The 576716-nt window shown below is 37.8% G+C and overlaps 6 protein-coding genes across 7 annotated transcripts; 5 read left to right on the top strand and 1 right to left on the bottom strand.

Moving 5' to 3' along the window:
• Positions 1 to 124525: 124525 nt before the first annotated feature.
• On the top strand, positions 124526 to 197954 carry LOC150088389 (calmodulin). The gene is made up of 5 exons (XM_090369479.1): positions 124526 to 124824; positions 143032 to 143062; positions 158624 to 158767; positions 185789 to 186031; positions 197448 to 197954. The coding sequence occupies exons 1-5, from the start codon at positions 124822 to 124824 to the stop codon at positions 197474 to 197476; spliced, it is 450 nt and encodes a 149-aa protein (XP_090225605.1). The 5' UTR covers positions 124526 to 124821; the 3' UTR covers positions 197477 to 197954.
• A 7993-nt stretch (positions 197955 to 205947) lies between these two features.
• Positions 205948 to 278052, bottom strand: l(3)87Df (cytochrome c oxidase assembly factor COX20 lethal (3) 87Df). Of its 2 annotated transcripts, XM_090370756.1 has the most exons (5): positions 277938 to 278052; positions 270182 to 270290; positions 244242 to 244305; positions 238570 to 238727; positions 205948 to 205974 (listed from the first exon to the last, which is right to left on the bottom strand). In XM_090370756.1, exons 1-4 carry the CDS (start codon positions 277959 to 277961, stop codon positions 238601 to 238603), a joined length of 324 nt encoding a protein of 107 aa, XP_090226882.1. In that variant the 5' UTR covers positions 277962 to 278052; the 3' UTR covers positions 205948 to 205974; positions 238570 to 238600. The 2 variants fall into 2 exon arrangements, with proteins under 2 accessions (XP_090226882.1, XP_090226881.1); XM_090370755.1 differs by lacking the exon at positions 205948 to 205974 and having other exon boundaries at positions 238302 to 238727.
• Positions 278053 to 301416: 23364 nt separating this feature from the next.
• LOC150088385 (alpha-(1,6)-fucosyltransferase-like) lies at positions 301417 to 419918 on the top strand. The gene is made up of 10 exons (XM_090370143.1): positions 301417 to 301501; positions 334055 to 334173; positions 349926 to 349975; positions 362716 to 362893; positions 369368 to 369482; positions 378092 to 378344; positions 380684 to 380870; positions 395238 to 395414; positions 402966 to 403119; positions 419580 to 419918. Exons 2-10 carry the CDS (start codon positions 334061 to 334063, stop codon positions 419916 to 419918), a joined length of 1566 nt encoding a protein of 521 aa, XP_090226269.1. The 5' UTR covers positions 301417 to 301501; positions 334055 to 334060.
• LOC150088387 (GPI alpha-1,6-mannosyltransferase 2-like) lies at positions 335151 to 336590 on the top strand. The gene is given in 3 exon segments (XM_090369820.1): positions 335151 to 335171; positions 335930 to 336069; positions 336071 to 336590. Coding segments are annotated over 3 exon segments (681 nt in total).
• LOC150088386 (GPI mannosyltransferase 2-like) lies at positions 337941 to 338638 on the top strand. The gene is given in 3 exon segments (XM_090369819.1): positions 337941 to 338209; positions 338286 to 338499; positions 338549 to 338638. Coding segments are annotated over 3 exon segments (573 nt in total).
• A 66411-nt stretch (positions 419919 to 486329) lies between the features above and the next one.
• LOC150088384 (uncharacterized) lies at positions 486330 to 561107 on the top strand. The gene is made up of 9 exons (XM_090370754.1): positions 486330 to 486418; positions 500490 to 500629; positions 505861 to 505953; positions 510780 to 510918; positions 524762 to 524802; positions 531783 to 531852; positions 546223 to 546259; positions 551988 to 552051; positions 560934 to 561107. The coding sequence occupies exons 1-9, from the start codon at positions 486382 to 486384 to the stop codon at positions 561096 to 561098; spliced, it is 786 nt and encodes a 261-aa protein (XP_090226880.1). The 5' UTR covers positions 486330 to 486381; the 3' UTR covers positions 561099 to 561107.
• Positions 561108 to 576716: the final 15609 nt, after the last annotated feature.

Genomic DNA, 576716 nt, shown 5'->3' with positions numbered 1-576716 from the left:
GAAATTTAATTCACTCCAAATGTTTACATTATGAGTTCCAAGATAAAGGCATGACCTCTCTTAAATAACAATGAACGGCGATCATGCTGATGGACAGGAAATGCCGAACAGCAGGCGTTGAAAACACAACTTCATATTCATTTTTTAAGCACCCAGCATCTCATCAGTGTTCCTCGTTCCTTCTTTATGAGAAAACTGCACCAAGAAATAAACCTTACTATTCTAGCAACCAACTCTATCATCTCGGAGAACTAGTTCTGTTAGTTCAACAGAATCTTAGATCTAGAATGGAAAATGAAAATTCGCTCCATAGCTCTTTTATCAACTTGGACTGCTAAGCAAGATTATTTTTTTTATTTAATAAAAAAATTGAAACAATCGTGCACAACAGTTTTCAGAGCAATCGGGTACGAGACATGATACTGCCATGGGGGATGTCTTTGTGTGTGCGCGATGCAAGGAGTGTATCGATATCAGGCAACAACTCAGCGTTCTTGTGGGCCTATATGAGAGCTTGAAGGACAGGGTGGATGCCCTCGAAGAAACTAAATTGAGGGGCCCATCAAGCTCTCAGCTGCCCACATCAACGCCAGAGCTTGCACTTGGGCATTACGTGACACAGAGACAACCCCAAAGGCAGAACGCTGGTCCCGAAGGAACTAGTAGTTGTTGTTGACTCTATTGTCAGGGAAACGGGGAACATGCTTTGTAAAAAAGGATAGGTGGAACAGGACCAGGGTATGTCTGCCAGGGGCAAAGGTTGATGACGTTGTAGAGCGAATATCATCTTTTAAGGGCACAAAAGGTGATATAGTTGTACACGTTGGCACTAATAATATTAAGAGTAGGAGACCGGCAGAATTACTTAACAAGTACAGGTCACTGTTGAACAAAAGCCGAGAATTAGGGTTGAATTTGAAAGTGTCTGCAATTCTGCCCAGACACGATAGGAGGGAGTATATGATGAGAGCCTTGTCGATCAATTCGGCCCTGGAAAGATTGTGCAAGGCTCAAGGGGTAGAATTTTTTTCAGCCTGGACTGTACTTGTTAACAGGAGAGATTGCTTCTACAGGGATGGGATACACTTAAATAGAAAGGGTGCAAGAATATTTGCTGATGCTATCGAGGCAGTGTTAGGTGGGTCGGAAAACTGCTAGCTTGGGGGGAGACAAAGAGCAATAGATTGACAGTAGCCACTGGCAGAGGTGAAAGAGATTCTTGCACTGCTTCTATTGGAATGAGCAGAAGCCTGAAAAACAAGATGCATGATATTTCAGAGACTGCTGGGAGCCATTGCAGTACAAGTAAACACATGGGTTGTGTTAGGGTAGCTAAGAATAGAAACAGGTGCAGGTATACTTGCGTGTACACCAATGCTAGGAGTTTAGTAAATAAATTTGATGAATTTGAGGTATTGCTCAAAACATCAAAGGCAGACATTGTTGGGATATCAGAGACGAGGTATCACACAGATATAAGGAATGCAGAACTGGAATTTGGGGAGTACAACATCTACAGAAGAGATAGACAGGATAGGAAGGGGGGGTTATGCTATTAGTTAAGAAACACATAAAAACCAAGGAAGTGAAGCCAGTCGACATCGCTGGACAGTGCAGTGTTGAGTCAGTTTGGTGTGACATAAGCATTGGGAGATCAAAATTGAGAGTAGGAGTGTGTTATAGGCCTAATGACTCTGATGAGTATAATAAGAAACTGTACAGGGAAATAGAGTGGGCCAGTAAATCAGAGAGTCTTATAATGGGAGATTTTAATTTCCCAGATATTGACTGGAATTTGGGGGCTGGTCACTCACGCACTAGCAGGGCTTTTGTGGATTTATTGGATGATTGTTTTCTACATCAGCATGTTCGGGAGGCAACTAAAGGGAGTAATACTCTTGATTTGATTATCAGCAGTGATTCTTCATGCATTAAGAATCTGCAGATAAATGAACCACTAGGTGGCAGTGATCACAGTGTGCTGAAGTGGGATTTACTCAAAGAGGTAACTACCATTATAAATAAATAAATAAATTTTCTGTTTATACTCCGGGACGACCAAACGGTCAGAGGAGTTCGCATGATAGATTGAATACAAGAAACAGCACCGTATTCAGTAGTCACGGGCTTGAACCCCGGTCACTCAAGGCACGTGTACTTAGGCACCCGCGCGCCTGACCACTAGGCTACGGTGGCCTACTAGGGGTAAAGGGAAGGGTTATTGCTTCCGTAAAGGCGACTACGATGGACTGATACAGTATTTAAATTCTATACAGTGGGACCAACTGATGATGTTACCAACAGCAAATTCAAAATGGGAAGCATTCAAAGAATTAATCTTGGAAGCTATAGGCTTTACATACCAACTAAGAAATATTGTTCAAGGTTTAGGCCAAAATGGATGTCAGATGAACTAATGAGGCATATGGCAGAGAAGAAAAATGCATGGGATACTTACAAATTAACACATGACACAGAAGCCTATGATAGATACAAGTTGATATGCAACCAAGTTACAAAGGAGGTTAGGCAGGCGAAGGAAGATTACGAGAAATCCTTGGCAAGGGATGCAAAGAAAAACAGCAAAGAGTTCTTTACTTATGTAAACTCTAGAAGGAAGGGGATGAATCAGATTGGTCCACTTGATATTGATGGGTCAACTGTTGATGCCCTGCTCATGTAGCTAACAAACTAAATGAATATTTTGCATCGACATTCACACATGAGGAGTTATTTAGCGAGGGGAATGCCAGAGGTGTATTCAAATCTAGCAGTAAGCTACAGAATCTTGAAATAACTGGGAGTAAAGTGGAGGAGAAACTGTTGAAGATAAACACAAGAAAGGCACCCGGGGTGGATGGGATCTATCCAGTTATATTAAAGGAGGCAGCAAAGGAAGTAAGCAAACCCTCAGCCATAATTATGAGAGCTTCCTTGGACTCAGGGGAGGTACCCATAGACTGGAAATGTACAAATGTGACCCCAATTCACAAAGGAGGATCAAAGGCTGACACAAGTAATTATAGACCTGTGAGCTTAACTTCTGTTCCAGGAAAATTAATGGAGGCAGTGGTTAAAGAAGCACTGCAGGATCATTTAGACAAGACTTCAGTTATAGCTCGGACACAGCATGGTTTTGTTAAGGGGAAGTCTTGCCTTACCAATTTGATTGGATATTATGATGCAGTCACAAAAGAACTGGATGCAGGGAATAGCTTTGATATTATATACTTGGATCTTAGAAAGGCTTTTGATACTGTTGCACATGGAAGACTGCTACACAAATTGGAGCAGTGTGACATTGGAGGCAAATTGCTGCTATGGATAAAGGGGTGGTTGAGGGGGAGAAGACAGAGAGTGGTAATCAATGGACACTGCTCATCGTGGACTAATGTTATAGGTGGAGTCCCTCAGGGCTCAGTGTTGGGTCCATTATTGTTTTCTGTATTTATAAATGATATTGATGATGGTATATCAAGCTTAATGTCCAAGTTTGCAGACGATACAAAGGTTGGCAGGGTTGTCAAGGACACTACTGACACTATGCTGCTGCAACAGGATCTGGAAAGGTTGAGCAGATGGGCTGAGAGGTGGCAAATGAAGTTTAACATTGACAAATGTAAAGTACTACACATGGGAAACAGCAACCCCAGAGCAACGTATCAACTCTGTGGTACTACACTGACAGTGGTAGAGAATGAAAGGGACTTGGGGGTGGTTGGGCAGGCAGATATGAAGTTCTCTGAGCAGTGCAGACGGGCTGCAAGAGTAGGTCATGGAGTATTGTCAATGATATACAGGAATTTTTCCAGCAGGGATAAGGAGGTGATTATTCCCTTGTATAAGGCAATGGTCAGGCCACACCTAGAGTACTGTATACAGGTCTGGAGGCCTCATTTCAAGACGGATGTAGAGCTGCTGGAACGAGTACAGAGAAGGGCAACAAGATTAGTGAATGGAACAAATGGGTGCTCTTACGAAGAAAGGCTTAAGTTTTGCAAATTATAGTGTCTGGAGACTAGGCACCAGCGAGGTGATCTGATAGAGGTGTATAAAGCCTTGAATGGTTTGAGCATGCTCAATGCTGATGGGATTCTTCCTCTAGCTCAGAATAATCACCTGAGAGGGCATAAATTCAAATTGAGGAAAGACAGATGTAGGATAGACGTGCGGAAATTTGCCTTTAGCCAGCGGGTGGTTGGTTGGTGGAACAGACTTCCATCCCTTGTAGTGGAGGTTGATAGCCTAAATAAGTTTAAGGCTCAGCTGGACAGGTATTTTGAACGAACAGAGGGGTGAAGTGGAAGTGGGTTTTTTTTTTTTTTTTTTTTTTTTGGCTGATGCTGCATAAGCTTGCTTTCTTGCATCAAATGCCTCTACTAATGCTAATGCTAAAAATAAATATTTCTTAACAACAGCAGCAAACCCAATTACAGGCATGAAGAATATCACTGAAACAATAATAACAGATAATACAGTATAATAAATAGATTCAAATGGTAAACTGTAGAGGACTTCAAGGAAAATAAAAAAACACAAGCCTTGCTTCCAACTAATAATACACTGGAATTTATAATACTCGCAAATTAAAAATTGATCCACAAAAGTACTGCTGAGAAAAATAGTATACAGTTTATTGACTGACTGACTGACTGATTGCAATATTAAAATGAACTTCAATGGTTGTAAACCCGTACATCTTTAGAGAGGTTTTGGGTTTTATTGGCGCATTGGCAACTAAGCATACTATTATCTTTAGAGAGATAAAGATAGTATCCATAGGATAAGATAGCAACTATCTTTAGAGAGGTAAATTTATAGTACGAATACGTATAATCAACAACATAAAATAATTAAATGTAATTCACACAAATAAATAATTCGTCATGCTTCTGGTTTATGTTGCTTTTAAATGGGATTTGTTGTTTTGCTTGTAAATTATTTTACCTTGCTTGTAAATTATTGATTTGTTTTACCAAGATCTCCTACGGCTAAAATGTAGCTCAATGGTTTTCAACCTTCTTTTAATAACGGCACTCCTAAGTAATTAATTTTATTTTGCGGCACCCCTACTCAATTTTCTGCCTATTAGATCCGATTCTCTCTCTGAATGTATATACACTTTGTATTATAGTTATTACAATAATATAATTATAAAAATTACATTTCATAATACAAATTATATATACTTTATAATAATTTTATTCTTTATATAGAGGTACTAAGTAAACATCGATTATAGATCACCACAAAATTAAAAAGATACTGTACACCTTTTTATAATGAAATAAACATATAAATTTTAAAAAAATAATAAGTTGATTAACTTAAACCCAAATTACGTGGCACCTCTGGAATGTTGTTGCGGCACCTCGGTTGAAAACCACTGCAGTCTAGCTTAATAGCTACATCTGGGTTTTGATGAATAAAATGATTTTAATAACGATGTGACTGCGAATTATTAAATGCTCACTAAACGCTCAAGTGCATCTTATTAGCAGCAATATTTTCTCTTAGGTGTAGCCGAGTGGTGAAGGGTCAGGGTACAACAGTACACGGGTTTTGAACGACTGTGGTTTTCGTAGGGGTTTTTTTCCCCTCTAATATTCTTTTTTTTTTCTTTTTTTTTGGCATTTTTTGAGTTAAAGCGTTAACTGCACTGTGCTTCACAGGTAACGTTTCTCTCCTGGTACAATCCTGGCCTAGATTCAAGCATCGCACGTAACGGCGACTCCTCTGAAATTACCAATTAATCTCTCTCTCTCTCTCTCTCTCTCTCTCCATTCCCCACTTCTATGCCTACGACTTTAAACTCCGCACCAGAAAATTATATTCAGACAGAAACGTTAAAATAACTTAACTGGACCCGTTGCCAGAATTCCTCAGGTACAACAGTACACGCGTTTTGAACGACCACAGTCGTTCAAAACGCGTGTACTGTTGTACCTGTTTTTCAACGCGTGTTGAAAAACTTGCACAATAATTGTGGTAGCAGAATTATTGTGTGATAACCGACATATAAATTTTAGGACCAATATAGCGGGAGGATGGTTAATTATCCCTAAGATTATTCCAAATGTGTGGTTTGCTTCTCCCCCCCCGCCAAAAAAAGATGGATCCGATCTGCACAGTTTAAAAACCATTTGAAAATTATTTTAACTTCTCTGTTTATAATTCTTAGTTTAAAGCAGTGGTTTTCAACCGGGATGCTGCAACAACATTCCAGGAGTGCCATGTAATTTTGGATTAAGTTACTTAAACTTATTATTATTATTATTTTTTTTTTTGAAATTTATATATTTATTTCATTATAAAAAGGCGTACCGTATCCACTGTACAGTAGTTTTTTAATTTTGTGGTGATCTATAATTGATGTTTATTTAGTACCTCTATATAAAAAATAAAAATTATTATATAAGTATATATATGAATTTTAATTTTGTTTATATTATAATAATAACTATCATATAATATATTTTTTTAATATCACACACACACACACACACACACACAGAATCAGATAATTAAATGGTCGAAAACCACTGTGTTAAGTATTTATTTTAGCCTAGGGGTGCAGTGAAAAAATTACTGGGACACTAAGGGTGCCGTGAACCGAGAAACTTTGGGAACCTCTGGTTTAAAATGTTAAGTCATTCTTCTTTTTATACACTATTTCATTTACCACGTAATGAACTTCAGCGGTTATATTACCAATTCTACACCTGCTGCCCATCCTACACTACAACATTCTCCATTTATTCATATCGCAGAATCAATTTTCCGGAATCAACGCCATCAGGTTAGAAACTAAGAAAGAATTTACGACTTCCTTTTCTTTTCTCGATGCAATTAAGCCTTTGTTGCTTGTAAGTTAAGACTTCGTTCGAAGTAGTGAGGTTATTTAACGATAGCGACTCTTCTTAGAGAACACTGTGTTAGTTCAAATGATCGGTGGAAACAGTTCCAATATCCGCTTCGCTACTGGCGTCGACGCAGAGACTCTAGGACACGACAGGAACTCCTCAATCGATTTTTCCTTAAGTTCCTTCGGATAACCCACTGCGTAAGACAGCCAGGTTAAAAATCTGCTGCAGTAGGCTACGGAAGTTGTACATGCGATAGTCGCACAACTATTTACGGATCGCTGTCCGAAACTGACGGTAATAACCACTCCCCTAATTTAACCGCATGGCTCGATTGTGTCTGAGAGAAGAAAAAACGGCAGCCTTTATGTCCCGCCTGCATTAAATACTAAAACACAGGTCAGGAGGAAGTTCACAATGAAAATGCACTGTTGGTTGGCGGGCAATAAAAATGAAGCCCCGACGACACGACTTTTCCGCCAGAGGAAGGTGCTTTGATTTAACGAAAAGTATTTGTGCCGAATAAAATTCCATCTTAACAAATGAATATTTATACGTACACTGTTTAAGCAGTTTCTCTCAAGCGGCTTTCAGTAATAAAATTTCGATTTTTGCAAAGAAAATCTAAATGAGAAATTTATTAATAACGTAACAAAGGTCTATGTAATATTAAATAACAAGAATGATATCAATGGACAAGACAGTCAACGTATTTAAAACTTAATTTTAGTAAATAAAACCTAGTTTTATTTAAAACTAAAATTAAAAACTGCCAGGTTCTAAAACCTCTGACAATTCTCGAAATAATTCGCACAGCTTTCATGGTTTATTCTACATTTTAGACATCGCATTTGCACATTTTAAAGTTTAGCGAAAGTCGAACTTTAACAGCTAGTTGCATTACACCAACAGAAGAAAAATGTCCACCCCAAAGCACATCGCTGCGATCACTTGTCCACGTTTAACTAGATGAGCACAAACATCATTTTCAATATTCTGCTCTCACTGATTTAAAAGTTCATAATCTCTATGGCAGAAATGTGGCCACACCACTGTCTACTTGTCCAGAAGGAATTTAAGGGTCTTTTCTCTCGATATGAATTAGCTAATTTCAGCAAATTAAAAGGTCATCATCGGAATTTTTATTTAAAAAAAAAGGGATAGAGCCGAAAATTTTTCATCATGTAGAAGGAGCGCGAACGAGGCAAATGAATGTCATTTCTGATCTTCAACTTGAATATCCCATGCGCTAAATTAAAAAGAATATTTTTTTTAATAAAATTATTTCATTTCATTATTATTTTATTACCAACCAACCAACAGTTTCAATTAGCTAATGATATCTACCCGTAGCATACGTCACTCGGGTTTGAAAACGAGTGGGCTTCCTACCCACATCCCCCCGACGATGCATTAAACATAAGACGAAAGATGTCTGATGTCCCATAACCCCTGGGTGTATCTGATTTCTACATTCGGTTCCTCAAACAGAGGCAACGCAACTGGCCAAGGACTTTCAAAGCTAAGAACTTTTTTGAAATTTTACTATAATAGATAAGCATAAGGCATCCCATGCGCTAAATAAACAGAAATATATACTGTATTACGATTTAACTTATAACGTTGTCTCTAGGGTCTGAAGTCGTAACGTGTGGGATACCTAATCCTTCCGTTTAAAAGGAAAATTTTAATTTTTGAATACAAATTTACAAACTGACCGCTAAATTTCAGCCCGAACGTGGCAGTAATGCGTTAAAAGATTTTCCATCAGTTACCAAGCAATATCTGCTAGACCATGCCTGACGGAAGCCCATGAGGTCCATTTTCCCCTTCCCGGAGTTTTGTCGATATCTTGTCGTCCAGCAACACCTGGCAAGCGGAAATAATTTTTGGACCCATACGGTATAAAAGTACACAATCATAACCGCTCCCTCCGCAACTTAAATTGGTATCTACGTTCTACACATTACAATAACTGTAATGTTGCCGTGTATGTCCGTTTACATCCCACTTTCAGAAAACATAAAAGAAGCTTTTTTTAATTAAATAAATACGTGGCAAACACAGCTGCCAACTTTTGCAAAGTAAAATTCGAAAAACTTCACTAGTGTGAATGTGAAGGGAGAGGGGGGGGTGTCAGCTTTTTTTCATTTGCAACTAAAGCTGACTTGTGTGTGTTACTGTTTATTATCATTATTATTTCCCACAAATGTTCTGGGCGCTAGATGGTGAAGCCAAACTTACTTTTCTTCGTGCATGTCTATCCTTCCTAGAAGAATACAATCAAAAATTTTTCTTACCAAGTTTGTAAATATATGTACATGCCGTTTTTTTCCCCTTTTGAAGTGTTTACTGCTTAGTGCAGCAGTTACAACTGCCGTTTTCATCAACAATAAATTTTTAAATACAGGGTGTGATTAAATGAGCTTTCAATACACCTTGATATTTTATTCTTCGCAGCTCATTTAAGGTACAGGCGAAATATACACCAGCTGGAAAGATCAACTCAAAGTTTCGATTTAGATATTTTTTCGTACACATCAATCGATCGAATCGATATCTATAATACCTCTGTCCCTTTCCCATTCTGTTACAAGTTCGGCAACTAAGTACCACCCACTCAAGGAAAGAACTCTGGATGAAGTCTTACTGTAACAAGATTTTGTTACAGCAAGTTTAACAAAATCTTTTAGCGTTTAGGATTACTATAAAAAATATACTATTCTTCCTACTGAATTTTTCAAATGACAGCTGGCCTCATGAGGGTCATTAGGAATTAGCGCCATCATAAGTGGTGAAACTACCATACCACCAGGGTCCGTCACCACAGGAAGACCCAAAGAGTTAGGGAATTCGATCGTTCGTTTGGTATGGTTGTTAAAGAACACATGGAATTCTGTTCAAGAACCGCACAGGGGGACACACTTTATAGTTTTACCTCGACCCATTATATAGAAACAACTTACAAATCGTACTTTTTTTCTTTCTAAACTTTTATAGATTCTTTGGTCACATAACATATGTAAAACTCAGATCGCAGATCTGCTTTCTCTCGATACCACAAATTCTTCCAATAACAAATGCTGCATTAAATAGTCGCAACACATCTTCACTTTTTTCCTTTAGAAACAGCGAAAGCTTAATAACTTTGATAATAATAAATAAGGCACAAGAATAAGTTACATCAACACATGGACCAATCGATTCGCCTGTTGGGGGCGGATATACACACTCACTTTTCAGATGCACCTATATAGACGCGTAGATATGCCGCAAACCATTAGATGATAATCGAAAGACCGTATCAGTCCGCGTGCAGGGAAAGTGTTTATAAATGATTAGAAAAGAAACGACATTCACATGGTCATTTCAAGGTGGCATATGTTGAAATGAATGACGTATCTGTTCTGCTGGATTGTGAATAAATTAATTATAAGTACGCTAAAATAATGTACTTCAATATGCAAAGCCTACACGTTATTGAATATGAACTCTGGGCTAGTTGCAGTAGCATAAGGGCACAGCCGGGCACCATGGTGTAGACTAAGGCACCTGTCTCGGGCGCAAGTTTGTTGAAGGGGCGTAACAGTTCATGATTTCATGGAGTAAGGTCATATGATACAGTTTGCTGAACAACCTTGTCCCAGGCCTTGATAAAAGGATAGAGTAAAAGGTATCGTAAGTGGTCTCTTTATGCAAGTTGCGCGATTAAATCCGCATTCACAAAGAATTTGCGGTCCATTTCTGAGCGCTATCAGTTTAGCTGCCTAACAATAAAGATATAAACTCCGCTGGCTGGGGTGGGCGGCTTTTCGAAGAGCATAAAAAAAGGAAGCAACAATATCGAAAGTAACTGCATACGTACCTACTTTCCAAAATGGGAATTAGTAAAATTTCTAATGAACATTCGCATCTTGCTCATTTCTAAGTGATAAGAATAACAGGATCGGCTATAGGAATTTTATAATACAGGAAGCTATACAGAACTTTACCAGCAGAGACAAAGATGTGATTATACCAATGTATAAGTAATAGTTAAGCCACATCTAGAACATTGAATACAGGTTGGGAAGCCTCGCTTTAGGAATGACGTCTGTTGTAAAGGACACAGAGACATATCCATCCCAGCTCTCATAGTCATTCTGCGGGACTACTTTCACATTACAGGAAATGCCCTCCATTTATTAAAGAGCACTTTTCGGCGCAGACAAATTGCGGTGACAAACGAAAACATGTGCGCAACGTATGAGGTTGATAAAGGTGTCCCGCAAGGCGGAGTCTTGTCTGCCACACTTTCCTGGTTTCATCGAGTTGGCTTGGTCAAGATGAGAAACAGATTGAGTTCCATCCAACGTACAATGCTACTGGCTACCCTGAGAGTCTGCAGAACAGTTTCTACAGCAGCCATCCAAGTCATAGCTGGAACTCTTCCTCTGGATTTGTATGCTGCTTACAGAGGACTAGTATTTAGAATCAAAAACAGCATCCCCACTAAGTTCCTTGACATCGAGCTTGATCTTGACACTGACCCAAAAGCTGAGAAAACCAGATGCTACAACGAGTTAGTGAACATCTGGCAGACCCGATGGGTCACATCCCAGGTTGGAGTGGTTACTAGAAGATTCCTTCCTGATGTAACCTTTACATCCTCTAATTTGGTCCAATCCTGGCTTTCCCTCACCATGGAGACTTCCTTCCTAGTTACTGGACATGGCTCTCTAAATGAAAAACTGCACCAACTAGGAATCTGCACGACTGACCTGTGCTACTGTGGAGCCAAGGAAAACTGGAGGCACCTCCTTTTTGACTGTATTCTGTACGAAGACTTGAGACAAGATTTGGTGACCACCATCCCAATATCAGAAAACCAATTAGACCAGTTACTCCAAACCCCTGAACGTTTATTTGCTCTTCACAACTTTGCTATGGAAGTTTTTTCTCGAAGGAGGAGATCATATAGAGTGGTCAACACCCCTGGCATTGGGCCTGAAGTGGATTAGACAATGGTGTTATTTTTTTCCCCTCTCCTGCTCCACCTTGCATTCTGTTTGGAGTCAGCCACTCCACACTTACTTTTATTATATATATATATATATATATATATATATATATATATTATTATTATTTTTTATTATTATTATTTTTCTTTATTTTATTTTATTTTATTTATTTATTATTTTTTTTTTTTTATTTTCTTTTCTTATTTTTTTTATTTGTTTGTTTTTTTTATTTTTTTTTATTTTTTTATTTATTTTTTATTTATTATTTTTTTTATTTTATTTTATTATTATTTTTTTTTTATTATTTTTTTCCCCATTACCAACACCACGGGTTTTTTTTTTTTTTTCTTTTCTTTCTTTTTGTTTGCCCCTCTGGAATGGGCCCCCAGAGGATCCTGACCTACCTGCTGGCAACATCATGTGGGTCAGAGTCTCTTTTGAGACAGTACGTGCATTACTGGGACTGGCCCACCTTCCCGTGGTGTGGACGAGTACCCAGAATCATCTGTCCAGGTGATTGATGCTTCTGGGTAGCCAAGTGGCCAGACATAACAACAGAACACACACATAATACACACAAACCTACGTCACACACATCTGGCCCAATTGTAGTGATACTGTTCTTCACAGAGATACGAGGCGGAGTTGAACAGATGTTCTAGGTGCCGCCCTTTACAAAAACACATGTCCACACACTTTTTGACATAGCCCTTGAACCCTTCTTAGCCCAGAATAAGAAGCACTTCATCACATACGCCGATGATATAAAATTTTTTATTACCTCAGGAGATCGGAAATCAGCTGACTACCACAACCAAGTGGCTAATACTAGAATAAAAGAACTTCAAGAGTATCTAGATTGTATCGGGCTGCAGTTGAATGAAAAAAAGACGGCACAAATGACTTTCACAAATAAAATAAAGCCAAACAAAATGGAAATATTTGTGAACGGCATCCTCGTCCAAAAGGCACAGTCACACGTTGATCTTGGATTCAAGTGGGACGAAGGCCTGACCTTCTGCCCGCACTTCGCATACATCCATAACAAAACATACGCGGCGCTTTGGGCAACCAGGCAGGAGCTCACCGGTATTAAAGACCCCGGTCTGATGAAGCAATACATCAACAGATGTGTTACTCCTATTTCCCCTATACGCGGCACAAATCTGGTCTTCAGCTCCCGAATGCAGTATCAGAGCCTTTCTAGGACTCGAATACTGGCTCTTGAGATGGCTGAAGAGAATTTCAGCTAAGCCTTTTACCATCTCAAGAGCTATACTATACTCCAATTTAGAGGTCACACCCTGGAGACAAATAATCACGTCAAGAAACATAATGACCCTCGCTCAGCTTTTAACGGGACGACTGGATGCACCGAAAGCCCGAGAGTGGATAATAATACCCGGCGAAAAACCAAGACGAGTTGCAGATAAGCAACCACAACTGAAATCGGCATTTACGCAGTTGGATAGCCTCGGAAGATTCTTTCCAGCAAACACCATCCAGCTATTTAACAACCTCAACATCAATGATGAAAAGCTCTGCAATTGCAAATCCTACAGAAAGGAAGTTCTCAGAAACTCTTACTTGCAAATACAGATATAAGGATACAGTTTCAACACCTTGTTCAGCCAGGCACAAGCCACTGGGCTTTAGGAAACCCGACCTCATCAAGAAATAGGTGTCAGGATTGTCCTACCTACACAACTCTAATCCCCACAGAAGAAGACGACTGCTGGAAAATTGTACTTTCAAATTTTTATTTTGCTGTATCGCGGTCATTCCTGTTTCGTATGCTATACGTTGTTCGGCTGTAAATATTTGTTTATGTAAATATGGCGAAACTCCCACTTGTGTGTGTTTAAGCAGAAGGTATGCTTCAATTGTAACGGTATTAAGTTCTTACCAGTAATTAATAACTCAAATATTCTATATTCCAGATAAAGTGTACTTGTAAATCAGATATTATGTATTTCATGTATTTTATAATTGTAACATAGATGTATATTTTGTAACATAGTTGTATATGTATGAATACCCTCTAGCCAGTGGCTGTGACCGGGTGTTCTCCTAAGAGAAATAAACTGATGATGATGATGATAATAATAATAATAATAAAGAAACAAGATTAGTCAAGAGGACGCAAAAGGGCATTCTTACCATGAAACACCGGTGTTCGGCAAACTGCAGCATATAGAAACTATGCAAATGCGAGATATAATTGAAATGCATAAAGTTTTAAAAGGGGTTGAGGCTGATGACACACGTAAGGGAACAAATTAAAATTGGAAAAGAATGATGTAAGGATAGATGTAGAGGAAATCTGCATTAGCTTTGGCTAATGCAGAGTAACTGATTGCTGGAATCAAGTCATCTCCAAGTGGGCAGTTCGAATCAATGTAAAGAAAGAAAGAATGGACAAATTATTAGATGAAATGAGCAAATGAAGCGGATAAAACTTTATTTTACTTATTTATTTTAATAAACACTTAATAAGTTTGCTTTCTATGCTACATCAAATTTTATACACTTGGTGGGGTCGAATTTCAAACAGTAGAGGAAGAAAGGGACCTTGGAGTTACGATACGGGTAGAAATTAAATTTTCTGAGTATTGTAAACAGGCAGCCAAGAGAGCCATGGTGTCCTATCGATGATTTATCGAACATTATCCTACAGAGATATGGAGGTCATAATCCCACTGTATAAGCCAATTTTTAAGACCGCATTTGGAATACTGTGTTCAAGTATCTACATACTTGAACACAGTATTGAACACAGACTACGAACTTCTTAAAAGAGTTCTAAGAAGGTAACTCGCCTGGTAAGATAGGCAAAAGGGCGATCGTACGAGAAAAGACTTCGATTATGTGGACTACAAAGCATGGCAACCAAGCACCTCAGAGGGAGACTTGATTGAGGTTTATAAGGCCCTGAGAATAGTTGGTAAAATGAATGAAAGCGGAATTTTCACTGTTATAAACTTTAGAATTCCAGAACTTGGGATCATAAATTCGGCTTACAGGGGTAGAGATTTAGGCTGGATTGCAGGAAATTTTCTTTCAGCCAGCAAGCAGGTTGATGGAAGGGGAGCGAGCATTAATACGTGTGAAAAGAGCATGATTAAATTAATTAATGGTACTTACAAAAATCAGGCATTAAAATCACAAGATATTAAAAGATGAATATTTATTACAATTCGCCAGTATAAAAAACGCACACAACGTACACGCCTGTCAAAAAAAAAAAAAAATGTGCAAATTATGAGATATGTTTATTCACTACTGTAGTGATGGGGAAACCTTTAGAGAAAGAGCAGCCTTCGCTTTCTTGATGACATCTACACTAAACGTTCATCGCCAAGACAATTTCTGCATTTTAAAATCAAAATGAATTCTAACACTTAAAAAATGTTTTTTTACTTTGGTCAGCCGCAGCCTTGTTGATAACCGAAGTAAAAAAGAAACTAATTTTATTTATTTACTTATTTTATTAATTCTGTTTTTTATTTAATGTAGAGCGTTCGTGCTCTACCGGGATTAAAACGCTGTTATTTTCAAAAATGTTGTACAAAGGATTAAAGTGCTGTTATTTAAGAAAGGCGGATTTGTGATCTGCCTTTCCTGAAAATAACAATCTTCAGTAATTCCAGCGCAGCATCATGACGTATCTTTTGCCTCAACCCTCAAATTAGAGTATTATAAGTTCCAATATCTTTTATAGTTGGGGTCACTATAAAGAAGAAAAGCTTCACTATTCTACAAGAAGAAAAACTAAAAACTAATACTGATGAAAAATTAGAACATGCGCTTTTTCGGCGTATCTAGAGAATCCATCTACTCACTATGAAGGAAAGCAAACAAAAACCAACTGCATAGGGCCTATGACATAAGCAATCATGCGTGCATGGCACAAAGTGACTGCTGGGTTTAATTTAGAATACCTTCGACTTCGACCTTCAAAGCGTCATTTCACGTTATTTCTGTTCAGGTTTTTGTTCACATTAAATTACTGTTTTAATGACATCACATTTCCTTCAAACTATTCGCCATTAAAAAAAAAAAAACATCAATACACGCAGATAATTTGTGGATTATTATCTTACTGCGGGTATAATTTATATTGATCACAAATTCAGTACAGGGGCGAATCTACAAAATCTAAAACCTTTGCAGATAGACAAGCGTGTGGGTAGTTACGACCACTATCCTTTCACCTTGCGTGGAAACGGCCTGAACTCAAGACCCTCGTCTTTGGATGGTAGATATTTTTTGGCCCCCTACCGTGGCCGAATTAGACAAGAGAGTTTCACGGGTTTTTTTTTTTCTTTTGTATTTTTTAATCCAAGAAACGCAGGCATTTCAACCAATAAAACAAGCAAAGCGACCACAGTATACACAATTTATAGCCAGAATAACACTGCCACCGCCTAGTCTTAGTTTGCTTTGGCACAAAAGAAACCAGAAAAAAAACGTCTGGGTCCTTTCGAGAGTTCCCAATGGCATCCGTCGTGCTCTTTAACAACCATACCAGATCTGTTTTGCTAACTGTTAGATTCTTTCCCACTACTGCGACTCTTCTGGACAAGCTACGGTGGCAGATCGGGCGGTATAACAGTTTCGCCACAGATTCTAAAAGTCTTTATCGAGAAGATATAATGGAAATGCATATTTGTCGAAAAACGCACGTACGCACACACACACACACACACAAGAGCGAAATTCGCCAGTCATAAAAGACCAAAATTTCTAGTAAATTTCAAGAAAAATTCTAAAAAGCTTAAAAGTATAGGTTGCTACATTCCCTCAAAACATTGTGGACACTATTTATCAGTAAACGCGCCCATTGGTTTTCACAAAACCGCGAAAAAGTGTCACCGTGAAGAAATAAATTCTGCCAAGGCCAGATTTAGGGTGTGAAGAATGTGGATATGGTAAACAAAGTGTTGTTCATCTGGCCACTTAGTTACTAGAAGGTCCCATCACCAGGAAGGGGCATTCCAGTATCCGTCTACGGCACAAGGCGCCGGGCCAGATCAGTACAGCGATGCCTGTAGGAAGAGGACCCATGAAAAGAAATGGGAAAGAGGATAGGGACAGTAAAGTGTAAGACAAGGTAAAGTTTAAGACCGTGTCGTGATCAATCTCCAGTGAGTGAGCGTGTTAAGTTAAGCGCTGAAGCAACTTAGGGGTGTCAGTAAAACAATGCAATCTCACCCGAGATCGACTAACTCAGACAAGTTGTGAAAAAAAAAAAAAAAAAAAAAGCCGGTAAAAATTCGAGTCATTGACGGGATTCGGACTGGGCTTTTTCCATTCCGTTTAGGGAGGACGGTGGTTATATCCACTGTGCTGCCCTTGCGGGTAACACATACCGCCCTTATATCCTGATCAAGCATTTCAGATAATCTTAAGCCAATTCGAGCAAATGTCATTCTTTGACGGAATGACGCAATGTAAATTGAACGGAATTGTCCAGTGTTTATGTAAGAAACGGCTCTGAAAATATTAGGCACTACCGTCCAGAGGGAACTGCACTTTACTAAGCTGTGCTGCTCGCAATAAACAGCGGAAATAACTTTTGTCCACTCCAGCTGATGCACCCTCCTCATTTTATTTTTCCTCTTTTCACAAAATCTTGGGCAAATGATTCGTAAGATTCAAATGATCTGCTCTAACACACCAAACGAAAATTTATTGACATGGCATCAGACAGCGCATTTTTTATGCTGCTACTTCGCTTACGGGCAGACTGGACCCTCCTACTACAATGAATATGAGAGTACAGCATATGTGATATAGCTAGAAAGAAATTCTTTAGGTTAAAAAAAAAAAAAATACTTAATGGTAGAAATCACCTTACTCAGAGCTTCTTTACCTTTACGAAACAGTGATTGCATGACATTATTATTTCTGTTATAGCGATCGTTGCTTTCTGATATATATAGTTGTTTTGTTTCTTCTGGAAATTCGAGGGTTTAGTATCAGACAACGTTAACTAACTGCCTTTTTGTTAAGAGACAACTTTAGTTTTATTTTATACAAATAATGCATATCATGTCATAAAACTCTCTCTCTCTCTCTCTGGTAGTTTACAAGTTAGCTTGGAGGACTATAAGCACATTTCCGGTAAAATAAGTAAATGCAAAATGACTTTTTCTTGGTTAATTTCAAAAATGTTTACTACAAAATGATTTTGTAGTTTACGTTGTCTAACACTAAACCTTCGAATTCACTATTTAGAAAGTTGAATGATATTTGATTTCTAGGAAACGGAATCCCGATATTAAACAGTAAAGAAAAATTGCGTTTTAGTTACGAAATTATGCAATATTGAATCAGAAGTAAGACAGGTACAACAAAAACTCTCCTAACTTCTATGACAGTTAGAAGAGTTTCTCAAGCAGTCGCCTCACTAATTATGGCGAAATAGACGGATGTTAAGTACGTATTATACTGTTATGAATATTCAAGGGAATGATCTACTCTAACACACTTAAGATGGGGAAACTCTTAAGAATAATTTATATAAATACTCATAAATAAGAAAAAAAATTTGTAAATAAATGCTACACTGGGAAACAATGTATTTATGTTTATTTATTTTTTTTTTGTGCAAGTCCACTTGTTTCTTGAACACCAAAATCTTAAGTATTGTGGTGTGTCTATGATGGATTTTATTCGCAGATCGGGGGGGGGGGGGGAAAGCTAGATTTAATCCTGGGCAGTACCACAGCCTTAGATGAACTGGCTAGAACCTTAATAAAAGTAGGAGCCTTCATTGAAGTCCAAGCTAAGTTTACATTTCTTTATATTAATACTTGTTCACTGGAATTAAACTTTCGCTGTTGCAGTGATTCACTGTGGCCACAATCTTCTTCTATGGCCACTAACAGGGCTGTTTTATAAAACAATGATGGACTCTGGGTGCATCAATCTTGCCCCACTACTTTACTCTTTTTTTTTTTTTTTTTTTTTTTTTTTTAAGTAACTCACAATTTCATACCAGTATTAACAAGAGCAAAGTGGACGATTTCCGTTTAAAATTATTTTTCCAAATACAACACGCAATATATACATTCAAACCAGAAATACAAACCAGTTCCCCTCTCCTCCTCCAGCAAATAATATTTTGTACATCTTGTGTATGACAACCGATCAGATACGCAGTGGGAACCATTAAAATCAGAAGGGCGGACGGAGGTGGCTCTGGGAAAGTTGCCATTTTGGCCACCGGATAAAGCAGCAGCAATGGTCATGAATGAAATTATTGCATTTTCTCGAGTAGCCCATGCTCTCCATTTTTTTTTTTTTTTTTTTAAGATATGAAAACGGAAAAATATATAAATTTATTTTCTACCAGCAGCGCATTGCTAGGACACAAGGATGATCATTTTCGAAAGAGAGAATCTAACGAGTAAACTCTAAATGGGAGGAAGCATTCAAGGAATTAATCGTGGAAGCTGTTGTTGTTATTTGTTTTTTTTTTTTTTTTTTTTTTGGGAGCATTAGCAACTAAGGCCATATTGCTCCGGGATATGCGGTGGTCATTCCCTGACCTTTCCGCATCCTCCGTATTTGGTGGTCACGGTCTCGAACCCCGGTCTAATCAAGAAGCGTGTATTACGCACTGCTGCTGCTCCTTCCCACCTGGCTACGGAGGCGCCGGAAGCTACTAGGCTTTTCATACCAATTAAGAAATACTATTCAAGGTTTAGGCCTAAATGGATGTCAGATGAACTAATAAGACTCGTGGCAGAGAAGAAAAACGCTTGCGGTGAATATAAATTATCAGGCGATACAGAAGCTTATGGCAGATATAAGCTAGTCTGTAATCAAGTCAGAAAGAAGGTTTAGGCAAGCAAAGGCAGATTACGAGAAATCTTTGGCAAAGGATGCAAAGAAAAACAGCAAAGACTTCTTTACTTATGTAAACTCTTGAAGGAAGGGGATGAATCAGATTGCTCCACTTGATATCGATGGTTCGATTGTTGATGATCCTGCTCAGACTGCTGACAATGAGTATTTTGTATCTACGTTCACACATGAGGAATTCTGTACGGTGGAGGACAGAAGCTTATTAAACTCTAACAGAGAGCTTAGTCATTTGTAATAACTGACAGCAAAGTGGAGGAGAAATTGTTGAAGTTAAACATAAGAAAGGCACTTTGGGTGGATGGGATCTATCCAGTTATATTAAAGGAAGCAGCAGAGGAAGTAAACAAACCCTTAGCCATAATTATGAGAGCTTCCTTGGACTCAGGGGAAGTACCCATGGACTGGAGATGAGCAATTGTGACCCCAATTCACAAAGGAGGATCAAAGGTCGACATAAGTAATTACAGACCTGTTAGTTTAACTTCTGTTCCAGGGAAATAATGGATTCACTGGTTAAACCCATGCAGTAGTTAAGGGGGATGTCTTGTCTGACCAATTTGTTAGTTTGTTATTTAGTTTTTAGGAGCATTAGCAACTAAGGCCATACTGCTCCGGGATAGAAGCCCGCCGTAGCCTAGTGGTCAGGCACGCGGGTGCATAAGTACACGTGCCTTGAGTGACCGGGATTCAAGCCCGTGACTACTGAATACGGTGCTGTTTCTTGTAATCTGTCTATCTTGTGAACTCCTCTGACCGTTTGGTCGTCCCGGAGTATAAACAGAAAATTTATTTATTTTTTTATATGCGTTGGTCATTCACTGACCTTTCCGCATCCTCCGTATTTGGTGGTCACGGGCTTGAACCCCGGTCTAATCAAGAAGCGTGTGCTACACACTGCTGCTGCTGCCCACCTGGCTACTGAGGAGCTGTGACCAATTTGATTGGATACTATGATGTGGTCACAAAGGAACTGGATGCAGGGAATAACTTTGATATCATATACTTGGATTTCAGGAAAGCTTTTGATACCTGTATGTGGAAGACTACTGTACAAATTGGAGCACTATGGCATTAAGGGCAAGTTGCTACAATGGACAAAAGGATGGTTGAGTGGGAGAAGAAAGAGTGGTGGTCAATGGGTACTGCTCTATGTGTGGAATCCCCCAGGATTCGGTACTGGTCACATTGTTGTTTTGTGAATTTATTAATGGTATCGATGAAGGTATATCAGGCTTAATGTCCAAGTTTGCAGATGATACAAAGGTAGGCAGGGTTGTTAATGATATTAAAAACAGTATGCTACAGCAACAGGATCTAGAAAAGTTAGGTAGGTGACTTGAGAAGTGGCAACTGAAATTTAATATTGACAAATGCAAAGTATTGCATATGCGTAGCAGAACCTAAGAGAACGTACAACTGTGTGGTACTACACTCAGGGAAGTGGAGAATAAAAAAGACCTGGGGTAATTGTGCAGTCGAATATGAAATTCTTTGAACAGTGCAGACGAGCTGCTAGAGCAGGTTATGGAGTTTTGTCATATGATATATAGGAATTTTACTAGCAGAGACAAGGAGGTGATTATCCTTTTGTATAAGGCAATGGTCAGGCCACACGTTGTGCTGCGCACAGATATGGATGCCTCATTTTAGGAAGAAGGGCAAAAAGATTGGTGAGGGGAACTAAGGAGTGCTCTTACAGAGAGGCTTAAGTTCTGAAAGTTGCAGCATCTGGAAACTAAGCACCTGCGAGGTGATCTGACTGACGTATATAAGCCTTGAATGGTTGAGCGCGCTGATTCTGATGGAATTCTTCTCGTCTGCTCATATACGACCTGAGGGGGCGTAAATGCAAATTGAGGAAAGACAGTTGTAGAATGGATGTGAGGAAATTTGCCTTAGCCAGCGCGAAGTGGATTCCTGGAACATAACTTCCATCTGTGGTTGCAGATGTTGATAGCTTATATTAATTCAAGGAGGAAGTGAACAAACTTTTAGAGGGAATGGATGTGTGAAATTATTTTTATTTTATTTATTTATTTTTTTTTTTTGGCTGATGCTAAGGCTGATGCTACATAAGCTTGCTTTCTTGCGTCACATGCCTCTACTATTACTACGTTTTATGCAGCGCAACCCCTTGGAATGTTGCGTTTTAATTAACACCGATAATAATTAAAAAAAAAAAAAAAAAAAAAACTTCTTTTAGGAAGAGGTTTGCGAATATGCCGCACACCCAAATTTCCAGTTATCTTAGGGAAAAAAAATGGCACGCAGTATTCGACAAAATAACAAAAACAGAAACTTTAAAATTCTGACGTAACCAGTACAGATAGAGCTGAGGAATACAAATACTTCCAAGAACACCGAATTTTTAACCTTAAAATGAATCAACTTTATGCAATCTGCATTCGTGACTGACAAATAGAATAGCTTTATCAGTGATGACTGCACTTTCTTAACTCTAATGTTCCGCTGTGTGCACAGCCAATACATTCAAAAAATACGAAGCGGTTAAATTAAATAAAATTATCCAGTCAAATGTCATGCGACGTTTCACTGTCTGGTTCGTTTATCCAATGGTCAGTAATGTAGGAGAAGGGCTAGTGAGATTGATTTAAATGCAGAAAACAATTCCTTAAAACGTTATAAATACTGCCTATCAATCATATTATAATGGCCTCCAATTGGCTCTGTTATTTGCGGTACCTAAATATTTTTTTCTTAAATATTTTTTTGCTAAGGCCGAATGATGTACAGAGAGGTATGTGTATTTTAAGACCCATTCAACCTGTACGAATTAAAGGAAGAGATAAATGTGTCTTAACAGACATATTCATCTCTTTCTTTAATTCTCAATATTTTTATAATTTAAAATCATTTCCGTGTTGCAGAAATGACAGTTTGTATGAAGAAGATATTCCTTTTCAGTTTATAAGGGAAAGGAGAGTACATATAAATTGGTAAACGGCGCTTTCTCATTATTAAAGATGCTCAAATCGCACCTTCATCTTCAGAAATATCGTATATCTGGAGTAACAAAAAAAAAAACAACGACGGGTGAAGGGACGTATTTCTTCAAGTTCGAACCAACTGTAGAAATGCAAACCCAGGAAAAAAGTAATTAAGCGCCAGCTGAAGTCGTCCTGATATAACTGCGGAATATGCACTAAAAAATAAAAACTGTTAGAAAAAGGCTAGCTGTGAGTGCCGATAGCAGAGTACGAAAGGGGAAATCAAACTGGTAATCTAATTACTTGAAGTTTTCGTTTCCTGTTTCCGTGTAAGAGGTACACACTAGTAATAAAACAAAACTGCCCTTCTAGAGCAGTTTTATTTCACATAAACTCATTTTGAAATAAGCTCGATGTGAAGCAAGTAAGCTTCTACCCAGCAGGAGGTGTACTTACCTTTGTCTTTTAGCACGCTAAAAGACAAAGATGAGAAATCTAACAGATACGAAAAAATGCAAAGATAGTAAAAACAGGACGAACGAAATGAAAAATAAGAAAGATGATGATGAAGTGAACAACGCACCCCAAAAGAGACAACGTGCCGAGCGAGCCACTGCGATCAATTAATGAGAAAATGACTTCAGCGCTTCAAACGATCAAACGTATCAAATGAGGAGAAACAAAGCCACAGAGGAATAAATATCGAAACTTACTACTTCTAGTCCGCACCAAAACGAAATGAATGATTACGCCAGTAAAGTGAGGTGAGGCGAAATGTATAAATTTAGCACGCATCATTCAGAAGATGAGCGCGAATTCCCTCTGTGTTGTGTGTGTGATCAAAGAGAGAAATCAAGTCACCTCCTCATATCCCTCATTTAACGAGAAGTTACAAATCCCTAAACCACGTGGCTTAGTGACGTTGCTTCTTTACACATCGTACTTCGGTTTCTGTTCTCAGCAGAAAGAAGTCAGATTGGTGGACTTGGCATGCGCAATAAGCAATGGACGTTAGTGCAGATATTGTGGGATCCTGAGTGCGCTGACAGCAAAACATTAAAATTAAAGCGTCACTGCAGCCATAAACATAAGAAATTCTGGTGCAGAGACAGAACGTGCAGCAATAACAGCCTAGCTATAGACTCCTGCAGACCGCAATGGCGTAACTACTAACACGTGCGGAAAAGTATACCTGGGGGCTTTCTGCACTTTATACTGCATTGCGCGCGCGTCTTTCATCCCCCTTTCCCCCACATCTCTCTCCCTTTCGCTTGCCGTGCTTTCTGCCAAAGCATTTCCTGAACGCATTCGCGTGCGACTATCGATTGCAAGAAGCCAACGAAAACACACTTCCAGTCGTGGCTTTGTAGGATTCCTTCCATTCTCTCTCCTCCCCACATCGCCCCCACCATCCGTACCAATCGTAGCATTTAATTGTACTCAGCCTGTTATGCTACAGATATTTAGCTTTCCTCGGTTCTAATCCTGTTCTCGACAGGCACGGATGTTTTCGCCGGTAACTAAGTATTTTGTAAGTTCTGCGATCGCTACAGCTCAAACAGGGATCGTGCAACGGTGGTCGACGTAAAATAAAACACCCGCAATTTTCTCTTACAATTATTAAGGCCGATCAGGAACGTCGGCACTAGTTGAGTGCCCCTGTAAACCAGCTTCTTTTCTTCCCTAACTTACCTCTAAGCCTCGCCAAGAATTAAAATGTTTTTATATACAGAAGATCGATTTCTTTAATCTATATACAGTATTATACCTTTTCAAGACGCCAATTCCCTTGCTCAAGTAAACTGGAAAACTTTAGACTCCCTTGTTGACCAAGCACAGAATTTAGGAAAACAGCCGATACCTACGGACGTAGAATAAAATTACGAGCAAAAACGAAAACATTAAATCTAAGGGCGAATTAAAAGTGGGGATGGGATAACCATATTTGTGTTGGACATAACGCCATAATCATCGATTATGGCATTTCCATAATCTATTTTGATTATGAAAATATACAGTGTGTGTAAACAGAGAGAAATTGGCATAATTCAAATAACATCAGTATTATCTAATTATGCCTATCAGTGTGTGTGTATATATATATATATATATATATATATATTACTCCTTAAGATTATTCCAAAATGTGCTGTTATGAAGACTCGTTCCGCTTGGAATACTGTGTTAATTAATATGTCCGGACACTTTGGGTTTGAATGCCATCGACAGCAATTAGTCGTGAATTAACGAGCATGACTTATTCGGTAATATAAAAGATAAGTAGCTGGCGGTATGAGAATTTTTGAAGAAAACCTGTCGACGGTGATTAACATACAGTAAAATTCCGCTGCAACGAACTTTGTGGGGGTGCATGAATCACTTCGTTGTGCTAAAACTTCATTGAATGAATTGCTCGAAATGATTTTAATTCGCTCGAAAGTTCTACTACGCTGTTCTAATATTTCCGCTTTATTTTACTTAATAAATAACGACTTTAAAATCACTATTAAACAAATGGCCAAGTACGTACTACAGAAGCATGTAAATATATTCGTACAGGATTACCGTTTGGAAATCATTTTATTTATAAGAAATACAGTACAGTAGATATAAACCATCGTCAGTTTTTAAGTATAAATGCGTTAATTTTTTAATTCTTACTAGGGGGCTTTGCACTCCCACCCCCGAGCATGCGTTTTTACATAAAATGTAGAGGACTGAGTAAGTCAAATCTTTTCTACGTAAAAGACACACCGTCAAAACGCACTGGTCGATATCTAATCAGGAAACGAACTATGTAATTATTTACCTGTGCATTTGTAGTGCGCGGCATTCTCAAGATCGACATTAATATAGAAAATGCAGTAATTCGTTGTACTGAATTTTTCATGAGAAAAAAAAAAAAAAAAAAAAACAGGTTGAAATAACAATCAGGAAGTCTGAAAGACAAATTGTTCTGTTTATACTGCCCCGCGATCCCTTAGTCAAATGATTACAATTAATCATTCCGCAATGCCTTCAAAGCAGGCTTGATCCATCCGCTCAAGCGCATGTGCCAATGCACACTTGATTTGAACACTCGGCTACGCATATTATTCAAAAAAAAAAAAAAAAAAAAAATTATTTTTTTTTATACTTATTTTTTTTTATACTTATTTTTTTTGCTTGCTTTTCATCTTAATTTCCTCCTCCCCAAAGCAAAGGTCTCTCATACCTAATGGGTAATCCGAGTCTCAAATGTTAATCAAAACATAAAAGAGAACTCTATTCTTGTAACTAATTTCTGTGTAACTATTTAGCATTAGTAGTGGCAACTGCAAAGAAGCAACCTTATGCAACATCAGCGAGAAAAGAAAAACTACCCACCTCATCTATCCATCCCGCTAATAATTTGTCTAATTCTTCCTTAAATTTATTCAAACTACTCACTTCCACGGAGATAGGGGAAACCCCTGGGGCAGTCTGACCCAAAAACACTTTACTTCCACCATACCAATCTCAAGATACCAAACTAAATCCAGAACACAGGCAGTGCCACCAACTGGGTTGTAGAGCTATCGCCAGCTGCTTGGAGGACCAGCGTAACAGGGTGTTTATAAATTGGGGCAGCCATCGCTACAACGAGCACGTGACTGTCCGTAAGTGTTTCCGGTGTGGCTGTTTTGGACACACCACTCACACATGTGCCCAAATCCAGCCAACGTGTGACCACTGTGCTGAGATAGGCCATAGAAAGAAGATCCACCAACGTGAGCAAATTGCAAAAACTTCACGCGGACCACTCAATCAGGGACAAGTGCCTGTATATAACAACGGTAAGTGTGCGTACCAACTACGACTTGATTATGGAAGTACACAGTTCAATCAACATAAGGTACAATTTGCCCAACTAAACGCACACAGATCCAAGGCAGTCGCTGCTCAGCTAGTGAAGAAAGCCAACGAAGAAAACATAGACGTCATGCTTATACACGACCCATATACTCACTGTAAGGAGGTCAGGGGATACCCCTGAAATACAAGATAGACCAGACTGTTGGCAAAACCATCCTGATCAGAAACTCTGATTACACAGCAACTAAGCTCTCAAACTACTGTCTCTCTTGGGCTACATGTGCCCAAACAGGTGGACAGACTCAACCAAAGGAGAGGTGACACGACGCTTCATACCTGATGTAGACAAGTTTTTCCCAAAACTACCTGTATGGTTCCACCCAGGCCTATATGCCACCTACTTATTGACGGGTCACGGCCCCTTCAACGAGAAACTAACATCTCTGGGCCTCCTCCAAGACCCCAACTGTTCATGTGGCGAACCGGAAAGCTGGACCCACCTCATGCACGAATGTATAAACTACGAGGACCTACGTGGAAATCTAATAACAAGATTGACCTACGTGCCGCGAGGCCAGGAGCATCATCTCTTGGACACAAACGAAGAATATAAGAACCTCACCAGATTTGCACAGGAACTCTTTGCCAGAAGAAGAACCTGTTCTGCGATCAGGAACTAAGGGCACTGTATGCCTTGTAGCAGACATTAAACTTCCACAACACCGGACTATAAGCAGCACTAGACCACCCTTCCTGATGATGGAAACAGGATCAACGGACCAGACCCATCCGGGATGCAAAAGAGACACTCCACGAGACTACCCTGGTTGTATATATAACCCATAAATGTGACTGACCTCAACCTACCTGGATGGATACATAGCCAATGAATGACATAGGGGAACTGGTTCTGACTGCTTCGTTGGACCCATATCTTTTTCCCCACCTTGAACAGCAGATTTGCTGCCAGTGCACCAATTGGCGACCGAGCTGGGCATTCTTTCCTGGCTTTCTTTCCACTCCACTTCCCTGGCAGGGGGGGAAGCGCCTGTCCTCTTGTCTCCTCCCTTCCTCGCCACCCCCATTTTTCCATCTGGTGGGGCATGGGCATGTCCCACTGACACCTATTGGGGTCGCCTTCCCTATTGACTCCATATTTCTGTCTCTCCCCCCCAATCTTCAGTCTCCCTCCCCTACTCTATCTGTACACAAGCGATTGCCCTACACGTCCAAATATAATCATGTCCAAATTACTGTTTGCCAATAGTTTCGGCCTTTCAAATCCTAGCACTCTTACCCCCCCCCCCACACGCGAAAGATCAAATTTTTTTTTTAGGTCCTAGCCACTGAAATCTCAGGAAATTAGGTGGCAGGACCTGCCAGAGTAATTAATTATAATGGTGATATACCTGGCCTGCCTCCACGGGGCTGAGTGTGGACAAAGTTGGGCCTCAGCAGGGGTCCAGAGGCTAAATGGCCAGAAGAACAACGGTATAGCACTATACATATACAATATCCACACACTTTTAAATCTCTGGCCTTTCCAGTGAACTGGCACACCTACAATGAAAGCAACGCGGAGATGGGGAAAACCCCCGGTGCCGCTTGATACTAAATACACTCTACACTCTTTAGTGCCCACATTGTCACAGCTCTAGGAGAATTTTATGCAGTCTCTCTCTATAGTCGTCCGGGAGAGGACATCCTCCCGACCATAACCTACCTACAAACCATCCGTACAGAGTTTCCTAATGCAAGAATCATTATAGGCGCAGATGTTAACTGCTGCTCTCCAGCATGGTACAGAGTGTAGAGTGTGTTTAGCGTCAAACGGCACCAGAGGTTTCCCCCATCTCCGCGTACTACACATTATGGGTATGAAACAAACAGCACATTGTCAATGCCAGAGGTTTAAAAGTGTATGGATTTTGTACATGTGTAGTGTCGTGTACCGTTGTTCCTCTGATCATTTAGCCGCTGTGCCCCTAATAGGACCCAACGTTGTCCACACTCCGCCCCGCGGAGGCAGACCAGGTACACCAGTGTAGTTATAGTTATTTACTCTGGCAGGTCCTGCCACCTAATTTCCTGAGATTTCAGTGGCTAGGATCTTAAAAAAAAAAAAAAAAAAAAAAAGCGTTATAGATAGAGGTCAGCCAAAAGGAGTACTAGTTATGCGATTTGATGTCAGGCTCAAGCAATTTAGAGATGATTCGGGCACTAGTAGTTGTAAGTTAAAGAGAGGGTGGGGAGACTGAAGGCTAGGGGGTGAAAGACAGAGATAAGGGGTCCATAGAGAAGATGACCCCCAAATCAGTGGAGCAGGCCCATGCCCCACAGAGGGAAAAGAGGGGGGGGGGGGAGAAGACCAAAATTCGAGAAAGAAAACAACATACATGGGAGCATCTAGTCTCCACGGCAGGAACTGACGATCCTTGGGGGAGTGGGCTATCGGGTGACCACGAACAAACTCCCAAGAGATGAAGTAACCCCCGCAACAAGAAAACCGGAAGGGGAATATACAAAGACGTGACAAGAATCAATTAACAATATCCTTGACGCCATCTTTCCGGAACACCTGGACCCAACCACCCAGGAACAAACACTGCTCTGCCAACAAAATATCTCCTACACAACAACATGGCAAGAGGAACCCTTCAACAGGATTGAGCTGGAGATTGCAGCTGCCAAGTTGCGGAACAAAAAAGTCCCCAAGGGAAGATCTCTTAGAACCACAGATCATCAAGAAGACAGTCGAGATTATCTCAGAGGAAATATTCAAGTCATACAAATGCCTAAAAGAAGGATACTTCCCCCGTTCTTGGAGGGTGGCAACGCTCTGGCTAATCCTCAAAAACCCCAACAAAGCGGCAAGACCTCCCGCGGTCCTACCGACCAATAGCACTCCTGAAAGTACTAAGCAAACTGCTTGAACACCTGCTAAGAAATAGATTTGAAAACCACTATTCAAATACAGGCCTAGTATTCCCTAACCAGTTTGGTTTCCGGAAAGGACACTCCACCACCAATGCCCTGAAAAACATTATAAACGCTGCCACAACAACACAGGAAATATTTCCTTGTCATTACAGTCGATTTTGCCGGGGCGTTTGACACCCTCTGGTGGCCAGGCGTTCTCGGCAGGCCAACCTTCCAATCAACCTCTATAACTACATCAGCACATACCTTTCCAACTTATCTGTCAAAGTCACCGCACCGTACTGCTCAATAACAAGGCCAATCTACAGAGGATGACCACAGGGCTCCGTTCTGGGTCCACTTCATTGGAACGTGGTCCTGATGGATTCCTAAACCTCAACCTCGGAAACGCCACATCTCAAGCCTACGCAGATGATCTCATTCTGATGCTGGTCGAGGACTCCAGAGCAAACCTGGAAACTACAGCAAACCGGGCGATTGCCACCCTAAAAAAATTGGCCAATAGAAATAACCTAACAATATCTTCAACAAAAAGAAGCTCGATCCTACTTCGGGGGAATCCTGGACATCAGGAGACCCCCAGATTAAAATACAGGGAACCCTATCAAGCTCACATCGGAACTAAAGCACCTTGGTGTATCATCATTGATAGGAACTTATCTTTCACTCCTCACAAACAACCCCCGGAACAAAATCAGAAGTTACACCTCTTTGCAAGGGTCACCCGTAAGGACTGGGGCCTGAGGAAAAAGACCCTAGCCCTCTTCCACAAAATCATCTTCCTGCCAGTTGTCCTGTATGCGTCGGGAGTATCGTACAAAAAAGCGACAACCGCAACAAATAGAAGAAAGCTTGAAACCGTCCAAAGATACATCCTGCTCACGATATCTAGAACATATACCACAGTCACACTCAAGCGCTTTAGGTCCTTATGGGTGCCCTTCCCCTGGACCTGGAGATAATTCGCTGTGGTCTCCTCTACAACCTCTCCAAAGGCAAAACTGACACTTGTCAAAATTTTACAATAGATCTAACCAATGACCCGAAAATAGAGAAAAAGAGACTTACCCTACATCTTCAACAAACCTGGCAGACACGCTGGGAGAACTCAATTAAAGGACAAGTAACACGAAAACTCGTGCCAACAGTACAGGCCATCTACCCGAAATATCCAAACTGGTTCTCTCCAGGACGTACCTGCTTACTGGACATGGCGCTATCAGATACAAACTGTCGAACTTCAGACTCAGCGACCCCCCCCCCCTTTGCCACTGTGGAATAATAGAGACGTGGGAACATCTTATGCATCACTGCCATCTTTATGACGACCTTCGATGCCGCCTTACGACTGAAATTCAATACGTATTAGAAAACCAGCAGGACCGTGTACTGGAAGAGAAGAACACTTACAAGGCCGTAACAAAATATGCACAGGACCTCTTTGACCGAAGACGGCCCTTTCCCGTGCCACAGCAATCATGATTAACGTAAACTTTTATTCCGCCTCTTCTTCCAATGAAACCACAACCTGACACCGTCAGGTACTACTGGAACCTACCAAGCCTGACCATGAAAATCACCACACAATGTCCATGGATGGACTCTCAACTGACTGAATCAAAACAACTTAGGACGGACCACATCCCAGGATGGATAACACCGACCGGACTGAACCGAACACCCGAATATGACAACCACATACAGGGGGTTCCCGGTATCTAAGTTCCCGCAGTTACCAGGATTTGAAAATTAAAGTTTTTTTCTCTTGAGAAAATTGACCAAGCACTTGATTATTTTTTGTAAGAATGATCTTCTTCATGATCGTGCAAGAAAAGTTAAGCGCAAAGTTAAAGATATAACTAAATGCTACAACACAATTTTATCTGAGAAAATAAGGCAAAAAAAAAAAAAAAAAAAACTCGAACAATTCCGGTTTCGTTCTTTATTCGTACAACTGAAAAACAGTGTAACTTCAATAAACTTTACTTAACCTTACATTGTGCAACATATAATAAAAAAAATATCTAATAAAATAATTTTCTCATTTTTCAGTTCCTACTCCCATTTTTTTTTTACTATGTACAAATACATAATAAACAGTCGGTGTAGATACACCATAGACAACTTTTAACCTAACCTATTGCACTATCCCGAATAAGTAACGCTTCGCGTAGTGAAGTACTATTGTTACATATTCTCGGTGGACACCGCTTGCAAAATGGTATGGAATAAGGTACTCTGTTATCCACATACTATCCCTATTAGACTTAGGAAAGCAAAAAAGGTATAGGAAAGTGATAGTAGGAGAGGAAGAAATACCGTCGAAAGAAGAGAAGAAAGGGACAGTTACTCCCACTCACTGACTGAACTAAATCACTCACCTCCCGAATAGGCAACGCTTCTCCATCCTTCACAACTAGTTACCAAGTATTGCACTACCTCGAATAAGTAACGCTTCACTAATAGAAAAGACTGTTGTTACTTATTCTCGGTGGGCTTTTCACTCACCGATGAAAAGCCAACTAGCTTTTAAACGGTGCCGTCTGGGTGGGTACCCACCGAGAATAAGTAACAAGTCTTCTCTATTAGTGAAGCGTTACTTATTCGAGGTAGTGCAATACATTAGTGAAACATTCTTTATTCGAGGTAGGGCAACTCGTTGTGAAGGATGAGCACACTATGGAGACACAGATGAAATGATGCCTTTCGCACTAATACCGTAGTTTTTCTTTAAGAGTTGTCTGTGGTGTATCTATACTGATATTATATAGATATGAAATCTTAAACTCTTAAAATATTATGTCTAGTTTCATTTAATTAAATAATAAACATTACGAAAATTTGGTCCCCGTTTTAAGTGGAATTTTCTAGAACCAATTATCCTCAGATAACGAGGTTCCCCCGTACTAAATTCACGAACTTGACCCAAGGACCAGACCAAAAAAGCAGACACACTGCTACAATCCGACAACCACTGACTGGACCAAACACCCAGTTCTGACAACCACAGACCTGTCCCACAGACTTGACCAAGAAGCAGCCACTGCTGCTGTGTGACACCACGAACTGGACCAAACACCTGGAAGTGACAACCATGGAACTGACCAAATTCGACCCAAGGATTTGACCAAACGGCAGACATACTGCTGCTAAGCCTTTTGGCGATCTGTGCCGGTTCTCTTGTCTGGCACGCTTTACTCCCTTCCACGGCGGGAGGGTGACAGTCCCCTGTGTCCTCGCCACCCTACTCTTTCCCTCTGGTGGGGCATGGGCATGCCCCATTGACACGTGCTAAGGTCGTCTCAATCCTCAGTCCTTCCTAACGATCCGCACCAGCCCTTAGTCTCCTTCCCCTCTCTCTCTATCTGTACGCTAGCGCACGACCTACACCAAAATTTTAACTTGTCTAAATTATTTCGCTCACTCCTCGGCCACTAAATCTCCAGCGCACCTCCACTAAACCGGGAAAATGCAATATGTATGTGTTAAACATACAAACCGGAGCGAATTTTTTTTTTTTTTTTTTTTTTAGGTCCTAGCCACTGAAATCTCAGGAAATTAGGTGGCAGGACCTGCCAGAGTACTTAATTAAAAATACTGGCGTACCTGGTCTGCCTCCACGGGGCGAAAGTGGGACAATGTCGGGCGTCAGCAGAGGTCTGGCGGTAAATAGTCAGAAGAACAACTGTGCACGATACCACACATCTTAAGATCCACACAATTTTAAATCTCTGGCCTTTACAGCGAAATGTATTACAACACACTGTAAACAACGCGGAGATGGGTGAAACCCTTCGTGTCGTTTGACTCTAAATACACATTTCTTTCACCATAACAGATAGAAGTTTGGTCTAACAATTAATCACTTTGGCTGAAATCATATTTTCGCACATCTGTCCTGAGATCATCCTTTTACAATTTAAATTTGTCTCATCATGTGCACTGTCCAAGAAACAGCAAGGATGTCATTATCATTTAGTTTACTCAATCCATTTAAAGCCTTAAAGGCTTCAATAAGGTCTCCTCGCATGTGTATAATTTCCAAGTGCTGCAATTTGTAGAACTGAAGTATTTCTTGGCAATGTACCCCTTTTGTGTCCTTGACTAATCTTGCTTCCCTTTTCTGTACTACCCGTATCAACAGATCCACATTCTTCCTAACAATGAGGCTTCCAAACCTGCATGAAGTACTCAAGGTGTGGCCTAACCATTGCCTTATACAATGTGAAAATGACATTGTCCCTGCTGGAAAAATTCCTGTATATCATTAATAGAACCCTCATCAGCTGTCCTAGCAACTTGTCTGCACTGCTCAAAGAATTTCGTGTTAGATTGTACAATTATCTCCAGATCTCTTTCGTACTCCACCACCTTGCAATACTTTTGTTATTCTGTGATTGTGGCACTTTTGTTATTCTTGAGTGTGTTTCTTTGTATATTATTCTGAGATTACTGCTACCCATACGCGGTACATTGCATTTGTCAATGTTAAACCTCAACTGCCACTTCTGAGCCCACCTATCCAATTTCTCGAGGTCTTGTTGCACTGGTAAGCCTTGATTCCTGTCATTAACAACTCTGCCAATTTTTGTATCATCTGCAAATCATAAGATAATACAAGGCAATAAGTTTGATATGCCTTCATCAACATTGTTAGTAAAAGCAGTAAGGGCCTAGAACTGAATCCTGAGGCCCCACTAATTATTATTAGTCCAATGTATTTTATTTAATGAGCACTCTCATAATCGTGGTCACTGTGCAGATCTATGTATAAAATTCGCACTGTATAAAATGTATAAGTCCCATAATGTACTACTTTGTGTAACCTTAGAATTATATATGACACATCTCCGTGACAATATAGTGTTTTCGCCACTCGTAACTCGTTTGTAAAGGTCTGGGTTCGATTCCCGTCTGGGGCTGAAGAATTATCTAAAGTCCTCTTCAAAAGAGGCTGCAGTTAGCCAATTTCAGGCGGAGGGAGTAAGGTTTCCCTGTGATTTATTCCAGGGTTTCAGCAGGCACAACGTTCAAATCGGACAGTGAACACACGCTTGAACAAACAATACACAATGGCGCAATATGGTCTATGTCGCTGATGCGCCTACAACTTTATGATACATGACTTTGACAATGTGATTATGATATTTTGTTTATTTAAGGTGACTAGATACTGACGGCCACAACAACCGGGACAAAACAAATTTTAAAGCCAAAAATTCAAGACAATAAAAAGAAAACGGGGAAAATGAGAACTTCGTCACGTTTGAGTAATAATCAGCCCTAAAATTAAACTTAAATGTTTATAAAAGAGAAAATATAGTTTAATATATCATGAAATAATTACATTAATATGAAACAGCATAGAACATCTTTTACGAACCCTCCTGACCATACGGAAAAATCATTGAGGCATTGGAAAAATTAAAAATACATGAAAGAACTAAAAAACTTAAGCTCCAAATTCCCTAGATAAAACATTTTCATAATACAGACTCAGGTTTCAGAGGCAGCAAAAATATTCCGAATATAGTCCCATCCTATATTGATAAACCTATCACTAGGCAGTGACTAGCAGCATAAGCTACATTGCATGAAGAGTTCACTTTTCTGATTGACAAATCTAGGGTACAAGTATATATGGATCAAATCTCAAAAAGTAGACAACACAAACTGATAAATACGTACCCCCTCCCAAAAAGCAGCAGCCGTGGGGGCGTTGCCGATGCTGCCATCGGAGAAGTTATAGACAGATTTTAAAATCTCAGACTAAAGAAACCAGAAGACAATTCTGGTTCCTCAAGAAATAACTAAACTAATCTGGGAAGAAAGCAATGAAATATTTTGTACAAGTGACAAATAATATTTATAAGATAAACCTTATGTAGTCTAAACGTGCTTAAGAAAAGCTTTAAAACGCTCATGAAGGCTCGATAAAACCATATACAAATTAGTTGAGTAAATAGTGGACATAGTATTATTGTTATGCGGTTCCCGTGTTTTCCAACAAATCCGCGTTAAGTACTCTGTTAACATTGCAAAGCCAGTCAGTGTGGGTTGTGTGAATAGTGTGTTGTTTGACTGGCCTCTTCGTTACTGGGAGGCGCGATCACCAGGAAGGAGCCTCCCAGCATCCGTCCACTGGCACGAGGAGCCGGACCAGGGAGTTAAAAGACATCTGACGGGCCGTCCACACTCCTGCAGGAGCGAGAGTGGGGAGGACCGAGGAAAGAGCAGAGAAGAGACAGGAAAGTGGACGACAGCGGGGGATGACAGAGCGTAGGCATCACCCCCCCCCCCAAGGCGAAAAGCAGGAAGAGTGCTAGGTACAGTTGTGGGAGTCCTGGAGAAGGACTGTGGGTAGGGAGAAGAGAACAGGTAAACTTCAAATTAAAGAGTCCAGGATCGTCACAATGGAGAATCACGGAGAGGTGTCGACAGGGCTGGCCGCAATTTGCAGTTTCATGTCTGGAAGTTTCCAGTGCTGGGTATCAGTTGCTGTCTAGAGGAGGTTATACAGGAGTAGTGTTAGGGAGTTGCAGGTGAGGCCAGCGACGACGAAAGACCTTGTTGGCATAACTGGTCAGTGCACGGAAGGCATCGTTAAATTCCAATAACTTGGTTTCTGGCCGAAGTGATGTAGTATGGAGGTCTAGGAGTAGTTGCGTTCTTAGGTCTAAATATACATTGCATGAGTGCATCACGTGGTCCCAGTCTTCAGGTTCTCCGCAGGTAGAGAGGGCATCCTCGACTAGGCCGAACTCTAGAAGGCGTCTCTTGAAGGACCCGTGGCCAGTTAGTAGGAAGGAAGCATAGACGTTAGGGAAGAACCAAGTGGAACGTTGTTTGTTGATGTAGGTTACATCAGGAAGGAAAAAGTTTAGTAGTTGCACCAGTTGTGGAGTTATTCCAGCGGGTTTGCCATAGGTTCTAGCCACAATTCTAGCCACACAAGTTTATGTTCCTGTTTGATATCGGTACGGGTTTGAATAGCGAGGAATTCAGCTTCCTTATTCTTCTTAATAGCATGAGAGAGTCCGATAAAAGCGACGAGGAGGTCCAAGGGGAGGCAGCCTGTTAGTACCTGTAGGGCGGCAGGTGATGTCGTTCTACATGCGCGGGTAATTTGTAGTAGCATAAGTCGTTGAATTTGATGAATTTGACGTTGTGCATGCGCTATAGTCATTCGGTGGTACCATTCAGCAGTATTCATGCCAATTTTCATATGTGAAAATTGGCATGAATACTGCTGAATATAGAAGGCGTTGAGTCCTTTAAGATCTCAGTCCTTGCGGGTAAAGCGTGCTAACATAGTTATGTAATTGTTTATCTTTTCTTTGATAGTTTGGATATGGGGAATGAAAGTTCTCCTATCGTCCAAAATTACTCCTAGGTACTTCACCGATCGGTAGTTTTTCAGTGGGCGACTATTAAAACGTATGGTAGGAGGTCTGGAGAAGTCCAGTTTGCCTTTCAATAGGAGGGGTTTGCTCTTCTCAGTGAAGACAGAGTTTTATTTTCCGTGGCCCATATGGGCAGGGCAGAGAGAACAACTGCAGCCTGGTTTTCTATGGTGGCGCGGGTGGAGCCCTCGACGATGATAACCATGTCGTCGGCATAAAAAACTGAGTAACTGTGGGTAGTCCCTCAGGAGCCAGTCATCGAGTATCATATTCCATACAGCTGGCCCCAGGATGGAGCCTTGGGGACAGCCTCGGGTTAGATGTCGGGTGATGCAGTGATATTTTGTTTTGATGCTGACCTTGCGGTTGCCAGCCGGGCTAGCCGGGTGAGTAAAGTACCTACCTAGCAACCCAAAGGTCGCGGGTTCGAATCCCGCCTCGGGCTTGGATCAAAGTACTGCAAAAACCTTGGGAGGTGCATTATGGCCACAGAAGCCGATACGCCAACAACTACAAAAAAAAAAAAAAAAAAAAAAACCTTGCGGTTAGAGAAGTAGCTTTTGAGGCAGTGGTAGAAATTCTAGGTACAGTTAGAGATGAGTAAATGTTGGCAGGGTTTATTGCAGACGGATGGACAGTACAGAAGGAGGCTGCCAGGTTATTGTATTCACACATCTATCAGTCGTCGAATTATGGCCATGAATGAATTCCATGTTATTATTATTATTAGCATTAGCCACATAGTGTAAGGAAGCCTGAGGCTTATGATGCACCAGCCAAAAATACAGAAAAATGATGATATCCAGCTCAGGACCCTGGGTGTGCCAAGCCCATACTCACCAGATGTCAGCCCCATCAGCAGCATACTTTGAAGTTCCAACTGGCATAGGTAAACAAACTGTAGTCTGGCCTGTTAGCCATTGATCAGTGAATCGTGACTAACTGCGAAAATGTATGCGAGTACTGCAGCACGAGGTCAGTAGTCCGAGACGTGGTCGTAACAGTTTAACGCTCCACAAACGAGAGTTCAAGGGTAGAAAAACATTCTTCCTCTGCACCAGCCAATGTGCATTTATAAAAGGGCAGTAGTTCCTGAACTGGCGAGAAGTAATGCAGAAACATTTCTGGAATTATTCAGGTTATTCACCGCAACAGCGCATCAGACGTCGCATGCAAACCGGAAATCTTTCAGAAGTAAGAATATCTATGAAATAAATACTGGGCGTTTGGCAATTATCCAGTCTCGCTCCGTCAACTCGGCGATATGTTATTTATTTATGAAAATATGCCAAAGTACACTGAGTAACAAAAGAAAAAAAATGTTACTGGAAGACGCAGTAATATTAAAAATGGACGCAGAGCATCATCGTATATGCAATTAAATATAGAAGTAAAATCAGGCGTGATCTAAGGACCAACGAAGTACTAAATTAATCAAAAAAGTATTAACAAGTAATATAAAATATACATAATCTGAAGCAATAAATTCAAAACATTAAACTATATACTCTAAGAATACTGAAAGTAAGTTAGCAAATACCAACGTATTATAAATTGTATGTGCTACTGTTTGAGAGTTGGTATATTCATATGTTATTCAAGAACAGAAAGTAGCATCAAAGCAATAAAAATGGTGAGAGAGCTGATTAAAAAAAAAAAAAAAAAGACATTTCTCATTGCACCATATAGAGGTAAATATAAATCAGAGCTTACAGTTCTGAAGAATTGAACAACCAGCAAAATGACAGCATGGAAAAATAGGAAACTATCGGCATCTTACCCGGACTTCCATACGATAGGTCAATAGCTTTACAATCTTATTGTAATGATATTCGTTTCTCATTAGTTTCTATTGATCATAACTGACAATTGTCAATCAAAGCGTCATTACCACCAACCATCGCAAATCAAATCCTCCGAACAAAATTTCAAATTTTTCTTTAACCCATTATAGGAAATCTAACCTTATTAACAACAGTACGTTTCTTAAGGCTTAACTACAAGCTAACAGTAACTGGGTTAAGTTACCCAAAATATTGGGTAACTTTATTTAATACAGTGGATTACCTTAATAAAGTTAGGTATTTAATTGGTCGTAATTTCCGTATGATATTCACTTTAAATCAGAGCGATGTCCATATAACATTATTTCCTAAATGATCAATTAAAAACTATTTATTATGTTTTAAGAAAACAATTTACAAGTTTGTGGCAAAGCTTGATTTGGGTTAGTTGTCAGTGTTGACGCTTTGATTGACAATAGTTGTCAGTCATGAGCAGAAACCAATGAGAGACGGCATCATACAGAGAGACTATCAAGCTACCGATCCATCGTTGGAAGTTATGGGAAAATTAGATGATATGGTCGCTCGTCAGTCTTAATTCCTTTATAGTATTATTGGTGCAGTCAACAACTAAAACTGGACGTCGAAATAGGCAAAACACGAAATATAACCGACACTGAGTTAGTATTAGTATTGGCCGCATGGTACAAGAAAGCCTACGGCTTATGCTGCACCAGACAAAAAAAAAAAACTAATAAAACAATGATAAAAAATAATAATAAATAAATAATAATAATTAATAAAAGAAAAGGAAATTAAAACTATCATCCTATGCGCTTCCCTGACCCGAAGGTACTATCCAGATGACCTTTGAATTTCCCCAAGCTGTCAGCCTCTACCACCCATGTAAGCAACTTATTCCAGTAATTTATAACTCGCTGGCTAAAATAAAACTTCCTGCAGTCCAATCTAAACGTTTCTCCCCGTAACTTGAATTTATGTCCCCTAGTTCTAGCATCATTTATAATCTTGAAAATTTTGTCCTCATTCATTTTACTGATGCCTCTCAGAGCCTTAAACACCTCAATCAAATCTCCTCTCAGGTGTCTAGTTTCCAAACTCTGCAACCCAAATATTCGAAGTCTTTCTTCATAAGGACGCCCTTTTGCCGATCTCACCAGGCGAGTTACCCTTCTTTGCACCCTTTCAAGAAGCTCGATGTCTTTCTTTAGGTGCGGTCTCCATACTTGAGCACAGTATTCCAAGTGTGGTCTAACAAAAGCATTATATAATGGGATTATCACGTCCCTATCTCTCCTTGCAAAAGTTCGATAGATCATTGATAGGACACTATGGGCCTTCCTTGCAACCTGTTTACAATGCTCAGAGAATTTCATGTCTGACCGTATCGTAACACCCAAGTCCCTTTCCTCCAGTACTGGGCTTAGTTGAACTCCACCAAGTGAATAAGTTATTTTTGGATTACTGTTTCTCAGGTATAATACCTTACACTTTGTTGGATTAAAGCATGGCTGCCATTTTTCTGACCATTCCTGAAGTCTATCCTGGTCTCTCTGAAGAAGCTCAGCTTGACAGTGATCATTAACTACTCTGCCAATTTTAACATCATCTGCAAATTTAGACATCACGCCCTCTATCCCTTCATCGATGTCGCTTATCAAAATTAAAAACAACAGTGGTCCTAATACTTCTTACATCAACCCAATCTGAGGAATAGCCATTTATCACAACCCTCTGTCTCCTGCCCTGAAGCCATCCTGCTATCCATCTAAGGATTTTCCCAGTGATTCCAACCTGTTTCAGCTTATAAAGCAACCGCTCATGTGGGACTGAGTAAAAAGCTTTGCTGAAATCTAAATAAACAATGTCGAAATAATTCCCTAAATCCAGCTCGTGAGTGACACTTTCAAAATAGTGAACCAGATTTGTTAAACATGATTTTCCCTTTACAAAACCATGCTGAGTATCCTTGAGAATTTCAATTCGATCCAAATGATCCTGAATTCCACCCTTGATCATTGCCTCCATGATTTTCCCTACTACTGAAGTCAGACTGACAGGTCGATAATTTCCCACTTCACTCTTGTTGTTGGTATGCAAGAAGCTGGGGTAGCAAAAACTATGGCAATCAAGGGATTATACAAGGAACTATGATACACTGAATTTATAAGAAGTGGTCGGAAGAGAAGGAACTCAATTCCGAAAGGAGTAATTGTGGCAGAAGGGAACTCTAGGAGAGGAAACAGTATAGCTTTACATAGGATTAAGGTTTTATGTGAGGTTTTAAACTACGCAATGCTTTCAATGTAGAATGACACCAATTCATATCCTCTCGAACAATGCACAGAGCCAAGAAATCTGTAGCTCTATTCGTTAATTACTCATTTCAGAAAAAATCGAAAATAAAGATCCCAGTGTTGTTCGAATTCATTTTTATTATTTCACTTTAACTTTTCACTAAAAGTTATTTCACTTTTCTGGCAGACTGGTTAAAATGGATTTAGCTAAATGTTAGTTGATAATAACTGGGAATTTCGATTATTATTAACAGTAAAACTTTTCCCACGAATGTTGCAGTTTACAAATTAGTATTATACCTTCGACATTTTTATTTTTCGTTTTCACTTTTCTTGATACGTATTATCTTTTCGACTGACAATTACACAGATATTGTGCATACATGGTGCCGCATTCACATTTAACAGTGTGAATTCCTTTGTTCTGTAAGCAATTGCCTATTTTTGTGACTGTTCTGTAAAAGATTTGACGATTACTCCTTGTTTGATTATCATTAATCTGGCTGTCTTTTTACGGAATTCTTATATATGGACTACATAAACTTGATCTATAGTATTATCATTTTCCTCTTTTAAACTTACTGGTTGCTTTCCAAATATTATACTCGCTATTGAGACATCTCTTCTGGATCACAGCACTGATTGATTCCTTTATCTGCACCTGTTCAATGGATTCTGTATAAGGCTCTTGATAAAACAGACCTAATTCGGCACTGAGCGGGTGGCTGGAGGAAAAAAGGCGTCAACCCCTACCTTTCCATTAAAGTTCCTGCCTACTGTACTTTCCTTTTTCAAGATTCGCATCTATGAACACTATCTTTCTTAAATTCTTTCTTCACGTAAATCACATCTAGATGCTGTCTTCAAATCAAGAAGGAATACCGTATATACCCGAGCTAGAACTCTTCTCATCCTAATGTATCCGTCACAGGATGCAAACAAATTTTTTCGTTCTTTTTTTTTGTAAAATTTATATTGACGGTTTTAATCCAACTTTCTCCAAACGTCTAACATTTTCACGAAAATATAAACTAGCAGAGATAACACTTATTTCAAACAAGTGTGTTCGGGAACAAGTCCAATCAGTTTAAGCTGGCTAAATCTTAAATACAGTACTCTCATGAATGTTTCATATTTCCATAAAATTGCCATTTTTCCCTTTTGAGTGTATAAGCAAAGTTTAATTTCAACTGTGGTCGTGTAGGATAACATAAGGGCACGCATCTGGGAAATTCACTCAGTAAGCTGGGGGGGGGAAAAAACTAGATATCCATATATACACACACAATATATACTTTTGATGCATATATATACAAATGTATACCTATTATACATTTATAATTCATCTGATATTTTATAATGGCAAACTTCCTTGTTCTTTTTTAGGCGCTTTACCATATATGCAGCACTACTGTATTTGCTTTCAAATAGGCACTTTACGCATATCCGTCCGCCCGAATGTAATAACTCAACCCCATACCAACTTATGGCAGTCCAGCTGGTCCTCCGGAAGTAAAGGCGATGCCACCAGAAAATTCCTACCTGACGTCAGCTTCTTAACCAAACACACCCCGACCTTGTTTATTCCGAACCTGGAAACAACATTCTTACTGACCGGCCACGGCTCCATCGAGGACCGCCTAAAACAGTTTGGATTGTTGAGGATGACGCCTGTATCTGCTGCAGGAAGGAAGAATGAGCTCATCTCCTACAGGACTGCGCGGCTTATCTTGATCTCAGGAAGCAGCTCCTCCTTTAAACCAACCTTCCTTAATTCGCTTCATTCCCTGGTAAACAAGGAAGCTTTCAGAGCCTTCCTACAATTTTGTACAGCTTTTATGAGGTTTTGTGGGAGACCACTGGTACACTAACAGATACACACTGCTACTAACTCAACTCCCAATGGATGTATTTTCATGTAGTTTTAAATATGCTCTTTTAATTTCATTACGTGGCTCTGAAGAAAGATTTGCCAAGCTTTACCAAATTTCATTAAAATCGGATCAACAGAAATTCAATTATTATTTCTCTTTTTTCATACATATCACACAGGCTATCCATATAGCGTATATTGAAGCGGAAGAACTGAATATTATGTTTGTTGCTATGTGCTGATTGGAGAAATGAATGGGCAATATGACGGATGCACAGAAACGAATGTTCTTAGTTTGCGCATAAAAGTTGTTTTTTATTATCAGTTTATTAAATACATTAATTCATGAATTTACTAGAATCGATGATTTAGCGGTACACTTCAACGCTGAAGTGAACCAAGTCCGTGGAAGTTCATTTTGAGATAATGAACTTTTCACTAGATTGCACAGTTAATTAGTAAAACAATTCAATAAGCAAAAGTTGAATTCATCAAACAACTCAATAAGCAAAACAAACTGAACAGCGGATGTAGTAGTAGTAGTAGTGTCATGTGATGCAATATTATTAGATATTATTTGGTTTTTAGGAGCATTAGCAACTAAGGCCATATTGCTCCGGGGATATTGCCCGTGACCACCAAATACGGAGGATGCGGAAAGGTCATTCCCTGACCTTTCAGCATCCTCCGTATTTGGTGGTCACGGGCTCGAACCCCGGTCTAATCAAGAAGCGTGTGCTACGCACTGCTGCTCCCGCCCACCTGGTTACGGAGGCGCCAGCATGTGATGCAAGAAAGCAAGTGTATGAACTTATGCAGCATCAGCCAAAAAAAAAAAAAAAAACACACCATTCCCTCCAAATGCCTGTCCAGTTCCTCCTTAAATTTATTCAACCTATCAACTTCCACAAAGACAGATGGAAGTTTGTTCCAGCAATTGACCACCCGCTGGCTAAAGGCAAATTTCCGCACATCTATTCTATATCTGTCTTTCCTCAATTTGGATTTATGCCCCCTTAGGTTCGTAATCTGAACAAGTGGAAGGATCCCATCAGAATTCAGCGTGCTCAACCCATTCAAGGCCCGTACTGATGTTACATCAGTACAGGGCAGGCAGAACACAGTAGGCCTGGTAAGCAGGGCACAGGGGTGCCAATGTCTGGTGGCGCCGAAATTCGAAATTTTTATTATAATTATATTTTAAAAAAGTATCTGAAGGGAACCAAATACATTTCTGCCTAGGGGAGTCAAAAACCCTAGCACCGCGTCTGCATCAGTTTATCGGGTAATTAATAGTTGACAGTTTTTTAAAGATTTAATCTTACTGATAATAACTAGGAAAATTAATAATAAAATTTGTGGACCTGGTTCACTTCATCCCTGAATTTGATGCTATAAATCTGGACTTGGTTCTTTCATATTTTAGGTTAAAGAAAAAGTATTTTCAGGTGTTAATTTATTTCAATAAGCTTAATTATCATACACACAGGCATCATTCATTTCATCGACTTCATTATTTACATGCTGTTCCTGGAACCTAGTAGGTAGCAATTCTTATAGTTTTAGGAGCATCAGCGACTAAGGTCATATTGCTGTCAGATTGTTGCAAGATTGCTGTCAGATTTACCAATTTCAGTAGAAATCGAGCGAGTTTTTGAATTTTTGTTTTGTCCAATATAAGCATCAGAATACAAGATGTGCTCACGGTGAAAGGAGTGGTGTGTCAGATGTTTACAAAGAATTGCCGTTATCTTCTGACAACCACTATCTCCATCTGTTTCATTTCATCCCACATATACATAATTTGGTTCTTGTTAAAAAAGTAGACACCGCAATTATAATTATCCATTTTCTCTTATAATATGCAACAGAAACAGCGAGCTTACGGAAGGGTAGAGCCTCCTGAAGATCAAAAGTCCAGATATACCTATTGTCTGAAACTGCTGCTTTATATTTCTTCAAAGACATCCTTACTGCTTCAGCCTTCGTGAGATGCAACTCTTTTTCAGTGTTTAGACGAACCGAGCAACACGTGGTGTGGACTTGGTTCACAACACTCCGACAGATGCTTGTCCGCCGAGAAGTGAACTACTGCAATTTACCGGAGTTTGGTGCAACTATGGACTTTTTCAACTCATTGGTTCACCTCAGCACTGAAATAACACTTGGATGTATGAGATCTTTTCTTACGAAAAATGAATCATGACCGATTTTGGACGTGGTTCACTTCAGTATTGAACCACTCACTTATTACATTTGCTTATTATATCAATCATAGCAGAAACGTTAAATACGTGTTGTATTGCATTGACTATTAAATTCAGAATGAATTAAATAAACGGCATTACGAAGATGTTAACAGTATACTAAGATTTAATTTATTAAATCACAGATCCTGAAATCCTGTTGCGTTTCAGTGCGCTGTGGATTATAGAGTACGTATTACAAAATATGAATATCATGTTCGGAGGTAGATAAATACAGTGAAGTGAAAACAATGACATATTATATTATTAGTTAAGATTATTATTATTATATTATTATTATGCAAGAAAGCAAGCTTATACAGAATCAGCAAAAAAAAAAAAAAAAAAATCCTTCCCATTTCACCCATCCTGTCACTCCAAATGTTTGTCTAGGTCAGCCTTAAATTTATTTAAGCTAGCAACTGCCACAACAACAGATGGAAGTCTGTTCCAGCAATAAACCGCCCGTTGGCTAAAGGCAAACTTTCACACATCTATTCTACAACTGTCTTTCCTCAATTTGAATCTATGTCCCCTCGGGTTCGTAATCTGAGCAAACAGACGTATCCCATCAGCATTTAGCCTGCTCAAACCATTCAAGGCGTTATACACCTCAATCAGATCACCTCGCAGGTGTCCAGTCTCCAGGCACTGCAATTTGCAGAACTTAAGCCTTTCTTGGTAAGAGCACCCCTTTTTTCTCCTTCTTTGTACTCGTTCTAGCAACCCTACATCCTTCCTAAAATGAGGCCTCCAGACCTGTACACAGTACTCTAGGTGTGGCCTGACCATTGCCTTATACAAAGGGATAATCACCTCCTTGTCTCTGCTAGCAAAATTCCTATATATCACTGACAAAACTCCATGATCTGCTCTGTCAGCTTGTCTGCACTGCTCAGAGAACTTCATATCTGACTGCACAATTACCCCCAGGTCTGTCTTTTTCGTTCTCCACCTCCCCGAGCGTAGTACCACACATTTGGTACATTTTCCTTGGGTTACTGCTCCCATATGCAGTACTCTGCATTTGTGAATATTAAACTTCAGCTGCCACTTCTCAGCATCCGTCTAATTTTTCTAGATCCTGTTGCAGTAGCATACTGTCTTTACTGTCATTAAGAACCCTGCCAACCTTTGTATCAACTTCAAAATTGGACATTAATTTGATTGTGTGCCCCTAAAGACGAAACTGAGAATCATTGATTCGTTAATTTTTCCAGTTGCCACTTATGGATGTGAAGGATGGAATCTGAAAAGAGTTGGTTGACAAGAAGAAAATTGAGGCATTTGAAATGTGGTGTTACAGGAGAATACTGCGTATTTCCTACTTGGATCGAAGAACAAATGAGTGTGTATTGAATAAAATTGGCAGGCCTAAAATTCTTATTCATAGCATCAACAAAAGAAAACTCAGGGTTTTTTGGTCATATAGTAAGAAGAGAAAACTTTCTGTTGAAGAATATAATGGAAGGAAAAACAGAGGGAAAGAGGAAGATCTGCAGCTAGGTGGAAGGATGGACTCAGTGGACTTCTGGGCATGACACTTTGCGATGCTGCTCGTATAACACACGATCGATGTAGTTGGAGAAATTTGTTGGTGGCCACAACAGCTCCTCAGGGAGCTATGTGACTGGAAGAAGACCTTCATCGATATCATTGATAAATACACAAAACAACAATGGGCGCAGCACCGAACCCTGGAGGAACTCCACTAATAACATTAGTCCACATAGAGCAGTGTTCATTTATTATCCCTCTCTGCATCCTCCCACTCAACCATCCCTTTATCCATTGCAGCAACTTGCCCTTAATGCCATACCGCTCCAATTTGTACAGAAGTATTCCATGCGCAACAGTATCAAAACCTTTCCTGAAATCCAAGTATATGATATCAACATTATTTTTTGCATCCAATTCCTTTATGACCACATCGTAGTATCCACTCAAATTTGTCAGACAAGACTTCCCCTTAACAAACCTGTGATGTCTGAATTATTACTGCAGTCTTGTCTAGATGATCCTGCATCGCTTCTTTAACCAGTTTGGTTTTTTTGGTTTTTGGTTTTTTTAGGAGCATTAGCAACTAAGGCCATATTGCTCTGGAATATGCCGTGGTCATTCTCTGACCTTTCCGCATCCTCCGTATTTGGTGGTGACGGGCTCGAACCCCGGTCTAATCAAGAAGCGTGTGCTACGCACTGCTGCTCCTTCCCACCTGGCTACGGAGACGCCTCTTTAACCAGTGACTCCATTATTTTCCACGGAACAGAAGTTAAACTAACAGGTCTATAATTATTTGTGTCACCCTTTGAACCCCCTATGTTAATTGGGGATACATTTTCACATCTCCAGTCCATGGGGACCTCCCCTAAATATAAGGATCCCCTCATAATTATGGCTAAAGGTTTGCTTACTTCCCTCGCTGCCTCCTTCAATATAATTGGATAGATTCCATCCACCCCAAGTGCCCTTTTTATGTTTAACTTCAACAATTTCTCCTCCACAATTAATTAAATGATAACAACATCATTAGTTATTAACTTTTCGCTTCTATTAATCACAAAAAAAAAATAAATAAATAAAATAAATGAAAATAAATAAAAGTAATTAATTTAAGAAATAAAAATCCAGTGGGCCAAAAATGTAACGTACTTCTACCATTAACTAACTTGTTTTATTGTATTTTCACAATATGTCTTACGATATTTTACGCAGCTATTTTACGAAACAGAACCTCCTAGTAAGCGTTTCACCAATGCGATTTACTTTTAGTCTTTTTTATGTTGTTGAGAGATGCCACCGATACAAAAACTGTCAAATATTGTAAGCTACTGAAACAAAAATAATCGGATGTCTATCGAATATGTGAGGAGTAATTTAAGTGTAGTAATTAATTCTGGAGAGGGAACGAGAATGGAGAAAATGCACACGGCTATTCCATCCCACAGAAACAAGGGTACACATCACGTATTTTTGAGGCAGAACAGCGCTTCATATTTACAGATCATCTATTTTCTGTTCAATCTGTTCATGCCTGCTATCTAAACTATCTAAACATAATTTAAAATTTTCCTAATCTTAGTATTATATACTGTCAGCGTGGCGGTTTTTTTTTTTTTTTTTTTTTGCAATATTCTTCGAAAACATGATGATTAGCTAATGGTAAGCCTACTAAAGAGAAGTCAAATGATTATATTACGGGATGTTCTTGGCCACTGAAGGGATTCGATTATTAAATTCCATGGCAAGAACATGTGCCAAACAGTTAAACAAATTAAGCATAATAGAAACATTTGCACACTGAACGCTTTTTTCGGCATTACGGCAGAGAAGAAAACCTTTCATCTAAAATATTAACAGCCATTTTCGTATTTTATTTTTGTACAAAAAATGTGCTGCAGCAGCTCATTCGCAACAAATTCGATTGAAGTGGAGAGTAGACAACTTACCTATTCAATCACTGTCATTCAATCGAGGCAATCACTGCCTTGGGAATTTTTTTTTGGCTGGTGCAGAATAAGCCTCAAGCTTCCTTGCACCATATGGCTAATAATAATAATAATTCCGCGGATTCCTAAGAGATACTTTTTTCTTTTTTGTACTTTCGATTTCATACATCACAGGCTTTAACAGCTGCTTATAAAATCATTATCGAATGAATAATCGGGGGAAAATCTTAAATATAATTAGTCTGGAGAAAGAAAAGCTTGACAAGTTCATTAAAACTGAAGAATAAAATAATTACCCATATGAAACCAATTCAGTCCAACACGTCGATAAAGCAGAAAATTTATTGCAACACACTTCAACTAACAGAGGCAGTCATTAAGAATGAAATAAACAAATATACTGTATACAGTCGAAGCTCCCAGCAATCTCGGGACATGACCTTTGCCAGGTATTGTGATTTTCGGGATTTCAAGTAGCCATATTTTGTCATCAAAAAGCAGCGAAAACATTTAGTTCTTATTTATTTTAATCAAATTGAAAGTTACAAATCTGTAAAATTCAAATTTACAAATTGACCCCTCTAACACTTGCTGTATCAGGGGTACAATTTGTAAATCCGGAACAGCCTACTAAAGAGATGCCATATAATAATTATTCAACAAACTCACTGCTGTATTTAAAATTTAAGGATACATAAGGTTACAAAGTCATGACAGATGTGCTGGACAAAGATTTCAGCCCATTTATGACTGCAGTGGAGTACATAATTTTTGAATATGCTGGTATATTGTGTTTCTATACTAAAACACATCGTACATAGTCCTACTGTACAAACATTTCTATTTGTCAAGAGAGACAGTAATGAACAGTAGACGGAAAGGTACAGCAAATGTTATGAATTACAGTAAAAATAAAATAATTTTCCTTTTTACAGAAGATAAATACTTATGAGTGGCTTATTTGGGAAGGGGAAGTTTCATACAATCATCCCACCGAAGTCCAATGTCTTCTTTCATAATATAACTGATTCCATATAAAGGAAAAAAAAAAAAAAAAAAAAAACTGTCTCCAAGACTGTTGCAAAAAAAAAAAAAAAATCCAACGAAATGCCACAAAACCAACGCAGCAAATCATTGGTACAATTAAGGTTATATTCAGCAAGATGCGAACAGTGCAAACTCACGAGTAGTATTGGTAGTGGCAAGTGAAACAAGAAAGTAAGCTAATAGCGCACCAGCAAAAAAAAAAAAAAAAAAACCTATCCATCCAGTCTTAATAATTTGTCTAATTCTTCCTTGAATTTATTAAAACTACTCGCCTCCACAACAACAGATGGAAGTTTGTTCCAGCAATCAACCACCCGCTGGCTGAAGGCAAACCTGTGCACATCTATTCCAACCATCTTTCCTCAAGTTGAATTGATGCCCCCCCCTCCCCCATATGCGTAGTTTGAGCAAGAGAAAGAGTCCCATCCCATTAACACTGAGCTTGCTCAATCCATTCAAAGCCTTAAACACCTCAATCAGATTACCTCTCAGGCGCCAAATCTCCACACGGGAGATTACTGACTAACTTTCATTAATTGTTGAATGCCAGACATGACCTCAACTCAGACAGTACTAAGTCGTCTTCGTGAATGAGGACTTTATTCCCGCTGATCAGCGGCTTTCAATGATCGCATATCACCATTACGCCGCCAGTGACTGGGCTCAAAACGTGGTTTGCCGAATGAAGCCAAGTTTTCTTCATGGATGAGCCCGGATTCAGCAGGTAGTCTAATCATCGATACGATTCCTTATTTAGCGCGAACGCATGCTACACAACAGACCTTCCTTTTGCAGGACATTAGTTTAGTAGTGGGTGGATGGTTGAGGAGGGTGAATTACCGGAGTAAGAAATTTTGTTTCACACGAACGAATCATTGACAGGTCAACGGTATCAATGACACAACAATGGCGGCAGACGAACGGATTTAATTGAATCATTCCAACGTCACACTGCTCTGAAAGTCTGAAAAACATGCTGTTCCTGCATTCCAATTTCATTTCAAAGTTCTAAATACATTTCTAAACCCCGTATTGATCCCATGCGCGCGTTTCGGGTGTAAATAATAGCAAGCAATTCCTTACACAGTTCCTCTGATTTTGCAAATTCACTACTGGCAAAAAAAAAAAAAAAAAACTACTGGCAAACGAGGCCCCAAACTAGCGTTTTTACTCTGGTTTGGGGCCTCGTTTAATGTCTCTTAAAACACGTGTAATGTCTGTTAAATGTCCTGAGACTTACCTCAGGATATTTTGACATTTATGCCGTAGTCCGATTAAATCGTGTCAACTTTTTTTTTGAAGTTAAAGTTTAAATTTAAGCACAACAGAAGCATTAACTTAATAGAGGATATCAGAATTGGAAGTGATCAGATTGACGTATACATAATGTTCTCAGTCGATCCTGGACTTGAATATCCGTGAGTTACAATTTTCACAAAATTCTTGCACAGGAAGAATGCAGTGTTCCAAAGTATGGAAGTGAGGAAGGACCGAATCAACAGGGGGGGGAAAAATAATAATAATAACATCAAAGGCTATTCTCCAGAGAGCGATACACGGCGACGAGAAGCGGGAGAAAGCAGTGATCGACAGGTTGTGACTCTGCCCACTCACTGCATCCCCCCTCTTCGTTTCATGCGGTCGTCACGTGACACAACGTCATTGCAGCGGTAAATGCAAATTCGTATCGTTTCATAGTCGCATTTGCTGGTTATGTTCGCTTGCTATGTGGTAGCTCGTGTCGTCCTGAGTTAAAGAAAAGTGAAACTCGGACATATTCATAAATTGTTCATATTTTTCCTTTAACGTCTTTTTAATTAACGTAAGTGTCCAAAAATTATTATTGGGTTAGTTTGCCACGTAGTTCCTCACATCGTCTGAGTTTGTCGTGTATCCTGTTCCATCCTGCAGGTAAACTGTTTCGTTGTTTTTTGCTGCCGCGAGCCTGCATGCCAGGGCTGATGAGGTGAGTTTTATTTTCTCATCTCATTAACCTAGAATTGTGTCAGTTGTTACATTCTTAAAAAAAAAAAATTCTATTGGCGTATTGTGCATATACAAAGAGAAATTTTATTGTTAATTGCACTGTTAGTGGGCTTTTCATTTGTGTTTAGTGAAAAAAGGTTGTTTTTACAAGACTTCGCGAGGGATTCAAGCAAAACCGGTCGTTGGCCACACGTGGTATTACTTTTTGTTTCTTGTTTTGAAAAAAGGTTGCTGTTTTCGTGTTAATTTTCTTCATTTTAACTCTGAGATGTTACGTTACGTGACATTTTGTCTTCCTCGAATAAACTGCATTTCTCTTACTTGCTCCTCCGAAAAAAATTGCAGTTTTCCCGTTAATTTTGTTTTTTTTCCAGCTCCGATATACTGTTATGTCACGTGACATCTACCACGTGCAGTCGTCGAGAAGAAGAGAGGGAACGCAGTGAGCGGGCGGAGTTACGAACCGTACGTCACTGCTTTCCCCTTCTTCTCGACGCCATTTTGTAAGGGATACCGCTCTCTGGAGTATTACCAAATCAAATTAAATGTGAAGTCGAATGACGAGTAGGTGATGGAGAGAGCAATAACAGATCATTTGTAAGAAGACCACCCTTACGTTTATATGATGGGAAAATAGAGTTGTCACTAATTGAATTGACCGCTCTCCTTTAAGCAAAAATTTTTTTTTTGTTTGTTTGCAGGAATTACATTTTACACTAGAGAGGTCTTAAAAGGATAATACTCATGCAGAAACAAAATGCTATTAAAAAAAATTACTTTTACTGATGTTCACGAAATCCTAGATACTTGAGTGTCAATAAAGATCGAAGGGCAGGTTATACCAAACAGAAATCTCATCATATTCTTTATTAGCTTTTATTTTTACTAGCGTTTATTAGCTTATATTATATACAGTATATTTCTTTCATTTGAAAATAATCCAGCACCAAGAGGGAGAAAAGTCTCCACTACAAACGTTAGGTTTCCATGCCTTTACATTGTATCCCGGTTGTACTCTCATGCAAAATCGTGATGATAAATAGCAATCATTGCGAAGCAATGCGCGGAGCTTGACCTGTCCATCACTTGGTGTCGCAAAGCGCCATGGGAAAGAGCCTTTTAATGAAGGCTAACCGATTGAAGACTAACTATTAATTGTTTCAATTTTTCATTTTTGTAAATTCCTTTAATTTGAAACAAGACATTTAAAAAATCGATTGCATGTTATACTGAATGCACCTTTATTAGTGTTCTGCAATAAAAGGAAATAAAAATATATTAAGATAATATTGGTTGAACTTTACTAAGAGATCCTTATCCATGGATCTTTGCGTCAGCAAATGATGCACAGATGTAGCTCAACCCACTGCTTCGCGCTGATTGGCTGCTGATCACCATGATTTTCAGTAGAGTGACTGCCGCGTTCTGCAAGAGAGTATAGCCGGCCGGAATACGATAGAAAACTCTTACGACAAGTAGAAGTTTTCATAACAGACTCATTTCCACTACTGAAAAAATGGTCAGGTTCTATTATTCCACAAAATTCTGGACGGATTCAACCAAACAGACTTTCGTTTCCACTAGTGAAAAAGGTCATGTTAGAATACGCCACTTCAGACCAATCTTTGTGGGCTGCTCTCTATTACAAGTGTTTGAGAAAACGATCTTATCAGCACCGATCGACCAATGCTTCTCTCACAGACCTAAACATCTTCATACTGTGATCCCCAAAAGATCTACCTACTGGACACCCTATTTAAAATTCAAACAGCTCTCAACAGTAAAACTCAGCTGGACGTCATCTGCTCTGATATATCATCTGCTTATGATAAGCTCTCAATTTCCGCTCTCATCTACATTCTGGAAAAATACTTCGGTATTACAGGAAGCTTGTTAAAAACCATCAACCTCATCCTTACACGAAGACAATTCATCATCAGCTATAAATCCTCCCAACAGGAGTGCGTTATTATAAAGCGAGGAGTACCGCAGGGAGGTGACCTGTTCGGTCTGTTGTTCGCAGCCGCCCTTGAACGCTGTCCTCGCAAGGTACGCTGATTTTTCATCATATGCGGACAACCTCAAATTAAATATCACATCAAAAGACGCTGAACAGACTTGCTTCATAAATCAGCGAGTCTCCGCCCTGATTAACAGCCCCGTGGCTATCTACTGCAAATAGGTCTGGAGCTAAACATATCTAAATCAGCTCAAACCACCTTTACGAAAAACAGAATCGAAAATGATATCGCAGCCTATCTCAGGTATGCAGATAAAGAAAGTGAGGTATCATACCGACCTCGGCTTGACTTGGGACGAGGGCCTCACGTTTCAGAACCACTTTTCAACCATGAAAATGACGACTTTCTCAGCGATGTGGGCAATTCGACAAGGTTACTGTCGATACTGTACATATCTCCCGACTACAATTTCGATGCAGTCGGGAGATACGTGCAGAGATGCCTACAACCAACTGCACTATACGCATCATCAATCTGGTGTTCTGTTCTGCCAACGTCTGTAAACAGATTCCTGGCAGTCGAATACTGGATAATGCGTTGGATGAATAGGGTCACGGACAACTCATTCACCATCTCCGGGGCTGTTTTATATCTTCTTCAAGAAGAAGATAAAAAAGGGCTGTTTTAGCATCCAGGAATATTCTTCTTATTTCTCAAATGCTTACCGGTGTGATTGACACCTCTAGTCTTCAAGGATTTATCTCTACTCCACGTGTTGGACGCAGTAATGGCAACCACTACCTACCTACCGTTTACATTTTATACTGTAGAAAAGAATAGAGTACTGTCTAAACAATTTCTTCCCAAACAACGCATTCAAGCGAAAAACAATGTTTTGTGTATATTCCTGTACACAGAGGCGGATTTAAGGCGGACGCACCGGGCGCGCGCCCTGGGCCCCGACTTCTGAAGGGCCCCTCAAAACCCCAACTTTACACTTTTTTCTAATGACACCAAGTTTGGTTTCATATGTGCAATTTTAATTACGTACAAGTTTACAATCGGCGGTAAAACCTGATAGTATGTTTATATTCGCTTATTTTCATTATTTCATTACTACGCTGCATAGCGAACTACACGGGGCCTATGCAGCGGGGAGGTTCTCCTGCAGTGCAGACTTATGATATACGCAAATACGCGTATATCGCATATTGTTGAAATTATATTAAGACAAAATTAATTCCTCTTGTTACATCATTTGGATTTTCGTAGTTTATGAATAATTTTTGAATTTTAATTAATCATTAATTTATTGCACTATAACGAAAAATCTCTTCTCTAGTATTCTAATCATCAGACTATTAAATTTTATATTTTTCTTTTCATTGATAGGCTACCAATGGTAGCTAGAAAAATGAAACGACATCTCCCAGGCTGAAAAAACACAAATTAAAAAAAGACGCGAATATAATACATATATTATATTCAATTTTTATTGAATATAATAAACCTCCCCGTGGCATGGTGTGGTAACGTCGGGTCCCACTAGGGTCTTCGCTACTAATAGACCGGAAGAACAAAGGGCACAACACAATATACTGCACATGACCCACACACCTTCAAATCTCTGACCCGATACAACGCACACTCGCGGAGATGGGAGAAATCCCAGAAGCCGTTAGACACCAACATACCTTACAACCAGAGGCGGATTAACGGCGGGCGCGCACCCTGGGCCCCGATTCTGAAGGGCCCCCAGAAGTCAAAACCCCAACTTTACACTTTTTTCTAATGACACCAAGTTTGGTTTCATATGTGCAATTTTAATTAGTACAAGTTTACAATCGGCGGTAAAACCTGATAATATGTTTATATTCGCTTATTTTCATTATTTCATTACTACGCTGCATACTATACACAAACTACGCTGCATAGGCCCCGCGCGGCTGCGCTACCGCTCATCAGAGGAATAGAATCGTATTTGCTCCTTTGTACTTACAAAGGTTCTCCTGCAGTGCAGACTTATGATATACGCAAATACGCGTATATCGCATATTGTTGAAATTATATTAAGACAAAATTAATTCCTCTTGTTACATCATTTGGATTTTCGTAGTTTATGAATAATTTTTGAATTTTAATTAATCATTAATTTATTGCACTATAACGAAAAATCTCTTCTCTAGTATTCTAATCATCAGACTATTAAATTTTATATTTTTCTTTTCATTGATAGGCTACCAATGGTAGCTAGAAAAATGAAACGACATCTCCCAGGCTGAAAAAACACAAATTAAAAAAAGACGCGAATATAATACATATATTATATTCAATTTTTATTGAATATAATAAACCTCCCCGTGGCATGGTGTGGTAACGTCGGGTCCCACTAGGGTCTTCGCTACTAATAGACCGGAAGAACAAAGGGCACAACACAATATACTGCACATGACCCACACACCTTCAAATCTCTGACCCGATACAACGCACACTCGCGGAGATGGGAGAAATCCCAGAAGCCGTTAGACACCAACATACCTTACAACCAGAGGCGGATTAACGGCGGGCGCGCACCCTGGGCCCCGATTCTGAAGGGCCCCCAGAAGTCAAAACCCCAACTTTACACTTTTTTCTAATGACACCAAGTTTGGTTTCATATGTGCAATTTTAATTAGTACAAGTTTACAATCGGCGGTAAAACCTGATAATATGTTTATATTCGCTTATTTTCATTATTTCATTACTACGCTGCATACTATACACAAACTACGCTGCATAGGCCCCGCGCGGCTGCGCTACCGCTCATCAGAGGAATAGAATCGTATTTGCTCCTTTGTACTTACAAAGGTTCTCCTGCAGTGCAGACTTATGATATACGCAAATACGCGTATATCGTATATTGTTGAAATTATATTAAGATAAAATTAATTCCTGTTGTTACATCAGCACCTGGATTTTCGTAGTTTATGAATAATTTTTGAATTTTAATTAATCATTAATTTATTACACTATAACGAAAAATCTCTTCTCTAGTATTCTAATCATTCAGACTATTAAATTTTACATTTTTTTTTTCATTGATAGGCAATGGTAGCTAGGAAAATGAAACGACATCTATCAGGGGCTGAAAAAAAGACGTGAATATAATACATATATTATATTCAAATTTTATTGGAAATAAAACATGAATAGTACATAATATTTTTTATTTATTTAAAAAATGGTTAACATTTATTTTTATTTTCCCTATCTCTCTTTTTTTTTAAGGGGCCCAATATTTTCTTCTGCGCCCGGGGCCTCAACCAACCTTAATCCGCTTCTGCCTGTACAGTGTTGTCTGTAATAAGAAAGGTTAGGTTATGTTAGTTAAAGCCATCAAATCCGGGCGGGATTCGAGTGAAAAAACGCTAACCGTAATGTTTAGTATCCACCTTTTTTCGCTTGAAAGAATTTAGTGGTGTAATGTAACCTGACCATTAAAGATTACTTATTAAATTTAATAACCACTCATATACCAGGTGATATTAATAATATAGTTTATTAAGCTAATCTCCTAAACTACTATACAGTACATTTAAAGTGACGTTTCAGGCATCTTGCCGATACCCTGAGGTAAAAAACAGAAAAAAAAAATTTATCCCTAACAGAATGGTCTGATGATGGTAATTAGTAAAATGCCTGAAACGTCACCTTAAATGTATAGTGGTTTGGGTGATTAGCTTAATAAACTATATTAATATCACGTGGTATACGAGTGTTTGGTTATAAATATAATAAGTAATCTTAATGGAAAACAACCACATAACGTCGTTCTGTAACTATATTAATAACCTGACCAGTTATACTTCAGTAAGAAAGATTAGGTTAGTTTACGCCACTAAATTCTGGACGGTTGAATCCGTTCCGAATTTGGTGGCGTAATATAACCAACCTTTTTTTCACTAGTGGAAATAAAAGTCTGTTAGATGAACGTAGTACGAGACCCCGTTTCAATCCGCTGTGGTTTACTAGCCTGTTTATCGTATTCCTGCAGAATGGCATTCACTCTAATTGAAAACCGTGATGATGAGCAGCCAATCTGCGCAAAGCAGTGGGTGGAGCTACATCTGTGCATCATTTGCTGTTGCAAATGATCCATGGGTAATATCTCTAATTAAAGATTAACCATACTTGACGTTTTATAATTTTGTGCCAAAGAAAGTTCCAAAACGCAATGAGGTACATTTTCTTCAAGTAATAACCGCGAATAAAAAAATACTGTAATAGTTGATCCTGTACCAGAATATAAATATGACAGTTACTAGAAAGTTCCGGTTGTTTTGACCTTTTTTTTTTTTTTTTTTCATTATTACTGTGAATTAGCAAAGCTTTTCCCACAATATCGACAATTCCGTATTAAAACGAATGACAAAGAATCAAAAATGTCAATCTCTTGAGTTAGTTACAAATCAGAAAAAAAAAATGTAGAAAACTCTCAATGCATTTCGAGAAGCAAAAAAAAAACGTCAAGGAAAAGATTTTTAGAAATCGAAAGCAAAAGATACAATTTGGTGGGAACGACTTGATCCTGATAGGTTGTTATTTTGCGTAACCTTCGCCCGACTTGTTCGCTCGCACATTTGAGTAAGCGTTATATTCTTTAGCTGATATTCATTAGTGTCACTGTAAATTAATTCAGAAAATGAGCCTATAGCGAAAAGCACCCACCACTGTTTGAAGCACACAACAGTGAATTGTTAAAAACAGCTGTAAAGAATCATGAAAAAAAAAAAAAATTAAAGCACTGTACTATCTGCCCACTTAATTCCTAAATAACGAAACAAACGCTTCTAATAGCAATACTGTACATGTACTGATTCGCAATGATCCTTTCTAACCAGTTTCGTATAATAAAAACAACCAATATACTTGTGTTACTTCAAATGCATTTAAAGTATACATATATTATCGAAAATATAACCTGGAATTGCATAATTATACATATAGACAAAAATAGGTGAACTAATGAAAATAATATATTAACTAAAATGTCTTTCTAATTACATATGTATTAACATGTGAATCATAAATATAAAAACCATGACTAGCAATCGGGAAAACATTAAAACTTGACTAATGAATGATTAATCGATCTCAAAACAGAAAGTGTTACCAATAAAAATCATTGCTGAGTATTGCCATTTAAACAACGACAGTAACAGCCCTCCCACTAGTCAAGCCAGTTCGTGCAGGTCCAAAATTCACTCATTTCGAATTTACAATAGTAGTCTAAGACAAAATGGTAGGAGCTATAATTACCAGCATAAGAATTGCTAATTACCTGAATTAAGTCTAATTGGACACTTCCACTAAAGGATAACTGTTAATCGCTACCAATCTGCAGACGAACAAATTATTATTATTATTCAGTCTTAAAAAAATACATATGTACGCATCTCGTTTACAACTTACAAATCACTTTGCGCCTCCTATCACCACATTACGTTTGGCAAAACTGCAACTGCGCTCCCTCTCTAGTACATTATTTCGAACGAATTATATTTCAAAAAATCCACTTAATACTAGTATTTGTTTAATAATTCAAGAGTAAAAAAATAACCTTATCACTTATTCCTTGTTCACTTTTTCAGTGATTAATAGAATATTTTTGTCATTCTACAATTGGACAGTGAAGAGCAAAAATAATAATAAATAAATAATATAGCGTAATAATAAATGAATTATTAAATTAAATAAATTAGTAGCAGTTTAATAACGAAATTGAATGTATCGAGTTCAAACAACAACAAAACTGGTAAGAGTGTTTATCCAGTTACTCAGAAATATGAATTGCTATGAGCTATTTGTTTTGAGCTAAAGAAACTAAGGCTATTAAGGTCGTGTGTATTGTAACTGTATTTATAGTAATTTTTCCTGTTTTTCTGGATGAAAGCTAGCATTTATGGGGGGGGGGAGGAGCAACCTTAACTCGAACACGATGTAAAAGAAAAGCCCATAAAAATTTCTCACATTTCGAAAGGATTCGAACTCAGGCATTTTCCAGACGGTGTAGAAATGTTGCTGTTGTGTTTTAGACTCATCGGCAACTTAGGCTATATTGCGACGTATATAACGTCTGTAAAAATTGTCTGTTCTGTGGTCGAGGTTCTCGTGTGTAACATAGTTGATATAATCACGGCCCTCCACGAACCGGATGGAAAAGACCTGAGCTCGAATACTGTGAATAATGGAAGAAATTTTTTGGGTATTTTCCACAAAATGGCTGTGTTATTCGGTTTCAGGCAAGGGTAGCATGGTTTTTTCCCACACCCCCTCCCTGAAACTTAGTTTTTCATCCAGCAACAGCAAATCGCTTACAGAACACACGCAATTTACAGATATATATATCTGTATATTGGACCCCATAACAAACCAACAAAGTTGTGGATGATTTCTCTCCCGAATTTCCATGAGAAAAAACGCTAACCTCGCCTGATTCCGACTAACTCAGCGTTGTGAAAAGACCCATAAAAATTCCTTGCATTGACGGAAGGAATATTTATGTGTATTTTGGCGGGATTCGAAGTCAATTCTTTTCCACCCCGTGTGGGGAACACATCGATTATACCATCTGTGCTACCCACGAAGACTACGGTGTGGAAAGACAGAGATCTTAACCACTATGCTACGCGCGGATGATTGATACAAGCCCTAGTTATTGTGAGCTCTTTGGCTACCACAACGATTCTAACTGCCATCTTTCCACATTACGTCGAAAAAACGTTGGGTTCAAATTCCATCTCGACGGGAGAAATTTTTGTATCTTTTTTTCATACCATGGCAGGGTCAGTTGGTCTCAGATGAGGGATGAATAAATTTTTTATTCAACAAAGAGAAAATTGACCATATCATTGAAACAGGTAAAATATATTGATGCCTCGTAGCCTATCAACGAAATTTGGTTATTGTGGGAATAATGGCCATGGGCGTTATAAGATTAGCAAAACCTCGTGATTTTAGCCATAAGTTATTTATTTGATCACATCACTTTACAAGTTCATCGAGACAGCCGGAAGGATGAATAAAAGCTCCATGATGTTGTTCCAACAATTAAGGATAACAATTTCACAAGTTATATAAATGGCGCTGTTGAATATCCGGTCATTTCGACAATCTAATTTATACTATGTATAAATTTGATAAATTTTTTTATTTATACAATTACCAGAAGCGAAACTGCAAATTCTGTCCCTCTCCTGCAAAATGCTCGAAAGGGCCCCTCCTATGCTCTTTAACAACCATACTGAACCTGCAGTTGGCTTCTCCCCGCTATGTCGATCCCGGATGTTTGATTTCAATAGTGCTGTTTACAAACATCAATTAGAAAACATACGCTTACACGATAAGCCAGCTAAAGTATTTCTTGAGAAATGCGTTCCTAATAGTGGCACAAAGTCAACAGACCAGCTGGAAATGATTGTATTTATGGTTATAATTGTTGCTCCAAAATAACTTCGACAGCATCCGTCCGTAGGAATAATCCTCTTCGGTAATGAAACCTTTAGACTATAGCATCAGAATCTTGAAGGATAATTTGAAGTGAAGCTGAAAGTAAGGAGGCGAAAAATTCCCTAAAAACCAAGCTCTGCAATTCTCCAAGTATTTGTTTCTTATAGAGCTTTTCCACAGAGAGCTGCTAGAGATCAAATGCTATTGTGTTAGACGGAAACATATTTAAGACCATCACATTATTAAGAAACAGATCAGCTGCAATTAAGAAGAACCTCGAAAGATCCCTAAAAAGGGGAAAACAATTCTACAGAACAAAGGCCAGTTCTTCCAGCAACATCGATCCAGTTGACTTCCTCGACTACGTTGCCAGATTTTCTAAGCAACCTCCAGCTCTATCTAACCTGCCACTCTTCAACCACTCTCATCCCACTGATAGTCTCGCTACGATCGGAATTTCCAAGAAACAACTGATGCAGGCCATTAATACTCTCCCTCTCACGGCAACCACCGGTGACGATGGCATCCCCCAGTTCATAATCAAATGCTTAAGCGTCTTCTTCATCGATTCACTCATCAATCTATATAACAGATGCCTCGAAGTCCATTTCTTTCCATCCCAGTGGAACAGGTACTCTGTCCGGTCCCTTCCTAAGCACCAACAATCGACGCTCCCAAGCCAATATAGGCCCATTGCTTGCGCCTCCGTATTGTTAAAAATTCTGGAGAAAGCACTGCTACCGTCTGTCACCCATCAAATTCTCTGTGACAGTCCTCAGTAAATACACTATGGGATATCAGGAAGATCAGCTATAACTAACCTTGCAACAACCACACTGCACGTCTTAGGAGCCTTTGAACAAAGAAAGGAACTGTCAGTTATACATCTTGACATTCATTTCGCTTTTGATGCCATCTATATACCTAATCTCCTACGTCTCTTATAAAACTACTTCAATTTTCCTGGCGATGTTCTCTGGTTCCTAGAATCTCTCCTATCCAAGAGGACCCTTGTTATAAAGATTGGAACAAAGACCTTCCAGCGTCATATAACTGCCGGTGTGCGTCAAGGGGGGGGGGTCCTGTCTGGTATTCTCTTCTCAGCAATCATGGTGCCGTTTGTGACCAACAAGTGCAATTGGATCACATATGCTGACTATGTCAAACTCCTTACTAGGATATCGCCATCCAACCCGACAGCCGAAACCACTCAGCAAATCAACAGCAAACTGCAGGACATGGCTGACTACCTAAATACTTTCAACCTCCTTATATATTGCATTTCTTTTGGTCTTAAAAATAAGGAATAACTTTTGTAGAAAAATTGGTTTATAAGTGGTTGCATCTAAAACATCTAAAACTGTTTAAGTAAAATCATCGATGTGAGCTTCGCACTTTGTCTGGACCTCAAATGTCCCAATTCGAATCTATCAGAGAAGGGAAGTACTTTTTTTTCTTGACCTGGCGCTTAGTTTGTCAATTCCAGTACAGTTTTCACAGAGACAATTCAGATTTTCGTCCGTGACGTAGACAAATAGACATTAATGAGATTACCCTCAGAAAGATCATATTCAGCGTACTCAATAGCCAGAAGCACCGTCCAGAAATCCAAGAAGTAGGCTACCAACTCATGGAGAGGGTAGCCTGCGGCCAGCGATCCTGGTCGGCCAATCGCATCGGATCAACAGAATCGTTAGACCTGGACAAATGGTGCGATCATGTGACCTGGTTATTAAAAACAGACAGTGGAGCTGCGGACTTCCCCTGGAACTACCGGCTGGAACAGTACCCACTACGACATAACTAATCTCACTAACATGACGCTTGGCTAAGAGGAGCTAATCAAGGCCATCAACGCCCTGTCCGATAAGAAAACGATGGGAAGTGATTCTATTCCCACCTTTTATCTTAAAGTCGCCTCCTACTTCATTGGCAATGAGCTGATGAAGTTGTATAACAGAATTTTACAACAAGGAGTTGTCCCAACCGCTTGGCTGAATTATAGAGTCATTCCAGTTCCAAAGGTGCAAAATCCGACTTCAACTGCTGACTATGGGCCTATTTCAATTTCTTCTGCTTTTCTCGAATGTCTAGAGAAGTCCATGTTCAAAGTGGTTGCCAATCAGATCCTTTCCCAGAGAGCTCAGCATACACATTACGCACTCTCACAAAATCACTAATAACATGCATACAGGCTCTGAATCTGAAAACCCTTCAAGCCCGAGAGCAAGGCTATGTTCTTCATGCTGTTTTTCTGGATCTGAAATCGGCCTTTGATTCAGTGCAAGTTTAGCCTCTTATGTGCCTCCTGGAGAACTACTACGGTTTCACAGGTAGTCTCGAAGCTCCTCGGAAATCTACTAACCAAGAGGTTTCTTACCTTCCAGGAAGGGAATAACTGCATCACAAAACAGGTGGAAGTTGATATATCCCAAGGTGGATCGTTATGGGCCCTGCTATTTTCAGCAATATTTATTCCGTTAACGAATGAGATACCTGCGTTTATGGCCTACGCCAACGATACAATGTGTTACCTCTCAAGCCCTGTTAACACCTCACCAGACCTGGAGTCACGTCATGCATGACTGCGACAACTATGAAGATATAAGAGCAAGTCTTATTGTAAGAATTCAGTATAACCCAATCCACCAAGAGTCCCGACTATTGGACACTCAGGAAGAGTACACAGCACTAACTAATTTCGCGCAATACAATTATTCACAAGAAGGAAAACAATTATCGCAATGCAACCTGATCCTCGGGAGGACAATAATACCCAATAGATATATCACAAACCAAATGTCATGGACGAAGTAAAAATAAAGGAGAGACACAGAAGAGTCAAAGCAAGAGCAAAAGACTAAAATCTCAGCATGAAGAAATAGACACGCCATTTGAAACTCAAGAGACCTGCGCAGGGCTACTCCTCCTGGGAGAGACCAAAGCAAGAATCCTGCGGCCGACCATCTCTGACTTGATACAAACGCGCCACAACGAAGTTCCTGAAAATGATGAAAACTGGAATGACATCAGAACTAGAGTGCCATCTGGCTATCAAATCTCGCACCTGCGAAATTTCTTTAAAACCCTAATCCCTGGTGGGGGGAGACACACCCTCCCTTCCCCCTTGCCAACCCTATTTCCCTCTGTGAGGCATGGGCATGCCCCACTGAAAAACGGGGGGTTATCTTCCCTATCGACCCCTCTGCTTCCTATTTCACCCCCAGCCTTTTGCCTCCCTACCCAAATCTGTCATCTCACACAGCGATTAGCTCTACATCAAAATTCTAAGCCACACCAAAATTCTTGCCCGACCCAATTAGGCTTTATCAAAAACTTCAGCGTAAAACCCCAAACAGTGCTCCTAAAGCAAAAACCCAAATTCGCAATAAACATCCTCGCGACTATTTATTTTTCTAATTTTTATTTTATTTATTTTGGTCCTAGCCACTGAAATCCTAGGAAAGTAGGTGGCAGGACCTGCCAGAGTACTGATTCAATCACTGGTAACACCCGGCCGGCCTCCCCGTGGATAGTATTGGTAACGTCGGGCCCACTAGGGGCCCGGCGGCTAACAGGCTGGATGTACATTGGGCACAACATACTACATAGTACATATCCCACACACTTTTAAATCTCTGGCTTGAATGATGCAGAGAACATACGCGGAGATGGGAGAAATCCCAGGAACCGTTAGACCCCCAACATACCAAATACCAAAAATACTTCACCCGACTAGGCAAAGGAATTATCGAATTCTGTTATCCTGAACGAATATCCTGAAAAATTCATTCTGTGAATATGCCTCCTATTTTGGGCTTAAACTAAATAAACCCTTAAAAATCTAAACATGTCATCTTCTCACCTAGAGCACAAGCAGACCTCAATCCAGCAGCCCTCCATTGCGGGGCATGTTCTCGTCGCCACTTATTCCGTAAAATTCTTATGGGTGGTAATGGACGAAAACCTAACGTATAAGGAACAAATCCAGCAACTGAGTTCGAGAGCATTACGGGCTTTCTGGGGTATGAAACTCGATCTCTGTAGATCGCACAACAAGGAAACAGTCAGAAAATTTCTCCTCTACTACTTTAGTTCTCTCATCAGTTATGGTATTGAAGTTTGGTCCGCTGCTCCTATGTCCAGACTGAAGATGTTCTGGGGTCTATAATTCTGGGTTCTAAAGTGGGCCAACAATTGGGCTCACCTACCCTATACATCAAAATCACATCTCTGCATATATCTGCCTATACACCCCAGTTCAGCACTTGGCATATGAAAGGAAGCTCACAATGGTGTTTAATTTGTGCTCCGCTGTTCTCGACTTCATCAACATCTGGGAAATCGGAGGCTGGAAAATTCCTGGTAGAGCCCTCAGAATCCCTCCAGTGCTCCGTTCTAACCTGCAGAAGCTCTCGACCTTCAAGCGGCACTTTCCGAACAGCATCATCGGCGCGCTGAACTCCGCTAACATTAATTTGGATCTGTGGTCTAAGGATTCGTCCTACAGAGGAGAAAAGCGCAAATCCATATTTATGTGCCGTCAACATTCCTGCAATTGTCAGTGGAACTAGTAATAACTCCCAGTGAAAGGTTTTCAGATTGTCTCAATGTGTTATATAATAACTATATAATACAATGAAAGCCCTGTATAATCACTATTTCAGAAGAACCAGCTCAAATTGTAAATTAGATTTAATTCAAATCTGATTATGTTAGCTTCTGTTGATGAAAACGAGGTATTAGCAGTTTCTATGTATTTGCTATGTACCTACGTAGTTTTGTATGTACTGAATGTAATGTGTCCAGTTAATTGTTTGATTCCTTTGGTTGCCTGTACCGGGAATCGTGTCCTACATTTCTATGAATAAAGAATTTTATTATTATTATTATTACGGAATTTACAGACATGATGCAATAGCACCTAATGAGACAGGGATTATCTTGGTGATAATAAAAGTAACCCAACCCTCGCTGGCCATGGTAATAATTGGTAAAAGTTCTTTTAAAAAATGTAGTACAGATATTTCATCCCATTAATATGATCAATAACACGAGAGAGACAGAGAAAGCTGTACCTTCGCGGTAGCACAGTGGATATAATCATCGTCCTTCCCACACTGGGTGGAAAATTCCCCTGTTCAAATCCTCTGGTTTTTTTTACAACGTGGCTAAGTTAGTCGGTCTCAGAAAAGGGTTGTATACCTCATTATTGTCAACCTCATTATTGTTAAGGGATTATTTTGCTGAAAGATGTCGTTAAGGTTGGGAAACCTAACAGTACTGAATCAGGTTTGTTAACACACTATCTGCTTGACACTACAAAAATTCAGTTCCTGATGGATGATATTCATTCCAGGCTGTGCCATAAGAAATGTGATATTGGCTGATGCCTTTTATTGTTATTCTAAGATTCTTTTTAATGATGGGTTCAGCTTTAGCATCATTAACAGAATTGATTGAAGTTTATGGGGGCCAAGCTGTTCTTCATCCTCAAATCGCTTCACCTTTTTTTAAACAACTAGGACGCTGGAGGATATTTATTTTTTCTGGACGGTTTGTAGTAGCATTTCTACCAACGTTGGAGAACTTTATTTTATTTTAATTATTATTATTGTTTTTTTATTAATTTTTTTACCCTCGTAAAACGTCAATGAAAAAGATAATTATGCTGGTATGCCGCACAAAACTATAAATTAAAAAAAAAAAAGTTTTTTTGAAAACTAAATGAAGAAAGAATTTTCATTTTCATGTTTTGCATTCAGCTTAAATAATCTGCATTTATTAATGATATTTAATTTTTTATTAGTTAACTTTCATTATTTATCAAATTTACTTCACCGTCTTCAAGGATATATGACGATATTCATACATCTTCACATACTCTCATACCTCCACCCCTTCCCAATACAAATATAACGTCAATCATTAAGAAGTCAAGTTTGAGACGAATATGCCACTTTTGGGGTAGTGTCAAAAATAGTTTGCGTACCACCTGTATGGCTGCGTCTAATCTGCATTTCGTACTGAAATGATCCAACAAAAGTTGAAAAGGGTGTGGAAGGAGGTACCAATTTTATTTTATTTTATTAATTTATTTATTTATTCTTTTTAGGAACAAAGGCAACAGTGTTACTGGAGCTTCTGATTATGTGGGCTAAAAGATGGATGCGCGGGCGTTTCCAGTGCTATTTGCATTCATTAATACTGTAGCTGCATTGGTCCATACCTTTAATGGGTGTGGCTGAAGAAAAGAGTGCAAATTCAAATACTCGCAACAAAGAGACGATGTTCATTTGAAGCACTTGACATGTCAAGTACTTCAAAATGCCACTGATGTCTTATCAACAGCAATCTTATTTTCGTTGTATTTTAAATGGTTTTAGACCAAAATAACTGTGCACAAATAAGAATTCAAATAAGTTTTAGTTACAGTGGGGAAGATCAAGAGCTTTTACAATGTCTATAAATTTAAGATTTCTTTCGCAGAAGATTGTTTGGTTGGTTAAGCAACATTCAGCAACTGTATGCAATCGGAGTTCAGATTTTGCTGTCTTTCTAAGGAAAATGTCATTACGAATTGCTAATGTTCCTCTCACATTTCGTAACGATATTTTCCTCGTAAATTTGAGAACGATAGATTGCTGAATGGGCATAGTCAGGTCTCACTGGCGCCGACTTCCAAAATTATCTTATAGATATAATTTGCATTCGGTACCCATTAAAATGTTTTTTTTTTTGTTGTTGTTAGTGAATCAGGTTCTGTGGCCATAATGCACCTCTCAAAGGTTTTGCATTTTACTGTGATCCAAGCCCGAGACGGGATTCGAACCGCGACCTTTAGGTTGCCAGGTCTGATTGATTTTTTTTTCACTTCGTGAAAAAAAAAAACAACAACAAAAAACCCTCAAAACTTTCATAAATGGCAGAATTAGTGGATGTTGTGAAAGTACTACATGGTTTACACTTTCTTACGAGTTTCTTGGAAGTAATTCGTGTTTTTCATCCAACAAAAATAGGCAAACCGACCACAGAATACATATCATTTACAGACAGCACATCGACGCCTCACAGCTTTAGTTGCTTTGGCCAAAATATTAAATAAATAAATAAAACAATTAAATTTAAATAACAAACAGTTCTGAGTGGTTGCATACAAATGATTCAAAGCTAATACTTACGTAAGGTACTGTGATTTTTTAATAGGCTTTTTTATTCATTTATTTCACAACAAATACAGTATAATGAAGAGCCCAAATTTAGATGAAAATGACAGTATGTTCCTTCAAAGTCCAAATTCCTTAACACGAGGCACACCCGTAGTAGAAGCCGACCGGGCTAGCCGAGTGGGTAAAGTACCTGCCCGGCAACCCAAGGTCGCGGGTTCGATTCTCGCCTCGGGCTTGGATCAAAGTACTGCAAAAACCTTGGGAGGTGCAATATGGCCATAGAAGCCGATGCGCCAACAACTACCAAATCAAACCCGTAGTAGAACGTTCGATTCCATATGTTGCTACAAATACGGTAAATGTTCCAGTAATATCTATGTTGTAAACGCTTCTGCCATACAAGGTTGTTAGGGAGAAAATATCAACAGAATATTTATTTATAATTATTTATTAAATATCAACGTTACCTTTTTTTTTTAAATGCTTACCTTTCAAAAACAAGAGAATCAGGGAAACACCCGGAAATGCAAATGCAGTACCTTAAAAAAACGCACAAAAGTATATTATTAATTATATTTGATGAATCAGATCCAATCGTCTGAGAGGAATAGGTTGAGTTATGTTTTGAGATTGTCACGATTCTCAGAAACGTTGTTCGTTTTGGGTTTTTCTGTGTAACAGCAGATAATCAGAATGACGTTATTGTGACAGAATGTGGTAAAGATGATGTAATTTCTCAATGTTAGGATTTACCCTTGTGAAAGACAAAAATTAAAACTTCATTAAGAACAGGATGCGGATCTTGACGATGTTTACATAACAAAATCTTTATTATTTATAAATTAGCAATTGCTTTCTTGGAATAAGAAAAGTTTTCGAATTTCTTTTATTCTGATGATTGACGCTTTAAGTTCCTATAGAAACGTTCCTCATAATGTTTTTGGATGAAGCTTCGCCGAAAACAAATTCATTTCAGGTGAATACACTTTTATACAACAAATATAACTAATAATTCTTTACTTTTTTGTAAAAAAGCGGTTTTATTTTTTTGAATAATCTTCTTTCAAAAAAATTTTGAAAAATTCAATGTATCGAGATATCTTAGGCAAGGAGCTTATTTAAATGATACTATAAAAATGGTTTATCTTAAAATATTTATCTGATGAAACATTTTATTAACTGTGTGGTCAGACTTTTATCAGTTTCAGTTAGAGCTACTTCTTGGAAACAATCCCTACTCTCTGTCTACATTTCTCTCCCTTTTATTTCACAAAACTAGCGCACGAATGATGCCAGTTTCTGGCTCATCCGTTTGCTCATTGATAAAGCCCCAATTAAAGCTGACCTAGTTTGTCAACGCAAAAAAAAAAAAAAAAAAAAAAAACTAGGTCAGGTAGTTAAACGGGCTTTTTCGTTTCACCTGGACTACATTTCGTGCTCACAATGGGCTGAATGACAAGGCTTTTTTACCGGAAAGACTAGGTTTGCATTCTTTAATTTTAGAACCATTAACAAGAAGGATGCATTACCTATTATCATGAGATTGTACATCCTTTAGTCTGATTGATAGGTTGAAACCCCCTTTTACTCGTGGTTATTGTGAAATATGTAGTACAACCAGAGCACAAATACCCGTACCTGTGCAACGTGGATTTCCTCCATTTAGTAAATTCAGAAGTCCGTGAGTCTGATCATCCATATACAGCAATAATCGGTTTTGTCAGATTAAGCTGGTGTAGGATTTACGTAAAGGTTTCGTGGGGGGGGGGGGCCAAGCGACCGTGTATGACCGCAGAATTTAGGAGCCCTCGAAATGACTAGTTCGCTCACCTATTGCATCTGTTAGGGTTTGTGCAAGTGTGTAGCAAAATATAGTATAACTCGTAATAAACATTGAAACGCACCAATTTAAAATTTTTTGGTACAGCGAATATCCATGCGGGAGCCATATTTTATGGACAAAGTCTCAAGGGTTGAAATGCGTGGGGCTTTTAAATAAAATCAGAATAGCGTTAAATTAAGATTTTCGAGTTTTGAGTAGACAAAATGCTATCTATCTGAGACATTTTAGACACATTTTTTTTAGACACATCACAATTTCATTCTCTCTCTCTTATTTTTTTAACGATGATCCACACGAAATGCCTTTCGTGTTTAGGATACCCTGTTTCTACATTTACTTGTAGATGCATAGAAACGTGTTTAAATCATACCTATACCATTTAGGATAACCATGTATTAGGATGCTCGTGTTTCGGGCATTTATCGTAATATATTCCATATGTACAACAGCGTTGTTTATTGGTCAGTCATCCTCCTACTACACACATCAGGTTTCCGGTCTCTACTCATAATTTACATAACACAAGCGAGAGGCTGCGCTGTAACATCGTGTATCTGATCGGTCAAATTTCTGTCATGCATTATTTATGGTAAACAATCGGAGTAATTAATGGTATGTTACCTGTTGATTAAATTGGACATTGAATACTTGTTTTCAACAGAATAGACCCTTAATAGGTTTGGTTGAAGACGCAGAGACGCGCAATTAATGGACATGGATACTCATGTAATGCAAATAGATATAAATGGATGGAATTTAACGACATATAGGCTGCCTGGGCCATATTGTTAGATACGTAAAGAAATAATATTTAAATCATATTATACTTTACTATACTATTATTAGCCATACGGTGCAAGGAAGCCTGAGGCTAATGCTGCACCAGCCAAAAAAAAAAAAAAAAAAATTTGAATTACCCCAAGAGAGAGAAGAATCACCAAGAAAAAGAAGAATGATGATATCCAGCTCAGGACCCTGGGTGTGCCAAGCCCATACTCACCAGATGTGAGCCCATGGGGTTCCAATGCAATGTACAAAACATTGATTTTCATCAAGTGGTCCTCAGACTAGTGTATATATAATTCCTTGAAGTCTGTTAGTCCGTCGCGTTGCTATTATCATTACAATGGTTCTTATTGGTCTCCATGATCACTGTTTCCCAATAATGAACACTGGATTACTTACTTAAATAATGCAAAACATGGCAAGAATAACGAGGATTAGTAACCGTGTTTTTTTTTTTTTTTTTTTTGCATCAAATGAACTCCAAAGAAGTATTTTTAGGACCCTCAAAAAAAGTGCTAATCTGCTACTGCTCTAAATTTCAATATTTACCTCGTCTAACAGCCTCTACTGCCGATTTCGGTCAAATTTACTATGCTTTCATATTCAGTACCGTATATTCCAGAATATAAGTCGACTTATACATTTTTTACCTCGAAAATTCATGCGGAATCATATATTCTCCGTAAAAGTTGACCTTTTACGGAGTTCTTAATGCAGGTTAGTACATTAAACCCCGCATTAAGAACTTTTTAATTCAATTATTTCGGTTTTTTAAAAGTTGTATTGGAGTTTGATTACACTGCACAGCAAAGTGTAAAGAAAGCGGGAAGTGTGTACAGTACTTCCTTATGGAGAAGGTCAAAAAACAAAACTTACAGGAATGTAGCAACGTGAACATCGCTTTTATCGATTCTGTGTATGTACCTGGGAGGTTTCTTTATGTAACTGAGCCACTTGTTGCCTGTTGAATACTGAATTGCAAATTGGTTTCTCTGTATGTAATTCCTCGATGTGGAAGAACCTTTGCTATAAAAAAGCGACAATCTCGACAGTTCGGTTTACGAAAACTCGACAGGTAAATCAGAAAATATAACTCCCTGAGAATTCCACGAACCGGTATTGGGTGATGAAGACGTTTTAAAAGGTGGGAAACAATGTATAGTTCTGTAAAAATATACATGTAATAAATTGTAAGTACATTGGTGTTAATTCTATCTTTCTAATATAGTTCGTGCCTTTAATTCAAGCTTAAGATTTTATACCCGACGTATAAGCTGACTTAAAATTTTGGCGAATTTTTTTGCTACTTCAAGGGTCGACTTATACGTCGGAACATACGGTAACTTTGTTCTTCTGTCCTTAGCAGTAATCTCATTCTCGTTTTGATATCGTGCCAAATGATAGTCCTTTTATTTCTTTCTCCCTTTCCTTTTTTTGTTTTCTTTCTCCGCTTGCTATTCGAACCTTTTGCTACGTCGTTCCAATGCTTTGCACACTTCATTACTCGTACTCTGCTCAGAAAACGCCGCGATTACTCACTTTCACTGAGCTGGTCGTACATGAATTATTTGTACCATTTTCTTTCCACGATTTCGTGCGCGTTTAGTTGGTCTTTCTCTCCATCGTGGCACACGTAACCGCCATTATTTTATAAGGGCTCTCTTTCCACTTTATGACTCTGTTTGTGTGTGTGAAAAGTAATCAACATTCACTTATACATTCCTCAGTGACCACAGGCAATGAACAAATATTCATTTACATGCAGCTCTCGTTGCAAGGTTTGAAACGTTTTATTTTCAGTAAGGCTAAGCTAAATCTACTTTCTGATTTCTTCTTCCACGGAATATGATATGCTAGTGATCAGGCCATTTAACTAATTAATTTCAAATTACAACGATGCTATTATACATACCTTATAAACAACAACTGTATATGTCAACGGAGTAAAGTGGATTGAAGTGGAATTATTCATAAAAAAAACTCTTTTATGCAAGACATAATTTCTCAGAATAAATCCAACATTCATTTACTTTTGTCATGGATTATTGTCAAATTCTGTGCTGATAAGAGAAAGAAGAAAAAACAAAATAAACGACATCTGGGTGGTGGCACTGTATTAAAAATAAATATCAATTATTTTACTCATACGAGAAGTTGTTTACTTATAGTACAACATCGGGGGAGGAGGGGGGGGGAACTTGTGGCGAGAGATCAAAAGCCGAATGCATTTGTTTACAAGCACTCCCGCTTACAAGCACTCCCTTGCATTATAATGAATTTGGATATTCATTTTTTGTTGGGAGGTACTAGTTTTTTCATCTCATTTATTTATATATCACATATGAATGCATATACTACTCGGCATTAATTGTCCCATCTATAAGGTGCGTTCGGATCTGTTCGCAAATTTTGCACCGCACGAATAAATTATTAGCTTTTCAAGGTAATCCACACAGTAACACTGGAGCTCCACAATTATCTTATTTGTGTGGTATGTGTTATTCTCTTGTTATAGACGTTTCAGTAGTGCTGTGTAGAAGAAATATTCCTATGAAAAGTGTCCTGCTAAGAGAATGCAATTCTGTTCGCTGCAACCAAACAGATCATTCGTGTTATCAATAAACTTCCATACAAAACAGCCTGGGTGGCATTCTCTTATTCATCATGAAAACGTGTACTCATTTTATCATCAGTACCCTCACTCAGCCTAGTACCTAAAATCAAAAAAGGAAGCCATCTAAATGAGTCAGACCAGCGGTTTTAGTGAAATAAGGACCATTTTTAGCTTGAAAAATTGTTTCCCAATCCCTTTTAGTTTGAAAACGTTTTCACGTACCTACCTTCCACGCTTAATAGTATTCTTTCTTTGCACTACATTTTTTCATTTTTTTAAATACTGGTACATAGCCGAGTGGTCAGGAGAGGGAGTGCAGTGAATAGACTGGGGTTCAAGCCGCTGACTGCTAAATACGTTAACGCATTACAGGCACTCTGAACAGCCAACTATCGTACTAGGTTAAATAGTCCGTTTTTCTTGCGATCACCGAAGTTAAGCAGCGCTAGGCTGCGTTGGTAGGGTAACCACCAGGGAATACCCGGTGTAGTTGACATTTTGCCTTCCTTCCTTTTTTTTTTCTTTTGTTAATCCATGGAAAATATTCTTTCGATTTTCACGTATCATTTAATTTTGTTAATTGGTAAGGTGTAAATCTGTGCTCCATATTTTTACTTTTATAGCCTGTTTCCTCTTATTTTCGCTTATTAGATCGCCGTTAATAGATTAAAATTCAATTCGCAAACGTGATCACAATGATTGGAGCTTACTACATATCGTATAGCGAATGGTATTTTGTTGTGGAGTGTCCGTCGTAAAGTGATTTGATCATACAGTGAACCAATCGTAAAGCGGAGAGGGGGAGTTCACAGTAGTGAGCGTTTCCCAGGACAACCCAAATGATGACACTAACTCTTCGCACTTTTTTTTTTTCTTTGCACCTGAATTCCTTTGGGTTTGTCGGGTGCAGCTCAAATCTGGCTTGCCAGATGTGCAAAGAGAGCAACATGGTGCTCTCCTTTGCAGACCTCCCTTGTTCTGCAAACTGTCTTCTTTACCCTGGCAATGGGTGGGCTCCCAATGCCAGGGGTGAGTCCCACTTCTTGTTCCCACTTTGATTCCACTTCTCGTACTAGGCGCCTCCGTAGCCAGGTGGGAAGGAGCAGCAGCAGTGCGTAGCACACGCTCCTTGATTAGACCGGGGTTCGAGCCCGTCACCACCAAATACGGAGGATGCGGAAAGGTCAGGGAATGATCACCACATATCCTGGAGCAATATGGCCTTAGTTGCTAATGCTTCTAAAAACCAAATAACTAACTTCTCGTACTGTCTCCCCCACTCAATCTCACCATTTTTTTATTTATTTATTATCATTTTTATTTTATTTTATTTATTTATTATTTATTTATTTTATTATTATTTATTTATTTATTTTTATTTATTTATTATTTATTTTTTTATTTTATTTATTTATTATTTATTTATTTTATTATTTTTTATTTTATTTTATTATTATAATTTTTTTTTTTGTTCTCCATCAGGAAGCTCTGGCTGCCCCTGACGGAGAGCAGCCAGAGTACTGTGGAAGTCTGGCTCAACTCCCAGTGATGGTGGTGGACAACGTGGAGTCCCACTAGGGGCCCTGCGGCTAAGAAGCCAGAACATTACAACAGAACCCAATACAAAACTCTTTACATACAACACACTACACTTTTTCTGGCTTTTACAGAGTTCTGTATACATCACAAGAGTACTGATGGCGCAGATGTGGGAAACCACAGGTGGCGCCTCACCCAAACACTATGTAATGAGCATTGTAAGGCGTATAGCGCATGTACACGTGCAATGCCTCCGTGGATTGACAAAAATGCGACACAAAATGATTCATTCCCCCACCATTGTACCGCTCCGTACCAGACACGCCGCATGACCCAATCAGTACCCCTATTGATTGCGTCATTCTGAACCGTATTTAACAAAAAATTTCGACAGAAAAATAATTTGTAATCAACATGTCGAAGACTGATAGTGAGCGTTGTAACGTGCAATACGACCACCAAACCACTTCCATTGAGTACAAAGGAAAGATTTAAGCTATTTGGACAATGGAAGAAATTAAAGCGTATGATGGAGTTAAAGAAGCAGGAGAAGATCCATCCGCATCTTCAGAGCCTTACATCTCCCCAGAAATGTTAGAAGTGAATTTGGAAGGAGGAGTCGTGGAAGTTGATACTGCAAATGAAAACGATGAAGAGTTCCCAGTCGTAAACGAAAAGCGAAGAAGCCAAAACCGACTGCCAGAAGTACTCCGCCAAATCGTTTAACACGTAATATACAGCAAGTGAAGCAACAAGATTTTAAGAAACACCCAAGCATCCACTCACAGTTTAAACGTACATTCGTGGATAATAATTTCGGTTCAGTCTGTTCTGTGTGATCGGCTTTGGTTCGAGAACGATATGCGATGTGAAGATTGTAGCAGCTCCAGATCATACTCCTCTTCAAACAGCATTTTAAAATGAGGATGTAAGTCATGTGTCGGCCTGTGACAGCTGTCGTGGCTCTCTCAAGAACAAAGTGATTCCGGCTCTACCGAAGTCAAATGGTTTTAAATATCAACCGATGCCACAGCACTTCCGAAACTAGATTTGGTAACGGAACGTCTCATATCTCCGAGGCTCCCATTCATGCCGATTCGTCGCCTGCGGTATTCATACAGTCAATACGGGATCCTCGATCAAGTGATAAATGTTCGCCTAAAGAAGTTTCACTTAACTTCCGCTCTGCGTGCTTCGCACACACACACACACACACACACACACACCATTTTTTAAAAATAGTACAGTATTGCATTTGTTGCAATCCTAAATCATTGTTCTGAATTGGATCCTTTGATAGAAGACAATAAGAATTACTTTGCCTTCTATACATATATCCATTCTTTTAGGATGTGTTCACAAGGAGAAGATTATATTGTATGGGAAGATTTTTCCACGCCACGTTGATGATTTTACACATGCATGTCCCAAAGGTTGTCGCTAAATTTTGTATCATATCAGCATCGTCTTCACTCTGATTTTCACTGCATGTACCAATGATGTAAATGATTGATTAAAATATGGTTATTGACTGATACGTTTATTTCATCACGTTGTTCAATCGACGGCCTGTAATCTCTGGACACATTCTTTTTCTCTGAAACTAATGACTAAAGCAATCGATTTAAATGGCGTCAGTCAAAATTGTGCTTAGAATCGGACATCTCCCCTTTCCCTTACTTTTGTTGACACGAATTTGGCGCGAAACAAAGGAAGTTGTGTATTACTGCATTTATCATCAGCTTAAAGATAAGGAAGTAAATGGGCGGGGGTGTCAATTAATTACAAAATTCTGGGGGTGTCGAATTATTTTTGACACGTGCGTGGTGTGGTGATATCAAGAAGTTGGGAAAGTATTGCGCTAAGCAGTGGGTGATGCAATACTACACTTTTAACGATAGCAAGGTGCATGAACTCGGAAAGAGCAAGACGAAAGCGCAGTTGCTGAAGGTTGCGCTTGCAGCTAGCTAGCGAGTAGCCCAAGGTCAAGGCCGCTTTGTTTACTGCGCAATGAAAGCCTTCAACTCTGCCGAGGAGGTATTTACTGTAGGTAGGGACTTCCGTAAAGAACGTAAAGATGATTGGAGACAGCGCTAAGCAACATGGCACTATTTATCGAATAACTGTAATTCGTTTTGCTCTAATTTGCTCGCTGGTGTTTGTTTTCTTTCAGAGAGATGGCAAGCAAATTTAATCGAGAACAAAAGAAGTTTTACTGGATAACCTAGAAATAAAACTGTCTGTTCGCGAAGGCACATTACTGTACACTCTCCATTTCCTGAATAATGTAATTTGAACAAATGCATACTGACAGTAGAATAGAGCACAGCAAAAACCATCAGAAAATATAGCGAAGACTGGAAAACTACGCTTATCGTTCTGCATTCTTGATAATAACGATTGCATGATTATGCGATATAAAACTGAGCGATCCTAATGCTGAATGAAAGTGCGAGTGTTTTCCTCTTCTCTTTAGAATTATCTTCTTTGTAAAGTGAGCGAGAAATCGAAAGTTCCAAAGACAATCATGGGAGCCTTCGATAAGTGATTGATGTTGGAAGTGTTTTGAATTAGTGCCAAGGTATTAATGCTATGAGACATCACTGTGATGTGGCTCACGTGTATCACGGGCGTTGGAAACCCACTTTGAGTTTTCGGGATGAAAACCTGCAACTTAACTTGAAACTGAATAACTCAACCCCGCTTGAGAAGTCCTCAACGCCTTTTTCACGACATCAACAGAATAAACACAACCTTTTCAAGTGGGTGGTGTTATAGGCACTTTCTTACCACAAAAGTGTTCTTTTAAAAATTTAAAATTTTCTATATCTACAAAATTTTTAAATTTTTATTTATTTTTAAAGATGATATGAAGTTTTTCATCGCATTTATAAAAAAATCAGTGTGGCAGCAATTGGTCGTGCTGTATGTACAGTACGTGAAAAAGTTCCTGTCAGAACTAGCTAAATAATTCTAAATTTTTTAGCCAGTCTGAACAGAATTTGGCATTGAAACACAATATACAGAAATCGACTAAAAAAAAAAAAAGCTAAACATTGATATTATGTAATGTAGAATATTAAAAAGACGAGTGTTTTGAATATTCTAAACTAGAAAACAACAGGCAATCACTTTACTGTGGTAGAGCTCTCTATAAATAAACTATTTAATTCCTGTCCATGCAGTACGTATGTATAATGCTAAAATCGTGGAATAAATTCATTTTAAGTGAAAACAGCCTACTCTGCAGTATGAGTTACTTTTCTTGACGATGTTCTTGGGATGCACGAAAGATGGCCATCGTGAATGAAGAAGCGGAATGTCCATGATCCTGTCAAGCATGTTCTGAATGAAATCCCTGATTTTCGAAAGAGCGTACCTAAATCGCTATTTGTAATACTTACCTCTTTTCCTCGAGGCACAATCCAGACGAAACTAATATTTGTAGCTTTGGTTTATTTTGATTTTGCGCTAAGGAGCTAAAGCCTCTAGGAGTCAATACAATCGTGTCTATAAATTGAGTATATCCTTTGGTCGGTTTGCTTCTTTTTTCGGGATGGTTCAAACTTCAGGGAACTCCCCCCCCTCCAGAAAATATCTCCAGAGACCGAAGTCATGGGCGCTGAGGCGATTCAGGCGCCTATGTCTGGGCATCAGATTAGATGTTGGTCTTTACCTCTTTAAATGGGTTAACTTTAAACCCAATTAAAGAGGTAAAGTTAAAATTTCAATTTATGTCATCAAAGAAAATCGTTGATAATTGCGGTTTTTATTGTCCCCTCTACTCTTATGAAACTGCATCTCTGAAAAAAAAAATAATAATAGTAATTTTCGCACCGAGTTTTTAATAGAGTAATGAAAGATCAGCTAGCCCAGGCGCTATGCTAGCTGTAAGGCATAATATTTGAACTCAATGTGTAAGGCATAATATTTGAACGGAATGAGTGGCTAAACTAACAATCGCTAAACATTTCATTTGATTATACTGTACATGTATTCTGCAAACCCCAGGGGCACACATCTGGTGAGTATGGGTTTGGCACACCCAGGGTCCTGAGCTGGATATCATCATTCTTCTCTTTCTTGGTGATTCCCTTCCATTTTTTGGCTGGTGCAGCATAAGCCTCAGGCTTCCTTGCACATATGGCTAATAATAAACTTCAGAAATGTAAAGGCGAGTACAGGCAGAACACCAACGATCACTCGCAGCTATTTATCGCTCAATTGTAGTCAGTACAATTGGACGAAAAGACATTAGACTCATTCGACTGTGATCCAGTTGTTCGCCATGCTGAGGATGTCATAAATAATGACATGTGGACATATATATATATATATATATGTAAAGGGCGGCACGTGGAACGTTTTTCAACTCCGCCTCATGTCGCTGTGAAGAACAGAATCAACTGTAAACGGCCAGAAATGCGATTGGTGTAGGTTTGTGTGAGAAGTGGGCATGTTCTGTTGTTGTTGTTGTGTTCTGGCCACTTGGCTACCCATAAGCATCAGTCACCTGAAGAGATGAGAAGGTGAGCCAGTCCCAATAAAGCACGTACCCGTCTCAAAGAGACTCTGCCCCACCTGATGTTGCCAGAAGGTGGGCCAGGATCCTCTGGGGCCCATTCCAGAGGGCGAGAAAAAAAAAAAAAAACATCCGTGGTGCAAGTAATGAAATAAAAAAAAAAAAATTCAAGTGGCGCTGCTAAAAAATAAATAAATAAAATTTCTGCACTAGAGTGGCTGACTCCAGACAGAACGCGAGGAGAGAAAAAAAAAGCAAGTGGCGATGGTAAAAAAAAGTACACTACAGACAGAGTGAGGGGAAAAAAATGCATAGGTACACTAGAGAGAGAGAGAGAGAGAGAAAAGAAAAAGTTCTATCTAATCCATATCGGGCCCAACGCCGGGAGCGTTGACCACGCTATATGATTTCCTCCTGCGAGCAAAGACTTCCGCAGCAAAGTTTTGAAGAGCAGATAAACGTTCAGGGGTTTGGAGTAACTGGTCTAATTGATTTTCAGATATTGGGATGATGTTCACTAAATCTTGCCCCAGATCTTCGTATAGGATGCAGTCAAAAATGTCGAGGTACGTTATAAAGAAAACAACAGCATCCACGCTTGAACAACGAACATCAACTAATCCCTTTGGGTGTATCCAAAATACTGCCAGTGATCGCGAGCAATCCAAGATTGATTGTTCAGTCCTTCGAATTTTTCACGTGGTAATCCAAACAACCCCTAATAGAAAATTTGAGTTGTTCGTGCTTATTCTTTTTTTTTTTTCGTTTAATTGTATACACGCCTTAACAAAGTGATGATTACCACCAATCCACGTTTACTGCGAATTAACCTGCAAATGAATGTACAGGGCAATAATTTTACGCTAGAGTAAAAGGCGTTCCCGCGAGATGTAACCGCCAAATAGTTACATCGAATATCCCATTGGCTGGCTGCATTAGCAGCTTTTGCTTCGCTTCATTTTCTCTTTCAAGGGTGTTCCAGTTACAATTCAAGAGAAATAAACTGTTTCAGTTGTAAATAAAGTCCAATGTACTGTACTTAGCTTGAGTTTTAAAATAAAGCGCATCTTACTTTCTCCATTTTATTATTTTGTATTCATTGGCACCGCAAAACGTACAAGCGTTCCCAACCCGAGAAACTAATTAAGCAGTTTATTATTACTCTCAGTAAAAGATTGCCTTATATCAAAAAGTATTTCCGTGTCTTTGGAAATACTAGTGCATATTCATTGACGCAATATCATAAACTGCACTCTGACGTTATCATTAGGTGAAAAACAAAAGTTGCTTAGAACGTATTTTCTGCAAATGACCAAATGTGAAACGCCAGTACAATTCTCCCTCAGCTGAAGGAACGATTGACACATGTTTCTTTAGTTTTGATGAGCGTGGCTCTCTGACGACATCGCTCGAAGGAATGTCATGTAAAACAGAGGTATCAGACCACAGGGGAAAGCATTTTATGAATGGAGCATTTAGTACTGATGAGTTAACGTGTTTACGACTAGCACGCCGACATTCAACAAACAATATCGATCTCTAATGCAGTTTCCTCTGATTTAATGAATGAAACATTCACGTTTGAATTTAATTTTGAAATAAATAATCATTTTTCTTAAATGCTTTTCTACTGACTTTAAAATAACAAAGTTTCTCTTAATTGCGTCATCTGTGTGTGTTTATGCTAATGCGGTGATTGTCATTCGAAACGTTTCTAAAGAGATGTGCCAAGTTTTGATAAACGAGTTCCAAAATCCCTCTATGAAAAGTGCTGCATTGCGCAGGCGCATTTAGCCTACCTGATCGATACTAGGTGGTCCGAATAGGCTTGCATAACGCACACACACACAAATAAAAACAAAACGCAATTTCCACGATAATAACCACTAAATAGTTTTGGATTTAGAGTTGCATTAGAGCAAAAGCGTCGATTTTTACGCAAACAAAAGCAAATGAACGCGAGAGGAAAAAAAGATGCGACGAAAAACGAAATTTCTTCTCGCTTTCCCTCTAATTTTCGGGAAAGCCCTTGAAGTTTGTATTAATTGAATGCCGCAGTTAGGGAGCGATCGGAGCAATTATTTTCCGAAGGAGCTTTTGTTATTCTTCTGTCTTTGAAGATAATGAATTAACGCTGTTTGTAAATCGTGCACGTGCTAGGCAGCCACTGTCATGACAACCGTTCTCTTCAGAACACGTCATAGGTTTTGTGCTGCAGGGTTGCTGCAGTGAAGCACCACAGGGGCTGTAGCTAGCGCAGCGCGGGGAGTAAGTTGTTCAGCGGAGGACGCAATGCGGTATCATCGCAAACCATCTCAGCCAGACCCTTGATGGAGCGTGCGCCGAGAAGCGATTGTTATCGTCTTTCTTGAACAGAAAACTCCTTTAAACTTTCGGCATACGAAAAGAATGAATTGCTAAAGTTTGTTGGAACAGTCGAATAAAATTACCTGCCACATGTTTTATTGCGAATCCATGCTTTTCCCTCTTTCAAGGCGCTGCATTCGTGTCGCGAGCTATTTAGAGGAGCCAAGCCAGTCTAATTTCGTACCTGTTAATTACGTAGATACTTTATTTAAGTAAGAAGGCTTATTTCTCTTTTTTAACTGCTCAGGAAATGAAGTTTGTTAAAGACATCGAAAGAAATGCAAAAACTGTTAGTACGCAATCATCAGGTGCATTTAGTTAAAATCTCCCTCTTCTTAACATTTCAACACTAATTTCATGCACTTTCACTTAAGCCTGCAGCTATCTAATCTTTAATTGTGGCTAATTGCCGCACTTCCTTATTAATTTCTGGAGTTTAGATTATATTTATATTTTTCTTTTCTGGAGCGAACAACAGAGAGAAATTACGAAGTAAATGTAACGAGATCACAACAATCCAGCGTTATTTGAATGTTCTTTTATCTGTTTTATTTTATCCTAAAATTTTTACATAAAATTTTAACTTTACACGCGTTAATATTTATGTTACTTTCTGATTAAATTTTCTTATGCAGAGACCATAACTGATATCCAGTTCGTAAAAGCGCATTTCGTTGTTGTGCGCATGTGCAGTGGCCAATTTTGATAGCTGACGCGATGTTATAGGAATACTATTATAATATAATAATTTGGTGTAGTCACAATATGAAAACGCATTTTCTCTTTCTGTTTTAAAATTTCCAATTCGAACGATGATCTCGAATAATTAGGGAAGCAAAATTCTTGACGAATGATAAAAATCCACAGTGACGTAGTTCGATGCATAACTTGCCAACTTTAGCAAATAAAGGCTAGATTGCGCAAGCATCATTGCTACAAAATTCCGTTATAATCTCCGCATTGCACCCGCTTTTGAGCAACGTAAGGAGACCTGAAGGCACACGAAGCCTTCCATGTGCAATTTACTAATTATACAAAGCGCCCCATTATAGTTATGGTAGAGATGCGTTATCCTGCGCAAACGCACAAGCTCGTTCCTGCTTAAGACGTTTTAGAATCTCCCAGGAGAGGTAAAGAGAAAGTTCTTAAAAAGTAACGCTTTGGATACTCACATGCGGAATCAGCAATATGCATGAGCTGCTAGTATTGATTGCGAAAGGTGGTTGATGTTGCAATGCTCGCGCTGCATACGGAGGAGGGGTGGATGCAACGTAAAACTGTACCAGTTTGTTACGTTTATAAAAAGCCACGTACTGATTACTTCAGATATTCGCGAAAAAAGGTATTAAAAATGATCAGCACAATAAAACAAACTCGTGCTTGACATTTTAAATATTAAAATTTCTGTTTATGCTCCGGAATGGTCATGGGGGGGTTAGATAAGTTGGCAACTACGAAGATTATTGTAGCATCGCGTAGAATCAGAGACAACGCGGAAATTTCCCTACCACCTCGTTGAACTGCTATGGATGGCTAAAGCTGGAAATGCACTGCCTTACCAAAAGTTCAGTGGACCTTTGTTCTAAGACTTTTCGTTGGGTGGTGTATTTTCTTAATGCAATAAATTGTTTTGTAAGTAGATGAACAAGTATAGAAAACATAATAAAGCAATTGTATTTCTAGAAGAGAATTTTTCAAACGCCATACAATACAGAATAGCTTTAATTGATCGTGGATACTGGAAGACTGTTTAAAGTAAAGACTTCAAAAGGAAGCTCCAAGGACGGGATTTTTCCTCAGGAAACAGATATATCAGTTACTTCCGACTAGCAAGAACAAACAATCTAAGATCCTAAGAAACACTACAACTCCACTTTTGCATGAAGAGTGGGGTAGTGGTTCGTTAATTTTTTTCTAAGATGTACATCCCAAGGCAAAGAAATAATATCACAAAGTGAAAGTTTATTAGCAAGCATTTTACATCTGCATATCGAATTTTTACAACTTTTTTAAATGCTGTAAGAACTTCTAAGTCTAAATTTTTGCCTTTCTTTCGACCTAAGTCAGTATTCCTACAGCTTGCAAATAATTCAAACCCTACGAAATACTTATGAGCTTATGCTTATAAACCTTACTCATAAGTATTTCATAGGGTTTTCGTAGGGTTAATTACAAGTTCCTTCGAACTGTTAGGGGCAGACCAACTACTCAGTCTCGAAAATAATATGTGTATGCTGCTTCGATTCCACCACAGTTCTAATCGTTTTATTTTTCAGAAAGCAAAGGACTGGATTATATTGGATAAGCTTCTTCTAAGTTGTCGAATCTCCAGATGAGATTTTCGAGGATCATAATCGCAAGATATTGAAAATCGAAGTGATGGAAGAGAGTGACCAGCCAGCCTTTCATCCACCTTACTCGAAAGTCACTATTTCATCCACGCTGAACATTCTACTATAGTAACATCTCATTATTATTATTATTTATTCAATAAATAAGTAAAGTACATTGACCCCGACACTGCATTCATATGCTAGGAGGGCAATAAAGATGTTTATAAAACAGCATACATGTACTTAAAATTGTACTTTATATTGTTAAACTTTGTAGTACGGGTTCCACGTAACGCTTACTATTTGGTTATCTATTAAACATTTCTTATTAGTAAATAAGAAATGTTTAATAGATTATTAATTTATTATTAATCCTCCTCTTATTAATTTACTAATATTATTATCAACGTAGAACATATTGAGTATTACAGCTCTGATTCATACTATCTAATTAAACATTTCTGAAACATTATATTATGGGCTGGAACTGAATACTAAGGTGGCTTAAACGCATAGCTGGAAACGCCCACATCATTTCGAGAAACATTGAGACTCCAGCTAACCCGGCTACCAGGGCCGTGCAAAGGTACTTGGGGGACCCGGATGTAAAAGGATTAAGGGGCCTAGTTTATTTACGTTGAGACTTTGATGGCTCCCTACTGGGTCCCCTAGATCGGGGGCCTGGGTTCGGCGCATCCAATGCATCTCCCATTTGCACGGCCTCTGCCGATTACCTACCAAGTGGGTGCATTCCCATCCCACAAAACATTTCTCCTCGGAAGAAAAGTCTACCAATAAAAAGTCTACCAGCCTTCGAAGTGGGGGAGTGATGTTATCCTGGTACCCATAAATTCATGATTGAGCCCTTATGTGATGCAATATCGCGCGAAAACCCTTTGGAGGTAAAGGAAACTTTTTTCTCTCAATGCAATACCAAAAGAGGAGAGAGAGAGAGCAATACCAAAAAGAGCTCTAAAACATGTAGTTCCCCATTAGTTAAATTGTATATGTGACAATGAACATTAAGCATTAGGATTTAAGAAGCAGCTTCCTCCACACATATGGGTAGATTCGGTCAACGATGAAGCGTATTCGGTATGTATGTGTGTTAAGCATAAAAGTAACTAAAGCTATGAAGCGCGCGGTGTCTGTAATTGCGTACATTCTTCGGTCTGTTTGATGGACGAAAAATCCAAGTTTCCGAGAAGAAATAACTCTCGTCTGAGACTGAAGAACTCAGTCACGTTGCGAAAAAGCTAGTAAAATTTTTCACATCATTGATGGGATTCGAACTCGGGTCGTTTCCACCCATCGTGAGAGGACGGTGTTTATACCCACTGCGCTACACGCGAGAGTTAACCGTGAATGGAGGAGAATTCTTTGAAAACAGCGATCACGTAGACGTTAATGAATACAGTAATTAACATAATAAAAAATTTCGTTTGCTGTACCCTTCTCCACTTCCTCGAGTAATTGCCTACTTTCAAATTCAAAAGCAATTATACAAGTAGCATTAACTGTCTTACAAGTAGCACGGATATGCTCTGCAGGATATTAGTGCATCGTACCTCCATGCTTTGAAAATTAAGGAGGGTTCTCAGCATGGCCTTCGCTTCTCTCTCAAATCTAATTGGACTCAATTACGAAGAAACCAATAAAAATCATTTTACAAGACCTTATGTGGGCCATACGAGAGTTTATAGTAAGTTGTTCAAATATGTATAGATTTTCATGCATGTCTGACTTCTCTACATTTTGGCAACCCCCTCTTGCGAATTTAGAAACAAGTTCGTTACTGTAGTTAAGTGCACCGCAGATAGGCACCTACCACACACCGAGAACATGGCGACAATCACCAAAACGGCCAATTAGATGGTGCAATCACAGAATTAATATGCGACAGAATTTTTTTATTTGAGAGGTTCTGTTTATTGGAAGATGGCATTAAAGACTTTTGTGAAGATAACATTGTGACATGTGAGGAGAGCCAATTGCCACTGACAGGATTTTGCCCTTTTTGGATCAGGCTTTATGTAGCACATTTTTCTCATACTAGTGACATTGGCTTAGGCTTTATACATATCGTATTAAATCGTAAAGTTAAAATCTTCATGAGTATCTTTGTACAGATAAGAGCCAATATTTTAATCCAGTATTTCTGATTTTTTGAAAATTTGTGTTATCTCTGAGTTTTTCAAATTACAAGTTAAATTTATTTCCAATTTGCTTTTGTTGCATATACCTAAAATAATTACCTTTAATTTGATGCTGCGGAACATGCTATTCTTCTCGGTTAGGTTTAAAAATTTTATCACCGCTATTGATATACATTATCCTAGTAAAACTTATGAGATACAGTTCTGTGCCCTACGTTCTGATTGCCGGAAATTCTGTGTGATACGAAATGTGAAAATATTTTGGCCTAAAAGGATGATCAGCGGTTAGTCTGAAATTTATTTCAAGCGTGTGCGTCGAAAAATGAACACACGGGGGGAGAGAGACAGAGAGAGAGAGAATGATACTGCAATGACATGTGGGGAAATATCTATGCTTGCCTTTACTCAGGAACAGAACATTCCTGAGGAGAAAATTGGCAATGTGCTAAAGAAATGATATCCAGTGACAGCGTAAGAAACGACCAGGTAGGCATAAAATATTAACTGACTGACTGACAAAACCGACACTCATTGAGGAGGCTGATTACCTCATTCTGCTGTCAGACTGGAGAATTTGATTTTGAAGCTGCGAGTGGCCGCAGACAAACGTGTTGCAACGCGAAGAATTTTCACGGAAGAATTGCAGCCCAACAATAACAAAAAAATTTACATTACATTGATCCACTGTCTTGATTCGTTACACTGAATCAAGATTGTGAATAAATGGAAATCGGTCCTGTTGAGCAACGAGCCAAGCTGTACTTCTAATTGAACATTTACTACGAGAAGTGTATTTTCCCAAGAGCGAAGTGTGCAAGCGAAGGAATGATTATTGGTGTAGTGTTTCTGGAAGTATGAACTAGGTCCACTAGTTGCAGTGGGTGAAATCGTGAGTGGTGCGTCCTACACAGTTCTGTGCCCTACGTTTTGATAGTTAGAAGCAGTTTTTGCACCTTCCAACACACAAATGGTCCGTGTCATAAAGCAAAGATTATGAACATGTGATTTGAAGAGAATGACATCGAAATATTTAAAAGTCCAGCACAGAGCTCGATCTCACTCAACTGATCATCTTCGATACGAATTAGACTGCAGAATTAAGGCGAGAACAAGATTCTTTATTAATGGAACTACGAGGGGAGCACAATAATATCAGCTCGTGACAGAAATTAGCAGAAAGCCTTCTAAAACAGCTAAAGGTGGACCAACATGTTTTTAATTTCATTAAACGAATGCATATTTTGTTAACAACTACAAGTGTCCAAGATTTTGGTGTGATATGGCATTTCCATGCCCATAAAAATGGAGACTGTTTTCATTTACTGTTCAAGAAAATAAATAAAAATAAATACTTTTTATTGTACATACACCAGGATGGGTATGCAATGCTTGCACAAAATCCAGTCACGGCAAAATTTCCAGGGATTAACAACAAATCAAAATACATAAATTGTATTTTGATAAATTGTTTATACAGGGTGATAAGGACGAGTATAAACTACGATTAATAAATTAAGCTTGAGACAAATGGGCTAAAACTTAAAAGTTTTAGCATTAAAAGTATTCAGTTCTGTCAGTCAAAATAATAGTAAGCTTGACCACTATTATTATAGTAGTACAGCACGACTTGACGTAAAGATGACACAAGATACGAACAGCAGGGCACAATTCAATAAGGGACACAATTTTTTTATGTCACAGCACAGATTACGAGTATATTGATAATCTGCATCGGTCAGCATCATGAAGAGACTACAAGTGATGGCCAAAGGACATAGTTGCCCCTGACAGAAGATGTGATTTCCCTGAAAACGATCTCTCGGAAGTTTTATCCCTAACAAATGTAAGAAGGCTCAACTCCTAGACGGAGGAGAGAAGGATTTCTTTTGGCAAAAATTGATCCCATGAGTGAAGTCTGTTGTTGCATATTAATGCTGGTTGTGGTCACATCAAACTAAGGAACTTGCTACAAGCATTTGTTCCAAATATTAGATTCTGTGATAAATTTGTAAGCATCTTTGCAGTGAAGAGAATTCGTTTTTCTGTTAGGAATTGTGGACAGACCGTCATATTAAGGCCTCCCAAGAGCTGTCTTATCAGTGCGTGTATAACATGTCAATAAATTGCGCGTGTTGTTTATTCCGTGGGTTCTTTCTCCGGGAAACAAGGTTGTTTCTGGGGCATATATTCTCTGAACATTTGCGATGACTCTAGATGTCCAGATTTTGCTCCATAGTACATAGTATACATAGTTTGGGGGCAGGCGCCACAAGTGGTTTTCCATATCTGCGCCGTAAGTACTCTTGTGAAGAAGTACAGTACTATTGTAAATCCTAGAAAAGTGTTGTGTTAATTGTGTATAGTATTGTGTTAATTGTGTATAGTATTGTGTTAGGTTCTGTTGTTTTGTTCTGGTCACAATCTACAGACAATATACATGAAGCAATATGTTTCATGCATATTTTCAATTAAGGCCTTAGTCGCTGATGCTCATAAAACCCAATTACAACAACAATAACAATTTGTTCTAGCCTTTGGCATGAGGGCCCCTAGTGGGACCCCACATTGCTCGTACACACCGCTAGGAGGTAAGCCAGGCTGCCCATTAGTCTCTGGATGGTCTCCGCCAGGGTTGCCTGAGCTTCCTGCACAGAAATCAACTGAAGAAAAGGGGGAGTGAGTGAGGGAGGGAGACAGTTTAGGTGGAGAGCTAAAGAGGGTAAGAAAAATGGAGGACGAGGAAGATAGGCGTCCTCCAGATGAGTGAGGTAGGGCGTAGTGAAGTGGTAAATCTCTGAGCTGGGGGCTCGCCCAGGCTCAGGGGAAGAGTAAAAGATTGCAGGGCGAGGGTGCCTTGCAATCTTTTACTTTTATTGGTGCCATTACGGCCTAGGACATCAAAAGATGTCGCTTTCACCTGGCCCACCGCAAGGTATATGAGATCCTGTATAAAGGTATACAGGTGAGATCCCACGTTGCTAACCTCTAAGGGTTAGTAGCGTGGGGCATCCGAAGACGTCAATGTCACTTGGCCCACTACAAAGGTGTGCAGGCGAATTCCTACCCTGTGAGGGTCAGCAGCGTGAACATCCAGGTGTCAGGTACACCTGTCTCACCGAAAGGTATGCGCGTCACGAAGCGATTTCGCTACAGCACAGGATGGATGAATAAAGCGAGAACAAATTTTTTCGCAATATGGAATATCTTTGACTTGAACTAGTTGAATTCTGGTATTCTGCCATGGTCTTTCAAATTTAAAATGGAAGGCATCTGCATTCATGAGAAAACTTGAGTAATGGCAGCTTTCTGTCAAAAATTCCCAGATTCCCAGATTTCTGTAAAGCTTGAATACTAGGAATACTGCTGAATGAGATTTGAACCTCAGTGGGGGATCACATTATTTAAGTGAGAAGACAAACCGGGCAGATTTTCGCGGGTTTATTGTGTGGCAAGGCATGTTTCCAGGTCAGCAAGCCTCTTTTTGCTTGTTGGTGGCGAACGCTGCTTTTCGATTCCGGTTACGACTTTCAGTTTGTTTGAATAAATAAATAATAAATCATTCTCTCTCTCTCTCTCTCTCTCTCTCTCTCTCTTTGGACTATGGACACGTCAATGTGGACAAATATTAATTACTATAAACACTGAAAGGGGACCTGTAACAGGGGTGTAATCCACCAGAAATGTAAGACTACTTGAAAAAACACTTTTTAATAACTATAAGCGGTGTATCATGGCTGTCAAAAGCAATAAATTATAAGACTTCCTTTCATCATTTGGCCTTACTAATACTAATAGATGTGAACAGAGAGTCCGAATTAGCCCCTCATTAGAGCATTTAATGTGATAGGTCTCATTCTAGTTTTTTAACTCGATTTGAGGATTGTTCTGTCTCGTAGAATGGCATTGAGAAATCATTGAAGGTCGCCATGAATTGAGAACTAATGCTCCAGAAGGTAGGTCAATGCCTGTATGTTAATGGTGTCAAAAAAAGTAGACTGATGTCAATGTGCGCATTCACAATTTCTGCTTTCTCTTCAAAATCTTGTTGTATGGAGGCTGTCGTGGAGGCCAGGTTAGCTACTGTTGACCGAACTTTAATTTTATCGCGAATCTGGGTGGCTGGCCATTGAGATCTGAGTAATTTAGAGCTGTTATTTTGAGTCACCTAAGCAAAAAAAAGTTTAATATTAAAGGAATAAAAACCAACTTTACATAAGAAATTAGCCCGATAAGCGAACGTCAAGAAGGGGTACGTAGAGCTTCAACCTGGTTCAATTTCATATGTTTTAAATTTAAGATTATGGTCAAACTTTATGGCCTCCCAACTCTTTATATATGCTCAAAAATACTGTTTCAAACTGCATTTATTTGTCAAATGCCAGCGGCATTTTTTATGGCAGTAAATTATTCAACTTCACATTTTTATTTTCATTCTTCAAACATCCTCTTTCATTCTAGAGCTGGCAGTGTACAAATATATATCTTTTTAACTAACTGAAACACAGGAAGCTGGAAAAACAAACTGCTTTTCAACTTCCTGTTTAAAGGGCGCTTGTTAGTTCTGGTAAAGTTTAACTAACCGGAATCAAAATGCCAACTTTTCTGTGCATTTCGAGTCACACCTTAAGCGTGTGTCTAATTATCTGGAGACGCAACACGCAAAATTGAAGAAAAATATTCATCAGCTTGCTCAGTGTGAGCTGTCAGGGAAAACGTACAGCGTTTCGTAACCTACTCCAGTCAGCTAGTTTAAAGGATGATAAAATGCAACGCCCTCGTGGAAAGAAATCACGTGGTTTCACCACCTACCACGACAACCTTGATTTTCATTGCAATCAGCAAGCCTCATTTAGTCACTTTCTCTCTTCACGTGCACACACACACGTAATCAAGTCTGATAACAAACCTCTAGAACCGTTGTTCTCTTTGTATTTTTATCATATTTCTTTTCTTTTTTTAATAAATTCATATTTTACATATTTCAGTTTTAATGCTCACGAATAAATTTAATTAATTATACATATCTGTTTTACTAATTATATCAAACAGCAGAAAACCGATTGCAATGAGATTGTTGTTGTTGTTGTTGTTGGGTTTTAGGTGCATCAGTGACTAAGGCCATATTGCTCCTTGTATACTGTCTGTAAATTGCATGCGTTCTCAGGTCGATTTTCTGTTTGCTGGACGAAACCCGAGTTACCCGGAATAAAAATTATGCTGCCCTAGCCTGAGATTGACTAACTGAGCCAGAAAAAGGCTCAGTTAAAATTCTTCGCGTCATCTACGGTACTCGAACTCAGGCCTTTTCCATCCCGAATGTGGACGGTTATTCTACCAATTGTGCTACTCACGAGGCTTGAAACGAGAAAAGTACTGATGGAAAGTACCCATTCTGATGGAAAGAGAATGAGTAAATTAAAGTTATGAATATGAACATAGAAAAAGGGAGTGAAAACCAAGGTGTTAACCCATTAGCTATTTTTATTTTGTATTATATTATTAAATACGCACGCAACAAGATTACTCACTGAAATAAGGTACTGTCGAGATCCTTGACTTTAAATGAATTAAATTTCGGTGAATAGACAAAAATTTAGCTTTATAAAATTTAAGGAATTCTGCTATTTTTATTATTTTAATAAATATTTATTAGTCTAATTACGAGGAAAATTGGCATCCATTTAAGTAATAAAATTCACCCTGACTTAATTGCTCCAATTTTATCATGTACAACTAAACTTTGGTGAAAAGTCTACATAAGAAGGTGTCGAAAATGCGTCAATACATTTCAAAGTATGGACAACTTCAGTGGACAAATGCATCACAAGCTACTCACCACCTGTACACTACTTTTGGTTAGGCTTCAGGATACTGCCCACAATTGCAATGTAAAGAATAAAATGTACAGTTCGGAAAGAACAAATCTTTATCGTCTGCAAACTAACTGCCACCTAATAAAGTTCATAAATCAAAGCAGCAATTAAATGGCTCGATACTGAGAATGGATCCACCTTAATGAACAAACAAAAAATCAACCATTTAAAAGGCGATGCACGAAACAGAGTAGAAGAGAAGAAGAATCCACTATCTCAGATAGCCGACAGGGCTAGCCGGGTGGGTAAAGTGCCTACCTGGCAACCCAAAGGTCGCGGGTTCGAATCCCACCTCGGGCTTGGATCAGAGAACTGCAAAAACTTTGGGAGGTGCATTATGGGCACAGAAGCCGATGCGCTAACAAAGGAAAAAAAAAAAACTATCTCAGATAGCTGCAGGCTCAAGCCCGAGAAATAAATCCGCTTGTGTCCGGTGGCAGACCAAAGTGGCTCAGAGCAGTTGAAGGGACGACTGGAAATGAACTAACTTTTTTGGTAAGTTCACTCGAACTATTGATATGTTAGAGAGCACAGCATAGTGAATGGTGGTAAAAAGGTAAAGGTAAACTGCAGCCATTATCACTTCACTGCAGGATAGAAGTCTCAACAATTCGTGTCGAATGAAATGGACCATAATCTACCATGCTGGTCTAGTGTGGGTTGGCAGATCGACCGTATTTAGCAGTCAGAGGCTTGAACCCCGGTCTACTCAAAGAACGTGTACTACTGCACTCCCGCTCCTGACCACTCGGCTACGGAGGCCGTGTGAATGGTGGCAATAATGCAAATAGGACAGTCAAGATGAACGCATACGGGGAGTCCCAGAATTATTATCTCCAAATCCTCAGGCATTAAGTCAGGTAGGTTTATTTAAAGCTGTCAGTGTTGTATATTATAGTCACTATGTGGCCGACCGGGCTAGCCGAGTGGGTAAAGTACCTGCCTGGCAACCCAAAGGTCGCGGGTTCGATTCCCGCCTCGGGCTTGGATCAAAGTACTGCAAAAACCTTGGGAGGTGCAATATGGCCACAGAAGCCGATGCACCAACAACTACCAAATCAAAAAAAAAAAAAAAAAAGTCACTATGTGATTCACACTGATGGGTGATTGATGCTGGAGGAGGGAGTTAACCGACCTTGCTCGTTAATCTTATATCGATAAATATCTCATAAATATCTTTATTATAATTGTTTAAATTAACTGAAGCAATCTTTAATGATTGGAACGAAATTTTTAAGCATGATATAATACAAAATCGCTACTAGTCAGTCTAAGATAACAGCTATATTCCCCACTTTGAGCGTCCTTGTTTCTCGCATCCATAGTGATGAAGAGAACAGGACTTACAAACAGGCCTTAGTTTAACTTTAAAAAAAAATTTCCTTTTAGGAAAGATCATAATTAAGACCAAAATACGTTACATATCATCCTTCCCGGGAAATAATAGTGGCAAATGTAATTCTGAATGGTTATGTTGTACATGAAGCTACAAGTACAACTGTCTCTGTGCAAGTTTTACAAAATTTGTATACAATTTTATCTTCATTAACCTGTGAATAAATATTGTTTGCTTAAATACTTGATCGTATCAACGTTCATCATCAGACCAGCAATGTATACTCCTTTATAAATAAATTAATCTTAGGATATGTAATTTACACTCTAGTTGTTTTAGGGAAAGGGTTAAATACAATTCAAATGTACATATGAAAACTTCGTCAAGCACTCATTTTTTTTTTTAATTTACAAACAGGCAGTGCAAAAGGAAAGTGCATTGGATACCACTGCACAGTTTTGCTTGGGATATGTCTAAAGCAAGAAATAAGTTTACAGATTTGATTAAAAGAGAAATTAATTGATAATGAATCAAAGTTAATATGAATATAGCCAAGAATGTTCAAGCAATTCAGAAAAACGCCATATGATCATGTCATCCAGACACTTATTCTAGTTCTTAAACAAACATTTCATTTACACAGCGTATTCTTTAATGTTGATCTAAATAAATATCAGTATTTATGACATCCTGTGTCATAAAGATTAAGTTTTCCAGGAGCTGAAAAAACTTTCGAAACTTCATTCGGTGTGATCGAAAGCGGAACAGTTTGTTCTAGAGATATCGATTATACGGGACATAAACAGAGGAAAAGATGAAGGGAAGTTTTCAGCAAAAACGTGTCTTCATCCAGAACGAACGGTTCGAGTCAATATGTGGTTCCAGCATTATCCTTATTTTCAGCTCAATTTCCATTATTACTAATCAGATCTCAGCAAAGGGACGATCTCTTTCATCACATCCTCTTGAAACAGTCAGTGTCACATAACCCTTCTCTAAATTCTATCCTCAAATAGGTCTGGGAGAGAACGTAATTCATAGCTAAATTTCCTAATTCAGCTAAGGGATAAAGCAAAACCAGCACTTAAGGAAAAATTAAGGCTATCAGTTCTATCATTTCTGGCCTCGTAATGGAACCAGTGTAAATAACATAAATTGAATATGGCCATCATAGCAATAATATTAAGATATTGTACTCCCAAAGCAGTATGGTTAATGGAGAGGGGTATTCGGGGCGGCACAAGAATGAAAAAGGAAGCCTACAATAAAAGGGGAAGCGATCGTTGAGAGCTGCAATGATGTGATGTTCAATACGGTATGATAATAACGATAAAACAGAATCTGCACTCATAATACAAGGCACGAAATGTCATCAAACATTCCCATTTAGGATCGCAATGGACCTTTAATTTGGTATCTCTAATAGCTCAAATCCAGTAAAAACGGTATGTTAATGTCATGTAAAAAAAAAAAAAAACTTTTAAAAATGATTTCATATAATAATATAATACTTACTTCTCTGATATTCGGTAAGTTTTGTAAAAAAACTGAGCTGCCAATAAATTAATAGTGGACTCGCGGTAGCACAGTGGATATAATCACCGCTCTCCCCATACCGGGTTAAAAAGACCCGAGTTCGAATCCCGTTAATGACCCAAAGAATTTTTATTGGCTTTTTTCACAACATGGCCGAGTTATTCGGTCTCAGAAGAGAGTCGCATGGTTTTTTACTTCTTCCGGAAGCTCGGGTTTTTCGTCCAGCAAACGCAAACTGACCAAACAATACAGGCAATTCAGCAGAATCGATATACCGACGCCTCGTAGCCTTTGCCTCACCCTTTGGTGCTTAACACACACACACACACACACACCTAAAATCGCTACATAAGAACGGATTTAATAACTGAGTGAATTACATCTAACTTATTGTCTCAACAACTGGTTCGTAGACCATCCAAAATTTAATAAAAAGCCTGCGACCCGTGGCAGCACACTCTGTATTAAATAAATAACTTCCTGCAAAAATTATCTTTGCACGAAGTTATTTAGTTAGCTTTTCATTCGCCGTTCCACTACTGCTGATTATTTATTTTCACAAAACTTACACAAGTTCTTGTTACAAAACATCGGGGTGAGGTGGTAGGAGTGCTAAGAGACTACTGACTCACAAAATCAAAGAAAGAAAAAAGTAAGGGACAGCCCATCGTCCAAGTATGTACTTGTCATTGCCACAGCTTTCACTTGCCAAATCAGTTAAAATCGCACGTGGGAGGGGAAATTACGAGTACTCTGCTATCTAATGTTAACATTATACAAACAATGTACTGTATAAGGAACCGGATGTGCCGTCACTTCCACTACACCTGTTGTGTGTGTGTATGTGTGTGTGTGGTATCGTAACTCCTCGTCAAGGACATCACTTCCCCAAAATTACTTTAAATGTAGCTACTTCCTGGTTTTTATAGGTAAATCAAGAAAGAAATCATTTGTATCTTCTGCAGGTATCATGTTTATCTTGCTATTTTATTATTACAAGCTTTGATAATAAATTATAAATTATGCTTACTAGATAATTAAATATCCAAAAAAATGAGTATGCATATAAATAGATATTAACACAATAACTTTAAATGACACTTAAAAAAGTTAGGATATCATAAAAGGAACATAAAAAAGTATCTGAGTGGTCAAACGCAAGGGTACTGTAGTATACTCGTTTGAGTTTACCATAGTTCAAGCTCTTGCGACCTAACTACGTGGTGTTCTTGTATTTTCTCCATCTTATGACCTCCTCTGACCCTATATGGTCGTTCCAGAGTATAAACAGAAAATTTACTTACATATATATTTTTTTTAATTTAAACGACAGCCAGCAGGAATTCCCACAGTGAAATTCGTTTAATGAAAAGATGTGAATACTTACAAGCCCTTTAATAAGTTTTCACTCGTTTTTGTAATTATATTATTCCAGAGATCAGTTCTGCTTGAACTTGAGGAAAGAATAGTAGATTTGTAGACTATTGACATGAATTTTGTGTGACAGTTTAAGATGGTGAAATAAACTGTGTAATTGACCTTGTAATGATCATCGTGTTCCTTTGTAAACAGGATAATCTTATTGGACAATTTATGTAGTCACTTGATCATACTGTTATTTGTATTTATCTCATGTTGACTTCGTAAGATCAGTGGCTCCTTATGTCACGTTTGGTCTTATTCATGTCATATGGCTCATTGTGCCATGTGCTTGTCCTTTGATTCCTTGTGCCACAATTTATATTTTTAACTAATTCTAATGTCATGTGATTTATTCTCTGGACATGTTATATGTTTATTGAGACTGATTAACTGAATTCTCCCGGCTCACTTTATGACATTGTAATTTATATGACTTTTAATCTTTACATACATACATATATAATATGTATGTATATAGTGGATTTGCCAGTTTCTGGCTAAGGGCCGTTTTTTAATAAAAATGTAATAAAAAATATATATATATAATGTAATTCTATAAGCAGTTATCGGTAATCATAGTTACAGTATGTGTGGATATAAAGAGGGGAGGAGCTATCTGTTTCCAATTATTGGTAACACATGGCTCCTTCCCTTCTTTGATACTGCAGGAGGTCATCAAAGCTTATCAAAGGGAACGGCTTTTCCCAGGATTTTCCCTGGGATTTTTTTTTTCCACCCGAACACAGGCTTTGATAAACAACAGTGCTCTTCTTTTCTGGGGAGCTGAGAGGGGTGGCTAGCCGACTGCACTATAAGGCCCATAATCTCTTCTCTACTTAAGGGAACGAAATTTTTCGTTCAGGAGATCAAACTGATGTCTGCGGCGATGGACAGAATTTGGATGAATAATAGATACGATATCATTGCAAGGATCTCAAATATGCACTAGATTCAATAAATCGCTCAAGGACAAGGCCCCAGCGATCCAAAATAACTTGTTGAAATGAAAGGTCTATCGTCTGCTGATCAAAACTAATCGATGTGACGGAACTCAAAACATTTTTTTTCAGTAATGCTCTTTATTTTTTCGTTTGAAAATTTCAAAATAGTTCCTATTACAGGGATTGTGTGTTTAGACACAATGTAATGTTCTAATCTATATTAAGGTACGCTCAACGTTCATATAAGTAGAGTTCGTACTTTGAGAAGTTTAGCAGAATGTCTAAAGATGTACGAGTTAATTGGAATAACTTTATTTTCTGCATCAGCACATTTTGAGACTGGTTTAATTAGCAGGACGCCGTCTAACCAACTTTCGTGCTGTATCTCCTTCGCGACCTCTGACACAGTTGAAATGAAAAACTGGCAGTTGCAGAGCACCACAACTGCATCGACAGCACTTGAGAGAGAGAGAGAGAGAGAGAGAGAGAGAGAGAGAGAGAGAGAGAGAGAGAGAGAGAAATAATTTCGGAAAAGGGAATAATTTCGAAGAACTCTAAGATCGGAATCATACTAAGTATTTTCAAGCATTTCTAAAAATTGTAGTGTACTCTAACGAATGTCACATGAATTTCGCTTTTGGAGTCCATTTTATAAAGAATATTATTTTAAAAATTAATGACTGATTTTTGCATCACAACAGCTTTTAATCCAGAGCTTCCTGGACTATCAAACTTATAAATTATTGATGCGCTGTGGTTGCTGGATTGCTTAACATCTTGGGCTGTATTGAGTCAGCGTATTGTGTCTGCAAGTATGTGTTTAAAAATAACTAAATGCACAAGGCATAATACGTTAAGAATAATAAGAGTTTAATATCTATATAATGTCGCTGTAAATACACCATAGATAACTCTTAAGAAACTACGATGGTAGTGTGGAAGGCATCATTTGCTCTGTATCTCATATTGTGCTCTTCCTTCACAACGAGTTGCCATGATATTGCACTACCTCGAATGAGTACCGCTTCACTGATAGAGAAGACTATTGTTACTTATTCTCAGTGTGTGTGTGTGTGTGTGTGTGTGTGTGCGTGCGTGTCATGGGACGATTTTTATTGCGGATTGCGAAACCATAAATAACTCCGGGGGAAAGGGATTGGTTACTCTGATTGATAAATGTTGAAGAAAACGGGAGTGGAAGGAGAAAACCTTCAGTGCGTATTAATTTACATTATTTACCCAACTACTTAAATACTAATCCAACAATGTATGTTCATTTAAAAGATACGGAAAAAGTAGATAGGAGGGTTGATCTTGTATGTTTCGAAAATCTTTGCTTCATCATCTTTTTTTTTTTTTTTTTTTTGTCTACAAGCCGAATAATTTTGACAACCGTTAAAGCAACGAAGCTCTTCTTGCAACCCAAGGATTTCTTAATGCACTCAGCATTTGTAAGGTATGCATTTAGGGATATTCAGACTGTCAACATGATTCTAAATTAAGGGCTAAGTTTCTCTTTACAGTGACCATTTATGCTTCTGACATTATTTTAAATTACGTGAGTCTCTCCTGCTTTCTTGAAATTTGCGCCATTATTACACGAATCAAAATATATGAGAACTGAACTCATGTATAAAACAATGAATTTCCATGCACAAGCCAACAAATAACTAAAAGCAGCTGTTGAGAGAGAAAGAGAGGGCAACACATTGTGTTTTTAAATTGTGTTTATTCATTCTGTGGTCGATTTGCCTGTTTGGTCGAATAAAAACTCGAACTTCTGGATGGAAAAACCATGCACCCTTGCCCGACTTACTTAGCTACATTGCAAAAAACGCTCATAAAAATTCCTGGTCTCGCTGGCAGAATTCGAACTCAGGCCCTCTCTGCTCGGTGTTAGGAGGATGGTGATTATACACTCGTTACTCCCGTTATATACACTCGTTACTCCCGAGGATCTACCTCCCGCAGGCATCGCACTTGAATGAGCTCCGTGATTTTACTGCCAAATTTTACTGGATATGAAATATCTGCTTGTGCATATTTCAATAATATGACATTGTTGTATTATAGCTATGCTTCAATTAAAAGAATACTCCACTTTCCTGATTAGCATCTAAATTAAAATTAGTTTTAATTAATGAAAACACAAATCACATCAGAAGCAGCCTCTCCTCTGGCATTCAAATAATTGGATATCTATTCGGTCCGGTGTCGTCTGATGCTTGATTCTACTTCTGAAAATTATCGTTCACACAACTCGTAAGTCTCGGCATGCTGTTCTTCGTCGTTTGTTCTCCGGATCAAAGTTATGAACCCATGGTGATAAACAGCGATAAAAGGTCCCCAGAGTTACTTTGAAACAACTGTAAACGTACTGTTCGTTGTTACAATGGAATGTTCTTTTGCTCATCTATCAGCATTTGTGGAATCCAACTTGCATACAACATCGCATAAAAGCCTTTATCAGTATTGATACTCCGACAATAAAATTTTAACACTTGAAAGATAATAGCAATGGGATTATTATTACTATTCTTACTGTGTTAATATTCTTTTTGGAGAGAGCAGAAGGCTCTTTCCAAAGCGTCAGTATATGAAGCGTCAGTGTATTCTGACTGTAAACTGCGTGTATTCTGTGGTCTATTTGAGGGGATGAAAACCCTTGATATAAAAACCCTGCAACTCAGCCGAGATCGAATAACTGGGCCATGGCGTGAATATAAAATAAAAAATATAAAAAAGCGCATAAAAATTCCTTCCGTCTCGACGGAATTCGAACCCAATCCTTTTCCACACGGTATGGAAGGTCAACGATCGTAACCACTGTGCTTGCCGCCGCGAGGGCTATGCTTCAGGATCGTACAATGAAAGGATATATGCTGCAATGTAAATACTTTCATGGACAAAGCTCGCTAAATGCTTCTTTCTGAGAGTGAATCAGATCAGAGAGTTAATCTGCTTTGTGAGTGAATCAGATCAGTGACAGTTTTTCGACCTATTGCTGGGCATGGCTCTTCTCGCAGGTTGGTTAAAATTGCTGTCCTTCCTCACCGTATGGAAAGGGTCTGGTTCTAATGAAGTCAAAGATGGAATGAATTTTTATGGATTTTTTTTCACATCGTGGCCAAGTTAGTGAATTTCTGGCGATGGTTGTGAGGTTTTCCTTTCCAGAAACTCTGGTTTTATATCAGGTAAACTGACTACAGAATACACGCAACTTACAGTCGTAATACACGGACGCCCCATGGCAGTTGCTTTTGAGAAAAAAACAAGAAAAGCAGCAACAACAGCAGCTGATAATAACAAGCTTATTTTCTTTCTTCGTTTGACACCATGTTTTTTGTTTATAGTTTTTATATTACGAAGCAACCTACCAGGATATTCTTCAAACCCCACCAGGAAGTCGCAACCCCCTGACTGAAAAACGCTAGTTTAACGAAATAAAAAGCCATATTCTCATCACGCAAGTGATTTTTTATAAGTTGTTGTTAAATACAAATGCCAAAACTCGACATCAGTTTTCCTTACAAAAAAAAGAAAAAAAAAAGAAAAGAAAAGAAAAAAAAAAAAAGCAATATAAATGATTCTTCTCGATCACGTTGATGGACCTTCACAAATTACATCTTCATTCTTCTAAATTCTTCTAAAAATAGCGCCTCGCGTTCTTGTGAAATGGCATTCAATGCAATTTGTCATGCCGTTGGTTAATTTTTATTGATCAGTGACAATCAGGTGCAAAGCAAGTTTCATGATACCATTTATAACAGAGAAAAAGCTGCCAGAGACAGCAGAGTCAGCCAAACTGTCTCCCAGGAGTTATTAAAGCATTCACCTACCAACTTTGTAGCAGGATGGCGTTTTTGGCGTCTTTATCATTGTGATGTGTGATGACCACCAGTTTGGAGAAAGAGCATTTATTTTCGTGGGTTTCTTTTTTTTCCCTTTTGGAATTGTGAATTATAAGAAAAAATATTTTAAAGTTTCTCTTAATAGCTTTTCTTGAAAAAAAAATTTTAATTCATTCTTTAGACTTTCAAAAAGCATCTCATTCCTCATCATGGCAATTATAGTTATGCTCCATCATGTATAGTCATTCTACAGTCGTAGGTGTCTCTGTGGGTGTTTAGTGAGGCGCGGGGATGCCAATCGCTGCTGTTGCCTTGACATACTAGTCCGTTGACGTTAACGGATATAATGATAACATTGGTAGCGGAAGGCTGTTAAAATGAACAAATTGTCCCTGTTTTTGATTCAGGTCGTCCAAATATCAAATATAACAAGATGGCAGTTTCTAATGAAAGTAATAGAGTCATAAAAATTCACTTTTAAAATATAAAATGAAACTAAAGTAACTTGAATATTTATGTGTGATAAAGATACAAAGGTCGAAGACCTTACCATTCTTAATTAAGTACAGTATCTAGAAATCTCCTGTATGAAAGCAGCAACGGTGGGTTAGAAAAGTGCACAGAACACATGCGCACGTATTGTGTTTGAGAGAGAGAGAGAGAGAGAGAGAGAGAGAGAGAGAGAGAGAGAGAGAGAATGATTTTTTTCTAACCCAACAGTTTTTGAAGTGGCACACTTTGAGAATATTAATTAGCAAAATATTGCATAGAATTGTAGGGCTAATTGGAGAAGTTGTGAAACAGAGGTCGCAAATAATTTAATAAGTGCACATCGTCAAGAGCCGGATTAACCGTGACCGAAATGATGCAGGTTCAGTAGAAGCTTATACAAAATATAATCTCAAAAATACCTATATTACAATGTTAATATTTATATCTGGGCTAAATATTACCCTTAAAAAAAAGGTTATCCAAACTCTTGAATACCGAAAAATAAGAATGTTGCATTGTTTATAAAGGATATTCAAGAAATTCTTTTCCATCGCGGTAACGAGATTAGTAGTCGTTCTCGGGAGAGGTTGCATGGTTTTCTCTATGGAAACTAGGGTTTTTCATCCAGCAAACAGAGAATCGACCACAGAACACACGCAATTTAGAGACAACCTATAAGGAGCAATATGGCCTTAGTCGCTGATGCTCCTAAAACCCTACAACAATAACGTAATTCAAAAATGGCGTCCAAATGTTAAAAAAAAAAAAAAAAAAAAACATTTTAACAGCAACCGCATAATGAGTAAAAAATCTTCATATGATAAAGGAAAAGATAAAAATACGTGAAATACCGTGTTAGTTTGTTCGAATTTAACTTTGAATTTAACATATTTCTTATTTAATATATACAGTAGTTAAAATAAATTTCAATTCCTGTTTCATAAGGAAAAAGCAAGTGTGCTGAATATAATGAATAACACAAGTTCCTTCAAACCTGCAACTTGAAGGACAGGTAATGATATATAAATTTTTCGAAAAGTTTCACCTTTGAAATGAATCTAAGTATAAATTGTACGTTTGAAATGAATCTAAGTATAAATTGTACGTTAATGTTTTATAAATATCAAGGCAACACTATTTAGATCAGGTATGTTAGAGGGGAACAGGTATTCTGTGTGTTATCAGACACTCAGTCTAAAACACTGATGGATCCAATATCTTTATATTACAGAAGATTTAGGAGAAGTCCGGTTGGCCTGCCTGCCTTAAAACCCACTCATGCACACCTTCTCGATGGTAAGCCCTGTTACGTCACTTAGGTGGCAACGAACGTGTAGAGTGGTTCTCTTCAAGACGCCTGGTCAGCGTGAAGAGGAAAAGACCAAACCCTCCAGCATATGACAGCACGACGAAACAAATGGCCCTCAGTCTCCAGCGGCTTTCACTCCCCCTCTTACGGCAGTGAGAGGATCAGAGTGGAAGCAGAGGGTGCTAAGAATCTTTGGGTACGACCAAGCTGCCATGCACGGAAACTGAACTTGGCCTGTTACAATGTAAGATCGCTCATCGGTGAAGACAGGATATTAGAGCTGGAAAAGGAATTAGAAAATGTGAATTCGAATATCATTGGTTTGGCTGAAACAAGAAGAAATGAATCACTTATAAGTTTATCAAGTGGAAATCTGCTGTACACCAATGGAAACAGTGAAAGGAGTGAATATGCAGTTGGGTTTCTGGTCCATAAGGATTTAAAAAACAACATTTTGGAATACAAAAGTACATCACCATGGGTGTCAAGAATAATACTCAAGATTTCTAAGAGGTACAAGCTAAAGGTTATAATGATTTATGCACCAACATCGAGCCATGATGATGATGAGGAGGTTGAAGAAATGTACACCGAAATTGAGAGAGTCTTCTAGATGAGCAGAAATCCCACCACACTATTATTATGGGGGACTTCAATGCTAAGGCTGGTAAAAGAAAAAAACAGCGCAGAAAAGGGAACTATAGGAAATTTCGGAATTGGTGAAAGAAATGAAAAAGGTGAAAGACTTGTGGAAATTGCAGAATCTCAAAGATTGTCAGTAATGAACACTTTTTTCAAGAAAAGGGTGAACAGAAAGTGGACATGTAAGAGTCCAAATGGATTAACAACTAATGAAATCGACTTCATTCTCACTAACAGAAGATATATCGTGAATGATGTTACCGTCCTGAATAAGGTAAATGTTGGAAGTGATCACAGAATGGTAAGATGTACACTTGATATATATATATAGAAAAGGAAAGGAAAAAACTGACTCAAGTAAATAATACAAAGGTCTTTCAGATAACAGAAGAGGAGAAAAAGTAGTATGTACTGGAAATTAAGAACAAGTTTGAGCTTCTGTAGACTGCTCAGAACCAAGATATCGACGAGGAATATTACAACTTTCTGAAAGTGATAAAAGCCCAAGAAACCTATAGATAAAAAGAAATCCAAAGAAGAAAAAATTAGTCAAGAAACACTTGTTATGATGAACCGAAGGCGACAAATGAAGAGCAAGATAAACACTGACAAGGAGAAAATTGAGTATACTGAGTTATGCAAAGCCATTAGAAAAAGAGACTCAGAGAGGACATAAGAAGATTTAACACAAGAAAAGTAGAACAAGCATTAAGAGAAAATAAAGGACTTAAATCAGCAGCCATGAGCAATAATACAGAAAGAAAAATGATAGTGAAACTGAAGAATAGCGATGGTGTACTTATAAATAGCAGAGAAGGCATAATTCAAATAGCAGAAGACTACTATAGAGAATTATACAAGGAGCGAGGGAATGATGCCAGCAGTGGGGAAGATTAATCGCAAATTAGCAACACATATGACATACCCGATATTCTTTCTGATAAAGTAGAACATGCATTGATGAAAATGAAGATTCAGAAAGCCCCGGGGGAAGATGAAGTTACTGTAGAGTTGTTAAAATTGGGAGGAAGAGAGGTGACACAAAAACTGGCAAGACTCTTCACAAAATGCATTAGAAAAGCTGTGACGCCTAAAGAGTGGAATAATGGAATCATAGTTTTGCTGCATAAGAAAGGAGATAAATCAGAAATCGGAAATTATAGACCAATTAGCTTGTTATCCCACATCTATAAGTTGTTCACAAGGGTCATTACTAACAGATTAGAAAGAATACTTGATGAGAATCAACCAAAAGAGCAAGCTGGCTTTAGGACAGGATTCTCAACTATGGATCACCTTCACGTAATATCACAGCTAATGGAGAAAGCAAATGAATATAAAACACCATTATGCATGGCATTTGTGGATTATGAAAAGGCATTTGACTTCATAAAACATAAGGCAATGTTTCGAGCACTGGAAAGACAAGGTAAGATACCCCATATATTATGATTTTGAAGAAAATATATGAGAACGCTATCTCCTTTATTAGACTAGACAAAGACAGTAGCAAATTTAAAATTGAGAAAGGAGTTCGATAAGGAGACACAATATATCTTCGAAGCTGTTTACTGCTGCCCTTGAGGAAGCTTTCAGAAGATTAGACTGGTCGCAAAAAGGAGTCAATGTGAATGGAGAGTATCTAAACCATTTACGATTTGCAGATGACATTGTGGTCATAAGCCACGATCTCAAAGAATTATAGGAAAATCTTAATCAGTTATGCAGAGTTAGTAAGGATTTTGGACTAAAGATGAATATGGCTAAAACAAAAGAAAGAAAAAAAAATAGAAAAGTAATGATGAACAAGTATGCCACAGAAATGGACATAATGATTGAAGGAGCAGTAATTGAAAAGGTGGAGTCATATACTTATATGGGACAAATTATTAGCTGTAATAATGATAAATGGCTGGAAGTCAAAGAGAAGAATTTTGGATGGATAGCATACTGAAGAGCAATATCCCAGTTTGTCTGAAACGTAAAATAATGAACCAATGTATACTCCCACCATGACTTACGGAAGTGAAACTTGGGCACTCACCAAAAGAATGGAAGAGAAGCTGAGAACTACACAGCGAAGAATGGAACGAATTATATTGGGAATCAGACTGTTAGATAAGAAGAGAAACACATGGATTAGGCAGCAAATTCAAGTAAAGGACATTCTTATCAAAACTAAAGAACTAAAATGGCCTTGGGCAGGACACATAGCTCGAAGACATGATGACAGATGGACTAAGAAAATAACAGAATGGTACCCAAGAGGAGCTAGAAGAAAACCTGGAAGACAACGGCGGAGATGGATAGATGAAATTCATGAGTTTGTGGGTAGTAAATGGATGGCCATTGCACAAAACAGAAGGAACTGGAAAGTTGCTGGAGAGGCCTTCATCCTGCAGTGAATTGAAAATGGCTGATGATGATGATGTAAATCTCCACATGCAACGCCTTGGAGGGCGTTATGAAAAAAAAAAAATCATTCTGTTGCAATATGATTGTGTAATTTATTTATCTATTGTATTAAGCGGTTCCTGCCAAAATTTGGCAACACCGCTGTGATTGTGTAATGTCTGAATACTGTGAAAACTCTCGATTTATGTTGATTGTTCTTAAGGAATCTCTCCTTTACGAAGATATATTTCAGTGATTTCGCTACTTCCGTCTTCAATAATTTTCAAGGCTCTCACTCAAGCATAGCGAACAATTGCTTCTTTTTGAAAAGGAAGCTATGCAAATTAGACAGCGAACTCTACTAAAATTCGAGAAATGTGATGTCACATATGTCTGCTTACACAGTGCCAAAACGTGTAGGTATGTATGTTTGGTCAGGGCACAAGTTTGTATTTCCCGTAAGTGATGTTACGAGTAAAACCGTTCATAATACTTCCGTCACAGTTCGGATAAGTTCGTTTTTTTTTTTTTTTTTTTTGTAATGCGTTAACACTGCCAAAAACTATATGCAAAATCAAAGTTAGTCTTCATTGTCTGCTCAACATCTGTTTCATGCTATTCTATTCTTAACGTCTTATAAGTAGATAAGGCAGATAACGTTCTATAGGTGGAAAAGCAATTATCCTGAATTGATTTTTTGTAACCATCAGGAGAACGTCATTGGATATTACAGAAGAATAAAGATACTTTATAATGAGAACGTTGTAAATATGCAATAACAAATATGATATCCTCCGAAATCGATTTTTTTTTTTAAAATTTAACTTCAGTATCTTTGCTTCCTTACCTTATGTGAATATTTTCAACGATATTTTCTATAACTAAGTATTAAATATTTCCATTCCATTCTTATAATTAATATACACTTGAGGAAAGTTTAGTATATTATCAAAGTGTCAAGCGATTTCCAACATATCGGTAAGAGAACTTTTAAGTTCCCTATGGTTATTTCCAATCAAGCTGCAATCACATTTACTCAGCTGTTTTATGAAAATTGCACAATTGCTGCCTAAGAGTTTATGCTGATCACGGACATCCTTGTGGAAAGTGAAAGTATTCGAATTTAGTAAAATTGACTCTTGCTCATTTCTCAATAGAATACTCGTACTTCAGAGAGAATAAAATGGTTGTAACCAGACATTAACAAACAGAGAATGAAACTGTTGATAAACAAACACTAACAGAGAATGAAATTGTTGTCCAACAAGCATTAATAGAGAATGAAACCGTTGGTAAACTAACATTAACAAACAGAATCGGATAGCCACCTTTTCTGGACAATACTATATAAATATATATAACAAATCGCCTTGAAATGATCAATCTCATTTTTTGTATCCTTCAACCGAACTTATTCTTTTGTCCTTTTATTATGGCTCTTCAACTTAAATCATGATAGAGAGTATCATTCCATCATTTGACCAAACAGCCACATTAAGAATAATACATAACAAATACTTTTTCAAAAGTATTATTCATTACTTTTGAAAAAGTTTTTGATAGCATAGATAAGAAATGGAAACTAATCAGATATTAGAGCAGGATACCAGCGAGTCCGAAAACATCCCGAGGAATTAATTTGATGGGAGTTAATTTTAAGGTAAATTTCATCGTGAATCCAAAAATCTATCATTATTCTTTATCAGCATAAAAGTAATTTTTTTCATAACGCCATACAGATTATGTCCTTCAGGTTTTATCACATATCCGTAATAGTTCGATGTTCTCCCTGCTTGAAAGAAAGCTTGATAGCAGTGAGAGCATAGACAGCATATTCCTCGCATAATTCATGTAATCCTCGATTTCTGGTAGTATATGACATTTTCTAGATAACAGAATTCGCACTTTTCATTTTTAACAAACACTGTCCTACCAAAAGTCATAGGACATAGCTAATTATGAACAGAACTGGTTTTATTGAGAGAAATTAATAGTATACGGGCCCATGTTTGAACCAACATACTAATGGGTTGAGAAAGACTTTCAACTAATTTCTGATAGAAAGCTGATGTAATATTCTCCACTCTTCCTTTAAATCATTTGCGAATTCTACAAACTAAGAGGACTCTGACCCTGCCCCAAGTTTGCGTTCCAATTTCCCTAAAAGATATTCAATTGATATGAGATGGCGCTCTGTCACTGCAATGTTGCGATAATCTCTTCGAACTATGCGTTTAGAATCCTTGCTTTGTGACACTGAACATTGTCATGTAAGGGTCAATTTACACAATGCAGCGCACAGAGAATGGTCTAGGATAACACTGTAAGATGAAGCATTTATGGTTCGATGCACTGGGACCAGTGGACCTAATCCATACCACGATAAATCCCCCCTCCAGAAAAATGCAAACACCTTTTGTCACATTTAGGACAATATATTCAGTCGCTAAGCATTCTCCAGACGTCCTCATACTCAAACACGTCCATCAGACTGGAAGAACGTCTTGTGTGATTTGTCGTCCACAGGGCCGATTTCCATTGACCTATGGTCGGGATTCGTTGCGCCTTGCACCGTACCAGTTGATAATATGCATTTGTTTTTGTTATCAAAGGTTGTTGAGCTGCGGTGATTCCATGAAAATTCAACGTCATCGAACTGTGACCTCGTCCAACTCTAAACTCAAGTTCTCTACGGTCTGATGGCGAGATGAGGTATAATCAGCGTCTCAACGCATGTCATCTCCTCATGACATCCAACGCATGTCAGTAAGTATTTCACTTCTACTTGTTCGGTTCAGGTTCACCTCTGAACTTATATTTCTTCAGAATTTTGCTAATTGCTGACTTGAGAATTTTTATTTCTAGGCTAAAATATTTCCACATTTCATAGTCGCACACAATTTGATAAGATCTGGGAGGAAGAGAAGTAATCTCATCGCTTTCGGTTGTATAGTGTATATATTATTCCATTAATTCATTATAACAAATTTTCTTCAAATATTAGATTGCTATGCCTACTCATACTTCAATATATTTGTATTATACAAAAGTCCCAGAAAGTTGCATATTTCCCTTTTATATATCAAATTTTGTATATAAACCTGTTGCACAAAGTGTTGTAATTTCTGCAATAGAACTTTATGTGTTTCTTGAAACAAAGGAAACAAATAAATTTATAGCGGGACTGGGTAAACCTTCAAACCGGTTTTAACAAGATTCTGCTGTGTTCATGTAGCTGAATACAGCTTTTCATAATTGTTGTGAGCAGTGGCATTTCTTCTGAAATGTTTGACTGTAGCTGTTTTTCATGATTAGCATCACAGTCGAAATATTTTTAATTACAATTTACTTATCATACATTAAATTAAAGTTTCTTCACAGGAAGGCTTGCTGCAATGCTTTGAAATGGAACTAATCGTAGGAATTCCCTACGATTGTAGGCATCTCTATGATGATTCTTCAATTAAAGGTTAACAAAAAGTGTTGCACTTAGTGGTGCAATCAATGAATAATTTATGTTGGCAGCTTCTAATGGCAAAGTTCTCAGGAGTGCAATTAAAAAAAGAACATATTGCATAATAAATATATTTCTGTGCTGCCAACTCAATAATATTATCTGAATTGTGAGTGTTGATGAGGTTATTCCTGCCCCTTGTATATTCAGTAAAATGCTGGTATAGATGACAATTATCTAATTGATTTTAAAATGGCATCTCCCCTAGTAATCTTTCACCCCAATTGCTATTAAATTTACATTGTCATTAAGTTGTCTTATTATTATAAATTTATTAATTTCTCATCGAATCGTTCATTACTGTGAAGAAGTAAGGAATCGTATAAATAAAACGATTCAGATGTTTGTTGCGCAACCTTTTCGAATGCAATATCGAAAATTTCTTGTATAACAAATACGATTGTTCAATATGAATTAAAAACTCAAAATATAAAATCAATTAATATATATATAAAAAACATTTTACTCGATTAATATGTAGAAAAAAAAATATTTTTTTTCATTTAATTTATCATACGTATTGGAGGACATAGTATTAGTAAGGTAAAATAATGCAAGCAAGCAAACGTTTTTGCATAAGCCAAAAAGTAAAGAAATAAATAATAATAATAATCATTATTATGAAATTGAAATGAAACAGAATATTCAAACTATTCATATTCCCAAAAGCGTAATCATCCAAGCCTCTACCACTATGGGAGACAACTTACTCCAATGTTAGACAACCCACTTCTTATAGATGAGTTTCATGAGATCTAATCAGTTTTTTGTCAGATTTATATTTATCACACCTGGTTTGCCTCAACTACGAGATAGAACAGACTTACCTCATTCGCTTATTCAGCCCCTTCAGTGTCTTATAATTTGATCTCAACTTAGTTGTCTAGTTGTTCAAATTTTGCTGTCCACACCATCTAAGCAGTTTTTCACGTATGCATTGATTTTCACTGATCCCTCATCTGGCGCCTCCGTTTCCAGAAGTTCTGTGTCTATTTTTAGGTGCGGTCTCCAGACCTGAATATAATACAGTAGTCTAAATGGGGTTTGAACGTCGCCTTGTCTGCGCCGCTAGCACAGTGGTATTGTCGCCGTCCTTCTCACACCGGGTGGAAAAGGCCCGGGTTCGAATCCAGTTGATGACGCGAGGAACTTTAATGGGCTTTTTTTCACTCCGTGGCTGAGTTAGTCAGTCTCAAGAGTAGATAGCAAGGTTCCCCCCCCCCCAGAAACTGGAGGTTTTCGACCATAGAACACACACAATTAACAGAAATAAGACACATAGCACTGCATATGAATTTAAATATTCGGGTGGCCTAATATAATAGTTTTTGAACATCGCCTTGTAACATGGGATAATGACGTCCTTCTCCTTACTAGCAAAAGCCCTAAAAATCATAGACATGATTTTCAGCATAGCATCAAATACCCTAAAATCTGTTCCACATAATGAAGACCTGCCAATACTAGATTTCCCAAAATAATGGTATAAAGGGAACAGCGTTGAATATAGTTAGGATTCTTGTGTTACAGACTTTACGACACTGTCCACTTCAACAAATTTGGATTACCAACTATAAAATTATAACGCGCTGCACTTAATTAGACAAGAATAGTTGAATGATTGTGTAATTTAAAATTGCTGGAAAGAACTTCCATCTGTCGTTGTGGAAGTTGACAGTTTAAATAAATCCAAGGGTGAACTAGACAGGCTTTTGGAGTGAATGGATGGGTGAAACGGGAAGTTTTTTTTTTTTTTTTTGTTGATGTTATGTAAGCTTGCTTTCTTGCATCATAGGCCTCTACTAATGCTAATGCTAATGTCATCTACAATAGGATCAGTTCCACATAATGAAGACCTGTCAATACTAGATCCCCCAAAATAATGGTATAAAGGGAACAGTGTTGAATATAGTTAGGGTTCTTGTTACAGATTTTCGACACTGCCACTTCAACAAATTTGGACTACCAAGTATAAGATTACAACGTGCTGCACTTAATTATACAAGAAGAGTTGAATGACTTAGTAATTTAAACTTACCTAAAGAGCAAGCAAAGTTCACAACAGTGGAAGTTCGTTGAAGCAGGAACTAAAATTACAGTATATCGAAAAGGCCACAAAGTGTTTTCAAAATATTTCTTTATAAAAGCGGTATGAATTTTTAAAGATATTAGCAGTCTTCTGAACGAAATAGGCATTCAACACAATTCTAATGAACAACAATGGAAATGCATTCCCATCAGTGTCTCTACTTCATGTAGATATAGGCTACCATCTTTGAAAATTCATATTCTTCATTCCCATCTCAGTTTTTATTTTCCTCAAAATTTGTTAGACGTAATGATTAGCTAGGGGAATGCTTTCATCAGGACAAAAGTCGCAGTATCAAATCATCGCTGGGATACTGCTGTTGGAAGGTTACTGCTGGCTTCTTTAGAGGGGAAAGCAAAATGGAATATAAGAAAAACTCTAGAGTGGCAAACGTTTCTAAGGAAACAGAACATATGCAGTACATATATGTGTGATTAAAGTATTTTAAAATAAACAAGACTCATTTTTAACGAAGAATATGTATTATTGCATGACTTGAAATTGGTTTTATTAAGTTAATAAATATATCAATAATATGATTTGATAGTACTACTTTCAGACTTGTATAATCGTAGTTATACGCGTATTTTATATTTTATATCACAGTATATATTTCAATGGAGACGTGATAGAGATGTAATTTTGGTATTTTTAGAATCAGCGGATCAGTTTCCTTTGGAACTTGCAACTTTTGCTCTGGAGGTGCGAAAAAAAAATTATTATTTATTTTTGTTGTTGCTGTTGTTGGTCAGTGTAATTAAATGTTTAATCATTAGTTAGGGGAATCTAAAGAGCATTTTATTGACTTTCTACCAATACGTGAGCATTCTTCTGAATATCTGACTTAGATCAGTGGTTGAAGTGCTTCAAAAATTGGGATTTAATATTTGGAATTGAGTTTAGCAGTTTTAAGACAACGCAAGCAGGAAAATAAAATGATCTGCAAGCCGGAATAGAAGAATTGAGTCCTATGAACTGTATCTTGAGCTGCTCGTAAGAGCAGTGCAAGATACAATTGCTCGTACCTGCATTCTTATTAGTAGTGACAAAAGATGCAAGGAAGCAAGCTTATACGTCAGCAAAAAAAAAAAAAAAAAAAAAAATCCACATCATTTGTCCATGCATTGGAATAACTAAGCATTTCCACAATATCAGATGCAAATTTGTTCCGACAACACAAAAGTAAATTTTCACACGCCTATCCCGCAACTCTCCTTTACAAATTTAAATTTAAGTCCCCCTATGTGTGTGTGTGTATATGAGTTTTCCGAGAAAGAGTAAGGTTTACTTCAAACTTGCCTTTTAAAGCTTTGGCATTTCTCTCAGTCTTTGCAGCACTCATACCACATCGAAACAATAGCGTATAACAAAACGTTGCCGTCTTCAAATCTTCCATCAAGCAGTTCACAAAACGGTTCACACTTCAGCACGTAACTTAAGGCCACTTTACAACTACTAAATAACGTGTCAGAACTTGCAACTGTGTCAGCTTACTCTTGAACATACACTCTTCTGTCAACTACAGACAGTTCGCCGAAACTTGAGTGGTTGTATAGTGGCGCTGTAATTCGCGAATTGAATGATGGTTTGTGTATTTGATTCTACCGTGTACAAATTGGTCGAGCGACCTTTTAAGGACGATTTTTTGTCCTTAAAAGGATAAAAAATAATCATCTGAGATAAAATGTCTTATAGGATAACTTACATCCGTTAATTTCATCTGAAATTGGCATCCGATATAGTTTTGAAGACGTTATTGTCGAATTTTCAAAATATCATTAAGATTTTTTTTTATTTTATTAGTTTTAATTTTAAAACTGAGTTATGTGTTTAATTTTAGTGCCAATTTATCAGTTGCGAAAACGAAATTAGCTCAAATTTGCTGACTTGTTTAAAAATCTCCGAATTTACCGTAGTTTTAACTTTTTTTTTTTTTTTTTTTTTTGTGAAAAAGACAGAGGCAAACCATGTTGAGCAACAGCTCTCATGGTATTTAACCAGTTCTTTGAAGAGAGCGTTTCGTTACACAACTCAGTACTCAACTAAATAGCGCAAAAATTTTTGTCCTAGAACATTCCATACGTGGATCGATAGATTCATGTGTGGAGAATCTGGTGACTGCTCCATTTGTAAATATTCTTAGAGTGAGGACTATGAGGAAAGGTGACCACCAGTTGTGCGCTATGGGGAGAATACTACGGGCGCCTACCGAAGTCTTAAAATGTGTGACATAGCATGAAAGGATTTCATCTCCGTATCTACCAGCCGCCACGCCATATTTGCTCCATTCAAAGATCTTGAGAAAAAAATGCACCAAGTTCCGTTCATGAAGAGTCGGTGTCGTAGAAATATTTTCAATGCGGTCATTAGGGGAAAGAGACCGCAATTTAAAAGAGATCCAAAACTAAACTATAGAGTCTCTTTCCTCTAATGGGGAAAGAGACTTCATAGTTTAGTGTTGGGTCTATACTGTCTTTCTCTTCAGACGAATTGGACTGTTTACTGAATTTCGAAGCTAATGCGCCAATAAAACCCAAACCAAACCAAACTGAATTTCGACGCATCTGTGAAGAACCAGTTGGTCTTCTTTAGGTAATGTTGACATATTCACGACAGCAGTTAAAGCATGCTCTTTTCTTCAATGAGGTGGGCGCTGCACAACTCATGGGTCATCTCCTCTATCAACCCCCTTTCGTATAACCTACGCCTAGGGGATACAGTTCAGTACATATATTCGATTTTGATCGAGGTGCGTATGTGTGTGTGTTTTGAAGAGAGCATTATTCTGTAATCTTCCTGCGGCGTCTAGTACAAATATCACTATGACTTTTTCTGAACCTGTAAAAAAAAAAAAAAAAAAAGATACGAACAGGTGCTTTTTTGCGATCTTGTCACGTTCCATTTATGTGGTAAAAATAAAAATGAACATTAATGAATCAAAAAGTATTTGTAGATTGGACGTCGGAAGACCCTTTTTCTACACCCATCGCTTATGTAGTGAGGGACCAATTTATTGAAAAAAAAAAAAAAGTCATATTAGGCCACCCAAGAACTAATTTATATACTCACGTGCAGGGCTTTTTTTTTTTTTTTTTTTTTTGCTGGAACACTCCGGAACGGCATTCTGGAAGTTAAAAAGAAACAAAAAAAAAAAAAAAAAAAAAAAATCATATATTTAAAAAAAAATGATCTTAAAACTGGTGCCTTATGCGTTGGCAGAGAGTTAATCTAGATGCACAGCTTGACTTGTCATCTATTGAAGAGTTCTCCCATCACAACGCTTAATTAATAAAATCGATTAATAAAACCATGGCATATTCAGGACCAATCATGCAGTCATAGACATAATTTGTAAAAGAATAACATGCTTTTACTATGGAAATCTTTATAAAATCGTTTTGAATAATAAATAAATATTACCCATTAAATTAATTTTATTAATTACTGTTGTCCAATTTACTATACGTTTGTAATATGAAATATAAAATTAGCGCTTATGACGCCATTATTTAAAACTAAGAGTATCACTGAGAAAGTGTGCTTTTTATTGTGTAAGTGAAGTATCAAATAAAGGACAAAGTGACTTTATTAAACACACTGCAACAAACAAGCGATAGTGCAGGGCGAGCGGCAAAAGTAACAGCCAAAATTAAAAAATAATATTTTGAAGATCTCAGAAAAATATCATTCAGACCGTAACCCGCCCCCCCACCATCCCAAATTCGAAAGTTTGGGTCATTTGGCACCATGATTTTCTAAAAAAATTCTGGGTGGATGGACCCCAGCTCCCTCAGCGTTCCGGAAGTTTATATTTTACAGAAAAAAAAAAAAAAAAAAAAAAAAACATCCTGCTCTTGTGTGTTATGCTCATAAATTGCATGTGCTCTGTGAGTTATTTGCTTGTTTTGCCCCAGGTGCTGAGCTGGATATCATCATTCTTCTCTTTCTTGGTGATTCCTTTCTACTTCTCTCTCTCTCTCGCAGGGTAACTCGGGAATTTTGGCGGTGCAGCATAAGCCTCAGGCTTCCTTGCACCGTATGGCTAATAATAATAATAATAATAATATATACTGTAGAAAATACATCGCCAAGGAGCCCGGAGTGTTCGATGACACATGTCGACGATGCCACCTGGCCTCAGAAAAGATCCAATACATCACCGCGGGATGCAAGGTGATCACCCAGACTGAGTACACTCATAGACACGACCAGGTAGCCAGAATAGTACATCAGAAGCTAGCAAGGAAATACCAGTTGATCGAAGAAAGTGTACCGTACTACAAGTACGAACCCCAGGCAGTAATAGAGACCCCAACCCACAAGCTGTTCTGGGACCGCGTCATAATAACGGATAGGACAATCCCGCACAACGGACCGGACATAACCCTTGTGGACAAGAAGAAAAGGCTACCTATCTGATTGACATAGCGGTACCCAACACTGGCAACCTGCAGAAAACCTATGAGGAAAAAATTAGGAAGTACACGAACCTAAGACAGGATTTCAAAGAGATGTGGCATATGCAACAAGTAACGACCATCCCGATCATCGTGTCAACCACAGGTATGGTGCCAAAGACCCTACATAACAGCCTAGCAGCAATAGGTCTCCCAGCGAACACCTACAAGGAACTCCAGAAAGTTGCAATCCTGAACACCTGTAGGATAGTTAGAGAGTTCCTCGACCAACAGTAACACTAGACATAACAACCACCCTGTGCTGTGTACTTGCTAGCAATACCCGTCACGAGGTGGAACTTCCAATCAGGGAGAAATAATATAAGAGAATAATAATAATAAAACTCAGCCTAGGAGTGAATGTGCAAGTTTATTATGTACACTTTTCCTTCTCATGAAATGCACTCTTCAGTGTCAGTATCCTTGCTAATCACTAAATCAACTACGGCTATGAGACACCAGTGCATTGTGTCTGTAAACTGTGTACTGTATTCTGTTCTCAATTTTCCCATTGGTCGGATGAAAAACCAGATCATTCGGCAGATGAAACCTGGCCTGCGACTGACTAACTCAACCACGTTATGAAAGAATAATTAAGATTTCCATAAAAATTCCTCGCATCATCACTGAAGAGATTCGAACACGGGCCTTTTCCATACAGAGTGGGGGAGGATGGTGATTATAACCTTTGCGTTACAGTGGTTATAATCACTGAATACCCTCTCATCAAGGTATAAGTCACGTTCAGGTTACGTCCAAGATAGAATCAGATCCTAGTAAAGATTTAAATCCATCAGAAGCAGAGCTGGATTTTGGTGTTCGTAGTCCCTAGGCACTTTTATTCCGAAATGTGCTAAAAAAAGGGGGGGGGGGTAAAATGTTTTTTCTATTTTAACACTTTGACTGCAAATCACGTCAATTAACGTGACTCAAGTTTCAACTATAATAATAAATAATAAACCACTTCAACTGACGGAGCGATCATTACTTCAATTTTTCTAGCTTCGAGAACAGTCGCTAGATAGCGTATGCGTATTGAATTGAAGCTCCTAGAGTCGATTGCGCACTAGTTTTCTCAGCTCGTTTTTGTTTAGTTACAGTGAAAAGAGTGAAGCGTTGTTGTTGTTTTTTTTTAATTTTTATCTTTCTTCGCAGCCCCTAGGCACTGTGCCTACAGTGTCTAATGGGAAATCCGGCCCTGATCAGAAGGAACATCCAACAAGAGATTGCAAATCAAGTTAAGATTTGTCGGAACCAGAGAACGACTTAGACGAATCCTCTTCTTAAAAAGAGTGACATAAAATTCATTGCAGCATATTACATTTTCTTTGGTTGTAACAAAGTAGTGTTCTTATCCTGGAGTCAAGGTCTTTGCCACACTATTCATTCATTTTGTTTGGTAAGAAGGATGGAAAAAAAGGGCTATGCGCCTCCGATCTTCCACTTTCCTACAATTATTATTATTAGCTATATGGTGAAAGGAAGCCTGAGGCTTATACTGCACCAGGAAAAAAAAAGTTCCCGAGTTACCCTGAGAGAGAGAGAGAGAGAGAGAGAGAGAGAGAGAGAGAGAGAGAGAGAGAGAGAGAGAGAGGAATCACCAAGAATGATGCTATTCTGCCCAGGATCCTGGGTGTGCCAAGCCCATACTCACCAGATGTGAGCCCCCGGGGTTAATGGCAACAATCAGTTGAAGATACATCCTTTTCCATAAGTTTCTGATTAAGGAAACTATTCTTCGTATAAAAAAAAAAGTAAATCCGATAGGAAATGTGTCAAAACTGAAAACTGTAACGTTCTTTGTTCTGGAGTTACATCTATTTTGTCAAACCGTCAAACCTCGATTAGAAATGTATGAATTATTTTCTTCGGTGACATGATATTAACATTTAAATATAACTCAAAAATCCAAAATATTCAGTGGAATATTCCTCCGTAGAAAATTAACAAGACCAATATAAACAACTTCCAAATTCAGCAATGATCTGCACTACAATTGTCGAAGTATGACATGCAGGCATTGACAAAAGCAATATAATCCTTTGAAAACCATCAAAATATCTTTGCATGACAGCCCCTAGTTTTAAAAAACCACCCAGAGGTCTCGTAGGTCAAAAGTGGTAAGAAAACTGCTTTGTAGAAGCAGTCAAAGCCTTTAGAAACCTCACACCGGTAATCCGAGCAATCACAGCAAGGAACTTTGTGGCCATTTTATTTATTGTACAATACACATATGTGTATATGTTTGGAGAAGGTTAACCTCAACTAGGAAAAGTACTAGATATTTTAATGGTTTTCATGTTCTGTACTGGTTTTCAATTTTCATAGACATATGATTCAAGAAAGCAAGCTTATACAGCATCAGCCAAAAAAAAAAAAAAAAACGCTCTCCATTTCACCCAATTCATTCGCTCCAAAAGTTTGTCCAGTTCCTTGAATTTATTTGAGGCTCTGTGCTACCCACAATTGTGCTATCCGCGATGGCTCCGATCAGGAACATTCCTTCATGGAGGCAGTGTACTCATCTGCAAATGGGTTCTTGCAACATGATATGAGCATATCACAGGGTCACAATTATACAGAACTGATTCCAGGAAGATGAGAGTGAATTCAGCCTACTGCAATGGCCTCACCACTCATCAATTCTCAGTCCTTAGCACCCATGGGATGAGGTGGAACAAGCTCTTTGAAATGGAAATGGGCAACCATCTAATTTTCAACAACTATGAGAAGCAATTGAGCCAACACAGACTAGCATGCATGTTATACGCTTTCGATACCTGGTTAGGTCCATGCTACGATGAATCCAAGCTGTTATGAGGGCTAAAGGGGAACTTACTCGCTATTAGATAGATATTTCTAATAAAGTGATCACTCAGCGTAAGAAATATATTTGAAGCAGATCAGTAGACTTGTTTCGAGTGTGTGCGTATTAAGCACTAAAGCTACAAAGCATTAGTGTATTGTTTATGTAAATTGCGTGGTTGATTTTTCTATTTGCTGGATGAAAAACCAACGTTTCCGGTTAAACGGCACAATTATTGCCCGAGACCGGGCAATCGACGCTGGGCAATCGACCGGGCAATTTATCGACGTTGTGAAAAAGAGCCCAGATAAAGTTTCTTGCGTCCTTGCCGGGATTCGAACCCAGGCTGCATCTACCCAGTGTGAAGAGCATTATAGACATAATATAGGATACTGATACCTCAATAGAATAGGTATCAGTAGCCTATATTGTGTTAAATAATTTTTCATTTCATTCGAGGAATTCACCTTCATTAGAAGAATTGACGACTGAATGCTGTTTATATGGAAAAATATTAGCTCGAAAGATGAATATTATTTGACAACATTATGACATGGAACCGTAAAGAATGCTAATGCTCATTGATTTATATCCTCGCGAATAATATAGTTGATATAATCACCATATTACACACACATTGGGTGAAAAAAAGACTTCACAACATCGACAAATCCGGCCAATGACGTGAGGAATTTTAATGGATCTTTTTCGCAATGTAGCAGCGTTTTTCACAGCTTTTGTTTCAGGCAATGGTTGCATGGTTTTATCACCCAGAAGCTCAGGTTTTGCGTCCAACAGACAGTCAAATATACCACAGAAATTTACAGACAAAATATATAAGGCGAAATATGGTTTAAGTCGCTGATGCGCCTAAAGCCCAACAAATAACGGTTATTTATAGCGTAAAAATAACCTTTATTAAGTTGAAGAAAGCACTTTCTCACATAATATATCTTGAGTACTGTATACATGTCTGGATGCCTCATTTTAATAAGGATGTGGATCTTTTGGAAGCGGGGTGCAGAGAAGGCCATGACATTAGTCGGGGAAACAAGGAGGAGGAGGACTCAGGCGAGGTCCCCACGGACTGGAGATGTGCAAATGTATCGCCAATTCAAAGGGGGATCACCAAAGTTTGACACGAGTAATTACAGACCTGTTAATTTAACTTCTGTCCCGGGGTAGATAATGGAGTCACTGGTTAAAGAAGCACTGCAGGATTATTTAGACAAGACCGCAGCTATAGTTTAGACACAGCTTGGGTTTGTTAAGAGGAAGTCTTGTCTGACAAATATGATAGGATATTATGATGTCGTTACAAAGAAACTGGATGCAAAAAATAATTTTGATATCATATACTTGGAGTTTAGGAAAGCTTTTGATACTGTTGCACATGGAAGACTACTGTACAAATCGGAACAGTTATGGCATTAAGGGTAAGTTGCTGCTATGGATAAAGGGATGGTTGTGGGAGAAGACAGAGAGTGGTAATCAGTGGACACTGCTCTTTATGGACTAATGTTATTAGTGAGTCCCCAAGGGTTCGGTGTTAGGCCCGTTGTTCTTTTCTGTATTTATCACTGATATTGATGAACGTATATAAGGCTTAATATAGGGTGGCAGGGTTGTTAATGACAGTACGCTACTGCAACAGGATCTAGAAAAGTTGAGCAGATGGCTGAGAGGTGGCAACTGAAGTTTAACATTGACAAATGCAAAGTACTGCATACGGGTATTAGTAACCAAAATAACGTACCAACTGTGCGATACTACATTCAGGGTAGTGGAGAATGAAAAAACCTGGAGTTAATTGTGCAGTCAGATATGAAGTTTTCTGAACAGTGCAGCCAGGCTGCAAGAGTAGCTTACGGGGTCTTGCCAATGATATACAGGAATTTTTCTAGCAGGGATAAGGAGGTGATTATCCCTTTGTATAAAGCAATGGTCAGGCCACGCCATGAGTATTGCATACGGAGACCTCATTTCGGAGATGGTAAATCTCAACTAGGAAAAGTATGTAGAGCTGTACAGGATGTAGAGCTGCTGGAACGAGTACAAAGATGGGCAACGAGATTAGTTAGTGGAACAAGGGGTTGCTCTTTCCAAGAAAGGCTTAAGTTCTGCAAATTGCAGTGTCTGAAGGCTAGGCGCCTGCGAGGTGATCTGATTGAGGTGTATAAGCTCTTGAATGGTTTGATCAAGCTCAATGCTGATGGGATTCTTACTCTTGCTCAGATTACGCATATGAGTAGACAAATTCAATTCAAATTTAGAAAAGACAACTGTAGAATAGATGTATGGAAATTTGCCTTTAGTCAGTGGGTGGCTAAAAACAAATTGCTGGAACAAACTTCCATCCGTCGTTATGGAAGTAGACAGCTTAAGTAAATTCAAGGCAGAACTAGACAAACTTTTGGAGTGACTGGATGGGTGAAATGGGAAGTTTTTTTTTTTTTTTTTTTGTTGATGCTGTATAAGCTTGCTTTCTTGCATATATGCCTCTATGAATGCTAATGCTGATAAAAGAGTAATCTTACTAAGAAAGCTTCAGTTCTGCAAGTTGCAGCATCTGGAAACTAGACTCTCCAGAGAAGTCTGAGTAAGGCTTTGAATGAATTTAGTGAGTTAAATGTTCAGATTACACACTCACATGACGGGGCATAAATTTAAATTGAGGATGGATGGTTGAAGGATAAATGTGCAAAATGATTTCAGCGGATTTAAATTAGAATTAGACAAATTATTAGACGGGTTAGACATGTGATGTGGAGGAAGTTTTTTTTTTTGGCTGACGCTGTATGTTTGCTTTCTTGTATCATTTGCACTACTAATACTAATAGAATCAAATTAGTTCATTGGTCAGTTAGGACAAAAATTTTATTGTGTTTCCTTAAACATTTTCCATTAATTAGAAGTAATTGCAATTAATTGGCAGAGTGGTTAATGACAGGAGTGAGTTTATACTAGTGGCACTGTCTTGTTGCAGTAGACTACTGCAACAAGACAGAAAAATTAGGTAGATAGACTGAGAAGTGGCAATTAAGGTTTAATATTGATATATATCAAATAGGTAACATAACATTGAAAAATGCAAGGTACTGCATACTGGCAGCAGTAATCCCAGAATATCTTTTAAGATATTCTGGGATTACTGCTGGTGCCACAATCATGATTGTGGAGAACGAAAAAGACCTAGGGATCATATTAGGCTGCACGATCTGATATGATCTTCGGACAGGGCAGACGGGCTGCTTGGACAGTTCAGTCAATGATATACAGGAATTTTCCATCAGGGACAAGGAGGTGATTATCCAGTTTTATAAGGCAATGTTTTATTAGGTCACAATTATGAATACTGCATACAACTCTGGAACGGGCGCAATGAAAAGCAACAGGTTAGTCTCGTGCACAAAATGGTTCTCCTCTCAAGAAAGAGTTTAGTTCTGTAAATTGCAGCGTCTAGAAAACTAGGCATCTGTGAGGAGACTTGATTGAAGCATGTAAGGCAGCATTAAATGGATAATCCTGATCAGTAAACTAAATACTGATGGCATCCTTATTCTTGTTCGGATAAAGAACATAAGGAGATATTAACTTGAGAGAGAGGACAGCTGCAGAACAGAATACAATCCTTTGCTTTCAGCCAGAAAATAATTGATTGTTGGAACAAACTTCCATCTGGTGTTGTAGACGCGAATCGTTTGAATAAATTCAATGGTTAGACAGATTATTAGAGATGGGCAGATGAATGTGCGTAGTTGTTTTATGGCTGATATTTAAACTTCTTTCATTATTTGCCATTATTAATACCAAGTGATTAATTAATTGATCTTAATTACATAATTAAGTGATGTCGCTGAATTGTTTAGAATTCTATTATCGGGGTAAAGGATCTTCAAGTTTATTGAAGATTGAATGTCTTTGATTGATTAAATGAAGATTAAAAAAAACAAAAAAAAAAAAAAAACTGAATGTTTTAAATTTATGTCAGGTAGGATTCAGTGCGGTCTAATATTCTTTTAAACTAGGGGTTCTTAACCTGTGAGGCTCGCCTCCCTAATGAAGATGATGTAGTGGTCCTGGAAAAGTGAGATAAGTAGAATAAGTGAGGTAGTAGTAGAGGCATGTGATGCAAGAAAGAAAGCGTAATCAATGTATGAGCTTATGTAGCATCAGCCAAAAAAAAAAAAAAAAAAATTTCACACTATTCCCACTAAAAGTTTGTCCAGTTCCTCCTTGAATTTATCAACTTGTTCCAGCAATCAACTACCCGCTGGCTGAAAACAAATCTATTCTACAACTGTCTTTGGTGAGGTGGTAGGATAAAACTGAAAGGGAGGTGACTGCAAGAAGGTTAAGACGCTATGTTTAATATGATTTAAAACCATATATATAAATATATATTGTTTTTTCATTGAAGATTCAAGGGGGAAAATACTTGTGGTTGGTCCCAGTTTGGAATTTAACTTTCAGATTGGCTTATATAAAATGCATACAAGAAAAGTCACTGAACTGAAGGTCCTGACCGATAATAACCTTTGCGAATGCGTAGTGTCATGCAATAATAACAATTCATCTGTTAAAACAATGTTTCTTGTATACGGTTTGCAGATGAGAACTGTTGCCTAAAGAGCAGCGGTGTGAAGTATTTTATAATGGATTTAATGGAATTGGTTGTTAAATTTAGCAAAACGGTCAGTGGCGTATCATCCAACGGTCCAGGTGGTGCAAAACAAGAACAAAAAGAGAAAAAAAAGAGTTAAATTACTGTGCACCGTATTGATACACAACTGAAAGCGCTGTTGATATTACATTTCACTGTCTAAAAGAATACTTGTAGCGAACTGATTTTTAAAAACTTGGAGTATTATCATTGTTGAATGATTATAAATATCAAAAGTTTCTCTGTACAACTAGGTACAAAAGACCACGTCCCGCAAGAATATAAACAAACGCAAAACCGTTTTGAGTATTTTAATATGGCTAAATGGTTTACCTTTGCAACGATAAATATCTAACATGTCTTAGTAACTTTAGTTCTCTTTCAACGAAAGTGTTTTAGGCAGAACGATTTGCATTTGTTACAAAAATATAAACACATTCTTTGAAAGAAAAGGGTTTTGTTAATATGTGTAATCAAAATCATATTTAAAATAACTCTCTATATGAATTGCCGAATTTATTTATTACGTACATACATACATACTGATATAGTTACATTATATTCCATTAAACTAACGTGATGCACGTAAACATATGAGAACCGCTGAAGAACATCCCGCAACAAATTCCAACCGCTCTTTTCCAGGAGCACAACTCATCTGACGTCTGCATCAAGCTACAGAGCAGTTGACGCAATGCAGGTGTTAGTGAACCAATGGCAACTGATTTTGTAAAGATTCGTTAGCATTGTATCCTGCGCGCCTAGAAAACACCGCGAACAGGAACACCCAAATACTACGGTATTGCTACGCACTAAAATTTAGATCCTGCTTACAAATAACATATATAACAGAACATCGATGTTCGGGTAGGTTTCGTGTAAGGTTGTGGTTGTAGTTAGAAGGTGAAAAAAAATAATAATTACTTTTGTGCTTTTTCTACAAGTTTTCTAATTCTGAAGATTTTTAGTCGACCGTTAGGTGGATTAATACAGTTTGTATCGGAAGACTGGTGTTTTGTGTGTTGTGGTGGCGATTCGTTAGTTTTTGAACCTACACTTTGAGCGTATATACTAAACGATCTTAGTGCTGTACTGTGCTTATTGGTAGTGTGACAGTGCCGGTAAAAGTTCTTCTCGCTTGCGGATTCTAAAATGGTAAGTAATCTAGTTGGAGAGAAAAAAAAAAAGGAAAGAAAAAAAAGAAACTCCGATGTTTAAAAATGCATAAGTTGGACTATACCTAAATTTTAAGTCTCCATACTTTGGTAAATGAATGTACCAACGTGTCAGCGGGACAATATATTTTTTTCTCTTCCCCTTAGTTTTTTTTTTTTCTCCCTTTATTTGCGTTAATATTATTGTATAGTCTTATTCTATACTAGTATTTCTATACTACTGTTGCCAATAGACAAATTCAGCTATTTGCTTCAGTGGTTTAATTTTTGCATAAGGAGGAGCCTTATCTTGAGAATAAAAATATACGATTTCAAGAATTTTCAAAAATCAGCGCTGTTTAAACAGTACATTCGTTTATCTTGTACGAAATGTCATTGAAAACAAAGTGCATTCGTTTTGCGATTTTGGAATGCAATCAGCGGTAACCTTGAATTACAGTTTAGAAATGTCATAAACGAATGAATGCTAGCATTACTTTCCTATTTCTCTAATGGGATGTATTAAAAATTTAAAAGAACGTTTCTCTCACCTGATCCCTAAAAGAAAATGCTTAAAGTGAGATATTGATCGTATTCCAAACTTTACAAATCTGAATCGGCAAGTTCTTCAGAGATTTTAAGCAACTTAATTTTTTCCAAGTTGTATGTCAAACTTCTCATCACTAAGTTAACCTGGTGGCCTATATTTAGCCAATAAGATTTCTGTGAACACTTCCTGTTTGCGTGGCGCGACATCTCAGAATTACATTGACTGCCTAAAAGATTTTAAGTAAATTTGCTTCTAAAAATTCATGTTCACTTTATTGGCGTTATGATTTCGAATTGTGTGCCGTAGTTGTTTTTTTCTCAAATCTTCTGTTTATTGATTTATAAAACAGTTCATTGTAAGAGTTGGTTAAAATTACTGAATAGTTAGTGTTGGTAAGGGTTTTTTTTTTTTTTTTTTTGATACCAGTACAAAGGAAACTTGCTTGATAGCAAGTTTTCACCGAAACATGCGTAAAACAAGCTGTTTTGTGGCCTGTAAGTGACTGCTTTTGAACTCCCAACTTAGATCGCAAAGCACGATGCAGTAAAATTCTCAATAGTGTGCCAACTCTCTTGGCTGCGTACTCTCCTCAATGCAATTAGACTTGCCGTGCTTTTGACTCGGTTTCTGAATCATTGCAATGCTGGTTTTTACGAACGTTTAAATTTTCTCTTTCAAACTATACTTTTTCAGAGTAATTTCTGCAATTCTGGGCACACGCCCACAGCTGTCTATTAATCTCTTCAATTAAATTGAAGGAAAGCTCCATTATAGTCTAACTTTCTAGAAATGCGCCTATTTAGTTTAATAAAAGCACTTGACAATCATGAAGTATTTAGCAAGATATTTGTCATGATTTGTTGGTGAAATATTAATGAATTGAATACTTGCTGTGAGAACAGTTGATCAATACTTGGAATGATCCTGTAGAACTTTGAATGTTTTATTTAAATGGGGAATTAAGTAAAGAAAGTATCTTATGGATGGAATATTTAACCAACTTAAAAGTTTGTAGAAAACTATGGTTTAACAACATCCACCTTTCTGAAAATACAACTATAACTCAGGTTGGAAATGGAGTTTTTCCAGATCTGACTTCTTAACAAGTTGAGCAAGGTGCTTATTAAAGCTTACTTGCATCTTCTTGATATGTAATATCTGCCACAAAATAACTGTGGCATTTAATGTGGAGGGCAAGAACAGTTGCAAGAGTTCTTTCATGATTTCAAAATTGGTTGTTTACTGTGGCTGTGAAAGTGCTGTCTTAACACTAGTTTCATAACACCATTTGGAAAATTCTGTGGAGAAAGCTAAATCAGGAAAAGCTGTTCTGGCATGTTCAGTTTTCATCATTAGTAGAGGCATTATGATGCAAGAAAGCAAGCTTATACAGCAGGCTCATCAGCCAAAAAAAAAAAATCCTCATTTCACCCATCCATTAGCTCTGTTTGCCTAGTTCTGCCTTGAATTTATTTAAGCTGTCCACTTCTACAATGACAGATGGAAGTTTGTTCCAGAAATCAACCACCCACTGGCTAAAGGCAAATTTCTGCATATCTATTCTACAACTGTCTTTCCTCAATTTGAATTTGTCCTCTCAGGCAATTAATCTGGGCAAGAGGAAGTATCCCATCAGCATTGAGCTTGCTCAAACCATTCAAGGCCTTATACACCTCAATCAGATCACCTCACAGGTGTCTAGTCTCCAGGCACTGTACTTAGCAAAACTTAAAACAGTTACTGTTTTATGTAAAGTAAAATGTGAAATAAGTTGTGTATTGGGAAACTTAAGCAGTACTTCTGCTCTTAATGTTCTGTAAAACTGAATTCTGATATATAGCAATAACTGAATGTTTGTAAGATTCTTGTCCTTAAATGAGGGCTTTTGAAACCCTATGATTCCCACAGTTTGCATTGCAAGGAAAGAGGATGGTAATTCATTTATCTACAGGAAAGACATAACATGAACAGAAGGGTAATATCCTTCTCCAACATGTTCTTCTGTCACCTGGAATAAGGAAATTGTAGAGGGTTGCATACTAAAATTTGTGAACCTGAAGGCAAGCAAGGACCCTGGCATTGTGTATACTTGCTTATTTTAAGCCAGACAGCTCATGCATGTCTTCATGAGCTTGCACAGTTTCATGTTATTGCACTATGTATACTAGTGTTCAAAGAAAGTGCATCACCCCTTAAAATTGTAATTGTCATCTGAATGATGTAAGTATATGACAATATTTCCTACTGATTGCATTAGATAAGATTGACACGCATAGGTGACAATGTGATATTGCATCAGCTGCTACTTTCAGCTATATATGCATGCTCTGCAAGAGTTGCAGTCATTTCTTGCTTGTGTCAGAATGGTGAGTTACATGCAGTTGATGCCACAAAGAAAGTGCTGTTGTTGCTTTAAGTAAACTCAAGAATACTGGTTCTGCTGATAGGAAAAAAGGAACCAGATGCAGATGAATCTATGCCAAAACAGGATGGCATTTTGAAGTGCTTATGCCTTAAAAACCATAAAGTTTCTTAGTCTGAGTTGAAAAGAGAATGGGAAGAACATAACGGAGTGGTAGCAAGTATAGTAACAGTCAGACGCCTCTTCAAAAATGGACTTGCAGCTGTCGTCCTAAGAAGCTCCCTCCTCGCACAAAAAATGAAAAAGGCCCAATTTGTTGTGAGGAGCATGTCTAATGGACCCCCCCATGCAGTGGAAGTTGGTTATTTTCTCAGGTGAGAAGAAATTCAACTTGCATGGCTGATTGGAGACAAATGATTTGCTGTAGACATGGTGAAGAATACCATCCAGACTGTATGGTGTCTATAGTGAAATTCCCTACCAGCCAAATGATATGGGGGTGCATTTCATATCACTGAGTAGATCACCTGCAACTTATAAAAAGGTTCTGTAAATGCCAATGGATACCTGGCTGTATTGGAAGGCAAATTGCTGCCACTTTTCAGGACAACTCTGCTCTTTGTCATTGGGCAAAAAGTATAAGTAGGCACTTCTGTAGTTACTTTAGCTTCATTTCTACATTAGAGGTTTGACAGTATGTGTTTACATTTGTTACAGGTGAAAAAATGGTTGAAAGAGCTGTCCATTACAGCTGTTGTCTGGCCAGGAAACAGCCCAGACCTGAATCCTGTAGAGAACTGTTGGTATTGTGTGGGATCTGCAGTTGCCAGAGAGAAACCCAGACTCTTCGTGAACTTCAGGAAGTGATAATTTGTGTTTGGAACCACAAACTATCAGTTGATTATCTCCAGAAATTGATCTTGTCAATGCTTTGACAATATGCTGCTGTCATCAGGGCCAAAGGCAGTTAAACTAAATATTAGTTTGCACCTGGTGAACTTTTCATTTTGCTTTCCATTTAACATGATAAAGCAAATTGAGGGCTTCTGATAACACTTCAGCCATAATTATCGTGTTTATCAAAACTGTTGTATATAGGTTGCAAATGCTCATTTTGGAATATTTTGCCTTAACTATTAATAAATATCTTTTGTTTATATTTCTATTTGTGATGCTAGTCATTAATGTAATGTACCATTGCAAAAAAGGGTTATAAAATGTGAAATTCCTAGGTGATGCCCTTTCTTTAAGCACCAGTTCTTTATATTCATAGTGTATATTCATATCTGAAACTCCCAGTTACTTTAACAAAGTGTTCTCCCACATTCTAGACTAATTATTGTGTAAACAGGAAACATTTGGTATTGAGTTAAGCCTGTTCTGAGTTATTTGCATGTGCCAAAAAACTTTAAATTAACAGCATCTGTTGTGTCCAATTAGCAGAGTGCATACTGGTAACCCTATGGTAGCACATGCAGTTCATGTTATGGAAGAGTCTGAGTGGCTGGTGTGCAGGCTTTGACATCTTTATTAGTCAAGATAAGATGAGAATATTCAAAACTATTTTGATAAGAGAGATTAAAATGTCTGAAGTGCTGCAGAGGGTATTTGATTAAAAAAATGTCTTTAAATATAAAGGAATTTTTTACAGTTTATAATATTTTGAGAACAAAGATGGTATCAGTGACTAACTTAAATGTTTCTTGCCAAGGTTATAATGGGATTACTTTTTATCCCATTTAACTGAGTTCACCTGCAAGGAACAAAACACTAGCATAATCAGTTCCCAGTTAAAGGAAATGGTGAGGGGAAAAATCAGTGTTTACCTCTGATCCAGTTATTGTAAGAAATCTGACACCTATTACTTTTAGCAATAGGTGTAAATTATGATGGATTAGAAGATGAGCATAATTTTTTATTGCTGACATAGAATAAGTAGTTTCTTCTCTGTATTGATTAATACTTGATTTTTGTTAGATTAGGGAGGTAGAGCTTTAACATATGGCCAATCTGTAAGTGGTTCCAAGAATGAAGTAGACAACTGCTCAGCCTTCACTGGTAAGAAAATGCTGCCACTGTTGTCAGAACAGCAGTACAGTTTGTAAGAGGAAATCTTGTTTAACTAATTAATCTGGTAAACTGTCAAGTGTGCACAAGTTTTAAGTAGGAAATAACTGGCATTATTGCTACATAAGCTGAAACATTGGGATCACAGACAGGATCCTTAGATTAATTATAAAATGGTTAGACAAAAGAAGCTAGATGGGTTTAATTGTCCATTTGGTGGATAAACCATAACTACAGGCATGAGATGCTTTTTAATTCATCAGTCCTCTTACGGGACATGCAAGAATTAGTTTAAAATGGGAAACTTAATTCTGACAATGATCTTGTATAAAATCAAAAAATTGTTTATCAAATTGTACAGCAGAACCTTTGTAGCAAACAAGTGAACAGAGGACCTGTATGGAAACTTACCATAGTAAGTTTCTTTTGATAAACATGGTGCCATAAAGTTTCCTCTCCCAATTAAAAAAATTAGTGACTGAAAGTGAATGTCATACTGGTGCAATACTAATTTTACACTGTTATTTTAATATAGTGGTTCCCAAACTATGGACCTTTTCAAAAATCAAAGTTCACATACCCCTTCAAATATAAAAAAAAGTTTGCGGACCCCTGTAAATAACACACACACAGCGGACTCCCTGGAACTGGTCTGTGAACCCCAGTTTGGGAAAAGCTGTTCTAATAGATAAGTTTGTTTTTGACATATAAAATGTGTAATAGCAGCTCTACAGGATGAATTTGAAAGTAGATCCCTTGGATCTGTGCTTGATAATCTCAAATTGGTCCTTGAGGTTGTCACAGACATTCTCTCAGATATGCCAGACAAGCTGTACTTGCTATCTGGGAGTCTAAAACGCTGATGGAACTGATATTCAGGTGACACTCAAGTCAAGTGGACCCAATTTCGGCAAAGTCCGGACGGTCTGTGACAGCCAAATCCTCTGCTTGCACCTTCACGATGGTGGGACTGTTAGTAATCCTGGGTATAACCTCCATGCGCAAGTACATGGTGGGTGACCACCCAGGTGTGAACCAACGTAAGTAGGGGTCAAGGTGTGGTGCCCACACCACATGGAGGAACGCCACCCCTCTATAATACCAGGCAGTACTAGGTGGTAGATGACTCATCAACCGGTGAAATACCACCACTTTGCTTATTGGAGGCTTGAAATGGTGGAACCCATGTTTAGTCTCTAGAGCTAAGTTCCGGTCAACCTTTCCCTATCTCTTCCATCATGCAGTATGATTGACTTTTGAGGTTATGATGAATGTCGTGGCAAGATCCAATATTCCTTACATTTCGAGGGAACAGCTCTAGAACGGTGTTCGCAGGCCGGCCGCTAATTAGTACACCGGACTGAACCTATTGGTAACTCTCTAGGAAGCTTCTGGATCAGCTAGTGTATAATCTTGCTGCCTCTACTCTGCCAGATAGTGACTGGAGGGAGTCAGAGTAGTGTGTATGCAGGGAGCATTGTCGAGGCCATGTTATGTCAAGGATCTGGGTATATTCTTACCACATGTACGCCATATCCAAAAATTTCATTACTTCATACAGCATGTCCCACCTACTTTTTCTTACTATTGAATACACCATGAATTGTCAAACTAATAGAGCAAGCTTATCTGCGAAAAGAACTAAACCTCCCAAGGACTTCCTAATTCATTTCACAAATATACGTGGTCTCAATTCTAATCTCAGTGATGTCCATTTCCACTTGCAGTCTGCCAAACCCCATGTACTTTTTCTGACAGAATCTCAGATATCAGTTGATTCATCTACTGCTCATCTCAGATGCCCAAATTATTCGCTGTATGATTCCTTTCGCCTCAAAGGTGGTACTTGTGCATATGTCCGTTCTGATATTCCCTGTCAGAGACTTGGCAATTTGGAATCTCCTCTCTGTGATCTTCTCTGGCTTAAAATCTCTCTACCTCATTGTGTCAAATTCATCTGTTGTCTCTACCGTTCTCCCAACTCCACTAATCACTTGGAGCTCTTTGACTTCCTCTCTTTGCAACTTGACTTTCTCCAGTCCAACTTTCCTAACAGTGAAGTAATTTTCCTTGGTGATTTTTAATGTTCACAACTCCAGCTGGCTTCGGTTTTCTAGTCACACCGACCCAGCAGGTCGAGATGCTGAGGCTTTTGCAATTACTAATGACCTAGCACAGATTGTCCATTTACCTACAAGAATACCGGACAATCCGAATCATACAGCCAATACGCTTGATCTTTTTCTCACAAACAACCCTTCTAAGTACATGGTCGAAGTGAGAGGTCCTTTAGGCACTTCAGATCACAACTTGGTGATTGTGTCTTCTCCAATGGAACCTTTATCTCATGGCTATTCCCAACCACGCGTTGTTTGGCATTACAAGAATGCAAAATGGGATGACCTGCGAGACTTTTCTTCTTTTCCTTGGTCGGATTACTGTTTCAAAACTTCTGATGTCAACGTTTGCTCAGATCGTGTCAGTAAAATTATTCTTGCAGGAATGGAATCCTTTATCCCACACTCCACTTTAAAATCTCGTCCTTTATCCTAAACCTTGGTTTTCCAATAAATGTGCTAAGGCTGTCCAAGAGAAGAATGTTGCATATTGTAATTGGCTTGTTTCTAATTCTTCAGTTTCATTTTCTGCCTACACCAAAGCTCGCAACAGTTGCAAAGCAGTTATTAACCAGTCCAAACTAGAGTTTGAACAGGCTAAGAGTAGAAAACTTGCTTCTTGCCCTAATGGTAGCCGAGCATTCTGGTCTCTTGCCAAAGCTATTGGCCGCAACTTTTGCCCATCTATTTATTGTGCCTAATGCAGCTTGTGAATGATTTCCCACTGATGTAGTATAAAAATCATCTGGTGGGCTGCAAACTATGCTGTGGTTTGGCCAGGCCTGGTTTAAACTGTACACCATGTTTATATACACTAAAATTCCAGATCAAGTCTCAATTCAAATTTCACAGCTGCCTATCATGAAATATGAAGGAAAGCCATGTGGTTGGTAGCAAGTAACTCTACATCTTGGTGTGGCATATCATATCCTAAAATTAGCAATTGTAGAGACATGATCTAAGAGAGCAAGCTTATTCAGCACAAAAAAATGCTTTCTATTTCACCCATACATTTGCTCCAAGAGTTTATCCAGTTCCTCAAACTTATTTAAGCTGTCAACTTCAACAACAGTAGATGGAAGTTTGTTCCACCAATCAACCACCCTCTGGCTATAGGTGAATTTTGGCACCATCTCTTTGAACTGTCTTTCCTCAGTTAGAATTTGTCCTCTCAGGTGTTTAATCTGAGCAAGAGGAAGAATCCCATCAGCATTGATCTTGCCCAAACCATTCAAGGCCTTATACACCTCAATCAGATTATTTTGCAGGTGCCTAGTCCCACACTGCTACTCACATGCAGTATTTTGACAAATGCAATGTTAAACTTCAGTTGCCACCTCTCAGCCCATCTGCCAAACTTTTCTAGATCCTGTTGCAGTGGTGTAATGTCATTAACAACCCTGCAAACTGTGACATTTAAGTCTGATATACCTTCATCAATATCATTGATAAATATAGAAAACAACAATGGGGCCCAACTGAACCCTAGTGGACTCCACTAATAACATTAGTCCATGAAGAGCAGTGTCCATTGATTACCACTCTGTCTTCTCCCTCTCAACCATCCCTTTATCCATAGCAGCAACTTGTCCTTAAGTACATACTGCTATAATTTGTACAACAGTGGATATCAAAAGCTTTCCTGAAATCCAAGTATATGATATCAAAACTTATTTTTTGCATCCAGTTCCTTTGTGACCAAATAGTATCCAATCAAATTAATCAGACAAGACTTCCCTTTAACAAACCCATGCTATGTCTGAGTTATAATTGCAGTCCTGTCCAAATGATTCTACAATGCTTCTTTAACCAGAGATTCCATTATTTTCTTTGGAACAGAAGTTAAACTAACAGATCTGTAATTACTTGTCATCCTTTGATCCCACTTTTGAATTGGGGATACATTTGCACATCTCCAGTTTGTGGGGAACTTCCCTGAATCCAAGGATGCTCTCATAATTATGGTTAAGGGTTTGCATACTTTCTTTGCTACCTCCATTAATGTAACTGGATAGATCCCATCCACCTCAGGTGCATTTCTTATGTTTAACTTCAAAATTTCTTCTCCACTTTGCTCTCAGTTATTACAAAATCATTTAGCTCCTTGTTAGTTTGATAAACTTCTGGCCTCCTCTTCTGTACAGAATTACATCATGTAAATGCAAAATGCTCATTGTCAGCTATTTGAGCAGGACCATCAGTAGTCAAATCATTGGTATCAAGTGGCCCAATCTGATTCATCCCCTTCCTTCTAGAGTTTATATTAATAAAGAAGTCTTAGCTGTTTTCCTTTGCCTGCCTACTTCCTTGATTACAGACTAGCTTATATTTACCATAGGCTTTTGTCTCCTGATAATTTATATGCATGCCATGCATTTTTCTTCACTGCCACAAGTTTCATTAGTTTATCTGACATCCATTTAGGCCTAAACCCTGAACAGTATTTCTTAGTTGGTATATAAAGCCTAGTAGCTTCTAATATTAATTCCTTGAATGCTTCCTATTTAGAATTTACTGTTGGTAACATTATCAGTCCCACAGCATAGAATTTAAAAATTGTCTGAGACCATAGTAGTCACTTTTATGAAAGCAAAAATCCTTCCCTTTACCCCTGATGTTAGTTGCATCTTTAAGGAAATCCCACATCAGTACAATGTGTTTGCTACCACCAAGTAGTTCCTTTATCTGCAGATTATTAATGCATGAATAGTCACTCCTTATGATCAGATCAAGAGTATTACTCCCTCTGGTGACATTCTTTAAAATGCTGTGATTAGAAAAATAGTTATGGTATGCCACAAATGATTAACAAATTATCTGGCTGCCTGATAACAGTTGTTTGAATTATATCACCAGTAATGTTGTTCTATTACTATCATGCTTTATTTTAAAATTAAGTTTTTTGTGCTTTTGTTTTTGCTCATGGTATGACTAATGTAGCTTTTGTTATTTCTCTCACCTGGGTGCCATTCATCCAGGGTAGACCCATAATTATTTTTACACAAAGGTTGTAACATGCAGATCAGCCTGTATCTGTTTAGAACCATGCAACAAACCTATGATGGGGTGTGTACAAGAAATTGCACAATATAGCCAGCAAGTAGTATGACAAATTGGCACACCCAGGATCCTGAGCTGGATATCATTCTTTTTCTTGGTGATTTCCTCTCTCTCATTCAAATTTTTTTTTTTGGCTGGTGCAGCATAAGCCTCAGGCTTCCTTGCATCATATGGCTAATAATAATTGCCAAGAACCAGTTAAATGTGAATAGCTTTCTTTAATTTTAGAGCAAGTTTTTTTTTCTTGCTTTTGCTATATTCTGATTTTCTTCCTCTTTACTGTTAGTACAAATGACATCTTCCAAATAAATAACCAGCTGGAGTGGTCAAACAAGAGTACAGCATTGCAAATGTATCTGAGTAGACCATGGTTCAAGCTTGCAAATATTCTAATTATGGTTGATGATTGTATTTGTTGTCAAAAAAATTGTAAACTAGTGATTGTGCCAAAGTATATAAACAGGTGAATTCTTTTTTGAATTTTTATTAGGTAATGTAACCAATTTATATAAACTTTGGAATTGGTTCTTTAAATTAATGGCTTGGAAATGACTGCTGCTTGTTGATTTAGAAGAGTTGAGTTGTGTTATTTCACCTTTGTAGCTGGCTGGCCTCCATAGCCGAGTGGGCAGGAGCGAGAGTGCAGTAGCATACGCTCCTTGAGTAGACCGGGGTTCAAGCCCCTGACTGCTGAATAAGGTCGATCTGCCAACCCGCACTGGACCAGCGTGGCAGATTATGGTCAATTTCCCTCAGCATGAATTGTTGAGGAGGCTTCCATCCTGCAGTGGGTTGATAATGGCTGCACTTTACTTTTTTTTTTATTTCACCTTTAATTTTCTAATAGGTTGGATTATTTGGATCTTTGTCATCTTAAATGTGTTGCAGCTCCGCCTGATAACTCAGATAAAGTACTTCAGTTTTAAACTCCTGATTGCCATCCTTTTTTTTAAGTAGCAAAATTTTCCAAAATGCTAACTAAATTAAAATCAGTCTTACAGCATATGTTCAGCAAAGCCATTTAACCCACTACTTAAATGGGTGAATTTGCTAGAGAAATGTATACAAGTACTTAATGGAAATGTTAGATAAACTTTTCAGCATGTTTTGTTGCTGATATTTTTCAGTTAATTTTAAATCAATAGCTTGAAGCTAACTGCTTATCTTTTGCATTGTCATTTCTGAGCAATGCTGTCATACATTGCTTACTGATCAATTTAGTGATATAATTGTTATGTCAGTCACATTTACCGTAGAATAACATACCAGGTCTCTTTTTTTGGCTGTTGCCATCAACTACATTTTCCTGCTCACATAGGTACCTATCAAACTGACCATTGAATTTCATCAAGCTTTTAGCTTCAGTTACTCATGGAGGTAATGTCTTCTAAGAAATTAAGATTTCTGGCTAAAAAAAAAATTGCTACAATCTAGTCTATTTTCCCCTATAAGTTCAATTCCATTGTTAGCACTCAGATCCCTGTAAGCTTCCTATTACCAAGTCCTGTAGTTTGAATTTTTTAAGTCTTAACTTATATTGGTGCCCTTTTTGTCTTCTGAAGTGGTTGCTTGGGCTATTTCATGAATCCCCCCCTCCCAGTGCAGTCTCTATACTTGAACCCATAGTGCAGTCTTATACAGTGATATTGTGACCCCTCTTCTGCAAAGTAACTTAGCAAAATCATTAATAGCACACAATTGTCTTCTGTACCATACAGAGAACTTTGTCTCAGCCAATACTGTAAACCCTTGCCCCAGATTGCTTTCATATATTTAAATTTAATATCACTGAGTATAAGATACTTCAAAATTGCTATTTCCCCCCAAAGTGAAGACCTTGTGTTTTGCTGTATTAAAGCACGGCTACTGTTGATCTTTGAAGCCCCTTTAAGTGCTCCTAAAGGAGCATTGCTTAGCTTTATTTGAAATTTGATCCTGTACATGCAGGCAATTTACATTTGGATATATACTCAGAGGTTATATGCTGTTTTCAGAGGCTTTCTAATTTAAACATTTCTTTGTTAGCATTATGGGGAAAGAGACCCAGGGAAAGAGACCCATGTGCTGCTCTATTTAGGTTGTACCTAAACATTTGTGCATTCTAATGGCTATGGAGGCTGCCATTTTAATTTTGTAATCTGTTTATGCAGTATTTAAGATCTAGAGTTATTGTGTTAAGTGTGCATCTGCATGTTAATTTTATTAACTAATTTGTTCAATGCAACTTCTTGCATATCTTCTGAGGCTCAAAATGCAAAAACATCTAAGCTATCTTCATTAGCATCAGTTTTGTTTTTTGATTTATCTGTAATTTATAGTATTTGGTGAAATGCATCACTTTCTCTACAACTTGTTGGCCAGGTTATGAAACCTGAGAAATGCTTACCATTTCTGCTCTAGTACTATTTGTTGAACAACCATGGCATTGTCTCTTGTGCTGGACAGATTGTACTTTCTTTTTGATAAAGAAAGTTTTTTAATGTTCATGAATTGATAATGGTTGAGCAGCCTTATGTATAGTGCAGAAGTCAACAGTTTGGTTTAGTATGAGCCCATGTGACCACTAAATGATTGACAATAATATTGCCAAACAATTGAAAATTGCTTACCTATATAGTTGTGATGGTGTGTAAACAGAACCTTGATTTTAAGCAGACTAAAATCATAAGCATATTTAGATATTCTACATTGGTAGCAGGTTAAGAACTGATTAGAAACTGCCCATGAGCTTGAAATCAGGCTGTGGATTCGATGTAGCACATTGACTTTGGTCTCCTCCCTCACTGAATGTGCTATAGCTCATGCTGGTTACCAACCCAAATTTACTTATCTAACTTTTTGTTAATTACTGATGTGGTATAACAAGGAAGGCTAGAACTGTAAATAATTCCTTGGATTTTAAGTCCTACATGTAAAATTAGACTTTAAAAATGTCTGCATAGTTTTATTGTAGGATAGTTTTTTTTTTCTTGTCTAGAAAAATTATGCAAATAATTACAACTGTAAACAGTGAAATCTAAACATCAAAATTTAACCTGCCTTATTGCAAAGTAGATAATATCCACTATATATTGATCATGTGGTTATATCTTATTTGCCACCAAAGAGTAAAATGTACTGATACATAAGACAAAATCAGTGACAATTATTCATTACTATTTTCTGTTGGTATGTAATAACTGTGCCAAGCAAGCAAATAATTATGTTAATTATTTAGACAAAAGTTCTATAGACTTAACCTAAAATTGGAGTAAGGATGTAATGTTTTTAGTCTGAAACTCTACTGAGTAGTTGAAATGGGAAAAAAACTGCCTGATATAATGCAGTTAAGTGGATACTTGTTCAAAAATTGAACTGAATGTTAATTACAACAGGCTTAAATCTTTATTCAGCTTAATTAAAAATTAAGCCAACTAAAATTGATTAATCATTATTTTTACCATGTGAGCATACTGTTAAAACTATAACATCTTGTTCATCAGAACACTAACTTTGCTTGCATACAGGTAGCAGTTTTAGCTTGTAAACAAAATATATTGATGAAACTACATCAATGTGGTAAAGTTTTTTTTTATTTTATGATAATATCATTTCTTTTTTTGATTAAATCTAAAATTGCTAGTCACTTGACTGTGGCTTGGTATAATATACTTTTTTTTATACAGCCTCTGTATTTACTAGCCCTGCTAAAACTCAGTTGTGTGGGGTTATGTTGATGTTTTCACAATGGAAGTTTTAATAGGGAAACCAATGAATGCCTTTACATGAAAGGTATTTAGTTTTTGGCTGTGTAGGTAATGAGTCCTTGTGTAAAAGGGCCAGTTGAAGTTGTTATACAAATCTATATAATAACTATAGTTAATATTTTGTAATTAAATTCCTCCACCCTAAAGTACTTATTTAATATTGTGAAATAAAAATTAAGAGTATTGATATGCTTGTGTAGTTTCTCAATATTCAAGAAAGTGGTTTAAATTCTACCATGTGAACAAAGGTAGAAAAGCTGACAAACATTTCTTACTCTATATTAAGCCACTTGCTAAAATAAAATTTGCTTTCACAGGTCTGCTAGTGTATTTAAAAAAACAAAGAAACCTGAGTTTAACTTGTTATATGATTGTTGAACTGAAAAGAATATGAAATAACTTTAATTCTCTAAGTTTCTTTACTAATTTAGTATTAAAGTGATTGATGTAAGGTTATATAACCTATGAAGTCTCCTTACATCTAATTATTTCAACTATTTATCTACTGTTTAAATCTAGAATTTGTTCTAATAATTGATGGTTCTTTTGATTAAAAACATTTTCTTACATCTTGTCTGCAATTCATTTTAAATCTTAATCTGTATCTTCCTTTTTTTATCAACATAAAAACAAAGATACACTTCTATTAAGTTTGCTCAACACTTATTGCCTTAAGACCCTCTTAACTAACTTATTGTTTGAAAAATTATTCAGGCGCCTCCGTAGCCAGGTGGGAAGGAGCAGCAGCAACACTGCGTAGCACACGCTTCTTGATTAGACTGGGGTTTGAGCCCGTCACCACCAAATAAGAGGATGCGGAAAGGTCAGGGAATGACCACCGCATATCCCGGAGCAATATGGCCTTAGTTGCTAATGCTCCTAAAAAAAAAATCCAAAAAACCAACCGAAAAATTATTCAGTAGTTGTCATATCAGCAGCATACTGTCATGGAGTAACTTCCAATTTTTTTCCCTTTCCCACAGATTGGGTCTCCTCCTCCTGATTGTATAGTGTGTATAATGATTTTCTAAGTTACACTGGAGTAGCCTGGCTTGTGGATTCAAATAAAATACCAATTCAACTTTATGAACTAAACAGTATAACCTGTATGATTTAAATTCTTGTGAATTAATGCTTTATGATCAAACAGTTATGGTATAATTTTAAAGCTGTCATTCAAAATTAGCATTTCTTCTGTTTTATAGATTACTTACACAAAGCATTGCCTCAAATTTTTTTTTTTTTTAGAAATTGTTGATCATGAAAACAGATTTTACCCATTTATATTTAAAGTTCAATTGTTTCCATTTTAATCTCTTACACTGGTCACAAGTTAAATTATCATTTTCATATTTAAAATGAAGATGTTTCAACATGAGGTATTTTTTGTGTCTTATTTGATTGGCCAGAATAATTCTAATATAGAAAACAAGTTTTATTGTTAAGGCAAAATGTTGCCTTTTACTTTAAGGATAATGCAATGCTTCATTTGTCATTATAGTACTTGTACTATTCAAACATTCTGCCTGATAAGACTTTCACCATATGCTTCAGTAATTTGTGTGATAGAGGTTGCCTTTGAAAATAAAATTTGCTAAAAAAAATTTTGTATATGTAAAATTATACAAATTACTTAACTGATAAATAAACCTTTTTTATATCTTTGAATAAAAGACCTGCTAAAAGTAGTCTAGGTTTTTTCCTTTCCTCCCATCTTAAGTCTTCAGATAAGAAATTCACTCCTAGAACTTCTTGATGCAATTATTATGATGTTGGCTGTTTAACTTAACTGCTTATGTTGTGCAAAGATCTGCATCCTTGCTGTCCTCCATAAATTTGAAGGTGGAGTACACCAAGGATTCTTTGAGCATAGTTATATACAGTACTACAGTTGGTAGGACGGATATGGCTGTACTGTTATTGATTTTCTTCTTTCATTTAGAAGATAATGGGATTCACTTTCCTTTTTGTGAGCAAGATTTAACTACTCATTAGTAATGGAAAACTTGGTTCTAAGTTCCTACACAGCATTAGATAATGTGCCTTCTTTAAGAATTAAACATTTTTTTTCTAAACAGCATTGGTACTTACATCTATTTTGTACTTGAGTGGGGAGGAATATGTAACATTTATCAGTGTTACACAAGCTTTTACGGTTGGTTTGGCATGAACTTCTTTTATGGACGGCTGAAGGACCAGCTTGTTTATTTCCATAAAGCAGAATTTGTGATTCTCTGGGACCAAATGTTTGAATTAAACTTTCAATTGTCTTCATTTGAGGTGGGAAGGAGGAGATGGTATTTCATATGATGTATGATTGGCTACATTTATTTCAAAGTTTTACTATATTTTCTGTAACATTTTTTACTTAAATGTTAACTGTGGAAGATTTTTTCCATTTATTGTTCATGATCAGTAGTTGAAACAATTACAAATTATTGCAATCTTAATTTTTAATGTCAGTTAGCATCAAGTTTAGGGTGGGTATATTATTCAGCACATTACAAACCAACCACCATAAAAGAGTAACCAGATAAAGAGATAGTCTAAGAATTATACTTTTAGTAATGACCACTCTTATACCACATAAATTTTAAGATAATTTATTCAATTAATAACTAAATTCCTATATGTTAAGGTGAGGTTTTAGGAACCTTGCTGGTACCTGTCATCCAACCATATTGGTTGACAGAGGGCAGAAAAACAAAATTATATATTTGTAGGCTAAATTACAAAATTTCTATAAATAACCGTTACTTATTATACTTTGTATTATAAATTATTATTAATTTATAATACAGATAAGAATTATCCATACAAATGGGAAGTAAAGTACCATGTTAATTGAACATAATTAAGGCTAAACAGAATTATAACATGTAGTCTTACCTGTTGTCAAGCCCCTGTTTGCTAAATGTCTTTACCCCTACCGTGCATTCTGGCAAGAGTTGCTGACAACAGGTTATTTATGAGAGGAATTTGATTGAACTGAACCTGAATAGAATTTTTAAATGAATGAACTCATAAAATTCATGTGGTATAAAAGTGGTCATTACTAAAGGCATTTTTTCCACCACAGTATCCTTCCTCAACTATATTAGAAATGGTCTTAGTTGAAATAAAAACAGTTTAAATTAAACTGTTTTAAGGCATCACTTTTGACTTGAAGGATAACAAAAAATATTGTTTCATGCCCTGACACCTGTGGTGTCATAGAAGCAATATAAGATGCACTTTGAAAGGTCATAAATCCTCTGGGCTGCTTAACCACCTTTTTAGGAGGAATATGCACAAATTCAAAGTTATCTAGGTTGAAGTTTACAAGTGACAACTTAGAAGTTCTAAGAGCATTCAGAATATTATGACAGTGGTGAAATACAAAGGTACAGTATCACTTGCATTTTCAATTGACCATTGTTCTAGCCAATGTTACTGCCAAATTCAGTGCTATTATTATATTCTCTATTGTATAAACTCCTATGCAACTGTCCTGAAGTATAAACAGAAAATAGTTTCTCTGGTGAACAGTAAATATATTTAGAGAATTATTGCCTCAGTTTAATGTTTCATGTACAAAATTGTGAAACAAAAAAAACTGATCCATTTCATATCATGAATCAGTTGCTAACCATGTTCATAAAGCAGTAATTATAAATGACTTGACAAATTTATGGATGTTAACAAGTTGTAAAACTTGTACAGGCTGCTTTGGCAAATCTCCAATGAGAATTAAATTTGCTGATTCCCAGGTGGTTTGAAGGATTTGCTTATTTCATAAACTTAGCCAGGAAATGGTAGTCCTGGTAATGGATCACCAGATTTGGAAGTGAACTGTACATGTTCAGAAATTCTGGATAGACTGGCTTCCAGATACTTTCTTAGTATAAGAGCTTGAAATGTTTTTGAATTTTGTCAGATTTTAAGCTTCCATGCTATACAGATTTTGTTGTGGTGATACCATTTTGAGAATTAAGCTTTTCATCCATAACATTTAGTGGTTTATCAAAGAAGATGAAGATAGGTTTTCTCTTTATCTGGTATATATTGCTATCCTTATAATTGTAATGCTGATATATCTACCCTTCATGAATGATATACCTACCCTTTATTTTAGTTCTGGTTACTAGCTCATGGGTTCTAAATCTTGTATAATGTTACTTTATGCTTGAACTAAATACACCCATGGCTGAGTTGCAAACTAATCTTAAATTGCATTCAGAATCCTTAATGCACAAAATTTTATATAAGTAGTATCTAACTTTTCTTTTTGTTTACTAAATGCAACCTACTTATTTTCTTGAAATAGGCAGACCAGTTGACAGAAGAGCAAATTGCTGGTGAGTAAAGACTGTTCTAAATTTTATTTAGGAAGTCTTAATTATGCATTAAATACTTACTTTATAAAGTACACTTACAGCTAGAGCTAGTCCATGAAAAATTTTCTGACTAAAACAGTGCAGTTGCTGTTTCTACTTAAAATTGTCTGCTGCTATATAATTTAAGTTAACTTTCATTAATATTGTCATTAAAAGCAAATATGTAACTTTTTGTCCAAGCACTGGACCCTACATCTAATCCTAGTCCATTTCTAAATTCTTTGCTTACTGTATAAATACAGTGACAGTGAATTCTCAATAGCTAAAGACTTCCCCTCTACAAAAACTGTTCCTTAAATATCATCTCTTGAATTTTTTTCTTGCTGCAGTTGGTTACCCACTTCATTCTTATTCTTTATGGATTGACAATTCCTTGGTGCTTTTCCAATCCAAGGGAAGACTATCTTGAGCCTAATGAAGCTTAATTTTAAGGTTGGAGAGTTTGATGGGTCTTAGAACACTTATTGAAATAGGAGTAAAAGTTAAGCTCAACTCCTATATGAAAAATGTCTGGGATTCTGTATTTACCTATAGCAATAAAACTAATGGTCTGATTATTTTATACCATTTGCAGATCACTTCATAGTGAAGTACACCATTTAGTAAGACCAAATGGTGTAAAGAAGCACTTTCTACTTCAGCCCAAATAGATACATCAGTTTTCCCCAAAAGTGTCCATTTTCTGAATGGATTTGATCACTGTTATTTGTATAACAATCAACAAGACAACACCCTATAGATAGGATGAACAATACTCCAATCTAAATACTACCTTCTGTTCAGTTAGCTCCAATAATGCTAGACCAAATGGAAAATGCAGATTATATTAGAAAGAAATCAACTGGTACCACAGCTTTGCATACTGCAGAGAATAATTGTTGTGATGAATCCATTCTGCATCTTTATGCAGAAGATGACATGGGACACATGTCGGCTTGGGTAAAGAAAGCCTGCACGAGAACGACGACAAACGTCGGATAACTTACGCAGTAAATTAGTTTGCCGATACGGCACTCTAGCGCTGCTCACTCGGTAAACAGACGGTAGGTGTTATTGGACTGGAGCAAAGTCGAGAATGATATACTGATTGACAGGTAGGCGTGGCAAACAATGAAATGATTGGTGGTGGGCGCGACAGACGACAAGCTACTGTGTAGTCATTGGTTGGCATTGTGTATTTACCAGTAAAGAACGGTGCATAATAGTTTTGTAATAAACAGTGAACAGGTAATAGTAGCGATGAATCTTTTAAAGATGGAAGAAATTTGTAAGGAAAATGAAACGTTGCTTGATTTTTTGATGAAAACTAAATTGATAAGACCGAAATTGTACTGTTTTAAGTGCAATGATTATTTTAAACTGATTGAATCACGAACAGAGTCATGTGGAAAGTTGTGGTTTTGCAAAAAATGTTCTTCACGAGTTTCTTTATTGAAACATAGTTTTATGGAAAATACAAAAGTTTCATTGAAAAAGATAATGTACATTATGTACTTTTGGTCAACGTGCACGCCAGTAACTAAGACAGCATTCCATCTGGAAATTTCGAAAGTGACAGCAATTAAGTTTTATAAGAAACTAAGAGATATTTGTGGATTGCAGTTAATAAAAAACCCATTAAGTTGGGTGGATCGGGGAAAATTGTAGAAGCAGACGAAACTGTACTGGTAAAACCAAAACATCACAGAGGACGAAATTTAACTGCTAAGAAGAAATGGGTGTTTGGTGTGTTCGAAAGAGAATCTAAATTCGTCTTCATGAAATTGATAAAAAATCGGAAAGCAAAAACTCTTTTGCGCATTATTAGAAAAGTAGTGAAGAAAAATACTACCATCATAACAGATGAATGGCGTGCATATAGCTGTATTACGGCCTTAGAAAAAAAGTACAAACATTTTAACGGTGAAACACAAGGAACATTTTGTAGATCCACATACAGGAGCACATACGAATAATATCGAAGCCCAGTGGAAGAAACTAAAAAGTGTAACTAAAGGAATAAATGGCAGCTGTAAACATATGTTGATGGGTCACATTAATGAATATATGTGGCGTCAAATTTATGGGAAAAATCATGAAGATACTTTTCACAATATTGTTACTCAAATTGCGAATAGCTATTCAGGTCCAACTGTATGATTTGTACTCATGAATTTTTTTTTCTGAGAAAGTTTTGTTCTGTTCATTTTATGTTCTTCATTGTGTTTTTTTTTTCTCATATTAAAAGCAGATTTTTGGAGTTGAGTGCTTTTACTGTATTATTGATTTAGGTTTGGTTACGAAAAAAGGAAAAGGTTTCTTTGTTTTTCGTTGTATTTCATAACCTGAGCTTAAATGGTAGGTTAGGAAATAAAAGAGAAGGTTTCCTTGTATTTCACAACCTAAACTTAAACGTTAGGTTGGGAAATAATAGAAAAAGAAAGAAAGATTCTTTATATATACAGTATACTGAATAGCTATTAAGGTGCTGATTGACGTTATGATACGTGTGTATCCGCATGAGTGTCTTTAAAAATAAAAGTACATTAATAAAAAAATTAATATTTTATTAATAAACAATTTATGTGCTAGTCCACTCATGATTCTAAAGAAAAAAGGTTAGGTTACCCCCTCCATTTCAGGAGAGGTTCAAGCTCCCATGGGATTCAAGTGGAGGTAACCTGACCTATTTTCACCATTAGGGCATATTATTGAACAAGAAAATAAAAATACGGTCATAAAAAAATTTATTTTTTTATGAATGTATTTCTAAATATGACTGATTCTAAAGAAAAGAGGTTAGGTTACCCCCTCCACTTCGGGAGGGGTTCAAGCTCCCATGGGATTCAAGTCGAGGTAACCTGATCTTTTTTCACCGTTACAGTAAATGTTAGGGCATGTACGATTAGGACAAGTTACCATTAGTGCTGCTACAGTGATACTAAACCGATGTTATCGTGTGTTGTGTTCGCGCACCAATCAGCACATCGTTTGCCACGCCTACCTGTCAATCAGTATATCGTTCTCGACTTTGCTCCAGACCGTTAACACCTACCGTCTGTTTACTGAGTGAGCAGCGCTAGAGTGCCGTATCGGCAAACTAATTTTCCGCGTAAGTTATCCGACGTTTCTCGTCGTTCTCGTGCAGGTTTTCTTTACCTTCGCCCACATGTCTATCCTGTCCAAAAAAAGTCAAAAATTGACTGTCTCAAGCAGAGCACCTCTAAAAAGCACACTTCTAATTCTAAACAATGAGTAATGTAGTCTAATGGAATTGCAACATAGATGACATCTAAGAGTTGACCAATGATTGGTCAGTTGATTGAACAGTCAATTGTTGAAATGATTTTGGCAAGATGGGTCTCTTACAAATAGTGCTCTTGGATGAGTGATTATCAGACTCAAGAATTCCTTATAAGCAAATTGCTCTTCAAACCTCCTTAGAAGCCTTTGTGGCATATATGATTGGCATTGCTTTGATGGTCATTTTGATTTGTCTTCCACCCAATCATCTATGTATAATTCAGGAACTAGAAAACCTTGTTTTGCAATTAGCATCTCCTGTATGCTTACCAGACAAATGGACAATATCCATTATAGGATTATCCTGTTGCAGATGGATGCAGAGCATTTCATTGAAATGCTTCCAGGCACTCAATTTGCCACTACTGAATACTGGTATACCCATTTTAATGTTTTCCTATTATGCAGCCTCTGCAGTAGATCTCTTGATCTGCTCTGTGATCCTTTTCCTAAGTATCAAGCAGACAGCTATTTGCAATTCTCTCAATAGTGATCATGATCTGCTAATATGCAGAATTAAAACTGCCCATTCCAAAACAGAAACACAAATGAATGGAAATTTTCCAGTGCAAACTAGACAAAATATACCAACCACATCCTCTTTTTGATTATGACATTTGAGTCTTCTCCTGGTGACTATATCTGAGCATATCATAATGTAAATACTAATAGCTGCCATTCTAGTTTCAATTACAAAACCATAGATGTACCAATTACTGGTGGAATGAAGATTGTAACAAGGAGAAAAGAGAAATTGCAGCATAGAACTTGTTCCACAAATACCCTATCCCTGCCAGCTTTAATTATAAGAGATTTGGAGTCAAAGCACTTTACATCTGTTGAAAAGCTAAAGGTTCCTGGATAAAACTTACTTCATCAATCAACAGATTCTGATGCCAGAATAATTTGGAAAAAAATAGGGCAGCTAAATGGTAAATACCTTCACCTATTCTTAACTGGAATTGGAAGGAGATCTATACTTTTGCAGTTGACTTAGGAACTGAATTCTGTGAATTGTCCACTTCATTTGCATAGCAGTTATCATTTCAAACTATTAAGCCAAAGATGAGAAATCCAAACTAAGCTTCAGAGCTACTTGTCCTTTATCCTATAACCAACCACTTGCACTATCTAAACTAAGAGAATACATAAATATCTCTAAACAAATGCTGCTGGCCCTGACTGAATTTACTATGTGATCTCTTCTGAATTTTCATTCCTCAATTCCTGGCACATTCCTATGTTAACAACTAACCCTAAACTGGGAAAACCTCACTCAGTTCCATACAAGCATAGACCAATTTCTCTAACCAGCCAAGTAAGTTAAGTGAAACATTTGGAAGAAATGGTGCACCATCAATCAACATTCTGTCCAGAAACATGATCAGTAATAATAAGTTTCTCTAGTCAGAAGAGATCATCCTTGGATTTTGTGGTAAAGGCTAAATAAAATGTAAAAAATGATTTCATCAGAGATAAGCTTCTTGTCATGTCATCTCTTTATATAGAGAAAGCTTTTGATGCCACATGATGCTATGGCATCCTAAGATATATTCTATTGATATGAGAGGCCAATTACCATGTTTTATTCAAAACCTCCTTTGTTGTAGGTCTTTCCAAGTTAGATTCTGGCAGGCTCTGTCTCAAACATGAGTTCCACAAGGCTTTGTTGTCAGTGCCACTTTATTTGCAATATAAATAAAAAAAATTGCACAGTATTCCAGATACAGACTTGACTTCTTTCTATGCTGATGATCTTACTTTATCCTGTCATTCCTAGAATGAGCTGTACAAAATGCATCCTGAACCAAAGTTAAACTTGGCCAGTCATCCTCTTCCAATCATAAACAGTATTTGTCTCCTCGGGCTAACTTTTCAAGAGCACATCAAACATCTACAAACTTTTCATTAAGAAAATGAACATACTTCTGGTCCTCTCTAGTACACTGTGGGGTTCAGATTGCTATATCCTGCTCCACTTTATATAGATCCATAATTATATTTCAGCTAACCAATGAGCACCTGTTTATCTCAGCTAGGGAGAGTACCTTAGCATGCCTTGCCTCCATCCAACACTACTCTTAGAATTTCCTAGCTGCATACATAACATCCCCAATTTAAGGTCTGTGATGCTCAAGAGCCTCCATGCAGTATCAGAAGGACAATGTTACATATGAACTACTCTGTGAAAGTTGTCTTCACACTTATCCTATTTGGCCATAACTACATGATCCACAGTAGGCAATCCACTACGTAAATAAACCCAGAACAATTCAGCATATCAGATTATAGAACCTAATAGGATGCTGGAATGTTCACTTTCATAATAGCCTTAGACTTAAGAGATCCTGATTTTGCTACCTTCACACTTTCTTGTGATGACTACTTTGAGAAATGGAAAAAGGATGCTATAGCAAGTATTAACATCCAACAATTACATTTTATTCATACAAAACTATTCCAGATCTACACTGATGGTTCAAAATCTGGCAGTGAAGTGGGTGCAACTGCTGTCTTCCCTAATACAACTAACACTTGTTTCACTTCTGGCAATCAATAAAAGCATAATATATGGATTCAAAGAGCATTCCCTTAGCTCTGAAAAACACATTGCCTTACAATCTTTTAAATCTCATAAGGACATGAGATTATACCTTCAAGTATTGGTGTCTTTTCTTGGATCCCAAGTCAGTGGTATTCCAGAAAATGAGGGTGGTTGATGCTGCAAAATATCCCCTCTAGTATAGCCTCAACAAATGATCTAGTCTAGTACCCTGATTAGATGCAGTAAACATGGAATATGTATGGAGCAATGGACACTTCTGTGGAAAAAGCAAACACATAAGCTGTTTTAACTGATATCTGAACCACAATTATGGACTCCTAGCTTCTATAAAAAAGGAACTCTAATAGTCATACTCATCTGCTCACAGGAAATGATCCTCCACAGTGTACACACTGCTTACAACCACTAATAGTAAAGCATATACTCATTGAATGTACCTTGTTTGACAATGCTCCACAGACTACATTAAGACAATTCAACAAGAATTGCTCAGCCACATCATAGGTAACAATACAACTTTTTTTTTTGTTTTTCCTACCTAAAACAAATGCCAAATGACAGATTCTGACTGTTACCACATGTAGCCATACTTTGGTTGTGCAGTGTGGCCTTTGTGCCAGAAACTCTAGACTTCAGTGAAGTCTAGATATTTAATTACTTTCATAGTAATTTACTAGACATCGACAAGGACAGCATCATGAATCTATTCAAGATGCTATCCTTGTCAAAGTGGTACTGAATTGCATCCTGAGCTACATACTTCAATCATTTCTACCACAGAAGTCAAACTCATCCTATAGTTACCTGATTCCTCATCACCTTTGATTTGGGGAGACATTAATACTAGTTGATATTGAATAGTTATCAACTGTTTGTTATATGTAGCTGTTCTAATTGATGAATAACATGCTTTTCTGGACATCCTCCTGAAAATACTCCAATCTGCACCCCTATATTGTGGGGTGGAGATTGGAGCAGTAGCATTTTAACAGATGCTATTATGAGTTTGAGATCATTGTCACTTATTTTATAGTAATCTGACTTAACATTCCCCATAGATTGGAACCACACACACTCATTAGCAATATGACACTGTCAAGAACTGATTTTGCTGGTGTAATATACAAATGACAATAACAAAAGCTAAACTCTGTAAAAATTGGATTCAGTTTTAGCTAAATTTGTTACAGACCTAATTCTGTACTGCTGATGTGGGGTTTCCTATTTTCTCTCATATGGCTTATCTTAATGAAACTGTTATTAGCCATATGGTGCAAGCAAGCCTGGTGCTTTTGCTGCTCCAGCCAAAAAAAATTGAGTTACCATGATATATAGAGAGAAAGCCAGAAAAAGAAGGGAATCACCAGGAGAAGAATCATATCCAGCTCAGGACCCTGAGTGTGCCAAGCCCATACTCCCCAGATGTGAGCTGCTGGGGTTTATAGGTAAGAAAATGGGGGTTGGTTAATAGATTTTATTTTTAATCTGCAGTTGGCACATTCCTCTATGATGTTATCAATGGAAATGATCTGACAAATGGCACACAACATCACAGTACAGTCTTTAAAAAACCTCTGTACAAGGGGAAAATTCTTTTCCTGCTGGAAAAGTTGTATATTGTTGACAGAACCTCTTGACTTATATGTACTGTTCAAAACTGTCAGATCTGACTGTACAATTTCGTGTCTTAGTTTAACTAACAATTATCTTTAGTCTGCTGCCCAGATAACTTATTTTTGGATTACTAGTACCCAAATACAGTATCTTGAATTTATCAGTGTTAAATATAATTTGTCATTTTTCAGCCCATGTGCCTAGTATATCTAGATTATTTTTCTAAGTAGCATAACCGGATCATTAATTATGGAGACATATCAAAAGCTTTGAAACTTCATATTTTGGATAGTTTTACTGAGAAGCTGAAAGAACTTTGTCTATACTGCAACTTATTGTGCATAGTCCTGTTCAAGTGTAGCCTCTTTCATAAAAGGGTAATGTATGGCACATAAAAATGCAGTAAATATTGACCAGTACAGGAAAAAGCATTTCCTTTAAAACATACTGAACTGTGTGTAGTACATCTTGGTGGGGGAATGAAAGTGTCAGCTCTCCTTAAAATAACCCAGTCTTGCTGACCATTCCACGTGGGTTATACTTTAAGCCAGTTCTCCAACTTTTTTTTCAGATAAAAACCATTTATATTTGAGGTATAAACCATGGACCAGAAAATATTGAACTATACTATATTTTTTTTAAAATAAAATTAGGTACTCATAGAACAATATTTTGTTAATATATATCTATTTCCCATCAGTGCTATTAAGGGATTGCCTACTGCAAAAAGATTTAGTCATAAGTCCTGTGGACTGGGTTGGGAAACACTAAGGTACTGGCTCGTTAGGAGAGTTCATCATGGTTATCAGCCTTAAAAGAAAGGCTGGACTTCAAGAAAGAGGAAGCTTCGATACTCCATACATTGACTTTGTCAGTGGTTTTTTTACAGTAAAACTTATCACAAGGCTTGTAGAAACTTAAGACTTTTAGTTTTTCAAAAAAGCTAAAATATTCTAGGTTACTTGCCTTTCTTTTATTTAGCACATAGACACAAATGGATGACTTGTCTGCAAATAACAAATGTAAAATTTGAAAATGTTTGGTAAATCATCTGTCTAATATTGAAAAGAACTGAGAGCACAAATAGTGAAACTCAAACTGAGTAACCTGTTACCAATGAGTTGTATAATTGTTCATAAATTGCAATTGACAGTTCTATGGCCTCAGATGTGCTATCTCTGCACAGTAAAAACCTTATAGATTTGAAGTGCAAGTCCACTCTGCACATTTAGCTCTGATGCACTTATAACTATGTAGTCTGTAAACTTAAATTTTTTCCTAAAACAGTTCAAAAATTGATTTGAAGTTTAACTATATATAAAATCAAATTACTTTCCATCTAGTGCCTGTTTTATTATAACTGGATAGATTTTTATCAGCCTAAATGCCTTTATTACTCTTGCAACAATTTCTCTTCCACCTTCCTCTCAATTTTTATTCATAATCAACATTGGACTTCTGGTATCCTTGTTTCTGAACTTTATGTATATAGATGCAAAATATTTGTTTGTTGGTAACCTGCACAGTATCATCAATAGTTATGTAATGCATATTAAGTGGACCAATGTGACTCTATTTCTGCTGTTAATATATTTTGCTGATTTAATAACTGGACAGTACTTATGTTAATTTAATACCTTTTTTAGTATTTAAAACAAATACTACGAAAAAGAGTAAAATGTATCATTTTCATCAAGAGTGGGAACTAGATTACATTTTTTGTAATGGTGAAAGAAAAATGTTGCTGTTTGATTTGCAATGCTTCTGTGGCTATACCCAAAAAAGGAAATTTAGAGAGGCACTCCATGGTAAATACCAATTGGATTTTCCACCGAATAGTGACCTTAGAAAGAAATAAATTAGAACTTAACTCCAGATTATTTGTGCAACAATTTCTTCATGACACCTAATTTACAATCGAAGCAGTAACTGTAGCATCATTTAAAGTGAGTCATCTTCTTGCAAAAAAATGCAAATCATTTTCTGATGGTCAATTCATCAAAGATGTATTTTTAGAAATAAGATTCTTTTTGAAAGTTAAGAACAAAAATGAAATAAGTGCCTTTCAAGATCTACAATTATCTCAATACTGTGAGTGAACAACTGCATGCTCTAATTTTGTGTACTTTTCTTTACAACTAGATAAATCTACAGATATCACTGATACAGCTCAGTTGCTTGTTTTTATTTGTATGGTTTTGATGATTCTGCCATTAGAGAACTGCTGGGTATAGTTTTTTGTTTAAAGAAAGAACTAGTTCTTGATATCTTTAAATCATTCAAACATTTTATTGAAAATTAAATTATCACTATTTAAGCTTGTATCAGTAACAACAGATGGAGCTGAAGCAATGATGGGCATCTTAACGGATTCATTGCATTGTGCCAAAAGAATGAATTCTCAGATTTTGAGTTACCACTGTATCATCCACCAACAAGTGTTAGGCAGCAAAAGATTAAATACTAAAAGTGTTATGGACATCGCTTTCAAATCGTTAATTCCACCAGAGGACAATCTCTTCAAAGGAGACTTCTCAAAATGCAACTTGAAAAAGAACCAGATCTTATATTTATATACAGATGTGAGGTGGCTGAGTTGGAGTAAGTTTCTACAGAGACTTTGAAGTTTGCTGAATGAAATTAAAAAAAATTGTTGATCAAAGGGAGATGATTATCAGCAGCTATAAGATAGTGATTGTGTAGGCTGGCTTTTTTGGCAGATTTTACCAGTAATTTAAGTGATCTGAATTTGGAATTACAAGGGAAAAAAGTGGGTGACACAATTAGTAGTATTTCTGCATATAAATCCATTTTTGGCAATGGCTAAGGATCTCAAAGAAAAATTCTACCATTTTGAAAATATGCAAGATCATTTGCAAAAATATCCTGTTTTTGAATTTAACAGTGAGAAATGTTTCTAAAATTAAGAAATTTGTGCAAGATTTTGAAACCAGATTCTTCGATTTTTAAAACAATTGAAGATGTTCAATATTTCTTACCCATTTAATGTCAAAAAATTGCTGCAATTTTTCACATGGAGAAAATATTACATGAAAATTTTATTACATTGCAAAACAATATCTTCCTAAAAGCCAGATCATCAGAAAGTTTTGGAAATATGTTTGCCAAGAAAAGTACCTAAATGTAAAAAATGCAGTGAACTTTTAAATTCCTGTTTTGGTTCCACATATCTATATGAATTGGCCTTTTCATATTTGAAACAAAGATGAAGAATCACTGTGCTCTACAGGAGATTCTTTACGGTTGGCCTTATCACAGTATATCCCAGATTTTGAAAGCTCAGCAGATGACACAAAGAGAAACTTCGCATAAATTGAAATTTTAAATACATACAAATTTAAAATAAATTTTGAATTTTAATTTATAAACAACATTTTTCAGTGTTTAACTTTTTAAACCATGTGCAATGAAATTCTTGAGATGGTAGATTGCGCCACATTTTGAATAAAAGATCACATCAGAAATTAAGTTGGCCACCCTTGATATATACAATTCTTTGTTGTGTTTCTCTTTGTAACATTAGTGAGATTTCCCATAATTTGCTGTAGCACATCTGAATGACTTGATTAGAGACCGCTTTATACTCATTGTATAATTCTGTCTCCTGATGATTTAAAATCATCCCATGCATTCTTCTGTCACTAAGTTCATCTAAAATCTATTTTGAGGCCTTATTTATTAATGCTCAATACATTATATAGGCATTTATCAAAGACTGTCCATCTGCATGGTGCTATACCAAACTGGAGTAGCTCTGCCATAATATACCTCTGGTACACAAGTATAGGAGCCATAGAAAATTTCCTTGAACAAGTGTTCAAGGAGTTCAGAAACTTCAAAGCAGTTTACTTTCCCAAGACTCGAGTGTTGATATGGTGACAGTGTTAGTTCATGTTCTACCCTTCAGATTTGTGCATGTTACAAGGCTTCAACTTAAATACATAATTTAGAAAGGCATGTCTAAAACTACAATAGCTATAAAGGAATAGCCCAATTCCATTTCTAAAATATATAGTTGAAAGAATGACACTCAAATTTGTATGAGTGAATGATAACATTTTTTGCTTGCAGACACTGTCAAATAGTGTCTGCAAGGCAAAATAGACAATAGTACAAAAGGTAAAATACATTTCAATACAGTTGAACCAGAAAATGTGGTTCTAGTAACCACAACCAAATCTTAATTTCCAATTTTCACAGCAAAAGGAAACTGAATTGAGTGACAGACATAAGGCCAACACCCTTTGATTTGCCAATTTTTTAGTCTTATAAGACTAGCATTTGGTAGTGCAGACTTCAAAACACTGTCACCTCATACTTCAGCAATTTTCTGCTAAATTGAAAAACAGCTACATCTGAAGGAACAGATTTTGCATATCCAGGCATTTTTAGAATTTACCCTTAGGTATCCTAAACCCTTTCTAAGGGGGGGAAAATGTGTGTGTGTGTGTGTGTGTCTGCTAGGCTTATGAAAACATTTTACATTAGCAATTTTTATACAAGAATTTTCTGGATACCTATTAACTTTTGATATTTGGTGAGATATAAGAATAATCTTTTAGCAGGGACAAGAAACTGTCAAATATCACTTCCATGTCTGACAACCAATTTGAATACAAATATTTGTGCTAGAACTTGACACGTTAAGTCCCAGCAGTCATTTCACAAATGAAGCAAAGACAAGAATAAAAATTAACCTTTCCACAATGAAAGGCTTCTGCAAATTTGTTTTTTTGTAAAGGGGAATCAGCAGGTATGATTGTGGAGAAACCTAGCATGGTTTAGAATAATTTTAGGGGAGATATGTTGCCCTCCATTTGCCTTGGGCCCTTCTGAGAAGGCTGCATAAAGGACTTTTTAAAAAAGCTCTGAAGTAGGGAAGATTAAAGGGCTTTTTTCCTCCCTGGAAACCAGACTGACAGGTAAAAGAAGAAAAGAATTCAAATATGAACTCAGCAAGTTATGCTGAAAGTGCACAAAACAGAAATAACAAAAATTATTTCCAAAAAAGAATAAAAACTTGCAAAAATGAGAATTTAAGACCAGCAAATATTTTTATTTGACTTTGTTCTTAATTTCCCTTCACTCAAGTTTCCTAAGAATCTTTTTCCATAGTGCAATCTCAGCTTTGTATTTCAGTATAACAAATGCAGAATGGATTGATGGCATGATTTCTATTTCCCTTTTTAGTGGTTGGACCATTTAGTCCTGATATCTTCTGAGATTGTCATTAAAATTGTGGAGATGAAGTCCTCCCTTATTCTTTATTCCACTCTAAACTCTTATCCTTTATCTAAATGTGATATGCTAAGGCTGTGAAACAGAGTATAGTATGTTGTAAACAGCTTGTTTCCAAATCCTAAGCTTCATTTTATACTGACACAAAAGCTCATCCACCATAAATTTTTTACTTTTTTGAAAAAGTAAGTAGATCCTCTTTAGGTTCTTGCCTCAGGTATTGATCAGAATGTCTTTTCATTTGTGTTTCTAGTATCTGTTACATGGACAATTAATCTTTAGCTAAAGATTAAAGCAGTCTTGTTGACATTCTTTCCTTTGCATCTTGCATTGATATTTTAAGCTTCTTGCTATATTTTTCACATCCATTGAAGGCTGCTGGTTTTCAAATATTACCAAAATCCAAATAAACATAAAATATCTGTTTATACTATAGGATAACCATATGGTCAGAGGAGTTTACAAGATAGAATAGAAAAAAAAAATCACTATTTAGAAATCATGTAGGCTCAAAGCATGTGTACTTAGGTACCCTTGTACCTGACCACTTGGCTACCATGGCAATTCTCAGAAGTTTCATGGCATTTCTCCACTGGCTGATTTCTGTTTTGTTAATGTTAATACTATTGTAGTGGTGGTTTCCTCTTATAGTAATTTTGTAGAAATAGACCACATTTTGAATAAGGGGGGTAAGGGTCTTCAACAATATTACTGCAGCCTTCAGCAAAACTAGTTCAGAGGGGATAGGGGTAATATTTTAATTTTTCTAATCTGAAAATCAAAGTGATTTGGCAAGTCTTAATTCTTTCATTTTACCACACACACACACACAGTACTGCCACTTTATTAGGTGGCAGCACTGTGTGCCTAGACATGCCTAGACAAATTCAGACTGTTTTGAAGGCTAAAGGAGGCTCAAGTAGGTACTTGAGCCTCCTTTAGCCTTTAAAACAGCCTGAATTTGTCTAGGCATGGATTGAACAAGATGCTGAAAATGTTGTGCAGGAATGGAGTACCAAACAGACATGAGTGTGTCATGCAGTTCCTTGAAATTCGACAGAGGTGTAGGCCTGCAGCAAACAGCCCTTTCCATCTCATCCCAAAGATGTTCAGTAGGATTGAGATTCAGGGACTGAGCAGACCACTGCAGCAAAGAAAAGTAATTGTCATGTTCCTGGAACCATTCCATAGTGATTTGAGCTTTGTGCACTGGTGCATTATCCTTCTGGAAGTAACCATATGACTGAGAATAAACTGTCAACATGAACGGATGCACTTGGTCAGCAACAATGTGGCATTCAGGCATGAATCTATGGGTGTCAATGGACCCAACGTGTGCCAAGAAAACATTCCCCACACCATAAAACTGCCCCTACCAACTACTACAGTAGTAGTCAGATGTGATGGGTCCATGAATTCATGTTGACTTGGCCAAATTCTGAGCCTTCCATGAACATGATGCACCAGGAACTTTGATTTGTCAGACAAAGCAACTGTTTTCCAATCCTCAATAGTCCAGTGGTGGTGTTGCATGTGCCCACAGGAGACATGCTCTCTTTTTCTTCATTGATAACCAAAGTACATGATGTGGCCATCGGCTGTTGTAGCCCATTTGTGACAAAGCACGGCTAGTGGTCAGTTGAGATATTTTGTTCTGTGCACTGAGGTTGTATTCTGGCGTGAATGTGTGACATTGTGGCCCATCTGTTTGCTTGCACAATTGTAGCCATCCTCCTATCTCCCATCAACAAGCACTTTTCTTCCACAGGAGTGCCACTGAGAGGATGTTTTCTGTTTGTTGCACCATTCTCGACACACCCTTGAAACTGGTGCGTGAAAAGTTCAGGAGAATTGCCATTTCAGCAATGCTTTGTCTAGCATGTCTTGCACCTACTACCATGCCACATTCAAAGTCTGTTAGATCACTCCTTTTCCCCATTCTTTCTACAGCTTGTATGCTTAATTGATACTAGAAAGGTTGTTCTGCTGCATTTATATCCACAACTGTGGTCATGTGATTGCAACGTTGTGGGAGACCATTTGTGTGCACAGCAGTGGTGTACCTAATAAAGTGGCAGCACAGTGTGTGTGAAAATTTTTACGCTAATGTTTTTAGGCATTTTACCACTGCCTTGAAAAGTACCACCAAATGATTTTGCCTGCATCCTGAAAGGCATTTCTACAAGTCTCCACACAAATAAGACTACCTAGATTCCAATTTTAAAGTCTTAAGTACATTTCAAAAACTATGCTTAACTTCTGTTTGCAAGAGTTTCTTAATGCACCCTGATTTCAACAACTTGCTACTATTCAGAGACTTGACCAGAGTGAGCTCTGCACACTGTCCCCAAAGAGTTGTAACCTTAATGTGAAGCAGCAGAAGTTGGATTCCTTCTCAATCTATTAAATTAATTATATATTGGGATCAGTTTTTTAATCTGATTTTTCCTCTTAACATAATTTGATAGCTTAATGGAAAACTATTAATAATCACTCCTAAAATCTTTTATTTAAGATGTAATGTGTTAAGTAAAATTAATCTTGTCTAATTTGTAGTATCATTTTTAACTCTTGCTTATTTTATTACATTGAATATTTGTTCTGTTCTTCTGACATAAAAATTAATTCTCCATTTTTATTGATATGGAGGGCCAGGGCTTTTTATGGCCATGTATAGAAGATTTCTTATATAGGATAAATTAAACTGCTGTTAGTAAATACTTTAATTTTTATTTATTCCTTGGATGTTTGGAAATTTATTTTCTTCACTGTCTTATAAATGTAGTATGGTTTTTTTTTAGAATTCAAAGAAGCTTTTTCCTTGTTTGACAAAGATGGTGATGGTACAATAACAACCAAAGAATTGGGAACTGTTATGAGGTCCCTTGGTCAAAATCCTACAGAAGCAGAACTACAAGATATGATAAATGAAGTAGATGCTGATGGTAAGATTAATTTATATATTAGTATTAAAACTACAAGAAACATGAATTCATTCAATGAAACAAGATTCATGAATACTTGAATAGCCTTTAAATATTCTACTTTAATTATTCTCAGATATTAGGCTATCTGGGAATAATTAAATTCTTAGTTTGTATTAATGATAACATTTAAATTTTTTTTTGTGAAAACTTAATTTTGGCACATGAATAGTATAAAATTTGCTTCTACTAATATATTTTCCATTAAACTTAGAAGCTGTAAATCTCTTTATGGGGTAGGAAGAGGTAGGCATTAAGACAAAAATAAACTGTATTTTGACTGACCATAATTGACAAATATTAAACTTGGTACATGCAATAAGCATTATAATTAAAAAAAATCCAATCAAACATGGATGTATTGTCTCTACAAAAAAGCAGCAACAAAATTGGTGTGGAAATTTTCTGGAGACATTCTTGTTAGAATGTGTCATCTCCACTATGAAGTTGAGGCAGTTTTCATATAATTGTCTAAAAGATTTGACATAATTGAATAATTATGAACTCTCTACACCATGACAGTGCTAAAGAAATAATCCCTGTCAGTACTAGCACAATGCCATTTTGAACTTAACTGTTTAGTGGATAATGTCAGACTGACTTATCAGCTCAGAGATTGGACTTTTTTTTTCCCTGAAAACCTATGGCCAAACTGCAGTGTTGGCTTTGGCTGAAATCAGTATCATCTTTCAAACGAGGAATGGAGGTGAATTTGGACTGCTACCTATTAGTTTCTAGGAAGTATGATCAAGAGGGTAGAGACAGTTGTACAACCTGTAGTGGGCGTGACTTTGTTTAACTTTTGTAAACAAGGTAAAGGGAATAAAATTTGTTTGGCTTTTGCCTGGCATCTGCATACAAATTCTGATAATTAAATGTTTACCTTTCATGATTCTTATTGATGCCAGCCAAAGCACACTGAAAATTTGTCTTTGTAGCTTCAGTGAAGTTGCTTAAACCTAGTTTAAACAACTTTACTGTTTGCATGTCTTTATTCATTACTTTTCCTTAGGAATTTGCTATTGTCTAAATTTTTTATTAGTTTTAACTGGACTAGTAAATCCTGTCTCAGTAGCACTTGAATTTCACTATTGGGAACAAATTGTGTTGTAAGGAGATGTGCTGCATGTATGGGGGGGAGGGTTCAAAATATTTGTATTCACCAGGAAGTAGTGATAAAAAATATATATACTTTTTTTTTGTTTGATACTTTGAAATCTATAGCAACCACACCAATTTTGGTTTCAGTCTGACAAGTCCCCCCCCCCCTTTCTTTGCAGCACTGAATGAAGTGATGTTGCAATGGATTTTTTTTGAGAACCCCAACCCAAACAAGAGAGGTATTAGAACCTAAAGTACTTAGTACCATGTTTGGGTTGGAGGTTGAGAAGACAAAAGATATTTGTTGTCATTGACTTGAACTTCTGTAGATGTAATTTTCAGGAAATATGTATGAAGGAAGGTTGTTCCAGAAAATGGCAGTTGAATGAATAAATGAGGATGAAAAGTTGGTTCTGTGAGTTTGAAGTTGGATAGTAAGTGGATATTGGCTGGTGGTGGCACACGTTTGGACTGTTTTGAAAGAGTGGGAATTATAAACCCAATTCAGAAGAACAGTGCCCATGGAAAAGGCATGTAGCAGAAACAGTACTGTCTGAGACAGTGGATGGAGGACTAGATTGTTAGTGGGTAATTAATTAACCCAACTGCCCTCTCTAGAATGGAATCTAGAAGCCTGAGAGGTTTTGGGGGCACCCACCCCAGATGTGGGAACAATATTCCATGGTAGGTGGATTTGCAATTTGTACAGAGTGAACAGCTGTTTGAAAGAAAAGTAATGCCGAGAGTGAAAGAAAACTAAGTTTTTTAGATGCAGAGGAAGCAATATTTGTAATGTGCTTGTGCCAAGAGTAGAAATCGGGGTGATCCCCAAAAGAGATATATATCATCTTGCCTAGTAATCAGTGTGTCACCAAAGATAAGCATAGGAGCAGAAGAATCCTTTTTGCGAGATCTAAGACAAGAGTCTTAGAAGGATTGAAATAAACAGTTGTCTTTGCATCACTGGAGAATTACCTGGAGATCAGCATTTAAGGAATTGGTAGCAGATATTCGACAAGTTGAAGCTGTTTGAGCAGGACAAGGCTTCTCGAACTGGAAAGTGGAATGCAATGTCCTATCATCGGCAAAACTATGGATAGGATTTCCAGTCAATGGAAGGTCATTAATATACAAGAGGAAAAGGAATCCTGGATACCAGCATTAGGGGAGAAATTAGAAAACAGGGCCATCTACCATTGCCCTCAGTGAGTGATCAGAGAGAACTGGATAACCAATTACAAAAAACAGTTGGCAAACCATAAAATGGAAGCTTGTTTAGAAGACCTTTAGGCCAAACATGATCAAAAGATGTCAAAGATCAAACAAGATGTCAAGAGCAACTGCTTGTGTTTTAACAAACTTTTCCATTGAATTTGTCCATAAATGGGTAACATAAGCAAGAATATAACTAGTGGATTGACACCGACAGAATCCATACTGGCAATAGTTGATCAGACGGAAGGTTTCTAGGTAGTTTGAGTTGGCAGTTAATTGATTTCTCCATTACTTTAGAAAGAGTAGAAGTAATGGCAATAGGACTATAACTGGATGGGAGGCATTTGTCACCCTTTTTAGGAACTGGTTGAATATGAGCAAATTTTTGAGCAGAAAAGTACCTTTTGGAATAAGAAAGTGAAAAAAGCAGCAAAGAAAAGGAGTAAGTTTGGGAGCACAGGTTTTGAGTACAAGTGGAGAAATAGCATCAGGACCTGGAGCTTTCTTAGCATCAAGATTTGTTGAAATCCTTCTGATTTTGACTAATTCAAACTTTCCAACAGCAAATTCTAAGTAGGAAGCATTCAAGGAATTAATCTTGAAAGCTACTAAAAGTTTAATACCTAATTAAGAAATATTGTTCAAGGTTTAGGCCTAAATAGTTGTCAAATGAACTAATGACTTGTGGCAGAGAAGAAAAATGCATGGGATGCATATAAATTATCAGGAGACACTAGCCTATGGCAGATATAAGTTAGTCTGTAATCAAGTCACAAAAGAGGTTAGGCAGGCAAAGGCAGATTACAAGAAATCTTTGACAAAGGATGCAAGAAAAACAGCAAGGATTTCTTTACTTATATAAACTCTAAAAGGAAGAGGATGAATCCAATTGGTCCACTTGATATTGATGGTTCAACTATTGATGATTCTGCTCAGATAGCAAACAAACTTGAGTATTTTGCATCTACTTTCACACATGAGGAGTTAGTAAGGATTGAAAATGTCAGAAGGTTATCAAATTGTAGCAGGGTGCTTAATGATTTTGTAATAACTGAGAGCAAAGTGGAAGAGAAATTGAAGATAAACAAACACACCTGGTGTGGATGACATCTATCCAGTTATATTAAAGGTGGCAGCAAAGGAAGTAAGCAAACCCTTGGCCATAATTATGAGAGCATCCTTGGACTCGGGGGAGGTCCTCACAGACTGGAGATGTGCAAATGTATCCCCAATTCACAAAGTGGGATCGAAGGGTGACAAGAGTAATTACAGACCAGTTTAACTTCTGTTCCAGGTAAAATGTGAGTCACTGATTAAAGATGCATCACAGGATCATCTAGGTGTGACTGCAGCAATAATTCAGACACAGCATGGGTTTGTTAAGGAAAGTCTTGTCTGACAAATTTGATTTGTATATTATGTGGTTACAAAGGAACTGGATGCAAAAATTATTTTGATAACATACTTGGATTTCAGGAAAGCTTTTGGCACTGTAGTGCATGGAAGACTACTGTACAAATTGGAGCAGAATGGTATTAAGGGTAAATTGCTACAATGGATAAAAGGATGGTTGAGTGGGAGAAGACAGGGTTGTAATCAATGGGCACTGCTCTTCATGGACTAATGTTATTAGTGGCATCCCATAGGGTTTGGTGTTGGGTCCACTGTTTTGTATAATTATCAGTGATATTGATGAAGGTATATCAGGCTTAGTGTTGAAGTTTGTGGTGATACCAAGGTTGGCAGGGTTGGTAATGGCAGTGTGCTACTTCAACAGGATCCAGAAAATTTTCAAAGAGAAGTGGCAACTGAAGTTTAACCTTGACAAATGCAAAGTACCAACTTTGTGGTACAACAGGCCCCTGTTATAACACGGTTTGCTTTATGCTGATTTGCTATAATGCTGTTCTTATATTATAACCCGTATCTGACTATAATGCTGTCACAGATCACTATAACGCTCTTTTACAGATTGCATTTTTGGCATATTTAACAAAATTGTTTAATTTGATGGAGTTGATAGCTTGAAAATGAATAGCAAAACAGCATTAAAACGTTTCCCACACTCAGTGAAATTTTCTCACACGCTAATTTCATTGCAGTAGTCACTTGTTACGTAGTTCAGAGATCAACATTTTAAAAAATGATCAAGTTTGTAATATTTGCATTATGCATTTATCCGAAGTCTAGTCATCACTCAGTACTGTATCATGCAAAATAGACAGTTTACTTGAACATTGTATCATAATTAATGCAACCAATGCAGTTATATTTTTGAAGAGTTATTAATGGCCAATAAGAATGAAAAGCAACAACATCTGAGCGCAGTACGAAGACTGAATTTGAAAATTAAATTAGACGTTTTGAAGCAGAATAGATTCTGGTCAAAGACAATCATAATTTAGGACTTAACAAATTTAACTGCATAAGAACATTTATAAAAAATAATTAAATTTAGCAGCAGGAAAGATAGCTGTTCCACTGCAAGCAACTAGGGCTAGGCTGGCTATTAGGATTGAAATGGAAAGACTTTAACTAATTTTATCGAAGATAATATCCAATGCAGAATTCAGTTAAGTTAAATGTTATTAAAAAGAGGGGGAGAGAGATGGAGATTAGCCAATATGATGATCTGAAGAAAACTTGCCTAAAAAAAGTGGAACCATTTAAAACTAGTAAGGGCTGGTTGAATAGATAATCCAGGGAGAAACTGCAAGTGCAGCAAAAAAGAACTTGTTAAAATTATTGAAGAGGGGTATTATGTGTTATACTTCTCAACAAGTTTTTAACATAGATGAAGCAGGAATTTTGTGGAAACTAATGCCTAAAAGAAGTTTCATATTGAAAGAAGAAAAAAGCATGCCAGGTTTCAAAGGATCGGTTGACTTTATTGTTGGGGGTAATGCTGCGGGGGATTTAAAATTAATATCCCTTTTAGTTTATTTGGAAGAGGGCCAAAGTTCAACCCAGAATCGACACATTTTTCATGATTAAATTCATCAATTAAATTCACTATTTTAATTGGAATTGCAAGTTCAATTTTGATACTTAAGTAGTTATCACATAATTATATACATATGTAATGCAGAATATTTTATATGTACAAATATTTGAATATTAAATATTTTGACAGACATTTGGGCATCTTTTCACTACTGTTCATTATTGATTAGGAAATATCCTATGGCACCAACTCACAAATACATACATTACCTTATGGGAATGTGGCACTCACTCAGCACTCTTTTTACAGAACGAATTATCAGCGTTAAGCAGGGGTCACCTGTACTACACTTAAGGTGGTAGAAAATGAAAAAGACCTGGGAGTAATTGTGCAGTCAGATATGAAATTTTCTGAGCAATGTAGACAGGCTGTTAGGGTAGGTCATGGGTTTTGTCAATGATATATAGGAACTTTGCTAACAGGGAAAAGCTGATTGTCCCTCTGTATAAGGCAATGGTTAGGCCACACCTTCAGTACTGTGTACAGGTCTGGAGGCCTGATTTTAGGAAAGATATAGATTTGCTTGAGAGTGTACAGAGAAGGGTAACAAGATTGGCAAGGGGAATGAAGGGATCCTCTTACGAAGAGGTTTAAGTTCTGCAAATTGCAGTGGCTGGAAACTAGGCACCTGTGAGGTGATCTGATTGAGGTGTATAAGGCCTTGAAGGGGTTGAACATGCTGAATTCTAATGGGATTCTTCCACTTCTTTAGATTAAGAACCTAAGGGGACATAAATTCAAATTGAGGAAAGACAGATGGGCAGTAGATTTGTGATAATGCTTTTAGCCAGTGGGTGGTTAATTGCTGGAACAAACTTCCATCTGTCATTATGGAAGTTGATAGGTTAAATAAATTTAAGGAGGAACTAGACAAACATTTAGAGGGAATGGTTGTGTAAAAAATTTTTTTTGGGTGATGCTGCATAAGCGCATACTTGCCTTCTTGCAAGCAAAATGCTGCTAAATATCAACCAATATGGTTTCCGAGAAAACAGATCCAGCTTGGACCTTATGGTAAGAGCTGAAACTAATATTCGGAATGCATATGTTAAAAATGAACATCTGGAAATGGTGAGTCTAGATATTGAAAAGGCATTTGATACCACATGGACGTATGGCATTCTTTGAGAGCTGTATACCCAGGGTTGAAAGGACACATACCTCAATTCATCCAGAACTTTTCAAGTTTGTCACCAGAATGTACTTTCACAATATTTTATTCAAGAAGGGGTGCCTCAAGGGTCCATACTTAGTCCTACCCTCTTTGCAATTAGACTAAATACCATGACGCAGAATATTCCCAAAACCATAGAAATATGTATGCCAACGATCTTGCTATATCATGCCATTAACAGCATAGAGAGACACTTACAACTTTCCATAAATAAGTTAGAGACATGGACTGTACAAAATTGTTATAGTCTGTCAAAGCAGTTCATTTCTGTAAAAAGTGCAGATTACACCCAGAGCCTGAACTTAAATTAAAGAACCAACCAATTCCTCTTGCCAGCAATATCTGCTTTTTAGGTTTAATATTAGATACTAAACTTAATTTTGCCATGCACATAACTTCTCAGAACTCTCTGCTTGAAAAAAACTCAATATACTCAGAGCCATCTCTGCCATGGCATGGGGTGCAGATAGATGCACTCTCCTGCATTTGTATCATTTGCTCATCAGGTCCTGTCTAAATTATGGTTCAATAGTATATGACTCAGCTAGGAAAACTGCACTTACAAGACACAGCACAGCAGTGCTCTTTGCACTGGTCTTGGAGCTTTTTGAACATCCCTGGTCCAAAGTCTATATAGAGGCAAACGAACCACCACTCCACCTCAGAAGGAAAATGTTACTCCTCACCTATGCAGTCAGGATTAAAAGCCTTCCAGATCATTCAAATCAACTACTACTTTTCAATCCTGAAAGGGTAACATTCTATAACAATAAACCCACTGAAAATAGACCAACTGGTATTAGACTACAATATTTGATGCATTGCTGGAATTTTCATTTTGAAAACATGCTCAAAGAAACCAAAATATCTGATCTGTCTTGGTCCTCAAATCCACCTTACTGTGACACCTTTTTCCAACATTGGGGAAAAAGTCCATGGAAAACTGTTATATCAAGCAACTGCACAAAGGACATGCCGCTAGCAGTGCACAGAGCTGCTTAATATATACTGATGGCTCAAAATCAGATGATGCCATAGGTGCTGCAGCAGTCTTTCCCACATTTACAGTATCTGTATCTTGCCTGGCTGACTATAGCAGTTATACTGCAGAACTTTATGCAATCCACCTAGCTATATACAATATCAATCTGTCTCAACACTAATAGTTTAATATATACGGACTCCATGAGTGCGCTTTCCGCAATAAGTAACAATTTCTCAACCCCCACACCCCGTAGTAAAAGAAATCCAGTCTCGTCTAAATCATTTGAGGAATCGGAATCATACCGTAAGTTTCTGTTGGATTCCAGGGCATGCTGGAATCACAGGTAACTAAACAGCAGACCAGGCAGCCATGCACCCAAAAAGCAATGCACCTACATCTTATCAAGTACCCTATATAGATTTCCTAAAACATATCAGACATATCTGTAGGAACCAATGGTTAAACATTTGGAAGACATTCAAACAATAAATTATTTGAAATTAAACAAGAACCACAAATATGGAGCTAGAGCTTGAGGAAAAACAGGCATGAAGAAGTAATACTCGCAAGATTGTGCATAGGGCACACACACCTGACCCACTTGTTCCTGCTCATGGGCGATGACCCTCCTGTATGCATGCATGCATTGTTCATCACAACTTACAGTTCAACATATTCTGTTAGATTGTTCATATTATTCCCATATCAGAAATACTACCTTCCTTTCTCTGACACAACTGCAGGAACCTTTATCACTAACCCACCTATTGGGAAACAATGCCAATCTGGATGAGCTTTTCGCTTATCTCAAACAAATTAAACTTTATGGCCATGGGGAATGAAAATGTGTCTGTTAGAGAGAAGTGACTGCTAACAAGACTGAGGGAGAAAAAAATGTTTAATGTAAAATTAAATTAAAATATATATACAGATTTTGAACAATATTTTTGTAAATAATATACATACAATTATGCTAGTCATATTATGACTTTATCTTATGAAAAATACATACAGTAATCACTTATTTTCTTCTGCTCCTTCTTCCAGCTGATAATTTTGTTTTCAACATTTGTTTGGAGTGAAGAAACCATCGAAAGTCCTTCAGTAAGATACTTCAGCGGCGAAAAACATCTTTAAACAACTCATTTGTATGAGCGCTTCTATTTTCATCGGTGGTTCGTCGTTAATGTTCTTCAACATAATGACCTTCCATTTCTTCATCCTCATGAGGAACTTCTTGAAAAATATCGATGATAATTTAGTTGATATCTATAGCACCATCTTCTGCAGTGAGGTTAGAGTCTATATCTTTGTAGCCAGGATCACTTGTAGCTGAAGTATCGTACATTATCAATAGATGAAGTTCTTGGTGCTCCACATTGCTGTTCACAACTTCAATTTTTGTGTTTGAGAAGCCATACTTTACAAAACAGTTCATGACAGTTTGTTTTCTAATTGCATTTACTGAAGAGGAAATCCATTGAATCAAATCTAGGATGCTGATTTTCTTTGCAAGGTCACTTGCACATGTTACATCATTCATGTTTGCAATGACATGTCTTAAAACACGTTTTCTGTAGTGAAGTTTAAAATTTTTTATTATCCCTTGATCCAAGGGCTGACACTCTGCAGATGTGTTTGGTGGCAGAAAAACAATTTGAATGTTGGACAATTCAATGTGCGGGTGAGATGCAGCATTATCCATGAAAAGAATAATTTTTAGAATCATGTTTTGGTTGAAGTGACTTATCCATTCGCTCATGATATCTCGTGTCATCCATGCTTTTTTATTAGACTTCCAATCAACATTCAAGATTCAACTTTATGCCCTTGAAACAACGAGGATTTTGTGGTTTTCCTATAACAAGAGGTTGTTCAAAGTCTACCAGCATATTTGTACACAATACTACAGTCAAGCGTTCCTTAGAAATTTTTCTACCCTGGCACTTTTCGTTATTTAAGACTCTGTTTTTTCAGGAAGAGCTTTAAAAAAACAACCCTGTTTTGTCACAGTTGTAAATATCCTTAGCTTCAAAATCATGACATATCTTCCAATTTGATGGTCCACTCTGTTACAACCCCAGTATCAACAGATCCACCTTCACCACTTACGGTTTTCCAAGAAATTTTATGCAGAGTTTTGAACTTGTCTAGTCATCCCACAGAAGCTTTGAACTCATTTACTCCCATAGATTTTGTAACATCCAAAGCCTTTTCCCTAATAATAGGCCCATTAATGAAATTTTTTTTAGCATGTTCACGACAAAACCACTCATACATAACATTGTCAATTTGAAGTCCAACAGTTTTCAGGAATGATTTTTGAACCTTATCATTTCTGTGTTGCCAAAATTGTTTGAGTAGTTCATTTTTTTCCTTTAAGATGTCGTTTACCTGCATCTTCCTGATTTTGAATTTTGCAGTGAGTGCGAACACTTTTTTTTTTTTGCCGATCATACGCTTTAATGAGTTAAATGTTTACGAGAAGACATTGTGCACTTCACACGACACTGAACAAAACTGGAAACTGAAAAGACGAAAGGCTGACCATATTCCCCCCCTGCACACACAGAATTCATCAGAAGTTTTACTTGTGCCTTAATTCTTGAAAAAGGGTTTAGAACCGCAACGTAAACCTTGATAAAATTCAGAGAATTGGAAATAGAAAATAAACACACGATTGAGGCAATATGAGGAAGAAAAGTTCCTAGAAAAAGGGCCGTAAGCTTGCCTGCTGTCCATTATGGGGAGATCAGATTAAGTGCTAATCTAAACGAAACAGTGCAGATTGCCTGTCCGCGTCCGTTACAGAGAATGTCCACTAGACAGAAGCTGCAAACACGTTAAAACCAATAGAGGCGAGTTGGAGAATTTGAAAATCTCCATTGTAGAGATGTCCATTAACGAGAGGTGTCTGTTAGAAGTTTCACCATATATCTAATAACAAATAAGGCAAACTCCGGTACCATTCCAAATATTTGAATAGGCACATTATGGCCTCAGTTGCCCTTGTGCTGAAAAACCTCTACACCAACAACTTGCTTTCTTGCATCACATGCCAATATTACTACTACATCCTTTTGACAGAAGACCACAGGAGGCATTAAATGGAGTGTGTTGGGAATAGTGGTAATGTGTTTTACCAAGGTCATTAATACAAGAGTTGGAAGAAATGGGATGCTAGCAGGTCAGTTTATCCTTGGCTGAGGCAACAACAGAACCATCTGGTTTTGACAGAGGTGGGAGCAGAGATGGGCCAAAGTTGCAGCTAATTGCTTTGGCAAGAGACCAGAATGCTCAACTACCATTAGGGCAAGAAGCAAGTTTTCTGCTCTTGGCCTGTTAAAATTCTAGTTTGAGCTGAGTAATAACTGCTTTACAATTGTTGCAAGCTTTGATATAGGCAGAAAATGAAACTGAACAATTGGAAACAAGCCAATTACAGTGTGCAACATTCTTCTCTTGTACAGCCTTAGCACATTTATTGGAAAACCAGGGTTTAGGTAAAGGAAGAGATTTTAAAGTGGAGTGTGGAATAAAGGATTCCATTCCTACAAGAATGATTTCACTGACATGATCGGAGCAAATCTTGACATGACAAGTTTAGAAATAGTAATCTGACCAAGGAAAAGAAATCTCGCAAGTCATCCCATTTGGCATTCTTGTAATGCCAAACAACAAGTTGGGAATAGCCGTGAGATAAAGGGGAGAAGAGAATCACCAAATTGTGATCTGAGGTGCCTGAAAGAGCACTCACTTTGACCATGTACTTAGAAGGGTTGTTTTTGAGAAAAAGATCAAATGTGTTGGCTGTATGGTTAGGATTGTCCAGTAATCTGGTAGGTAAATGAACAACCCATGCAAGGTCATTAGTAATTGCAAAAGCCTTAGCATCTCAGCTAGCTTGGTTGGTGTGACTAGAAAATGGAAGCTAGCTGGAGTTGTGAACATTAAAATCAGCAAGGAAAATTTCCTCACTGTTAGGAAAGTTGAGTTGCAAAGAGAGGAAGTTAGAGCTTCAAGTGATGAGTGGAGTTGGGAGAACAGTAGATTCAACAGATGAATTTGACAGAATGTGGTACAGATTTTAAGCCAGAGAAGAACGAAAAGAGGAGATTCCAAATTACCAAGTCTGACAGGAATATCAGAATGGACATGCACAATACAACCTTTGAGGCAAAAATAATCGTACAGTGAAGAATTTGCTCAATTGAGATGAGCAGTAGTTGAATCAACTGATAACTGAGATTCTGTCAGAAAAAGTACATGGAGGTTTGGCAGACTGCAAGTGAAAATGGACATTGTTGAGATTAGAACTGAGATCATGTATATTTGTGAAATGAACTAAGAAATGTTTGGGAGGTTTAGATCTTTTTTTTCTGATAAGCTGACTGTATTTGAAAATTCATGATGTATTCAATAGTGAGAAAAAGTGGGTGGGGGAAATGCTGTATGAAGTAATGAAATTTTTGGATATGGCATACACATGGTAAGAATATACCTAGATCCTTGATATAACATGGCCTCAACAATGTCCCCCCCACATACACATTACTTGGACTCCCTCCAGTCCAAGTAGTGTATAATCTTGCTACCTCTACTCTGCCAGAGTAGAGGTAGCAAGATTGTGCATCTGACCACTTCCTAGAAAAAGGAAAGGACAATGTGCAACGTGAAATGTTGATGTGCCGGGAAAAGTTTTTTTTTTATTTTCACAGCTAGTCACCATGGATGAAATTTGGATCCATCACTAAACAAATCTAAAAAAAAACAATAGAATTGTACCCCCCCCCCCCAAAAGGCAAATGTGCAAGCAAATGCTGGTGAGGTGATGCTGTTTTTTGCAATCAGCATGGTGTAATAATAATTACCTTCAGAAGGGCTGTACTGTGACAACAAAATATTATTACAATCTCCAGATAAAGCTATGTGCTGCTATAAAAGAAAAAAGAAATCTGTAAAAGGTGTGTGTGCCTGCTCCATGATAATGTCCCTGCACATTTCTTGCCTACTGCAGTGAGGTGTGCTTATGAATGTGGGTTTTAAATATTGCTGCATCCTGCTTATTCTCCTAACCTTGCAACCCCAGATTTATTTCTTTCCTGCCCTTGAATTCCTTTCTTTGTGGAAAACACCTTACTACTGATGAGTAGTGATTTCTACTGCAGTCTTGGTTTGAAGGATAGTCAGGACTTCTACAAAACTGGTATGTGGAAGTGTATTAAGAGGTGGCAAAAATGTCATTTAGTCTGGTGACTATGCTGAAAAAGTAATACAATGTGTTTCTCTGTCTTCTATCACAACTGCTTACTGGTGAATACAGACTTTTTTTAACCCCCTACTATGTTATCTTCCTTTAAAGTTGTACTAATCTTGCAGGTGCATTGTTTAGAAATATTTCCCAATAGTAAAATAAGTTGTAGAAGAACAAACAGCAGGTAATGGATCTGAGTGAAGTGCTATTTGATTGCTACAGACAGTAATGCCATACTGTAAGGTGCAATCAGAAAGTCTCCATACTTGGGCAATTAAAATTAGACTTGCATTAGTTAGGTGCTGATGTTGTTTCCCCCATTGCATTGGTATTTGACAAGTCAATACCAATGCTCCAACTGTTTGAAGTCTCTGGACTCCTGTTTCATGCCATCCAACTTTCTGTTGGGTAGCCAACATGAAACAAGTCTTGTAATTTCTGACTTTTTTTTTTGAGTCTTGAAGTCCAGAGTCTAGACTTCAAAAGACAGTTCCTGCTTACAGTTAGCTGATTTTCCATTTTTAAGTCAAAGTTGGCAGCTATGTTTCAGTAATTACAGGGTAGGTGTTACTCTTTCAAGTTTGAAATAAAACACTTTATCCTTATTAGATGTGCTCTCTATGGGTATGTGTCTACATGTTTTTGGTCAAGAATGTTTGCTTATTGATTGTCAGTGTTAAGAGTGGCTCTTACACTCTGAGTCAGCCTTGCTGAAGTGCCCTATAGCCTTTCCTTGAAGAGATGGGCATCTGCAGCATTATTTTTACTTTCAGGTATTTACACTTGTTATGTATGGCACAGACTTCTATCATCATTCTGTTAGGAAGACTTATTTTTTTAAATTCACCATTTCATTTTCACAAGTTTATAGATAGTCTTGCTAGCATTCTAGAATTTTCACTTAATTTCTTTATTCTGTACTAAATTTTGTAACTTCTTAACCCTTCTAAATGAGAGGTGTTTTTTTATGTACTTCATTTTAAATGTATAGTCATTTTATATACTTCATGTAGGTGAATTTATTTTTTTTAAATTAGCATTATTAATGTTAAACTAACTTGACATAAGTTTTTCAAGCTTCATATCTTGACTGCCAGCGCCAACCAAAAATATCACCTTTCTCTTACCTATAAAGGGTATTTACAGCCACTCTGACTTATGTAAGGGTTGCATTCTACAGAACTCAACGCAGGTTGAATTTTATGTAAGCCAGAATTTGCCTAAATGCAGCATTTTCAACTGTGTGCTGAATTTAATTGAAGTAAAAAAGAAATGTTTGATGAATATGTAAATTGAATTATTTATTCAATTTATCTTGTGCACATTACAGAAAGAGGAGATGGGCATAATGCCAGCAAGTTTTAGCTTTTGAGCATCATTGCCAGAATTAACTCTCCAGTTGATAAATATGCCACTGTGGAAATTTAGAAGGGGTTTTTTCCAACACCAATTTCTCTGCAGCTGCAGAATTGACACTGGCAACTTCACTGCCTACTTTAATGCCTTGGAAACCAGCATGATGCTTGAACCTATTAAACCACCCATTTTTTGCCTTGCCACGAACTTGGTTTGCCGTACTTATAAATGTGTTGACCCTTTAACATGTTCTTTTATTATATGTGCACTGCCCTTTATAATAGTATTTACTGCTTAAGCAGTGAGACCTAATTCCCATGCAGTAGATGATAAAATTGTCCTGCTTTATACTTCTTAATAGTCTTCATTTCTAAATCAATTTTATTTCGTTTCGTAGCACTGGCACTTTCTGTTGGTCTCTTTCCCTTCACCATTGTAATAAGTAAATAGGAATGAAGAGAAGATTTGGAATTTTTTTTATATGATTGAAGGTTTCAGTGAGGGGAACACATTTCACCATAACATAAACCCACAATTCCACAGTTATCAGTCTTATTGCAAATGCAATAAGATAGTTATTTGGTTTTTAAGAGAATTAGCAACTAAGGCCATATTGCTCTGGGATATGCAGTGGTCCTTTCCGTATTTGGTGGTGGGCTCGAATCCCTGTCTAATCTAGAAGTGTACTATGCACTGCTGCTCCTGCCCACCTGGCTACGGAGGTGCCTCAATAAGATAGTTTACTACCCATTTATAATAAAAAAAATTGCGCTAACGGAAAAGCCCAATAAACCTGAAAGTGCAAATTGTTTTATGGTAGCGAGCTCCAGTAATACTTTCATCATATGATAATGATGAAAGTGTAGTGTAATTTCCATTAAAGAAATTACCTTTTAGAGAGAGAAATAGCTTTGTTATATAGCATTTCAACTTCCAAGGTCTTGGAACAAATTGCCAAAAAAAAGTTATTGTGTTCACATTACGATATTTTCACAATACCTCTATTTGTTCCTATGTGATGCAAAATAAGTTTCCACAGTTTTAAGTTTGCACTGGCCAGCAAACACAAAATTGAATTTCTGTAAGTTGAGTATTGCATAAGCTGGGGAGTGCCTGTATAAGTTTCCTTTTGATATTTTGTTTATCAGAATGGTCATAATGAGAGAAATAGCATTTTAATTATCCTTTCTGTTGATGATTAAGTTTTTTGCCTTTTATGAAACTTTATTTTATTAGTTTGATCTATCAAACTTGGCTTCCCTATTTAATTTGGAATTTACCCCTACCCAGGGTAATGTAGTGCTTCTGATCATTCCATTAGTTTAGCATTTCTTTTGCTTCTCATTTTAAGAAGCTTTAGCAATTAAAAATCTAGATTCCTTGGGATTTTTTCCTCTGGTAATTTAGTATATACAGTAGACTTTCTAGATAATGGAAAAATCTAAATAAAGGCACCTTAAATCCCAAAAGGTGCTGTTATTCTGAAAGTCTACTGTAATAGCTAATTTTATTCAACAGCACTTTTCTAACTAGTTTTACATAGGAGTTATTATTGGTGACTTAAAAATATTCTGTTATGTGGTCTCTTAATTTGCTTCTGTGGGATGTAATCTGGTTTCTTTTCCTGATATACTGTGCTTTTATAGTGTGGTTTTTTGTGTGTGATTAATTTTTATGAAGGTTAACTTAGTTTGACACTTGTTTCCAGTTATAACCTTTCTTTTTCTGTTGAAAAGAAACAGGTTTTTCTTAGTATTTCAATAAGCAGTTATGTTTAGAATTACTTTGATTATATCAGTGGGATTTTTCTGTAGTTCCTATTGCAGATAGGGATCTTTTGCTGGCTTAATTTTATTGCTGTTACAAGTATGTCATTTGTTAGTGGCCTATTCTAAGTTGTGATAGGAATGCTAATTTGTCTTCACTGTTTTGATCTAAGCAATGAACTTAGCCTATTTGCATCTAAGTGCCATCATAGCACTTTCATCAGCCAGACAGTTTTGCACAAGTAAATATAATTGCTGATTGGGTGTATTTTAATATTTCACAATACTGCTCAGCATGTATTAGTAATGGCCATATGGTGCAAGGAAGCTTATGCCTGCACTAGCCAAAAAAATTAAATAAAAGAAAATAGACAACCTATATACTGTATTTCCCTCCTCCCATAGGTAACTATCCAGCTGACTTTTGAATTTCTCCAAATTCAAAAGTCAGCTGTATTTTATTTCCTGCAATCAGTCTAAACATCTCCCCCACCCCCAAACTTGAATTCATGGCCCCTAGTTCTAGAATCATTTATAACCATCAATTTCATCCTCAGTCATTTTACTTTTGTCTCTCAGAGCCTTAAACCCTTCAATCAAGTCTCCTCTAAGGTTCCTAGTTTAGTTTCCAAGCTGTGCAACTGACATATTCAGTTTTCCCTTATACAGATGCTTTTTTCTAATCTCACCAGGCAAACTACTTCTTTTTGGAACTTTTCAAAAAGATCAGGGTTTTTTAGGTGCAGTCTTCACACCTGAACACTGTATTCCAAGTGCAGTCTAATAACTTAATAAAAAGCCAATGGATTATAAAGGATTAACATCATCGTCCCATTAAGACATCTTTATCTCTACTAAAAAATGTGTGGCGCCTCCGTAGCCAGGTGGGAAGGAGCAGCAGTGCGTAGCACACGCTTCTTGATTAAACCGGGGTTCGAGCCCGTCACCACCAAATACGGAGGATGCGGAAAGGTCAGGGAATGACCACCGCATATCCCGGAGCAATATGGCCTTAGTTGCTAATGCTCCTAAAAACCAAACAACAACTAAAAATGTTCAATAAATCATCAATAGGACACCATGAGCCTTCCTTGCAACCTGTCTACAATGCTTGGAGAACTTCATGTCTCACCATATTGTAAGTCCCTTTCTTCCACTACTGACTTTAGTTCATCTCCACAAAGTATAAGTTATTTTGGGGATACTGTTCCCCAGGTATAGGACTAGGACCTTGCACTTTGTTGGGTTAAATCAAAGCTGCCCCAAACTGTCAGCCTCTACCACCCATGTAGGCAACTTATTCCAGTAATTTATAACTCGCTGGCTAAAATAAAACTTCCTGCAGTCCAATCTAAACATCTCTTCCCCCCTGTAACTTGAATTTATGTCCCCTAGTTCTAGCATCATTTATGGTCTTGAAAATTTTGCCCTCATTCATTTTACTGATACCTCTCAGAGCCTTAAACATTTCAATCAAATCTCCTCTAAGATGTCTAATTTCCAAGCTCTGCATCCCACTTATTTGAAGTATTCCTTCATAAGGAAATCCTTTTGCTGGATCTCACCAGGAGAGTTACCCATCCTTGCACTCTTTCAAGAAGCTCTGTTTTTAGGTGCAATCTCCATACTTGAACACAGTATTCCAAGTGTGATCTAATAAAAGCCTTATATAATGGGATTATCACATCCCTATCTCTATTTGCAAAAGTTTGATAGATCATCGATAGGACACCATGGGCCCTTCTTGCAACCTGTTTACAATGCTCAGAATTACATGTCTGACTGTATCGTAACACCCAAGTCCCTTTCCTCCAGTACTGGGTTTAGTTGAACTCTAAGTGAATAAGTTATTTTGGGATTAGTTTCCCAAGTGTTAATACCTTATACTTTGTTGGATTAAAGCATAGCTGCCATTTTTCTGACCATTCCTGAAGTCTGTCTCTCTGAAGAAGCTCAGCTTGACAGTGATCATTAACCACTGTACCAATTTTAACACATCTGCAAATTTAGACATCACACCCTCTATCCCTTCATCAATGTAGTTTATGAAAATTAAAAACAGTGGTCCTAATATGTTCCTTGGGGAACCCCACTTATTACATCAACCCAATCTGAGGAGTAGCCATTTATCACAACCTCCTGCCCTGAAGCCATCCTGCTGTCCATCTAAGGATTTTCCCAGTGATTCCAACCTGTTCCAGCTTATAAAGCAACCACTCATGTGGGGCTGAGTCAAAAGCTTTGCTGAAATCTAAACAAACAATGTCAATTATTCTCTAAATCCAGCTAAGGAGTGACCCTTTCAAAATAGCAAACCAGATTTGTTAAACAAGATTTTCCCTTTACAAAACCATGCTGAGTATCCTTGAGAATTTCAATTCTATCCAAATGATCCTGAATTTCACTTTTCCATGACCCCATAAAAGGTCAGTGTTACTTGTCCTAACCAGCAGTTTGAATTCACTTATTTTATTGATGACACTTTTGACATTACTGTATAAATTAAGACTTTTGTTCTTGCATAGTTAACTAACCCAACAGACCCCTTGAAGTTATTTCAGCTTACTTTGCTGGCATTAGCTACCTGTTCATTTGAAAAATTTCTGTCCTCAGAACATCTTGCTAATGTAATCTGTTGCAGTAACAAACAACTCTTGAGGTACGTGCAAGTGTTACTTTGACCAAATCATCAAATATGTATCTATATTACCCCCCCCCCCAAACTAGCAGTTCCCCTGAATCCTAAGGTATTCTAAATAATACTGGTAAGAATCCTTGCACCACTTTTGTTTAAATAAATCTGTCTCAACAAAACAGATCCCTTCTACTTACAAGTGTGGGCCAAGCTAAGCTGATAATTTGCCCCCACCTTGCAGTCTTAGTCTTGAGTTGATCCACAAAGCTTTCGGCATATAAACCCTCCTATTGTGCCTGGGTAGAATTGCAGATGCATAGACATTGTGACCTAATGCACGGCATTTTTTCAGCATGGTCCTATATTTGTCTAACAAATTGTCAGATCGTGCATGATTAATATCATTAGTCCCTACATGAATAATACTCTTTACCCCCCTAATCTTACAATCTGTTGGTGTCATCATTAATTTTTGCCCCCAGCAGATGTACCCTGGACATTCCATAATTAATAAAGGAACTTAACTTTAATTTCAACATTGTATACTTGGATTTCAGCAATGTTTAATACTGTTTCACATGCTACTATTTAAATTGGAGCAATGTAGCATTAGAGGAGAGTTGAAGCTGCTGTGAACAAAAGGGTGTTTAAGTGGCAGATGCCAGAGTGGTTATTAATTGGCACTGATCTTATTGGGTTAATGTTATTAGTGGAGCCCCAGGTTCATTCTTGGGCATTTTTTTATTATTTATTAATAATATTGATGAAGACAAGTCTATTGCCCATTTCTGAAGGGTATAATGCTAAAACAAGACCTACGAAAATTAGATGGGCTGAGAAGACCAAACGTTTTGCATTGGAAAATGCAAAAGTACTGCTAATAACATAAGTTAGGTGCCACCACATTAAAGATGGCAGAGAATAAGACCTGGGATAATTGTGTACTGTTAGGACAGCTCATGGGGTTCTGTCAATGGATGGGTACTCTTACTGCAAGATTTTTTTTTCTGCACATTTCAATGTGAAACTAAGTACCTGTGAAGGGACCTGATTAAAGTGTTTAAGGCCTTAAATGGGTAAATTATATGCAAATAGAACACAAAGGGACATACACCAATAAACCAAAACATTATGACCAGCGAGTTATGCAAATCAAAGCAACTTCAGAAGGGAAAGGCAGTGGACTCAAGTTTGACAAGGCCAAATTGTAATGCCAGACGACTGGGTCAGAGCATATCCGAAATGGCATGGCATGGTTTGTACCTACCGAAAATGGTCAGAGGACAGAAACCCCACGAATAGCAGGTGAGGTGAGCGAAGGCTCTCATGGATGGTATGTGGCAACAGAAGAGACTATGGTGCAATTTTCTGGTGAGGGAGTAATGTGTCACAACACACAGTACATCAAACACTGCTGAAAATGGGGCTGTGTAGCTGCAGGTTGCTCAGTGCCCATGGGCACACGAGCATCAAAACTAGACCTTGAGTAATTGGAAGAAGGTCGTCTGGTCTGATGAATCAAGTTTCCTGTTCCACCATATGGGTAGCTGGGTATGCATGCATTGTTTACCTGGGGAAGTGGAGCCTGGATGCACCCTGGGACAAAAACAAGCTGGTGGTGGTAGTGTCATGTTTTGGACGATTGTTTTTTTTTCTGTGATATCCTGGGTCCAGTCATCCATGTGCTGGGCACTCTGACATCTACCACCTACCTTAACATCACTGCTGATCAGGTACACCCTTTCATAGCAACAGTCTTCCCCCCCTAGCAGTGCAGTCTTTCAGCAGGATAATGTGCCATGCCACACCACCCAGATTGTTAGAAACTGGTTTGTAGAACATGAAGACATTAGCATTAGTAGAGGCATTTGATGCAAGAAAGCAAGCTTATGCAGCATCAGCCAAAAAACCCACTTCCATTTCACCCCTCTGTTCGTTTGAAATACCTGTCCAGCTGAGCCTTAAATTTATTTAGGCTATCAACTTCCACGACAAGGGATGGAAGTCTGTTCCACCAACCAACTACCTGCTGGTTAAAGGCAAATTTCTGCACGTCTATCCTACATCTGTCTTTCCTCAATTTGAATTTATGCCCTCTCAGGTGATTATTCAGAGCAAGAGGAAGAATCCCATCAGCATTGAGCATGCTCAAACCATTTAAGGCTTTATACACCTCTATCAGATCACCTTGCTGGTGCCTAGTCCCCAGACACTGTAATTTGCAAAACTTAAGCCTTTCTTTGTAAGAGCACCCCTTTGTTCCATTCACTAATCTTGTTGCCCTTCTCTGTACTCATTCCAGCAGCTCAACATCCTTCTTGAAATGAGGCCTCCAGACCTGTATACAGTACTCTAGGTGTGGCCTGACCATTGCCTTATATAAGGGAATAATCACCTCCTTATCCCTGCTAGAAAAATTCCTATATATCATTGACAATACACCATGAGCTCAGAGAACTTCATATCTGTCTACACAATTACCCCAGGTCCTTTTCATTCTCTACCACTGTCAGTGTAGTACCAGAGTTGATACATTGCTCTGGGGTTGCTCTTTCCCACATGTAGTACTTTACATTTGTCAATGTTCAAGTTCATTTGCCACCTCTCAGCCCATCTGCTCAACCTTTCCAGATCCTGTTGCAGCAGCATAGTGTCAGTAGTGTCCTTGACAACCCTGCCAACCTTTGTATTGTCTGCAAACTTGGACATTTAAGCTTGATATACCATCATCAATATCATTTATAAATACAGAAAACAATGGACCCAACACTGAACCCCGAGGGACTCCATGATGAGCAGTGTCCATTGATTACCACTGTCTTCTTCCCCTCAACCACCCCTTTATCCATAGCAGCAATTTGCCTCCAATGCCACACTGCTCCAATTTGTGCAGCAGTCTTCCATGTGCAACAGTATCAAAAGCTTTTTTTAAGATCCAAATATATAATATCAAAGTTATTCCCTGCATGCAGTTCTGTTGTGATTCCATCATAGTATCCAATCAAATTGGTCAGGCAAGACTTCCCCTTAACAAAACCATGTTGTGTCTGAGCTATAACTCAAGTCTTGTCTAGATGATCCTGCAGTGCTTATTTAACCAAAGCCTCCATTCATTTTTCTTGAACAGAAGTTAAACTGAAGTCTATAATTACTTGTGTCAGCCTTTGATCCTCCTTTGTGAATTGGGGTCACATTTGCACATCTCCAGTCTGTGGGTACCTCTCTTGAGTCAAAGGAAGCTCTCATAATTATGGCTAAGGGTTTGCTTACTTCCTTTGCTGCATCCTTTAATATAACTGGATAGATCCCATCCACCCCAGGTGCCTTTCTTGTGTTTATCTTCAACAGTTTCTTCTCCACTTTACTCTCAATTATTAGAACTCAATTATTACAAGATTCTCTAGCTTACTGCCAGAGTTGAATACACCTCCAGCATTCCCCTTGCTGAATAACTCATGTGTAAATGCAAAATACTCATTCAGTTTGTTAGCTACCTGAGCAGGATCATCAACAGTTAACCCATCAACATCAAGTGGACCAATCTGGTTCATCCCCTTCCTTCTAGTTTACATAAGTAAAGAACTCTTTGCTGTTTTTCTTTGCATCTCTTGCCAAAGATTTCTTGTAATCTGCCTTTGCCTGCCTAACTTCCTTTCTAACTTGGTTACAGATCAACTTGTATCTATCATAGGCTTCTATGTTATGTGTTAATTTGTATGTATCCCATGCATTTTTCTTCTCTGCCATATGTCTCATTAGTTCATCTGACATCCATTTAGGCCTAAACCTTGAACAATATTTCTTAGTTGGTATGTAAAGCCTAGTAGCTTCCAAGATAAGTTCTTTGAATGCTTCCCATTTTGAATTTGCTGTTGGTAACATCATCAGTTGGTCCCATTGTATAGAATTTAAATTGTCTCAGACCATTGTAGTTGTCTTTATGAAAGCAATAACCCTTCCCTTTACCCCTGATGGTAGTTACTACTTTGAGTAAATCCCATTCCAGCACACTGTGATCACTGCCACCTAGTGGTTCCTTTATCTGCTGATTCTTAATGCATGAAGAATCACTAATGATAATCAAATCAAGAGTATTACTCCCTCTAGTTGCCTCCTGAACATGCTGATGTAGAAAACAATCATCCAATAAATCCACAAAAGCCTTGCTAGTGTGTGAGTGACCAGCCCACAAATTCCAGTCAATATCTGGGAAATTAAAATCCCCCATTATAAGACTCTCTGATGTACTGGCCCACTCTCTTTCCCTGTACAGTTTCTTATTATACTCATCAGAGTCATTAGGCCTATAGCACACTCCTACTCAATTTTGATCTCCCAGTGCTTATGTCATACCAAACTGACTCTACACTACACTGTCCAGCAATGTCAAATGGCTTCACTTCCTTGAATTTTGCTATTTCTTAACTAATAGCATAACCCCTCCTCCCTTCCTATCCTGTCTGTCCTCTCTGTAGATGTACTCCCCAAATTCCAGTTCTGCATTCCTTATATCTGTGTGACACCACGTCTCTGATATCCCAACAATATCTGCCTTTGATGTTTTGAGCAATACCTCAAATTTATTTACTAAACTCCTAGCATTGTATGTACACGCAAGTATACATACACCTGTTTCTATTCTTAGCTACCCTAACACAACCCATGTGTTTATTTGTACTGCAATGACTCCCAGCAGTCTCTGAAATATCCTGCATATTGTTTTTCATGCTTCTGCTCATTCCAATAGAAGCAGTGCAAGAATCACTTTCAACTCTGCCAGTGGCTACTGTTAATCTATTAGTCTCTGTATTCCCCAAGCTAGCAGATTTCTGACCCACCTACCACTGCCTCGATAGCATCAGCAAATATTCTTACACCCTTTCTATTTAAATGTATCCCATCCCTGTAGAAGCAGTCTCTCCTGTTAACAAGTACAGTCCAAGCTGAAAAATTCTACCCCTTGAGCCTTGCACAATCTTTCCAGGGCCAAACTGATCGACAAGGCTCTCATAATATACTCCCTCCTATTGTGTCTGGGCAGAATTGCAGACACTTTCAAATTCAACCCTAATGCATGGCTTTTTTCAACAGTGACCTGTACTTGTTAAGTAAATCTGCCAGTCTCCTACTCTTGATATCATTAGTGCCAATGTATATAACTATCACCTTTTGTGCCCTTAAAAGATGATATCCACTCTACAATATCAACTTTTGGCCCTGTGGGACCAGTGCATTCTGCCTTGGGGGTTGCCACTGTGTTGTGTGATGACCAAGCTCTGGCATTGATGTGGTCAGCTGAGAGCTTGATGGGCCCCTCAATTTAGTTCCTTTGAGGGCATCCACCCTGTCCTTCAAGCTCTCATATAGGCCCATAACAATGCTGAGTTGCCTGATTTCGTTACACTCCTTGCATCGCGCACGTGCGCGCACACACACACACACACAAACACACATCCCCCCATGGCAATATCATGTCCCGTACCTGAATGCTCCACAAACATCATGCAAGCAGTGCATTTTTAAAGGCTGTGATTCAGTAGGCAACTGCCCCCCTCAGTTCTCCTCTGAGCCACAGCACTTCCATTAGCTTGAGCCTTTTGCTTTGATGCTCTGGTCTGAGTCATGATTTTGATTAATTGCAATAAAATTTCAATTTCATTACAAAATTATCACCCTTAACTTGTATCCCAACAGAGTTATAATGGTGTGTGTGTGTGTGTGTGTGTGTGTGTGTGTATCAGTGTCAAGTATTAATTATCTATGAGTTCCCTTTATATAACTTCCATATCAGTTATGTATTAATTATGTTACGTTTGTAATCTAAGTCGTTATATGTATTTAGTTAAAGTACAATTTAATTGACAACAAAGTTCAGCAAGTTTAATAGATTCTACCAATCAACTGATAATATTATACTATACTAACGCTATCTAGTTCGGTACATAACGTATCGTATGACAAAGGCAGCAAGTTACGATCAGTAAATCTATGGACACTTTAAGTATTAATTAACTTTCAAATCTCACTGTCTCAATTCAGAATAAACTAACAATCCTGACTAGGTCTATAAGCTACTTATAGAAAATAATTTGATGTAAAAAAAGGTCAGTAAAGCAGCTAAATATGGCTAAAAAACTTCTCGTTCAGCAGAGCTGCAACTTGTAACATGTGGATTTTATACCCTTACCAATACTTTTATGCAATTACAAGGCAGAGTAAAGAATAAATACACCAGATTAATCAGAAAATTGCAAAATAATGCTACACTACTAAATTTAAATCAAGTTTTTGAAAAACAATTTCAAATCAATAAATAAGAAAAATCCACTTAACAGCTTTGAACACGTCTGGCTTGCACTAGCCTCGACTTGCAGGTATTGCCCTGGCCTCCAAATTCCGTAGACATCAATCCCATCGAGCATCTGTGGATTGTGTTGGAACAGCATCTACGATTTGTGGTGTATCAACCACAGACCTTACAAGAGTTGAAGGATCTGGTACCAACACGTACCAGATACCACAAGATATTTAGAAATCTTGTAGCATCCATGCCTTGCTGGGTATGAGCTGTTTTGGCTGCATGTGGAGGACAAACATCATATTAGATAGGTGGTCATAATGTTTTGGCTCATCAGTGTAAATTTAAAGTATGATTGTAGGGGACAGATTGCTTTTAGCCAGAGAGTGATTGTTGGCAAAAACTGCCATCGAACTGCCATTGTGAAGGCAAATAGTTTGAATAAATTTATTGAAGAATTAGACAAATTATTAAAGGGAATAGATGAGATAGGTAGCATTGTTTGCTGATATGTAAGCTTACCTTCCTGAATCATTTCTTGTGAAAGCAATCCTGAACAGGCCAAGCAAGCTGATAATTCTAGGAGTGTTATCCCCACTTGTGCAGAAAGCCTGTTTATGTTCTCCTTTGGCTTGAAGGCACCTCCATAGCCAGGTGGGCAGAAGCAGCAGTGCTTAGCACACGCTTCTTGATTAGATTGGAGTTCGAGCCTGTGACCACCAAATAAGGAGGATGTGGAAAGGTCAGGAAATGACCACTGCATATCCCCAGAGCAATATGGCCTTGGTTGCTACTGCTCCTAAAAACCAAATAACTCTCTGGCTTGACTAAATCAGTTTGCTTGTTCCATTTTGGAAGTTGACCATAGCACAATAACATCAGAATAATTCTGATGTATTGTGCTTTTCTTTAGCATTTCTTCCAACTTTGGAAGAAATGCTGGTGAATTGGCAGTGCATTTTCAAATTAGAAATATTTTTTATAGATAAGTTTCTAGTACTTGGTGTGTTTAATGATAAAGAAACAGATGAAGCAATAGATGTTTTACAGTGACAGTATCAATTTGAGAACCTGCCAGATTTTCTTATAAAAAAATGATGCATAGTGGGTCCTTGGTTGGGTAACTTAAAAGAAAAAAATGATCTCAAATCATTCCTTGATATTTTAACAATTGGTCATGGCAATGCTGGTGTTGGGAATATTTAGCCAGGTGAAAAACAGTCATTTAGCAGAAACTTAAATATCTGTAGCATGTAAGTGAGTTTAAATAGTAGATAATTAATTAACCTCTTTTGGTTAATTACTCTTTTGGGTAGTCTAGGAGGTTGCTCTCTAGCAGATGTGATCTGCACATGTTACTAGCAGAAACCAACCTTTATGGTCAGTGTTTACATTAATGTGCTGCTTTTTTTGTAGTTTTGGCTTTGTGGAAGAGGTGGTTTGGATTTGTTTCTTTTTTTAATAAGAAAGCTGCTGTTGCTAATGATATCTAGTGTCAAACAAAATTAGTATATTGTTTTCACTTGGTGCATTTAAAGACACCATGTTTTTCCTTTATTCTAAAAGCTGCATGGTGTAATTATATAAATCACATCTGGCCTCGTATCCCCTCCAATCTTAGTTTTTGGGGGTGCTACTTAGAAGAGCAGTGCTGAGACTAAATATTTTTATGCAGCAAAAGTTGCGCCTGTAACTTTCTAGTCTGAAGAATTTCCCTTGTGCATCACACATACCTGACTGCTGCTTCAGGAAGTCAATGTTGGACTCACTCACTTCCCAAGATTGAGAGCTTCCTCTTTACTCAGGCACAACACCATCACTGTATTTGGGACAGGCTAAAGTGAGTCTCCATTTTAATTACAGTTTTATAAATTAAAATGGGAGAGTAATTCCATGGGTTTTTTCAAGCAGAATATTTTTGTAAAAATATGAGCATAAATTATTTTATAATATGACAATTTTCATTTTACTGTGTTATTTTGACTAAATTTGTAAATGATCACTGTAGAGCTGAGTGCAGGTTGAGCCCACCATATAAGAATTTTTGCTATACAGAAATGGCAGCTTGTTCAGGTTCTACTACTTTACCTTAATAGAATAAAAGTTGCAGTTTATGGTACAGTGACATAAAACTGATTATTTTTACATTGTGGCATCATTTTACACTTAACTAATCTCTGCCATTTTCTTACAGGCAATGGCACTATAGACTTTCCAGAGTTCCTTACTATGATGGCACGAAAAATGAAAGACACTGACAGTGAGGAAGAGATCAGGGAGGCATTCAGGGTGTTTGATAAGGACGGTAATGGTTTTATTAGTGCTGCTGAGTTGCGCCATGTCATGACTAATCTTGGTGAAAAGCTTACAGATGAAGAAGTTGACGAAATGATCAGGGAAGCAGATATTGATGGTGATGGTCAAGTGAATTATGAAGGTATGTTTAACTCTAAAAATGTAAAAATATGTAATTATATACAAAAATCTGTCTTTAAAACTTCTATATCAGTACTCATAATGAAGTTCTCAACTTTACAAGTTAAGTGCACTTGTAAAGTGGGAATTTATTTCCCATAGACCTAAGTTTAAAAATAGGGGTTACGTTCTCAACAATGATTGGTTTATTGAAAAAAATGAAAACATAGCCTGTAAAATCATGCAAATTATAATAGAGAAATTATTTAAGACTTATAAATGTTAAAGAATGTTTATTCTTCATTGACTAAATGCATGCTCGTTGATCACTCGTTGGTTTGTTGCACAAAGAGTTATCTTCAGAAATGTTTCAAGAGGCATTTGTTTCCAAGATAATCTTAATTATAAATTTCATGATTGCATGCATAAACATTTTTTAACAGCACACAAATTGCAACACAATTCGTATGGAGTAACAAGTTTACAAAGCTTAAAAGAGAAGATTCTGAAAATTTGTTTTTTTTGTGATTGAAGATTTCAGTAAAGGGAAACCCATTTCACCATAATAACATAAAAACCACAATTCCAGCTATTGATATTTTTGCAAATGCAAGAAAGTTTTTACTACCCGTTTATAATTGCTTGCAGTAACAGAAAAGCCCAATAAACCAGAAAGTGCAAATTGTTTTATGGTTGTGACCTCCAGGAATGTGCTTTAGAAAAATCACAAAGGTGTTTTAAAATTCTTATAACGGAACATATGGTAATGATGAAAGTGTAGTGCATTTTAATGATTGAATTGGTAAATAATACAACTTACAAACCATGCTCAAGACCTTTTTTATATGGCCTTAAGGTTGTGCTCATGACCTTAAAATGACATTTTAGAGAGAAGTAGTTTAATTATACAGGGAAGTGAAAATTTCAGCTTCCAAGATCTTGAAACGAATTAACAACAAACAATGTGTTATTGGGTTCACATTACAATATTTTAGCAATACAATGATGTCTCTGGAACTGATTAATATCATAAAGCTGGGTACACTGTATTGTATTAGCTACGCATGTGGTTTGGAATGTGGTATTTAGGAATGTTTAACATTCATTTTTTGCAATTAATGTTCATATTTTCAATTTTGTTGATACTTGTAATGCAAGAATTGCTTTTACTTAAATGGAATGAATAGTGTCAAGGTTTTTTCCCTTCCTAAAAACTCCATTGTATATAGTTCCTGCATGGTCTGGTCTATCTTTCTTATGTTGTCATTGTAATTTTATCATGACCTTTCATTTATAGGTAATCCTACTATGCAAAAATTTTTTAGAATCTTCTGCATAGGATGATAACCTATAACACTGGTTGGAAAAACTTTTTTTGCTTCCTGTTGAAATTCAGGGTGATTCTTGAAGATTGAATGTTAAATTCAAATATTGGAACCATATTGCTAAAACACCTACAAGTTTTAAGGGAGAAGAGATTAAAGTACAAAAGTTTCCAGTAAAAAATTTCTTATTGTAAGAAAATGTTACAATACATTACTAAATATTTGACAGTGGGGTCTATTAACCTTATTCTATTTATAAAAATGTTTATCTTATTTGTGAACACTTATTTTGTCTTTTTTTTGCCATTTGTAATTGTCCATTGGTGTCTCCTGTATGAGATTCCAACAGTAGTCTGCCAAATATCTGGACTATTTTTCACTGGTGTCTTTCTTCCATTTGAAAAATATCTGAAACCTTTCAGTGTTTATTGGAGAACACTTGCAAGTTTTCAGGAAATGAAGCTTTAACATGTATCCCAACTCTATGCTAAAATTAGTTCATCCATGGTTTTGATGTAATTTTGTGATGTCTCATTGCCTAAAAAGTTCTGGCAGACTTTTAGTAGTCTGAATTGAGGACCCACAAATTCCTTTTTTTTTATTTATTTAACTTGGCCCTACTGACTTCAGGAAGTTTTTGCCTCAAACAGGAAAATCCTCCTTTTGTCCATTGCTTTCAATATTTTTTTTTTTTTATCAAACTGAGCTTGATGTGACCTCCACCAAAGGAGATGTGCTACATTTTTCTGGCCTGGTGTAGTTTCTGAGTGATCTGGCCATTTTTCTTTACCCTGCAGTGGGAATCCTTTTGCTCAGCTGTCAGACTATAAAAACAGCAGTATTTAGTGTATCCACCTTGCAATCCAGTCAGCAAAGTTACCACTTGTAGGTTGGCATAGATATTCCATTTGTATACTTGATTGTATATTTTTTGCAAAAATCTAAGTTTCATTCATGTTAACTGCATGGGCCAGTGGTATAGATGGATACTTATTTCAATTATGGAGTAAAACTGCTCTCAAACTGACCTTGGATGAATCAATGAAATGCCTCCACTATTCAGGGATGAATGAGCTCAAGATAAAACTGCAGCCATTATCAACCCACTGCAGGATGGAAGCCTCAACATTTCACATTGAGGGAAATGGACCATAATCTGCCACACTGGTCCAGTGCAGGTTGCCAGATCGACCATATTTAGTAGTCGGGGGGCTTGAATCCCAGTCTACTTGAGGAGCATGTGCTATTGTACTACCACTCAGCTATAGAGGCCTCTGAGCTCCAGATGCAACTTTCATTAATTTCTGGACATTGTTGCAATACACCAAAGCACCATCCATGTAGTAATAGTTATGTTAGATTACCTGTCTACAAAAAGACACCTCTACACCCTTTTCAAGATTTCACTGCAGAAGCTGTGATCAGAGTAATTAAGCCTTGATTTTGGAGAGGTTCAATTCCTCCTGGCTTTGTGGTATCAAGAGTTAGTCTAGCTCTATATTTGTTCTGGATTCTGCATCTTCTGGAATCAGTCAAGTCTGTAACATTTATGACCATCTACTTTATAGGATGTTGGCCCTCCACATCAGCCAAAACAGCTCATACCCAGCGAGGCACGGATGGTACAAGATTTCTAAATGTCTTGTTGTATCTGGTACTCCTGTAAGGTCTGTGGTTGAGAATCCACAAATTGGAGTTGCTGTTCCAACACAAACCACAGATGATCGATGTCTGGAATTTTGAGGCCAGGGCAATACTTGGAAGTCTTCCTCCTGTTCTTCAAACAATTGGGGTGGTGTGGCATGGTGCATTATCAGTCTGAAAGACTGCACTACCAGAGAAGACCATTGCCATGAAAGGGTGTACCTGGTCAGTAATGACGTTTAGGTAGGTGGTAGACATCAGTGCCTGGCACACGAATGATTGGACCCAGGGTATCCCAGCATAACATTACCCAAAGCATGACACTTCCACCACCAGATTGTTTTCATTCCATGGTGTATCCAGGCAGCATCATTCCCCAGGTAAACGATGCACATGGAGCAACAGGAAACGTGATTCATCAGACCAGACAATCTTCTTCCAATCACTCAAGGTCCAGTTTTGATGCTCGCATGCCCATTGTAGGCACTGTTGCTGGTGAACCGTGGTTAGCATGGGCACTCTGAGTGGCCTGTGGCTATGTAGCCCCATTTTTAGCAGGGTTTGATGTATTGTGTTTTGACACAATATTCCTGTCACCAGCATTCCAATTACCAGTTAGTTGCACTACAGTCTCCCTTTTGTTGCCACGTACCATCCCAGAGAGCCTATGCTTACCTTGAGCATCAGTGAGTTGTGGTTGTCCAACACCTCACCAGCAGTTCATGGGTTTCCCTCCTCAGACCACTTTCGGTAGGTACTAACCACAGCTGACTGTGAGCACCCCACCAGCTATCTGATATGCCCTGACCAAGTCATCTGGCCATTACAATGTGGCCTCTGTCAAACTCTCCTAAATCCACTGCCTTTCCCATCTGAAGAACAAGATTAATGCCTGATTAATGGATCTGTGTTGACCTGCGCAGTTCACCTGCAGTTGCTTTGATTTGCATAATGACTTGCTGGACATAATGTTTTCACTTATCGGTATATGTACTGGTAGAATATCAGTTTTCTACAGTATTGTGAAGTTCTAGTACCTTTCTTCTGCATGTAATGTTCTTGAATGTTGTAGAAAGTTTCCAAATGCTCTATAAAAAAAATTAAAAAATTGTTGGAAAAGATTTGACAAACTACAGGTCTTGGTTTTTGGTCATTAACCTACAATATTTGAAAACTGAGGATTAACTTTTTAAGTACATTTCTTGAACATATCTGTCAATTATTTCAGGGAGGAAATTGATGCCAACTAGTGTAAAATAAAGGGAAATTAAAGTTTTTGGCCTTTCATTGAAAGTACAAAGCAATCTTGAAGTGTCTTTCATTCAAGGTACCTCTTCATTCACCTCTCAGGACAACATACTTGTAACATTCTCATCTCTCCTAGAACCTTGCACTGAACCCACTGTTTTCATTCTTACTGCTTTTTTTTTGACTGTATAAATAACAACTGTCTCAAGTGTTTCCCTTTCTAATTCTTTTGGTGCTAGGATAATAATCCAAAGGGACACATATTGTGACTTAATGTGATCATTGCTATATAAGAGGATCCTTCTAGCCAGTTTTGGGGATTTATAATCAGTGAATATCATTCCTTTTTCCAAAATCTGTTATCGGCTTGGTAGTTTTTGTGCCCTTCAGAATCTCATGTGGAAGAGGTCCTTTATTATACTACTCAACACACTGTTAGTTGTGTGCTGCAGTAATGAGCATCTCATCCACAGTCACTTTTTTTTCAATCCTAGAAAAATTGGAAAAAATTCTTTCCACCATTCACCTCCTGATTTGTACTTAAATCTTTTTCTGTCCATTTTACTGAGTGTTTTGATGCTTATTTATCTGTGGATAGTAGGATGGACTTGTATGCAGGATATGTTTAGCAACTATGTATTGTAACCCAACTATTCAGAAACTGGATAGTGACCAGCAGGGGTTGCACAGATTCATTTATTTTTAGGGACTTGTGGTTATCAATGATTGAAACCTCTTGTAATTCAAGGCAGATTTTTCAAAATTTTCTTGACATTTGTTATTGACCTTGCTTAAATTCAGTCACCCAGTTCCAAATAATAATGTATGGGGGAAGTGGTCAGAATATAATTTTTTCATATCCTTATTTTCTTACCTAATATTTGAAAGATAAGTTTCATTATAGCTTGGCTTTTGAAATTATGGAATTCACCTGGAGTTGTGACCTGCACATGCCTGTTCTCTTTTCACACCACACCATTCAGTAAATAGCTGCATTCATGCAGTGATTTGTTTGAAGTCTGTGGTGAGATGTACTGATGAAATTGTGATTAAATGTCTTGAATATTGTCTTCAGAGGGACATGCAAGGATAGTTAAAGATTTAGCCAATTTTGGCATGCACCCTTAAAAAGGTTTGCCACTGCTGCTCTAGAATCTCTGAAAATACTCTTTATATTTTTATGTTGTGTTTAATTTACACTGTAAATTATAATTCCATCTCGTAGTGATATATGAGGGAAATCTATCTGCATTTCCATATAATCTTGCTATCTGCAAGTACAAAGCTTATTCTAGCATAATCAGATAATTCTAGTAATTAACTGCTACATTGGTTTCTTAGTGTAACTCCCTCCACTTGATTTGATATTATCTTCACCTCAGAAGGCCAGTAATGCTGGTGACAAAATTGTGTTATTGAAATTTCTGATAGCACACTATAGACATGATCTAATGCAGATTCAATATAATGTGGTCAAGGGTTGGATTCCAATTCCATTATAGCTCCAAAATTGGATCCCAATTCCATCCCCCACCACTCTTTTTTTTTTTCATGTGTTTTTCATGTGTTTCAAATTTGATCAATTTGTGATTTGTTCCAGCACACTTACCAGTTTTTGAGCTTTTTTTTTAAACAGCTCATGGAGCAAGTAGCACAATTGCTATCTGTAAATGATGTCCTACAAAAACTTTATAATACCACTTAATTTCTTTTTATTTCAGTCTTAATGCTTTGCAAATACAGCTTGGGTCGGAGGTACTCTTGACTAATTTACAAAGACAAATAATTCCTTTTTTGTCTTGGACATAAGCTTGCTCTACATAACGTTAATGTGTATATTTAAATTTGTTCTTTTTTTTTCTTTCCTTTTTAATAAAAAAATGTCAGTGGAAAGTCAAAATAAAAGCTTTGTCAGTTCAAGAAAAGCTAGCTGCACTGGACTTACTAAAATGGGAAAGATGCAAGCAGAGGTGTCTCCACATACAGATGCAGGGAAATAGAAGATCATCTTTCTTAAGAGATGTTGCTTCAAATGACTTGTAGTGAAAGACAGCAAGTGATAGCCCAATGGATAAGGTTGTGTTGATGTAAGAATGTGCAGGATTCCCTATATCTGGTGAAAATATCTAGAGTCAAGCTGTAAAACTCAAGACAACCAGTGTAGTACAAGTGTGCAAGAAATAATTCAAATCAAGCAAGGGCTGGCTAAGCCAATAGAAAACAAGGCATAGAACTTGCCAGGTTGTAATTTCAGGTGAAATTCAATCTGGTGATGACTATCCATCACAATTGTCTTCATATGAGAAGGCAGCTGTGTTCCAGCACAAATTTAGTTGCAGTGAAACAACATTTATTACATACTTCCTGATAAGACTATGTTGTAAATTTGAACAAAAGGCACTGGGCTTTAATGTGATGAAGGATAGGGTGACATTGCTGTTTTGTGACAATAAAACTGGCACAGCACAAATCACTATGCTTAGAAAAAGTGCCAATGTGTTTCTCACCACAAAAACATGGCATTAGTATTTTCATATTGCCACAGTAAGAATGCCTAGATGACAGCAGAGATTTTAGAGGAATGGTTTCATAAATGTTTTGTGCCATGTGTATGTATGCGTGCTCATTTAAGAAAAAATGTAGAACCCAAGCACTTTTGTTGCTGGACAAATGTCTTGCCCAACCTCCTGAAGAAAACCTCAAAGCTCTGACATTAAAATAAAGGTGAGCTATTTGCCAAAGAATACCACCTCAGATCCAACCCTTGAATTAAGGCATATTAACCTTCAAGATGCATTACAGGAAATTTTAATCGATCAAATAATTGAAGTATCTGTTTCTGACAGCAGAAAAGGCACAGGGAATCATATTGCCATCAACAATTGAAGTGTTGGGAGTGAAGTTTGCATGAAGCATTTGCACCTGTTTCAGGAACAAGAAAAGATGAGTGACTCAGAGTTGAGGGATTTACTCAAGAGGACATTAAGGAAATGCAGGTTATCAGGAACTTGTCATGCAGTCAGGACACATTTATGGCTGGATCCATATTGCAAAGATGATTGTGCTACTTATTGAAGCATAAGTGACCAGATTATTGTACCAAATGTTTTGTCTCCAGGCCTAAACTGCTGCCCTATCTTGTGACTGCAGTGACAAAGAACATGCCCCCCCCCCCAGGTAACAGTGGCTTCAGCAGCCATGCACTTCAATGGCTAGAATCAGAATGTAGATAATTCATATCCTTCATTTAAATCAATTACTGAAATTGGAAAAAACCTATGACATAATCAGGTACTATGTAGACCCCAAGTACATACCAGGCAGTTATTTCAATGTAAAATGCAGGTCTTGTTATTTCCATGATCTTAATCTTTAGGTGATTGTTTTTTCTTTTTAAATTGATAATGATAGTGTAGGTGTTTTTGATTTTTACATGTGTGGGCTTGGTTGTGTGTGAATTTGTTCTTGGCAATAAAATCACAAATTTGAGTAAAATCTTTCTATCATCCAAAAACTGATTAATATAACTTTTAATATATTTGCTCATTCACTAAGTAATGATCATTATTTTTGTTGTATCCTTTAGTTTGGTGGTTTCTAACTACCAATAAAATGCAAACCTCCTAAAGTACACTGTAGACTTATATAAAGTCTACAGTGTACTTTTATCCATGTGGTAGTACTTTAGGATTTTTACATTAACCTTGATATTCTAATAAGGATGCTTAATCATGATTAAAACAACTCACAACTGCTGTGCAGCAAGTTGAATACACATGTACGTTTTGTACTAGATGATTAAGTGTTGCACTATAATCAAAGTTGATTCACCAATGAATTGCAAAACAGCCATTCAAGGTGAAACCCAGGTACTAAAGTTAAGAGTATTTACTGCCATAGTATTAATTATAGCAATTCTGTTGGCCACTAAAAGACCTTTCAAAGTACTGAAATGCTGTTAATTTTGAATTGAGTGATTCATTTGGTCCTATAAGACCTGATTCATAATGGTAAAATATAGAATTGTCTTGAGGACACAGAAAGAACTAGTATCCTCAAGACAAATTTAACACAGGGATGCATATAATCAAACTAGTAATTCAACTAAACTAGAGTCCAGTCACAATATTATGACCACCTCCCAATGCAGACATCACACATGCCTAGCGAATCATATAGCACACGTGTCGAGTTCACACTGTGAGCATGACTCTCTACAGTGTTGGCTTGATGTTTGGCATCCATGAATGCAGTAACAGCCTTGGTCATGGGCAAAGCACGTGACTTATCAGACCTGGAAAAGGCATGATCATCAGCTGTCAGGCCAGGGGTACCAGCATTTCCGAAACAGCAGACTTTGTGAAATGCTCACATGCTGCAGTGGTGAAAGTGTATCAAGACTGGATGAATGGGACAGTTTTGACAACCCAACGTGCCAACTGTGGAGTCTAATGCACCATTGATCCCAGAGGTGAATGTCGGCTGAAACAGTTGGTCAGGACCTATCTGTGTGCTACTGCTTTCCAAATGAACCATGCTGTTACCAGAAAGATCTCCAACATGACACTGCAGAGTCTTGTGCATTGGGCTCTGGAACACAATTTGTGACTGCTGTTCATTGCAAACGCTGTCATTTCGCACGGCAATACAGACACTGGACCCCTGCCGAGTGGCAATTGGTGGACTTCTCCGATAAGTCAGTTTCTGCTCCACCAAGAGGATGGACAGTGTATTAGGTGTGAAATCTCAGAATAGACAATTATTGGCAGAATGCAGGCTGGTGTTATTGTCTGGGAAATGTTTTCATGGCATGGCTTGGGTCTGCTGATACCTCTGGAGGGTCCCTGAACACATGGTTACCTATCAATCGTTGCCAATCAGGTTCACCTGTACATATTGACAATGTTCCCTGGGAGCAATGGTATCTATCAGCAAGACAATGTAACATGCCATGTCACCAGAATTGTCCATGAATGGTTTGAGGAGCATGACAGAGGCTTAAAGTTGACCACTAAATTCCCTGGATCTTGACCCAATTGAAAACCTATGGGAACACCTTGATCAACACATCAGATGGATGAATCCTCCAGCAACTCCAGGGTACACTGCAGTCTGCATGGTCACATACCTGTAGCAACCTTCCCCGGGATTGAGTCCCTCCCACATTGGCTGGCTGTAGTGCATATTCTGAATACTAGGTAGGTGGTCATAATGGTGACTGGACCCTGTCTATAGTGTTCATAAATATGTCCCAAAAGTCTGCCTAGCAGAGATTGACAATTTAGTAGAGGGAATAAAGTGAAGAATCAAGTATCTCCTGGTTTATGGTCTAACAGTCTTTTTCAGTTATTTGATTTCCATAGATGTAGTATTTGGATGTAGTTTCCTTTCATTGTAGCTTTTATTTCAGCCAAATTTTGAGTAACTTAAGCCCTAGGAATTTGCTGCACCAGCACAATAAAATTAAAATAATGCTGAAAATCCTTACAGGCCCATTATCCATAGTTGTTTACTTTTTTGAATTTTACAAAGATGTCCTCCTCAGTTACCTGTGGAGGTAAGTTATCACAGTAACTCACTAGCTAATAGAACTTGTTAATTCAGTCTATATCTACTCTTTTATTATTAGCCTCTTACTGCAGATCCAAAACCTTCATTTAAAAAATTAAATTTTGTAACTCCATCCAAAATCAGTTTGTCCCCACACTACTAATTTTTTTTTTGTTCTTTATCTGCTGTATCCACACAGCTGAACTCCTGACACATTCTTGAAAATGGTTTCTTTGAGTTTCTAGAAGTTTTTATTAGAAACTTTTAAACCTAATTTATATGTGGATGTTGATTTGACATGTTTCATGAAGAAATTTGTAGTACACTTGCCTCTCCTCCAATCAGTAATGCTCCTTAGCTTTGTGACATTGATGCATCATCTGAAATCACTGTGCCCACTTCATATTTTATGCAGTGAATGCTGCTGTTAGTGAAGCATTCTTGCATCAAAAGTATTGGTTTGAAGGGTGGGGATTTTAAATTTTGCATTTGCTCTCTGATAAGTAGAAAGTGAATTAATTTTCAAAAATGAACATTTAATATAGAAAATCATTTTTTTAGTTTTATTCATAAAAAAAAAATTTTTCAGATTTTTGAAGGCACAGAAATTTTGATTTTCCCACTAATGAGGTTAAATTGTACATTTGTCTTGTCACTTAATTAACAAGACCAAGCTTGATTTCAATTTGAAATTATGCCTTAGTTCTGGTATCACTTACCTGTTGTCTTTCCTTATGAATGAACTTTTTTTTTTTTTTCCAAGGATATTTATTTTGTGTGTGGTCTCAGTACTTAAAGTATTAGTGTTATCTTGGCATTAGCAAGACAATTCAATGTATTTTGACACTGCTTTTCAGTAAGCAAGGTTTGACACAATCAAATCTAACTTCATAGTACTTGATAATTTCAGGTCAGTGAGAAACCTATTTGGGAAGAGTTAGTATACACTTTAACTCTGCTTTGTTCCAAAAGCAAGAAGTTTGAAATTTTTAGTTGTGATAAATTTACAATTTGGCTGTGTGAAAACCTAGTTTAAACTGGTTCTATATGATCAAATATGCAAGAGTTTCATAAGCTCTTATAATTTTGAGCTATTAATTTCTCTATGGAAACAAAAGCATTAATATATATCATAATTCCATGTATAGCTCATGGATTCTGCAAAACAGATCAGCAAGGAAAAATTCAGTTGTTAATAGATAGAATAAATATTTAGTTCAAGTAATAGTACATAGCATAATAAGATGTATTTTGTGACTTAATGTCATATGTGGCAGTTTACTAGTAGGATTAAGAAATCATTAGTTGGCTCTACTCTATTGAAAGGGTTTACCATATCAGGAATGGTAGCCATCAAATGCCTTGTTTTGAACTCAACATTATGTAGTGATTTTACTACATGCATTGTTAAAAGCAGCAAAATTTTCTGGCTATAAAATTAAAGATGGGGGTGCACTGTAGTTCATCAGGGTAGTTTTATTTTCAACAGAATACTTTGATATTCATGAAGCATTATGAATTAAACTGGTGTGGAATGCCTAGAAACTTTGTGTAATAACAGCAAAATCTTAAATGTCACATTATCACCTGATTAATCTAATCAATTATACTCATTCCAAAATTAAATTCTTATCTAATGTATTCTAATGCTTCTCATTTTTTTTCTTACAGAGTTTGTCACCATGATGACATCGAAATGAAGACAATACAGCTGCATCTGTAATTAAGATTCTTTTTAATTTTCTTTCTATTTTTCATGTTGGTGTACAAAAATAGCAGTAACACCCAATCAGTCATTTGGTGTTACCTCTGTAAAAAGTTTTGTACCATATTTGAAGAGATGCAAGGTGCACAGATGTGACTTGTCTTTTCCCCTTGTCTTGTGTCAACTCTAGGCTGTTATTTACTGCATTTGCTTTTGTAAATGAGTAACTTTCATTAGTCATCTGTGTGTTCACCAGTTTTATTACACATTCCATTATATTGTTTTGCTGTGTTGGTCTTGCATTTCAGAATTCAGTAAGTTCATTTAGTTTATCTGCTTATTTAACCCTTTTTGTTTTAGATCTTTTACAAATCTTAATAGCTTGCTATATGCAGTTTACACAAGACTGTTCCTCACATGTTGTATGTTGATAATTTTCAATAAAATTTCTCCTTTATGGAGACTAACTCATAGTTACAGAAGTGTTTTTTTAAACTAGTGCTCATTATGTCAAAAATTTATTTTTATCACAAACAAATGAAATATAATTAGGAAAGTGTGCTAAGGGATTTTCTAAATATCTGAAAATTGCTTATGTGTAGCTATTCTGGGGGTTTCAGATAAATTTTCTGATCATCAAAATTAACCCTCTTGGTGGTGTGGCAAATCAATCAGTGGATGAATTTTACTTTTGGTGGGAGAGTAGGAAGATTTTATGGAGAATTAAATAACATTTTAATCCTAACATTCTTTTCTTTTTTAAGATTAAAGAGGAAGAAACATGTGAAAAAAATTGACAGCCTGGTGTCTGAACTGTTTTTTTACAATTCAGTTATTCCAACTGAATGCAGAGTGCAAGAGAACATACTATAAGAATACTGAATCTTAACAGATATTTAAAATGGGTTGTGTATATAGAATACACCATGGTAACAGCTAATATTACGCATGTAATATTGCACCTCTGTGGGCAGGAGCGGCAGTGCGTAGCACACGCTTCTTGATTAGACCGGGGTTCAAGCCCGTGACCACCAAATACAGAGAATGTGGAAAGGTCAGGGAATGACCACTGCATATCCCCGGAGCAATATGGCTTTAGTTGCTAATGCTCCTAAAAACCAAATAACAACAGCATGTAATATTACAAATTCTTATTCTATTTAATTAAATAAAATTGAATTTCATATAAAATTAGCACAATCTTTCAACAAAAAGAAATTTGTTAGGATGAGGGATTTCTTTAAACAACCAATTAAAGAAAAGTATCTAAATATTTCTTGCCTGATGCTGAGTATGAAAAAGTTGGTTTATGCCTGGGTACTGCATATACATTTCTAATATCCAGGTAGTATGAATGCATAGTTTTAATTATATCTCATTGTGAATACTTTTTTTGAGGTATTCACAATGAGATAATTAAAACTATGCATTGCTTTGAATAAGTAATGCTTCACCAGTGGAGAAGACTAATGCATACTTATCTAAGTATGCAAGGGATGAGAGAATTACTGAAAATCATGGTGTTGGTTTACTTTAGTAAAGGTAGTACTACAAAATTTCTTAGCAAAGTGATATGAAACTTGTACAGACTATATGCTGGAAGGTTATACAGGGCTAATCACACTTGCAATGACTTATGCGATGTTAATAATGGTTTCAAATTTTTTCATATTAAAAAAACTAAACCAGTGGTCCCAAACTCCAAGTTACATGGTAAGTATCCCATATACAGTCTTCTAGCATATGTTTAACAAATGAGTATAGGCTAAAAAGCTTTTAGGGCTAAAGGCCTCACACTATGGAAAATTCACTATTCAAACAAGTTAGTGCATTGCATACTGTTGCATACCATCTGGCATTTCATATTGTGGAGTTATACTTCATACCTGGGTTGTCACTTATTGTAACACCAGGGTACTTAACCTGCCCACCAATGAGAAGCCCAAAAAGGCTTGAAACTGTGCAGTCTGGGTGGTGGTATCTGCCAAGAATAAGTAGTCTGCTTCACTGGTGAAGCATTGCTTATTTGAGAAGACATTCACAATATGAGATAACATTCACTATGCTACTTCACCTTCTATCAGCTTACACTATGCAGTGTACAAAGGGTACTAGGAAAGTTTTGCAATACAGCTTTGTTTATTTAATTTTTTCAAAGTAATTTCCTCTACATTCAATACACCTCTCCATCCTCCGAAACCAATCTTTAAACCATTCTGCCAAGTTTCACTAGGGAGTAAAGCACACTCGTTGTCCCAAGCCTGTAGAAGGTCCTCATCACTGGAAAACCGCCTCCCTTTTAGCTTCATTTTCACATGCGGGAACAGTGCAAAGTCGCAGGGAGCAAGATCTGGCCTGTAGGGAGGGTGCTCGAGAAGTTTCAGTCCTGTCGTAGTCAAATATTCGGTGCAGGCTTTGGTGCGGTGAGCTGCAGCATTATTGTGATGGAGGTACCAGGTGTCCATTCTTGACTTTGGCCGCAGGTTCTTCATAGATCCAATGACTTTAGGCAGGCATTGTTCAGTATACCACTTAGCTGTGACTGTCTTCTGTGTGTCCAAAACGACACGTTCCACAATTCCACTGTATTTGAAAAATACAGCTATCATTTTCTTCTTTACAGATCGGGATTTTCTGACAATTACGGGTGTGTCGTCATCATCAAAGACCCAAACTTTGTTTTGAGCCTTGGTCGGCAGATCGTAATAGTACAGCCAAGTCTCGTCACCTGTCACTATGTTGTTCACATACCAAGATTGTCCCTTATCAAACTTTTTTTAACATCTGACGGCACCAAGTCACACATCGTGTCATCTGCTCTTCAGTCAGTTGATGTGGCACCCAGAGAGAACAGTTTCTTCACGTGCAAATGATCTTGCAGAATCGAACAAATTGCTGGTGCATTTAGGCCCAAAGTATCTTCTATCTGTTGGTAGGTCACTTGCCTGTTTTCGTCAAGCATTTTCCTCACAGCAGTAACATTTTCCTCCGTAACTGACGTTTGTGGCCTTCCCGGCCTCTCAGAATCCTCCAGAGTGAAATTTCCCCTTTGGAATTCTCTATACCACCTGAATATCGTTATACGATGTGGACAATCATCTAGTGCAAGAGTCATTTCTTCTAAGCACTGGTCTATGGTTAAACCACGCACAAAATTATACCGCAAAACTGTCCTTATCTCATTTTGTGACCACTATGCCATCGCAAGCACTTTACACTCTCACTACTAATGAATAACTGAGCCCATCGACTTGGTGCGGCGGCTACTATGCACGTATGAACATGTCTCAACATGCAGCAAAAAGCAGCTTCCTGTGATTCATTGTTGCATCATATTGCAAAACTTTCCTAGTACCCTTTGTACTAACTTTTTGATAAATGAGTATATCACACTCAATGGAAGAGAAAGTTGATTAAAAAAAGTTTAGCAATACTTTCCAAAACTTTGATCTGGAAAAACAAAAGCAATGTGCATTAAAATAGTGATGAACATAAGTTATTTTCCTCACAAAATGTAAAGTTTAGGGATATTAAATTAACTTGTAGAACTTTAATTCAATACAACTGCTCTATGTAACTCAAAGTGACTAGAATACCCCTATAAGCAACATGCAAAAAGTTTTCCCTTAAAAGGGATTTGAAAAAAAATCTGATTTACTGTCACTATGAAAGAATCCAAATGATTTAAGGATACAAGGGTGGTTCAACAAAGAATTGCCCTCACCTACTTCCACATATTGCAGTCATATTTTGTGTGTAGCATCATATATCTGTACTAAAAGTAAAATTTCCACCCTGTCTTAATTTGTTTTTTTCTTAGAGCTGAACGTATCACAAAGTAGCATCATGGACAGAGTTGAAGCTAGAACTGTAATCGGTTCTTCATGGAAATCTAAAGAAATTCATGAGGAGATGACTCCTATATATAAGGATGAAGCCCCATCCTATGGCATTGTGAAGCACTGGCAAAAACAGTTTAGGTGTGGTCGGACATTGGTAGAATCTGAGCTCATTCCAGGTTGTCCCCATTCAGCCATTGATAACAGCATAATCAGAAAAGTGGCGTCGTTAATTGTGAAGATTAGTGTGGGCTCTGTTGAAACAGTCCTTTATCAATTCCATTTATGGAAATTGAGTGCAAGCTGGATTCCCCGATTATCAACTGGTTTCCAGAAGGCCAATTGACACAGAAATCACAAGAGTTGTTAGCACTGCCAAAAAAATAAGGAAGATTTTCTCTTGTCTGATCACAATGATGAAAGTTGGATGCACCATTTAAACCCTGAAAGTAAAAAGCAGTTCATGGAATGGCAACATCAGGGTTCCCCCCTCCCCCAAGAAGGTAAAGGTCCAAGTGGCAGCAGGAAAGGTCTTGCTGACAGTATTTTGTGATGAGAAAGGCATAATGACTGATTACCTGCCTAAAGGTAGAACAATTATAGGTGCCTATTATGCCAATTTTCTCACAGGAGAAAATCAAAACATGTAGGTGTGGCATGTTCAAAGATGTGAGGTGCTCCCATCTGGTGAGTATGGGCTTGGCACACTCAGGGTCCTGAGCTTGATATCATCATTCTTCTTTCTTGGTGATTCCCCCCCCCCCCTTTCTTTCTCTCTCTCTCAGCATGGTTCAGAAAATTTTTTTTGGCTGGTGCAGCATAAGCCTCAGGCTTCCTTGTACCATATGGCTATTAATAATAAGACAATGCCCCAGTTCACATTTCTGAAATTGCAACAACACAAGCAGCCATTTGTGGATATAAAATACTACCCCTTTTGGACTTCTTGTTTCCTTCCCTCAAATCATTTCTTTGGAGGACCTACTTCCCTGACAACGAGACACCTCATTTCTGCAACAGAGTTGTGGTTCAGATTTCAACCTTGCCACTTATACAAAATGATATCCATAGTCTCATCCATTGAGGGGGAAAATGTGTAAATCTGCACAGTGGCTATGTTGAGAAGGACCTGTGCCAAGAGTCAACAGGCTAGCACCTCTGCAGCTAGGACAGGGTTTTTTTATTGAACAACCCAGATATCATCTTTTAAGGGCACAAAAGGTGATATAGTTGTACACGTTGGCACTAATGATATTAAGAGTAGGAGACCGGAGGAATTACTTAGCAAGTATAGGTCACTGTTGAAAAAAAGCCGTGAATTAGGGTTGAATTTGAAAGTGTCTGCAATTCTGCCCAGACATGATAGGAGGGAGTAAATGATGAGAGCCTTGTCGATCAATTCGGCCCTGGAGGGATTGTGCAAGGTCTAGGGGTAGAATTTTTTTTCAGCCTGGACTGTACTTGTTAACAGGAGAGATTGCTTCTACAGGGATGGGATACACTTAAATAGAAAGGGTGCAAGAATTTTTGTTGAGGCAGAGTTAGGTGGGTTGGAAAACTGCTAGTTGGGGAGATACAAGGACTAATAGATTGCCAGTAGCCACTGGCAGAGGTGGGAGTGATTCTTGCACTGTTTTATTGAAATGAGCAGAAGCCTGAAAAACAAGATGCAGGATATTTCAGAGGCTGCTGGGAGTCATTGCAGTACAAGTAAACACATGGGTTGTGTTAGGGTAGCCAAGAATAGAAACAGGTGCATGTATACCTGTGTGTACACCAATGCTAGGAGTTTGGTAAATAAATTTGAATTTGAGGTATTGCTCAAAACATCAAAGGCAGATATTGTTGGGATATCAGAGATGTGGTGTCACACAGATATAAGGAATGCAGAACTGGAATTTGGGGAATACATTGTGTATAGAAAGGATAGACAGGGGAGGAGGGGTTATGCTATTAGTTAAGAAACAAAGTCCACGGAAGTGAAGCCAGTTGACATTGGCCAAGGCAGTGTCGAGTCAGTTTGGTGTGACATAAGCATAGGGAAATCAAAATTGAGAGTAGGAGTATGCTATAGGCCTAATGACTCTGATGTGTATAATAAGATATTGTACAGGGAAATAGAGTGGGCCAGTAAATCAGTCTTATAATGGGGGATTTTAATTTCCCAGATATTGACTGGAATTTGTTGGTTGGTCACTCACACACTAGCAAGGCTTTTGTGGATTTATTGGATGATTGTTTTCTACATCAGCATGTTCGTGAGGCAACAAGAGGGAGCAATACTCTTGATCTGATTATCAGTAGTGATTCTTCATGCATTAAGAATCTGCAGATAAATGAACCACTAGGTGGCAGTGATCACAGTGTGTTGAAGTGGGATTTACTCAAGGAGGTAACTACCATCAGAGGTAAAGGGAACTATGATGGTCTGAGACTGTATTTAAATTCTATACAGTGGTACCAACTGATGATGTTACCAACAGCAAACTCAAAATGGGAAGCATTCAAGGAACTAATCTTGGAGGCTACCAGGCTTTACATACCAACTAAGAAATATTGTTCAAGGTTTAGGCCTAAATGGTTGTCAGATGAACTAATGAGACATGTGGCAGAGAAGAAAAATGCATGGGATACATACAAATTAATGGGTGACATGGAAGCTTATGATAGATATAAGTTGGTCTGTAACCAAGTCACAAAGGAGATTAGGCACGCTAAGGCAGACTACGAAAAATCCTTGGCAAAGGATGCAAAGAAGAACAGAAAAGAGTTCTTTACCTATTTAAATTCAAGAAGGAAAGGGATGAATCAGATTGGTCCACTGGATAGTGATGGTTCAACAGTTGAGGATCCTGCTCAGGTGGCTAAAAATCTAAACGAGTATTTTGCATCTATATTCACGCATGAGGAGTTATTCAGGAAGGAGAATGATGTAGGTAAAGTAAACATTGACAGTGAGCTGGATGATTTTGTAATAACTGAGAGGCAAGTGGAGGAGAGATTGTTGAGGATAAACATAAAAAAAGGCACCTGGGGTGGATGGGATCTATCCAGTTATATTAAAGGAGGCAGCAAAGGAAGTAAGCAAACCCCTAGCTGTAATTATGAGAGCTCCTTTGGACTCAGGGGAGGTACCCATAGACTGGAGATGTGCAAATGTATAACAATTCACAAAGGAGGATCAAAGGCTGACAAGTAATTATAGACCTGTTAGTTTAACTTCTGTTCCAGGTAAATTAATGGAGGCACTGGTTAAAGAAGCACTGCAGGATCATCTAGACAAGAATTCAGTTATAGCTCAGATGCAGCATGGTTTTGTTAAGGGCAGGTTTTGCCTGACCAGTTTGATTGGATACTATGATGTAGTCACAAAAGAACTGGATGCAGGGAATAACTTTGATATTATATATTTGGATCTTAGAAAGGCTTTTGATACTGTTGCACATGGAAGACTGCTGCACAAATTGGAGCAGTGTGGCATTGGAGGCAAATTGCTGCTATGGATAAGGGGATGGTTGAGTGGCAGAAGACAGTGGTAATCAATGGACACTGCTCAACGTGGACTAATGTTATTAGTGGAGTTGCTCAGAGTTCAGTGTTGGGTCCGTTGGTGTTTATGAATGATATTGATGATGGGATATCAAGTTTAATGTCCAAGTTTGCAGATGATACAAAGGTTGGCAGGGTTGTTAAGGACACCACTGACGCTATGCTGCTGCAACATGATCTGGAAAGGTTGGACAGATGGGCTGAGAGGTGGCAAATGAAGTTTAACATTGACAAATGTAAAGTACTACATCTGGGAAACAGTAACCCCAGAGCAATGTATCAACTCTGCGGTACTACACTGACAGTGGTGGAGAATGAAAAGGACCTGGGGGTAATTGTGCAGGCAGATATGAAGTTCTCTGAGCAGTGCAGACAAGCTGCCAGAGTAGCTCATGGTGTCTTGTCAATGATATACAGGAATTTTTCTAGCAGGGATAAGGAGGTGATTATTCCCTTGTATAAGGCAATGGTTAGGCCACATCTTGAGTATTGTATACAGGTCTGGAGGCCTCATTTCAAGGATGTAGAGCTGCTGGAACGGGTACAGAGAAGGGCAACAAGATTAGTGAATGGAACAAATTGTTGCTTTTATGAAGAAAGGCTTAAGTTTTGCAAATTACAGTGTGTGGAGACTAGGCACCAGCAAGGTGATCTGATAGAGGTGTATAAGGCTTTGAATGGTTTGAGCATGCTCAATGCCAATGGGATTCTTCATCTTGCTCAGAATAATCAGCTCAGAGGGCATAAATTCAAATTGAGGAAGGATAGATGTGCGGAAATTTGCCTTTGGCCAGCGGGTGGTTGGTTGGTGGAACTGACTTCCATCACTTGTTGAAGTTGATAGTCTAAACAAATTTAAGGCTCAACTGGACAGGTATTTCAAGTGAACGGAGGGGTGAAATGGGATATGCTTTCTTGCATCATATGCTAATGCTAACCTTGTATATAAAGATCTCTTACTAATATAAATCCGAAGCCAGTTTTTCAGAGAGACTTTCACAAGCAACTGGTGAAACAGTGTGAGCAAGAACTGTAACTTTAGTAGATTTGGAACATCTTGCACCTGTAACTTTCCTTCAGTACTTGAAGAAATGATAACCTTAAACTACAACAAAAAAAAAGGCAGGAGAGAATTTGCACTACTGCTGACAAATGTTCAGCTCCTTCAGTCCTCAATAAATATTTCATGTAAATATTAATCACTGAGAAACTACACAACAGATTCTGTTACTTGAAAGCAACAAAATTTAAAACTTTGTTACTGTCTAGAAATGTCATAATCACAAAAAATGAAGGTATACCAGTTTATAAACATGCTCTTGTCTTCAATTCATCAAGCAATGAAAAACATTGAAGTGTATGGGTATATGATAAAAATTCTTATTCTCTGAGGTTTAATAGTTTTCTACTAGAGGTAGCATTTAGTGTCAGATGGTCAGTCTTCCATTAGTTAATAAAAGTGAAGGGGTAAGATATACCTTTATGATAATACAGCCATTTTTCACATTGACAATGAAGATCTTGATTAACAATGATAGCAACCTTAGACAAATTATAATCAGCTGAGGGTCAGAGTTATGTTGGCCCTAAAGAGGGAAACAAATTAACCTATGTATATCATTACTTTTATATCGAATTTATTCTCGTGCCATTATACTTATGTATACAACTATTTCTTCTGAACAAGATTTTGTTAGCATGCATGCGTACAGAATATACTGCAGCAAAAGTTTATTGTGGAAGAAGAGTAAACTAAAATACTCTTCCTCCTTGATGACCTTCAACTGTGCTAAGCCCTCTTAGTTCTCTGTATTTTGTAGAGATAGTAACTGTTAATGCTGAATCAAATAGCTTCTGCTAAATGAAAGTTAAGTAATATTTTAAACTATGTACTTGCACTTTTGGCAGTGAGCCTAAAAAAACTGGGTATTTCAGTATAAACTTTCTTTCCAAGAGGAAAATTTCTAAGTCAACGGGAGAGTATGCAGCTGTGTTATTTTAAAAAGCCAAAAAGTAATGTGTTCATAAAATAAGCTATTTTCTGAAGTAACTTAAACAATTTGTGTGAGTTCAGAGATTATGGGAGATAAAATTTAATAAAAGAAAGGGTGAAATCCCACTTCAAGAAATTTCTTTCAATGAAAATTTTGTACATTAGGGCACTGGCCACTCAATTTTGTATTGCCAGAAAAGGTTGCATGTTATAAGAGAAATAAAAAAAAATTATCCAAATGTGTGTGCACATGCACACATTTTAGTAACTAAATGAATGGCCAATTTCAAATATTATTCAATAATACATGTTTATCTTAAATGGGTCTTTAATGTTTTAAAATGTTAATTGAATAGAGCATGTACCACATGCATTGTTTCCTTAAAAATGTTTGCTACTCAATTGATGCACTATGGCCATAGTTGCTAATGTGCCTAATAAACCCCTAAACAAACAGCTGCTTGGTCCATTTTGCTTTCTCTGCACCATTTTGCTGCACCTTGAATCCCCAAAGTTGCCATTATTCTGAAAGTCTACTGTATAACACATCAGTATCTAAGGCCATGTTATATTATGTCTAGACAAGTGTTTACTGTCTGACTTGCAGGCTTTAAATCTATGGATAACTCACAGGGATATCCCTGTTTTCTTTGCCTGAGATTGTCTAATTCAGCCCTAATTGAAGAGGCCTTTAAGAAGTATTTGAAAACACCTTTTCCAGAGGATTGAAATGCCTTATTCTTTATGAATAAGGCTATACCCTATTTGAACTTCTGTGCATTGATCTCAAAGCCACTACCCAGGCCTTAGTTTTGACCATTTGGGTTTTCTTGTTAGGTAGATAGTTTGCAAGGACCTTAACAGTGATGGGATATGAAATTTAAAATGGTACAGCTAGCAAAATAAACTCAAGTCAAGTTAAGGAAAATGCAATCAAAAAGTCATAATATGAATATATCTAAAAAAAAATTGAGTTAATGTGTGCATGTTAGCAAATAATGAGCAATGGTGCAGAAAAACAGTGGGCCAGTAAATCAATGTCATAGAATGGGGGATTTTAACTTTCCAGATATTGGCTTATGGATTGGTCACTCCCTAGACTTTTGGGGATTTAATGGACTGTTTTCTATAGCAACATGTTCAAGAGGCAACCAGAGGGAGTAATACTCTTGATCTGATTAGCAGCAGTGATTATTCATGCATTAAGAATTTGCAGATAAAGGAACCACTTGGTGACATTGATCACAATGTACTGATGTGGGAATTACTTAAAAATGTAACTACCATCAAGTCTAAAGGGAAGACTTTTGCTTTCATAAAGGTGACTAAATGGGTCTCAGACAGTTTTTAAATTATGTACAGTGGGATCAACTAATGATACTACCAATGTTGAATTCTAAATGGGAAGCTGTCACGAACTTAATTTTGGAGGCTACTAGGTTTTTCATTCCAATTAAGAAATACTAAAGGTTTACACCTAAATGGATGTCAGTTAAACTAACGAGCCTTGTGGCAGAGAAGAAAAATGTATGGTATGCATATAAAGTATCATGTAACAGAGAAGCCTATGGCAGATATAAACTAGCTGTAAATGTTACAAAGGAGGTTAGGCAGGCAAAGGCAGATTACAAGAAAAACAGTGAAGAGTTCTTTACTTATGTAAACTCTAGAAGGAAAGGGATGAATCAGATTGGACCACTTAACATAGGTGGGTTGACTATTAATGATCATGCTCAGGTAGCTGATAAACTGAATGACTATTTGGCATCAACATTCAAACATGAGGGAATGGCAGATGTTTATCAAACTAACAGGACACTAAGTGATTTTGTAATAACTGAGAGCAAAGTGGAGGAGAAATTATTGAAGTTAAACAAAAAAAAAAAGCACCTGGGGTGGAGGGGATCTATCCAGTTATATTAAAGGAGGCAGCAAAGGAAGTAAGCAAACCCTTAGCCATAATTACAACAGCTTCCTTGAACTCAAGGGAGGTCCCCATGGACTGGAGTTGTGTGCAAATGTATCACCAATTCACAAAGGGGGTTCAAAAGGCAACACACGCAACTATACTAGACCTGTTGCTTAACTTTTTCCAGGGAAAATCTGGAATCACTGGTTAAAGAAGCATTGCAGGATCATCTAGACAAGACTGCAGTAATAGTTAAGACACAGCATGGGTTTGTTAAAGGGAAGGTCTTGTCTGACCAATTTATTGGATACTATGATATGGTCACAAAGAAACTGCTCAATGCCAAAAATAATTTTGATATATACTTAGATTTCAGGAAAGCTCTTGATACTATTGCACACTGAAGACTGCTGTACAAATTGGAGAGGTATGGCATTAAGAGTAAGTTGCTACACTGGATAAAGGGATGGTTGAGTGGGAGATGACAGAGTGGTAATCAGTGGAGTTCCCATGGTATGGTGTTGGGTCCATTGTTGTTTTGTATATTTATCAATGATATTGAAGAAGGTATATCAGGTTTAATGTCCAAGTTTGCAGAGGATACAAAGGTTTGCAGGGTGTTAACAACAGTAAAGGCAGTATGCTACTCCAACTGGATCTCGATAAGTTGGGCAAATGGGCTGAAATGTGGCAACCAAAGTTTTAACATTGACAATTGCAAAGTACTGCATATGGGTTGCAATAACCAAAGAGAAATGTACCAATTGTGTGGTACTACACTCAGGGAAGGGGAGAGTGAAAAAGACCTGGAGGTAATTGTGCAGTTAAATATGAAGTTTGCTGAGCAGGGCAGGTCATGGAGTCTTGTCAATGATATAAAGTAAACCCCCGCTATTCGCGGGGGTTACGTTCCTGAGAAATGCCGCGAAAATGCGAATACTTCATGGCTCCCATAGTAATAAAGGGGTCCGTTCCAAAGTATGAAATATATAAGAAAAACTAGTCTAAAATTTTGTCTATGTATGTATTATATGTACCTTCATAATATGACTATGTACATAGACAGTACATAGTGAAATGCAAGCATATGGCATTGAAATGAAAATAAGAAACAATTTAATATTAAATGTAATATTTATTAGAAATTTCAAACCAGCACCTTTGCTAGCTAAAAAACTTATCCTGCCAGTGCTATCAACAATTTCACTAAAGTGTTGTTAAAGGAGTTTTTTTCACGAATGATGAGTGAACTTAACGGAATTTTATTTTGAGTTCAGTCTTCTATCCATAGATTTAAAGCTTTTTCCATTTTTTCTAATTTAACATCATGAGTTAGAGAGCTAATTTTTGAAGCAATTAGCGCATTTTCACGAACACTACGACGGATTTTTTCTTCCAATTTTTTGATTGATCGTACCGTTGACTCATTGATTTTATGTTTTGCCACTGAGGAGACACTTTCACCATTAGAAATTTTGTCTAATAACTCAATTTTATTCGCTAATGTCATCACCTTTGATATTTTCACATTTCCCTTGTTATTCGTAGCCATATTTTTGTACGGGTTAGAAAGAACTTGTCCACAATAAAGTCACTTTCTTCCGTTAACACACTTGAAAAAGTCTGTTTTACACTGCAAAACTGTAGATTTATCCCTTCTGTAAGCATATCAATTGATAAATTTATTCAATTTATAAGCATATAAATTAAAAGCAAACGGCGAAACCTTCCATTACAAGCACATAACACATACTGATCAAGGATTAGCGAGAAACATCCACGCTCGCGATTTTGTCAACCCTCCCCCCACCCACTGAGCATTGTTTTGACCAGGAAAGATAATTTTAGCCACACCCATGTTTTTTATGGTGGAAAATGTTCACACACCTTTAAAATTCACATTTTTTTTAGGTTTCATTTTATATTAAATCAGAGACCGCGAATAGTGGGGGTTTACTGTATAGGAATTTTTCTAGCAGTGACATGGAGGTGATTATCCCGTTATACATGGCAATGGTCAGGCCACTCCTAGAGTACTGTGTACAGGTCTGGAGGCCTCATTTTAGGAAGGATGTAGAGTTGCTAGAACGAGTACACAGAAGGGCAACAAGATTAGTGAATGGAACAAAGGGTTGCTCTTACGAAGAAAGGCTCAAGTTTTGCAAATTAGTGTCTGGCACCTGTGAGATGATCTGATTGAGGTGTATAAAGGTTTGAGTATGCATGTTCAATGCTGATGGGATTCTTCCTGTTGCTCAGAATAATTGCCAAAGAGGGCATAAATTCAAATTGAGGAAAGACAGTTGTAGGATAGATGTGCAGAAATTTGCCTTTAGCCAGCAGGTAGTTGATTGGTGGAAGAGACTTCCATCTTTTGTTGTGGAAGTTAATAGCCTAAATAAATTTAAGGCTGAGCTGGTCAGGCATTTGGAACAAATGAAGGGTTTTTTTTTTTTTTTTTTGGCTGATGCTGCATAAGCTTGCTTTCTTGCATCATATGCTTCTACTAATCCTCTGTTTCCTTCCATATGAATTGGGTCAAGATACCTAAGTCATCACTCTCTCGAAATGTGTTTTGTTCAAGTGGTTACTCTTGATGTAAAAAACAATGTATAATGCAGTACATATAATTGATACTGATATGTTGAACTGTGCTAAGTAATAACATGAATCTGTGCATAATTAATCCAAAATAAATATACATACATATTTTTATCAAACAAGTGATACTACCACACTATTTTTACTTTTTGTTATGCATTGATGGATCGTTCTGTAAAGTGGAACTACTATCTGTTTCTATGTATCTCATACCAGCATTACATAGGCCTAACTATGAAAGCTCAGAATAATAATGTATATTGGAGTAGGGTTATAGAAAATAAAATAAATTTAATTGTAATTTGACATAAACGGAATAATAATGAATCCCTTTCTGCTAGATTACACCTAAATCAACCCTTCTTAATATTTATTAAAATATTTTTATTATTTTCTATAATGCCTGTCCAACATAAGCCATTATTCTAAGTTCTCACACAGGATGATGTAATGCTGGTATGAGGAGCACAAATACTGATAGGTGTTGGTCTCCATTAAAGTACTTATCAATGTGTAAAGACTAATTAGTTTTTTTTATATGCACTCAATTGGTTTTTCATTAGCACTCCCCCCTTCTCCTGTAGGAATGGACTATGAAACATGGCTGAAGGCTCAAAGTCAGGAATGGCTGATATAAGATTATAGTTCTCACATATGCCAATCAGTTTTTGGGTGTTTATGAAGAAAAATGGATCAGCACTAGTCCATTTTGACTTCAAAGGTGGAACGATCATGGGGCAAGACATGCTGATGCCAGTAGGGTTGTGTGACTGGCTAAACAATGATTAAACGACCAGCCAAAATTTACATGTGGGCAATACCTCTGGTGAGCATCATGTCTTGTAACAGGAGCAGCACAGCTAAATCACCAAGCACAACTGTGCTCAATACTGATTTGTATAGGCTATGGCAGTCAACAGTCATCATGGGTACCCAAGCTCATTGCTATGAGATGTATATGGGAGGTATTAGGTAGGTGTTGCTAATACAATGGTACAATTTAACATAAACAGTACAAATAATATGAAGAAAGTGCAAAGTCGAGCAGAGGACTGCAATGCATTAGCAAAATATAACAAAATTCAATATTAGTTGAGGCATATGATGCAAGAAAGCAAGCTTATATAGCATCAGACAAAAAAAAAAAAAAAAAACCTTCCCATTTCACCCATCCGGTGACTCCAATTGTTTGTCTAGTTCAGCCTTCAATTTATTTAAGTTATCAACTTCCACAACAACAGATGGAAGTCTGTTCTAGCAATCAACTACCTAAAGACAAACTTCTGTACATATAGTCTACAACTGCCTTTTCTCTATGTCCCCTCAGGTTTGTAATTGGAGCAAATGAATGTATCTAATCAGCATTGAGCCTGCTCAAATCATTTAAGGCCTTATACACCTTAATCAGATCACCTCGCAAGTGCCTAGTCTCCAGATGCTGCAACTTGCAGAACTTCAGCTTCTCTTGGTAAGAGCACCCCTTGGTTCCTCTCACCAACCTTGTTGCCCTTCTCTATACTCGTTCTAGCAACTCTACATCCTTCCTAAAATGAGGCCTCCAGACCTGTATGCAAGGTGGGCCTGACCATTGAGCCACACATTATTGACAAGGAGATAATCATCTTGTTTCTGCTAGCAAAATTCCTTTATATCATTGACAAAACTCCATGACCTGCTCTGGCCACCAGTCTCCACTGCTCAGATAACTTCATATCTAACTGCACAATTATCCCCAGGTTTTTTTCATTCTCCACTTCCTTGAGTGTAGTACCACACAGTTGGTACATATCAGTTGGGTGACTGCTGCCCATATGCAGTACTTTGCATTTGTCAATGTTAAACTTTAGTTACCACATCTCAGCCTACCTTTTCTAGATCATGTTGCAGTAGCATACTGTCATTAACAACTCTGCTAACCTTTGTATCATCTGCAAACTTGAACATTAAGCCTGATATACCTTCATTGATAAATACACAAAACAACAATGGGGTCCAGCACCGAACCCTGGGGGACTCCACTAATAACATTAGTCCACGTAGAGCCGTGTCCATTTATTACTACTCTCTGCCATTTCTCACTCAACCATCCCTTTATCCATTGCAGCAACTTGCCCTTAATGCCATACTGCTCCAATTTGTAAAGCAGTCTTCCATGTGCAACAGTATCAAAAGCTTTTCTGAATTCCAAATATATGATATCAAAATTATTTTTTGTATCCAATTCCTTCTTGACCACATTGTAGTATCAAATAAAATTGGTTAGACAAGACTTCCCCTTAACAAACCCATGCTGTGCCTGAACTATTACTGCAGTCTTGTCTAAGTGATCCTGCATCACTTCTATAACAAGTGACTCCATTATTTTCTCCGGAACAGAAGTTAAACTAACAGGTCTATAATTATTTGTGTCACCCTTTGAACCCAGTCCATGGGAACCTACCCTGAATCTAAGGGTTTGCTAACTTCCCTCGCTGCCTCCTTCAATATAACTGGATAGATTCCATCCACCCCAGGTGCCTTTTTTATGTTTAACTTCAATTTCTCCTCCACTTTGCTCTCTGTTATTACAAAATCATTTAGTTCCCTGTTAGAGTTTAGTAAACTTCTGTCCTCCCCTTCCTTACAGAATTCCTCATGTGTGAATGTAGATGCAAAATACTCATTCAGTTTGTCAGGTATCTGTGCAGGATCATCAACAGTCAAACCACCACCATCAAGTGGACCAATCTGATATATTAGCACAGTGGTTTTCAACCTTTTTTTAATAACGGCACCACTACTCAATATAATCAATTTTCTGCCTGTCATCTGATTCTCTCTGTGTGTGTATATATATATAATATTAAAAATATATATGTTATATTACAGTTATTACAATAATATAATTATAAAAATTACATTTCATAATACAGATTATATATACAGTATATAATAATTTTATTCTTTATATAGAGGTTCTAAGTTATAGATCACCACAAAATTAAAAAGATACTGTACACCGTTTTATAATGAAATAAACATATCAATTTTAAAAATAAGATTAAGTAAATTAAACCCAAATTATGTGGCACCCCTGGAATGTTGTGGCAGCACCCCGGTTGAAAACCACTGTATTAACATATGGGCATGCTGCTCATCTCTTCACATGGCCTTGTAGGCACCCGTAAAGTGTTAAGTGTCCCACAAGTTTAAAAGTACCATGCAACAAAATACAACTTCACTATCATTATTTTTGGAAATATGTTTTTAATACAGTAATACCCTGACTTACGCAGTTCGGTGTATATCTAAAATTAGCTTACCAGTGATTTGGAAGTCAAATCATAAAGCTTGGGTGACAGCCTCTGTTTTTGAGGACTGGTTTGGTCACCACTTCATACCCGAAGTCAAACATTATTGCAAGTCTACATGGATTCCATTTAAAGTGATGCTTCTTATTGACAATGCACCCGGTCATCCTCCTGCCACCCTAATTAATTTCGACCCACGTGTGAAAGTTGTGTTTTTGCCTCCAAACACAACCATCCTGCTTCAACTGATGGACCAGGGAGTCATCAAAACATTCAAGGCTTACTACACGAGGTGTTCGTTTGCACGTTTGATTGAAGCTATGAGACAAAATAGTGAGATATCTGTAAAGACTTTTGGAAACAATTCAATGTTTTAGATGCCGTAAGAATCATTGAAGAATCTTGGGATGAAATTCACAAAAAAACATTGAATGGTGTCTGGAAGTAACTTTACCAATTTTTTTTCAAAACCCAGATGAAAACAACGCCAGAAACTGATCATGTCGCTCATGTGATAGAAGTTGTTAATCTTGCTGGGCAATTAGATTTGGAAGTCAATGGTGATGATGTCAACTAGCTGTTGGATTCACTTAGTCAGGAGCTGACAATGAATGAGCTCATAGAGGTGCATGAGCAAAACGTCAATGAAGTATCCAACACTTCAGACCCAGTTCCACCAGAAAAGCGCACGACAATTGCAAGCTTGACAGAAGGTCTCAGCTCAATTGAAAAGGGCTTAAAAATTTTATAAAACAGACTCCAAAGAAGAATGCGTTATAGCTACAAAGCAAGGAATAAAAAAATTATTAGCTTGCTACGAAGAAATTCTGCATGAAAAAAAGAAGGCGCTGTGTCGTCAGATGAATTTGTTAGATTTTATGAAGCCATCGACATCAAAATAACTTTTTTATGTAACTCATTTATTTTTTAATACATATTTTGTATTAATATGTATAAAGAACTGCAATTTTATTAAATATTTTTCTTCTAAACTAGTGTTTTTGTTAGTCCGTCCCAATTAAACAAAATTTATATACATATATATATGCAAAGTTGTACCCTGACTTACGCAAATTTGACTTAAGCGATTTTCGTTGGACCCACCTATTGTGTAACTTCGGGTATTACTGTATATAATATTTTTCCTTATTGTTTCTCATTAGCATAGGCATGCGATGCAAGAAAGCAAGCTTATACATCAGCAAAAGAAGAAAAAATAAAAAAAAAAAAAAAACACACCTACTCATTTCACCCATCCATTTGTTCCAAAAGTTTGTCCAATTCTTCCTTGAATTTATTTAAGCTCTCAACTTCCACAACAGATGGAAGTTTGTTCCAGCATTCAAAAACCCACTGGCTAAAGGTAAATTTCTGCACATTCTATAACTGTCTTTCCTCAATTTGAATTTATGCCCCCTCAGGTGAAAGAGGAAAAGTTGTATCAGTTGAGCTTGCTCAAACCATTCAAGGCCTTATACACCTCAGTCATCGCCTTGTAGGTGCTTAGTCTCCGGATGCTGCAATTTGCAGAACTTAGCCTTTCTTGGTAAGAGTAACCCCTTTCCCCCTCACCAATCTTGCTGTCCTTCTCTATGCTCGTTCCAGCAGCTCTACAACCTTACTAAAATGAGGCCTCCAGACCTGTGCAGTACTCAAGGTGTGGCCCAACCATTGCCTTATACAAAGGGATAATCACCTCCTTGTCTCTGCTAGCAAAATTCCTATATATCATTGACAAAACTCAATGACCTACTCTGGCAGCCCTTCTCCACTGCTCAGAAAACTTCATATCTGACTGCACAGTTGCTCCCAAGCCTTTTTCATTCTCCACCTCCCTGTGTATGTGTATTCATTCTCCACCTCCCTTTGCATTTGTCAATGTTAAACTTCAGCTGCCTCTCAGACCATCTGTCCAACTTTTCTAGATCCTGTTGCAGTACCACACTGCAATTACCGTCAGTAACAACTCAGCCAACCTTAGTATCATCTGCAAACTTGGATACTAAGCCTGATTTACCTTCATCAATATCATTGATAAATACAGTCAGGCCTCGCATAACGTGAGTTCGATTAACACGTTTTTCAGTTACCACTTTTCATGATTTTTTTTTTTTTTATGTGATAGTTGAAAAAGATTTGAATCACGCCTTAAGCTTACTGTGCGTTGGCCGGCAATAAACAAACGTTTGCCTGCTGCCCACCTCAGTGTGTTCCATCAACCATCAGAAGAAGATGTGTTACTTGTTTGTCTCCCGCTAATAAAGTAAATGCAGACTTGCATTTAAAAATTCTAATTTTTAAATGAGCCAGATGAAAATGTTACCGCGAAGGAGATAACGGTAAAAGAACTAGATGAAATATTTCACATCGCAGAGAACCTCAAACCTTTTGTTTGAAGTTCTCTGTGATATTTATTTTTCCAGGGCCCAGAGAAGATTATTGTTGGCTATCGAAAATTGATCGATGTAAAGAGAAATTCAACACTGTTCAAACATTTTCGTAACAAATTGTTTCTTCACTTTGTATTTTATGTCCGAGGTTCCTAAACTTTCTTGGTTCACAGCGCCCTTAGTGTCTCAGTAATTTTTTCACGACGCACCTAGACCAAAAGTTCCTAACAGGTCCGTTTATTAAGTAGTTAGGTCCAAACAGCTTAATAAGAAATGTTGAAACTGTGAACTACCTCGATATAGTAGTTCGCGCTGTGTCCAACAGATGTTTGAGTATTGCTATGTTTCCCTCGAAAATTTAAAATATTCTGCGGCACACAGTTTGGGAACCGCTGTTTTATGCAACAAACATTTAATTCCATAATTATTTTCATTATCTTTTACATGGTATACAGTTAAAAAGCTATTTAAAATTCTTTATGGACATTCCTGAAGTTCAAGGACCAATTATAATTTTTCCTATTGATTATTATATTCTATTAACGCGTTTCCGTTTTACACGATGCGCTCGCAGGACGAATTAATCGTGTTAATTGAGGTCAGCCTGTATACAAAACAACAGTGGGCCTAACAATGCACACTGGGGACTCCACTAATAACATTAATCACCACTCCCTGTCTTCTCCCACTCAACCACCCTTTTATCCATTGTAGCAACTTGCACTTAATACTATACTGCTCCAATCTGTACAGCAGTCTTCCATGTGCAACAGTATCAAAAGCTTTCCTGAAATCAAAGCATACGATATCAAAAAATTTTTTTTCATCCAGTTCCTCTGTGACTATATCATAGTATCCAATCAAATTGGTCAGACAAGACTTCCCCTTAACAAACCCATATTGTGTCTGTATTATAACTGTAGCCATGACTAGATGATCCTGCAATGCTTCATTAACCAATGACTCCATTATTTTCCCTGGAACAGAAGTTAAACTAACAGTTCTGTTATTACTCTTGTCACCCTTTGTGAACTGGGGATACATTTGCACATCTCTAGTCCGTTGGGACTTCCCCCGAGTACAATGATGCTCTCATTAATTATGGCTTAGGGTTTGCTTACTTCCTTTGCCACCTCCTTTAATATAACTGGATAGATCCCATCCACCCCAGGTGCCTTTTTTACATGCAACTTCAATTTTTTCTCCACTTTGCTTTCAGTTATTACAAAATCATTTAGCTTCCTGTTTAGAGTTTGATATGCTTCTGTCCACTTCCCTACAGAATTCCTCATGTGTGAATGTAGATTAAATGTAGAATGTAGTTTGTCAGCTACCTGAGCAGAAATATCAACAGTAGAACCATTGGCATCAAGTGGACCAATCTGATTCATCCCATTTCTTCTAGAGTTTACATAAGAATCCTCATTTTCTTTTTCTTTACACCCCTTTGCCAAATTTCTTGTAATTTGCCTTCAATTGCCTAACCTCCGTTGTGACTTCATTACAGACTAGTACTCATCAGTCATTAGGCTTATAGCTTATATCTACCATAGGCTGCTGTGTCGCCTGATAATTTATATGCATCCCATGCATTTTTTATTCTCTGCCACGAGTCTCAATTGTTCATCTGACATCCATTTAGGCCTAAACCTTAAAAGTATTTCTTAGTTGGTATGAAAAGCCTATTAGCTTCCAAGATTAATTCCTTGAATGCTTCCCATTTAGAAATTTTCTGTTGGTAACATCATTAGTTGGTCCAACTATATAGAATTTAAAAACTGCCTGAGACCACTGTAATCACAGTGTACTGATGTGGGATTTACTCAAAGATGTAACTACCATCTGGGGTAAAGGGGGAGGGTTGCTTTTGTAAAGGTGACTTCAGATTCTTAATCCATGAATAATCACTACTGACAATCAGATCAAGAGTATTACACCCTCTGGGACATGCTGCTGCTGTAGAAAACAATTGTCCAATAAATCCACAAAAGTCTTGCTAGTGCGCGAGAGACCAACTCACAAGTTCCAGTCAATGTCTGGGAAGTTAAGATCTCTCATTATTAGACAGTCTGATTTACTGGCCCACTGTATTTCTCTTTACAGTTGTGTGTGTGTTATGGGGGGGGGGTTTAAGAGTGCATAAGATGCTGCAGCTATAGTGATGTACAGTTGTTCGTTGTACTCATCAGTCATTAGGCCTATAACACACTGCTACTCTTAACTTTGCTTTCCCAGTTTTACATATCTTCACCAGAATTTACCAATATTGTTAACTATATAATGGAATATTATTATGTAATTGGTGGAATTTTACATTTAATTATTAAATGTAAAAAAAAAAAAAAAAAAACCACTGTAAATATGAACATACATAGATAACAAAAATTAAATTCTATATATAAAAGCCTAATTAGCCTAACCAGGGCTGTCGCAAGTGGGTAGGTGAAGTAAGCATTGCTTATGGGCAGCAGTTTAGGAGGGCGCCAAATTTTATTTTTACATATACAGTGAGACTTCTGTTCAATGAACTTCTTTATAGCAAAATTTTCTATTTGACTATATTTTTTGAATTTCCCTTGGTAATCACATTTAAAATAGTTTCCATAGAATGAAAAAAATTTCCATAAAACGAACCGATTACGAGACACTTAACTGGGAACGCATTGTTCGAACCTCTAGTCTTCAGGCAATTGTTTGGCTCTTAATTCATGCTACTAAGCAAGAATTTGAAGAAAAAGAAATTTTTGTCAGTTGTTTTTTTAAACAACTGACAAAAATTAACACCACATACAACCACTGATTCTTCTCACCCGTACAGTACTAGACAATTTAATGTGCATTAACAACGAGAATTGCTCATGCACTTTAACAGAAATGCTCCTTTTTTTTTTTATTTGTTTTGTTTTTGGGGCTGCTGTCCCCAGACCCTGCTAATATAAAGGGAACCTGATACTAACAACTCATACAATTGCTGAAAAAAACATCAAATCATTAAGAAACAACTTGACAACAAACAAACAAAAACATCACCACATCAGCCCTTGCATACTGGCTGGCACACTTCATCAAACATCCACACTGAAAACACTTGTATTCTGAAGCTATCATTTAATTATTTTTTAATTTAATTTAATTATTTTTTTATTTTTATTTGTTGTTTCATTATATTACATGTGAGATATGTTGTAATTCTCTTCTTTTTCAATAAATTAATAATAATTATTTACGCTTTTTTTTTTTTAATCCAAATATTGTAGGGTGGCAAATTTGATTTTGCTTACTGGTGGCACATAGGGCTGCAGTGGCCCTGCCTATAACCTTCAGTTTTATCTGTTTTGGCCCCTATCTAAAAAAAGATTGGGTACTGAAATAATCAAGAGAGGGGGGGGCCTCAGCCGATTTATTTCAATTGGCTCTTCTAAATTTTAGGAGTGTATTTAGTTTCTGCTAAGCAGAGCTTAGCAGAATTGCTAAACTAGGTAAGCAGCAAATACAATGAAAACTAATCCATTACTATAGCAACTAGACAGAACGTGGGGGGGGGGCTAAATTAAGAATAAGGGAAGAAGAAGAAATATGCAACTCACAGCTGAATTGTGGGAAATATCAGTATGCAAAGGAACTGAAATCCTATCACAACATAACCAGTAATAAGAAGCAAAAATAAAACTGACCAACTATTGGATTCCCATCTCATCAGAAGGCCAGGGGCCACAATTGCTATAGAATGATTGCATTTCAAATGTTAGACAAAATGCATCAATGCAAAAAATGATGACAGGTACTCTAACCAGTGCTGATGCAACAGATTTGCATAATGGTCTTTATGCTGTGAAAAATTAAATTATGGTAGCTGATAGCACTCACAAAGCAATACCAAGTTGCTAACACAAAGCAAGGTTAAATAAGAACATGTAAGTAGAGAGAAATCAAATTACATAATTGTAATATGAGCAGTGCATTTATATCTAATTGATAACATAATTGAAAAATAATAAAGGAAAAAGTACAAAGACAGAGACTAGCACTGATGGCTGCAAGAGCTTGTTAGCAGAGCGGCTAAATAAAAAGCAGTGAATACAAAGAGAACTAGTCCATTATCAATGACAGGGAGAACTAAATTAAGAATAAGGGTTTTGAACAAGGAATCCATTCCTAAAATAATTTAAAAGTTAGACAACTGAAATAATCAAGGGGGCCTCACTAAATTTATTTCAAGTGGCTCTTCTAAATTTTAGGAGTGTATTTAGTTTCTGCTCGCTTGCTCTCTCTTTCTTTCTTGTTGCTATAATAAAGGACTGGGTTTCTTTGTTTGCTGCTTGGTTTAGCCATTCTGTTAACATATTCTTAATTTCTAAACTTCAATTTCATTTTATATATATAAATATGAATTAAGAATTTGAATTAAAGTGAATGTGAAAATGGCACATTCTTCATCTGTTCATTGTATAGCATATTGGCCAAGAAGCAATGAAGGAAATTCGAAAAATAAGGAAGAAGAAAGAGCGGATAAAGGGGAAGCTAAAAGAAAGTTTAGAAAATTATAATTAAAAATTAATTTAAAAAGAAATTTAGCATTACAGCAAACTCTGAAACTCGGGCACCATTGAGGATTGTGTGAAGTGCGGGATTTTAAAATTTTACAGATTTTAGAGAGGTGTACCTAGGAGATGTACAGTTTTTGAGAAGCTAATTTCAGTGAATATTAAGCACTACCAACAACTTATTTACATCTGTAAATAAGTTGGTTTTTAATGAACAAGTGACAAACAGTCATGGCAAATGTCACAATTTTTACCAGTTTCATTTTTGCTGCTTACAGCAAAAAAAAAAAAAAAAACCATAGCAGAAACAGAAAAACAAGAGATCACGATCACTCACTAGGCCTCTTCTCCCATAGCATTAATATGGGATAGGAAGCCAAGTGAGTGACCTCGAGCTGCTCACCCCCACTTTAGTCATGCACTGGTGAGCTGTATGATTAGTTATAATGGTAACAAAAAAAAACCCCTCTCAATTGTGTGGAATTAACTCTATTGTTCATGCCCATCAGTAAGCTACGGTTTGTGGTAGATTTAACATTTTTCCAGCTGTACACGCAGTGGACATTTTCAATCTCTCTTTGCTCTTGACTGTCCTAAAGTGGTATTAAACTGATTACCAGCTCATGCAAGTGCTGCTAGACTAAGTTACAAAGTTCACTGAATAAATGATATTATATATGGTCTCAAAGAAATTATAAGATGTGCCCAGGACTACCTTGTCCTTTTGTCTGCTTTTGCAGCCAACTGAATTTTTCTGCATTGATAAAGCAATGTTCTTAATTCTGACATCAGAACAAAATTGCTTTTGTAATGAGCTGCAATGGTAATGCACAACTTTCATACAGATGACCCTGCCAAAAGTTTGACTATTTGTTTAAATAGATGGGTTTCTATGACAGTGTTTTTCAGGACTCCCTGGTCCCATATCAAATAGCAGAGGGTTTCCAGTGACAACACTCAGACAGCTTCAGCTAAATTACAACTTTTGAAACTACAATTTCATATACCATATAAGAGCTCACATCGAAAAAATTTTTTTAAAAGTGTTTCATCTTAATGTTGTCACTAGTGACCGCCCTGCTATCTGACGAGGGAACAGATGGCTGGTTACAAGGCCTTCTGTCTAAAAGTACTGCAATACCAGGGAAATTTGTTGCAAAGCCAAGTTTGTTTTATTATGAGAATTGGATTATTGCATTGTCTATGCAGTTTAAACTGCATAGACAATGCAATGATCTTATGGGCCAGCAAGAATTGAAGGGCAAAACAGTATTGCAAGCATCTTATAAAGAGAGATATATCACCCTTCTTTGCATGGATTTTTAAAAACAAATGCAATCATTGATACAAGTGCAGGATTGCTTTTTTAACATTTATGGATTTTAAAGAGTTGAGTGTATATGGTATTGGATAAATAGCAAAGGAATGGAAATAACAAAAAAAAAAAAAAAAAAAATGCTTGATTGTGTGGAATTAACTCTATTGTTTGTGTCCATCAGTAAGTTACTGTTCATGGAAGAGATTAATCATAGATTTAACAAAGCATACAATTTTCCAGCTGTACACGCAAAAAGATATAAAGCAGAAATTTACAGTTTATTACTTAGTATGAATCAGAGCTGTAATACTCAATACGTTCTACGTTGATATTAATATTCATAAAATAATAAGAGGAGTTTACCTCAACATAGTACGTAGAACACTTCTGTATGATACACTCCAGAAATTAAAACGAAAAAAATCGACAACTTACCGGTACAAGAGTAAAATATAAATAATTAAAAACCAATTTAATGCAATTCAAATCAATTAAAAACCAATTTAACGCAATTCAAATCAATTAAAAATCAATTTAACGCAATTAAAAAGAATCTAACGAAAATATTCAAAATGATTTTCCTTCCTGGAAATATTCAAAATGATGGAAGGAAAATCATTTTGAATATTTTCGTTAGATTCTTTTTAATTGCGTTAAATTGGTTTTTAATTATTTATATTTTACTCTAATGTAACAGTAAGTTGTCGATTTTTTTGTTTTAATTTCTGGAGTGTTGTCATACGGAAGTGTTCTATGTACTATATTGAGGTAAACTCCTCTTATTATTTTACGACAGTTTATTACTGTATCAATTAACGAAATTAAATGATACATGAAAATTTGTAGAATATTTTCCACAGGTTGGCAAAATAAAAATAAATTCATGCTTACATACATAGCTTATTTAATACATACTGTAATATGTACATACTAATTGATATTTCTATTCACTGATTTTTTTTTGATTTTTTTATTTTTGGTTGTAAAATTTAAAACAGTAAAAAAAAAAAGATAAGCAATCAATAACAAAGAACATGGCATGCACAAATTGCAACTGACATGATACACGCAAGTGAGAACGGAGTAACAAGTTTATGAAGCTTAAAAAGTAAGAATGAAGAGAAGGTCCTGAAAATTTATGTTTTTTTATATGATTGAAGATTTCAATGATGGGGGAAGCACATTTCACTATAATAGCATGTCCCAGAATCCCAGCTATCGGTATTATCGCAAATGCAATAAGATCAAGTTTACTACCCGTTTATAATAAATTGCACTAACAGAAAAGCCCAATAAACCAGAAAATGCAAACTGTTTTTACTGTTTTATGGTAGTCACTTCCAGAAATGCGCTTAAGAAAAAAAAATCACAAAGGCATTCAAAATTGATTCTTATAACCGAACATATAATAATGATGATAGTGTAGTGCATTTTAATGATTTGAATTGTTTTTTTGAAATTTGATTCTATAAAACAGCTGATGCTACTAGCCAGTGATCATGTTAACTGGCACCTACTTATTTCACTTAAAATATGATGGGCTTATGATTGTCTCCGACCGGCCATATGGTCCTTCCTCTCAGCTAAAAGCAGCATAGGTAAATGTGCTGGCCACGTGTGTTGTTTTTGGATCCTTTACTTGAAGTGATTTTCTGTGTTGTGCGTTAATCAATATTTACAATTTCCATTATAAAAATCACCTTTTAGAGAAAGAAATAATTTAGCTATATAGCAAAAATTTCAATTTTCAGTCTTGGAACGAAGTACTAAAAAACAATGTGTTAGTGGGTTCACACTATGATATTTTCACGATACGATAGTGTCTCTGGAATGGGTTAATATTGTACAACAGGGTCCACTTTATTTTATGACAGCCTTCAAAATATAGGCTGTTGATTTTCACTATAAATATTATATTATGAAAATTGAAATATTTGCCAGAGTAATTTTTCTCTGTACAGTGATAGTGTGTGTCATTTGTTATTCTGCTATCCAATGACACATGTGGAATAACTTTACTAATTCTGTGTCAGTTTGTTATACATTGTGATAGCAACAGTATTTGATTTATTTTTAATGAAACGTATCAAAACTAATAGTAGTACTGTGCACGTGGGTTAAAAGAGATGGGGAGGGAGGGAAGGGATGCCAGAAACTTTGTTCTAGAGACCAAACACTTTGTTCTAGAGACCAAACATGGGTTTCACCACTTCAATCCTCTAATAAGCAAAGAGGAGGCATTGCATTGGTTGATGACACTCATCTACTACCTAGTGTTAGAATTATACACTATTCAACAAAATTAACAGAACAAAATGTTTTATTTTTCACAAATATTTCATCGTGAACAGTGTTGCCAAAGGCGAATATTTGATTTAATAGGCGCATCCTGGCATGCAAATTCCAAGTATCCAATAGAAACCTATCTACCACCTTACAGGGCCACACATTATGTAAATTATTCATGCCCATAAAAATACAGGTTGCGACCACGTCACTTCATTCCTGTTTTTTTTGGCTTGCTCAGTGGGAGGGCCATTGGATGACTTTAAGCTGAACGGTAACAGATGGAGGTCACGTTGGCTTAATGTGCCACACAGTGTCATCTCGCCACTATGGAAGCAATTTTAGGAGACAGGAACCATTACAAGAATAGCTGGGCAAGGTTGCCCGAAAGCTACATCAACCAGAACAGGCTGCTATCCAGCTCTAATAGTAAGACAGAACTCTATAATGTTCTGTCATCAACTGACTCTTGAGGTTGCTGCGATCACAGGTGAAAACACTTCCAACTAGACTCTGTTAAGAAGGCTCAATTCAAGTGGACTCTACACAAGGAAGCCAGTGGTTTGTATCCCCTTAACCCCAAACCACCACAGAGCTCATTGAAACTGGTGCCATGACATGTGACTTGGAGCCCGGACAAATGGGGTATAGTTCTGTTCTCTGATGAGTCCTGTTTTAGCCTACAAACAGGTTCTAGACATTATTTCATCTGGAGATAATGAAGAAAGCTGTACCATCCCTCCAACATCAGAGAAAGGAGCATTTAGAGTGCAGTGTTCTCGTGTGGAGTGGAATAATCATCAATGGTTGCACTACTCTTAATGTTTTTAGCATTAATAGAGGCATATGATGCAAGAAAGCAAGTTTATGCAGCATCAGCCAAAAAAAAAAAAAAAACTCCCATTTCACCCCTCCATTCGTTCCAAATACCTGTCCAGCTCAGCCTTAAATTTATTTAGGCTATCAACTTCCACAACAAAGGATAGAAGTCTGTTCCACCAACCAACTACCTGCTGGCTAAAGGCTAACTTCTGCACATCTATCCTACATCTGTCTTTCCTCAATTTAAATTTATGCCCTCTCAGGTGATTATTCTGAGCAAGAGGAAGAATCCTATCAGCATTGAGCATGCTCAAACCATTCAAGGCTTTATACACCTCAATCAGATCACCTCACAGGTGCCTAGTCTCCAGACACTGTAATTTGCAAAACTTAAGCCTTTCTTCGTAAGAGCAACCCTTTGTTCCATTCACTAATCTTGTTGACCATCTCTATACTCATTCCAACAGCTCTACATCCTTCTTAAAATGAGGCCTCCAGACCTTATACAGTACTCAAGGTGTGGCCTGACCATTGCCTTATACAAGGGGATAATCACCTCCTTATCCCTAATAGAAAAATTCCTGTATATCATTGACAAGATACTATTATATTTGTCAATATTAAAATTCATTTGCCACCTATCAGCCCATCTGCTCAACTTTTCTAGATCCTGTTCCAGCAGTGTACCATCATTAGTGTCCTTAACAACCCTGCCAACCATCGTATCGTCTGAAAACTTGGACATTAAGCTTGATATACCATCATCAATATCATTTATAAATACAGAACACAACAATGGACCCAACACTGAACCCTGAGGGACTCCACTAATAACATTAGTCCACGATGACAGTGTCCATTGATTACCACTCTCTGTCTTCTCCCACTCAACCATAAGCAATTTGCCTCCAATGCCACATTGCTCCAATATGTTCAGCAGTCTTCCATGTGCAACAGTACCAAAAGCCTTTCTAAGATCCAAATATATGATATCAAAGTTATTCCCTGCATCCAGTTCCTTTGTTACCACATCATAGTATCCAATCAAACTGGTCAGGCAAGACTTTCCCTTAACAAAACCATGCTGTGTCCGAGCTATAACTGAAGTCTTGTCTAGATGATCCTGCAGTGCTTCTTTAACCAGTGCCTCCATTAATTTACCTGGAACAGAAGTTAACCTAACAGGTCTATAATTACTTGTGTCGCCCTTTGATCCTCCTTTGTGAATTGGGGTCACATTTGCACATCTCCATTCTATGGGTACCTCTCCTGAGTCCAAAGAAGCTCTCATAATTATGGCTAAGGGTTTGCTTACTTCCTTTGCTGTCTCCTTTAATATAACTGGATAGATCCCACCCACCCCAAGTGCCTTTTTTATGTTTCTCTTCAACAATTTCTCCTCCACTTTCTTTTCAGTTATTACAAAATCATCTGGCTCACTGCCAGAGTTTAATTCACCTCTGGCATTCCCTTCCCTGAATAACTCATGTGTGAATGTCGATGCAAAATACTCATTTAGTTTGTTAGCCATCTGAGCAGGATCAATAGTTGAAACATCAATATCCGGTGGACCAATCTGATTCACCCCTTTCCTTCTAGAGTTAAATAGGTAAAGAACTCTTTGTTGTTTTTCTTTGCATCCTTTGCCAAAGATTTCTCATAATCTACCTTTACGTGCCTAATCTCCTTCGTGACTTGGTTACAGACCTGCTTATATCTATCATAGGCTTCCATGTCACCCATTAATTTATATGTATATCATGCATTTTTCTTCTCTGCCATATGTCTCATTAATTCATCTGACATCCATTTAGAACTAAACCCTGAACAATATTTCTTAGTTGGTATGTAAAGCCTAGTAGGTTCCAAGATTAATTCTTTGAATGCTTCCCATTTTGAATTTGCTGTTGGTAACATCATCAGTTGGTCCCACTGTATAGAATTTAAATACTGTCTCAGACCACCATAGTCGCTTTTACGAAAGCAAAAACCCTTCCCTTTACCCCTGATGGTAATTACCTCTTTGAGTAAATCCCATTCCAGCACACTGTGATCACTGCCACCTAGTGGTTCCTTTATCTGCAGATTCTTAATGCATGAAGAATCACTACTGGTAATCAGATCAAGAGTATTACTTCCTCTAGTTGCCACCCAAACAGGCTGATGTAGAAAACAATCATCCAATAAATCCACAAAAGCCTTTGCTAGTGTGTGAATGATCAAACCACAAATTCCAGTCAATATCTGAGAGATTAAAATCCCCCATTATAAGACTCTCTGATTTACTGGCCCACTCTATTTCCCCTCTACATTTTCTTATTATACTCATCAGAGTCATTAGGCTTATAACACACTCCTACTCTCAATTTTGATCTCCCAATGCTTTTGTCACACCAAACTGACTCGACACTGCACTGTCCAGCTATGTCGATTGGCTTCACTTCCTTGGATTTCATGTGTTTCTTAACTAATAGCATAACTCCTCCTCCCTTCCTATCCTATCTATCCTTCCCGTACACACTGTACTCCCCAAATTCCAGTTCTGCATTCCTTATATCTGTGTGACACCATGTCTCTGATATGCCAACAATATTTGCCTTTGATGTTTTGAGTCAATACTTCAAATCCATCAAATTTATTTACCAAACTCCTAGCATTGGTGTATACGCAAGCATACATGCACCTGTTCCTATTCTTAGCTACCCTAACACAACCCATGTGTTTACTTGTACTGCAATGACTCCCAGTATGAAATACCCTGTATCTTGTTTTCCAGGCTGCTGCTCATTCCAATAGAAGCAGTGCAAGAATCACTTTCACCTCTGCCAGTGGCTACTGTTAATCTATTAGTCCTTGTATCCCCCCCCCAAGCTAGCAGTGTTCCGTCCCACCTAACACTGCCTCGATAGCATCAGCAAATATGCTTGCACCCTTTCTATTTAAGTGTATCCCATCCCTGTAGAAGCAGTCTCTCCTGTTAACAAGTACAGACCAGGCTGAAAAAAATTCTATCCCTTGAGCCTTGCACAATCTTTCCAGGGCCGAATTGATTGACAAGGCTCTCATCATATACTCCCTCCTATCATGTCTGGGCAGAATTGTAGACACTTTCAAATTCAACTCATGGCTTTTTTTCAACAGTGACCTGTACTTGTTAAGCAATTCCACTGGTCTCCTACTCTTAATATCATTAGTGCCAACGTGTACAACAATATCACCTTTTGTGCCCTTAAAAGATAATATCCCCTCTACAACGTCATCAACCTCTGCCCCTGGCAGACATACCCTGGTCCTATTCCACTTATCCTTTTTACATACCATGTTCCCTGTTTCCCCAACAATAGAGTCACCAACTACTACTAGTTCCTGTGGTACCAGCGCATTCTGCCTTGGGGGTTGCTGCTGTGTTGCGTGATGATCAAGTGCAAGCTCTGGCGTTGATGTGGGCAGCTGGAAGGGATACCATAATTGCACAGAGGTACCAAGAACAGATCCTTCAATCCCACGTGCAACTATTTAGGGAGGTTGTTTGGCCCATATTTTCTTTTCATTCGTGACCATGCCACTACACACAGGGCTTAAATGGCGGAGGAATATCTTGAAAAAACTGATGACATCCAATTATTGCCATGGCCAGCACAATCATCAGACTTAAATCTGATTGAATGTGTGGAATGCCCTTGGGTGTCACATTGCACACTGAAACCAAGTCCTCAATCACTTGATGAGCTAAGGTCTGCGCTGGTAGAAGAATGGGATTTGTTGCCACGGAATCTTATACGCACCCTTATACACGGCCGCCATAGATGGGTAGTCAGGTGTGAGGGTGCATAAGTACACATGCTTTGAATGACCAGGTTCAAGCCCACGACTGCTAAATATGGTGATGCTTCTCGTATTCTTTCTATCTTGTGACCTCCTCTGACTGTGTGGCCACCCCAGAGTATAAACAGAAAATTTATTTATGTCGAGCGTGGTTTACCCCTGTCAGGCCTGTTTACCATTAGATGGGATCTTATGACATACTGATGTCATGTGACCATATTTCTGAGCATATTGTATCAACTTCCATAATATGACCTTTTTTGGCAATCCTTATACAACCCCTATAAATGTCCCTTATATCTGTCCAAAGTTTCCTGCTGTGTCCTCATTTCATCATGATTTTATGGTACACCACCATACCAAATTTTGTCCCGCTTCATCACAACTGCATGAGTTACACCATGTTTTCTACGTGTTCTGTTAATTTTGTTGAGCAGTGTATTACACCCAGTTCTGCTGTAACATGCATTTTAGCAACATGAATTTGCTCCAACGTGACTGATATATTAGGGAACAATGAAAGTATAATGTGATTTTTGTGTTGGCTCATGAATGATTTTGTCTGTGAATTACACTAGGTGAATGGAAAACCTGGCACCAAGCTGAACATAGTTTTTTTTATTTATTTATTTTTTAATGTAAACCCCAAACACGAGAGGTATTAGAACCTATAGTACTTAGTAGACTGTAATTTTCAGAAAATACGTATGAAGGAAGGTTGGTCCAGAAAACAGCAATTGAATGAATAAACGAGGAAGATGAAAAGTTGGTTCTGTGAGTTTGAAGCTGGACAGCAAATGGATGTTGGCAGCACTGTTCAGACTGTTTTGAAAGAGAGAGCAGGAATTATAGAAGCCAATTCAGAAGAACAGTGTCCATGGAAGTATCTGTAGAAGAGACATGCAGCAGAAACAGTACATCTATGAGACAGCAAGTGGAGAGACTCTGTTAGAGATGAATCATTAATTAACCTAACTACCCTCTTCTGAATGGAATCAAGAAGCCTGAGAGAGGTTTTGGGGGCACCACGCTAGATGTGGAAACAATATTCCATGGCAGGGCAGATTTGCGATTTATACGGATTGAGCAGCTGTTTGGAAGAGAAGGAACGCCGAGAGCGAAAGAGAAAACCAAGTTTTTAGATGCAGAGGAAGCAATATTTGTAATGTGCTTGTGCCAAGAGAGAGATCAGAAGTCAGGGTAACCCCCAAAAGAGATATATCAGCTTACCTAGAAATTGGAGTGTAACTAAAGATAAGCATAGGAGCAGAAAAATCCTTTTTGCAAGATATAAGACAAGATTGAGTTTTAGAAGGGTTGAAATCAACTAAGTTGTCTTTGCTCCACTGGAGAATTACCTGAAGATCGGCATTTAAGGAATTGGTAGCAGATTATCAAGAGGTTGAAACTGATTGAGCAGGGCAAGGTTTCTCAAAATGGAAAGTGGAATGCAATGTGCTATCATCATCAAAACTATGGATAGGATTTCCAGTCAATGGAAGAAGGTCATTAATATACAAGAGGAAAAGAGTGGGGGGAAAGAACTGAACCTTGGGGGACACCGGTATTAGCGGAGAAGTTAGAAGACAGAGAGCCATCTACCATCACCTTCAGTGAGCGTTCAGAGAGAAAACTGGATAACCAATTTCTAAAAACAGTTGGCAAACCATAAGATGGAAGCTTGTTTAGAAGACCTTTATGCCAAACACGGTCGAAAGCCTTTGAGATGTCAAGAGCAACTGCTTGTGTTTTAACAAACTTTTCCATTGAATTTGTCCAAAAATGGGTAACATAAGCAGAAATATAACCAGTGGATCGACACTGACGGAATCCATACCGGCAATAGTTGATCAGATACAAGGTTTCTAGGTAGTTTGAGTTGGCAGTTAATTGATTTCTCCATTACTTTAGAAAGAGTAGAAGTAATTGCAATGGGACTATAATTGGATGGGAGGGATTTGTCACCCTTTTTACATGAGTTGGAAGAAAAATGGGATTTTTTTTTTTTTTTTTATGTGAACCCCAAACAAGACAGGTATTAGAACCTATAGTACTTCGTACCGTGCTTGGGTTGGAGGTTGAGAAGACGAAAGAAGATATTTGTTGACATTGGACTTGAACTTCTGTAGATTGTAATTTTCAGGAAATACGTATGAAGGAAGGTTGTTCCAGAAAACGGCAGTTGAATGAATAAATGAGGAAGATGAAAACTTGGTTCTGTGTGTTTGGAGTTGGACAGTAAATGGATGTTGGCTGGTGGCGGCATGTGTTCGGTCTGTTTTGAAAGAGAGAGCAGGAATTATAGAAGCCAATTCAGAAGAACAGTGCCCATGGAAGTATTTGTAGAAGAGGCATGCAGCAGAAACAGTGCGTCTATGAGACAGCGAGTGAAGAGACTCTGTTAGAGATGAATCATTAATTAACCTAACTGCCCTCTTCTGAATGGAATCAAGAAGCCTGAGAGAGGTTTTGGGGGCACCACCCCAGATGTGGGAACAATATTCCATGGCAGGGCGGATTTGCGATTTATACAGAGTGAGCAGCTGTTTGGAAGAAAAGTAACGCCGAGAGCGAAAGAGAAAACCAAGTTTTTAGATGCAGAGGAAGCAATATTTGTAATGTGCTTGTGCTAAGAGAGATTAGAAGTCAGGGTAACCCCCAAAAGAGATATATCAGCTTACCTAGAAATCGGAGTGCCACCAAAGATAAGCATAGGAGCAGAAAAATGCTTTTTGCAAGATATAAGACAAGATTGAGTTTCAGAAGGGTTGAAATCAACTAAATTGTCTTTGCCCCACTGGAGAATTACCTGAAGATCAGCATTTAAGGAATTGGTAGCAGATTTTCGAGAAGTTGAAGCGGATTGAGCAGGACAAGATTTCTCAAAATGGAAAGTTGAATGCAATGTGCTATCATTGGCAAAACTATGAATAGGATTTCCAGTCAATGGAAGAAGGTCATTGATATACAAGAGGAAAAGAGTGGGGGAAAGAACTGAACCTTGGGGGACACCGGCATTAGTGGAGAAGTTAGAAGACAGAGAGCCATCTACCATCACCCTCAGTGAGCGATCAGAGAGAAAACTGGATAACCAATTACTAAAAACAGTTGGCAAACCATAAGGTGGAAGCTTGTTTAGAAGACCTTTATGCCAAACACGATCAAACGCCTTTGAGATGTCAAGAGCAACTACTTGTGTTTCACCGAACCTTTCCATTGAATTAGTCCATAAATGGGTAACATAAGCCAGAATATCACCAGTGGATCGACACTGACGGAATCCATACTGGCGATCGTTGATCAGAAGGAAGGTTTCTAGGTAGTTTAAGAGTTGGCGGTTAATTGATTTCTCCATTACTTTAGAAAGAGTAGAAGTAATTGCAATGGGACGATAATTGGATGGGAGGGATTTGTCACCCTTTTTAGGAACTGGCTGGATATGAGCAAATTTCCAAGCAGAAGGAAAAACACCTTTGGAATAAGAAAGTGAAAAAAGGCGGCAAAGAATAGGAGTAAGTTCAGGAGCACAGGTTTTGAGAACAAGCAAAGAAATACCATCAGGACCTTATGCTTTCTTAGCATCAAGATTCATCAAAATCCTTCTGATATCCTTTTGACGGAAGACCACAGGAGGCACTGAATGGAGCGTGTTGGGAATGGTGAGAGGTGTTTTACCAAGATCATTAATACGTGAGCTGGAAGAAAAATGGGATGCTAGCAGGTCAGCTTTATCCTTGGCTGAAGTGACAACAGAACCATCTGGTTTGGACAGAGGTGGGAGCAGAGATGGGCAAAAGTTGCGGCCAATAGCTTTGGCAAGAGACCAGAATTCTCGGCTACCATTAGGGCAAGAAGCAAGTTTTCTACTCTTAGCCTGTTCAAACTCTAGTTTAGACTGATTAATAACTGCTTTACAATTGTTGCGAGCTTTGGTGTAGACAGGAAATGAAACTGAAGAATTAGAAACAAGCCAATTACGATATGCAACATTCTTCTCTTGAACAGCCTTAGCACATTTATTGGAAAACCAAAGTTTAGATAAAGGACGAGATTTTAAAGTGTAGTATGGGATAAAGGATTCCATTCCTGCAAGAATAATTTCACTGACACGATCTGAGCAAACGGTGACATCAGAAGTTTTGAAACAGTAATCCGACCAAGGAAAAGAAGAAAATAAATCTCGCAGGTCATCCCATTTTGCATTCTTGTAATGCCAAACAACATGATGTTGGGAATAGCCATGAGATAAAGGCTCCATTGGAGAAGAGACAATCACCAAGTTGTGATCTGAAGTGCCTAAAGGACCTCTCACTTCGTCCATGTACTTAGAAGGGTTGTTTGTGAGAAAAAGATCAAGGTGTATGATTAGGATTGTCCGGTATTCTTGTAGGTAAATGAACAATCTGAGCAAGGTCATTAGTAATTGCAAAAGCCTCAGCATCTTGACCAGCTGGGTCAGTGTGACTAGAAAATGGAAGCCAGCTGGAGTTGTGAACATTAAAATCACCTCACTGTTAGGAAAGTTGGAGTGGAGAAAGTCAAAGAGCTCCAAGTGATTAGTGGAGTTGGGAGAACGGTAGAGACAACAGATGAATTTGACACAATGAGGTAGAGAGATTTTAAGCCAGAGAAGATCAAAGAGAGGAGATTCCAAATTGCCAGGTCTCTGACAGGGAATATCAGAACGGACATATGCACAAGTACCACCTTTGAGGCGAAAGGAATTATATAGTGAATAATTTGGGTATCTGAGATGATCAGTAGTTGAATCAGCCGATAACTGAGATTCTGTCAGAAAAAGTACATGGGGGTTTGGCAGACTGCAAGTGGAAATGGACATCGAGATTAGAATTGAGACCACGTATATTTGTGAAATGAATTAGGAAGTGCTTGCGAAGTTTAGATCTTTTTGCAGATAAGCTTGCTCTATTAGTTTGACAATTCATGGTGTATTCAATAGTAAGAAAAAGTGGGTGGGACATGCTGTATGAAGTAATGAAATTTTTGGATATGGTGTACACATGGTAAGAATATACCCAGACCCTTGACATAACGTGGCCTCGATAATGCTCCCCGCATATACACTACTCAGACTCCCTCCAGTCTCTATCTGGCAGAGTAGAGGAAGCAAGATTATACGCTAGCTGATCTGAAGCCTCCTAGTGAGTTACCAATAGGTTCAGTCCGGTGTACTAATTAGCAGCCAGCTTGCGAACACTGTTTTAGAGCTGTACCCTTGAAATGTAAGGAATATTGGATCTCGCCACGATGTTCATCATAACCTCAAAAGTATTCAATCATACTGCATGATGGAAGAGATAGGGAAGGGTTGACCGGAACTTAGCTCTAGAGACTAAACATGGGTTCAACCACTTCAAGCCTCCAATAAGCAAAGTGGTGGTATTGCACCGGTTGATGAGAGTCATCTACCACCTAGTAACCTGCATAGTGACCTGCGTAGCAATACATACAAGTTTACAAAGCTTAAAAAATGTCAACTGTGTGTGGGCCATATTTCTCATTTACAGTTGTTGTATTGATTGGAGGCACGCTGTTGTCATTCACTGTATTCACAAGATAACAGGTGATACTGTAGGCCAACTCACATTTTCAGGAGCTCACATAAAAACAAATAAATTTTCAGAATCCTTTTCCCTTCATTTCTATTTTTTAAGCTTTTTACTCTGTATCTCACTTGTGTAATTTGTGTGTGGGTTGTTCATCATTATTGATTGCTTATCTTTTTTACTGTTTTCAATTTTGCAATCCAAATAAAAGTCAGTGAACAGAAATATCAATTAGTATGTATATATTACAGTGCTATATTTACTGTAATATTTATTTATTTATTAGAAATTTAAGATGCTTAATTCTGTGTTAGCAATTTTATTAGGTTTCTAACTTTTTTTAGTGTTTTACTTACCAGATTGAACATTTTTTTTTTGAGTGCTCTGCCCGTATCCCTATTTTTCCCATAAGCCCCATTGCTTTTAATGCGAGAAATACCATAACGTGGAGATTTTTAGGAACACATGTACCATGTTATAGCAGAAATAACTGTACTATTATATTATTAGTTATATTATATCAGTATTAGTACTGGTTAGTATTAGTACTTATAGTATCATGCATGGGTTGAAGGAATGGGGTGGTAGGGAGGGGAAGCTAGAAACTTTGCTCTGGAGATTAAACATGGGTTTCACCATTTCAAGCCTCCAATAAGCAAAGTGGTGATACTGCACCAGTTAATGAGAGTCATCTACTACCTAGTGTTGATATTTGTACTAGTAAGTATTAGTTTTATATTATAGAATTGTATTATTATTTTATATTAGTATTAATGTGAATGGGTTAAAGGAGATGTGGGGGAGGGGGATGCTGGAAACTTTGCTCTGGAGGCCAAACATGGGTTTCACCACCTCAAGCCTCCAATGTGCAAAATAGTGGTATTGCACTGGTTGGTGAGAGTCATCTACTAACTAATGAATCTTAGTATTAGTAAGGTCTAAAGGCCTCATTTCAAGAAGGGTGTAGAGCTGCTCGAACGAGTACAGAGAAGGGCAACAAGATTAGTGAATGGAACAAAGAAAGGCTTAAGTTTTGAAAATTACAGTGTCTGGTGACTAGGCATAGGGGAGGTGATCTAATAGAGGTGTATAAAGCCTTGAATGGTTTGAGCATGCTCAATGCCGATGGAATTCTTCCTCTTGCTTAGAATAATCACCTGAGAGGGCATAAATTCAAATTGAGGAAAGACAGATGTAGGATAGATGTGTGGAAATCTGCCTTTAGCTAGCAGGTAGTTGGTTGGTGGAACACTTCCATCCTTTGTTGTGGAAGTTAGCCTAAATAAATTTAAGGCTCAGCTGGACAGGTATTTCGAATGAACGGAGGGGTGAAATGGGAGTGTGTTTCCTCCCCCCCTTTGGCTGATGCTGCATAAGCTTGCTTTCTTGCGTCATATGCCTCTACTAATGCTAATGTTAATAATGCTAATGCTAAAAGCATTAGTATTATATTACAGTATTATGTTATTAGTGTTATATTATTATTATTAGTAGTGGTGGTGGTGCTGGCTAGTATTAGCACTAGTAGTATTGTGCATGAGTTGATGGGGATGGGGGAAGGGTATGAAACTTTGCTCTGGAGACTAAACACGTGGGTTTCACTATTTCAAGCCTCCACTAAGCAAAGTAGTGGTACTGCATCAGTTATTAATAATAACTAGTGCCAAGCACCAGTAGTACCGTACTGTACATGGGTTTCAAAAGCCATCCGAATTATTCCACATCATATAAATATGTCTGGATAAAAGTTAGCAAATATAGCTATTATGCACAGGCCAAGAAATCTCTTTAGCTGTTAAATTATAAGGGTTAAAATGGCTCAGTGCAAGTGAACATGCAATGGATGGTGGCTGCACATTTAACCTACTTCAAACAATAATAATGGCGATTATTGAAAATACTTACAAAATTAAATATATATGCTCACAGCAGCTACTAATTTACTTAAGCAGGTAAATTTAGTAAGTTATGAACAACATGGAAAGGCATTTAGGTGGATTGAGGATCAAACTCTGGATGATGAAGACATTTTTTCAGGATCAGATAATTTCACATATCTCCATATTCATTGAAGATTATTGTGCAGTGAAAAAACAAGATAACAAAACCTTGTTCAATTACAACTAATAGCAGCTTTTTTTATATTTAAGATAGTTTCGAAAATTAATGTAGAAGAGCATACTCTTTCAACAAGATGTCAGATGAAGTAGTCTTACAAAATTCAAAACTGAAGAAATCCTCTGGAATTCATATCCAGAAATTAATGAAACAATATTGAATAATACAAATATAAACAGAGGATATTAATGAAAACTAAAAATAAATAATGACAAGTTTTTATTTTTTTATGATTTTTTAAACAAACTTTTGATTTTATTTTTTAAAATGATTATGGTCTTCTTATGGTTTGGCTGTCAATATAGAAAAAAAAAAATTAAAAACATTTATGTGCATATTCTTTTAGTTTTTATGCATTTCAAATTCCTTTAAAAAAAATTCAAGCTGATTTGTGTGCATACAGTTCAGAAACCCACTCACGAAAGGGCTAATTTCCTTGATGGCTGGCCATTTTAATCTTTTTGAGAGGCTTATATATATAAAAAAAAGTGCAGCCATTATCAACCCACTGCAGGATGGAAGCCTCCTCAACAATTCATGTTGAGGGAAAATGGACCATAATCTGCCACGCTGGTCCAGTGCGGGTTGGCAGATCGACCGTATTCAGCAGTCAGGGGCTTGAACCCCGGTCTACTCAAAGAGCGTGTGCTACTGCACTCCCGCTCCTGCCCACTCGGCTACGGAGGCCAAGATGGATAAAATATTTACGAAAAGCAAGTTCTGTTTTTAACTTGAAAACAAGAAAGAAAGAAAATGTATACTGCCAAGATTCAATTTAAGAAACACAATTTACTACTTATTTTCTTAATTTTTACATACAAAAAAAAAATTATTAGCAGTGACAAATAACCTTTATTAGAATTTGGCTTCAGGCCTCAACACTAAACTAAATTCTCCATGTGAGACATGAATTCCACATTGGCCAGAGGATTACAGATGTAAATACAGTACATCTATTTACAAGAAAATAATATATCATTTTGATTAGATTTAATCATAAGCTATATTTCTTGTAAAAATGAGATTTTGCAACAAACCTTTAGAAATAGTAATATGCATGGATATATTTTATGCTTCATCTTTGGGTCTGTCCATTCCCATCTCTGTTCCTTCTAATAGAGTTGCCTCATGTAATTTTCCTTTCAGTTTCTGATAAAGGAACTTGGTCTGAGAATATTCATATCTACAATAACACCTTTATAAAACAAAAGCAAGAAACAATTAAAATCTTCCAAAGGTAACTCTGTCCATGGTACAGGTTTTTCTCTTACTCAAACAACAGAAATAATAAAAGCAGTTTTTCTCAACCATCATGCTGTGAAGGGAGTGTATGTGTGTCATAGCATTTTAAATTTAAATGAATGGTCAAATTTATCAATAATCAACATAGTGAGTATTGGCAATGAGATCTTATTCAAAATTAGTCATTAACAGTAAGAAAGCATGTGTCTGGTTAAAACTGACTCTAATAACAGGTACAGAAGAATTATATCCATATTAAAGAACAATAAAAACATGGTTAGATGTTATCTGTCCTCATAAATTAACTGCAGGCAAAAGACTGACTAAAATAAACAAACAAACAAAAGTGAGGAGAAAGCCCAGGCCAAAAATGGATTTAAGACAGTGGTTTTCAACTGGGGTGCCCCAGCACACTAGGGTGCTGTAACAACATTCATGGGGTGCCGTGTAATTTGGGTTTAAGTTACTTATAAAGTTATTATTATTATTTTAAAATTTTTATATTGATTTCATTCTAAAAAAGGTGTATGGTATCCACTGTACAGTATATTTTTAATTTTGTGGTGATCTATAATTGATCTTTATTTAGTACCTCTATATAAAGAATAAAATTATTATATAGGTATATATTAAAAGGTCAAAAACCACTGTGTTAGGTATTTCTTTTGGCATAGGAGTGCCGTGAAAAAATTACTTGGACACTAAGGGCGCCTTGAACCAAGAAAGTTTGGGATCCTCTGGATTAAGAGTTAGATGCCTACTGGATAGCTTTCTTCCTTCTTGGACAAGGCTGATGGACATGCAGTGATCTGGAGGGAAGATGACATCACCATCATATGAGTCTTTGAACATGGAGACTAGTACACGATGGAGTTTTTCCTGGAGATGGAATGACCATCTGAGGGCAAGCAGCTGTACTAGTAGGTTTCAATTGTTTGTCAGTCCTTTGCCTACAATTTCTTACTATTTATAATTAATTTTTCATTATTTAATTATTTTCTCTTTATTATCTTATTCTTTCTTTCTTTCTAACTTTTGGTTAATTGCTCATATGCTGTCAGTTTTTCTTTTAATTAATTAATTTTAATAAATTTCTAATATGTTTATTCTAGTCACTCAATCTGATCTGAAAATATTTTCCTGGTCTGCTCTCTACCAAGTTTATGGGGCTTTATTTTTTACATATATTTTTTGATTAATAAGACACTGAATTTTTCATATTTTAAAAATAATCTAAGAAGCCTCATTTTAGGATGGATGTAGAGTTGCTAGAATGAGTACAGAAAAGGGCAATAAGACTGGTAAGGAGAACAAAGGGGGCCTCTTACGAAGAAAGGCTGAAGTTCTGCAAATTACAGCGTCTGGAGACTAGGCACCTGCAAGGTGATCTGATAGAGGTGTATAAGGCCTTGAATGGATTGAGCAGGCTCAATGCTGATGGGATCCTTCCTCTTGCTCAGATTACAAATCTGAGGGGGCATAAACCGAAATTGAGGAAAGACAGTTGTCGAATAGATGTGCAGAAATTTGCCTTTAGCCACGGGTAGTTTATTGCTGGAACAAACTTCCATCTGTTGATGTGGAAATTGATAGATTAAATACATTCAAGGAAGAAGTGGACAAACCTTTGGAACGAATGGATGGGTGAAATGGGAAGTGTTTTTTTTTTTTTTGGCTGATGTTTTATAAGCTTGCATCATATGCCTCTACTAATGCTAATATCTCCAACACAACCTGAACCCAGACTTCTCTAAACAAATGATTACTTTCTCAGAGAAAATGAGCAAGGAGAGCTTGTAGTGCAGCTCTGACAACTAAACTATCTAAACTATTTTTTTGTTGACATTTCTGTGAAGTGGTTGATAAATAATGAGAAAGAAAATGGGCCTTTTGATTGCTGTAAAAGTAATTAAACTAAGTTATAACATTCCAGTTTGGAACTGGAATGTTATAATTTAGTTTTAATTAATTTAGTTTTATTACTTTGATGACTATGTTTATTGGATCTCCAGATAAGCTCATATTAGACTTTGTTAATAAATATATTGGCATCATCTTTTCACTACTCTCACAAAAGTCAGGTAAGAACAATATCATTGATATTATTCAACTTTCACAAAAAAATAAATAAATAAATAAAATAAATAAATAAATAAAATCCTGGGAAACTTCAAGATATTTCTTTTAATTGTAATCTCAGAAAACAGAGAAGTGAATCAGATTTAACTCTTACATAGGCATACACCTGCAGTGCCTTTCAGCTTATTCAAGTGAAATTAAATTTTACTGAATTTTTTATTTGTAATTCTGATAATCTCTGTAATTATTTGGAAGTGAAAACAGCAGTTTTCACCTCCAAATTTTAACTAAATTTCTGCTGTTAACATGTTTGCTTCTTTCCAAAGCCACTAAAACATCAGATAGGCCTAATTAATGTGACCAAACTGCCAACCTTATTTATTTCATTTCTGACAGCCTAATATATCAAAGTTGATTCAGTGCTCAACAGAAGTCAAACAACGTTTCCTAATCAGTTACAGTCTACTGAAGACTACAGAAATATCTGAATATATGCTATCATGATCGATATCAGTTCATATCAACCAGTGGTCTCAACCTTTTCAGGCACATTTCAAAGTTCATGAGAGAGTGGTAGGCAACAACCACTCAATTTGGGGCAAAAAGTAGCACAATTAGTGTACAGAATTCCAAGTATAAAAAAATCACAAAGTGTGAAGAGAAAACAGCAATATCACAATATGGTAGTTATTGCCCACATTTTATGTGTATTCATGCTGTATGCTCACAAGTTTACTAGTAACGATGTTCAAAAATTATTTAATTTTGGGTTTGCATGAGCTAATATATAAAACTGCATGGTAAAAGACAATAAACTCTTTAGACATTTTAAATCTTAATTATTTATATGAATTTAGTGTGCTATTTCTTGAAACTTTCAAAATTGTGCAATCACGTTTTTAAGAACTTGTCTCACAACACAATGTTTCTTTTCTCCCAGATGTGGGCAAATGTGTAGATAAGGGATTCAATATTTCTGATAATGGTAAAGAAAAGTAATGTTTATGAGCCACCATATGCCTCATCAGAAATAACATGAAATTTCACAGACCATATCATATCACCAAACCCTGGGGAGTTCCCCAGGGTTCGGTGTTGGGCCCATTGTTGTAATATCATTATTTACATATTTATTTTGTATATTTATCAATGATATTGATGAAGGTATATCAAATTTAATGTCCAATTTTCAGATGATACAAAGGTTGGCAGGGTTGTTAACGACAGTAAAGACAGTATGCTACTCCAACCGGATCTAGATAATTTGGGAAAATGGGCTGAGAAGTGGCAACTGAAGTTTAACATTGACAAATGCAAAGTACTGCATATGGGTAGCAATAACTGAAGAGAAACATACCAACTGTGTGGTACTATATTCAGGGAAGTAGAAAGTGAAAAAGACCTGTGGGTAATTATGCAGTCAAATATGAAGTTTGCTGAGCAGTGCAGACGGGCAGACAGGGCAGGTCATGGAGTCTTGTCAATGATATATAGGAATTTTGCTAGCAGGGACAGGGTGGTGATTATCCCATTATACAAGGCAATGGTCAGGCCACACCTAGAGTACTGTGTACAGGTCCGGAGGCCTCATTTTAGGAAGGATGGGGTTGCTAGAATGAGTACAAAGAAGGGGAAAAAAGGGGTGCTCTTACCAAGAAAGGCTTAAGTTCTGCAAATTGCAGTGCCTGGAGAGTAAGCACCTGCAGGTGATCTGATTGAGGTGTATAAGGCCTTGAATGAGTTGAGCAAGCTGAATGCTGATGGGATTCTTTCTCTTGCTCAGACTAAAAACCTGAAGGGGCACAGTTTCAAATTGAGGAAAGATAGTTGTAGAATAGATGTGTGGAAATTTGCTTTTAGCCAGTGGGTAGTTGATTGGCAGAACAGAGGCTTCCATCTTTTGTTGTGGAAGCTAATAGCCTAAATAAATTTAAGGCTGAGCTGGACAGGCATTTGGAACGAGGAGGGGTGAAATAGAAGGGTATTTTTTTATTTTTTTTATTGATGCTGCATAAGCTTGCTTGCTTTCTTGCATCGTATGCCTCTACTAATGCTAATATCATATACATTTTATGTTATTATGTTATGTTATTTGGTTTTTTTTTTTTTAGGAGCATTAGCAACTAAGGCCATATTGCTCCGGGATATGCGGTGGTCATTCCCTGACCTTTCCGCATCCTCCGTATTTGGTGGTGACGGGCTCGAACCCCGGTCTAATCAAGAAGCGTGTGCTACGCACTGCTGCTCTTTCCCACCTGGCTACGGAGGCACCATATACATTTTAAATACAAAAAGTCTAGATGCTTTTTGTATTTAAAACAGTGCTTTAAATACAAAATGTATCTAGACTTTTTTGTTTATATTTCAGTGGAAAACTTGTAAAATGCTAACCTCTATTTTTTAATTGACATGTGTGTGTGCACAAAATTTATACAAAATAAAAGATTTCAAAGAATCAGTTTGTCAAGTATGTATGGTTTCTTGAATCTTCAGTAATTTTTCCACTGAATTTAAAATGAAAACATCATGACTACTTGACTCATATTTCACAGGGGTCTGGATGCCTCACTTTAGGAAGGATGTGGATCTATTGGAATGGGTGCAGAGAAGGGCAATGAGGTTAGTGAGAACAAAAAGGAGTGCTCTTACCAAGAAAAGCTTCGGTTTTGCAAATTAAGGTGTTCTAAAGGTGTTCTTTTAGTGGTATGGTGCACCTATAAAATTGAGAGAAGTGAAAAATTGAGCACTTCAGCCTGCACAGAGTAAAATCTGTCTTCACAGACTCAAGTGTATGGAGTAGACAGTGTTGTGAGCAGTAAGGACAATCACTAACAATATAATCACTAAAAAAGTAGTATAGGAAGTGGCATGAAATGACTGGGAATTATCAGTGATCCTTTAAGAAATTAAAAACAGATTTTACTCTATGCAGGATGAGGTGCTTAATTTTCCACTTATTTCCAAAGGGTGTTTACTCTAGGTGTGACCAAATCTCTAACAGGAAATAGGATAGCATGGAAGAAATGGAATGATGTAATATAGTGACCTATACACCCAATGGTTATAGCAGATTTGGATGATAATTATGCAGTGAAATCTTTAAACTACATAAGAAAAGTTGTAATCAATCGCACACTACAATAATCTGACAATTGAATATAACTTAACTCCACGTCTTATATAAGAGACTTATTTCCACATTTAAAGTATTTTCAACATAATTAATATTTCTTTCGTGTTTCCAATTGACATCTGTTGTTTTTTTGTTTATGCATAGTACAATGACAGTATTTGTTTTTGTGAATTAAGTAGTTCTAGTTCAAGCTTCATTATTAATCTCTTACTGTTCACATTGCTAATTCTTAAACCCCTAAAATTATGTACTCACCAATATCCAAATGTTATTCCAACAAAAGAGTAAACAGCCACATCTAATGAGCGTTTAATTCGACCTGTACAAATTAATTAAATTCTCTATTATTTACATTTGAACAGTTTGTACAAAGGGTATTAGGAAAGTTTTGCAATACAGCTTTGTTTATTTAATTTTTTCAAAGTAATTTCCTCTACATTCAATACACCTCTCCATCCTCCGAAACCAATCTTTAAACCAGTTCTGCCAAGTTTCACTAGGGAGTAAAGCACACTCGTTGTCCCAAGCCCGTAGAAGGTCTTCATCACAGGAAAACCGCCTCCCTTTTAGCTTCATTTTCACATGCGGGAACAGTGCAAAGTCGCAGGGAGCAAGGTCTGGTCTGTAGGGAGGGTGCTCGAGAAGTTTCAGTCCTGTCGTGGTCAAATATTCGGTGCAGGCTTTGGCGCGGTGAGCTGGAGCATTTTCGTGATGGAGGTACCAGGTGTCCATTCTTGACTTTGGCCGCAGGTTCTTCATAGATCCAATGACTTTAGGCAGGCATTGTTCAGTATACCACTTAGCTGTGACTGTCTTCTGCGTGTCCAAAACGACACGTTCCACAATTCCACTCGATTTGAAAAATACAGCTATCATTTTCTTCTTTACAGATCGGGATTTTCTGACAATTACGGGTGTGTCGTCATCATCAAAGACCCAAACTTTGTTTTGAGCCTTGGTCGGCAGATCGTAATAGTACAGCCAAGTCTCGTCACCTGTCACGATGTTGTTCACATACCGAGATTGTCCCTTATCAAACTTTTTGAACATCTCCTGGCACCAAGTCACACATCGTGTCATCTGCTCTTCAGTCAGTTGATGCGGCACCCAGAGAGAACAAAGTTTCTTCACGTGCAAATGATCTTGCAGAATCGAACGAATTGCTGGTGCATTTAGGCCCAAAGTATCCTCTATCTGTTGGTAGGTCACTCGCCTGTTTTCGTCAAGCATTTTCCTCACAGCAGTAACGTTTTCCTCCGTAACTGACGTTCGTGGCCTTCCCGGCCTCTCAGAATCCTCCAGAGTGAAATTTCCCCTTTGGAATTCTCTATACCACCTGAATATCGTTGTACGATGTGGACAATCATCATCTAGTGCAAGAATCATTTCTTCTAAGCACTGGTCTATGGTTAAACCACGCACGAAATTATACCGCAAAACTGTCCTTATCTCATTTCGTGACCACGATGCCATCGCAAGCACTTTACAGTCTCACTACTAATGAATAACTGAGCCCATCGACTTGGTGCGGCGGCTACTATGCACATATGAACATGTCTCAACATGCAGCAACAAGCAGCTTCCTGTGATTCATTGTTGCGTCATATTGCAAAACTTTCCTAGTACCCTTTGTATATTAAAAATAATTGTCAAATGTAAAAATAAAGTAGAACTCAGTTAAATGAAATTCAAAGGATCCATGAAATTGGCTCCTTTATAAGTATAAATGTTATGAGTATAAATAAAATAACATATCTACTTATGTATAAAAACTCAAAAACCACACATGCGCACAGAAAGAATATATCACAAAATAACTGAATTTTGTTTTTAGTTCTTAAAATTATACTTTCTATATGTGAAATCTAAATGTAGACCTGCTGTATTAAATACTTTCATGTATACAGAAGAAGCTATACAGTCTAGAGAAATATTCAAGAAACAGAACTATCTTCTACATTTGACAGACAGAATACTCTTAACTATTTTTTTAAGTAAAGCTATGGCCTCAGTAGGGCTTACAATATCGGTCAAAAAATCTTAATATCAGTATTTCTGTATTTTTAATTTATGAAACCGGGATACCGGTATTCCGAAAACAAACGCTTTTCTCAATAAAGTTTGATGACAATTAGGTGCAATAAAGTAAGGAAAAAAAACAAGTGCTGTAATTACTTGAATTCATGTTTTAAATAAACTTTTATTGCAATAATAAATATTCAGAAAAAAAAATCATTAAAATACAGTTATTCCAAAAACAAAAAAATACATATTATTACTGCAAAGTTTAGTTATGTTTAAGCATCCACACTACCTGTCTGAATAAAGTGAGCTCTTAAGAAACATAAGCAATCAATAGTATGATCATTTAAAATGATCTAATTTTGGTATACACAGTATTTGATTAGCGGCAAAAAAGCCCTTTCGGATTCTATTCTATTCTGGTACTATTGTACTGAGATAATCGAAGACGATCTTCAGTCCATATTTTCTAGGCTTTGAACTTTTTTAGCAAAAATAGTTAAAAGTATTTCATTAATTTCTGACTCAAGTTCATCTTTTAAAATCTCATTGGAGTTGGGCAATTTCTTATTTTGGAAAGAATTTGCGGAACACTGTTCTGTTCAATGTTGGTCTTCCATGGTTGAATTATGTTCATCATTTTCTGAAGGAGAAAGAAGTTTTATTAAGCAAAGTATAATTTTCACTATAGTATCTTTACTGAGTCTAGGAGAGAGCAAAGAGTGGGGATAAGGAATAAAGAAGAGAGCAAAGAGTGCAGTTAAGGAATTCGTCACATATATAAATGCAAAGAAAAGAAGGACAAATCAGATTGGATCCTTATGTAATGGGCGTTGGATAGCATTAGATACCATAGCTGAAGTTGCAGATGAACTCTACAGTTACTTTGCATCGATATTTGCAGAAGAAAAACCCTTCATGTCAATGAGAAATTATGGGAGTGAAGTTGAAAAAAATTTAATTAATGATGTTGAAATTTCACATGTTGATTTAATGAGAAAACTTTCGTGCCCACAGGCTAGTAAGGCTCCTGTGGTTGATGGCATATACCCTATAATCTTAAGGAGGAGGAAAGTGAGTGCATTGAACCATTAAGGCTAATTAGGTCTGACGTAGCCCAGTAGTCAGGAGCGAGAGTGCATAGCACACGTTCCTTGAGTAGACCGGGGCTCAAGCCTGTGACTACTAAATACGATAAATATTTGTATTGACAATTTATTGTAAACTCCACTGACTTGGTTGTCGTGCCCGAGTATAAACAGAAAAAATTTATGAGAGCATCACTGGACTCGGGAGAGATTCCGTTGGATTGGTATAAATTGGAACATAAAGGCAGTTCTAGGAGTGTAACGGGAAATTACCGTCCGGCCAGTCTAACTTCAGCAGTAGGGAAAATCATGGAGGCAATGATCAAGGGTGGAATTCAAGATCATTTTAGATGGAAATGGAATTCTGTAGGATACACAGCATGGTTTTGTAAAGGGAAAATCATGTTTAACAAATCTGGTTAGTCATTTTGACAGGTCACTCGTGAGCTGGATTTAGGGAATAATTTCGACATTGTTTATTTGGATTTCAGCAAAGCATTTGACTCAGTCCCACATGAGTGGTTGCTTTATAAGTTGGAGCAGGCTGGAATCATAGGGAAAATTCTTAGATGGATAGCATAATGGCTTGAGCGCACCAGGCAGAGGGTTGTGATAAATGGTTATTCCTCAAATTGGGTTAATGTAAGCAGTGGGGTTCCCCAAGGATCAGTACTGGGACCACTGTTGTTTTTGATTATCTTAAATGACATCTAAGAAGGGATGGAGGGTGTGAGGTCTAATCTTGCAGATGATGTAAAGATCAGTAGAGTAGTTAATGATCATCGCCAAGCAGAGCTTCTTCAGAGTGACCTAGATAGGCTTCCGGGATGGTCAGAAAAGTGGCAGCTATGCTTTAATTCAGCAAAATGCAACGTCTCACCTGGGGAACAGCAACCCCAAAATAACATACACTTGTTGGAGTTGAACTAAAGTCGGTAGTGGAGGAATGGAACTTGGGAGTTATGATCAGACATGAAGTTGTCCGAGAATTGTGGACAGGTTGCAATGTTACATGGTGTCCTATCGATGATTTATCGAACATTTGCTAGTAGAGATAATGACATCATAATCACATAAAGGTTATTTTACAACCTTTATGTGATTAAATTATAAACAATTATTTTTTTAAATTAGTACCGAAAAACTGGTATTTTTTGTATCAATACTGGTATTTCAATACCAGAAAAAAATGGCCGGGATCCCTGTATTGTAAGCCCTAGGCCTCAGTGCTCATGCCAGGATGATTTTAATCCATTCACTAGTTTGCTAAATATTTTTCTAGGCTGTATAGCTATACTATATGAGGAGTGGTCAAAAAGTTATGACAACAGGATATATAAAATGTATTAATATATTATAGGTATTTTTTGTATCAATACTGGTATTTCAATACCAGAAAAAAAATGGCCGGGATCCCTGTATTGTAAGCCCTAGGCCTCAGTGCTCATGCCAGGATGATTTTAATCCATTCACTAGTTTGCTAAATATTTTTCTAGGCTGTATAGCTATACTATATGAGGAGTGGTCAAAAAGTTATGACAACAGGATATATAAAATGTATTAATATATTATAGGATAAGTTATTTTGATAGCTTAATGTCTTATACAATAATATGAAAAAAAAATTCTATGTTAATATCTCATGCAGTTTCTAAAATTTAATTTTTTATGCTGGTATATGGAATATTGATTGATTGGTTGGTTGGTTTGGTGTTTAATGGCGCATTGACAACTTAGGCCATAATGCACCAAGTCAAAATTAAAGCCAATACAAAAGTTTGGGTATGTGGAAGAAGAATGAATATCTAGCAAATTGAGCATCATTCAGTAATCAATTTTTGAACAAAGAGGGTGGAATGTTAAAGAAATCCATGAAAGAATTACTAGTGTTTGGGAAATATCACACATTTCAGCTACTGTTGCAAGATGGTAGGCAGAATTCAAAAGAGGACAGGAGTCAGTTGATGATGAACAATCAAAATTCTGGATGGCTATCAATTCTGAAATAACTGCCATCGTCGAAGAAAAAAATTTTAGAAAACAGAAGTAAAGTATCTGAACTTGAAAAAGTATTTAACATTTTCAATGAAAGCATTTAATAATGATACATGAGAATTTGCGAATGTCCAAAGTTTGTGCAAGATGCCTTTCCATCTTGAAATTCCCAGAAACCTTTCCGGGAATTTTATGAAAAACATCAAAGCAAAGTGTAGAGTCATTGAAAGAATTTAAAATTAATTCTCGCTAAACCAGATAGATTTTTATTTTTTTGGTGGCTGGTGATGAAACTTGGCTACATTTTTATGAGCCTAAATCCAAATTAGAAAACATGCAGTGGAAGCACAAGGGATCTCAAACCTGAAAAAGTTTTAAACCCAATCATCAGGTGGAAGATTATTAGGTTGGAAGATTATTATTATTAGGTTACAAATGTTTCAGGTGTTGTTGCTACGGCCACACAATACACACATGTGCACAGAAGCAGCCAACCTGCGGGCACTGTGCAGAAAGCGGACATCAATACAACACCTGTTCGAACAAGTCAGTGTCCCCAACCTGCACAAACTACAAAGCCCAGAAAATGCCAGCCGACCACACGATCCGCGACAACACATGTCTGGTGTAAATAAAAGCAGTGCCCTCCAATCACGGATTGACTATGGGGAATAACCACAAAAATTTTAACACCAACATTGTAAAATCTGCACAACATAACGCCCAGAGAGCTACCGCAGTTGCGGCACAACTTAGAAAAAAGGCGGAGGAAAACCTGGACCTCCTTATTCAGGAGCCTCACACACACACACACCAGAAAGAAGTGAAAGGATACCGGCTAACCTACAAGGTGGTGCAGGTGGAGGGTGATACCACCTGGGCAGCTGTTATTGTCTGAAACCCAGATTTCACCGTCACAAACATCTTTGATCTCTGCACCAGCTGGGCAGCATGCACTCACATTACCACACCGCTGGGAGAGTTCTATACAATCTCACTCTACAGCAGACCAGGAATTGACATCATCCCAGTCATCAGATACCTGGAAAACATCCTCATACAACTCTCAAATGCCAGACTCATCATTGGTGCTGATGTGAATTGAGATTGCCAGTCAGATCGTCACAGCGAAACACCAGACAGGCATGGCACTAATAATGGTCAATGCCTAGAAGATTTCCTTTCCAACAGCAGCTTCACGATCCTCAATAGACTAAATAATCTACCAACCTACTCGAGCACTCTGTGGGAGGTGATGATCGACACGAGCCTTGCAAGCCGCTCGATTGCAGGACACCTTTCTTCCTGGACGGTAAAAGGCGACTGGATAACATCTGATCACACGGTGCTCACCTTTCAATTGCATTGCTCTCTCAATGTCCAACCAACAGCAAGACAGACCCTTCACAGATTCGCAGTCGACAAGGCTGACTGGAACCTCTTCCGGTGAAACCCTGAATAAGACAGCCCAGAACTTTAACCCCTCAGACCTCAGTCCTGACCAACAACAATGTGCGATCAGTAAAATAATTATGGATGCTGCAAATGCATCATCCATAATTATTTATGGATGATGCATTAAAATAATTATGCAAATATCAAGAGGAGAAAACCGACTCTCGGAGTGGTCCCCACAGCTACAAGCACTAAGGCATGAAGTCAACACCTGCTGAAAACGCTACCAGCGAGCTCATCGCCCTTAGCCAGAGGTGGAGATAGAGGCCCTGAGGCAATTCTACAGGGAAAAAAGAAACAAATGCACAGCTCAAATCAAAATCAGAAAGAAACTTTCCTGGGAACACCTGGTCTCAACAGTCAGAAACACCAAAATAGCTACCAACAAACTCCCTAGGGGTGAGGTCATCCCTGCCACCAAACGCTCACAAGGCAATTACACAAGAACATGGCATGAGTCAATAAACAACATCCTGGACGCAACATTCCTACCACCTGTTATTCCAAGCATCCCTGACCAGATACGACTATGCCAAGAGAATGCTGACTACAACCCCTCACATGTTGAAGGAGCCATCACTCGAGTAGATCTTGAAATTGCAGCAAACAAAATTCGAAACAGGAAATCAACTGACAAAAACTTACTGGAACCTGAAATCGTCAAAAAGACGGTCAAATATACCTTGGACACAATCCTGAACTTATTTAACCACTGCCTCACATAGTGCTACTTCCCCACTGATTGGAGGTCAGCAAGAGTGAGACTCATAATGAAGAACCCAAAAAAGAAACATGACCTTCCAAGATCCTATAGGCTGACTGCACTGCTCTTGGTACTCAGCAAGACTTTCGAACAACTGCTCTATCAAAAAAATTGAAATACATTACATTGGTGCAAGGCTCTCCTCTCTGAATCAATACGGTTTTAGAAGAGGGCCCTCTGCAGCTGATGCTCTGGAAAACATAATAAAAAGCACATACCTGCACCAGCAAGTATTTCCTAATAATCTTCATAGATTTTGCCGGGGCATTTGACTCGCTATGGTGGCTAAGTGTCCTTGGCAGGCTCCAGAAGGCAAACATACCCATCAACTTATCCCGATGTATTCAGACCTACTTAGCAAATAGAAAAGTCAACGTCAGTGCTCCGTACTGCCAGATGTCACGACCAGTCTTCAGGGGTTGCCCGAAGGGCTCTGTCCTGGGATCCCTTCTGTGGAATCTGGTCTTTGATGAGTTTTTTTTTTTTTTTTTTGTAGTTGTTGGCGCATCGGCTTCTGTGGCCATAGTGCACCTCCCAAGGTTTTGGCAGTACTTTGATCCAAGCCCGAGGCGGGATTCGAACCCACGACCTTTGGGTTGCCAGGCAGGCACTTTACCCACCTGGCTAGCCCGGTCGGCACTTTGATGAGTTCTTAAACTTTGATCTGAACACAGTAAAAACACAAGCCTACGCCGATGATTTGATAATGATTCTTGAGGCAAACAGCAGATCCCGAATGGAAGCAATGGCAAATCAAGCCATCTCAACACTGCTGCACTGGACCCAAGAGAACCAGCTCAGAATTTCGCCAGAAAAAACGAGTTCAATCCTTTTGATGGGGTTCTCTGGATATTAGGAGGCCCCCACAGATAAAAATCCACGGAACAACCATAAAGCTAAAAATGGAACTAAAATATCTCGGGATAGTCCTGGATAAGAACATGTCATTCACCCCACATCTCAATTACCTACGTACCAAAATCAGGAATTACTCCACTATGATTTCCAGAGTTACCAGAAGGGACTGGGGCTTGAAGAAGAGGACACTCTCCCTTTTCTACAAGGCTATTTTCATCCTGGCTCTATCATATGCCGCAGGTGTGTGGTATAACAAAGCAATCACTGCAGTAAACAGGAGAAAACTAGACACCATACAGTGCTCTATCCTCCTGACTATCTCCAGAGCATGTTGTAGGGTTAGCACTCACATGCTCCAGGTCCTCGTTGGTTCCCTTCCCTTTGACCTGGAAATTGTGCGCTGTGGGCTGCTTTACCAACTGTCTATGGGAGAGCGGCCACCTGCATTGGCTTCACCACCGATCCAACAAACAACACAAGTGCTGAAAAGAGACGTCTAACGACACACCTGTTGCAGACCTGGCTCGATGGTCCGACTCCCCCCAAAGGAGCCACAACATGGAAATTCTTCCCAGACATACATCAGATATACCCAAGCCAGCCCACATGGTTTGTTCCAGGCCTACATATCACCTTTCTCCTCACGGGACATGGGTCCTTCAGGAGGAAACTCTACGACTTTAGTCTCTCAGATTCACTGCAATATCACTGCGGAGAGGAAGAAACCTGGGACCACCTCATACATGAATGTCCTACCTACGAAGACCTGCACCGCATCCTCATGACAAAGACCCAGTTCACACTCAGGAACCAAGAACAGCTCGTGTTGCAAAATGAGGAAAGAATTAGAAAATAAATGGAAAAGAAAGGAAAAGGGAAAGAATAAAGTACAAGAACCAGAGGAGAGTATAAGAAAAGAAATGGAAAGGGAAAGAATAAAGTACAAGGAAAGAAGTAAGAGAGAAATGCTTTGAAGGAAAGAAAGAAAAACATATTGACTGCAACAACAAAACTTGGATGGAATTCTGTCCCATGCCTTATCATCTTGGCAGAGCTCAATTTGAGTGCAGATATACCCCCCCCCCTGCACTAGCTATCTGCGATCCCACAGCACCTTGCTGCCAACACACCACCTGGCGATTTGGACAAGGCACCTTGCCTGGCCATTTTCATTCCCTCTCCCAGGCAGGGTGGGGGAGGGGAGTCTTTTCTGTCTCCTCTCCTCCTTGCCAATCCCCCCTTTCCCTCCTGGTGGGGCATGGGACTGCCCCACTGAGTTCCTTGGGGGTGCCTTCTCTATTGCCCCCATATTTCTGTCTTTTCCCTCCAGTCTTCTCCCCCACTATCTTAATGCAAGCGAATACTCCACATAACAAAATTTAAATACGTTGAAATTAACTTTCGCCAATATTCTAGGCCTTTCCTATTCAAGCAACATTACCCTTTGCAATTGAAATAAAACTAATTAAATGAAGGTTTTTTTTTTTTTTTAAGTCCTAGCCACTGAACTCTCAGGAAATTAGGTAGCAGAACCTGCCAGATTAAATAATTATAATACTGGTGTACTTGGTCTGCCTTCATGGGGCAGGGGGGGGGCACAACGTTGGGCCTCAGCAGGAGGTCCAGTGGCTAAATGACCAGATGAACAACAGTACCCAACACTACACATGTACAATATCTATACACTTTTAAATCTCTGGCATTTCCAGCAAACTGGCACACCCATCACAAAGCAAGCAATGCGAAGATGGGAGAAACCCCTGGTGCCGCTTACACACTTTACACATCAGGTGGAAAAGCGTTGGCCTCAATTTTCTGGGACACAAAAGGATTGTTGTTAATTGATTACTGTGCACCTAAAACCACATTAACAGGGAAATATTATGCCAGCCTTATGTCAAAATTAAAAGCTGCAATTCAGGAAAAAAGAAGAGGAAAGTTGGGACATCAGGTCTCACTTCTCTATGACAGTACACCCATGCACAAGGCCTGGGCAAAACAGGCTAAAATTCATGAATGTAGATTTTAACAATTAACCCCTTCCCCTATAAAGTCCACAGATCTGGCCTCAAGTGAATCCTTGTTCAGAAACCTCGCCTCATCTTTGTGGAACTCAGTTTAAAGATGGAAAAGACCTAAAAGCAGCAATGGAAGCCTGTTTTGATGCCAAACCTGATTTTTTCCCCCCGAACGATTAAGCTCTGTAGATTAAATATAAGTGTACTGAACTTTGGGTGGATTACATTGAAAAATAAATGTATTCACCATGAAATTCAATACAGGATGAATATATTGAAAAATAAAAAAAGCATAGTATTTTCTACATATGTCTTGTATATACTCCATTATCAGAACTTTTGACCTCCATGCCCATATTAAATACCTCAAGTTTTACCTTCTTCGTATCACATGGCAACTCACTGAACTATTCTATTAGTCACAAATGATCAGAATTAACTAACTGAGACCACTTGTTTTGAAGTATTCTGCTCAGGTAGCTAACAAACTGAATGTTCCTGCTCAGGTAGCTAACAAACTGAATGAAAATTTTGCATCGACATTCACATACATGAGGAGTTATTCAGCGAGGGGAATGCCAGAGGTGTATTCAACTCTGGCAGTAAGCTAGAGAATCTTGTAATAACTGAGAGCAAAGTGGAGGAGAAATTGTTGAAGGTAAATACAAGAAAGGCACCTGGGGTGGATGGGATCTATCCAGTTATATTAAAGGAGGCAGCAAAGGAATTAAGCAAACACTAAGCCATAATTATGAGAGCTTCCTTGGACTCAGGGGAAGTACCCATGGACTGGAGATGTGCAAATGTGACCCCAATTCACAAAGGAGGATCAAAGGGCGACAAATAATTATAGACCTATTAGTTTAACTTCTGTTCCTGGAAAATTAATTGAGGTACTGGTTAAAGAAGCACTGCAGGATCATCTAGACAAGACTTCAGTCATAGCTCAGACACAGCATGGTTTTGTTAAGGGGAAGTCTTGCCTGACCAATTTGATTGGATACTATGATGCAGTCACAAAAGAACTGGATGCAGGGAATAACTTTGATATTATATACTTGAATCTTAGAAAGGCTTTTGATACCGTTGCACATGGAAAACTGCTGCACAAATTGGAGCAGTGTGGCATTGGAGGCAAATTGCTGCTATGGATAAAGGGGTGGTTGAGAGGGAGAAGACAGAGAGTGGTAATCAATGGACACTGCTCATCGTGGACTAATGTTATTAGTGGAGTCCCTCAGGGTTCAGTATTGGGTCTATTATTGTTTTCTGTATTTATAAATGATATTGATGATGGTATATCAAGCTTAATGTCCAAGTTTGCAGATGATACGAAGGTTGGCAGGGTTATCAAGGACACTACTGACACTATGCTACTGCAACAGGATCTGGAAAGGTTGAGCAGATGGGCTTCGAGGTGGCAAATGAAGTTTAACATTGACAAATGTAAAGTACTACATATGGGAAACAGCAACCCCAGAGCAACGTATCAACTCTGTGGTACTGCACTGACAGTGGTAGAGAATGAAAGGGGCCTGGGGGTGGTTGTGCAGGCAGATATGAAGTTTTCTGAGCAGTGCAGATGGGCTGCAAGAGTAGCTCATGGTGTATTGTTGATGATATATAGGAATTTTTCTAGCAGGGATAAGGAGGTGATTATTCCCTTGTATAAGGCAATGGTCAGGCCACACCTTGAGTACTGTATACAGGTCTTGAGGCCTCATTTCGAGAAGGATGTAGAGATGCTGGAACGAGTACAGAGAAGGGCAACAAGATTAGTGAATGGAACAAAGCAGTGCTCTTACGAAGAAAGGCTTAAGTTTTGCAAATTACAGTGTCTGGAGACTAGGCACCGGCGAGGTGATCTGATAGAGGTGTATAAAGCCTTGAATGGTTTGAGCATGCGCAATGCTGATGGGATCCTTCCTCTTGCTCAGAATAATCACCTGAGAGGGCATAAATTTAAATTGAGAAAAGACAGATGTGGGATAGAAGTGAGGAAATTTGCCTTTAGCCAGCGGGTGGTTGGTTGGTGGAATAGACTTCCATCCCTTGTCGTGGAAGTTGATAGCCTAAATAAGTTTAAGGCTCAGCTGGACAGGTATTTCAAACGAACAGAGGGGTGAAGTGGAAGTGGTTATTTTTTATTTATTTATTATTATTATTTTTTATTTATTTATTTTTCTTTTGGCTGATGCTGCATAAGCTTGCTTTCTTGCATCAAATGCCTCTACTAATGCTAAAGCTAAAGTAGTGCATTTCAATGCAACTTGTGGATAGAGGAAAGTCATTCAATCACAAGTGCTAATTTCTGACATGAAAAACAAAGTCCACTGGCCATCAAACATATAAGACAAAACAGTTCTCAGGTACAATAAAATGGGTATTGTGATGCACTTAAGATGCATCGTTTCCAACAATATCTATGAAAGAATGGGTTTGTATCAGTTGAGAAGAACCCTTATTAGGTATCATATATGGTATATAGTATAATTATTATAAAAAACTTTTCCTCCTTTATGGGATTTTTTCTGCTCTGTGAGAGGTACCGGTAACAAGTGCATGGGGTGGTTGGTTGTGTCCGGTTACTATTATTGTTATTACTGTTGGTTGAGGAACTCTCTTATTATCCTACAGGTGTTCAGGATCAAGGCTTTCTGGAGTTTCATGTCAAGTGTTCTCTGGGAGGCCTATTGCTATGAGGATCAGGCAGGCAGCCATTATTATCACGATTAGTATTAGATATATAGTAGTATCAGTATCATCAAAATGTCAGCTTATATAGTATCAGCCAAAAAAACAAATTTACCCACTTGCCCATTCTTTCTAATAATCAGATCAATCCTTCTTTAAATTTATTCATATACTACCTACACCACAAGAGGTGGAAGTTTATTCCAAAAATCAATTACCCTTTGACTGAAGACAAAATTCCTCATATCTATCTTGCAACCATCCCTTTTAAATTTAAATTTATACCATTTTGTGTGGCACCTAAAAAAAGAATAAGGATGTCATCAGCATTTCATTTACTTAACCTTTCTAAAACTTTAACCCCCCCCCCTTATTAAGTAATGAAATACTCTAGTATGATTACACAATTGGCAGAACACACCAAACCTACAGCAACTTTATCTCTTTCATTTATTTTTAGTTAAAAAATATCATATTTCTTCACAATTAAACATAACCTAATTCGAATTAAATACATCACAAGAATTTGTTTTCAGTACAGATATATAGAATATATTTTCATTTTTTTGTTTAAAGCATATAAAAATATTGAAATGTAGATAAGTTTTAATTTTTGGTGAAACAATTTGCTGGAACACTTGGGCAATGCTAGCACAAACTAGGTTCCAGTTTCCAGACATTGCAATTTACAGAACTTTTAATCTTTCTTAATAAGGATAACAAAGAAATTTTTTTTTTTTGTTCGCAAATAACCTTGTTTTTCTTCTTTGCATCCTTTCTAGTACATCTACACTAATTTGAAGTTTCCAAATCTGTTTGCAGTATTCAAGATGTACTCAACTGCTTCATTTTACAATGTCCCTGCTGGAAAATTCCTTGTATATCATTAACAGAACCCAATTAGCTATCATAACAGCCTGTACAATTATCCCTGTCTTTTTCATTATAAATTAATTTAAGTTTGGTACTACCCAAATGATATGTTATCCTGAGACTACTACTACTACCCTGCTTTTATCAAAATTTTACATTAATTGACATTCCTAAGCACACTCAAAATAGTGTATCTAGAGCTTGTTAAAGTGGCATACCTTTGTTTAATGTCATTAACCACTCTGTCCACTTTTGTATCCTCAGAAAACTTAAGTAGTACACTTGAAATGTATACATCAATATCATTAATAAATATACTGAAAGCATATCAGGCTTAATGTCCAAGTCTGCAGATGATACAAAGGTTGGTAGAGTGGTTACTGATGGCAGAGAGTGGTAATAAATGGACACCACTCTACATGGACTAATGTTATTAGCGGAGTCCCCCCTTCGGTGCTGGGTCCATTGTTCTTTTGTGTATTTATCAGTGATGTCGATGAAGGTATATCAGGCTTAATGTCCAAGTTTGTAGATGATACAAAGGTGGTTGGCAGGGTTGTTAATGACAGTAAAGACAGTATGTTACTGCAACAAGATCTAGAAAAATTAGGCAAATGGGTTGTGAAATGCCAACTGAAGTTTAACATTGACAAATGAAAGGTACTGCATATGGGTAGGAAAATGAAAAAAAACCTGGGTAATTGTGCAGTCAGATATGAAGTTCTCTGGGTAGTGCAGACAGGCTGCCAGGACAGCTCAATGATACAAAGGAATTCTGCTAGCAGGGATAAGGAAGTGATTATCTCACTGAATAAGGCAATGGTCAGGCCACAACTTGAGTAATGCATATAGGTCTGGAAACCTCATTTTAGGAAGTATGTAGAGCTCCTGGAACAGGTACAGATAGACAGGTATTATCTGTCTACCAACATGTAATTTGACTCCTAATGGATGGCTTTTCATAAAATTTTATATTTAGCTTGGTTAGCAAAATTTGTTGAGCTATCCGAAATTTCATTAAAATCAGAATAACTTGCCTTTTAGTGGATGAATTTTCATGAAATTTTATTTATATTTGGCAACAGAAACTGAGCAATTATTATTTCTATTTTTCATGTATATCACATAATTTATCCATATATCATATATTGTAATGAAGGATTGGGTATTATCTTTGTTACAGTTCACTGACTGGAGGAATGAATGTGCAATATAATATGGAAATGAATTCTCCCAGTTCACGCTTAGTTTTTTTTTTTTTTTTTGTTTTAAATCAAGTATTATTACTATTTGCTAGCATGCCTGAAATGTAACACTTAACTTATTTTTTTAACTTGTTTAAAAAAACAAGAACTAACTTGATTTTTTAAATCTGGTAATGAACCTATGAAATCCAGAACTTTCATGGTTGAATGCCTTAAATAGACCCTTGTGTACTAGACCAGACCCTTGTGTACTAGGTATATAAGATATAAGGTATGTTCGTGTCAGACGGCACCTGGGATTTCTCCCATCTCTGCATGTGTTCGCTGTATCGAGGACAGTACACTGTCAAGCCAGAGACTTGAAAGTGTGTGGGCCACGTCTATGCAGTGTGATGTGTTGTGGCCATTGTTTGGCCAGCTTATTGGCCGCCAGGCCCCTAGTGGAGCCCAACGTTGCCCATACCTCGCCACATGGAGGCTAGCCGGGTGTGTCCGGTATCATAAGTTGCTCTGGCAGGTCCTGCCACCTAGTTTCCTGGGATTTCAGTGGCTAGGGCCTAAAACAAAATAAAATTAAATAAATGAATATATAAAAATTCACACGTTTGACGTAAATTACTTAATGAGATTGGTGTTAGGAAATTGTTGGTTGGGGTTGAACCCTAGAGAAATGTGTTAAAAGGCCTAATAGGTTGGGCAAAATTTTGACGTTTTAAAATTTAGACGTGCGAGGCTATACGCTAGATGAAAGATAATAGTGGGAGGGAGGGGAGGCTGAAGCTTGGGGGATAGAAGTAAGGGGTCGATAGAAGAGATAGCCCCTGCTAGGCCATGTGACATGCCCATAACACACCAGAGGGAAGTTTCGATGGCAAGTGGGGAAGGTGACAAAAAGTTACCTCCCCCTGCCAGGGATAGGGGTTGGAAGAAGCCTGGGCTAGGTGTCCAGCCTGGGTTGCCGTATGGCTTAGGCAGTGATCAGCTGCTGTCCTGGTCTTCGTTCCAATATCTTGGTTGTCCTTTCCTTGTGGTGCTGGTCAGTTTGTCACATCCATGTGTTTGGTCAAGTATGATTGTCCTTTCCCAAGGAAAGGTCAAGTATGACTGTTCTTTCCTTGGGATCAATTTCTTTTGTCTCATCTCTGGTTTAAGTCATGTGTGCAGTGCCGATTGTCACTAATTCTCATGGTCAGTTGTGGTTGTTGAGTCAATTGTTGGGTTGGGAGGAAGCTGTTTGTGGTCGCTGTTTCTCTAGGTGTTTCGAGATCACAAACTTGCAGTTTTCCTGTTTGTTGCAGAAAGTGGTCACTTTATTGAGAGCTTAGGTTTTCTTGACTTGTGGGGTGATAAGATCTTAGAGTTTCAATTCATTCTTCCCCTAGTGTAGTTGTGTCATTTTGTTATTTGCACTTTCTCCTATGTTGGTAATTCCTTTTGTTGTAATTTATCTTGCCCCTTTCTTAATTGGGGTTTGGTGGTTGTGGTAAAGTTTGTCGCTTGGCATATATGGCCTGGGCACAGTCTGAGAAGGCTCTGAAAGTCTCAGCACTCTCTCCAGAAGGTGGTGTTAATTATTTCTCGGGATGAATTGAATCTTGGTGATTAATACTAATTTGAGGTCCTCGTAGTGTTGGCATTCATGCACCATGTGATCCCAGGTCTCAGGGACCCGCAGGCACACAAGGGGTTGTACACTAGTCAGAAGGTGGCCAGTTTACTTCTGATGGCGCCATGTCCTGTCATCAGATATGTAACATGAAGACATGGGGAAAACCAAGTCGGTAGCGTTGGGTAGACTGTATTTATCTCAGGGATGAATTTTTTTTCTTATTTGTCCCTTTGTTGTTTGGAGCCAGTGTTGTTGCCATATACAATGGACGTAAGCTAGAAGCCACTTCTTTTCATTTGTTCTGTTGCTTGCAGGATCTGTGGTGAACTCTTTGTACGTGATGCTTTGGCCCCGACAAAGCTGGAAATTCATCCCAGCTCGAACCACCTCCAGGTCAAGGGGCAGGCTTCCTGTCATCACTTGTAGCGTGGGGGTGGAGACTGTGGACTGTGTGGCAAGCTCTTGTCATGGTGAGTAGTGCCAGTCTGAATAGTGAGAAGCTTTCTAGAATTTACCACAGTCGTGGCTTTGTTGTACCAGACTCCAGAGGCATAAGTCACAGCAGGGATGAATACAGCTTTGTATAAGAGGGCAAGGGTGCACCTCTTCAGCCCTCAGTCTTTTCTTGCCACTCTGGGTGCGGGACAGTCTTAGATAACCCAGCTGATGCTGCTGATGAATTGAATAAGTACTTCGCATTGGTCTTTACTGAAAAAAGACCATGCTCTTGGGAGGCTGTGCAAATGAGGCCAAGACATGAAATTACATCTGACCGTTTATTAGAAACACTTTTGAGTCTAAAGGCAAGTAAGGCTGCTGGAGTTGATGGCATATATAAGTAATTTTGGGGCAGGCACAGTGGGTGTATTGAGCCATTGGGGGTTAATCATAAGGGTATCACTTGACTCAGGAGATTGCTTTGGATTGGAGAATTGCAATACCAATATAAAAAGGCAGTTCTAAGAGAAAAGTTGGTAACTGCAGACAAGTTAGTCTAACTTCAGTGGTAGGGAAAATCTTAAGTAGGGATAATGTAAAGCTTAAGAATGCCATTTCTGTCTAAATGCCCAGGGACATTTCGATAGATAATGTTAAGGGAAAATCATGTTTGACACAGTTACTCATGAGCTGGGTGTACAGAACAATCTTGACATAGTTTATTTGGATTTTAGCAAGGCATTTGACTCAGTCCCTTATGAGAGGTTACTGTATTCATATTAGCTGCATTTTGGGATTACTGGAAAGATTCTAAGATGGATTGCAGGATGGCTGCAAAGCAGAAGGTGTTGTGATTCACAGATATTTTTCAGATTGGTGTAACGTCAGAAGTGGGCTTCGCAAAGGATCAGTTCTCAGACCTGTTGTTTCTGTTGTTGTTGTTGTTGTTTGGGGTTTAATGGCACAAGAGTAGCTTTGGCTATATTGCGCCTTGTTCTTTCTGATTTTCATAACAACATTGATGAAGAGATAGAGAGCATGATGTAAAAAGTTTCAGATAATGTAAAGGCTGGAAGTTAAAGATCAATGCCAAGCAGCGCTCCTTCAGGATGACTTGAACTGGCTTCAAGAAGGGTCAGAAAAGTGGCAGCAATGTGTTAATGCAGCAAAATGCAAAGTCTCACACTTCGGGGAATAGCAATCTCAAATTAACTTATAGACTTGATGGCATTGAATCAAAGAGGGTAGAGGAAGAAATTGAACTTGGAGTTTCTAACAGGCGGATATGAAGTTTTCTGAGCAGCGTAAATAGGCAGGCAAGGAATGTTTGTGGTGCCCTGTCGATGATATATCAAACAATATCCTCTAGAGATAGGGAGATCATAATCCTGAGGCAATTGTAAGCCAAAATTTAAAATACTGTGTCCAAGTATGGAGACACTATTTGAAAAACGGTCCAAAGACGGGCAACTTGCATGGTGAGATTATCAGAAGTGTGACTGTACAAGGTATGACTTTGATTATGTGGGCTACAGAGCTTAGCAACCAAGGATATTAAAGGGGTTAGTAAAATGAATGAAGGTGGAATTTTCACTGTTATAAGGAATTACAGAACTATGGGCCATAAATTCAAATTACAGGGGAAGAGGTTTAGACTACATTGTAGGAAGTTCTTTCAGCGAGCAAGTTGTTTTGGCTGCACTAGAACAAGTGGCTTCTGGAAGCAATCTAGTGAAGCCTGTGGCTTCCTTACACTACAGGCAAATAATTAATACTAACACTAAATACTATCACAGAGTCCACCTCTTGCAGTGTCTTGATTGCTGCAATTTGCTTCATGCATGTTATTTTTTGTCACTGACATCAGTTTGTTAGTTTTTTTTTTTTTGGTTTTTAACTAAAAAAAACTAATGAACTCAGTCACTGTTGTCCATACTAATCACGTACTGACTATTTACACTGTTGCATTCTTTTAAGCTGAAGAAGAGGCACATCATTTCAAAACTTACTTACTACATTTTAACACTTATTATTTTTATAAGTTTTATTTTGCTTATTTATTCTATTTGAATATTTACTATATATATATATATATATTTTTTTTTTTTTATGTAAACCCCCCAAACATCAGAGGTGTTAGAACCTATACTACTTAGTACCGTGCTTGGGCTGGAAGTTGAGAAAACGAAAGAAGATATTTGTTGACATTGGACTTGAAATTCTGTAGACTAATTTTCAGGAAATAAGTATGAAGGAAGGTTGTTCCAGAAAACGGCAGCTGAATGAATAAACGAGGAAGATGAAAAGTTGGTTCTGTGAGGTTGAAGTTGGACAGTAAATAGATGTTGGCTGGTGGCGGCACGTGTTCAGACTGTTTTGAAAGAGAGAGCAGGAATTATAGAAGTTAATTCATAAGAACAGTGCCCATGGAAGTATCTATAGAAGAAGATGCAGCAGAAACAGTACGTCTATGAGACAGCGAGTGCAGAGACTCTGTTAGAGATGAGTCATTAATTAACCTAACTGCCCTCTTCAGAATTGAATCAAGAAGCCTGAGACAGCTTTTGGGGCACCACCCCAGATTAGGGAACAATATTCCATGGCAGGGCAGATTTGCGATTTATACAGAGTGAGCAGCTGTTTGGAAGAAAAGTAACACCGAGAGCGAAAGAGAAAACCAAGTTTTTTAGATGTAGAAGAAGCAATATTTGTAATGTGCTTGTGCCAAGAGAGGTTAGAAGTCAGGGTAATCCCCAAAATAGATATATCATTTTGCCTAGAAATCGGAGTGTCACTAAAGATAAGCATAGGAGCAGAAGAATCCTTTTTTGTGAGATATAAGAAAAGACTGAGTTTTAGAAGGGTTGAAATCAACTAAGTTGTCTTTGCCCCACTGGAGAATTACCTGAAGATCTGCATTTAAGGAATTGGTAGCAGATTTTCGAGAAGTTGAAGCTGATTGAGCAGGACAAGGTTTCTCAAAATGGAAAGTGGAATGCAATGTGCTATCATCGGCAAAACTATGGATAGGATTTCCAGTCAATGGAAGAAGGTCATTAATATACAAGAGGAAAAGAACTGGACCTTGGGGGGACACCAGCATTAGTGGAGAAGTTAGAAGATAGAGAACCATCTACCATCACCCTCAGTGAGCGATCAGAGAGAAAACTGGATAACCAATTACTAAAAACAGTTGGCAAACAATAAGATGGAAGCTTGTTTAGAAGACCTTTATGCCAAATACGATCGAAAGCCTTTGAGATGTCAGAGCAACTACTTGTGTTTCACCGAACCTTTCCATTAAATTAGTCCATAAATGGGTAACACGAGCCAGAATATCTCCAGTGGATCGACACTGACGGAATCCATACTGGCGATCATTCATCAGACGGAAGGTTTCTAGGTAGTTCAAAATTTGGCGGTTAATTGATTTCTCCATTACTTTAGAAAGAGTAGAAGTAATTGCAATGGGACAATAATTGGATGGGAGGGATTTGTCACCCATTTTAGGAACTGGCTGGATATGAGCACCTTTCGAATAAGAAAGTGAAAAAAGGTGGCAAAGAATAGGAGTAAGTTCAGGAGCACAGGTTTCGAGAACAAGTGGAGAAATACCATCAGGACCTGGAGCTTTCTTAGCATCCAGATTCGTCAAAATCCTTCTGACATCCTTTTGACGGAAGACCACAGGAGGCATTGAATGGAGCATGTTGGGAATAGTGGGAGGTGTTTTACCAAGATCGTTAATGCATGAGTTGAAAGAAAAATGGAATGCTAGCAGGTCAGCTTTATCCTTGGCTGAAGTGACAACAGAACCATCTGGTTTGGACAGAGGTGGGAGCAGAGATGGGCAAAAGTCGCTGCCAATAGCTTTGGCAAGAGACCAGAATGCTCGGCTACCATTCGGGCAAGGAGCAAGTTTTCTACTCTTAGCCTGTTAAAATTCTAGTTTAGACTGGTTAATAACTGCTTTACAATTGTTGCGAGCTTTGGTGTAGGCAGAAAATGAAACTGAAGAATTAGAATCAAGCCAATTATGATAAAATGAACATTCTTCTCTTGAACAGCCTTAGCACTTTTATTGGAAAACCAAGGTTTAGATAAAGGACGAGATTTTATTTTAAGTGGATTGTGGGAAAAAGGATTCCATTCCTGCAAGAATAATTTCACTGACACGATCTGAGCAAACGTTGACATCAAAACTTTTGAAACAGTAATCCGACCAAGGACAAGAAAAAAAGAAGTCTCGCAGATCATCCCATTTTGCATTCTTGTAATGCCAACAACACGAGGTTGGGAATAGCCATGAGATAAAGGTTCCATTGGAGAAGAGACAATCACCAAGTTGTGATCTGAAGTGCCTAAAGGACCTCTCACTTCGACCGTGTACTTAGAAAGGTTGTTTGTGAGAAAAAGATCAAGCGTATTGGCTGTATGATTAGGATTGTCTAGTATTCTTCTAGGTAAATGAACAATCTGTGCAAGATCATTAGTAATTGCAAAAGCCTCAGCATCTCGACTGGCTGGGTCGGTGTGACTAGAAAACGGAAGCCAGCTAGAGTTGTGAACATTAAAATCACCAAGGAAAATTACATCACTGTTAGGAAAGTTGGACTGGAGAAAGTCAAGTTGCAAAGAGAGGAAGTCAAAGAGCTCCAAGTGATTAGTGGAGTTGGGAGAACGGTAGAGACAACAGATGAATTTGACACAATGAGGTAGAGAGATTTTAAGCCAAAGAAGATCAAAGAAAGGAGATTCCAAATTGCCAAGTCTCTGACAGGGAATATCAGAACGGACATATGCACAAGTACCACCTTTGAGGCAAAAAGAATCATACAGCAAATAATTTGGGCATCTGAGATGAGCGGTAGTTGAATCAACTGATAACTGAGATTCTGTCAGAAAAAGTACATGGGGTTTGGCAGACTTCAAGTGGAAATGGACATCGCTGAGATTAGAATTGAGATCACGTATATTTGTGAAATGAATTAGGAAGGGCTTGCGAAGTTTAGATCTTTTTGCAGATAAGCTTGCTCTATTAGTTTGACAATTCATGATGTATTCAATAGTAAGAAAAAGTGGGTGGGACATGCTGTATGAAGTAATGAAATTTTTGGATATGGCGTACACATGGTAAGAATATACCCAGATCCTTGACATAACGTGGCCTCGACAATGCTCCCCACATACACACTACTCGGATTCCCTCCAGTCACTATCTGGCAGAGTAGAGGTAGCAAGATTATACACTTGCTGATCCGGAAGCCTCCTAGAGAGTTACCAATAGGTTTGGTCCAATGTACTAACTAGCGGCCGGCCTGCAAACACCGTTTTAGAGCTGTACCCTCGAAATGTAAGGAATATTGGATCTCACCACGATGTTCATCATAACTTCAAAAGTCATCAATCATACTGCATGATGGAAGAGATAGGGAAGGGCTGACCAGAACTTAGCTCTAGACTCTAAACATGGGTTCCACCACTTCAAGTCTCCAATAAGCAAAGTGGTGGTATTTCACCGGTTGATGAGAGTCATCTACCACCTAGTACTGCCTGGTAACATAGAGGGGCGGCGTTCCTCCATGTGGTGTGGGCGCCACACCTCGTCCCCTGCTTTCGTTGGTTCACACCTGGGTGGTCACCCACCATGTACTTGTGCATGGAGGTTATACCCAGGATTACTAACAGTCCCACCATCGTGAAGGTGCAAGCAGAGGATTTGGCTGTCACAGTCCGTCCGGACTTTGCCGAAATTGGGTCCACTTGACTTGAGTGTTACCCGAATATCAGTTCCATCAGCGTTTTAGACTCACAGGTAGCAAGTACAGCTGGTCTGGCATATCTGAGAGAATGTCTGTCACCAAGGTAACAACAACAGTTCTTTTGGCACATGAAAATTTCTTAGCAATTTCTGAATTATATTAAATGTTATATTAAAGTTTATTTTAACTCTTTTGTGTTGGTTGTTGCAAGAAATTTTATACATTATGATTCCCAGCACTCAAAGCTTCTTTTATAAGATTAATTTCTTATAATTCACAGAAAAACATTACTATATAATTATTTGCAATAATGTTGATGGAGAAAGGTACATTAGGGAGATCTGTTATTTCCAAATTTAAAAAAAGAAAGAAAAAAGTGGAATGTCAGATACCACACTAGAATCAGATGGTTAATGGCACACAAAGCTTGGGAACTACTAAAAATAAGATACAGTCAGTTAAAATCTGAAAATTGAATTTATGGTTTCAAAAAAAAAAAAAAAAAAGAAAAGAAAAAAAAGTGTTTTCATTTTCATATTATTCTAGCAATATTATAGAAATGTAGTATATTCAAAATCTTTCTGTAATGATTTTTAAATGAGCAAATGTGTACTCTCGATTTATCACATTTCATGCATTCTCATCATAAGCCTACTACAACAATAAACTTTTAAACAGGTATTTCTAATGACAAAATTTAATACTTATACTACTCCATCATTAAGATTTTAACATTACCATGTAAAAAAAAAAAAAAAAAAAAAAACCCAAAATGCAGCCATCACTTTCATCGCAACTCTTGGCAATAAAAGCTGCCAATCTCTATAATCATTTCAGAATTAATATAATACTTCCAGATAAGCATATCATGCATGATGTCATTCATAGGGCCATTTTTTTTTTTTTTTTTTCATATTGTCCAGCACAAACAGGAGGACAGACTATTTTTTTGTTATGAAAAGGACAACATTTTAATGAACAAAGTAAGACAAAAGTAGGATACATTTATTTCAATAAATGAACAAAAATTGTTCATTTTTAACATCAAACAATAGGTTCATGAAGCCACCTTAATTTTGTGCTTATTAATGTTTTTCTGAAGATAAAAAAAAGCTGAATTACTTTTTAAATAAGCATAGTAATCACAGAATGAAAGTTCTTTGAAATTATATTGCACAAGTAGAATACCTTTAATGGAATCCACACCAAAACCATTTCTTGCCTTTGTTTGCTGGCTTTTTTATAAGAGAAAAATGTCTCTCAACTTTTGCATTATGACCAGAAACTGCAAAAATAAATTGTGCCAGTCTTAAGAATTCTGAATGCAATTCAATATTTTTCAATTTTTAAAAATATTTAGCCTATTTCTTAGGAGCCAGTAGCAGAATGAATTCTTCATTACTTATTTCACTTTCAGCAATTTTTTAAAAATTGTTTAGCTGATCAAAGCATTTTGTGTTATCTACGTGAATTTCTTCATTAACCAAATATTGCAGAAAGGCTTTTACATCTTTCCACATAGACACTTTCTGCAAAGTCATCCAGGAAAAACATGAGAAATCTAATAGCTTTGTCGTTTTTTTTCAAATATTCAATGCAACTGCTATAAAGACACTTCACATCTTTATGAAAACCATCATATAAATTATCAAGTCTCTTCCTATATTTTCATGCAATTTACACCTTAACTTTTAGGGGCATGAATTCTTCATTCAAACATTCAATAAGAACATCTTTCATTGCTTCCAAACTATTCCAACTTCAACAACTGAGTTCCTTTCTCTTTTTCAATATGATAAAAATACTCATAACTGAAAGCGTCTCACTTAAGTTGTGTTCAACAACCTTTGGATTACTGTAGGTGGTTTGTCTTGTGCCAGAATAAAGGCCTTCAAAACAGAAAATATCTGGCTCATTCTTGCAAGACATGGGAATAATGATAATCACCTAGTCCTGCCAACAGAGAGGAGTTGTTTGTACTTAATAAATCCATAAAATTGCAAAATTCCTTAACTCCTCTGCAACTGCCAACAAATGCAACACATTTCTCCAAAAGAACATGTTTCACCAGAGTTTCTTTAAGATATTTGGAAATCATTTCTGCTGTCTCATTTGGCACATTTTGTACCTCAATTAATTTAGACTGTAAACCACCAACCATCCAGTCAAAATACTGAATGAGTATTGGAATTAATTTAACCAAGCCATGAATGCTTGCATCAGGAGAAACTCTGTAGTAGGCAATATTGTTTTCTTTTAGTGTTTCAATTGAGGGCTTTGCAGTCACCAAAGTAACAACAGTTCCTTTGGCACATGAAAATTTCTTAGCAATTTCTGAATCAAGGAAAGTGTTTATGAGCAAGACTGAAGTACAGTCCACTGATTTGAAACTTGAGGGATGCTTCACAGTGTGAAAAGCAAGAGCACTTTCTGCTGCAGCAACTTCATACTGCTGCTTGCTGGTTTCTTTTATAAAAAATGTAAATTTTGATTGAGAGCTTTCACATGCAAGTGCTTTCTTGCGCTTTTCTGTTTCCATATGTTTTCATAAATCAGCAACACTTTTATTTTCTACTGACACGAATGTGTCACATCACATAAAAGATATTCTGCTTCTGAATTATGTCAACCACTGGCAAAACATGGAAACTTTATTTGTAATACATCTGTGAATAAAAAGTAAATAAACACTTTTGTTTTGGCATTTTCAATGGATCTCTGTAATAAATATATAATATTGTGATTATTAATGTTAAATCCAAAATATTACTAATTACTGCAACAAAAAAAAAAAAAAACATGTTACAATTTTAAACTCAGTACTATGTTATTATTGAGTGCAAAATAACTTCAACAAAGTCATGGTATGAATTGATTTCAATAATTTACCAAACATGAGTTGATTCATGACCACATTTTTCATTTGTTTGTAATTATGGCCATAAAAATATGCAATGTGATAATTACAAAACTCAAGTTAAAATATGATGATAATCAGATTATAAACAATTGGACAAAATGAAAACATTTTGTTTACAATATTAATGTTAGTGAATATTATTTTCAGATTTGTCTCGATTCCAAAAAGTTGAAAAATTATCAACAACGTAGAATTCTACCTCACTGGAAATTATATTTCAGTTCAACTCAAAATCAAATGAATTTTCAAAATGGCCAATTTCAAGTGAATAATTCAACCAATTACACAAAAGCTGGACATTTTAACATTTTTAAAAATTCCGGCTGGACACACAGTTTGGACATGAAAAACCACCCAAATCCAGATGTTTGGTAGCCTTAATCATTCATACTCATACATCTTTGGAAGCTTTATTATTATATATTTCCAATGACTTTTTGACTATATTAAGCTATAATAAAATAAATCTGTATTAAAAAACAATATGCAACTTACTAGTAAACAAGAAATGTCCTAATCCAAGTATGATCCCACCACCAATCCCATTCAAAAATGAACTTCTGAAACATGGAATTTCTTCTAGATTTTTACCAAATACAAAAAACTGAAAAATGGCAGTTGAAAAATATTCATTTAAAATAATTCAAGCAATTTTATTATTTTGGAATAAAGTTCAATAGTAATGTTCTTTAATGAAGTTAAGTTTAAAGTGTTATACAAAAAAAAAAAAAAAAAAAAAAAAAAAAACCAGGCTGAATAAATTGAAAAAAAAAAAAAAAAAAAAACTAGACTTTAAAAATTATATATATAAAACAGATTTTTAAAGCAGATTATAAAACAGAAATTTAAAGGCTTTAGCCTTTAAATTTTCTTGTCATATTATACAACTTTTCCATTAACTTTCATTTTAAATAAACTTAAAAAATTAATATTACTTACAAATTAATAAGTTGCAAATCTAAGAATACATACCACCACATTAACTTCAAACTATCAAATAATGCAAGAAATGTTTAACAGAATTCAACTAAATAGAGGCGAAAAAACTGAATGCAGCAAGTTGCTTTTCTGCTACTCACTGAATGAATTTATGTGATGTGCAGTTTTGCTTATAGCATGTTGATTAATAGGTTTGTTAAATAATCTGCCTGTATTTTTTTTGTCAAGTGTACCTGATACTAGTCTTTTACTATTTTAAATAAAAGTGAATCTTTTAGGCATGCAAGAGGTGCTTAGTTATTCAAATTTCAGAGTATATCATCTCGGGCTGTTGGGCAAAATTTTCCAGTGCACTATTCGTGCCACCAAAATAAAAGCATATAATTGTTTAGTGGAAACAAAAGTAAACAAGGTGTGGCTATTGAATAATGTTAATGCACACGCAACTACAACACACCAAGTGAACTCTTCCTTAGTTGCCAGCCTTGTCATGTTCCAACCTGCTCCTTTGCTTCACAGTGAGACAGGTTTTCATTACCTTGTGTTTTTGCAATTTACTGGAAAAATGACAGATAAAAGAATCACATGATGAATCGAACTCAGATTTTTAACAAAACTAAATAAACAACAACTGAAAGTTATGAGTTATGTCAAGTTTACAAGGAAGACACTATGTCAAGAACTAGTGTGTTTGAATGGCATAAAAGATTTTTAGAAGGAAGAGAGAATGTGGAAGACAATGAATGACTAGGCTGTCCAGTATCCATGAAAGCTGATGAAAATGTAGATCTGGTGTAAGGACATTGATAGAAGTGATTGTTATTACGTTGACTGATGAGTGAAATATCAATGATGGAAAGGCAGACTATGACAATTGAATGAACTGCCATAGTTGGAGCAAGAGAAGCTGCTTTCATATGTTTTAGCACATGCATATAATTTAAGAATAGGCTTAAATTTTTCTTGTCTGTGCAATAATTAACAGGGATTTCTGGAATTTTCAGTGAAGTCAAAGAAAACACTTTTGTTGAAAAAGTACTGGGAGTTTCACAAACTGAGTTCACAAATGAGAAAGAAATCGCTGAAATTGTGCATTCACAAAGATACTGCATGCCCAGCTCCCAACCACTGGAAAACTGCAATTTTTCTTCAAACACTTCTCTGTAAATCTATGTTTCTCTTACAGTTTCTGTATCACTCATATCACATCAAACACAATCGTGAATAACAAAATGGGTCATACTAATTGTGCATAACTTAAGGCCCACTTTATAACTACCAGAAAACGTGTCAAAACCTGCAAAGTTGTCAATGTATGCTTTTAGGCATGTGCTCTCCTGCAAAAGAATTAAAAAAAAAAAAAAATAGTGAGCGTGCTTCTTGATTATTTTGTATTTTACAGCTTTTACAAATAGGTTATTATAAAACTACTGATAAAAATACATAAAAACAGAAATATCAAAGGCTACATCCTCTTGTTAAGCACAATATGTGGCCACAAACTGTATTTCTATACACTAGACTGGGTAAACTATGCACTTGTTTGACTTCCTCAGGCAGTTAGTTTTGGTGACTATTCCTTTTTTTAGCATCCAGCAGTAGTTGGCTATCATATTATCATTCCATCTCCCATGGTACTTTTTTTTTAATTTCTTTTACTTCCTGATTGAATCCTTAAGCCTTCATTTAAACTAAATTTTCTGGGAAATAGTTGAGATTTCTGAACTTTTCCAGCATCTCACTCACAATCAATTCATAATCTGAATTTTACTGTTTCCCAAAAAAATGCATACATTTTTAAAGCTGTCCATGTGTCTTTTTCAGTTTGGTTCATGATGCTTCAAACACAGTCTAACATCAGCTTGAGAATCTTAGGTCTTACAAAAATTCCTGCTTTGAATTTTTTCACATGTAAGTGATGGGAATTTAGCACAAACATACTTGAAACAGTTTTCTTCTTTATTCAGGGATTGGACAAACTATTCCATTACACCTAGCTTTATATGCAGAGGAAGTAACAGTACACTGTTTTGATCTACTAGTGGCTCATCTTTAATGTTCTTTGAATCTGGTGTCAGAGACTGTCTTGGTGGCCACACTCCTTTTGCAATGTTCACTTGTTCAATCCTACTCACACAGAAAGCAAAGCATTTTTATGTGACCAGGCTGTTAGCTGAGTAGCGGACCAATAATTTAAAATCTCCAAACACTAGCCAACATTTTCATAGTTTTCTTTTAATTGTGCTGAATGGGCTACAGGAATGGATGGATACTTGTTTCCAATATGAATGAGACCTCCTTTAAGGCTCTACTTAATAAAAGTCCTCCAATTTATTGGTTGGTAGAAAACTTCAAAAAAGAGCTTTCTTCAGAAAAATGGAGAACCAATCCTTCTTCATGTTGTGTATACCGTGAAAAGACTGCTCCTGGGTCAGCAGATTCTTGATTTCATTCTTGACCATAAAAGTTCTGCAGACTTTCTGGGTAGATTTAACGCATGACTGTTGAGTTCACTTTATGTACACAACTGTGGTACAGTGTTGCGAATTTCTCCATTAAAATAGTTTGTATCATCCTCTAGTTCACAAATCTTAGTTTTGAGATTTGATGGCATATGTTCAAGAACAACTGGTGGAGGTGGTACCAACAGGTAGTTCAGGTCCGTGATGGCATTAGAGCTGGAGTTGGGGTGCATAGTGCTCTACTTGTTCTTTACATTATAATTGCTACATTTAAGGAACAAAAGTAGCAGTCATTAATATGATCCCAAGTTTCCCTTCATACCATGGGATGACAAATTTCATGGCTTTCTTTTTACATTTCCAAAACTACAAGCCCTTCACATATGTACAGCTGTATGGGGAGAGGGGAATTCAACTTTTATCTTGTTCACCTAATTTAATTGTAAAACACGTAGCCACATTTTCCACAAATCATGCATTTGTTTCACTACAACATAAAGGTTTTTTTTTTTTTTTTATAATTCCAAATAAAAAAGGTATCAGAACTCTTAGTACCGTCCATGGGTTGAAGGGTTAAGGAGAGGTGAAAGAGGATACTTTGACGCTAGACTTCAATTTCTGTGGACTGTTTTCAGGATATATGTGTGAAGGAAGATTGCTCCAGAAAATAGAAGTTGAAGGGATTTGTGAGAAAGAAGAAAAGTTTGTTCTGTGAGTTAAGTTGGGCAGTAAAAGGATGTTGCAGCACATGCTTCGATTGGTTTGGAAAAGAAAAAGAGGGGGAATTATAGAGGCCAATTCAGAAGAATAGTGTCCATGAAAGTATCTACAGGAAAGGCATACAGCAAAAGCAGAACATCCACAAGACAGAGAGCGTGGAGAGACTTTGTAAGAAATGGGTCATTCACTAAACTAATTGCCCTCTTTGGAGTGGCAGCAGACCCAGAAACTTTCTCAGGCTTCTTTTCTAGAAGCCTGAGATTATGGGTCCACTGCCTCGGATGTGGGAACAATATTCGATGATGGAGCTGATTTGAGATTTGTACAAAATGATTGCTGTTTAGAATAAAAATAATGCCAAGAGCAAAGCAAAAACCCAGTTTTACAGATGCAAAGGAAGCAATATTTGTGATGTGCTTATAGCAAGAGAGATTAGAAGTTAGGGTAATCACTATTAGAGATATGTGATCTTGTTTGTTTGTTTATTTGGTTTTTAGGAGCATTAGCAACTAAGGCCATATTGCTCTGGGGATATGCGGTGGTCATTCCCTGACCTTTCCACATCCTCCATATTTGGTGATCACGGGCTCAAACCCCGGTCTAATCAAGAAGCGTGTGCTACGCACTGCTGCTTCTGCCCACCTGGCTCCGGAGGCACCATGTGATCTTGTATAGAAATTGGAGTGTCATCCATTCCTGCCAGTAGTACAATGAATAGGCACTTGTGTCATTAAACACTATTAACTACGGCTTACAATACCGGTCAAAATCTTAATATCGGTATTTTGGTATTTTTAATTTATAAAACCATGATACCGGTATTCCAAAAACAAACGTTTTTCTCAATAAATTTTGATGACAGTTAATAAAGTAAGGAAAAAACAAGAACTCTAATTACTTGAATTCAAGTTTTAAATAAACATTTATTGCAATAACAAATATTCTGAAAAAAATCATTAAAAATACAGTTATTCTAAAAACAAAAAAATACATATTGTTGCTGCAAAGTTTAGTTATGTTTAAGCATACACTACCTGTCCGAATAAAGTGAGCTCTTAAGAAACATAAGAAATCAATAGGATGATCATTTAAAATGGATCTAATTTTGTACATACAGTATTTAATTAGAGGCAGAAAATGCCCTTTCGGATTCTATTCTGTTATTATTGTACTGAGATAATCGTAGACGACCTCAGTCCATATTTTCTAGGCTTTGAACTTTTTTAGCAAAAATAGTTAAAAGTATTTCATTAATTTCCAACTTGAGTTCATCTTTTAAAATCTCATTGGAGTCAGGCAATTTCTTATTTTGGAAAGAATTTGTAGAACACTGATGTTTTGTTCCATGTTGGTCTTCCATGGTTGAATTATGTTCATCATTTTCTGAAGGAGAAAGAAGTTTTCTTCAGAAAAGTATAATTTTCTCTATAGTATCTTTAATGAGTCCGGGAAAGAGCAAAGAGTGGGAATAAGGGATAAAGAGAGCAAAGGAATTCTTCACATATATAAATGCAAAGAAGAGAAGGATAAATCAGATCGGACGCATATATAATTGCGTACGATAGTATTAGATCAACTGATGTTGCAGGTGAACTAGACAGTTACTTTGCATCAATATTGACAGAAGAAAAACCCTTCACGTCAATGAGAAATTATGGGAGTGAAGTTGAAAAAAATTTAATTAATGATGTTGAAATTTCACATGTTGATTTAATGAGAAAACGTTCGTGCCCACAGCCTAGTAAGGCTCCTGTGGTTGATGGCATATACCCTATAATCTTAAAGGAGGTGGCAAGTGAGTGCATTGAACCATTAAGGCTAGTTATGAGAGCATCACTGGACTCAGGAGAGATTCCATTGGATTGGTATAAATTGGAACATAAAAGCAGTTCTAGGAGTGTAACGGGAAATTACCGTACGGCCAGTCTAACTTCAGTAGTAGGGAAAATCATGGAGGCAATGATCAAGGGTGGAATTCAGGATCATTTAGATGGAAATGGAATTCTAAGATGCACAGCATAGTTTTGTAAAGAGAAAATAGTGTTTAACAAATCTGGTTAGCCATTATGACAGGTCACTCGATGGATTTAGAGAATAATTTTGACATTGTTTATTTAGATATCAGCAAAGCATTTGATTCAGTCCCACATGAGCGGTTACTTTATAAGTTGGAGGGCTGGAATCATAGGGAAAATCCTTAGATGAATAGCATGATGGCTTGAGGGCACCAGGCAGAGAGTTGTGATAAATGGTTATTCCTCAGATTGGGTTAATGTAAGAAGTGGGGTTCCCCAAGGATCAGTATTGGGACCACTGTTATTTTTGATTATCTTAAATGACATCAATGAAGGGATATAGGGTGTGATGTCTAAACTTACACAGATGATGTAAAGATCAGTAGAGTAGTTAATAATCTCCGCCAAACAGAGCTTCTTCAGAGCAACCTAGATAGACTTCCGGGATGGTCAGAAAAGTGGCAGCTATATGCTTTAATTCAGCAAAATGCAAGGTCTTACATCTGGGGAACAGCAACCCAAAAATAACTTATACGCTTGGTGGAGTTGAATTAAAGTAGTAATGGTGGAACAGGACTTGGGAGTTATGATACGGTCAGACACGAAGTTGTGCAAAAATTGTGGACAGGTTGCAATGTTGAATGGTGTCCTATCAATGATTTTTCGAACATTTGCCAGTACAGACAAGGATGTCATAATCACATAAAGGTTATTTTATAACCTTTATGTGATTAAATTATAAACTATTTTTTTAAAAATTAGTACCGAAAAACTGGTATTTTTGTATCGTTATTGTTATTTGGTTTTTAGGAGCATTAGCAACTAAGGCCATATTGCTCCGGGATATGTGGTGGTGATTCCCTGACCTTGCCACATTCTCCGTATTTGGTGGTGACGGGCTCGAACCCCGGTCTAATCAAGAAGCATGTGCTTCGCACTGCTGCTCCTTCCCACCTGGCTACGGAGGCGCCATTTTTGTATCAATATGAGTATTTGAATACTGGAAAAAAATGACCGGGATCCCAGAATCTCGGTATTGTAAGCCCTACTATTATCAGCAACTGACATAGAAGGTAGGAACATGAGCAGAAGAATCTATTTTGCAAGATATAAGACTGAGTTGTAAAAGGTCTGAAATTAACTATTTAAATAATTAAGTTATTTTTGCCCCACTGGCAAATTACCTGCTCATCAGTATTTAAGGAATTGGTAGTGAATATTTCAGAACTTGAAGCTACAAGGCAAGGTTTCTAAAACTGGAAGGTGGAATGCAATGTGTTATCATCAGCAAAACTATGGATAGGATTTCCAGCCAGTGGAAGGAGGTCATTAATATATAAAAGAGGAAAAGAGTGGGAGAAAGAATTGAACCTTGAGGAATACCATCATTAGTGGATAAATTAGAAGAGAGCTATCTACTCGCTCTGAGCAGTCAGAGACAAAACTGGATGTCTAATTACAAAGATTTCTCCATTACTTTGAAAAGAGTAGATTTAAGTGCAGTGGGGCAATAACTGGAAGGGATTTCTCACCGTTTTAAGAACTGGCAGGATATGAGCAAATTTCCAAGAAGAAGAATAGGTTTTGAGAATAGGTGGAAAAATAAAATGAAGACCTGGAATTTTCTGGATATCAAGATTTCAAAATTCTTCTAACATCCTTTGGAAGGACGATCATGGGAGGCATTGACTTGAATGTACTGGGAATAACAGGTGGTTTACCAAGATCGTCGATTCAAGAGTTATAAGAAGAGGTTGCTAGTAAGTCGGCTTTTATCATTAGCTGAGGAGGCAACAGTACCAACTATCAAGTTTTAATACAGGTGACAGTATAAGTGGGGAAATGTTGCAGCCAACTGCTTTGTCAAGAGACCAGAATGGTCGACTGCCATTTGGACAAGAAGAAAGTTTTCTACTTTTAGCCTGTTGAAAATCTAATTTGAATTGATTAATAATTATTTTACAATTATAGAGCAGTTATTAATCAATACAAATTTTCTTGGGGAAAAAAAAATTACTACTCATCCTGTGGATGTGCCTACGTACCCAGCACAGATTACGAATAACATAAAACCGGTTTAAAATTTTAATGTCATAATGTCTGAAAATCACTCACTTTCCTTTTTCCTTCGTCGTCCATTAATAACGTAACATCATAGCAACTTTCTTAGATGTAGTAATAAGTTCAACACCGAAAATAGGATTTTAATTTATTTACTAACATAAGCAACAAAAAATAAAGCGTCCATGATTACACCTGCGCTCTCTACTGGAGAAGTTAAAAGTTCTCAAGCCAAAAATAATCGAAACCAGTTAGTTATGTAACACATGCAATATGTTGTGTTTTAGATAAATTCGTCAGAATTAGAGACGGGTATGGTATACGCGATGATGGATTTGTGTATAACAGCTCTTAGTGGAAGGAAGAGTGCACAGGAGATATGGGTTAGTATTAATAATAAATCTTTATTTGTCCTACCAAATTTAAAATATAGGTGTACATTGGTAAGTAGCAAATTCCCTTCACGGCAGAAATTGCCAGGGGATTACCATAAAATGTGAATAAAAGAATGTCTAAAATATACAAGAAAGGTTCAATATACACGAAAAGATATACACGGCAATTGCAATACAAAAGTTCTTGACAAAAATTCACACAACTACTAGGCAACAGTAGCCTCAGCGAACCACACTGCGGTTTGTTTCCTATATTTCGGATCTTCTATGAGCCTCAGTAGGTCAGTTCCGATATGTGTTAGGAACTGAATTGATTCTAACACACTGGCGGGTATAAACCTGTCGGCCATCTTCAGTCTGTTGGACTTCATTCTCAAGGATTTGGTGCCTCTTAATTCAGATGGTGGGATGTGCCACTCACAAAGCTGCCAGAAGCATGATGATGATATCGTGCCAGGTATCATTTTGATTGTGGTCATTAATCGTTTCCAGGCAATGATGTCTGGTAAACGCTGTAGTTTAAGCTGTTCAGAGAGCTGCGTGGTCCTTAACTGTTGAGGGAGATGGTGCTTATGGTTTGCCCACTTCAGCAGCCAGAATTCACCCGCATATATCTCCTAATGTGGGTAGGGATGGCTGACGCCCACAATTCGGCGCCATACAAAATGGCCGAATGCACTGTGGTTCTTAAATATCGTGTGGTTGTTGTAGTCTGTTTCACGTGCAAGAGGTGCTGTTCTGTTGCCCAACGTTATTTCATTTTCTTTACAATCAGGTCAATATGAGACTTGAACGTCAGTTTACTATCAAATGTTACTCCCAGATCTCTCTATGCGTCTCAACAATTGGGATAGGTTTGCCATTAAGTTTCGGGTGTAGGAGCGTAGGCGATTTTTTGAGCGAGTTCACCATGATTACAGTCTTCTGCGGGTTTAGGGACAAGCCAAATTTATCTAAGTACACAAATAAGTTCAGAAGCTTATAATTAATCTGTTCACACAATGTACTACTGGTCATGGATGGTTGGATGGGTGTTAGGATCTTAATATCGTCTGCATAAGTACATACATCATCCCTACCCTCGCAGAACGGGATCATCATGGTGGTAAAGAGGAGTCCAGATCAGACTCCACCCTGTGGAACTCCTGCATGGAGTTGGCGTTGGAGGATCTGACTATCTGTACTGTAATAAATGGACCGACAAGTAAGTAGGGCCTGTAGGAACGTCAGCAAATTTCCTTTTATTTGGAAGGCGTGTTGGAGCAGATGAAGTAAGGCATGTACATCCAGACTATCGAAGGCTGCTTTTATATCGGTAAATTATTGCAATTTCCTTTCTAGTTTGGAAAGCATTTAGTATCGCGGCTTGAACTGTGAGGAGGTTAGTAATTGTTGATCTTGCAGTTATTGAATAATAAATTTCTTGAGGCTGCCCAGCCAGTATCTGATTCGACAACTTTGGCAATAGAGCTTTCTCCAGTACTTTTAACAGGGTGTATGTAGTAGATATTGGCCTATAGTGCTCCACGAGGTTAGGCTTTGTAATTTTCGGCATTGGAATTACAGCGTACTTATTCCAGTTCTCAGGAAAAACTCGGCAAGCAAGGATAGAGTTATAAATTGCTTGGAGTGGTTCAATTAGGTAAGGGCTGAGACACTTTACCATGAAGTGGGAGACTCCATCAACTCCAGCTGTTTTAGTTGCCCTGAGGGAGTTAATACTCTGTATTAGTGCTTCTTTAGTAATAAGAACAGACTCCATCTCACTGTCAACTAATTGATCCCACTTAGCAGTAGTGACAAATAATTCAAAGAAGCAAGTTTATATAGCATCAGCGAGAGAAAAAAAAAATTCTCGAAACCCCTCTCCGTCAGTTCTAATAATTCGTCTAGTTCTTTCTTAAATTTATTCAAACAACCGAGGTCTGCAACACTAGATGGCACTTTTTCCAACAATCCATCACTAGTTGAAAGCAAATTTTCGCACATCTCACCTGCAGCCATTGTTTTTCAATTTGTTTATGTCACCTTATGTATTCCCTCGCGGTAGCACAGTTGAAATAATCACCCGTCGTCTTTACACCAGATGGAAAAGATCTGAGTTAAATTTCCCCCAATGATGGAATTTTAGGACCATAATCAAAAAGTGGCCGAGTTCTACTGTTACAGGTTTTTTTTTTTTTTTTTCCTCCCAGAAAATCGGGTTTTTCGTCAAGAAAACAGGCAAATCGAAAACAGAAAACACGCAATTCACAACCATAATAATAATAGTAATAATGGCAAATGATGCAAGAAAGCATCAGTCAAAAAAAAATAAAAATTTCACCCATCCGTACACTCAAGAATTTGGCTAGTTCTCCCTTGAATTTATTCAACCCATCCACTTCCACAACAGATTGAAGCCTGTTCCAGCAACCAACGATCCGCTGGCTGAAGGCAAACTTCCACACATCTATCCTGCGACCACCCTTCCTCCGCTTGAATTTACTCCCTCCCTCCCTCATGTGTATAGTCTCAGCAGGTGGAAAAATACCATTAAAATTCAGCTTGCTCAATCCATTCAAGGTTTTCAACACCGCAATCAGATCTCCCCGCAGGTGCCTGGTCTCGAAATGCTGCAATTTGCAGAACTGAGGACTTCCTAAGTAAGAACACGCTTTTGTTGCTTTCAACAATCTGGTTACCCTTCTCTGCACCCGTTCAAGAAGATCTACATCCTTCTTAAAGTGACACCTCCAGATCTGTATACAGTAATCGAGGTGCGTCGTAACCATGGCCTTATACAAAGGGATAATCGTCTCCATGCCCTTATACAAGGGATAATCCCCACACCAGGTAGAAATAGGTCCCGGGTTCGAATTAGGTCAATGACACGATGAACTAAATTAGGCTTTTTTCACAACGTGGCTGAGTTAGTCGGTCTCAGGCATAGAAGCAGTTTTTCCCCCAAGAAACTGGGTTTTTTTTTTCGTCCAACAACATAGCAAATCGACCACAGAGCACACGCCAGACAAAATAAAGGTTTATATAATGAATTAAGGGTGACCCTAACATAATAATTTGATTTTTTTGTGCAAAATAGATAATTAAATAGGACCAGGGTCTGCAAGGGCAAACGTTGATAATGTTGTAGAGCAGATATCATCTTTTAAGGGCACAAAGGGTGATATTGTTGTACACGTTGGCACTAATGACATTAAGAGGCGTTGATCTCAGGAGTTACTTAACAAGTACAGGGCAATATTGAAAAAAAAAGTAGCGAGTTAGCAGTTTAGAAGGTAAATTTGAGAGTTTTTGCAACTCTCAAAGGAGAGAGTATATGATGAGACCCTTGTCAGACAATTCGGCCCTGGAGACAATTGTGCAATTGGTTCATGGGGTAGAATTTTTCTCAGTGATCTGTGCTTGTTAACAGGAGCAATTGTTTCTACAGGGATGGGATATGCTTAAATAGAAAGGGTGCAAGAATATTTCCTGATGCTATCGAGGCAGTGTTAGGAGGGTCGGAAAACTGTTAGCTTGAGGGAATTCACAGACTAATAGATTAACAATAGCCGGAGGAAAAGGTAAAAGAAAAAAAATATCTCAGGGGCTCACATCTGGTGAGTATGGGCTTGGCACTTCCAGGGTCCTGTGCTGGATATCATCATTCTTCTCTTTCTTGGTGATTTCCTTCTACTTCTCTCTCTCTCTCTCTCTCTCTCTCTCTCTCTCTCTCTCTCTCTCTCTCTCTCTCTCTCTCTCTCTCTCTCTCTCTTTTTCTATCTGGGTCACAGGGTAAATCAAATTTTTTTTTGGCTGGTGCAGCAAAAGCCCCAGGCTTCCTTGCATCATATGGCTAATAATAATAATAATAATAATAATAATAATAATAATAATACAATACAATACAATACAATTTTATTTATCAAGAGAATTCGTTTACAATAAATGAACTTGTTAAGAAAAGTAAATTTCTTGACAACAAGTTGTAGTTCTTCCTTTACAAGTTTTGTACAAATTTGTTATCTTACAGAAAAGACTATGAAGTCACTACACACAGTATATTCCACACTGTAAACAGAGGTAGTTTATCTGCATATCAATTCTAATCTACTGTGTCATTGAGTATCAAGAATTTTCTTATTAGGAATTTTAATTTGGAGATGGGATAACTTCTCCTGAGCCTGAAATCAATGCTAGCCAACAAGTTGTTTATTACATTCATTGTGTGCCTATCTCCAAATCTATTTAGTATCCTAGGGTGAGGCAAAGTAATTGCTTTTGGGTTCCTTAAATTACGTGAGACATTTCTTTGCAGATTCGACTCTTCAAAAATAGTGTTAAGATTTTTTAAGAATAGATTTAACTTCAGTTTTTGAACTGGATACAATATTTTATGTTTCAACAAAAATTGCCTTCTCTTATTCAGGTCATTCCAAGAGTTTGTCCCCATTAAAAGTTTCAGAATCCTATTCATTAAGTTGTCTATTGCCCTTATTTCTGTTTTATTTGCTCGTGCCCATATATTTACTAAATAATTGAGTTGGGAGTCCACTAATGCATAATATAAGGTTACTTTTGTTCTAAGATTTAACTTATTCTTAATGTAGTAGAAAAAGTACACATAAAATCTCATTTTTTTGTACAAGTTTGTTATATGCATTATCCAACTTAGACTGTAGTCGATCCATAACCCAAGGTAACAATGATTTTGAGACTTCTTCCACAGTTAGACATTTGCAATTCTGGAAATTCTGTTCATGTAGGCAATCATGTTTGTGCAATTTGATAGAGAGTTGAATGTCCAAGGTTTGATGAGGAGGCCTTATTACCAAAAATTTAGTTTTTTCAAAGATGAGTGCTAATTTATTATCGTGCAGCCAAGATTGTAAATGTATTGCATCCTGTTGTAAATCATTCGCCATTTTTGTTAGGTCCTTTCCTATTGTATATAAGATTATATCATCTGCATAAATTTTTATAAAGGAGTTCTTAATTACTTCGAATATGTCATTTATATAGATGTTGAACATGATTGGCCCAGCATGAGTGCCCTGAGGTACTCCTCTCTTTACATTATAAGATTTCCCCTTTGTATTTTCTACTTCTACTGTTATTTTTCTCTTGGTTAAATAATTGCTAGTAGTTGATTGAGTCTTCCCCTTATACCATATTTCAGTAATTTCTGTTGCAATATTGGGATATCAATTAGGTCATATGCTTTGGTCAAATCTATAAATAAAATCAATATGAAGTTATTGTTGTTTAAATGTAAGTTTAGAGAGTCTATTAAGTTCTCTAATAATGTCTGTGTGCTCTTGCCCTTCTGATATGAGAATAGAGAGTTGTTTAACAGTCCATATTGATGTAAATATTTGCTTATATGGGAAAATATATAATTTTCTATTATCTTATTTAAAACTGACTGTATTGTTATTGGTCTGTAGTTGCAAAAGTCATCTGGTGGTCCCTTTTTATATATAGGAATTATCTTAAATGACAATAAGTTTGTAGGATAGCTTCCCGACTCTAACATCCGTGCTATTAGCTCTACCAAGAGAACAGAGAACTGTTCTTTGTTTCTCTTTACTTCGGTTACTGTAATACAGTCCAGTCCGTAAGATTTCTTGTTCTTTAATTGGTCTATAATTTTAAGAATCTCAGTATAATGTGGAGCTAAGACTACACAAGAGTTCATTATCTGAGGAAGCCTATCTTGTTGAGTAAAGGAATTTTGGAAATAATGTATTAAATATCTGTTGAGATCTAATACAGCTTTGGCAAACCTATTTGCAGCCTCATATCGTTTGTTTGCACCAGAAATCTGTTCTACTAGTGTTTTAATTTGGTTTCCCCTTGACTTTTTCTTCCTTGTACTTAACATGTTATTTATAATGCTCCATTTATCCTTTTGTGTTATCTGCTTATCCATGAAAAGATGATTGGGTAGAGATTCAGAAACGGGTACCCCTTTCAAAATGGCGGCGAGGAGAGGGGGGGAAGGCAATGATTGACTGATTGTGACTCCTCCCACTCACTGCGTTCCCCCTCCTCTCCTCGCCCGATGGATTTCAAGTGACACGCGAACGGCACTTGGCACAGCAACAAAAATGGCGGCAGAAAACAAATGGTAAATCCCAGTTACACGGTAAATCCAAGTTACAAAAATGCACGTTTTTTCGCGAAAATAAAAAGTCACGTGATATTTGAATGAGTCTGATATAGCTGAAAAGGGGACCAAGAAATTTCGCGAAAGAAAAGGAACAAAAATGCACGTTTTTTCGCGAAAATAAAAAGTCACGTGATATTTGAATGAGTCTGATTTAGCTGAAAAGGGGACAACGAAATTTCGCGAAAGAAAAGGAACCGCATATCAACAAAATATTAATATAAAACAAAAAGTTACACGAAATGCAATCACTTGATTCTTAGGAGGATAAAAAAATGCACGTTTTTCTATGCTATTACTAAGAAAAACTATCAGATTGAACTGGCACAAAGAAAAACCACTCCTCATCGGTCGGGTGTCCACCTTCAATCCTCGGTTTCGGGCTTATATACAGTGCTTACTGCCTTTAAAAATTCCAGCGTAAGATCGCTGCTGCTGGAATTTTTCCTTCGCCACATGTACTCTGCGAGGTAGGAATCGAACTGATCATTGACTTTGCTAAATGACAGTTGCCGTTTAATGGCACTCCATGTTCCCTCGATTTTGTTTGGGTTTGCACCTGTTTCCGGGTCACACGCAATCAAATTTATTTTCTGGCACCATTCAATTACACTCTTGCATCCTTCATTTTTCAAACACCCTAACATTTGCCCAGTGATTAGTTCCATTTTCTCTAGGGTTGAACGGAGAGAAACAAAGAAAAAAACCAACAAAAAAAACAAACCTGTGACAAAGGAGATTACACAGCAGCAACTGGACACCCGCACAAATGAAATACAGACTAAAAATGACCACCAGAGCCTGGAAATGGCGTAATAGTAATCAGCCATTCACATTGTGATTGGCTGATTAGTATTGATTGATTACTGTTGATTGGCTGATTACTATTGATTGGCTGGTTACTATTGATTGGCTGATTACAGTTCTTCCTGTAATTTTTTTTTTTTTTTTAAATTGCCATTCTTTTTCTTTATTAATTTTTATTATTTTTTTACTTTTTTTTTCTGGGGGCTACCGCCCCCAGACCCTCGTCTATGTGGGGGCTCCAGCCCCCACGCCCCCGGAATTATTCAGCTGACATACCTCGCAACCACGTGACATCAAAACACCACAAAGTAACGGCCACCACGGCCATTATGTGACGAACAATAAAAAAAACGAACAATAATAATATGTGACGAACAATAAAAATACACGAGGACGGTTTCATATCGTCGCGTGTTTCCAGTGCCGTTAGTTACGTGTCACGGAGAACAATACCAATAAACAAAAGACATACCTCGCAACCACGTGATATCAAAACACCACAAGTAACAAGTGCGGCTATTGATTGCGGCCATTCTTTTTCTTTATTAATTTTTAATAATTTTTTTTCTGGGGGCTACCGCCCCCAGACCCCCGTCTATGTGAGGGGTGGGAATTGGTATAAACAATACCAATAATCAAAAGAAGGGGGCTTACCGCCCCCAGACCCCCGTCTATGTGAGGGGTGGGAATTGGTATAAACAATACCAATAATCAAAAGAAGGGGGCTTACCGCCCCCAGACCCCCGTCTATGTGAGGGGTGGGAACAATAAACAATACCAATAATGAAAAGAAGTACCCCGCAACAACTTGTAATCAAAACACGTGTTTCCTCGTGTTACGTGGCACGGGTGGCACGCAGTGCGTGTTCTACCGTGCCGGCTGCATCCGTCTCTTAAGGAGATCACGTGACGATAGGCGGAGTCAACACCCGTCAATCACGGCTGTATCGCTAGCAGTCTGGAAGGGGCACCCGTTTCTGAATCTGTGCCGTTTGTTTCGTTTTGAAAAAAAAAAAAAAAAAAAAAATACTGTGTTATTTTTATGTATAATTATTTTAGTTCCTGCTCCGAAAAAATTGCTGTATTGCCGTTAATTTCTTTGTTTTTTTAGCTCCGCCATACTGTTATGTCGCGTGACATTTTCCACGTGCAGTCGTAGAAAAGATGAGGGGGAATGCAGTGAGAGGGCGGAATTACGAACCGTACGTCACTGCTTTCCCCCTCTTCTTCTCGACGTGATTTTCAAAGGGGCACCGTGTTCTGGATTATTACCGAATTTTTTAATATTATAAATATAATTTTTTGAAAATTTCTTTTATAATGGTTATTACAAATTCTGCCTTGAAAACTTTGTCAGAGGTAGCATGACTCGTACGGAAAATGCCGATGGCGATTCCCAGGGGAGTCATGATTTTATCCTTTGCACAATCTGTGACATGTATTCCAAGGTCGACCTAGTGGATAATCCTAGCTCATTTGGGAATTCTTTTCTTCGTCACCGTTGTAAGGAGTGCACCGATCTTAAGTTACAATTTGGTACATTGCTAGAACAACTTGAGTCGCTGAAAAAACGAGTGCTTGCCCCCGAGAATAATGTACCTGGGAGCTCGTCAGGGACTCAAGAATCTAGTAACCTACCAAGTGATGCACTCCCAATTCTGGCCCCAGAACAGAATAACCAAGTGCAAACTACTTTGGTTCAAAAGGACCAAAGTAGTTTTATTAGGTGACTCCACTGTCAAGGAAACGGGAAATATTTTTTAAATTAAGGACAGGGTATGTCTGCCGGGAGCAACTATTAATGATTACGAGTTAAAATCTGACAGTCTGTCACCAACAGACTGTCAGATTTTAAGGGAGGTAAAGAAAATATTATTATTCATGTGGGGACTAATGACATTAAGCATACACGATCTCAGTATTTGTTAGATAAATATAGGACCATGCTGAAGAAATGCCACAAGTTAGGCCACAATGCCTGTCTGCAATTCTGCCCAGGCACAATAGGAGGGATTATATGCTGAAAGCCTTGTGGATTAATTCAAGACTTGAAGAACTCTACAAGGCTTTGGGGGGGGGGGATTTCTATCAGCTTGGCCCGCACTTGTAGGTAGAAAGAATCTGTTTTATAGAGACATGATGCATTTAAACAAAGGTAGTGCAAGTGTTTTGTCAGTAATATTGAGGACAACTTAAAGGTTCAGGGAAACTGCTAGTTTGAGGGGACAAGGGTAATATAGATACATCTGATAATATTGGTCAAATTAACGCTTGCACATGCCTCAAGGGTTCTTTGTTACCGAACAGAACATATTAGCAAGATGTTCTGAGGGGAGAAACTTTTCAAATAAGCGGGTAGCAAGCTTTAATAACTTTAAGGGGTGTGACAGGATAGTTAACTATACAAGAACACTAAGTCTTAATTGTTTATACAGTAATGTCAGAAGTGTCGTCAATAAAATGAGTGAATTCGAATTGCTGGTTAGGACAAGTAACGCTGACATAATAGGGCTTACAGAAACGTGGTGCCACCGGGGGATAGGGGATGATGAGTTTCAGTACGGTATGTATAATGTATTTAGGAAGGATAGGGAAGATAGAACGGGTGGTGGGGTCATGCTTCTTATCAAAAGCAGCCTGAGCGCGACGAAAGCTTTCCAGGATTCAGACGTTTCGCATGTATGGTGTGAGATAGTTGGAAACATAGGTATAACGAGAATGGGAGTAATCTACAGGCCAGATGATTGTGAAGATTATGATAACAGCCTCTACATGCAAATGGATGGGCCAGTAAGAGTGAATGTCGTATTATGGCTGATTTTAATTTGACTCTAATTGATTAAAGTAAATTTTTAAATTAACTAGATGATTTACATTTGAATCGACATGTCAGGGAAAGTACAAGGGAAAAGAATACTCTAGACCTCATTGTCACCCACAAACTAGATGACATAATACGGCTGACATTACAGAAATAAGTAGCAGGAAGTGATCACCGAGTTCTACGGTGGACGATGAAGAGAGTGGTAGCAGTAGTTAAAGGCAAAGGAATGGGTTATAATTTCAGGAAAGGAAATTACGACGGCTTAAGATGCTACATGGCCTATATTAACCGAACAGATATCTCACACAGAGCGAATAAACCGAATAGATATCTCACAGAGAGCGAATACAATTGAATTATGGTATAACTTTAATGGGCTGGTTTCACTCCGTGGCTGAGTTAGCCGGTCTCAGGCGTAGATAGCAAGGTTTTTTCGTCCAGCAAAACAGGTAAATCGACCATAATATATAAACGGGTACATGTAAGAAATTACGGGTGGCCCTCTAATATAATAATTTGAATTTTGAAGTTCTGCATGCCATGACTGTCGTCGAGGAGGCAAGACGTGTCGTGGTGAGCAGCAGTTGATTGTTTTGGAGGAAGGCAGTCCCAACATGGACCAGTGGAAACTAAAGGTAAGTATTTACGCCTGCAATTGAAGAATCACAGTAAGTGCTTTTCTTGTTATAATATTAGAATAGTTACACATTTCTAACCCGTTTGCGTTGCTTCGCGATTGTCATAACGCTAGCAGTAGCGATTGTGCAGTAACCACCTACTACATTGTCAAGGTTCAGAACTGTGGAAATATACATTAATATACTTTATTCGGGGATTTTACACGAAATTAAAATAGTTTTCTTTGTTATAGAACTAGAAATTCCAGAAACTTCCATCCCCCCCACACAACTTTAAACGCTAATATCTTCAGTTATTCTGTGAATTTTAGAATAACTTTAATATCGCTAGATAGCTCTCGATGTCTTCTATTATAAACTATTTAAGATGCAGAGACTCTGTGGGGGGGGGATTTCGTTATCTTTATTATTCTGAAAATCCTATTCCTCAAAGAGGCCTACAATTATATTATATTATGTTATATTTTTTTTTATATCCCCTTATTTTAACCCCTCCCACTTTTACACCTGACTTGATTGATTTCAGAAAATTCCCAGACTCACGGGGACCCCTAATATATTAAGGTATTCTTCCACTGGACTGGCTGAGTTTAGAAATGACAGACACACACACAAGAATGTAGAATATACAAATTTGTTTTTTATTGTCATATTATATATAAGAAAATTACAATAACCTTTAACAGAATACAGTATTTAGTTTGACACTTGTTATTTTACTAATTTTTAAATGTGTATATATCTTGTAATTTACAGTCAACCTTGTTATCAAAAGAACTACTAAATCCTAATACTTATATATATCTACATATATATCACTGTGTCTCTTCATGTTGCTCTACAAAGATTTCAGTAGGTCCGGGCATTTATTACCCCTCACAATGCACAATCTGTCTCTTTGCTCCTTAACAGTCCATGTAAGTCAATAAACCACCATCAGCCAATGAACAGACAAAATATAATTTCATAAGTGCTCGTTTCCCAACTTATTAGGAAATACATGTATATTCATTCCAGAATCCTTACTTGCAAACATGTCAACAGTCAACAATATCCAACCAATTTACTTAGTTACCTTTCCGTTCAATTAATCCACTATTTCACAATTAGGGCTAGATGCTCATTTAATTGTTTACCTGTTTAATCATTTTCTACCCCAAATAAGTCATACTCACAGCAATTTAACATTCACAATAATTCAAGGACAAAATTTTTACTTCCTACTACAGATTAACTTACTCTTAAATTGCATTACTCTGATCTCTATACTAAATTAAATTATCACTCCTTAAGTATTACACTCGTTCAAATATATATGTATATATATTTAGTACCTTGACATTCTCTCTTAAAACTTATAGCGTCCTCCTAGAGTCCTTTTTATTATTAAATTAGTTCCCCTTTTTTTACAAATTATATTCTCAGTACTTATTCTAACACTTACGCAATGGTCTGGTATTCCTCCCTGCTCGGTCTCTCTTCCTATCTGCTCGGGGTGAGGACTGGAAAGCGAAAGGTTGCTCATCCGGGGAACACAGTAATCTATCCTGGGTTTCTCTACCGGGTACTGCACGGCTGAAGATAATACCGGATCTTATCTCCTTTCTTCCTCCATCTGCGTTGCGTCCGAGGACTGGGATACCTTCCGGGTCGACTAGTCACTCAACTGCTCAATCGAGAAATTTGCCTCTAGGACGTTTCTCCATTCTTCCTCCATAGACTGCATTAACTTCTTCAAGGGAACGATACTTCCGACTCTAGACTTTCACAAAATAAATTCTTATAACAAATTCTCCCACTACAGCTTCCATCTCCCCAGGACTGCATCCACCACAAAAACTCCTCTCCGAATGAACCCAGTATCAATTTTTTCTTCCCTTCTCTCCTTTCTCTCAAATTTCCCACCGCTTTCTTACTGGCCAATCGTTGACTTCCACATCCTTTCATTCGTGATCCTATTCGTCTCCCTTCATTTCCGTGGGCGTGCTTTCTTTTTCCTAGTGTGATCGAACTTCCGATAGACTGGAAATTACTGGTAATTTCTCGAAATTAAACGTAAGTTCCGGTCAGCTAAGAGAGTTTCAGGCTTTCTTTGTGACCTCACCCCCATATCCATTTCTAGTCGCCCACACCTGCTAGAGGTCGAACCGTGAAATCTATAATAGGGCCACTTCCGCACTCAGCGCCCTTTCTATAGTGTATATGCTCCTGTCTTAAGTGGGATTTGTTTCGGTCCATTATGATTGCTTTTACTGACTCGCTTAAGGAATTTTTCCATACAACCGAGATTTAACTAACTGGGTGTGTCTGGAATAACCTTCGAATTTCAGTGTTTCTTAACAAATGATACTTGTCTGAAACTAACTATATACGCCACAATTAATTCTTCCAATATTTAACAAACTTTATTAAATTATTGTAAGGCTGGGTCCTTACATTGCATCTCTCTCCCCCTAAAATTTATATCCCATATATATAAATTTTATACAGGTCCTCAGGCGGATGTGCCTTCTTCCAGGGCCTACTTATTAACTACAATCTATCCCTCCTTCTAAATTTTCTATATACAATTATATACATGACATTACTTAACGTATATTAAGCTTCATTAAACTACTCCCATCCTATATTTTCATCGAATACTGCTCCTAAATACATCTGCTGTATCCTGTTTATCTCCTTCAGTTTGTGGACCCTTTCCCTATTGGAAGCTTCAGATCTGCATTTCCCCAATCCTTCGATTCTTTTAATTTCTGTTGTTCCATTTAGTTTGTGGTCATTCCCATTCTTTTCACCGCCACTTTCTTCCGCTTTATTTAAAAGTTCGCTATCTTCATGTGTCTCTTCCCTTCGAGACGTTTTCTTTCCAGAATTTCCATTGACCCTTTCTGTCATTTCCAAAACTCCCACGTGTAACATCCTTCCACTTTCTCGACACTTTCTCTCATTATTCTTATTAGTTTTGTTGTTCTTCTTCAATTCCCTTAATTCTTCTTGTGCAACCAGAACTTTATTAACAGTGTTTGCCTTATACCCTTCTAATTCTTTCACACTCGTTCCCTTTGAAGATTCCCCTCGCTCTGGCTCGTACTGGGCTCTGCTGCCAGCATTTTGCCTTCTGTCTACTTTAGGCCTCACCTGGGTATCACTACCAAAGTTAATGCTGCCATTTCCCACATCTACCTTGGCTCTTAATTTCTTTAGTAGGTCCGTGCCTAGTATTGCGTCATGTCGACGACTGTTTACTCTATTTGCCACTAAATATGAATGGGGCACCATGTTTTCACATCCCTGTAATCTTATCTTGTCTCTGACTATATAGTTGGTGTGAATTTCTTCAGCACCTACCCCTTTCACAAGAAATTCGCGGCAACATCTCACATCTCCCTTATTTGACCCTTTGCAGTATCTGATGAGGTAATCCCACATTAATATTGACCTCGAGGCTCCTGTGTCTACAAGAAATTTACCTGGTACCCCTCCTAAGCTTCCCTTTACACATAACAGGTCGTTCCCCCTTCTGTTATCACTTACAGCGCCTAAAGATATGTTTTTTCTTTTGGCTGTGTTTATGTGTAATGCTTGTTCACTCCTCCCAGGGTTTTGCTCCTGGCTGTAGTTACTACCTCCGCGGTATCCCCTTTGGCTATTCCTGTGTGGACAATATCTAGCGAGATGTTCCTTGCCCCCACATATGTAACACCTCCTCTGTCCGTTTCGCCTATCTTCTCTGACTTCCCCCTTCCACCCCTCTGTGTTGTTGTACTTGCCTCTTGTGCTCTGCCCTGTTTGTGGTCTTTCGCCCCCCTGCCTATTATTTTCATCTAGTGCATTCTTTTTTGTGTTTAATTGCTCTAATAATTTATTTAATTTTATTTCCATTCCCGCTATCTGTTTTTCTAGCCCTTCTAACTTAATTTCGCCTTCCCTTTCTTTATTACCTTTCCGTTTTGTCTCTTCTTCTGTCGCTAATACATTTATTTCCCCCCTTATAGCCCCCCGACCTTGGAGGTCTAGCTTTTCCTCATCAGTGGCTAGTTTCATGGCCTCAGCTAATGAATTGGGTTTTCTCCTAAGGATTTCTCGCTTATATTTATCCCTGACCCCCATCAAAAACTGTCCCATCAGGATTTTGTCAAAGGCACTATTTTCTTTTTCCGATACTTCTGTTGTTAATTTTACTGTTAAAAATCTTTTGTAATAGTCCTCAATGCTTTCGCGATTATTTTGACTATAATTATTTAATATCCCGATTCCTTCTAGGAACGTGATCTTTGGGGAAAATAACTTCCTTAATATCTTTTCAAATTTGTCTAATGTTTCTATTTCCATCCCTTGGGTTTCCTCTAAATACCTAGTCTGGGCCCTGCCTTCCAGTTTGAATTCCGCCATCATGACTATTTCTAGTTCCGTTAATTCTTCCTTTTCCTTAATCATTTTCAGTTTTCTCAGAAAATGTTCCACATTTTCTGATGGTTCCCCTTTAAATACTTTTAAAAATTTGCTTAACTTAATTGGGCCCCTATTATCATTCCCTATACTAACAATTGTTTCTCCTGATGTCTCCTGCCCGTTGATATTTTCCTCCCTTTCTCTATCCCTACTGCTGTTCGCTCTCCTTGTAGCCATGACTTATCTTTCGAGGTTGGGGTTTAATCTAATTAACTCGTTATTTGTTGTCAATACCTTTCTTATTCTATAACTTAATTCACCTAATTCTAAAACACAAATTCTAATTCAGTACCCACTTTAACTACTTACTTTTTTTCACTTTTCACTTTCTGGCTCGCCAGCTGAATTTTTTTCTATCAGTTTCAGCAACTGGATTACATATACATATATATATATATATATTTTTTTTTGTCGTTCTGAACTCAGCCTTCCGTCGTGAAGAATTATCCTGGCTGGCTCGCCAATTGTGGGGGGGGGGATTTCGTTATCTTTATTATTCTGAAAATCCTATTCCTCAAAGAGGCCTACAATTATATTATATTATGTTATATTTTTTTTTATATCCCCTTATTTTAACCCCTCCCACTTTTACACCTGACTTGATTGATTTCAGAAAATTCCCAGACTCACGGGGACCCCTAATATATTAAGGTATTCTTCCACTGGACTGGCTGAGTTTAGAAATGACAGACACACACACAAGAATGTAGAATATACAAATTTGTTTTTTATTGTCATATTATATATAAGAAAATTACAATAACCTTTAACAGAATACAGTATTTAGTTTGACACTTGTTATTTTACTAATTTTTAAATGTGTATATATCTTGTAATTTACAGTCAACCTTGTTATCAAAAGAACTACTAAATCCTAATACTTATATATATCTACATATATATCACTGTGTCTCTTCATGTTGCTCTACAAAGATTTCAGTAGGTCCGGGCATTTATTACCCCTCACAATGCACAATCTGTCTCTTTGCTCCTTAACAGTCCATGTAAGTCAATAAACCACCATCAGCCAATGAACAGACAAAATATAATTTCATAAGTGCTCGTTTCCCAACTTATTAGGAAATACATGTATATTCATTCCAGAATCCTTACTTGCAAACATGTCAACAGTCAACAATATCCAACCAATTTACTTAGTTACCTTTCCGTTCAATTAATCCACTATTTCACAATTAGGGCTAGATGCTCATTTAATTGTTTACCTGTTTAATCATTTTCTACCCCAAATAAGTCATACTCACAGCAATTTAACATTCACAATAATTCAAGGACAAAATTTTTACTTCCTACTACAGATTAACTTACTCTTAAATTGCATTACTCTGATCTCTATACTAAATTAAATTATCACTCCTTAAGTATTACACTCGTTCAAATATATATGTATATATATTTAGTACCTTGACATTCTCTCTTAAAACTTATAGCGTCCTCCTAGAGTCCTTTTTATTATTAAATTAGTTCCCCTTTTTTTACAAATTATATTCTCAGTACTTATTCTAACACTTACGCAATGGTCTGGTATTCCTCCCTGCTCGGTCTCTCTTCCTATCTGCTCGGGGTGAGGACTGGAAAGCGAAAGGTTGCTCATCCGGGGAACACAGTAATCTATCCTGGGTTTCTCTACCGGGTACTGCACGGCTGAAGATAATACCGGATCTTATCTCCTTTCTTCCTCCATCTGCGTTGCGTCCGAGGACTGGGATACCTTCCGGGTCGACTAGTCACTCAACTGCTCAATCGAGAAATTTGCCTCTAGGACGTTTCTCCATTCTTCCTCCATAGACTGCATTAACTTCTTCAAGGGAACGATACTTCCGACTCTAGACTTTCACAAAATAAATTCTTATAACAAATTCTCCCACTACAGCTTCCATCTCCCCAGGACTGCATCCACCACAAAAACTCCTCTCCGAATGAACCCAGTATCAATTTTTTCTTCCCTTCTCTCCTTTCTCTCAAATTTCCCACCGCTTTCTTACTGGCCAATCGTTGACTTCCACATCCTTTCATTCGTGATCCTATTCGTCTCCCTTCATTTCCGTGGGCGTGCTTTCTTTTTCCTAGTGTGATCGAACTTCCGATAGACTGGAAATTACTGGTAATTTCTCGAAATTAAACGTAAGTTCCGGTCAGCTAAGAGAGTTTCAGGCTTTCTTTGTGACCTCACCCCCATATCCATTTCTAGTCGCCCACACCTGCTAGAGGTCGAACCGTGAAATCTATAATAGGGCCACTTCCGCACTCAGCGCCCTTTCTATAGTGTATATGCTCCTGTCTTAAGTGGGATTTGTTTCGGTCCATTATGATTGCTTTTACTGACTCGCTTAAGGAATTTTTCCATACAACCGAGATTTAACTAACTGGGTGTGTCTGGAATAACCTTCGAATTTCAGTGTTTCTTAACAAATGATACTTGTCTGAAACTAACTATATACGCCACAATTAATTCTTCCAATATTTAACAAACTTTATTAAATTATTGTAAGGCTGGGTCCTTACAACTCCAAATAAACGCAAAACAAATACGTGAAAGTACGCAAGACGCCGATTTTGAAACTGGAACTAAAAATGCCTTAGAAACAGACATCGATCGCGAAACGCGGGAAAGCAACTCCGCAGGCGAAATTAATGACGAAATAGAAAACTGCCCACACGGGCCTCTTAGTCTAAGGGAAACAGAAAGCTAAAAACTCAGGAAGCAATTGAAATGCAAGAAATCCTGGGCAAATAAGTTGTAGAAAAGCTGGCCTCAACTGCAAATATAAAGGACCCAGTAGACCAAACAGTAGCTACCTACAAACAAAACTACATTTGAAAGACCTCATGGCTGGCTAGCAGAATCACAGTTGCAACGCTTACAAATAGTCGAATACTGGATGATATTAGAGAGCACAAAGAGAAAACTGAATGTGGAAAACAAAGTATTAAAAGCCAGAGTTGAGGCTTTAAACATTGAAAATGAAGCGTATAAAAGCCTAAATGTACAAATTGCACAGGCTGTTGGAGCTGCCACAAACAAAGATCAGACTCAACCTAAAGAGATAATAACAAGAACAAAAAATATTGAACCCTCCCCAAAAAGAATGCAAACGTAATAATATTAAAGGCTACAGACAAATCCTCATTAAAACGTAGTGAAGAAGTCAAAGAAACCGTACTGATTAAATTGAAACCTCACATGAAGGAAATGAAAGTTAATAGCCTTAGGAAAACCAGAAACAATGGTGTTATAATTGAAGCAGCCACGAAAGAAGATATACAACAGTAGTTCTCAATCTTTTTTGCCCCATGCACCCTTTTCACCATATGTCAGAATGTCATTCCCCCTTTCCAAGATTGGCTGACTCAAAAGGTGCATTCCAAAAAGTGAAATATTTATCTTTATTTTTAATTTAATATGTGACATCCAATAAAGTGTGATGTCCTGTAGATTATGTACAATATGTAGAACTGTAGTTTGCAGAAAGATCAATATTCCAAATCAAACATGGAACAACAAATAAAAAAAATGGCCAATTATATGCCATTGTGGAACTTTCTCCAAAGGTATGGACAATCCTAAAAAAATCAGTAGAGAATCTATGCTGGCTGGACCAGCCATACATTCAGGGAATATTTCCCAGTTACAAAACGTTAGCACTGCCACCGATTTGGTCATACAGCCAGGCAGTGCCAGCAAAAATACCCGATCTGTGGCCACTGCTCAGTCACTGGCCACGACTATAAAAACTGTAACAGTAGAACCACACAACCTAAATATGCTACATGTACGTTGGCTAAAATAGACTTTCACCATAGTCTTAGGGACAATAATAATCCCAGCTATCAAAAAATAATAAAAAATAAATTTTTCTGTTTATACTCCGGGACGAACAAATGATCAGAGGAGTTCACAAGATAGACAGAATACAAGAAACAGCACCGTATATCAGCAGTCACGGGCTTGAACCCCGGTCACTCAAGGCACGTGTACTTATGCACCCGCGCGCCTGACCACTAGGCTACGGCAGCTCAAATTGAAAACCAATTATGGGCCATAATTTAAACCAGACTTGTTACAGGGCTCTAAAGTTCATCCAATTTGATCCACAACTGTACGTGCTCTGTGAGCACGTACAGTTGTGGATCAAATCAAGCTTAAAGCAGAGGAAATTAATATAGATATCCTGATAATCCAAGGGCCATATACTCATCAGGGTAGAGTTTAGGAATACCCTAAAACATACAGAATAATAGAATCTTCACATGAAACCTTGTAAGACTTATATCTTACACGTAATCCCCAACAAAATTCCGCTAGATATACGATCGTAGTGGGATAAAAACCTGGCTGGATATATATATATATATACATATATATAAAAATAATAATTCAAATGTAGGCGAACGTGATTGATGAGGTAGATTAATTAATAAAGCGAAACAGAGAAATCAATTTCATTCTTGATATTATAATCCTCTCCTCTTGTATATTAATGACCTTCTTCTATTAACTGGAAATCCTATCCATAGTTTTGCCGATGATAGCACATTGCATTCCACTTTCCATTTTGAGAAACCGTGCCCTGCTCAATCAGCTTCAACTTCTTGAATATCCGCTACCAATTTCTTAAATGCCGATCTCCAGGTAATTCTCCAGTGGGGCAAAGACAACTTAGTTGATTTCAACCCTTCTAAAACTCAGTCTTGTCTTATATCTCGCAAAAAGGATTTGCAAAAAATGCTTATCTTTGGTGACACTCCGATTTCTAGGCAAGTTGATATATCTCTTTTGGGGATTACCCTGACTTCTAATCTCTCTTGGCACAAGCACATTGATTCCTCTGCATCTAAAAAACTTGGTTTTCTTTTTCGGTCTCGGCGTTACTTTTCTTCTAAATAGCTGTTCACTCTGTACAAATCGCAAATCCCCCCCCCCTGCCATGGAATACTGTTCCCACATCTGGCGCAGTGCCCCAGAAACCTGTCTCAGGCTTAGATTCCATTCAGAAGAGGGCAGTTAGGTTAATTAACGACTCACCTCTAATTGAGTCTCTCCCCTCGCTGTCTCACAAACGTACTGTTTCTGCTGCATGCCTTTTCTACAGATAGTTCCATGGGCACTGTTTTTCTCAGTTGGCTTCTATAATTCCCGCTCTCTCTTTCAAAACAGTCCGAACACGTGCCGCCACCAGCCAACATCCATTTACTGTCCAACTTCAAACTCACAGAATCAACTTTTCATCTTTCTCGTTTATTCATTCAACTGCCGTTTTCTGGAACAACCTTCTTTCATACGTATTTCCTGAAAATTACAGTCTACAGAAGTTCAAGTTCAATGTCAACAAATATCTTCTTTCGTCTTCTCAACCTCCAACCCAAGCACGGTACTAAGTACTATAGGTTCTAATATCTCTCGTGTTTGGGGTTTACATTAAAAAAAAAAAAAATATATATATATATATATATATATCTATCTGGATCGGGAAAATTCTGATTTAGATACGCAGTCAGGTAGCGTAAGTGGGTATCGGAGGTTTGAGGGCACTTCTTTTCATTACTAATTACCTCGTATAATTGAGTAAACAAATCAACTGTAATATAAAAACAAAGAGGCTCTCCCCCACACAACCTCACTAACAGCAATAGTAATTAGAAATCCTTCTCTTACACTTACAAAGGTTAACTCTCTATTCTTCCCATTAGTAGTTTGTGCACAAATTATTAGTCAAAGAGGATCCTTTCATGTTGTATCCCATTACTGTAAGCCAGGAGAGGATATAAATCCCAGCATTCATTATCTACAAAATGTACTGAGAGTTCTTCCAAATTCTGAGATAATAGTCTCCATGGATGCCAATGTCGGTCAAGCCTCTGGTACAGTTGACAAACCAAGAACACATAATAGCCTAACAGACTATCTAGCCACTTCACTCCACAACTTACTTATCTACAGCAGTACACTGTGGGAAAGTGATATAGATATAACTTTGGCCACTGCTTCCATATCTACCAAAATTACAGATTAATGGTCCAAGAAGCTTGGACCACCTCAGACCATAGGGCTATAACTAACTTAAGGGAACAAACAGACAGCTACCCCAAGATATAATCAGATACAACTTAAGGAAAGCCAACTGGCAGACCTTTACAGATAAAATCCAAATAGAATAGCAGCAGACTCAAATCCGTAACAACTATAGCCCAGACGAACACAACCTAAATATCACAATTATGCTTCTAAAAGCATCCAATCTAGCAATACCTAAAAGAAAACCGAAGAAAAATTCTGTTCTCTGGTGGTGCCCTGAACTTGATATACTCCGGCGAAGGGTGCACCAAGCCAGAGAGCAAGGTCAACTTGGTCCCAGAATGAGGTTGATGCTCTGAGAGATTCCTATATGACTCTCAGATAAATCTCAACTTCTTTTTTTTTCTATTTTTCATTTCGTGGCGTATTAAAGAAAGAGGGGGGGGAGAGAATCTCTCTTTTTATTTTATTATTATTTTTTTATATTTTTAATACGCCAGGGGAACCTCTTTTTTTTTTTTTAATACGCCGCGGGAACCCGTCTCTCCCCCCCCCCTATTTTTTCCTCTGACGTGGGCCCCCAGAGAAATCTAGCCCACCTTTTGGCAACATCAGGTGGGTCAGAGTCTCGAATTGAGACATTACGAGCACTATTGGGACTGGCCCACCTTCCCATGGTGTGGACGAGTACCCAGAATCATCTATCCAGGTGACTGATGCTTCTGTCTGGGTAGCCAAGTGGCCAGAACAGAACACACACATAATACACACATCTGGCCCATCTGTAGTAACAGTATTCTTCAGAGATACGAGGCGGAGATGAACTGACGTTCAAGGAGCCGCCCATTACAAAAACACATGTCCACACATATATGATTCTGAGTCTGCGCACAGTGGTATCGTCACCCGGTGGAAAAGGCTCGGGTTCGAATCCCGTCGACAACGCGAGGAACTTTAATGGGCTTTTTTCACTCCGTGGCTGAGTTAGTCGGTCTCAGGCGTAGATAGAAAGGTTTTTTCCCTCCAGAAACTGGAGTTTTCCGTCCAGAAAATCAGACAAATCGACCTTAGTACACACGCAATTAACACACATAAGACACACGCAGCACGGCACATGAATTTAATTATTCGGGTGGCCTAAAAATAATAGTTTGGTTTTTAGTTTTTTTATAGGACTCTCAGAAATTCATATACTGCTCTAATAAGGACAAAAAAGAAGGAATGTTGGTGGGGACGTCCGCTAAAGCCAACCCTTGGGGTGTGGTCTACAGCCAACAAATTGCTAAGAGGTGACATGGTGAACTCTACAATTAAGGCGGGTGGAACCCCAACTCTCACTTAGGCGGACTCCGTAAATAACATATTAGATCATTTATTCCAGGCTGAGAACCAGGGGTTAACCCAGGCTCAGAGTGACATAATGGCCAACAACATAAATAATAGAAATAAGTCAATAGAATCACCATGGAAGAATTTCAAGTAGCACTCTTAAAAACATTAAGTGCCCTGGACCTGACTTAATTGAAATAGAAACCATTAAAATGTTAGCAGAAATTTCTCCTGATACTCTACTGAACTTATTTAATCACTGCTTGGCTGAGGGTTTATTCCCACAATCATGGAAACTACCTATAATTAGATTAATCTTAAAGAATCCGGAAAAAAAATCCCACTGAACCTAAATCATACAGACCTATAACTTTATGGCCTGTTCTAGGAAAAATAATGGAATGAGATATATATCCCATCTAACAAATGCATTTCGAACATTTCTGCAACCCACAATGCACCCCAAAATATATTACAGCACAGTATTTGCAAAATTCACAAGTGATGCAGTTTTTTGTCCGCCACTGTATACTATTGTTAATGGCTACCTGACTTAAAATCGTTGGGCCTAGAATACTATTAATAATTTAAATACTAGAAAACCGGGCCCTCTTTACCTCTACAAATGTAATCCCGAGGTAGAGGTTTATATAGAATTAATATTGTTATCTTCCGGTATATCGTTTGCTCAGCAACATGTTAGTTGATGTTGAAATCGTGAATTGCGCCATATGTGTATGAGATCATTTCCTCTAGCAGTGTACTGACATTATTCCCGAATGGAACGATATCAGTTCAGTTTAGAAGTGCTTCCTCCCCTAATATTTACAGCCAGATAAACTTATATTCTTTGTTTTTTGTACTTTGTTTCTTTTGGTTAAGGAGACGAAAGGCTTAGGCAGTATAGCTGCTTTGATCTGAATTTATAAGTAGGTGGAATTCCTCACCTCAATTCTGGAGAGATAAAACTAATGATAATTGAGAGTTGGTAAGCAACTTCATTATTTTTTGCTTGTTGGTGCATTCATTTAGCAGTATTTCAAGCGTTCATTAGTCTGTTTAAAATATTAACAAAAAGTTTTGGTTTTTGGTTTGGTTTGGTTTGGATTTTATTAGCGCATTAGCAACTAAGGTCAAGACCAGCAACAAAAAGGATAAAAACAAACTGGTGAATCAGTATCGTCTTATCGTTCTTTTTTGGCATTTCCTTAAACATTATTATTATACACATTTTTAAAGAATTTGTGCGATTTTCACAATATACCTTAATGACGTTCGATTTACTATGACTTTCCACAGATGTCTACTGTCAGCACCGCCACAAGTATGTTCAACCGGTTCTGCAGAACAGGGCCCCGCATTCAAATGGTCAAAACAATATTGTTGATTAATGTATTAAATATTATTCGTATTTAAAATTTTTGTTCAATATAATATAAAATTGGTTAAATCTCCAGTTCTTGGGTACAAGTCCATATTTCAAATAACAGACAGAAACAAAGCAGTAATTAGCAGGCGCCATTCGCTGCTTAACCCCGCCCACAGGTAACACGGCAAAAACATCGTAATACATCGAAGTCTAAATAAAGATAAAGAAAAATGGCAATACGGAATTAAAATAAGCGAAAATAATTAAAAATTTCAAAAATAACACGTGTTTTGCTTAAATCCCTTTCGCAGTCGCGTAAAAACTAATCTTTGTTAAAATATTTCTTACCGCTGTTTTTAAACAGGGAACTCGTTTTCCGCTATAGAAATAGAGGTAAAGCGGGGGGGGGGGCGCCCTAATTAAGACCAACGATAGCGAAGGCATTCACAATAATCACCCAATCACAGAACTCAACTGTACAATATCTCTGTTTAAGACCACGCCTACTGCACAGAGACAACTTGTACCCAAGATCTGGAGTTCAGTCATAAAATTATTTAGTTATTTTTTAGTTACTGTAAAATTTGAACAATTAAAAAAATCACTATTATAAAAACACCCTGTAAGTTTTGCACAGGATACAGGCCCCCCCCCCCCACAGTAATTCTTGAACAGGGTCCCACAAATTTTGGGGCTGGCTCTGCCTACTGTTGGTTCATAATGGCCTTTAATAAATAAATAAATTTTCTGTTTATACTCCAGCACGACAACCACGTCAGTAGAGTTTACAATAAATCGTCAATACAAATACTTATCGTATTTAGTAGTCACGGGCTTGAATCCCGGTCCACTCAAGGAACGCGTGCTATGCACCTTAAAACCTGCAACAAAAACTGTCTACTGTTAAAGAAAAAAAAAAAAAAAATGCAATTACTGTACTTATTTTGTGCATGTTTTCATAGTTGAATAAACTAAATAATCAGTCCGCGAGGTGCATAAATCTTGTCATCGGGTGGAAAAGGCCCGGGTTCGAATCAAGTCGACGATGCGAGGAACTTTTTATGGGCTTTTTTTTCCCCACTCTGTAGCTGAGTTAGTCGGTCTCTATCGTGGATAGCAAGTTTTTTTTCATCAGAAAAACTGGGGGTTTTCGTCCAGAAAAGCAGGCAAATCAACCAGGAAAACATGCAATTTATGGACACAATATACACACATGGGTAGTTGAAAGTAGCTTTCTAAATGTAATATAATAGTTTAGTTTATTTTTTTTTAAACTAAATAATCACAAAATATATTAAATCACAAATTTATAGTTTAATACACTGAGATGCTGCCACTGCAATGCCTCAATTCTCTGTCGACATTTCTTTTACTGTGGAAATGGAAGCAGATAATGCCTTGTATTTTTCTTTATTTCCCCCACTCCCTCTCCATATTCTGGATAGAATATAAATTCAATGTGAGAAAATTGGTTTCCGTTCTAGAAAACCAATTAAATCGTTCTAGGTTAACTAAAAAAAAAACGCGGTGGCGACTCGTGGGTCGTCACCGCATACATCTCCTACTATCCAGGTGTCTCCGCTAGTCTTGCCAGAATTGTACATTGTTACCATATTGGTTGTGTACAACTAACTGGTAGAAGATTGTATTCGGTTTGCCCTTGGATAAAAATCGATCCTTCCATTGTTGCATCGTTCAATAGTGTATACCGTATTGTGGGGCAGGTTACATTGGCGAATCTGAGCGCAGACTATGTGATCATGTTTCCGAGCATGAAAGGGCTTTTGTCCAGACCGATTTTAGCAGCTCTGCTGTCGTGGAGCATTATTGGGTTGAATAGCACTGTAATCTAACCCCCAGATGAACATTGAAATATTGGATGAGGCTCATAATGTACGCCACCTCTCATGGTTGAGGCCCCTCCATATGTCTTGCGGGTCCCATTATTAATCGTAATTCTGGGGCCCATACATCCTATTATGGAGGCCGTTATTTCACATAGTGATGAGAAATGGCAGGTAAATAATCGAGCAGGTAGTCGTCGTGTACTGCATTCAGAGTCTGAAAAATGATTGGCTGAATGTTAAATTACGTTAGCCCCCAGCTCCTTCCCCACCCCTTTTTTATTTTCCATTGTCCGTCAGGCTGGATGCACATATATCTGGTGAAGCTTCTTCTGGGATATAAAGAAGGCTGTTGTAGTTGCTTCAGTCTTTGAAAAAGAAGTCCCTACGCCTCGAAAGCTCCTTGTTTGTTTAATTTATCGCTTATTTGCTGTTTCGCGTATATTATATTGTTATTGCTCAACAATTCTAAAAAAAAAAAAAAAAAGCTAAAAATGGCATCGTTTTACACTGGTAGATGATGTTTTACATCATCTGAAGGTATTCACAATATGAGTTATATCTCATATTGTGAATACCTTCACAACTTGTACGTTGTCTAATTCTTTCGCAGCCTGAGGCTTAAGCCCTTAAAGCGCTTTAGTTTAAATGTTTAGTTTTAATTTTTTTAAAAATACTATACAGCGCATTTTATTTCTTTTTGTGTCTTTTATGCTCGTAATAGTTTTGTTTCTTTTATAGTGATTTTAATGCCTATGTATTTTAAATTTAAATAAATTGTTTGACGTTTAGGTCAGTTGTTAAAATATGAGAATACCTTCTTTTTTTTTTTTTTTTTAAATGAAAACAATAAATACGAAAGGTATCAAAACCTATAGTACTTAGTACCGTGCATGGGTTGAAGGATAAGTATGGAGGGTGATGCCGGAAACTTTGCTCTAGAGACTAAACATGGGTTTCACCACTTCAAGCCTCCAATAAACAAAGTTGTGGTATTGCACCGTTTGATGAGAGTCATCTACCACCTAGTGACGCCCGAGGTCTGTTCTATTTTATTAATACATTATCTTATATACAAAAAGTTAAAAATGGGCACTTGATCATGCTAAAGGGGCGGTCCCGATTTATCGAGAGAAGAGCTGCAGACACCTGAAGTCATCATCATCAGCCATTTTCAATCCACTGCAGAATGAAGGCCTCTCCAGCAACTTTCCAGTTCCTTCTGTTTTGTGCAATGGCCATCCATTTACTACCCACAAACCCATGAATTTCATCTGACCATCTCCGTTGTTGTCTTCCATGTTTTCTTCTAGCTCCTCTTCGGTACCATTCTGTTATTTTCTTAGTCCATCTGTCATCATGTCTTCGAGCTTTGTGTCCTGCCCAAGACAATTTTAGTTCTTTAGTTTTGATAAGAATGTCCTTTACTTGAGTATTGCACCGTTTGATGAGAGTCATCTACCACCTAGTGACGCCCGAGGTCTGTTCTGTTTTATTAATACATTATCTTATATACAAAAAGTTAAAAATGGGCACTTGATCATGCTAAAGGGGCGGTCCCGATTTATCGAGAGCAGAGCTGCAGAAACCTGAAGTCATCATCAGCCATTTTCAATCCACTGCAGAATGAAGGCCTCTCCAGCAACTTTCCAGTTCCTTCTGTTTTGTGCAATGGCCATCCATTTACTACCCACAAACCCATGAATTTCATCTGACCATCTCCGTTGTTGTCTTCCATGTTTTCTTCTAGCTCCTCTTCGGTACCATTCTGTTATTTTCTTAGTCGATCTGTCATCATGTCTTCGAGCTTTGTGTCCTGCCCAAGACAATTTTAGTTCTTTAGTTTTGACAAGAATGTCCTTTACTTGAGTTTGCTGCCTAATTCATGTGTTTCTTTTCTTATCTAACAGTCTAATTCCCAATATAATTCGCTCCATTCTTCGCTGTGTAGTTCTCAGCTTCTCTTCCATTCTTTTGGTGAGTGCCCAAGTTTCACTTCCATAAGTCATGGTGGGGAGTATACATTGGTTCATTATTTTACGTTTCAGACAAATTGGGATATTGCTCCTCAGTATGTGACAATATTTCCTGAATGCTATCCATCCAAAATTTATTCTTCTCTTCACTTGCAGCCATTTGTCATTAGTAGTAGAAGTAGTAGTAGTGGCATGTGATGCAAGAAAGCAAGCGTATGAGCTTATGCAGCAACAGCAAAAAAAAAATCACACTATTCCCTCCAAATGCCAGTCCAGTTCCTCCTTAAATTTATTCAACCTATCAACTTCCACAACGACAGATGGAAGTTTGTTCTAGCAATTAACCACCCACTGGCTAAAGGCAAATTTCCGCACATCTATTCTACATCTGTATTTTCTTAATTTGAATTTATGCCCCCTTACATTCGTAATCTGAACAAGTGGAAGGATCCCATCGGAATTCAGCGTGCTGAACCCATTCGAGGCCTCATACACCTCAATCAGATTACCACGCAGGTGCCTAGTCTCCAGCCACTGCAATTTGCAGAACTTAAGCCTCTCTTGATAAGAGGATCCCTTCATTCCCCTCACCAATCTTGTTGCCCTTCTCTGTACACGCTCAAGTAAATCTACATCCTTCCTAAAATGAGGCCTCCGGATCTGTACGCAGTACTCAAGGCGTGGCCTAACCATTGCCTTATACAGAGGGACAATCACCTCCTTCTCCCTGCTAGCAAAATTCCTATATATCATTGACAAAACCCCATGTTCTGCCCTGGCAGCCTGTCTGCATTGCTCAGAAAACTTCATATCTGCCTGCACAATTACTCCCAGGTCTTTTTCATTTTCTACCACCTTAAGCGTAGTACCACACAGTTGGTACGTTTCTCTGGGGTTACTTCTACCCATATGCAGTACTTTGCATTTTTGTCAAGGTTAAACTTCAGTTGCCACTTCTTAGCCCATCTTCCCAAATTATCTAGATCCTGTTTCAGCAGCACACTGCCATTCCTGTCATTAACAACCCTGCCAACCTTTGTATCATCTGCAAACTTCGACATTAAGCCTGATATACCTTCATCAATTTCGTTGATAAATATACAAAACAACAGTGGACCTAACACCGAACCCTGTGGGACTCCACTAATAACATTAATCTACGAAGAGCAGCACCCATTGATTACCACCCTCTGTCTTCTCCCACTTAACCATCCTTTTATCCATTGTAGCAACTTACCCTTAATACCATTTTGCTCCAATTTCTACAATAGTCTTCCATGCGCAACAGTGTAAAAGCTTTCCTGAAATCTAAATATATGATATCAAAATTATTTTTTGCATCTAGTTCCTTTGTAACCACATCATAATATCCTATCAAATTTGTCAGACAAGACTTTCTCTTAACAAACCCATGCTGTGTCTGAATTATTGCTGCAGTCTTGTCTAGATGATCATGCAATGCATCTTTAACCAGTGACTCCATTATTTTACCCGGAACAGAAGTTAAACTAACTGGTCTGTAATTACTCGTGTCACCCTTCGATCCCCTTTGTGAATTGGGGATACATTTGCACATCTCCAGTCCGTGGGAACCTCCCCTGAGTCCAAGGATGCTCTCATAATTATGGCTAAGGGTTTGCTTAGTTGCTTTGCCGCCTCCTTTAATAGAACTGGATAGATCCCATCCACCCCAGATGCTTTTCTTATGTTTAAATTCAGCAATTTCTCCTCCACTTTGCTCTCAGTTATTACAAAATCATTAAGTATCCTTGGTAACAATTTGATAACTTTTTGCCATTTTCAAACCTTAATAATTCCCCATGTGTGAATGTAGATGCAGAATACTCATTCAGTTTGTTTACTATCTGAGCAGGATCATCAACAGTCGCACCATCGATGTCAAGTGGACCAATCGGATTCAACCCCTTCCTTTTAGAGTTTATATAAGTAAAGAAATCCTTGCTGTTTTTCGTAGCATCTTTTGCCAAGGATTTCTCGTAATCTGCCTTCGCCTGCCTAACCTCCTTTCTGACCTGATTACAGACTTGCTTATATCTGCCATAGGTTTCTGAGTCGCTTGAAAATTTATATGCATCCCATGCATTTTTCTTCTCTGTTACGTGGCGCCTCCGTAGCCAGGTGGGAAGGAGCAGCAGTGCGTAGCACACGCTTCTTGATTAGACCGGGGTTCGAGCCCGTCACCACCAAATACGGAGGATGCGGAAAGGTCATTCAGGGAATGACCACCGCATATCCCCGAGCAATATGGCCTTAGTTGCTAATGCTCCTAAAAACCAAATAACATAACAACAACATCTCTGTTACGAGTCTCATTAGTTCATTAGATAACCATTTAGGCCTGAACCTTGAACAATATTTCTTAATAGGTATGAAACTTTTAGTAGCATCCACGATTAATTCCTTGAATGCTTCCCACTTAGAATTTACTGTTGGTAACATCGTCAGTTGATCCCACTGTACAGAATTTAAAAACTGTCGGAGACCACTGTACTCACCTTTACGGAAACAAAAACCCTTTCCTTTACCCCTGATGGTAATTAAATCTTTAAGTAAATCCCACATCAGTACACTGTGATCACTGCCACCTAGTGGTTCCTTTATCTGCAAATTCTTAATACACGAATGATCACTGCTGATAACCAGAGATAACCAATTACTGATACCCAATTATTACTTCCAATGACTTGTCCCAGATAGGTATATGACTCCACCTTTTCAATTACTGCTCCTTCAATCATTATGTCCATTTCTGTGGCATGCTTGTTCATTACTTTTGTTTTAGCCATATTCATCTTTAGTCCAAAATCCTTACTAACTCTGCATAACTGATTAAGATTTTCCTCTAATTCTTTGGGATCGTGGCTTATGACCACAATGTCATCTGCAAATCGTAAATGGTTTAGGTACTCTCCATTCACATTGACTCCTTTCTGCGACCAGTCTAATCTTCTGAAAGCGTCCTCAAGGGCAGCAGTGAATAACTTCGGAGATATTGTTTCCTTTTCGAACTCCTTTCTCAATTTTACTACTGCCTTTGTCTAGTCTAATAAAGGAGGTAGCGTTCTCATATATTTTCTTCAAAATCATAACATATGGGGTATCTATGCCTTGTCTTTCCAGTACCCGAAACATTGCCTTATGCTGTATGGAGTCAAATGCCTTTTCATAATCAACAAATGCCAGGCATGTTTTATATTCGTTAAAATGGTGTTTTATATTCATTTGCTTTCTCCATTAGCTGTGATATTACACGAAGGTGATCCATAGTTGAGAATCCTGTCCTAAAGCCAGCTTGCTCTTTCGGTTGATTCTCATCAAGTATTCTTTCTAATCTGTTAGTAATGACCCTTGTGAACAACTTGTAGACATGGGATAACAAGCTAATTGGTCTATGATTGCCGATTTCTGATCCTTTCTTATGCAGGAAAACTATGATTTTCTTATGCAGCAAAACTATGATCTTTAGGCGTCACACCTTTTCTAATGCATTTTGTAAACAGTCTTGCCAGTTTTTGTGTCATGTCTCTCTTTCTCCCAATATCTCCCAATTAACAACTTTACAGTAACTTCATCTTCCCCTGGGGCTTTCTAATTATTCATTTTCTTCAATGTATGTTCTACCTCATCAGGAAGGATATCAGGTATGTTGTATGTGTTACTAATTCCCCACTGCTGGCATTATTCCCTCGCTCCTTGTATAATTCTCTATAGTAGTTAGTCTTCTGCTATTTGAATTAGGCCTACTCTGCTATTTATAAGTACACCATCGATATTCTTCAGTTTCAGTATCAGTTGTCTTTCTGTATTACTGCTCATGGCTGCTGATTTAAATCCTTTGTTTTCCCTTAATGCTTGTTCTACTTTTCTTGTGTTAAATTTTCTTATGTCCTCTCTGAGTCTTTCTAATGGCTTTGCATAACTTAGTATACTCAATTTTCTCCTCTCAGTGTTTTTCTTGCTCTTCATTTGTCGTCTTCGGTTCATCATGACAAGTGTTCCTTGATTAATTTTTTCTTCTTGGGATTTCTTTTTATCTATAGGTTTTTTAGGCTTTATCACTTTCAGAAAGTTGTAACACTCCTCGTCGATATCTTGGTCCTGAGCAGTCTGCAGAAGCTCAAACTTGTTATGTTCCAGTACATACTGCTTTTTTCCCTCTTCTGTTATCTCAAAGACCTTTGCATTATTTATTCGAGACAGTTTTTTCCTTTCTTTTATCTATATCAAGTGTGCATCTTATCATTCTGTGATCACTTCCAACATTTACCTTCAGGACAGTAACATCATTCACGATTTGTATCTTCTGTTAGTGAGGATGAATCGATTTCATTAGTTGTTAATCTATTTCGGCTCTTCCACGTCCATTTTCTCTTCACTCTTTTCTTGGAAAAAGTGTTCACTACTGACATTCCTCGAAATTCTGCAAATTCCACCAAGTCTTTCACCTCTTCCATTTCTCTCACCAATTCCAAAATTTCCTCTAGTTCCCCCTTTCTGCGCTGTTTTGTCTCTTTCCAACCTTAGCATTGAAGTCCCCCATAATGATAGTGTAATGAGTTTTCTGTTCATCTAGAAGACTCAATTTCGGTGTATATTTCTTCAACCTCTTAGAAATCCTGAGTAGTAGTCTTGACACCTTTGGTGATCTACGTTTTAGTTCCTAAATGTTGTTTTTTATATCTTTATGTACCAGAAAGCCAACTCCACCTTCACTCCTTTCAATGTTTCCATTGGTGTACAGCGGATTTCCACTTGATAAACTTACAAGTGATTCATTTATTCTTCTTGTTTCAGCCAAACCGATGCTATTCCAATTCACATTTTCTAATTCCTTTTCCAGCTCTAATATCCTGTCTTCACCGATGAGCGATATTACGTTGTGACAGGCTAAGTTCAGTTTCCGTGCATGGCAGCCTGGACCCAGAGATTCTTAGCACCCTCTGCTTCCACTCTGATCCTCTTGCTGCCTTAAGAGGGGGGGAGTGAAAGTCGCTGGGGATTGAGGGTCATTTGTTTAGTCTTACTGTCATGTGCTGTATGGTTTGGTCTTTTCCTCTTCACGCTGACCGGGCGTCTTGAAGAGAACCACTCTAAACGTTAGTTGCTACCTAAGTGATGTAACAGGGCTTACCACCGAGAAGGTGTGCATGAGTGGATTTTAGGGAGGCAGGCCAACCGTACTTTTAAATCTTCTGAAATAGAAAAATATTGGATCCATCAGTGTTTTAGACTGAGTGTGATAACACACAGAATGCCTGTTCCCCTCTAAGCCCCCTGAAGTACGGTATCTTTATTCCGATTATTAGTAGGGTGGCATCTAAACTTAGAAATAACACGAGACATAGCCACGTGTTGTCTTATGTAGGGCGGTCCATAAACGTTAGTTCAACTCAGTGCTGTAGTCGCGAAATTAGCAGAAGGTATACTCTGGGAATGTTACGTAAGGACGGGGCATACTATGCTTATTAATCGATTTCCAGAGGGTATGCGGCGTATACCCGTATATATATTTCAAGTCTTTCAAAAGCTAGAGAGTATACGCTATTCACCTAAAAAAAATCCAGGGGGTATACGGCGTATATCTTCCACTACAGCCCTGGTTCAACTCCTCAAAAATGGCTAGAAATGAGTGTAGTTCTAGGTTTGTGCAGTGTGTTGTTTTTTTGTTTCTGGCCATTTTGCAAGAAAGACTGCTCCACAGTACCTGTCCACGCCACCAGGTGGGCGGGTCACAAGTTCATAACTATATTCGTGTTGTCCTTAGTAGACTACATTCCGTACCTACATGTAACAGGGCAAGTTCTATGGGTATTAGCATTCCTGTACCACTGAGGCTCAATAGGTGGTATCAGTAAAACATTCTGCCTCGACATTAAAATAAATAAATAATCCATAAATAAAGAATAAAATAAAAATCACGCACCCACTGGAGATAGTGCAATACCGATGGGTGTCCTTAATGGAGAACACAGGGGCTGGAGGAAAAAAAAAAAAAAAAATTCAGGTTATCTTCCACACCCTGGACATCCAAAAAATTACCCAAATCCAGGAAAGAAGAGGTAAATATAAATAACACAGCAGGCATTACAGTAAAAGCCCAAATTTTAGTGCTTACGTTTCAAGAATTAAAATGTAAATTCTCATTTGAGAATGTCAAGTGGTGCAAATAATCGACTAAGAGACTGTATTTTCACGAACTGTTGGCATTAGTTTCCAAACCTTTTATATAAGATGGAAATCTCTAACTGATTTGCATATTATATAATATATTTGAAAACTAAAGTCATTTCTATTAATGTAATTACGTAGAGCAGAGTGTGTTTAGTGTCAAACGGCACCAGGGGTTTCCCCCATCTCCGTGTATGCATAGTAGGTGTGAAATAGAACACTGTCAATGCCAGAGGTTTAAAGGTGTATGGATCTTGTACAAAGTGGAGTAATTACGTAGAGCATCTTTCTTTACACTTTATTAACAAAAAAAAAAAAAAAAAAAAAAAAGAGAAGCGGCCCCTAGCCAAAAACTGGCAAATCCGCTATGTACGTACATATATATATATATATATATACAATGATTAATTAATTATTTATTTTATTATAATTTAACTTTTGTCAACATTTAATATAATTCAACAGTAATGGGTCGATATGCTAATTTAGCAACGCCTGTGCCGCCATCTATTTTCCTTTTTCTTCTATATAAGCTGATTCAGCTTACAGTATGTCAGTGGTGTGGCTCTGCTTTAGAGTGCTGTCTGTTCTATATTTTATTTTTCGCTGCATAAGGACCACCGCCGTGCAAATCCTCTGCATTGGTGGATCGATCGGAGGAGGGAGGGTGAATCGGTACTTCGATCTTTTCACCATGGCGACGATTTGCATAGCGATTGAAATGCAGCGATTCCATGACCATTATTGGCCTCGTGGTCCTCTGTCGATATGGGGCATGATGGTCAGTCTATTTTATTTTAATTTATTTTGATTTTGTTATCGTTTGGTAGTTCCTTTAACCCTCTTTTGGTGATATTTCACGTCTTTCGGAACTGGTACCTCTGGGGGGTACCGCTAAATTAAAAATAATTGGCATTAGTCTAAATTTTGTATAGTTTTAATTGGATTAAAAGTTCGAAATTATACAAGGGTTTACGGGCTAATATTTATATATATTCTTTCTTTTCGTTCGATTGTTTATTTGGGTTATTTTTATGTTAATTTTCGCTCTACAGTTTTTGCCATACTACTGGCTTATGTTTTATTTAATTTAATTTAACATATTGGATGTATTTCAGCTTCATATGGAGGAATTGCATGTCGCTGCCTCTAATGAATGCTTAATTATTTATTTCATTATAATTTAACTTTATTTAATATAATTCAATGATAGTATACAATGATATATATATGATACATATAATGATACAGTATACAGGGTGTCTCAAAAATATTGGTACAAACGTTTAGGGGAGGTTTGTTTGGTTTGGTTTTTTTTTTTTTTTAAGGAGCATTAGCAACTAAGGCCATATTGCTCCGGGTCATGCGGTGGTCATTCCCTGACCTTTCCGCATCCTCCGTATTTGGTGGCGACGGGCTCGAACCCCGGTTTAATCAAGAAGCGTGTGCTACGTACTGCTGCTCCTTCCCACCTGGCAACGGAGGCGCCGTTTTAGGGGAGGTAGGTAACATCTAAAGGAATGTGAATCGCATAGGAACCCATAACCGGAAACGTCACCATAAGTCGGTACACGGCGCTGTTCATCAGTTCACGAGAGGGAAAATTTCTGGTTTACTCATTTACGCAGTAATCGCCGCACGAAGAGCATACATCGATATACAAACTGTGAGATGGCAGACATGCACCTAGTGTATGGATTAGCAGAGGGCCCACACGGTGTGTGGCCCCATGCGGCACAATATCGCTTAGCAATAAATGTGTGGGCAGGTATGGTCGGTGACTGCTTAGTCGGCCCATACCTATTACCATCCCGCATGAACTCCGCTAAATATCGGATCTTTCTTGAACAAGTTCTACCAGGGTTACCTGACGATGTTCCAGAAAATGTGAGACGCAACATTTGGTTTCGACATGACGGGGCGCCTGCCCATTATGGAAGGTGTGTTTGTGACCATTTGAACATGCGTTTTGGGTGTCGATGGATTGGCCATGGTGGACCCGTTGCCTGGTCTCTACGCTCACCTGATTTATCGAGCCTTGATTTCTTTCTGTGGGGGGAGAGCCCTCAAATCTATCGTGTATGAATCGCCTGTTGAGACGGAAATGGATCTCGTGGTGAGACTCGTCTGCGCTGCTGCTACTGTCAAAGAAACTCCAGGTGTGTTCGACCGTGTCCGCCAATCCATGCTGCGTCGGTGTCACGATTGCATCGCGTCTCATGGTGGAACCTTCGAGCATTTGTTGTAACATCATGAAATGCATCCATCTCGTACTCCATTGTTAATATTATGTCAAATAAATGTTTGCCACTAATTACTGTCTTGTGTCATTTCTGCTTCTTGTGCCTCTGCTACTACTTTCCCGTGACGTTTCCGGTTATTGGTTCCTATGCGATTCACATTCCTTTATATGTTACCGACCTCCCCTAAGCGTTTGTACCAATATTTTTGAGACACCCTGTATAATGATACATACAATGATATATACATATAATCGTTAATTACAATGTTATAAGTGTAATGAACATGTAATATGTTCACACAGCAAATCACATCACGCAACTAATCAGAAGTATAAATTGTGGCACAGGAACCACAAGACAGCAGTCTCTTTCTGTCCTAGGAAGAACGAAACCCGCACCCCCTGGAGGTAGTGCTATACCAGTGGGCGTTAGCTAATCCTGTATCCACAGCTGCCCAAACTGGGGTACCAGCTTAAAAAAGAAAAAGAAAAAAAAAGTAGATGGTAGGCGATATCAGTTTTAAGAGATATCGATAGACATTGCAGGTAATGTCTATCGATATCTCTTAAAGCTGTTCCTTGTTGTTGATAAACTTGAGAAGAGTTGCTTTCTTTTGGTGAAAACAGTAGATAGAATTGTTGTAGAGCTGAGAACAATTGAGAATTTTCAGTCAGCGCCACTTCATTTACTTTAGAGAAGTTGCTGACAGCAACTTGTAGTGTAGATCTGTCATTGTGGTACAGGCTGCAGCGATACAGAATGTGCGTCCGGGTTTCCTCAACACCACACAAGCAGAGATTGGTGTCAGACCAGCCAAACTGAAATAGTTTGGAATTGATGGAACCGTGCCCAGTAAGTATATACGATATTGTTAAGCTGGGAGAAAACCATTGGCGGACGTTCTTGTTGAGAGGGAAGGTAACTGCAGGAACAAAACAGCGGGTGACTTTACCAGTAGTACTGGAATCCCATCGTGATTGCCACACACTGATAAGTTCATTCCAGATTCTCCGTTTCTCGTCTTTGATGTTAGCAGTTAGGTTGCATGAAATGCCGAGAATCTCGCCGGGAACGCTATGCTTTAGACGATAGCATAGTCCTTTGAAGATGACATGCAGGTCTAGTGGTAAAATTCCAGCAAGGACCTGCAGAGCAGCAGAGGACACTGTCCTTCACGCCCGGAGCATGGCAAGCAGCATAATCCGTTGAATGGAGATGAGCTTGGAACGGAGTTTAACATTAACGGCTCTAAGAAACCAGACTCCCGTGTTGCTATTAGTTGTATAATATAGCAAGTCTTCTTATTTATTCCCCAGTCCGATTTGGAGATGCCGATAATTGCTGCAGTGAACTTCTTAATCTTCGAGGCAAAGTGATTAATAAGAGAGGAGAAGGTTAACCTGTCATCTAAAATTACGCCAATATTTTTTAATTGAGGAACAAAAGGGATTTGCTTTGCGTCTATTTTTATATTTGGAGGTCTTCTGTAATCTAACTTGCCCTGAAAAACCATCAGTTTTGTTTTTGTGGCAGATATTCGCAGTTTATGTATACTTGACAACTTTATTAGCTCAGAAAGAGTTATATTGGCTGATTGTTCTAGTTGAAGACGCGATCAACCTGGAAGAATTAGAACCAAATCATCAGCGTAGGCGCAGGAAGAGATATCGTCAGTTTTTTGCGTGAGCCAGCTATCCAAAAGTATGTTCCAGAAGAGGGGTCCTAGAACTGATCCCTGGGGGCATCCTCTTGAGATGGTCCTTGAGAGAGACTGCTGTTTCGAGATTACTTGGATGAGTCTATTTTGGAAGTAGCTTCTAATAACGTGGAATAGTTGCTGAGAGCACTTGGCTTTGGTAAGACGATTGAGAGCGCTCTCCCACCAGAGGGAATCGAGAGCTCCTTCGAAGTCAACGAACATGGCCATTTCATATTTAGCCCTCGAAGCTGATATGTGGTTAACTAAAGAGACGAAGGCGTCTTCACAGGATTTTCCCTTCTTGAAGCCAAATTGGGATGGAGATATTAAGTTTTGACCTTCAATTAAATCTGCTATTCTGTGTGCTAACAATCTTTCAAATAGTTTGCCAAAAGAGATGGGTCTGTATGCTTTGGGATCAGATTTATTTTTGTCCGGCTTGTGATTAATTTTGATCAAAGCTACCTTCCAGAGATTAGGAAGGTAGCTTTGTAAGATGTTTGTTGTACATAGAAGTATTTCTGGAAAGATTTCGGCAAATTTGACAATTACAGCATTTTCCACAAGATCTAAACCTGGACATTTATGGATATTTATTTTGCTTAGGGCCAGCTTTAGCTGGGGAAGAGTGAAGAGATCCGTTTCATATTAGGAGTGGTAGGTTGAGTTGCTATTCCTGAGAGATATTTGTTCTGGAGTTTCTGTGGTGAGCGATCCAGGATGGCGTTAACTGAGTCATTCCAGTTAGTGGTTTCTGTTTCGTTGTTTACTACAGTGTTGTACACTTCATGAGCGTGATACTTGTTTTTGCTAATTTTATATAATAGACCCCAGAGATCAGAATTTCCTGTGGAGTGAACTAAGTGTTGCCTGGAGGCAAGTTTTTGTTTTGCAATTGTATTTACGTATTCTTTCCGCAAGCCATTTACAGATTTTTTTTAATCTGGTGACTTCCGGTTCAGGCCAGGACCTTCTCCGTTGAAAGTGTCTGCGTGCTTTGTGTACTTTTTTGCGCAGAGTGGAAAGTTCAGCTGTCCACCATGGAACTGCAGTATGCTTGCTAATTTTCTTCTTAGCGGAGCGTTCTGTAGAAGTAAGGCAGCCTGTACACAGAATGCATATTCTGAGTCATTGAACTGGTTCAAAGAGCAGCAAGTGTCAACGTTAAAATCCTGTTGAATTGAAGACATAAATAAAGGCCATTTGATGGTTTTGATAGAAAATCTTCTAAGATCTTTTGGAGGAGGAGAAAGAGGGCGACCTGTAGTATTTAGAAGGAGAGATACCTTAAAGTGATTGCTCGGTGGTCACTGTTTGTGTAGTCAGTATGTATGGTCTAATCAGAGATCCTCGAGGACATGGCGGACGTTCAAATGGTTAAATCAATGTTTGATTCTCCGTGGCCGTTTGAGGTGTGCGGTTGGTTGGGTAAGTTGTGCAGATTTAAATTGTAGGTGAATAAAAATTCCTCGAAAATCCTACCTCTGTTGTCCACTGCTGAACCATAAGAAAGATTTTGAGTTTGAATCGGTTGTAATTATTAAATATGTGGGATTTAAAATAGCAAACACCTGTTCTAGATATCTTTGTGAGAAATTAATATCTGCTGATGGTGGACAATATAGTGACAGTAAGTAGAACGAGAAAGTTGATGTAGAGACTAAAATACAGGTGGAATTTTGGTTACGCAAGCCAGAGATAACAGTGATATCCAGCTTGTTGTTGAATATGATGATGGCAGATTTAGGATCTGTTGCAGAGGACTGGATGATTCCTGTAGTCATGGGATATCCCATAACTTTGGAAGATTGCCCATAAATGTGCTTAGCGACATAAGGTTCCTGAATGCGTAGAGCATCTTGCAATACTTTTAATCCACCCAAACACTAAAAATCTGTAGGCATTTATTTGTGTTAACCTAATTTGCAAACTCGATTTGGATTTATGGCGAGGCGACTAAGGTATGATTTCTCAGACTGTGAGTTGCGACAGTCTAGGGCAGGGTTCTTAGCCTTTTGTTTTAAGCGAGCAAGATTTGCAGCATACAATACGTGCGAGCACCATATATTAAAATTAATTTTTTTTGCTTAAAGATTAAATATGCATTTTTGAAATTAATTTTTTTAGCCGTATTATGGACACAAGAATTATTTCTCAATTAAAACTTTTGGGCGCTAATATTTATTACCTTATCAGTGTGAATCTTGACTTTGAGGAGATTATACCAAACCTTCGAAATTAATTTCTCCATTATGAAGAGATAATCGCAAATTTTCTTCCAAATGTGATGTCAACAGTCTTGTCCTTTTTTTGTTTTTGATATTGTTCATTAATGAAAAAAGCTCTTTCACACGTTATTTTGATCCAAACAGAGAAAGTACTTCGAACGCTTCTCTTTGTAATAAAGAACATTTTTTGCAGTCGGAAGAACCCCAGAATTTTAAAATAGTTTTGTGTTGGAAAAGACATTTCAGAGCTAAAGACGACTGCATATCAACAAGTTCTAACACGGCAGGCAGCTACTTCATTTTGACTGAAATTTTTTTCCAAGTTAATGATTTCAAAATTTCTGTAATTTATCGTTAATTCAAATTTTGGGAGGTGCACTTTCAAGTATTCAAATCTTTCTTGGAATTGTTCACTAAGGTCTTTGATTACATTCATTACAAACGATGGGCACTCACCAGCAGTTTCCTCCAGAAATCTTTTAAGAGTAGGAATATGAAGCAAATTTCCTTTCAAAACTTGATTCTGAAACACTTGAAGTTTTTTTCTCAAATGCAATAATCTCTTCGTATAAAACTATCTCAAATTTATCCTTTCCCTGTGCCTCAAATTTAACCCACTGACATCCATGAATGAAAGTGTAATCATGAAATCTTCAGTAAAATTTAATTAAAAAGGTTTTCTTTATTGCTTTCTATTAGAAAAGCTTTTACTTCTTAAAACACCTCCCAAATTCTCCAGAGCGCTTTTCCACAACTGAGCCAACGAACATCTGTATGGGTAATAAGATCAGAATGCTGTGCTTGAAGACCTTCCAAAAATAATTTTAGAAGTTGTTTATTTACGGATTTAGCAATAAAATGTTTGATGACTTTAACAACGACTCCAGGATATCCTATAATTTCTTTTTGATCATTCATTTGTGAACACAAGGCCTCAATATCAGTCATATTGATAATGCCCAAAATTAGATATCCTTTCATTTTACCATCATGGAAGGCACACCATCAGTAACAATTGATACAAGTTTACTCACATCAATTTTGTGCACTGTGAGGAATTTCATAAGTGAGTCTTATACATCTTTTCCAATTGTATGACCAGTAAGCAGAAAAATAGTCAAAAAAATCTTCACAGCTGCCATCATGTTGAATCAAACGAACAAAGCACATGAGTCGTGCTTTGCCCGAAATATGCCGCATACCTATGCTGCAGTGGTAATTTTCAACTGGTAGTACAAGTCAGAGTGATAAAGTAGCACTTACGGAACGTAGTAAAGATATTACAGAGTTTCAAAAGGGCATGAATGTGGAGATCGTGCGTAGAGTGCTTTCATACCACCGGAAACGGCACGTCGTGTCAGTTGCTCCCGTCCCATTGTGGTTAAGGTGTACAAGGAATGGTGTTGAAAGGTCACACCATCTCCCGCTGACGGAACTGTAAAGGTTTGTGCAAGGTGAATGTTCGCAGTAAGAGAAGGGTGCAGTTTATTGTACGGGCATTGTACAATTGTGACATCACAATTCAATAAGGGGAATGCAAGAACATTGTCCCAAATGACAATGCGCAGCACACTCAGACGTATGGGGGTTCCACAGCAGACGACCCAAGAGACATCCTCTCCTCACTGCTGATCATCGTCGACGGCGAAATATGTGGTGTCGACGACACACTGGAAAACTGGAAATGAGTGTGTTGGTCGGATGAGTCCAAGTAACAGGTGCAACGCGCCTCTTCGTGTGTGGTGCAAGCAACACACGAAGGCACCCTGGACCCATCGTGCATGGTGCCCACTATCCAGCAGGTGGCAATGGTTGCCTAATATGGGGAATGTTTTGCTGGCAAGAGCTAGGACCCCCTTGTGCGTATGAAACAATTTCATTAGTGAGGTCTTTTTTTGTGTGTTTCTTGTTTTTTTGTTTGTGGTCTCCAGGGTTCCCCTCCATATGCTGCTGTATGGTCTGTACTATGAAAATGCCAAAGCCGGCCGTGTTAATGTAATGTGGGTTTGCAAGTGTTGTGTTGAGTGTTGTGTGCCAGCATCTGGTGACTTCGCCGCCACGTGGCGGTGCGCCAGAAACTATCCAGGATGGGTCTCGCACCGGACTTTCCAGAAAATTCTGGAGAGGCCCAAAAGAAATGTTGAACAGAAGAAAACTTAGTTGAAGAGTGGGGTGAAATGGAGGGGGGGGCGAGTATACAGAAAGGTAGGGGAAGGAAGAAGGAGACATCCCCAAGAAAAGCAGCAGATGTTACAAGATCAATGAAGCAAAGAAAGTCTGGACAGTGGCGCCCGTTAATTCCACCCCAAAGGGGTCCGAAGAAGGGTCCCACCTGAGGCTACCAAGGTCAACTGAACCCTAAGAGGACTCTATCTTCCGGCTCTGAGCAAAGCATCAGAACAAGCAAAGATCCCAACCCAGCTGGTTTGCTGAGCAGGGGAAAGCAGTTCATGCAGAGCTTCCACCCGTGGTGGAAGGGATCAGCAGTTGACAACAATTCCGGGTGAGATGGAGTGGATCAATAGTCCAGTCCGGTGAGCAGCTAGTCCGGGAGTGTCATTATAGGTGGTGAAGTCTCAGGTACCTTTGTGAATCAATGTTTGTAGTGGAGTCTGCTGGTTGGTAAGTACAATTAATATGGGTGGCGAGTCTGTCTACATGGGTATCAAAGTTTGTCAGATGTAATGCAGTCCATTACATCTCTTCATTTCAGATAGTGTTTGTCACGTTTGTGTAGGGAATGCAGGTACATGCTTTGTTAAGATAGAATATCCAGGAGGATTAATTCAGGGCTATGTGGTGTTGTTCAGCATCAGATGACTTCTTATTTTGAAGACTTTGTTGGCATAGTGTGAGATAGCATTGCAGCTTTCCTCGGAGTCTAACAAAGAGGGTGCCTCTTGAAGTGAATAAACTTCAGTTAGCAACTGAAATGGTTGCCGAAGATCGGCACAGTGTGGACATTCTAGTAGTATGTGCTCTGCCGTTTCCCTTGAGCCACAGGTACAATAGGGGGTTTGAGAGAGGTGGAAGCTGTGCAGCTTTGCATTCAGACTACCATGTCCAGTGAGGATATATGTCACATATAGTCCTGTGTTTATTAAGCTCCTTGACTGAAGGGATGAAGTGGAATGTGGTTCTACGAAGTAGGCTGTCGTTCCAGTTCTACTGCTAAATTTGGACAAACGGGACACGGATCCTCCTTTTCAGTCGCTGGTGCGACAGTCAGGTCCAAAGAGACTCCATTTATTTCTGCTGGATTTTCAATTCTCAGGTGATATTTGAGATACAAATGCATGATCTCTAGGTGGATAGGCAATTTTCCACAAATAGCTTGCAGTACCGGAGTGGAGACAGTTCCGCAGGCTCTGGACACTGTTGGGAGAATTATCCTCTGTGCTTGAGTTAGTCTTTTCTGGGCAGACTTATTCTCATCGCGGTGTCCCCATGCGCCAGCACCAAAGGTCAAAATAGGCAGGAACAGAGATTCGTAGTAGATCCTGAGAGTGTGGGGTTTAAGAACCCAGTCTCTCCGTGTGACTCTAGCCATCTAAGAATTGTTGTCATCCAGTACTACTCCTGGGTAATTGCATGTTCCTGGGTATTTGATCTGGGCCTGTCTGTAGTTTTCTGTCGGTGAGGTCTACTGGCAGCTCTTATAGATCATGTACACCCTGCCTTGTCGCATTTTTTAGCCGGACAGAAACGAGATCTTCCAAGACAATAGTGCACCGTGTCATCGAGCCCGCACTGTTCACAAGTGATTCGACGAATACAGTGAGGATATTACCCATCTTGATTGTACTCCAAAAATCGCCTGACCTCAATTCAATTGAACAGCTGTGAGATGTTTCGGAAAAGGAAGTGAGGCGTATGGACTCACATCATCTATTCCGTCACTGCCAGCATGGCTGCAGATCTCTACGGACGGGTTCAAATATCTAGTAGTCAATGTCTAGGCAAATAGCAGCTGTTAAATGTGCGTATGGTGGCCCAAAACGATATTAGGTAGGTGGTCATAACGCAGTGATCACTCGGTGTATATAATAATTGAGTCATTTACAGTAGTTATTTTTATGAAACTACTTAAAAGTTGCCACGTCTCATTGCCTTAGATCAGTGGGGAAAGTGATCATATTGATAAGTGTGCCACCTGGGGGGAAACGAACAGTATGTTTGGACTGACTGTTAAACAGCACATGTTCGTGAATTACATGGGGTGGCACAGCTTTAGTTTCGCTACTGCCTTAGTTACCTCTACGCAAACTGAACTTGAGTCGTGTACGAAAATCGGCTTTTGTATGCAGATTTTTTTAACTCCAAAATCGAAATAATAATATTTTACATTAATTTTAAAAAGTCCAATAGATTATAACAAAAAAAGTCCAGAATCATGTTTTTGAGTAGTGTCCATGCGAGGGTGAAATAGGACGCACACCAGTGTCATTTTAATTATATGTTACATGAATACAGGAAAATTTTCTAAGTGATACATACTTCAATTTTATTGGATGTTTAAGTTTAGTGCACAACAGAAAATAAACGTTAGGAACAAAACATTTATGATCTTTCATATCTGTAAAATTCAAATCAAGTAACGCATATAAATTAACATGTAAAATAAAATTCAAGTAAAGCGTATGAAATAACACATGTAAAATAAAATTCAAGTAACGCATATTAATTAATGTATAGGGATAACATTTGAGGTTAAAAGTATTAACAGAAAACAGTCATAGTATACAGTAATGTATGTTGATTCGGCATCCATTGCAGAAAACGAGTTTGTGATTTACAGATCCTGAACATGCCAAACTAACTACGCGGCAGTCACGTGCTCGAGATTGGGGCGCTATGTAGTCTCCTGTGTCGCATTACCAAGTTGACAGGCGTAACCTGTATTTTATTTATTTTTAAGCTGGTCACCCCAGTCTAGAAGACAAATCTGCTTATCTTAATAATAAGCGAGTAAAATCCAGTACCTTTGAACTGATTCAACATGTATCAATGGAGCACTCAAGTCTTTGAAGATTATCTTGTCCCGCTCTGGTATCAATGTTTGCCCACCCAGGAGAGCGAAAGCAGCACGGGTCTGGGGCAGGCAGCCTTACAGATCTAACTCACCTTCCATGTTGTGGGACCCGGATCGATTTCCCTCCCCCACCACGAAGTCTGGCCCAGCAGAACGGGTTAGTTAGTATGGTTTAAGCAGCATTAGGCCTCAGCCAAGCGCCAATCGATGGTTTCGTTGCAGGTGCTCCTAATATGACTAGTCTGATTTGGTAAAGAAGTGTTCCTGCTTGTTTCTTTTTTCCAAGGAGTCTAAATCGCATACCCTTAAAAATTATTTTTTATAATAGGGTAGACATAGGGAGCTTTGAGGGAAGAGTGCGAAAATGGCGCCTCAAAGCTCCTATGTCTACCCTATTATAAAAATAATTTTTAAGGGTATGCGATTTAGATCTTGGAAAAAAGAAACAAGCAGGAACATTTTTCAAATCAGATAGTATATTAGAGCTGCAACGAAAATGTTTGGCGCTTGGTGAGGTATGTGCTTAATTTACCCTTATGGAAAAGAAGTGGGGGGGGGATTTGTAAGACCCCGTTCTTATAACGATTATTAATAATGGTTTTACCGATATTGCAAATTTTGTAAGTATTTTAAAAAAAGTCTGCATTCCGAAATATATCATGTTTTAACTAATTTATAGATTTTGAATACGGTAGTTCAGGCAATTCCCAGATTTAACTGTGCTCTTTCCGCCTATTATCCTTAAGTAAGGTGAAGATTAGCGTAGTGATGGGTGGGGGGGAGCGGTTTGGAACACGCGGAACAATAGGAGCACCGATCTGGAGCAGTTCGTAGTTAATGTACACAGAGAATAGGCAGCACTCCATCCGGAAGGAACAATAGACCGAAACAAAACCCACTTGAGAAAGGGCCAGTACTCAATAGAGAAGGCACTAGAGTAATGGAGTGCGCTCTTAAAAATTTCATGGGGCGATTAATGGCAAATGAAGCGTGACGAATAAATGGGTGTAGATGTGAGGTCACAAGGAAGATCTAGAAGCTTCTAGACTTCCGGAACTTCCGGCCATCCTTCTAGAAAATTACAGAAATCTCTGGACACCGGAAATTCGCTCTAAAAGGATGGAGGCCACGCCCACAGTAGAATAAAGAGACGAATGGGAATACAGGAGAAAGTGATGTACAGGTCAGCGATTGCTCAGTGAGAAAAGGGGGGAATTTTGAAGAGAGAGAAGTTTTTTTGGGGTATTCTTAGCAGAGAGTTGTCGTGTTTGGGTGGTGGTTGCAGTTCTGGGGAGGTGGTAGTTGTAGTGGGAAAATTTCGTTGTGAGAACTTTGTGGCATCTACAGTTAGAAAGAATGTTCCCTAGGAGAAGAATGGAAGTATTGCAGTAGTTACTGAATTCAGAGCAGTCAGAGAAGTTAATGCAGGTGATAAAGATACTAACCTATGGTGGAGAGGAAGGGTTGTCGTCTTAGTGACCGTGCGGAGTGAAAGCGCTGAGGGAGAGCAGCAGAAAATAGAGACAGAAAGAAAGAAAGAACACCTAGAAAGAAATGGAATGTGACACCCAAGGAGAGTTCTAGAAAAAACAGTCCAATTACCCAATTGAGAGGTGAAGAGCGACCGTCTGACCCTGAAACTATCTCAATGAAAAGTAGTGCTTGGACGCAGCGCAGACCGATGAAGCGAGATAGGATCCTTTGCTAATATCAGCAGTGCAGAGCCCACGGAAGAGTAACCTCAGATAGATTGCAGTATTCCACGGATGAACAGCCGTTCGCTATCCAGACTACGCCAGATGGTTATGGCAGCCCAGAGCAGAGAGAAAGAGAGAGAGAGAGAGAGAGAGAGAGAGAGAGAGAGAGAACCGAGCTGTGAGAACCGCTCAGCCAACTCAGTAAGTGCTAGTTAACTACAAAAATATTAAACTTAGTAATGGAAAGGACTCTAGAGGAATAGTTATAAATTTAAGAAAAAAAATAAGAATAATGTATATATATACTGTATATATATAATTCAAAGTAAGAGAGACAAATAGATAATTTGATTTAGATGCGGGAATAAGGGTAGTGAATTTAAGTATAAGTTTAATCAATAGTTGAATAGGGAATTCTGACTGAAGTATGTATATTTCATAATAATTTTGGAAGGGGAGGCAGAGCTAAGAGGAAGAGGTTTGTGACAGGGAAGAAATATTACTTATATTGTTTTGTTCATATGCTGATTTGGACAGTTAAGCAGTAGGAATACGGATTTGTGGATTATGAGATGTATTAAATACCTGGATCTGTTGGAACCAATGTCGAAGTACATGAAGAAACATAATGGTGTGTCAGAATTGGTAGTTTTCTTATTACAAAATATGTACACAGTTAATTGCTAGAAGTCTAACAAGGACCCACTGAATAAAGTACTCAGTTTTTTGTTTGTTACCATGTAAATAGTGTCAATAAAGAATGTTATATTTAGCCTATATGAGTTTGTCAGTAATTTTGAACCTCAGCCAGTCCGTGAGGGGAATGCATTATTGAAACCCCCTAGAGTCTAGAATCTTCTGGGAGATTAACAAGTCAGGTGTAAAGTGGGTAGGGACAAAATGGGGGGCATAGAAAGGTTCAGAAAAAAATTAATTAAATAAGACATAGAATAAAGGAGTTGGATTGAAAAAATATTAAAGTATAAGAATAAAGACAGCAATATAAATCCGCCCCCCCCCACACACACATTGCTATTCTGTTACAATACTAGAATTTAACTAATGTACAAGTTAGTGTATTTGCATAATTTCTGTACATAGCCAACTACATAAGTAGTTATAAATTGGCATCGTTAAGTATATCTCATATTGTGAAATTAGTTAAACTGTTTTGCGTAGCCTGAGGCTTCAGCCCTAAACTATACCTTAATACTAGAATTTGAAATGTGATGGTGACTTTCCTTACTTGTAACTCTTTTCGGGAAAAACAAAACTCGCACATAAAGTTTGAAAACGCAAAAAATATGTCACAGCTGTGACATTAAGCAACGAACATATGTCACGGAAATATGTTCGTTGCTTAATGTGGAACGTCCCCACGTCAGTGTTGAGTCCAAATGAAACGAGGACTGTGTGCCATTAGCTTCAGTATTATTTCATCATTGTATAAGTACTTAACATAACGTATTTGTATGTTGTGTTAGATTTTCTAACTTATATCGATATTTAAAAGGAGACGGTTGTTCCACCTTATAGTGGTAGAGTCAGTGTGGCAGTTAATGTGTAGTTGTATGTTATTTTGTTGTAATTGTACGTACTTGTTATTTCCAGATGTAGAGGTATCCTACTCATCGCTATCTAATCAAGTAAATATAAATAGTTAAATTCATATTTCTATTATCGGTAGTTGCGGTTTTCTGCTATTTACGATATTTTTATTTTGGTTCCATTTATTTTCCTTTTATTAATTTAGAAAGTTTCAAATCAGATACGATATCAGATTTTTCTCATGATATTAGATAATTTTTTCTGAATACTTTCCCGTCAATTATGAACCTCGAAAAACTTAGTTTCCTGCTGTTTCACCCCTTTTTTCTTTTTTTTTTTTTTTTTTTTTTTTTTTGTTCTGAACAAATAGCGTATGAATTTTCAAATAGCATGTAAAACTTGCAAAACTGAATACAGTGTACGCTTCAGTGGTCACGGTTAATTCTATCACTTTTATGAAGTCTCCATTAGACGTATAGCAATACCGTACATAATATAAATAAATAAAAACGGGCGCGTATAGTAATCAACGCTTTTGTTTTTTTATGTTCACATTCCATTCTGCGCATGTACAGGCGAAATGATTATGTAACATCCCGATTTGATCTTAAACCCCAACGGCACCTCCGTAGCCAGGTGGGAAGGAGCAGCAGTGCGTAGCATACGCTTCTTGATTATACCGGGGTTCGAGCCCGTCACCACCAAATACGGAGGATGCGGAAAGGTCAGGGAATGACCACCGCATATTCCCGGAGCAATATGGCCTTAGTTGCTAATGCTCAAAAAAAAAAAAAAAAAAACATCTTAAACCCCAACACGTTGAATGTCTTAATTCACTGCTGTTTCGTACACTTTGAATTGTTGTTACTTATTGAAAGAAAAGTACTGTATCTGCATTCCTACCAATCTGAGTGTTTTACAGTAGAGCATGACCCCTCTTTAAAATTTTTGATTTTAATATACAGTATATTTTTATTTGTTTGGTTTGTAAGGATTTCCAGAAACATTGTGGTTTCATTTTTATTGATGACTTTCTTGAAGAAACAGTGGACAGCAAAATTAAAGTATTTTATATTGCTTGATTTTCATGTTTTCTTTCTGTCCACGTTCACATTTTTTAATGTACACATTCCATTCTGCTTCAATAAACAACCCTTAACAGCTGTATTCTTGTTTCATTTGGTATTGTTATCAATTAAGCTGCTCTGAAGTGATTACAATAAGCAGCGTCCACAGTATTTCGGTTATACGTGAGTTTATTCCACCATATTGATTATTATCTACAGTCCACGTATAAAAAGAGTTCGCAGTTATACATGGAAGTTAAATTTCTCCGTGTACCTGCCCTTCTCTCATAACCGGCCACAACCAGAACTGAATGAACACTCAACTGGACATCCTCCTCGTAGGAATGACGGCACTGATCTGAAAGCACCATCATACTCAGTGGCGGACTGGTCAGCTTGCCCGATGGCAAGTGGGCCCCCTTGCAATAACATTAGACAATACGCTAAAAATGTTAATGACCTTTTAGTAGCTTGAAAATACAATAGTTGTGGGTGGGACCCCTTTGTCTCCTGGCAACCAATATTTTTAGACCCAGTCCGCCACTGATCTCACTTCTTCCAGCTAACCAGGGAATACCCTGGCCCTGGTAGGATTTGACGGTTCACGTCTACTCTACTTTGCTGCACCACCGGACGAGTCTCCAGCACCAGTGAATCAACTCTTCCATAGTTAAGTTCAACCGATACCTCAATTTCCCAGACGACTCCTCGCAACAGGAAGAATTTCTACTCACGCTTTTGCACTTTCTCTTTCCTTCCCCACCTCACACCAAGTGCCGTAGTGGTAAAATTAGCAGAAGGTATACCTGTGAATGTTACATACGCAGAGAGTATACCGTGCTTATTAATCGAATTCCAGATGGTATACAGTGTGTATATATATATATATATATATATATATATATATATAGAGTTAGTAGTCGATAAAGGCAACATGCTAACGTTGTTACGGTACTCGTAACGCTAATTACGAGGAACAAAGGGCGAACGGAACAGAAATCGCTATCACGGTGAACAAAGGGACCTAAGATAAAGTAGTCGTAGCCGAGTGGTCAGGAGCGAAAGTGCATAGCACGCGTTCCTTTAACTTTTAAATCTCTGGCCTTCCCAGTGAACTGGTACACCCACAATGAAAGCAACGCGGAGATGGGGGAAACCCCTGGTGCCGTTCGACATCAATACACTTTACACTTTAAGCACGCGTTCCTTGAGTGGACTGGGGTTCAAGCCCGTGACTATTAAATACGATAAATATTTGTATTGATGATTTATTGTAAACTCTTGTCGTGCCGGAGTATAAACATAAAAAATTATTTTAAGTAATAAGAATAACTTAGTGCTGTTCATCCTGTGACCTCAGCGTCTTCATCGAGGGCCAGCCGCCGAAATAAAAGGAGGAAACGGCAACAAGTAGGTAAAGCCTCTGTTTCTGGCATGAAATACACGCCGCACGTGGTAAGTAGGTAAAGTTAGTTTAAATCTAATAAATAATTACAAAGCCTTAATGCCGCACGGATCTCCACTATCAACTGATAATTGTTTTTTAATTATATCCGTCAACAAAAAACTAAAACTTAGTATTAAAAATTATAGTTTTCCGTATATATATATATACTGCATACTAAAGTTCCATAAGAATCCAATAGACTTCAGATTCATTACTTCACGCAAGAGCAGTTATGCATACAAACCTGGCAAAACCTTAGAGCAACTACTGAAACCTATCATTAACATCTTGCCTGACAGCAAGATTATCAACAAAATCCCTATTAAAAATGTCTTACATAGTAACAATATATCCCATATACAACCCTTTGACTTCAAAAGCCTATTTACAAGCATAAAAAAAAGGTAAAGTGTAGCCATTATCAACCCACTGCAGGATGGAAGCCTCCTCAACAATTCATGCTGAGGGAAATGGACCATAATCTGCCACGCTGGTCCAGTGCGGGTTGACAGATCGACCGTATTCAGCAGTCAGGACCTTGAACCCCGGTCTACTCAAAGAGCGTGTGCTACTGCACTCCCGCTCCTGACCACTCGGCTACGTAGACCACCAAGCCCTTTACAAGCATAGATCAAGCCAATTTGAAGCTTGTCCTAAACAACCTGTATAATAAATACAAACATATAATAGACTGCAAACCTATATATTGGAATAATCTGCTCAATTTGTGCATTTCCAACGACTACATTTTCGACGGTAAAACAGTTTACCAACAAACCATAGGTATCCATATGGGCAGCCCAGCTAGTCATTGCCAATCATTACCTATACTGGTACAAAACATCACTGCCTCCGGAATACATCTGAATATCTGCATATTCGGATGTATTGATGATTTATTTGTAGCAAATTGCCCCAACTTCGTAAAAACCTTGCCAATATATATCCTACTTAGCTCACACTGGGAAAAAACCAATGATAATAACAAGGCTGCTAACTACTTGGATTTAGATATAGATCTCAAGAACTCCTACACCACGGTCAATATATATAATAAGCGCGACGCCTTCAACTTTAATGTATTCAGCTTCACGCATTGGCATTCGAATATTTCCAAAAAAGTACATGCTAACATCAACTTATCTCAAATCATCAGAATAGCCACTATATGCAATAGCAAACAACTGATAGTTAGCAACATCAGTAACCTGTACAACAAGCTTCTAAGCAACCAGTTTCCGGCAGCCTATTTATATTACCACATCAAAAAAGCTCTCAGTATTATCAAATATAAAAAATTGATTAACTGTACTATTGATATCAATAATATCATGGCTAACTGATATTCAATAGCTGCTAGGCTTGTACATATGTATAGTCAATACTCCCAGCCTCTTTGGGGTAATACAAGCGTGGAAAACTTGTACCCCCGATTGGCTATCTATAGGAGTATTCATTTACCATTTATATATTATTTTATCTATCTATTTATTTATTTTTATCTTCATCTACCATACTTAAACACCTGAAGGATGCTCACAGAACTATGTTCAGGGTCCTACTATAGGAACGGGTATAGCAACCCCAAACTGCCCTACACCATCTTTGTCTTCTTCAGTACTCTTTATGCTTTCCAAATAGTCGCTGAACTAAAGTTTAGCGACTATTTACCGCTACTTTGTTATTCCTTTCTATTCTGGGATGCATTCCTTCACGTGTTTAATCACTACCCTTTTTGTAATTGATTGATTTTTAATTAATTTTAATTGATTTTTAATTAATTTTAATTTACTAATTTAATTTACTACTTTGCTAATTTCATTTATTTTAATACATCTCCAACTTGCGACGCAAGGGGTAGTTAGTCCAACTTAATTCATTTAAATTTTTCCCGATTTCTTACACTAGGGATCGCCAGTTTATACCATATACTGTAACTCACATTCAATTTAAACTTTTTATTACTCCACAGCAGTGCAGATCGCCACAATCTACACGATCCCAGTAAGTTATCCTATTTCTTGCTTTTTATTCGTTTAATCTTTACTTCCAGCCTCTGTCGGGTCAGCCATGAAATATACATACGCCTCATAATTAAAATTTTAACTAACTTTACCTGCTTTTCACGTGTACCACGTGCGGCGTGTATTTCATGTCAGAAACAGAGGCTTTACCTACTTATTTCCGTTTCCTCCTTTGATTTCGGCGGCTGGCCCTCGATCAAAGGGCTGAGGTCATAGGGTGAAGTTATTCTTATTACTTCTTTATTTTAGCTCCATTCTTTGCTCCCCGTTGGGAGCAAAGAATGGAGCTAAGATAAAGGATATCTGTTCCGTTGGCCCTGTGTTCTCCATAATTAGCGTTGTACCGTAACGTTAGCACGTTGCCTTTCTCGACTATTAACTTATGTAGCAATTATGGTCGTTGAGTTCTTTCTGCATATAGCAGTGTCCCAGGTCCATAAACCATTATTATTAATAATATCTTAAAACATTTAAGAGATTGTATTAAAGCGTAAAAGCAGATAAGACATTTGAAGGTTAAATGAACATGATAGGATATAGCAAATGCACCGAAGCGTGCAAAGCAGCAGCAATGGATGCAAATGTAAATAAATGCATATTATAAAAAATATGACCAATAAAAATAAAGATGATGTTAGTACGAAACGCCCGGAAAGCCAAAGGCCAAAAAAGAAAGATAGCCGAAAAATTAGTAACCTTTAAAATAAAAATTGCAACAAAATGTCAAAGGACAGTAAGTAACGGCAGTTTGCATCAGATAAAGGTGGGAAAAATTTATTTGCAAAAATACTTCAAAACGGGGAAGAAAAGCAAATATGCAATTAATAAAATAAAATAAAATAAAATCTGATGACGGCAAAGTGAATATTGATACATGATCAGGTATTTCATTGGGGGACTACACCTAACTATGCATCAAAGGACTGCGTTTCCATACTTTCCAATAGAAATACCAAAGCCTTAATTAAATTTTTCATGAGCTCCAGTTAGATGTGGAGTGATGGAAGCAAAACTTTGTTTGGATCTATCAGAGAGGCGCCTCCGTAGCCAGGTGGGAAGGAGCAGCAGTGCGTAGCACACGCTTCTTGATTAGACCGGGGTTCGAGCCTGTCACCACCAAATACGGAGGATGCGGCAAGGTCAGGGAATGACCACCGCATTTCCCGGAGCAATATGGCTTTAGTTGCTAATGCTCCTAAAAACCAAATAACAAAACAAACGATCTATCAGAGGTTCAAATGCTACGTTCTTCATTCCAGGTGTTAATGAGGTTTGCAGAGGTCAACTTTTATTCTCGTAGTGCATATTCTTGGCACGACTATCCCACTCGCAGAGAAAGCAACAATACTAAGTGTAACTCTGATGTGGGATTTACTTAAAGACATAACTACTTCCAAATGTAAAGTTAATGCAATTTGCTTCATAAGGGTGACTACAGTGGCCTCAAATAGTGTTTAAATGCTATACACCTGATGATGTTACCACCAGCAAATTCTAATGGGAAGCATCTGTAGAAGCTACTAGGCTTTTCATACTAACTGAGAAATACCGTTCAAGATTAGACCTAAATGGATATCAGATAAACTGATGAGACCTGCAGCCAGGTAGAAAAATCCATGGGATGTATATAAATTGTCAAGTAATACAGAAGCCAATGACAGACAAACTAGTCTGTAATCAAGTCACAAAGGAAGTTAGGCAAGCTAAGGCAGATTATGAGAGGTCTCTGGTAGAGAATGTAAAAGAAAAACAGCAAAGACGTCTTTACTTATGTAAACACTAGAAGGGAGGGGACGAATTACATTATTCCACTTGATATCGATGATTTAATGTCGATGATCCTGCTCAGGGTGCTGACAACAGGTATTTTGCATCAAAATCGGAAAGGGAGCGAAATGATTTTGTGATAACTGAAACATAAAAAGAAACATGAAGTGAAACATAAAAAACGCACTTGGGCTGAATGGGATATATCCAGTTATATTAAGGGAGGCAGCTAAGGAGCAAGCCCTTAGCCATAATTATGAGAGCACTTTTGGATTTAGGAGAGGTCTCTATGGACTGGAGATGCGCGAATGTATCTCCAATTCACAAAGTTGGATGAAAAGGTGACATGAGTAATTACAGTCCTCTTAGCTTAACTTCTGTTCCAGGGAAAATAATATAATAGAGTCACTGGTTAAAGAATCATGAAATTATACTGCAGTTACAGCATGGATTTGTTAAGCGGACATCTTGTCTGAACAATCTGATTGGATGCTATGATGCAGTAGCAAAGATTGCAAACCATAATTTTGATATCATATACTTGAACTTCAGGAAAGCTTTTGATACCTTTGCACATAAAAGACAGCTGTACAAATTGGAGCAGTATGGAAATAATGGTTGTTTTAGGAGCATCAGCAACTTAGTTTATATCGAGCAGTATACATTGTAATATGTATGTAAATTGCGTGTGTTCTGTAATCGATTTGCTATTTGCTGTAGGAAAAACTCGAGTTTTTGTAAGGAAAAAAATCATCAATGCTACCCTACGTTGAGACCGATTAACTCAGTCAGGTCGTGAAAAAGCCTGAAAATTAGTCGCGTCACTGACGGGATTCGAACTCGGGTGTTTTCCACCTAGTGTGTGGAGGACAGTGATTATGCCAACTGTGCTAACCACAAGGTGCGTGGAACTAAGGGAAAGTTATTGCTATGGGTGGCTGAGTAGGAGATGTGGACTAATGTTAGTGGAGCCCCCTAGGGTTCAGCGCTGGCCTTATTGTTACTTTTATATGTTTATTATTGATATTGATGAAGGTTAATGATTCCACAGCTCTATTAGAGGTAGAACTGTGGAGTCCAGTGATCTACTCCTACTGTGTGATTTAGGAAAATAAAACACTTGTTCTCAAAATCGTATTTTTCCACTTGAAAATTCAAATAACTAGATATTTTCATAGACGAAGAGTTTTTTTCTTCTCAGAAACTCTTCATTAGTGTTTTAAAGCAATAACTTTAATAAGCACACAATAAAAAAAGAAAGTTGAACAGCATCTCTCTTGTACTTCTACATTGCTCTTTTCTTGGGTAAACCAGTAATTCTTTATAGTTGTCAATTTTCTAAAATTAAATTGTGCACCATACTACATCAGGTGCTTAATTTATCTAACGTCCCATTTATTTTACCATGCAGGAAGAAATGAAATTTTATAAAGCTCGAACCTTGGCTTGGCTGAACTTATTGATGCTATTCGTCTGCCTTTACCTGCTGATGCAATTTTATGCATTCAACAATATTTCTGAAAGTTCATGGTAAGAGAATCATTTTAATAAGTTATATTCATGAAAAAACTCAACCAACAAAATTTATTTATATTACATAACGAAGTGTGCCGGGTTGCATAAAAATTTAGTTTTATTAGTTGTAAATTTTTCATTCTGTGGAGTTTACACGCCAATACCAGGATTACTAATATAAATGTATTATTCTCAGTTACATAATTTTGCAGCTAGGGCTTGAAATACTGTTCATTTATTCATCAAATCTTCCAGAAAAAGCTTATTATTTCAGTACTTACCTCTAAGATCAGTGTTCAGGGTTTAAAATTGATAAAAAAACAAGATCTAAGATCAGTGTTCAGGGTTTAAAATTGATAAAAAAACAAAAGTGGAGGTAACGGATTAACTACATTAAATTAAATAAGAACATGCCCTGAGGAAGAAGAGCACTGCTTTTTCCCTGGTTGTCGTCTATAAACGTTGCCACCAATAATAATACGTAATTAATCCGTTTTTTTTTTTTTTTTTTATGTGAACCCCAAACACGAGAGGTATTAGAACCTATAGTACTTAGTACCGTGCTTGGGTTGGAGGTTGAGAAGACGAAAGAAGATATGTTGACATTGGACTTGAACTTCTGTAGATTGTAATTTTCAGGAAATACGTATGAAGGAAGGTTGTTCCAGAAAACGACAGTTGAATGAATGATGAAAAGTTGGTTCTGTGGGTTTGAAGTTGGACAGTAAATGGATGTTAGCTGGTGGCGGCACGTGTTCAGACTGTTTTGAAAGAAAGAGCGGGAATTATAGAAGCCAATTCAGAAGAACAGTGCCCATGGAAGTATCTGTAGAAGAGGCATGCAGCAGAAACAGTGCGTCTATGAGAAAGCAAGTGGAGAGACTCTGTTAGAGATGAATCATTAATTAACCTAACTGCTCTCTTCTGAATGGAATCAAGAAGCCTGAGATTAATCCGTTACCTCCACTTTTGCTTTTTATCAATTTTAAACCATGAAAACACGGATCTTACAGGTAAGTACTGGAATAATAAGCTTTTGCTTTAAGATTTGATGAATAAATGAACAGTATTTTTTTTTTTTTTTTACTTCGAGTCCTAGCTGCAAAATTATATAACTGTCAGTAAATATACATTAACGAAAATCGCCGATACCTCTACCGTTCTGACTATCCCCTTCCAACTTCCTAATTTCTTACTTCTACTTTAAAAACATGGATGCATTAACGGTGAACAAGGGTCGTGAATACTCTAAAATCCTCGTCAAATATTTTACTAGTAAATTGCAGATTAAATTCCTTCAGAAGTGTCTCAACAATAATGTTATCCCAAAATTTGCTCCAGTATGTACAAGAGAAAAATGCTGGAAATATCCTTATATTATTCAGCAAACTTCGTTAGCTATTGTTAAACACGAATTAAAGATAAGATTTCGAGACAAATACAATTTATTACGCTAAATACACTATTATAAATTCTGCCTAAAAAGAAACATGTCACACGCCGAGTGTTCAAGTAGTTTAGTGGTTATAACGATATATTTTTTTTGGTGATTTTAGTTGAATTGTACTGTATTGTAATAATGGATGCGTTTTTACGCAAATAGCTATTTGAGTTTTTTTTTTTTTTTTTTTTTAATTTACCAGCGACTAGGCAATGAACATGACAAGTTTACTTTCTGTAAGAGTATCAGGTATTAGCGTGAAATGACAGAATAATTACACATTTCATTTAAAAGTTGCGATGTTTGGTATGATTGTACTTGATAAACAAGAGAAGCAAAATTGTTTATTATGCTTTTTTATTACGTGTAATTATAATAGTTCAGATAATTTTTAACATCATCATACCAGATCATGAAACTGATTGTTTTCGCAGTCCAGGTCAAGAAGACAAAACTGCTGGTGATAACATTGTCATTTCTTTTTGGAGGATTCAGGAACTGGGATGTACAGTATTTTATGCACATTGCTCATTATGGTTATACTTATGAAAATACACTTGCTTTCTTCCCACTCTTTCCCTGTGTCATGCATATTATGGCACGTCTTCTGAATGTGGTATTTTATAATGTTTGCAGTTTCCATAGTCTCTTGCTGTCAGTGGTGTACTGATTATTTTGCATTTTTTTTGCATTGATTATTCTCTATAGACTTACTATACTAGTGATGAGTGACAAAAGGCATGCATTTGTTTCAGCTTTGTTCTTCTGCATAAATCCTGCTAACATTTTCTTCAGTTCTTACTATTCTGAATCAGTTTTTACTCTTTTGACTTTTACCGGAATGCTTCTTGTGGAAAAGAGAAAGGTTGCATTAGCTGCCATATTATTTGGACTTTCTTGTGTTGCACGATCCAATGGTATTGTGTCTAGTGGCTTTGTTTTTCATTACCGATTGAAGCATTTTATTTTACAACTATACAAAGGGTACTAGGAAAGTTTTGCAATATGACGCAACAATGAATCACAGGAAGCTGCTTGTTGCTGCATGTTGAGACATGTTCATACGTGCATAGTAGCCGCCGCACCAAGTCGATGGGCTCAGTTATTCATTAGTAGTGAGAGTGTAAAGTGCTTGCGATGGCATCGTGGTCACGAAATGAGATAAGGACAGTTTTGCGGTATAATTTCGTGCGTGGTTTAACCATAGACCAGTGCTTAGAAGAAATGACTCTTGCACTAGATGATGATTGTCCACATCGTACAACGATATTCAGGTGGTATAGAGAATTCCAAAGGGGAAATTTCACTCTGGAGGATTCTGAGAGGCCGGGAAGGCCACGAACGTCAGTTACGGAGGAAAACGTTACTGCTGTGAGGAAAATGCTTGACGAAAACAGGCGAGTGACCTACCAACAGATAGAGGATACTTTGGGCCTAAATGCACCAGCAATTCGTTCGATTCTGCAAGATCATTTGCACGTGAAGAAACTTTGTTCTCTCTGGGTGCCGCATCAACTGACTGAAGAGCAGATGACACGACGTGTGACTTGGTGCCGGGAGATGTTAAAAAAGTTTGATAAGGGACAATCTCGGTATGTGAACAACATCGTGACAGGTGACGAGACTTGGCTGTACTATTACGATCTGCCGACCAAGGCTCAAAACAAAGTTTGGGTCTTTGATGATGACGACACACCCGTAATTGTCAGAAAATCCCGATCTGTAAAGAAGAAAACGATAGCTGTATTTTTCAAATCGAGTGGAATTGTGGAACGTGTCGTTTTGGACACGCAGAAGACAGTCACAGCTAAGTGGTATACTGAACAATGCCTGCCTAAAGTCATTGGATCTATGAAGAACCTGCGGCCAAAGTCAAGAATGGACACCTGGTACCTCCATCACGATAATGCTCCAGCTCACCGCGCCAAAGCCTGCACCGAATATTTGACCACGACAGGACTGAAACTTCTCGAGCACCCTCCCTACAGTCCAGACCTTGCTTCCTGCGACTTTGCACTGTTCCCGCATGTGAAAATGAAGCTAAAAGGGAGGCAGTTTTCCAGTGATGAGGATCTTCTATGGGCTTGGGACAACGAGTGTGCTTTACTCCCTAGTGAAACTTGGCAGAACTGGTTTAAAGATTGGTTTCGGAGGATGGAGAGGTGTATTGAATGTAGAGGAAATTACTTTGAAAAAATTAAATAAACAAAGCTGTATTGCAAAACTTTCCTAGTACCCTTTGTATGTACCAGATAGAAGAAGAATTAGATATAGAATAGTGGCTCTGTAGAGCTGGTTTTCAGTACCATTTATTGAATTTATGATGTGTTACATACCACTAATGATTTATCAAATTTATGCAAGTCATTTGTATTGTGTTCGTCAATCATTATCACCAGCATTACCTCGTGAAATAAACGACTATGCCTTAAAGAAAGATTACAAGATTGCAGGCGCAGAGCCTAGTACGTGGTGTGCTCAGAAACTTCCTTTATCATATGGTTATGTGCAGAATAAATATTGGGATGTCGGATTCCTCAGGTATTATCAAGTGAAGCAGTTGCCAAGCTTCCTTATTGCAGTTCCTATAATTACTCTTAAGTATTCTGAGTGCTGTTAGGTACATAGCACAAAACTGGGATTATTGCATTAGACTTGGAGTTAGAGGTTAAAATATATAAGGCAGACTTGTATTTTTGAGAATGGCAAGTATTTTGTTTATTTTATACATGCTGTAGTATTGGCAGTCATGTCTCCTTTTTATTCATGTACAGGTTTCAACAAGACTTCTTGCCTCTTCAAGTCCTGTATTGTACTGGATTGCAGCCTTTCATACGTGTAAGCCAGGATTTTTCACTGTCTACGAAAAGACAGTGAAAAATCCAGGACTCAGTGATAGTGTCTTTCTGTTGGAATTTAAACCCCAAGGAGAAAGGAATTTCCCTTGAGTATTTAAGTTCAAAGTAAACTGCTTTGTATTTTTTTGCATACTTGATACTAGGAACTTTGTTGCATGTTAGCTTTCTTCCTTGGACATGACGATAAATGATTATAATGAACTAGCATTATTTTGTTGTCTTTTTATAGTTTTTTATCTACTTGATGAATCTTTTGTATGGAAGTATTTTAGGATATAGTGTAGTATATTTTTCATCAAAAACTTGTACTAAATAAAGTTACTACTGTTCAGAATGATTGATTTGGTATAAAGAAACTTGAAATGTGACATTGAAAGCAGAATGGGATCTGTTGTAAAAAGTTTAGTTCCCTTCACTGGAGGTGTTCTTTTACAAGCTCTTATTTCTGTTCTGTGCTAACTATTTAGAGTTTACCACAATTAAAGCGTACATTATAAGCCGTCCAAAATACAGTAAACAAAAGAAAAAACAAAAAATGGATTGAGCTCACACATCTCTCGTTCAACATCAGTCGTGAAACTTCCGTCCGAGTCTTTTTCACCCATAGAATTATCCGCTCTTGAATAAGGGTTTAATTTTGCTATCAACAATAACCGCTGTCCCATTAGGGTAGGGTTACCAGACGTCCTCGTTTCTGAGGACATGTCCTAGCGTTTAAGGTGTCCTCGCGTATTTTACACTTGCCTCCTAGTTTATTTGTAATTTAAAAAATCATATCATCATAAAATGATTTTTCTTTAAATATATTCTGTACGTTGCACCTTCGGTCAATATAACAGAATAAATAAAAACAATCCCAAAATTTTACCTTTTTATTAACCCAAAATTACACAAGTGTACTGTATCTTCATCATTTGTCTAATTGAAAATCGATGATAGTAGATTATTTGACCAATTTATGAATTTTAAGGAATTTGTTTCTGAGAAAAATAAAGATGATAAATGGGAAAACTTATTAGTCCATAGAAAGTTGGTTGAATATTTTAATCAATGCAAGGGTTCCGCAGAATGTTCCGAGCTTTTAAAAATTTCTCAATATACATTTTTTATTTTTGCGCACAATGGGAAAGTAGAGAATGTATTTTCATTAATTAGCAATCAATGGAACAGCATTAGAAATAAAATGGAAACAGACACTGTAATTAGTATTTTGTTGATTACTTATAATTTGAAAATGGATTGTAAAACATTTTATAATTACTTATTTGTAATCCAAACTTACTGAAAGTGATTGGCAGTAATGATAAATATTTATTGCGATATTTTAGTAATAAATATAATTTTTAAAATGTCCTCGTTTTATAAACTAAAAATGTATCGGAAGTATGAATGCTCTGCACCGGAGGAACGGAAGTAGTAAATAATAATGAAATTGCAGGTACGAACAAGGTAGTAACCTTCAATAGAAAATACAGGTACAAAATTAAGGTAAAGTAAATGAATAGAATAGATTAAATTAAAATAAAGTAAAGTAGCTTTCGAGTCTGAGGGACTCTTCATCAGCTGGAACATAAACGTTAGTATGAAACAAAGAGTACCGGGGCCTGGTCATGTAAGGCAAACAAAGCGTGACACGAGTGCAAGCAACAGTAGAGATAATCACTAGTTTGAATTAGATGCTTATTGCTGCGAATGCAGGGCGCGTGCCAACGTTTATCACATTGCAGGATAACCGCCTCCACGATTGGATGTGTATGCATACATCTAATCCTGCAATGTGATAAACGTTGACACGAGCCCCATGTGCGTGCCCTGCAATCGCAGCTACAAGCATCTATACAGGGTGTTTCAGTTAAACGTTTCAGAACTTCTAAGAGGGGTAGGGTACATCCTGACAACTCGAAATCATATAGCAATGTGGGGTCGGAAATGCTTTCCTGAAGCGGTGTTGTACACAGAAGCACCATAAAGAAAAGAGACCGTAAGTGAGAAATCGTTTTAATAATACATGAAAAGAAGCAAAAGGTACACGGATTAAAGTAAGTGTTCGAAGTTTCTTCCACGGGCTACAATGCACGCCTCACATCTCCGACGCATGGACATCCGAACATTCTGGAATACTCCAGGCGAATTTCGAATTTCTTCGGCAGCTACTGCGATTCTTGCAACCAGCTCCTCAGCATTGTCAACAGGGGTGTCATAAACTAGCGATTTCATATGACCCCAGAAATAAAAATCAAGACATGATAGGTCGGGTGACCGAGCAGGCCAACGCACGGGACCACCACGTCCGATCCACTGTTGACCAAATGTGACATCCAGGTAGTTACGAACATCTCCGCTATAATGGGCAGGGGCTCCATCGTGTTGGAACCACATTGTCTGTTGCGTCGATGCAGAAATCTGTTCATCTCTCAAAAGTTGTGGCAATACTTGCTGCAGAAAGATCAAGTAGATAGGTCCGGTTAGACGACACGGTAACAGGTAAGGTCCGATGAGGTGATCTCCCATAATACCGGCCCATACATTGACCGAAAATCGAATCTGTGCTGCACGACGTCGTATTGCATGCGGGTTCTCGACCGCCCAGATATGGTCGTTATGCGTGTTGAAAATTCCTTCCCTTGTGAAGGATGCCTCATCGGAAAACAACACTTCAGCGGGAAAAAGGGGATTTGTAGCACATTTTCCAAGGTACCAGTGTGCGAAAGCAATACGAGGTTGAAGAAACTTCGAACACTTACTTTAATCCGTGTACCTTTTGCTTCTTTTCATGTATTATTAAAACGATTTCTCACTTACGGTCTCTTTTCTTTATGGTGCTTCTGTGTACAACACCGCTTCAGGAAAGCATTTCCGACCCCACATTGCTATATGATTTCGAGTTGTCAGGATGTACCCTACCCCTCTTAGAAGTTCTGAAACGTTTAACTGAAACACCCTGTATAATGCTGACTCACTGACCCAATCTTTTAGCGTCCTCTATTCGCGAATAAAAAAAAAAAAGGTTCTAAATTTTTCCTTTAGGACAGAAATTGTGTGTCCGTTAAATCGGTTTCAGTTACATCGAGGGCCTACTGTATTTGCAATATTCACAAGTGATGCAGTTTTTCTTGTCCGCCACTGTACCGTAATTCAAATTGCATTCACTCTCTGTGCGATATCTGCCCAGTTAACACCCACCACCATCATCAGCCATTTTCAATCCACTGCAGCATGAAGGCCTCTCAACAACTTTCCAGTTCCTTCTGTTTTGAGCACTGGCCATCCATTTACTACCCACAAACTCATGAATTTCATCTATCCATCTCCACCTTTGTCTTCCAGGTTTTCTTCTAGCTCCTCTTGGGTACCATTCTGTTATTTTCTTAGTCCATCTGTCATCATGTAGCCAGGTGGGAAGGAGCAGCAGTGCATAGCACACGCTTCTTGATTAGACCGGGGTTCGAGCCCGTCACCACCAAATACGGAGGATGCGGAAAGGTCAGTGAATGACCACCGCATATCCCGGAGTAATATGGATTTAGTTGCTAATGCTCCCAAAAACCAAATAACAAAAAAAAAAAAAAAAAACCCATCTGTCATCATGTCTTCGAGCTATGTGTCCTACCCAAGACCATTTTAGTTCTTTAGTTTCGATAAGAATGTCCTTTACTTGAGTTTGCTGCCTAATCCATGTGTTTCTCTTCTTATCTAACAGTCTGATTCCAATATAATTCGTTCCATTCTTCGCTGTGTACTTCTCAGCTTCTCTTCCATTCTTTTGGTGAATGCCCAAGTTTCACTTCCATAAGTCATGGTTGGGAGAATACATTGGTTCATTATTTTACGTTTCAGACAAACTGGGATATTGCTCTTCAGTATGTGACCATATTTCCTGAATGCTATCCATCCAAAATTTATTCTTCTCTTGACTTCCAGCCATTTATCATTATTACAGCTAATAACTTGTCCCAGATAAGTATATGACTCCACCTTTTCAATTACTGCTCCTTCAATCATTATTTCCCTTTCTGTGACATACTTGTTCATCATTAATTTTGTTTTAGCCATATTTATCTTTAGTCAAAATCCTTACTAACTGGGCATAACTGATTAAGATTTTCCTATAATTCTTTGGGATCGTGGCTTATGATCACAATGTCATCTGCAAATTGTAAATGGTTTAGGTACTCTCCGTTCACATTGACTCCTTTCTGCGACCAGTCTAATCTTCTGAAAGCTTTCTCAAGGGCAGCAGTAAACAGCTTCGGAGATATTGTGTCTCCTTGTCGAACTCCTTTCTCGATTTTAAATTTCCTACTGTCTTTGTCCAGTCTAATAAAGGAGGTAGCAATCTCATATATTTTCTTCAAAATCATAATATGTGGGGTAGCTATGCCTTGTCTTTCCAGTGCCTGAAATTGTCTTATGCTGCATGGAGCCAAATGCCTTTTCATAATCCACAAATGCCAGGCATAATGGTGTTTTATATTCATTTGCTTTCTCCATTAGCTGTGATATTACGTGAAGGTGATCCATAGTTGAGACGTGGATGCGATTTTTCGGGCCTTTTCACGACCTGGCTGAGTTAATCGGTCTCAGGATAGGGTATCATTGATGATTTTTTCCTCACAAAAACTCGAGTTTTTCCTACAGCAATCTTTTATGTGCAAAGTTATCAAAAGCGTTCCTGAAGTTCAAGTATATGATATCGAAATTATGGTTTGTAATCTTTGTTACTGCATCATGGTATCCAATCAGATTGTTCAGACAAGATGTCCGCTTAACAAATCCATGCTGTAACTGCAGTATAATTTCATAATTCTTTAACCAGTGACTCTAAATTTTCTGTAGTTCCCCTTTCTGTGCTGTTTTGTCTTTTTCCAACCTTAACATTGAAGTCCCCCATAATAATAGTGTAGTGGGTTTTCTGCTCATCTAGAAGACTCTCAATTTCGGTGTACATTTCTTCAACCTCTTCATCATCATCATGGTTCGATGTTGGTGAATAAATCATTATAACCTTTAGCTTGAACCTCTTAGAAATCTTGAGTATTAGTCTTGACACCCTTGGTGATGTACTTTTGAATTCCAAAATGTTGTTTTTTAAATCCTTATGGACCAGAAACCCAACTCCACCTTCATTCCTTTCACTGTTTCCATTGGTGTACAGCAGATTTCCACTTGATAAACTTATAAGTGATTCATTTCTTCTTCTTCTTGTTTCAGCCAAACCGATGATATTCCAATTCACATTTTCTAATTCCTTTTCCAGCTCTAATATCCTGTCTTCACCGATGAGCGATCTTACGTTGTAACAGACCAAGATCAGTTTCCGTGCATGGCAGCCTGGTCGTACCCAGAGATTCTTAGCACCCTCTGCTTCCACTCTGATCCTCTCGGTGCCGTAAGAGAGGGAGTGAAAGCCGCTGGGGACTGAGGGCCATTTGTTTTGTCGTGCTGTCATATGCTGGAGGGTTTGGTCTTTTCCTCTTCACGCTGTCTAGGCGTCTTGAAGAGAACCACTCTACACGTTCGTTGCCACCTAAGTGATGTAACAGGGCTTACCATCGAGAAGGTGTGCATGAGTGGATTTTAGGGAGGCAGGCCAAACCGGACTTCTCCTAAATCTTCTGTAATAGAAAGATATTGGATCCATCAGTGTTTTGGACTGAGTGTCTGATAACACACAGGATAACTGTTCCCCTCTAAGCCCCCTTAAGGCATAATACGTATAATCAAGAGAGGGGGGAAAATAGGCGGTAAAGGTCACTCACTAGCCCTTCTTCTCCATGGCGCTTGTACGGAATGAGAAGTCAAGTGAGTGAACCTGACCCACCAGTTCCTTTCCTCCCTGCCTGTTTGCGCGGTAGTGTACCGGATGGTAAAGACCCGTGTTCGAATCCCGTCGGTGACGGGAGGAATGTTTATGGGCTTTTTTTTTCACTCAGTGGCTGAGTTAGTCGGTCTTAGGTGTACATAGCATGGGTTTTCGTCCAGCAAAACAAGCAAATCAACTAGAAAACACAAGCAATTTACAGACACAATAAACATGAGTAGATGAAATAACTTACCGGGTGACCCTAATGAAATAGTTAGTTTTCCTCCCTGCTTTATCCAAGAACTAACAGGCACTGAGAAGCTGTATGACTAGTTATAATGGCGCCAATAAAAACCTTGGTTAAGTGGAATAAAATCTGTTCTTTTTGCTTATCAGTAATTCAAAGTTTATGAAATGAGACATTTCCTGCTGTGCCCACTGGACATTTTCAATCTCTTTTTGCTATCAGCTGTCCTGAAGTGCCGCCAAGTCACAACTCTCAACTCACGCAAGAGCTGTAGGACTAGCCACATAGCTGTAATTTGTTATAGCACTTCGCACTAAGTTATGAAATTTACTGAATAAGAGCATTGAAAGAGAAAAATTCAAAATTAAAATAAGTTATATGGTTTCAGAGAAATTACAAGATGTTTTCAGGACTGTCTTGTCCTTTCATCTGTTTGTGTGGCCAACAGAATTCAAAGTGGATTAGTATTAGTAATGGCCGCATGGTGCAAGAAAGCTTATGGCTTATGAAGCACCAGCCAAAAAAAAGAAAAAAAAAAAACGAATAAAACAATGATAAAAAAAAAATAATAATAAATAAATAATGAAAATTAATAAAAGAAAACGAAAATAAAACTATCATCCTATGCGTTTCACTCACCCGAAGGTACTATCCAGATGACCTTTGAATTTCCCCAAACAGTCAGCCTCTACCACCCATGTAGGTAACTTATTCCAGTAATTTGTAACTCGCTGACTAAAATAAAACTTCCTGCAGTCCAATCTAAACATTTCCCCCCGTAACTTGAATTTATGTCCCCTAGTTCTAGCATCATTTATAATCTTGAAAATTTCGTAATTGATTTTACTGATGCCTCTCACAGCCTTAAACACCTCAATCAAATCTCCTCTAAGGTGTCTAGTTTCCAAACTCTGCAACCCACATATTCAAAGTCTTTCTTCATAAGGACGCCTTTTTGCCGATCTCACCAGGCGAGTTACCCGCCTTTGTACCCTTTCAAGAAGCTCGATGTCTTTCTTTAGGTGCGGTCTCCATACTTGAACACAGTATTCCAAGTGTGGTCTAACAAAAGCCTTATATAATGGAATTATCACATCCCTATCTCTACTTGCAAAAGTTCAACAGATCATCGATAGGACACCATGGGCCTTCCTTGCAACCTGTTTACAATGCTCAGAGAATTTCATGCCTGACCGTATCGTAAAACCCAAGTCCCTTTCCTCCAGTACTGGGTTTAGTTGAACTCCACCACCAAGTGAATAAGTTATTTTGAGATTACTGTTTCCCAGGTGTAATACCTTACGTAACATTTGTTGGATTAAAGCATATCTGCCATTTTTCTAACCATTCCTGAAGTCTATGTAGGTCTCCCTGAAGAAGCTCAGCTTGACAGTGATCATTAACTACTCTACAAATTTTAACATCATCTGCAAAGTTAGACATCACGCCCTCTATCCCTTCATCGATATCGTTTATGAAAATTAAAAACAACAATGGTCCTAATACTGATCCTTGGGGAACCCCAATTCTTACATCAACCCAATCTGAGGAATAGCCATTTTTCACAACCCTCTGCCTCCTGCCCTAAAGCCATCCTGCTATCCATCTAAGGATTTTCCCAGTGATTCTAACCTGTTACAGCTTATAAAGCAACCGCTCATGTGGGACTGAGTCAAAAGCTTTGCTGAAATCTAAATAAACAATGTCGAAATTATTCCCTAAATCCTGCTCGTGAGTAACCCTTTCAAAATAGCGAACAGATTTGTTAACATGATTTTCTCTATACAAAACCATGCTGAGTATCCTTGAGAATTTCAATTCGATCCAAATGATCCTGAATTCCACCCTTGAACATTGCCTCCATGATTTTCCCTACCACTGAAGTCAGACTGACAGGTCGATAATTTCCCACTTCACTCTTAGAGCCACCCTTATGTATGGGAGATACATTGGCACTTTTCCAATCCAAGAGTCTAGTGATGCTCGCATAATTAGCCTCAATGGTTCAATGCACTAACTTGCCGCCTCCCTTAAGATTATAGGGTATATTCCATCAACTCCAGGAGCCTTACTGGCCTGTAGGCTCGGAAGTTTTTTCATTAAATAATCTTGCGAAATTTCAATATCATTAAATACATATTTTTCAACTTCGCTCCCACAATTTCCCATTGCCACAAAAGGTTTTTTATTTGTAAATATCGATGCAAAATAACTGTTGAGCTCATCTGCAACAGCAGCTGGTGTATTTAATGCTATCCCCTTTCCCTTATGTAAAAGGTCTGATCTGGTTTGTCCTGTTCTTCTTGGCATTTATATATGTGAAGAATTCCTTATCCCCCCTCTTTGCTCTGTTTGCCAGTGATTTCTCATAAGCTGCCTTTGCCTGTCGAACCTTTTCTGTGGCTCTATTACAGATCATCTTGTAGCTGTTATAGGCTTCAATACTTTTTATTACTCTGTAACATTTTCCATGGCACCTTTTTCTGCTCAAGTAGTGTGGCAACTTCACTATTCATCCAACTTGGAACCCTCCTCGTGGAGTATTTTTTTAATGGTAAATACGCATTCAAGGCATCTGTGATTAATGTTTTAAAAGCATACCACAGTTCAACTGTATTCATTCTCTGCGCGATATCTACCCAGTTAATAGAGGCCATGTAGTACCTTAAGGCATCGTAATTTCCTTTTCTGAAATTAAAACCCATTCCTTTGCCTTTTACTACTGCTACCTCTCTCATCATCATCCACCGTAGAACTCTGTGATCACTTCCTGCTACTGGTTCCTCTACTGTCAGCCCTGTTATGTCATCTGATTCATGGGTGATGATGATGTCTAGGATATTCTTTTCTCTAGTACTTTCCCTGACATGTTGATTTAAAAATTTTGTTCCCCATGTCGAGTTTCCTTCCCATTTACTCCAATCAATTAGAGGCAAATTGAAATCACCCATAATAAGACATTGACGCTTACTTGCCCATTCCATTTGCATGTAGAGGCTTTCGTCATAATCTTCACAATCACCTGGTCTGTAGATTATTCCTAATCGCATTATACCTTGGTTTCCAACTATCTCACACCATACAGATTCCATACTAGCATGTTAAATGTCTGAATCCGGGAAAGCTATCGTTGCACTCAGGCTACTTCTGATAAGAAGCATTACCCCACCACCCCTTCTATCTACCTTATCCTTCCTAAGGTATTCCTTTATTGACGACACTTCTAACATTACTATATAAACAGTTAAGACACTGTTCTTGTATATTTAACAACCCTAACACAACCCTTATAGTTTTTTAGGCTCGCTTCCCTGGAATTAGCTACCCGCTCACTTGAAACGTTTCTGCCCCCAGAACATCTAGATAATATGTCCAGTTGGGGTAACAGATATAAATGTTGAGGTATGTGCAAGAGTTACTTTAACCAGTATTATCAGATAAACGCGTGTCAGTATTACCCGCATCCCCCTAACTAGCAGTTTCTGAACCTTTAAGGTATCCTCAATAACACTGGCAAAAACTTTTGCACCACCTTTGTTTAAGTGTATCCCGTCTCTACAAAACAAATTCCTTCTACCAACAAGTGTGGGCCATGCTGATAGAAATTTCCCCCCTAAAGCCTTGCAGAGTCCTTCAAGTCTTGAATTAATCCACAAGGCTTTTAACATATAATCCCTCCTAACGTGTCTGGGCAGAATTGCAGACAGACATTGTGGCCTAGCTCGCGGCATTTCCTCAGCATAGTCCTGTATTTTTCCAATAAATCGTCAGAACGTGTACGTTTAATGTGATTAATCCCCACATGAATAATAATATTCTCTTTATCCCCCTTAAAATCTGTCAATCTGTTGGTGACATCATTAATAGTTGCTCCCATTGGTGATGCAATTGTCTTAATTCTCACAGCAGGAAAAATCTGCCTTTGTGCAGACGGCCTTGCCCAAAGCTTGACTATTTGTTTAAAAGATGAGGTTGCTATGATAGCCTGTTTCAGTACTAAAAGTTCCCTCCCTCATCAGACAGAAAGTGGTTTCTAGTCACAACGCTCAGACAAAACAGATAGCTTTAGCTATATTACAATTTTGAAAACTAGATTTCGTATGGTAGCTCATATCGAACATATATTCCTTTACAACTGCTTTGTCTACTTGTCACCACAGACCACCACAGGTCCCGAAACAGGCTGTCATAGCAATCTCATCTTTTAAACAAATGGCCGATTAACCTCTTTTGTCAAAGCCTTCTGTTTGAAATTAGTGCAATACCAAGGCAGCTCCTTGAAGTCAAGTTTGTTCTGTCGTGGAAATTAAGATCACTGCATTTTCAATGCAATTTAAACTGTTTTTGTGGCCAACAAGGTTTAAAGAAGAAAACAATACTGCAAACATCTTATAAAAAGAGAAATTCCACTCTTTTTTGCGTGAATTCTTAAAGATAAATGAGATCGATAAAGGAGTGCCCGATTACTTTCTTAATAGTTCCAGATTTTAAAACGTTGATATATTTTTTTCAAAAGTTGTGCCAGATTTTACAGTTTACTGTACTGATCTGGGATTCAAAAAAAAAAAAAAAAAAAGTTTCAGACCGCTGGATTCCTACGAGATTTTAAATAACTGAATCAATTCAAAAATTAAATTAAATTAAAAGGACACGCTTGACACAAGATAAACGAAAACAGAAGTTTAGAAAAAAACTTAAATTTTCATCATTAACTATGGTAACAAATACTGTATTTCCTTTAATTATTTTTATTTTAGTATTAGATCAACTAAATCCATCAATTAACGAATCAGTTCTAACTTTTTAGAAGACAAGTATGACTACATCATCTTACTTGTAAAGAAACTTTTATATATTCTCCAAATTCCATTTCTATGACGTCACACTGCAATGTGCCCTCACGGTAGCATAGTTGATATAATCATCGTCCTACCCACACCCGATGGAAAAAGCCTGAGTTCAGACTCATCAATGATCCCAGAAATTTTTAGGAGTCTTTTTCACAACATGGTTGATTAGTCAATTTCAAGCGACGGTAGCACGGTCCTGTCCCCCCACACCTACTGGAAACTCGGTTTTTTTTAAAGAAAAAAAAAAGTAAATGGACTATAGAACAGAAGCAATTCACAGACAATAATATACGGCACAGTATAGATTAAGTCGCTTATGCGCCTAAGAAACTCTACAACAACAACACTGCTGTGTAACAGATCCTGAGGTAATAAAGATAAATACAGAATTTGATCGTGTTTTTTTAACAAAAAATAATCTAAATATTATTATTATTTTTTTATTGTAAGAAAATAAATATATATTACTATTTCATTAATATTTTCTCTGTATGATTTTAAATCTTACGATGGACACTAGTAAAAATAGATAAGACACTTTTCTTTTTTTTTACCTTATAATTTTTAGGTCACGTAAACAACTAAAGGAGTATGATGCAACAGAGGACATTTTTACAGGTAGGATCCAAGAAGCAAAAGCTCGTTTTAAAAATAATTTTCTTAATTCTTTCTTGCTTTGATGAAATGGAAAATGTGAACTTCATATTACTTACATGCATTGTACTTCAAAAAGCATTCATCTCAGACAGAGGGAGCTGGGTTTTTTTAAATAAGTTATTCTGAGCCTCAGCCCGTATGTTAATGGACCGATTTTCATATGCACATGCAAATCATGAGCATACATTTGTACAGACAAAATACACAACGGTATCACAACAATATCGTCTAAGTTGATGATGCTACTAAAAACCAAAAACAAAAGCATTCTTACTGCTAATTTATAAGAATGATTTATTTCTTAACCTCAAGTATAATGATGGCAGCGCTGGAAATGCTTTAACAATGAAGCATTATCAAAGCATTTTCTTAAGAATAAAAGACGACCTACTATGCAAGTCTCCGAAATTCGACTTGACAATGATTTCCACGAGGATTTTGAAGCATCGCTAACATTGGCATAATTTTTGGGGTTATTTTAGTATTTTATGTAAAGTTTTTTTTTTTTTTTTTTTTTTTTTTTTTTTTTCAGGTTTATTTCAATAGGCTCGATTATTTTTTCCAAAAATATACGTCGAGTGTAATATTTTTTAATCTATCTATTCCGTTGAGATGGTATCTCTGCCGCTGCTTGTTAACCCCTGGCTTAGTGCCGTGAAGGGTTTGTAAAGTTAGCGTACCTGTGTGTACCTATGAACCTTACAATAAAGATAATATTTATTTATTCTCAGAATTAGTTATTCCCATGTATGTGTTTCTCCGAAGAAACTACGTGGAAATGTCTACTCCCGCCGCAGCAGGTGCACCACCACACCGATGGACAAAGTTTAATTTTTCCAGATTTCCTGCAATAATTAACAGGAAAAAAAAAAAAAAAAACTCACTGATCTCGATACAAACTGATCAATGGAAGAATCTCTAAGCCAAACATTTGAAACTCAGTAGGCTTGACGGAATCCCTAACAAGCTTGTCTCGTTTTCAATATAGGCAATATCTATATTGAGATGTAGCCTATACCGAAAACAAATGCTCTCCCCTCCCCGTAGATGCCGACGTGTCAAAATTGTAAAATTCCGTCACTAGCAGAAACGTACACGTACTACTTCCTTGATTTTGTCGATATTTCTGCACGTTCTGGATTATGTGTAAGTGTGAATGCTGCTAAAAAAGGAACTTTAGTTTCATTTGTACGGTCCTGCTGTTTTTTTAAACAGCAGGACCGTACAAAGGTACTTGGGGCCCGGATGCAAAAGGGTTAAGAAACCTTGTTTATTTACGTTGACGCAAAAAAAAAAAAAAAATACACATGTTGGGGTCCTGGTGCGGCGCATCCAGTGCACTCCCATTTGCACGGCCCTGTTCCTGGTAACATACGTCTCAAGCCTTTGAGGTTGTTGAAACTGATTCTGAGTGAGAGCCTTAGGTCCACTTGACTTCTTCCGGCAATTCGGGGAGTTTTTATCAGGTCAGTGATATTAAGGGCGTCAAGTCGTCCTGTGATTAGTCTGGCCAGTGCAAGAAGGTTAGCTGCTGCAATCTGTTGCAGCAGCTAACCATTTCAGGAGACAGTATTCCAGGCTGAGGAACTTGAAGTGTGTTGTAGGGGCAGAGGACCAATTAGTTGCAAATGTATAAAGAGGTATAGGACAGAGACAATGAAAGAACGATGTCTCTGTCCCAGACATTGAAGAAATTTCTGGATTTCTTTATCAAGTCAACGTCATGAATCCGCGTTAGTTCCTGGATGATCGCCCAAATAGCAGAGCACATTTTTGTTTTTGTGTTCAGGGGGTGAACCTGGAATGTCAGCCCCTCATCTCATACTAACCTGAGATCCTTGTGTGCTTTAACTTTCTGAATATGTGATCCATTGATGGTGATATTTAATATCATTGCGCGACTTCTTCCAGGTAAAAGACGTTTGAGCTGTATTTGCTTGATTAATCTGCAATCCGATTGAGGCCAGATATTGTTCAAATTGTATAAATGTTGTTGATCTTTTTATTTGCCAGCAGAGTAGTGCTAAGAACCTGATTTTGTTCAGAAGATGTGATGTAAAGTTTCAGGTCATCAGCGTATGACTGGAAGTCAGTTTGGGATGCCAGAAAGGGCGCTGAGGCAAATAGGGTTCATGATGGGACACTCCTATTAGTAGCGCATTTTTCCCTAAAGCTGCAATGTGAGATGATGAGATGTCTGTGCTCCATGATTGATTTAATGATGCCGAGAGTATTTCCTGTAATGTTGAAGTACCGTACTGCTGGAGAATGGTAATTAGAGCTGTTATGTCTAATTTATCATAGGCCGCTCTTATATCAAAGAAAATGACATCAAGCTGTGTCCTGTCGTTGAGGGCTTTCTGGATTCGGATAAGAGGTTGCTATTAGTAGATCTCCCCTTAATCACAATAGGGAGGAGAGCCTGTGATTGAAACAATGGTCTGCAATGGAGAGCTGAATTGCTTTTTCAAATACCTTAAGGAACCCTCAATCCTATCACATGCGATAGGATTGAGGCCAGAATAGAATTTAAAAGGAAATGTGATCACAGAGATGCTGGCAAGATTATGGAATAAGACGTCGAGTGTGTTATTACCTTTCGTTGGGCTAGTAATAATTTGCACGAAGCCTAGGGAAGCAAATATGGCATCAAGTTCTAAGTACAAAATAAAACTATTAAAAATACAGTAAAGAAGAAATACAATGTACAGTAACTTATTAAGAATAAAATATATACAGATAAATGGTAAAAGTAATAAAAGTACTAAAAGCGATAAGAACAAAAACATATACGCATACGCGCATAAATGTTCCACAGAGGCGCAACATATACGTATGCGTCCCACAAACAAATGCAGATCGTGAAAGGTGACATGTATAGTATCTTATGCAGGGCGGCACTACTTTAGTCCCCCATGGGCGGCGGTCCCAGTCAGAAACACCAATACCACTGCCACAAAAATAACTGAACTGTGCCCAGCTCATTACAGCACTAGGCTAGGCCTGACGTACCCAAATGGGGGAAACCCCTGGTGCCGCATGACATCAATATACCTTACACCTTACCCAACAAGCAAATAACAACACAACTGGAAACTAAATGGGACAAGCTACTATTCCCACAACAAATTCCATACCTCTAACGAGAATAAAAGGACATGGTCTACAACTCTGCGACTGACTGAACCCTGAATCTGCAAAAGGGCCACACGGACCTGAACCATGCAGCTTCGTTGCCATCAAGCCTTGTTGGGGACCAGAATCGAGCACCTGACTCGATTCCTTTCCAACCCTACCACGGCGGGGAGGAGACACCACTGACCAACTGGGGGCACCGCCTCTATCGCTCGAATATTTCTGTCTTTACCCCCCAGTCTTCTGTCTCCCCTCCTACTCTATCTATATACAACGCGAACGCCCCACACACTAAATTTAACAACACTCAAAATAATCTTCGCCCAGTCTTGGCCTATCCATCTACGTAATATCAAATCCCCCAGCGGTGTGTACAGGCATACAACGTATGTTGTATGCGGACAAGCGAAATGAGTATATACATGTGTATATTTATACATATATATACGGTATTATGATTTTTTTTTTTTTTAGGTCCTAGCCGCCGAAATCTCAGGAAACTAAGCGGCAAGACCTGCCAGAGTAACTAAGTCTACTGGGTTCCTGGTCTGCCTCCACGGGGCGAAGGTGGGGCAACGTTGGGCTCCAGCAGGGGCCCAGCGGCTAAATGATCAGATGAACAACGGTACATGACATTACACATGTACAATACCCACACACTTTTAAATCTCTGGCATTCCCAGCAAACTGGTACACCCACAATGAAAGCAACGCGGAGATGGGGGAAACTACTGGTGCCGCATGACATCAATATACTTTACACCTTACCTTACACCTTAGCCGAGTGGTCAGGAGCGCGAGTGCAGTAGCACACGCTCTTTGAATGGACCGGGGTTCAAGCCCGTGACTGCTAAATACGATTAACATTTGTATTGATTTGTTAGCACTAGGCTCCCTATATGTAGTGGCTCTTTACAGCAGGACAGGACAGGAAATTGAGACCACAATCAACTACCTGCGCTGTCTCCAAAACACTCTACTGAATGAAAAAATAATTATAGGAGCGGATGTAAACTGTCGCTTTCCACTATAGCACAGCGCTACAGCCGACCTCTGGATCTCCAAATCGCTTATCGAGGTTTTTGCTATTACCTTAGACATGCCATTCCAGTTGACATTTTAGACTTCACTGTTAATATCCACTGCGATCCTAAAACCGAAAAAGCTCATTGCTGGAACCACTGGTTCAACTCTGGCACGATTGGTGGTCTTCTTCTTCAAAAGGTACGGTCACAAGAAAATTTATTCCATCTGTGTCCTTTGCTTTACAGAAGTCTATTCTAAAATGGTTCAGTCCGAGTCTCTGCACTCTTTTTCTTCTAACTGGCCATGGTTCCCTTCGTGCTAAACTTGCTATGTTTAACCTGTCTGATTCATTCCTCTGTAACTGTGGCAGCCCAGAAGACTGGCAGCATGTTCTTTTCACCTGTCCATATTACTTGGATCTACGTCAGCCTCTGTTTACTCTGTATGAACCATTCTCCCCAGGCAATGAGTCTTCTCTCTTGGACTCCAAAGAAAAATTTCATCTTCTGCAAGATTTTGCACATAAAGCCTTTGCCAGACGTGGACAAATCATCAGTAGTGCCCCAGTTTCAGGAACTACTCCTATTCCAGCTCTACCTCCAGTCCAGACCAGCATCTCTATCATCGCCATCTTGTGATACCACCACCATCGTCACTACCACCATTTTTTTTTTTTTTTTTTTTTTTAGCTCAAGTACCATCTTCACCACCACCTTCGACTTGGACAGTTGGTTAACAAACGTGTATGACGCCGAGTGGCATCACTGTCTTCTTGACTTCTATTTCCTGCTAACCTCAGGCCGGTCTGCATAATAAAAAATTATCCTGCACACTGGTGCAGGATTATTTTATATTATTTTTTCCCCCATTTTATTTATTCATTATTTATTTATTTTTATCTTTAATTTGTCTGATTATTTTATTATTATTATTATTTTTTAATTTATTGTTAAAATTAACTTTATTTGCTCATACTTTGAATGATTTCGACATTCAGTACCTGACACTCGAGGTTTGCTGCAGTTCGCGCTCAGTTGCGGCTCCCCTCCTCGCAGCGTAGACGGGTATCAGGGCGCACCACCCTGGTGCTTGTTGCTTCCTGATAGCAAAGCGGCCAGAAACAACTAAACAACATAACAAACACTTACACGACACAAATATATTTATTATTATTATTGTCTTTGGTGGTCCCTAGACATTTGTCCAAATCCACCTAATATCCCTGATTTTATTATCCTTATACAGGATACCCAGCCGCCAGAGAGTAGTCATCACCTAGGATAACTGGTACCTGATGCTCGTCCTTATGTACGTGGAGCTGGGCCTAGGTCTACTGTACTGTCTATGGTGAACGCACAAAATTCCCGCACCCTCTGGTAGAAGTGCTAGACCAGAGGGCGCCAGCAATCCCACCCCCAAGCCGCCCAAGCCCGGGAGCCAGAAAAAAAAAAAAAAATAAATATAATAATAAAAAAAAATACTAATAAAAAATAACATTTACAAAAAAAAACAAAAAAACACCTTCCTGGTCTACAATCCCGCACTTAGTTACTTACATAGTACCAGCAAACACAGCCAAAAAAAAAAAAAAACGACCAGGGTGGTAGGAAAAAAATCTCTGCCCCCCCCCACCCAAATCTCACTCTGGCAATTTATCCCGCACTATGTTAATTTCTACTGTGCCAGCAAACAAAAAAATAACAACAACAAAAAAGTAATAATAAACTAAATAAAAAATAAAAATAAAAATAAATAAAAAAAAAACAGGATAAAAATAGGATGGGGGAGAGAGGGAAAAAAATCTATACTATAAACAGCTATTAGTTTACAAATATCCAGGCTGATAACTGTCTTCTTTTTAGAAATACAGAAATAGCAAACCTTTATAAAGCAACAAACTTATTATAATCTGATAAGTAGTTATTTTCATTTCCTTAGTAGTGATTTCATTTCTAAAATCACTAATTACATTCTTTAATTGAGCTCTGTAATTCTCATACAATACATGGCACCAAGTTTCTTCAACACCACATACACAGTAAGGGTTTGACTTTAATCCAAAATAATATAATTTACTATTCAAAGAACCATGCCCTATTAATAAAAAAGAAGTCTCCATACTATGAAAAAACCACTTGTTCAGTTTAAAACATGAAAAAGAAACATTTGGAATAAAATGTCTGGTGACCGCACCAGTAATACTATCCATCCATCTGGCTTGCCAGATTTCCATTAACTTCGCATATATTCTTTTCTTTTCAACCTTAGGGTGAATGTTAAGGTCACACACAATGTTTAAGCACGTGAAATTATTATGCTTCCTAATATGGTAACAGAAAGCTCTATATATTATAAAAAGATCTAACGGCACGTGATCTAGTGGTCCGCTAATACCTGCAGGGCATTTGTTGACACTGTTCTGCAAGTCCTCTGAATTGCCAACAGCATTGTTTTTTGCACAGAATTTAACTTGGCTTTAAACTTAATCTTATTCACACAAGTTAGCAACACTGATGATACATAAGTCACTATTGGCAGAAAAACTGCCGTATAATAAAGATTTAAAACTGATCTACGTAACCCCCATTGTGATCTAGAAATCCGTATTACTGTTGCACTAAAACGCTTAATTTTATTCATCAAATAATTCAGATGTGGAACTAAAGTTAATCTAACATCTAATAAAACACCTAGAACTTAGTTTGGGTAAAAAATTTAATTTGCTTACAATTTAACAAAATATTTGGTGGTCAATTGATATCAAGGTGACCTTTAACTAATATGACTGTTTTTAATTCTGAAACTGTTAATTTATTTACAGTAGCCCATGATGTTAGACTCTTCTAAAGAACCATTGCAGCCTTCTCTTCAATATCCCTTCGTGAGTTACCAGGCACACAGATAAGCAGATCATCAGCAAGTGCTATTTTATGGAAAACTGTTTGTCTCAATTTAAGCCATTGGTTCAGGACCAAATTCGAAAATAGGGGACCCAACACAGATCCCTGTGGGCATCCCCTAGACACTAATTTCCTATAAGTTAAATACTGTGCCCTTACAATTATCTGCCTTGAAGTTAAATAGCTTATTACAACCCGGTATATTTTCCCTGGACAATGGAGCTGTCTTAACGAGTAAAGAATACTCTCGTGCCAGACTGAATCAAAAGCTCCTGCAAAGTCAATGAAAAGAGAAAGAACATATTTACTGTCTGCATTTTTAACATAAAGCACTAAATCATTAATCGCATCCTCAGTAGATTTGAGTTTTCTAAAACCATACTGAAATGCCGACTCAATGTGGTGTAAATTCATGAATTCACTTAATCGCTGGAAAATCAATCTCTCAAACAACTTGCCTAGGTTAGGTAACAGCGATATTGGTCGAAAGCTCCTGGGGCTTGTTTTACTTTACCTGGTTTTTGCAACAATTTCAGACGGGCACATTTCCAGAAAACAGAAAATGTGCCTTCCAACAGACATTTGTTATACATATTAAGCAGAAGTGGAGGGTATATCTCTAATAACTTACTGATACTGTTGTTCTCAATTAAATCAATCCCCGGAGTCTTATCAACATTTATCTGTTTACTGACTACAAGTAACTCCTCTGCTGTAAAAAGAGAGATATCCTCATTGTTGACATAATCTCTATTCTCTGCTCTTATCTCACACTGTTCAAGAGTACCATTACTTACACAATCCTCGGGAAATAGTTTGTCTATGACAACTTGAATAGTAGTCTCCAACTAACTGTTTTCCTACCATCTACTATTACTGTGTGAAATACATCCTGCTCTATCTTTTTAGTAATGGTCAACTTATACAGTAGTCCCCAAGGGTTACTGTTTCCTGCAGTTCTTACCAAATTCTGCCGTGATCTTAACTTATGCTGATAAATAGCCCTATGATATTCCCTCCTTTTACACCTATATATTTCCTTATAATAGTTAGCCTCTTCTATATCACGAGACCTATATCTTTGAAATTGCTTCCTGGCCGAAAAAATATCTCGGCTTAAAATTTTCAGTTGTTCAGACTACCATGGTACTTGCTTATCCGTGGCTTTCCTAGCTGCATACTTCAAAGCTTCAAAAAGTACACTTTGAATATAAAATGCATAATCTGTGGCATTCATAGTATTGAGAGCCAGATATTTATCATTACCAAAAACCAACTGCAAGGAATCATTAAATTTTTCCCAATTTATCTTTTTATATGCAAACCTCATCTGCTCATTGATTTTAATATAATAAGTCTTACTATATACCCTACATTTACATGAAATAATATAGCTCGGTTGTCACTGTTACATTCTCATCAACAACCCAGTGACACACCCTCTTTACAAAATCTGGTGAAGCCAATGTCAAATCAATGTTCGATTGTCCATGTACATTGCTAAAAGTATACGGTTGTTGTGATTCATTAAGTACAACTAAATTATTTGATATTATAAAATCCTCCATACACATTACCCTGTTATCAGTCATATCACTGAACCACATATTGGATTTAGCATTTATGTCAAAAGCCAATAATACATTGCCATAACCTATTTGTGCCAATGCACCTTCCATATATGAAATGAAATATTCAATATTATCTGTTGGAAAACAATACAATAAATAATAAATGAAATGTCAGAATACAATAAATAAAATGAAATGTCAGGCATAACAACATGAATGCAAACAATGTCTTGATTGCACAACCCTGATACACAGTTATGTTTAAATTCCTATTAAAAATAACTATTGCTACTCATGGCCTCACTCTTAGCAGTTACAGGAAAACCTACCAATCTATAACTCCGCTCATGCTGTAATGCATATTGTTCCTGCAAACAAAGTATGTCACACCGGTTTTCCATTGCATATATTCTAATTTCATTCATTACCATGCGAGACCTTTGTCCATTCAATTGAACTATGTTTAATATCTGATATTATTACTATTATGTGCTAACCAAAACTGTTTAATACAATCGTTATCATCATTATCCATAATTTATGCGCGTAATTGCTAATTCAAGGGCTTTAACATATTCTGGACATTTTACATCTTTTACAGAGTGTTCACAGTCACGACCTCTACGCTTACAGTTAACACAATTTGAATGTTGGTCCCTGCGCTGACAGTCAGCATAAATATGCCCCCCCCCCCTTCAGCCCAATGACCACATGACATTGTTTTATGATTACGGTACTGGGCAGAGTGGCCATATCCCAAACATTTTAAACATTTGGTCACAACTGTGAATTTTCTAAACTTATAGGAGGAAAACCCTCAAAATATTCTGTCTCTCAGAAACAAACATTTTAACAACTCTGGAGCCACCCCAATAACCCAGTTAGTCAAATTTAACTTGTTTCCACTATTAAATCTAAATACAACTCCATTCTTTACCTCTTCGAGATCGTAACCTTAGTACTTCAAATTCTTTACATATAAGTCCTCAACTATCTCATCTCTCGTGATATTCTTGGGTATATCATACACCAGTATGGAAGGATTATTTGTTTTAAACTTATCATAATTAATACCCTTACTAACTAAAGTCTCTGAACCTATTATTTTGTTCAAATATTGTCTGTTTCTATCAAAACACCTTTATTTCGTATTGTTCGCAGGTTTCTCACTTTAATTTCCTTAAAATCATCCTTTAAGGCATTTAATACCACTTCTATGACCTCCTGACTAGTCGTAAACTGTGCATTAACATCTGCCCTTAATATTAAAGTGTTCACCTGTTTCTGCTTATTATTTCCCCCTCCCCCCCACATATATTACCAATTTCACTGTCTTCATTACCATCACTTATACTTTCCTTAACTACACTACTGTATGTTTTAACCTTATCAACGGAAATTTACTGTTCTTGCTGAGCAGGAGGAAATGGTTATCCTATTAATCATCCACGACACAAACCTAGCATTACACACATTTCTGGCCTTTCTGTAGAGTTTTTGTAACATCACAGTGTACCACGGCGGAGTTGAACTAGCGTTTGGGAGCCGCCTTACATAAGGCACTATACATGTCTACATGCCGATAGAAGAGGAACAGCAAACGGGCAGCAACTCGAAAACCATCTGATAGGATCCCGGTTTGCTGTACTGAACCAACCGCACCAGCTGCCAACATCTACAATACCCTCTGGAAGGCCACTATCGACATCACACTAGCAACTAGGAACCTAGCGAACCACGTGACCGACTGGAGGGTGGAGGACGCTTGGACCACCTCGGACCATCGAGTCATCACCTGCAAAGTAACAAGAATGTTGCCAAGAACAGCAGCAGATATACAAACACGCCACAGATACGCAGTTGCCTAGGCAGATTGCCCCAATACAAAGAGCTATTAACTACAACGGTTAACAACAAACCTTCGTCCCTGGATCCACAGAACAATCGGAACGAACTGCAGAAGACAACTACTAAACTGATGATAGACATCAGCAACCAAACTATCATGAAGAAACACCCCTGGCTGGGCGTGGTCCCCTGGTGGACCTGGGACATTGCCATGCTCTGGCGACAAATGAACAAGAGTAGGAAGGACTTCCAGAGGGCCCGAAGAACATGGCCAGCAAATGAGGTCGAAGCCCTGAGGCAAAGATATAGACAAATCAGAAACCGGTACACTGACGCCATAAAGCAAGTAAAAGACGCTCTTTGCAATCCTTGGTTTCCACAGCACGGAACGCTGACCCCTGGGTCATTGTCTACAAGGTAACCACTAATAGACAGCCTAGGGGGGAGAGGTAATTGCTACCACTAGGACTCGGCAGGGAGATCTTACCACGACCTGGGAGCAGTCGATGAATAACATACTCGACACAATATATCAAAAACCAGATATGCCAATCTTGCCAGCTCAGCAACAGAAACGATAACTACAGTAACCAGGCGACTGAGCCCCCCCCCCCTTCACCCTGAATGAACTTAGCATGGCCACTAGTAGGGTCAGAAATAGAAAATGCCCGGGCCTCTATCTTATTGAGCCTGAAACACTCAAGAAATCTGTAGAATACAAGCCGTACCTACTCCTCACACTATACAATAGATGCTTGGAAACAGAACTTTTCCAAACTGCATGGAAAAACTGGAAATTTAAAACTAATACTGAAAAATCCTACCAAAAATCCAAAATATCCAGATTCATATCAACCCATTGCACTGCTCCCAGTGGCAAGCAAATTGTTTGAAAGATTACTCCATGCGAGAGTTATAAAACACTATGAAGCCTACATGCCGGAAACCAGTATGGCTTCACACCAGGGTACTCAACCGTGGACGCACTGGGAAATTTGCTAAGGATATTCCAGGATTGTAGACGAAAGTATCTGCTGCTCATTTCTGTTGACTTTGCTGGGGTGTTTGACTCACTTTGGTGGAAAAGCGTCCTGGCGAGGTTGAGGGAGGCTGAGGTGCCTCTTAACCTATACAAAGTAATTGAAAGCTATTTAATGCAAAGAGTGGAAATCAACGTACACTATTAAAAAATAACCCTGCGGACATCCTCTGTGCACATCATCTCTGAGGACCTCATCGATCCTCCTAAAGGGGAGTATACAACTACGATGACCCCCGAAAATTAAAATCAACAATGTAACCATCAAATTTGTGAGCCAACTGAAGTATCTGGGCGTTATCCTAGATAACAATCTGACGTTCCAGCCGCATCTGAAACATATAAGAAGAAAAATCAGAGGATACTTTGGACTGGTAACCAGAATCACAAGGAAAGATTGGGGACTCAAGAAAAAAACCCTGATGCTTTACTATAAAACAACCTTCCTGCCAGCAATCACCTACGCAGCAGCGGTGTGGTATCTAAAAACGACACTGGTAGTCAATCATATAAAATCTTCAATCATATAAAAAACAAATTTTCAGAAACTTCTCTTCATTCCTATTTACTTGTTACAATGATGAAGGGAAAGGGATCAACAGAAAGTGCAAGTGCTGGCAGTGCTAAGTGGTCAGACGAAAATCCACATGCCACTGTAGAAAAAAAATTTCAACATCGCTTCTCTGTAAACGTGTGGTGCGATAACGTGGACGATCACCTGAGTGGGCCTGTTGTGTTACATAATCGTCTTACAGGGCCCATTTACCTAGAATTTCTGCAATACGAACTTCCACTATTATTGGAGGCTGTTCCCTTGGCTACAAGGATTGGTACGTACTTTTAGCATGACGGAGCTCCAGCACATTATACCCGTCTGGCGTTACAATAACTAAATCGAACTTTCTCCTGATGGATTGGCCGCGGTGGTCCCGCTCATTGGCCACCGAGATCTCCAAGTCTTTTTCTGGTGAGAATACACCTCTTCCACCCGTTAATTTCTTGTTTGTGCTTTGAAGCACAAATGGTGAATAAATCAGGTGTACGTGTGCGCGCACACCTATGGATTCTACACCAGAGATTATTTATTTATTTATTCATTCATAGCAATTCATAAAGAAAAAACTGCAGGTTATTAAAATGTAGCTAAATATTCACAGACTGACATGAGCATTTCTTTTACAGACATATCCAGAACTCAGGGCGAACTTTATGAAATGCAAAATCGTGTAAATACCGCACTCTATGAAATGGGATATTTCTTTTATCATCAATTTAACAAACTTCTCTCCCACAGCAACCTCTCATCCAGCCTTGTGCAGCAAATTAAGTATACAAGAAATCATGCTGACCAGTTTCGAAGGTAATTTGTATAACTTTTTCATATGAAGATAAATATTTGTAGAATGAATATGAAATGCATGTCCAGTGACAGAAAGTGAAACATTAAATTATTTTTTTTTCCCTCCGAAAACCGTTTAGAAATGCTAATCTTACTACAGTTTGTTAGTTTTGGAAAAAGAGTGTTTTTGGTTTTACTACACAATTATAGCCATTCAAGATGTCTTCTCCACACATTGTACTCTCCAAATTCCAACCCTGTATTTCTTATATCTGTGTGACACCACGTCTCTGATATCCCAACAGTATCTGCCTTTGATGTCTTGACACGCACCTCATATTCATCAAGTTTATTTACTAACGCGCGGCAATGCAGTGCACATAGAGCTCAAGTGGTGGAGGAATATCTTGAAACTGAAGATATCCAACGACTGCCGTGGCCAGCACCACGATCACTCTTGGGCGTCGCATTGCATGACGACAGCCGACTCCTCGGTCACTTGGTGGGCTAAGGTCTGCGCTGTTAGAAGAATCGGATTTGTTGCCACAAAATATTATAGATACCTTTATAGTGAGCGTGTTTCATCGTTGTCAGGCCTGCTTAGCCATTGGAGGGGATCATACGCCGTATATCGTCATGTGACCATATTTTGGAGCATCTTGCATAGACTTCTGTAATGTGACCGTTTTTGGCAATTCTTATACAACCCTTATAAATGTCCATTGTATTGTGGGGGGGGGATTTGTGTTATTTTATTATTCTGAAAATCCTATTCTGAAAGGGGCCTCAATTATATTATATTATGTTATATATTATTATATATTTTGTTTTATCCCCTTATTTTAACCCCTCCCACTTTAACACCTGACTTGATTGATCTCAGAAAATCCCAGACTCACGGGGACCCCAACTATAATAAGGTATTCTTCTACTGGACTGGCTGAGTTTAGAAATGACAGACACACACACATGAATGTAGAATATAAAAATTTTTTTTTTATTGTCATATCATATATAAGAAAATTACAATAACCTTTAACAGAATACAGTATTTAGTTTGACACTTGTTATTTTACTAATTTTTAAATGTGTATATATCTTGTAATTTACAGTCAACCTTGTTATCAAAAGAACTACTAAATCCTAATACTTATATATATCTACATATATATATATATATATATATATATATATATATATCATTGTGTCTCTTCATGTTGCTCTACAAAGATTTCAGTAGGTCCGGGCATTTATTACCCTCACAACGTACAATCTGTCTCTTTGCTCCTTAACAGTCCATGTAAGTCAATAAACCACCATCAGCCAATGAACAGACAAAAATATAATTTCATAAGTGCTCGTTTCCCAACTTATTAGGAAATACATATATATTCATTCAAGAATCCTTCCTTGCAAACATGTCAACAGTCAACAATATCCAACCAATTTACTTAGTTACCTTTCCATTCAATTAATCCACTATTTCATAATTAGGGCTAGATGCTCATTTAATTGTTTACCTGTTTAATCATTTTCTACCCCAAATAAGTCATACTCACAGCAATTTAACATTCACAATAATTCAAGGACACAATTTTTTACTTCCTACTACAGATTAACTTACTCTTAAATTGCATTACTCTGATCTCTATACTAAATTAAATTATCACTCCTTAAGTATTACACTCGTTCAAATATATATATATATATATATAGTTAGTACTTTGACATTCTCTCTTAAAATTTATAGCGTCCTCCTAGAGTCCTTTTCATTATTAACTTAGTTCCTCTTTTTACAAATTATATTCTCAGTACTTATTATAGCACTTACGCAATGGTCTGGTATTCCTCCCTGCTCGGTCTCTCTTCCTATCAGCTCGGGGTGAGGACTGGAAAGCGAAAGGTTGATCATCCGGGGAACACAGTAATCTATCCTGGGTTTCTCTACCGGGTACTGCACGGCTGAAGATAATACCGGATCTTATCTCCTTTCTTCCTCCATCTGCGTTGCGTCCGAGGACTGGGATACCTTCCGGGTCGACTAGTCACTCAACTGCTCAATCGAGAAATTTGCCTCTAAGGCGTTTCACCATTCTTCCTCCATAGATTGCATTAACTTCTTCAAGGGAACGATACTTTCGACTCTAGACTTTCACAAAATAATTTCTTATAATAAATTCTCCCACTACAGCTTCCATCTCCCCAGGACTGCTTCCACCGCCCAACTTAGATCACGACTCCTCTTCTCACTCTCTTCACCACAAGAACTCCTCTCCCAATGAACCCAGTATCAATTTTTTCTTTCCTTCTCTCCTTTCTCTCAAAATTCCCACCGCTTTCTTCCTGGCCAATCGTTGACTTCCCCATCCTTTCCTTCGTGATCCTATTCGTCTCCCTTCCTTACCGTGGGCGTGTTTTCCTTTTCCTAGTGTGACCGAACTTCCGATAATCTGGAAATTACTGGTAATTTCTAGAAATTAAACGTAAGTTCCGGTCAGCTAAGAGAGTTTCAGGCTTTCTTTGTGACCTCACCCCCATTACTACGTCGCCCACACCTGCTAGAGGTCGAACCGTGAAATTTATTAATAGGGCCACTTCCGCACTCAGCGCCCTTTCTATAGTGTATATGCTCCTGTCTTAAGTGGGATTTGTTTCGGTCCATTATGATTGCTCTTACTGACTCGCTTAAGGAATTCCTTTACAACCGAGATTTAACTAACTGGGTGTGTTTGGACTAACCTTCGAATTTCAGTGTTTCTTAACAAATGATATTTGACTGAAACTAACTATATACGCCACAATTAATTCTTCCAATATTTAACAAACTTTATAATTTATTGTAAGGCTGGGTCCTTACAGTATCTGTCTAAGTTTCTCTGTCTCCTCATTTAATTGTTATTTTATGGTACACCACCATATCAAATTTTGTCCGGTTTCATCACAAGCTGCACGAGTTACACCACGTTTTCTACGAGTTCTGTTAATTTTGTAAAGCAGAGAATAAATTCCCATAACGTTTTTTATACAATGGCAGTGAATAAATTTGTAGATTATGTAGTAGTGACTGCAGGTACATAGAGAAGCTTGTAAACAGTAATTCGATTCTGGAAGCTACAGTGATTATAAGTAATTTAATACGAGAAAAAAATAATGAAAATTAAGATTTCTGTTAGAACAAGAAATGTTTCTTTGGAATTTGGGATTTCTGCGGAAGTTAAACGTCTGACTGTTTTGCAGTTTAAATGGAAAGCTGTATTTAAAGAAGCTGGTAATAATGAAAACAATTCTGACCAACCTTCACATCGGCATATACCAGTCAAAATATCGCGTATTAAAACCTCTAATTCTTACAAACTGATCTTCTGAGGAATAGTAAAATGTTTCCATGTGTTGTGTCATCAACTGATGGACAATACACCAAGAAAACTAAGTTTTGTATTACAGGTCACACACCATATTAAAATATTCTATGTAAATCACTGTTGTCCTAAGGTCCTAATTACCCATGTTAATTTTAGCAAGGACTTATAGTGCAATTTCTTTTCGTCATTCAATTTTAGCTAGAGCCTATGAGTTAAAACGTCGTCAGTTGGTTATGTCATGGAGAAGTGAACTTTTTATAAGTGCACTTAACTCCCAGGATGCTCTGTTAAAGCACGTATTGGGAATTTTATACGATTATACACCATATTGGCGAAAGGTTTGTGTTGGTAATTTCGTATTAAGAATCTCATTTTGTGAGTTTTGACGGAACCAATTTATAGCCAAAGCTTCATATAGAAATAATTTGTGATTAGAATTTAGCCTCATTAAGGTTATTGCTGAATATATTTAAGGATTATGGTTATGTGACTGTGCGTGTTGGCTGGGCTCCGTTGCGTAATAATTAGATTGATGACTATTACCATGATAATAAGCTCCTGTATTTGCAGTTCTGGTTGATCCGAATATTATGGAGATATTACGTTGTTTATATCTTGAATGTTGTACGTATGTTTCTTTGTATCTGCTAAGTAATGTACCTAGTCTATTATATGGGGGGAAAAATCAGCATTATGTAATAGTACCTGAAAATATGTCAGAAAGTCGTCGAGTTAATTGACTGTGATATTGGAAATATAACTTTGATGCATTGTTTATTATTATTATTTAATTTTTTCATTGTAAGAGAGATATTTATTCTATTTTTTTGCTGCTGTATCGGGTATTTCCTCTTTGTAAAGGCTTTAGTTAAAAAGTTAGTTCTCTATTTCAAAGTTTTCTTGTGCGTGACAATATTGTATGGCATCGTAGATTTGATTGTATAATACTGATCTTTTTTCATACTGTAAGGGTGATGGGAATAAAAGTATAAAAATTTCCCTGTGTGTTTTTTTTTCCTGTACTGTTTTTTTCCTGTATTAGAAGAAAATCAGAGTGTTAATTTCCTTAATCTTAACATTTACAAATGCAATCATAGGTTTAAACGTATTTACAGGAAATGCATACACACACACACACGGAAATATTTACATATTCAATCACATCACTCTTACATTGTGAAAAAATCAGTATTATACAATCAAATCTACAACGTTATAAAATCTTGTCACGCACAAGAATACTTAGAAATAGAGATACAATATTTAACTAAAGCCTTTACAAAGAATAAATGCCCAATACAGTTCATGCAAACTACTATTTCAGAAGAAAAAAAAATAGAATAAATGATCCTCTTAGAATGAAAAATTAAACAATAAATAATGCATCAAACTTATTTTCCATATCATAGTCAGTTGGCTCGACGACTTCGTAACATACTTTCAGGTACAGTACTGACATAATGCTGATTTTTTTTTTTTTTTTTCTTCATATAATAGACTAGGTCACAGGTTCTCAAACTTTCTCGGTTCACAGCGCCCTTAGTATCTCAGTAATTTTTCACGGCGCCTCTAAGCCAAAAGAAATACAGTACCAAACAGTTCCGTTTATTAAGTAGTTAGCTCCAAACAACTTAATAAGTAATGTTGAAACTGTGAACTACCTGGAGCTAGTAGTTCGCGCGGTGTCCGACAGATGTCGAGTATCGCAGTATTTCCTTGGAAAATTTAAAATAACCCGCGGTGCCCCTGTGAGGTAGCTGTGGCTCACTGAAGCGCCGCGGCGCACAGTTTGGGAACCGCTCGACTAGGTACATTATTTAGCAGATACAAAGAAACATACGTGCAACATTCAAAATATAAACAACATAATATATATCTTATCAAATATGAACACAACTAACGCATGCTGTATCGGCAGCACAACTGTTAAGTAATTTCGGATCAACCAGAACTGCAAATAATAATAATAAATTTTCTGTTTATACTCCGGGACGACCAAACGGTCAGAGGAGTTCACAAATAGACAGAATACAAGAAACAGCACCGTATTCAGTAGTCACGGGCTTGAACGCCGGTCACTCAAGGCACGTGTACTTATGCACCAGCGCGCCTGACCACTAGGCTACGGCGGCCTACTAGAACTTATTATCATGGTCCAATAAAAGTACAGTAAAGTGCAGCCATTATCAACCCACTGCAGGATGGAAGCCTCCTCAACAATTCATGCTAAGAGAAATGGACCATAATCTGCCACGCTGGTCCAGTGCGGGTTGGCAGATCGACCGTATTTAGCAGTCAGAAGCTTGAACCCCGGTCTACTCAAAGAGCGTGTGCTACTGCACTCCCACTCCTGACCACTCGGCTACGGAGGCCTGTATGGTCCAATATAATCCAATTATTCCGCAACAGGGCTCAGCCAACAGTCACATAACCATAACTCTCAAATAGATTCAGCAATAACCTTAATGAGACTAAATTCTAATCACAAATTATTACTATACGAAGCCTTGGCCATTGAATGGTCAAAACTCGCAAAATGAGATTCTTAATACGAAATTACCAACAAACCTTTCACCAATATGGTGTCTAACGCATATAAAATTCCCAATACGTGCTTTAATAGAGCATTCTGGGAGTTAAGTTCACTTATAAAAAGTTCACAAAAAGTTCTACATGGTATAACCAACTGAGACGTTTCACGAAAGTCTTACGTTAAGACTCTTGGTGCTTGGCCCATATTATAGTTTAATTATGTATAGCAATTTGAGAAAAGAGTGGTGCACTTCTTAATTTTTTGCGGCATTTTTCAATTTTAGTATCAAATTTTAATTCATTTCGCTTCACTTGATTTCCATATCTTCAACCACACGGATTAAGAGGCGGGTACCGTAACACGCATAAGCTGTAGCTAAAATTTAATGATTACCATATTTAGTAAAACAGTGTATAAATTCAGTAGCTGACGTTGTTTTGACAAGGGAACGCCTGTTGTGTTTTTGCCTCTTTATTCTCTTTCTGCTTTTGCTCGAAGAAAAGCGAATTATTATGTAAAATCAAGCATTTAAATTATTGTACTCAATTAATTTTGCATTCTTGAACACGCTAATATCAAATACTGTACTACCTGTTTCAGAATAATAATTGACCAGTTTGAACAAGTGATGAAAAAGGATGGCTCTGAAGACCTACGTAGAGAACACGTAATTGCTTTACAGAAAGTAGTTCAACAGCGCTTGCATTTGATACAAGTGAGTTGTGTTTCACTTATTTATTGATTACAGCACTTATAATGCAACTCTAGGAACTTTTACATCTGGCTGGCTAAAGCCAATACAACTAGCTTTAGCCAGCCAGATGCAAACCAGACTACTGTATTATATAATTCTCGCTATGAGCAGAAGATCTTTTTATACAAATATACAGGTGGTGGCGCTGGTGTATCATTGAACACTTACGGTTTTTTACTGCTCTAATATTTTCTTTAAATAAACAGTAATATTGGCGAGTCTAGGTTAAAAAAATACGTGGATTTGGTAGAGGAAACTGTTGGCTTTCTGGTTTGAATATTTTTAGTCAAGAATTGGTAAATATATAGAATATAGATACAAATTTAGGTCGCGGCAGTTGAACGTTCTCAGAACGTAACGGCCTTTAATGGCTTCCTGTGCTTTACATGAGTTTTGAAATGGGAACTAATATGATTCAAAATTCTGGGACTGTTTCTTACTGACAGTCTTATCTTAGGTTTTCTTACTAACAGTCTTATCATAGGTCATGGCATTCAAACTTTAGTTCGGGATTACATTTGTAGAAGTAAAGAGGGCCGGGTGGCTAGTATTTAAATTACTGGTAGTATTCTAGGCCCGACGATTTTAAGTTAGGTGGCCGTTAACAATAGTCTACGTTAGTCGTGAAAGAAGAACTGTTGCGCCATCTCTTAAATTGGTCGTAAATGCTAACTGTAAAGGAGGATTCAATAAGCTTTAGGTAGCATAAGCTGTACTACTGTTTACTTTGCTCATAAAGTTTACGGTTGCGGATGAAAGGATAATGGCTAAGGGTTTAGAAGGCGCAAAGGACATAGGTGAGATTAGGGAAAGACAATTGGATAAGTTATGGCACGGAGATAGATCGGTTTAGTTTAAGATATATGTAAACACAGGAAAATACAGTAGTTATGGAAATAACGGACAATAAAATATTGTTGGGTGGAAAAGAGAGTGATTTTGATGACAATAGGGGACATTGGTGAATGAGTTTTGCTTTCTCACAGCAAGCAATAAGTGAAGGGAAGACAGTGAAGACAGTGAAGGGAAGTAACGATTGTTTGTGTGAAGGATCGAATGACAAGGTACATACAGTCTGTTCAGGCAAATTGAATAATCTTGAAGAAATTAGTGGAGTTATAAATAGGGTAAGAGATATGGCTGGATTTCGGGATGAGGAAGTTGATAATGGAGAGGATGAATATGGTGAAATCTACATGTCTGTGGGGAGTCATGAGAAAATAACAGATGCAATAGCTGCTGGAACAATGCAAAGAAGTTCTGGAAAGGATTGGCCGAAGAACGTTAAGAATAAAACCGATAGAACATTAACTAGACAAGACTGAAGATCTGCAGATGACTGGTGACTTGGGAATGGTTACTCCATTCTCTTCCAGAAGTCGGTCTCCCGGCTGTTTTAGAGCAGTTAGGCTTCGAAATAGGTCTAATAGAGTGGATGACAGGTCAAAGGGCACCCCTGCTTCGTGGGGCACGGCTACGTCGTCCTGCAGTACATCCACTCAGCCTAAGAAAAGTGTCAAAGGTAAACGTGTGCAACGTTCCAAAATAAGTACCAGTTTGAAGAATACTATGCACAATTAAGAATCTTGACTTAGCCAAGGCAAATAGGAATTTGGATAGGTTGATGAAATGCACACCACCTGTCTCCATGCAACGGAACACTGCTAGATCAGGGGATTTTTACCTGGATCGTGCGAGGGAACCTGTAGATTTAGCTGAGAAAAGATCTTTTAAAACATTTAGTGAGCTTTCTCTCTGCCTGCGCAAAGACCTGGTGGAATTTCTTTTTCAGGAGGAAAAAAGATGTGGGTATGAGGATTGTAAATGGGGTACTTTCAAGATGGCGCGCACTTGAAAGTGCCCTACATGATGTTGGCATTGAAAATGAACGTCTAAAGGAGAAGGTCACTGGCTTAGAGAGGGTACTAGATGTGAATGAGAAACAACTGAGAGAGCTCCACATCAAGGAAGACTGGCTTACAAAGGAACTGTTTAATGCTTCCTTGGTGGGAGCAGAAAATAAATGCTTAAACGATAACATCACATCATTGGAGGTGAAATTGGAGGAATACAAACAAAAAATTGAAGGACTGAAAAACAGATAGTGATATGGTAAGAGAACTATTCAGTAAGGTAATCCAGCATAGAACACCTCAGAATCAGGTGAACATCGAGGGACGAGGGCAAACTAAGGGCAGTAATTAAAGTCAGGTGTACTTGTTGCTTGTCTTCCTCGTCACTGGATGGGATAGGAAGACATGTTCTGATAGTTACTCCATTCTCTTCCAGAAGTCGGTCTCCCGGCTGTTTTAGAGCAGTTAGGCTTCGAAATAGGTCTAATAGAGTGGATGACAGGTCAAAGGGCACCCCTGCTTCGTGGGGTGCCCTTTGACCAAGGGATCAAGCCAAGGGATCAAGATTGAAAAATAGTGATGAGGTTCGTTTAGCAGTAACTAAAGAGCTTAAAAGTAGCTTAAAGAAAATTAGGATAAGGAGGCTTCGGAAGATTAGGGATAATGGTGTGGTATTGGAGATGCAAACAGAAAAAGAGCTATAAGAGGTAAAGGAATGCAAGAGCGTTAAACGATTGGGCGTGATTCTCTCGACTCTAAAAGAGCTAGGGCAGAAAATAATATTGTATGATGTGGAAAAAACGATCAAAAAGGAAGACCTGTTAAAAGACTTACACAACAAAAATTTAGTAAGTGTGAACATCTCCAAGGAGGAAGTGAAGACGGAGATATTTGTCCGTTTTTGTAGTATACATAAAGCAAAATCAGGAAACAAATTGATCCTCCAGGTGTCAAGGCATATTAGAAGTCAATTGTTACTACAGGGTAGGATTTTCATTGCCTTAATGTCGTATAAGTTCAATAACTTTCATTTAGTTACCTTGTGCTATAATTGTCAGGGATTTGATCATACAGCCAGAACATGTTACCGCAGAGACCCTATTTGCAGTCATACAAGTATAGGACACTCCTACACATTCTGTACTCATCAACGAGAACAACAGATATGTTCTAATTGTAAGACAAAAAATCGAGCCACAAATCATTCTGTAAGGAGTAAACAATGTCCAGAATACTTGAATGTACTTAAGTTGGTCAAAGAAAGAGCACGGCAATTTGATAACGTTAATGGCAGATATTATTATTTTTATTATTATTATCTGTTTATTTCCATAAGGAAACCACCCCGGGACGGCAAAGTGCCAGGAGGGTGCCCGGGACGGCAAAGTGCCAGGAGAATTAATGATATTGATAATCAATATCATTAATTCTTAATCAATACAATGCAAAATCAAATGGTAACCTACGTATACCACAGATTAATGCTCAGAGATCAAGATATAAGGCTGATGAAGTTAGACTAGGGTGCAGAAGAGAGAATATTGATATAGCCTGCATGCAGGAACCGTATCGTACTTAGTGAAAGGTCCGCCTACGGGATATCCACTTTCAGCACGCGTACTCTGTGCAGATGAACCAGACACGAGCCTGCAATTGTAGTGTTTAATAAGGACGTAGTTATAACTGTTATAAATTCGTTGTGCTCTTTACAGATGGTGTGCATAGGGTTGCTGTCAGATCTTGCATCATTCTATGTTGTATGTTTAGTACACGTGCCTTGAGTGACCGGGGTTCAAGCCTGTGACTGCTGAATACGGTGCTGTTTCTTGTATTCTGTCTATCTTTTGAACTCCTCTGACCATTTGGTCGTCCCGGAGTATAAACGGATAATTTATTTATTTATTTTATTGTCATCACTGAACAGACATTAATATCTACATCAGATACATGGAACTAGTTCAAAATCGCTTGGGTAGTAATTCAGTAATATTTGCGATGGATTCTAACGCAAGATCAGCATCGTGGTTTGATAGAATTACAAACGATCGTAGTCGTCAACTAGATGAATTCTTGGCTTGTTGTGGATTGCTTATACAAAATCTACCGAGTTCAGATAGTACTTTCTTCACTGTTAATGGAGAATCAAATATTGACTTGACAATCTGTAACGTAAGGGCGGCTGATACCGTGGACGATTGGCGATTAACAGCAGATTGCTCTTAATATGCTCTGATCATCGGGCCATTGTATTTTCTGTCAGGGACATGACAAAACTAGATCCGTCTCAGGAACAGTTACGACGATTTGCTATCAAAAATGCCAAGTGGAATAGGTTTGGCGAACATATTCATGTCCGACTTGCGAATCTGGGCATTGGGGGTATTCAGTCATATGTCTGGAGAGAATACAGTGGACTTACTTCAGCGCTCTCTCTTTGAGGGTTCCAGCATATCTATGAAGCAAAAGAACTGTAATAGGATTCCAGTTAAATGGTGGTCTGGTGAGTTAAGCCAACTTCGGAAGCAGGTTCATAAAGCACGGAAAAGATACCAAAGAAGTCGGCGTAACAATGGGGAGGAGGAGTTAATGTACTTAAAGTAGAGTATCAGAGGAAACGGAGTGCATACGTGCGCATGATATCTAAATTAAAATTAACTGCCTGGAGAACGTTGGTTAGAACAGTGAGCAATGAGAACCCATGGGGAATTGTATATAAGCTATGTATTGGCAACTAAAATATATAAGGGAGAAAAGGCATATTCTATTGGAGGTATTGACGAGGAAAGTACGGGTTGGAGAGAGAGTACGTCTGCCATTTTGGATCATCTGATTGGAGATACTATCTCTGAGCAAGATGATGAGGAACAGATGTTGATGAAAAGGCTTAATGGTGCTTACTCTGGGGGTACATGATGAGGATCCCTTTAGCCTGATTGAACGATGTGATGCAGTACAGCGCATAAGAAACAATAAATGCCCAGGGATAGATCTCATTGAAGGAGAGGTCATTAAATGGGCTCATCGACTGATACCAGGGATCCTTCTTGAAGTCTTTAATAGCTGCCTGCGTGACGTGGTCTTTCCATCACCGTGGAAGGATGCCTTATTAAAGCTGATACTGAAGGGACCATTTAAGACAAAGAATGATCAACGATCTTGTCGACTTCTTGCCCTCCTCCCTGGATTAGGAAAGGTGTTTGAAAAAATGCTGGCGAGACGGAATACTAACTATATTGAAAAAACGTACACTGATCTAGTAGACAATATGGGTTTACTCCAGGTCGTCGAACAGAAGATGCGCTTCAGGCATTGCAAAACTATATATTAGGCTCGAACAGTAAGTATATCCTTGGAATCTTTATTGACTTTGAGAGAGCTTTTGACTCCATTCAATGGAGCAGCGTTCTTATGATGTTGCGACTTACACGCTGTTCAACTAAGATCTTCACACACACACACACACACACACACACAAAGCAAAACTGTGAGGTACTCCAACTGTACTTGAGAACTGATGCCCATGCAGTGGTATCCGGAGGCATGACTGGTTTTGGAACCTCCTTTGTTTATACCTAATCCCAGAAGCCAATAAAAACAAGCTTCTGCTCATCTCCACACCATCTACCAAGCTCTCCTGTGCTTCGAAGAAATTCGTTCCCTATGTGCAGGGGGGGGGGCTAAGTGCACATACCCATGCTCCAGTAAATAAAAGCGCATCGATGAGTATCCACAGTTGTTGTTGTTTCGTTTTTAGGAGCATTAGCAACTAGGGCCATATTGCTCCGGGAATATGCGGTGGTCATTCCCTGACCGTTCCTCATCCTCCGTATTTGGTGGTGACGGGCTCGAACCCCAGTCTAATCAAGAAGCGTGTGCTACGCACTGCTGCTCCTTCCCACCTGGCTACGGAGGCGCCTGTATCCACAGTGAAAGTATGAATGCCATTTGTGTATATTACATATATTATAAACAGAAGCTTACGTGATGTAGCATTGTAAATGCAGTTAATACTTCCATCATGTGAGGAACATGATAGCATATTTAATTTTTGAATCTTTACTTTTATATCACTGTGTAAACAATTAATTATTTAATTCTGATGTGAGCACCTGGCCTTTGGCCATGTGCTCACATTTCTCTCTCTCTCTCTCTCTCTCTCTCTCTCTCTCTCTCTCTCTCTCTCTCTCTCTCTCTCTCTCTCTCTCTGGCAAAAAAAAAAATATATGCTTCCCTCCTCACACAGGTATCCATTGAATTTATTTAATGGATACCTGTGGATTTTAATGGATTGAATTTAAAGCAGACCATTGAATTTATTTAAACTGTCAGCCTCAACTATCTGCGAGGGCAACTTGTTCTAACAAACAACGACTCCCTCGCTAAAAGAAAATTTCCTGCAATCTAATCTAAACCTCAACCCCTGTAATTTGAATTTATGGCCCCTAGTTCTGAGATTCTTTATAACAGTGGGAATTCCACCTACAGTAATGACAGTAATGGCAGTGTGCTACTGCAACAGGATCTAGATAATTTGGGCAGATGGGCTAAGAAGTGGCAACTGAAGTTTAACCTTGACAAATGCAAAGTACTGCATATGGGTAGAAGTAACCCCAGAGAAACGTACCAACTGTGTGGTACTACACTTAAGGTGGTAGAAAATGAAAAAGACCTGGGAGTAATTGTGCAGGCAGATATGAAGTTTTCTGAGCAATGCGGACAGGTTGCCAGGGCAGGTCATGGGGTTTTGTCAATGATATATAGGAATTTTGCTAGCAGGGAAAAGGAGGTGATATCCCTCTGTATAAGGCAATGGTCAGGCCACGCCTTGAGTACTGCGTACAGGTCTGGAGGCCTCATTTAGGAAGGATGTAGATTTACTTGAGCGTGTACAGAGAAGGGCAATAAGATTGGTGAGGGGAATGAAGGGATCCTCTTATCAAGAGAGGCTTAAGTCTGCAAATTGCAGTGGCTGGAGACTAGGCACCTGCGCGGTGATCTGATTGAGGTGTATAAGGCCTTGAATGGGTTCAGCACGCTGAATTCTGATGGGATCCTTCCACTTGTTCAGATTACGAACGTAAGGGGGCATAAATTCAAATTAAGAAAGGACAGATGTAGAATAGATGTGCGGAAATTTGCCTTTAGCCAGCGGGTCGTTAATTGCTGGAACAAACTTCCATCTGTTGTTGTGGAAGTTGATGGGTTGAATAAATTTAAGGAGGAACTGGACAGGCATTTGGAGGGAATGGTGTGATTTTTTTTTTTTTTTGGCTGATGCTGCATAAGCTCATACATTTGCTTTCTTGCATCACATGCCACTACTACTACTACTACATTCATTTTACTAATCTCTCTCAGAGCCTTAAAAATCTCAATCAGGTAACCTTTGATATCTCTCTAGCCCACATAATCGGAGTCTTTCCTCATATGGAAAGGCGCCTCAGTAGCCAGGTGGGCAGGAGCAGCAGTGCTAGCACACAATTCTTGATTAGACCAGGGTTCGAGCCCGTGCCCACCAAATACGGAGGATGCGGAAAGGTCAGGGAATGACCACCGCATAGCCCCAGAGCAATATGGCCTTAGTTGCTAATGCTCCTAAAAACCAAATAACAACAACATCCTCATATGGACGTCCTTCTGCTGATTTCACCACTAGAGTTGTCCGTCTTCGGACTCTTTCAAGAAGCTTGATGTATTTTTTTCAGATGAGGTCTCCATACTTGAATACAGTATTCCACATTTAGAATACTGTGTTCAAGTATGGAGATCTCATCTGAAATTTAAGAAATATTTTGCCACCCCTCCCCACTTCTTGTGTCGGGGACTGGTGCATAGCATCCAGTGCCCTTTCTCTCCCCGTGGAATCTACCCATGAATCTAGTGAACGAAACATTAGGGAAGCGAGAGAAAATAAAAAAAAAAAAAAAAAAAAAACTGGCCATCCATCTGCAAACAGTAAAAACAAACCAGAGGATATGCACTTGCGTAAAGCCTTTAAACATCAAATCATATCAAATAGTATCATATAAAAATAAACACCAATTAGCATGAAACAGATGTAGAAAATTAATACTACAATTAGGAGTATCCATTACAAAGTACAATTCTGCTTGCTATCTGAGTACCAAGATACCCAAATATTTAAAATAAAATAAAATCATAAAAATAAGAAAATAAAGAAAATACAAAACAACACTTGCCTTCAGCAATGCAAATGCACAACTCCCCACCCAAAGGAGATGAATAACACAATATACTCGACACAACTACTAGACGAATTAATCACAAGCGCATCTTCAAGGGGACGTCAGCTTGTAATCTCCGAAAAGGATCGTATTTCAATCGTTGACTGCTACCAGCAAAATGTACCGATGTCTCCATACGATCAGAACAGGAAAAAAAAAAAAAAAAAAAAAAAACGAATAAACCAAACTCAAAATCTACAGAATGACATGGCCATTTTCCTCTGTAGTTTAAATAACCAAAGGAAACAGACAGAATTTAAAAGTATGAATGCATGCCTAAACTTTGTTACGTTTGCCACCAGATGTATAGAAGTAACACTAGAGATATAAATGAGATACAAATTACGAGGAATTAATTCTCCCATGCATGTTTTTAAGTTTGAAATTGCTTTCATAAATTTTCAAATGTTTCAAATTGTTTTCATAAAGTGAATAATTGAGCGATTACTGATTCCAGTGTAACACTTCTTAGAATCCCAAACACTGTGACGTATTCCCAAAGCTCGTTTGTAAACTGAAAAATCCAGATGGATTTGCATCCGGAATACACGATCTCCTTTACTGTCTTGCCAAGGCCTACAAAGATGGTAGAAGGACAATTCTAGACACTTCGCACTGGCATTTCAAGTATGGAAAGTGGGATAATTTATTTCGGCCACTAAGCACCAACTGTTCACTAAACAAAGAAGACATTGAGGGAAAAACACAATATCCTGGACCAAACGGTAAGCACAGATCAACTGTTTTTTGTAATCTATACTGTTGTTAGTGTAGATATTTTGTGCAGGCATTTAATTTACTTCTCAATAGTTTTTTTCAGATAACTTAAGACTATTTGACTTCACAAACGTTATGAAAGACCTAAAGCTTCAATCTACTTTATCACTTGGCTTATTTCTTTTTTTTTTTTTTTTTTTTTTCACTGTTAGGTCTAATGGCTATTACAGTACATTGCTTCATCTAGAAGCGGAAAACCTGTTAATATAACCTAGGATTTCGAGTTATCTTTCTTAAATCATATTTGTTATTTATTATTATTATATCTTTTTTTGCTCATTTCTGTAATATCTATCTTTTTCTTTCATCTCCGCTATTCTGGACTCTAAATTATCTTTCCATTTTCGTACGTCGTCTCTCATATTTTAGTGTGGAGAATATTTTTAAGGGGGAAAAAAAGTCAAAATTCTTTCGTTCAAGCAATTCTCAATTTCACCAGTTTTGTCCCTACTAGTACGCTTTTCCAGATATCAAATTTTCACGTCATTTTGTCCTCGCGTGTCACAGTGATTATAATAACTGTCATCCCATATCGGCCAAAAAAGACTTCAGTTCAAATCTTATCAATGATACAAGGAATTTTTATGGGGTTTTTCACAACGTGGCCGAGTTAGCTGGTTTCTGGAGATGGTTGCATAGTTTTATCTCGGAATTTTTTTTTCCAGCAGACAGGCATACCGACCACTGAATTACAGATACAACATACTGATGTCTCATAGCCTTAGTTGCTTTGGAGTTTAACACACAGATTCGCGTCATTCTACCTGCTTCCATCAGTTGGCGTGGACGCTTTGTCCATTTTGGAGAACTTAATTTTTGAAGCTATATTAATTAATTAGCCCAACAAAGCTATTCCCCCATATTATTCATATTTCAATATTGTTAGTAGTTTTGATTTTGTACACTGACTGCAACTGCACCACAGTTTCGCAAAATAGGGATAAAACAGATTAGGTTGATCTTCATCCCCTCAAATCAACCAACCCTAATTTGGCCACGTTCTTATATTTTAATGGTAACTATTTACCAACGACCTAAAATCAATAACACTTTCTTTTTTCTCTCTCTCTCTCTTACGTGGAAAATTTTCACGTCGTATAAAATGTTAGTTGTAAATGTTAATCTTTAGGTGATTACACCACGTGTCTTCAATTTTACAAAATATTTATAATTTGTTACAGATTGGAATTATTATTAAATTCAAAGATTAACGTCAATATCTGATCACATTTTGGATTCAGTAGTCTGTCAGAGAGAATTTTTTTTTATTATTTCTAATGACATAGAATGAAAAAAAAATATGTGTGTGTGTGTGGATATGACAAAGTTCACAATTAGGCAAAATCTTTAGCTTAGTGCCATTTTCTCCATTCGCTTTAATTTGTCTGTGTATAACGACGAATATACAAGTTAGTACTACCATGTCTCTAAAACATTCTTGATAGTTCTTAGCAACGAATTCATAAAGACGCCATTTGGTCTTCACTCGCAATCCAACCTTTCTGAAAGAGGCTCCGCAATAATGCAAGTTCTCAATAACGTTTTAAAGGAAGACATACTTTAAAAAAAAGTTTCTTAATAGCAGTATTCCCATGGACTGTTCTCATGCACTATCTACCAAAGTGGCAGCTACCCAGACTTCAGGTTCATACCGCATAAACCTTAAAACTATTCATTCTAGATGATAAGTTAGTTTCAGACAAGAGTTGCCCTTTTCTGGCATCTAGTTATGCAGTAACGCTTACCGCGCAGCACTTCGCAGGTTTGCTTGATCTTGTTTGAGGCATGCAGAATCACAGAAAAGATAAAATCAAATATGGTATTAGCATCAGTATTAGCCGCCATACAGTGCAAGGAAGCTAGATACCTTTTGCTACACTAGTTAAAAATAAAAAAATAAATAAAAAAAACCAAATCATCACTAATTTCCTCTTCCTGTAAGGTAGCAATCCAGGAACCCCTTTGAATTTCCCTAAGTCGTCAACCTCATTAGCCAGTGATTAATAACTTGCTGGCTAACGAAAAACGTTCAACAATCTACTTTATAATTTTCCTCATTCGTTTTAATGTCTCCTGATTCTAAACATCATCTAATATTTAGTTATCAAGCAGGCATTTAGTTATCAAGCAAGTTAAATGGTGAAATTTAACTTTATTTTATATTAAATACCCACGTATGCCTTTCATCGTGGGAAGTTTCTTTGTGCTCGCCCTATATTTTTAAACTGATTTTACCAGTACTCCCTCATCAGTCATAAGGCAACATTAAAAATAATATAATGTTTAGGAGGTTCGAGATGGCTGTTGACGTACCTTCCTAGTGACATTGGTCCTCAAATAACTCGTCTTCACCCACATCCAATGGCTTGGTGGTATGGTCAGCTATTATACTATGCAATGCGCCCAAATGAAAGACTTTTGAAGTCCTTGGAAGAGATGAAGAAACAAATAGGCTATACACATCCCATTGTGGGGTAAGCATTCATTCGAAACTTTGTTAAAGGTAAATGTGCTAGTATCTTTATTCCACTGAAATTACTTTTCTCTCCATCACACACACACACACACACACACACACACACACACACACACACACACACACACACACACACACACACACACACACATCATCGCATTTAGCGAAGATACCGTTTTGCCAACATGTAACTGGGTGTTAATTATCATTATTTTTACGAAGGTAAAGTTAGTAAATGTTTCTGTAAGTCTTCTAGCCTTACAAATAATTACTTAATTACTAGCAAGGGAGTAAAGGAGAAAAATTATTAATGATCTACACTACAGGGTGTTTATAAATCACATAAACAAAATTATAGGAGTAATTCTACGTGGCAAAATAAGTAAAAAAAAACGTTCATATAAACATGTGTCCAATGTTATGAAGTTTTCAGTAGTAAAAATGATAAAAGTAACACAAAATAAATAAGAATGAACAGACACGTAACTGGTAAGAATTTTATAGGTGTGTCTGCTTATTCTAATTTATTTATTATTATTGTTATTTATTATTTTTTTACCATTGAAACTCCACAGCTCCATAACTGTTCAGAACCTACTCTATCCATTTAAACCTACTCTTTAATTTTGTTGATGTAGTTTAGAAACATCTTATACACCGATGAGCCAAAACATTATGACCAGCGAGTCGTTATGCAAATCGAAGCAACTGTAGGTGAACTACGGCGCGTGAGCGGGTTGGGACACTGTATAAAAAACACCTGATACTGAACTCCGTTAATCAGTGTTACTCTTTTTTCTTCAGATGGGAAAGGCAGTGAACTTAAGCGAGTCTGAAAAAGGCCAAATTGTAATGGCCAGACGACTGCGTCAGAGCATATCCAAAAAAAAAAAAAACTAAACTATTATATTTAGGCCACCAGAAAAATTAAATTCATCTGCCGTGCTGTGTCTTATGTCTGTTAATTGCGTGTGTTCTATGGTCGATTTGTCTGTTTACTGGACGAAAACCCGTTTCTGGAAAAAAAAACCTTGCTATCTACGCCTGAGACCGTCTAACTCAGCCACGGAGTGAAAAAACCCCATTAAAGTTCCTCGCGTCATCGACGGGATTCGAACCCGGGCCTTTTACCTGGGAAAGTGATGGCACCTGGAAACAAGCTTATAACGAAACAACATAATGAAGTTCGCTCAACATAATGCCCACAATTAAAGAAAAAGGCAGACGAGGACAGCCTCGATGTCCTCTTCCTCCAGGAACCCTATGCAAACAAGAATGGAGAGGTTATCCCTCCACGTACAAAATAGTCCAGCATCCCCTGGGCAGCACTTATCGTCTGCAATACTGACCTCATGGTAACCAAAATAACATACCTCTGCAGTGAATGGGCTGTCTGTGCCCACATCATAATCACACTGGGAGAAATCTATGCAGTATCGCTATACTGGTGAAGACATCCTCCCAGCAATACAATATCTGCAAAACATCCTCCACGAGCTCCCTAATGCAAAAATAATTATTTGTGCTGATGCAAACTGCAGGTCACCAGCTTGGCATAGTACAATCCCTGATCCACGCGGAACCGCAAACATACAGTGCTTGGAAGAATCCCTGACCAATAGTTCTTTAACATTATTAAGCCAGCCAAACAATCCACCTACCTTCTCGAGTACACTCGGGGAGGTGACAGTAGATATTAGCCTAGCCACCCGCTCTGCTGCTGGATACATATCCTCATGAAAGGTCAGAGAAGACTGGACTACCTCTGACCATAGAGTAATCACATTCCAAACGCACCGTGCCCACAGACCGCACACGCCCAGAATAATCCTCAACAGAGTTGCCATTGCCAAGGCGAACTGGGAACAGTTCCAAGAGATACTGACATGTTCCACTGAAACCTTCAACTGCATGACTCTGAACCCGGACCAAAACCAACGTGCAATAATAAAACCTAATAAACCTGACGAGGCTAGTGGGAGTCAGGCGTGTTCAAAGCCGCTAAGTGGATTTTCTTATTTATTGATTTGAAATTATTGTTTTTTAAAACTTTTGATTTAAATTTAGTAGTATAGCATTATTTTGTGATTTTCTGATTAATCTGGCGTACTTATTGTTTACTCGGCCTTGTAATTACATAAACGTATCGGTAAGGGTATCAAATCCACAGTGTTCCAAGTTGCAGGTCCGCTGAACGAGAAGTTTTTTAGCCATATTTAGCTGCTTTACCGACCAATTGTTACATCAAATTATTTTCTATAAGCAGCTTATAGACTTAGTCAGGATCCTTAGTTTATTCTGAATTGAGACAGCGAGATTTGGAAGTTAATACTTAAGTGTCCGAAGATTTACCGTTCATAACTTGCCTCCATTGTTATACGACACAACGTTATATCCCGAACTAGATTGCGTAAGCTTAGTATAGTATATAACGACTTAGATTACAAATGTAACATAATTAATTAATAACTTGATATGGAAGTTATATAAACGGAACTCGTAGATAATACTTGATACTGAAAAATATATACAGGGTGATTCACTACCAGTGCGAAAAACTTGCAGGAAGTATAGGGGGCACAAAGACGAATCGGAATCACATAGCATTGCAGGGTCCGAAATGCCTTCGTCATGCGGTAGAGGACGCAGCGTGAACAGCGATCCCCCTCTGGAAATCAGCATTTGCGAACCGTTTCTGTTGAAGAAACCAAGTAGCAAAAGTCCTCTGGAGTGGATAATCCGCAGGCTCCAATGATTGGACGCGTTGCAGATGGTATGAACTCATTTGGTTTGTTGACAGTATCCTCCATACAGTGGATTGGGAAATACTCAATCGTTGGCCTATCGCTCGAGTACTCGTACTCGGATTGCCTTCTGCAAGACGTAGGACATTCTCCTCATTGTCTGGCGTCCTCGCCGTTCGCTCTCGATTCATGGTACCTCTCATGAAACAACCAGTCTCACGTAGCCTTCTGTGCACACGTGCGAAATTCGTATGATGAGGAGCACGTCTGTGCGGGAAACGTTCCTGGTACAAGCGAAGAGCGGCGCGCCCGTTACAGTCCGCAGCTCCATACGCGAGGTGCATGTCGGCCAGTTCAACGTTTGAATACTCGTCCCTCCTACTGCCTCGGAAATCGGTTCGCAAATGCTGACTTCCAGCGGGAACGCTGTTCACGCGGCCTCCCGTTCAACGTCCTCTACCGCATGACGAAGGCATTTCGGACCCTGCGATGCTATGTGATTCCGATTCGTCTTTGTGCTCCCTACACCTCCTGCACGTTTGTCGCACTGGTAGTGAATAACCCTGTATAGCGTTATAACTGTGTTGGAATACAAGTTTATGGTTATAATTTTGTACTGAAATTGAAATTTTATGAAATTAAATCGAAATCATGACTTAAACAAGAGCAGCAAAGCAAAAGGCTCAAGCTAATGGGAGTGCTGTGGCTCAGGGGAGAACCGAGGGGAGGGGGGGAAGTTTCCCTCTGAATCACAGCCTTTTAAAATGCACTGCTTGCATGATGTTTGTGGAGCAATCGGGACGGGACATGATATTGCCATGGGGGATGTCTTTGTGTGTGCGCGATGCAAGGAGTGTAACGAAATCAGGGGACAACTCAGCATTGTTATGGGCCTATATGAGAGCTTGAAGGACAGGGTGGATGCCCTCGAAGGATCTAAATTGAAGAGCCCATCAAGCTCTCAGCCGCCCACATCAACGCCAGAGTTTACACTTGGTCATCACGCAACACAGCGGCAACCCCCAAGGCAGAATGCGCTGGTGCCACAGGAACTAGTAGTTGTTGGTGACTCTATTGTCAGGGAAACGGGGAACATGCTTTGTAAAAATGATAGGTGGAACCTTTGCCCCTGGCAGACATACCAAGGTATGTCTGCCAGGGGCAAAGGTTGATGACGTTGTACAGCGGATATCATCTTTTAAGGGCACAAAAGGTGATATAGTTTTACACGTTGGCACTAATGATATTAAGAGTAGGAGACCGGCAGAATTACTTAACAAGTACAGGTCACTGTTGAAAAAAAGCCGGAATTACGGTTGAATTTAAAAGTGTCTGCAATTCTGCGCAGACACGATAGGAGGGAGTATATGATGAGAGCCTTGTCGATAAATTCGGCCCTGGAAAGATTGTGCAAGGCTCAAGGGTTAGAATTTGTTTCAGCCTGGTGTGTACTTGTTAAGGAGACACTGCTTCTACACGGATGGGATATACTAGAATATATTAAATAGAAAGGGTGCAAGAATATTTGCTGATGCTATCGATGCAGTGTTAGGCGTGTCGCAAAACTGCTAGTTTGGGGTATACAAGGGCTAATATATTAACAGCAGCCACTGGCAGAGGTGAAAGTGATTCTTGCACTGCTTCTATTGCAATGAGCAGAAGCCTGGAAAACAAGATGCAGGATATTTCAGAGACTGCTGGGAATCATTGTGGTACAAGTAAACACGTGGGTTGTGTTAGGGTAGCTAAGAACAGGAAAAGGTGCATGTATACTTGAGGGTACACCAATGCGAGGAGTTTGGTAAATGAATTTGATGAATTTGAGGTATTGCTCAAAGCATCAAAGGTGGATATCGTTGGGATATCAGAGACGTGGTATCACACAGATATAAGGAATGCAGAACTGGAATTTGGGGAGTACAATGTGTACAGAAAGGATAGACAGGATAGGAAGGGAGGAGGGGTTATACTATTAGTTAAGAAACACATAAAATCCAAGGAAGTGAAGTCAGTCGACATCGCTGGACAGTGTAGTGTCGAGTCAGTTTGGTGTGACATAAGCATTGGGAGATCAAAATTGAGAGTAGGAGTGTGCTGTAGGCCTTATGACTCTGATGAGTATAATAAGAAACTGTACAGGGAAATAGAGTGGGCCAGTAAATCAGAGTCTTATAATGGGGGTCACTAACACACTAGCAAGGCTTTTGTGGATTTATTGGATGATTGTTTTCTACATCAGCATGTTCGGGAGGCAAATAGAGGGAGTAATACTCTTGATCTGATTATCAGTAGTGATTCTTCATGCATTAAGAATCTGCAGATAAAAGAACCACTAGGTGGCAGTGATCACAGTGTGCTGAAGTGGGATTTACACAAAGAGGTAACTACCATCAGGGGTAAAGTGAAGGGTTTTGCTTTCGTAAAGGCGACTACGATGGTCTGAGACAGTATTTAAATTATATACAGTGGGACCAACTGATGATGTTACCAACAGCAAATTCAAAATGGGAAGCATTCAAAGAACTTATCTTGGAAGCTACTAGGCTTTACATACAAACTAAGAAATATTGTTCAAGGTTTAGGCCTACTTGGATGTCAGATGCGCTAATGAGATATGGCAGAGAAGAAAAATGCATGGAATACATAAAAATTAACATGTGACACAGAAGCCATGATAGATATAAGTTGATCTGTAACCAAGTTACAAAGGAGGTTAGGCAGGCGAAGGCAGATTATGAGAAATCTTTGGCAAAGGATGCAAAGAAAAACAGCAAAGAGTTCTCTTATATAAACTCTAGAAGGAAGGGGATGAAGTAGATTGGTCCACTTGATATCAATGGTTCAACTGTTGATGATCCTGTTCAAGGTAGCTAACAAACTAAATGAATATTTTGCATCGAAATTCACACATGAGGAGTTATTCAGCGAGGGGAATGCCAGAGGTGTATTCAACTCTGGCAGTAAGCTAGAGAATCTTGTAATAACTGAGAGTAAAGTGGAGGAGAAATTATTGAAAATAAATACAAGAAAGGCACCTGGGGTGGATGGGATCTATCCAGTTACATTAAAGGAAACAGCAAAGGAAGTAAGCAAACCCTTAGCCATAATTATGAGAGCTTCCTTGGACTCAGGGGAGGTACCCGTAGACTGTATAAGTGCAAATGTGACCCCAATTCACAAGGGAGGATCAAAGGCTGACACAAGTAATTATAGACCTATGAGTTTAACTTCTGTTCCAGGAAAATTAATGGACGCACTGGTTAAAGAAGCACAGCAGGATCATCTAGACAAGACTTCAGTTATAGCTCGAACACAGCATGGTTTTGTTAAGGGAAAGTCTTGCCTGACCAATTTGATTGGATACTATGATGCAGCGACAAAAGAACTGGACGCAGGGAATAACTTTGATATCATATATTTGGATCTTAGAAAGGCTTTTGATACTGTTGCAAATGGAAGACTGCTGAACATATTGGAGCAGTGTGGCATTGGAGGCAAACTGCTGCTATGGATAAAGGGGTGGTTGAAGGGGAGAAAACAGAGAGTGGTAATCAATGGACACTGCTCATCGTGGACTAATGTTATTAGAGGGTCCCTCAGGGTTCAGTATTGGGTTCATTATTGTTTTCTATATTTATAAATAATATTGATGATGGTATATCAAGCTTAATGTCCAAGTTTGCAGACGATACAAAGGGTGGCAGGGTTGTTAAGGACACTACTGACGCTATGCTGCTGCAAGAGGATCTGGAAAGTTTGGGCAGATGGGCTGAGAGGTGGCAAATGAAGTTTAACATTGACAAATGTAAAGTACTACATATGGGAAACAGCAACCCTAGAACAACGTATCAACTCTATGGTACTACACTGACAGTAGTAGAGGATGAAAAGGACCTGGGGGTAATTCTGCAGGCAGATATGAAGTTCTCTGAGCAGTGCAGATGGGCTGCAAGAGTAGCTCACGGTGTCTTGTCAATGATATACAGGAATTTTTCTAGAAGGGATAAGGAGGTAATCATTCCCTTGCATAAGGCAATGGTCAGGCGACACCTTCAGTACTGTATACAGGTCTGGAGTCTTCATTTCAAGAAGGATGTAGAGCTGTTTGAACGAGTACAGAGAAGGGCAACAAGATTAGTGAATGGAACAAAGGGTTGCTCTTACAAAGCAAGGCTTAAGTTTTGCAAATTACAGTGTCTGGAGACTAGGCACCAGCGAGGTGATCTGATAGAGGTGTATAAAGCCTTGAATGGTTTGAGTATGCTCAATGCTGATGGGATACTTCCTCTTGCTCAGAATAATCACCTGAGAGGGCATAAATTCAAATTGATGAAAGACAGATGTAGGATAGCGTGCGGAAATTTGCCTTTTTTTTTTGGTTGGTGGAACAGACTTCCATCCCTTGTTGTGGAAGTTGATAATCTAAATAAATTTAAGGCTCACCTGGACAGGTATTTCGAACGAACGGACGGGTGAAGTGGAAGTGTTTTTTTTTTTTTTTTTTTTTGTTTGATGCTAAATAAGCTTGCTTTCTTGCATCATATGCCTCTACTAATGCTAATGCTAATCACAGAGGCTGCTAACACAGCCATCAAAAGGATGAAATAATCACCAGGCGTGGTCTCATTGTGCTGCCCGGAGCTACAGAGAGTACAGATCGAAGTAAATACGCAGTCTAAGAGCAAGCGAGAAGATCCTGGCCAGCGGCAGAGGTAGAAATCCTTAAACAACAATCCTGTGAGGTCAGAAACGAATACACAGACCAGATAAGATCCCGGAAGAAACGTTTGTGAGAGGCACTACTCTCAAATACAGTAAATGAGTACCCCGGGGGGGTTGAAAAAAAGTTGTAACCAACAAATTACCCAAAAGGAGAAGTAGCATCCTATACAAAAACACCTGATGGCAGATACACTACATCCTGGCAACTAACAATAGATAACATCCTTAATACCACCTTCCAGAAACTTCCCTCCAACCACACACCACACACCTGAGCAACTTCACCTCTGTGAGGAAAATGCCCCTTACAGCCCAGCGCATCAGGAAGATCCGTTCACGCTTGTGGATCTCCATCTGGCATCCGCAAAAATAAGAAATAAGAGAACACCTGGTGAAGGCTACCTGGAGCCAGAAATTATCAAGAAAGCTGTGGAATCTATCTCTGCCACCATCCTGAACCAGGATATTTCCCCTGTTATTGGAGATCTGCATGGATCAGGCTTATACTGAAGAATCCGACAAAACCACAGGAACTCCATGAGCCATACAGACCCATAGCCGTACTACCTCCCATCTGCCAAACAATTTGGTTTCCGACGAGGATGCTCTACTGTGGACGCCCTGGAGTGTATAATAAATGCAGCCACTAACAGCAATAGCAAACACTTCCTGATTAATTCCATCGACTTCGCCGGTGCATTTGACTCACTCTGGTGGCCAAGTGTCCTCGTAGGACTCCGGGAGGCAAAAATTCCCAGCAGCTAGTACCATTGTATCCAAACCTATCTCTCGGACCCATAGCCGTACTACCTCCCATCTGCCAAACAATTTGGTTTCCGACGAGGATGCTCTACTGTGGACGCCCTGGAGTGTATAATAAATGCAGCCACTAACAGCAATAGCAAACACTTCCTGATTAATTCCATCGACTTCGCCGGTGCATTTGACTCACTCTGGTGGCCAAGTGTCCTCGTAGGACTCCGGGAGGCAAAAATTCCCAGCAGCTAGTACCATTGTATCCAAACCTATCTCTCGGACCGGAGGATCTGGGTATATACAACCTGCAGCCGACTCACCCGACCAGTCTTCCAGGGATCAATCTAGGGCCTCTCTTCTGGAACCTGGTGTTCGATGACTTTCTCAGCCAAGATCTAAATGGAGCAGACGCAGAAGCCTTTGCTGATGACCTGGTCCTGACGATTGAGGGGGCACAGCCGTGCACAACTTGAGACCACTGCCAACCGGGTCATTGGCACCCTGCAAGAGTGGGCAAAGAATAACCACTTAAGGATATCACCAACTAAATCATCGTCAATACTTTTAAAAGTTCCCTTGAGATCAGACGGCCACCTCAGATCAAAATAGAAGGAACCACAATAAAATTAACCACGGAGCTAAAATACCTAGGGATCATCCTCGACAAAATTCTGTCTTTGACCCCACATCTTGCTTATGTACAAAAAAGATTAAGAACTACTCAGCCCTTATTGCAAGGGCTGAGTAGTTCTTAATCTTTTTTGTACATAAGCAAGATGTGGGGTCAAAGACATTGTCCCTCTTCTATAAGGCGTTCTGCATCCCAGCCATCGGAAACAATACAGCGCAGTGTTCTACTCGCCATCTCCAGAGCATGCTTCACGGTCACCTCCCACGCATTGCAGGCCCTTGTGGGATTGCTACCCTAGGACCTGAAAATTGTCGGCTGTGTTATGCTATACCAATTATCAAAGGGTAAAAGCGTGACATGCATTAGCTTCACCACAGACAGACCAATAACAGCAACCTGGAGAAAAAACCTCTAACTACACACCTTCAGCAGCCCTGCAGTCCAGATGGGCGAACTCTCCTAAGGGACACATAACCAGGAAATTCATCCCGGACATTTCTCAAGTGTACCACTAACAGCCAATCTAGTTCTCATCGGAGCTGTACACCACCTTTCTTTTTACGGGGCATGGATCCTTTAATGCCAAGTTTTGGTATCAAGGAATCTCCACTATGCCAATACGGAGAAAACCAAGCGTGGTCCCACCTAATGCACGAATGTCCCCCACTTTGATGACATAAGATGCTGCTTCATCACCAATATACGCTTCAACCCGAAGTACAGGGAGAACCTCATATTATATGAAGAGGAGCACGAGAAGGCTCTGAGCTGTTCACCCGGCTGCGAGCAATGCTGCAACCTCCCCAGGCCTGATGCAGGACTTAAGAGCCGGACAAGCAACCAGCAAGAAGAGAAAACCACGACCACAACTCACGGGACCGTACTCGGCTTCCACAAAAAACTGTGTCTTGTGGTACAACAGTTACCACAAGACACATTTAGAAATTTTGTAGCATCCATGCCTCGCCGGGTACGAGCTGTTTTGTTTGCACGTGAAGGACCAACATCATATTAGGTAGGTGGTCATGATGTTTTGAATCATCGGTGTATTGAAGGTAAAGTAGTAGCAGAGATAATCTGAGTGAACAATAGCACCCAGAAATTTTGTTTGGGGAGCTTACGAGGGGGTATCAAAAAGTTTGTACCCTAACCTAGAAATAATAGCCCTAGAAAGGAGTAACTTCACAGGAACTTGAATCCTTTTCTATGTACTCTCCATGTATAGTAACACATTTCTTCCATCTATGGATCAGTTGTTTAATGCCTTGATCATAGAAGTCCGCACTTTTTGCCTGAAACCACAATTCAACTTCATTGATGACTTCATGAGACAAATCAAATTGGCGTTCACGCAATGCTTTGACATGTCTTTAGTCTTCGGGTCATACTGGTACACCGGGCATTCGTCATTTGTCACCAACCAATCAAAAAAAATTCTCAACATCCGCATTACCAACAGTTGGCGAGAGCATTGTATTCGACATTGCTTGTGCAAAGGCGTCAGCAAGCTTGGAACCCACTATGTGGAGACCTTAGACATGTGCAGATGGTTATGTAAAATGGGTCTGCGCGGGTAGCACGGTGATATCCCCACCCGGTGTGGGAAGGACGGTGACATTATGTCACCGTAACCCCCCCACACCGGGTGGAAAAGGTCTGGGTTCGAATCCCGTCGATGGCGCGAGGACCTTTTATGGGCTTTTTTCACTCCGTGGCTGAGTTAGTCGGTCTCAGGCATAGATAGCAAGGTTTTCTCTTCAGAAACTGGTGTTTTTCATCCAGCAAAACACATGCAATTAACAGACATAAGACACAGCACGGCAGAGGAATTTAATTATTCGGGTAGCCTAAAAATAATAATTTGGGTTGCTTTTTATTTTGTCATATAAAATGCTGTGGGCAGAACCATAACTAATTCTCACTGCGTCTGTGATGAAATAAATTGTCCCACATCTCTCAGTGAGCACCAGCTGCTCAACCTTTGCAACTGTCTCACTGTCTGTGGACGTTGATGGCCTTCCTTCTCTTGCCTCGTCAAAGACACTTGTACGAACCGCACTGGAACTCCAGTTTCCACTTTTTTACAGTGTCATAGGATGGACAATTCTGCCCATACACAGTTTTCGTTTCTTCGTTAATTTCCTGAGCTTTCTTGCCCTGCAAATGCAGGAACTTGATCACTGCTCGATGCTCCACTTTGTCAACTATAGCGTCCTTCCTCAGATTCCGGGCTCCATCTCTGGTGTACGATCACTTAGGGGAATGAAATTTCGCATGTTAGTTATTGAATATGTAGATAACTTATACTGAAAATGGTGTTTTCCTTCTGATGTTTTATGTAGGGTTGAAAACGGCGTATTCCTACTGATATTTTATCTAGGTCAGGGTACGAACTTTTTGATATCCCCTCGTATATGCTTCAAATCGGTAACTTTAACCAGCATCAACATGTGAGAGTACAATTACACGTAACAATAATATGAAACAAAATGTTCTCGGGGAACGTTACCTTACTAATCTGAGCGCAATTATAAAGGTAAAAGAAACAACTGATTGAATGATAAACGCATTCCTTGAGAGAGAGAGAGAGAATAAATATCCGTTTATACAGTGTCCAGTCACTTTATTATGACCATCCCCCAATGCAGACATCACACACGCCTAGTGAATCATACAGCGCATGTGTGAAATTCACATACTTCAAGCATATAAGGCTTGATGTTCGGCATTCGTGAACACAGTAACAGCCTCTGTCATGGGCAAAGCTCGCGACCTATAAGACCTGGAAAAAGGCATGATCATCTGCTATTGGACCAGAGGTGCCAGCATTTCCGAACAACGGACTTTGTGAAATGCTCACGCTCTGCAGTGGTGAAAGTGTATCAAGACTGGACGAATGAGACAGTTTTTACGATCCGATGTGCCAATTGTGGAGCCCCATGCGGCATTGATCCCAGAGGTGAATGTCGGCTGAAACTGTTGATCAGGACCGATCGGCGCGCTATTGTTGCTTAACTGGCCCCTTACCAGTAGCTATGATCACTGTACTACAAACAAGGGCACAAAACAGGCATATAGTGACGCAACTCTTCTTGGACGGATATAAAATCGAATACATGCAAATGTAATAGTCGTCCGACTGCACCAAGTTGCAGCAATGAAGTATTGCACTTGGGTATAAACAAGTTAATTAATGCGTACATTTAACAAGTTAAATGTACGCAGTGCGTTATTCAGGCATGTTAGCAAATAGTAATAATAAATGATTTATAAAATATATGAGCAAAAAGCAACGTATTTTTGTTCAAGTCAAAGAATAGTACTTCGTTGTCATTTGCTTCTCTTTCTCATTATTTTAAATCATTTCATTCAATATCAGTTCATTTCATGGAAGACTGCTGTACAGATTGTACAAATCTTAAAATCTGTGCAGCAGATTTTACGATTGCCATATAATGCCATACCGCTCCAATTTGTAACTCAACTGTACAAATTGGAGCGATATGGCATTAAGGGCAAATTACTGCCAATGGATAAAGGGATGGTTGAGTGGGAGATAGCAGAGGGTGGTAATAAATGGACACCGCTCTACGTGGACTAATGTTATTAGCGGAGTCCCCCAGGGTTCGGTGCTGGGCCCATTGTTGTTTTGTGTATTTATCAATGATATCGATGAAGGTATATCAGGCTTAATGTCCAAGTTTGTAAATGATACAAAGGTGGTTGGCAGAGTTGTTAATGACAGTAAAGACAGTATGCTACTGCAACAGGATCTAGAAAAGTTAGGCAGATGGGCTGAGAAGTGGCAACTGAAGTTTAACATTGACAAATGCCAAGTACTCCATATGGATAGCAGTAACCCAAGAGTACCAACTGTATGGTACTACGCTCAGGGAGGTGGAGAATGAAACAGACCTGGAGGTAATTGTGCAGTCAGATATGTATGAAGTTCTCTGAGCAGTGCAGACGGGCTGCCAGAGTAGGTCATGGAGTTTTGTCAATTATATATAGGAAGTTTGCTAGCAGAGACAAGGAGGTGATTATCCCTTTGTATAAGGCAATGGTCAGGCCACACCTTGAGTACTGCGCACAAGTATGGAGGCCTCATTTTAGGAAAATATGTAGGGTTGCTAGAACGAGTACAGAGAAGGGCAAGATTGGTGAGAGGAACAAAGGGGTGCGCTTACGAAGAAAGGCTTAAGTTCTGAAAGTTGCAGCATCTGGAGACTAGGCACCTGCGAGGTGATCTGATCGAGGTGTATAAGGCCTAGAATGGTTTGAGTGGGCTCAATGCTGGCTGGATACTTCTGCTTGCTCAGATTAAGAACGTGAGGGGGCATAGATTCAAACTGATGAAAGACAGTTGTAGAATAGATGTGCGGAGGTTTGCCTTTAGCCAGCGGGTAGTGGATTTCTGGAACAGAAGACAACCGCCGTCGCCGAGTGGTCAACTCGCGATTGCATAAGCACACGTGCCTTGAGTGACCGGGGTAGAAGTCCGTGACTGCTAAATACGGTGCTGTTTCTTGTATTCTGTCCATCTTGTGAACTGCTCTTACCGTTTTGTCGCCCCGGAGTATAAACAGAATTTTTTTTTTTTTATTTACTTCCATCTGCTGTGAAAGCTGATAGCTTAAATAAATTTAAGGCTGAACTAGACAAACATTTGGATGACCGGATGGGTGAAGTGGGAAGGGTTTTTTTTGGCTGATGCTGTATAAGCTTCCTGTCTTGCATCATATGCCTCAACTAATACTAATGCTAATTTATGTCGTATATAAGCTCTGAAATTGTCCGCATCTAAATTTAAGAAGTCATTCTTCTTCTTCACAGCCAATAAGATACACCTTTAATTAAAAATCCATGTTTTCAACTTTTTTTAACACATGGTATAAATCGAACACATGCAGCTTCACACTACGAAAGGAATTCGCTGCATATTAGAATAAACATAATACACGTTAGAAAAGTAACTGGCACAACACCTTAATTTCCCCACTTGTTTTAGAGCCCTTGTGGGTAGCACAGTAGGTAGGATCGCCGTCCTCCCTATACCGGCTGGAAAAGATCTCAGTTCAAGTCCAGTCGATGACATGAGGGATTTTTATGGGCATTTTTCACAACATGGCAGAGTTGTTAGTCGGTCTCAGGCAAAGACAGCATGTTTTTTTCTCCCAGAAACCCGGGTTTTTCGATTAGCAAACAGAAAATTTATCTCAAAACAGACAATATACACGGAGAAATATGGCCTTAGTCGCTGATGATCCTAAAAAGAACCCTACTACTACGTGTTTTAGAAGAATGTTTGTCACATCAAGTGCAGTTTAACGTTATTAACTTGGAGGGGAATTTATTCAAGTTCCTGTACAGACGGCGAAGTTCACTGGTTTCATCAATAAACATTAGTGACTAGAGCAGACTTGTACATAAAACGTGTAATTATATTACTTGTACATAGAACTCTTTTGAATGATTTTTTAACTGTCGTTCATTTTTTTCCCGTATTTACAAGGATTCACGTAAGACGAACGGACAAGATACACAACGAAGCCAGTCTCCACGAACTGAAAGCATACATGGATAAGGTAGAAGATATCTTCCTTCGTATGGAATTAAGTTATGGTCCTATGAAGAGGAGGGTGTACCTCGCTACCGATGACCCGAGTGTGGTTCAAGAATGTGAAACTAAGTGAGTTAGTACAGATCGTACATCTGAAATGAAAGAATCGTAGTGATTTCGTAACTTTAATTTTTTTTAGTATTCGCTGTACTTTCCTTTATATCCAATCACGACAAATTCATGGTATTGAGCCTTATATGCCCCTCCACCAGGACTTATTTTTGCTAGTTCCGAAGTCTGGGATGACAATTTCATTTTTACTGAAAGATATTTTTCGAAAACTAAAACTGCGCAGACAGTGACGGATCTATTAATGGAATAAACATTAATGAAAGAAACGTGACATATTAATAAATAAAATATCATTAACACAATATTACTTGTTTTATGTACAAGTAATATAGTGTTAATGAATGAAAATATGAGCAAAAAATAAACAAAAAAAAAGTATAATTTGAAAAATTATGAAAAAAAAAAAAAATAAAATAAATAAAGCGCTACATCCTCATAATAAGAAATACTAAACTAGAATCCCTTCAGATTGTCCATGACGGTTTGTTTAACTGCTTCACTGGACTTATGTGTTTCCGGTGCTGCTGGTTTCAAAACTACCAGGTGGGGTCTGGTTAGCAGGGTTTTCTTTTGCCCCGTTTTGGGGCATCCTATGTCCGTATTCACACTTGTGATATTTATGTTGTTCCTCAGCGCCTGTGAGTATGTGGGAACGCGCTGTGGCATTTGGTTCGTTCCACTGATTTGGAGGACCTCTAGATTGGCTTGAGCAATCTCCTTTTCAAGTTGCGTCTGGACTAATATCGTCTCCATCTTCATCCAGATGGAGACTATCTCTGCCCTAAGGGCCGCTGAAACCCTGTTTGTTTGTTCCTTGAACAAGCTCTCTAGTGCCGTTCGGAGGGCAAGGGACTGTTCCAGGGCTGTGCCCGGCGGTAGTGTCGGATCTAACGAGGTGCTCTGCGATTTGTCCAGGGGTTTCTCCCCTATGTTGTCTGCCTCTATCACAGGTTGTTCAGCAGGATCCTTATTCTCGCTTTTAGAGCGAGTCACTCTATCCATATTTGGTGTCACATATTTTTTGTGTTTTCCTTTGGCTGTAGTTGAGCCAGATTGTGCGAAGTCAATGTCCTCACTTTCTATAATTTCAAAGTTTTCGTTGTTTGCCATCTGTGGCTGCGATGCTCTTGATTTTCCTGCTTTGTCATCCGTTTCCGTTATCTTCGGATTAACGAGGTTGGAACGATTTATGGAATCCATTTTCTTTGGTCTAAATGTAACGGTAGTCTTAATTTCTTTTAATTTCTTTAATGTGGCAGCCAGAATAAGTGGAGCCGCCTTATAGCTTTGCTGCCTGGAGGATTTTACTTTCTATTTTTCAGACGGAAGTTGAGTCGTTTCCTATTTTGCCACAGGTCAAGCTACGGGCAGGGATTAACTCGGAGAGTGCCTGAACTTTTGACTGAGCGAGCACTTCCAGGAAAGCGTTGAGGGTGGGGAGATTACCCACAACTTAGTGTCCTCGGGCAATGAATAGCGTTGTTCGGTCAAGAGGGAAATGTGGACATTTTAATTCTTCTGTGCATAATTATTACCAGAATAGCAAAATCAAAAGTCACAGAACTGTTGGGACACGATCAGTGCCTTGTTTAGAAACACACAGGGTCACCCTCCCCAGTCAAGAGTACACTTCAACCGCGGTGACAGAGAAATATGTAGTTTGCCACCCTCTCCAGCGCTAGAACAATGCCGCCATGGTGAGCTGACACATTGTTACCAGCGTTGAATCGAAAACGAGTTGAAATGTACTAAAATACCCAATAAAAAGAGAAACAAATCTCACCGCTGTGATCCACTGATGAATATTACCCTTTGGGTACACAATTTGGATAACTGGCTTAATTTAAAACACATATTCCGAACACAATTTTGCGGAGCGGCGTACAACACGTCCGAACGGTAAGGCCATATTGGCGATCCGGTTAATGGGATACAAACCATTGGCTTCCTTGCATAGAGTCCAAATGAATTGAGCCTTCTTAACACAGTTCGGTTGACAATATTTTCACCTGTGGCTGCAGGTGCCCCAAGAGACGGTTGACGACGGGACATCAAAGGGTTCCGCCTTGCTGTTAGAGCCAGATAGTCGTCTGTTCTGGTTGACGTAGCCGTCAAAAGACTTTGGCCAGGTCTTCTTATAATGGTTTCTGTCTCCTGAAACTCCTTCCATAGTGCCGAGACGACACTGCGTAATACATTAAGTCAACTTGCCACTTTCGCCTGGGACTGTCCGGCTTCAAGTCTTCCAACGGCTCGCCATCTCAAAGAATCATCTAAACAATGGTGTCAAACCTTTTCCCGTTCAGAGGCTATATTCAAAATTAGATTTGTTCCGCGGGCCGCACTGAGCGATTTAAGAAAAATCAGTGTGTTCATTTTCCATAACTTGTTATATATAAAAGGAAGTTTCTGTTTGCATGTTATCGTTTTTTATTTTCAGATTATATATAAAAAATGTAAATTCCCAACACTTTTATGTGCCCAAATCTGTCAGTGATTCATTTTTCAGATTTTATTATAAAAATATGACTTATTGTTTTTTAAAAAAATGGTTTACTTTTTTTTTTTTTAAATACCTTACTTTAGCTTGTAAATGCTCACTTTAGGAAATTTACAACCTGAAAAGGATCACTGATTTTCAATATTACGGTGAATAAATAAATACAATGCATCTGAAATTGAAAATATTCAAAATTTTTTTAAGTACAAATACACAATAACATTTACCGAACAAAACTTAACATTTAATGAGATGATTGAGGCTGTATATTTTTAGATAATTGTTCAAACTTTTGGTAGAAAATTTGCGATTCTCAGTACGGAATGAAGATGCTCATCTGTTATTCTGTTTCTTTTTAAATTTTTGTTTGATTTCATGCGTGAAAATATTTGCTCTCAAACATACGTTTATCCGAACAAAGTAGCCATTTTTTCATGGACGCACAAAAATTATTCGCTTGCTGTAGGTTGGACATCACTGATCTAAACGATGATGACTTATCCTCCTGAGTACTGGAGACGTGGCTATCGCGCTGAGCAAGCCAAAAAAAAAAAAAAAAAAAAACGAGAATGAGGTTATAGCAGCCGGTGTTTTTATAGGCATGAATAATTCGCATAATGTCGGCTCTGTAAGGTGGTAGATCGATTTCTATTAGATACTCGGAATTTATATGTCAGGATGCCTATCATATCAAATATTCGGCTTCGACGACATTGGTCACAATAAAATATTCATGAAAATCATTTTGTTTTGTTAATTTTATCGAGCAGTGTATTCAACTTCCATCTACTTCTCCTGCGATGCGATAGGACACTATGGCCTCCATTGGGGTCCGTCTGAATTTCGCAAATTATGTATCGCCTAACTTGAATATGACCAACAATGGCTACTTTGCATTTCAAGGTCCGACGAGGCCCATGATACTGTTAGCCTTCACTGTTCACATGCATTACTGTTCGCGTGGTCCATGAAAACCCACGCGTAATTATCGGCAATGAGATATAACGGTACGCTGTGGTTTCACATCCAATTTCATAATTTTGTGTTTTTTTTTTTTGTTTCTTTTTGAATATATCGTACATGGACACTTCGTTATTTCATCAGTGAATGCACGGATATATGAGAATGCTTTGGAAATTCGGACTAGCGACAAAGCGGGGGGGGGGGTGGACTAAGCGAGTTCTCAATACGATAAGGCAACTCTCACTAGTTCGCCGCAGAGTTACTACACGATTAAGAGAACATTTGGGTGGGAAAAACATCGGTAACGCTTTTGAAACAAAATGCCATCTCACAGTCCAAAATTGAACCCTGCTGATTACAGGTTTTAGGATTATTTAAAAAGTTGCGTCCAAAGACATGACTGAAAAGATGTCGCATAACTAAAAGGTGCAATCCAAATAGAAATAGCGAATGCCTCTCCCGATTAGAATTCTTCTACTATTCATAATTTCAGTACCCAAAGCAGAGCGTTTACTGGATAAGAAAACGACATTTTCAATTATATTTGCAGCCAAGTAAATCGAAACACTGCAAAAAATCTTAGTTATTATGTTTCCTTGTATTTAGATTAATATGTTTTCTTTAAAACACTTGCGTATTTTTACGTGACCACTCTTTATGACAGTATGTTTCTTGTGAGCTCTAGAATGATCCAAAGTGTCTCACTATTGACCGGGCCAATCACCCAAATGCCGTTCCTAAATTCATGCTTTGCTCTCTCCTTCGTGGTAGCACAATTGATAGAATCGCCGTCCTCCCCACACCAGTGGAAAAGACCTCAATAAAAAAAAAAAAAAAAAGAAAATTAAGTAGATAAGAAAATACAAATTATATGATTCCCTCCTCACATAAATAGCTATCCAATTGACCTTTAAACTTATTCAAACAGTCAGCCTCAACTACTTGCGAGGGCAACTTGTTCCCGCAATCGACTCCCAGGCTAAGAGAAAACTTCAACCCTATCATTAGAATTATGACACCCAGTTCTGGAATTCTTTTAAACAGTCAGAATTCCACCTTCATTCATTTTACTAGTCCCGCTGAGAGAATTATTAACTTCGACCAGGTCACTGCTGACGTGTCTAGTTACCATATAATCGGAGTCTTTCCTCACACGGTCGTCCTTCTGCCGATCTAGCCATGCGAGTTGCCCGACTTTGGACCCTTTCAAGAAGCGCGATGTCTTTTTCAGATAGGGTCTCCATACTTGAACTGTAAGGACCTATCCTTACAAACATTTAATAAAGTTTCTTTATATTAGGAAGTTAATTGTAGTTTAAACAGTCAGCCCTCAGTTCAAATACCGTGTGTTAGGGAATATGGAATTTGAGAGTTTACTTCAGACACCCCATCTTTAGGCGTATCTCTTGTTGGAAAGAAAAAAAAAGACTCCTTAAGTGAGCCATTAATTGAAATGGACCGAAACTAATCCCTATAGGGAAGGGGGGCAAACACTCAATAGAAAGGGCACTAAGTACGGAAGTGCACTCTTAAAAATTTCATGGTGCGTCTAATAGCAGGTGTAGGGCGACGTAGTAGTGGATGGGGGTGTGAGGTCACAAGGAAGACCTGGAAACTTCTTAGCTGACCGGAACTTCCGTTTACCTTTCTAGAAAGTTCCAGAAATTGCTGGACAAACGGAAGTTCTCACATAAAGGATGGAAGACACGCCCACGGAAGAGGAGAGGAGACGAATGGGAATCACGAGGGAAGGGATGTGGATGTCAGCGATTGGCCAGAGGGAAAAGCGGAGGGAATTTTGAAGAGAACCAAGAGAGAGGTTTGTGAGGGTATTCGGGGAGAGAGTCGTGGTGAAGTTTGGGTGGTAGTTGCAGTCCTGGGAGAGAGATGGAAGCTGTAGTGAGAGAATTTGTTATTAGTACTTTGTGAAAATTCTAGAGTCGGAAGGAATGTTCCCTTGAAGAAGCTAATGCAGTCTATGGAGAAAGAAAGGAGAAACGCCCACAGAGAGTCCTAGAGGCAAATTACTCAACTGAGCAGTTGAGCGACTGGCCGACCCGGAAGGTATCTCAGTCCACAGACGCAACGCAGACCAAGAAAGGAGATAGAATCCTGTATTAACTCCAGCAGTGCAGTACCCACGGTAGGGAAAACCTCGGATAGATTGCTGTGTTCCCCGGATGAGCAACCTTTCGCCTTCCAGTCCACGCCTCGAGCAGATAGGAAGAGAGACCGAGCAGGGAGAAATGCTCAGCCAATTGCGTAAGTGCTAGAATAAGTACTGAAAAAAAAAAAAATAAAATAAAAAAGGAATAAAAACCTAACTTAGTAATGGAAAGGACTCTAGTAGAACGCTATAAATTTAAGGAGAGAATGCCAATGTAATACAAATATATAGGTATGTACAATTGTAATACATAAAGAGAGATAATTCAAATTAGTAGAGGGAATAAGAGTAATGCAATTAAAGTGTAAGTTAATCTGTAGTTGGAAGTGAAGTTCTGTCTTAATATTAGATTTGAAAGAAATGATCAAATAAATAACTAAGAATGGTTAACAATTGGGTAATAGATTACTAACTAGTGTAGAAGTAAAAGTTGATTTATTGTGAGTATATCTTATTTGGTTTATTTATTGTGAGTATATCTCACAATTATTTATTGTGAGTATATCTCACTATTTTGATTTATTGTGAGTATATCTTATTTGGGTAGAAATTGAGTAAGCAGATAGACAATTAAATGAGTGTCTAACACTAATTAAGAAATTGTGGATTAATTGAACGGGAAGGTAACTAATTAATTTTGGTTGATTATTGTTGACTGTTTGACCTGAGGTCGAAGGAGAGGTTTCTGATTGAATATATGTATTTCCTAATAATTTTGGGAATGGGACTCATAATGAATTATATTTGTCTGTTCATTGGCTGATAGTTGTTTATTGACTTACATGGACTGTTAAGGAGTAAAGAGACGGATTGTGTTGTGAGAGGTAATAAATACCTGGACCTACTGGAACCTATGTAGAACAACATGAAGAAACAAAATGATATATATATATATTAGAATTGGTAGTTTTTTTTGAAAAAAGGTTGACTTTGATTACAAGATATAAACACAGTTAATCGCTAGCAGTATAACAAGTTCCCACTAATTATTGTACTCAGTTAGATGTTGTTGCAAGTTTTTATGTAAGAAATGCCAATAAATATTGTTATATTCAACACATATGAGTTTGTCTGTCATTCTAAACATCAGCCAGTCCAGAGGAGGAATACTTATAATATTGTGACCCCCCTTTGAGTCTAGGATTTTCTGAGAATCAAACAAGTCAGGTGTTAAAGTGGGAAGGGTGAATAGGGGGATAATAAATATAATACTATAAATAAATAAATAAATTGAGAAAGAAAGCACCACAAAATTCCACCCCCCACAGAACACAGTGTTCCAAATGTGGTCTTAGAATTGCCTTATACAGTGGGATTATGACCTCCCTGTCTCTACAGGATAGCGTTCGATAAATCGACAGGACACCAAAGGCTTTCTTGGCTGCCTGTTTAAACTGTCAGAAAACTTCATATCTGCCCGTATCCCTTTCTTCCTCGGCTGTTTTTAATTCAACCCCATCCAAATGTATAATTTATTTGTGGGTTGCTATTCCCCACATGTAAGACTTTATATTTAGCCCATTAAAACATTGTTGCCACTGACCTTCTCTGACCATCTTTGAAGTCTGGTCAAGTCAGTGATGCTCCTAAAACCCCTACTACAACAACAACTTCGCCACACAATCACCGCTTCCGTCAGGGATGATCGAAAACACTTTTGCATCGCAATCGTTATAGAGTATAGAGCAACTTCATATAAGCACAATAAAACATAATGAAATGTGATTCGATTTGCATTGGAATGGCAAAAATGGCGTTTTAAATACGCGATGCCGAAATTCGATACTATTTTTCAAATACTCTAATTATGCATGAAATATTACACAACAGGTAAAATATTCAAGACTATCACAAGCATCTACAATTGCTAAACATTACCATAATTTTATGATAATTTTATTTTATTTTCTCTTTATAGGTTTACTTCTTATGATTGTGTCCATATTCCTGATGCAGCCCAAAGTGCATTTCGTGTAGATACACGAGGGACGAATAATTCCTCTTTGAGAGTTCTACAAGACTTATTCCTTTTGGCTCAGTCAGATTTTATTATTTGTACATTTTCCTCGGGAGTAAGTATCTATTCGTTTTTTACATTGAATTTGCAATTACAGTACAGTGGGCGGTCACTTTATCAGGTACATCTATCTTTTTCAAGAAATAGAGCGCTCCTCCAATAAGAATATCATGTGTTCATACTGTGAGATATAAGCGGGAAAACACGTAGGGTATACGTATGTGTGCAATTCAGTGCGAAAATGAGCAAGACGAAAGATTTAAGTTACTTGGAACCTGGCATGACTGTTTCGGAAACTACAGCCCTGCTGAAGTTTTCGCTTACGACTGTATATCCGTTGTGCCAACGTTGGTTTAATTAAGAAATAACATTCAGCACAGTAATCCTATGGTCGAAAAGAGCTCGTTGATGCAAGAAGCCAATGGAACCGCAAAAGAGTTGCGCAAAGTTACAGAAAAGTTACAGTTACATCAGTTAAATAACAACTCATTACGGTAGTGGTATCCAAAGAGAAATTTCACAACTTACAACTTTTCATATCTTGTCACAGATGGCATATACCAGCCAACGATCGAACCGGGATCCACTTCTGTCAACAAAAAACAAGATGGTACGGTTACTGTGGTATCAGGAACGGAAAAACTACACAATACCGGATTAGAAAAACGTTGCCTGATATGACGAATCCCAGTTCCTGCTGATAAGAATATAGCAAAAACAGCATGAGTCCGTATTGACAAAAGCAACGTAGGCTGAAGGCGGCATGTAATGGTATGAGGGGGTGTTTTCGTGGTGCACATTGGGTCCCTTTTAACCAGTGGAACAACATTTGAAAGCACACGTAATCTAGAAATTGTTTATGACTAGGCGGATCCCTTCACGTTACAATGTATCCATCTGTGAATGGGTTCTTCCAACAGAATAATGCGCCACATCACAAAGCCAAACCTGTACAAAATTGTTTTTTTGGTACATGAGAGCTAGTTCAGCCTGTTGTAGTGACCTTCCCAGTCACCACAGATCTTAACCCAATTGAGCACTTGTGGAATGAGGTGGAACGAGCACTTCGGATAGAGATCCGCAAATTTACAACTGCCGGAAGAAATTCAGTCAACATGGATTGACATCCCTGTGGCACGCTTTGAACACCTCTTGAATCCATTTCACAGCGAAGCCAGGCTGTTTTAAGTGCTAAAGGGACAAATACTCGCTATTAGTTACGTACCTAATAAAGTGGCCACTCAGTGTATGTTATTAGTTTTCCAGGAGATTAGCATTTTCCGCTATACCGTTCAGTATGCGATATGTCTGCAGAAGTGTGTTCATGGGATGATTTGCATATTTTTCTTTACTAAAAAGTAGCAAATTACAAATAAATGTTCCAATTGGAAAACCAATTCTTGCTCGAATATTTTTCCTTAATCGGCATTCCATCAGCTGCTCTTGGCTGTTGTTAAACCCCACCCCCGCCCCCAACAAATGGAAGAAAGAAATTTCTTCGTCCATCCTTGGTAAAAACGATAAACCCGCTCCTGTATACACACCCAGAAAAAAGGCACAAGCAAAAAATACAGGTATATTTTACTTATGATAAAAAGTGTATAAAGTTTTAGGGTCGATAAACTCAACGGAAATACCTACAAGAGCCCTGGCGATAGCACAATTAGTATAATCACCGTCCTCCCCCCACACCGGGTGGAAAAGACTTGAGTTCGAATCCAGTCAATGACGCGAAGAATTTTTCACAATGTGGCTGAGTTAGTCAATCTCAGGAGAGGATAGCATCTATTTCGTCCAGCAAACAGCTAAGATGTTATTATTGTAGTGTTTTAGCAACTTACGCCATATTGCGCCGTATATAATATGTCTGTAAATTGCGTGTGTTCTGTGGTCGCTTTTGCTGTGGTCGATTTGCTGGTTGCTGGACGGAAAAACCATGGTATCCTTGTTTGAGATTGACTAACTTAACCACGGTATGAAAAAGGCCCACAAAAATTGCTCATGTCATTAACGGGATTCGAACTCAGGTCTTTTCCACCAAGGGAGGACGGTTATTATAACAACTGTGCTACACATGAGTGCCAGAAAACAGCAAATTGAATACACTCAATTTACAGATATATTATATACACTGAGTGATCACTGAATTATGACTATACCTATGAAAACCGAATGCGATCCGTTCACCACGTGAGGTACAAGACTGCGGAGTTAGTCGACCCAAGTAGCATAGATAAGGTGTCAGGGTTCAGTAGGTAGTTAAATTACTAGCGTGATGGATAAAAGGAAGGATTTATCGGACTTTAATAAAGGACAGATTGTTGGTGCTCGACGAGCTTGTGCCTGGCGGCTCTCGAACACCCCACCAGCTGAACTGGTGGGGTGTTCGAGAGCCGCCGTAGTTAAAGTGTACTAGGACTGGCGTCAAAATGGTCAAACAATGACCCGACGGCAAAACTGCAGAGGTCAGAGAAAGGTTGGTGTTAGAGGTGAGCGCCGGGTTCGACGACTCATACAGGCGAACGGGTGGAGCACTCTTGAAGAGTTGGCTACCCAATACAACATGGGCCAACCCGGAACAATATCTGGCATGACCGACCATGCGTCGCACGCTCGCACGTATGGGCTATACCAGCAGACGACCCCTACGACATCCTCTCCTAACCAAGATTCATCGGCGTAAAAGACTCGCTTGATGCAAAGAGCATGCAAGTTGGACGTTAGAAGACTGGAAGAAGGTGTGTTAGTCGGATGAGTCACGTTATTTACTCCACACCGTGGATGGTCGTGTACGCATTTGGCGTCAACAACATAAGGCTCTTGATCCATCATGCATGGTATCAAAAGTGCGGGCCGGTAGAGGCGGTTGAATGTTGTGGGGCATGTTTCACTGGCAGGAACTTTGACCCCTGGTGCATGTGGAACAACGTATCACTGGTCTCCGCTATCGGCTGCACGGTAGCACAGTGGTATTGTCACCGTACTCCCCGCACCGGGTGGAAAGGGGCTGGGTTTGAATCACGTCGATGACGCGAGGAACTTTAGTGGGCTTTTTTATTCCGTAGCTGGGTTAGTCAGTCTCAGGCGTAGATAGCAAGGTTTTTCCCCCCAGAAACTGGGGTTTTTTCGTTCAGCAAAGCAGGCAAATCGACCAGAGAAAACACGGAATTTACAGGCAAAATAAATATATGTGTAGATGTAATCATTTACGGGCGACCCTAATACCATAATTTGTTTGTTTGTTTAGTTTCCGCTATCGTCAATTGCTTGCTACTGTGTACACCCCGCTACGTTACATCTTTTCCGGAATGGCGATGGTATCTTCCAAGATGACAATGCGCCGAGCCAATGGGCACTTGTTGTGCAGGAATGGTTTGAGGAACACAGTTCTGACTTCCAGCATATCGATTGGCCTCTGAACTCCGCCGATATCAATCCCATAGAGCACTTGTGGGACACTATGGAAAGGCATATCAGGCGTATGGATACACGAATCACCTCCATACCTGCATTGCTGACCGCATTACACACAGCTTGGTTGGCCATACCTCCCGAACGCTTCCGACATCTTGTTGAATCAATGCCACGTCGGATAGCAAAAGGAGGACCTACGAAGTATTAGGTAGGTGGTCATAATTCAGTGATCACTCAGTATATATACCGAGATATATGACATAGTTAGTCAGTCTCAGGCGTAGATAAAACTCTATAACCAACAACCTTATAAGGGAAAATATTTTACGCTTCTTTGAAATTGGGTTTGGACTATTTAAAGTTTGCACAGAAGCAATTAAGGCTCGAAGCCCTCATACGGATCGCAAGTTTTAAGGAGTGAAACACCTCGGGTTCAAGATGAGATGTGTCATGCAATCTTCGCCTAAAACCAATTAACTCGGCAGCGGTGTTAAAGAAAAGAAAAAAAAGTCCTGAAATTCCTCTCATCTAAATGGAAAATATTTCTCAACTTTCACCAGCAACAGGAATTTATCCTGGGCATTTCATACATCGTGTGAGAAACAGGCGACACATTATGCACTGAGCTAACAGCGAAGGCGCACCTCGTACGTATCAACTTAACTTCGTCGCCGTATGAACAGCCTTTTTACGAGGGTTGTTCAAAAAGTAGTGACAACACGATTGTTACAAAAATAGCCTGGGGGCATCTCATGTATGAGTGCCCTGCCTATGACAACAGTAGAATCAACTTTGCTACCGCAATTCAAAGGAATCCACGTAACCAAGAGTCCTCGCTGCTGCTCGATGAAAACATGTACAGGGCACTAACCGTGTATGCGCAGGAAATCTTCGCATTGAGGCTAGCCAAGATTGCTGAAATGAGAACAACATTGGATCATGCTGCCCAAGGGCTGAATCAGACTGGCGTGGGTTAGCTCCTTCTCCGCTAGAGGACACTGCCTTGACAACTTGCTAATCCTTTAAAGGTAGGAACACTGCTGGTACTATTCTGGTGCGGGACTGCTGGCACTCATCGAGTGCAGGATACTGCTGCAAACCACTTATAGGGTAGGATCAGCCCACACCGTTCTGGTGCGGGATTGGTGGCACTCTGGAGAACTTCTGAGTGCGGGATGCAGAGTCCATTGGCCTCTGGTGATCATGCAGGGGCACCTGTCCCCTGCTACTTTAACTCCCACTCTCAGACCCCTATTTTCACCTCACAAAGAGCGGACTGCTCCTTAACTTCAGTCCGTCCTCCTTTCCCTCTTTCTGTTCCTTCTAACTCGTACTCCTGCTCTGTTTTCTCCCCCCCCACATTTTTATATATATATATTTTTTATTTTTTTTATTTTATTTATTTATTTCATTTTATTTATTTATTATTATTATTATTTATTTATTTATTTATTCTTATTATTATTATTTTTTTCACTTGACCTTTGTCAGGAAGCTTAGGCAACCCTGGCAAAGGCCAGCCAGAGTATAATGGGCAGCCTGGATCACCTCCCAGTCGTGGTGGCGGGCAACGTAGGGTCCCACCAGGGGCTCTGCGGCCAAGCAGCCAGAGACACAACAACAAAACATAACACTACTCTGACAGAAACCAGACATTACACTTTTTCTGGCTTTTAAAGAGATTCTGTACTTCTTCACAAAGTACCATGGTGCAGATGTGGGAAACCACAGGTGGCGCCTTTCACAAAACACTATGCCACTATGCCACTATGTTACAAAAATAGCCACTGGAGCAACAGCAAATCATCGACAGTACGTAATCAAACTTATTACCCAGAAGCTACGGAACCATCCTTCACCGTGGTAGAGATGAATACGGCTCTGGCAAAAATGAAAGATGGCAAAACGCCAGGTGCTGACTTACTCGAAGTCGAAGTATTCAAGAAATTCGCCGAAGGCTACCCCACACACACACATTCTTGAGCCCCTTAACAGGTGCCTTGCTGAAGGAACTTTCCCTGTACCCTGGAAGACTGCTACTTTCAAGCTGATCCTGAAAAATCCAGATAAACCATCCCAGCTTCCTGCCTCCTACTGACCAATTGCTCTGCTCTCCGTTTTGGCCAAGCTTCTAGTTCTGCTATATCGGCTCTCCATCTCAGGAGCGGGCCGTCCTGCCCCTTCATTGGCACCAACGTTCAAGGGGCGCCTGAAAACCTGAAACTTAAATATACATATGAAGAAAACTTTAAAGAGGGGCGCCAAACTTCAGTTGGCACCCGGGCGCAAAATTGCGATTTGCACCCTGGTGCGATATATCCTAGAAACGTCCCTGCTTCATCTACTATACCAATCAGCAACCCCCCCCCCCCTCACCATGTCAGTTTGGATTCAAGACAGGCTCTAGCACCGAAGACGCTATACACAATTTAATTATCCACGTTACACAGACAACCTCAAAGTATACTTTAGCCATCATGGTGGACTTTGCTGGTGCCTTCGAACGACTGTGGTGGCCCAGTGTCCTTCGGAAGCTTCGGTAGGCAAACACGTCCAAGAACCTATACAATAGTCTAAAATCCTATCTCAGCAATAGAAAATTACAAGTTGTAAACAAAACCAGACTATCTCCAGAAGCTTTCACCGCGGTTGCCCTCAGGGCTCTGTCCTTAGACCATTCCTCTGGTCCATTGTTCTGGACGAGTTCCTGGGGTTGGACCAGGGTGTGGCCAGACCCTTGGCCTTCGATGATGACCCTGTCCTGGTGGTTCAAGCCGACACAAGAGCGGCACTGGAAGCAAAAGCAAACACAGCTCTGGAAAAGCTCCAAAACTGGGTAGCACTCCACAACCTCTCAATTTCTGGTGAGAAAAAAAACCGATTCTCCTTAAGGGAAAGCTACAAATACGCAGGCTTCAACAATGAAGTTAAATAACATCCCCATCCGTCGCTACGCTACACAGAAGTCAAATACCTGGGAATCTACATCGAAACCGGCCTTATCTTCCACTCTCATCTGAAGTACTTGTCCACGAAAATCCGAAAGTATGCGGCCATGATAAGGAGAGTCAGCAGAGCGGACTGGGATTTGAAGCATAAAGCTTTGTCTCTCATCTATAAAGCAGTGTTTCTCCCAATTATTTGTTATAGAGCCTCAGTTTAGTGTACAAAGGCCACCTGGAAAAGAACAAGCATAAACTTAATTCAATACAGAGATTCATACTGTTGTCTGTCTGCAGGGCATGCTGCGCTGTCAGCACCCCTACCCTACAAGTTACTACTGGATGCTTGTCGCTCTATCTTGAGGTGATTAAAATGGGCCTTTATCATTGATTAAAGAAGGGAATTCCGACACAGTTGTTAAATCTTCAAGTGGAGCTTACCAATGTCCTGAAACAAGAAAGAAAACGCATTTTCAAACACCTTCAAGGATGTTGGCAACATTCATGGGAAATATGCCAAAAGGAGAAATGACCAGTAGATTCCTCCCATCCATTGAAATAACTTTTCCAAAGTCCACTCCCTGGTTTTCGCCTGGTCTGAAAGTTACATTCCTCGTCACAGGACATGGACCTTTCAGCAGAAATTGGCAGCATGAGAATTGAAAGAAATCCGTTCTGCCACTGTGGCGAAGAGGAATCCTGGGGGGCACCTCATGTATGAGTTCCTTGCTTGCGATGATTGTAGGCTCAAGTTTTTTATTGAAATCCAGGGAAACCCTCGCAACCAGGAAACATACCTGCTTCAGGATGAAACAACATACAAAGCCCTAACGAGTTACGCGCAAGCTGTCTTTACTATCAGACGGGCAAAGCTTGCTGAACTTAAAGCTGCTCAAAACAACGACCCTCAAGTGCAAACACAAACTCTGATTGGATAGCATTTTCCCAACTGATAAAGATTGAGACTACTATGCTGGCATCATGGTTGGCACTCCTTGGAGTGCCGACTCCCAGAGAGTGCTTGGCCTTTGGTGCTCACACAGGGGCGCCTGCCCATGTGACTTTTGATCCCTTTTCCCCAACCCGTATTTCGCCTTACTCGGGTGGATTGCTTTCTCTATCTGCCCACCTTAGCTTTTCCCCCACATTCGGACCTCCCTTCCTCTTGTTTCCCAGGTCTTCCCTTCCCTTCTCTTCATTTTTTTTTAAACTTGGTCTTCATCCAGGAAGCTCAGGAGACCCTGGCGGAGGCCAGACAGAGAATAATGGGCAGCCTGGCTACCTCCTAGCGGTGTGTGCGGGCAACGTGGGGTCCCACCATGGGGCCCTGTCGCCAAATGCCAAGTCACACAACAGAACCTAACGCAATATGTCATATACAACACACAACATTTTTCTGGCATTTACAGTAGTATTGTATTTCTTCACAGTGTACATATGGTGGAGATGTGAGAAACCACAGGTGGCACCTGACCCTAACACTATGCACACTACGTTACAAAATTAGTGGACATTGCCTGGACTTTCGATAGCCCGTGGTGGCCGAGCGTACCTCGGAGGCTTCGGCAAAAAAAATGTTTCTACTAACCTATATAATAGTTTGAAGTGAAGTCTTCCCCATCCAACAGAAAAGTACGAGTTATTAACAAATATCAGACAGTTACCAGATTCGTCCAATGAGGCTGTCCACATGGTCCTATGTGCTTGGCTCGTTCCTTTGTTCTTGGTCTCTTGTCCTGGATGAGTTCCTGGGCTTGGACCTAGTGGCGGTGGGGAGGCAGAGCCCTTGGCCTTCGCGGACGACCTTGTCCTGCTGGTGCGTGGGGATACTAGAGTGGCCTTGGAAAAAATTGCAAATGGGGTGCTTCAGAACTGGGCAGCCTTGCACAACCTTACCATCTTGGGAGAAAAAACAAAATCTATTCTCCTCAAAGGCAGACTACAAATTAGAAGACTACTTACAATAAAATTAAACTTCACTCCCATCCGACTGCACACAGAGGTTAAATACTTAGGTATTTACATTGACTCGGGTCTTACTTTCCATACCCACCTGAAATATCTAGCCAAAATCCGGAAGTACGCCACCATGCTCAGGAGGGTGAGGAGGGATGACTAGGACCTGAAGCACAAAGCTCTGACCCTCATATACAAAGCAGTCTATGTCCCGATAGTTTGCTACAGTGCCTGCACTTGGCACAGACAAGCTACACTAGCAAGAAACAAAAGGAAGCTGGATACAGTTCAAAGGTTCATGCTGCTATAAATTAGAAGGAGTGCGTGCCGCACTGTTAGCACTCCTGCCTTGCAAGCTCTAACAGGATGTCAGCCACTCTACCTAGAGGTAGTGAGGCGAGGCCTATTCTACCTTAGGTAAGAAACATCAGCTGATACTAAATCTCCAGCTGGATCTTGCAAATGACCCCAAAACAGAGAAGAGGAGATTCACCCAACACCTAAAAGCGATATGGCAACAGAGCTGAGAAACCGCGCAGAAAGGAGACATCACGAGATGATTCCTCCCAACTATAAACCACACTGACCCAGAGACTCCTCCCTGGTTTTTGCCCTGTCTGCACGTGACATTTATTATGACTGAACACGTCCCTTTCCATCAGAAACGTACGGCTACGGGGATTGAAAGAGACCCGCTGTGGTTACATGAAGAAGAGGCCTGGGGCATCTCATGTGTGAGTGCCCTGCCTATGACAACAGTAGACTCACATTCTTTACCGCAATTCAAAAGAAACCCACGTAATCAGGAGTCCTCGCTGCTGCTTGGTGAAAATATGTACAAGGCACTAACCATGTATGCGCAAGAACACTTCGCACTGAGGCGAGCCAATTGCTGAAATGAGAACGTTGGGTTGTGCTCCTCAAGGCCTGAATCAGATAGGCTTGGGTTAGCTTCTTTTCTGATAGACAACTCTGCCCTGACAACTTGCTAACCCTTTGAGGGTAGCAAGTTGTCCCACCCACATACCCCTATTTTTGCCCACAAAGGGCGGACTCCTCAACTTTCATTCCGCCTTCCTTTCCCCTCTTTCTGTTCCATCTTACCTATAACTCCGTTTAAGTTTCACTTTTTTTTTTTTTTAATTTGGCCTTTGTCAGGAAGCTCAGGCGACCCTGGCAAAAGCTAACCAGTGTATAATAAGCAGCCTGGCTCGCCTCTCAGAGGTGGTGGCAGGCAACGTAGGTCCCACTAGGGGCTTTGCGGCCAAGCAGCCAGAGACACAACAACACAACACAACACTACTCTCTCATAAACCAGACATTACACTTTTCTGGATTTTACAGAAATTCTGTCTTCACAAAGTAACATGGCGCAGATGTGGGAACCACCGGTGGCGCCTTCCACAAAACATTATGCTACTATGTAAAAAAAAAAAAAAAAATCATTTACAAGTGTTTGATGGTTACGTTCACTCAAGGTAGTATCTCGCTTCATCTAAGGCCTGACGTAGCCGAGTGGTCAGGAGCGAGAATGCATAGCACGCGTTCCTTGAGTGACCGGGGTTCAAACCCGTGATTACTAAATACGATAAATACTTCTATTGACGATTTATTGTAAACTCTACTGACTTGGTTATCGTGCCGGCGTATAAACAGAAAATTTATTATTTATTTATTACTATTCGGTCCCAAACTTGCGGAATTCCATCTGATACCACCAGCAACCTGGATTTATTTAAAAAGTGACTACACTGAGTGGACAGAAATCATGGAATACCTACCTATTAATGGTAGGCCCACCTTTCGCCCGATTAAGGGCAGTCACACGGCGAGGCATTCAGTCCACTAGTTCATGAAAGCGTTCCACAGGTATTTCCATCCATGCTTGCTGTACCGCTGTCAATAATTCTGTCGCATCCCTGAGTGGAGGATCCATAGCTTGAACGGACCTTTTCACAGTATCCCAAAGATGCGCCACAGGATTCAATATCCGGAGAATGGGGAGGCTATTCCATGGTGGTAAAATCTGCAGAATGCTCCTTGAACCAAGTTCTAGTCACCGTGGCTCTGCGGGGAGGCGCATTGTTCTGTTGGAAGAGTCCATTGCCCTGTGGATGCAAGATGACAATGAAGGAATGCAGATGGTCTGCAGGGATGGACACGTAACCTGGACCGTTCAGAGATGTGTCTAGATACACCAGAGGTTTTGCTGTGTAGCCAGTTGAACACGCTCCAGACCATTACCAACTATCTACCTGCCTGAACAATTCCTTGTTGACAAGGATTTGTTCGTAAATGCGTAGATACCAGATACGCAGCCTCCCGTCCGCTCGAAATAACTGGAAACAGGACTTTTCGGACCAGAAGACAGACCCGTCTCCAATCATTCAAGGTCCAGTACCGATGTTCTTTAGCCAGTTGAGGCATACAGTCCTGTGTCGTGGTGTTAGCAATGGAACTCTGATGGGTCGGCGGATCCCATAACCTATTGCAGCTAATGATTGCCTGATGTTCTTGGTAGAGACATTTCTGGCACCTCCCTTGTTGAAGTCGGCGGTGATTTGTGCCACTGTGGCTCTCCGGTGCTCTCCGGTTGGCTGAAACAATGCGAGATAGACGTCGACGGCCACGTTCATCTACCACCTTTATCTGCCCAGAGCGTCGCCCACGATGAGATGTTATTTCAGAAATGGCGTATTCCTGATACACGCAGAGCAATATGGCCTTAGTTGCTAATGCTCCTAAAAATCAAATAACAACAACAACCTGATACACTCTTGATACCGTCGAACGGGAACAGTGCAATTTCTGTATGATCTCCGCGATAGACTGACCCATGCGTCGGGCCCCCCGCTATCATCTTTCTTTCAAAGTCGGTTAGCTCACGACGTTTATCCATACGGACATCAAATTACCTTCTACGTGAATGTCGCGTACCTGCCAAATAGTGGGTTCGTCCATAAGGGACGACAGCGTCGCATTGCCCAGGAACCAGGTATCTCATGAATTCTGTCGTTTCAGTTTTTTTTTTTTTTTTTTTTTGTTAGTTGTTGGCGCATCAGCTTCTGTGGCCATAATGCACCTCCCAAAGTTTTTGCATTTTACTCTGATCCAAGCCCGAGGCGGGATTCGAACCTGAGACCTTTGGATTGCCAGGCAGGCACTTTACCCACCTGGCTAGCCCGGTCGGCGTCGTTTCAGTGTATAGGTGTGTATTTTTTTTAGTGTCCATCACTACTGTCCTTTGAATGGATAGCAGAGATTAGTGCGTAACTATGCCAAGGCAGACAATGCAGATAATGTGGTGCATTGGGACCCACGACCGAAAGAGAGCCTATGGCCCTCCTGCCCCAAATATAAAAAAATTTAATTGAGTAAAAATGTAAAATTTTTAGTTGTTTATAATAAAATTTGCTGTCTACGAACAATAATTTTTTCAAACGAAGCATATTTATTGTTAGCTAGCTACACAACACAATCGAAACTGCAGTGAATAGAGGTAGTAGTAGTAGTAGTGGCATGTGATGCAAGAAAGCAAGTGTATGAGCTTATGCAGAATCAGCCAAAAAAAAAAAAATCACACCATTCCCTCCAAATGCCTTTCCAAAGGTGAAATGGTATTAGCATCGCTGCTGTTTCCAGGGCAATTTTTAAGGATTTGTGACTGCGGGGGCCAAAGTCAAATAGGGGCCCGCTTATTGGGGGTCGTGATTATTGAGTATAATATTACTGAATATTTTCAGAGGACCCAAACTAAACTTTCACTAGGGCCACGTTTTCTAGTTACGATACTGTTAGCGATACTCAGAGATTTTGAATATTAACTTCATTGTTCCCACTCTTATCTTTCAACTTTGAGTTACAACTTACTTTGCGTATCTATTTCAATCAAATTGTCAATTTTACCAATCATGTTAATCTCTATTGCCTTACAATTTCTTTATGTTGACCAGAATTCACTCCTTTGATCAGTATTTTATTCTAAGACTCCAGAATAATACTGAAAATTCAATATACTGTATTCTCATACCTGGTTGTTTACATGATTTAATCATCCGTTATTCAGACATTTACATACTTTGGTGTCATCCTGGGTTAAAAGAAATTCATTTATTCCTGTACCTTGATTACATTCAGATTAAATGTAACCACCACCAAAACAAAATTTCTGTTCAAAATATTCAAAGCAATTTGAATATTGCTTTGGCAATCGTCTCAAGATGGGTTGTATTGAAAGTTACATGACGCAGCAGGCCATATGTTGGACACCACTAAAGCAGTTTTTCCAACCTTTTTCAGATGCGAGCCATTTTTATATTTGAGGTAGATGCCATGGCCATGGAATCCCTCACCCACAAATAAATGTTTAACGTGCAAATATATCAATAAATATTTTTAAAATATAATTATAGGTAGTCGTACTGTATGTCTCATCAATGTTAATAAGATTTTTGAAATACAGTATAAAATGCAGCCTTTTGTTGTTGTTGTTGTTATTGCAGGTTTTACGGCGCAACAGCAGCAGCAGCTAACTGCCATTATGCACCAAACAATGGTTAAAACTTGCCTATATCAGTAATATTACTTGCTTGCACCATAATATTCTGGCAATCCTAATTTTTTAAAATTTACTTGTTACTTATTTCAATTCTAGTTAAGCTCCCAAACATCATAGATTATTCAAAAGAAAATTTCCGCCAAATTGAAAACTGTACCAAGAAAAAAAAAAGTATGTATTTAAGAAATATATTAAATAAAATAAACTATCGGTAAGCTTCTATTAATTTCTAGTTGTTTCTTATTAAAGCAGGGGCGAAGCTACAGTATAGCAAAAGTAGGCAAAGCCTAGGAGCCCTACTTCACCAGGGCCCACAAACAGATGCAAGTAGGGGCCGCCGCTACTACGCTAGGGCCTATAGATAGACGCAACATGTAATGAAAATATTTTTCTCACTGAACTCCTCAACAATGTTATACATCTAGAATAAGAAAAGAATTCTTATATCTTATCGCCAAAACATAACAAACCCAGGCGGCGGCAGTCTTTATTTTTCTTTTACAAATGCAACTTTGTATAGTGATCACACACCCGTTCGGTTACTGTAATTGTATGCGTCATATCATATGGTGTTTGGGATTCCCCAACTGGACAGGAGGGTTGGCCCCACCGTATACGAACATTTAGCCATATACGGTGGTCAAAAGTTGTTAGTTCATTAATTTCAATTCAAGTTTGTTCAAATTCAAGTCATTATCAAAACAGCAATTGACATACAGAAATGTATTTGTTTATTATTGCTATCTGTATTTAAAATATAAAGTTTAAAATTAAATTAATAAAATTTTTGATTAAAAATGGATGAAAAGAAAAAGGGAAAGAGTGAAGCCCAAAAAGAACAGTGAAGAAAGCAAAAGAACAAGCATTCATTAAATTACCTAAATTAGATAATTTCTTTACAAAACACAGTAATGAATTATGCCAGAAAAAGGTAAAGAAAAGACCTGTATTGAATCGGAAAATGCGGAAAAGAATGCTTCTGGTGTAAATATATCTGTGGATCGTTTAAATCAAGCAGGTTCATCAAACGAAAACAATTCAACAATAATAGATATGCCGTAGTCGAAAATTAGTGTTGAACGCACTGCACCCTTTATTCCCTCAAGCGATCTTGGAGAATACGTAGACATCAACATTTCCGATGAAACAAAAAGAAACATTATGAGTTTGTCACCTCGGAGACCTAAAGGACCATTTCCAATTGATCCTGAACAACAAAAATAGAAGTTTTAGTGACACGTCATAATTCTACTTCAACGTATGGTCCAGTTCCTCCTTTGTGGTTGTGCTACTCCGGATTACGAGACTGGAAAAAATCTATCTTTTCGGATAAAAACTCACAGTTTCTCAACATCATATCGAGGCATGTGCTATGCATGAAATGTGGCAAAGAACGCAACAACTGATAAAGATCTTGAGGAACAAATAAGATACAGATCCTCATTTTGGAAAATGGTACTAGAACGGTTATTTCGGATAACGCATGTTGCCTAAAAATTCTTCAGCATTTTGCGGTCATCGGGAAGGATTTTCGGAAGATTACAACGGCAATTTTTTATCGCAAGTCATTTATTTTCCTACTATGATGATGTAATGAAACAAATTATTAATAAGCCATCTGGTTCAGTAACTTATTTAAGTCCCACTATCCAAAATGAGTTAATAGACTGTTTAGGTACAAAATTAACAAAAGAAAAGTGTTACATTCAAAATGAATTCAGCACTATTCTATTCACTAATTTTCTAATTCACTAATTGTATTACTAAAGATCTCACAAAAAAAGATCAAATAAATGTTATGAACGACATGTTCACATAATTCGCGACGAAAATGAAAAATCCAAAGATTTTGAAATTTGTGAAACGTTTTTAGGATTCTATGATATGATTCCACAAGGGAGAGGGCAGGAATTCGGTAGAAATGATGACGGATAATATACACAAACTAAATATTTTCATTGAAAAATGTTATGGTCAGGGATATGATGGAGCTAATGCCAAGAGTACGGTTTCTAATGGTGTGCAGTCACGTATTAAAAGGATCCAATCAAATGCAGAGTACATTCATTGTGCAAGTCACAATTTAAATTTAGTTATTAATGATAGCGTAAATTGTTGTAATAACGTTTCATCATTTTTCGACATTCTTCAAATTTTGTATAATTTTTTTGAAAATAGTATAAAAAGATGGGATCTTCTTTCTAAATTTACAGGGAAATCTGAAATTACATTAAAAACTCAACCCTACTCGCTAGTCTTGTAGATTACAGTCAATAACAGCTGAAAGTTCGTTTTTTTTTTGAGATATTATGAAAGCTTTGACAGAAATGAATCTTAAATCAACTAAAAAAGCAGATCGAGTCGAAGCGCGTAGAATAATGAAGCAAATGATGACATTTGATTTTATTTTCATTTGTATATTTTTGAATAACGTGATGTGCGAAATTAATTATGCTTGACATTTGATTTTATTTTCATTTGTATATTTTTGAATAACGTGATGTGCGCAATTAATTATGCTTGACATTTGATTTTATTTTCATTTGTATATTTTTGAATAACGTGATGTGCGAAATTAATTATGCTTCAAAAACTCTACAGAAGCATGATATAGACCTCGATGAATGTACTTCTGTATTGGACCGAGTCAGTAAAAACTTACAAAACATTCGAAATTCGTACAAACAAATTAAATACGAATCTGAACAAATTGCCAAGGAGTTCGGGGTAGATCCCAAATTTGAAGACAAACAACATAGAACTAAAAGACAGTACGATGAATTAGCTTCAGATTTTTTGTTTGATAATAGAGATTAGTTTTGTTTTGTTTTTTTAAATCAGTGTTTTTTACTGTTTTAGACAAAATTATAATACAAATTAAAAATCGTTTTGAAAGTATGAAGTTAGTAAAAAATTATTTTGCAATACTAGAACCGAAAAAAATAAATAATATTTCAAATCTGATATATTAAGTGAGTGTGAAAATCTGTGCAATTTAATCACACTTATTAAAAACAAGATTTATCAACAGACATGTCTATCAGACAATTTTTTATTTGACTTTTCAGAAATTTTTACTTTATTTGTGTTATTTTTTACCCTGCCAGCTGCCTCTGCCGAAAGATCATTTAGTAAATTACGAATAAATAGTAAAATATTATAAACGAAATGCTATTGGTCAAAGTAGACTGTGCAATTTTGCAATGTTAGCTATTGAGCTAATATGCCAGTAAAATGGATTTTATTGATTTCGCAAATGGAAAAGCGCTAAAAGTAACATTTTAACTTTTTTTTTCGTAAATTTATTAGCTATAGTATAATTTTTTATGTTTGTCAAATTGTATTTAATAAGTAGTATCACATTGTAATATTAATTTTCATGATTTTGATGTTTGTAAAATTATAAGGAAAATCGTAAATAAAATACATATTTATGTTATTAAAATGATTCAACATTTTTTTAATGTTATACCTAATTTAAATTTATTTTAATAAAAATAAGGGGCACAAAATGATTTCTTGCCTAAGGGCCCAAAAAACTTAGCTACGTCACTGTATTAAAATAAAGATTAATATAATATAATGAATATAATGCTTTCAAACAGTACGAATATGATATCTAGTTTACTCTTTTATTTTTTGCAGTTCTGCCGTGTAGCATATGAACTCATGTTGGGATCCAGATCGAACAGTGCTTCCTTTCCTGTAATCCATTCCATAGACATTCACTACCACTATGCATTCGTTAGCACGCCACTCCGCCAGGCAGTTTACGATCATGAAGCCTTGTCATTGGAAGAAATTAGTTTCCACAAGGGTCAAGAAATAAGAATTTCCGATTCCTTTTTTAGCCTCAGCAGGAACGGCAAGAAATATGATGGGCTCTTTGTAGGATATAATGGGCATACGAGTGGACAATTTCCTGCATACAAAACGATTAAAAAAATAGCATATTTTGATCCAGTAAATATAAGCCAAGAATAAATTGAAAAACGGAAGCACGGTTGGTCAGGTAATAATAAGTGTTTATGTTGTTTCTAGTAACAAACGCTACACGTTACAGATTCAGTCCAACAGCGGTAATCATAAGAAAAAAACTTTCGGTAGTGACAAGCAGAGGTATAGCTAGGGTATACTTAAAGGACAGAATTCATGGAATACCTGGTTCCTGGGCAACGCAACGCTATTCCCCCTCTCGCTAGTCAACGAACCCACCGCATCGCAGGTATGTAGGTACACTGCATCACTACATTCACTACTAAGTCTTTCTAAAATTCTGATGCCCCCTATGTAACATATACATATTTTTTATATTCAAATAAAATTTTATCTATAGTATTTATTCAATAGTGAAAAATATTTTTCACTATTGAAGTTTGCAGACGATACAAAGGTAGGCAGGGTTGTCAAGGACACTACTGACACTATGCTGCTGCAACAGGATCTGGAAAGGTTGAGCAGATGGGCTGAGAGGTGGCAAATGAAGTTTAACATTGACAAATGTAAAGTACTACACATGGGAAACAGCAACCCAGAGCAACGTATCAACTCTGTGGTACTACACTGATAGTGGTAGAGAATGAAAGGGACCTGTGGGTGGTTGTGCAGGCAGATATGAAGTTCTCTGAGCAGTGCAGACGGGCTGCAAGAGTAGCTCATGGTGTATTGTCAATAATATATAGGAATTTTTCTAGCAGGGATAAGGAGGTGATTATTCCCTTGTATAAGGCAATGGTCAGGCCACACCTAGAGTACTGTATACAGGTCTGGAAGCCTCATTTCAAGAAGGATGTAGAGCTGCTGGAACGAGTACAGAGAAGGGCAACAAGATTAGTGAATGGAACAAAGGGGTGCTCTTACGAAGAAAGGCTTAAGTTTTGCAAAAATTACAGTGTCTGGAGACTAGGCACCAGCGAGGTGATCTGATAGAGGTGTATAAAGCCTTGAATGGTTTGAGCATGCTCAATGCTGATGGGATTCTTCCTCTCGCTCAGAATAATCACCTGAGAGGGCATAAATTCAAATTGAGGAAAGACAGATGTAGGATAGACGTGCGGAAATTTGCCTTTAGCCAGCGGGTGGTTGGTTGGTGGAACAGATTTCCATCCCTTGTCGTGGAAGTTGATAGCCTAAATAAGTTTAAGGCTCAGCTGGACAGGTATTTTGAACGAACAGAGGGGTGAAGTGGAAGTGGTTTTTTTTTTTTTTTTTTTTTTGGCTGATGCTGCATAAGCTTGCTTTCTTGCATCAAATGCCTCTATTAATGCTAATGCTAAAGGTCCAGCACTTCAGAATCCAGAAGGAAGTATTCATTATCACGGCGCCTCCGTAGCCAGGTGGGAAGGAGCAGCAGTGCGTAGCATACGCTTCTTGATTAGACCGGGGTTCGAGCCCGTCACCACCAAATACGGAGGATGCGGAAAGGTCAGGGAATGACCACCGCATATTCCCAGAGCAATATATGGCCTTAGTTGCTAATGCTCCTAAAAACCAAATAACAACAACAATTCATTATCACTGCACAAAAGACAACTAACCAGAGCACCAGACCCAACACCATGAATCAGGTCCAGCACTCCAGCTGTTAGCCAAAGGTAGAAGCCAATTGTTGAACGCAAAAATTCTTCAGCATTTTGCGGTCATCGGGAGGGATTTTCGGAAAATTACAACGGATTATAAAATTTAATGTTATGTTGTAAAAGTTTATTTATATGTATGTATATTTTTTATTCATATATGTTGTTATGAAAATTACATTTCTGTTAAACTTTTCGCGCCTCCTTTTGCACTAGTCCCCGCCTGCCCAAGGAGGCGCGCCTCCAGTTTGGAAATCGCTGACATAGACCTTGATGAATGTTCCGCTGTATTGGATCGAGTCAGTAAAAAATTACAAAACATTCGAAATTCATACGAACAAATTAAATACGAATCTGAGCAAATTACCTAGGAGTTCGGGGTAGATCCTGAATTTGAAGACAAACGACAACATAGAATTAAAAGACAGTACGGTGAACTAGGTTCAGATTTTTTGTTTGATAATAGAGGTCGGTTTTTTAAAATCAGTGTTTTTTACTATGTTTTAGACAAAATTATAATACAAATTACAAATCGTTTCAAAAGTATAAAGTTAGTAAAAAAATATTTTGCAGTACTAGAACCGAAAAAATATGTCAAATGCTGATATATTACGTGAGTGTGAAAATCTCATAAAAAGTATTCATTTGTACTCTCTCTCTCTCCCCTACTGCCGATTCAATATTGTAATTTAATAACACTTATTTTAAAATTTATCAGCAGATTTGTCTATCAGACAATTTTTTTATTTGTTAATTTGAAAATATAGTGCCCTAAAAAGTGACTTTTCAGAAATATTTTACTTTATTTCTGTTATTTGTTTCCTTGCTCGTGTCAGATGCTCTGCCGAAATATCATTTAGTAAATTACGAATAATAAAAGATTATAAATGAAATGATGTTAGTCAAAGCAAACTGTGCAATCTTGCACTTTGTCTATTGAGCATAAATATGCCACTAAAATGGATTTAAAAGATATTATTAATGCTTTTGCAAATGTTAAAGCGGGAAAAGTAACATTTTAACTTTTTTCGTAAATTTATTAGTTATAGTATAATTTTTTGTTTGTCCAATTTTATTTAATAAGTAGTATCATATTGTAATATTAATTTTCATCTTTTTGATGTTTGTAAAATTATAAAGAAATCGTAAATAAAATACATATTTATGTTATTAAAATGATTCAACATTTTTTATATTATACCTAATTAAAAATTTATATTAATAAAAATAAGGGGCCCAAAATGATTTCTTGCCTAAGGGCCCAAAAAATGTAGCTACGCCACTGATTTCTGGTATTAACTATCCTGCAAACCTTTGTATCGTTTGCACACTTAGACATTACGCCTAATATACCTACATCAATATCATTAATAAATACAGAAAATAACAATGGGTCCAACGCCGAAACCTTGGGAACTTTACTGATAACATCAGTCAACGAAGAGCAGGGTCCATTAATAACAACTCTCTATTTTCTCCTATTCAACCATGCCTTTATCCACAGCAGGAACTTGCCTTTAATGCTACACTGCTCCAATTTGCGCCCTCGTGGGTAGCACAGTTGGTAGGATCACCGTTTTCCCCACACACTAGTTGGAAAAGACGTGAGTTCGAGTCCCGTCGAAGACGTCAGGAATTTTTATGGGCCTTTTTCACAACGTGGCAGAGGTAGTCGGTCTCAGGCGAGGTTAGCATGGTTTTTGCTCCCGGAAACTCAGGATTTTTGTCCAGCAAACAGAAAATCGACCACAGAGCACACACAATATACACGGAACAATATGGCCTTAGTCGCCGATGCTCCTAAACCCTATTACAACGACAACAACTAGCAAGCTCTATTAGATGATGTCACGTGCCATCCATGATGCATCACCCTAGTGGCAGTATACATTTGTGCCACGAGCCCAGTACTCTGTACTATTGCAATGGCTAAGTTTTCACAATTAAGACCACGTAGGAAAAATGTTGCTGCTGCGTTGACTGCAGATGGACAGTCTACGCATGAAATAGTTAAAAAGGATTCACTGTAATCAGTCAACAGTGGCACGTTTATTATGAAAATTATCAGAAACTGGCAGTCTAAACAGCAAAAACGAAGTGGACGTTCACGAATATCTTCTGCAGAGCAGGACAGATTTCTGGTCCGTATGTGTGTCCGAAACAGAAGATCCTCCTCGACAGATCTCAAAACAGAATGAGAGAAATATACAGGAGTAAAGGCAAGTACTGATACAGTACTCAGACCCTTTTCTCATCGGGATTAGCAACACGTCGCTCCAAAAAAAAAAAAAAAAAAAACTTTTGTCACAAAAAAAAAAAAAAAAAAAAAAGCCCATCGTGGAAGGTGTGCAAAAGAGCATGCTAGTTTGTCTGAAGATCAGTGAAAATGTGTCATTTTTTTGTGATGAATCAAAATTCAACTTACATGGTTCGGACGATCAGCAGACTGTTAGACAAAGAAGAGGAAAAAAATGTTTCTTTTCGTCTGTATCGTCTCCACAGTGAAACATTCTGCATCTTGTTGCATTTGCTTACCTCCAGCAGTTACTGAAGATGAGCAAATGTTTGTAATATCGAGCTATCAATTTATTTATTTAACTGACTGATCACTTTTCGTAAATGTGAGGAAACCGAAATCAGTCGTCCGGCCTCCGACTCATATTTTCCCCGCAACTGACGGTATGGTAGTTTCGCCACATTCGAAATTTCTTCTTCGTTAGATCGAATATTAGAATCAGAATCAAACTGAGAGATTATTGTAATTACTCTTGAGAGTAATTTGAGTAAAAAAGAGATTACTATTGTTTAATTTAATCTCTGTTAAATACTAAAGTTTAACATTTTTATTTAATCATTATTTTTCCCCTGTAACGCCTTTAACTAAGTTCCTAAAATTTTAATAATATCTAAACTGAAATAGAGCAAATGTTATATATTTCTTTAATATGAACTAGAAAACTTTCTTTCCTTGAACCTTACTTCCATTCTATCAGATATATGATAACGTCTACTTAAAAAAAAAAAAAAAAAAAAAAAACACGACCAATTCTATATCGAACAAGATTACGTACAGGAGCATCTGCATGACTAAGGGCGTTTAGATAAACACTTCCTTATAAATACTTTCTCACCAAACACTACTTCAGCAAACATGTCGGATCTTAAAGGAAAAGTTGTGCTGATAACAGGTGAGATTCATTTCTACTTTATTTGAATTTCGTGATTATTTTTTTTATTTATATATTTATTTCATTATAAAAAGGTGTGCGGTATCTTTTTAATTTTGTGGTAATCTATAATTGATGTTTATTTAGTACCTCTATATCAGCGGTTCTCAAACTTTCTGAGCCCACGCCTCCCTTGACCTGTAAAATTTTCCCCGGTGCCTCCCTTGAAGTAAAGCATCTATAATTGTGCAATTTCTTATTTTTAATATGTTAATACAATAATTATTAATACTACATGAAAAGCATTTGTAGTTCTAAATTACTAACGTAATTTAGAACTACAGATGCTAAATTACGTCAGTAATTTAGAACTACAACTTCTAAAAGGCGCCTCCGTAGCCAGGTGGGAAGGAGCAGCAGTGTATAACACACACTTCTTGATTAGACCGTGGTTCGAGCCCGCCACCCCCAAATACGGAGGATGCGGAAAGGTCAGGAAAGACCACCGCATATTCTCGGAGCAATATGGCCTTAGTTGCTAATGCTCCTAAAAACCAAATAACCAATCAACCAACAACTTCTAAATTACTAACGATTATTATCAGTAAGCAATCACACCAAAAGCAATAAAAAAAACACAATCGCACACCGCTGAAACCATATTTTCAACCATGCAGCTAATGGTTGAAAATATGGTTTAAGCAAACGCGGTTCGCTTTACGCTGATTCACTATGATGCTGTTCTTATATTATAACCCGTATCTGACTATAACGCTCTTTTACAGATTGCATTTTTGGCATATTTAACGAAATCGTTTCATTTGATGGAGTCGATAGCTTGAAAATGAATAGCAAAACGGCATTAAAACGTATTCCCACGCCGACTTGAGAAATTTTCTCGCACGCTAATTTAATTGCAGTGCAATTACTTGTTACGTAGTTCCGAGATCAGCATTTTAAAAAAATGATCAAGTATATTGCTTGTAATATTTGCGTTATATGCATTTGTCCGAAGTCTAGTCATCACTCAGTGCCGTATTAGACATCGTGCGAAACGAACAGTTTACTTGAACATTGTATCGTAATTAATGCAACCAACGCAGTTACATTTTCGAAAGTTAATAATGGCCGATAAGAAGGAAAAAGCAACAACGTCTGAGCGCAGTACGAAGACTATAAATGTAAGAAAACTACTGAATTTGAAAATTAAATTAGACGTTTTGAAGCGAATCGATTCTGGACAAGCGGATGTGTGCCATAATTTAGGACTCGCAAGTTTAACTGTAAGAACAATTATAAAAAAACAATAAAGAATTAATTTTAGCAGCGGGAAAGATAGCCCTAGTTCCACTGCAAGCAACTAGGGCTAGGCCGGCTATTAGGATTGAAATGGAGAGACTAACTAATTTTATTGAAGATAATATCCAATGCAGAATTCAGTTAAGTTTAATATTAGTAAAAAAAAAAAAAAGAGAAAGAGATTAGTCAATATGATGATCTGAAGAAAACTCACCTAAAAAAAAAAAAAGTGTGGAACCATTTAAAACTAGTAAGGGCTGGTTGAAAAGATTTAAAATCCAGGGAGAAGCCGCAAGTGCAGAAGGAGCCGAAACTTTCAAAAAAGAACTTGTTAAAATTATTGAAGAGAGATATTATGTGTTATATTTCTCAACAAGTTTTTAACAGAGATGAAGCAGGACTTTTGTGGAAACGAATGCCTAAAAGAAGTTTCATATTGAAAGAAGAAAAAAATATGCCAGGTTTCAAAGCGGCGAAGGATCGGTTGACTTTGTTGGGTGGTAACGCTGCGGGAGATTTAAAATTAAAACCCCCTTTAGTTTATTTGGAAGAGGGCCAAATTTCAACCCAACATCGACACATTTTTCATGATTAAATTCATCAATTAAATTAAATCAATTCAGCTCAATTAAATTCATGATTTTAATTGTAATTTTAAGTTTAATTTTGATACTTAAGTAGTTACCACATAATTATATACGTATGTAATGCAGAATATTTTTTATGTACAAATATTTGAATATTAAATATTTTAACCGATATTTGTGCATCTTTTCACTACCATTTATTATTGATTAGGAAATATCCTATGGCACCGACCGCAACTCACAAATACATATATTACCTTATGGTAATACGGCGCTCGCTTAGCGCAGATTCACTTAGCGCTCTGTTTTTACGGAACGAATTATCAGCGTTAAGCGGGGGTCACCTGTACTATGCAATCTAACTACAGTATATATGTCATACATAGTACGCACTAAATTATATATATTACATTACATCATATCAATCCATTTCAGCAAAATATAATATTTTTTTTCCAAATGTTTATCTCATGTTTATATCGAAGTTAGAGTGAGATAGGTGGCGGTAAATGCTTTAAAAAATAGGTTATAAAATTTAATGTTATGTTATGAAAGTTTATTTATATGTATATATATTTTTATTTATATATGTTATGTTATGAAAATTACATTTCTGTTAAACTTTTCGCACCCCCTTTTGCACTAGCCTGCGCCTCCGAGTTTGGAAATCGTAGCTCTATATAAAGAATAAAATTATTATTTATATATATAATTTGCATTATGAATTGGAATTTTGTTTATAGTTATATTATTGTAATAACTATCATATAACATATTTTTCTGATATTATATATATATAGATATAGAGAGAGAGAGAGAGAGAGAGAATCGGACCTAACAGGCAGTGCACTCCTACTATTTGAGTAGGAATGCCTTATTAAAAAAAAGGGTTGAAAACAACTAACCTAGACCATATCGTGTGTGATGTCTCTAAAAATACCCGTGCACGTGCCGATTTGCATGTTGCGCGGGCTGAAAAACAGGGAATAACTCACGGGAAAAGCTCAACTCTCTCCACCCCCTTGCAAATCCATGCTGTAATTGCAGGGTAACTGCATGCCTGTCCAAATGGCCCTGCATTACACTCCTCGTTAGAGTTTGATAAACTTCTGGCATTCCCTACCCTAAAGAATTCGTCATGTGTGAATGTAGATACAAAATACCTATTAAATTTGTCCGAAATCTGAGCAGGGTCATCAACAGTTAACTCATAAACATCAACTGGACCAATGTAATTAGTATTAGTATTAGCAATGGCGCCAGGAAGCCTATGGATTATGCTGCACCAGCCAATAAAAAAATAAAAATTAGCAATAATAATAATTTTCAGGAAGTACACAAACCTAAGGCAGGAGATCAAAGAGATGTGGCATATGCAACAAGTTACGATCATCGTGCCAGCCCCTACATAACAGCCTAGCAGCAATAGGTCTCCCAGGGAACACTTACAAGGAACTCCAGAAAGACGCAATTCTGAACACCTGTAGGATAGTCAGAGAGTTCCTCGACCAACAGTAACACCAGACATAACAACAACCACCCTGTGTACTTGGCAGCAATACCCGTCACGAGCTGGAACCCCCAATCAGGGGGAAAAAAAATAATAATAATAATAATAAGAAGAAAATTTTTAAAAAATAAATAATACGAGAAAAGGAAACAGACAACCTATGCGTTTCCCTCCTCCCGTAAGTAATTATCCAGCTGACCTTTGAATTACCTACGGGAGGAGGTAATTCAAATGCAATCCAGTTTAAACATCTCCCCCCCCCGTAACTTGAAATCATGGCTTGAAATAATTCAACTCCTTTCTTCTACTGTTAATACAAGCATAGAAGTCTTTGCCGTTTTTCTTTACATTCTTTGCCAGAGACCTCATAATCTGCCTTAGCTTCCTAACCTCCTTCGTGACTTGATTACAGCCTAATTTATATCTACCATAGGTTTCTGTATCACCTATTTAATTTAAGCGCATCCCATGCACGTTTCTTCTACGCCGCGTGTCTCAATATATATAAATTCGGCTACTCGCCAGATTTCTGAACGACCTCCACTAGTCGTTAAAAACCATACAAACAGACAAACTCAACCATCAGGCCCTATGACCTAACGATATGGTGGTTTGTCTACTGCATCTATACCAACAATTAAACCTGACCTGTATTTCACGGCAGGTTAAGTGTTGTTGACGATACGAATAGTCCTTTTGTAAATGTACTATTAATCTTATTCCACAATAGCAATAGACCAGGGGTCGGCAACCTGCGGCTCTTTAACTTTTAGCCCACATGAAGCACAATTTGAAATTGAAAAAATCAAGGACGTGGAATGCAAGACTAAAATGCCTTAAAACTGAAATTGAGGATTTGGAGAAGTAAAAGGCTACCCTTGCAATTCTACACATAGGGACGCCGATAGATGAGTTGAAAAAGCAAGACCAAATTGTGTGCAATGCGTGGAGTAGCTTACCGGACAAGTATATAAATTTGAAAATTATTTGCATTTGGACTTCTCTCAGTTTTTGGTTCGACGAATTTCTGCGGACAAATATTTTAGAACATGAATTATATTAAAAATAAATCAAGAAACCGTCTGAACAATGCGATCTCTCAGCATGTTTAAAGATGAAAATTACGGCATACTCGCCTGATATTGAGAGACTCGCTCAAGAAGTTCAACACAAAATGTCACATCAATTCGTACCTAATTGGACGTTTGTTACGTTTTTTCAGTGTTAATAAATAATATTTCAGAATACATGTACAGTATATATATTTTTTTAATAAAACACCTTCCCACTCTATTCCATTTCTTAAAAAACTTGCGCCCAGCTTGAGCTGAGTGCGGCTCTTTGGATTCTCTTTTTTTTTTTTTTTTTTTTAATTAGATCAAAAATGCCTCTTCAATCAAAAAAGGTTGCCGACCCCTGCAATAGACAACACTTGATCATTAACAAACTCGCTCATATTATAAAATAATTATTGTGACCTCAAAGTGATTGGAGCGGCGCGATAAGGACTTTTATCTATGAGATGAAATTCCTGCCTGCGCATGGCATTCAAGGAAATAAAAAAAAAATAAAAACTGTATCTAACATGGATATAATTATTTTTCATGAGCATATATTTATGTTTTTTTTTTTTTTTTTTTTTAGATTTTAGTAGCATTCTTTTTTTACTATTTTTCATTGCAAATAATCAAGGGTGGCTCATTGGTAGGCACTGCCAACTGCAGCACCCCCAATTTTTTAAATCTAAATATACAGTCAACGGAGTTATATGAAATTTTGTGAAGAACAATGCAACGCAATGAATATTTTTATTAACAGGTCCCGCATATAGTATACTCATCCTCTATTTCCAATAATTATTTCAATAATAAACGAATAAAAACACGAAATCGTTTTAAACTTTCAAGTTTAACCGTAGGCGGAACTATGCGCTACACAGTTCCACATTGACTCAACCACCCCGGTGGGTGAGTCAATGCTCAGCTGGCAGGTTGCCAATACGCATTTTTAGGTGATAAAACGAGTCAAAGGAACTGCGGAGCGAGCAGTGCGTGATTTGAACAGTGCACCAAACTTGAATGAAAAAGTTATTAATCTATTTTCAACAAATAAAAACCGAAGAATGGATTTTATTTTTAAATAAAATTACACGATTACCCAAGTCTGTTAGTGGTAAGTGTCAAGTTAATGTTTTGTAGTATTTTTAACTTGCTTATTATTATTACTATCTGTGTCTACATGTCTTATAACCAAGGCAATTTAATGTAACTTTAAGAAGCAACACCTTTGTACATCACAGTCACGAGCCGCCACTGCAAATAATACTATTATCAGCCAAATGGTGCAAGGAAGCTCGAGGCTTTTGCTGAACCAGCTAAAAAAATAGAAATAATGAATTAACCGAAAATAATAATAATAAATAAATAAATAAATATTTATTTATTATTAAAGGAGTCAGACTACCAGTTTGACTCCCTCCTCACATAAAAAGCTATCCATCTGACTTTCGGAATTTTTTTTTCAATACAATGGCTATTTTTATTCCTCATTCCCATATTTTTGAGTCCTCTTCGCGGGCTCCCTATGAAGTACGAACCCCGAGACAGTGTCCGGCTGCCACTGGTTAACAGGAAATATTACTTATATATAGGGGTCTTTTGAAGGATCAGGATATTTTGGTGGTACCATTGGATACCACAAAAGCCTTTCTCAAAAGAACCCAATGGTATGGGATCGCTGGCATCCATACAACTTGCAGTATTTCCCTATGGGTGCGGGATTTGGTCCGCTAATGACAGTAAGCGCATAGATGTGGCCGGCCTCTCCGGGGAGTGGACGGGTATGGTCCGGGGAGTGGGTATTGGGAACAGCCTTCCTGGTATTCGCTACTTCCTGGTTAGCAAAGATGAATGGCCATGAGCAACAAACCAACACACCACACACACTGCACAATCACAGCACTACAGGTCTTTCTGGTCATTTTCAAGTTCTGTAGCAACACAGTATACTGCGGCGGAATTAAGCTAACGTTCAGGGACTGTCCCAAATAAGACACAACATAAGTCCGCATATACGGAATGACCAGGTTTTCAACGATGAAAAAAAGGAAAAAACGTAGTCTGAAGATGGAAAAAAAAAAAAAAAAAAAAACAGGAAAAAGCTTGTGTAGGGCATCCTAATATTTACAACGTTAATATTATTTCATAAAACCGCAGAAAATGACGAGTCTGTAATTATATTTTTGCTTATTGAAAATTATCAATCAATTGCAGGAACTCAGAAATCCCAATACTGCTACAATTACCATATTCTATACAAGAAAACAGTACAGGGACAAAAGAATAATCAAAATACATTATACAATCAAATATAATTCTGACTATTTTGTTTTATTTTGTCCAGCAATTAAACTATTTGTCTTATACCTTAATATTTTACAATTGTTCAATTGTATTATCCTTGAAAGGAAATTTTTATATATCTTAAATAATTTATCTCTCTGAACAACCAAAGCTTTTATATCAAAAGTTATCCACTGCATTTTTGCCTAGACAAATGAATGACCCATAGATTACAACAAGGACATCCAGTCGGACAAAACTACCAGCAAGACCGGTGAAAGATTAAAGCCATGACAGAGGGAGGGATACAAATATCTGGGGATGATGCAGACCCACCAATTAGAACACAAGGAGATCAAGGCCTGCCTCACTGAGACAGAAGTCTGCTGAAATCAAAGCCTAATGGCGTGAACATGGTTAAAGCCATAAACACGCATTCCCAGTACTGATGTACTCCTTCGGGATCATAGATTGGACAAACACCAAACTGGGAGAGAGATTATGAGATCGACAGAATAATAATGCGCAAGAGCCGCCAACACCATCCAAAGTCGGCCATCGAGAAATTGACCATTGCCTGTAAAGAAGGAGAAATGGGATTGAATGACCTCACTGAACTAGAGAAGAAGGCGATTACTTCCAGGACAGCACAGCACCAATCTACCAAGCCATAAGAAAGATAGATAGATACAAAAACGGCACACAACACTCAACCTAAACAAGGAGACAAAGACAGAAAGATGGGCGAAGAAGACACTCCATGGCAGACACTGCAATGACCTCCATCAAGACTACATCGATAAAATGGCTTCCAATGCTAGGCTCACGAACGGGAGGCCCTTCCGCGAGATCGAAGGACTCATGCTCGCCATCCAAGATCATGTAATCCACACTAGGAACTACAGGAAATACATCGCCAAGGATCCCGGAGTAACAGATGGCTGACGTCGACGATGCCATCTGGCCGCAGAAACAATCCAACACATCACCGCAATATCCAGGGTGATCACTCAGATGGATTACACTCACAGACACGACCAGGCAGCCAGGATAATACATCAGAAGCTAGCGCTAAAATACCAGCTGATCAAAGAAAGTTTACCGTATTATAAAAACGAGCCTCAGGTCGTACTAGAACCGTGCCATAATAAGGGCAAAGATGATCCTGCACATAGACATAATCCTCATCAACAAGAAGGAAATGGTTACCTACCTGATCGACATAGCGGTGCCCAACACCAGCAATCTCCAAAAAACATATGAGGAAAAGATCAGTAAGTACTCACACCTAAGACAGGAAATGTGGCATATGGAACAAGTAATGACCATCCCGGTCATCGTCAACCACGGGCATAGTGCCAAGGAGCCTCCATAAGAACCTAGCAACAATAGGCCTCCCAGAGAAGACCTACATGGAATTCGAGGAAGCCGCAATCCTGAACACCTGTAGGATAATAAAAGAGTTCCTTGACCAAAAGTAACAATAATAACAATAGTAACCGGCACAACCACCCATCCCATGCACTTGGTACCAGTACTCCTCACGAGGCGGAAAAAATACCATTATCCCATAAAAAAATTCTATAAAAGGGAAAAAGTTTATAATAATAATAATATAATGAAATATAGTTTGTTTCAATCATAAAATTTATAAATCCATAAACTTGTTAAGGATTTACAGCTACCCATAACGGCAAGTTAAATTTAGTATCGGCATATCACATCAAATATGATTTCACCACAACTCCCCTCCTCTCCAAAAAAGAGGAGAACAGAAGTTCTTATACGTCAAAAACGGTTACATGAAATAAGGAGTTGCTTTAAAAACGTTTTATTCTAATGAAAACCTTATAATCTTTTTATGCAGTTCCCCCCCCCCCGCCTTTTTTTACACGCAATCAAACGCATGTCAGCTTTTGCTAACATGCGTTTGATTGACAAGTGGTGAATAGGTATAGGTATCGTAAAAACAAGCTGTTACGATAAGATAAATTTTCAAGGTCTCTCTTCTTTACAGAAGTTGCTAATGATTAACAACTAATCAATGTAAGATCCAGCGAATAATATGGATACTGCGTGTAGTTTGATCAGCCAATTAAATACGAGCTATGAAGTCATTCGGGAAAGTTTATTGGAGCCAAAATTCTCTCTAGGGCAGTTGTCAACTAAAGTTGACAGTTGTCCCAAACAGAATTCTCTACAAAAGATAATAGCTTTTTGGACAAAAAAGCTATTTTCTTTTTGTCCAAAGATTTTCTTTGGACAAAAAGATTAATTAAATTAATTTAATTAAATATATAAAACAGTTTCCGTGACTGATCACGCATAGCAAGAAAATTACACGCGCTTTATACAGGGTGATTCACTACCAGTGCGACAAACTTGCAGGAGGTGTAGGGGGCACAAAGACGAATCGGAATCACATAGCATTGCAGGGTTCGAAATGCCTTCGTCATGCGGTAGAGGACGTTGAACGGGAGGTTGCGTGAACAGCGATCCCGCTGGAAGTCAGCATTTGCGAATCGGTTCCCGAGGCAGTAGGATGGACGAGTATTCAAACGTTGAACTGGCCGACATGCACCTCGCGTATGGAGCTGCGGACTGTAACGGGCGCGCCGCTCTGCGCTTGTACCAGGAACGTTTCCCGCACAGGCGTGCTCCTCATCATACGATTTTCGCACGTGTGCACAGAAGGTTACGTGAGACTGGTTGTTTCACGAGAGGTACCATGAATCGAGAGCGAACGACGAGGACGCCAGACAAAGAGGAGAATGTCCTACGTCTTGCAGAAGGCAATCCGAGTACGAGTACTCGAGCGATAGCACAATGATTGGGTATTTCCCAATCCACTGAATGGAGGATACTGTCAACAAACCAAATGAGTTCATACCATTGCAACGCGTCCAATCATTGGAGCCTGCGGATTATCCACTCCGGAGGACTTTTGCTACTTGGTTTCTTCAACAGAAACGGTTCGCAAATGCTGACTTCCAGCGGGATCGCTGTTCACGCGACCTCCCGTTCAACGTCCTCTACCGCATGATGCAGGCATTTCGAACCCTGCAATGCTATGTGATTCCGATTCGTCTTTGTGCCACCTACACCTCCTGCAAGTTTGTCGCACTGGTAGTGAATCACCCTGTATAACTTGTGTTTACAGGTTATGTAACACGGCGTTACGTTTCGATTATCAAGTAACTTATTTTGGGAATTAAAAATTCTACACTACTCAATTAAGTGTTTACCAAAACATCATAACGTGATGCTCGCATCATGGGTAGGGCTGAGAAGAATATGGATAGCAGTCTTAGGGGGGAGGAAAGAAACAGAACCTCGTGCAGAAATCCCTAAGAATATTCTAAATAATTCTGAAATTTCAAAATATTTCTCTAGAGAGGAAACTGGATTTAACAGGATTTAACAAAACATAAGCTGAAAGTTTGGCATCGATTTGACCTTTCTTTCTGGAGTAATACCGGGACAGCCGAACCCCATGATATATAAATTTCTGTGGTGAAAGAATGATGGAGGAGGGGGCGGGGAAGATCTGTAGGCTGTGGAATCGGAATTGATCTCGAAACTTTCCCAGAGACTAATAGAACGTATGTTGAAAACCTTGTGTCGATCTAACTTTTCTTATCGAGTAATGCCAAAAAAAAATTGAGATTTTATGAAAATAAGTTTAAAAAATGCTGATTTTACACTAATTCGATTTTGAAATCCGTCCAGTGGGAGTCGAATTGTTACATGTAGACGAAGAGATGAACAAGGCGAAGAAGTAATAGGCGGCAGTAAAGAACGTGCCTTACAAAAAAAAATAATAAAAAAATTAAAAAAAAATTGGCCTGGAAGTACAGAAATGTAGTCAGTAAAGATTACCCGTTGTCTGTCTCCTACGCGAAATTCATCCTTCCCGCCTTAAAATAAAACAGTTTTCTTTTTCCATAGATAAATAATAAGCTATATGATTTTGCTATACACGTACTATATATAAAGTGAATAGACGAACCGGATTATGCGGATAGTCCCGGATTTCAGTCGTTTGACCCGCATTGCAAACTGTCCCGGAAAATATCCCAGATTGGACATGTAGCCTCTATACTTAATGGCAAACATAATACAAATCATTTGCCGGGAACAAATGGTACAACGGAAAGAGTTTAAGTAGTAAATACGCTGTGGTGTCAATAAAAAAAAAAAAGAAAGCAATACTACAAAATAATGAAGAATTATTAAGAAAAATTCACTCAGCGGAAAAATATATTTAATTATATTATTTAATTTGAATCTTGTTTTTATTGTTAAAAGAAGTGTCTTTTTATTAGTAGTATTATTTCACAGAAAAACAACCTTTTTTTCACTCAACAAAAATGAAACTCGAGTTTTTTGAAACAAAAAACACTAATAAGTTTTTTTTGTTTCCTTCTAATAACTATTTTTCTCAGTTCATGTCCTTCACGCAACCTTCTGATCGTCATGCAGCGTAACAGGATGGGTACTTTCCTGACTTAAAATATAATACAGTATTTCAAAATTTTAATATTTCTTAATATCCAATACATTATATCTATTATCCTGTTTTTATTGGTCTAAATTCAAAACGTCGTTTTAAATTCAAAATGAAAACAGAACTTCTTTAAAGAGAAAATCATAATAAGTTAGCATTAACCCTAGGGGCTCACATCTGGTCAGTATGGGCTTGGCACATCCAGGATCCTGAGCTGGATATCATCATTCTTCTCTTTCTTGGTGATTCCCTTTTATTTCTCTCTCTCTCTCTCTCTCTCTCTCTCTCTCTCTCTCTCTCTCTCTCTCAGGGTAATTCAGAATTTTTTTTTTTGCCTGGTGCAGCATAAGCCTCAGGCTTCCTTGCACCATAAGGCTAATAATAATAATAATAATAATAATAATAATAATAATAATATTTGTCCAATTTTGCGAATATTAGCGGGTCTCGATCACACAAGTTGTTTGTCCAACATGAGGGATACCTATACTCAATTTGAGCCTTTCTGTGAAAAAAAAAAAAAAAAAAAAAAAAAAAATATATATATATATATATATATATATATATATATATAGGCTACAACTGGTTTTTTTTCTTTTTTTTTTTTTTTTGCGAAGTGTGATATTTTATTTTATAAGTTTAGTTCAAAGAAGTATATGTATTTAATTAAATTTTGTATGTGAATTTTTTTATAAATAAAAAAAAATTGTGTATATTGTTTCTAGGGGGGGGGGGTGTAAAATCGCCCCAAATCTCCCGCATTGGAATACTAAGGATCTGGTCACTTTAACTATATAGTATTTTCTTTAAAGAATTCCACCCTCCAAAAAAATTAACAAGAAAAACAAGCACGTTTACTGAAAATAAAGCCGTGACTGCTGAATACGGTACTGTTTCTTGTATTCTGTGTATCTTGTAAACTCCTCTGACCGTTTGGTCGTCCCGGAGTATAAACAGAAAATTTATTTATTTAAATGAAAAATGACATCATAAATGGGTTATTACATCGCTTCCAGTTAGCATAGTCATCATTTTAAAAAAAATCACTAAATGAATGAAATAAAAATTAGCACATTCCCTGAAGTCACGTACAGTACAAGTATATAAAAAGTAGTAAAAACTGCGCGCTATTTACTAAGACAATAGATCGAAAAATTCCCCCACCACCCAGCATAGCACGCTACGCTAGGCTTACTAAATTGGCAACAAATGATTACTAAATTCTGGTGACAAATGCGATTACTTAAATCATGTAGTATGGAACTCTGTGTACACAGGCATTTTTATGATTTATTTATGTATTATTATTTTTAAAAAATTTATTGTATTAAGCGGTACCTGCTAAAATTTGGCAACACCGTTGTTCAATTTTCAGGCGGTAGATGACTTTCATCAACCAGTGAAATACCACCACTTTGCTTATTGGAGGCTTGAAGTGGTGAAACCCATGTTTAGTCTCTAGAGCAAAGTTTCCGGCATCCCCCTCCCCCCCATACTTCTCCTTCAACCCATGCACGGTACTAAGTACTATAGGTTTTGATACCTTTCGTGTTTGGGGTTTTCATAACAAAAAAAAAAATCTACAGGTAATTTAGATAATTGCACGTACTCCCTCTCCAGTTTTTCCCCAACTGCAGATTGGGAAGACCCTCTAAAGCAATAAAAATATTAAAAAAAAAAAAAAAAAAAAAAAGCAAACAGACAACAATTACGTTGGTTCGGTAATGGGGCCCCCGGAACACCAGGTAAATCAGCCATTGCAATCACTTAATTAAAAATTAATTCATTTAATTTCAGTTAATGTCATAACCAAATTTCTCGTTAAAACTTTTCCAACCATTTTTTTTTTTTTTTCTTTTGGCCAGGAAACCAAAACGAATAAAATTCTGAAGGACGCAAAACGTTATTTGGCTGATAAACGTTTATATTTCAGTTTAATTTTATACATGAATTATTCAATAAGAAAATCCAAAATTATTATTACATGACCTTAATAGTTTTATTACATAGTTGTAATATTTCCTTAATATAATGAATATATATTAAGGAAAATACATTAAACAACATAAAAAAGTAATACTGCGAAATCGAATAAAACAAAAAAACTGACATATTCAAATCTATATATACGCTAGTTATAAGCTCTGGGAGGGAAGAGCACAACACGTAGAGCTGCTCGCATGCCGCGGTCCCCGGTTGGGCACCCACCATATATGATACGATAAGTCAAATGATATTTTATAGGCACGAGCAGATAAGAAACCTGAGAAAAATCGTTGACATTCAAGAATGACATTTATAAATATATATAGCTGTATTCCACCTTTCATGTTAATGCTTTCAGTCTTTGATGAAATATAACGTATAATAGTTTACTAATAAGGTACTGATACCAAATAATGAGTTTATATATATATATATATATATATATATATAAAACTTTGACAAAAACAATATTCATACCGTTTTCCTGATTTCGGACAAAAAATGATTCATCTTATTCACTGAGTGGTTGTCCCATCGTATGCTGGCTTCCTGGCGAGAACTATTTGTGATGCTATTATTTGTAACGCATTATTTTAGAAATTCACTGGAATATGCTTAATTTGTTAATCATTAATTATTTATTAGTAATCTTTATTATATATATACTATATATATTAATTATTAATTATAAATTATTAATATACATTTATTTACGCCGAAATTATTGATATATTACCGAGCTATAATAAACCAAAAGTAACATAAACAAATCTTCAAAGCCCTCTGGTGATTTAATTTCTATATTTTATTAAATATTTTAATTTTTGAGTATTATGACTACACATAATACTCAAAAATTATTAATATACACAAAAAATATGCAAAACTATTCGAAAAAATATACCACAACGCTATTATATGGATTAACATTTTTATATTTATTAACATCTTATAATAATGAATTGAATTATAATTTCGTTATTTTTAGTATTTAAAAGTAACAAAAGCATTAAAAAACAGCTCATTTTACAATTCGCACGTGGAATAACTGTTATTACAAATCAAAACAATTATTTTTCAATGTAGTCCATTGTAAATCTCTAAAGTTTGTTGTCCAAAATCATTAACATAAAATGATCGTTTTCGGCGAAGCCCTCACGAGTAGCACAATGAATATAATCACCGTCCTCCAAAACCTGTTGGAAAATATCTGAGTTTGAATCCTGTCAACAACACGTGGAATTTTAGTGTCCTTTACTCAATGTGGTTGAGTTTCTCTATCTCAGGCGAGGGTTGCATGGTTTCTTCGACCGGGTCAGGTTTTTCGTCCAGAAAATAGAAAACTGACTGAATACACCAATTGACACACTATATTGACAGACACGCAATTGCAGGCATAACATACTGATGTCGCTTTGGCTTAGTTGCTTTCGTGCTTAAAGCACATACACCGATGAGCCAAAACATTACGACCGCCTACCTAATATGATGTTGGTCCTCCACGTGCAGCCAAAACAGCTCGTACCTGGCGAGGCATGGGCCTTACAAGATTTCTAAATGTGTCTTGTGGTATCTGGTACCAACACGTAACCAACAGATCCTTTAACTCCTGTAAGGTCCATGGTTGAGACGCCGCAGATCGGAGTTGCTTTTCCAACACAAAGAACAGATGCTCGATGGGATTGATGTCTGAGGAATTTGGAGGCCAGGGCAATACCTGGAAGTCTTCATGTTCTGTGAACCAGTCTTGAACAATCCGGGCAATGTGGGCTGCGCATTATCCTGTTGAAAGACGGCACCGTCAGAGGGGGAAGACCATTGCCATGAGAGGGTGTATCTGGTCAGCAATGATGTTTAGGTAGGTGATAGACGTCAGAGTGCCCGGCACAGGGATGACTGGACCCAGGGTATCCCAGCAGAACATGGTCTAAAGCATAACACCGATGTCACTGGCTTGATTTCTTCCACACAGTGCATCCAGGTGCCATCACTTCCCCAGGTAAACGACGCACACGTACCCGGCCGTCCACAAGGTGCAACAGGAAACGTGATTCATCGGACCTGACGACCTTCTTCTAATCACTCAAGATCCAGTTTCGATACTCGCATGCCCATTGTAGGCGCTGACCCCGGTGAACCGTGGTTAGCATGGGCACTCGGAGCGGCCTGCGACTATGCAGCTCCAATTTCAACGGAATTCGATGTACTGTGTTTTGTGACACATTACTCCCATCACCAGCATTCCAATTACCGGCGAGTTGCGCCACAGTCGCCCTTCTGTTGCCACGTACCATCCGGGAGAGCAAGATCCTTTGCTCACCTCGAGCAGTGGTCGTCCAACACCTCGCCGGCAGTTCGTGGGTTTCCCCTCCTCGGACCATTCCTCGGACCACTTTCAGTATGTACTAACCACGGCTGACAGTGAGCATCTCACCAGCCGTGCTATTTCGGATATGCAATGACCCAGCCGTTTAGCCATTACAATTTGTCCTTTGTCAAACTTGCTTAAGTCTACTGCCTTTACCATCTGAAGAACAAGAGTAATACTAATTAACGGAGTTCAGTATTGGGTGTTTTTTATACGGTGTCCCGACCCGCACGCGCCGTAGTTTACCTGTGGTTGCTGCCATTTGCATTACGACTCGGTGGTCATAATGTTTTAGCTCATCGGTGTATACACTTGGTTGAGTTGAAATAAAGTCGGTAGTGGAGGAAAGGGAGTTGGGTATTACGATACGGTAAGACATGAAGTTCTCCGAACATTGTAGACTGGTTGCAAGGAAGGGTCTGCGCCCGAAGTACAGTGGTATAGTCACCGTCTCCCCCACACCGGGTGGGAAAGGCCCGGGTTCGAATCCGTCGATGACGCGGGGAACTTTAATGGGCTTTTTTCACTCCGTGGCTGAGTTAGTCGGTCTCAGACGTAGAGAGCGAAGTTTCCCACCCAGAAACTGAGGTTTTTCGTCCAGCAAAACAGACAAATGAACCATAGAACACACGCAATTATAAGACATAAGACACAGAGCATGGCAGATGAATTTAATTATTCTGGTGGCCTAAAATAATAGTTTAGTTTGGTTGGTTGCAAGGAAGGTCCACGGTGTCCTATCGATGATTTATAGAACAATTGTGAGTAGAGATTAGGACGTCATAATCCCATTATATAAGGCTATTGTTAGACCGCACTTGGAGTACTAGGTTCAAGTATCGAGACCGCACCTAAAGAGAAACATTTTGATTCTTGAAAGGGTCCAAAGACGGGTAACTCGCCCGGTGAGATCGGCAAAAGGCCGTCCAAAAGAGGAAAGACTTCAAATATGTAGGTTGCAGAGGTTGGAAACTAGGCACCTTAGAGGTGACTTGATTGAAGTGTTTAAGGCTCTGAGAGGCATAAGCAAAATGAACACGGACGACATTTTCACGGTTATAAATGATTCTAGAAGTAGGGGCCATAAATTCAAGTTGCCGGGAAGATGTTTAGACTGAATTGCAGGAAGTTTTATTTTAGCCAGTGAGTGATTAATTACTGGAAAAAGTTACTTACATGGGTGGTAGAGGCTGACAGTTTGGGGAAATCGAAAGCTCAGCTGGATAATTACCTGGAGAAGGAGGGTAACGCATAGGTTGTCTATTTCTTTTTCTCTTATTATTATTATTGCTCTTATATTTTTTCTCCCTGATTGGGGGTTCCACCTCGTGACGGGTATTGCTACCAAGTACACAGGGTAGTTGTTATGTCTGGTGTTACTGTTGGTCGAGGAACTCTCTGACCATCCTACAGGTATTCAGGATTGCTACTTTCTGGAGTTCCTTGTAGGTGTTTGCTGGGAGACCTATTGCTGCTAGGCTGTTATGTAGGGTTTTTACCATACCTGGTGACACGATGATCGGGATGGTCGTTACTTGTTGCATATGCCACATCTCTTTTATCTCCTGTCTTAGGTTCCTCTACTTCCCGATTTTTCCCCATGGGTTTTCTGCAGGTTGCCAATGTTGGGTACCGCTATGTCAATCAGATAGGTAGCCTTTTCTTTCTTGGTCACAAGGATTATGTCCGGTCTGTTGCGCGCGATTGTCTTATCCGTTATTATGGCGCGATCCCAGTACAGCTTATGGGTTGGAGTCTCTAGTACTGCCTGGGATTCGTACTTGTAGTACGGTACACTTTCTTCGATAAAATGTTATTTCCTTGCTAGCTTCTGATGTATTATCCTGGCTACCTGGTCGTGTCCATGAGTGTACTCAGTCTGGGTGATCACCTTGCACCTCGCAGTGATCTTTTTTGAATAGTTTCTGAGGCCAGGTGGCATCGTCGACATGTGTCATCGGACACTCCAGGCTTCTTGGTGGTGTATTTTCTATAGTTTCTGGTATTGATTACCTGGTCTTGGATGGCGAGCATGAATCCTTCAGTCTCGGGGAAGAGCGTCCCGCTCATGAGCCATGCATTGGAAGCAATTTTATCTGTGTGATCTTGCTGAAGATCATTGTAGTGTCTCCTTGGCAGACACTACAATGATCTGCCCATTTTTCCAGCTTCGTTTGTGCCTCCTGGTTGGGAGGGAACTCCTCACATATGTTGAGTGGGGTATACCGCTTGTTTATCTTCCTTGTGGCCTGGTGGAGCGTTGCTGTGTGTTTCTGGAAGTAATCCTTCAGGTTAGCAATCACTGTTTTTTGCTGCTCGATGAGCTCTATCAGGCCCCTTCCTCCTTCTTTCCGAGCAATTGTCAATCTCTCTCTCTCTCTCTCTCTCTCTCTCTCAACGGCTGATTTCAGGTGGTGTTGGCGGCCCTTGGTCATCATTGTCCTTGTCTTTCTCATGATATCCTCCAGCTCGGTGTTAGTTCAATCTATGATCCCGAAGGAGTGTGTTAGCACTGGGACTGCATATGTGTTTTGGCTTTAACTATGTTCCCTCCATTCAGCTTTGCTTTCAGCAGGCTTCTAAGTCTCTGATGGTATTTTTCAGTCAGGCAGTCTTAATTTCCTTGTGCTGTAACTACTGAGCCTGCACCATCCCGAAGTATTTGTAGGCCTCTCCCTCTGCCATGGCTTCAATCTCTTTACCGGTCTGCAGCTGGTAGTTTCCGTTGACTAATTTTCCCTGGTGCAATCCGTGGGTCTTGCATTTGTCTAGACCAAATTCCATCCTAATATCATTATTGAATTCTTCAGTGATCGGGAGTAGTTGCTGGAGTTGCTTCTCGGTTCCCACATAGAGCTTGACGTCATCCATGTACATCAGGTGGGTAAGGGTGTACAGGTTCTTCCTTTCTTCTTTGAGGTTATATCCGTACTTGCTTCTGTTGAGCATGACGAATAACGGGTTAAATGCTAGACAGAACCACAGTGGGATCAGGGCATCTCCCTGAAAGATGCCTTTCTTGATGGGGATTAGCTTGGTTGCGATGTTCTCGACCTTAATGGTGATACTCCATTTCGCCATCGTTTCTCCTAGGACGTTTGTCACTATCGGATTGACTTTGTGGATGTTATTATTATTATTATTATTATTATTATTATTATTATTATTATTTTATTTTATTTATTTTTGTTATTTTATTTATTTTTTGTTATTTTATTTTATTTTATTATTATTATTTTTGGCTGATGCAGCATAAGCCATAGGCTTTCTTGCACCATGTGGCTATTGCTAATACTAGTCGTGGTGCAGAGAGTGTGTTCTTTTTTAATAAATTGATCCCCACCCATACCTTAAATAAAACTGCGTATAAACTTTTCTTGAATTAGTTAAGTTGAAAAACGCTTTTTTTAAAACAATACCAGAATAAATTATATTTGACACTTTAACCACACTGTCTTATTTTAGGTGCTTCATCGGGAATTGGAGCAGGAGCAGCGGTTCACTTTGCTTCATTAGGAAGTTGGCTATCACTAACAGGACGTAATATTGATGGACTGAAGAAAACAGCTGAAGACTGCAAATTAGTGGGCCTGCCTGCTGATAAGGTTTACCTTTCATTAAAAATTAAATTTAAGATTACATTATGTTATATTTTGTTAGGAATTCACGGGAATCGAAATATGTTGCTTTTATTATGATGCGGCACAGTGTAATTACCGAATAGGATGTCTCATCACATTAAATTTGTTATAATCTTGGAATTCCAAACGCAATAATCTTAAATAAAATCCGCAATATTGTGATATAATTCACGATTTGACATGTAAACGCCACTTTTCACGATGTATGTGTTTTTACTTGATTTAAAAAGTCAATTACATATTCAGAGTTCAGGTTTTTTTTTTTTCAGTATACCCACCGTGCAGTTTATTTTGTATTTAATCTTCAAAGAGTTCAACCCTTCAAAACAAAAGAATTCTTCAGGTTGGGCATCACACCACACTGCCGCAGCTGCTTTTATCTCTTCATTGTCTTTAAAATAAGTTCCACAAAGATGAAACTTAAAAAGTTTTTTTAACAATTAATAGTCATTTGGAGCAACATTTAAGGCTATTGGAGGGGAGGTTAATTGTTCATGAATTTTAGCCTATTCAACCTGGACTTAGTGCAAGGTGAATTATCATGGGGAAGCAAAACACGATGACACAACTTTCTTCATCTTTTTAACGAATTGCAGCTTTTAACTTAAAAGCTGGCATAATATTCTGTAGTTATTGTGGTTTCAGGTGCAAGGTAATCAATTGACAACAATCCTTTTGTGTCTTAGAAAACAGGCCGAAATTTTTCCAGCTGATGGTTGGGTTGGAAGCTTTTTCCGTGTTGCAGTTCCCTTATGTTTCCACTTCATGCTTTATAAGTTGGATTCAGGATTATAAAAATGTCGCCAAGTTAAATCCAGTCTCCAAACGGAATAAAAATCTATTGGATTAGCAAGAATTAATTTTAAATTCTCGTTTTATGACTCTACCCTTTGGCATTTTGTCTGAATGGAAAAGTTTCTAGGAGCCCATCTTGCATGAACTTTGGACATTCCCAAATGCTCATGTATTATTGTTAAAATGCTTCCATGTGAGATGTTTTTAAAGTTCAGACACTTTACGTCTGAACAGACTTGTAATTTTTCTGTTTTCTGAAAATTTTCCTTCAACGATACATTACTCTTCAAAAAATATCTGGATACCACTGTTTTCGTTAGTCAATTGGGTGGCCCAGATAATCAAATAGCTGAAACCAGTGTATAAGAAAGGGTATGAGCCACACAAGGTAGTGTTTCCGTCATGACGCGTAGAATGGAGCTGAATGATTTCGAAAGGGGTGTTATTATTGGATATCACATTTCTCGCTTGTCATTTAGTACAATTACTAACAGCCTTCACCAAACAAAGTCGACTGTCAGCGATACCGTGAAATGGAAACGAAATGTCTAAAAACGTACAGGAAGACCACAGACGCTCACTCTGCATTACTGAAGCTCACTCTGCATTACTGAACGAATACCCAGAACAACAATATATGACAATTTCATCAGAAATTTCTGTAAAACATCAATCAAGCGCTTAAGGCGTCAACTAGGTTTGAAGTCTGTATGAACACACTAAGTACTGAGTAGTCCCACCGCCTCAGTTTTCATTGCACAGCAGCGGCACATAAGCCAAACATCATCCAGCAGCTATCAATGGTCTCATGGTCTCGCCTTGCATTGTGCAACGAACTCCGTTAGTTTCATAGAGCAATGCAAATCAGCTCTATGGAGTGATGAACCTCTCTCTCTCTACATCAGATGGACGGGCATGGGTATAGGAAATGCCTGGAGAATGTCTGCTACTGGAGAGCATTGTACCAACAATGGAGTTCGGAATCAATGGAATTATGGTGTGAAGCTCTTTCTGTGTACTGCGTGAACCATAACTCACTATCATAGTGATATTATATCTTTTATAATCACCTCTCTTTTCTAATTGATCATGTTTAAGATAGCTAATTATGTGTGATTGTTGAATTCTTTTATAAAATAAAATTTTTAAAAATATATTTTATGTACCTTTGAATTTACTACATTTTTCAGATATGTTTAATACAAGGCGAATTAGAATGCGATAAGGATATGAAATGCATCATGGAAAGGACAATTGAAAAATTTGGAAAACTAGACGTTTTGGTAAGTTTACGTTTTTCTGGTGATGCAATGATGCTTTACTTAAAAAAATTGCTCAGTAACTGTTGGTTATTAGATAAGCAACAACCATACACTTAAAATTACTATTTATATTTCGTACCCCATTGCATCACAGTGTCTTTATCACAGTGTTTTTTAGAGTTGGTTATACTTAAAATGGGCAATTTTAAAACGACTTGATGATTAAAGAACGGGGCGCTACTTCAAAGCAGGTCATTGCAGAAATTGAAATGGTTTCTTAAAATAATCAAAGAAGTATTATTGCACAGCAGCGTCACTGGAGGGATAACAGTGTGGTGATGCTAATGTGGTGATGCTCTTGTGAAAGTATACTACCTGTCAATGGCATATCCAGGTATTGTTGTAAGGGGAGGCATGGCGACCATGCTTTTGAGTTTTTTTTTTTTTTTTTTTTAGAACGCCTCCTGCGCTCTTTTTCTTTAATTTCAGATTTTTGGTTAAAGGTGGGGGGGGGAAGCATATGTCCTTTCTGTCCACTCCTGAATACGCCTCTGCTACCTGTATCAACAAAGGAACGCAAATCTAACGCCAAGAATCACGATATGTAGTGTCATCTGTTATCTGTTATAATAACCGTTCACCACTTATTTTTTCTGAAGATAATCTCACCATTTCCCAAATTGGATGACACTTACTCAAACAAGATAGTAGGCTTTCTCAGTCCAGAAAAACAGTGGTACTTACAATCCAACAAGACAGTCTCTTCTGAAATCCAGCAAGACAGTATCTTTTCAGACAGAAATGCCAGCATGTTTTTTGGCATATCAGGTCCCCTGATTTATCTCCTGTTGAGTATCTGAGACTTTATACTGAAGCAGCTCAGTCATGCCCGACTCAGTCCAAACAATAAAAATTTTAAGGGAACAGTTTGCCCAGACATGGAAGGATATTCCTCAAAATGATATGAAGCATCATTTTGACTCATTGTCAAGACATTGAGTAAAAGTGATAACATGTGCTAGATTTCTACATTGCATTGGTTCTGTAGTTTTGATCATGTCGTACCACTACGGTTACTTACATGTATACCACTGCTCAGATAAATCAAGTTACACTTTTAGGATGGAGCAATTTTTTTAATATGGGTGTTTTATTTTAGTATATCTCATTGAATACTTGTTTTTGTTACCAAAGGTAAACAATGCTGGCATCGCTCTTTTTAAATCCATTGAAAATACTGGCATGGAGGAATACGATAAAATAATGAATGTGAATGTACGTGCTGTGTACCATTTGAGTAAGTTGGCTGTACCGTACTTGGAAAAAACAAAAGGTACGTCCCATCTCAATTCATCAAATACTAGAGTAAATCACACTTTCCTTTTTTTTTTTTAGTATCTTAATAAGCTTTCCTTTACAATTTTTAATGAAAATTTTTATCATTGCAAATGTATTTCATATTTCATTAATTTTAAGTGTTGTGTCTAGTTACTAAAGCTTATTCATTATACGTATATTAAAAAAAAAAAAAAAATCCGGAAACAGAAGATAGCATATGACATACTGATGCCAAGCCCATTGCAACCTTTCGCTGAGAAGAGTGGAACCGGTTCGGTCGTCGGCTGTGGTACCACTTTCATGACAGGATACGACGAGTGGTGTGTTTTGAAATGTCTCTTTGGTTGTCACTATTGTTCTGGGTTGCTATTTTATAGACTACTGTAGCCTTTCTCTTACCCTGCACACGTCTTGTCAATTTTTATTGATCTTTTCACATCGCGAGCTGTTTCCGACCACAGGATCATCATTGGCTGAATGTTATTTGGTCATTGGACTGAATTGCACGTGAAAACCTCAGTACAGTTACAGTTTTTCAGATAGTCATATCGGTGCGCCTGGCGCAGACCACCTTGCCACGTTCACAATTATTTTGGCTATTTTGGCTATTTGGCTATTTTGGCATTGAACTGCACACATATACCGCACATTTCATCCACAGTTTATTCCACTAAGAAATTCTTAAAACCCAGTTCTGTTCTGATAACAGAATTCAATAAGGAATTTAGAAAAATCCAAGTTTTCATTTGATATTGAGATTGATTGGTTCAAAAATTTGTAAAAATATTATCCTAACTTAGCAGTTAATATAATTTAAAACTTTTCACGGTGAAAAGTATATTTCTTTAAAACTAACTTAATAATATATATTAATAAACGGCATAACTGATTTCCACAATAGTGAATTTTGGCAATCAGTTATACCGTTGTACAATTCTTTAAAACAACACTTCATATTAATTATATTGTGTTACAGGATCAATTGTAAATGTGTCCAGCAACGCTGCACTCAGAGCAGTAAGTATCAAAATATTTTTTTAATATGTTACTAATGAGATTTGTGAAAATAACATGATTAATGGAAACTTGGAGCACTAATGTTTCTACCGTTCAGATCATGAAAAAAATGAATATATGTACAACCTGAAATTTTTCATAATTTATTTTATTATTTTTTAACTGAAAAACTTCAAAGGATTTCATTCAAATGGGAGAAAATTCATTTACCGACCACTATACACGCTGTGGATCTTCATGTCACTAAAGTGGTTTAATCACTTGAGCTCTGTCTGGACTTGGAACAACTATGGAAGAACTTGACTCAATTATGGATTTTTATTGCACATTGACAACTAAGTTGTCAATTGCAATAAAAATCAAATCAAGATGAAAAATCTCTTCGGAAAGTGTCTGTGTTCAGGTCACTCAAATCACAGGAATTTCTGATGGCCTTTTCATTCGGGTTTGAGTTATCTGGTCTTATCGCAGGTGGGTTATCGACCCTGAATTCAGATTGTCGTTTAAGGACCTGAATACGCAGGGGTGGAAGACGATGGAAAACTACCGCAGTAGCCTGTATACAATTACCATGACTTTAAACTTGCCATTGTGTAAAACTTCAGTCACCACTATGCATGTTGTGACTAGTTCATTTAATTTGCTATCGGAAAAGCAAGCATCATGTTTCCAGGATTTACAGACACAAAAGCGCTGTGTGTGTGTGTGTGTGACTGCTAATTCTCACGCTCAATGTCAATGGATGTCCATGCGCAGGAATGAATGAGCAACAAGTGAACATTATTCTCAACACTTAAAACTTTTTGCATGCTCCATTGTAAAAGTACTACATTGTATAGCGTGAAAACCACGTCTGAATCTTTGCAAAAGAATGATGATATTCTGAATGCTCGAGAGTTTAGCAATACTAAATATGCAACAAAGGAATGACTGGTTACGTAATCAAGGCCTCCCGTGTACACAAATAACATCTATAAGAGAGATGTCATATCATCACTTATGCCTGTAGGTTTTGGTTTTGTGAACTTTTACATAAAGGAGCTGAATACGCTTACTGCTTCCTTCGCAGTTTACTATGCAGTGTTACACTGAAACTTTTAAAAGAAAGAGCAGAAATAATTGAATTAAAAGTAGCAGTGATTTTTAATAAAGTTTTACTGCATTAAAAATTACTGTATACTCATGTGCGAAAGATAATTGTAAAATAGGGTCTACTTATACGGCGAACACATATTGCTAGCTAGTTTGCTGGAAAATTTGACGTTATGGCCGAGGTAACTGAAATGATGTAACCAACGTAACAACCCAATTCATGTTTTTATTAACTTAATTGCGACGTTATAGCCGACTTTTTATTTCCAATATCGCTTTAACCGAGTTTTATTGTATATTGTTCTTCCACGGTTCTGATTAAATCACACTACTCTAACTCAGTCTGCTTGACATTTTATTAATCTTATGCCAATAATGGATCCGATAGCAAGGAGTTGAATTTTTTTGAAATATTTTTTCCGCTAAGAAAACTAATTGGTGATTCCTGGTCCAGTCTCTTCTGATTTTCGTTTATTGCTATGTCACATAACAAATGCATTCGGGATATGGCAGTTCTGATTTGCATACTGAATGGTCCATTTAGAGTGCTCAGTGGAAAGTTTTAATCAACATTTAGTCAAATCCTACCTGTTTCCAAAGAAGAAATCAGTGTTTGTTGCCACTGATTTCCCCTATGGAAAGAACACATGAATCCTTTAAACATGATAAGAATGCAGACGAATCTCATGGATTATCAGCTATACATGAATTACATTCGTGTCCTGCTGTCTAAATTGCGTTGTTTAGACTGTGCATGCAATTCAAGATTCTCTCCACTGCCTGTTACATCCAATCCACCGTGTGCACTATTCTTCCAAAATGTTTAAGCTAAAAATGGAAAATGAACGTGATGTAATCAATAATGGTGTCACAAAATTAAACACTAAATTAATTTCACTTTTTTGTCTTTGAGCTTTCCGTGCGTTTGTTTGTTTAAATATTCGTATAATTTGGTATTTTAATTTTTGCCTTACTCCTTAATTTTAGTTAGACTTGCCGATCGGCTCCAATCGACATAGAAATTAATATTCTTCTTTTTCAGTTTGTTTGAGTTTTCCTTGTTATTGGGTTAACTATGTTTAAAACGCATTATGTTGAATCTCTTAAATTGCTCGCATCGGGTGTATCCACGGTTTTTGCAGTCGCTTGCTGATTAGAAAGCTATGGCAGAAATTAGCATTAGTATTCGTAATGGTCATATGGTTCCTTTGAACCATATGACTTATGGTGCAGCATAAGCCTAAGGCTTATTTATTTATTAAGCCTAAGACTTATTTTTTGGCTGGTGCAGCATAAGCCTAAGGCTTATGCTGCACCAGCCAAAAAAATAAATAAATAAAATAATAATAAATAAATAAAATAATAATAAATAAATAAATAAATAAATAAAATATTAATAATAAATAAATAAATAAATAAACAAAACAATAACAATAAATAAAATAATAACAATAAATAAATAAATAAAATAATATAATTTAAAAAAATAATTAACTGTCAGCCTATAGGCTGACAGTATGGGGAAATTAGGTAAATTATTCCAGTAATTTATAATTCAACTCGCTGGCTAAAATAAAACTTCCTGTGCCCCGGGTGCCAAGCGTATTTCGAGGCCAAGCGATATTTTTGTGATATTTAGAGAGCTCTTGTAAAGTGATTGAAGTTATTTCCTTTTAAGTTCCTACATTTCTATCAACAGCTTTTCTTTAAAACTAGTTCTATACTTGAAAACCACTAGTTAGAACACAGAAAGGAAACACACTTTTCTTTTTCCTATATTTCTTGTTCTATTAATCAACTAACACTTCAACCGCTTGGCCTCCGAGCGGCACTGCTCCTGCCTCCCCGTGGCGAGCCGGTAATCTGGGGGAGTGTTATCCCCCAAGGCTAAAAGGAGCAACGATGGATAAAAATGACTATCCACCTCTAGAGCCTTCAAACTCAAGGCTAGATAAACCAAACGATGAAGACCTGAATCAACCAAAAAGGCTCCGAAGGGAAGTGCAGTGCAATGAAATGCCAAACTTTCTGGTGATACACTCTCTCTCTCCAATCAACCTGTCGGAAAATTATCATCATTCGTCATCCAAAGATTTCTGGAATCGATTACTGGAACACCAAAAATGGTTAAACGACTGCAATCCGGTGACCTATTAATTGAAACAGCCAACTCCAAACATTCCGAGTGGCTGCTCAAAACAACGACATTCGGTGGCCTGCCAGTATCTATTACTCCACACAACACCTTAAATTCCTCGAAAGGCGTTATAACCGAATGGGACCTACTTACAATATCAAAAGAGGAATTAGTTCAAGAACTGAGTAATCAAAAAGTAACCAACGCCAAACGCATAATGACTAAAAAAGATGGAAATCTCGTCCCAACTAGGTCAATCATTTTAACGTTCAGTACCCCAGATTTGCCATCCTCAGTAAAAGCTGGCTATTTAAACTGCCGAATTCGGGCTTATATTCCTAATCCCATTCGTTGTTTTAAATGTCAAAAATATGGACATTCCCAACAAGCATGCAGAGGAGAAGCTATTTGTCCTATTTGTGGTTCCAAAGAACATACACAAGCAGACTGTTCAGCATCAAGTCCCATTTGCCCCAACTGCAAAGAAAGTCACCCAGCATTTTCAAAATCCTGTGAAATGTGGAAAACAGGGAAAAAAATTCAAAAATATAAAATTGAACACAAAGTCACATACCCTGAGGCACGCAGACAGGTAATGTTGACCATGCCCAGTCGTTCATATGCATCTCACACTCGAAGCTTTATTTCAACAGCAGTACAAACAGATGTATCAATACCCCCTCCCCCCCAGCACATCTATGGCTAATTGGGTTAAAAATACATTATCCATTTCAGGAAAAGACACACATCAAACTAAAATCAGTGAATCGACCAACACTCCAATCAGCATCTCAACTGATACTCGGACACTCTCCCATGATAAAGAAAAATTAAAAACTACCAAAGACAACAAGAAACCTGAATCATCCACCAATAGTATGGAAGTAGACGTACACTCAGATCTTGAAGAACCCATACTAGAACTTCATGCAAATTACCCCCAGCTTTCCAAAAAAAGACCGGAAAAAGTGCTCAAACAAAAAACAGTCTGATGAATCATCCTCAACTAAACCTAAATGAACCACAGTACCTTACAATGGAATTGCAGAGGTTTTCGTTGCAACATTGACGATATTCAATACCTAATTAACCGATATTCTCCAGTTGCCGTCTGTCTACAGGAAACTTACCTGACCTCACAAATTTCTCCTTCGATAAAGAACTATTGCCTTTATCGAAGAGATCGAAATACCGCTAATGCTGCCCATGGTGGTGTAGCAATCCTAGTAAACTCGAAGATCCCAACTAGGCATATCACACTCCAAACTGAAAAAGAAGCTGTTGCTGTTCGCATAACTTTCCATAGTGCAATAACACTTGTCTCAGTCTACCTACCACCAAACCGTACTTACTCTTTAAAAGATCTTGAAGACCTCTTTATACAGATACCACCACCTCTCTGTATATTAGGGGACTTTAACGGGCACCACCCATTATGGGGCTCTCCTAAATTGGATAGACGGGGCCGATTAATTGAAAGCTTTTTAGAGGCACTAAATTTCAGTATACTCAATACAGGTGCACCGACACACGCACAGCTCCCAGCAGGACCCACTTCAGCAATAGATCTCTCGATTTGTTCACCAGTACTAGTCCCAACCATAGAGTGGTATGTAATAAATGATCCCATGGGCAGTGACCACTTCCCAATAGTATGCAACTTTCTGAAAGCAAAGACTCCTTCAATTCAACCCTGCAGAAAGTGGAAATTTGTCCGAGCAGACTGGGCAAAATTTCAATCATCAATCGACCTTGATGAGGAAAAAATCCGCCTCCAGTATATAGATGATGTGACAGATTACATCACGTCTCATCTTTTAAATGTGGCTAAAAACACAATACCACTATCAAATCCCCCGGGCCGAAAGCATCATAATTACTGGTGGAATGACAAATGCACCACAGCAAAGAGATCAAAAAATAAAGCCTGGAATTTGTTTCGGCAATGTCCGAGGCACAGTCAATCTCATTAATTACAAGAAATTAAGGGCAAAAGCACGCTTCATACAAAAGCAAGCAAAGAAAGAATCCTGGACCCGTTTTGCCTCCAGTTTTCACAGAAGTACTGATTCCAAAATAATATGGAAAAAAAATTAGACAGCTGTCTGGTAAGTTTCCTACCATACCTTCTCCAATTCTCTCTTGGAACGGGAAAGATCTCTCTAATCCAGTAGATATGCAATACTTTTGCCGAAATCTCAGCAGCAACAGCCTATCCTACCTCATTCCAAAGAATTAAAAACACTGAAGAAAAACATGCTATTCATTTTAAAACTGCCCGTCTTCTCCCATATAACAAACCTCTGCAATATTCTGAACTTTTACATGTCATTGAAACCGCCCGCAATGGTGCTGCCGGGCCAGATGGGATTTATTATGTCATGCTACAACATCTTGATGACAAAGCTTTGCACTGCCTCCTGGTCTTTTACAATCGCATATTTTTAGAAAATGTTTTTCCAGCTACTTGGCATCACTCTACAGTTTTGTCATTCCTGAGACCTGGAAAAGATCCATCAAACCCCAATAGCTATAGACCCATGTCTCTCTCAAGCTGCCTCAGCAAAATTCTTGAGATAATTATCCACAGAAGACTCGTCTGGATCATTGAGTCGGAACAGCTAATGAGCCATAATCAATATGGATTTCGTCAAAACAGGTCATGCGTAGATCTTATGGTCAAGGCTGAATTTGCCATCCGTAATGCTTTTGTCTAACATGAACATCTAGTAATGGTTTCAATAGACATAGAGAAGGCTTTTGATACCACCTGGCGGTATGGTATACTTAGTGACCTTTACTTTCTCGGACTACGAGGCAACCTTCCTATATTTATTCAGAACTTCTTACATACTAGATCATTTCAAGTTCGATACCAACATGCCCTTTCCACAACTTTCATCCAGGAAGAAGGTATTCCACAGGGATCAGTACTGAGTGCCACTCTTTTTGCTCTGAGAATAGATTCTATCACTAAGCAGCTTCCAAATACAGTTGAGACTTACCTTTATGCAGATGACCTTTCCACCTCCTGTTATTCTCAAAACATGAGGTCTATTGAAAGACAGCTTCAGATATCACTTAATAAAATTCAACAATGGGCGAGCCTCAACGGCTATCGGCTCTCGCAGCAGAAAACAGTTGCCATCCACTTCTGTAGACAACGCAAACTTCATCCAGATCCTGAACTTCAAATTTCTAGCATCCTTGTCCAGGTCACCAGCAACATCAGATTTCTTGGATTAATCCTTGACAACAAGTTAAATTTCCTAGATCATATTAAAAATGTACGGACTTCATGTCTAAAAAAGTTAAACATACTCAGAGCTTTATCTGTCCAAACGTGGGGTGCAGATCGTACCTCGCTTCTTCGTTTATACAGGGCATTAATCAGATCCCGTCTCGATTATGGTGCTCCAATCTATGACTCTGCCAGAAAGAGTGCATTACGCTGGCTTGATCCAATTCAGCACAGTGCTTTGAGAATTGCAATTGGTGCATTCAGAACGTCGCCAGCACATAGTCTCTACATTGATGCTCACGAGCCCCCACTAACTTTACGCAGGAAAACACTGTTACTCAAATATGCTGTCAAGATAAAAAGTTGTGCCTCTCATCCCGTTCAGTCATACCTTTTCAACCCACCGTTAGAAATCCTATACAGAAACAAATCTAGCATAGTAAAGCGAGCTGGTCTTCGCCTTCTTGAATTGGTGCAAGTTTGGAATATTTCCATCCATTCCGTAAAGCAGGTGGCAACTTATACTCAGCCACCATGGGCTCCTCCTCCTCCTCCTCCTCTTCCAACCTGTGACACTTACCTCTGTCAATGGAGAAAGAATACTTTGCAAGCATCAAATGTCAACCAAATTCATGCAGTTCACACTCAAAGATATACTGATTTCTCCCCAATTTATACAGATGGCTCTAAATCTAATTCAAATGTTGGAGCAGCTGCAGTGTTTCCGAATACAACTGTATTAGTTTCCCTTCCATCAGATTTTAGTATATTTTCTGCTGAATTATATGCAATTAAACTAGCTTTAGAAAATCTCTATTCTGACAGTTCCTTAAAATCAGTTATTTACACTGATTTCCTCAGCTCAATCATGTCGTTAAGTAATTCGTCAGATAAAGTTCACCCTGTTCTTGATGAAATCAGAAGCTTATTACTGCAAATTAAAGAACGCAACCAACTGGTCACTTTTTGCTGGATTCCAGCCCATTCCGGTATTTTAGGCAATGAACTGGCCGATAAAGCTGCAAAAAATCCAACTACCTTTGATTTAACCAATATCCCTGTTCCAGCATCAGATTATGCACTAACCGTTCATGCTGCTTGCCTATCACAATGGACAGCACTCTGGCACTCTCAGACTAATAATAAACTCTTTCAGTTTAAACATGATCCGAAAATTTGGCGCTCCAGTATCCGTACATCGAGACAAGAAGAAGTAGTCCTTTCAAGGGCAAGAATAGGACATACCCATCTGACCCACCTTCATTTACTCACAGGAGATGATCCACCACAATGTACACATTGCTCTAATAATTTGACTGTAAAATATATTCTTATTGGCTGCCCCTATTATAAACAAGCCAGAACTTCATCCTTGATCTCACTGGTTAATCTTCATAAACCAATAACTCTTGAAAATCTCATTGGTGATAAGGCAAATATTTCTGAATTTTTTGACTTTCTCAGGAAAACTGGGCTTTTCAATTATTTCTGATTTCAGATTTTCTTTTGATTTAGGGAAAACTCATGTTTTAATATAATAAGTGAATAGGCACATTATAGCCTTAGCAGCTTATGTGCCATTAAGCCTCCAGAACAACAACAACAACAACAAAACTTCCTGCAAACCAGTCTAAACATCTCTCTCTCCGTAACTTGAATTTATGGCCCCTAGTTCAAGAATAATTCATAACTGTGAAAATTTCATCCTCATTCATATTACTACTGCCTCTCAGAGCTTTAAACACATCAATCAAGTCGCCTAGTTTCCAAGCTGTGCAACCCACATATTCGAAGTCTTTCCTCATAAGGACGTCCTTTTGCCGATCTCACCATGCGAGTTACCCGTCTCTGGACCCTTTCAAGAAGCTTATGTCTTTTTTAGGTGTGGTCTTCACACTTGAACACAGTGTTCCAAGTGTGGTCTAACAATAGTCTTATATAATGGGATTATGACGTCCTTATCTCTACTCACAAATGTTCGGTAAATCATCGACAGGACACCAAGGACTTTCCTTGCAATGCTCGGAGAATTTCACGTCTGACCGTATCGTAATACCCAAGTCCCTTTCCTCCACTACCAGCTTTAGTTTAACTCCACCAAGTGTTTAAGTTATTTTGGGGTTACTGTTTCCCAGGTGCAATACCTTACATTTTGCTCGATTAAAGCATAGCTGCCATTTTTCTGATCATCACTGAAGTCTATCTAGGTCACTCTGAAGAAGCTCTGCTTGGCGGCGATCATAATTACTCTACCAATCTTTAAATCAACTGCAAATTTAGACATTACGCCCTCTATCCCTTCATCTATGTCATTTAAGAAAATTAAAAACAACAGTGGTTCCAATACTGATTCTTGGGAAACCCCACTTCTTACATCAACCCAATCTGAGGAATAACCATTTATCACAACCCTCTACCTCCTGCTCTGAAGCCATCCTGCTATCCATCTAATGATTTTCCCTGTGATTCCAACCTGTTTCAGCTTATAAAGTAACTGCTCATGTGGGACTGAGTGAAATTCTTTGCTGAAATTCAAATAAAAAATGTCGAAATTATTATAAACAATGTCGAAACATGAATTTCCCTTTACAAAACCATGCTGCGTATCCTTCTGAATTCAATTTCTATCCAAATGAACTTGAATTCCACTCTTGATCATTGCCTCCATGATTTTCCGTACTACTGAAGATAAACTGACCGGTCGTTAATTTCCCATTACATTCTTAGAACCGCCCTTATGTATTAGAAATACACTGGCACTTTTCCAATCCAACAGAATCTCTCCTGAGTCTAGTGAGGCGCTCATAATTAGCCTGAATGGTTCAATGCACTCACTTGCCGCCTCACTTTTCATTATAGGGTATATGCCATCAACCCCAGGAGCCTTACTCACCTGTAGGCTTATTAATTACATATTTTTCAACTTCACTCCCATAATTTCTAATTGACGTGAAGGGTTTTTATTCTGTAAATATCGATGCAAAGTAACCGTTGAGTTCATTTGCAACATCAGTTGGGGTGTCTAATACTATCCCACGTCCATTACATAAGGGTCCGATCTAGTTTGTTCTTCTCTTCTTTGCATTTATTATATGTGAAGAATTCCTTATCCCTACCCTTTGCTCTCTTTGCCAGCGATTTCTCTTAATCTGCCTTTGTCAGCCTAACATTTTCTGTAGCACTATTACAAATCAATTTGTAGCTGTTATAGGCTCCAGTACTTTTTATTGCTCTGTAACTTTCCCATGCCGTCTTTTTTCTGCTCAAGTAATCTGGTAACTTCATTATTCATCCAACTTGGAATCCTCCTCGTGGAGTGTTTTTTAATGGTATATACGCATTTAATGCTTCTGTGGTTAATGTTTTAAAGGTATACCATAGTTCAATTGTATTCGCTCTCTATGAGATATGTATTCGGTTAATTCTTTAAACTTAAGTTTTAACTTTCTGATTTCACTCAGCTCACTTAACTAAGTTTTCATTGTTCTGACGGTGTTTATATTGAGAAACACAAAGACAGAAAAAAAAACCTGGAAATTTTGGAAGAAATTAAAGTGCATTGTTTTTAATCTTATAATTTCAGTTTGTTTCTATGTTTATTATTTTATAAATTTCATAATTCATTAAATTTTCTTATCAATGCTATTATCATCTTTTTCAGTTCCCCAATTTGTCTGCGTACTGCATGAGCAAAGCAGCAATGGATGCGTTCACAAGATGTGCAGCATTAGGTAATGTTCATGTAATGTAATTTGGTCTAAACCCAATAATATCTGCGTGCATGAGTACTGGAAGTAAACATAGAAGACAAGTTCGACTGTCTTTATAATAAGTTCTTTGTTGTTGTTGTTGTTCTATGGTTTTAGGAGCATCAGCGACTAACGCCATATTGCTCCATATATACTGTCTGTAAATTGCGTGTGTTCTATGGTAGGTTTTCTGTTTGCTGGACAAAAAACTGAGTTCTAGGAGAAAAAACCATGTTACCCTCGCCTGAGACCGACTCAGCGACGTTGTGAAAAGCCCATAAAAATTCCTCATGTCATCGTCGGAACTCGAATTCAGGTCTCTTCCACCTAGTGTGTAAATTATGCTTTTACTTTCACATATTCACTGAGCTGATAGTATGTTATGTAGATCTACTTATATCGATTATTTTTTCCGTACACGACCCACTGTCCAATAAAACTATTTAATGAACATGAATATTGAATGGGAGCTTGTGATCGGAAAGTACAAGTTTCAAGAAAAGTTGAACAGGAAACTTGAATGATGCGATCTTGAAAGGTCTGTTTGATCAGTCAAGAGCAGTCTTTGATCAGTCCAGACTTCCCCAAGTCTCCTGGGAGAGTCTCCGGATATCGCGATTTTCAGAATGTGTCTGTGAAAAAGTGACTTACAAGCAGAGTTCGAAATGGCCTGGAGTGCTCCGGAATAAATTACCTCCCCAAAGTAGCCAAGCCTCTCCGCCTCAGCTACGTTGAGGAGGTAATTTATTCCAACGATCTATATGTTGCTTAAAGTTAAGTTTCATGAAATAAAGTTTTCTGCTGCTCTCTGATATTTTATATTTGCATTACCAGGCTCTCTCAAATTACCAGGTAATTTTCATTACCATTGATCTCTCCTAGCAGTGAAAATATACTCTCTTATTCATTTTATGATTCTTCAAGGCCTTATACACCTCAATCAGGTTCTGCCCGCTCTCTAAGATGTCCACTTGTTATGCTTGGCAGCTCGCACCTTGTGGGCCATTTTTCACACGGACAAGATTATTGATCCTCACTAACTCACCCTTCTCTGGACCGTCTCTTAAAGGCTTTTTTCTTTTTTTCTCTGTGTGTGTGTGTGTGTGTGTTGTTTATGTGCGCCCACCAGACCTAATACAAGCAGAATTGCACTATTTTTTATTTTTTATTCGGCAAATCGACCATAATTCAATATATTGTATGAGTCTTCATCCTTTTAGTTGCTTTGGCCGGAAAACAAAAGTAACAGACAATTGGAATGCTTACAGCTCGTATTTTATTTAAAAAATAGACTTATTGACCAGAAAAAAGTTCCAATGCATTTCAATCCAATCGGAGCAATGGTTACACGATTTTTTTTTCCTACCGGAAACCAATGCTGGCAGTGGGCGACGGAACGCCATTCTAGCTCGTCATTCACATCGGATATGATATATGCAGAAGGCAGTTAAATTATAACTTCTGCACGTATCATCCTGAAGAGCATTTCGTTTTCGTAAAATTTTTCATTTCGAACTCCAAACTTATTTTCGATCTCACCAACCACAAAGCCGTTGTTTTCTTGGGGTAAGTTATAAAAATGATTAAACTTCTTGAAAATGCAGCTACTACAATGCCTCCGCTGCGTTTTGACTTGACTGCTTACATATAGGTACAGTCGAATCGTTGAAGCTATTTACACTTCTCCAGATACTTGAAGCATATGCTCAGATTTTAACAAATTTGAATATATGAGGCTGAATGTGCACGCCCTACTCCATCTGCTGCAATGCGCCTTACAAATAAAAGGAAACTTGCTGAAGTTCCTGCAGTCCCTACTTGCTTTTATTTATTCGGTCCATTTATTTCCATACACAGTCAGATCCTCTAACGACCAGTCCATACAGGAATTCCACAAGGTGGCGTCTTATCCTGACTCCTGTTTACCGCAATGATTATCCCGTTTTGCGAGGGCAGAGAAGATGTATGCAAGTACGCAGATGACATTAAGGTTTTAACTACCGTCCAACTTGTCTAATAGCGTATTGTGTGACCAGGTCAACCATAAGGTTATGGAGTTATTCGTGTACTTAGATAAATTAGGCCTGGCCCTAAATCCACACAAGTCTATAATGATGGTGTACTCTGAAAAATTCACCTACGCTTGTACATCCAAAACTAAATGGCATACCGATCCCAATTGTCGAACTAATAGAGATCTGGGAATAATATTTGATACTAAACTTAAGTTCACGTCGCATATTGACTTGCTTTTAAAGAGAATGAACTATCTACGTTGAACAACCAAACAGCACTTCTTGCACGTGAAACAAACTGCTACAACCGCACGATATATAAGAACCACAGTGTAATCGGCCATATTGTATGATGCTGAATTGTGGGCTTCACCACCCGTACCCACATTAGGAGAATATATGAGACTGAATGAATTCTGGCTGCTGAAGTGGGCCTACAATGAACACCATCTCCCTCATCTGTTAGGATCCACGCAGCTTGCTGAACAGCTGAAACTACAGCGTTTACCAGACATCATTGCCTGGAAACGACTAATAACTGCAATCAAAATGATGGCTAGCGTGATATCATCACCGTGCTTCTGGCAGCTTTGTGAGTGGCATATCCTGCTATTTGCCTTAAGAGGCACGAAATCTCTGAGGATGAAAGCCAACAGACTGAAGATGGCCGATAGGTTCATACCAGCCAGGACGTTGGAATCAATCCGCAGCTTATCTCAAATTGGAATTGACCTTGGAAGGTTAATAGAAGATCTGAACTACAGAAAAAACCGCGATGTAGTTCGCTGAGGCTACTGTCGCCTAACAGTTCTGCGCGTTTTTTGAACAATTGTGTGTACTCAATGGTGTGCTTATGTGGACAAGTGTACCACGTCAGTAGTGTATTCAGTGGTGGTGGTGTTGTTATACTGAAAAATTTTTACGTTAACTGTCAGGACCCTAGACAGAAATGCAATGTAAATCTAATCACTCTGTATTTTATATTCCTTTATATTGTATTACATGTAAATCCCCTGGCATTTACTGACGTAGAGGGAATTTGTAACTCACCAATATAACACTTTATTTATTTATTTTGGTAGGACAAATAAAGATTTATTTATTTATATACGAGACAACATCACTTGTTATGATTTTTGAATTTGTGTTTTTATTGGATTGTGTACGTTGTTACATTTTGAAAGTGACAGCGATTCTATTTATATTTTTGCAGAGCTGGGTCCCAAATGTATCCGAGTCAATGCAATCGAGTAAGTACATTATTGTATATTCTGTTAACTAATAAGAAATTTCATAATGTTACTTGTTTCACTCCAAGGTGGCAAAAAGGAATACAGTACTTCAACATTCATAAGAGTACAGTTAGAGAGATATCCAACCACAACAAACCATTGTCAGCCAATCAGAAATATTTGTTAAAATAAAATTTAATAATTAATTAATTATCTCAATATGTATATGCAGGCCTACATATATATTTCAGTATGTATATTTTATTATATTATATTATATTATATTATACTGTACTTATTTCTCGTATATTATATTTATATTTCTGTGCTTTTAGTAAATCACTGACACGGAAATGGCTGCGTGTAATCTTTCAATTTCTCCCATGCTTCAGCACGGGAGAAACTGTTTCATTGGAAATGAAACAGTTAAATAGGCAGACAACTAAGACAACAGGGTTGTGTTAAAATGGAAGTGGCAGCATCCAATAGCCAGCTCTCAAATGCAACAAAATGTATATTGAGGCCTTACATCTTTTTTTGCACGTGTTCGATTTTATGTGACGGCAACTCGCTGTTCCTCTTTATATTTTTTGATTTAAGCACATAACAATTAAAACCAAATTACCAATAAAACATGCAAAAAAAAAATAATCAAACAATCATGACAAAAAAGTTAAAACAGGGATAACAGCAATCAGAATACTGTAATAGAAGAGAAAAAAATGAGAAATGAAAAAAAAAAAAAAAAAAACTGCCCCACTGATGAAAATATACGAAGAAATAAATCTTCACTTCAGGTTGTAATTAGCCAATTTCGGGCGATGGGGGGATAGGATTTCCGTGAGTTATTTTAGGGTTTTCCTCCCGCACAAAATGCTAATCGGCATGTGAACACACACTTGTTCACAGGTCGATTTGCATGTTGGTTGTGCGGGCTGGACACACACACACACACACACACACACACACACACACACAATGGCACAATATGGTCCAAGTTCTTGATGCGTCTGAAACCCTAGAACAACAACAGGTCTCATTACACTATTTAAGTTTTCGCTAAATGAATGAAAATGAGTCATTCTTGTGCCATTTTATTATTATTATTATTATTATTATTGCTCTTTATATTATTTCTCCCTAATTGGGTTCCACCTCGTGACGGGTATTGCCACCAGGTACATAGGGTGGTTGTTGTTATGTCTGGTGTTACTGTTGGTCGAGGAAATCTCTGACTGTCCTACAGGTGTTCAAGATTGCTACTTTCTGGAGTTCCTTGTAGGTGTTTGCTGGGAGACCTATTGCTGCTAGGCTGTCATGTAGGGTCTTTGGCACTAACCGGTGGTTGACACGATGATCGGGATGATCGTTATTTGTTGCATATGCCACATCTCTTTGAACTTCTGTCTTAGGATCGTGTACTTCCTGATTTTCCCCCACAAGGGTTATGTCCGATCTGTTGTGTGGGACGGTCTTATGGGTTACGTCCGATCTGTTGTGTGGGACGGTCTTATGGGTTACGTCCGATCTGTTGTGTGGGACGGTCTTATCCGTTATTATGGCTTGGTCCCAGTACAGCTTGTGAGTTGAGGTCTCTAGTACTAGCTGGGGTTCGTACTTGTAGTTATTATTTGTTTATTTATTCTCTCAATGGGTTTTTTCCGCCTGGCGATGGGCCTGGTGCCAGGTGCGTGGGGTGGTTGTTATGTCCGGTTAATGGTCGAGGAACTCTCTGACTGTCTTACAGATGTTAATGATCGCGGCTTTCTGAAGTTTCACATAAGTGTTCTTTGTGAGGTCTATTGCTGCTAAGTTCTTTGGGATGTCCATATATATATATATATATATATATACGACATTTCTTTGACTTCCTGTCTTAGGTCCGTATACTTCCTGATCTTTTGCTTTTAGGTTTTCTGGAGGTTTCTGGTGTTAGGCACCGCTATGTCGATCAGGTAGGTAGCCATTTCTTTCTTGTCGATGAGGGTCATGTGTGATCATATTGTGCGGGACTGCTTTTCCGTCATTATGGCACAGCGCTAGTATAGTCTGTAAGTAGAGGTTTCAATACGGTCTGGGAGTCGTACTTGAAATACGGTACACTTTCTTTGATCAACTGTTATTTTTTCTCTAGCTTTTGATGTTATGTTGGCAACCTCGTCACATCAATGAATATATTTCGTCTGTTTGATAACCCAACATCCCACAGTAATGTGCTCGATTGTTTCTGGGGCCAGGTGGTATCATCGACAAGTGTCCTCTGCCATCAGTCATTCCAGGGTCCTTGGGGATGTTTATTATTATTTTTTTATTAAACTTTTTCTATTTTTTATGGGATTTTTCTGCCCCTTGACGGGTGCTGCTACCAAATGCATGGAGTGGTTTTTTGTTTCCGGTTACTATTATAATTATTGTTGCTGTTGGTCGAGGAACTGTTTTACTATCTTACGGGTGTTAGGGATCGTGGCTTTCTGGAGTTCCATGTAAGTGTTCTGTGGGAGGCCTATTGTTGCTAGGTTCTTATGGAGGCTCTTTTCCACCACGCCGGTGGTTGACACGATGATCGGGATAGTCATTACTTGTTTCTTCTTCTTCTTATTATTATTCGTTTATTCACATAATTTATATTAAGTAAAAGTCAAAAATACACGTTTTTTTTTAATGAAATGTGATTTACAATCTCAGATAATTAATTTGAATGTTTTCTTAACCAAAAGAAAACATTCAAATGTTTTCTTTTGGTTAAGGTTCTTTTTGTTTCTTAAACAAAAAGAACCTCCTTTGAGATATTAAACACACAAGATTTAAATATAGAGGAAAATTTTTAAAAAAATTACCACTGAAAAACAAAATGAAAATTAGATAATACACTGGTATGTAATAATATGATTTAAATTAATTTAAAAAAAGAAAAACGAAATTTTTTGTTCTGTTATCTTTTTTTCTACTGTTATACACTTTAACTGGGCGCATGCCTATTGTGTATATTATATGTTAAAAATAAATAAATAAATAAATAAATTCACCCTAGGAAAGAGTGCTTTATTTTTCAATCTCAAATAATTAATTTTTAAGTACGAATATGAATGACAATTTAAGTACTTATATTAAGCACTTCTGGTCGAAACCTTAAGTGTTCATAACACACGCATAACTACTTTCACCTACAAGCATTTAATTTTTAATTAATTTTATTCTTTCAGTGCAGGACCAGTAGCAACAGAAATATTGAAAAGAAAACCTACAAGCATTTAATTTTTAATTAATTTTATTCTTTCAGTGCAGGACCAGTAGCAACAGAAATATTGAAAAGAAGTATGTCAAATACAGAAATGTATAAAGAGGTAAGAATATAAATGTTGTTTTTAAAAAATAAATCTCACTGGGGATAATAAAAGTATATGAGCATGTTGGGTGCTTTCGGATGCTTCATAATGATACGGCCTTCGTGTTAGTACAGTGGATACAATTGTTGTAACCACAAAATGTTCGTGAAAATGGCCTGGATTTGAATCCCGTCCAGATGGAATGAATATTTATGGACTTTTTGATGTGAAAACATCTTTGGTGGCACCTACTAAATTTTCGGACTAAAGTAAAACCAATTGGTAACGAAAATGCGAAACGGAAATGACGTCACTTCCTAAATTACGCTAATGACGCTCTAACTCAATCACTAACGTTGATTCGGTAGAGTAAGTAGCGGGCGTGAGCATAAAACGTTACATCGTGCATAACTTCTGTTCTAGCCGTTCGATTTTAAAATTTTAAACGGTTTTGGTTTTCGTAAAAGTGAAAACATAACATAAAACACATTTCGTGCTTGCAGGGTACGCACGCAGATTTTTTCATGTTATTATCGAGTTATGGTGCTTATCAAATCATTTCTGTAAGTCCTGAAGGTCCTGAAGTCCTGCTATACGTGGATGATGAAAAATTTTAACTTAACAAAATGTCAATGATGTATAAATTGCAACCTTCCTTTGCTTCTTCAGAGGTCAATGAGGATGTTGAATATGAATTCTCTTAAATGAATATGATATGATATATTCATTTAAGAGGCAATAATGTAGGCTATCATGGTATGAGGTAATTACATTAATCGCTTAAAACTTGAAAGACGGAAACTTGAATATTTATAGTCGCGAAATATAGCTACCATGGAAGCTTTCCTGCTTTTTTATATCCAGTTTTTGTTTGAAATTTGGGTGTCACTGCTGTTATTTTTGTTTCCAAAGTTGTCACTTTTCCTTTACAGCTTAACTTAATTAACAAGCGTTATAACAAGTTTAGTTTCAATTTGGAAACTGTAAAATTTCAACTTTGGATTTTGTAAAAATAAATAAAATTTAGTATGGTCAATATGCATCGTTAATTATATTTTATAATTCTCAGCATTTCTATATCTTTCCTGTGGGAGAAAGGGAGGTGGTTAAGGGGGGGGGGAAACATCCAGTGCACAGTCTCTAAGATATAACTTAGCTCCTGCTTTTAATTATGCTGTACTTTTCATTTTTATTTCTCTGAAATTATTAGAGTTATCGAGAATAGAGAGGAAACTATTTCTAAACATACCGCTATGTATCTTCGCATTTTTTTTTTTTTTTTCCGTTCAGGTTCTTGCTTTCTTACTCCATCAGCCATTTGCACTACTTCGCTAAGTAGTGCAAATGGCTGATGCAAATGGTTCAGGCAAAAGAAACAGCGATAGCTGTTTCTTTTGCCTGAACCATTTGTAGTGGCATGTTGTAGTTTAAACTTCCTATCGTCGGTCTCAGGAGAGGTTTATTCTCCCGGAAACTCGAATTTTTCGTCCAGCAAACAGAAAATCAGCCCCAGAACGCACACAATTTACAGACAATATATACGGAGCAATATGGCCTTAGTCGCTAATGCTCCTAAAACCCTACAACAACTAGTGTTGGTTCTGATGTGTCATTCAAGGTGCAGTTTCTTGTGTCTCCCAGTAGCATAGGTACCAGTGACTGGCGTCGACTACTACAGCCTATAGGAGCCAAAGGCTCATAACCCATGTGAATACTGTATTGGTTTTGCTGTTTCTACGTTGTACTGTGGTTAGCTGGGTCACCGTGCTGCGTTACGAGACGAAACACACGATACTCACCAGAGTGCATTGGCTCACATGACTGTTCGACGTGTGGCCTTTGGCTAGTTGTTCGACCGCTTTTGAGCCAGTCTGGGTAGACTCTTGACACTATAGAAGGGAGCACTTAATCATGTTGGCTGTCGCCAAGATACTGACACCTGCACTTCTTGTCCCCACAATCATTCCACTTTCGAAGTTGGAAAGATCTCAACGCCGACCCATTCTTTCTCGCGTATACTCAAAAGCTGATTCTATAGTATTTATTTATTTATTGTACTAATCGGCCCCAGCCAGCTAGAATGTTATGTTGTATGTTCAAATATCGGTGTTTAGATATTAAAAAAAAAAAAAAAAAAACAGATTCTGGAAGCTTCCAATTAATTTTATCCTCAATAGTTACGTTTATCTATTTTAATTACTTATATACTTATATGTATAGTTCTATATTAGCTAGATAATTTTTATATATGCTAGTTAATACTTATATCTATTTTTTTTCTTGTTTTAATTAGAAATTTGAAGAAATGAAAAAAAATGACAAGTTCATTGGAAGAGTGGGGAGTACAGAAGAAATGGCAAAAGTAATAGCATTTTTGGCGTCTTCAGATTCATCCTTCATTACAGGGGAAACGCTGCTTGCTGATGGTGGATTTTTGCTGCTGTCTCCTATAAGTTAATAACAATATCACAAAAAAAAAAAAAAAAATTCAACACAATTCAGAAATCTACTTAAAATTTTTAAGACTTATATATGTTAGTCTACAACAGATTTTTTATTTGAAACATAGCTTTCCAAATGTTATAATCTATTAAATTTAGTTTATGCATTTTAATTGTAAAATAAAATTACGAATTTATTAAAAGTGAATAGGAGAAAATTTGTATAAAACACTATATAAAACGAAATGAGTTCTGCTTTGAATCGTAAAAGCAATTTCACTGGAATGTTTTTAAAAAATAAAATAAAATAAAATAAAATAAAACTACAATAATTTTTATTTCTCAGCATTTGATCACAACCATGCAGTCTAATTACAATAAACATGTTTTTAGCTTTTTTGTCATTCTTGTTTTGTGCTTATATTTATACACTTTAATATACTTTCAATAATTTCATTATCAAATATAAAAGACGTGATGACTGTATGCAGGGGCGTTCCCATTTAGGGGATTAACAGCAAACCACCTCATGATCGAAGTATAACATATGATGATTAAAAGTTAATGATTCTCTGGAACACTTATTTAGTCTCGTCCACCTTTAGATAATCCTGGGACTGCTCCTGACTCTACGTTGATGAGAAACGCCAAGGTAGAGTCAGTGACAGCGGACTGGCACACGTGAAATTCGAGCGAAAAAGAAATCAAAATATGCAGTCATATTGGCAATGTCATTAAAACAGATTTAAGACAATGTGAAAACGAACAATTTATTCAAATATGATCTTGAACGTATTGCGATTAAATCGCACTCTCTGCTAAATCAAACTGCTGGCACTGGAGTGAGGAATAAATTACGAACCCATAAGGGATTGCTGCCACCATTGCTGGCACTCTCCGGAGTGCGAGATCAACTTGCAAACCTTCGGGGGTAGGATTCAGCTGGCACCATCTGGTGCAGGATTGTCGGTGCTTTCGTGTCAGTGCGGGTCTCCAGAGTGCCCTTGGCCTCTGGCGATCACGCGCGGACATCTGCCCCGTGACTTTTATTCCCTTCCCCTACCCATACTTCGCCTTCTCTGGGTGGCTTAACTTCTCTTTCAAGTCACTCGGTCTGTGCGGTAGCGCAGTGGTATCGTCACCCGCCTCACACCGGGTGCAAAACGGCCGGGTTCGAATCCTGTCGATGACGCGAGGAACTTTTATGTGCTTTTTTCATTCCGTGGCTGAGTTAGTCGGTCTCCAAGCGTAGATAGCAAGGTGTTTTCCCCCGGCGACTCGGGTTTTTCGTCTAGCAAAATAAACAAATCGACCAGAGAACACACGCAATTTACAGACATAATACACAATGCACGGCAGATGAATTTAATTATTCGGATGGCCTAAAAATAATAGGTTTTTTTTTTATTTTTAAAGCCACCCGAATCTGGATCTACCTTCGCTATCTCCAATGCAACCTTCACTCTTTCTTTTTGTTCTTCATCTTCTTCTTCTTTTTTTTTTCTCTTCATCTTTCTTTCTTTTTTCTTTATTTTTCTTTTAAAGTGGCATCTGTCAGGAAGCTCAGGCAACCCTGGCAGAGGCCAGCTAGAGTATGATGTCTAATGTTTTCCCACTTTTTAACTCTAGAAACTGTCTACTGCCTGTCGAAATACTGTTGGATATCATGTGGAAACAGTGTCTCAATAGGGGATGGGGGGGCAATAGTCTGGGTTTTCTTATGTAAACGTATTCTGCTCAATACACGGAACACCACGTAATATTGGAACAGGTGTTACCTACTGTATGGTCCTGAATCAGGTTGAAACAAGCAAAATATGCCAGTGTGTGGGGACTAGCTCTGGAGCTTTCTGAGGGCCAGATTTGCGTTGACTTCCAACTGAGCTCTAGAACAAGTCTACAAAGGTCAGAGACACGGCACACTCAGGGTCCATCTCCAGGAACTCGTCCCGACAATGGACCAGAATAATGGTCCAAGGGCTGAACTTTGGGGACAACTCCGGGTGACCAGCCTGGAAACTTGGTGATGAACATAATCTTCCGATGGTTGAGGTGCGAGGAAATACATCTGTAAAGGTTGATAGGAGTAGTGGGTGTCTAAGCTTCCTGAGGATGCTTGGCCACCTCAGGTGATTAAAATACCAGGAAAATCCATTGTGATAGCTAGCGAGTATTTCACAGGACTGTTTTTGGCTGTAGAGATGAGGAACTGAAGAGCATCTTCCGTACCAGTTCCTCGTATGAATCCGAATTGGTGGGAGTATGCCAGGTTTGATTCTGTGTAGTGTCTTTCCATACTAATGTGAAGAAGCCTTTCAAGCAGTTTGGAAGGACAGGAAGCAAGGCAATTGGTCTATAAGTGTTAGGAATTTCTGGAGGTTTTTCAGGACCTTTGATGATGAGTTTTATGTTAGCCTCCTTCCAGAAATTGTTAAAGGTAGCTAGTAAGTAGTGTATATATATACACCACTTAGGATAAAAGGTAAAAAGGTAAACTGCAGCCATTATCAACCCACTGCAGGATGGAAGCCTCCTGAACAATTCATGTTGAGGGAAATGGACATAATCTGCCAAACTAGTCCAGTGCGGGTTGGTAGATCGACCGTATTTAGCCGTCAGGGCATTGAACCCCAGTGTACTCAAAGAGCGTGTGCTACTGCACTCCCGTTTCTGACCAATCGGCTACGAGGCCCCCATCTAAATCGACCATCTAAATGAAATGTTTAATTATAAAACGAAAGAGATTACCACAAACAAACGTAAGTTGTTGAAAAAGCAATGTCCAACTTTTTAAAATCAAATTCATATTAAATTTTTGTTCCTTGCTTTGTTTGTCCTATATGCATTTTTCTTTTGTGGATGGTTTATAGTATCAATTTCGTGATATTTCACGCTTGGTGTGGTCTGGTGGCGCCGGTCTAAATTTATTGTTTATTGATTTTGGCTGTATTTGCCGCTTACTTTTGCCGATCCACTACTCTCAATGTTTAACCGTGTCTTAACGCAGCACTACTTTTCCCCTCTCTGGAACAGATATGCTGTGAGGCCACATCCTAAATGCCAATCTGCATCCCTCATTAAACAGTTCAGGCCAATCTCTTGCTCATCCAGTCTCTTGAAACTTATGGAGAAGGCATTACTTTCAACCATCACCAATCAAATCATGCCTCACAAACCCTCACAAATTCACTATGCCATTCTCGGAAAATCCACAGTCACCAATTTAACCAGCACCATAACCAGCACCATTCTCAGAGCACGAGAAGCTAAAGCAGAATTTGCCATCACGTACATCGACCTGGAAGCTGCCTTCGACTCAATCAGCATTCCCTTGCTCGTTCAACTCCTAGAAAATTACTTTCATATAAAAGGTGACATGTTGAGGTTTATCACAACCCTGCTTTTTGACAGAATCATTCTTCTTACAGCGGATCAAGATATAATCTCAAGAAAAATCACTGCGGGAGTTCCCCAAGGCGGAGTCCTCACCGGAGCATTATTTACTGCAGTCATTATTCCGTTTGGGAGAGAAGACACAATCTGCTATGCTGACGATATTAAGCTACACACCCAGATTAACCCCGGCGAACATATCTCAAAAATTAATGAAAAGATCAATCGAAAGTTACACGACTTAGGATCCTATCTCCATAAATTTGGACTACTTATTAATCCTGCAAAATCAGCCTAAATTGTCTTTTCTTTGAAGCACCAACCCACTGAAGTCCAAGCTTCTCTAGATGACATTCTCCTTCCAGTGGTAAATATACATACGGTCTTGGGAGTCGTCTTCGATTGTAAACTGGCCTTCAAGCCCCACATTGACAAGCTCATAACAAAATTCTGCAAAATGCGGTAGATTACCAAACAACACCTACTCCACGTTAAGGATCTCGATGTGACTCCGCAGTACGTATACACCTCTGTATACTCCGTCGTGTTATATGCCTCAGAAATATGGGCATCTGCAGCCCCCACGAATATCAAGCGCGTGTACTCCTCCGAATACTGGGTCCTTCGTTGGATCACACATAAACATCATCGTCCATCCCAGCAAAGAAAAAATGCATGCGATGGCAACCGCACTGAACCTTTCCCGACTGCCAAACCTTATAATGGAAAGGCGCCTCGCCCTAACTGCCAAAATGACCACTGGAATAATCTCGGAGCCAAACATATGGGAACTGTGCAGCTGAAGAATCCCTCAACCCGGACTGAGGTCAGCTCCAACACTTGTAGCCAACCATAATAGACTAGCCCTTAGCGACCGTTTTCTCCCCAAGCAGATGCTTATCACAGTCCAAGCAATCGAAGGCGATCTCTACAAATTTGCCAAGGATCGCAAATACCGGAGAGAGATCCTTGATGGCCTAAACTCAACCAGACAAACTGCACAGTAACGTGGCAGTATAATAAATTTAAAAAGGATGTCTGTATAATATTGTATATAATGTCAAAAATACTGTATACTATCTTTATGAGTATATTGTGAATAATTTATATTGTTATTATATTGTTGTATTACTTATTATCATATTGTTGGCCCTGGGGGATGAACCCGAATTTCGATGTGGGGCCCGTCCTCAAGGCCTTTGTCCACCAGCCAATGTGAAGCCCCTGACATTCCTGCTGTGAAGGGTACATTGTATACATCATTTTGTACACAATAAAGGTTTTATATACTTAATATTTTTCACAATTTTTAGATACGTATTTCTTCCACTTTCCTTCCATTTATACTATTTTCCTCGGTATTTATTCGTTTCTTCGCTTATTTTCCGCTTTTTCTTTCATACTGTTTCTGTATATATATATATATATATATATATATATATATATATATATATATAATAGACATGATATCATTTGCCTTCCTAGTTGCCGTCTTCGTGAGTAGAGTAGTTGGTAGAATCCCTGTGCTCCCCCACACACTGGGTAACAAAGATTTGTATTCGAGTTCCGTTGATGAGGTGAGGAATTGTTATGGGCCTTTTTCACAACGTGGCCTAGTTAGTCGGTCTCAGGAGAGGGTAGCATGGTTTTCCCCCCGTAAACTCGAGTTTTTCATCCAGATAATTGAAATTCGACCAGAGAACACATGCAATGTGCAGATATTATACACGGAGCAATATGGCTTTAGTCGCTGATGCTCCTAAACCCCTACTAAAACAACAACAATATTCCTAGTTACCTGTTTACACTGAACGGAAAATTTCATGTCTCACTGAATCGTAATTCCAAAGTATTTTTTGTTTTCGACCACTTTAAACTCTACCCTCTCTGGATTGTGAGTAACTCCTTGATTTTTATTCCTTAGGTACAAAAGCTTTTAGAAGCATTGAACCTGTGATGCCATTTTCAGACCATTTGTACAACCGATTGAAGTAATTTTGAAGCAAAATAGCCTGTTTCTGTCGTTAACTCCCCTTCCTATCTTTACTGCAGGAGAAGTTGTCAAACTTTGACAACTTCTGCACACCCTCATCAGGATCATTAAGAAATATAAGAAACAGAAGTGGCTGCAACATTGATCCCTCAGGGATTCCATTTGCTACACTGGTTCCAGCTTGAAGTATGTCAATATTTATGACTACCATCTGTAGCCTTCCTTTTATCCTGCCATTAATCCTAATTTGCTACGGTTTATATAATATTCTTTCATGGGGAATGTCAAAGCTGTTTCTTGCATCCAACTATTTTATGATTCCTTCATAATGATTAACTAGATTGGTCAGTCAAGACTTACCCTACACCAGGGATGGCCAAATTAATTTGTGATGCGATGGACATTTTTCCTTCAAAATGCGCCGCGATCTACCATCTCAAGAATTTCATTGCACATGGTTAAAAAAGTTAATCAACGCATATTGAAAAATGTTGTTTATAAATTTTAAAATTCAATACTATTCAGAATTCTTATTTTAAATTCATACGTATTTAAATTTTTAATTTATGTGAAGTTTGTGTCTTAATGTCAAGCTTTCAAAATCGGGGATATACCGTGATATGGCCAACTGTAAAGAATCTTTTGTATGCAAGTCCGTAAGAGTAGAGCGATTCTTGGTCTTTTTTTTTTTCGTTTCAAATACGAAATGGCCGATTCACATAGATATGTGGAACCAAAACAGGAATTTAAAAATTCACTGCATTTTTTTACAGTACTTTTCTCGGCAAACATATTTCGATAAGTCTTTTTCTGATGACCTGTCTTTTAGGAAGATATCGTTTCGCAATGTAATAATTTAATTTTCAAGTAATATTTTCTCCATGTGAAAAATCGCAGCGATTTTTTTTTTAAATTTGTTTCGTATCTAAGTCGACGTTAAATGGATAAGAAATATATTGAACAATATCTTCAATTGTTTTAAAATAACTGAATCTGGTTTCAAAATCGTCCACAATTTTCTCAATTTCAGAAACACATTTCTCACAATTAAATTCAAAAACAGGATATTTTTGCAAATGATCTTGCATATTTTCAAAATGGTCGAATTTTTTTTCTTTGAGATCCTTGTCAAAAATTGATATTTATATGCAGAAATACTACTAATCATGTCACCTACATTTATTTTTTTCCAAAATCAGATCACTTTAATTTTCTGGTAAAATCTGCCAAAAAAGTCAGATCACACAACCACTCCGTATCTTGTAGCTGCTGATAATCATCTCCCCTTTGATCAACAAATTTTTTAATTTCATTCAGCAAATTTCGAAATCTCTGTAGAAACTTACTCCGATTTAGCCACCTCACATCTATGTGTAATATCAGATCTGGTTCTTTTTCATCGAGTTGCATTTTGAAAAGTCCCCTTTCAAGAGATTATCCTCTGATGGAATTCACGATTTTGAAAGCGATGTCCATAGCACTTTTAGTATTTAATCTTTTGTGGCTAACACTTGTTGGTGGATGATACAGTGGTAAATGAAAAAATCTGGGAGTTCATCATCCTTTTGGCACAACGCGATGAATCCGTTAAGATGCCCCGTCATTGCTTTAGCTCCATCTGTTGTTACTGATACGAGCTTAAATAGTGGTAATTTAATTTTTTCGATAAAATTTTTGAATGTTAAATTTATCAAGACCTCTTGTTCTCTCTTTTAACGAAACCATACCCAGAAGTTCTTCTCTAGTGGCAAAATCATCAAAAAGCGTATGAAGAAAAACGAGCAATTGAGATGTATCACTGACGTCTGTAGATTCATCCAGTTGTAAAGAGAAGGACACACAATTAGCAATATGAGCACGCAATTGTTCGCTCACATTTTTACTCATTTTTGCGATGTGTCGCATCACAGTATTTCAAGATAATTGCAGATCTTGAAGAGTACTTTTAATTTCATTTTTATTGTTAAAATTTTCAAAAAGAGATTCTGTTACTTCTAAAAATACGTCTTTGATGAATTGACCATCAGAAAATGTTTTTCATTTTTTTTTGCAAGAAGATAACTCACTTGAAATGATGCAACAGTTACTGCTTTAAATTGTAAATTGGGTGTCACGAAGAAGTTTTGTTGTGCGAATAATCTGGATTTATGTTCTTTTAATTTATTTTTTCAAGATCACTATTAGGCAAAAAATCCGATTGGTATTTACCATGGAGCGCTTTGAAGTGCCTTTCTAAATTTCCTTTTTTGGGTATAGCCACGGAAGAATTGCAAATCAAATAACATTTTTCTTTTATCATTACAAAAAAGTATTCTAGTTCCCACTCTTGATGAAAATTATACGTTTTACTCTTTTTCGTAGTATTCATTTTAAATCAAATGGTATTAAATTAACGTATAAGCGCTGTCCAGTTATTAATATTAAGTAAGCCAAATAAGAATTCGACACATATACACTATGCTCTCCTCAACGTGACTGCGTGAATTTTCAATAGACAAGCCTGGCGGCTGCGCGGCGACAAGAATGGCCTTGTGATTCAACGGATTTGTAATACGCGTATGGAGCAGGACGCATAATAATAATAACATTTAGATTTTGACTAATCTATTTTTTATATATATATTTAAAATTCGTCGTGATCGACCGGAATTAAAGCCGCTATCGACTTGTTGGCCACCCCCTGCCCTGCACAAACCCATTCTGCGATCCATTAAGGATACCATTCCCCTGACATAGTCCTGTACCGTATCGTTAAATGCAGACTCTGTGTTCTTGACAAGCATCCCAAACGCATATTTTGTTGTTTTACGACTGGCGCAGTCACTGCATAAATGCCTTTTTGCGATTTTTTCACTACACTGCACTGCGCCTCATGGCCACTACGTAATATTAAAAGCTTGGATCCTGGTGCAACGTAATTTATTTATTTTTAATTAATTTTGTCATTGTTTTTTTTCTTTTCCTTTTGAGCCCTCGCTTGAAATTAGGGCCCTGATGCAGCTGCAATCCCCCCCCCCCCCCATATCAAAGGATGATAACTGCTTATGGCCTATACGGAAATTGCAAACAACACAAACTAATTAATCCAACTTTGGAAAGCAATCAAAGGGATTCTATTTTGGACAACGGTTTGCTTGTTAAACTGTCATTGATTGAAACTGTAGTTAACAACATATTTTGTAATTTGTTGAAATAATAATAAATTAATTTTTAAATCAATATTAAGATTGGTAGAGTCGTTAATGAACAGTGCCAAGCAGAGCTCCTCCAAGATGACTCGAACAGACTTCAGAAATGGTCAGAGAAGTGGCAGCTATGTTTTAATGCTGCTAAATGCACTTGGGGAAAAGCAACCCTCAAGTAAATTATACACTTGGTGGGATTAAATTGAAAACAGTGGAGAAGGTAAGGGATCTAGGAGTTACGATACTGGCAGATATGAAGCTTTCTGAGCAGTGTAAACGAGGAGCTAAGAAAGCCCATGGTGTCCTATCCATGATTTATCAAACGTTATCCTGTAGAGATAGGCAGGAAGGTAGGTCATAATCCCACTGTATAATGCAATTGTAAGACCACATTTGGGACACTGTGTTCAAGTATGGAGACCTCATCTGAAAAAAAAAAAAGACATTGAGCTTCTTGAAAGGGTCCAGAGAAGGGTAGCTGGAATGGTGAGATCGGCAAAGGGATGAACTTACGATGAAAGACTCCTATTATGTGGGCTACAGAGCTTGGCAACCAGGCATCTCAGGGGTAACCTGATTGAGATTTATAAGGCTCTGAGAGGGACTAGTAAAATGAAAGAAGGTGGAATTCTGACTGGTCTAAGGAATTCCAGAACTACAGGTCATAAATTCAAAGTACAGGGCTGAGGTTTAGATTAGATTACAGGAAGTTTTCTTTTAGTCGGCGAGTCGTTGATAGCTGGAACAAGTTGCCCTCAGAGGCAGTTGAGGTTGACAGTTTGAATAAATTCAAAGGTCAACTGGATACTTACCTGTGTGAGGAGGGAATCATATAATTTGTGTTTTCTTATCTACTTGACAGTTTTTTGGGTTTTTTTTTTGCCAGTGCAGCAATAGCCTGTAGTTTCCTTTCACTATTTTATGGCGAATACTATTATTTTAATTATGATTAATCATCTATTGAACCATTAACTATTAAATATTAATAAAACTCCTGGCTGAATTTATTACTGTTCAATTAATATTGTCTGCGCGGGGAGCACTGTAGTATCGTCACCGTCTTCCCCACACCGGGTGGAAAAGGCCTGGGTTCGAATCCCGTCGATGACGCGAGGAACTTTAATGGGCTGTTTTCACTCCGTGGCTGAGTTAGTTGGTCTCAGGCGTAGATAGCAAGGTTTTTCTCCCCAGTAACTTGGGTTTTTTCGTCCAGAAAAACAGGCAAATCAACCATAGAACATACGCAATTTACAGACACAAAATACGGGTTAATGTATTTAATTACGGAAAACCCTAAAATAATAATTTGATTTTTGTTCAATTAATATTCTTATATTTCTAATAACATTTGAACATTGTCGCGCCACCTTTAGCTTTTAAATAGCTTTCTAACAGAAGATTTTGCTCTATCCAGCTTATTCGTTGTAACTTTAGCTAGAAGGAGTTATACAAATGCCCTTTTCCTGTTGTGAGTTTGATCTTTCAGTCTCACTTCACTTTTATTCATCTTACAGCCTTTATGTTTATGCATATACGCAGATCCAGATTTCATGCTGACTTGAGGTTAACAGCTTGGGCAAAATTACTCTACATACAGAAAATAAAGAAGCAGAAACATGCTTTTGGAATAATCTTGGTTGAGGGAGGAAGGAATTATTATCCATTAACAACTAGCCCCCTTGGATCTGCTTACGTGTGTATATCAAAACGTGTGCGCAGTTTCGAAACTTCGGAAACATCAACCGAGGAATGCAGTGCCTGTGCGTATCGTCATGCCTTCGCATGGGCAGAACGTACGAATATAAAAGAAATAAAATCAGATGAAAAGACACAACACAACAGTAAGGAAGTAGTTGTGCTTGTAGGGTTTATTTTTTGTCAGAAAATATGTTTCGCACCGTTCCACCTCAGAAAGAGACAGTAACAAACCTAATGGTCCGAGCTCACAATGTCCATCAAAATGCGTTTTATCTTTTTATGTTTTGAGGAAACCTTTCTGGCATTAAATGCTCGGCATCTTGAGGAAATGGTCCCTAGAGAACCTAATTAATGAAAATTATAGTTCATCTTCCCAGCCATGCAAATAAACATGATTTACAACAGTACTGCTACCAACGTAATTACCTGTAGTGATTACATAGCGACTGTACTACTGCTCTACCTTTACTGCTGTTTCTACATGTACAACAGGGAGCAAATAGGACCATGAATGATCTCGGGAAATAAATAAATACGCGATTCCAAAGGAAGGGAAGGATGCTAAGTTGGGTTGATTTAAATTTATGGGAAGGCAACTAAGGATGTGAGGTGTCAGTATATCGCGTCTATAAATTGCAACTACTGTATTTTATGTCGCGTTCTTTTAGAGGATATAATAACCGAGTTTCGAAGGAGGCGGGGGTGGAATTACTTGCAGTCACGCCAGAGATGATCTAACTCGGCCACGGAGTGTAAGCGCGTCCACAAAAGTTGTTTCCGTCGAAAATAACAACACAGGAGGTGTTCCATACAATTATAACTGATATTAGTGAAACAATGGATTGGCAATCAACAGTAAAAGCTGTGATTGCACAGATGTGCCCAGAAGATAATGTGTTGGATGAGAATGAGAAACAAACTTTGATCAGGATCTGTAATGCTGGATATTTTACAGATGATAATGATTCATTGTTTGAGATTGCTGAACTGAGTTCTGTATTAAAACACTTAAATATTAATAAAACTCCTGGGTTGGATTTAGTAGAGAACAGTGCAATAATTAAATCTATAGATTGTTATCCAAGTGTAGCTTTAAATATCTATAATAAATATTTATTGGAATGTATTTTTCCTGATTTTTGGAAGAATGCACTCCTGGAATTGATAAGGAAACCAGGTAAGGAAATTACTAATCCAAAGGCCTTCAGGCCAATATCATTATTACCTAATCTTGGTAAACTGTAAGAGAGAGATTGTTGTCTGGGCGATTACAGCAGTTACTGATAAATAGGAAAATATTTACCTTGTGTCATCATTTTGGGTTCAAGAAAAATGGCTCAACTGAAGATGCAATTAATGCATTGCTAAATCATGTACATAATTCAAGATTTAATTATGAATTAGCTTTATTTATAGATTTTGAGGGGGCATTTGATACCGTTTGGCATCAAAGTATTTTAAATGAGTTAAGGAAAGTTAACTGCCCTTTTAATTTGTGTAAAGTTATAAGTAGTTATTTGACCAACCGGGAAATTACTGTTAGTTCGGAGCATTTACAATTTAATAAGAGGATTACTAGGGGATGTCCATAGGAGTCTGTTTTAGGACCTCGTTTTGGAATTTAGTTATAAATCAATGGTTATCAAGGCCATTTGATTACGTGGAGAGTTGCTTTAAGATAGCTTTTGCTGATGATTTGGTCATTTGCATATCTGGGCAGTAAAGGGGAATGTTAGAAGACAAAGTGGGCAGATTATACATGAATTATGTAAGTGGACAACAACTAACAAGTTAAAGATTTCTGCAAACAAAACTGTGATGATGTTACTAAAGGCCAATCTTGATTATAATACGCCACCAACAATAAAAAATAAATAAATAATAAGCAAATTCCACTGGTTCCTCAGACTAGGTATCAGGGGGTTATATTGGATCATAAGTTAACTTTTTTGGCGCACTTAAATCATTTAATGAATAGGGTTAGGAATTTTAGTATGCAATTATTAGGGTATCAAGATCAGAGTTGGGGTTGCAAAGTAGAGTGTTAAATCTTTACTAAGGCAGTTTTTCTGCCAATTGTTGCTTATGCTGCATCAGTTTGGGTAAACTGCGTTAATAAGATTAAATTTGGGGCAAAATTATATTCCTTGAGAGTTATGTTGTTTGCTATGCACAGAGTATGTAGAACAGTGTCAACACATGCCTTACAGGTTATTGCTGGCCATATGCCTTTTGATTTGTATATTGTATACCGAGCTTTCAGTTATTACAAATTTGTACTTAAGAAGAGGCCAGAAATACGCATTTATGAATATTAGCAATCACGCTACAGGAGATCCCAAAAAAGGAGAGGGAGTTCATATTAGGAAAAATGTCGGATCTTTGGCAGGAGAGGTGGGAGGCTAGTAAACAGGTTCTGTTACTAGATTATTTATTCGGAATATTCGGTTTGCTTTTAATTATGAGAAGAATAGATGGCTCTATCCTTGTATGGAACTATCTTATCTACTAACTTGGCACGGCTCATTAAGAAGTAAATTGTACTATTTTGGCTTAGTGTTGGATCCGTTTTGTTTGTGTAGATCTGAGGAAACTTGGAGTCACATATTATATAATTGTCCTTTATATTTGCCTTATAGGCAACAGTTGATTGAGGTGATACCTGATTTAAGTCCTGGTAATGAAACTCTTTGTCTAAATACTTATAATTGTTATGCAGCAATGCAAGATTTTGCCACGCTAGTTTTCCATAAAAGGTTAAAACTTTCCACATGGATAGTAGTTGAATGATGTTTCTTTTTTACTCTCAATTTCAAACTCACAAGTGTTTTTTTTTTTTAATTTTATTATTATTTTATTTATTTATTTACTCGTTGCTCATCTCTGTTGACTTTCCCGGGCGTTTGACTCACTTTGGTGGCCAAGCGTCCTGGCGAGACTGAGGGAGGCCCGAATGCCGATCAACTTGTATAAAGTCTCGAAAGTTATGTAACCCAAAGAAGAGTGAAGATAAATGTGCAGTACCAGAAACTTACGAGAGGGGTGCACAGAGGATGTCCGCAGGGGTTCTGGGGATACACCTATGGAACATGGTCCTTGATGAGTTCCTGGAAATGGATCTGGGACCCGTGAGAGCACATGTTTTCGCAGATGACCTTACCTTGACAGTGGAGGCGGACTCCAGGGCCCAACTGGAGACGTTGGCAAACCGGGCACTACAGCGGCTACAACAATGGGCTTCCAAACAACAACAATTAAGAATTTCACCAGAAAAGACCTCATCAATCCTCCTCAAAGGGAAACAACAATTGCGGCCGCCCCCGCAAATCAAAATTGAAAATTTCACCATAAAATTCGCGAGCGAGCTAAAGTACTTAGGCGTAATCCTGGATAATAACTTGTCTTTCCAGCAGCTGCGTGGTAGCACAGTAGTATCGTCACCGTCCTCCCCACACTGGATGGAAAAGGCCCGGGTTCGAATCCCGTCGATGACGCGAAGAACTTTAGTAGGCTTTTTTCACTCCGTGGCGGAGTTAGTTGGTCTCAGGCGTAGATAGAAGGTTTTTCTTCCAAAAAACTGGATTTTTTCAGCAAACAGGCAAATCGACCAGAGAACACACGCAATTTACAGACAAAATAAATATGGGTAGATGTAATCATTTACAGGGGACCCTAATATCATAATTTTTTTTTTTTTTTTTTTTTGTCTTTACAGCAGCACCTGAAATACATCCGAAGAAAAATCAGGGGCTACTCTGGGACGGTAGTCAGGATCGCAAAGAAGGATTCTGGTCTCAAAAAGAGAACCCTGTCAATATACTACAAAACAACTTTCCTACCAGCAATCACCTATGCAGCAGCGGTGTGGTTTCCCAAAGCGGCATTGGCTGTGAACAGAACAACACTTGAAACGATCCAAAGGACCATATTACTCACAACAACGCGAGCTTGCAGCACAGTAAGCACCCAGGCACTGCAGGTGCTTGCCAGAGTGCTCCCCATGGATCTGGAGGTTATCCAGGCGGAGTTGCTGTTCCTGCTGTCCAGGGGAGTGGCTGCTACCCACCAGGGCTACACGTCTGATCTGGCGAACAGCCTAAAAGAATGAAAAAGTCAGGTTACAGACTGAGACCACGAAGGGCGAAGTGACAAAAAAATTCCTACCGGACATCCGCAGGATATATCCAAAACAACCGGTGTGGTACTTCCCAGGGTACTACATGACAACACTGTTAAAACGACATGGCTTCTACAATGAAAACCTTTTCGGGGTGGTCCTCACCGTCAATTCCAGTTGTACATGAGGGGAGAGCGAAAGCTGGAGCCACATAGCTTATGAATGTCCACAATATGAGGACCTCAGAAGGATTCTCATAACAAGAATCAGATACCTTCTGAAGGGATTGCAGTCCCACTTCCTGGACTCAGAAGAAGAATACAGGGCTCTCTCCCTCTTCGCGCAGGATCTATTCGTCAGGAGGAAAATGCTAATTGCAAACTACAGCAATCAACACAGAGACTGACAAGAAACGCTACCAGATGAAACAGAAAATCGAAATTCGCGGGACACCAGACTCGACCGAGTGGAACGCTGACAACTGGAAGAGACATTAGGACGGGAGGGAACGAAAGTTCCCTCCCCAAGGATGTGGGAATAGAAGATGTGGGGCATGGACATGGCTCACTGAAAACTGGGGCTACCTATCGTATTGGGTCCCATATTTATGTCTCTCACCCCCCCCCCAGTTTTCTGTCTCTCCCCACCTCTATCTTTACGCTAACGAAAGCTCTACACAACAAAAACTTAAAGTGCCAAAAATCCTTTGCGCCCATAATTCGGCATAACAATCTTAGCAATGGTACACCCACGCCAACGCATATGTATATGTATATATGTATGTGTATGTAGTTGTACATATATATATATATATATAATATATATATATATACAGGGTGTTTCAGTTAAACGTTTCAGAACTTCTAAGAGGGGTAGGGTACATCCTGACAACTCGAAATCATATAGCAATGTGGAGTCGGAAATGCTTTCCTGAAGCGGTGTTGTACACAGAAGCACCATAAAGAAAAGAGACCGTAAGTGAGAAATCGTTTTAATAATACATGAAAAGAAGCAAAAGGTACATGGATTAAAGTAAGTGTTCGAAGTTTCTTCCACGGGCTACAATGCACGCCTCACATCTCCGACGCATGGACATCCGAACATTCTGGAATACTCCAGGCGAATTTCGAATTTCTTCGGCAGCTACTGCGATTCTTGCAACCAGCTCCTCAGCATTGTCAACAGGGGTGTCATAAACTAGCGATTTCATATGACCCCAGAAATAAAAATCAAGACATGATAGGTCGGGTGACCGAGCAGTCCAACGCACGGGACCACCACGTCCGATCCACTGTTGACCAAATGTGACATCCAGGTAGTTACGAACATCTCCGCTATAATGGGCAGGGGCTCCATCGTGTTGGAACCACATTGTCTGTTGCGTCGATGCAGAAATCTGTTCATCTCTCAAAAGTTGTGGCAATGCTTGCTGCAGAAAGATCAAGTAGATAGGTCCGGTTAGACGACACGGTAACAGGTAAGGTCCGATGAGGTGATCTCCCATAATACCGGCCCATACATTGACCGAAAATCGAATCTGTGCTGCCCGACGTCGTATTGCATGCGGGTTCTCGACCGCCCAGATATGGTCGTTATGGGTGTTGAAAATTCCTTCCCTTGTGAAGGATGCCTCATCGGAAAACAACACTTCAGCAGGAAAAAGGGGATTTGTAGCACATTTTCCAAGGTACCACTGTGCGAAAGCAATACGAGGTTGAAGAAACTTCGAACACTTACTTTAATCCATGTACCTTTTGCTTCTTTTCATGTATTATTAAAACGCTTTCTCACTTACGGTCTCTTTTCTTTTTATGGTGCTTCTGTGTACAACACCGCTTCAGGAAAGCATTTCCGATCCCACATTGCTATATGATTTCGAGTTGTCAGGATGTACCCTACCCCTCTTAGAAGTTCTGAAACGTTTAACTGAAATACCCTGTATATGTGTGTGTGTGTGTGTGTGTGTGTGTGTGTGTGTGTGTGTGTGTGTGTGTGTGTGTGTCCAGAAAAAAAGCAATAAGTGATTTAGTTCTCGCCAAAATTTCTGGAAGCAGCTGTGTTCAAAACCTACATGGTTATGAAACAGCAAGAAAATAGGGGAAAACCAAAATCAATCAATCGCTAATTCTTAAAATGCTATAGCAGTTATGACTTGGTCATTTACAATGAAGACGTTTTAGATACGGGCAAATGGCTTCATGTGATGCAGAAATTCATGTAATCATAGGTAAATTTTCTGGATTTAATCTAAAAATAGAAAATATTTGTTGTTATATCTCTATACATTAAAAACGTTTTCCTTCTAAGTGATATTTATTCGAGCCAATGGGAGAAGAGGACGGGTAAAATACGTCACTACAAATGCGCAGGTAAATTACATCGTTGTCTTCCATTGAAAGACAACTGCCTCTGTAACGTTCATCAACCTGCACTTGATTCACTGTCTAATACATGACTACGGCTGGCATCATTTGATGTTCAATTGTAATGTCAGCTGATGAAGGGACCCGATATAGTTTGTATATTTGTAAATAGTTTAGTATTTTGTAAATATTTATAGTTTGTAAATATTTTAGTCCTGTACTTTCGGATGCAACAATATTCCTCGAGCATTATGGAACCCGAAGCAAAAGGCCTTTTCCTAAATGACCTATGTAAACACAGGTAAATAATTACACGGTGATATTTATTCGACCCTGAGAATGCCGCGTGATGGGGTAGCCAATGGGAGAAGAGGGATGCGGATCGCGCGGTACAAGTGGGCGGGGCAATTACGTTACTGTAAATAATTACATAGGTCATTTACTTATTAGATATCGATCATAGTGGAATAGTGTTTGGGTAAGGTGCTACCTGTGGTTTCCCACATCTGTGTCATCAGTACCCTTGTGATGAATACAGAACTTCTGTAAAAGCCAGAAAAGTGTTGTGTTGTGTTGCCTGTATACTGTATAGTTGAGTGTTGGGTTCTGTTGGGTGTGCTGGCTTCTTGGCCGCAGGGCCCCCTAGTGGGACTCCACGTTACCTGCCATCACCACTAGGAGGTGAGCCAGAATGTCCACAGTACTCTGGCTGCTCTCCATTAGGAGTCGCTTGAGCTTCCTGATGGAGAACAACAAAAAAAAAGAAAAAAAAAAAGAAGCATGAGTGAGGGAGATAGCTGAAGGATGGGAGAACATCAGTGGGTTTCGACAGCTGTGTCTTTTACGTAGAAAAGATTTGACTTACTCCGTCATACCTCTACATTTTATGTAGAAAAGCGTGCGCGGGGTTGGCGAGCAGGGACGAAGCCCCCTAGTTACTACTACTACTACTATTATTATTATTATTATTATTATTATTAAAGAACATTTCAGCAATCATCGTGAATTGATAATCTTGGTAAACCAGCTCCCACCATTTCCAGTACACGCCATTCAATTCCTTCTATAGTCTTTCATCAAAAGGATGTTAGAAGGATTTTGAACAATCTTGATGCTAAGAAATCTCCAGGTCCTTGTGGTATTTCTGCACTTGTTCTCAAAACACGTACTCCTGAACTTCTGTTCAGCGCTGCATTTTTTCACTTTCTTATTCCGAAGGTGTTTTTCCTTCTGCTTAGAAATTTGCTCATATCGAGCCAGTTCCTAAAAAGGGTGACAAATCTCTCCCATTCAATTATCGTTCCTTTGCACTTACTTTTACTCTTTCTAAAGCAATGAAGAAATAAAATAACCGCTAACTCTTAAACAATTTAAATCTAAAAACCTGCTGTCTGATCAACGATCGACAGTATGGATTCCATCAGTATCGATCCACTAGTGATATTTTGGCTTATGTTACCCATCTACGGAAATCATTCAATGGAAAAGTTTGGTGAAACTTAGTTGCTCTTGACATTTCAAAGGTTTTCGATGGTGATTAGTATAAAGGTCTTCTAAATAACCCCAGGGGCTCATATTTGGTGACTATGGGCCATTTATTTATTCATTCAACTTGTTTATTGGAACAACCTTCGTATTTCCTGAAAATTACAATCTACATAAGTTCAAGTGTAATGTTAACAAGCATCTTCTTTCATCTTCTCAACCTTCAACTCATGCACGGTACTAAGTACTATAGATTCTATACCTCTGATGTTTGGGGTGCTCTGAAAAAAAAAGAAAAAACACACCTGGCCTTGAGGAGTTATTATACTTTCTGTTATCTTTGATTGTATGTGACCTTGGTTTAAAGAAAAATGAAAGGGAGTATCTTTTTCTAATCGGAGCTCTATTGTTTCCCCTCCCCTTCTTTCTTCTACATTTGAACATACCTAATTGACGGTATTGCGTAGTACATGCCAGTGCGCAGACGTGGCTAAAGTCCTCATCAGATATAATGCGGCGCTGTTGAATCGAAGATGATTTTGTTTTTGTCTGCTGTTTCATTGTGAGAGGTTTAGCCACGATTACTATGTCGGACTTGAAAGACAAGGTTGTTCTGATAACAGGTAAGTTTAATTTGTTTTCGTTCTCTTTAATTAGAGAATCTCATTGCTGCAAAGATTGTAATGGGTTTAACGTATTTTACAGATTTGTACCCGATAAAAGTTAATGGTAGGTTAATCAGCAGTTTTAAACACCTCTTTGCTTGAATTATAGTTTCAAATAATGAAGTATAATAACTAATTTTACTGAAACTTAATAGTTGGCTTGGTAGAACTATTGCGAAGGGTCTGGTGACATCATGGGGTTAAAAGCAGTTGTCAGTTTGACAGGATTGTCATTCAACTTTTAAGACTCATCTTCAATAATTAGTACTGTATACACAAATATGTAATTCATATTGTAAGGTAACTAGCAAAAATATATGCCTCTTAACTCGCAGAACTTCCTGACTTTTCTTTGCTTAGTATGAATCTAGCGATACATGTAAATATCTTTTTGTTTATTTTTTCCTGGTTGTACTCTCTGGACGGTCCCATAGTGTCAGAAATATTCATAGAGAATACAAGGATATGACCATTTCAGAAGTCATGTGGAATAGAACCATAGTCAATTCAAATAAGTATTATTGTGCTCGTGTTTTTGACCACTCGGCAACACCTGGATTCTTTATACAGTTAAAGTCAATGCCATAGTCGCCACTCCACTTTTAATTAAGACAGCCGGACACAATCGTCCCCCTAGTGTCCGCTAGGGGGACGATTGTGTCCGGCTGTCTGTATGATGTGCTCCGTAAACTTTTCTTGATTTGTGTTTTTTAATTAAAGTATTTAAGTTCCTATTAGTGCCACCACATAAGGATAGGCCCTTGGATTGCCAGGTGCAAGCACTTTATTATTTGAACGGACAACAAATAAGTATTAAATGAATTTCTGCATGTTCATTCTGCTACTCCATACAAGAGCTTTCAGCCATTATCTTGTAGTTCAACTTATACATGTGTCCAACAGACACTTGACCTTGACCAGGCATTAGAGTTTTGCCTAGCTGCTCTGTTCTTCCCTCCCTACTTAGACCCCTGCTACCTGTGGATTTCACTGCGGAACAACTAAGGCGACCGGCTGGTCACAGTGCCAATTGCATGCTAAACCACAACTGTGGTGAGATTAAATTATCTAGTAACACTACAGTAACTGAATTCAATGACAAATACTACCTTCTGTCAAAATTCTAGCGTCTGCACCATCTGTGGGACCAACCTGACCCCATTGTCCAATGTATTGAGTGTAAACAATTAATATGCAATGACTGTACCCATTCTGACCTGAAAAATAAAAGTCGGCGGAAATCATTCTGTTGTGATAGATGTCGACCAGTAATTCTTAGAAAAGCCCTGTAACTGTTGCAACGCCAAACAGCACGGAACCTGAGTCACTTTCCTCCTCTTCCGCTAACAAAGTTGAAATGCCGTACTCTAGTTCATTTGAGACAAATCATGCCAATAACTAGAAATACCGACTCTGAATCGTACGTGGATGAAGCCTCTAATCCTTCTTTGGGGTCCCATCAACTCAAGCACAAATATATCTGTGCTGTCAGAAGATCTCAGCGCTAACTCCTTCCCTACTGAAACTCTGAATCCAACTTTTTGTATTCTACAATCAACTCTTTAATACTATGCAGAAAATCCTCATTCAAACTCAGCTATTCAGCGTACCTCATACTGCAAAATCTGATATTCTCCTGGATTCTAATACACGCAATGAAGGAAACTGCGAGCTATCTACGGAGATTTGTGGTATAAAAACAATATTAATTAATCGACAGGCTGAAATTTCCGACATTAACGCCCAAATTAAAAATCTCACATCAGTTATGTTTTGCCACTTAAGGGAAGCTAGGAAGAATTCTGAACCTACTCTTGAAACTAATGGGCTCAAAGTGAATAGGAATTCTTCATTACCTGACGATGCCCTCAGTACTGAGACCAGGTCTTCACCTTCCACCGGCCTCAATACTTCTACTGCTGCAAATTAATTTGCCCAAGCCTGCTAACATTCATGATTCAAGTCATTCAACAGAGCAATTCATTGCCAAACAGACTCTGTTAGATGATTCGTCTGATGTAAATAGAACCACTCTTACCACCTGCTCTCCTCTGCGGAACAGTTCTGTCTGTACCTCTATTTTACAAGCTCAGTCACCAAGCGGAATCCTCTTCAACATCAGTTAAGGTAACATATGCAAAAATAACTGCTGCCACATCTAATGAGGTCTGTAAACCTGTCTGTAGATCTGCCGCCACAGTGAGTAAACCTGTTTCTGATTGCCAGCCTCATATCACACCAAAGATCAAAACAGAACAAACCTTCAGAAAATGTTAAAGCCTCTATATCTCAAGATACTTCCTCCAAGCTTCCAGCCAAAACTCATCAAACACAGAATGTAACTACTGCAGAAAAATCTCAGTTACTCAAACATAAGTATAATATCACAATTATTCCCACAAAAGACCGAATTTTTCTTTCTAGACTTGGACCCGCCACTAAATCTGAAGATCTTATCAACTTAATTAAAGAAGAATATGGTTTCGGAGTAGATGTCCGTTCTCTGAAGACACGGTGTCCCGCCTACTCATCTTTTATAATAACATGCACTTCCATCACAAACAGAAAGTGCTGAATCTAAGATCCCTTTTATCAGGGGCTCTAGTAAAACGCTTCACGGACAGACCATCAAGGGAGTCCAAAATCTCTTCTCCACAGGCATAGCAATCAGATACCCTGCTATCTACACAGACTACGTTCTCCTCTCGTCATAGAATCCCCAGATCCCAACTGTTCAGTGTTTACCTTCAGAATTGCAGGAGTATAATTAGCAACCTAAACCACTTCAGAGCAATCCAAGGCTCACATATTTACATTTACCTGCTCACTGAAACCTGGCTCTCCATAAATATTGATAATCAGGAGATTATAGATGGACAATATACAATCCATAGAAAGGACAGGATCTCGTGGAGGCGGAGTAGCTATTATACATTCTAACCATATACTCTGTGAAATTGCATCAAATTTCACAAATATTGAATCAGTATACTGCCTTCATCTTGGCAAGTTAAAAGTTTTAATAGTATTGCTTTTTTCCACCTCTCTTAACTAATATCGACCTCCAGTACTTAGAAAGCTCGCTGGAATCTATCTTCCCACTAATTCAATCTGCCGACATAGCAATGGTTTTGGGTGACTTTAACTGTCAACTGGCCAACTTAGGATCTTCTCCATCACTGCAGACTAGTGATTCACAGTATATGCTTCACAGCTATGGTCTTGAACAAATTTGCAATTTTCCAACCAGAGAAAATGCTTACCTCGACCTAATATTTCACTCTACTCATATAGATGTTCACAATGACAACCCTATATTTCACTCGGATCATTCGCCAATTACTTCTGACATCAGTGACCTCTCATAACTTGAAATGCAGCTCCCGTTCTCCACGATTCAATTTCAGAATGGCTGACTGGCCTATGCTCAACCTAGCTCTAAGAAACGTAGACAAGCAGCTCGCTGACGCTATGGATGACATCGATGTGCTCACCAGCAACATGATTAACTGTGTCCATTCAGTTATATCTGATATTGTTCCTCAATCCCATCTTACCACACGCTCTACCTACCCGCACTGGTATAACAGCGAATTAATACATAAAATTAAATCCAAAGAATTTTATAGAAACAAATAAGCAATCAGGTGACAGCCAATATTACGAAATATTCAGCCAACTCCGCAAAGAAGTGAAAACGCTCATATTAAACTCTTATATGTATACGGAGTCAGTTCAGGATAGTCTGCTTACTCAGATATCAAACCATTCTGGAATTTCATGAAGCATAAGAATATAACCAGTAGAAAGTTACAACTCCATAACGCAGATGGAATTCTCTTATCTGACGAATTCAGTATTGCTCAAGAGTTTGCCAAACACTTCTAGAATTCAAACAAATGATACATTGAGACCTGCCTCATTTCCTGACTTCACACCTGTTAAAGATGATATCCTCTTTATCACTGAAGATTTAAATTCGGCATTAAAAAGCATGAGAAATAACTATACTTGAGGCCCAGATGACATTCCAGGCTTATTTTGGGAAATGACTGTCACTACATTAAAACCAACAAGTTGAAGATACTGCGGATCTTCAACTTGTCTCTCAGGCTGGGGAAGTATCCTAAGCACTTTAAGCAGGTCAATATAGTTCCTATTTTCAAAAAAGGTGATAAAAATGACTTATCTGATTACAAACCCATAACCTTGCAAAACAGCCTGGCTAAACTCTTCGACACAGCAGTACACAAACATCTCTTCGAATTCTTCAGGCCTTTCATCGATCAGAATCAACATGGTTTCTGCAGTGGCAAGTCAGTAATCACAAATTTACTTCCTTTCTGGCAATACACCTCGGAAGCTCTTGATAACCACCTACAAGTTGATGCAGTCTACATAGACATATCTAAGGCACTTGATAAAGTCCCGCACGAACAACTTCTAGAAAAACTTAAGCTATATGGTATCCGTGACCCTTTGCTCTCATGGCTACGCAGCTATATTACGCATCGTTCCTTGAGAGTTATCATCGACCAAGTGAACTCAGACTGTTTTACTCCACTAAAGGGAGTACCACAAGGCTCTCCCTTAGGTCCTTTTCTTTGTTTTCGTAAATGATCTTCCTTCTTTCATCGACACCTCCAATGTTCAAGTTGCTCTCTATGCAGATGATCTTAACATCTACTCAGCAGTGAAGGGATTACCGATTCTGAACAGCTTCAATGTGCTCTCAATAAATTCTCTGTGGCTATCTCTGAATGGCTTGTCTGCTAACCCCTCTAAGTGCGAAGTAATCTTTCTCATCTTGCAGATCTCCACAACTAATGAATACGGAATACACTTAACTCTGTGATCATCGAAAGGTGACCAAGTTAACGACTTGGGATTCTCTTTTCCAGCAGTGCTAAATTCGATGCCCATGTCCTTAAAATCACCAGCAAAGCATTCAAAACACTGGGATTCATCAAACGGAACACATACAAGTTCAAAAACTACAGATATGCGGTTATCCTTTATAAAACTATTGTTCTGCCAATCCTTGAATTCAGTTCACCCATCTGGAATCCTCACACAAAGACTTTATGTGGACATGTGTATATGTAATGGGCGGCACCTTGAACGTCTGTTCAACTCCGCCTCGTGTCTCTGTGAAGAACAGTATCACTACAAATGGGCCAGATATGTGTGACGTACGTTTGTGTGTTCTGTTGTGTTCTGGTCACTTGGCTACCCAGAAGCATCAGTCACCTGGACAGATGATTCTGGGTACTCGTCCACACCACGGGAAGGTGGGCCAGTTCCAGTAGAGCACGTAACGCCTCAAAAGAGACTCTGACCCACCTGATGTTGCCAAAAGGTGGGCCAGATTCCTCCGGGGGCCCATTCCAGAGGAAAAACAAAGAATTTAACTAACAAAATTGAAGCAGTCCAAAAAAATTGTCCGTTACCTTACGTACCGCAATCCTCTATTCTATCACTCTGTATTATGAATCGCTGTGTGATTACTTTCATCTGAGGCCTCTGTGCACTAGAAGAGTTACTGCTGACATCGCCCTTCTAGCCAAAGTAATCACTGGAATTTATGAAGCATCTGATATCCTGAGTAAAATAAACTTCAATGCCCCCTGTAGAAAAGTCAGGAACCTTACACCGTTTCGCCTTGACTCTGCCAAAACGGACTTTATGAAGTTCGGTCCACTGAACAGAATCAGCAAATCAGCTATTGACTTCTTTGACAACTCCCAATCACTGAACTCCATCCACAAGTTTGCCTCTTCTCTTAAACTGCAAAGTGACTAGCTCACATCTAATTATTGTAGCTTATTATTTGTTATATTATTTTTCTATTCTCTAACGGATTAATTATTACTTGTTTTACCGGTAACTTAACTTAATACAATCCTCTTTTGTACATGTGCTTTTATTGTTTGAATCTATATCAATGTTTATCGTCCTGTTGGATTTCATATTATGTTTATTGATCGGATCTCAGATACACTGTTAATGGTTACCTGTTGTGTATCTTGCTCTTAATAAAATAAAAATTAGTCTCGAATTGGTGATTAAAGCATCATTATTTGGAACTTTCCGCGGCTCTCAGTAGGGGTGAGGCGTGTGCGGATGTTTTACATGGTTGGTTAACTTATACATGCACTAGTTGGCTGTCCTCCTCAAATCTGCGACACAGGGTTTTTAATTTTGTGGGTATCAGCGTTTTGGTTTATCAGTTTTGCTGTATATGTAAAAGTGCGTTTGCGGCCAATTTGTATGTTTGTGCGAATTTAGAAACCAGGTATAACCGTTCCCTTCCGCGTAAGCTCTGTTGATCGAAGCCTGGATTAAAAATTGCTTCAAGAATTTTTCCAACGGGATTCGAATCAAGATACTTAAAAGGGACGAAACCAAACCGGTATACAGTGTTATCACAAAGAATAACATGCGAGCTACATTTCACTGCTCGCACTCAATCATGATTAAATAGCAATCAAGTGTATCACAGGTAGGGAACGGAGTACATAAGGCGGACTTTTTTTATACAGTATATTTTAAACACTTCATTTTTTGAAAAATGATCTTAAATATTTCTAAAAGGGAAATTCTGAACTGTACATCTAATTTTTGCATGCAAAAAATTAGAAGTTGCATCAGTGGAAAAATAAAGAAATATAGAACAGCAAATTACGCTGAGGTTTTTTCATTCATACCATAAATTGTGTATTTTTACGAATTAAGCCATCTGCATAAGAATGGCAAATGTTAATTTAAGGGATTTGAGCTAGTCAATAAAATATTTAACACGTTTAACTTTGCCAGTAACAGTTATTAACTGTTAAAGGCTTAGGCATTTTTGAAGACTAAGAATGAAAGCTGTATTTTGGTAAAATAGGGAAAGGTGTCTTAAAGTCCGTATTTTTCTGCCCAAATGTCCTCATTTAAGGTTAGAGGTGGTAGCCCTAGTTATGGCTGATGACAACAGATGTTTTGGAACATACAAATGATTGTTCTTAGATTGAGTAGACATTTTTGAGCACTTTAGTTTTTCACTCCGGAAAACTAAACGGCAGACAATATCGAACTGTATTCTAGATCACTTAGCCATAATCCTCGAAGGAAATACTGAAACGGGTTGCTCCGCCATTTAGTGGCACAAGTGTGATGAAAGGCAAGGGGAGTTCAGGCTAAAATGTACAAAAATGCACATTTTATTTACTGCTATGCACACCATTTGAATCTGATTATGAAAAATGTAGCGAGTAGTATCCGAGATTCGAAAAATATTCTTTTCGAGCCTCACGTCGATTCCAATTTTTCTCAAGCGCCGCAGCGTCTGTTCTCGGAAAGCATAGGGACAGCTGTTGCCAGACCTTCCCCTACAAGACGGAACTTCAATATACGCACCGTGAAAGGTGTTTATGAAAATTGAATCTGTGGGGGGTGGAATAAAAGGAAAATGATGATATATATATATTTTTTTATTTATTTTAATTATTTGGTTTTTATTTTGTTTTTGTTCCCTTATGTGAGTTGTTGTCCACCTTATTTTAGTTTCCCCACTTACACATCTGACTTGACTTTACAGGAGAATTCCAAATTCGAGGGAACTTCTTAATTATTTATAATTCCCTTTGGACAGGCTGAGTGTTCAAGAATGACAAACAACACACATTAATATATAACATCTTATTTACACTTATATACACAATATAAAAAATTATCAACTCTCAAGCACATTATTTCTCAAATTTGCCTATGTATTATCAGTTATATATGACAATTAAATACAGTGGTTTTACTCTAAACAAGGTTATCCACTTCAATACAACTCAATCAATATCATTACATAAACTTATTTTAGTTTCTTTCTCCACACATGAACAATAATTACTTAAGAGGTTTAGTTCACTCTTTCTCTTATGTAAATCTTATTCTTACCTTATAAATTGATTTAGGAATTTCACTCTTAATTTCTAATTTAATTAGTGCCCCATTTTGTCTTGGGAATATAACTTCACAACTTTCTTTAATCAAGACAGATAGTACATTTGACATCAATTTCTGGACTAATGCTGGTCCCAAGGGTTAGCTACATTCATAAGGCTATTTCTTTCTCTGTATTTCTCTACCCTTCCGTTCCAAAATACATCATACCTATATGTTAGACAATAACAAATATCAACTTTCTCTCCTTTTCCTTTCTACATATGTCTAATTATACATTACTCAAAACTATCATCTGACTTATCTCTATATTTATGTTTATTTTTGTATATCCTTCCTTTAACATCTTTCTAAACATTATACTAATCTGATAGAGTTCCAACAGTCCTTTATTCGTGAGGGAGAATACTATATATCTAGTCACTTAATTTTACAAATCGGATTTCTCCGTTTTGGGGCCTTCAGCTCCTTGTCAGGGAATGGCATCGTTTACCAACTGCATTCATCTCAGAACTTCAAGTTTCTCCATGGCTGTAGTCTACGTCTGGATAGGGCATCATTGTGTCTTTTAGGAAATTATGGGCTCGTCTTCGATACTGCTACTTAATCTTCGGTTCAGCTATTCTGGCGGACTAGGAATTACAACTTTATCTTCTCAGCTCACTTATCTGCGCCTTGCCTTTTATCACTGCCTTCAGATGGTCGACTAGGGTTATTTCTCTCTGTACACAGCACTTATTTGCATGCTGGCCACTTTCACTACCTTCCGATTACGGACGAGGCTTATTTTCTCCTTACCAAGGCTCCTACTTTCAGCTTCACAAGGCTGCTTCTTTCGGTTTACCAAGGTTCCTCCTTTCACTTATTTTCACTCTGGCCACTTTCACTTCCTTCCGATGACGGACTAGGCTATTTCTCTCTACTATATTTCTTCCATGACCAACTTCTCGACTGTTCTCTTTTATTATGAAACTCATCTAACCCTTCTTAACCCACTGACTGTACTTAAACTTATCTTACTACTCCATCTTAACTTTGTCAGAACATTCTCAACTGGCTGGCAGAACAGGATAGGATTTATCTAACCCTACACAACTTATTACTCAATTTTCCCACTAACACTGTCAAAAAACTCACGTCTGTCTTTCCTAACTCATCTCCACAAACCGCCAACAAAAGCCCAACTCTGTTCTTTTTAACCCATTTTCACAAACACTAACAAAAACTCAACTCAGTAACTTTTAACTCATTCCTTCCCTAACACCGTCAAAAGCTCAACTGTGTCAGTTTCCTAACTCATCTTCACAAAACGCCAACGAAATCTCAACTGTGTCCCCTTCTTTCCCCGTTCACTCACTTTTGTCATCTCAATTCCGTACTGCCTCCTTATGTCGGGCCTGCTTTTTTTCTCAGATTTACCCAATCTTCTCATTTTGTCAAACTTTCATCATTTCCTATTCGTCCTTTAAAATTTCTCAAGCCGTATATTCAGAGCTCATTTTAATAAATTTCCAAATTTTTCCCAGGCAATCCGCTGCTTTGAAGTTCGCCGTCATCTTCGCCACCCCTTGTTAAACGTAGCAGATTTATTTTACATGCTCTAACAACCATGCCATCGCCGACAGTCAGATCAGACGCAAATGTGATTGCTAGCCGGAGTAATTTGGCCCGTATTTATTACCAGACCGATATTTTTGGTGTCACCGGACAAAGGGATGTCTACCAATGTTCAGTCTACAGCCCTATGTTCTTCAGAGTCAGTATTTGCACCTGCTCGCCAGCAGTTGTTGTCACCATTCCCGTTGTTATTGTTTGTTCTATGCCATGGTGGGAACCGAAATGTACCTCTAATAGCTTACCGCTCCCTTCTCTAATTCAACCTTGTCTAATTTTTAATCCTTGTGAGTGACTGGAAATGTTTACTGTCCTATTTTGCTATTTCCTAAGCTTTATTTTAAATAAATCTCGCTCATTTCTAAAATATTAACATGTAAGATTTTTTTCATCTTACAAATCCTTTAAAGTGTATGGAGGAACTACAAGCAACAGCAAATGCAGATAAAACTTTCAGAAGCAACGAATTTTGCACACCTTGAGTAATGAGAAAATTCGAGTTCTGGTTAGAACATTTTCCATCAGATAATGCCTCATGTGGAAGTTATAATCTAATGCAACCTCAAGAAATTGAAGAACTTAAAATAAATGGATGTGAAAGCAACTCCCACTCACTGCTGTTCCCCTCTTCTAGCCTGCATGTTACTGTAGGATGCCACGTGACATCACAATGTCGGAGCTGAAATGACGACGACAACAGTAACTTATTTTTAAACAAATTACCACCACATACCACTCATTATTCTCCTCCACACATTACTAGACTATTTCAAGTGCATCAACAATGAGAATTGCTCATGCACGTAAACAGAAATCGTTTTTTTTGGGGCTGCTATCCCCACATCCCCTCTAATATTAAAGAACCTGATACTAACAACTTGTACATACAATTACTGCAAAAAACATTTTCAAGAAACTTGAAAGTAAAACAACCTAATCTCACCAGTCCTTGCCTACCAGTACACATTAGCCCGGGTTCGAATCCCGTCGATGACGCGAGGAACTTTGATGGGCTTTTTTTCACTTTGTGGCTGCGTTAGTCTCTTGAGTGTAGATGAATTTCTTCAGAAATTGCAAGATTTTCGTCCAGCAAAACGGGAAAATCCAGAGAACATGCAATTTACAGATAAATACATGAGTTTATTAAATAATGGCGTCTCCCTAATAAGTTTCTGAGTACACTTCATGAAAGTGGCTGCCTCGGTGGGCAGGAGCAGCAGTGCGTAGCAGTCTTGATTATACCGGTGTTCGAGCTCGTGACCACCAAATACAGAGGATGGGGAAAGGTCCTGGAATAGCCACCGCATATTCCCGGAGCAATATGGCCCTGGTTGCTAATATCCTAAAAACCAAATAACTTCATCAAACATCCACACGGAAAACATGTATTGCGAAGGTATCAAATTCACTCGTATATCATTCAGTTAGTCTTACATGCATCCTCTTGCAAACGGAATAACAACCGAGAACAGAGCAAGACTACGACTAAACGACCACGATGTTTACGCATTCCCAATAATCAGAACTCGACCGGACAATCTCTCCATTCTTCAGCCACACTCACAACGGAGATACTCATATTCTGGCGTTCAGCCAGAATACTATTTTTAGCAACGCAATGTATATAGCTTTCAGGGATCTTCAAAGATATGACAATTGTAACTTTCTGAAACAATAAACCCCGGGGGCTCCCATCTGAGTATGGGCTTGGCACACCCAGGGTCCTGAGCTGGATATCATCATTCTTCTCTTTCTTGGTGATTCCCTTTTACTTCTCTCTCTCTCTCTCTCTCTCTCTCTCTCTCTCTCTCTGAGGGTTACTCGGGAACTTTTTTTTTTTCCTGGTGCAGCATAAGCCTCAGGCTTCCTTGCATCATATGGATATTAATAATAATGGCTGTTTCCTTCAGTTAAGGCAGAACATATTCGCCGTATCTAAATCGAAAAATAGTGCATTATTCGGATGATCAAAATGAAAGTATTTTACAGATAAAATACTAGAGAAGCTAGTAATTTCTATAATTTTGCGATAATTACTGAAGATAAATAAAAATATCGATACAAGGAATCATACTAAATCAATAAATTCAACTTATATGAACTTAAGTTTCTTCAATTATAATTTTTTTTTTAAATAAAATTAATCCGATAAGTAAAACGCTCAGCTTCTGATATGAAGCTCTTGAATGTCTACAAAGTATCAATAAATATTAAAGAAAATACAAAAAGGCTACAGAGCAATCTCCATATCCTGCGGGCTGCTAAAAGTTTTTGAAAAACGATCCAACTCACCTTAGTCGAACATTGCTTCAACGGACGACCACAAGTATCTCCATAACTTTCCATAGGTCTATGGCGCCTCCGTAGCCAGGTGGGAAGGAGCAGTAGTGCATAGCACATGCTTCTTGATTAGACCGGGGTTCGAGCCAGTCACCACCAAATAGAGGATGCGGAAAGGTCAGGGAATGACCACCACATATCCCAGAGCAATATGGCCTTGGTTGCTAAAAACCAAACAACAAAAGGTCTATATTCACTGATCTCTTAATAACCAGCTGGGAAATCCAAAAGCCCTAAATGCTAAAACTCAATCGTTTCCTTGACATAAAAGCAGCTTTTGACACTTTGCATGACAGCTGGTGAAAATTGAAACATGTTTTACTTCAGAATCGAAGGAAACTTATTGATTCTAAATAAATTTAACAGGAAAATTTTCAAATCCAACCATACATTGGACAGCACGACCTCTGGTCTCCTACAAGCAGTCTTTCCTTGTGGTTCTTTGCCACAGCTTTAGAGCCCTTCCTTGCAAAGCACCCAAACATCTCAAGATGTTTGTCACATCAGATGATCCAGCAAAAGTACATGCAGTCGCTTTGAAACGTCCTGATTGAACTCAAAGATTGTCTCAGGTTAAAGTTGCATCCTCAAAGCAGCTCGATGACCTTTGCAAAAAGGAAAACAATGATAGCACTCAATCGACGGGCCCATCATTGAAAAGTTCACTCCGACATCTATTTGGGGTTGAGGTCAGATGACAAACGATCCTTAAAGGACCACATCAATATGGCCAGGCAGGAAACGGTCTGGGTGATCCGAAAAGATCTGGTCGGTATTAGACCGATTGTTTCTCTTGTATTAAGTCAAAAAATTTGATCCCTCTACTGTGTGTGCGCTTTCGTCAGGGCCCTCCTCTGCTGAACTCCAATTTCTTGAAACAGTATTGGCACCTGAGATGGTTAAACAGGGCGATGGGCCACCCTTTCACATCTCCCAGAGTGTGCTGTACAAACCTCAACAGGAAACCATCAAAGAAATCTGCACACTTAGCCACAACAGCTTTGTGGCCTACTGGATGCAACGACAAACCCTCGGACTATCGAACGAATCCGGTGCAGTGCAACACCTTATCTTAGATCTTCACTACAAAACCTGCACTACCTAGAACTAGTGTTTCTGGGGAATATGTTTTGACCATAACTCCCTGGGAATTCGTGCCTCAGCTCAAAGCACTACAGACAGGACATCCTGAAACAGTTGTATAAAGTACAACTATGGACTGTACCACTTTCAGTTCAGAAATTTCAGTGTCTGAGCTTACATTGTAAATACGTTTTACCTTTTTTTTTTTTTTAATTCAATATGTAATTGCCTTGAATATTTAAAATGTACACCCCTCTAGCCAAAACCAGGACGTTCTTGGGGTAGCTACTGATGTGGAAATAAATCTTAAGTACCGAGCAACGAGATTGAGTGAAACAAAGGGTTGGCATTACCAAGAAGGACATTAAGGTCTGTAAATGCTTCTGGGGACTAGGCACCTGCGAGGTGATTAGATTCAAGTGTACAAGACCTTGAATGGATTGAACAATGCTAATGTGATTCTTGCTCATTGCTCACCTGGGGCCTCAATTCCCATTGAGGAAAGACAATTGTAAAATAGATGTTCGGGAATTCGCTTTTAGTCAGTGGGTGGTTGATAGTTGGAACAAACCTCCATCTATTGTAGTTGGAGGTCAGCAAATTGCTACTTTAGCAATTTGTTGCGAGTTTATTGCTAGTTTAGCATTATCTGAAGAACTTGGCATACAGTACTTCAGATTTATATTAAACACGATATTACTCTATTTGAAGACTTACAATATTTTTAAAAACGATTTTATAGATGCTTTTCCAAATTTAGCAGTTTGAATTTTTCTGACTTTACCAACTTCAGTTGCCTCATGTGAGGATTTTTCAAATTATTTACGATCGAAAATGTCTGAACGACTACTTTGGCAATAGAAAATGATCTTTTGGAACAAATACCAAAATACGTATTTGGATTAACAAAATTTGGGGCGGCAAATTTGATTCCGCTTACAGGCGGCACTTACGGTCGCAGCGGCCCTGGCCCCATTAATAAGTTTTCTGTAAAATTTAAGATATCAATTCCTTTTGTTTAATTAGACATTTAATTTCCTTTTGACTCTAGGTGCTTCCTCAGGAATAGGAGCAGGTACAGCTGTTCATTTTGCATCATTGGGAAGTCAGTTATCACTGACTGGACGAAATGTTGAAGGACTTCAGAAAGTGGCTGAAGACTGCAAGAAAGCTGGATTGCCTGCTGATAAGGTTTGTCTTCAGCCTCAAATTTTTCAACCATTGCAGCTTTTAATAAAGTACAAAGATATTAAACTGCTAAGATGTACTAGAGGTTTATCCTGCCATGATCATTTTTGGGCTAATACTATTTCTAAATTATTTTTAGACCCAAACATTTTTCTGATATGCCATTGAAAGATGGGAACCTGCATAGTTGACCAAGTAGCAAATTTTTGCTTTTTAAACTATTTTCCTTAATTATTTTATAAACTAATTTCCTAGAAATAACTCGTTCATTTAATAAATGAAACTGCATTTATGAAATGGTACACACACCATATTCTTGTCTGTATTTTTCTTCCCTAAGTTCTTGAATGACTTGAAGCTATCCATGCCTGTTTCTTTTATTCATGGTTCCCTTGATCTAGTTTTTGGTCCCTCATCAGTTCAAATAGTCCAACAAAAAGAGCTTGTTTAGCTCTGAGTAATTGATGTAAATTTATTACAAAGGTAGTTGAAACAAGGATCTTTGAGGTAAAGCTTTCAAACTACCTCAAATCCAGTTTGTGGAAGGACCATTTTGGATCTCCCAATGGTTTATGAATGTTATTTGATATAGGCCAGATCTGACATTCCAGTGCAAACTACATTCATAGGAAGAAACTTGTAACCAGATTGCATGTCCAATTAACATGCCTATCACTTAAGTCAGCCCAAATTGCATTCTTAATATTTATCAACAACTTCATGTTACTATAATTCAGTAAACTAGTGGAATTGGACCTTTGATACTCTACTTTTGATAGTTCTCTACTATGTAGAACTACAACTATTCCTAAATAGTTGCTTACTACAAAAAGCCATAGAATCATCCTCAAAAGTAGATTCTCTTTCTGTACCATGAGAAAAACATTCTAAGTTTCTGATAAGACTGAACCAATGTATTCTGCAGATTCCTTTTGCTAAATATAAATCTTTTTCAGATCATTTGACACCATGCTCTGAAAACAGTTGAAGGCTGGACACTTTCTATAGACATGTAGATTGAAGCTTCACTCTCTGCTGCTACCTTCTCCAATATAAGTGGAGAGCATGGAATGGAATTTTTTTTTTTTCTCCACATGGGACTAGTCTAATGGGAGATGTATTATTAGAATACACTATGCCCTTACTCACTAGCATAGCTACCCTTTTTTGGGCCCAGAGGAAAAGAATATATTTAGTCTCCTACTTAATGAAAATTACAAAAACAGACAGCCAAAGATACCAGGCCCCTAAAGTGTTGGGTCTGGAGGCAATTGTCTGCCTACATGGTAGCTACACCACTGCCCTTACTCTTTGCATTGTATCTCTCTACATTAACTAAATGAGTCATCAGTTTGTAGGCTCCCACCAAATCATGAATTGAGTGGTTGTAGCCTCTTACCATTTTCCATAATCTCAATACACACTAGGCAAACTAGAGGAGTATTATGGTGGTCAATTTCAATGCACAATTCTGTAATATCTTTGCTTAAGGACAATAAGTTTGGTTTTCAAACACTTGTGAAGCAATTATGTAATTGCCTTTTTTACTAATGCTACATGGAGCTCAAGGTAGAAACAAATGACTGCAGGCAGTGTTGTCAACATTAAGATTTAATTCTCAGAATTTACTCATGACAACTTAACTTGAATGATTTGTGAAAAACACTTCTGTAATCAACAGTAAAACTGTTTACAGTTTTACTGCTGATTACAGCAGTAAACTGTTTGCAGTAAAACTGTTTACAGTTAAAAAGCATTTTAACTGTAAACAGTTAAAATGCTTTTTTATAAACAGACCATGCAGAGTGCTATAATCAAATCTTTGCTAGATTAACCAAATCTAGCAAAATAACCATGCCAAAACTATTTTAAATAATAGTTAAAACGCTATTACAGCATTTCCAAACTATGGAGTACAACTTCTATAATTCTCTTCCTTTACTTTATCTGAATAAACTTCAGATATTCTTATAAGAGAATGTTTTGATTTTTTAATATGAAGTATTTTTTCAAAAATACTTCAGTCTTGCATGGTTTATTTACCTGTTCTCAAATTACACTAAGATAAATAGCAGTGCCTAGGAGGCTGGATTTGAATAGATCTTAGTTTGAGCAAGAGAATTCCTTCTCTCAGGAACAAGTACATCCACTTTTCAGTATTAAGTGGATGCTAATGGTTAGAAATATATCTACTTCCACATAATTCAAGTTTTAGTTGAATTGCAACATTCTGCCATTCTTCTATGCAATGAATTGATCAAGATGACTATGGTTCCATTGCTTGATGGGTATGGTGCCTGTATGACACTCTGAATATGTGAGTGGGCATTTTCTTGCCAAAATTCTGTTTACTTTGACATGACCACTAATCAGTAATTTTTAAAATTAGCCATCTTGATCCTGATGTAAATAACATTTTTGCAGTCATATGGGCTTGAACTACTTAAATTATGATTGACTTGTCTTCAAATGCCACCTAGCTCATGCTATGAAGGCAGCATAATACTCAGATGTAAATGACCATCTAGGTTATCGAATTTCCTAGAATCTGACAACTAGCTGTGATTTGTATCTTAGTACACTTGTACTAAGCTACTTTGTATTGCTGCTGTACACAACTGTTAGTCTTAACCTGTGGTGAAAGAGGACAGCTACTGATGAGCACAAGATGGTCTTCCTGCTTGGGGTAATGGGATAGATCATCTGAGACACCAGGCCAGTCTTCACTACTCATGTCCTGATGGTATAATGGGCTAGTGTGTATGCAGGCTTGGGACATGCATGCTGATGTGACCATCTCTTCAAATGGTTTGTAGTAGTTATATTGTTTCTTGGGCTTTTTTCCTAGGAAATTTTTGAAATTCAATTAATTTTATCTATTTCTTCAAATAAATATTTGAATTTTATAAGGCTGTTTTGGTAAATTTGAAGCAAACAATAATACAAAGGAGCCTTAATTGATTTTAGTCAACCCAATAAATTTATTGCCTAATTTAGCATATCTTTAATTCTTTCAAGATTGAGTATTTAATGTGGTACAGTTTAGTTCAATGAGCATTTAACTGAATCTCTCAGTTAATGCAGGCATCCAAATTTTTCAGTTTGTTGCCTGAAACAGCTTATAGATGTAGCATCAACAGGCGTTTTTTAGAACCAACAGTGTCAAATGGTGATTGTTTCTTCTTGATTTACTTGAGTTGCTTAATTTCTTTGCTAACTTGATTACTTCATTTTTTTGCAAAACTGTTTCCATATATTCAGTCACTTGTCATGAAGAAATTATAAAAGTGAAACTTCATTTGCTGAGGCTCTTACAATTACTAATAATCTTGCACAGATTATTCCTTTACCTGTGATAATACCAGACAATCCTAATCACAGTGAACATTCTTTCTCACAAAATTCTGAGTACATACTCAAGGTGAGTTGTCCTCTGATAACTTGGTGGTCTTCTCTAATGGAGCCTTTCTTGTGGCCATTCCCAACTTAGTGTTTTGTACTACAAGAATGGAAATAGGATCTTCTGAAAGACTCAAATTCAGTGAAATCATTCTTCTAGGTATGGAATCCTTTATTGTACTCCACCTTCAAATCTCATCCTTTATCTAAACCTTGGTTTTCCAATAAATGTGTTAAGGCTGTTCAAGAGATGTTGCATATCATAATTGGCTTGTTCTCAATTTCATGTTTTCCACCTACACTAAAGCTTGCAACAACTGCAAAGCTGTTAATCAATTTAAACAGGCAGAGTACAAATGATAGCTGAGCATTTTGGCCTCTTGCAACAGCCAGTAGCTGCAATTTTTGCCCATCTATTCCCACCTCTGTCAAAACTATTGTTCTATTGCTAGTTTAGCCAAGGGCAAAGCTGACTTGGCAGCTTCCTATTTTTCTAACTGATGTATTAATGATCTTGGTAAACCACCTTCCACTATTTCTGGTATGCTCCATTCAATGCCTTCTGTGGTCTTCTTTCAGAAGGATCCTCTAATCTCCCTTGAATGTATGGTAACAGTGGGCATTCTCACTGGCTGCTACCACATATCCCTACTACCAAAGTTTAATAGAACAGATCTTGAATATTACACAGCTTGTCAGAAAAGCTGTGCAGCTATAGGGATGGAGATAAGTTTTTCAAGGATAAAAGATCCTATACCACTTTGAGAGTTAAAGTGGAATTGAGCTCATGTCTGGATTGTGGGAGTATTATAATAGGAAGACAATATAGGTTTAAAGATTCTATGGAGAAACATTATAGAAGATTATGGGATATCTGCTGTGGCTAAGCATTTTTAGAAGTGTCATTTCTCCAGATGCTGTTGTCATTGATTGTTTGCATTGGTATAGTCATCAGAAATGACTTGTTTGCAGATCTGTTTTTCAGAATATACTATCAATGGAAATGGAGTCCATATTCACCCCCTCTTTGATCCTTCTTGGATAGGAACAGTTCCACCTAACATGCTCCTGAGCCATCTATATATAGAGAATTCACATGCTTGTAACAAAAGCCATGATCCTGCTGATCTTATTTAAAGATGTTCTATGACAGTAAAAGCCTTTTGAGAAAGGAGACAGGCTTTGAAGGCTACAGTGTTTAATTTAATATTTCTTATATATTTTAAGCTTATTTTATCTATTTTTATTGCTTTTAACTAGTTGTCAGTAACTTAATTTTTACATCAATTATTTTAGTTTATCTTATTGTTTATACAGTTGTGTATTCAATTGCAGTTAGTATGGAGTTAACTTTCCCAACTCAAAAGTTCTGTTTAAAGAACTTGTCTTGATCAGTCAGATGGACACCTCAGTTTTAGTTAACTTGCTAATGCTTTATAATTGTAACTAAGCATGAACACCACCTTCTAGCCCATGAAGAGGATAGTTATGAACTGTTTTATAAATTCCTGTATACCTAGTATCCATTTTTACATAATAGAAATGACCATTTATTTAGTAGTTTGTGACATTTTTGATTCAGTGTATGTAAGCAGTTTCTAATGTAATTTCATTCATAAATCTAGTCCTTAATTTTTTAGTTATTTGTAGTATTAATTACTTTGCATTCCTTTTTTTTAGGTCTAAAAGTTATGCTGTTAAAATTAAAATGGAATTTCATTTTTGAAAACTATGCTTAACCAGAATAGTACTCTAGTTTGTTCTAGCCTAATTTTAGTTTTTTTAGTAAAAAATACTACAGAAACTATTAAATGTTTCTCTAACCTTCTTTTTAGGTATTTATAATAAGAGGTGAATTAGAAAAAGTGGATGATATCCAAAATATTATGGAAAAGACAATTGAAAAATATGGAAAACTAGATATACTAGTAAGTAATGTTCTCTGCAGATTAACATTGGAATGTGTAACTTCTTTTTAGGTTTGTCTTGTTATAATAACAAAGGGTGATGGCAAGAATTTTTTTTCTTTAAATCATAAATTAAAGTTACATAATCGTTTAGTTTTTCAATATTCATTCATAGGCTTATCCTTCTAAAACTATCAAAGCAACTTGACCAGTCTTTCGAGCTTTTTCTATAAAAAGCTTGAATTTTTTTTGAGAATTCAAAGTATTAAGTCTGGAGAATTTCTAGACTTAATACAATTTGCACCAGAAAGTGCAAATTGTTTGTTTATTTTATGGTCATGACCTCCAGAAATAGCTTTAGACAAATCAAAGGCATTCAAAACTGATTCTCATAACCAAACAGATCAATAAACAGTGGTTTGTCTGGTTATTTTGGAAACAACTTCCTTATTTGGAATCATCTTCATCAATTATCCTATGTTAGCTGTTCAGATGGAATATTTTTCCAGTTTATGCAACTTACCATTTTTTAATTGGTAAGCATTGCTTTTGCCTGAGTTAATAACTGGACAGTATGTTAATTTAATACCTTTTTGATTTAAAATGAATACTACAAACTCTTATTTTCATTAAGAGTAGGAACTTGGAATTTTTTTGTAATGGTGAAAAATGTTGCTATTTGATTTACAATGCTTCCATGCCTATACTCAAATTTTGAAAGTGCATTTCAATGCACTCCATGGAAAATCCCATTTGGATTTTCTGCCAAATAGTGACCTTAGAAAAAAAAATTGGAACTTAAATCCAGATTATTTACAATTTCTTCATGACACCTATAATTTACAATCAAAGCAGTAACTGTAGCATCATTTAAAGTGAGTAGTCTTGCAAAAAACAAATCAATTTTGATGGTCAATTCATCAGACAACATTTTTTTGAAAATCAAGAACAAAAATGAAGTTAAAAGTTGCCCTTCAATATTCTTAATACTGAGATGCATTGAGAAAATGTGAGCAAGCAATTACATGCTGATATTGCTAATTGTCATTTTCTTTGCAACTGGATGAATTTACAGATGTCAATCAGCTCAGCTGCTTGTATTTATTCATATGGTTTCAATGATTCTGCCACTAGAGAACTGCTGGGTATAGTTTCATTAAAAGAAAACTAGGTTTTGATGTCTTTACTCATTCAAACATTTTATTGAAAAAATTAAGTTACCACTAAGCTTGTAACAGATGGAGCTAAAGCAATCATGGACATCTTAAATTCATTGTGCCAAAAGGATGAATTCCCAGATTTGAGTTGCCACTGTATCATCCACCAACAAGTTTTTTTTTAGCAAAAGATCAAATCCATAAATGTTATGGACATCACTTTCAAAATCAATTCCATCAGAGGACAATCTCTTCAAAGGAGACTTCAAAATTCAACTTGATGAAGAAACAGATCTGATATTACAGATGTGAGGTGGCTGAGTCCAAATAAATTTCAACAGAAATTTGTTGATCAAGGGAGATGATGATTATCAGCAGCTACAAGATATGGAGTGGTATGATCTGGCTATTTTATCAGTAAATTAAGTAATCTGAATTTGGAATTACAAGGAAAAATGCAAATATGTAATATCATTTGCAAAAAATCCTGTTTTTGAATTTAATAGTGATGTTTCTGGAATTAAAAAATTGGATTTTGAAACCAGTTTCAGTGATTTTAAGACATTATTCAATATTTCTTATCCACTTAATGTTAACTTAGATACAAAACAAATTGCAGAAAATTACTGCTTCTATTTTCACATAGAGAAAATATTACTTAAATAAAATTATTATATTACAAAAATCTTCCTAAAAGCCAGATCATCAGAAAGTTTAGCAAATCTTTTGCCAAGAAAGTACCCAAATATAAAAAATGCAGTGAACTTTTAAATTCCTGTTTTTGGTTCCACATCTATATAAATTTTTCCTATTTGAAACAAAGATAAAGAATCATTAGTCTCTTAGACTTACATACAGAAGATTCTTTACAGTTGGCCTTATCACACTATATCCCAAGCTTTGAAAGCTTGGCAGATGACATGAAGACAGCTTTGCATAAATTAATTTTAAATACTTATGGATTTAAATTCTGAATTATATTGAAATTTTTAAAATTTATCGACATTGTTCAATATATTGATATTTAACCTTGCGCAATGAAATTTGAGATGGTAGATTGCATCAAATTAAGTTGGCCACCCCTGATCTAGAACAGTAGTAAAGGTTACTGCAATTTCATTGGCATGCATGGTTTCATACTCAATTTTTCCAAAATTGAGTCCTTTTTCCTAGCAAAATGATAGATCTGGAGTAGGCTTAATAAAGACTACCTTATGAGAAGTATCCAAATTTCTTTATTGGACTGCTATTACAATAATGCAGCAACCAGACTAAAGTTTCAGATTATGTTAACTCATATTTGGGCTCCTGAATTTGTTTTGATATGGAAACAATTTTCTGACTAAATTAAAATATTAGTTAAAAGAATAACTGTCTAGATAGCTTCCTTGTAGGAAGCACTTCCAAAATCCTTCAGACTTATATCTAGGTTGCTCTAACTTCTCCAAATGAAGTTCTATTTCCTGTAACTTATCAGGGAAGTTGGATATCAAAGTAGCAACAATTTCAATTGTACATGAATGCTTCATGAACATGGTTAAGTCTAAACTTAATCTTCAAATTCTACAAGTTCCTTACAGTAAAGGTTGCCCCCACCTTTCATACCAGAAACAGTGCTCTTCACACCATTTTTTTACACTTAAATATGGTCCTTGCTCAGCCTCAATCATTCAAATTAAATGAAACAGTTCTCTTTTTAACCCTAAAGTAAAAAAATCAAATCTGATTAAATTTGAGTAGCTTAAATTTAAGCAAGAATTGCATAATCAATGCAGATAAATTTACTTAAAGGCCTTAATTTCATTCCACCCTCAATACTACTAGAACATGGCCAATCAACTTGGTTATTAGAATGTTTGTCTATTGTAATCATTGTCCCATTCCAATAAACATACTTCATGTAATCTTTTCTAAACCTGCTTAGTAGCAATTCCATGTCCTAAAGTTTGATTATGGATCTCCACTTTTTTTTTGTCCTAAAGTGGATAAATTAGTCACTGAAGGCAATTTCATTACTCCTAATGAAACTGATTAGATTACAAACTACCTTTTTAATCAACCCACTAGTCTCTAGTTTGACACTGAAAGCATAATGCAGCCTTGTAATTAAATATACAGATCATTTAGATTACAGAATAGTTTGAGGCTAAAGCCTCAAGTTACAGGGGACTTAACTAGTGTAAAGTTAGTGCAATTGCTACACTTCTATATGTAGCCAACAATTAATTGTAATAAATTGGCATCAAGTATCTCATGAGTTACCATGATATTGCACTACATTGAAAGTGGTCCTTCTCCATAGGAAGACTTATTCTCAGCAGATCCCACCTGTATGGGACCATTTTGGAACTTATTGGCTGTAGAGGATTGTATCTGCTGGGATAACTAACAAGTCTTCTATAGTTGAAGCCTTACTTATTCAAGGTAGTACAATATCATGGTAACTTATTATGAAGACATTCATAATGAGATACTTAATGATGCAAATTTGCTAACTAAAGAGTTGGCTACATACAGAAATGATGCAATTGCACTAACATTGTGTACTAAAATACAGATCATTTGATATACTACCATGATTTAACTCAACTTCATATGAAACAACCATATCAGTTTCATGATATGGTCTGTGGGACTGACCAAGTTTATGGCAGAACACTTTACCACATAAAAGTAAGCATCTTATAGGGAGGTGAACACTTTACCAGGCAATCATCTTGTAGGAGTTGTTATTAGCAACTTACAAAGTGAAATCTCAATTCTTCAAAGTGAAGAGGACCCATGTTTCTGATAATTACTATTATCAATTTAAATTAAGCTAATATTCAATGAAGAGAATTTTTATACTGTTGTTTTTCTTCCAAATACTAGATGTTTTTCTAACATCTTTTACTATACTTAGAATAGTAAACTACCAACTTTTGCATAAACTATAATAGTCTATATTAGTGACTTTATTAAGAGTTGAAGCTGGCTCCCTTTAATGGAAGGGAAAGGTGGTGTTCTAAATCAAACATTACCTTTTTTCTTTCTATGCAAACCAACTTTCAGAAGTTGGTTTGCCTTGCATAAAAACTTATTCCCCACCAACATTTAAGTGATGGATGGGAATTATGGTAGCTCAATGGCTGTTTGTACTAATCATTCATCAGATGCCAAACAGATTTTCATTTCAAAAATGAAAGCCAAATGCTGTTGTGCAAATTGATTTTTTTCCAAAAATCAAAGCAGTCTGAGAATAATCAGAGGATTAATATTACTTTTATTTCAATAAATAATTCAGTGTTGAATGCTGATAATTTGTTTTGTTCCACAGAACAAAACTGTTTGGGTGAACAAACTAAGTTTGAAGTGCAATGCTTAATTAAAATCAGAACTTGTATGATGGACCACACTACACTTAAAGTTGTGTAGTTTATTATAAAATTCTCTTCTGGAGAAGAACCATTTCTGCAATAAAATTGCTATTTAGTCTGTCAAAATAGTAATGGTATAGAATAAGGTTTTTAGAATAAAATTGTTGGTTACTTTAGTCAGTTTAAATTGGATTTTTAAGTATAATTCAGGGATGTCCCTGATAGCCAATTGAGATTGTATTATAAGTAACTTTTGTTTTGAATCTGGTGTTGAGTTTAAGACATCTGTCTTAGTATAAGAGTTGACACTTGTCTTAATGTTTTCTCATAAAAGGTGAATAATGCAGGCATGATTATTCCAAAATCAATTGAAGAAATTAGTATGGAGGAATATGACTTACTGATGAAAGTAAATATACGCTGTGTGTACCAGATGATCAAACTAGCTATTCCTCATCTTGCAAAGACAAAAGGTAAGTAACACTTATATTACACAATTTTCAGAAGAGCAAGTCTTAGATCTTTCTTAGCTAATAGATCAATTGCTTGATCTGGTTCACTTAATGCTCTAAGAATTTCAATTAAATTCACTGTATGAATTAAATTCATACAATTAATTCATTAAATTTAATCTACTTTTCCAGACTACCTGGAAAGTCAAATTACAGATGGTAGCAGTTTTATGGGTAGAACTTAAGCCAAATTACAACTGTACTACAAAACTATAGATTTTAAGGTAGCTTTTTATGCCTCTTCTAGCAGCAAGAGTCCAATATTAGTTTAAGTAGTCAAACTCCTCTTTCTAGTGGAGTAGGATGTGCCAGTTTGGCAACCTCACTTGACTTAAACTTAAATTGTGTAAATTTCTTTAAAATGTAGTTTACAAGTTATATCATACAACTAAACTTACTGCATGTTAAGTTTACAATAACAGATGCCTAGAATGTAACTAGTTTAGTTTCCAGATTTCTCTGGCATATCTCAAATTTAATTTGAAATCATTTACTTACTTTACTCAACTTCAGGTCAATATTTGCTTCATTATATATCTTGGTGGTCCATTTTTTGCTTTCTACTAAAAGGATTACTGTTAAAGGTAACTGGTATAGAAACCTTAAAGACAATTCAATAGCTGAACCCCTGTCATATAGTGGGTTCATCTATTGAATTGTCTTTAGTAGTTTAAACTTAAGTCTTTTGGATTCTTTAGCTATAAAATACCTAATGCTATTTTGGTCCTTGAAGTAATTTGGAATTAGACTCATTTTCCACTAATGATATGCCTAATTCAATGGTCTAAATAAGTTTCTCAACCTCTTTGTTGCTGCAGCATCATCTTTTAAAGATGCTATTTTTTTCATTACACTTTAAAAGGTAATGGGGAAATAGTTTGATTACATAACAGGATGTTTCCTGTTACAGCACCTTGCTTGCAAGGTGCCTTCTCACTCAAGTCTCCCAGGCACCTTGCAAGCAAGGTGCCTGGGAGACTTGAGTGAGAAGAATGACCAAATAAAAGTGACCAGATCTAGTACTAGGAATCAAACCACATTGCATTGACCACCCAAAGCTACTTATATCAGCACATTATAGATCAATGTTTGAATCAGTTTCTTATAAAACTTGATTTGCAAATTTTAACTTGCATTTTCTGTGGCATACTTGCCACACACCTGAAATGCAAGTCTAGATACTTGCAGTAGACTTCTTCCTTGAAGTTGCTATAGCATTGTACTAATTTCAAACAAATGTTCTGAGTGGTGCAATACCAGGACAATCCAAAGCTAAAATTTATTTAGCTGAGTATTAATACCATTTCATTAACTAGGCAGTAGTTGACCATCACTTAAGTCTAAAGCAATCTTATCCACTAGGTTTAAATGTAGCTGGGCCTCTTGATGTGCCTATACATACTAAAGACCTCCCAGTGATGCTACTAAGTTTCTAGGTTAGCATCACTAATTCAATATCCATATCCTTGATTCCAGAGTTAGATCATTGGAATCTGGCACATAGTATAATACTATCAAGTGTTTTAAGCAGACCTATGGAAAGGAAGTCCTGGTGGTTAAGGACTTGGCCCTAATATAGCATTTTAGCCCATGCTTCCCCAAGATGGATGGTCCTAGACCAGTCTTACTAGGGTTGACTGGCAACTAACTTGTCTTATTTTTAGACAAGATAATACATTGCATATTAACATATGTCCATATGCAATAATTCTGCTCTCAATTTATGAGAATTGTCTTATTTGGTGTTTATGAATGAATCTTTTATAAATTTAAAATTGTAGTCAATACTACAACTTTTGTGATAAACATCACAAGCTATCCATATATTATAGTTGAAGTACTAATGTTTTGTGCTGATTTGAATAGGTCATATGATGTATATGTAGAAATAATGTTCTTAGTTGCACAAGTAATTGCTTGTTTTTGTCATTGTTTGGTAACATGCCTGAAACCTAATGCATAGAGCTCATTACCTTATATTTGACTCCAACACTAATCCAAATAAAATTAGCTTATTCTGTCCTGAAACTTTTCCATTTGGCTTTTGTATCAATGCTTTATCTTTTTTGTGACATTTATCCTTTCCCATCTAATTGACTGATCCATAACTACTTCAGGGAAGTTTAAATTTTCCTTCTATAGATCATTGCTAAAATTCAATGTGCAGGGTTGGTATATTCAGGGCTGGCCCAAACAGAAGCAGGGCCCTGTGCAAAGTTGACTTGCAGGGCCTTGATACAAATTCATACAACAATAATTTATTGCATTTTGATATTTATTACATTGCACAAATTGGTTTAGTAAGGATGACATAAATAAATTATTTTAATAAACTTAACACTTCAATCACAATCTTTAATAAATCAAATAAGAAAAATAATTGCTTCATATACTTATAAAATACAATTTGGTACGTGACTTAATCAAATAAGGTCACAATGTTTTTTTTTTTTTTGTTCCATTTTCTTACATGTTTTATAGCAAATTCATTGATAATATCATCATAATTTTTAGTTTTTTGGCTATTTCGGATTTGATAGATAAAAATGGCTAAGGAGGTAAATCGTTCTTGACTAATGCTAGATCTCAAGTAATTTTTTTATTATTTTCAACCTTGAGAAACATCTTTCTGCAGATGTTGACAGTAATTGGTAAGGTTAATATAATTTTCAGAACAGTAACAAATTTTGGATACAATTCAAATAAATTATTTTTCAGTAAATATTTGTAATATTGTGATCCTGGAAAGCAAAACTTGACAAATTGATTTATTTAATGTAATCAATATCATCTTGCAAGGTAGCATTTAAGAAGATTGTTTTCAGTCAGTTTGAATATTATCCAAATTATATAAAAAACCATATGATGTCTCAGATTCGTGATAAATTTAGAATCTTTTCTTAAAAGAAATAATTGCACTATCGATTATGACTAGAGAATATTATATTCTTTGCCTGATGAAATAGGCTGATCAGTTCCTTCATAACAAAATTGCTTTGTTTTTTGTCCAGTTCTTTGACATCTTAAATTCAGATGTCACTTAATTCTTCAGCTATTTCCTTTGCAGTTATTAAAGAAGATTTAATTCACAATACTGTTCAAAAAATTAAATGTGAATTTGCAGTACCAATATTTGAATTTTGAAATATCTTGCTCATAATATTTACTTCATTCAGTATGTCATACCAAATGACCAAACTTAATAAAAATTCAAATGAAGTAAGTTTATTTTCAATTGATTGGATTTCGTTTTCATATCACTGGTATGTTCATAAAGGTATTTCAAAGCTAGAGAAAATTGGTACTTGGTATCTCACAGATTTCGCACTTTTGAGGCAACATTCCCACCTAGTTTCTGACATTGGTTTTGGAGTAAGATGTTTGACACTCTTTTAATATATCCCAGCGTATCACAGAACTTGCAAAAATATTATGCTTTGTAAAGTCCCAAAAAATGAATTTGCAAGAGAAGATAATTTTGAAATGTCCAAGAACTAAATTCAAATTATGACTTCTGCAAAGCATATACTGTGCTTTGGAATTCTTTTGCAGGATAAGTGCTTTGGTCAAACCAGTATTATTAACTTTAAATTTTCTCAGAAGAAAATTTAAGTCTACTTTTTGAATTCACTCGATCTCTCGAAGGTAGAAAGCAAAAGAGGGCTGAGAAAACCTAGTCGGTGGTATATATAGCCTTTAGAGTACAATAACTATGCAAACGCTGGCAACATAATTGTATGTCTGAGCGACTTGTAAGGTGAGATATTTTAAAGAAAATATTTTTCCATGTTCTTTGGATGTTTGACACATTCAGATAATGTTAATAACATGATTATTGGCGTTTTTTATGTATATTAAAAATATGGCAATGTTGCTAGATTTTGTGACAGTATTAAAACAAAAAAGAAACCATTTTGATTTTGCAAAATCAGTCAGTGGCACCAGGGCCTTCAGAAATGAGAGGCCTTGTGCATTTTCACCCCCCCCTCAGGCCAGCTCTGGGTATATTTCTGGAGGAGGAAAAGCTATCCATAAATCTATAGCTAGTCCTAATAAAGTTTATTAGTAGCATCAAACAGCAGATTTTACAAGTTTTAATTGTTGCTTTATTAGCATGGTCAGCAATGTAGTAAATAGTTATTCATCTTTCTTGATCTTAATGAATTATGACTTCATATTAACTACACTTAACTGCTTAGTACCAGATCAGTTAATTGCCCTGTCCAGAGTAGAACTGAAGTCTTTTCTTAAAGAGTAGAAATTCCAATTTACTGGAAGTAAAATTTGGCACTTTTTTTTATCTAATTTTTCCAATAGATTGAAATTCTGCATGTTTAGTTAACTCATTATGGTCCATTACACTCAATTTCCTAGGTGATGAAAAGTGGCAGCAATCCCATAAGTGCTCTTGTATTAGAAAAGTTCATGTTCTGAACTTCCTATTGCTTGTTCAGTGACTTCACTTTTTTTGATATTGAATCAAGTCTTCATATTTGTGGTACTATCATAATTAAAGAACAATGATCAATTTAACAACTTGTAAAATTGCAAGTTTACTTTTCATTCATTGAGTTCTGATAGGGGTAGGACTGATAATGGAGAAAGTGTTGTCAAAGTGATGAATGCTAATGAATTTGTCCCTTAGAATTATAAAAATTTTTGATATTTCATTGTTTCTGGTGCTTCTGGAAAACAACTTTCATTAATATCACTGACTATAAAACTAATTTTCTCATCTGTTAACTGTTTTTTAACAGTAACTATATACAGCAAGCTTTGCTAGCAAAAATAAGGTGATTATCCCTTTGCATAAGGCCATGGTTGGGCTGCATCTCCTCTCTATAAGTCTAGAGGTCTCACTAAGAATGTAAGTCTGGAATAGGTGCAAAGGGCAACCAGACTGAGGGGAATAAAGTGCTCTTACCTAGAAAGGCTTCAGTTCTGAAAATTGCAGTCTCTATACTCATATCTATGGGATGTGATTAAAATGTTTAAAACCTTGAATGGATCAAGATGAATGTTAATGGCATTCTTCCACTTGAGACTATCCACAACTGGGCATAACTATCCAGTTGTATAGTTGCAGGATAAATGCTGGTTTGCTTTCAGCCAGCATATGGCCAATTGTTGGAACAACTTCATCTATTATGGAAGTTGATGGATTAAATAAATTTAAGGGAACTAGACATTCTTGTAGGGTATAGATGGGTTAGCTGATGCTGTATAAGCTTGCTTTCTTGCATAATTTGACAATCCTCCTATTTATAGGAGGATTGGGTCAGGCTTTTGGAAAAATCTAATCCTGACATTGTTTTAGGGTGTTAATGTAATTGTATGAGTAATTTATCATGATGACTTCCAAAATAAGTTTTCTGTAAAGTTTTTACGCTCTAGCTGAATTGCAAAGATGGTGATTACTTTACCTCACATGGAGCACTTGTATTTCAGCAGAAGATACTCTAAAGTTTATAATTCAGCATGGTTTATCTGAACCACCATGTAGTTATTCTTTTTATTGATGTTAGATATAGGATGTAAAATCCCTGGATTTGAGATCTGCTAGATTTTAGAGGTATACCTACTGGTCAACCACCCAAGGTAATGGGAGTGCCATGACTTGAACTAAGGGAGTGGTTGTCCTCTGAGTCACAGCCTTTGACTTTCTTATAAAGTCATTTTGGTGTGACAAATACTGGGAGAGCTCAATATGAGGATATTTGGTGCAGATTTAGTGTAGTAGGCCTTTATGATGATTTGAAAAAGAGGGATGCTCCAGCTTAAATTGGGGCCCATTAATCTCTCAGCTGCTCACATCCTTGGCAGAATAAGGTGCTCCAAAGGAACTAGTGACTATTGTCAGGGAAATAAGTTCTTTCTTTCTACAAAAAGATAGATGGAATAGGACCAGGGTATACCTACCAGGGGCAAAAGTTGATAGAGGATCTCAGTAAATTTAACACTGAGATTGCACAAGGCCCATAGGGCAAATTTTTCTCAGTGGTCTCTTTTAGCAGGAGAGACCCCTCTAAAAGGATGGGATACCTCAAATAGAAAGGGTGCAGTGACATTTTGTGATGCTATTGAGGCAGTGCTAGGTGGGTTGGAAAATTGCTAGCTTGAGGGACTAATAGATTATAATAGTTTCAGGCAGAGAAATGATTCTTTCACTGTTATTGGAATGAGCAGCAATGTGGAAAGCAAGGTGCTACAGTTTCAAGAACTGCTGGGGTCCTTATGTAATGGTCCATATAAATGGATTGTTTAGGTGACTAAGAACTAGTGCATGAATATTTGTATATTCACCAATGCTAGAAGTACAGTAAATGAATTTGAAGTACTGGTATCACATCAAAGGCAGATATTGTTGGGATATCAGATGGCATCACAGATAAGGTCTTTAAATTCTACAATGTGTAGAAAGAACAAGCAGAATAGAGGTTGAATGCTTAAAATCTAAGGTAGTGTCTGGTTGACATGAGTGGCCAGTACATTTGAGCTCATTTTGGTGACATGAGCACTGAAAACAAATGAGTTATGGGCCAAATGAGAGTACAACAAAACTCTACAAATAAATAGTGGGCCAGTAAATCCATGTCTTATGAGATTAAGTTTTCAGATGTTGACTAGAACTTCTAGTTCACTTCCACACTAAAGATTGGATGACTATCCTCTACTGCAGTATGTTTGAGAGGCAACTAGAGAGCAATCATCTGATTATAAGCAGATTATACAGATAAAGGAAATACTAAGTGGCAGTTATCATATGATATACAATTTGTTTAAAGATGTAACTACCATCAGTGGTAAAGGAAAGGATTTTGTTTTCATAAAGGTAACTATGCTGATCTCAGACATGTTACCAACAATTCTAAATGGGAAGTATTCAAGGAATTAACCATATGGTAGGTCTAATCAAGTCAAGAAGTTAGGCAAGTGAAGGCAGATTAAGATCATTTTTCAAAAAATGGCAAAGACTTTAAACCCTAAAAGGAAAGGATGAATCAGATTGGTTCACTTAATGTTGTTGGTTGGACTGATCCTGCTTGGGTGGCTGACCAATTGAATGGCTACTTTGCATCCTCATTCACATGAGGCCTTCTGTAGGGAAGTAGAGCCCAAAGTTTTTATCAAACTAAATGATTTTGTAATAACTAAGGAAAGTGGAAGAGATTAAAGTTAAACATAAAGGCACTTAGAATGGATGGATCTATCTACTTATTAATGGGGGAAGCAAAGGAACAAAGCAAAAAATTTAGTTGTAGTTATGAGAGCATCCTTGGATTTAGAAGGCATCCCCATAGAATGAGGATGTGCAAATATCAAAGTGATAAGTAATTTATGTTTAACTTCTGTTCTGGTGAAAATGCTTCTCTGGTTAAAGCATTAAAAGATAATCTAGACAAGACTGGCAGTTCATACACAGTATGGGTTTATTAAGAGCAAGTCTTGTCTGACCAGTTTGATTGGATACTATTGTGGGTAGGAGCAGCAGTGCATAGCACAGTCTTCTTGATTAGACTGGGGTTCAAGCCCTTGAGCCACCAAATACAGAAAGGTCAGGGAATGACCTTTCTGCATCCTCTCCCCAATATGGCCTTAGTTGCTAATGCTCCTAAAAACCAACTATTGTGGTCACAAAGGAACTGGATATAAATTATCTGAAACCTATAAAAACAAGGCTCATTAGAACACTATTCATGCTTATAATGCAAGCATGACTCCCATTTGTCAGTTGAAACTAGTTTTTAGCCACTAGGAATTCAAAAGGAATCCACTTTGGATTCCTTGTGAACACATGGCAATATTTTCAGTAACACTAATCCACAATATTCATTATCCTTTGATGTCTCTAAGAACAAATTTTCTTGTAGAAGAACTTGCTGATTTTTAAACTAGACTTTAAATTTCTTTAAACATGAAAAGTAGATTCCTTTTCAATTTTATAGTTAACTCCCTATTGAAATTCCTAAAGAAACAGATGCAATAAAACAGTTGACCCTCATTTCATTCATTCTTAAATGGAAGAATTGAGAAAGTAATGACTGAAATGTGTAGTTCATTAATGTCAACTCTAATTAATAGAACAGTGCATTTTCCTTTTTCTCACTTCAATTTCAAAACACTGACAGTTAATAGCCACATAGAAAAGCAGTTCACCTTTTGTGACAGTGTTTATCATTTATATTTAACAAAATGAACAAGTTTATTTTTAAATAATGTATTATACAGTACATTAATACAAGGTGGAAACAATTTAATATTCTGATTTTTCTTAGACAGTGTTATGGTTATCATACAAAGAACTATCAAAAATTAATAGTATATATTAAGTTTGAACAATGGCTAGAATTCTAACATGATCCCACTTGCAATGTGATTCTTTGTTTTACCTTTACTTGAGATTTCAGGAAGGACTACTCTTGCACATAAGAAAATCCTGCCATCTCAACACTGCCTTACTGCAGAACAACCAAAGTAAAAAGCCCTTGGTGATCATTTGATATCAGCAAGGATGCCACACCTATGCAAATCACCAAGGAACTATACTACTGTAACCTACAAGTATCTCATCCTGACTTGCCCCAAAGAGCTTAAGCCAATTTCATAAAGTCACCTAATGTCAATTAGGTAGTGGAGTTAACCCCCAGTTTGGAATATGATAAAAAAAAATCAAGACAACTGGGGCAGACATAACTTTAAAGGACATATGGCTGTCCCACTGTATTTCAATAGTAACCATTGAATCACAAACTTGCTGAACAGATTTAAAATAGAAAATGCTGACTGGGACAGCTTTCCAGCAGCTCTGGACACTTGTCATAAAAGTCCCAGTGGGGACTAACTTAATCCAGAAGTGCACAAAACTGTTAGCAGGGTCATAACAAATGCATGTGCCAAAACCTCAAATCCACTCCCCAATTCTGTTTACTAGTGGTCCCAGAGCTGCTTTATCTGCAGAGATAAATAGCAAAAGGAAAGCTCTTCCAAAGAGCAAAATCATGGCTCCAGCCAGAGGTCAAGGTATTGAGACAACACTATAGAATAGCCAGGAACATCTATATAGCCCTAATCTGCCAAAGGAAAAAGGCATCTTAGGTTACATCAACTGGGAATATTAGACCCTTGGGTGGTATAAAATTGCCACCAATAAATATCCCAGAGGAGAGGTTCTCACAAGGCACAATAACCACTACCTGGGAGCAGTCAATAGTACTCAATACCATTTTCCAGCCACCAACCTGACCCCACCAATAAAAGCCCAGCTGCACTCCAATGAGTGCTACACCACACAGAAAACCAAAGACCATCCTGGAGGAACTTCATAAAGCAGTATTGAAACTAGTGATAAGATATTATGGTTACAGAGGAACTGGATACAAAAAATTGATGTAGTGGCATGTGATACAAGAAAGTATGAGCTTATACAGCATCAGCCAAAAAATCTCACCATTTCCTCCAAATGCCTGTCCAGTTCCTCAAATTTATTTAACCTATCAACTTCCACAACAGATGAAAGTTTGTTCCAGCAATTAACCATCCACTGGCTAAAGGCAAATTTCTGTACATCTATTCTACATCTGTCTTTTCTTAATTTGAATTTGTCCCCTTAGGTTTTGTAATCTGAACAAGTGGAAGGAGTCCATCAGAATACAGCATGCTCAACCCATTCAAGGCCTTATATTCCTCAATCAGATCACCACACAGGTGCCTAGTCTCCAGCCACTGCAATTTGTAGAACTTAAGCCTCTTGGTAAGAGGGTCCCTTCATTTCCTCACCAATCTTGTTGCCCTTCTCTGTACATGCTCAAGCAAATCCTCATCCTTCCCAAAATGAGGCCTCCAGACCTGTACTCAAGGCTCAGCCTGACCATTGCCTTATACAAAGGGACAATCACCTGCTCCCTGCTAGCAAAATTCCTATATATCATTGACAAAACCCATGATCTGCCCTGGCAGCCTGTCTGCATTGCTCAGAAAACTTCATATCTGACTGCACAATTACTTCCAGGTCTTTCATTTTCTACCACCTTAAGTGTAGTACCACACAGTTGGTACATTTCCCTGGGGTTACTTCTACCCATATGCAGTACTTTGCATTTGTCAATGTTAAACTTCAGTTTCCACTTCTCAGCCTAGCTGTCCAAATTTTCTAGATCCTGTTGCAGTAGTACTGTCATTGCCAACCTTTGTATCATTAAGCCTGATATACCTTGATCAGTATCATTGATTTACAAATGATATACACTCATTTGTATATACAAATGATATACAGGCATACCTCAAATAACAAATAGGATGCGTTCCATGAAATTATTTCGTTAAGCGAAACTTCGTTTTCAGAGGTAAAAATACTATGGCTGGAATAGGGATACGTTCCTACGTAAAGAAAATGAAAAGCTTTTTTTTCGAACAAAGAAAAGTTTTATTAAATAAACAGTCAACTTACATACAAAGTGAAATCTCATTTTAAAATATGAGTCTAAAGTTGATTGCTTATGCTTTTTTTCTTTCATTTAACAATTGCCTATAGGAGTTATTGCATTTAACACTGATTGCTTAACAATAAAACTTCTTCCGAAATCAGGATCATTTTTACTAAAAAATTTAAAACGTTTTCAGTGTCATTTAAGCACATTTTTAAATCTTTGGTTAACACTTTTTCAGCAGGAACTTTAACTTCATTATCTTTGTCTTCGTTGCTAACAAGATTTTCTAATTCTTCCACTGAAAACCATCATCTTCTGCATTCAATAAATTTCTAACATCCTCTTCATCGACATTTTCGAAACCTATTGATTGAGCCATCTGGATAACTTCATTTCTAATTTCTTGGATGTTATTTTCTTCTTCTAGTACAACTTCTGGCCATATTTTGCACCAAACTCCATTTAAGCATTTCTTAGTGACTTCTTTCCAAGAACTATCAATGTTTTCAATTGCATTTTTAATGGTGTGGTTTTTCCAAAAAGTTTTAACTGTCATTTCCTCTTTATCCTCTAGTTGTTAAATTGCTTAATGTTCGACGCAGATAATAAGCTTTAAATGATGCTATTATTCCCTGATCCAATAGGGAAGTTGTGTTTGCTGGAAGAAACACAACTTTGACAGGAATGCATGTGTCCAATGTGTTTAAATCAGTAGGATGTCCCGGAGCATTGTCTAACAACAAAAGAGCTTTTTCTTCAAAGTTTTTTTTGACAATACTGTTTTACTCCAGGACAAAAGTGGTTAACAAACCAATCAGTAAATAACTCCTTGGTAACCCACGCTTTTCTATTTGCTTTCCATATTACAGGTAAATTCATTTTTATGTTACCTTTTAACGCCCTCGGATTTTCTGAATGGTAAACTAATAACAATTTTAATTTATAATCGCCAGAGGCATTTGATCCAAAGAGTAACGATAAACGGTCTTTGGCTGCTTTGAACCCAGCAGCTGATTTTTTTTCTTCAATAGAAATGAAGCTTTTTGTTGGTAGCGGTTTCCAGAACAAACCGCTTTCATCAACACTGAACACCAAATTTGGAAAATTTTCACGTTCAATTATTTCCTTTAGTTTTTTCTGGAAACTTATTTGCAGCTTCTGTTAATTTTACACTATGAATCCTGGCCAGTTTTTTAAATTTCTCAAACCAACCACGAGAAGCCCCAAAGGTTTCCGTAATTACTTCAGTTTATTTAGATTTCAGGTGATTAAACTAGAATATTTTTTTCTAGCTTCTGTTAATTTTACACTATGAATCCTGGCCAGTTTTTTAAATTTCTCAAACCAACCACGAGAAGCCCCAAAGGTTTCCGTAATTACTTCAGTTTATTTAGATTTCAGGTGATTAAACTAGAATATTTTTTTCTATGTTAAATGGGGCTTGAAATTGCAGACTTCGTTATATCAAAGCTTCGTTATCAGAGGTAACATTAACAGAGGTATGCCTGTATTTGTATATACAAAACAGTGAACCAAACCCTGGGGAAGCCACTAATAACATTAGTCCAGTGTCCATTGATTACCATACTGCTCCACTTTGTGCAGTAGTCTTCCTGCACAAATGTCAACAGATTTCCTGAAATTAAGTATATCAATTTATTTTTTGCATCCAGTTCCTTTGTAACCACAGTATCTGATCATTTATCAGACAATACTTTCCCTTAAACCCATGCTATGTCTAGATGGTGCAATGCATCTATAACCAGTGACTGCATTCTTTCCCCAAACACTTTAGTCTAATTGTCATCCTCACTCCCCTTTGTGAATTGGGGTACATTCCCACATCTCTAGTCTGTGGGACTTCCCCTGAGTCCAAGGATGCTCCTAATTATTGCTTAGGGTTTGCTTACTTCCTTTCCATCTTAATATAATTTGATAGATCCAAGTACCTTAACTTCAAAAATTTCTCCACTTTGCTCTTGGCTATTAAATCATTAAGCTCCCTGTTAGTTTGATAAACTTCTGGCATTTTTCTCCCTTAATTCCTCATGTGTGAATGTAGATATAAAATACTATCAGCTATCTGAGCAGGATCAACAGTTGAACCATTGATAAAGTGAACAAATCTGATTTATCCTCTTCTAGATTATAGAAGTAAAGTCCTTGCTGTTTTACTTGGCATCCTTTGCCAAAGATTTCTTGTAATCTGCCTCTGACTTGATTATAGACTAGCTTATATATCATAGGCTTCTATCACCTGATAATTTATATGCATCCCATGCATTTTCTTCTCTGCCACAAGTATCAGTTCATCTGACATCTATTTAGGCCTAAACCTTAAACAATATTTCTTAATTGGTATGAAAAGCCTAGTAGCCTTCCACAATTTAGTTGAATGCTTCTCACTTAATTTGATGTTGGTGACATCAGTTGGTCCCACAACATAGAATTTAAAAACAGACCATTATAGATACCTTTCCACAAGGAAAACCCTTTTTTTATCCCTGATGGTACTTGTATCTTTAAGTAAATCCCACATCAGTACACTGATCACTGCCACCTAGTGGTTCCTTTATCTGCAAATTCTTTACCCTCTGCAGCCTCTTGAATAGGCTGCTACAGAAAATCATCTAATAAATCCACAAGTCTTTCTAATGTGACCAAATTAAGTTTCTGGGAAGTTATTTCCCCCATTATAACAGGGTCAATAGAATAGACAACTCCTGTGGGACCAGTGCATTCTTCCCTCCTTCTCCAAGGTAACTGAGAAGGAAATATTTTACCTAAATATCTAGTAGGTACTGCTATCAGCTTGTTTGTAGTAAGGCCCAAGGTATAATAGGCCAGTAGTTTATCCTATGAGTTAAATTCATTATAAATGTAGTTTTGTTAGTTTCTGATAGAAAAACTCAGCATTTTACTGAACATGGTCAGTCAAGAGCTAAGTTTCCAATATAAATGTAATTACCACATTTAGTAATGTGAAGAATAATTGATGTACAGTGAGTATTAGACTCAGGAAGCTATCAGTTTCCTCTGTTTTTAAAGCCCATTTATCAAGCCTTGGTATAGATCTGTTTGTGCCATTCTTTTTGCACTTTCTCTTTTCTGGATCCTAGAGAACTTTGGTTATTAGTGGAAACTACTTGTACTATTAGTGGTCTGACTAAGTTTTTTGAGCCTCCTAATCTGCCTCCTGAAACCAAAATCAATGGTTATATCCTGCTTTTTTCATTTAAATGTTTTGGATTTTAATTTAAATATCTTCTATATAATGCACATAATATAAGTTGTTATCAACTTTTAGGGATAACTTTGTTTGACATGCTGTACTCTAAATACAGTAACTTGATTACTTCTGTTCAATTATATTGCAGGGTCAATTATAAATATATCCAGTATTGCTGCACTTAGAGCTGTAAGTATCTAAATCTTATTTAAATTTTAAAGAAATTTTTTTAATTAAAAACAATATAACCTTCCATACAGTAATCTCTATAGTTCTATAATAGAATTCATTTTTTAAAAAGAACTTTAACTACTCTACAAGTAACACTAGTCCAAAAATTAAACAATAAAGAAAAGCAGAATTGTTTGAATTTAATGTCCAGTTTTTCACAATTTGTGTAGCAGTTTAGTGCTTGGTCCTAGCACTTTGCTGGCAAGCAATAAAGTGCACTGCACTTTTAGCACATCCAGGTAATAATTGTGAGATCACATTTATCTTACTAATATAAGATACAGTACAAAGCACCAAACCAACAAAGTTGAACAGATGCTGTCATTTTTAACAGTTTCTCAAACTTTGAGAAACTTCTATTCTTGTAAACTTATCAATATCTAACACATTCCTTAATTTGTGAATAAAATTAACGTATACAAAACAAATGTAAACATTTGCACTCTAGTTCCAGCAGTTTTGATTTTTATAAATGGCTCATCTGAAATGTGAGCATCCATCACAAATGTTTCATGGGTCACAATTTGCTTAAAAATGAAGCTTGTATTCATGCTGACACTCATTTCAGTTCAAATGAAATCGGGAAAGATCAAGTGTTGGTTCACTTATTTCAACCATTCTAATCAAGGAACTCATTTGAATATTTTAGTTAATACCACTTTCTGGGAAGTGTATGGTATCCATGATATGGGTTCTATACAAAAGACTTGGTGACAAATTTTTGGTAAAGTACAACCTGCATCTGACCATGCTGGTTATGGCCTGCCTTATCTTTTAGTTTGGAGGTTGTTTGAACCAAATTAAAGCTACTATTGGTTATCTAGTCTAATTTTGTGTTCTGTTCAGATTTAAGTTTGTTACATTGTACTTTATTTTTCAATATTTGAAAATATCAATATTTTCATCTAGAAAATTAATTATATATTAAGAATTTTTGGTTCTTCTTAATTTTGCAAGTTGTGCTTTCAGGTGCTGCAACTCCAGGAATTTAATCTGCTAATAGCATTAGCAGGGCACATGATACAAGCTTATATAGCATCAGCCAAAAACCCTTCTCATTTCACCCATCCACTTGCTCCATTATCTAGTTTTGCCTTTAATCTGTAAGCTATCAACTTCAACAACAGATTGAAGTTTGTTCCAGCAATCAACCACCCACTGGTTTAAGGCAAACTTCTGCACATCTATCTTACAACTTTCCTCAATTTGAATTGCCTTCTCAGGTGATTATACTGAGGCTGAATCCCATCAGCATTCAGCTTGCTCAAGCCATTAAAGGCCTTATGCACCTCAATCAGATCACCCTCTAGGTGCCTACTCTCCAGGCACTGCAATTTGTAAGACTTAAGCCTTTCTTTGTAAGAACAACCCTTTGTTCCATTCACTAATCTCATTGCCCTTCTCTGTACTTGTTCCAGTAGCTCTACATCCTTCTTGAAATGAGGCCTCCAGACCTGTATACAGTACTCAAGACGTAGCCTGACCATCCCCTTATACAAGGGGATAATCACCTTATCCCTGCTAGAAATTCCTGTATCATTGACAAGACACCATGAGCTATTCTTGCAGACTGTCTGCACTGCTCAGAAAACTTCATATCTGCCTGCACAATTGCCCCAGGCCCTTTCACTCTCTACCACTGAGAGTTACCACAGTTGATGCATTACTGTGGAGTTACTGCTTCCCATATGCAGTACTTTACATTTGTCAACATTAAACTTCAGTTGCCACCTCCTCTCAGCCTATCTGCTCAGTTTCTAGATACTGTTGCAGCAGCTTACTGTCAGTGTCATTAACAATCCTGCTGACCTTTATATTGTCTGCAAACTCAGACGAAGTCTGATATATCATTGAATATAGGAAACAATAGACCAACACAACCCTTGGTCCATTATTTTCTGAATAGAACCTTATGGTCTAACATAAGTTCTGGACTTTTCTCAAATTATTTGTATCAAAACTTAATATTTTTTCCTTAATCTTATTTCAGTTATGTGTTTCAACTTAGTTTATAAAAATTAAGCTGAATTTGTAGTGAGTATATAATCTTATTCATCTCCTAGTAAACTCAGGTTTTCTAAAATCTTATGGACTACTAACCAGAACTTGTAGCACAAAAACCCTTAGTTTGTACTGTGGTTCTTGTCACTCAATTTACCTTATTGACAGCTAAGGTTAACCTATAGCTGTGTAGATAGGAGCTTCTAAGAATTTAACACAGAATAACTCTGCCAAATTATCCTGACTTGTTTCTGCAAACCTATATTAAGTCATTGGTTAATCAAGTAATGTAGGTTTTATTTGAATAGAAAACCTGTAATGCAAATTGTTGTCATTAACAAAAATAGCAACTTGTCATGGGTCATACCTTGGTCTGGCTGATAACTGCAACAATTCATTTTCTTAAGTCTTACAATTGTGCTGTGATGCATATTTCTAGGAATCTTGCTTAGCAAGCAGAGGCAGCTGAAAGAAGGTTCAGTTACATGCCAAACTTATAATATACTAGTGTTAACTATTTCTAGGTCCTTAAATGGCTGTAATCATTAACAAATTAGTTGACCACCCTCATACTGGTGGATCTGCTAGTATAATAGTTTGGACACTTCTGTAAGTCTGTTCTGGATATCACATCCAGATGCACTTTTTTTTCCACTATCTTGACATATCAGAAATAGCCTTACAGTCTATTTACTAGAATGTTTAGATTCCTATGCGGCCTTCAATTTTTTAAAAGATTGCTTTCAATACAAAAAGCAATGAGACAAATGTCACTTTTAGGTACATAGCTTGTGCCTAATCTGACAATTTGCTCTTGCAAATCATTCTCATGTTGGTCAATAACTCTTATGGCAATTGTCATATGACTATTGCCATAAATAGTAACCCCCTAATTGAAGTCCTATTCCATAAATCTAGCAGCAGACTTGGTGCTTTGCATTTTGTGCAAAAGCAATTGCCTGTTCCATATACTTTCATAGCAACATATAACTTATTTTATATACAGGGATATACTTTCATCCAACTTCATTGATGGCATGAGAAAAAGTAATGAAGTTTTCCATGCTAATTTTTATTGCAATAACATGTTTCAATGATTTCAGAGTTCAGTGTCTGAAAAGCTGAAAGTAGATAATATCCACTATGTATATTAACATTTGCATTATATACACCTTGGTAATTATCAGTAACAAAACTTATTCAATAAAATTGAATGCAAAAACAAATTGGTCAGTTCAGCTGACTTGCCAACTATAAGGCTAGCAGTACTGACTACAAGGTAGTTTAATTTTTGTAAAAATGTTTTTATAGTAACTGAAAGCTATGAATGACAATCTTTCATCTATGTAGAGACTGTGTACCAAAGTAGACATTTTCTGCTGACCTTGCAAACATTATATTAAACAATACCAATACTTGTTTATATGATGGTTCCTGATCTTTACTTTACTCAAACAATTCTAAAGCTGAATTAGAGTTAAACCAACAATTTCAATCAGGTTTTCAAAAGTTGCATGCTCTTAACTAGCCCAAGGATTTCTGTGTTTATTCAAATTAAGGCACCCAGGTACTCCCTCTGAATAAGAGGCAGTATCTGAGTCTATGGTAACTTAAGGACAATACCACAGCCTTGTTCACTTAATTTGCCAAAATCTTCTTAAATGCAAATTAGAATCTTATCAATGAGAGTAAGCCCTGCTGTGTGGAATACCATTTTCTGGAAAGTGAAAATATCACTAGATTTGTTGGTGACTATTTTCAGGGTAAGAACCTATCTAAAAAGATAGGTGGAACAGGACCAGGGTAACCCCAGAGCAATATCAACTGCAGTACTACACTGACAGTGGTAGAATACAAAAAGGACCTGGGGTAATTGTGCAGGCAGATAGTTTTCTGAGCAATGCAGACCATCTGCAAGAGTAGCTCATGGTGTCTTGTCAATGATTATACAGGACCTTTTATCTAGTAGGAATAAGGTGATTATCCCCTTGTTCAAGGCAATGGTCAGGCCACACCCTGAGTACTGGATGCAGGTCTGGAGGCCTCATTTTAAGGAGGAATATAGAGCTGTTGGAACAAGTACAAAGGGCAACAAGATTAGTGAATTCAACAAAGGGTTGCTCTTATGAAGAAAGGATTAAGTTTTGCAAATTAGTGTCTGGAGACTAGGCACCTGTGATGTGATTGAAGTGTATAAAGCCTTGAATGGTTGGAGCATGCATCAATGCTGATGGGATTCTTCCTCTTGTTCAGAATAATTGCCTGAGAGGCATATTTTCAAATTGAGGAATGAAAAGTTTGCCTTTTGCCAGTGGGTAATTGGTTGGTGGAACAGACTTCTATCCCTTGTTGTGGAAGTTGATATCCTAAAAAAGTTGAGACTGAGCTGGACAGGAATTTGGAATGAACTGAGAGGTGAAATGTGTTTTTTAGCTGATGCTGTGTGAACTTGCTTTCTTGTATCATATGCCTCTACTAATGCTACTACTTGTTTAGTACAGTATAAGTCAACTTCTGTCTATAGCTGAATATAAATGTTTACTTCAGTCTTGCATAGTCCCTAACTCAAGGACCAGGTTCAAAAATAAACCTGGTATCAATTTCCTTTTAATGAAGTAATTTTCTATTACTCTAGGATTATTCTTTCATTTGTGAAATGACAGTTCACAACATACAATATAGGTGACCCCCACTTTAATGCCTGAATTTTTTTCTGGAAAAAGTACTAAGTGAATTTGTGCTAAGAGTTATATTATGAGAATGTAATATGTATTTGAGTTAGTCTATGCCATACAATTATTTCCTGATCAATACTAAACAATGGAAGGACTAACAAATGTTGGTAAAAAATCAATTTATACAGTATGTACTGCATTACATACTATACAATTTGTAGTAAATAACTTTAATTTATTAAAATTAAACTTAATGCCAATTAAAATCAATTTATTAATCCCAAAAATATGAAACTACAGCCCCAGCTATAGTTTTAATATCTTTGGATTATACTTTGGTCCTCTTGCTAAACTTAAGCAGGTTTTGCTTTAAAATCCCCTGTAGCATTTACCACCAAAGTCAACCAATCTTTGCTGGTTTGAAACTTGGCATGTGTTTTCTTTCAATATAACTTAAGCATTAGTTCCAAAAAAGTCAAATTTCAACTATGTTAACTTGAAGTACTGCCTCTCCAATAATTTTAACAAAGTTATTTTTTGAAAGTTTTGGCTCCTTGATCTCCACTTCCAGTTTCTCCCAGATTTTAAATATCAAATCAACCCTTACTAGTATTATATGGTTCCACATCTATCTTTTAGGTTGAGCTTTCTTCAGGTCATCATATAGGCTAATTGCTTTTTCTTTAATAACTAAATAGAATTCTGCATTGGATATTATCTTCAATAAAAATTATTTAAAGTCCATTTCAATCATAGCTGGCCTAGCCTTAACAACTTTGTTAGGGCTAGCTAGGCCAGTTGCTTGCAGTGGAGCAGCTGTCTTTCCACCTGCTGGAATTTTATTTTTATAATTGTTTTTAAAATTAAACCTGCCAGCCTTAAATTATTGCACTTCCACTTATTGAACAGAATCAATTGTCTAATTTTTAAATTCAGTCCTTACACTTGTAGCAGTTTGTACAACATCCAGATATTGCTTTTTAATTATCTGCCATTATTAACTCTTCAAAAAGGTCAGTGTTGCATTATGATACAACCTAGACATCTGTTAGATGTCTAACACTGTACTGACTAGACTTCAGATAAATGCATGTAATGTAAATATTACAAGCAATATACAGTACTTAAATGTTTCTCTTTGGACCTATAACAAGTTGCTGTACTGCAATTAAATTAGTGGGAGTGAATTTCACTGACTGAAACTAAAGTCAGTGAGAAAAACATTTTAATGTTTTGCTATTCAATCTTTACACTAATAAGAGCATTGTTGTGGCAGCATTAGAGACAAGTTATAATATAAGAACAGCATTATAGCAAACCACAAGGCCTATGCAAAAACCTACATATTTAGTACTCATGCAGGTTTTGAACAGTCACTCAGTATATACTCTTGTGATTGATCACTTGGATGTGACTAGTCTAGAATGTAGAAGATTTAAGTGCCTTAATTTGACCAGTTGACTTCCTGTTATCTATTCAAATTAAGGCACTTAAATTATCTCCATTCCAAAGTAATCTTGACCAAGTGGTCAAGCATTGAAGTAAACTTTAAGTGAGTATGGTTTAAAGCAACTTAATCAAATTTTCTGATTAATTTCTAACCAGACAAGATTTAAACTTGGGATTATTTTAAGGTTATATTCTGACTAACTTAAATTGATGTTCTTGACAAAAATTACTTTCTCTTGACACCTTAAATTAATGCCAGATTCACATTTCAAAGTTAAATGAAAATATTGCCAGGCTAACTAGATCACTTTCATGACTTGTGTTATGGTCATATTTAGTCAACTTTTCTGTATAATCAGATTGAACCATTTTTGCCAAATCTATTCCATCTTTTTTAATGGAAGATCTTATTTTGGATGTTAATCAGGCTGAAGGGAATTAAAGACCTCTTCAGTTTTAGTTGTCATTTCCTCTGCTTAAGAGCATTAAATCTCCAGATTTGAGTCTTGTATGCACTTGTACAGTTATACTACTGTCACAATATGGTTAAGGTGCTGCTAACACCATTATCAATTTTTTAAACTGTTAAGTTTAAATTGGCATTTAAAACTTCCTTTAAAGATTATCCTTAAAATTACTGAAGAACTGTTCAGGTGTTAGTTTCCTAAGTGACTTATATTTTAAAGAGATACATAGAAAAGGTGCTAGAAATCAGCTATTTTTGTAGCCTCATGTAATTTGCTAAAATTAACAATTTTCTTACTGAACTTAAGTCCTTTCAAAATATCTGCTTATAGTATTCTTTTATTTCAGTTTCAAAACTCATCTATATACTGCATGAGCAAAGCAGCAATGGATCAACTTACAAGATGTGCTGCATCAGGTAGGTAATTGTTTAGCAGCAACTAAAGTTTGATTTGTATGTTTATTCAGTGCCTTAATCTTATTTAGTATCATTTCTCCAACATTGGTTGATTAACCAACCAATAGCTAACCTTTGATTTAGATTCTGTTTTTGTAACAGCTATTTCAGAGGAGGCTTAATTTGGATGTAAATTTTCCTGTCCCCTTCAAACTAATGACAACCAGCTTGTGGATGGAGCCCAATACATTAGTTTTTTCTACTTAAACTAAACTAATGTATAGTCCTATGTAATACAGGTGAATGGTATGGTAATGTCTTTTGTAGATTACAGCATAGAAAAGATGGTTGAATCTAGCAATGTAGATACAGCAAAGCTTAGTATATATAGCTGTATACTGCTAATTTAAAATTGTCTTAGAAATGTGGAAAGTAAATCTAAGATTTACTGGTAGTCTGCTGTCATAAAAATGACCCCATTATGGAGGTACAGATTGAGTGGACATGTGAAACTGCAAGTTATAGCAGTAACAAAGCCCACTTTCAGTACTTTGTGGGTTCATTTGTTACTTTAATCTTTAACTACTATTCTTCACCATTTGATTTTGAATTTAACAAAATCAGTGCCCATAAATTGATGCATCTTCATTGAAATGTTTCTAAATGAGATTAACTTGAGTCTAGTCTTGGATCAAACTTCAGCAATTCCATGCTATAATTTCTATACAGCTAAAACAGCCACTACCTTTCAACAATTTAATTTTTCCCAATTAAATTACACAAGTCTCCATTGGTTTCAGGAAAATGTTGGATCTAACTATGAAATAAAGGTAAACTGCAGCCATTATCAACCCACTGCAGGGTGGAAGCCTTAATTCATGCTGAGGGAAATGGACCATACTCTGCCACACTGGTCCAGTGTAGGTTGGCAGATCTGCTGTATTTAGCAGTCAGGCTTGAACCCTGGTCTACTTGAGTAGCATTGTGCTACTGCACTCCTACTCCTGACCACTCAGCTATGAAATAGTTGGAGCTTTTTAATTTACTTCTGCTGGTGTAAGCAAGTGGATGTGGTGTTTGCTAAACTACCTTCAGTTTTTGAAGCATCAGTAGTTCATGTGCTTCTCAAATGAATAAGCAGTTTGCAGTAGCAGTTGGCTCAGCTAAGCCATCTGTACTCTTCTCTAAATCTAATTACATATAGTAGTTTCTATGCATGAATAAAGTTTTTATGCTCAATATTGTTTTGGAGAACTTTCAGTATACATTGCATCTAATAATATTACAACAAATCTGTATTTCCAACTTCCAAAAGGTGTTAAAGTTAACCACTTCACATCTCCCTTTTCCATTATGCTTAAAGGGAAAAGTGCATTATCTGTAATAGTTCAAATATCTTACACCTATAACTGTTTGAAAATATTTCCTATAATACTGTTCCTTGGATTCACTAAACAGTTCCCAGGGATCTATGGGTAACTTCTATAATGCTAGAAGTTAGTCTATAAAATCATGTAATGCATTATTACTTATGCTTATATATATATATATATATATATATATATAAGCATTAGTAGAGGCATATGATACAAGAAAGCAGCTTATCAGCAAAAAACCCATTCATTCCCAATGCTTGTCCTACTTAGCCTTATTTAGGCTATCAACTTCCACAACAAAAGGAGTCTGTTCCACCAATCAACCACCTGCTGGCTAAAGGCAAATTTCCATACATCTATTCTACAACTGTCTGTTCCTCAGGTTCTTAATCTGAGGAAGAATCCCATCAGCTTGCTCAACCTATTCAAGGCCTTATACACCTCAGTCAGATCACCCCACAGGTGCCTACTCTCTGGGCACTGCAATTTGCAGAACTTTACCCTTTCTTGGTAAGAGTACCCCTTTGTTCCCCTTGGCAATCTTGTTGCCCTCTGTACTCATTCTTCCTAAAATGAGGCCTCCAGACCTGTATACACCACTCCAGGTATAACCTGACTAACTGTGGTGCTATACTTTGCTAAGTATAGCATCACACAGTTGGTACATTTCTCTTGGGTTATTGCTATCCATATGTAATACTTAGCATTTTTCAATGTTAAACTTCAGTTTCCACTTCTCAGCCCATTTCCCAACTTGTCTAGATCCAGTTGGAGTAGCATACTGTCTTTACTGTTAACAACCCTGTCAATCTTTGTATTATCTGCAAACTTGGACATTAATTATGATATACCTTGATCAATATCATTGAATACCCAAAACAATGGGCTCAGCACAAAATCCTGGGGAACTCCACTAATAACACTTCACAAAGAGCAGCATCCATTGATTACTGCTCTGATCTCCTAATCAACCATCCCTTTACTTATTGTAGCAACTTGCTCTTAATGCCATACCTATCACTGTGAAACAGTATCAATCTTTCTTGAAATCAAAGCTCAGTCAGTCCTCATATAGCACAATAGTTGTGTTCCTAGAAACCCTTGTGCAATGCAAAATCATGCAATATAAACAGGCCCTATGGGGAAAAATAGCATTAGGTGCCAACCACCCAAGATTGAACACACATTGGTAACCAAACAATAAATTGTATTAAAATACATAATAAAAATATAATATAATTTTTATAATATTTTATTATAATATAACAAAACTCTTTTTACAAAAAATATTGCTAATGCTTTTGCTTCTATCAAGTTTGCTTAAAAGTTCTATCATAAGCAAACTTGTGTTTTGTTTGATTTTTCTATCCAAACAGATGACAGCTGTTCCATCTCTACCAATTCTTTGTCTTAATCTAAGTGTTTTTAATTACACTTTGAATTGTTCCTGCTATGAAAGTTTGTTTTCTCTGCATTCTTTGTAATTCTCAGCATTGCCTCATTTAGGTCTGTAGCACATGCAATATCACATGGTCTTTCATTTCACTCAAAGCATTTCACAATTTCATATTTTCTCTATCAACAGAGGCAAAGTGGCCATTTTCCTTACCAGGAAACCCTAGTGGGCTGGAGGCTGGTATGATTTTGGCCATAAACCATATGAGGCCACTATAAATTTTCCCAGGTAAGAATTTTTGACCCAGTCTGCCTCTGTTTATTGATATTGCTTTTCTTTTTCTCTCTGAATCTGCAGGGTCTTCACCAGGATGCTTCCTTTTCATACCTTTTTTAAGTATTTTACTTTTTTTTAGGGAATAAAGCACAATTACAAAACAAAGAGGCACTCTTGATACACAAACAAAGCTGTGCACATGTAGCAACTGAATAAACACCATAAAGGCAGAGATATACTTAACACCTCACATTTTACTAAAGCACATTTCTAGGGGTTACTACCATAAAACAAACAATTTCCAGTTGCATTTCTGCTAGTGGAATCTGTTTTATAAATTGGTAGTAAACTCAATCTAATTGCTATTTGCAATTATATCAATAGCTGAATTGTTTATTATGGTGAAATATTTCCCCTTCACTGATATAAAAAAACATACATTTTCAGAATCTTCTCTTCATTCCTATAGTGTTACATTCAGTTGGGGTGATTTTGCATTAGACTACCATTTCTTGTAAAGGCAAATTGTGCATAAGCGAATTTGGTTCTTCTTATATAAGATATCGTTCCCCTATTTATAAATCGTGTATGATTGAATTTGTGTAGTATAAACATGTTATGAGGACTGACTGTACTCCCCAAATTACAATTCTGCATTGCTTATGTATGATACCATGTCTGATATCCCAACAATATGTGCCTTTTGGTGTCTTGACTAGCACTTAAAGCTCAAATTTAACTATACTCCTAGCATTGGTATACATGCACCTGTTTCTACTTACAGTAACACAGCCCATTTATTTGTTCCACTGACTCCTGGAAATCTCCATTGCCCTGCTTTCCATGTTGCTGCTCATTCCAATAGCAGTTCAAGAATCACTTTTGCCTCTGCCTGCAGCCACTGTTACTTAGTCTGTATCCCCCTAGCAGTTTTCTGACCCACCTAACACTTCCTTGATAGCATCAGCAAAAATTCTTGCACCCTTTCTATTTAAGTCTACTCCATCCCTGTAGAGGCAGTCTCTCCTGTCAAAGCACAGACCAGGCTGAAAAACACTACCCCTTGAGCCTTGCACACTCTCCAGGATTGAATTGATTGACAAGGCTCTCATACTCCTATTGTGTGTGGGCAGAATTGCAGACACTTTCACATTGAACCTTAATTTATCTTTTTCAACATTCATCTATAATTGAGTAAATATTACTCTTAATGTCATTAGTTCCAATGTGTCACCTTTTGTGCCTTTAAAAGACTTATGCTCTAACAAACTTTTGCCCCTGGTAATGTTCCACCTATCCTTCTTGCATATTATATTCCTGATAAGTCACCAGCAATAACTGGTTCCTTTGGGACCAGCATAATCTGCCTTACAGATTGCCTGTTTCCTGAGGCATAGGAGTCAGCTCTGCCATTGAGCTGGGCAGCTGAGAGCTTGACAGGGCCCTCAATTTCAAAGGCATTTACCCTTCACCTCAAGCTATGATGCCCATTGGAATGCTAAGTTGGCACCTAATTTCTTGATACTCTGTGCATCTAGCACATACAGACATCCTCCTTGACTGTTGGAGAATTGCCCTCTTTGTTTCTCCCTAAGTTGCAGCACTTGCTAGTCTAATCTTTGCTTCACAGCTCTAGTCTGGGTCATGTATTTCCATTTTAAATACAGTTTAACAGTGGAATTTAATAAATATTGATAATACTATACTAAGCTAACAGATTTCTAATAGTGCTTTGTTACATCTAGTTTTACAATGAACCTTACACAATCAGTTTGCAATATATTGCATGATCTTATCAATTTAACAGCTATTCAACATATTGGCACCAACACTGGAAGTTAACTTACAAAAATCACTAAATTCAAAATAAGCTAATGAATGCTACTAAACTTATTTAATATCTTTGTAAAACTGAATATAATATATTAATGAAGAATACTATAAAAGCATCAAAATACCTACCCCTTTACAAGCAGCCAAAAATGCAGACTATGCTCTTCTACAACCAGAGCACCTTATCTATATTAATAGCTATCTGATTACAAAGTGGATGCATAATGAAAAATACACACTAAATTAAACTTATTTTTGCACCTGCTACAGAGGTTAAGTAATCTCTAGCTGTGACTTCCATGGATCACCAGTTTACTATTAGTGTTAACATAATCACAAGATGTGAGCTAGTTTTTTATTAGCTATGGTAGTGTTTACTGAATTAACATGCAGTAACACTTAATGTTTGTTTTCCATTTATGGATCGGTGACTAAAGAAATACTTCAGTTTAAGTAAACACTTGATTGATGGCACTTCAACTTCAGAACATTACCATGTACTTGCTAAGTCCTCAGATCTACTCAATATTGTTAATGGCAATGTGTACAACAATTTGTGCCCTTAAATATATGCTCCACAATGTCATTTGCTTTTGCTGCTGGCAATGTACCCTGGTCCTATTCCACCTTGTACAATATTTTCAGACTTCCTGACAATTACATCCTGTGAAACTAGTGCATTCTGCCTTAGATTGCTGTTGCCTGCTGCACAAGCAAGCTCTGGCATTGAGTTGTTGGCTAGCTGAGAGCTTATTGGGCCTCCTTTTTAATTTAAAGGTGTCTACTATACTCTTCACTCATAAGCACCCATTAGAATGCTGCATTGGCACCTAATTTCTTCATACTTTGCTAAACATAAACTTTTGGCTATATATCAAGTTCCAGAAAGAACAAACATTGCACATTTTGTTAGGCTGCAATTCAGAATTTCCATTCTCCCCTGATCATAACACTCCAGCTGCTCTAGTTTAACTTCCATTTAAATACAACTTAATAATCAATTTAATTGACAATACTAAGATTCACTAAATGCAGTGATATTACATATCAAGCTTTACATTATGCCTTTCACTCAAGTTCAAGGTATGCATTACACTATGCAATTAAGATTGCAGTTCTAAATTAGTTATCCTTAAAGTAATTTTTTAGCTAAAAACAAATGTCTAACAAGTGATTTGAACACTACTATTTCATTGCATTACTAGTTACCCATTACAATTTGTGCTAAAACACTGTACAATAGCAGTACAAATAACAAGTCTTAACTTGTTATTTGTACTGCTATTATCACTAGCTAAGCTAACAAATGACTAAGACAAACCTATTTGTGAAACAATTTAATCTTAATCAAATAAATTTAGTCTTATCCTTTTCTACAAGCTCATTCTTCAACTGTTAATGTATACTCATAGTAAGAGTACTTTTTGCACAAGTGCTTTCTCTGCATCAGTACTTAGTTTCTACTCTTGGTAGTACTTTTCTGCTCACTATCAGTCTGCCCTACCTGCTGTGGAATATTGGCCAACATTGAGTGGCATCCCCAAAAGGGCAGTCAGGTTAATGACTGATCTTGTGAACTTTCATCACTCTTAGATGCTCAGCTTCTGTTGCATGCATCTTCTCAGGATACTTCCATGGGCCCAATTCAGCTGAATTAATATAATTCTGCACTGTTGCAAACCAGTGCAAATACTTACTTCAACAATCCATTGATTGTCTAAATCAGTTCTCAGAACTGACTTATTTCTTCTACTTAGGATTAACTAACTTTTTTTCCCTAAATTGAATCTACAGATTCAAGCCTATTGTAAACAGTTCTTGAACATCAGCTGTTCTCTTGTAGTTTCTAATACCTTTCACACCAGTAATTTTCATAATTACTTCTAACCAAGGTGGGTCAACTGCAGTCCCAATTGAAGAATACCTGAAGTCTGCAGGAGGACTAACATTTAGCAGACAGTACTTGTTTCATATGGAATAGTCACTTTAACTTTTGTATCTATATAGCCTTTATATTACTTGTTACTAGATACATTAATATTGAATTTTTAAAAAGTGAAGTGTTAGCTACATTGGGTCCTTTATGAAGCTTATACAAAGGGTACTAGGAAAGTTTTGCAATACAGCTTTGTTTATTTAATTTTTTCAAAGTAATTTCCTCTACATTCAATACACCTCTCCATCCTCAGAAACCAGTTCTGCCAGCTTTCACTAGGGAGTAAAGCACACTCGTTGTCCCAAGCCCGTAGAAGGTTCTCATCACTGGAAAACCGCCTCCCTTTTAGCTTCATTTTCACATGCGGGAACAGTGCAAAGTTGCAGGGAGCAAGGTCTGGACTGTAGGGAGGGTGCTCGAAGCTTCAGTCCTGTCGTGGTCAAATATTCGGTGCAGGCTTTGGCACGGTGAACTGGAGCATTATCGTGATGGAGGTACCAGGTGTCCATTCTTGACTTTGGCCGCAGGTTCTTCATAGATCCAATGACTTTAGGCAGGCATTGTTCAGTATACCACTTAGCTGTGACTGTCTTCTGCGTGTCCAAAACGACACGTTCCACAATTCTGCTCGATTTGAAAAATACAGCTATCATTTTCTTCTTTACAGATCGGGATTTTCTGACAATTACAGGTGTGTCGTCATCATCAAAGACCCAAACTTTGTTTTGAGCCTTGGTCGGCAGATCGTAATAGTACAGCCAAGTCTCGTCACCTGTCACGATGTTGTTCACATACCAAGATTGTCCCTTATCAAACTTTTTTAACATCTCCTGGCACCAAGTCACACATCGTGTCATCTGCTCTTCAGTCAGTTGATGCGGCACCCAGAGAGAACAAATTTTCTTCATGTGCAAATGATCTTGCAGAATCAAATGAATTGCTGGTGCATTTAGACCCAAAGTATCCTCTATCTGTTGGTAGGTCACTTGCCTGTTTTCGTCAAGCATTTTCCTCACAGCAGTCAAGTTTTCCTCTGTAACTGACGTTCGTGGCCTTCCCGGCCTCTCAGAATCCTCCAGAGTGAAATTTCCCCTTTGGAATTCTCTATACCACCTGAATATCATTGTACAATGTGGACAATCATCTAGTGCAAGAGTCATTTCTTTTAAGCACTGGTCTATGGTTAAACCAAGCACGAAAGTATACCACAAAACTGTCCTTATCTCATTTCGTGACAACTATGCCATCGCAAGCACTTTACACTCACTACTAATGAATAACTGAGCCCATCGACTTGGCGCAGCGGCTACTATGCACGTATGAACATGTCTCAACCTGCAGCAACAAGCAGCTTCCTGCAATTCATTGTTGCATCACATTGCAAAACTTTCCTAGTACCCTTTGTATTTGCCACTGTTTTATATGTATATATACAAACTTTTTTTTATGCAGATGTAGCACTTCAGAACCAGAACATTTTGCTGTACTTTAATAAAAAAAATTGTAATAGCCTGATTGTGTGGGTAATGGCTAAGAATTTGGATCAAGTGGAGTATTGATAGAGCCAAGATTGCAATTGGATACAGAATATAGAGTTGGACAACAGGGAGCTGTTTTGGAAGGGATAAACAACTTCTCTATTAGAGGCTACTGCAGTTGTGCTGACAAAGTATAGCAATGTTTCAATAAACATCTACCATCTTACCCTTTCTGAAGTCTTTACTCTAATCAGAGTAAAGATTACATGAAACCAGTGTTCTCAACTAGCCATTATAATTTCATACTGAAAAATGAGTTTTGAATTTAATAGACCTGAAAATGGAAGCAATTAAGCTTATGTTCATATGCAAGCAGAAACATGCTTAATTTCAACTGCTGAATAGTCCTTTCTATTGGAAAATAGAACAATCTAAGTAATTATGACAGTTTCAATTTTCAGCAGTATTTTTTGAAAAGAATTAAGTGTTAAAACTAGAGAAACATTGTTCAAGCAGCATTCTAAAAATTGAAGAATTGGTACTTGTCAGTGCCTTTCCATTTTTGTTAAATGGATCACTATCTGCCAGATTAAGAATTGTAAATGGCACTTCATTACTATATCAATAAATGAATGTTGGAAAATGATTTCAGCACTTAAGATGAGTGCTAGATAATTTGGGATGCCCTGCATCAGTAAGATAAGCATATCCAAATTCAGTTACTGTATTAAATTACAAACACCATATAGTGCCCACACAATAGCATTTACTTTTGTAGATTTCATAAATTGCTTTTATCCTTAGTCACTTCAGAGTACTTTGGTTACTGAACTGCTAGTTACCATTACAGGCATTGCTCTATTACTGACTTCAATCTTTACTTAATGCATCTACCACACCAACCTTAATTTTCATTATACATCCAATGAAACAGCTGACAATTCAAACTGGCTTACTTAAAAACATACACAATTTTTCATTGTGGGCAAAACATTAAATGCCTCCACAACTAATACAAAGAAGCCTATACTAGTAAAATCTAAAGACTGCTTTCTCTAGTGGCATTTGATTTTAAACAAGCCAGTACTGGTTTACCACTACCATTAAAGGTAGCCCTTTAACAGAGATCAAGGTTCACCAGTTTGAAAGCAGTGGCAGGGATTTTAATTTAAAGAATGCTGTGGACTGTCCTGGCTCCTGATAAATACTATCAAAATCTTGCAGACTGTAATTAATATGCAAGGGTACTCTAATGGGTTTGGGAAATCCACAAGCTGTAGCTTTGTCTGAAGGCAAACTTAAATTTCAACAGAAGTTTTCAAACCACTGTAGGATGACAACTTTCCAGTTTTTGTTTTGTGCAATAGGCATCTATTCACTACCCAGTCTAATTTCATCTGTCAGTCTGTTTTTCATACCACCTAATAAAATAAATCCATTGTTCCATCCTATGATTAGTGTCATTTACCATTGAACACTTTCCAGAGAAATTAGTCTTACTAATTTTGGAGAAGGAACTGCAACTTAAGACCTAAAGCCATTGTTTAAGCCTGGAATTAAGTTTCCAACTTAATTGCCTAGAAAAACTGAATAAATGCAAAGCAAACTCAGGCTCTGCCTACTTCCTAAACAGGCAGTAGTAAGAGGCACATGATGCAAGTGTGATGTAGCATCAGCCAAAACTTGCAACCATTCCCTCTAAATGTTTGTCCAACTCTTCCTTGAATTTAAGCTATCAATTTCCACAACAGATACAAGTTTGTTCCCACAATTAACCACCTGTGGTTAAAGGCAAATTTCTACATATCTATTCTAAAACTTTGAATTGGCCACTTTAGGTTCATAATCTGAGCAAGCAGATGAATCATCATAATTCAAGCCCTTACACCTCCATCAGATCTCACAGGTGCCAAGTCTCCAGCTGCTGCATTTTCAGAACTTCTCTTGGTAAGAGAATGCCTTTGTTCCCATCACCAATCTTGTTGCCCTTTTCTATACATGCTCAGGCAAATCTACATCCTTCCTAAAATGAGGCCTCCAGACCTGTACTCAAGGCATGGCCTGACTATTGCCTTATACCAAAGGATAATTGCCTCCTTTTCCCTGCTAGCAAAATTCCTGTATGTAATTGACAATACCCAATGACCTGCTCTTGCAGCTAGTCTGCATTGCTCAAAACTTCATATCTGACTGCACAATTACTCCCAGGTCATTTTCTACCACCATGAATGTGCAACTTCAGTTGCAATTCTTAGCCTATTTGCCCAATCTTTCTAGATCCTGTTGTAGTAGCATACTGCAATTATCAACCTGCCAACTTTTGTATCAGTTAAACTTCAACATTGTCTATACCTTCATCAATATCATTGATAAATATACAAATTCCCACAGGGCCCAACAACCCTGTGGGAATCCACTAATAACATTAGTCCATGAAGATCAGTGTCCATTGATTACCACTGTCTTCTCCCACTCACCACCCTTTTATCCATTATAGCAACTTACCTTTAATACCATTGTACTCCAGTTTTTACAGTAGTCTTCCATAAAAGTGTCAAATACTTTCTTGAAATCAAAGTATGATATCAAATTTTGCATCCAGTTCCTTTGTAACCAATATTCAAATCTGTCAGACAAGACTTTCCCTTAAACCCATGCTGTCTGAATTATTGCTCTAGTCTTGATCTAGATCTTGCAATGCATCTTTAAGCAGTGACTCCATTATTTTACCCAGAACACCAGTTAAACAAACTGATCTAATTGCTCATGTTGCCCTTCAATCCCTTTTGCAAATGAGATAATTTGCATATCTCCAGTTGCTGGAACATCCCAGAGTCCAAGGATGTTCCTTTGCTACCTCTAATATAACTAGATGGATCTCATCCACCCCAAGTGCCTTGTTTAATTTCAACAACTTCTCCTCCACTTTGCTCTCAGTTATTACAAAATCAAGCACCCTGTTACAATTTGATAAACTTTTGGCATTTTCCTTAACTCTTCATGTGTAGATGAATAATACTAATTCAATTTGTTTGCTATCTCAGTATGATCATGAGCAGTCAAACCATCAATACTAAGTGGACCAATCCAATTCATCCCAGGCACCTCAGTGGGCAGGAGCAGCAGTGTGTAGCACACTTGATTAGACAGGCATTAGAACCTGTGACCAAATATGGAGGATATGGAAAGGTCAGGGAATGACCACTGCATATCCCTGGAATAATATTGGCTTTAGTTGTTAATGCTCCTAAAACCAAATAAACTGATTCACCCTTTTTAGGGACTTTATATAAGTAAAGATCTCCTTGCTGTTTTTCTTGGCATCCTTTTCCAAATTTCTTTGCTTGCCTAATCTCCTTTGACTTGATTGCAGACTTATCTGCAATAGACTTGTGTTGCCTGATAATTTATACATTTTTCTTCTCTGCCATGAGTAATTAATTCATTTGACAACCTTTTAGGCTTAAACAATATTTCTTAATCAGTTTGAAAAATGTAGTAGCTTCCATGATTAATTCCTTGAATGCTTCCCACTTGGAATTTGCTGCTATTGGTAATATCAGTTGGTCCCACTACAGAACTTAAACTACAGTGGTTGTCACATTTACAGAATCAAAAACCCTTTCCTTTACCCTGATGGTACTTATATTTGTAAATCCCACATCAGTACATTGATCACTACCACCTAGTGGTTCCTTTATCTTAATTCTTAATACATGAATAACTGCTGATAACCAGATCAAAAGTACCTACCTTCTGGTTGTCTCTCAAACATCCTGCTGCAGAAAACAATCATCCAGTAAATCCACAAGTGTTGCTAGTGGTTGAATGACCAACTTCCAGTCAATATCTTGGAAGTTTATCCCCAATAATAAGACATTTTGATTTACTAGTCCACTTTCTCTGTACATTGTTCATTTTATTCAGTGACCTATAACACACTTCCACTCTTATTTTTGCTTTCCCAGTGCTTGTGTCACATCAAACTGACTCAACATTGCACTGTCAACTGGGTGCACTTAGATTTTTTCCTTAACAGCCTAACCCTCCCTTTCTGTACACATTGTACTCTCCAAATTCCAATTCTTCATTCCTAATATCTGTGCTACACCACATCTCATATCCCAACAATATCCACCTTTGTCTTGAGCAGCACTTTAAATTCATCAAATTTATTTGCTATACTTCTAGCCTTGATATACATGCACTTGTTCTTAGATAACCTAACACAGCCTATGTATTTGTTTAATGACTGCCATCAGTCCCTGAAACACTCCAGGCCACTTATTTCTAATAGAAATAATACAAGAATTGCCTGTGGCTACTTTTAACCTTAGTCTGTGAATACCCTCAAACTAGGCAAGTTTTCCAACTTGCCTAACACTGCCTTGATAGCATCATTAAGTATCCCATTCCTGTAGAAACACTCCTGTTAACAAGCAAAGACCACACTAAAATTCTACCTCTTGAGCATTTCACAATCCCTCCAGGGCCAAATTGATGAAGCTTATACTCCCTCCTATTGTCTAGGCAGAATTGCACACTTTCAAATTTAACCCTAACTACTTTTTTCAACATTGACCTTTACTTAAGTAAATCTTCAGATCTCCTACTCTTAATGTCATTGGTGCCAATGTATACAATATCACCTTTTCCTTTTGTGCATTAAGATATCTGCTCTATAATATCAGCTTTTGCCCCTGGCAGACATACCCTGGTTCTGTCCTTTTTACACAATATATTACCAGTCTCCCTAACAATAGTCACCAACAATAACTCCCATGGGACCAGCACATTCTGCCTTGGAGATTGCCACTTGTGCTTGATGCACAAGAGAACTCTGGCATTTAGTTAATCAACAGAGCTTGATGGGCCCTTCATCAATTTCTTTGACAGCATCTACCCTAGACCTCAGTCTGACTCATCATAATGCTGAGTTAATGCTTAATTTCTAGACACTTTGCACCTAGCACATACATCCTCCTTGGCTGGATCATCTTCTGTTTAAGAGTTTGCAGACATTTCACAAGGCTGATGCATTGGAGAACCTCTCCAAGTCACAGCACTCCTGCCAATTTGTGCATGTTGCTTTGCTGCTCTAGTCTGGGGCATAATATTTAAAATTAAATCAATAAATTTAATTAATTCTACACTATCTAGGAATCCTAAATGCAGTAATGCATATTAGGCTATATAATTCTATATTTGAGCTACCTAGTTACCACAATTAAAATTTTGAATTCTCTACCACTCTATACAAAAACACTGAATGCAAGACTTAAACATCTACAAAAACTAAATTAAAATAACTAGAATTAAGGTACAATATAAAAAACAATTAGGTAAATAAAACAGCAAACACTTATTGCTTTTCTGGATCTTCTAATTTTTAGAGCTTGGATCCCTTAGACCTAGTGCCCCCTGCTTAAGGATTAAATCAACTGATTTTGAATCAGTTTAAGCATCAAGGCACTAAAAGGCTACTTATTCAAATTGATGTCCATGAATAAAGTCAAATTGATGTCCATGAATAAAGTCAAATTGAGATTTAGCAGAGTGAAATTTGTTTCCACAACTATCATATAAACTTTCCACTTAAAAGTGGAAGACAACTCCATAAATAAGTAGCAAATTCCAAATAAATGAGGGCAAAGCACAAATAATTTGAAGCCTCTTCATATATAAAATGAAAAATAAGTCTTGTTTCATATTTTAACATTCCTCTAATCTTAAAGTCCTTTATGGTATAGAAAGTGCTTAAATATCAATATTGTTTTTTGTTCAAAAACAAATCCCCTATTTATAGGGGAAATACCCCTTGATATGACATCCAGAAGTATTGCTTAACATCCAGCCTTTCACAGACCAACTAATGATGCAAATAGAGGGATAATTAACCTACAGTCTAGAATATGCTTCTGGTAACTAATACTTATGTTCCATTACCACTAGAGAACAAGATGCAAAATCAATGTTTTGGCTTATTCAGTTTGCCTTTCATTATCAAAACTTTGAATCTGTAAAACTTACGTAATTTCTATTTTCATGACATCTCAAACAAATTTTTAATCTATTTAAATATTTTCAATATTGCAGAGCTGGCCTCCAAACAAATCCGGGTTAATTCAGTGAAGTAAGTGCACATGTTTATGAAATTCACTTTTTACAATCAGTAATAAATCTTAAAATATACTGTTATAATTCACTACTTGTATTCATAAATATTTAACTAATTTCATTTGTTTTGAATCCAGTAAGAGTTCACATTTGTTCTTCCAGTCCTTTTTTTCTAAAGGATAAAACTATGCTCAGTTTTATAACTATATGGATAAATTATTTGGGTTGGTTAGACTACTTAAACTTAATGACTCATTTGGTAAAGTATTTACTAGATTCAGTTAGCCTCAACAGTGACAACTTCTATACCAAAATCCTCTACTGTGGATTTTTCTCCACAGGAAGCAAAATTATTCATTTAATACCCAAGGACACTTTAATACTTGTATTAAGATCACTTGCTTTTAAATAAAGCAGTAAAAACTGATGCCATTCAGATGTCTTGGCATAAATACAGGTTATGCCTATCCAAAGGAAGCTTTAAACCCTTATTCTGCAGTACTAATATTTTCCATATCATGATAGAAGCCCCTCTAATTACACCAGCACAATATTTGTATTCCACTCACCAAATAGGTGCTGATCCAGCTGACATTTGAATTTCCCTAACTTTCACATTAATTACCAATGGAGGCAATCTTTTTCTAGTGATTTAACTCTTAATGTCTGCAATCCAATTTATACTGATGGTTCTATAATTTTAATCAAACTTCATCTTGATTCATTTTACTACTCACTCTGAGCTTTAGACATCAATGAAATCCCTCCCCTATAAGATATTGTTCAACAAACTTTGTAGTTATATTTTGAAGTCTTTCCTCATATGGGTATCTTTGGCTGATTTTGCTGGTCTTTGGACCTTTTCAAGAATTGGATATCTCCATGCTTGGACATAATATTCATTATGGTCCCATTGTTTTATGTAGGGAGAAGGATATTTTTACAAATATCCTAAATCAATAGGACAACATGGACCCTGCTTTCTGCCTGTGTGGAGGCTTGCTATCTATCTGAAGAGCACTTCAGACAGATAGGAAGCATATAATAGACCACTTGTTCTATCATTCACTATCCCTTTTTCAGTTTGGTTTCTGAAAATCAATGGCAGTGGCCAGTGTAGGTCTTTAAGGGACCTCACCTTTAACAATCTATAGAGACATCATTAAATTAGCTCTGCATTTTATCTAGCAATACATAAGGTTCTGGTTACTAAGGTTCCAGTTTACAACTAAATGTAGAATAGCCAAATGATTTAGCATAGGTAAATGTCAGCTATTTCCTATATCCAGTTCATGGTTGGCTTTCATAATAGCCAGCCAGATTATCCAAACAAGTGACTTTCCTTTTATAAAATCACATTTCTGTTGGTATACCACGTCTATGACAGTATAATGGCTTTACTTTTTTGGAGAGGTCTGGGTTCAACTCCAGATAATTTCTAAGTAATACTCTTGACACTATACTTAGCTAATCTGTCAGAGGGAATAGATTTCCCTGTAAGTTATTCTGGATTTTTCAGCCCATACAACATTTGTGTATAGCACATAATGCTGTGGTGATATGGTTTCAGTTGCATTTTCACTTAAACCCTATAGATCACTTCTACTGATGCCTCCCTATTGCGTTAATTTTTCCAATTTTCTGTGCCATAAAGTTGGGCTGACTGGTTTTTCATTTGCAAGATCCACTTGGCATCCAGCTTTATGGTTCAGTTATGTTTGATGGTTTCCAATCCAAAGAAACCAAAGTTCAGTGGTACCATCATAATTAATCTCAAATCTGTATATATAATGCCAATCTTAACTATTTAGTAGTTAGCTATAAGCAGATCTGATGCACTTACACTAACTTTTAACCATATTAATCTTAATGGTTAAATACATTCTCTTGCTGCCTCCCTCAATTACTAGGTATATGCTTGGTAATCCTACCAGCAGACCAATGGTGGTATTAAGCAAGGAAGATTACCACAAGAAAGTTAGACCTATTAGGTGATAGTTTCTATGGCTACTTAAGAGCAGCCATAGAAACCTCTTGGCTAGCTTAGAACAGCATGTAAATAAGATGTTACTTTCCTGGCTAAAAATGGAAAAGATTTCAAAGGACAAGTTTGGTCCATGCATGCAACAGGGTGTTGGCTGCCCAGATTTTATGGGTTACCTAAGATGCACATGTAATGTTCCATTACAGCCATTAGTTTCCTTCATTGGTAGCCCTACATATGCTCTATCAAAATATTTGGCACAGCTGATTTCTCCAGTTGTGGGTTGGTCATTGGAGATGGTGTGGAATTTGAAATTTGGAGGAGTCAAGATATAGGGAGGATGAGATGTCATTAGATGTATCATTATTCATGTGTAATCCCCATAGCTTATGAGATAGAATGTCTGAAGTTGTTCTTAAGGTATTATTATCCTTCTGTTGTTACAGAAGGATAATACCTTAAGTGCTAGATCCCACCACAACATACAAGATATGTTGTGCTGTTGAATTCTTTCTAGTACAACCTTTGTTTTCCAAGGAGTGATGTATAAACAGGTTCACAGCACAGCCATTGTTGCAAATCATTCTATGGAGGAATTAGAGAATAGGGTTTTTGCAAGATTGGAGTTCCCTATGCATAAGTGGAAACTGTTGATGACACTTCCCCTATTGTAAAGGGGAGAGAGGGAGATGTGGTCTTGTTTCTTAATGGATTCTCCCCTTTATAAATTTCACCTTGGAGGTAGAAATAGATGGCACCCTTCCATTTCTGGACAATTGTATATAGAGAAGGCCCCAGACTTAGAACCAAGGTTTATAAGAAACCAATGTGTTGGGGCCAGTATACACATTATAGGATGGCACAGACTGCACAACATAGTGTGGTCAGAGCACTTTTGGATAGGGTGAGGACACATTGCAGCACCTGAGGGGAGAAGGAAATTAGCAAATTACAACACATCTTCTGAGATGTGGTTACTCCCAGAGGGTCATTGATAAATACAATAGAGGAAGAGCCCAATCAGGTAGTTCTACCTGTACTGCTTACTAGTGTATGTTCCCTACTATCTGGACCTGTCAGATTGCATTGAGAGGATGCTTTACAACTTTCAGACATGCTGTGTGCAGCTCCTGGGCTGGAGGTTGCACCCAGTAGTGTCACAGGTCAAAGACCTCATTACTAGGATTCTGGTAGTGGGTTGTACATGAGGTCACATGCCCAGATTGTGGGAATGTGGGGGAGACAGGATGGCATCTCATGGACTGTCTGGGGAACATTTCAAGAGCAATATGGACTGCAGAGCTCAATAAACCTACCATTGCTGAGCACTATTGGGAAAAACAGCAGATCAAGAATGCTGTCATCCTTGACCAGGCACAGATTCTGGGACTGGAAGTGGCTGGAAAGTCTGGATTTGGATCCTCTGGCAACAATAGCATTAACAGACAGGGGAGTTGGGCTTCACCCCTTTTTGAGGCAGTGGTTTGCCAGAGAAACGTTTTAGTTTTCCATGTCCCCAGACTGGTTCTGGTACACATGAAAGGAATACTGGGTATGTGTGTAGTCATCCACATGTGCCATGAACCTGGTATTTAAGGATGTTGCTTAAGTTTCATTATTACTGAGGAAGGAAGCACACCTCCAAAAGCTTCAATAGTGTTTTTATTGCTTTAAAATTTATATTTTAATGCATTTTAACTTTATTTTTGTTGTAAACTTTTTGTAAATATTTGTCTTCTATTTTTAATTTTATTATTAAATCATTTTAAATGTTGTATCTGTTTAAATTTGTGTTATGAATAATCCCAACCTTAGAGGCCTTATTGCAGATGTAGGTATATGCTACCAACTCCAGGAGCCTTAGGCTTAAGTTTTCTAACTTCTGCTTCAGTATTGCTAGTTGCATGCTGCTTAACTTCACTATTTCCCTTCTGCAAATAGTCCTTGATCTGTAAAGATCAATGCAAAGTACCTATTCATCAACTTAGTTATCCAAGGCATCTACTAATTACATAATGGTCTAACCAAATTCTATGTCCACATTCACTGTATGTGAAACTCTTGCTCTAAGATCTCTCATATGTAGTATTCCCTACAGAACTCATCTCTATAGGCTTTGGTACTTTTCATTTCCATCCAACTTGCCTATGTTCTGTTGGCTTGGTCAGCCAAGTAATCATCCATCTTGGCATCCTTGTGCCATATTTGAATGGTTTGTCATTAGGACTGCTACTTCAAAAGTATTCCCAGTGTTTCCCTCTCTGCCAATCTAGTTTAGAGGCAGTCTAATTCCACAGACCAGCAGTTGTCAACTTTTTTTAATACTTGTACCACTCATTAAAATCTACTTGTATTTAGAAAGTCCTTATTTGCATAATAAGGCTTAACTTTTTTATACAAATTAAACTAACAGATTTAAGCAATACAAAATAAACTAAAATACTCAATTAACATGGCAATTTAATTGCAATCAACTTGTAAGTACAAAAAATCAGGATAACTTCAATTTAAAAATGACTCAATGTGACACTTCAGTTTATTTATCTGGTTCTATTTTACTTAAATTTCCAACTAAATTTGGCTTACAAACAAGTCTTCTATATGTATCTTATACAGCATAAAAGAATCTTGTTTCACAAATGCATTACAAAATGGCAATTAAACTTTATTGCTTTCTTATGCTTAATGCAAAAATTAGTTTTTTAAATTGTCCATGAAATTTCTTCAGAATTCTTCTAGTACATCTGAGAAAAATAGATTCCTGATCTTTTTGAAAGCACTACGGGTTTATTCTGAAATATACAAACTTGTTTCTATATACATTACCCTAGGATCACAGCCACATCCCTTAATGTAGTTTGAGTTCTGTACCTAGGGTACAGGCACAATTGAAGTAGAGCCCATTAGTGCAGCTGCACTGCACTAATGGGCTCTACTAGGCTTATTACAGCAATCTTTCTTGCTTCCAAGAAGTCTAGAACATATCTAAAGCCAGATGCTCTGAATGAGCCTTAAATAGCTGGGTCTCTTTCATATTATATGGTATATTATTTCAGTTTGTGACCATTCTTATATGGAAAACTTAGTTATCTTAACTAAGATAAGGCAAAGAAAAGTTTGTTAGTACTTTGATTAATGTTTTAAGTTAGTCAAATTATAATGCAGTATAGTTTGGTCACTTATTAAACATATTTAATGGAAAGTGTTTTTTGCTTGGTTAGTTAGTCAGAATACTTTGACAAATAATTTTCTATATGACTATTTAAAATTATACTAATAGTTAGTCTAGTTGCTGAAATAACTAGTGTATTGAGCTAGGAAGCCAACTGAACAGTTCAAAGCATTTAATAAGTTAGGTGTTTTTGAAATGTTTAATGATATTTACCAGTAACTACTTGCTATTTTAAATTAATCACATGATATAACATTTCAATCTCAGTTTAAACTAAAATACCAAATGGTTCCTATTTAACAATTGGAAGTATTTAGTATCACTTTATTTAAAAAATTTCTAATTATCAATTATCTATAAAAAGTGAATCTTATGGTGCTCTTGCCATGACCTAGAAAGTTGTCTTGTGATGTGGCATTATTCATAATAGTGGAAAATGTTCTATTTTCAGTTTTGAGTATTGGCAAATACTCAAAACTGAATTGAGTTATTTGCCAAATTAAAGCTACTGGCAAATATTCCTAGTAGCTTTAATTTGCATAGTATTTTGGCATGTGCAAGAAGATTAATCTTTTTTAATCATTTCAGCCCTGGAGTTGTAGCAACACAGATCTGGAAAAAAACAAATATAGATAGTGCAATACTTGAAGAGGTAAGAATTAGAGCTACTCTTAAACCAAATTATTTATACATACATTTTTTCCTGTAAAATGTACAAATAGTCTTATGGCCTAACATTCATCCTGGTGAATGTTTAGACTAAAGATCTTTCTAAATCTATTAGATTTCCATGTGCTGATTTTAATTTTAGATTAAAATTGTATCATTCAATCTTTTTCAGGGACTGAAATTGGAGTTTTTATCAGATTAAATCTCTAAGATACTTTAAAAAACTGAATCTACTTAGCATTTTGAAACTAAATCACTAATAGCTAATCAGCATACTAGTTTCAACTATTCTTGTTGAGCTATCCCTAGATTAGGTGGGTTTGAAAACTCAAATGGGTGCACCCTACTGCTTCATACACTTGTAACATGTCTTGCTCTACTTTTGTAGACATTTCCACTGCTTAGTTGCTATATAATTCCCATTATTTTAGGGTTATGTAGCACTTTCTTGCACAAAGTGATGGCCCTTTGCTCAACCACAACATGAACCAGGTTCTTATTCCTGGGATGCACCCCTTACCCTGTAAGGAACCAACTCCCAGGCTAGTGGTTAACATCAGGGACCTCTATCCCTGGAAGAACTGTCTTCACTCCAACTGAGCTACCCACAACTTGATAGGAATGAATCATAACCCTTGCTACTCTAATAGCATTGGGGTCAGTAGTCAAGAGTTGGCAAGAGACCATATAGGAAAGACAAAAGGGTCTGTCTCAAAGTAAATGTAAAAAGAACAAGCCTAGCTAGGGAACTGGGAAAGCAACTTCCCTTGCTATCAAGATAGTGGGGACCCTGTTGATCCATGGGTCATCCATTATTTGGACCATTCCATCAGGTAGTTCACTCATTTGCCAATGGATGCTCTTCCTGGAATTGGGTCCTCAGTATTCTCATCTCTGTTATAATGAAATTAGCAAGAGCACATGATGCAAGAAAGCAAGCTGATATAGCAAAAACTCATTTCACCCATCCACTTGCTCCAAATGTTTTGTCTAGTTCTGCCTTGAATCTGTTTAAGCTATCAACTTCTACAATGACTAATGGAAGTTTGTTCCAGCAATCAACCACCTGCTGGCTGAAGGCAAACTTCTGCACATCTATCTACAACTGTCTTTCCTCAACTTGAATTTATGCTCTCTGAGCAAGGGGTAGAATCCCATCACCATTGAGCATGCTCAAACCTTTGAGGCTTTATACACAATCAGATCACCTTGCATGTGCCTAGTCTTCAGACACTAATTTGCAAAACTTGAGCCTTTCTTTGTGAGAGCAAACCTTTGTTCCATTCACTAATCTTGTTGCCCTTGTCTGTACTTGTTCCATCAGCTCCTCATCCTTAAAATGAGGCCTCCAGACCTGTATACAGTACTCAATGTGTGGCCTGACCATTGCTTTATACAAGGGGATAATCACCTTATGCCTGCTAGAAAAATTGACAAGATACCATGAGCTATTCTTGCAGACCATCTGCACTGCTCAAAATACTTCATATCTGCCTGCACAATTACCCCAGGTCCTTTTCCCTCTCTACCACTGTGTAGTACCACAGTTGATACATTACTCTGGGGCATACTGCTTCCTATATGCAGTACTTAACATTTGTCAATGTTAAACATCAGTTGCCACCTCTCAGCCCATCTGCCCAACTTTTCTAGATCCTGTTGCAATAGTGTACTGTCATTGTTGTCATTAACAACCCTGCTGACCTTAGTATTGTCTGCAAACTTGGACATGAAGCCTAATATACCATCAATTTCATTAATGAATTCAGAAAACAGTGGACCACTAATAAAATTAGTCCACAAAGAGCAGTCCCCATTGATTACCACTGTTCTCCCACTCAACCATCCCTTGCTCCATAGGAGCAATTTGCACCCAATTTGTGCAACAGTCTTCTATGTGCTACAGTATCAAAAGCCCTTTCTAAGATCCAAATACATCAATTCTTTGCATCCAGTTCCTTTGTGACTACATAAAATCTAATCAAATTGGTTCAATGACTTCCCCTTAAACCTATGTTGGTCTGAGCTTATAACTGAGTCTTGTCTAGATGATCCTGCAGTGCTTCTTTAACCAGTGCCTCCATTAATAACCCTATCAGGTTGTATGCTCATTCCAACTTGCTAGCATCCTACTTTTTCTTGTTTGAAAACTTTGGTAAACCACCTTACATACTTACTAGTATACTCCACTTGGTTCCTTCTGTGCCCTTCCAACAAAAGAATGTTCAACTTCTGAATCTAAAGCTCTAGGTCCTGGTGACAATTTTTTTTCCACTTGTTTTCAAAACCTTTGCTTCTGTTAGCTTTTTAAGCTTATTCCACTGGTTTTTCTTTCTGCTTAAATTTTTCACATCTGGATAGACCCTGAAATGGGTGCTTCCTTTCAATTACTCCATTGTACTTGCTGCTTCTCATTCCAAAGTAACACTGAATTCCATATCTTAAACTATGGCAATTAAACACAAGGTTGAAAATGTCAGTGCTTATTTACTGGTAATATAGGGTTTACTCAAATGTTAGAAAAATTTGAGTAACTCTTGATTTAAACCTTTTTATTGTATTTGGTATAGAGGTCTTCTAAGTAAGCTGTCTTGTGGCTTATTTACTTTTGCAATTATCAGTCTCTCTGAATGATGTTGGCACTACTTTCTAGTAGTGTACACTAATGCTGGAATTTCCCAAAATTCAGTTTCTCCCATTCCTCTTATTAATAACCTTCCACTGACTAGAAATACCTGGTTATCAGCAGTGATCATTCATGTATTAAGAATTTGCAGATAAAGGAACCACTAGTTGGCAGTGATCAGTGTACTGATGTGGGATTTACTTAAAGATTTAATTACCATCAGGGGTAAAGGAAAGGGTTTTTGCTTCCATAAAGGTGAGTACAGTGGTCTCAGACAGTTTTTTAAATTCTGTACAGTGGGATCAACTGATGTTACCAACAGTAAATTCTAAGTGGGAAGCATTCAAGGAATTAATCATGGATGCTACTAAACGTTTCATACCTATTATTAAGAAATATATTGTTCAAGGTTTAGGCCTAAATGATTATCAAATGACTCAGAAGCCTATGGCAGATATAAGTTAGTCTGTAATCAGGTCACAAAGGAGGTTAGGCAGGAGAAGGCAGATTATGAGAAATCCCTGGCAAAAGATGCTAAGAAAAAACAGCAAGGATTTCTTTACTTATATAAACTCTAAAAGGGGATGAATCTGATTGGTCCACTTGACATTGATGGTTTGACTGTTGATGATCCTGCTCAGATAGCAAACAAACTGAATGAGTACTTTGCATCTACATTCACACATGAGGAATTAAGGTTTGAAAATGGCAGAAGGTTATCAAATTGTAGCAGGGTACTTAATGATTTTGTAATAACTGAAAGCAAAGTGGAGGAGAAATTGAAGTTAAACATAAGAAAAGCATCTGGGGTGGCAGTTATATTAAAGGAGGTGGCAAAGCAACTAAGCAAACCCTTAGGCATAATTATGAGAGCCTCCTTGGACTCAGGAGGTTCCCCAGACTGGAGATGTGCAAATGTATCCCCAATTCACAAAGGGGATCAAATGGTGATAAGAGTAATTACAGACCAGTTAGTTTAACTTCTGTTCCAGGTAAAATAAGAGTTGCTGGTTAAAGATGCATTGCAGGATCATCTAGACAAGACTGCAGCAATAATTCAGACACAGCATGGGTTTGTTAAGGGAAAGTCTTGTCTGACTAATTTGATAGGATATTATGTGGTTACAAAGGAACTGGATGAAAATTGATATCATATATTTGGATTTCGGGAAAGCTTTTAACACTGTTGCACATGGTAGACTATTATACAAATTGGAGCAGAATGGTATTAAGGGCAAGTTGCTACAATGGATAAGAGGATGGTTAAGTGCAAGAAGACAGAGGGTGGTAATCAATGGGTGCTGCTCTTCATGGACTAATGTTATTAGTGGTGTCCCACAGGGTTTGGTGTTAGGTCCACTGTTTTGTATATTTATCAATGATATCAGGCTTAATGTCAGTTTGCAGATGATACAAAGGTTGGCATTGTTGTTAATGGCAGTGTGCTACTGCAACAGGATCTAAATAATTTGGGCAGATGGACTAAGAAGTGGCAACTGAAGTTTAACCTTGAGAAATGCAAAGTACTGCATATGGGTAGAAGTAACCCCAGAGAAATATACCAACTGTGTGGTACTACACTTAAGGTGGTAGAAAATGAAAGACCTGGGAGTAATTGTGTAGTCAGATATGAAGTTTTCTGAGCAATGCAGATAGGTGGGCAGGTCATGGGGTTTTGTCAATGATATATAGGAATTTTGCTAGCAGGGAGGAGGTGATTGTCCCTCTGTATAAGGCAATGGTCAGGCCACACCTTGAGTACTGCATACAGGTCTGGAGGCCTCATTTTAAGAAGGATGTAGATGTACTTGCATGTACAGAGAAGGGCAACAAGATTGGTAAGGGAAATGAAGGGATCCTCTTACCAAGAGGCTTAAGTTCTGCAAATTGTAGTGGCTGGAGACTAGGCACCTGTGCAGTGATCTGATTGAGGTATATAAGGCCTTGAATAGGTCTGATGGGATCCTTCCACTTTTTCAGATTACAAACCTAAGGGGGCATAAATTGAAATTAAGAAAGTGCAGATGTGCAGAAATTTGCCTTTAGCCAGCAGGTGGTTAATTGCTGGAACAAACTTCCATCTGTTGTGGAAGTTGATAGGTTGAATAAATTTAAGGAGAAACTCCTTAAATTTATTAATAATAAATTTAAGGAGGAACTTTGGAGGGAATGGTGTGGTTTTTTGGCTGATGCTGCATAAGCTCATACACTTGCTTTCTTGCATCACATGCCACTACTACCATCTATTTTGTTGATGGTAGCACACATACATTCCACCTAGTATGTTAATGCTTTCTTTGCACAAACAGCTTAAATTTTAATCCTAAAACTTGCTTTTTGAAAAAGTATTTACTCCTGTGTCCACTTTTATAAGACTTCTATTGGATTGCCTTTATTTCTAATCTCCCAAGCACATGATGTATTGCAATCTCTGCATCTTGGTTATTATTTTTAAATAGGTACTTTGTATAAAATCCTAATTTGCTCTACTATGGGATATTAACCCCACATCTAGGAAATTTCTTGCAGTCTCTTCCCTGTCTCATAAAATGTTCAGTGTCTAAATGTCTTTCTATGGAAACTATTCTGAACTGGCATCTAATTTCTCCATTCTCTTCCAAACATGCAAATCATTTATCCCAGTTTTCTGGAAGAACACTTTTCTGCAATCTATATAAATGCTAATTAACAAGCATCTTCTCAGCCTTCAACCCATCTATGGCTAAATATAGGTTCTGGTTTTGAACTTATCAGTCCAGTTATATTGTTTGGGCTGTTAAAGGCTTTTTCTGCAAAGCATAGTGATCAAGTATAGTGATGGAGAAAGAAGGGATGGCAGGCTTGCCTCTGTCTGCAACAATGACCAGTCTGTAAACAGCCTGGATTTCTTAGATTACACAACCTGCATGATATTGTTTACCAAGAAATGCCATATCAGTGTCTTGCTTCCAGTCTCCCAATGACTTGTGTATGCAGTACTTAAACAGATCTCTGCCATGATCTTCAGACATTTCATTACAATGATCAATGGATGTGTCTTCATATGTAGTTCACAAATTAAATGCATTTGTAATATAGTATTTTGCAAAATGGTTGCATTTGTTCTGGGTCTGTTCAAGAAATTGATTTCAACCAATATATAAATCTGTGCTATTGTAGCCACAATGAATATTGACATGGTAGATGAGCAGTGCAACTCTATACACCCCTTAAAAATTGGAGAATCTCTGCACAACTTCATATCTGACTGCACAATTATCCCAGGTCTTTCATTATCTATTATCCTGAGTGTAACACCACAGTTGGTACATTTATCAGTTTACTGCTACCCATGTGCAGTACTTTTGCATTTGTCAATGTTAAACTTCAGTTGCCACTTCTCAGCCCATCTGCTGAACTTTTTTAGATCCTGTTGCAGTAGTAGACTATCATTAAGTCCTGCTCACCTTTGTTATCATCTGCAAGCTTCAACATTAAGCCTGATATACCTTCATCAATATTATATATAAATATACAAGCTAATGCCCCAACACCAAACCCTAGGGACTCGTCTACAGTCAAACCACAAAGAGCAGTGTCCATTGACTACCACTGTCTTCTCCCACTCAACTATCCATTGTGGCAATATTTCCCTCAATGCCATACTGCTCCAATTTGTACAGTAGTCTTCCATGTGTAACAGTATCAAAAGCTTTCCTAAAATCCAAGTATAGAACATCAATTATTTTTTTTTGTATCCAGTTCCTTTGTGACCACAAGACCAAATTGGTCTGACAAGACTTCCCCTTAAACAAATCTGTATCTGAATTATTACTGCAGTCTTGTCTAGATAATCCTGCAGTGCTTCTTTAACCAGTGCCTCCATTAATTTCCCTGGAACAGAAGTTTAACAAGTCTATAATTACTTGTTGCCCTTAGATCATCCTTTGAACTGGGGTTACATTTGCACACCTCCAATCCATGGGTACCTCCCCTGAGTCCAAGGAAGCTCTCATAATTATTGTAACTGTTTGCTTACTTCCTTTGCTGCCTCCTTTAATATAACTTGATAGATCCCATCCACCCTGGGTGCTTGTTTATTTTAATTTCTCCACTTTCCTCAGTTATTACAGAATCATCTAGCTCACTGCCAGAGTTTAATTCACCTCTGGTGTTCCCCTCCCTGAATAACTTGTGTTTGAATGTAGATGTAAAATACTCATTTAGTTTGTTAGCCACTGAGCAGGATCAACAGTCAAACCACCAATATCCAGTGGACCAATCTAATTCATCCCTTAAGTTTACATAGAGTAAAGAACTTTCTTTGCATCCTTTGCCTGCCTAATCTCCTTTGTGTTTTGGTTACAGACCAGCTTATATCCATCATAGGCTTCCATGTCACCCATTAATTTATGTATCCCATACATTTTCTTCTCTGCCACATGTGTCAGTTTCTGACATCCATTTAGGCCTAAACCTTGAACAATACTTAGTTGGTATGTAAAGCCTAGTAGCTTCCCATTTTGAATTTGCTGTTTGTAACATCAGTTGGTTCCACAGTATAAAATGTTTAAATACTGTCTCAGACCACTGTAGTCACCTTACAAAAGTAAAAACCCTTTTCCTTTATTCCTGATGGTAGTTACCTTTGAGTAAATCACACTGGTCACTACCACCTAGTGATTCCTTTATCTACAGATTCTTAATGCATGAAGAATTGCTACCAATAATCAGATCAAAAGTATTACTCCCTCTAGTTGCCTCCTGAACATGATAAACAATTGTCCACAAAAGCCTTGCTAGTGTGAGCAACCAATGTACATTCCTGTCAATATCCAGGAAACTAAAATTCTCATAAGTCTTTGATTTACTGGTTCACTATTTTCCTGTACAGTTTTATTATACTCATCAGGGTCATTAGGCCTATAACATTTCTACTCAATTTTGAGATCCTAGTGCTCATGTCACACATGACTCAACACCACTGTCCAGCAATGTTGACTGGCTGCATTTCCTTGGATTTTATTTCTTAACTAATAGCATAACCCCTCTTCTGTCCTGTCTATTCTTCCTATATACATTGAACTCCCCAAATTCCAGTTCATACATTCCTTATATCTGTATGACATGTCTATTATATCCCACCAATATCTGCCTTTGTTTTGACCAACACTTCAAATTCAAACTTATTTACCAAACTCCTAGCATTGGTGTATACATGCACCTGTTCCTATTCTTAGCTACCCTAACACAACCTATGTGTTTACTTGTACCACAATGACTCTCAGCAGTCTCTGAAATACCCTGCATCTTGTTTTCCAGACTAACTCATTCCAATAAAAGCAGTGCAAGAATCACTTGCATCTCTGCCAGCAGCTACTGTTCATCTATTAGTGTATCCCCCAACCTAGCAGTTTTCCAACCCACCTAACATTACCTTGATAGCTTCAGCAAATATTCTTGCAACCTTTGTATTTAAGTGTATCCCTTCTCTGTAGAAACACTGCTGTTAACAAGCACAAACCAGGCTGAGAAATTCTACCCCTTGAGCCTTGCACAACCTCTCCAGGGCCAAATTGTTTGACAATGCTATCATACTCCCTCCTATCATGTTTGGGCATAATTGCAGACACTTTCAAATTCAACCCTAATTCATGGCTTTTTTCAACAGTGACCTGTACTTAAATAATTCCACTCATCTCCTACTCTTAATACCATTAGTGCCAAAGTGTACAACAATATCACCTTTTGTGCCCTTAAAAGATATCTGTGCTACATCAACCTTTGCCCCTGGCAGATATACCCTAGTCCTGTTCCACCTGTCCTTTTTACAATTTTCCCTGACAAGTCACTAGGAACTGGTTCCTGTGGGACCAATGTATCTGCCTTGGGGGTTGCCACTGCTTGATCTTGCAAGTTCTGGCATTGATGTAGGTGGCTGAGAGCTTGATAGGCCCTCAATTTAGATCCTTTGAGGGCATCCACCTGTCCTTCAAGCTGTCATAGACCCATAATGCTGAGTTGTCACCTGATTTCCTTATATCATGCAAACAGACATTGCCCTTGACAGTATCATGTCCTGCTTTTTATTAATTAATATCTGCCTTATTATTTTCATGACTTTCTAAAAGTTAATTTATATAAATTGCTTTTTAGCAATACTTACTCTATATATACTTAATTTTGGCTCCTTTGACTAGAAACTAGTTTGGAGTTATTCATAGTTTAAAGAACATAGACTAACAATTTTCTTCTTTTAGAAATTTAAGGATTATGTGGAGAAGAACCCACACCTGGGCCGAGTTGGGGGTGCAGAAGAAATAGCCAAGGTGATAGCATTCCTGGCTTCATCAGATGCTTCATTCATTACAGGAGAAACTTTAGTAGCTGATGGTGGATACTTGTTAGTTTCTGCCATTAGTTAACTATTTGGATTGTTATGGCTTACTTGATGAATTTATATTTTTTAACAGTATAAACTTATGCTAATTTATATAAACTGTTTACTTGTTATTAAATTTCTATTAAATGATTTCTACTTATTCCAGTGGTTTGTCACTTAATCTCTTGCCTGTGTCAATTACTTAACCTGACTGTCTGTGATAGGATATTGACTTTTCACTGTCATGTAGAAAGACATGGTTGGAGTAATGACAAATAATTAACTTGGAAACTTCCAGGAATTCTGGATGCATCCTTACATAAATCCTATTTATAGGGATGTAAAGCAAGGCACACTTCATATAAAGCAATGTTTGACCCATTTGTTGAATAATGCTATACAGAAATTTAAATTGAGTTAAGAATCTAACACTTGGCTTTTCTTAAGTCACTACACTTTATTATATGAATGAAGTTACTCTTGCACAAAAGGTTTACTATAATCAATATTATATTGGAGTAAATACACTTAAACCTGACCTTTGTCAACAAACCTATTAAAATTTAATAGCATGAAATTAAAATATTTAGTCCTTAGTAATTAAATTTTTACTTCTCTGGGACCATCAGAGCAACAGTTTTTGCATTAGAAAACCTTACTTTCAGGAAAATAACCTTTTACATAAAGTAAAAGGTGGCCTTAGTTCATATGGTCATGTGACAGCTAAATACAGTGCTGTTTCTTGTATTCTGTGAACTGCTGATTATATTGTCCTTGAGTATACAGAATTTATAAAGATTAGGGCACCATCAAATTGTGTACTAATAATGATAGATTGAATATTATGGTCTAATGATACAACCTTTCTCATTGTACAGGTGTGCACAAAACAAGTTACCCTATGACCTTTTTTAAGTAGGCAAATTACTATTCTAAAAATGGACAATGCATTAAATGCACAAGGGTTTCAGTCATTTATTTTCATTGTTTATCATAGAACGTAATCTTCCTTTCAGCATGCTCTTAATGTTCAACCTATTTTTCAATAGTAATTACTCTAAAAGAAAAGAGTAGGCATTGGGAAAAGAGGTAATGGTGCTGAAAAATGCCATTTGACTGCATCAGAAGGAAGTAATTGGTGATTCAAGCTACTTCCCACTATGGTGGGCCTATTAAAAACCAGGTTCTCTGTTTTACTGGATGGTTACTACAGGGTCTGCCCTGAACTAATGGTATACCATTAGGTATATTAGGAACCCCAAGTGCTTTAAAGTTTCAATCTGCAACCTGAAAGCACTTGGGGTTCCTTTAAGTCTTGTAGTTTTAATGCCCCTATTTATAATAGGCCTAAGAAGTTAAGTAGCAAAAAATTGAGAAAGCATTTTAACTCATTTGATTAATTTGCACTAAAGAGAATTAGTATGCTCTTCTATGAATAAATTTGTAAAAGATAATAGTATATTCTAAAAAAATATTAAGATTCAATTAATGCATGCCACTCAGATGTATAAATTGATCTAGATAAATCAAGTAGGCTTGAACTAAAATTTCTTTCTAAAGAAGGTAGAAGTAGTAATAAAGGCTCTCAGCTCTATATTTCAGAGTAAAAGTGATCACTTATGAGTAACATTATTGCATCTAATTCAAAGTTTTGAATTATGAACAAGCTTCCAAATTCCAAACTTTGTGGACTAATGTTATTAGTGAAGGTCCTTAAGGTTTGGTGCTGCACTATTACTGTTCAATTTTGATATTGAAAGGCATTAAACTGAGTTTGCCATGATTGAGTTTAATGACTAGCCTACACAATAACAATCTGGATAGTTAGCAAGGGCACTTGATGCAAGAAAGCAAGCTTTTTTGGCATCAGCCAAAAAACCCTTATTTCACTCATTTGCTTGCTCAATGTTTATCAAGTTCTGCCTTGAATCTATTTAAGCTATCAACTTCAACAACAGATGGAAGTTTGTTCCAGCAATCAACCACCTGCTGGCTAAGGCAAACTTCCACACATCTATCTTATGACCATCTTTCCTCAATTTGAATTTATGCCCTCAGGTGATTCTTCTGAGGAAAAGTCCCAACAGCATTGAGCATGCTCAAACCATTCAAGGCTTTATACACCTTAATCAGATCACCTTGCAGATATAGTCTCCAGACACTAGTTTGCAAAACTTGAGCTCTTTGTAAGAGCAACCCTTTGTTTTATTCACTAATCTTGTTGCTCTTCTCTGTGCTTTGTTCTAACAGCTCTACACCTGGAATACAGGTCTAGAGGCCTCATTTTAAGGTGTGGCCTGACCACTGCCTTATACAAGGGGATAATCACCTTATCCCTGCTAAAAAAATTCGTGTATATCATTGAAAAGATGCCATGAGCTACTCTTGCAGACTGTCTGCACTGTTCAAAACTTTATCTGCCTGCACAATTACCCCCAGGTCCTTTTGATTCTCTGTCAGTGTGGTACTGCAGAGTTGATACATTACTCTGAGATACTGCTTCCCATATGTAGTACTTAACATTTATCAATGTTAAACTTAATTTTCCACCTCAGTCCATCTGCTCAACTTTTCTAGATCCTGTTGCAGCAGTGTACTGTCAATGTCATTAACAATCCTGCCAACCTTTGTCTGCAAACTTGGACATTAAGCCTGATTTATCATTTATAAATACAGAAAAGTGGACTGAACCCTGAGGGACTCCACTAATATTAGTCCACAAAGAGCAGTGTCCATTGATTACCACTGTCTTCTCCCACTCACCATTCCTTTATCCATAGCAGCAATTTGCCTCCAATGCCACACTGCTCCAATTTGTGCAACAGTATTAAGACATTTCTAAGATCCAAATTTGATATCAAAGTTGTTTGTTGCATCCAGTTCCTTTGACTACATAATATCCAATCAAATTAAACAAGACTTCCCATTAACAAACCCATGCTGTGTCAGAGCTATAACTAAAGTCTTGTCTAGATCCTGTAATGCTTCTTTAACCAGTGCCTCCAATAATTTTCCTAGAACAGAAGTTAAACAGGTCTGTAATTACCTGTCTCCCTTTGTGGTTTGGGGTCACATTTGCCCATCTCCAGTCCATGGGTACCTCCCCTGTGTCCAGGGAAGCTCTCATAATTATGGGTAAGGGTTTGCTTACTTCCTTTGCCACCTCCTTTAATATAACTGGATAGATTCCACTCCAGGTGCTTTGTTTATCTTCAATTTCTCCTCCACTTTACTCAGTTATTACAAGATTATCTGCCTTACTGCCAGAGTTGAATACATCTCTGGCATTCCCCTCCCTGAATAATTCATATGTAGATGCAAAATATTCAGTTTGTTAGCTACCTGAGCAGGATCAAAAACAGTTGAACCATTTCATATCAAGTGGACCAATCTGATTCACTCCCTTCTAGAGCTTACATAAGTAAAGAACTCTTTGCTGTTTTTCTTTGTATCCTTTGCCAAAGATTTCTCATCTGCCTAGCCTCCTTTGTAACTTGGTTACATACCAGCTTATATCTATCATAGGCTTTTGTGTCACATGTTAATTTATGTATCCTATGCATTTTTTCTTGTCAGATGTCTAATTAGTTCATCTGACATCCATTTAGGCCTAAATTTTGAGCAATATTTTTGTTGGTATGAAGAGCCTAGCTTTCAAAGATTAATTCTTTGAATGCTTCCCATTTTGAATTTGCTGTTGGTAACATCAGTTGGTCCCACTATATAGAATTTAAACTGTCCCTGACCACTGTCATTCTGCCTTTGCTCTGGTCTGAGTCATGATTTCTATTGAAGTTCAATAAAATTCTAATACAATATAACCCTAAACTTATATCCCAATGTTATAACACATGTATTTTGGTATCTAATGTTCTGAGTTATGTTATGACTTTCTTATTCCCTGTCAACTTATATGTATTAATTTATGTTAAGTTTGTAAAAAAAAACAAGGTTGCTATATGTATTTAAAGTGCAATTCAATTGACAATGAAATTTAAGGTTAATAAATTTTACTGATTAATTGATACTATATCAATTAATCAGTAAACTTGCTATCTAGTTTTCTGTTAAAACCTTATGCTATCTAGTTTGGTGCACATATTTGGTGTAGTTGCCTTTATGAAAGCAAAAACTTTTCCCTTGATGGTAGTTATCTCTGAGTAGTATGCCTCTGTAGCTGAGTGGTCAGGAGTGCACTAGCACACTCTTTGGGTAGACTAGGGTTCAAGTCCCTGACTGCTGAATATGGTCAATCTGCCAACCCACACTAGACCAGTGTGGCAGATTATGGTCCATTTCCCTCAGCATGAATTGTTAAGGAGGTTTCCATCCTGCAGTGGGTTGATAATGGCTGCACTTTACCTTTTTTTACCTCTGAGAAAATCACACTGTGATCACTGCCAACTAGTGGTTCCTTCATCTGCAAATTATTGATGCATGAAGAATCACTGATAATCAGTATTACTCCCTTTAGTTGCCTCCCAAACATTCTGCTGTAGAAAACAATCCAATAAATCCATAAGCCTTGCTAGTGTGAGTGACCAACCCACAAATTCCAGTCAATCTCTGGGATCTTAAAATCTCTCATAAGACACTGATTTACTGGCCCACTATTTCTCTGCACAATTGCTCACTCATCAGATGCATTTGGCCTATAACACACCTACTCATTTTTTCTTTTCCAGTGCTTGTCATACTCAACATTGCATTGTCCAACATCAATTGGATACACTTCCTTAGATTGTTTCTAACAGCATAACCCCTCAGTTTCTGTACACATTGCACTCTCCAAATTCCAGTTCTGCACTGCTTATGTATTTGACACTGTCTCTGATATCCCAACAATACTGGCTTTGATGTCTTCACTAGCACTTCAAGCTCATTGAATTTATTAACTATGCTCTTAGCATTTGTGTACATGCAAGTATACATGCACCTGTTTCTACTGTTACTCTAACACAGCCCATGTATTTACTTGTTCCACTGGCTCCCAGCAGTCCTGAAATCCTCATTGCCTTGCATTCCAGGCTGCTGCTCAATTGCATTTCAATAGTACTGTAAGAATCGCCTGTCAGTGGCTACTGTTAATCTGTATACCCCCCAAGCTAGCATTTTTCCTACTCATCTAACTCTGCCTTGCTGACCCAGGTAAGTAAAGTGCCTGCCTGGCAACCCAAAGGTTGTGGGTTTGAATCCTGCCTCAGGCTTGGATCAGAGTAGTGCAAAAACCTTGGGAGGTGCATTATGGCCATAGAAGCCAATGTGCCAATAACTAACAAAAAACTCTGCCTTGATAGCATCAGCAAATATTCTTGCACCCTTTCTATTTAAGTGCATCCCATCCCTGTAGAAGCACTCTTCTGTTAACAAGCACAGACCAGGGTGAGAAAAATTCTACCTGTTTTAGCCTTTGCACAATCTCTAGGGCCAAATTGATTGACAAGGCTCTTGTCATATACTCCTTCCTATTGGACACTTTCAAATTCAACCCTGACTCCTGGCTTTTTTCAGCATTGACTTGTACTTGTTAAGTAATTCTGCTGGTCTCCTACTCATAATATCATTAGTGCCAATGTGTACAACAATATCACCCTTTGTGCCCTTAAAAGATATCTGCTCTACAATGTCATCAACCTTTGCCCCTGGCAGACATACCATGGTCCTGTTCCATCTATCCTTTTTGCACAATGTTCCCTGACAATAGTCACCTATAACTGGTTCCTTTGGGACCAGTGCATTCTGCCTTGGGGTTTGCTGCTATGTTGCTTGATGTTCAAGTGCAAGCTCTGGCATTGATGTGGGCAGCTGAGAACTTGATGGGGCCCCTCAACTTAAATCCTTCAAGGACATCCACTCTGTCCTTCAAGCTCAATGTTGAGTTGGTGCCTGATTTCCTCACTCCTTACATTGCACGTGCACACAAAGAAATTCCCCTTGGCAATATGTCCTGTTCCTGAATGCTCCACAAACATGAAACAAGCAGTGCATTTCAATACTGATTCAGAGGACAGCTGCCCCCCCTCAGTTCTCCCCTGAGCCACAGCACTTCCATTAATTTGAGCCTTTGCTCTGGTCTGAGTCATGATTTCTATTGAAGTTCAATAAAATTCTAATACAATATAACCCTAAACTTATATCCCAATGTTATAACACATGTATTTTGGTATCTAATGTTCTGAGTTATGTTATGACTTTCTTATTCCCTGTCAACTTATATGTATTAATTTATGTTAAGTTTGTAAAAAAAAAACAAGGTTGCTATATGTATTTAAAGTGCAATTCAATTGACAATGAAATTTAAGGTTAATAAATTTTACTGATTAATTGATACTATATCAATTAATCAGTAAACTTGCTATCTAGTTTTCTGTTAAAACCTTATGCTATCTAGTTTGGTGCACATATATTGAATAAAAATGGTGGCAAGGTTCAATCTTGTTGACTGAAACAGGCCTATGAAAATGGTTATTCAGCTTTAACATTTGCCACTTCTGCTAGCTGGTTTGCTAGCAGAAGTTGCAAAATTATTAATCCCAAAATATACCAGTTGGTATAGTATTTGAAGTGGAGAATGAATGACCCAGGGTTAATCATTGACTTAATGAAATTTTCTGAGCAGTGCATATATACTGCTCATGTGGTTATGCCAATGATACAGGCCCTTTGTTTACAGGGCCAAGGTGACTCATCTTGTATAAGGAAAAGGATAGACTACAAGGCCTGTCACAATATTAATGAGATTAATATTGTAACAAGAGTAGTGGGGAAACAAGTGACATGTAGCATGGCCCTCACTTCTCCAAACTTGTTAGGCAGTATATCGGGTGCTAATGCAGTTACTGTTAATTATGGAACACTGAAATATTGAACAATATGCATTAAAGTGGTGTGCAACTGATGTGTATAAGAAAACTGGCATATTAGCATTAGTAGAGGTATTTGATGCAAGAAAGCAAGCTTATGCAGCATCAGCCAAAAAAAAAAAAGTAACATAAATAAAAATAACCACTTCACCCCTCTGTTTGTTCGAAATACCTGTCCAGCTGAGCCTTAAACTTATTTAGGCTATCAACTTCCATGACAAGGGATGGAAGTCTGTTCCATCTACCAACTACCCGCTGGCTAAAGGCAAATTTCCGCACATCTATCCTACATCTGTCTTTCCTCAATTTGAATTTATGCCCTCTCAGGTGATTATTCTGAGCAAGAGGAAGAATCGCATCAGCATTGAGCATGCTCAAACCATTCAAGGCTTTGTACACCTCTATCAGATCACCTCGCTGGTGACTAGTTTCCAGACACTGTAATTCGCAAAACTTAAGCCTTTCTTCGTAAGAGCACCCCTTTGTCCCATTCTCCAATCAAGTTGCCCTTCTCTGTACTTGTTCCAGCAGCTCTACATCCTTCTTGAAATGAGGCCTCCAGGCCTGTATACAGTACTCTAGGTGTGGCCTGACCATTGCTTTATACAAGGGAATAATCACCTCCTTATCCCTGCTAGAAAAATTCCTATATATCATTGACAATACACCATGAGCTACTCTTGCAGCCCGTCTGCACTGCTCAGAGAACTTCATATCTGCCTGCACAACCACCCCCAGGTCCCTTTCATTCTCTACCACTGTCAGTGTAGTACCACAGAGTTGATACATTGCTCTGGGGTTGCTGTTTCCCATATGTAGTACTTTACATTTGTCAATGTTAAACTTCATTTGCCACCTCGAAGCCCATCTGCTCAACCTTTCCAAATCCTGTTGCAGTAGCATAGTGTCAGTAGTGTCCTTGACAACCCTGCCAACCTTCGTATTGTCTGCAAACTTGGACATTAAGCCTGATATACCATCATCAATATCATTTATAAATACAGAAAACAATAAAGGACCCAATACTGAACCCTGAGGGACTCCACTAATAACATTAGTCCACGATGAGCAGTGTCCATTGATTACCACTCTCTGTCTTCTCCCCCTCAACCACCCCTTTATCCATAGCAGCAATTTGCCTCCAATGCCACACTGCTCCAATTTGTGTAGCAGTCTTCCATGTGCAACAGTATCAAAAGCCTTTATAAGATCCAAGTATATAATATCAAAGTTATTCCCTGCATCCAGTTCTTTTGTGACTGCATCATAGTATCCAATCAAATTGGTCAGGCAAGACTTACCCTTAACAAAACCATGCTGTGTCCTAGTCTTGTTCTTCCATTAATTTTCCGGGAACAGAAGTTAAACTCACAGGTCTATAATTACTTGTGTCAGCCTTTGATCCCCCTTTATGAATTGGGGTCTCATTTGCACATCTCCAGTCCGTGGGTACCTCCCCTGAGTCCAAGGAAGCTCTCATAATTATGGCTAAGGGTTTGCTTACTTCCTTTGCTGCCTCCTTTAATATAACTGGATAGATCCCATCCACCCCAGGTGCCTTTCTTGTATTTATCTTCAACAATTTCTCCTCCACTTTGTTCTCAGTTATTACAAGATTCTCTAGCTTACTGCTAGAGTTGAATACACCTCTGGCATTCCCCTTGCTGAATAACTCCTCATGTGTGAATGTCGATGCAAAATATTCATTTAGTTTGTTAGCTACCTGAGCAGGGTCATCAACAGTTGACCCATCGATCTCCAGTGGACCAATCTGATTCATCCCCTTCCTTCTAGAGTTTACATAAGTAAAGAACTCTTTGCTGTTTTTCTTCGCATCCCTTGCCAAGGATCTCGTAATCTGCCTTCGCCTGCCTAACCTCCTTTGTAACTTGGTTACAGATCAACTTGTATCTATCATAGGCATCTGTGTCACGTGTTAATTTGTATGTATCCCATGCATTTTTCTTCTCTGCCATATGCCTCATTAGTTCATCTGACATCCATTTAGGAATAAACCTTGAACGATATTTCTTAGTTGGTATGTAAAGCCTAGTAGCTTCCAAGATAAGTTCTTTGAATGCTTCCCATTTTGAATTTGCTGTTGACAATATCATCAGTTGATCCCACTGTATAGAATTTAAATACTGTCTCAGTCCATTGTAGTCGCCTTTACGAAAGCAATACCCCTTCCCTTTACCCCTAATGGTAGTTACCTCTTTGAGTAACTCCCACTTCAGCACACTGTGATCACTGCTACCTAGTGGTTCATTTATCTGCAGATTCTTAATGCATGAAGAATCACTACTGATAATCAAATCAAGAGTATTACTCCCTCTAGTTGCCTCCCGAACATGCTGATGAAGAAAACAATCATCCAATAAATCCACAAAAGCCCTGCTAGTGTGTGAGTGACCAGCCCCCAAATTCCAGTCAATATCTGGGAAATTAAAATCTCCCATTATAAGACTCTCTGATTTACTGGCCCACTCTATTTCTCCGAACAGTTTCTTATTATACTCAGAGTCATTAGGCCTATAGCACACTCCTACTCTCAATTTTGATCTCCCAATGCTTATGTCACACCAAACTGGCTCGACACTGCACTGTCCAGCGATGTCGACTGGCTTCACTTCCTTGGATTTTATGTGTTTTTTAACTAATAGCATAACCCCTCCTCCCTTCCTATCCTGTCTATCCTTTCTGTAGACATTGTACTCCCCAAATTCTAGTTCTGCATTCCTTATATCTGTGTGACACCACGTCTCTGAAATCCCCACAATATCTGCCTTTGATGTTTTGAGCAATACCTCAAATTCATCAAATTTATTTACTAAACTCCTAGCATTGGTGTACATGCACCTGTTCTTTTTCTTAGCTACCCTAACATAACCCATGTGTTTACTTGTACCCCAATGATTCCCAGCAGTCTCTGAAATATCCTGCATCTTATTTTCCAGGCTGCGGCTCATTCCAATAGAAGCAGTGCAAGAATCACTTTCACCTCTGCCAGTGGCTACTGTTAATCTATTAGTCCTTGTATCCCCCCAATCTAGCAGTTTTCCGACCCGCCTAACACTGCCTCGATAGCATCAGCAAACATTCTTGCACCCTTTCTATTTAAGTGTATCCCATCCCTGTAGAAGCAGTCTCTCCTGTTAACAAGTACAGTCCAGGCTGAAAAAAATTTTACCCCTTGAGCCCCGCACAATCTTTCCAGGGCCGAATTGATTGACAGGGCTCTCATCATATACTCTCCTATCGTGTCTGGGCAGAATTGCAGACACTTTAAATTTCAACCCTAATTCACGGCTTTTTTTCATCAGTGACCTGTACTTTTCAAGTAATTCCGCCGGTCTCCTACTCTTAATATCATTAGTATATGGAGAGGATGCTGTCACTATCTGAAGTGCTTTGTTGTCACAAGTTGTTTTTAGAGTGATGTGGAAGATGAGACATGCCAGATGGCCAAGCATCCACTTAATGTCCGGAGCAAGAGCATTCATTCATTGAGATTGAAAATAAGAATGATAGCTGAACTCAATTTAAATTAACTTTTCACAAAACTAAAGATTTGACCATGCAAAGTGTACTTGGAAATGGTTTTGAGTGATGGACAAAAACTGCATGAATGTGATTTGCTAGAAATCAATCCAAAAAATAGTCATTACTGGTGATGAAAGCTAGTTTTTCTAGTACAATCCAGAAATAAAATGCCAAGTCAAGCTGACCAAATATTGAAGCCATGCCTTAACAACTCACTTTCTTACTAACCTGATCAAATAGCTGAACTTGTTTCCTTGCATTTTACACATTTATAGAATGATCATCCATCTCTCTTGGCAAGTGATGGGCCATTGTGTTGACTAAAACAGGCACATTGATCACTTGGCCCAGAATGTCTTATTGTCCATGTGTCTTGGGCACCTTATTTGCAGAACAGTGAGGAGAAATGAGCCTCTGTCACTAAATCCAACTTTGGTAAATGTGATGGAATTTCTGGGTAGACAAAGCCATTGACTTAGTGCTAGAATGGTGTTGTGCTTAAGTGATTTTCTGCAGCTATTACACACAAGGATCCTATTGACAACATTGGGAAATGCAGTGCATATCAATGGTGCACCTTTAGCAGCTGATTTGTTTGGTTCATTCTCGAACCATAGACTAACTCTAGCATACAGAACAATATTTCGTAAACGTCCTTTCAAACTGACTATGTAAATAGTAGTTGGTGTAAGGAAAATCATTTAAACTCATTTGCTCCACAATTGGAGAAATGTTCCATTGTACATGATATACACTTTGGGTACATTATTGTTAGATGGAACAGCAGCATTGCTGGTTGAAGGGACTGCTAAATCCAATGCATAATTTTCTTTCTTTTAATAAATCTTGATAGTCTTGGTCTTGCACACTCATTGCTATCTCCATATTCATTTTCTTAGTTTGGCTTGCTCAACTCAATAACACTCTGCATTTGACTTTGGCATTGTTGAACACAGGCTATAGCACTGTAGAATTCTCTTTCACTGCTCAAATTATTGATGTGAAAACATCCATAGCAGCACCTAACAAGGGAATGTAACAAATGCAGATTGAAACAATAAAAATATTTGTATGATTCAACAAATGGTTACAATCAAATAGGTAATTAGGCTATTGGCTTGGATTTTTCTTACCTCTTTCAAATGTTGAATCGGTAGTGCAAGTAGTGGGAATGAGCATAAAAGGTTACATTGTTCATGATTTTGGTTTAGTTAGTTTAAACTGGTCTGATTTCATCAAGGATGTTTTCACATAACATCCTATGTGCATACCGGGTACATGTTTTTTATATTTTGGGAATGACTAGCACTATCTTTATTTGAAGCGTTTATCAATTGTAAAAGTGTTAAGAACTCACTTTGTGACTGGTCTATACTGGAAAAGGCCATGATTTGATCTAAAGTTAACTCTGAAATTTTCATAATGGGTGTCTTTAAAGTGTCAGCAAAAACAAGCATACATGCTTGTTTTTGCTGACACTTTAGTCTTAAAAAAAAAAAAAAAAAATCTGCTCAAAAATGAAACTTTCATTTGATCCTCCAGATGAAAAGAATTCTGCATTCTAGAAAATAAAAATTGTAATATCACTAAAAAAAAATTAGGAGGAAAACCAATTGCCTCAATTTATTCTCTTCCTGCAAGAGGATACATTTAAACTTTCTTCACTTTTCACAGTTTTGTAAAGAGCCAATAGCATCACTGTTCCCATTTCAAGAGAAAGTGGCCTCAATTTCACGAGTATCTGACCCAGTTTCATTTAGACATATTTGTAATAGACTTTCAATTTTCCTGAAGAGGGAAGGGTGCTTACTGCATAAAGGAAATTTCAGTTTTCAATGCTCTAGAACTTTGTTCAGAAATAATTTGACCTTCATGTGCCTGGGTGCAGTTGCTTAATAAAATTAACAGAATGAATGGCTGGAAAAGTAATCACCAAATCCCATGGCAGAGGGCTGATTATCATACAGTGAAATAAGTAAATGGTTGAAGGGGAAAACTAGGAACTGTCAATGTATATTTGTAAAAGGAAATGCACTAACAACAATATCTGTTTTTGACTTAACTGAGTTTGGTTGCCTACCAATCAGATTGCTACATTTTAAGGTCAAGGTTTGTAATTGGCATAATTCCCTTCCATTCTGTGCTTTATATTTGGCTGATAAATGCTCTGTCACTACAATCGCTGCTTTCTGAAGTGGTTACCGTGTCCAGTGCTCAGAAGAAAAATTTGTTTTTTCATCAATTATGATTCTGCAAGTGCTGCTTGATTTAGAAGTTTCAATCGTTTGGAATGGGTGGAGAGTTATTTGCGACTAATTAAAAATCAGTGGAAAGAGTTGAAACAGAAATGGATGGATACGCTAAACCTAGTTAGAGGTTGTTGCTACTGAAACACTTTCCAGCAGTTTGGAAGGTCAGATCGACAATGGGAGTGCAGCAGTTCTTAATGGCAATTTTCCACTGGGCTTAGCCAAGTGTGAGTCTCTATTACAAAAGATACAATGTTGATGAATTTATAGATTTTCTATAAAAATCTATAAATTAATGGAAGATTCATTGATGGATGAGTTGAGCTCAATTTGTAATTGTTTGCAGCAGCATTGTTGTTTTGGAGCCAGCGATGTTAGTTTTAAGGAAGCATAAGAGTATATGGTTAGACATCTGATTTCTTATAACCTAGCAGACTTTAGGGCTAGGTGTACCTTGAACCAAAATTAAACCCCTATGATATTCTACAAGCAACTCTCAATATGGTCTGTGAGCTTTGGGGAGTTATACTGCTTGCTTTGCCCCCATTTTTTCATTTCATTAGAAGAAAATGCATCTGTACCTTTTTGAAAATTAAAGGTTTGAATTTTCATTTTCACGTGTAGAAAGAAAGTTTGAATACATGTAAGCCTAATTAAAAAGTTATTTTTAAGACAAGTTTTCAAATCGTTAGTTCTACCAAGAGTGAATTTTAAAAAATTTTCATAAAACACTATTTGAACAGGAAAAAGGTTCACTTGACTCTAATTAAGAGCAACGATGTTCACTACACTAATTACAAACACATGAGTCTTTAAAAAAAAACAAGTAAACTCCAGAGAAAATAAATGAAAGAACACATTTCTTCAGGATAATCGAAACAAGTTTATACATTATGTTCACCGAAGTCTCAAAAGTATTTTACAGACAGTTCTAGCTGGAGAAAATTACACATAACTACACCTGCAGTACATGTTTAGACATCCCTACTGCCGATGTCTGACATCATAGATCTACCTGGATAAAAAACAAGAGATAGTAGGGGAAGGCAACTCGAGGTCAACTCATAATAATTAAACATGGAGTCTAGCAAAAAGGAGATGCCAGCGCCTGTGATGTCAGAGAATAGGTTTGGCAGGGCTAGAGGACACTTCATGCAAATGCGTTCATATTCTGACTGGGCTGAGACCACTTTATGCAAATGTGCTTGAATCTCATTCTTATCTACTGATGCAGAGGAAGTAATATTTGAAATGTGCTTATGCTAAGAGATTAAAAGTTAGGGTAATCCCCAATACAGATATATGATCATGCTTAGAAATCAGTGTCATCTAAAATAAGCATAGGAGTAGAAGAATCCTTTATGGTGAGATATGAGACAGGACTGAGATTTAGAAGTGAAATTAACTAAGTTATCTTTGCCCCACTGGAGAATTATCTGGAAATGAGCATTTAAGGAATTTGTAGTGGATGTTTGAGAAATTGAAGCCATTTGTGCAGGGCAAGGTTTCTCAAACTGGAAAGTGGAATGCAATTTGCCATCATCAGCAAAACTATGGATAGGATTTCCAGTCAATGGAATAAGGTCATTAATATACAAGAGAAAAAGAGTGGGAGAAAGAACTGAACTTCGTGGTACACCAGCATTAGTGGAAAAGTTAGAAGACAGAGCCATCACCTGCCGTGAGTGATCAGATAGAAAACTAGATAACCAATTACAAAAAACAGTTGGCAAATCATAAGGTGGAAAGCTTTTTTAGAAGAGCTTTATACCAAATGCGATCAAAAGCCTTTGGGATGTCAAGAGCAGCTTGGGTTTCACCAAACTTTTACATTGAATTTGTCTATAGATTTGTAACATAAGCCAGAATATCACCAGTGGATCGACACTGATGGAATCCATACTGGCGATCATTGATCAGATGGAGGTTTTCTAGGCAGTTTAAGAGTTGGTGGTTAGTTGATTTCTCTGTTACTTTAGAAAGAATAAAAGTAATTACAATAGGACAATAACTGGATGGGAGGGATTTGTTATCCTTTTTGGGAACTGGTTGAATATGAGCAAATTTCCAAGAAGAAGGAAAAACACCTTTGGAATAAGAAAGTGAAAAAAAAAAGTGACATAGAACAGGAGTAAGTTTAGGAGCACAGGTTTTGAGAACAAGTGGAGAAATACCATCAAGACCTGAAGCTTTATTTAGCATCAAGATTGATCAAAATCCTGACATCCTTTCAAAGGAAGTTCACAGGATGCATTGAATTGAGTGTATTGGGATTGATGGGAGGTGGTTTACCATGATCATCAATATAAGAATTGGAAGAAAAATATGATGCCAGCAGGTCAAGCTTTATATTTGGCTTGGCTGAGTAGAAAACTTTACCAAGTTTTCTACTCGCAACAATTGTCTTTACAATTGTTGCGAGCTTTAGTGTCAGCAAAAAATAAACCAGGAGATTTCGAAGTAAGCCAATTACGCTATGCAATGTTCTTCTCTTGAACAGCCTTAGCTCATTTATTGGAAACAAAGTTTTAGGACGAGATTTTAAGGTGGTGTGTGGAATAAAAGATTCCATCCCTACAAGAATAATTTCACTGACAAGATGTGAGCAAACGTTGACTTGAAACGGTAATCCAACCAAAGAAAAGAAAAGAAATCTCGCAGATCATCCCATTTGGCATTGCAATGCCAAACAAGGCGAGATCAAGAATGGCCATGTGCGAAAGGCTCCATTGAAGAGACCAATACATATTTACTCTTCCGATTCAAACCTCAACACCATTTTCTGTGGGAAAATTTCCATATCTCTCCTTCGAATTTCACAATTCCTCACATTTTCGAAATGGTCCACTCAGAACTATAAATTTTAGTGACTTCCTTTTACTACAACTCAAATTTATAATTATTTAAATTTATGTACTTTCCCCGCAAATGAGCCTTTCTTTTAAAGTTTTCCATTAACCTTTTCGTGCGTAAGCACATGTTTGGCTTGAGTGGGTTTTGTAGAGC

Source organism: Mastigoproctus giganteus, chromosome 3 (assembly GCF_048544385.1).
Source record: "Mastigoproctus giganteus isolate SK-2022 chromosome 3, ASM4854438v1, whole genome shotgun sequence".
Lineage (NCBI taxonomy): Eukaryota > Metazoa > Arthropoda > Arachnida > Uropygi > Thelyphonidae > Mastigoproctus > Mastigoproctus giganteus.
Note: the sequence above shows the minus strand (reverse complement) of the source record. Positions and strands in the feature narration are given on the sequence as shown.

What these genes read in the sequence shown, in the direction of transcription:
- LOC150088389 (XM_090369479.1), top strand. An exon ending in GACAGAAGAGCAAATTGCTG is followed by an intron (nt 143,063 to 158,623) that starts GTGAGTAAAGAC and finishes GTTTTTTTTTAG; the next exon opens with AATTCAAAGAAGCTTTTTCC. An exon ending in AAATGAAGTAGATGCTGATG is followed by an intron (nt 158,768 to 185,788) that starts GTAAGATTAATT and finishes ATTTTCTTACAG; the next exon opens with GCAATGGCACTATAGACTTT.
- LOC150088384 (XM_090370754.1), top strand. Translation starts at nt 486,382, where the DNA reads ATGTCGGACTTGAAAGACAAGGTTGTTCTGATAACAG. An exon ending in TCATCTTGCAAAGACAAAAG is followed by an intron (nt 510,919 to 524,761) that starts GTAAGTAACACT and finishes ATTATATTGCAG; the next exon opens with GGTCAATTATAAATATATCC. An exon ending in ATAGTGCAATACTTGAAGAG is followed by an intron (nt 552,052 to 560,933) that starts GTAAGAATTAGA and finishes TTCTTCTTTTAG; the next exon opens with AAATTTAAGGATTATGTGGA.
- LOC150088385 (XM_090370143.1), top strand. Translation starts at nt 334,061, where the DNA reads ATGAAATTTTATAAAGCTCGAACCTTGGCTTGGCTGAACTTATTGATG. An exon ending in AACAGAGGACATTTTTACAG is followed by an intron (nt 349,976 to 362,715) that starts GTAGGATCCAAG and finishes TTTCTTTTACAG; the next exon opens with ACATATCCAGAACTCAGGGC. An exon ending in TTTGTACATTTTCCTCGGGA is followed by an intron (nt 403,120 to 419,579) that starts GTAAGTATCTAT and finishes TATTTTTTGCAG; the next exon opens with TTCTGCCGTGTAGCATATGA.